Genomic DNA, 472,441 nt, shown 5'->3' with positions numbered 1-472,441 from the left:
TAGCGCCTTCTGGTTTATCAAGCATCCCTACAGAATATATTAACCAAAACTATCAGCGTCAGTGTATTTTTTTGATGCACTACCCCCTTCTGATTTCACTGTATTATATGCAAACGGTTTGTTTACAGGCAGCTGGACTGGATGATGCCACAATGTCCTGCATGTTTAACCATGCCTGGATGCTGTTGTTTTGGTCATGCATTAATTTGAGACTCGCAGGTCCAGCCACAGTCTCTCACACAGTTACAGTATCCTCTGGTGGCTGCACAGGCCGAGCCTACCAGTCCACTACCTGTCTGCATACATAAGCCTGTTTCACACCCCATGTGTTCTTCCACCAAGGCACATCTGCCGGGCAGGATTTCCATTAGCGAGGTGGCTATAGAGGCTGATTGGTTACTCTGCCCGTGCACGTCTGAGTGTATTCTCTTACAGGCAGGCAGCGATGCCACTTGGATGTCTCGCTCCTTGTTGTCTTGAGATGCTGACCGTTGACAGGGGCGACGAGCACTGGGTGACGTGGGAGTGGAATTTTCAATCTGTGCCCGTGCGCGATGTGTTGCACATTAGAGAATTTTACAGATGAGCAGAGGCCATCTCATCTATCCACCACCCCCCCATCCCTGAACCCAATCATCAGCACAAAGGAAATGAAAGAGACAATCACACACACACACACACACACACACTCCATCAACTGCACACTTGCATCCGTTACACACTTCCCTCATACTCAAGAGAAGCAATTTCTCTAACACATGCTATCTAGCGCTGAGACGTGCACACACTTGGGCTCACGCACACACTTACACAACCACAATGGCAGGCTCTCTCGCACACAAACACACTCCTCTTTGTTTTCAGACAAAGGCTTGCTTTTGCAGCTTTGTCGTGATTTCACAAAAGACTTCTTTAGGAGAAAGAGAGGTCTTAACCGGGATCTGGCTGGTGATTGGGTAAAAGCATTAACATTGTTCTCTCTCTCTCTCTTTCCCCACCTCTCTGCCTCTCTCATCTCTTATCCACCTCGTGTCTTTCTTTCCCTTCCTTCACCTCCAGTAGAGGTGCAGTGCTCGCGGGCAGGCAGTTATTTTCTTCTCTGTTCCAGTGCAGCTTTGTAGAGATGTGTGGAGGTAGTGCCAGCGTCCTGTGTGGGCTGATGATCAGAGTGCTGGAGCTTCAGAGGGGACTGGGACTCAGTGAGGATCAGGTAGAGAGAAAGCAGCGGAGGTGACGTCTGTCAGAAAGGGTTTGATCGCTGGCGAAAATACAGATTGATTCACAGAGGTTGTTTTTTTTTTCTTGTTGGTGTAATAGTTGTGGGTTAGATTTGACAAAACCTACTGACAATCAGCTGTTTGTCATTTAAATGGCTGGAAAGTCAGACAGGTGCCTGGACAAAAGCAACACTGCAATTTTTCTGCGATAAATAGCAGGATGGATTGGATTTGAGACTGTCTATTCTCCTTCCCTGTTTCCTCCTGCCATTAGAGGCAATTGAAAAGCAGACCTGTTGATGCACTGGGATGACCTCAGATGGTGACAGAATCACAGGTAATAACTTCCTGTGTTCACGGACAGAAATGAGTCACCATTAGGATGGCTGTGCGTGGGTGTGTGTCCATGCATGTTCGTATCTGTGCGTATTTGCGTGCATGAGGGAGAGTGTGAAAGAGATAAGAGATGGATTACAGTACAGCAACTTTCTGAGATTTCTTGTCTCATTGATCCGTTAAGCAGTTTTGTGCGATTTCTATGAATTCAGTCTTTTTCCTCGAACATTTACTGACAATAAACTTAAAAATACATATGAGCTGAATAAGGCTGGACCAAAAGCTTTTCTTCTCTGCTTTTTTCATTTTTCTCTGTTCATTATTGCTTTTCGAATAAAGAAAGAAGTACAGGCACAACCCCATGGCTATCATATTGTTAGAATGGTTCCAAATAAGGTTATAGTATGTAATCATTTCTTTTCAGCCGCATGTTCTGCCATCTTATTTATTGCATTGTTCCTCTTGCTTTTCAGTACAATAATATTGCTTTATTTCTGTTAAAGAAACAAACCAGCGAGGACCAAATGTAGTTTTTTATATTTGGAAATTTTAAAGATCGAGTTAGTTTTACCTTGTTTATATGTCATCAATATGTCATCTTTTTATATGCTAGAAGATATCATCAGTGAAATAAGCTGTCAGTTTTCACAATGAACCTGCCAATATAAAAGTCTCAAAAACATGGACTTTGACTTCAAAGTTTTCAAACCTAAGGAACCAGTCCTGTCAGTTTGCAGGGTGGAGCGTTCCGCATCTTTTTTTTTTTTTCAGAATCCAGTTTGAACACGTGTGACTGAATTACTTCAATACATCTTGCTATTGTGTAGTAGTTTTACATTGTTTGAGCAGAGTCATAGGTGAGCTGGTGTGCTTGAGCTGTAGTGGTGAGAGGTGGAAAGAGAAAGAGAGGCTGGGACTTCAAAGATCTGCACATTGTAGAGGTACACTGAAGCCATTTCTAAGAAGGAGGGAACTAGTCTCCTTCCAAATATGTAACTTTGATACAGAAAGATTCGTTTTTAGGGGTTCAATCAATGACCTGTGAGGGAAATTACTGTTTTTATAGGAAAGAATACAAGAATAAATCACTTAGTTGCACAGAAATTAAGAAAATTGCATTCTCAAAGCTACTGGAACCTGATTTGTATTGAAGACTCATATTACAGTCTGTCTCTACTGGCAGTTTTTTTCACATCTTCACTGATAAAAACACTTAGCAATAGACCTCGTTCACAGCAGACGTTTTACTTGTATGGCACAGGTGAGGCAAATTTAGTTGACAATGGCTCAGTGCCATTAAGTCTCCCACTGTGCTATTACATTGAGCCAGACTGCACAATATAAGGACACTGTCTGGAAGTAGCTCACCTAAATGAAATGCGGCCATTTGTAATGTCATCAATTAAAGCTGTGCTTTTCTAGCTATGAAGGGCCAAAACATCTGCTGTGAAAAGGGTCTACAGACAAAAACACTTTAAGACCACATTCTGAGAGCATTAGACAAGGTTTCCTTATTGCCTGCTTGCAATCCAGGGGCTAAGTACGTTCATCACACAGGTTATATTCCCTGACAAATCGCTTAGATGCTTTAATACAGGTGGAATGGCAGAAGACAATCCTCAAAGGACACCCCAAAGTAGCTTATTAAAGTTTTAAAGATAAAGAAGAACGCCTCTAAAGGAAAGAGTGCATCGAGACAAAAGTCTAAAATCTCATACCCTCAATATTGGTCATTGTCATGTTTTAAGGATTACACACCCCTTTAAGAAGATTAGACCATCTTTGCTCTTATGAATCACGTTTTAAACTCCTCCAGATGAACTCAGAAATGTGCAGCGAGATGATAAAAATGTGCAGCTAGATGATGGTTTTAGTTAAGGAAAAGTTTGAAGATGAAGGATTTATAATGAACAGTAACAGAATGCTTCAATAACATACGTTTTTAAGAGATGTTTTTTTTTCTGTAAGCTATGCCACAGTTCCACATTTCCTTTATCTAAATGGTGGGAGGCACTGGTTTGTAGTAATGCCCTCCTTCAGCGTGGAAAGCTGTCACCAGGGATGAAGGAGCCGGTCCTTTGACAGGGGTCACAGCCTGGGATCAAGGCCTCGGCTCTCTGACTGGGTTGGAACATGGAGCTCGTTAAGCGTGCTGGTTGGATAACAGAGCTGACATGAAACAGGCTCTTCCATTTGATGAAATGCACAATACATATACGGCCCCAAACAGTTTGCAAGGTCAGTTCTGAAAATGTGTACACCAGAGAACAGCGAACAACGGATAAACACATCTGCTTGTTAGGGGCATCTACACTTCTGTTGTCAGAATACGTGACAGTGATGGAGTATGGCTCAATCTCTCCAACGCCGTGGAGCCTCAGTCCCCTGATGAGTCAGTTAATATGCGACCAAGCGTTGCTCGAGCTCTCAGAACTTTATTAGAAATTCTACTCAAGATCTCAAGATTTCCAAAGATATTACACCTGTCACGCTGAATTATTGGTGAATGTGCATAACCAGAAGCACAGCACAGCCGGAATTTACAGCCTTAAAATAAAAGAATATTGAATTTAGACACTTTACTCAAAGCAAAAGTGTGAGTTTTAGAGGCAGCAGGGTAAAAACATACTTAACTTTATTCAACACTGTGAAAACTTGTTCTCTATTTTGAGTAAGTATTGTGGAAATAAGGGATTCAAAAGGGAAGATTTAAAGCATGACACATGTATGGTACAGTCACACAGGTGTTTCCCAGCAGATGCAGTGGAGGCCACACCTGATCACATATCTGGTTTGACTCACCACTAGGAGTTTACGCTCTATTAGAGCAATATGTCAAAGGGCCATGTGAAAACAATGTGGCACCGTGGAAGAGAATTGTTTGTATCGACGTACCTGCAGAGAATTATCACCTGAATCTGCAGCTCTCCTCGGCTTTATGGAGCTTTACAGCAGCTTTCAGTTCATTGTCTGGCTGTCCAGCCCTACTGCTTTGCTTCTCTCTCACCGCTCTTGTAGCATTTTTGGCCCCAGCAGGCAGCTGTTTTCATCAAAGAAGCGCTAAGAACCCACTGTACACTGCCTGCTCTGGGTTAAAAGGCAGACAGACGCAGCTAGAGGCTGGCTGGTGATCATATTGACCACATTTCCTCACTAATTGGTAGAATACAAAGTCATGGAGTGAATGTCGGACAAACATTCACATGGTGTCCTAAATCAGAAATGGAAAAACAGTTCACCATATCTGTTTAAAAAGCACTGAAATATTAGTTGTGGGCACAACTTGTTCAACTGCTGTCCCTCAATAGCGAGTTGCTGGAGGTTTGAATTTCCTGTAACACTGCAAAATCATGGCAATCTTGAGTCGACAGTCTAGAATTAAGATCTGTATCACAATTTACATACATATATGTTTCCATAATGCGACATCAAAGCTCTTATACATTGTGCAGGGTTGGCTCAGCACACAAATACTAAAATCTTATTAAATTATTCTAAAACCTCTAATCTTCAAACAGGCCTGATTTGCCAATGCAGACTTACCAACAAATACTGGAGTATGCTCATTTATTACTTTTACAGCCAAATCGCCGTTCTAAGCAGGGAAAAACTACTTGGCAATGTTTGGAAAACCTTTAAGGTCATCTAATAACACATACCACAGGTCTGATGATATTTCCATAATTATTCAAGAGTCCTTTCTTCTTATCTGGTTGAGAAAATATTAAATCTGTCACACAATAAAAGATATTTTTAACTACTTTCCCAAAATGTGACTTTTTTTTTCTAAATCAAGATAGTAGCCAGAAATTTCATATCAAAAAAGATGTCAATCAAAAATTTTACACAGATGATGTTTGTTCCAGTGTTTTATATCTCCTAACAAAACAATCTTCCACATTTGTGCTTGTGCTTTACAGTTTCAAGTGTAAGGTTTGGAAGCAGGAGGAAATACAATTACAACTTGGGAAACATTTTTTCCCTTTTTTTGACAGAAGAGGTAATATTTCTTTGAGGATTCTGGACATTTTCAGGAGAGCAATGAGTACTGTTAAATGATATCCGCTGCTATTTCTTCCCAAAAACGACTGCATCTGTGATTCAAATTCACTGGTAATACATGAGAGACACAAAGTGGGACCAACTCTCTTTTTGTGTGCTGAGCCTGATAAGCGGTTTGACTTTTATTATAACACCCAGCAGTCGTGTTTCATAACATACTTTTCAAACTTTTTGAAAGCAGATGTAACATGAACAATGACTGGATTTCTATTAGCGCTTCCTTTTCCAGGGCCTGTGTGTTGTTCATGCTGGATGCCTGGCATGGTTCGCCCACATGCCTACGTGGAGTGCAGCCATCACTGATGTTATTACGTGCACTTGTGCGTTCAATGCCATAATGAGTGCAAATGTCAGCAATTACTACTGTGGAAAAAGGGGCTCTGTCAGGTGCTGTGATGAACCTGCTAGATTACTCGGGCTATTATTGTTTGGTCAGTTTTGCTCTATACTCAGTCTGTATAAAAGTGCACATATAGAAGCAGATGCATTTTCTCATCCTTGATTTTTTCTGTAGAAATCATCCTCAACCAAAAACATTTATATAAGCAATACTTTTTGATTGGATTCAATGAGCCAAATGTGAAATATATAAGGAAAAACATTAAACTTTGCATGCACTGTTGCAGTACAATTAAAGGATGAGGCGGACAATTCACAAGCGATATTAACTGGATCACATTGCTTGTGATAAAACGGAATCTTGATACAAATTTCTAGCAGTTTGTGCAACTAAGGTTCTCTATACCAATACATATCAAAACTATTTTTGTCATTAATTGTGTAGAGTATTTCCTTACCAGGCAATATACATTTGTTGCCATGTACAAATTTTCATTTTAAATCCTTCAACCTACAAAGCACTTTAGCTTAAGCTTGACAAGTTCTTTCTGAATGCAATGATTATTATTATATACTCTAGGATACTGTACACACAAATGCCAACATGGCCTCATTAATAATTCAGTCATTGGATAATTTATTCATTAACGACCTTATCGTGGTTGTCTGGAAGAAGACAGTGGATTAGTCGGTCTCAGGGGAACAGACATCTGTTTCCTTCTGCCTTTCTCTCTCTCCCTGCTCGGTTTTCATAATGTGAACATGGTGCAGATAAAGAGCAACAACATTAAACAACATGCAGAAAGTCCATCACTGCTCGCTGGGTTCTTCAGATAGTGTGAATAATGGCCCCTTTAATGACTGGAGATGAGAGATTCATTCAAATCCTGTTATTTGCGACTTGAGAGTTACATAAGTGAGGATGGGCAAAGATTAGCCATCAGTTCTACAATAAGCCTCACTAGTTTGCAATATCTCCAGTGATTTAATCAATTTTAAGGCTTTATTATGTATCAAGTTGATACTTCATACTCAGTATAATGCATTGGCTTTAGGCCTTCCAGTTTTTCTGTGGACAGACATCACACAGAAAAAGGAATATTAAATTGAATGATTAAATATACACTTTTTGCTCATTTTAGAATATGTTAGAGAAGCAAAATATATAAGTTAATATTTAATTCTAAGTAAATAATTTAACAGAGTGGAGTTTCTTTTTTAGCAGTTCAGACTGATGGACTGCGGAATCAGTTTACTTACTTATAAAGATACATAAATGATTAACAAAAAAGAATCACAAAATTAGGCTGGCTAACATGTACAATGACATGTAGTGGAACATTTGGACTGAACTGATATATTGTAATTTTAACAGGGTAGCATCTTCTTATTGGTGTCACTGCGCTAAAACTAGTTTTGTGGGGTTTCTGAAGACCAAATTCAATCCAAGCTTAAACGACCTCCCTCAAAACTCCTTCTCTGAGCCACAACTCACTCAAATCTGAGTGTATGGACACAATGTAGTGAAATTTATACATTTATTGTGACTTCCATTTCCTGAGAACATCACCTCTGATATTATCTCTGGGTTCCATTGCAGATAAACATCAATAAATCTGCTTGTGAATGTTTAGAAAACCTTCCTCATCAGAAAGTGCCTAAAAATCATCATGTTTTTAAGTTTTGTTCAGTTTAAAAGCAATGTAGTGACAATTACCTGTGCAGTAATGAGCACATCGCAAAGGGGAACAAGTTATAGCTAATTTTTGGGGGATATTTGGCAAAATAATGTGCAACATAGTAGTTTCTGATCACATCCTTAAAAAAATTGAAATATGGGAAATGTAATTAGAAAGTTAGAGCAAAATTGTCTCATAAATGAAGTTACAAAACCCAGTAATACTTACTTTGTCATGTTCATGCACTACAGTACAATGCGGCTCATCAATATAGCTCTTATATTCCCTCTAATATACTCAGTCTGTGGTGGAACCTGTGGACAAAGACAGCAAAAGTTCATATAAAACTGGCCTTCAGACATGAGACTTCTTGGAGAAAGGTACTAGCTGAACATGCAATCCATGTTTTCTCCAGAAGAGGTCACCCTCAAATCCTTTTGCAGGGTCATCCTGTGAAATCTTTTAAATCCTCTTCATTTTATCTGCACATACTGAGGGCCACCTTGCCATATCAAATTACTTTCTTTTGCAAAGACCATCTTTATTATCAATATTTGCTTAAACTTCTGTGACTCCGAGAATAAAAATGATCTCTCCAGTGGATTCTTGTGAAAACCAATGTTTGCTTCACCTTGTCAGGAAGATTCATTATTTTTTCTATCTAATTTGCAACATGATTCTCCTCATTTGTCAGATCCCATGAGCTATTGGAGCTGAAGTACACCCACAGTGCAGAGGATCATTGACATTCAGGAGCTGTCACTGCCTGCCCTACTTTCTAGATAAAAACCACTGACATGTTAAATGAGCTAAAAGTTAAATGTTTCTGCGTTGTCACAGGACTAACGGACAGAGAGCAGCGTCTGTATTCAAACACCTTCACTGTCCTCTGCGAGAGTCCCCATCTAACACAGCTAAGTAGGTAAATGTGATTGACTATTGATCCGAGCATTGGAGGTTTAGCTTCCATCCATTACTTGAAAGGACACGAGGAGAGAAGAGGGAAACAGTCCTCAGGGTGGAACCCCCTGATGCTCTGATGACTCTTCATTCACTCAGTTATCTAAAAATATTTTCCATGGCACACTTTGCAGATTCATTCTTCCTCCAGAGGGACAACAGCACCACCCAATGGACACCAGAACATATGACAAAGATGATCTGATACAAGTACTTGCTGTATCTTGTGCTATTATGCAATGTAGTATTAAAACTTTTCAGTAAAACATTTTCAAAAACTGCTTCGGTTGAAGTTTTAGATTTTTTATTCTCTTCTTTAGAAACAATGGTTCTGTTTTCTGTCACTTTGTCAGAAATAACCAAACACAAATCACCCTGATCTCAGCTACTCAGCTAGATTTGGAGCCTCTCCACACACAGTCAAGGGCTCATGTCAAAGTCACTCACTCTTTGTCTTTTTGTCTCTCTCATACACACATATTTACACACACACACACACACACACACACACACACTGTTCCCCAACAAAAAGGCATCCACGCAGGGTTACGGTGGCACTGTAGAGATATCATATCATAGCAACACCATAGCAACGCTGCAGCTGAAATAAAGAGAGCCAAGGCAGTGCCATGGCAAAGCAAGCCTTAGTCTGCTATTGCTATAGTAAGGATGGTGGTTGGAAAGTTTCACATTTCAGCATATCAATATGATAGGAAGACCCTGAAAAACTATGATGTCTGATCTGCTGGCACAGAAAGCGTTGCAGATATTTACAATAGAGGCTGTACATATGTTTAAACTGCAGATACACGGGCACAACCATGCACGCACGCATACACGCAAAAATTTCAAACATGCTTCCCAGAAGCAGTGAAATGGTCACATGTCTTAGACATTGTATAACATGACAGCAAAAAAAATTAAAGCAACAATGATACCATATACAGAGATATAATGACAATAATAGCTTTAAAATGGCATTTCACTTAGATAAGATTAACACTGAAAATAGTGACAGAGAACTAAATCAACAGTGATTTCCAACAAAATGTATCCAAAGCACATTAATGGACCCGACGAGAGTTTCCCCTTTATGTGACTCAGATCCCTCATGTACTCAGTTTTCCTGAAACTAGTGCACTTTTCACAACACAGTGCAGACACATATCCACATTGTACTGGTAGATTTTAGGGCACAGAAGTTTTTGCATTTTTACAGTATCTCTAGAATCCAGTACAATCACTGCATATTATAAATGTGAATACGTAAGTTAACAGCTTTGTAGAAGGAGTATAAAGATAGATGCAGATCATAGATGTCCAGTTTGCGTTAGTTTTGTTTTTCAAAACATTACTTGATAAAATCAGATTAGGGGTAAACGTTTCCTGCTTTTTCAAGTAAAGTCAATAGTAAATCAGAAAAGAATAAATGTTGTGAATAGTGTCAATTATATTTGTCATGCATGCTCCCCTGATAAAAGATGAAGTTTAGACAGATTTCTTAGAGTAGGAGTAAATCTTATGCATTTTTTGATCGTATATATTACAAAATCAGTTATAGATATGTATAAGTTTCAGGAATTTACTCTATTACAATACCTGTTATGTCAGATTAAACATAAAATCCTAACCGATATAGCAACCATCTTACCTGCTGGTGCTGCTTTATTGAACCTTTCTGTTCTAGATGCTGTATTAGACAATGAGGATTTGAATGACTGAATCAGAGCAATAAATAATATTAATTCTTCCCCTAATGCACAAAGTTGCAAGATAATTATATGAAACATCAATGGCTATTCAATGAAACTCAAACTGCTTGTTTCACATTTAACATGGGTTGTGTGGTTTTAACCAAGATGGCTTGGAAAAGTATAATTTATGATATAAATAAGTAGTGATATGTTACTGAAAGACACCTGACGAAAAAACGGCAAAAAAAAATATTGTGTGTGTCCTTCTGTGTGTGTGTGTGTGCATTCAATACAGTATGATACAGTAAAGCTCCCTGTCGTTCAGCACCTTGAAAAGACACTAGAGTCCATGGTTCCCTCCTGGGTCGCTGGTTCTCAGACTGCGACCCAAGATAAAGCCGACTGCTGGGGCTCAGCTCTTGGCCTCGGGGCTCGTCTGATCTAAAGGAAGAAAAGAGGAGCGGATCCTTTGGGCTTCACTGACGCACAGGTGACCAAACGCTCTGTTGTACCATTCCGGAGATCTTCCCCTGCAATGAGAACAGCAGAGACGCACATTGATTCCTGCAAAGCTGATTGAAACCTTCGCCATGAAAGGCACTTGAAAGCCGCCCGTACCTGAGGTCCACTCTGGAGATGTGCGTGAGCCTGGTCCTGCCCGTCCCACTGGGCTCCAGGAGGTACTGCGACTCCAGCACCACCCCCCTCACGGCTCCCATGCGTGGGCTGTCGTCATGCTCCACGGACACACAGACGAGTGCACAGGAGCCTTTGCACAGGTCTGTACGCCACGATCTGAGGGGGCAGAGGCACAGATAAAGAGAGGGAGGCAGTTACGTCAGGCATTTCACGTGGGAGTGTTAGATATTGTTTGGCATCTCTTTTATTATTACAATCTATCTTAACTTTCAAACACAGAGACCAATTTGTGCGCTTTCATCTGATCACGTCTGGATTACTGCAGTATCTTTATACCTGCAGGAAGCAAGAATCTATTGAGCGACTACAGCTACTCAGCAGCCAGACCCTGAGGCACGATTGCATTATTGCTGTTTCAGGCTCCTCACACTAGCTCTCAAATATGTTTTCGATTCAATTTTACTGTTTATTTTTGTTTACTTTTATTCCCTTTTAACCCACAAACACCAAAGCTGTTTCTGGGTGTTTTTTGCTTTCTTTTCTCTGTCATATTTTTGCTCACTGTTGGCTCATTTTTCTCATCAATAAAAAGTTACGCACCTTTATGGACACGGCACAACCATGTCTAGCAGTAGAGAGAATGCAGTCTGTGCAGTAAGACTCAATCAGAATGCCATAAATCTTTCATTATTTCTTTTACAGAAAGTGGGCAAAAAAATGGATTCAACATGTACAACATTTTTTCACAGGCGTTGCCATCCCTGATAGAAACAGTGGCTCTTCACAAATTATAGACATTTTACTACTCACATTTTAATGTTTCCATACTTGTCTTTTATCTGCTACAGTTCAGCCCAGACAAACTTAAAACTACCAGCAGTCATGTCACAACCACAGGAACACAGTCATTTTATTTTATTTTTGCATAATCTGCTCGGAGAAAATGGTTTCTTTGGTTTAATTTTTAATTAAGACACAAAGAATAATAAAGGAAATTTGATGGAATATCACAACTTTAGGCTTAGATTTCATTCGTTTTAGTTAAAATCACACATGGTTAGTTCAAAGACTATTGGAAAACTGAAAAATCAGGTGATTCGTTGTTATTACAGTTCAGGATTTTTACAGATGATGTAATTTTGGTGAGATTTTTAAAGATAACCTCTTTTAAAGTTGGGTTTTTTTGGTTCAGAGTTGTGAAGCGTACTGCCACACATTTTGAGATTCTTGAGTTGGGGCCCTTTGTGTGTTCCAGGGGCTCAGTTAAAAGCTAAAGTGAACAGTCAAACAATCAGGGGCCTGAGGCTGTGGGACGATCTGCCCGAGGAAATCCAGTTGGATGAGTCAGTGACCTCTTTGAAGTATTTTTATTGGAGTGCCTTTCCTGATTCTACTTGAGTTTAAATTCCTTTGAACTCTCCTTTTCAACACTGTACTGGTTTTTATACACTGAATTGTGTTTTTTTAATGATTGGAATGCTTTAAGTATCTTGGAAAGTGCTCTACAAATGAAGATCATGATTATTTCTTACATTACTAGAGTTTCAGCAAGCAACTTGTTTCATTATCAATCAATCTATCGATTATTTACTCATTTAATCACATTAAAAAACGTCCAGCAGGTTAACAAGTAACACAAGATGACGCTAGTGAATATCTTGTTCTGTCAAGACCAAGAAATTCTGACACCAGCACATTCTCACATATGAGAACTTCCAACCATCACATCTAATGTTTTCCTGGAAAAAATAAATGATTTTCTTTTAATCAACTAATATTTGCAGCTGTACTTTTAAAACAGTACCTTACTTTGGAAAGTTTCCTTATTTTAGGAACTATTCGAGCAGATGTTTGACAGTTACTGTGTGAAAATACATATTGTGATTAAAGCTGTTTATGTATACATCAGCTAATACTAATAATGCAAGGTGAGTGCATAGATTGCCCTAAATGCTATGATGCGTTTAATTTACTAGTCCTCCAGATAAGAAATTTAAAAAAATACCTAAATATGGAAATTAAGTGAAGTAATCCTGACCTTAGTACCACATAGTCACAGCTGGGTTGAGGCGCCATGTTGCAGCAGGAGTACTGATACACGTCTGTCTGTTTGTCCAGCGTCTCCAGAATCTTCTCCTGCTGTAGTTCACTTTGCCACAGCGGTCGCTCTTTCAGCAGCCGCTGCAGAACCTCAGTGGGAGTTGCAGACACCTCGATGCAAACTCGCCACCGCCTTAAAGGGTTACCATCTCCCACCTTACACACAAACACAACAGGCTCTTTAAATACTATATAGATTGGATCAGTTTGTGTGTCTCTGTGGATTAACATGCATGAATAAAAAGCAATATCACCCTTTAGTTTAATTCATTTTAGCTCACACAACTTCTGGAGTTAAACTTTTAGTCTGTGTTTTGACTTAATTGGATAATAAGTCTAGCATGGCGTCATATATCTATAAAGATCCTATCATCCCCTGTGTTCTCCTCATTATTTCCTGTCCCTGTTACAGAAATGCAGTGACCGCACACCTTTTTAAAAGCCAGTTCTGTATGGTCAGTAGACGAGCGAGACACCCAGCCTTTGCTCTTATCTTTGGCCTCTTTCAGCAAGGCCTGGATCAGCCTTTCTAGGTGCGCATGATAGGATCCCTCCTCGTCCTCCTCTTCCTCGTCCTCATCCACTTCTTCCTCATGAGCCTTGCAAAGCTCGTCCAGCGGGGGCACCATCAGCTCTGCCTCCATGTAGGAGTTACGGGACTGGGTCACCATTTCCTCAGGGATCTGGGGAACAGGCAGAGAATGTGCATCGAATCACGTCAGCTCAGGACTGAAAGCAGAAAATAGACTGTGCTGCTCTCATATCTGCTCCTGCTGGTACAAATGCTTCAGTGAGTAATTTTTGGTATAAAAGTTAAACAATATTTTTGTAATCAATGTCTCCTATTCCTTCTCGCTTTCTGTTCATTTCCATGTTTTGGAAGAATTCCGCTACCCTCTGTGGGTTCAGAAGAGTCAGTCATCCTTGTATGAAAACTCTTCAAACCACATTAAACTCAAACATGCATAGAAATCAAGTCTGTTTTTCTTAAACCCTGACAGCAGCAGTACATATTGCACATGCTGACAACCTCAACGTAATGATGATATAGAGACTCAGAAATGAGCTCATTGAGCACAATTATAGCGTGGCCTTGAATAATAATAACTCAGCAGGGGGAAACATCAGTCAGCTTCATGTTTGTCTCCTAATGTCATACATAAAGATGAAGTCGTGCATTATTTCTTTGTGGGCAGAAATGAACGCTGCTGCATTTGATCCCGACCTGAAAGAGACGCTGGCACTCAGTGATCATGTGTGCCAGGCCCTGGGTGGCAGCCAGGTTCTCATTTAAGTCCTTCTGATCGGGACGGCCTGTGGTGTACTTCCTCTGGATTGACCTTTAGTAAAAGAAATCATACAGAATATGCAGAGCGCGTTGTAAATTATGTGATCAGTTACAGAAAGGGACAGAAAAATACACCTGTAGTCATAAGCAACTGAACATAAATAAGATCATTATGCAAGGCAGATTTCCCAGACTGATAAAATCTGGTAGTGGATAAAACTCAGTTGTGAGTTGGAAGAATTTAGTGATTTGCTTCACCCAATTTGAAGTTTGCACTTAGAACTATTAAAGACTGATTTTCTGTTTTCAAATATTCTAACTGCTATGTGCCAACAGAATCGACATATAAAAAATTAAAACAACAACAGTTAAATGACATTGCAGTTATAGTAAACTGAGTTAGTTTGTTCTGTTAGTAAACCAGATAGAGGCTGCAACACTAACTGATTTTACTTACAGTCAAAGCACTAACAGTACTATTTCTAGTCACAACTGTAATAATAACCACGATTAAAACAATTGAATATGGATAAAACAGTGAAGCCATTTAGCAGAGGAAGGAAAATTCTATTCTGCATTTGTGAAGCCCACATAGAGATGTTTTCATTTACGCTGTAATGAATATATAAAAATAGTTCAAATAGAAAAAGAAGACCAACATGGATAATGAGGCACCACACTAAATCTAAAAAATAAATATATACTGCAATTTATTTCACAAAACAAAACACATCTTCCCCAAATACATTTGTTGCATTGTTAGTGGGGGGCAGCCGCATTGTTTATTATAGTAACAGTTTCACTGATGAGTTTTCTAATCAAACGACAGCATGTTTATAGGTTTGTATATCCACCTCGGTGACAGCGTCTCGTTCTTCAGTATGCTGAGGTGGAACAGCGACGGCCCCAGACAAACTGCCAGGTTCATCGGCGTCATCTGGTTCTCCTCCACCAAGGAAGTAACATCACGCAGGAAGTACAGCAACGTCTGCAGGACCTCCCTGTTTTCATCCGGCATCAACAAAATGGCTGCTCTGACGGCCTGTAACCTCTGCTCCTTTGGGACGTCTGCAGAGAGATGAAATTTAGATGAGGAGGGCAGACAACCTCAACAATAAGTATCTAGGTAAACTCAACAATTTAGAAAAAAGTTCAAATTAGCCGATTGCACTCAAAAGGCTTTTGAACTGTTCAACTGGTGACAAATTTTTGACCACTTAGTTAATCTACACCCTGGTCAGGTGTGGCTTTAAAGTATCATGATCAGATAGCATGACTAACACATAGATATTCTTTTGACCAGTCATTTTTAAAGACCACCTTAAGATGCAGCTTTAATCAACTGACACAATGCCACAGGTAACAAGACGATAGCAGGCTGTTGGTATGCTGGATGCTGACATGCCAGTTAGGGCCGTAGTAATGCACTTGAATGTCCACAACTCCACCATTTGTCATCTAAGAAATCATTTTGGGCAGCATGGTACAACAGACAATCTGCCACATGACTGCAGACTACATGTCAGCATCCAAGCCTAGGATTGTGACATCTGGCTCATCTGTCTGCAGAATCGTTTGTGATCAATAACAGAGACGGCTGTTGAAATTGCCGGTTTGCACAACCAGAGAATATCTACTGAAACTGTGAGGAATTGCCTGAAGGAAGCTGGTTTGAGATCTGTTTTTTGTAACTGGCTCCTGTGGGCAGCCACTCACGTTCATTAAACACTAGCAAGATAGAGGACAGTCGTTTTCATTGATGGATCTTGTTTTAAGGTGCACATAACAGATGCCAGATGTATTTGGCATCGTACAAGGTAAAGCTACACCAGCGTTGAACGGAGAGCAGCCATGAAGGCAGATAAGTGATGAAACAAGGACAAGGAATACATCTGCATTACATTGATGGCAATCTCAGCGCCCAACGATATAGAGATGAAATCCACCCATTTACTATCTCATTTATCTTGTTCATTTGCTGCCATCACTTCAGGTTTCAACAACTCAATGGGCATCTTTCTGTCTATATCTTCTGTAGTGGCTAAAAATGCTCCAGTCCTGAAAAATAACCTGCACAGTGTTTTGGCTTGTAACCTATTGAATTTCTTTGGGGTTGTCTGACTGTCCAACAATGCAATCCTTTCCCATAATGTCTGCCAATGTTGTCAAGCTCCTCAGGAAGAGAGGGACAACATTCGACAAGCCAACATCGACAACATCATTAACTCTGTGTGGAACTACATGATAAAATGATGGACAAGCTAAATAGTGCCTTGTTATTTTTGATCCATTATAATGATTTCACAATGATTTTTGGTCCCATTATCATGTCTAATATAGTACAACAATACATATTCCACTATGTTGAAAAGAATGAGTAGAATTAAAATATTATATGCTGCATCTATACTTTTTGTGTGGAATACATCAAAACTATTTCAGTCATACCTGAATGGATTCGTCATTGACACAGTTCACGATTCTGGACAAAAAGTAAAATGAAAAGGTATCAAACAAATTTTGTCAGTGAGATATTATAAGAATGCATCCCATCTCCATTTTTTTGGTTACCACATTGATGGGTCCTGCTCATATGACTGGTTGCCTGAGGAGGCAGTGATGATGCTAGAGCTTTTCTGAAAAGTTTAGAGATTTTCAACGAGAAGTGCTTGGAGCAGCTGCGTGCTTTTTCCTCACTGTGTACAACTGAAAAAAGACGCTGTGTTTGCTGTGCAATTTGTGTTTATATACTAACAGAATTTTCAGTTTACGAGTTCAACATCAATTTAGTTGGAAAAAGTAGTACCTGGAAAAATACATGATCATGTGAAACTCTGAATACAATGACAACAAGCAGTTGCATCGGTATTTCAGTATATGACTAAAACCATCTAGAGTCACATCCTCTGTGACCGACGTCAGCTGTGACTCTGAGGTGACTTACACTGGTAAATGTGTAGGAAGGTTTCCCCCAGCTTGCTTGTCAGCAGAGGCTCAGGCAAGTCTCTGAAGAACTGTTTGACCATGTCGGCCACGTCGTACGCTGACTGGTCCTCGTAGCTCACACAGTCTGGTGACAACTCACACTGCTGCCTCAGGGCCTGAATACGAGACTTCACGCCGGACTTGCGGAACAATCCCACCTGAGAGGAGGAAGGGTGGAAAAGAAATGGGGCAGATTTTAGCTGCTGCATGTTTGGAATGCAAACAGCCAACATTTAATGCTATGAGAAAGATTCAGTCTTGTAAAAGCTGTTTTCTAACCTGGTCCAGACAGTGCGTTCTGAGGTGGCTGAGAGCCTGTTGTAAACACAGGGGGAGGGGGAAACCACAGCGCTGGACATGGACGATGAGGGGAACACCAAAAACACTCTTCTCTTTGTAGTCAGGCACCTTCATGCGCTTCATAAACTTGGGCACAGACCTGCGAGCGATAGATGGAGAACAATTAGGGAAGTGTGTGAGAGAATAAGCGGTCTGTGCTTTCATTATCTTGGATGCTGGTCAACAGAGTTTGCCTGTTGGGGATAATAAAAAATGAACAGGACTGGCCATTAACAGCACAAAGATGGGGTTGTTTTTGCACAGAGACTGATGTGGCTGAGAATTTACTTATGGTCCAACACTGGGGCATGCACAAAGCTATTGATGTTGGGGCTTTAATAACATCCCTGAAGGTGTTGAGAATGCATGTGGCGCTACTGTAGAGTTGAAAGGAGCAGTGAAAATAACAAACAGAGGCCACTTTGACAACTGTCACACATACAGAACATAGTTTATCTAGAGAATATGGTGAAACAATGAATGCACCAAGGTCAGAGAGAAGTTTACAAAGCGGTTTCAAACACTTTCTACATCTGACATTACATGCAGTCGAATACCATAAATTTTATTGAATGTAGAAAAGAGAAACATATGGACTGAGTGTGTTTAAACCCACCATGTCCAGCCATGTTTATTAGACATCGAGTATTTCTCCATGATGGCGGTGAGGCGGAGCAAAGAAAACTTCTGCAGTAGACTGAGCTGGCCTGCTGATTGGCTGCTGATCTGCAGAGAAGACGCTGGCTGGTTGAGATGATCAGAGGTTCTGAAACTGGGCCATCGCAGACTGGGACAGGAAGAAAATACCAGTAAACAATGAGAGACAGTGACTCAGTGGGTGTAAACACAATTCTGGTTTATTCTGGGACTCATTATTATAGCTTTGGACAACGTGTTCTTAGGAATAGCATCATTGCTGAGACCTGGGAATTTCTCACAAGACATTCAATATCAGTCATATTGGTTTTAACCCTCTGCGTAGTTTCTTGCTCTTTTTTGCTCCTGTCATATTTTTAGTCACTGTCATATTTTTACTCACTATTTTTACTCATTTTCATTGAAATAAGAAGTTCTGCACCTCAATGGAAACAGCACAACCATGGCTACAAGAAGAGAGGACTCAAAAATGTCTTCTGCACAGTTTGAGAAAGATATGTTATAAATCATAAAAATAATAATAAAACTAAATTTTTTGGACTATTTTATATTTTAAAAAAATAAAGCCTGGTATTGGCATGTATAGTATTTTTTGGAAGTGTCCACAATGCTACTAATGCTGAAAAAACTGAAGACACTACATATTATAGGCATCCTAATGCTTAAAAAAATGTTTATTTTGTTTCCATTCTTGTTCTGTGTCTGCATAAAGACAGTCTGCAGTTCAGCCCAGTCAACCACAAAGTCCAGGATTTTTTTTGTCATGAGACTGTCTGAGCTGAGCCTCCGTTGCACTGAAGAGCACTGACTTCTAATTTTTTCACCTAAACTGGTTAAAGCAAAAGATTATTTTTTAGCAATTTTTCAAAAGGGACTTGTTGAATATGGTGAACGCTATGAAAGATCACAATTTGCAGCTTTCAAGTTTCCCAGTGGAACCACGTCAGATGAGTAGTTCAAGGACAAAGCAAGTTGAAAATCTAAAGATTCTTATGGTCTTAACAGTTTTCTGGCTCTGATAAATGGTATAATCTTGGCAATTTTTAAAAGACAACATGCATTTCAAACCCACCGGTTAGACAAACTTGTTTTGCAGAGAAAATCAAGGCAGAAAGTAGAATTATTACCCAAATTGTTCCATGTTAGAATACATGGCTATGATATTTCAAATTTGTCTTAAAACAATAGGCAGGTGCCAATACGAAAATATGGTAAGAATTTAATTGGCTCGCTGTACTTTTTCACCCTTTTACTGGCCCTGAAGAGATTTGTTCCCAAATCAAATTTCACTGTAGATAAATCTGGGGGATATCTTCCAAAGTTTTAGTATTTTCGTACAAAATTACATGTTTGTGTCCTCCTATCCCTCCAGTGGAGCTCGACAAGAAAAGACTGTTGTGGGGGAAACTGCACTAGAAAGACTTTAACTTTAGAAGGTATCCACTTGACTTGTCGGACACGGAGTACAGACACTTGGTGCCTCATTTTAACTGCAGATAAACTGACCCACATACCGTATCACCAGTCTTTCTATGCATAAATTGGTTATAACTACTATTTTGTTTGTCCTGACTCTTGGTTTTACCTCCAAATAAAGTGCTTTAGATGATCAGGTTACGCTATTGGCTTGCTCTCAACCTGCGTGTCTGTTTTTTGCATTGTTGGGCTTCGTGGTGTCGGCAGGTTCCAAGATCTCAGCTATTACTGAGTGAGTGAAATGTTATTATAAGCAATAAAAATTAAGGCCAAAACTATAAAAACAGGGCCCAAGTTGTAATAAACCATAATTATCCTTTAAATGCCTGAACAGCTACTCACCGTGGTCTCGTCAGGGAGGCCCCAACTCCAGAGTCCCGCCTCTCCCGACTGGTCCCTGTCGAATCGGTGTCATTTAGGGAGACCCCATCTCTCTCGCCTTCACTGGGGGTGGTCCTGCCCTCCCCTTCGTCCTCCCCCTCCGCGGTGTCTCCCTCAGGCAGCACACTGCGACTCCAGTGGTCCACTATTTGCTGCAAGCCGCTGACGTGCTGGATGATGTCGTCCAGGTGAGGAAAAAGGTTGTCCTCTTTCTCCAAGTCCAGCAGGTCTCCTGTGCTGGCATACAGGTGGGAGCCTGGCACGTTGTCGTAAACGCTCACCCTGCTGCCTCGTGGAGCTCCAGGACAGGGTTTGGACAAGGGTTTGCCAGACCAGGGCTCACCCAGGCCATTGCCAGGTGGAGAAGTCTGAGCATGTGTCTGTGAAGTATTGTTTCTGTCACCTGGGGAAGGCGCCAAGCTTTCTATGGATAGGGCTTTTGGGAAGGTTCCTGGTTTATGGTCTTTGGGGATATGAATAAGGAGGTTTTCATATGAGTGAAATTGGTTTCTGCCAAACTGACTCTGACCCTCAGTCCTCTTACCCTGAGAAGGCAGCTCCATATCCTCCAGATACATGCTGCTTCTCTTGCTGGCAGTGCGGGGTTTTGTACATACAGGCTCCTTCACGCTGGGCACCGCAGTCTCTTTGCTGGGGCTCACACTCATCATGGATAGGTCTTCACAATCCTTGCTGAGGGAGACAGGGGAAGTGTCACCATCACTTTGGTGGTTGTGTTTGGAGCTGTGCTCTAATTGGTTGATGGGGGTACACTGGAGCATCTGCAGCGCCTGAGGCTCCTCCCCCTGCAGCACCGGCCCACTGATGACCAACGGCGGCCTCCGATTCGAGCTTTTCCGCCTCGTCGACGGACCCCAAGTACGCATGAGTTCCATCCGCCGCAAGAACTCCTTGGCTTTACTCCGCCCTCCTTGCCCGTGGCGGCTGCTCTTGATCGGCAGGGAGTTGTAGTGCGGAAGATCCCTCGGTGGTTGGTAGGAAGCCGAGAGGGAAGCCATAGATATGGAGTCAGGCATAGCGGAGGCGGAGTCCTCACTGTGGAGGGATGAGATCTCTGTGATCTCTTGCTCGCTCAGGTCCGTCAGCACACTCTCACTGCTCACTGTGCTGTGCAGACCCTCCCCCTGACCTGTCGGGCTGCTTTCAGTGGTGCTGTCCAACAGGAAGTCTTGTAGGCGAGACCAGCGCCTGCTGTTCCACTCGAACGTCCACCTTTTGCTGATGGCCAATGGGTCATCTTCATCAGAGTCATCGCTCTATGGGAGGACGAAGGAAATATCAGATCCATCTCATGAGCAAAAATTGCACAACAAACTCTAAATTAGATTCCCTTTAGACTGCAATAATACATAAAGTTCTGAACTGTAGACAACTATCAAGATGTATTACAAGACAAATGAATCAAGTCATTCTACAACTGCTATGATTTCTTTTAGCAGATGCTTTTATCCAATGCGACATACATTGTCATGTGGAATGAAAGACATTTTTGGCAATCTATCCTCAATCATCAGAACTAAATTTAGTTAGAATCTAATTTTATGATGTTGACTGACAGCACCAGAGTTTCCCTGTAACCTGACCAGATCCTTGTCCCGTAGCTGCTTATAAGCAAAATTCAAACTGCAAAATCCTCTTGCATATTCATGCTACTTGCCAAACTAGGTTGTATTTTTGTAAATTACCAAAGCAAAATCATATTTAAAAAATAAAAAAGCACCAACTTACTTTCTTCTTGGGGTGGCTGACATCCAGTTTCATGGAGGCACACTTGTTCAGAGTATTTAGACGTCTGCAACACACACATTCACACAGTCACATGCTAAAGCCAAAGCTGGCAGACTGGACATGTTTTGTCGGCTGTTGTGCATTTGCTTCCTTCTGCGCTGTAATCTCTCGTTTTTATCTCACTTCTCTCTTTCCTCCTGATCAGTCACTCTCAGATGTGCGTCTTACTTTTCTCCTTTCATCTTCTTCACCGACTCCGGCCTTCTCACTGCATCTATCCCTCCCCCCGACACTGACTTTCTCCTCCCTCTCTTCTTCTTTCCTTAGTCCTCCCTCTATTTCTGCGGCATCACTCCACTGGATCCTCACCCAGTGCATCTCCCAACGAAACACCACCGGCTCCTCCCCTCCACTTTCTTCCCTCCTCCTTTCATCTGCCACCCGTCCTAAAAGCCTCCTCACCCGCAAACTGTCTCCACCTTCTGCATTCTACAGCCTCAGCTGTGAAGAGTTGTTTGTTGGTGCCTTTAAAGATGGGATCATCAAAAATATACCGTGGGACTCGTGACCACTGTTATGTGAGAGATATTAACCTCTAAAAAACACAGTGGAAAATCCTCCTCCTTTGTTAACTTTCTGTTTTCTAAGCACACAAACTGGCACACAAAGGGCGGCTTGTTGCTACATCACCCACAAAAATACCAACAGCTTTATACACTGTGTATCATTTCACGCATGAGTATGTAATTTAAAGTTTAAGCTACGCATTATGAGTGTGTTTTATGGCTCTTGAGACGGTTCTCAGGGGGTCTGATGGGTATTCTCGCACAATATAGCTGTCAGGAATCACTAACGCTATAATTAACCCTCCCTCCCGTACCGTTGGAGAGACGGGGTGAACGGCAGAGAGGGGAAAAGATAAGAAAGGGGGGAGAAATGTGCTGGTGTAAGCAAGGACAACTTCAATGAGAGGGAAATAGGAGATGTAAAAAAAAAAAAAAGAAAGATCACAGAGGTATGCAGAGAGACTTAAAACACACACTCAAAGCCATCTGCTGGAATATACTGGCATCCCCTCACTCCTTCAGCCCTTTACCCTCACCCATTCATCCCCCTCCTCTTATTTTTCGCCCCCTGAGGGTCTTTCCTCTTTGAATGGGAGATCAGAGCGTGGCGGAGAGGAGGTGACCAGATCAAAGGCTGGGTGTCTGGGCGGGAGACATGGACGGGGAGTTCATTAAGGGTCGGGGTCAGACATCTAATGAGCGGCGGTTAGCACCAGGCCGCACAGAGACAGGACGGGAGGGGACTAGGAAAGGAATCTGCTGATTTTATTGGCGTTAAATGCGCCAGAGAACAAGTGTAAATGCGTCCTCACCGACACAGAGGCTCCACCAGATCCCGGTCCAAAAAGTCGTGGTCCCTTTTCACCGAGGAAATATCAATCGGAAACTGGGAATCTGTGAGGAAGCGGAAGAGAAAACGAACGAGAGGTTGAGTTTTGTTAGTTAATGATTGACAGGAGATGACTGCTTTTCTCCGGTGAACTGTTAATGAAGTCTGTGAAGTATGGCATAGCTGCCGCCGTCGCTGTTAACACTTGCCATTTGCATTGAAGTTTCCAAACCCCGAAATAACTCTGAATCCCACACAATGCTAAAATGACTCATGCTTTTTATTTTGGTGATTCTATGTGTGTGGTGGCAGACTGCAGGCATCATGTGCACCCGGAGGAGCAGCCACAGCCCGGCATCCACAACCCGACATTACTGGAGCTCCACAGTGTTTTTTTTTTCCTCAGAGAAGCAGCGTGTGCTTGTGTTTGTATAGATGTTAGATGTGTGTTGCTAAAGTAGGACTGCCAGATTTTTAAGAGCTACTTCTTAGATTACGGGACCCATTTCCTGTTTGTGCCTCAACTGCATGAGACCCGATGATCATCGCATGAACAAACGCCTGTAGGTTTTCAAAAAGGAGTGGGAGGGGAAGGAGGGCAAAAAAGAAAGAGTGGATGGTGAAAGGTGAAAGAAACAGAGAAAAAGTAAAAGATGACAGGCTTTTCTTTAAGGATGAAAAGGGGTGGGAGTGGAGGGGTAAAGGGAGAAAGGTGGAAGGAAGAAGAGAGAAAGAGAAGCTATGAGAGTCCCAGCAGTGATAACAAGGCCTTTCCCATGACCCCTCCCTCTGGACAGGAACTGAAGCCTGGAAATAGATTGCAGTGGCCCAGAAGACGGGAAAACAGAGATGGAGGGATGGCAGAAAGAGGCGGAGAGAGAGCAAGAGACAGAGATGATGGAAAATAAGACACACACAGAGAAAACTAACTAAACAAAGAGAATAAACAAAAGGAGAGATTTGAAGGAGGAGGTCTTGGTGGTGTGTGTGTGTGTGTGTGTGTGTGTGTGTTACCTTCATAAAGCTGGGCGTACTGTGGAAACCCTGCTGCTCTAAGCCAATCACAAGCCTCCTTAGCCTCAATCTCTGTAATAAAAAAAAGCAATAGAGACACGTTAAATACACACATTAATGTAGATATACAGATTACTGGCATCTAACAATCTTCCCTGTATGTCCACATTTAGCTAGATTATTATGAAAGCAATTCAGAGTCGTAAAAAAACATCTGGATCCCAAAACAATTTTATGATTTTGCATAATTTCTGTGGAGGAAAGTCCCTAAAATGATTGAATTTCCCTCTGAGACTTGCGCTGGAACAATGTCCCCCTCCTGATGGTCTCAATTATTAAAACCTAAAAATATATTATAAACACCAATAAATCAAGACAGAGCATCAGAGCCTCATGTGCATTTGTGGTTGTAGACTATCCGAGCGTTTTTAGTGTACAGAGAAGGAACATCTCAGAGCATTTAGTTTTCCTTTGGGAATTCAGTGGAATGATGAGACTGGAAAAAGCTGGAAATTAGCCAGAGAGGGAAGCTGCATTATCTCGAGAAGACAAAGGAAACACGGTTTAACATCACATGCTGCACTCGCATATGATGTCCACTCAGATGTACCAGCCGGCAGTCAGATTTCCGCTGTTAATGCATAAATGTAACAGGCTCTTACATATGGCACCACACCCCATTAGGTGCTGCCTCCAGCACCATGAGATTTTACAGGCATTTGTTTTACTACTTTTTTCCGCTAGCATATGTATTGCACACGCTGCTAAAGTGGCAGCTCTGAAATGTGCATGTGTGAGTGTGTGTGTGTGTGTATGCTTTCTTTATGAGCAGACAATTATTAAACCGCTCTGCAGCAGCTCTTTGTGCTGACAAAGACATCAGAGAGAACAGCACGATGAAAGACATAATATATATACTGAAACAATGAAACATACATATGCATGAACACATATGTTAAAAATATGTCCAAGCTCAGAGCTACTATTTTCATAAAGGACAAAATATGGATGAAAGAATTGGTACAAGTGCTGGTTAAAATGAACAAAAACCTCCACACAAAGTCATTAAACATTAAATTATATTAAGCAATGCCACTGTCATCCAAAAATCATCGGCAGCAATGTATCATTCTACAGTCGCTGCTCTTCTCTCACCCCTCCATCAAGGCCCTGCTCATTCATGCTCACTTGTCTCATTCAATCATTTAAAGGTGCCGGCGCTGAACAGGTCGGGCACCACAGAAACACAGAGGACAGAGTTCAGCGAGGCAATAAAAAGCCTCCACCAGTCTCCACCATCAGAGATGAGAACGGTCCGAGGAAATGATCCTTTCACCGCAATCCGGCAATTACATCCCTTTCCCAACATTCTCAGCATACCTCCTCTCTCTAAATCACATATGAAGCAACAAGGGGGTAGATCCTGAAAAAAAAAGAACTGTTTTCTCTGAAAATAGACCGGAGAGACAGAAGAATTCCAGCGAGAAGCCGGAGAGAGCCTGCAGGCCGAGAAATGGGAAAACTTACTCGAAGCCCTCATGGTGCGGGTGATGACATGCTTCTATTTCTTTCTCCTCTGCTCAGTCTGAAGTTTCCTCTCCATCCCGTGGCACGTCCATTCACTGCTATTCAGCTTTCCATCAAGAGGCAGAGATTCTGTACTTTCTCCCTCGCTCTTTCCAGCCCTTGTGTTTACAACTCTGCCTCCCTCTTCCAGCCAGCCCCATGCAGGTTTTCTCTTCCCTCTAATTTTCTCCTCAACCTCCTCTCTCGCACTTTCATCTTTGTCAGGATCCACATCCAATATCGCTCTATTTCTACAGCTCTCTTAGTGTTCTGCTGAATTGGACGCCTTCCTTCTTGTCACACTTGTTCAGTTTCTTACTAATTCCCTCTCTGTGTTCATTTCTTCCTACACCTACATGTCATCTTCTCATAATCTCATTACCTCTGTTAAAAATCCTCTCTTTCTCACCTTTGTGCTCTTTCTGAATCCTTCCCACTCCTATCCTCCATATTTTATCCCCCTCACAATCTTTCTTTTAACAAAAACACTCCCTCACGCATTTTCTCTCACCCATCCGCCCTCTTTGCTTCTTTCACTGCAGCCTCCTCGCCCTTTCTCCTACAAGAATCTTGCCATCGCCATCAACTCCGCATCTTCCTACCAGACCTGATGGTGCCCCCCACCCGTCACGTCCACGGAGGAAACGGCTAATTTCAGCTGGCGTTTGCATCAGTCAGACCCCCGAGGTCGCAGACGGACAACTGGTGGACGCTAACTTCACATGTCAGCTGAACCTACTGGCTTGACCAACAAGGAAGGCGACTCTGACCTTGGCCTCTTTCTATTGGTTTGCGGCGCTACAGTGCAGACCAGAACAATGTGTGGGAGAAAGCAGTGTGCACATACATGCACACACAGCAGTGTGGACGTTTACAGCCGTCCAGATGTTGCCCCCAGTGAGTCAGAGAGAATGCAAAAAGGATGAGACAGCCAGACAGCTGGGGTGGGGAGGGCAGCAGAGATGGACAGACCCTGTGGGAAAACCGCAGGGAGGAAGACACACCACGCCATTATTTACTGAAGAGTGAGATTTTAACAAATATCCACTCTTTTTATGGAAGCAAGGTTTAGCAAGGTTTAAAAAATGCAGATGAAGAGCAGGACACGGACAAGGAAAAAAAAGCAGCAAACCGTTAATTTTCCAGTGTCTCACAGACCTCATTAAAAACTTAAGAACACATCAGTGAGCCACGTCATTGTAGAGCTGCCATGTTCCATCATTATAATCAACGTCAGCACTGTCACTGTCACATTAACCTTATGGCACCAAATCCTGGAAATAGCCAACAAATGCAGTTTGCTCCTGTATGACAGATGTTTGCTAAACACTAGAGCACCAGAATGTCTGTTTTAGAAAACAAATACTGTTTTGAAGCTTTATGTCTCACAGGAAAAAAAATATTTGGGGAGTTTTGATGAAAAGACTTAAGAAACAGCAAACGCTCCATTGGTTTTTGTCTTTTCATAGGAATTAATGACAACAAAAAAAGCACAGAATGCAGTCAGTCATATTCTTTAATGCTTGTTGAAAGCAAAAGGTTGATTTCACTAAATTGTGGTGTAACTGAATACAAAGATGATGAGTCAAAGTGTACATTTAACTCAGGGTTTGTTCAGGAAGGATTCAACAGAGCCCCCAGAAGTTTTTTGATTTTATTTTTTATTTTTGCAGAATACTTAACCCTTTAAAGCCTGAGCAGTTTTTAGGCATTTTTTGCTGCCGTCATATTTTTTCTCACGGTGAGCTTATTTTTCACTGCAATATAAAGTCCTGCACCTCCACTGAAACAGCATAATATGATTATTTACTTAACAAAAACTAAAAAAAAAAAACCCACTGAAATAAATACGTACAAATGTTTTACAAGTGCAGGTGTTACCAATACTGCAAAAATGCTGCTGACTTCATATGCTACAGACATATTACTACTTGCATTTTCATTTTTCCATCTTTGTCTGCTATATGCTTTGTGTAAACATCTGCAGTTTAACCAAAAACCCTTGAATTTTTGTCATGTGCTTGTTAATTGCAGCCGTGACATGAAAAATGTACTGGCTAGGAGTGCTGATTTTTTTTTTTTTTTTTTTTTTTTGCAGAACATGTTCAGCCTAAACTGTTAATTTACTGCAATTGAAGTGATTTTGATAAAACATTGCAAAATATTGCACTTTAAATCACTGTGCCTTGAAATGTGTAAATATTGTACACTGAATTTTAATTACATTTAGTATTTCTATAGATTTTTAGTGTAGATATATATTTAACCATATTTTGTCTGTGTCTGTTTATTTTAATCAGATTTATTTAATTTTCCAGGCCACATTACACATTTAGGCCAATGAAAATTGGAAATCTGATAAATCTTACTGTTTTTACAGTTTCTAGCTGTGACAAATAGTGCGCTTTTGGCTATTTTTTTATTATTTTTTTATTTTTATTTAAGATATCATGCCTTTAAACGAAAACACAGAACCTTTGATGATTTCAGAGCTAAAGTTTGAGTCTTTCTTCCAGGATTAAGAAAGAACTCCGGCATACTTACTTCAGTCTGGTTAACTTTTCCTCTACCTAGACTGTTGCTAGGAAACTGTTAACACACTGAGCTCACCTCCAACTAAAACTACATAGCACCCAACGCAACAATTGCACATTAACCACCTTAAGTGTTGCATTCAAAAGTAATCAACAGCTATGAAGCTAATGTCGTTGCAAGATATAGTGGAAAAAAGCACAAAATGCTCTGCTTCATTACAGTGTTTGTGCACGTGTAATTGCCAGTATGTCTTTGTGTTGGTGCATAAAAAAGACAAGTGGTAAAGCTTTTGTCTGTGTGGGGACAAAGCACCGCTGTTGATGTGTGCAGAATTTAATTAAAAGATTAATTAGTACACAAACATGTTATTAGCGGGCCATGAAACACTCCAATACACACAGTCAGACAGAGTTAATCCAAGCTGCCCACTGTGCTTCAGTCTATTCCATGTCCCTGCATTCCTGCTGTGGAGAATATATGACAACAGGCAGCAAACCGCTAGAAGTACAGCTGAGAAGGCGGACAGATGGGAATGTGTACGAGTGTGTTTGACTGCGTTGGTGTGTAGGACAAAGGAGCTGTAAGGTAATTCCTTACATAACAACAGTGCCAGCCTTGTTACATAACACATACAATGCAAGCACCCCAGTGTCCGCTCGGCCTTTTTGTAAATGGAATTTTTTGTCTTTTCTTTCCTCTATCTTTAATTTCCTGCCTTTTCATCCAAAGCCAGTAACTCTGACTCTCTGACGGCCTTTTTACTGTATTATGTCTGCCTCGCACTGGGTCCCAAGGAGCCTGAAGTGGCTTGTATGATATCATTTCCTGCCTTGAATTTCCCATGCCTCCGGAGCAGCATGTGAGCTAAGAACAGCAGCAGGAAGATGCCGGGATGAACATGTCAGTGGGATGATTGTTACACTGAGGTGCACTAATGGACAACAAGCAGTAACGGAAAGCGAAAATAAAGAGAAATTAGCTAATTTTACAAAGCTAAAATTACATGTTGTTTATTAATTTTAGTCTTTTTGGGCAAAAAGCATGATAAAGAATCGAGAAAATTAGCAAAAACTACACTACACACAAACACACACACACACACAGGATGCCTGGAAAGCAGCCATATTCCCACATACGCTAAAGCACTTAGTCCTTCATGTTTAAAGGTCAAAAAAAAAAGTAGCAAAGAAGACAGAGGAGGAGTGATGGGAGAGGAAGGAAGGGAGGGAGGGACGGTAAAGCGGAATCTGTCTGTCCTGTCTCGTGTGGTTCATCTGTGATGATGTCGAGCCCTCAGGAATGTACTGTAAAACACAATCAATACTGGCATGAAATCAGTGCAGGTTCAGGCAAAGAGTCTCCTGTGCTTCATCGACTGAGGACTGCAGAGTTTAGAGACGCCTGGATACATGATAGTGCAGCTTGGACGGACTGCTGTAAGTTAGCAGTTGATTATAATTAGCAAAAGCAAAGGAGTTTATGGGAAGTATTAACAGACCTGATTAATAGAGTGGGACTGGATGAGACAAGTCAATAGCTGTGTTGGGTTGTGCCACAGCTTCGCCAGCAGAGGGTGTTAAAGCAACGCGTTTAAATCAAGCAGAAGCATTAAATGGCTTCAGGCTATGGTTACATGAAAGGGATGCAAGGTGTGTTTATATGCGTGTCACATTGTGTTCCTTTTGCCTTTCAGCGACTGAGCAGTGATTATCACCTGGCTCAGTTTAGAGCTCAGCTTGGCCGGGATGTCGGTGCAGCTTTGTGGCTTGGCAGCGTAACACTGGTGAGCATCACAGTAAGTGATAGTCAACTTTTACTCTGACAGACATTTTAACTGAGGGTTTCTCTAACAACAGCTTTCATTAAAAGAAAACACAGACAGGTGAAGATTTAAAGGATAAATTGGAATAATTAAATGGCTGTTTCCATATGTGTTTATAGTAGAGTGTTTTTGTCATTCTTGTCACAACCCGTTTATTTTGTCTTATGTCTTCTCTCTCCTGAAGTTTGTTCTTTGTCCTCGCTGTCTCTTTGCAGGTATTTGGGTCGACTCTGGAGCTGCAGCCTCTGATCCCACCAACCTGTTCAGTGTTTATGATCTCTTGTCCGTCTCTGTTGTCCTTTTCTCTCTCCTCTTTACCCTCAGTCCAACTGGTCGAGGCAGATGGCCACCTTGCCTGAGCTGCTGGAGGTCTCCTGCTCTTAAATAGGTGTTATTCCTCTTCACTGTTGCCTGTATGTTTGCTTACAGAAAATCTTTAGATTTGCTGCGTTTTTTTATGTAGAATTTTGCACAGTCTTAACCTACATATATACCTAATTTGTTAGATAATTTGGTAGAGTAGGTAATATTGTGGGGTTTCAACCTTAAATGAGTCTAGTAAATGTGTACAATAGTCCTCACTTTAATATTTAAAGTTGTGACATAAATGCAAAGTCTTATTTCTCTATTAGAAAACACTTAATCTCAACATCTGTTAAAATCCGCAACATACAGTCAAGCCTGAAATTATTCATACCCCTAGCAAATTTTAACTTAATGTCACATTTTAATGTAAATAAAAGCTGAGAAATTATTTCTACCACAATGATGCCTCTTATACATCATATTTATTATCTTTTGAGAAACACAAGTCATTTCCAATCAAAGAAAAACTTGCTGGTTGAAGAAAAGTAACTTTAAGTCAAAGTGTGCTAGGGGTATGGATAATTTCAGGCTTGAATGAATGTAATGGTGGCTTGACTTGATGACAAACAAACAGGGACACAAGGAACACAGATTCACTAACTGGCTTGATGAATATAAAAATGATAATAATTGTAATATTTATGACAATAGATCAATGATAATAATTGTAAAAGCATCCTTACAGACCAGTCTTGCCACACAGGAGCCATCTAGGGCAGTTATTTTGGGCTAAGAAGACCAGAACCCTGTTTAAATGAATGAGGAGGAAGCAAAAATTGCAATTTCAGTGCTCACTGGGACATCAAAAAGCTGCATGTGTAGAATTTAAAGTCAAAACTGATAAAACTACTTAAAAGTCTGACAAAATGTGGTTTAAAAAGCATCATTCCCCACAGGTTAAACTTCTGGTTTGGCTATTTGAGGGGTGGGACATGCGTCACACAACAACCATTTTTTGTGGAATTCCTCCCCTAGACTTCTATTCAGGATTCTTTATATGGCGATTCATCCCCTTATAATGCCTCTAATGAAAAAAAAAGTGAGTCTATATGCTTCACAGTTGCCATAATACAACCCAGTTAAAGCCTATGGAAAAGGAGCCAGCCAAAAACAACATAAAGAGATCAGTGAAAGTAAAAAATCTCAGTTGCTGGTAGTAAAATCAAAAATGTGATAATATCTTAAGTGACTGCTTTAACTTGTATATACAGATATGCACTTGGAGATATTAATCAAAAACTACTGCTTTCAAAAAGTATCAGATTTGAACATAAGTTTGGTTGGGTCAGTGGGTTTCTTTTTTAAGGCTGGCTCATAGTCTAGCAGCTGCTGAGAGGTGGAATGTGACAGGGGAGTGTGTGTTTGGGAGGGTGCGAAGAGAAAAGTGAGTATTAATGCAAACAGCAGTGACTTTAAGAAGTCATACCATCATCCAGCACAGGTATAAACTTGCTTCACCATCTACATTCCTGCCATATCTGTCACTCTCTTGATGCTTCATATAATATTTGACTCAGAGACAGATTTATCATCAAAGGGGGGCTCATCCATTCATTCCTCACGTGTCATGGTTACTGGGAAGCAAAAAAAAAAACAACAAAACAACAATGCACCCCGATAAACCTCAAAACAGAGAGAAGAGTAACTCATCTACCACAGTGAACACAATTTACAGCTCCAAGCCTGAGTTGTGACAGTTTTGCTTTTGTTGGATGTTCTATTTACACCCTGGGAAACATGAGTCATGTGACAGGAAGCTGAGGAAGTAACCAGTTGGGTGAGCAGTACACAGACAAAAACAATAACACTACAGCCCTTCAGGGTTTGTTATGACTTCTTTTAGATTTATGAAACGCATCTTTGAGGTAGAAGTGGCTCCATATGTTTGGCTGACTGAATCCAGAAATGTGTCCGTGTGCTGGTAATATTCTTAAAGAAGAAACGATGGAGCACAATATCGAGGGGATCCTGCCAAAAGTCGTGTTGGTAAACGATTGCTATGGTGTTAATATGTCAACAAATGTTTGAATTCCTAAACAGGGAAGATAAACTAACATGAAAAGGCTGTAATCACAATCTTCCTTCCTGTGCTTTCAAGTTCACACCCTTATCAAAGCTCACATTGGTTGAATCTGCACAGAGTGCTCTTCTTTATAGACAGAACAGATGAGAAATCACTTCTACAGGAGAAAAGAAAGCTAAAAGAGAATTCATAATAGGCAGGCTTCAAAAATCAAATGAGAAGTTTTAGAACACACTTAAACCTTGTGGAAAAAATTGCATCGGTGAATGAAAACATGCAGAATTGCTGTCAATTCGACCTGTAACACTTGCTTCTTATTTGTCTTGCACCACTTTTTTAATCTGCATGTTACTGTTCTGCACTAAAACATCAAGCTAAATTCCTCATGTGAAAACCTGCTTGGCAATACAACCTTTCAGATTCTGATTACAATCCTGATTTTTTCTTTTTTTTCCCCTCAACAATCAACACCAGGTCAAATCCAAATCACAGAAATTGCAAAAACCAGTCACGTTAAATCAAATTCCACCCTAAAATTCCAGCAATGACTGATGGACTCATAACTTTGCCTCAAACCTCTCTGTATCTACCTTGTGCCAGCCTCCGGAGAAGCTGCTGGCGGGCAATGATGCGTGAGAGTCGCAGGGCAGAGCGTCGCTGAGGGGTGACTCCCAGCCTCAGGTAGTAGTCCTGGCCGTCAGGTGTCATGGCCTCCAGGCAGGTTCTCTCATTGGTGCCGTCACCGTCACTCTCACAGCCGTTACTGTCGCCCTTGGCACTCTGATCCACACTGTCCGTAATGTCGTCGACATCCATACTTCTGCTGTCTGTCTGATCAGCACTGTCTGTGCTGTCCTCAGGGCAGATACTGTCAGCACTCTCCCTTGTATTGTCCACACCGTCAGCAGTGGTTAAATTCACTGGGTGTGTAGATTTTCCTACACTAACATCCTCATCTTTAGCAGTTTCTGTCGCACCGTCCAAAGGATCCACATTGTTCTTTACTGTCTCTCTCGAAACTGCTCTGTCTGCACCTTCACAGTGTGCTGAGGTAGCCACACCGTCCACACTCACTGCAGCATCCACATCATCCATAACGGTCATACCGCTGTCTGCAGCCGCCATAACATACTATCTAATCCCCCACCGACCTCTACGTCCTCCTTACTCCTGCCCTGATGAGTTATTGTGCGAGCACTCCTTCCTTGCGAATTCCTGCCTCTAACATGTCCTCACTGGAAGTCAAACCAGCTCCCCACCCTGCCGCCTCCTCCTCCCTCCAACTCCAACCGCAACCAAGCAAACACACAGGCCGCTTCATCACACCACCTGACTCGGATGACAGACGTTGTTCTCCCCACACACAAGTGCGTGCTGAATTCTCAGCTGAGATTGAGATGGGAGGAAAAACAAACTCACTGTTGCTTCCTCACAGTCTTTCCTTTTGGTCACGTGACCAGCAGCCAATGACCAGAGCGCTCAGGGAATGCTGCCCAGCTTCCTGAAGTTCTGCCAAAGACACAGTTTGGTACATGCCCCAGGCAAATGTGAATAAGTGTGGGTGAGGAGGGCAGATCTGTTATGGTAGATGTGATCAGAATGGGGATAGGCCTGGAAAAAAATAACCCAATGGCCACATCCCAATGTGAAATGGGAAGGAGCAGAACAATGGAGCGTATGTGGGTGTGTGAGACTGCACTGAGGAATGTATGTAGGAGAAAAAGTATTGTTTCCAATGCTGAGTGGGACTGTAATGCCATTGAGAAATGTTCTTCAAATCCACACCATTAAATTCACATCACATGACATTTAACATAACTAATCCAGCACAAAAGAATCACCTACATCCCTCTAGATAACAATACAACCAATAAAACCTGTCATGTAGCAGCTGTAGTAAGCAATGCTGATGTGTGAAACGTGCGAGTGAACATTGCCATACAGTCACCAAGTTAGTGATTAATGTATGGAATGCAGAGAGCGGAGGAAGGAGGAGGGAAGTCGTACTTTGACCCAGTTTTGCAGAATAGTGATTTAATAGGACTCCAGGACACGGGCGGTCATTTGTATTCATTTTTGGGGGCTAATAGGCAGGGGGTAAGAGTTGGACGGGGCGCACGTGAAAAGTAGGTCATAGCAAAGTCAGTCTGAGGTCAGCAGTCACACACACCTGATCTCATAGCAGGGGAGCATTACGGAGTAGCTTTTTATATGCTGCCTGTCCAAAAAGTGAGCGAACGCAGTGAAATCCCATAAAAGTGCATCAACTCTACATCCTAAATCATGCTCAGTCAAATATTCAGAGAAGCTGTGAAAGATAAAATCTGACTGGATTTGATTACACTGCCCTCTGGAGGAAATATGAGAGAACATTATTAGAATTTCATTTTCACTGCAGTTGTGGAGGTGTGAATTGTCTTTAATTACTTTACATGTCACTCAACGTGAACTTAAAAGAAAAAGAAAACGGACCCAAAACACTGTGCAGGACACAGAGTAAATGTCAAGCTGACCCAGGGCACAGCGGGCTGGTACAGTAATGTAATAGTGAGCTAAATAGACGTGTGTAACTTGAGCGGTTCAGGGCAGGGCTGTAGTAAGCAGCTGGTAATATAATAGCTATCATTCTCTCTCAGCTAGATGCAGGACAGAAACTGAACAGGCTGAAGAAGACACTGGAAAATAAGCTAAACTAATGTGACCGTAAAGATAAATCGAATACACAGATGGTTGGGACACAACAACAAACAGCTGGATAATATAAAGAAAAAGCAAAAGAACAATTTTTTTTAAGCAAATACAATTTTGGCATGATTTCATCTTTCATATCAGTAAACCTTTTGCTTCTCAAACAGAATATAAAACCCCTGAACACTATCCAGCGTCTTTGAGTTTTTGGAAAAGCGCTTTATAAATAAAATTTATTATTATTATCAAACATAACATGTAACAAATGTGTCCTCATCTGTTCTGCTTTTCTTATTGATCATTTGATAGATCAGCTCTAAATTCTTCATATTTTTGCCATTTATTTTGCAAGCTCTTTTGCATGTCATCATCCTAATCACACTTAAACTTGCATAACTCTTAGAGAATGTGTTTAGGTCCTAATATAACTGAATACATTCTAGCATTTAATGCCTTGAAGCGAATGATTGCACTGAATATCTGTGCTCTACAATGAATAAAGTTTGATGATGTCATAGCTAAGACACAGAAGTAAATATGAAGATATATAAACAGGTTAGATCAGGCAAAAGCTGCATGTCTGATTTTTGAACCCTTCAATTTTATTCATACAGTGCCAATTCAAAACATATATCATCTCAGGCGCTTCACATAATAAGGAGAAGACCTTACAAAATCCATACAGAGAAGCCCCACAACACAAAAGTCTTCTTTGGATTCCATTTGAGCAAGCGATTGGTGACAGTGGGAAGAACAAAAAAAATCCCCGTTACCAGGAAGGACAAAAAAAAAAAAAAAAAACTCTGGCAGAACCAGACTCAGGGAGGGCAGCTACTTGCCTCAACATGGTCGGGGTGAGGGTGAGGATGGAGAGTTATGAGATTTTAAGTGATTTAAAAGACGATACTAATGTAAACAGAGTTTCACAGTTGGGGCATTTCCAAACTTCAGGACTCTGACCATCAAAGCTCAGCCACCTTTAATCTTTCACCTAAAGCCGAGGGACTCCATGTCTGAGCATCTGAGGCTCCACAGGACCTCAGAGGAGATAAGAATCTGGATTTTGACCAGGAGCAGATGAAACTAAAAAGAATCAATGTGATTTTTAAATCAGTCCCTAAAGCTGGCAGTTAGATGAATGTGTATATGTAAAGAAAATCATGCTATTGCATCTTGCAGATTCTGGAGCTATAGAGGAAGAAGTGGTGATTGACTGAGTCCTGCAGAGGATGTTGATAATCTTCAAAGGCATTCGGGGTCGCTAACAAGAAATTCACTTTGAACAGCAGGACGCCCTGAGACACCCAACACGGATATAATTCAACAACTGGGTTTTACTAACTGAGTATTTTGACTACAGCAGCGAAAGACCATTCCAGAAATACAAGGAGGCAAACTGACTATATGAACAATAATGCCCAGTTGGAAACAGATGAATTAAGATAAAGCTTTACATTTTTGAAAATCCCTCAATCTGCATCCATGCTGTCTAACACACACACACACACACACACACACACACACACACACACACACACACACACACACATACAAAAACAATCATATCGAGGCAACTAAGACCCACAAATCCCACACACAAAGGGAGACCCGACCCCCACCACTAACCCAAAAATCTGTGGAATTACAACTAAATCCAGGTGTTATCATGTACTCTCAGTTTACACACTCAGACGCACACAGTAACACAAACACACAGATGATTTTATTGAAGGGAACCATAAACACAATTAAATTCACTTTCACATTCAGTCGGTTCAGCGCCTGATCTGTCCATTTGTTCATTAATGCATCTAGTTATGATTGCAGCTTAAAAATGTGGCTTATTTTTGCTTGCATCTAGATTATATTTGGACTGAATCTGGCAAACTATGTCGGCTTTGGACATAAATGCTCTGCTTTAATGTGTGCTTGCAATTTATGTGTTTAGGCTTCACTGAATTTGTGTTTATGGTCAAAATAAAATCCACTTTATCAGAAAGCTATGCTCTTTTACTGTTTTGCTGCTGTTTAAAACAGCCACAGACTAACTAAACAGTTTCATATGATTAAAAATTGAACTCTCCAGCCGTGACTTATTCATACAATGGAAAAAGCACTGCCGAATACCAGCATAACTGTAAGGCCAGATGTGCACATTTTAAGGATTCCCCATCTCCAAATCTGATCCAGACAGATGTGAACTGTGTGCCTTTGGGCTGATGGGTTAAGCAGCAGGGTGAGGGAGGGGAGGAGGGGGAGGGGCAGTGGGTTTTGGGGAGCTTTTGGGCTCTGGCTAGAAAGACAGGATGGAGGGGTGAGAAGTAAGGCGAAAAGAGGATTACGAGGGCAGCAGGTGTCCTCTGATGCTCCATTTGACCGATATTCTTCTCTTATTAATTGTGCATGAAGAAAGCAGCGATCATCACAGTAATTATCCTCCGTGCAGAGCTGGAAATGATGTTTAACAGAAGCTTCAGTAGGTTTTTTTTTCTGCAGCGATCTATCACTGGTCCGCACTTGAATACGCCTGACAGGCAGACTGGGCTTTGGTCTGTGGCGGTTTGTGTCGTTTTGAATGTGGGAATGTCATCGTTTAATTTGCTTAAGAGGAGCACATCTCGGTAATTGCATTAAACCGAGGAGACAGCTGCAGCTCTCCCTCCCTTTCTCTCTCCTCGCCTTCTCTCACTTTTCTCCTCTTCCTCTGGCGCACAGTTTGGGAGAGGGAGACGTCTGCGCATCCAGGCCACTGTAAATACGGAGCAAACCGGCTGACCCTCCGAAACTTGGCGCATTAGCGCGTCTGTAAGAACATCTGACTCCCTGCGAGATGTGCGTAAAATCCAGCATTTTGAATCCCTAAGTGATAATAATAAAATGTCAACGTGAGCCGCTCTCTGGATTAGAACAACAAATACTGAATGACTGGCATCTGAAACCCCTGCTGGACTCCTCTCCACAGCACATGCCTGCGCTGTTTTGAGCACTAAATTTGACAATGACCTTCCCAAAATAATCTGGGAGCGCTTTGCGCATGACGCTACAGACATATGAGGCTAAATGCAGCGCATACTGAAGCGAAACTTTTGTCTTTTAAATCCCTCTCATGTGATTAAATGGTCTGGACAATAGTACAAAATGAAATATTGGTGGAAATGATGACCTCCAACAGTGACTCAGAGGCAAACATTCACCCAGAAACCAGATTTCCAAACTAACGCAGCCTTGATGTTTAATATTTAAAAACTATGTGGTGCCTTAAGGCGGCAGCTCATTACTGTCCCTCCTCATCTATCTGTGAGGAGACACTTCATATTAAAATACTTCCATGTTTGTCTCTGACCTGCCAGTCGTCTCTCCCGGACATTTCTCCACAGCAGATCCCAAGCCTTGGACGTGGAGTCCCGCAGCTGCTCACTGATCGACCGCCGCAGCTGTAGCTTGGCAGACTTTCGCTGGCTTGTCATTGCGGTGCAGCCGAACAACGCATATTCCCCGAGTTAAAAGCAGCGCTCGGCCAGATTATATTCTTCTCCAGTCTCTCTTTCTGTTAAATCCACCGTGAGCAGCCCTCCGGCCGGCCGGCTGGGACGCTGCGCCCCCGGCTCCTGCGTCTCGCTGCCGCAATAGTCGTCACCGCTTCACCTGGTACAGAGCTCCTCTTGCGCTGCGTCACCTTCCTGCACCAGCGGAGGCGGATGAGGTCCGTTTACTGGCAGGATTTAGGAACCGCGAAAGAAATTCAACCGATCCAGCATTTCTGCCCTCTGCCCGACTCATCCGCAGCCGTTTGTGGGGCGAAGGTGCAGAAATGTTTCAACATAACTTCTGCATGTGAGGCTCGACTTCTGACAAGGCGAGCCAGATGTGAGAGGCGGTTTCCCCCTCCCCGAGTGGAACACACTCTCTCTCTCTCACACACACACACACACACACACACACACACACACACACACACACACACACCAAACCTACATGTCCTCCACGACACAAACCCACCCACTCACCCAAACAAGGATCTCTTTCAATCCCCCTGATACATACTAATAACACTCAGTCATTCCAGGCATACATGCACACAACTTGCAGCTGAGTTGTGTTGCCACGAAAAGCTTTCCTTAGTATCTCTGGCCATTCAGTCACAAATCTGACCTCAGAGGGCGGCTGTCCAAACTGTCAGCAGACATGCTGGGCTTCATTAGTGACTGACTTAATCATTTTCTTAGTTTTTCCAATAGATTGTTTCAAGAAATTACCACAAATAGCCAAGATAAGTTGCCCAAACTGTGTTTCAAAGCAGCTGTAATTGCCTTATTAGCTGCAGAAAACCAAAAAAAAAAAAACAATTTGCAAGGTAAGAAACAAGCTGCAGAAAATGTTTACATGTAAGAAGCTGAATGCATGAAGTTTATATTGTAGCACAATTGGCATCCAAGGCAAGTGATTAGTTTTTTTCCTGTTTTTCCTAAATGAGTATGTGACTATTTCCTGACTAATGGAGATAAAGAGCAGACAGTGAGCCAGACAACACTAAAGTGAAAGTGCTCAACAATCTGAGCTCTTTGTGAGTTACATTCAGCCGTCTGACAGGTTAAGGGTTTTGGGAATTTCATCCTGAGCTCTGGGTTATTCCTGTGTTATTCCAGGAATGCCAGGCGGAGCGATGAGACCAGCCGGGATGCTCCCTCAGCTGCCGTCTGCCTGACACACTCGGATGTCCTGTTCAAGGTGTTGAGTTGCAGGTCAGCGTGGATCCATGAGCGGAGACCCGATTCGACGTTTCGGCTTGTTGAAACACGCTCGACATCCCGAGGAGTCAGCAGAATCCTGAGGTTATGTGGACACCAAACACCGCTTGACCGGTAGGGTTAGCTGTCAGAGAAGGAGCTCTGAATGATCACTCAAAAATACGACTTCTGTCGTTGGACTGGTTCCCCATCAAACACACGGCACATGCTGGAGGAATAAGGTGAAGTTCATGTTCCAAGTTTCCCTGCTCTGCCTGCAATGGTCTACAAACTGTTGACAGTTCAGCTGCTGAGTGACCCGGTGATTTATATTCCTGCAACACACATCGGAGAGCAGGGCAAGACGTGTGGCTGGCACTGTCATCAGCGGTGATGAGAGGGAAAGTGTTTCAGAGGCAAAGGGGCGACGAACAACGAGCAAATGAACGGAGGAGAAAGGAACTGAGGAGCTCAGGGGAGATGAACGGCAGAGTCGACCGACGAGACCACCAACATATAGAATATCCGGTGTGGGATATGCGGGGGAAGATAAACATCACACTAAAAATCACACTCTTCAGTGGATGAAGCAACCGGTGGAATTTCCCAGTTCAATTTTTATTGCTTCTAATAAAACAGGAATCATGAGCATTATATTTGCAAACAGAGGATGAAAGAAATCTCAAAGTCACACGATCTTTCATCATCTTTCATATTTAATCCTATTCAAAGAGTGAAAATGAAAGAGGAGAGTGGGAACAATGCAGAAGTATTTTTGGTGTTTGATGGAGTCACATTGCAAACAAGCTGATAAAGAGAGGAGGAAATGTTACAAATAAATGTATTCTCCCTATTTACAAAGCAAAGCAGCTTTTCTGCTTTCGACTTTTGATTTAGATTTTTTCTCATCTACCTAATGGTTAATTTGACGCTTGCATGCAGACAGTACACCTGTGCCAAAGCTGGAAAGAGACCAAAATATGTGCAGATCTGGCATTAATCTGAGAGCAGTGCTGCCAGGGATCCGTTAAAAGAAGACGTAGGTAGTGGATGCGGGTGTTCAGACTTGTATTTTGAGTGGGAGAGGACTGAAAAAGCTGGCAGGAGAAGAGATGATGCTGGCACTGAACCTGTGTGTGTCACCTAAAGAATCAAGGAGTGATATGAAGATTAGAGAATTCAAGGGGAATGAGGATGTGCAGGACGGAAGTCTTTATGCACCTCCAAACAAGTACAAGATGAACCATCACATGTCTTGAAGGAAGTCATGAAAGATAAACAAAGTCCCTATTTCTGGCTGCAGACATCAGAGGTCAAGCAAAATACCAGAAGCATGCATCATTAGGTTTACATAAACAGTCCTGTTTCTACATAAAATCTAGTTTACACTGTAAAACGTCAGACAGGAATGTAGTCAAATCAACTTATTTTAATGTTAACTTTGCCAACTGCACTGAAAATGTCTAGTCTTTCAACCTTAGAATTTAAAAACATGAGTTCTTATAACTTGAGCCATTTTGACCTGAAACGGTATGTTGATTAAATGAACAGTTCAGTTCACACAACTCACTAAATTAGGTTTTAAAGAAACAAAACCAACATTTGAGCAGACTTTCTCAGATGCATCGTTAGAAAGTTAAAACTCTTCACAGGTCCTTGTTTTTTGGAGTTTGAGGAAACCGACATGACAGAAACTTGTTGTGAGTCTTTACCATGTTGGATATTAAGTTATGGTTGTTTCTTCTCACCATGACAAAAGTTAGTACTGAATTCAGTCCCTACACCTGTAAAGTCTCATTTTACTGACTGGGAGCAAAACCTCACAGGTTGTGTTTGTATTGACTCTGTAAGTTCTCAGTGTAAATTAGGAACAAAATTTTTAAAGCTAGAAAAGATAAAAGGAAAGCAAGTCTGCTTTTAACCATTGCCTATGTAAGCAGTTGAATCAACAAATGTCTTACTTTTGTTTGTCACTTGTTTATGTCATTTCCAGCCAGAAGAAACCTAATGGTCAAATAAAAATGAACTGTAAATCAAAATTTGTCATGGATGTGTATAATTTGGGGCTTAACTGTGGGCTTTTACAATACCAGACAGAGTGATGGCATAATGATCAACTTCCTCCACACTGAAAGAGAGATAAACATACTAAATTATGCACAAACATGAATAGCCACATGAAAGTGTAATTTAAATATGTAAATAAGGTTAAATCCACACTAATGCAAACTGCGTACACACTCATGTCCACAAACCCTGGTGGCCTGTGCTGTCAGGAACCGGCTGCAGGATTTAGGGATTTTAGCACATTAACACAGTCAACTAAAGGCTGGCTTATAATCAGAGCACAGTGACATAACTCTAAGGAACACGGATTAAGGACTGCAGGCTTTTTCTGTGATTTCTTAAGACCTTTTGAACATTTAAGACCGACATATATATGTATATAGTGCCATGGTAAATTTATTGGAATATGCCAAAGAGTGACTGAAAAAACACATGAAAATATTATCTGGGGACACTTAAATATTCATTAAACGCTGTTTTTGCACAAAGCTACTGCAATGTGAATCTAAAATGTTCCATTAAGGAGACCCAGAATTAGTTCTGTTTTGTTCTTTGTTGCTATTTTGATAAGAAAACTGCCTATATTTGAAAAACAGGACTGATTTTTACATGTGTATTTCAGTGTGTGAAACAGCTGCATAATGCGTTCTGAGGCTCTGGAGACAGTTTTGTGAAACCCGACAAAATGACCCTGATAATGTTGTGAGTGACGTAAATTCCATTTTCACAAGAGACGAGCATCAGTCGACCAATTAGAACAAGGAAATTGCTGTAATTGTCACTGCAACGTTTGCTAGCACCGATTCATTCGCACTGTACTGGAACTGTTCATAGGAAGTTGGAAACAGCCTGAAATTGTTAGCATTATTAAAACTTTAAACATTCTCTAGGATTCTTAATTTTGACCTGCTCTATCTTTTAGAAGAGAAATCCAAAGCAAGAAATGTGGGATGCAAAAATTCTAGTTGTACCTGGAGTGTATCGGCTGCTGCAGTGAATAAAATCTGTTCTTAAATAAACTAGAAAAGCTTTTGGGTTGAGAAACAGTGTGAAAAGACGGGAGAAATTAAATACTTGTGTGGGAAAACTACCAAACGTCCCAGTGACACAGTTAGTCTTATATTTCTCCCCTGTGACGATGAAGCCTATGAAACGTGGATGGCGAGCTGGTCCTTGAGGTCAGCCTTCACCCGAGGCAGAGAGAGAGAGAAACAGCGCCACAGGAAGACTGTCTCACAGCAGCGGCCAATCAAAACACCAAACCAACACATTCCACGGCACAAACAGCCAATCAAAGCAGCACAATGGACATGCTCTGGACAGACCTGGGATCTGATTTTCTGTACAAATACACAGCAGAGCATGGGCATCTCCACCGGTGGGGGCAATCAGATCTTGCAGCTCCAGTGGAGAAATGGACAGAAGCTGGTTTAGAGAAAAAAAAAGCAGGAGGAGAAGGTGAAGAAAAATGGAAGGAGTTTCTCATCCTTCTTCCTGTCAGGTCATCCGAGGTGAGGAAGTTGTGTCATGCAAACTGCAAAGTGAGTCAATGATTGCACAAACTGCATGCCAGGGTTGCAAAGATGTTCCAATCCCTAGATTTCCATTAGTCTCCAGTGGTTTCAATTTTACAAATACTCCTGCTCATCTTCTGAGGCCTGAACATCATTACAACCCTGGAGTATTTCTAAATTAATCCTAAGAGCTGCATCAAAAGGAGGCTTGAAGGATGAGAGGTCTTAAAGAATCCAAAAGCACCCCCAAAAAATGTACAGTGACTGAAAATCTACAGACAAATCTCTAATAAAAAAGGAAACTGATGGCATTGAGTTCCACATTTTGGCAGAATTTTAGCTACATTTGACTTTCCTGAACATTTTAATCTTCCAAAAAAACCTCCCAGAATCCAATGTTCTTGAGATTCTCCTTTTCTGTCTGTAAAAAGTCAATAGCTGCATGAGCTCGCAGAGTCTGGGTCAGCGAGTTCAGTCTAATCAATGATTCAACAGATCACATGATCAAAGGCTGTGACAAAAGCACCGTGTCCAACCCACTTCCCTCTCGAAGCTTCCTTAAATTTACATGTCTTCTCCGCTAACATGCACCCTATATCCATTCCTCCTCCAGCTCATTTTTTTCTCTTCTGCTCCATCTCTGCCACTTTCTCTCTGCCTTCTATTTTCAGCAACACTCAGTCATTCAGGCCAAGCAGCTCAGCTCACTTGATTCCACTGTTCGAGACTGAGACACACATAGACATAACCCCCATATTTATACAGCATGTCACCTCAACAGCTGCTTGCTTGTAATCATCAGGTCCACTGCAATCAAAACTCAACAAATAACGAATTGAGACAGAGACTCGCATTCGTGTGGCATGAAAATTTCTGCAGCATTTTTTTACATCGTGTAAAACAAACTGTCGGTGGCGTGTCACCTGCAGAGAGAAGCACCGGTCCGCTTCAAGTGGAAAAACCTCCAGATTAAGTGAAAGCATTAAACAGATGGCACAGTGTGACCTTGACCTAAATTCCTAGTTCAAGTTATGTGTTTTAGTTATCCACGAGACACACACTCACACACATGCACGTCCATCCAATAATCGTACTTTGGATCACATAGTGATTCCATATGCAGCTCACATCCCCAAAAAGCATTATGAAGAGTGAGGATTCGGCTCGCAGCATCTGTTTATGTGTTCTTTACCTGCAAGAGCCAAGCATGGAGCGAAAACTGTGGCAGCAGCTATTTGCAAGTCGTTTCTATGAAATTCCAAGTATTTACAGAGAAGTAAATAAAAGCTAAAGGAAGTAAAGGCAGCAACAACCTCAACTTGCGTTAAATATGGAAATTCATATAAAAATTGCTGATGTGTTTGGGATTCAGAGCTTATCTTGCTAACTTGACCTCTGACTTTGATGCCATTGTGATTGGCAGGTTGAAGGGAAGGCGGTGAAGACTCAGCAAGAGCGGAAAAAAAAGAGAAGTCAGACGATGGTGGCACTGAGATCTGAGCAGAGACAACCCAATTTAAGACAAATATCTGAAATCTTTTCTGCTAAAAGCTTGAAGACGTTTGATTTTCCAGTGGAAGAAGGAGAAAGCCTGAGTGGAAACGATTCACATTTTCCTGCCTGACATTTGAGTTATGAGCAGCAGGCTTGACTAAAATACAGAGAAGTGTGTGGGAGCGAGAAATAATGCGCTATTATGTTTTTGTTATTTTAGGATCCATATGCTTACCATGTGTCATCACAAGAGGATCTAAACTAAAATAGCAATGTGGAGCGCCAACATTATACCCCATCTGTCCATGTTGGCTTGAGTCAACAGTATCAGCGTGTCTCTGTCAATATTTCTGCACCAGCCGCTGAGGAATGCTACTCTGGTCAGTTCCTTAAAAAAAAAAAAAAATGGGCCAACGGGGGGAGAAAAGTGGGTCAGGAGCTAATTCAGAGTGTCTATCCACACACTCTCCAGTAACAACAACAACAACAACTTCCATTGTCCGGCCTTGAAGATAAGCCTGCTGACATCGTCCACCTCCTGTTCAGGAGACTGGATCACCTACAGCAGGAGATGGCTATCACCCCAGGCCAGCGGCACAAAGCAAAGGTCTCGGCCGACGGGCCAAAGAGGAGAGACGATACAGATGGGAAATAGAGGAAACCGGGGCGGCCCTATGGGAAGCAGAGCCAGGCTGAGGTATAAAGCACGTCGCTGAATGCGGAGGGGTGGACGATGTATTTGGAGCTTTGAAAGCCGAGTGCACAGGACTACGGGGTGCAGACTGTGGTATGGAAGTAGCAGGACCTGGGGCAGGACCGGGAGGGGAAACAATAGCTAATGGACACGAAGGAAACTCCACAGGTCATGGGAGTGCAGATCACATGCTGATAGGAGTGCCTTGTTGCTGAGTGTCTCATTATGAAGGCACTTGGAGCTGTGTGCATATAGGGAGGTTTTGAGCCGTTAAAATAAGCATTTTTCCTGGAAAATCCTCAAGGACCCACTTCCTTCCTCAAGCTGGTATAGGGTTGCGGGACCACACACAAACATGCAAGTGTGTACAGGCGATACACAAATATGTATGCTGCCAGACATGCATACTAAAACATGTACAAACACACAAGCAGCAGTCTGGTCTTGGCTTAAAAGCTGCCAAATGTAATGGCATTTCTGTTACAAATAAACCATCACCATCACGCTCTCGTGCTGAACATGGCAGTCATTATCTCAAGCATGATGTGTGTCTAATTATAGTGAAACTCTGAAACTGAAGAGAAGCTACTGTAACAGATCAGAACTACACCCACAGCATCTTCTGACTTTGCTTCTTCCATTTGGGGGTATTTTGAAACAAACTCATGATGAATCAGTGCTTGGCATTGGTCACCGTCATTCACTGGAAAAATATTTAACAGTTTTTAGTTGAAATTTTGTTGAATAATTTTCTTTTTTTTTTTTTTTTTTTTTTTTTACAAATTTTCCCTGTTTTGTATTTTTACAATTAGCAATTCCACTATTCCACTATAAAATTTCACTATTACCAAAAATCGAGAAAAAAGTAAAATTCTAGATTTTTTTTTTACAGTCTATTTCACAGTTCTCTCAAGTGTCCCTTATCCACAGAGCCCAGGGTTTATTTCTTGGCTTACAGTTTTGCTGCAGTCATTGACTAAATTTAGGGATGTTTTTCAGGTGGAAGTTTCAGAAACTATCCTGGAGCTAAAGAGGTTAAACATTACCGACTCTTCACTATTGCTTCACAGTATAAAGATGTGAAAAGAGACCAAAGCATTCACCAATGAAGCCAGGGGCTCACCGAGAACAAAGAGACTTCAGAAAATGTATGTTTTAATGTGATAAGTTAATAATAAATCAAACTGAATATTGTTTTATATATCTGATACTGATGCTCAGCTTTTTATGTGCAAATTCAAAACAAGAATAGAGACAAAGAGGAAAATAAGATTTCGATGCATGTGAATTGCTCCTTATTTCTGCTATTCAAGCATTTAGTAAGAAGTTTTAAGACAAGGAAGAAAGTAAAGGCTGGATAATAGGTTCTGGATAGTATGACAATATAGATATACAATAAATGCGTGAGATTATTTTTGTATTATTGCATTTGCAAGTCATGTTACATGCATGTTCTTTAAAGATTAAGAAAAAAGGCTTTGGGAAAAGGATCCATACAGAAGTTCAGGGGATAAAAGTCATGCTAATGGACCAATAGCAAACAGTTACAGTAGAACAAATAAACGAAGACGGACGAGAAGAAATCATCTCTGCGAGGGTCAATTTACAGTTTGGACAATCAGAAGAGACAGCAGAGGGCAGAAAGACAGAGGAAAAATGAAAAGGGAGAGGTGAAGGAAGAAACGGGAGGAGAGACTGGGACTGCAGCCAAATCCACTTCCAGACTTGTTAAAGGAACTGCTGCACACTGCTGCAATATTTACACGACACACACACACTGACACACGTTCACTTACTAAGCAGCGAGTTAATAAGGGACCTCCTAGCACTACGAACCTTTAAAGTGTGCACTCGGTTGGATCTGCACATCACAGCTACCAGCACACACATTTGCCCATAATAACACCACAGCAAGCCACCGTCATTAAGTTATAAAGGTTTATTGCAAATTAATGGCTGAGCCAGCTTCTTTTCTGTGTGAGGTATCTTAGGCGTAACGCAGTGGAGTTTTTTTTCACACTTTCAGCATTGTTAGACTGAAACCTGATTTACACAAGTCAAAAGAGAAAGTTTGCGTCTTTAGTAACAACTAAAATATGAAAAAAGAAGAGTTTTGGGTTAAATATCAGCATTAGACCGAATCTAGGAAAATGTGTGTCAAGAGGTTGCTGGAGCCGCAGATGATGCTGAATTCTTCCAGTCTGATTTATTAAAAACATATTACAGACATGCAAGAGTCACACTAAAAGGATTCCCGGGCCATAGGTTGAGATTACTCACAGCCCCTCTGAGCACTTTCCAATAATGTGAAAATACTGATGGATTATATGTGTTTTTTATAATCCTAGACTGCAGTGAAAATGTCGAGAATGTGTGTCAGAGTGTGTTTTTTCAGACCAAGGTCATCTGTAGCTTATCAGGCGCTCTAAAATAGCAACACTCTTCTGAAATATCTTTGCAAGAGATGTAGTAGTGTGCAGTTTCTAAAAAAAAAAATGCAAAGGTGGAATGAAGCTATTGTCCCAATGTTGGACTGGACTCAAACGCCCAACGATGAAAAGTTTTAAGTCAAACATATAATACTTGTATGAGGTAAGTATGTATGAGAATGTGGCTGCTGCTATGAGCCATTCAGTATCGTATAGACGCAAAGTTTGAGATGTTTTCTCTGCATAAAGTCAAACATGTTCCCACTGAGACGCTGCCAAAGTAGTACCTTGTCTCTGATTTTGTTTGAGTCATTCATGGACAGGATCTTAAGACACACCCAGGGTGACCAAGGTGTCTGGTTTGGGAACCTCAGAGTTGCGTGTCTGCTTTTGCAAATTACTTGGTTTTGTTTTTTGCAGAAATGAAAGTCAGTGCCTCCGAGTCTGAAGCCAAGGTTCTCTGCTGGAAACCAGTAGGTTGCTCTTTCTTGGTTGGGGGTGAATTGCTGCCAACTGTGAAGGAGTTTAAGTATCACTGAGTCTTGTTCATGGGTAACAGGAAAGCAGAGCGTGAGAAAGACTGAGGGAGCAAAGCTGGAGAGCGAAGCTCTTGATTTACCAGTTGGTCTTCATTACAACCCTCACCTTTATGGTCATGAGCTCTGGGTAGGGACCGAGAAAATGAGATCTGGGAGGAGACCCCATGGTAGACCCAAAACTGACGAGAGGGATAACATATCTCATCTGACCTGGGAACACCTTGGGATCCTCCAGGAAGAACTAGAAAATGTTGCTGTGAAGAGGGAAGTCTGGAATGACCTGCTTAGAGGATGGATGGATGGATGGATGGATGGATGGATGGATGGATGGATGGATGGATGGATGGATGGATGGATGGATGGATGGATGGATGGATGGATGGATGGATGGATGGATGGATGGATGGATGGATGGATGGATGGAAATCAAGAATTGCTTTGCTGTATTTCTCATCTTTGAGGTTCGAGAAGGTAATCAAATCATTCCGATTCAAAAAGCTGGACTTCAAGTGAAGCCATGAATGACTAGCATTAAAATCTGTGTTGAATTTGTATAAAGTTAAATCTAAAGATACCAGATTTACTGTACAACTCCCATCTAGTCCAAAGCATGGGACTTAAGTCTACAGTGCTGATTATCACTTTTCATTTGAATGCACTGGTCATCTTCTCAAGCTGCTTCAAGCTCTGTGGTCGATAGTTAGGAGCACTGGTATCCTTAACTGCAGCACTGTGAGGCCATTTGGTTGTTTTCTGCATAACTGGCAGAGCACTTGTTTGCTATACCAGCCCTGTCTCCAAAAAACACTTTTCCATTTAACTAAATGACATTTTCAACAAAATTTTGTATCATTTTTGTGCATTTTTTGTCAGACGTGTTACAAAAGGTTTCATATCAACTGATCTATGCCTTTAATATTCTAGCTTTACAGCCACTCCTTTTCAGCCAACCATATATCAGATGGGGCGGGACTCATCACCCTGGTAACCCAGAAAGCGGAGAAGAAGCTTCAAACATAATTGTGTTTTAACCCAAAGTGTGATATTTTCCTAAACCTAACCACATAGTTTTGGGTGGCTAAATTTAACCAAACCTCTAACAAGTAGTAAAACAACCATTTTTACTTGTTGTAAGAGTAAACAACAAGTAAAAACAATACTTAAATGTAAGAGGTTCCACATGGGATGGAAACCCCCAGTCTCCTGGTTGAAAGTGCTGTTGCTGACTTAGGCCGGCATCCTCATGCAAACTTTGTGGCCTCTTCAGATTGGAAGCCTTTTGTACTATGACACAGTCTTACTTGTATTGGAGAAAATGCATTTGTTTTAAAATGTAAACAAGAATGCATTTTTATTGCATTTGCACAAAAACAGTACAAAATTATGAACTTTTCAAAAATGTAACAATAATGTTTGAGGCTTCCTAGTACTGACACAAGTCCAAATATTTTCACATCGCCTTTACAATTTGCAAGTCACATGACAAACGGCCACATCAAGTAGGCAAATGAATTTTTCATAATCCTTAATCCAAGTTGAGAAGTGGGTTAAGATGGTGAAAAATCTGTTTTGTGCAATGTGCAGAAGTAAGACACTGCAGGCACCATGGAGGTGACCTCAAAGATTAAGGGATCATTTAAATGCAAGTTTGAGATCAAACAAAGCCCGTAAACATCTATAGAGAAATACTGCACTGCTAGTGCATATTAATTTTCCAGAAAAATTTACTGACAATAAATCTTTGCAGAGATTAAAACATTTTGTCCTCTGTGGCTTGAGGGCCGATTCAGTTCAAACCACACACCATCATGCCATGAATTCCCTCTTAAATGTAGCCACAGATATTCAATAAAGCTGTCCCAGTCAATGAACACATCAAAGATACACGCCGAGGGCAATTACAATAATCTGCAGGCAGATAAGGAGGCACCCAGCAGAGAACACAGTATGAACAGCACCAGTTCTGGATAAAACTCCTGGGAGGAATTCCCTGTTTATCTGGCAGTGAGCAGAGTGAATGTCAGTTATGTGAGCAGAGATATGACCGTATCATATCGTGCAGCTGCGCAGCTAAGACACAGACCACACAGGCTGACAAACACTGATTGATTAGAAGGGATTTTTGGTCAAAGAGCCAAAACGTTTCCTGATATCAGAGGAGAAAATAAACACTCTTGAGTGAGAAAACAAACCTGAAGCATGAACGGCCAAACAATGAATCTAATCTACACTCCTCTCTCAGCGCTGCCATGTTTGTATGAAATGTTTCTCGCAAATACACAAACACACGCTCGTCGCATGCCACTGATGGCATCCCCTCTGACCTCCCGGCAGCCTCTGGGGCCTCATTACCCACAGTACACCTCTCCTCCGAGGACTATCATTGACAGTAATGTGACCCCGGCTGGTGGTACTGCCACATCGGAGACTCCCCGACCGTTACGACACACACGTATATACACACGTACAGACAAAACACACAAAAGTAAACAATCTCACAGCGCAGCCAATGTGACCCTGTCGCCAAGACATCTCCCCGGGTTGCACTTAACTACAGTCGCCATGACGCCTGTGCATGTCAATCAAAAGAGACACACTCTGAGGATAAGAGATATGGATAGGGCCAGAGTTAGACTCATTAATCATCTCCTTAGATGCTTGTATCACAGTTTCAGAGAGCGTGACTCCCAGAGGGGAAAAAGAGAAATAATAAAAATTCATCTTAGAATGAAAAGAATAAATTATAGCAACAGACTTTAAATTACAAAACCTGTTTTTGCTCTGGTGAAGGCGAAGGTCAGCTTCTGTGAGCTATAAGTAACCATAACTTCAAAGCGGATGCGGATTGTGTTTTCTGCACCTAAATATGCACAAGCTAGACTGTGTGTGTGTGTGTGTGTGTGTGTGTGTGTGTGTGTGTGTGTGTGTCTGTGTGTGTGTGTTCGTGTTGTACTATACAGTATATCATTATTTCTGAGTGTCTGAGGTTTGACATAGTGGCTACGAATCATGTGGGAGACATTCCCAGAAGTCCAGTTTTATCCCAAAGTGGGAATGCAAACCATCCAACAGACAGGACAGTGAATGCACACAGCCCCCCCTTACATATACACAAACATTCACTGACAAACACACACATTCTCACTTTAAAGGTTATCATACCTGCTGATCCACTGGTCACCTTTGCAGCCGCCTGGCATGGCAAAAGAGAGAAGGAGAAAGAAACATAAGATAAGCATCAGAAAAAAAGCAGTAACATATACAAACACTTACTCTGAAGCAGCGGAGAATGTAAACTCAGTATGTCTGATACACAGTAGCAGGGAATATGACCCTAATTCTAAATCTGGTTCAACCAAGAGAAACAGAAACTGTTTAGGCCTTTTCACTGTATGAACACCCACCAAGCACCAAAGGCTAATTTGTTCAAATAAATGACAGATTTACTGGAATTAAAAAGGAAAAAAAAAATCACAAGTGAAGCAAATCAATAGCTGACATCCATTTGATGAATGAGACTGAAGTCCTTTCAAGGAAAAGCTACTTAAATCATGATAGATGATGCAATAAAAATCACAGGAAATTGCAAAAGGACAGTGAAGGCGTGTGTGGGGGTTGAAAGTCTATGAGCTGATTTGAAAAGGTAAAATTAAAATAAAAAAGGGGGCATGACAGAAAAGGTAATCAAAATAGATGACAATAACTGATGTAAGGGAAGAATTAATTAGACTTTAACATAAAGAAAAATAACAGTAAAATCCATCATCAAGTCATACACACTGTACATAATTTTAAGATTATGAAATTTAAAATGTATTCCTTTAAAGAGAGAGTTAACTGCATTTCAAATGATTAATTAGTTTCAAGTCTTCTGATAGGTGATGAAAATGTAAAACAAGCGGAGTCAAATGAACTGAATTTGAGACAATAAGTTCAACAAACTTAAGACATTAAGTTGAATCAACTACTTACATAGACAATGGTTATTTTAAGTTCAAAGCATTTCTTCTTCATTTAACACTAACTTACAGTTTGAGTTACAGGTAGTCAGGTTAAGGTGTAAAATGGTCAGGAAAAAGATATTTAAGTTGATTTGACTAGCTTCCAGTATGATGTTTTACAGTTCAGTACCATCCACTGTTCCAGACAAATGTTAAGGTTAGGGCACCTAATGACCCAGATTACTTCCTAACCAGTGTATGAAACACAGTGTGTCATGAATGCTGCCACTGTCACAGGAAAACCCCACATCCATACAAAGAAGCTGGAATTCACCTACAGTTCTGCTCAATTTCCATTAGGGTTCCTGAGGTCATTCTGTACGATGTACATTACGAAAACGACAAAGCATCATCTCATCTGACAGGTAAAGTTTTAAAATGATAGAGGGAAATAAAATGCTTCGTTTCACATAAAAGAGGTGATTTGTTTTCTGTTTCACAACTGAAAATGACAGTCATTTTAAAAGATCACAATTCAGGTTCGCCAGTTTTTCCAAGTCTGTCTTAAAACAAAAAAACACTAGCCCACTGTTATTATGCTCCTATGCAACTAAACTGCATTCTCACTTTGAAAAAAAAAAGTGTCTCTGAAAGGTACGACTGTGACATTGTAGCAAAGGAAAGTCCACCACAGGAGGTAGCAGCATAAGTCGGCAACAAGACCTTTTCCAAAGAGGCCAAGGTTTGCAACTCATGTGAGAACACTATTGTCAGACTAAAATTGCATTTGAACTCCTTTAGTTTTCACTTGCTGTTTGGTTCAGACACCAAAACTACATTTCTGGGTTACCAGGGTGATGAGTCCCACTCCATCTAGTCTATAATTGTTTGGCTGCAGGCTGACAAACATGATTTAGAAAACTAAATGTACAAATAAGAATCAGAAGAGGAACATGAGGGAGAATTCACTCAGGTAAACACAAGGTAAGTGAACAGACAAACTGGCAAGAAATATGGAAGGACAAGACCATTTATACACAAACTAGTTGGTGAAACAAGACAGAGGTGTCACACGAGACAGGTGAAAGTAGTGAGGACAATACAAAGAGGAGGGAAACAAACAAAGGGAGGAAGCAAAACAACTAGATATAGTAAAGTAATAAAATAAACAGAAAAGACATGTTGATTTCAAATATCAGGGGACCATCAGGTAAGGACTCAAGTGCAGATACTTAGAGATAGCAGGCAGGTTGTGGAAACAAAAAGACAAATTTTAATAAACTTGCTGAAGTGCTGGGGAGTAAATAAAGGGCTGCCGGGGAATGTAGGTGTACACAAACTGAGTCAAAAGAGAATATCAAAAGAAACTAACTGTGAGAAAACAGAATGCAAAAAAAAAGTACAAAATGCACAAACAAGGGATTGAAAACAAGAGGTTGACAAACAGGATTCAGAAAACTAAATGTACAAACGAGAATCAGATGAGGAACATGACGGAGAATTCAGGTAGATGAACACAAGATAAATGAACAAACTGGCAAGAAAGATGGAAAGATGAGACCATTTATACAGAAAAAACTAATTAGAGAAACAAGACACAAGTGACGCATGAGACACAAAAGTCTGAGAGTAGTGAAGGCAATCAAAAGAGGAAGGAAACAAAGGGAGGAGGTAAAACAACTAGAGACACACAAGGACAGGGATTTGAAAAAAAACTGAATACAATTACTATAATTGTGATACATCACAAGCAAATGTAAATTGGTGAAAAATACCTTTCTTTAAAAATGTAATTGAGAATGCAGTTTAGTTGCACAGAAATTACATTTTTTGGGGAGACAGGGCTGCCATATGTAGCTTCCTTACATACATCTCATCTTCATATGTATTTTGGTCTAATATTTCATTTACAAAATTCAAAATTTGCTCTGAACACTGCTGGTTTGAATAGATGAAAACTGAAAAGGTCGGCGCTTGTTTCCACAAATAGCTTTGATGTAAAAACTGCTCTTAGTCTGAAGTCAAAAAGAACATTGTATCTGTGTGTGTGTGTGTGTGTGTGTGTGTGTGTGTGTGTGTGTGTGTGTGTGTGTGTGTGTGTGTGTGTGTGTGTGTGTGTGTGTGTGTGTGTGTCAGTTTGGACAGCTGTATTTTATCAGTCACGGTTAGGGGAAAATAAACCCGCTCCTCAGCATCAGTCTGATCCCACGGCTCCTGCTGCTCCCTCTACCTACCTGCATGTACAAACACACACGGACACACTCCCTCACAAATATACACAACTCCTAATTCTGACACCAAAGGACTGTACCGCTGTATTCTGTAGTCGTGCCATCTCTCATGGAAACCTCCATCTGCAGTGCAGTGCAGCTACTACACCTACACAGAGCACTTAGATAAAAACCAGGACAGTATTTTTTTCCTGCTGTTTTGAAAAAACACAAACAGATATGTACATATAGCTGCTGTTTACCCACATTAAAACTGTAATATGTCAGTGTGTACCCATTAAAGCAAATGCTGCTGACATTATGCAATTTTCTAACTAAATTTAACAGCGATGCTGAAACCTTTTTTTGACCTGCGTATCACATATGTATAAAAATACAGAAGAACTTTGATCCACTTTCTAGCTTTTCCTAAAGCTTTCAATCACACTACATACAAAATTCATGCTTAACTCTTAACATCTTGCACAAAAGCTCCAGGAAAAGCTTTAGGTTGGGTTTATTTTTTCTATTATTTCCAGTATAAAGATCAGACTTTAATGACTAACAGCTCTGTTGATTACACTTGTCAAAAATATCCATTGTTTTAAATATCAGTTTTAAAAAATGAATACAAAAAAATAGAAAACGCTGTGAACTTGTGGATGCTGCAATTATTCATTTCCTCCTATCTTGCTCCTGAACTCCCTTCATCTGTCTGACAGTGGTATCAGTTGAGCGGTGGTGTAATTGTGGTAGTTTGCGTTGTTGCCGCAGTGCTGACGGAGAGAAAAGGGTGACCTTGCATACTGCTAGATAGAGCAGAGCTGTCTCATCCTTTTACTTTCACTTTATTTACACAACAGGGCAGGAAATGCAGACTGGACAGATGCCCAGACAGAGGGAGGAGGACGACAGAAGAAAAGGAGAAGGGAGTAAATTGTGCATAGGAAAGAAAAAGTGAAAACACAAAATGTGGAAAACACTAACTTTCCTGTAAAGAGCTTTGAGCAGGAATTCCCAGTATAAGATATAACTGGCAGAGAGGTCAGCAGCTCTAACTATGATAAATAAAGCGTCTTTCATGCAGTTTGTGTCAGCCCACTCTTCATGGAAAACCACAATTACACACCACAGCCCCAAGGTTTCACTCAATAAATGCTACAAATTGAGTTTGGTGAACATCAAAACATTTCCTCAAACGATTTAAAGATGACTTTATATCAATCAGACATTCTTCTGAAGCTCCTGTCTCCAGTGTGAGCTGCAAAGTGTTTGATGTTGTGTAGCGTGTTTTGGGAGAGCGAGCAAACTGCAGGAACGATGGAAGGTTTGGTCTGTAATCTGATCGAAATGAGAAAAATCACAGATATGATAGCAGCTTGTGAGTGGTAACCTGGTGTAGTAATCAGTAGGAAAACTGAGCCTCAGAGCGTTTCTCATGGGGGAAGCTGCAGCAGACTATAGCCTAGTGGCATTTGTGATTAAACACAGAAACCATGGCACAGTTTCTCCTGTATCTTTCCAAACAGCTTGTCCATAATGTGAATGTAACCAGGAAGCAACACTTCCACATACTGCGCTCATTTCTGACAATAAAATTCACCACCAAGTCAGTCCAGACGCACGGCTAAACCAGTTGCTGCCATTAAACAATCTGAACTCCAAGCAGTTTCTGGGTGCTTTTATGCTCCTGTCACATTTTTCCTCACTGCGGGGTCATTTTTACTGCAACACAAAATCCTGCACCTCAATGGAAATACCACAACCATGACTAGAAGTAGAGTGAACTTAAAAATTGTTTCTTAGTATGACACAGTGATGATGCCATAAATCCTTAAACAGATTAAAAAAAATGAAGTTGAATTTCTTTAGCTACTTCTTTTACAGAAATTGTGCAAAATACAAATATGTACGTGCATTTTTACAGGTGCACCAAAATGTGAAATATATATATTTTACGGATTACATTTGACATTTTTGCTTTCACACTCGTTTCCTCTTTGCACTCTGTAAACACAGCTTGCAGTTCAACCCAGTTTGACTAAAAAGTCCCTGAATTTTTGTTGTAGTCATAGTTCAGTCTGTCATGGCTTCCTGGTTGCACCAAGAAGTGCAGAATTTTTTGCATTTTACAGAATCTGGTCAATAAAAATACATATTTTTGGTGAAGAATAAAGTGATATTGATGAAAATTCATGATTTTAAGCTTTGGTTTGGTTAATTTTCCCATCAGAAAGTTCAAAATCTGTTCATTCTTGTTGTTTTTCCAGTTTCTGGCTGATAGATGATCTAAATAATAAATTACATGACTTTCAAACACGCCAGCCGGTTGTGGGGTTTAGAGTGTTGCAAATCTTTGGCACAGACAACAGCAGACTAATCCCAAATTTTAAGGGAAAATCCGTAACTCGCTCCCATCTTTCTCTCAAACAACCACATGCAGAAACACAGCGTGGCTCACCCTGGCCCGTCGAGCCTGGAGATGTGCAGGAGACGAGAGGGACGAGCGAGTCAGTGGTCTGCTGCGGGTCAGAGGTCGTGAGCGGCGCCTGGTCAGCGGCTCGGGTTTGTCTGGAAATCTGGCTCCTTGATCCTGACTTCGTCCGCTCATCCTGCCCACAGCTGGAGGTCCCTGGGAGGACAAAGGAGGAGGAGATGTCAGATGGAGCACAGGAGAGGTGCCTCAGCCCAACACAAAGACTACAAAGATGAAAGCTCAACCTCATTCCCGAAAGCAGCAGCTGAAGAGAGCAATCTCACCACAAACTCTACTAACTATAGCTTTCTAAGAGCTTTAGATCAAATCACATGATCCTAAGCAGACATATTTGCCCAGTGGTTATAATACAGGCCTTGAATGTTTTCTGAGGACTTCTCATCAGCGCTCGCTTTGAAGCTGAGACCGAAGATTAATTTTTTAACTTAGATACAATGTCATTACACCACGTCCATCCGCTACCATTTAAACTAGCATGGGCAAGAAGTCTGAGAAGAGCTCAGACAAAAACTTAAATCTGCCATCAAGATGTCTAATGGACAGCTTCACTTGTTGCAGTTATGTCTCAAAATGTATGCTTTTAGTAGCTAAAATTCAGCATATCCTGCAGCATCCCTCTTTTTTTTTTTTACTGTTGCTGTGTCTCCTTTGGTCTCATACCCCTGTGTTCGTGCCAACTGTCTCCTCAGCAGTTCTCTGCATCTCTGCTTTCTGTGGCGCAGTATATAGAGGAGGTGATGTTGGTGGGAAGTGCTTTATGATATCAGACACTCCTGTTGATGTGTCTGCCCTTCTCTCTTTCTGAAAAATCCCCCTCTTATCCACACTGTCTCCGTCCCCTCAGTATCTCTGCTTGGTGACAACACTGGAAATACCATCCCAGCTTGACCTGATGACGCATCTACTGTACCCACTTCAGTGGGAAGACCCGCCGCTGTGCTTCCCGCTCTCCCCTCCTGACAAACACTGAGAAGATAACACAGAGGTTTGTGAGGACGGGAATGTGTGGAACTGAAAGTGAACGAGGAATGGCACAAATTTCTATAAACAGCATGCTTTTTTCCCCCACTGAGAATCCAAAGCATAAATGCGTGCATAGAGAGACACATTCTCTGTTCAGCACATCGCACAATGCTGGTCTGTGCAAAAATCCCCTTTCTGACCCTGCAGAGCATTTTCATCATGGAGACAGCATGATGCTGTTGTTAATTTTCGAACTGTGCGGTCACAGTTACATAATCATGGACACCGTGTCCCCAAAGCGAAGTATAGTTCAAACTGAAAGAAGCTGAACGATCTTATTCATCATATAAATATCTAATTATGTCACTCTTACTAAATGTGGTTTGTTTGACTTGAAATTATTAATATCTATCAGTAATTGCGCGGGAAAATTCCAATAATGGAAAATCCAACATTGGACAAAACTAAGATCCATGCAACAATAGTAGTATTTTTTGCATGACTAATGGCAACACCAGTATGATAACATCCTCAAAACAACAATTCTAACATGCTGAAATTAAGAGTAACATTAATAACTAGCACAAACACAAAGAGCTGAGGACGATGGGGATCAGGTTTTTGGAAAAAACATGAAAATATGGAATTCTGATAAGTTCGGGGATCACCACATTCAATACAATTCATCCTAAAAGGGACACAGACTTGTATACCAGATTCCATGGCAACCCATTCTATTGTTGATATTTTTCCACTTAACCATAAATATGAATCTCTTGGCAGGATTAGATTAAATTCAGGGGATCATATATTCAGTATTCATCATCTGGGAACCATGGATGCCAGTACAAAATGTCAATCAATAATCAGTCAAATAGTTCAGTCTGAATCAATGCATGGCTGATGGGCCCTCACTAGAGTCATGACAAAGAAATGATATGAATAATTTCAAAAAATGGAACAACTAATGGGCTCCTGGAAACGCAATAATGATGGCAATCAGACATTGATTACCGGAGAGCAGCTGGAGAAAGGATGAAAAGATACTCAGACAATGTTATGGAATAATGACAGACAGGCAGCAGTTTTTTGTATTTTACGTGAATGACGTGCAATGACAAAAAGGTCACTGCTAGAAAGGCAGTATAGACAGAGACTGGGTTGCCTGGAGGAAAAATTTGAGGGGATTTAAGAGGGATTCTGATATTTCAGTGCTGAATTCAAATTTTCATTCATTCACACAAATCTTAACTCTTTATTGCGCCAACTTTGGACACCTTTACGGGAAGAAAAAAACATTACAGTTTTAGGCTGAGGTATTTATTACCCAATAAATATTTGACTTTATGGGTATAAATGGTTTCTCTGTTCCTCTGCTATTAGACAAGCAGACCATTTGCATTGATTTTAATTATTATTGATCACTATAATGTGTTGAGTAGTTTACATTGATATGTTCTCATCCTCGCTGAAAACAAAATTGTGATTTTACTTGACAGAGAATGTGATGCACTGAGCTAAAAACATCACCATAAATGTGTTTTACTGCTGCTTCGCTGCTTTGCCAGACAGTTTGAATGGGATTAATTTGATTAAATACTGCCATTTTATAAGAATTCCTAAGGTTCTGCGTTGCTGGTTAAAGAGCTGTTTGAGGTTACCAGATTTACACTTGGTAAGCATAATGAGGCAGCTGGAATGCCCTGAGAGAGGAGAGCTGTGGAGTAGAGCACAGGAGACATCCACTGACTGAGTTCAGCCTCCAAAAATTATGTTAAATACACCTTTAAAAATAACAGTATGCAGTGATGAGCTCAGCTGTTATTATCTGTGGTTTCTGAGGGAACAAAGATTTTTCCACATGGATGCCACGCGAGTCAGACGCAGCTTGATTTATGAAAGGCTTTAATGGCGGAAAAATCAACAGGCTTGGAGACCATCCAAACTATTAAGCATTCTTAAGAGACGGCAAGCTCGGAAACCCATTCACCTGAGTAGGCTGTCTGTCTAACGTGTGGTACGCTGAATGCTGACTCAATAATAAATTGTAGGAGTCTGTGCCACCATGAATGATGTATTCAGTATGTCCGGTGTGTAAAATATTGCCAAAGTGATGTGGTTCGTGTGATGGTGTTTTCACTAGACAGCATGAAATTCCGATCCAAATAATTCTTGTATTTTAGACCTGAATTCAAAGATTTCAGTTTAAAATACTTTTTGAAAAGTCTTGTGCAGCAACAGCTTTCCGACTAATCGAGTTATTTGGAGATACTGTAGCGCGTTTATCAGGAAAAGGAACTGAGTGCAGACAGGTTGTAAAAACAGGAAAAAGTTACTTTAATATAGTAACCTACCGGAAAGGTAACCAATGAAACAAGCAACAGGTGGCTGGTGATCCAGGGATAGTAAGTCCATAAGAAAAACAAAACATATTCAAGGCAAATTCAATCCAATGAGATGGAAAGTTGGTCGGGAAAAGCAGACGGCAAACATGTAGGAGAACCGGGGAACAACGCAAGATTCAAAAACTAGAATCCAATGAGAACAATAAGAACCAGACAGGTAATAGGGAGGTGAACAAAACAGGACAAACGACACAGAAAGAACTGACTGGGGAGACGAGACACAGGTGAAACTAATGAGGGCAATCAAAAAAGGAGGGAAATGCACAAAGACTGGAAGTAAAACATAAGGTTGAAAAAGGACATCAAAAGAAAACAGGAAATAAAATTTAAAATTAACCAAAACCACAGACAATAATATATAAGTATAGACTATTTATGAAATCACCTTATGAATATCATCAACCCACAGACTATTTTGGCTCAATATGAGCTGATTAGGATACGCAAGCTCATAAAATAATACTTGCACATATACAGTGTCACGAGAGGACAATCAGTAAACTTTTACACCATCCCTTACACATGCCATTATATTATCTGATGCAGTGTGGAAGAAACATTGACATACTTTGGTCATTCAGACAACAGTTGTAGCATCCTGCAACAATCTGTGAAATGTTCTTTCTCACATCACCTTCATGTTCATTGTTTCTTCATTTGTTGTGTCTTTTGTTTATTTATTTTCATCACAAATTCTTTGCAATTCAGGTCAAGGCTGTTAAAAGCGCCACATAAATAAATCACACGTCACATTACTGAACTATGCTGGACTTACCGTGTTGCTCTGCTGCTCCGGATCAGCATTTGCTGCACACAAGTGGGAGGAATTAGCGCTTTGGCCTTCTTGGTTCTCCTCATTGAGCTGATCCAACTTTTTCATCAGCAGGGTCATGGAGTCACACGCAGCAGCCTGAACATACGGATCAAAACATACAAATGCAGGTAAATATGGCTCACGGGCAAACTTAACCTTGCACTGAGGCCTTTCATGTACGCTGGTCCCAGTAAAGTCTGCTGAAGCTCACCACACACACTCCTCTTCCTCATCCGACCACTCCACCCTTCATTGCCTCTGGGCTCTTTGCAGATGAACATTGTGCTTTTTCAGCCTGACCAGGGGCACACAATGTACTATACACTGTGGAGGAGGTGACACCTTCTCAATGAGATTATTGTGGAGCAAAGATGACAGAAGCCTTTGATGGAAGAGAAATGCTAAAACTAAAGATAAAGATGGCTGCCGGTGAAGTATAAGCTGCCTTTACGTAACAGTAATAAAGCAAGTTCACCGCCAATTATGTAAATGTGTTGTATCTGTCCATGCCAACAGTTATGCATATATCTAAACCCGCGCTTTCCCTCTCCACCCATTGGTCACAGATTCTGACTGAGACACTTGTTCAATGGCCTTCCAAGAAATGAACAAACTGCTTTGTTTCTGGGATCTGCTGCCAACCCCGGAGTCCCAGAGGCTGATAGCAGCACATAGGACCCCTTTGAGGAGCTTGAAGTCCAAAAACAGCCCCCTCACTCACACACATGCATGCATACATACACACAAGCATGCCCTCACCCACCCACCCACACACACACACACAAGCACACCCTTCTGTCCACTCCCATTCCCAAACCCATCATGTTGACCAGTTTAAAACATATCTGCAGTAACAGCTTTGGCAGTAAAGCCATTTCCTGTGTGTTACAGCCCCCACGTCTCCAGATTCCTACACACAGGAACACAGAGGGCTGTCTATGTGCACCAGGGTGCTATTTTTACCCTCACTATGGGGGACATAGCCAAGGCCAGGGGAGAACGCAGCCAGAGGAGGCTTTTCAGTGGCATGAGCGGCTGCAAACGTGAACGCAAACGTGAGCACAAATGCACACGTACCGACACACGTTTGCACTCACCCACATTCACAGCGGAGTGCTCTCACAGTTCATGAAATGTTAATATGTTTCTGTCCAAACTCACAGCGAAAAGAGCTTTTAATGCATGACGGTATCTAATGCTAAAAGACCATTTCATTACTCGTCTGAACTGTACTTGGAGAGACCGAGACACCTTTTAGTGTGATATATCTCTATAGTATATACAGCTAAAGTGTGTTCTTGGTCTGTTAATGCGTTCTGCTGCTTTGAAGTGCAACTAAAAATGTTGGTGATGACTTGTTCTTTAGAGGAGAGGAAAGGTGTAAAATTCTGTGTAAAATTACCTCTTTTTTGCCACTTGTCTTTGCTTGGATGTAACTGAGATGGATAAGAAATGTCTGGGAGACAGCAGGGGAGTGACAGTAAAGGGATAAAGTGTTTGGCAGGCTGGGAATTGAACCAGAGACTCAGTGCTTGTTGGTATTTGCTCCACTGCCTCTGACCACTCAGCTATAAGATCAGATCACATGGAAAAATTTTAGCAGAATCTCACCAATACATTGCTAAGCTTCTTCCTTCAGCTCTTGGTTAAATAATTTACATTGTGTTTAATTTGAGGTTTTGCACGTGTGTTTGTCATTCTGTCTCATGCGCCAAATGATTGTCAAAACCATTTAAGTCTCCTCTAAGATACATTAGAGATCGATTCAAAAGGGAGTCAAGGCTCAGTAAGGACTTGGACTGACAAAAACCTAATTATCACTCTTGACCAGGCTTGAAATGCATTTTAAAAAGCTCCAATTCAATTGTGGCACGTTATCTGCCTCCAAAGTCCCAAACGCAACAATAAATGGATTTAACTTACATTAGATGGAGTAAATCTCCAGTGGTGCTGTCTAGTCTCAAGTAGTGGACCTCATTTGAAATTTGCCAGAGTAGGCACCAACAACAGAATGGAAAACTAATTCTGATTATCCTCCAAATCCAGAAAAACAAGCACATATTGCCATCAGGCTAAATATACTACTGCAAAATTTCATGAGGAAAAGCCGCAGCAAAATTGTAGAACAAGAAATTTCATTTAGCACGCTTTTATCCAAAGCAACACATCAGAGAGTGGATAAAACACAAGCAAGGATCTAGTCAGGAGAAAACAACCTGTGTAAGTGCCATAAAACAAGTTCAAGTGTGATATCTATTAAAATATTCTCACAGTAATGCTTGAGAGGGAAGCTCTGAGTGGGAAAACACAGGCACCTTTCACACCACAGTCCATTCAAAAAACACGCAATTTAAGGGAGACGCAGACACAAAAACTGATCATTAAAGTGGAATCTCAGTAAGCCGTACGAGTCAACACTACAGCAGCTCCCTTCCATTTAATATGTATCGAGGTTTATTTTTCTGCTCAGTGGAGGTTGGAGTAAGTTTAGCGTTGTAAAGTTGGCATTTAATCTGAAGAAGCAACACACCAAACTGCTTAGAAGATAGATTCTTTTTTAAATTGTCTTTGTTACAGTTAAAATATCACAAAGAATTATACATAGTGACGATCATTTGAGAATCACTAATTTATTCAGGCAGATCTGACAACAAGAGAAGCAACTCTGAGCTGGTTCTTAGACTAAAATTTGTTGTTAAGACTGAAAGTTGAAATTACTTCTTTATAATATCGTCTTTTTTAACCACTGCAGTGATGCTAGCTGTGGCTGTCTATCTGAAATGAATGGTAATAAGGAATATATTTACTTAGTTGCTATGTGATAACGGATCCCAGAAATGGAAACTCTAGCAAGAAAACAAACTCCAGCTGATTTAACTTGGTAAGAAAAGCTGTTCTTGATTGACTTGACAGTAACAGGCCAAAGACCACTGACCAGCTGTAATAAGAGTCAACACACCTAAACCTCTGGGGCTTGAGACAGTCAAACTTGTAAGTCTCATCTCATTCTAAGTACATTTTTTCGGAAAAACTTTCCTTTATGAAAAAACTCCTCAAATTATTTCATTTTGGCAAACTTCTTACCCACATTGGGAAGTGTGACAAAACCGCCTGAGCCAAGATATTCCAGGAATGTGGAACCACAACGGGGCCTCTTCGACTAAACAGGTATTCAAATGAGCACCGGCCAAAGCCTGTCAATAACTGACTTTAAAAGCTACTTGGTCAAACTCGGAGAACAACGTCACAAAAGGAGCGTGGGCAGAAGTAATCCTTTCATTTTGGGCCAAGAGGGGAGAAACAGCTCGCAGTGTGCCAGAGGACTGTTGTGGGAATGTGCCAGCGGACTGAGGGCTGCTCTGACAGGTGTGAGAACACAGTCAGGGGCACGATCACACCGAAAGGATGCCTGCTGGTGTGGTGCATGCTGGGAGATAAGAGCTGCCAGGCCTGGGCCAGGGGGAAATATGAGAGGAATTTATTATAGGAGATATACCTGCTAAAGTAGTAGCTCTTTTTACTTTTACTTTTTACTTTCTACCAAAGAACTTTTGGTAACATAATATTTGTGGCAGGAAATCAGTGGGCGTGGAGAAACTAGACTGGTGCTCTTGCAATATATGACAGTTATTGTTGGGATTATGTGTAGACAGCAAAGTTAAACCTAAAAAAATACTTTTATGTCAGTTTTTTAAAAAATATAATAAAGCTTAAGTAGTGATCTAGTGTATTAAAACTGGAGGTTTTATCTACATACAGGACTGGATCTACACACCACTCACTGTGCATTACATAATATTGAGCATGAAATCAATCAATATTGTTAGGAGTTGCAATAGAATTATTTATAAATTCACAATAATTCACCTTTTTACACATCTTTGGAAGACACTAATAAATCCTCCACAGCAAGCCTGTGTTGAGCATCTTAAATAATGTGTCACTGCTGCCCTCTAGTGGTGAACAAAAGGATCACTATTACAAATTGGTCTTTTTGACGAGACATTTTGACATGTCATAGTAGGAAAAGCACATATAATAAAATCCACGCAGCTGGTTCAGTTTCTTGAAGTGAATCCTGGTTTACTGTCACACTGCTGTGGCTCAGTCAGACACTCGAAGAGAACAGAGTCATTTATAATTTTGTTGGTAAAAACTGTGCTTTTCCTTCAATGACAAGACAAATGCCTAATGTGAAAAGGTTCCAGTTATCTGTGGCACAATGCAACGCTTACACTGCTTCTTCTGGCTATTCTACAAAGCAAATGACACGTCTTTGCCTTTGTTATCGCTCTACCCCTGTCTTGTTTTTCTTACCTGCTTTGCATTGTTCTGCCATGTATCCTCTTCCTCCTGGCTACCTGTGAAGTCAGGTTTGCCCGTGTTGCTGGACTTTTGCCATGCCGATGCTGTGCTGCTAGGCTGGGCATCCTGTCTCCTCCTCAAGCCCTTCCTGTTCCTGCTCAAGTTTCTACGATGACGGCTGACCAGGAATTCCTTATATTGTAACGTCTCAGGAACATCATCATCATCATCATCATCATCATCATCATCATCCTTGCCCTCTTTAGAGGTGGACGAGGAGGATCCTGTGCCATCAGAGCTCTCATTGACAATGATCACCTGGTTGTCGTAATCACAGAATACAATGGCACTCGGCTTGTGTTTTACTATTCTCAGCACATCCAGTGAACAGTCATCTGATGCAGACGCAGGCAGATGTTTGTCACAATAGTTGTCCAGGACTTGTGAGGTGGAAAAGCTCTCAGCAGGACAGGAGGCATCTGTGGGGCTCCCTTCTTGCTGTTGAGGTATTACAGCATCACAGTATTTTACAGTCTGTGCCTCCATCTGAGAATTACTGTGAACAGCAGCTCCACAATCCAGGTCTGACACCTCCGTGTCCTGACCTGTTCCAGGAGCCAAGTCTGAACTTTTACTGCATTCACAGTGACCATTCTGCTTCAAGTCACCCTCCTTAGTTGGATCACACGTGGAACAGCTGTCCACCTTCAGGTCCTTCCATTTTTTAGCATGACTGGCCGCAGGATCCAGAGCACAGTGCAGGAGAGGCACAAGTTCAGACATGCTTCTTAGCGGGCTGCCGGAGCCTTGAGTCAGGAGGGGAACTTGAACTTGTAGGTCATCCAAAGAGACATCCACAGGCTGGTGGTAAACATGTCTGTCTGGCTGTTCCTGGAGAGGCAGCGCGGCTAATGGACCTTCATGCATTGCTACCAAACCAGTCCTCATCGGTATGTTCTTTAGTGGTGATGTTGGCTCGTTCAAGCAGAGCTCGATGAATTGATTCAGGTGAAGCTGCCAAAATGAAGCTATGTGTGAATAATAGTTACAGTATGGAGCACATCTGAATGTTCCAAGTCCTGTTGATACCTGAGGGGAAGAGAAGAAGAGAAAAAGAAACAGAGAATGAAAATTTAGGCAAACTGAATTATGATCACACATTCATGTATAACTCAGCACCATTTGTCTCTGTAGATGGTTCCAGTCTGAGTTTAAGTCTATGATAGCACTAAAGACAGATGAAAGTGCTGCTTAGACAGGCCTCCAGAAGTCCGTTTAATTATGACCAATCAATCATTTTTGTCTCTAAACATCTATCCCTTTGGGCACTGAGAGGATACTCCATCACAATCTATTGCCAGACATGGAAGCATTCAGATCCTTTGCCTAAGTAAAAGTACCAGTTGAGCAAGGTAAAAACACTCCATTAAAAGTAAAAACCTCGCATGAAAAATCCTGCACAAGCAATAGCAGCAAAATGTATTTAAAGCATTAAAGCAAAACTGCTGCTTTGGTCCGTTTGACTAATTCATTATTACATATGACATAATTAAATTATTAATACTGAAGCATCAGTGTGTCAACAGCATTAGAATCAGAAATACTTTATTGATTCCAGAGGGGAAACTGCTCGTGATTGTTGTAGCTGCTGGAAGTTTAAACTACTTTATATACAGTTTTACATATACAGGCATACCAGATAAATGTGAGGGGTTTTCATACGAACACTGAGAGGAAAAAAGATAAAACTTTAGTTATAATACATATATCTGTTCTCAGTTGTGGGATTTTTACTGCAATCATTTACTGGTGAAATATTGGGTCATTTGAACATTTGAAAATGCTATTTGGTGGATCCGTTAACAATTCATACACATCTGAAACGTGTCTCAGGCTACACACTGCTTTTTCTAATCTTTACAGCAACACACTTAGAATATACACTGTAAAATCTTCATCATAAGATTAGCTAAAGCTCTCAGATAAATACAGTGGAGTATAATGTACAATATTTTACTTAGAAATGGAAATAAGTAACGAACAAGTATCTCAACATTGTACTTAAATACAGTACTTGAGTAAATGTACTTAGTTACTTTGTGCCACTATCTACTGCAGATTTAAGCTCTGGCATCACATCAAGAACAGTTTTTAAAAAGCTGCTGTTTGTAGAGACAAATGTATTTGCAACGCAAAATCTGATGACATTATTGTAACTGTTTGGAAAAAAAAGTTTTTCAATATTTTTTATGAAATTATTTAAAAATTTGATACACTGGGCCAAAACAATTCCAGTGTGACTGACTCATGCCAGCAAAGCTTCACAACCCACCGCTCTGTAGCTGTTAAGACTTTTTTTTTTTTTTTTTTTTTTAATGCATTTTTCTCAAACACATTGTTTTTTCCTGGTAGATTGCTATTTTTGGCTGAAGCCTACACACCCTTTCCTTGCCTGGTGTGTTTTCTTTGTCTTTCACACAGTGAAGTTTTAAAATTAGGTTAAAATACTGAATACTCACAGAAAGATATAAGTGCAAAATATCCCCAAAAAACGACTTTCATACTACAGGCCTGCCAACAGACATGTGTTCCCATGTGTCAACTGAGAGTTAAAATAGTTTGACTAACTTAATAGCATGATGTCAATAACTGCCACATATGGGGACATTATTTTTCTTTAAAAGCATGCATGAACATGTGCCTGTATGATAAAGAAAAAAAAAGTTCAGATTTCGACATACCAGACATTTTTGAGCAGAAGTTCTATCATCCAAGAATGCTTCCAACACAGCAAGCTGAAGAACCAGGAGGTAAGAGACATATCCAGCGGTGTATCTCAGTGTTTAGATGCCGCATGGCACCAATAATACAGAAAGAGTGACTTTATTTCGGTAAAGATGTGAAAAGCCGAGAGGGGAGGAGAGACTGACTGAGGAATGCTTCTCCCTCCTACATTACCTCAGAATAAAGACGGGCTACAAGCAGGTGTTGGTGCTGCTTCTGTAAGTGTGTAAGTGTGTGTGTGTGTGTGTGTGTGTGTGTGTGTGTGTGTGTGTGTGTGTGTGTGTGTGTGTGTGTGTGTGTGTGTGTGTGGAGTATGACTATGATTATTTTTCATGTAAATGCACATGTGTACAAGAGAGACAGAGAGAGGAAAAAAGGACAAATTACACACTCCAGGCAAAGGATACTGAAGGTTTTGTTGTGGAAATGATCATGCAGATTAAATAGCTGCACGTACATCATGTCTGAGACAAACAGACTTTGATTAAGAGGCTTGGGGCCCTCTTCCCCCCTCCTCACTCCTCCTTTTCACTCATTGCTGAGCGATGTGGCTCAGGGCGAAAGATTTTTCACCTCAGAAGCGCATTCCTCCACAACACATGAGGTAATGCTTTACACTGATTCTTATCCTGTGCAAATCTCTCTAACTTCATACTCCTTGCTACTGGAGCCACGCAGCCAGTGAGCTTTAATCAACAGCTCAAGGGTCCTTACACTGCTGTCGATGGACTGTGGAATTCCTTGAGTTTGCCAGAAAACACTGAACTTCACATTTTGGAGAGAATGTATTGGGTCAGGAGTGAAGACGGGTAATTTGTACATTAACCCTGATGATGATGACTGTGCCTGTTGAAGCCTGTACTTTTAAGGAAACGGCGTGGTCAAGGTGGAGAGTGTAATATGTACTGAAATATGTAATGCAATATATTCGTCGGACTGCTCGAAAAGCTCACGAGTGATTTTCTGGGGTGGAATGATATTGACTTCAATTCATCAAAAATAAAGTAGCTCGGCAATGGCATGTTTGCAGCAGTGTAAGTGTTCAAAAATAACATTTGAAAAGCTCACAATAGGACATTAACAATATTGAGCTTTCGGAATAAAGAATAATCATGATAATTGATCATTTATCCTACGATCTGTTTTCTTCTGCTGCTTGGAGATTGACAGTCTGTATGGTTTGAAGTTCATCATGAGTGATTGTGGCCTTCTATATCAATAAAGTTCTATTTTTCAAATGTAAGCATTTCTGTGTTTTTGACCAAATTCATCATTTAAATGACTTTCTGTCCTAATAGGTGAATAGAAACTACCTTTTACAGTTGATGCCAAATCAGCACCAAGCTATTATAAAAATCACATTAATTCATATAAGTGAAACTGAACTAACAAATGACTTCCCATTAATAAAAGTCATCTTGTTTGGAAGAACTTGTTAAGTTGTCCACAGATGTCACACTGCTCCACGCTGCTGTGATGACTGATCTACTGTATATTAATATAGCTTGGATTTCAATGCAAGCTACGCTAACGTGCCGAGACATGCTTCACATATAACATTCCTGTGACAGAGAGGTATAGTTACCTGGTTCAGGTTGAAGGAAAGCAAAGCAAAGAATAAAGAAGAGGAAAAAAAGCAGAGAACGGAAGACAAGGTGACATTTGACAGGTATAAAGGAAGTTTTAATAAAGGAATTAGAAAAAAGAAAAAAGTAATGAGTAACAGATGGGATTGTTATAACTCTCTTTAACTGGACAAATCAATTTCCCTGAGGAAAAGCACACAAAACCTCTATGAAGAGACATTTATGCTGAATTATGTAAGCTGTGTTATCTTGACAGTGTGTAATGTAGCTACAACAAATCCTAATTTTGACAACAAACATTCTCGTGCATTTGGTCAGATAAGAGAAGAAAAATGTCCTTTCCAACTTACTCCGCAACAGAAAAGGTGGCATTAAAAATACTGCACTTCCTTGCCTGGTGAGGGAGTTTTTATTCTTGGAATGCCAGTCTAAATGGATTTTGTGCAATATTATTTTCTCTTTGCATAGCTCCAGCTACCAGCTAGCCTGTTTTCATTAATGCATAACAGCATGGTGACATTTCAAGTTCTTGCTTTTGTCACATGGGATTAACTGTTTTACATTCCTTCGTGGCATCAGACTGTGTCACTGAAAAGATGCTATCCTTTAACCCTCCTCCTCTCTTGAGCTTTTTCTCAACAACACAAATCTTATCCAGGGCTGTTGTGGGTCGTATACACACAAATGTCTACCTGGAGTCATGCAAGAGTGACAGAAGTGAAGGTCACGTCTTGTGAACTGCTGGGTTGCTATAAGACATAATTCATCACAAAAGATGCTACCTGTGACTCTAAGGATACCATGAATATCTATGGTGCTAAATTCCCTGTTTATTTGGAAATAGATTTGAAACATGAGGAGCAAAACATGAACTGTTCGATACTGAAATGCAACGGTAAGAACTTCAAGATAGAAACTGCTTCAAACATGTATTTCATAATTTTTCTACAGTGGCATAGGGTATAGAGCTGTTATCATAAAAGTTGTGTTATTCAGGTAAAGCAATAACGATTTTAAAAAAATTGAAAGATAACAATAGATAAGAGGACTTTTCTGTAAACAACTGAAAGAAGTAGATAAACCATGGCGCAGGGGCAGCATCTAAGTGTTTTACAGTCTGCAATGATAAAAAATAAACCCAGAGTCAGACAGTCTGCATAGTGTATATTTGTAAACAAAACTTTACATAAATTTGTAAAGATCATGTATATCATGGCTGTCTTGAATATCCAAAGACTACAGTGAAAGAGGAGAGGGGAAAGAAATGGAGGCCTGTAACCCCAACAGCACCAAACCCACTGTCAAGCATGGTGGTGGTGGTATCATGCTCTAGGGCTGTTCTTTTCCACAAAGTAAATGGAATAACAAAAACAGAGGCTTACCTCCACAAAATCATCAGCCAAAATGTTGGGCCTTGGATGCAATTGAGAAGGTGACAATAAGATGAAATGGCTAAAATTAAGACACAAAGTTTAAGGCTGGCCCCCCCATAATCTTGACTTAAACCCCATCAAGAACCTGCAGAATGTACTGAAAAAACAGGTCTGTCTCAGAAAAGATGTACACTAACGTGTTTTTTTTTTTTTTTTTTTTTTGACTGGCACGTGTTTCAAGGATTCCATCTTTAAAAAATTAAATGCTCAAAGAGCCACTGATAAAACTAAAGCCTGCCATAATTTACATGGTGTTTACAGGTGCTGACGGCAATTTTCGATTTGCTAATTGCACTGACAGTAAAGCTGCTAAAATGCTACAGAAGATATATACATGACATAATTCTGCCAGACTGCCGTTAAAAAGACCCCACCAGATAAAAAGCAGCTGTGTTTGATGCCACGCACAATGTTTATCACAACTTCCCAAGTTACTTACAGCCTTGAGGTTTTCATGGCGTTGAGGTGAATTTTAGATTCGCTTTCAGCAGTTTTGACTCCTTCGACTCACCGTAGCTGCGGAGGAAACGGTCACAGAGCGCGAGTGTGTGAACAGTATTTCGCGGGAGAGCAGCTAGCCGCTGTCTGTTGTCAACACGGGCTTTAACGTCTACTAACTTTATAACACGATGAGTTTATGGGTGGACAAATATCGTCCGACCTCCCTCGGGAAACTGGACTTTCATAAAGAGCAAGCGACTCAGCTGAAAAACCTGGTAAGAAGGAAAACTAACTCATGCGTGCTAACTGTTTATTCAGGTTAGCATTAGCATCAATCGAATACCAGTTAAACTGCGTCACCAAGAGAAATGGTTTGTTGTGCTGTTTGGGTCTTTTACTTGTAAATAAACTTGCATAACAACTAGAGTTAAGCTATCTTGTTTCAGTGAACAGTTTAAAGTATTAACGGTGTCTTGAGGTAACGTTAACGTGATTTATGAAATTAGTTTTGCCTTAATTAATGTATTTTACTTAATGACTTATTTAGCAGAGTGAGAGCACCTCAAAAATCTTAGGTTGTTCATCTCACTGCCTGAAAGCAGAATATCATATTAAAATTACAGTTTTTTCCAGTTTTGATTATTTATAAGCATGCAGAATAATCATAAAACAGAATATTGCAATTATTTATTTTCAAAAACTAATTTGGCGCACATTTCTACTCACTAAATGAGCAAAACAAAAAGAGAAATGAATGAAGACTCCAAGGAATACTTGGATGAATTGGTTCATGAATACTGTTGTGAGGTCATAGCTTTAGTTCTAAATTGGTTATGTTAATTTCAATAAATAATAGTACTGTGGGGTCTTAGCCTTAAGATTTACTAGTCTGGAAAGTTGTAGTTATGTTTTTTGTTGGGTCCTTAATAATTAAATCACTTTACTAAATTCAAACCAGGAGTAACACTGGACTGGGCACAAGAGGTCACTGAATGGTGCTGTTCTGTAGCTCAGTCCCTTACAGAGAGAGTTTATCTTGGTTTTACCTCAATTTTGTTACCCATCTGTAGCTAAGAGTATGTATATTACTAGTAAATTTGGGGAACATGATATGTCTTTTCTAAGAAAACCTTTTCCAAATAACTAAAACCTCTTTGTGAATGTTTGTTTCAGGTCCAATGTGGCGACTTCCCACACTTGCTGGTGTACGGTCCGTCTGGTGCCGGGAAGAAGACCCGCATCATGTGTCTGCTGAGGGAGTTGTATGGAGCAGGAGTGGAGAAGCTTCGCATAGAGCACCAGACCATCGTGGTGAGAAGAAAAATAATGAAAATACACAGTCACTTTACTCTCCCACTGCATAGTTGTCTTTCAAAGCATCGTTCACATGCAGCACGTGAGTTTACAATTAGATTGTCTGAAGATTTAAGTGCATCACTGATTTGTTTTTTGACTCCAGGCTCCCTCAAAGAAGAAAATTGAGATCAACACAATAGCCAGCAACTATCACTTGGAAGTCAACCCAAGGTAGCTTACATCCATTTTCTGCTATGTTGTATTTCTAATCTGTATTATTTTGCTTTTTTTCTCCATTTCATTTGACAACTGTAGTTCCTGTTACTTGGCAGAAGGTCTTTTTGGTTGAGATATTACATTATGTGTTATAAGACTTAAGTATCTCTTGTCTGTGTTGTCCAGTGATGCAGGAAACCAGGACCGTGTGGTGATTCAAGAGCTGATTAAAACTGTGGCTCAGTCCCAGCAAATCCAGTCAAGCACCCAGAGAGAGTTCAAAGGTAGAAGAGACAAATATCCCTTTGTGCCTGTTTAGCCTTTAACTACTACTCCATATGTTAAGAGGACTTACTAACAGATGGACGTATATCTCTTGCAAACATATGGCTATTAAATCTTTTGGTAAAGGTAAATATACCATTAGAGGATCATCGTTGCTCTATGAAGTAGTTTCCCCTGATATCACTGGTCCTGTAGAGCCATATCAGTGTGTCACTCTTTGAGTAACTGGCACTCTTTTGTTCACAGTGGTGTTGCTAACAGAGGTGGACAGACTCACAAAGGATGCCCAGCATGCTTTGCGTCGTACAATGGAAAAGTACATGGCTACCTGCCGTCTCATCCTCTGCTCTACCTCCACCTCCAAAGTCATTGGACCGATTCGGAGCCGTTGTCTGGCTGTCAGAGTTCCACTGCCGAGCACAGAAGAGGTAAGAGGGCGATGGTGTGGTTTAGGCTGCAGTTACTAATCTGCATTTTATGGAACACATGCATCAGGCCCATTACAAGATTTTCACAGTTTCCCTCTTTGCCTGTGTTTTCCAGGTCTGTAGTGTTCTCACATCCGTCTGTAAAAAGGAGGGTCTGCTTCTCCCTCCTGAGCTGGCCAAACAGATCAGTGAGAAATCTGGTCGCAACCTCCGCAAAGCCCTTTTGATGTGCGAGGCCTGCAGAGTGCAGCAGTAAGTTATGACAAAACTTACTATGATTTTTCCACTGAATTATCTGTAGATTAGTATTTATTTATTCAGCCTTTGTTCATCTTTTCTAGGTATCCGTTCTCAGTGGACCAAGACGTCCCAGAGACGGACTGGGTAGTCTACCTCAGAGAAACAGCTAATGCCATCGTCAGCCAGCAGACACCTCAGAGGTAGGAAAGATAAAGAGGGAGAAGAAGAGGTTTAATTGGTTCTGTTAGAGAAATTAGTGGAGGTATTTAATTCTGAAACCCAATCTAACTCTGTTTTAGGTTGTTGGAGGTTCGGGCCAGACTGTACGAGCTGCTGACTCACTGTGTTCCTCCTGACGTTATCATGAAGGTACAACAATTCATCCACCAATCAAAACGTTAAATAGTTTGTGGTAATTTTTAAGGCGGTGAGTATTCATTTTCCTTGTCCAATCATCTAACAGGGTTTGGTGAAAGAACTGCTGAGTAACTGTGATGGCCAGTTGAAGACGGAGGTTGCCCACATGGCAGCCTACTATGAACACAGACTACAGCTGGGCAACAAAGCTATCTACCATCTAGAGGCTTTCATCGCGAAGTTCATGGCCATCTACAAGAAGTTCATGGAGGACGGTCTGGATGCCATGATGTTTTGACTTTGAATGGACTAAAATACCTGTTTCTCTTGACAGGAAATCAAAAGCACTCATTTATTTCATGGTAGCTCTCTTGTTTTTTTTTTTTGTCCCAACATGACTTTTAGTGGACTTGAGACAGATTTACATGTGTATTCTTTCAGATGTTGTTGTGACATCGACACAACTCATCTCAAAATGAGTCTCACAGTGATTGTCGCCTAAAACCTCAGCACTGTACACATGTATGTAAACTTTGAACCGTTGCTCTAGTAGTGTAAAATATAAGAAAGGTGATGTAAAATACCGAACAGAGCCATTTTGATAGAGGCAACTAGTGACTTGTATTAAAAATAATCTGCAACATTTGGAGATGTTCTCCAAAAATTCTACATAAGAACATTAAAATAAATTGCTTTGTTTTTCAACATGCTGTGATCCTGCTTTATGGATATAAGTTAAGAATGAACAGACTCAATATAGGATTATTACCATAGCACTCACTATTTGGTCTGTAGCAAACCTTTTTTGCATCAGCACCTAAAATCCTGAAAATTAGCTACATGAGGATGGCTATTCTATATCACAGTGCTGCCTACAAAACTTCCATTGATAAAAGGGATAGAAAGGTGGCTGGAGACATGAGGAGGTTATATTGTGGATGTAATGCAGCAAACTAACACATTTTGCAAGCATCTAATTTTGAGTTCAGTTAGGCACTAAGGACAGATGACCAAGTATTCTCTGCAGACACAAAACTACAAAAAATGGTGAGAAGATTATTATAAAGAAAAAACATTTATATTGTCCATCTTTCGTTATGTGTCTAGAATAATTCCCAACATGTCTAAGGAATTGATAGTTCAGTCTTAAGCCTCATTATGGCAAATGTTTATGTGACGTAAAGGTGGAATTAATTTGGTGAAACTGGGTGTCAGGCCTCTCGATCCAGTCCCGTTCAGCAAACTGTAAATGTCTGTGCAGCTTCATTTGTGATTGAAGTTCAGCTACTATATAATCCCTCATGCTACAACTTATTTTATGTTTACCATTTGCGTAAGTGCCTCAGTGGAAGAAATGGCAACTGGTAGTTGTTACTCCAAAGCAGTATCCTTACAATATTCTAAAACACATGATTTGTAGCACATTTACACCAACTTTTTGTGACATTTAGCTACAACTAAAATGTGAGGCTGATCGGACCACTTCCTTATTCAGACCATATTTAACATAAATTATTAGTTAAAACTTCACAGGAACTCTGCACGGCTTCTTTTAAGAGTCACTCATAAAAAGACACAAAGGAAATCGGACCATCAGTAACACTCCTTGTGTCTCCTGGATGAATAATAAATAATGAGGCCCAGGGTGATGAGCACCCCTGAACCTACCAGAGTCAAGAAGCCCACCACAGGCCTCTTGGTGAGAACGTGGCAGCCCAGGCAGGGCTGAGGCAAACTGGGACACTGCTGGGGTTCGGCTCCCTGAACGGGGAAGCCATTGTGCTGGATGATGTTGCGATAGTTGGAGAGTGAGGCCTTGACGATGACTTCTTCGTGGACTTGGCCGTACAAGCCAAACCCAGGGTCCCTTTGGTCGCTCAGCGCGTAGGCAAAGTAGCCCTTCAGGTTCACCCCGTCCAGAGTGTACGCTGTGGACGGAGGAGGAAAAACACAGCAGGTGAGATGTTTGATACTGCATGTGAAGGTGAGGTGGTTGGCTGGCTGTGACACCTTTAAACCCCACATTTATCATCTACAAGCAGAATAAAATGTCTCAGAAGAGATAAAGACACATTTTGTATTCATTAATTAGAAGTGAAATTGTTTACAGCTAAATGTTTGTTTGCAATTTAATCATTAAGATATATATTAAGACCCTCGTTTGCTTACAGTTACAACAAAGTGTGAAATAGGCTGTTTATTAACCCTTTGAACCCCAAAACCCACTGGGCGAGATTGAAAGGTGTGTTATCTTTAAGAAAAATTGCCAAAATCACACCAAAGCCAGAAACTATAAAAACAGAATCTGCAAATTTTTAACATTCTGACCGTCCTCAAACAAATCATCTGTGACGTACAGTTCAGTCAATTCATTTCAATGTTATTTATATAGTGCTAATTCACAACATACACTACCTTACTTTTGAAAGAAAAGCATTTTTTTTCAATGAAGATAATATTAAATTAATCTTGTTAATGTGGTGAATCCATTTCCTGCATCCTTAGGATACAACCAGCAGTACTGAACCTCAGTCCGTCTTCCATGGAACTGCTTAACTGCTCCTTTTCAATGCAGGATCTTGTCTGTGGATTGTTGCCACTTAGTGGTCAAAGTGTACACTACAACATACAAAAACATGATGCTATGTGCACATAATAATGCACAAAAACTGCAAGGTTTCAAAGTGCCATGGTCCTCACTGAGTGTCACTCAATAAAGTTCATAAAGGCAGGTCACTGAGAAGCAGGTAACTGTGACTCAACAGTTTGGTGCAGTGTGTGTCTCTGTTGATGTTTGTGTTTGCAAATATGTGTGCTCTAAGTCAGCTGACTATCCAGGGTCAGTGCCCTGAATGTCTGTCTAATAATTAAGCTTCAGCGAGGCCAGAAAGAGGGAAAATTTCACTTTTACAGGACCGAGCACTTAGTTCACAAATGTAGCAATAACAATACTAATACTCAAGCGCACTGCATTAATTCTGTCAGATCTCAGCGGCAGAATATATGTGATTGTAATCTCACCTTTCAGTGCTTCATTAATGTAGTTGTACAGGTAGTAAACTCTCAGGCTGTCTTTGAAGCGGGCTGGATCCTCCTGCACCCCGTTAGCCATCACATACACCGGCACATCAGAGTAGTGTTCCTTCACCTTAGCAAAAACAGCAAGAACAACGTCACTTATTTAACTCTAGCAAAGTTTGTTACACTGAAACAAGAACTGACTTGAAAGTTTTCATCTATTGGGTGAAAAAAAATACATGTACACAAGGTGCAATTAGATCAATATTTAAGTTTTTAGCTCTTCAAAAGACAAGATAACTCCCTCCAGTCTTACCCAGTTGAGGGCTTTCCTCAGGCCCCAGGGCACGACAGGCATCGAGGACATGATCCAAGTGGTGTCGATCATATGTTGGACCTCGAGCACTGCTGTGTAGGTGTATCTGCAGTCATGTAGAGAATACAGAAAAAAACAACAAAAACATCTTATTATTATCAGTTGTAATCTCCTGCCTTGTAAATACTTTAACAGGTTAACAAATTTGTCTTGTCTCCTATCTCTAAAACAAACTACTTCACCACCCAGACAATTATTAATAGTTATGTAGCTCCATAAGTCCAGGGTAGCATTTAAAATGCCAAACATGTAACCTCGGTGTCCCTGGTTAGATTCAGAGCAGGGACTTTTTGTTGCATGTCCCTCTTTTCACTTTTTTCTTGTCTGTATGACTTGACCCTATCAAAAATTTATGTGCAAAAAATTATTTTTTTCTTACGAGTCTTCCTTGGCATGAGTCACCAGTTTGGTGCTGAAGTGGCTAATGGCAAAGAAGTCATATGTCCCCTTAACTAACCGTCTGTCCTCCTCATTGAAAACTGGCAGGCTGTGGAAACACACACAGGAAATATGGCACATTAAACAGGAGACAGTAAAACAGCAGTATTGAAAAATTACACATTAGTTGTTTTGGCTTTGCCCCATTAATTGTGAATAGTCTGATATAATTGTAAAGCTTTAAAACTGGATTTCCGACCACTGTGGGACCTATTAGTTTCCATTTACTTCAATGCTGTGATCACAATTAAGACTTACAGCATCTATTATCATGACCATAAAGTAGATTTTTGTCAGTTATTGTTCATGTCGCGTGAGAATGCAGGACAATGAAAGAAATGTTTTCAACGAAAGTTTCAAACAGATCTGTAGCAGTGCTTTGATGGAGATACTAACACACGCAGGCACATACTCTGACAAACAATGTTAACATGCTGATGATAAGCAGGTGTAATGTTCGTTATATTCATTTTTCCTCATTCCCACACCAGTCTGTACTGAGATCCCACCATATTACAATTTTATATACCTTATAGCAATTTGTCAGTTGAGGCTACCTGATCTATAAATGTTTTTATTTATTGTGATAGTGAACTGCAATGGTTCTTCTACATCCGACAAAGTGTGAAAGAAGTATTTGTACTCAAGTGAGTTGAGCTGACGCAGCCAGCTCCTCATCCCCAGAGGATAATCCCCACTGCCGAAGACGGGCTCCGCGAACCAGCCAACGAAGAAGTCTAAAACCCTTTTAGCCGGCTCCACGTCTTCTCGGCTGAAAGAAAACGCTGGCTCCACCCAGTCCATGTGCAGAGCCAGAGACACCTGAGATGACACGGAGTGTTTTAGTACAGCTGACAGCTTTTGCATTTACCATATTTAAACACGTCAAGCCTACTGGCGCACAAGGAAGCGTTTTATTTTCATTACTTCTGCTGCATTAGACAGAGTCAACATACATGGATAAAAACTCAATCTTATATACAAATTTCCTCAAAGGATATATGTGATTTCTATATGGCAACAGATAGCTGCTTAAATTTGAACTAATTTATAGGAAGTGATGCAAGAATTGAACAACAAAGATTCTTTAATGTAACAAGTTAAATGACAAAATAGCATTTTGCAGACTACCTCTTCAAGTGTAACATTTAGGCAGACATATATACAACCATAAACATCTACATTTAAAGAAAAAAAAGACAGTATTACTGACCTGTCCTCCCTGTAAATGTCTAAACTCGCGGTCATATGCGTGCCAGGCCAGAGCGTGAGCTCTCAGCATCTGATGGCCCTCCTGGTAGCTCACCATCTCATCATTGGGCTCATTCAGGGTGATCCAGATCTTCACATGGGCCCCCAGCTCTCTGTAGCAAAGTCTGGCATAGTCTGCAAAGGCCTCAGGAGTCTCCCTGAGAAAAAAACATCAAATATGGAAATTTTATTGATTTGTTAAGATGAGTGCTGGTGTGTAATACAGAAAGGTGGCAAATTAACTATCTGAAATGCCCACATATGCTACCTACCCTAGAAAAAACTGGAGGGTATTACATACTATCGGTATTTCCAAGCTTGTATCTTTTCTGCTCTGTGTAAACACAGCATGCAGTTCAGTCCAGTTCTCCAAAGAGTCTCAAAATTTTTGTCATGTGACTATAGGTCATAGCTGAGCCACTAGGGGCTCCTTGGGGGTGTTTTTTTTTTTTTTTTTTTTTTACAGAATCTGGAACACAAGGTGCTTGTGCTTTGATAAGACTGATAGGTTTAGCAGCCTAACATAAATTCCAAAAATTTAAATCACAACATTTTAGATTCAAACCACAACATTCTACAATTCAATAATTTATAACATTCTACAATTTAAACCATAACATTCTAAGATTCAAGTCTTCAAATTTTAAGATCCAACTCATAACATTCTAACAATCAAATCATAACAGTCTTAAATTCAAATGACAAAATTCTAATTTGAATTTGACACATACGGTACTTGTGCTTTACTAAGAAGGAAACATATCATGCATTATAAAAATATATTTTTAAACCTAAAATATAAGAAAGTCACTGATTTTGCCTCCTCTCAACCAGTAAAAATTTAAATATATGTATTTTGGTCGAGTAAACGTAATATCTTTGTTAAGTTTGCTAGAAAATATAAGCGATTTGAATGAATTCAGGGCTGCACAGCGGATTGGTGGGTAACACTGTCGCCTCACAGCTAGAAGATCCACGGCTCGCATACCGGCCTGGGCCTGGGATCTTTCTGTTTGGAGTTTGCTTGTTCTTCCTGGGCATGCGTGGCTTTTATCCGGGTTCTTCAGCTTCCTTCCACATTTTAAAAACATGCTGAGGTTGACTGGTGATCCTAAATTGGTGTGAATGTGAGTTCTTGTTTGTCTCTCTGTGTAGCCCTGTGATAGACTGGTGACCTGTCCAGAGTGTCCCCTTCCATCACCCTCAGTCAGCTGGGATAGACTCCAGCCCCCCCAGCCCGACCCATGAGAATTAAGCGGTGTATAGATAGTGGATGGATGGATGGATGAATTCATTCATTAGAGCATTTGGTAGTGAAAAACAATCATGAGTTGCAGCCCTAGTATGATGACAGTGTATGGTTAATACAATAAACAGATTTGAAGCCACTGTTAACCTCACTCACAGTCATCCACCCACATGAAAGGGAATAAATGACAGTGGATATTCTGGATTTTTGATTTTTGATTGCACCATTTACACTCATCCGCTACTGTCGTATGGCTCAGCAGATTTCCAGTTTAAAAACAATACTAAATGTTACCAATCAGGTTAAAAATACCAACCCATCAGAATGTTCCATTATCAAACACATTTTAAATATTGTGAGTTTGGGCTTAGCATTATCTGTTTATTACAGGAAAGTAAAGACTCAGCAGCATGTGCTAAGGGACGGCTTCACTTCGATGAGAACAAGAACAGACTGTTTGTGGGAACATCGTTTCATGTTTACTTTTACATCAGACCAATCTGTCAACTATCGTAAATAGCAATAAACCATGCCTGATACAGATGGATGCTTATTAGTTGTGCGTTTGGAACAGATTTTCCCAGTTCTGATGGTCATCAAACTTGCTCAGCATTTATGTCATTGAAATTCATATTAGAAAACAGCCCTTGAGGAGCAGAAGTGAGAAAATGTAATGGAATCGGAGAGGGTTGGCATCAACCCATCATCATCTCCTCCTTCAGGCATCAACAATCCTGAAAACCTGATTTCTATTAAAATGCTGCATCCGACCTGTTCAGCCATTTGTTGGCGGTGTCCAGCGGGGCCGGCAGGCTGCTGCGCTGCCGTGTGTGATGCCACAGAGTGACCACAGGAGTGACGCTGGCCTGCAGCAGCTGGCGGGTAAAGCAGCGGTAGTAACCCAGCAGAGCGGCGTTGGGACGAGCCACGTCGCCGCTCGGCACCAGAGCCGACCAGTTGAGGGAGAAGTGGAAGTGGTTTACCCCCATCTGTCTGATTTCATCCACCTAAGGAGAGGGAGGAGGGTAAGTTTGTCATGTCAGTGTGTATACCCTGATGATACGAAACTCATATACACACAAAGAGAGCTCACCCTTGTGTAAAATCATATAAATGTCAAATGATGATAAATGCATCACCCCCTAATAATTGCATTATTCCTAAGTTGACAAGTATGGTATTTCATCTTATGCACAATCAATATTAAATACTCCAGAAAGACTATATGGACAATACAAGCCCCGAAGTAGAATCTCATGGCAACAGAAGTGAACCCACCTGTGACATGCAACTTAGAAACCCTGTTATTTGTGATTTCCAATCAGATAAATGCATGAATATGATTATAAAGTGACATGAGCATCAGAACTCTCGCAGATTTGGACCTATGGGCTGTGTCTATCTGCATATCAGCATGCAGAAAAATCTAGTTGTGTGACTTCACAAAGATAGGAAAAAAATACAGGGAGATTGGTGGCCAACTAAAAATCAATCAAAAGACAGTTGCAGCAGTAATCAGGAGGTATAAAAGGAGCCATCGTCCCACTAATCAGAGCTGCAGTGGTCATCCTGTGAAAATGACACCACAACTAGTGAACTACTTTCACAATCTACCTCTGAAAAACAGATGGGCAGCTGCTTCACAGATGGCACAGAAGTTATTGCTGGAAACCAGACAGCTCAGACAGCTTCAAGCACATTTGTATCAACTTCATTCTTAATGGATGGCTTCCACAAAAATACATTTGCATGCTCTTTGGCACAAAAGTAAAATGAAACTTTGCTACAACGCATGAAAAGCAACCTGATAAATATTAATAACACATTCTTTGGTCAGATGAAATATATTTGTTGACCTCAGATGGAGACCAACATGTTTGTTCAGGACCAAAGCAGTGGAGCATGGAGGTGGAAGTATGATCAGGTGGATACTGACTTTTGTTGCACCAGGCTCCTACTGTGGGGCCTGTATTTTAAATCTAGTAAATCTACGCTGCTAGTTTTTAATTTAACATAAGATCAAATACCCTACTGGTTAACTGAGAAGAAATGCAGTTATTGGAAGGTCAAGTAATTGTGAATCATTTGACATTCAATTAATATTTCACCAGGGTGAAGCTTACTTCTGTTGTGCAGTGTACAAATCTACAAGAAATGCACCTTTTTAGTACCAAATTGTATCTTTTGGATGAAAAAAAAAACCTTACTAAGGCAACACCCTGTACCAGAACATTACAATCAACTTTCCTGTAGATTATTTAACTCTAACTATTTGTACATTGAATGGTTTAAATATGTAGCAAGTTCTTGCACATTAAAAAGTGCTACCAACAGGTGCATCTGATAAATAAATGTGACAAAATCTTGCTGATCACACTGATCATGATGTTTAGGTTTCCAAATCTTTGCTCCCTTGCAAATTTTTACCTCAAATTTAAAAAAACCAAACATTTATACCATGTTCTAATTATTACGTTAATACTAAGAAAATTGCTGTGCTGCAGTATCGAGTTATTGTTTTGTATTTTGGAGTTGATGATCTGTCACTGACTCACATATGAGGTCAGATTAAGAGGGATAAACTTGTTCCTAACTATCTGAAATTACAGCATGTTTGAATGTCTAGTGTTCACTCTGTGCTTGATATGTTATCTGGGGAAAAAACAGACTTGTCAGTTCGACAGATTTGTTGTTGTTGTCCTCTGCTTTTGAGTGTGAAGCTTTCGAAAACATAACTGTAGAGATGGTGAGACAGACCTGTTGTCGGACGGTGGCGTAATCAGCACAGTGTGTGTTTCGGTGTAATGGAGGTGAACTGAAGCCCTCCAGCCTCATCAGCTCCCCGTTGTTGACGTTCCAGCGGTAAACACTGGGGTCTGCAAACTGGCTGGGTGTGGACTCCACCTGTTACATGATGAGAAACAAAAAAAAAAAGAAAAGCACACCAGTGTAAACAGGCACATGCACACCCTCAAACACTACATTTACTTAATACACGCAACTGCAAATAAAGGCCAAATGGGGCAAATCGATCCTCACGGTTGGCTCTGTGCTGCTTATCTAAGCAGGCCGACTGTGTGAGTTTATGTGGTTTATGATTAAGAGAGGATTCATCGCTGTGCCTGCTCATGAGCTGGACTTTCACCATGAAAAGTGCGTGTTCCAAATAATGTGATGAACATGCAACAAAAATAATAGGATATAAAAACGTCTATCAGAGCTATGAGTGAGACGTAGGTGTGGCAATGGGTTTTCTTCATTGAGCAGCACAATAAGTTGGTGTTCATAAGTGGAATTATTGTGAAATACAGAGTGTCTTCTTTTGTCTTTTGCAGAGTCAACAAGGCATCATGCTTCACCAAATATTAACAACATTTACAGTATCCTGAATCTGTGAACCAAAGTTGATATAGTGAAGTTAAGAATTTTCTCAAGTTCGTACTTCTGAGGAAGCATTCTAGTCAGGTTTCAATGATTACCAGACAGCTGACGTGACATTCTGAAAACTGAAACATGACATGGTAAAATTCAAATCCTTACATTCTGAGATTCAAAACATAACATTCTACCATGGAAAGATTGATGAAAATTGCATGTTTAAAGTAATGTGATGAACACGCGACAAAGAGGAGAGGAAAAGCTAAATAAAATGGTAATAATAGGACTTAAAAAATGTCTCATGGTGGGCTTTCATCATTGAGGAGCACACAAAGTTGGTGTTCAAAAGTAGAATTAATGCATAATACAAGGTCTTCTTTCCAAATATTAGCAACATCTAAAATATACTGAATCTGTGAACCAAAGTTAATACGGTCGAGCTAATATTTTCTCAAGTTCTTACTTTTGAGGAGCATTCCAGTCGTGTTTCATTCATTACCAGACATCTGACTTTCTATATCTTTCAACAACTACACATATAGTGCACACTCCTTCCTTCCGTTTTTAGCATGCAGTATGCTGTACACAAATAAACACAAACCTGTATCGAGTTGGCTGACACCCCCCATGCAAAATCACAGGGGAAGACTCCCTGTGCTGGTCTGTTCTCTGGAAGTTCTGGGAAACCATTTCTCTGGATGACATTTCTGGACAAATGATGACAGAAGAGCAGACTCCATTCAGGACAAGTTGTGCTAAGAGTGACAGTGTAGTTCTGTAGTTTAGATTCATCCAAAAAAAGGGGGGTAAAAAAGTCCTTTGACCGATTTAAAATGAAACCAAATCTGTGGTGATTTATCCACTTGGCTTTTGTTTTCTTAATAAATTCTTTCATTTCAAAGATGATAGAAAAAATGTCAAAAATGGGTTGCACAACCAGTTGCTCAGCTTATCTGTATTTAAATTATTTAAAATATGATATCTGTGTTGACATACTTGCAAATTACACCATATACCAGTGAAAAACTGACCAAATGTTCAAATTTTGGTGACTCAAGGGTGGCAGTCAGCATCTTAAAATTACTGATCTCCCTTCTGAAGAAATGCAAGTGTTTTCCAAAATAGATGTTGAAGACATTTTTGCACATCCATTAATTACACATATTTGTTCAAAATATATCTTACTTCATGAATATCTGTAAAAAAAAAAAAAATCAACCGAATGTATGGTATGATAGGGAAACTCCACAAGAGAAATCCAGATCTGTTGCAGAATAGCATGTTGGTATCAATTACTATTAATCCTAAAGGTTAAAGTAAACACACATCTGCATAAATTTCAATGGAATTGCAAAATCGCTGCCGATTACCTTTTACTATACACCTGTAATATCAATCACAATGGCAATTTTAGCTTTAGAGCCCATTTCACAACAGGTACATTTTACATTCAAAAACAAAATACAGAAATAGAGGCATAAATATGACAAAACTACGTAACAAAGACATCATAAATACAATAAACAATACAAGACACAAGTGCTACACACACATACAAACACACACCTGTAAAATGTGGCAGATGTCTTCGGCTCCCTCTTCATGTCAGGAGTGTTGAAGTCCACGTAGTAAAGTCCCCGTCGGATGCCATATTCTCTGTGCCACTCAAAGCCGTCTATCAGAGACCAGGCTGTGTATCCGATCACGTTCACTCCATCTATGACGATTGCTGAGTCACAAACACGAAAAGACAGATGTGAGGATGCCAGATTGGACGTCTTGTCCTCACCACATCATGTGAAATAGGACACATTTTAGCTGAGTTCATGTAAAACTTAGCTTTTCTGGGCAGTTATTGTGAATGAATGAAATCGATCTCACATTTCAGTGCCTCTGCGATGAACGTCTTGAGGTAGTACATGTGTTTTGGGTCTTCTGTCTTGGTGTTGCCGAGGACATACCTGCAGGGACGACAAGGTGTTCAACACAGCAAGCATCAGGGCAATAAATAGGACAAGGTTTCATCACAGAGGCACAAACAAAATCAGCATCTAAACCTACCAACCGCTCTGCACCACAAAGATGGGCGGCCTGTCATACTCTGCGTTGACCCAGTAGAGCAGCATCCTCAGGTCCAGGTCCTCCTGCTGCCCGAACTTCAGGCTGTCGTTGATGAGCTGGAAGCTGAGGGCCGCTCCGTGAGAGAGGGCGAAGAAGTCAGCGGTTCCCCTCACCTGCTCCCTCTCCTCCTGGGTGAAGGACGGCAGCCGGGAGCCCAGCCTGGCCTTCATGCAGGGGGGGTAATCTCCGTCTGTGAACAGCGGCCGGGCGAACCAGCCCAGGACGTGGTCCAGGGAGCACTGGCACTCTCGCAGGCTCTCCAGCCGGGTGCGACTGGGCTTGATCCAGTGAGAGGCCAGAGCCATGGACAGTTTCCCATGCTGTCGGGGACGGTAGTGGCGGTCGTAGAGATGCCACGCTGCTGCATGAGCCTGAAGGAGAGAAAAGGATAAAGAGGACTGAGGAAAATCCATCAGTCAGAGGATATTACATGCAGGTAAGCGCTGCTCAAAGTGCTATTAGACGAGCAAAGCATCTGAAAGAAACACAGGGAGACGTCTATGCACCAAAATACAAACACAGATATCATAATTAGTAGAGGATTTAGAAAGTTAAAAAAAAAATCTCTAAAAGTAAAACAGCATAAACAAGGACAAAGTATTAAGTACATATAAGCAGTGGTGCAAAGGGTATTTACTCTCTTAAATACTTCACTGACATACCCAATATCCAGGGAGAAATATTTAAATTTTTACTCAATGACTTGAGAGCTACTAAATCAAATTATCAGCCAAAACATCAATTGTAATATGTTTCACAGATTAAAATGACACAACAGCTTACAAAGTTGCCATTGCTCCAACAGCTGCAACACAACTTTAACTATAATGGGATCAGTTTTAATGATCCAAAAGATTTTCACACACTAAAGGAAACATCTTCACATTTCTTGCACAAATATAAGACAATATAACAATGCAACATAAAAAAGAACAACAAAGCAAAAAAAAAAAAAAAAAAAATCAAATGAGTTGATAGATATAAAACATCATACAGTTAAATTTCACTTTTAGGTGCAGAAACTGATCTTATTTAAATCACTTAAGCACTTACATGAAGTTTGCACCTCTGTGATGACAAAGAGAAAAAAAAAACTGTTATGTTGTCAAACTTTGTCTCCCACCTTGAGCAGATTGTGTCCAACCCGGAACGGCAGGTCAGGGTCGTTCTTTATCCCGGGAGCGACCACTCCGGTGCCATATCCGTGGCGCGCCACCACAAACGGGTTATCGATGGTGATCCAGTACTTAACATCGTCCCCGAAAGTGTGGAAACAGAAATCCGCGTAGTCCTTGAAGATCCCCACCAGCTCCGGGTTGCTCCAGCCGCCGAGGCTCTGCTGCAGGTGGTCGGGCAGGTCCCAGTGGTACAGCGTCACCACCGGCTGCACCCGGATCTCCTTCAGCCGCTTGATGAGCGTCCGGTAGTAGTTGGTGCCGATTTTGTTGTAACTGCCGCGTGTGCCGTTGGGAAATATCCTGGACCAGGACAGGGAGAACCGGTAGTGACTCACCCCGAGTTGCCCGATGGCTCGGATGTCGGCGTGGATGTTGTGGTAGCTGTCGCTGCCCACATCTCCGGTGGCCATCCGGTTCCCGCCGCGCGTAAAAGTGTCCCAAATGGAGAGGCCTTTGCCGTCCTTCTCAAACGCGCCCTCCACCTGGTACGCAGCTGTGCCCACCGCCCATATGAAGTCCTCGGGGAAGGTATCGTAGAGGAAAGCCTTGTCTCCTGGATAGGGCAGCTTACTGAAGCGACTCCACGTTTTCAAACCAGCGTTGGGTTTTGCGGCCGCAGAGGTGAAGGCGAGAAAAGTCAAAAGGGCGATCAGGTCTCTCATGATGCCTGTCCTGGAGGTCTAGTTTTTTTTTTTTTTTTGGTAATGGTCTTTACTTGACCATGCTTGGAGGCTTTCAGGGACTAAACCGAGGACTGTGGAGTGGAGCCAGCCAGCTGTGAACCCACCACAGGCCGCCTCTTCAAATCTATTAATTATTAGCCAAAGCACCTGACGCACGAAGGTCTCCAGGCGCGACATGATGTTAAGAGCCCCAAATGATCAATCGTTTGCATAGCAAGGACACATTATCCCTTTAAATAACTAAATGGATAAACACGAGGGCCTCATATTGAATTCATCAGAGTCCAGGTGAGGCCCCAGTTTTGCATTTTATTTAAAACAAGGCCTTTTTCTTTGAGTGACCCAGGTGCAAAATCCTCGATATGATCTCAGTAACAGCACCATTATCATACAGATAATCTCATAACTCTGTTTAAATGTCAAGAGCACCAAAACTCATCTGCATTTCTCCCCGGATCAGTCAGAGAATGATGTTGGGGAGAGAGAAGGGGGATTGAAGGGGTGAGAGAGAAGATAAGCAAACAGCAGAGTCAGTGCACCCTGCTGCACCACATTCACATTACTTCCTTATCTTCCTGCTTTCAGCTCAGTTGCTTGGAAACTCAGACCTCCTCCTGTTGGCCATCTTTGCCATCTGCATGAATACCTGAGGAGGTGTGAGGCTGTTGGTTTGTGTGTGTCTGTGCTGCAAGAAGTTGTCAACTTGCAGTTTTAGTGACGACACCTCAGATTAAAATGCCTGTTTTCTAGATAAAAACGTACGTTTACCTGTAATAGTTTACACATACATTTTAAAATAAAAAAGGCTTTAATGTCATTGTAAGTCTTTAATAAATCAACACGTGAAGACAGAAACCAATACTACTGTCAATGTGTAGAGCTAAAATGATTAGTTAAGGAAGGACAGAAACTAATCAATTGATTATTAAGGTAACTTCTGAAGCAAAAATGTCTCTTAAAAGTTTTTTTTTTTTTTTTTTAAATAATTGGGGTCTGGATGGTTGTTCAGACAAAGATATACCCATTGTTATTCACATTAAAAAAAAAAAATCTTCCATCTGTTAATACAAATGATTCACCAAAAAACAAGTAGAAGTAAAACTGAAAAGCTTGAAACTGAAAAGCTGGAAATTGTGATCAGTTTTATGTCAAGCTATGAAAGAACTAATTTGCTATTCACAGAGAGAAATCAGGAATATTTATAAAAATATAATCATATAATCAACTAACGGTCTATTATAGAATAAATGAAAATACAGATGACTTTTGTGTGTCTAACCCTTTGTGTCACTCAACTGCATTAACACAACCATTTAAATAAATCTGAAAGTATATCACAACCATAGCATGAAAGCAAAATGGTAAGATATATATATATATATATACATACATACATACATACATACATACATACATACATACATACATACATACATACATACATACATACATACATACATACATACATACATACATACATACATACATACATACATACATACATACATACATACATATATATAAATTTAAAAAAATTATGTTTAATTTAGGTGATTTTCCATCCAAATAACAGCAGATATCTGTAAAATAAAGAAATTGTTGCTGATTTAAATACTGCAAAAATGTTATGGTCAAAGTGTTTTTCGAAAGAACAAAATACTATTTGTAAAATTACATATTTATGTTGATGTGAACATTAAATACAGTTTTTACCTGTTTTACAAAGGTTAATATGTACATTAATGCTTAGATTTTTTTATGATTTTACTTGTTATTAACTCTAATTTAACAAAACAAGAAAATATGTAAATATAATTGAGCATTTTTCAGTCTTCAATATATATAATTTTCCTCAACAACAAACATCTGTAAAATAATGACAGCCTTTGCAAATGTTTTTTTTATGGTTAATGTTAAGAATGATTTACTATTTGTATTAATACAGATTTTCCTTTCAAATAATGACAAATATCTGTAAAATGAAATCAATGAATTATTTGAATACAGTAAAAAAAATACTCTAATTTTACAGTTACAAACTATAAAAGATTCTTATCATTTGTAAAAATACACATTTTGATGCTGACCTTATAGTTTTGCTCTCTTTTTGTTATGGATGACATGTAAATGGATACTCTTGATTCCTGTGATTTTAATAGATATCTCTAATTTCTCAAAAGAGGAAAAATCTGTAAAACATCAGTAAATTAAAACAAATAATTACAGTAAAAAAATGTTAACACAAGTTCATTTTTCACAGTGTACTGCCATCATTCATTAAATTTTCAGGTGTTTTATTTGATGCAGGGAGACGGACTCAGCTGGCAGCCGATCACAGACCAGAGCTGAGGCCAGAACAAGGTGTGTGGGTGTTTTTTCCAATGAGCCGAGCTGCAATGGAAAGTTCAAAACTCAAGTGTATGTGCATAAGCAGTGTAGAGCAGAGCTACTCTCATATACAACACAGGAAGAGCATCCTTGAGCGATGCTTAGCAGCCTGAGAGCGCAAACACAGCACGCACTGTGTGTTCTAACTCTCTGCTGTACTTACTGCAAATAATGGAATCAGCACTCATTCAAACAGGGTTGATAAAACTGTATGTTCTTCTCGATGGAAACGTTTGTACAGCAACAGTGAACAATTACAGCTTTCATTTGGATACAAATTAAAATTCAAAGACTATTCAGATGTTTTTTTACTCTACTGGACTGTCCAGTTTCAGCCACGTCATATATGTAGTGTTACGTAATCCAATACCTTACATAAGCAAGTCATTCTGGTTTTTCTCGCTTTTGAAAACAGATGCGTTAAATTAATTGTGCAATTCAGCATCTAATATATAATGAAATGTTTCTGGACACACTCATCAAGCTAATCACAGTCAAAATTTAAAAGGATCCTGTTGATTTTCTAACACAAAAACATACAGATGTCCCAAATTCCTTCTACACAATAATTCTAAGTGGGTTTGAATATGTAACACGTCACAATATAAGGCAAAGTCATTAGCGACACACAAAAAATGAAAAGTTTACTGAGGTGAGAGCACATCCTGTAAAGAATTAGATTTCCATAAAGGTGGATATGTGTCACAAGACATGTTGTCAATGAACAAATCCAGTTTAGCAAAACAAAGACTATAGCTGCTAAGTTTGACTTCCCAAAGCAAAATGTAAGCGCTTGCATGATAAGTTCTTTTGTGCAGTCACAGCAAGAAATGCACAGATGTTTCTATAAACATACATGAATATATGTATTTATTTAAGGCTAAGTGTAAAGAATCTAGGTTGATCTATTAGCAGGAATGGATCACAATGTGAACAAGAAAAGCCCTCAGTACTCCGCCAAGGCTGCTCAGTTGTATCATTTCTGACGGCTGAAATCTTGACAAAAGTCATGGCAGAAATCACAGCACTGTAGAATGTGGCCATTTAATATAGATGTAACCACAAACAAAATGATTTTGCGCTGAGCACAGACGTGCGTTATGCATGTGTACGTTATGTACGGATAATCGAATCACGTGACCTAAATATGTCGCGGGCGACAGGAATTGATAGGACTCAGAATCACCCCCACAAGTTAATCAGTTGCTGCTTGTATGATTTCTGATAGATAAGTCCTGATAAGTCCGCAGTGGTTGATTTGTAGTAGGATCACAATCATGTGACGTAGTGTTCACTTGTTGTCATAGTTACAGTGACGCCATGTTGCTATCTCGCAATGATACAGAAATCTTTAACAAATCCAGACTATACGCTGCATCACTGCCAAAATCTAATCAGTTGGTCCCTGTGTCATTTCTGACCTTCCCTGAAAATTTCATCCAAATCCATTTGTCCGTTTTTGAATGATGTTGCTAACAGACAGACAGACAGACGGGCAAACCAACGCCACCTCCCTGGTGGAGTAACAATCATGTTTTTCTTGATATATAAACACCTGAACATAGGAATGGTTGTGTTTGCATTACCTTAAAACTGACTATGTCCAGTAGGGGTTCTTCTTCCTGTATGCAGATTAGATGTGTGGTTCCCTCACACCATTGGCTCCCACTCTGGTGTGGTCTACTGCTGTTGAATCAAAGATCCTGATTGGAGCCACACCCATACCAGTCCACCAATCCAGTGGAAGCAACTGGGAACTAAGGATACAAAAAACCTGCAGTGTGACACATATGTATTCCTTGATTTCAAGAAAGCAGTTCAGTAATGGATTAGATATGTCTGTACAAACCTTATCAGGCCATTTTCCACTGCAGCATCAACTACAAACCTTTGTGTGTTGTTCCCAAAAAAACAGCTCCTATGATTACCTAGTACCCAGGAGCCCCTTTCTGCTTATAGATTTTCTTTGGTCAAATGCCAAAGCTCTTTTGCTAACAAATAACTGTATTTTTATGGAATCACAGGAGTGCCATAATAAAACACAAATCTGTTTTAAAAAAAGGAAATAAATGTGTAAATATAAAGTGAAATAAAAGAAAATCTGTTTAAAAAAATAAGGAAATAAATGTGCAAACATAAAGAGGAATATTTTTTAAAAATCTGTTAAAAAAGGAAATAAATGTGTAAATATAAAAAGGAATAAAAGAATAAATTAAAAAATGACAAAATGGAAAAACAAAAGGAAAAAGAACGGGAAAATCAAGACAAAATGTACCTTTATATTTCCATATTTTTAAATTTTCCTTATTTTCTAACAGATTTATTTTTATTTATTCATTCCTCTTTATATTTACACATTTCCTTTTTTTCTTTTCCTAGATTTATTTTTTATTATGTCACCTCTGCGATTCCATATATTTACCCAGGACACCTTGTTTGATGTTGGTTACCTTTCACTATCGAGCTGGTTCCTAAAAGCCGCTTCAGTGTTTGCTCCCACTGATCTAGAGGTCAGTTGATGAGTGGAAGGCTGCATCGTAGCCACAGTTGACAGGTGTAGACGGCTCTGTTTCTGAGAGGCAGTGACACATATTTACAGAATAATCTGGTTACATTTTGGACTGCAGGACCACATCAGTGTGATTATTCCTGAGATTTGCTGAGCGCAGTGGGCAGACAAAGCACAGGATTTCTGGAGATTTTAGAACTTCTTCATGTGCTAGGGCAACATCAATGAAAGGCAACAAAAACTCAAAAGCAATGCCACCAAAATTGGAGTCTTTTTCAAACACTCTGAACTAATCTGAACTATTTTTTCTCATCGCATTATTTGGGTCCATGCTCTCCCTAATTTGCATTTCACCTCAAGGCATCAAACCTGATTACGTTGACAAGCCAAACAAGCCGCTCAATTCAAAACGTTAAAAGCGAAATAAAGAGAAATGGTGCATGTCAGGTTTTATAGAGAATTATATTGATACAACGGAGACTGACTGGGTGGATGTGAAGCCAAGTTAATCAGCAGTGACAAACACTACAACCACAGCTGCTCATGACTTCCTTCTACCAGCAAGTACAAACCTAAAAATGAGACGCACACTACAATCATTTCCAGAAGCAACTCTACATTTGGACAGGTTTCGGACATTTTTTTTTCGATACATGGTAAAAAAAAAAAAAAAAAAAGGTATTAATATACAGAGTTGTAAACAAAACCGGTTTCGTTTAAAGTAAAATGAGACAATTAACGTCTCGAAACAAATTTAATGGTTAATCTCTTTCAGTTTTTAAAAGTAGGACACAGAGGGAGGTTTGATAAGCAATATTGCTTTAAGGGAGCACTTTAATAGTATCAGTGGGTAAAGGCTTTACAGCATCCCCCCAGTCAGCATCAAACACAACAACAGAACATGAAACAGACATAAGAGACTATTTACAAGTGTGATCTTTTTTTGTTTGTTGGTTTTTCTGGTAAAATTATTTCTACTTAATGTGGCGAACATCATCACAATGCAACACAAAGCAACAACCCACAGCTGATGATGCGGATGCTCTGATGTAGTGTGCATGTGGTATATGCAAGTGTGTAAATTTGTGTAACAGTAGGAGCGTCGGCATATGAAAAGTTTAAAAAGTTCAATGTCCATATTTTCTTTCCTGCGTCATTCCTCCATGACTTTAGAGGAGACGTATGCTCTTCTTTGTTTTTTTAGCTCATCTTCTTCGCCCCGCTGCCTTCTTGCGACCCTAGGAGGGAGAAAAGAAATGAAAAAGAAAAACAATACGGCTTAAATTCATCTGACCTTTTAGCTGCAGTCAACATGTAATGTATGCAGACTGTGCAGGCAGATGTGCAGTGACACCACGTAGAGCTGTACGAGTTGGAGGAAAAAAAACAGACGGTGCGGTTTGTTTTGGGATTGTTGTCTTCAATTTTTTAAGACCCCCCCGAGTGCTGCAAAACTGAAGATTTTCACAGTTTGTCTAACACAGACAAGTTCTATCTATCTATCTATGAAAAACAATGTTACTAAACAACCGCTAGCTAATGTGGAGACAATAAATGCTAACAGAATGATCTAAACCTGAACCTGAAGTTGAAGCCCTGTCTGGTACAGTTCTTCTTTCATGTACAGTAGCTCCTTGACTTACGTTGGAGTTCTGTTCCTACAGTGTAAGTCGATTATCGCCATAAGTCGGAACTCCGCCGAAAATGTAAACAAAGCCCTTATGTGCATCACATTACGATCAGTTCTTCGGAAAAGTCATGAATACCAAAGACTGTCATGCATGTATGAATCATTTTAAAAGAAGATAACAGAATATTGTAACAGACTGATGTTGTTGATGCTGAGGTTTCAACGTTTATTGCTCAGTACGAGATTTACCTAATGTCAGTGAAAGTGCCATGTTTAGTTAACTCACCTCTGATTGGCTGAGAGTCAGCAGTAGTGTGTGTGTTGCTCTGTGCAGTGTCAGTGTGTGTGTGTCAAGAGAGAGAGAAAGCTGGGAACGGCGGCTAATTCTAGAGCCAAGATATCGTTTTTTTTGTAGTTATTTTAGCATTGGCTACGACCCACAGTAGCCTGTGTGAAGGTTAAATAAACAACCAGAGAACGAGACAAAAGTCTCGCTCATTCATCACAGAGGGTCACTACAATATGTTGCACTGCTTTTACATTTTGACCAATGTTTGCCAGTGTTTTGCCCTGTTCAGAGTGTTTTATTATATCCAATTTCACTTCAATGGGGATGACTTCCCTTGTCTTTGAAGCACTGCCATCAGAAGAGTCTGACTTACACTTGGAAGCCATAATGAAGGGCAAAAAGTTAGCGAATGTAGCACAATCCAAGGTGAGGTACAACCGGAGAATGTAAACAAAGCTGTTTTATAGCGCCACGTGACGACATATTTGTCCGCTCTGCTCGTCAACTAGTTCCATGTAGCCAGTTCCGACATAACGCCGTAGGTTGAGGTTGTCATAAACCGGGGACCCCCTGTATTGTGGGAATTTAATAAAAAACTAAAATAGAGACACTTTAACACCAACTTCTTTGTAAAAGTGCAGCTCAAACCTTGTGAAAAAATATGAATACAAAACTGGACTACTTTTAAATTTGCAAGGCGGATCTCTGTGGCCCAGACGCACCACTTCACACTCCTCTCGTGCCTGGTTTAACCAGTTTCATTGATTATAGTGTATAGAGTGACGCTGCAGCAGCCCCTCTGTGAACCGAATGCATCTCTAATGTAACCAGCAGGTGAGATCCAGAAATGTTAAATGTAACACCTGACTCAGTACCTTCGGTGTTGGCTCGTCTTCCTGCTCCTCCTCTTCTTCTTCATCTTCTTCCTCAGAGTCATCTTTAGCAGCAGCTGCCTTCGATCGGCCACCACGCCTGGACACCAGAGAGGCATTGAATTAACATGATGCACAAGTAAAAGGGAGTCACTGCAGAAACATGAAACTTTACAGAACAACCCCACAGAGAGGCAACAAAGCTACAGCTTGATTTAACACAGATTTTTTTTTTTTTGTTTGAAGTGTCTCAAAATCTCACCCACCAGGTGCTAAATGTTGGCGAGAGGCATCTTTGGCAGTTGGAACATTAAGACACCACACTGACTGATAATAAATAACAACAGTTTACAACACTAACTTCTAATCTAGGTGTTGGTGCATTTAACAATGTGTGGATACGGTGACAGATTGCAGCTCGATTTCACAGCAAACTTGTAATAATTTGCAAAACAGAGTTTCTGCAGGATTTGCTAAATTTATTATACGACAGTTCAATAACCAAGCCACAGAAATAATTAGGATGGAAAACCAGCAGGGTCAATATAGCCCATAATTATTATATCACATTTATTCATTTCAATAATTCCAATTAAACCTGGACTAGAACAAGTGGAATAAAATGGATGAATGACTTAGCCAATTAAAAATGATGAATTCATTCAAGCTCATTTCACGTTTTTGCTAAAAACTGATGTTTATGATGAGATGACAGGAACGAGGAGTAGTGAAAGTGACTTCTGAATGAAATGCGTTTATGCAGAAGCCCGCAAAACATCAGAAAGCGAGTGCTCCTCTTACGTTGGTTTCTTGGCAGCTGGCTGAGCTGATTTGGGTGGGCGTCCTCTCCTCTTCTGTGGTGTGGACTCTGCTGACTCTGAGCTGTTGAACAAAATGCAAACAACAGAGTTTGAGTCAAAAACGACTCTGTGCCAGCAGAAAATGTTATCGGTGAAGCTGATCCAACTTCTCCGGAGGCCTTTACTTCACACCTTTTCTGTTTCTTACCCTTGTGATCTCCGCGGTGCCCTGGCTTGCCTTCCTCCTTTCGGCTTCACCTCCATATTTTCAGCGCTCCTGTCGTCCTCGTCGTCGTCCTCCTCTGCTTCCTCGTCCCCCCTCTCCTCTTCTTCCTCCTCCTCGTCTTCATCATCCTCTGGCGGAGGAGCTGCCTTCTTTCGTCCCCTCCTGCCCTTGGAAGGTGTGTCCTGACCGGCGGCAGCAGACTTTGGAGGCCGGCCCCTGCGTCCTTTTTTCGGAGGGCTGTTCTGCTCGTCCTCCGGTCGGTTGTCCTCGTCCCACTGGTCTTCCGACTCGGCTGCTGTGGTCGTGTTAGCAGCTGCCTTCTTGCGTCCTCGCTTTGGCTTGCTCTCCTGGTCGTCACTGGAGGTCACGCCCCGTTTGCGACCACGAGGCTTTTCGATATCCTGTCAAAGAGCAACACAATTAGCTTGAGAGTTGCTGCAGAGAGAAAAGAGAAAGGAGAGTCTGACCTGCAACCAAGGCAGGAGTAACAGCACAGACATGTTAGATGCACGGCTTGTGTAAATGATTCAAAAAATTGAAGTCAGAACCCTTCCATGAACTACAAATGTTATTCCATCCAGGAAAGTTTTTTTTTTTTTTGCTTTCTGTGAAAATAAACTTTAAGAAACTCAGTCAATGAACATGAGACAACTGGCAAAATACATTTAAGTGCCAGACCATTCCTGCCAAAAACTGAAGTATATGCTGAATTCATACGTTTTGACAGAAAGTACCCTCTGACTTGCTGAAAAAGAAAGAATTACTTAACTGATACAGGACAAAACAAAGACAACCTTATGTAAGCAGTCAGTTTGGAGGCTGTTATTGATGACTGTTTACACATTGCATACTGAGTTATCCCGACTTGACTTAAATCCAGCTTGTGTTTGCACAATACAATCAAAACACAGAGACATAAGGATTTATGACTGTCAGCACTCAGCTTGATCACAGCAACGCGCCCTTTTCGGCCTGTCGCCACTTACTGTGCACTTCCAGATAATGTTGTTGTTTATTTGTGCAGTCATACTAGAGACCAAACTAAGAAAAAGTTATTTTTGTTTTTTTATGATACTTAGTCACATTCCAGATCTCCCACTAAGATCACACTGTATACAAAAAATATTTAATTTTTGTCTGTGCATTCTATTGGTATCTATTGGCTTCAAGGTTGTGCAAATAATAAGGGACAATCCCCATGATCTTTCTGATTGGGAGTGCATTATTTCTTAATAAGATTACAGCTGGGAGACTCTGGCTACTACCAATAATTTGGAACAAATAACTCAATAATGCAGTATTTTCCGGATGATTACTGGATTTCATTAGCAATGTAGACATAATGACCAAATGGCTGCTCAATTTCATACTGATAAAACCCATGAATAACAATAAAATGACAAAATTGAAGCCCCATTGTTGTTATTATAATCCGTCTCGCATCGCAGGAGTAGATCAGCATAAGTGGTTTTAGTACCTTGTCAACACTGTCTGCTCTCTTTAGGCTGATGTCCTCATTTTCACTATGATCCATTTCTGTGCTGTCATGCCTGAAAAATATCAATTATTAATTGTTAGTGTTGTAACAACACAAAAACTTCTGCAGTTCTGTGCAGTTTATAAACATCTCCAATGAGTGTGTTGTGAGGCTGTTTGTTGTCATCATTTTGAAATATGTGAATAATTAGACACAGTTTATTGTCAGTCTGCTCAGTGATCAGAGCACCTAAATGTCTGGAGTTGGAGGAACTTAGTGAGCAGCAGGCTCCAGGATTGTTGATATTAGAGTGTGGAATTTAGTTTTCAAGTGTTTAATATGTTATACCTGGTCTTGCTGCGTTGTGGGGAGCCTGGGTTGGACGATGAATCATCGTTACTGTTGGTCTCCATACGAGAAGCTTTACTCTGGAGTTGTTTTCCCGCCGACGACAGCGGCTTGTTTACTGCACCCAAAACGTTAGCCGACTTGGGCTTAAGGAAGGAGGAAAGAGAGTTGGTAAGAGTTGAGTTGGATACATGTTCCATCAAACAAAACACACAAAAAAAGATACACAAGCAAACATCACTTACCTTTCCGGGTGTGAAGAATGCCTTCATCTCTGGTGGGAGATAATTTTTTGTGTTGCTGAAATTCTGAAACAAACACCAGAGTTATGTCAGATAGCTTGTTTGTGTAGAGAGAACAACAACTATCGGAAAAAGAAAAAAGAAACACGAGCTGAGGATAATGCAGAGAAGGTTTTCCCTGCCAAACAATCTCATTAGTCAAACTGTGAGGCAGCTATTTTGATCTTTCCTGTTGAAACAAGCTGATGTTTTTTTTTTTTTTTAAAAGGCTTCCTCCTGCTACCACAACCTGGAATATACAAGTCATCTGTGTTTATCTTTTAATTAACATTTTTTTAATATGCACTTGTCAAAGGAAATTAACTGTTTTGCAGATCAAATTTGGGGCTCAGCTCCTGCCATGAATACAAAATAAAAAACACTAAATCAACTGCTGCACGGGAGAGAAAATATTTCAGAATTAGGGAAATGCTGTGCAGACACTGACCTTGTCTGGTTTGGTGAAGAAGCGTGAGGGTAGCACGGGGTCTTTCGGGGACTCCAGGCTGTAGGTGGTGCTCTTTGACATGATAATGTTCATGGCCACGTCACACACTGTGTACAGTTTCTGTACAGACGACAAAAAAGTCTGGTGAGCCAGATGGTGCTCAAGATCACAGTCAGAGCAGCGAATGATTGTGTACTATCAACATATTGCATGCTCAGTGTAATTGGACGTGCATGTGTACCTCGTTAGTTTTGGGATCGCTCGCAGCCTGGGCATCTTTTGTCTGTTTCATATTTTCCACCATTTTTCTAATGAAGGCGTGGCTATTATTCTCATTCTTGGCCATTATGATCTCAAGGACAAACCACAGAGCCCTAGCAAGGAAGGGAAGTCCGATATCAGCACACAAGACTGAATTCAAGCCATGATTCTCTAAGAATTTCCTTTTAAGTTCTTGAATGCAGGCGTTACAATTCACTGGATACTGCAGATAAAATTTATGAGTAATGGCATGAATAAAACTGTACTAGCTCAAGTATTCTCTAAAAGGAAAACATTGATATTATTTAGTGCTGGAAGCTTTTATTGTCAACAAAGCTACATTCCTCTTAAAATGACGAAACACCAGGTTGTAATATTCTACAGTGACCTAAGAGATGATTAAATTTTGTGTGATTTTTACTTTTTTTTTTTACAGCATTCTTTAATCATTAACACTATCAGCAGCCAGCAGCTTTCCCATACCCTACTTACTCTTTAATTTCCTTCAGCTGCTCGATGTCCTGTACTTTGACGTAGTCTGGGTCATGTGCCAGAAGGTGGATGGTGTAGGGCACCACATACTCCGGCAGCAGAGAAAACAGCTTGTCTGTTGTACACACAGGGGAAAATATTACACCAATACTACCTCACGACAACAGTGCTAACACAAGCTGTACTACAAGCAAAGGATTTCGTCTTTAAAGTTCAATCTCTCACTTCCAGTATTACATCTCAAATATTCAGGTTATAAAAACATACTGTAGAAACCTATCAAATAATGTAGAGCTTGTTTCGTGTGAAAATAGTTTTCTGGCTGCTTCTGAGATAAATGATAACCTAAACAAAACAAAAAACAATTGCTAGTTTTATTTTAAATGGTCAGATTTAGCTTGGTTTCTTTACCGCTGATGGCAGCATGCTGTTTGAGGTACTCTCTGCGAATGTTGACGTTTTTCACCAAGCACTGACGAGCGTGAGCTCTCCTCTCTTTAACAGGGTCCTTGGCACACAAAGCGAACACTGCCATGTATTCCAGCGGTAGACGGAGGCGGCACAGGCCCCGGTGAAGCTTCTGGGAAAAACACTGTCGCACTTGGTAGCACTCATCCTGGAGAGCAAAGAGGAAGAAGCATAGAAACCGTGACAATGATTAGGAGCACTGAGGTAGCAGATGAAATAGTAGAATAGTATAGAGAAAAGAAGAAGCAAAAAACAATGCAGATGTTGAAGAGAACTAGGTGCTTGACAGAAAATGAGTATGCTGAGTACAGTTGTACATCATTTCAAAGCAATATAAAACCCAAATGATAAATCCAGAAAATAAAATGCAGTCTGAAAAGGAGCATGAACTTTGTGTAAAAAAAAAAAAAAAAAAAAAAAAAGGACCAGTGACGGTTCTTACATTGATGACAAGAGCACACAGCTGATATTGTTCCAGTGTGATGATTTCGTGATAGCAGGGCTCCTGTGCCAGCTTCAGCAGGGCACACGCCGCCGCCAACCGCAGCCTCGACATGTCTGGTTTACTGGGAGATGAAAAGAAGTCAGAGGAGAGATGAGTAAACAAGGTTTTCTTTGTTTATCTACAAATTGTGTTGACGATTAAAACCCAACATCCCCCTAAGGTCCACAATACCTATTAAAATTTGCTTCACTGATTATAATCTGAAGACAAAGCTCTCTTTAAGCTGCTCAAAATGCTGACACACATAGGACCTTACCCCATCCTGCCCTGCTCAGTTAGATCTCCATCGCTGTGGAGGATTGCAGTCAGCATCCTCAGGGTGGAGTTGCCGGATTTGCTCTGGTTGTTCTTCACTCCTAATAACCATCTCACCATCAGCTTTATGCCCTGGATCTGAGTGGAGGAGGAAAGAACGGTGAACGGTCAAAAGTCATTTTAAGGGCAGTGAAAGTGCATCACTGGCATACAATATTCAAAATAACTTATCTCCTCATTTAATTATTATGATAAACATATAAAGCAAGACATATGTAATATTCGAGACTGTTCTCCCTGATAGTGTTTAGATGTTTCAGATTAAAAATTAAAAAAACAACAGTCACCTGAGCTTTTAAAGAGATACAAAAGGATTTACTACTGACCTTGGCCAGAGTCTCTGGAGACACTTCATCATCAGGAACCCAAAGTTTAGTTGTCTTCTTGCCTGGGATCTATAGACAAATAATTCTGTAAGTCTACATAATATGATATGAACAGACAGACAAAAAATACTTCTCCTGATACTTTTCTAGGCAGCATAACTAAACATGAGTCTGGTATGTGTGATGTGTACATATTTATGAAGTGTGTACCCTGTCGTTCATGAGCAGATCCTTCACAATGAAGTTAGCGACTAGAGATTTGAGAGGTGCAGCGAACTGTTCTGGGGCCAGCTGAGCCAGGTGACCCAGGGTGGTCAAGGGAGTGATGAGCTGCTCCAGGTTAGCAGGGTCGAGGCCTTTGTGCAGGGGCTGGAGAAACACGTAATATATCATCAGCTATTTTAACAAAAGTCAGACATGCAGATGTACAGGTGCAAAAATATCAGATCTGGGAGCAACTGTGATACTTAGCATCCCTGTTTTAGGGCCATATTTAACTTTACACACTTGTTTTATTGCTTCACTTTCAGAGGTACTTGATGAAGATGAAGTAAATACTCAGTTCACATCAAGGAGTTACATGTTCTTAATATATTTTAGGCACAGTTATTAATCTAAGCTGATTTTCTGCCTAAAACTAGAAAAAGCCAACAAAACGGTAACGCCATTGCAAAGTATGCCAAACGAGAAGACCTCTGTGATTTGTACATTGACTCACATTCATGAAACTAGACATGGGTTGACTGACCTCAAAGATCTGCGCAAAGTGTGTGTCTCTGTTGCTGAACATGGCGTTGATGCAGTGGATGGCATACTTGGCCTGGCGAGGAGGGCCTCTCTTGGCTTTGGCCTGCAGTACTGGCAGTAAAACACTTGGGGGAGCAGACGGGAAACACCGTTTAAAAAAAAAATCAGTAAAAGGTATTGTCTTAAATCACAAAGATTGTACTGTATCCTGGTAAGTGTTTCAAGATGTGAAGAAGCATTGCAATTTCTATGCATGATTGAATATGTAAGTAAGACCACATATAATGAGCTGTTGGATAAAAAATTAATAAAAGCATCTATCAGACAATAAAACGTACGATTTGATGTGAGGAAAACTCTCTTCCATCTTGCTTCCTGTGTTCTTGAAAATCTGCAGCGCAGCCTCTGCCACCTTCTCGTCATCCATTTTCAAACAGCCCAGCAGAGACTCAAATGTCTCTGCAGAGTGGAATGACACTGGGTGTGTGAACGACAGCACCTGTGTGCGACGAAAAGCGGGTCAGACAACTGGATAGCATTGACTGAAAATTTTCCACTATCAAAATGTTGACAAAAAGTGTTGCATATGTTTTAAGTAAACTGGAAAGACACGGGAAGCCTTTATGTCATCAGTAATAATGTGTTGTGTAATGAATGCTGCTGTCAGCCCCACATCAAAGGCATAACTGTGGGAGGTTCATTATCTGTCACTGAATGTTCATTTTTTTCCCTGTTTGTCATTCAACAATTTCATTCAGCGAGAACAAACCAAAACAATATGTTTAATTCTCTGATTACTCAAGTTGCTGGCAGCAATTTAGACAAACACTCTAGAAGCTGAACTGAGAGCAGAGCCTATTTTGAATTTCTCCTACAGGTATTATATTGTTAAATAATACACCAGTGAGATAATGAATGACTTAAAAGTTAGTATTCATTATCACAATTTGCAGACAGGTGCAGATGTTCAGATGCGAGCCCAGCTGACATCTGGGTTTCTTACAGGTTTTTACCTTTAGCAGTTCCAGTCCTGCTCTGATGGCTTCTTCAGTGGGAACGCCCTCCTCCTCATCGTCAGCCGTTCCATCTATAGATTTGTTTACTTGCTTTATCAAAGCACTGATAGATGATGGCAGAGAGGAAACACTGCGTGTTAGACTCAAACATCACTGGTATTGATGGTCTTTGCATTAACAGAGTTTCTGTTTTAACACAGTACCTGATGGACTCTGTGTCGATGTGAACAGGGGCGATTCTCTCCAGCAGAAACTTTACCATTTCCAGGAAGGGATTGCTGGGTTGTTTGGGGCTGCCAAGCTTTTTAGTGATGTCTCGCTAAAAATAAAAAAAGAATAATGGCACTGTAAAGTAGATACACGTCTCCACAATATTCTGTCTGCCTTTTAGTGTGTAGAACCTCAACAACTACTGAAAGTGATACTTGACCTGTTGCCTAAAATTCTAGTTATTATAGGAGCTTAAACTGATGTGTTTTGATACTTTTTCCTACAGTGACGGCAGGTCCCTGGAATGCTTATGAGTTCAAGATGCCATCATGCTTCATAAACAATGAAACCATAAAACATTTTACAACCACTGTGGAAGTCTACTAAGTCTGGATATTTGTTAATACAAAAGACACATTATAGGTGGACTATCAGCTATGTAGGTAAGCGATTATTAGAGAGATGCAAACTTTGATTTTAACAGTACTTTGTAAAAATATGCATCACAGCAGTGTTTTGAGGTACAAAGTTAAACTGACACTGAAAGATTTTACAGAATTTGAGTTGAGAGGTTTTCTGTTCAATACAAAAGAACAATAAGTAAAGTTAAATCTATGAACAAATTAACAAACTTACGTAACTATCAGCTCATAAAAAACAGAACCATTGGAGGGATGACAGCATTTCAGTTCGAGGGCACCACGCTGAGATCTTGGACAGAAACATCGATACTCACCACACAGACTTCAGCCTGCTTGCAAGAGCAGGTGGGGCTGACCAAAGTTTCCAACTGATCTCGGATTCGCTCGTCGTCATCCAGGACCTGAGCCAGCTTCTTCACAAAGTCCTGAGCCTTGCCCGGGTCTGGCAGGTTCCCTACAGACACACAATAAAGCTAATGTCAGCACAGAATAGCTCTGAAGTAACGAGGTAAGACTACCTGTTACAGCAGTCTTGTTAGAATTTTTGTTGATTTTTCTACTTCTTAAGCTGTGTTAATTAGAAAGGTCTATGCTGTGGTATAAAACTATTTTCAGACATGCACTCATTTCCATTTATCTGACAGCAAATAAAAGTGTCGGCTTCATGTCTGTATGAGAACACTGGTGACTTTTCTGTAAAAATTGCCATCTTACTAGGTTAGAACAAGGAATATGTCCGTGTTAATTCTAACACGGCACAAGTCTGAACTGCATGCTGTCATATTAATGCAGTTTGCAGACAAAATTCAAATCTCTCATTCACTTTGTGCTACAATTTCTCATCTATTCAGCTACATACTGAAATGTTCATAAAAATAAAATTTAGCTGTGATTAAAACACAGACTAATAGCTTCCGTTTATTCCTTCCAGCTGTATGTAGGAGTCTTTCCTCTGAGTTTATAAAATATCTGCAGCATGAAACAGTAGCAGGCTCCTTTTGAGCATCTCCAGGGCAATAGAGATGCATTTAGGCACATGGAACAATGGAACAAAAGTGCTGGCAACATCAGTATTGACTTATAAATTATATCAGACATGGAGACAGACTCAGGCTGGGTTGGGTTCTAACATCAAATCGCAGTATGCACTTAACTTCATATCTAGTAGGTGAGTTAATAATAAATTGTATTTATAATGCACTTTTCACTTCAGTAATGTGCTCAGTTGTCACACACAAAGTCACAGTTATTAAGCTCCATTTAAATCACTTGCTAAACTGTGGCCATCCTGAGATTGAGTCTTAAGCAGCACCTTATCTGTTGGAATATTTTGATTTTACTGTTGACGAAGTAGTATTTGGATCATCATCACACATATACAGAATTTTTATTTCGTAGGAAACAATAAACAAACCAGACTATTAGTTACTTGGACAGGCTGACAAGCTTGCTCTTAGTTTACATTTGGTCTTTTGTTTATTAGCGCAGTATTATGTATACCTCACTTGATGAACTGTTCAATGCCACATGTATGACAAATACTGCATGTGCACATAGCTCTCACCATCACTGTGGTGTTTAAATCTGAATGAAGCTGAGTAAAATTAATAAAAAAGAAACCTTTTTCTGAATGACAGAACGCCATCAGTTTAAGAGACTGATGAAGCCAACAATGTTAAGTTGTCTGAAAATAGCAATTCAAACCACTACAATAAGTTTTCTAAATGAAATATATCTTCTATTTTAGGAGAACCACTTACTTGTGATCACCATGACTTTGGCGAATACGGCCTTGTTGGACGCTTCAGACTAAAATAAACAAAAGATAAGCAAAAATAGTTTAGAAATATGTGAGAACGATATATTTATCCATCAACCTGCCTGCAAAGTTTTGCAATGTGCATCAGTCAGAATTACCTTGGGTTTTTTAACCAGGTCCAGCAGGTCTTTGACGTGGTGTCGCAAGAGATTCTGGCACTTCCACATCTCATTCAAAGCTCTGCAAGTGAAACAAACAATGCAAAGCAAAGGTCGTTTAGGCTTTTTGTCTGGACATTTTCTCCAACGAGTTGTGTTATTTTAAGACTGAAGTCCAAAAATATACTCCCCAGACCATTATATTCTTTTCTAAACATTCAACAGCTTTAGTAAAACAGACTTACTTGACAGCATTTGTGTCCAGCGTGGCATACAGGTAATAAAGACACTTCATTCTCTCAGTGGTTTCCAGGTTGTGAGGAACCATGTACTGGGCAAAGACTCGCTCCACCAGCAACCTGTGCAGACGGAGGAAACATTTAATTGAAATCAAAATCTTATCATTCCTTTTCTGTCGTTAAGAGTCTGAGCTGAGCAGTCATTAACCATCACCACAGTCAAAATGTTGTTGAAAAAACACAATTAGCACAACAAATAAAGCTCCCTGTTGATTGTCCCCTTGTGTAATTAAACAGATTCATGACTTTTTTATTAGTCGAGGAATAAACTCCAGTATCAATATGTCGTAATAAAAACTGTATTTAGAGATGCTTTGTGACCTGTAATTTCACAGTTTTTACTGAGCAAAAACAAATAATTCAATGCTGCCCTGCTCAAACGTCAAACAATAACACATATTCACACTCAAACGTTTCCTTCTGGCAACTGAGCACCTTCACTGCAGCAGAGTGATTTAAAGGATAACTACCCACACAGACACTCTTATGCGGTTCGATCCGAGATTGTAATGTTTCATGGAGGTGTTTTGACTTTTTTTTGTTGTCGTCATGGCTTTTTTTAAGCTCCCAGTTTGCATTGTAATTGCTAATCTTCTACTTTAACTAGTGACATTTTGCAGAATCGCTTTGAACAAGCCCCAGAGAGGTATTGCAGGCTGTCCATGTTGAGCCTGTGTAGGTGGAGAAACAATAACACATCAAATTTGCTAGTTCTGACTGAACTAAGTGATGCTGCAGTGTGCTGTCTGGCTGTTAAATGAAATACCAAACCCAGTCCTACATACAACTTACTTATGAAAACAGCTGTGATGCCTCGAGACTACTGTCGGGTGTATTATTTTATAGTTTCCCCTGTATGGCTTTTAAACTGCTGCGGTAATTAGAGTATAGAGAAACACCTTTGCTCTTTGGATTCTGAAAAGCTGACTTAAAAAACTATTTTTTCTGTTTGTGTTTGAGACAGGTGAAATGTTTGGCACACTGCCAAATTCTGCTGTGAAATACCTCAATGTGAAGTCATTACCGCATTTGACTGCTTATCCACTGAAGTTCATTCATCAAATGACATAAATTGCTAAAAATCTCCGCTTACATTGCTAAAAGCAGCTTTTTGCTCCACACTTGCACAAAAGTGGTGACTGAGCAAACGAAAAGCAATTCATTTAAAGGAACTCACCAGTCTAATCAGCATCTTTAAGGAAACGGATTTAAATGATCAACCCTTAAAACACTTACTCACAGGTATTTGAAAGAGTCATAGAAAACCATAAGGATCTTTTGATTTTCCTATGCTTTTATAGAACACACAGGAAAACACACAAACCTGTCATCAATGCTGTTCTGGTAGTAGATATGAAGCAGCTTGTCTTTGATCCAGGAAATCTGTTTAGAGGCCTCTCTCCCTCCCTCTCCCTGCAGCGAGTACTTCCTGTAGATCGATGCCAGGCCCATCATTGCCTCCTTACGTACACGCCACTGATTAAAGATGGGAAAAGACATAAAGGAGATCATGACAACTGGTTACAAAACATTTTATGAAATGCTACAGTGGCTGTAGCTCCTCAGAGAGAAAATGTCATACAACTATGGCAGGGCAACATTAAATCTATAAACACTTAACATGATAGGAAAATTGGCAAGTGGTCCCGCAGAGGAAACACAGAGAGTAGCAGGAAACTTTAACATCAAAAGATAAAAGATATAGGCGGAGAAACTTTGGTCACTTAATGCTCTGAACCCCAAAACCTGCCAGCAATTTTGAATGAAATGATATTTAAACTGAAAACCCCCCACCATTTAGCATAGCAAGAAACTGTAATAACAAGAAGAATCGTTGGATTTTCCACTTTTTGGCAGTCCTTGAAGTAATTATTTATGACTTTTGTTTGGAAACACAACCAAATTTAAACTAAGCTATTGTGAAATTTGACCCACTCACTCTCCTACAAACGTTATTAAAAATTCCTGTTAAAAAACAAAACAACAACAACCATCTGCTCTTGTCAGTGCAACCAAGAAAAGAACAGCAACGTAACTCTGACTAAACAAGAGCCTGAGTTTTAACAGAGCACCTAGGAGACAAATAAAAAAGCAAACAGTAAAACATGATATCATGGTATATAGAGACAATTTTTTCCAGATATTCATTGGAGCACTTGAAAAAAATGTTGCACATATTGAGCCAATTTCCCCCCAATTCTTTGTAAAATGAGTATTTAAAGAAATGTAACTTTATGTTGTTGTTTTGTTCTGATTCATGGGATAATTTTGCTACACCACACAAAATAGATTTTTCAATTCACTCCACTCTAAGACAGGGTTATACTGTTTCACTGAGGTGCAGGACTTCATTCTGCAGTGAAAAATGAGCCCAGTCAGTAAAAACGTAGCCAGAGCAAAAAAACAGCCAGAAACTGTTGGGGAGTTCAGAGGGTAAAAGCCCTATTTAGTTGCTAATTGGATGACAAAGTCCCAAATTTTGCAAGGCTAACACTGTCTGAAGTCTTACATGAAACAGGCAATGAACAAAGCTGGGAAACACTAAAAATTACAACTATCACTATATAATAAAAGAAAGTGTGTACACTCCATCAGCGATTAGACCCAAAGAAACAAACCTTAGCATAACTATATGCTTTCCCCATGTTGACAGACACACATGCAAGTGTTTTTGAAACTGTTAGGGAATCTTAAACCTCAGCAAAACAGTGACTTAACTAAAATCAAAATGAGCACTGATTTGAAACCAACTGAAATATGTTTTTTTTTTCCCATAATGCCATGTACTACATACAACATAGATCAAATTTTCCCACTTACTCTCTTGTCCAAGGTCCTCTCCTTTACAAAATTCAACAATGCATCATTGACTAGAGACAAGTCTTTCTTGGCAGCAGTTACTATAGAGACAATGACATCATGGCGGATGGCCTCCTCTGGGTCATGTGATCTGACCCTCAAGTACTCTGGGAAAGAAAACAGGAACAAATAAGCGGGAGGAGAGAGGACTGGCGGGCAAATACAGTTTTCAAAGGAAGAATCAAAAACTTTATTAGCAGTAGTTTAAATAGTGGCAAAAAAAATTAGAACTTTAATAAAAATAGGTTTCATACAATACATTTATAACCTCACAAAGGCATATTTTGTTAGCAGTCAGTGCATTTCAACCGATTTACCTGTGAGGTCTTTGGCCAGGTCTGGGTGGTTCATGAGACAATGACTGGCGAACTTGACACACTCCAGTCTTATAGGCACATGGATATCGTTAAACCTTTTGGGTGAAAAGAAAAAATTAATGTCAGTACTGTAATAGATGACAAATGGATACACAACATAATGTAGGCAAACACACGTGTAATTCAGCAGGTGCTTGCTACAGACACGCACTGGGTGTATGCCTGTAGCAATATGTGCAATATTTTATACAATGCTCTTATTATGTTTTAAAACTTTACTTTTTATTGAATATGAGTGTGAAAGAGTGTGTGTGTGTGTGTGTGTGTGTGTGTGTATAATGTTTATTCTCATACTGTTGGTACAATGACAAAACCGTTGTAATTAAAATAAATTCAATAATAAAGCAAATAATAAAGCATTCCAATTTCTGAAAATAAAAGAGAACAGAACTGAAAGTGAAAAGGATTGAATTAAACTTTTGTTGAGGAAAGATGATGTTGTGCACAAATGAACCAACATTTAATAAGCACAATTAAGTTGGAAGAAAGTAAGATCTGTACTCAATTTAACCTCAAGTGGGGTAAAAACAAAAACAGTATTTTAACATTTTTTCCATGCATTGAGGATCTGTGGATGCCAGGGCCACAACACTGAAACCCACCTCCCAAGGTAACACTGCCAGAGTGGTTTGTTCTGCGCAGCCAACTCAGAGTCCTTGGCTCCAAACATCTTCGCCAGCAGCTTCACCACCTGCAGCCTCTCATCATTATCATTACTCTGCAGGGACAGAGGGAAGGAAAGAGAGACAGAGAGAGAAATGATGCACCGAATTTGGCTGTGTCGATTGGACAGACGCGCCAAGTCATTTACATTAACTGCATTGGAAACATTACCATTTTCATAACACACAATGGCAGTGGCTTCATTGGTATCAATCTTGGTTTAGAATGAGCCAGGGAAAAGAAGAAACGGCAGAGACAAAGGAAAATGAGGCAGGAAGAAAGAAAGAACCGAGGACGAAAGAAGAAAAAGCAGCAGGGAGAGAAAAGAAAGAAGGAGAGATAAAGATGAAAAGAGTGAGGGTGAGAGAAAGAATGAGTGAGCATGAGAGAGACAGGGAGTGAGCGTGTAGTCTGTGTGGTGGAGAGATTTTATCGCAGCTATTATTTTGAGGAGACAGCAGTGATCTACACTCCCTCTGAACAGTTAATGAGCGTTATCCATCAGCACGATGCCTTTATGAGACACTGCAGAGGCTACATTATGCTGACTGGCTGACTGCTTTATCTTTCTAATATGAATCAACAAACCTGCAGAGAAGGTGAATATGTGCAATTCTGTGGGTAATGGGTCTGAGAATTCAAGCTTTCATTCTGGAGTGAAGACAAGCTAATAATACCAATGTTTACATAAGCACTGCTGCGGCATCTACAACTCCTACCAACACATATTATACAAAAATATCTCATTAAAAAACAACTGCCATACTGGCAAATATCCTAATAAATTACAGTAATGTGTTTTGAACATTAAAACATTACAATTATATGACCCTAAATGCTCCATTTAGGCACACTTAGCATAAAAACAGCTTTAAGTATTACATCTGAAGCAACACTCAGAAGTTTGCTGCCTAAATGTTTAAGTAAAACAGTGACTGTGTCTGTACCTTGAGTTTAAACTCCAGCTGCGGCAACACTGAGAGCAGCAGGTGGCTGTCTATGTTGTAAAGCTCCAAGATGAGGTCAAAAACGTGCTCAGACAGATCGCTGACTGAGGTCTTTCCAAGCATCAGCACCTGGTTGAAGAACTGTTAAAGATGAAAGAGAGAGATAAAGAAAGGTTCTGGATAAAACCTGAGATCATCTGCCACCTCAAACTTATTTTTGTGACGTGTGGCTGCTTTCTCAGATGCACAAACAGATGAAAAAGCCTTTTAGAAGGCAGGAGAAAGTAATGAATGGCAACAACGACCTCAAAGATATTTACTGATCTCAATGAAAATTTCTCTAATTTCTTGCTCTTCCTCAAAGGTTACTGGTGAAGTGAAGTCAAAGGTCGGTCATTTCTTTTCTTTTGGATGGAAATGTTGTTTTTGAAGAGAATGCTTTGAAAGAGAAGTGATTATTTATTTGGACCCTGAAATTGTGCTGAACTTTGTCTGACCTGCAATGAATTCAATTAGCCAGAGGTGGACTCTATGTTGCAGAAGCATCTCAGGGGCCACTGAACAACCGCAACTTTTATAACAAAGCATCTAAATAGTTAAGTTGGAAATAACAAAACTGAAAATAACCATTTGCATAAAAAATAAATAATGAATTTAATTTATATGACGATGAGTCTGAAACATTACAAAATGTGGAAACATGAAAGGGTTTCTCTTTCTGTTTGCATTGTAGAAATGATGACGTGTGAACACAGACTACAAACAGTGTCAGACTCAATCTTACATTGGTGATGTAAGGTTCAATCGCCTGGGCAGTCCTCTTCAGCAGAGCTTTGGCCAGGTCGTACGCTTGTTTGTTCAAATTCTACACAGACAGAAAACAAATGGTGAATTAAACCGCAAATAAATAAAATATTCAGACTCCATATCATGCATAAAATAAGGATTTAGTCCATCATTTTTTGTTTTTCACTCTGATGGATCTCACTAGGACACTTGCAGCAGGCACAGATGTCCACAAATGCAGACGCTGCTTTACCACTTCTCACCTGCAGGTGTCTCACTGAATTACACAGTATAGAAAATTATATTGGTCTCCTTCTATTGACTAAATCAACTCATGTCAGGCTTTAGGTCCATTACTGAGCATTTAGTACTTGGACCATCTTTCATGGTGATAAATGTATTCAAAGGATTTGATAATTTGTCGCTCATTCACTGAGTTGAACACACAGACAGAGCGCTACTTTTTGTGTGATTGTGCCAGTTAAGTGCACATTCATCTGCACGTTGTGTACATACCTTGTGTGCTGGCACCAGGTTGACCAGTACAGTGTCCAACAGCTCCTGCGAAACAGTGTCTCCCTCACAGATGATGGAGCTCATCAGGTCCACCATATGCATGTGCACTTTCTGGTTGTGGCCGTTGCTACAGAAATGAGGCACAAAAGGGTCAATGATCAAGGAGTTTTGTAGAAGTTTAATAATATTCAACACCGGTATTGAGGCAGCCTGTTACGCTGACTGGCTTTAGTTTGAAATGTCAAATATTTCACCCGTTTGGCACAAGAATCTGACACTTTTAATGCACCATGACTGAGATTTACTTGATGGCAGCACGCATTTTGTAAGCATTTATGTTTTTCCACTTGCTGAATCTCTCATTCTGGAAAGAAACTGGCCTCATACAAAGAGTTCATGGGAGTGTGAAGATGCACCGTTCACACGGAGTGGGTGTACTTGCTCATAATGATACGCATTACAGCGGGAGGCAAAGCTTATTACCTAGATTTGTATCTCAGCGACTGATGTCAACGCTACCAGGCATTACTGCTCTCATTACCTCCCATTCACTGGCAATGTCACTTACACAAATACACAAACACACGCACACCAACGGCCTGCATCACCTACACTTTCTGGCTCACTACAAATATTTCAAATGGAAAGCAGAGTTCTTTACATTCTTGCTATGTATTTAGAAAAGCATTGTGTTGGCACAACCTTGACACACACAACCACAATTTCCCCCCCCCCAAATGGCATAGAGCCAGATTCTGTACTGCAGAATTCAGCCCTCAAGGTTGTGTTCAGCAGAGTGAAATTGAGAGTAGGGGGGTGAAGAGGGAAAAAAAAGAGAGGAGAGGAGAGAGGGCAATCAAAGTGAAACAACCAGACTGCTACTGTGCCGTTTCATGCTGTAGCAGCAAAGACAGATTGAGGTGTTAGTCACAGCAGCTCAGCTCTGTCATTAAGGACTGCCGCAGCCCAAAAACCAAAGGGAGGATGTGTAGAAAATAAAATCTAGGCACACATACATCCATAATACACTGCGATGAACATGGAGGTGGGTTCTGAGAAAAGGACTTACTTGATGACCTGGAAGAGTGTTCTGTAAAGCTGGGTGAATATCTCATTGCTGTCTTCAAGCTCGAAGCAAATATTGTAGGACTTCACCCATGCTATGTTCTGAACAAGAGGAGAGGAGGCAGAAGGTTAGTGGCAATGAAATTTACAATGCAGATGTAAATAACGAAGGTGATTGATGGATGCGGTAATAGGAGTGAAGGACAATAACATAGTAACGTTGACAACAGATATTTCTGGCCACTTCGGGGCTGTAGAAATGCCGATGTATCACCACCTTTACAGATGATATGGTGAAGTTGTTGCCTATTTAAACACACAGCTTTGCTTTTAGCTAGGCTTTTGGTTTCTACCAAACCCCTGATGGAATTATCTGGTTCTTTAGCTGTTAAATACTGCACTATGTTTACCAGCAAATGTCAAACTGCATTTGGGTGCTGAGCATTTAGCGTACAGTGGGCTTTTATGAATTTTCCACTGGTGACAGCTGCCTGCTGCAACCAAAAACAACACTATGAGATGAGTGACAATGAACCAAAACAGTGAAGTTGCAAGCAGGACAGCTAAACAATGAGCAGAGAACTATAAAGCCCTGATGATTCTCTGTAGGTTCATCACTATCCATAAAAACGCTCCCTGTACATGTTATCATTTGATACATTGCCATTTTAGAAAATAGTGATTATAGCTGTTTTAAACAAAATAAAAGGTGAATGAGCTGTTTGCATTCATTACAATGTCAGTTCTTTGACATTTGTCAAACTGGTTCTGTTCAAAGTTAAATTTTTTAAAAAATCATATTATATACCCTATACTGTAGCGAGTAATTAAGACTTGGCGGTTGTTGTGTATAGTGAAAAGCAATTCAAATCATTCCCGCTGCAAGATTCACTTCATCTCACAGTTGCTTCAGACTGTCCATTTATGCCATGTTTATAAAACAGGCTTTTTAATCACAACCTTTCTAATCATCAACTTGCAAACAAAAGACGCTGACTTTCAATTAGAGCCAATTTGTTCTTTGATTTCATCAGGAAATAGCTTCTTGGTGAAAACTCCTAATAAATAAATTAAAAGCACTGAAAGGAAATCGAACACACAAGGAGGAAGACTGAAAAGCAAGCTAAAACATTCATGAAGAACACCAAGATACTAGGATATAAGCTTCCTAAAAATATTGTGGGATTTATGCTAATCATTTTCTGAAGACAAAACATTTTTATCATTCATTTTGGCTTGGGGTTAAAGTTTTATCTCCTTCTGGGTTCAGACTCACAAGGAGATTAAAAAAAGAGAACACACAGATTGCTGCAGATAAAACCTCGCTTCCTTTAGGTTCAGTTGCACAGCAAGAGAGTGCATGTCAGTCTCTCATGGCTGCTTCCTTTTCTACATGTGTCTTCCACATTAGTTATTTAATACAGTACAGTCACACACATCCATTGGTAATTGTATTCAGAGACCAGAGGTCAAATGCTATGAAGATTAAAAATTCAGTAACATGAAACATCCAGCAATGCCAATATACACTGAATGAACCATTAGGTCAAGAGGCCATAAACAAGTATAAGTCCTGCATAGGTTAAGTTGTTCACACTGACCTTGTAAGAATCCCTGTTGCCATTTATAAACTGTTAAATAAAATATCATTCAACCAGCAAAAAAGCACAAAAAACCCCACTGCGTTCCTTTCCCGACCTATATATAGATGATTACCTCTGATATTTTTTTCTACAACAAAACCAGATGCCATCATTTGGAGGTGAATTATAGAAAGATCTAACACTTTTGTGGTGGCTTAAGAAGTATTCACTTTCAGTTACCACGGAAACCTATCAATAACATTTTAAATTTAGCTCTATCTTGTGCTTAAAGAGTCCCTACAGGCATGTTTTAAGATACATAAAACTACTCTGCATGGATTATTAATGTGTATTTGATACTTTTCAAGAATAAAATTAAATTTTCCATATAATTTGCCTTATAAATAATCAATATACTCCTTCTCCATTATTTCCAATCTATGAACACTCAAATATAGCAATATCTATTAATAAAGTTTACTTCTGGAAACAAGATGTTTCCTACTCACTGAAAATTATATTCTTAGTTTATTTGCACTGAAGACTTCAGGTGTCCATAGAAGATTTGTCGAAGCTGCATATTGGACCACGTCTGGCTGAACTAGTTGTGACGTTACTGCATTACAGTTGCTAATTTCACGCGAGCATAGAGAACGTTTTTCAGAAGATGAGTTTCATTCAGCACAAACTTCCAAGTGTAGTGAAACACATTTTAATAAGAAAAGACGTGCAGCTAGTGTTGCAAGCAATCAGTCAAAAGGTCTCCCAAAAAGTTTCTCTTTACTGCTACATTATAAACCCAATGTCCTCATCACAAGAAGCCCTATTTTTTGAGCCTTCTTTATGAAACACTCCTCCGGTTAAGGACGTGAACTCTGTATATATATGAACAGAGTCACTGATCGAGGTTGGATTCCAATAGCTGGTTCCTGGTTGGCAAAATACCCATTTGTTAAGTTCCAACAATAATAAATCTCTCTTTGTATATGCAATGTAGGAAACATCTGGTACAAGTCTTTCACTTACAACTTCACTGACTGTAGCTCACACCAGCTATCACCGATTACCACCAACTTTGTAAAAAGCTACAATGAAAATTCTGCACAAGGGTTGACGGTTAAGTATTTAAAGCCAGATTCAGTTAGACACAACTGGGGGTTCTAAAGGATTCAGACTCAATTAACAGATTCAAGTACTGGATTTAAATTCAATACACTGTAACCAAACTCAAACCCTTCCACTGATCCATACAGTCACATACCTCCAGCAGGTAGAAGTATCTGTTGAATTGCGCACTTTTCGTGTCCTCTAGTCCTTTAAGCTGTCTTGTGATGAACATGAAAATGTCCTAGAGACAAGAAAGGCACAATGGATACTTCATGTACACATCTGTGGTTATTAGCAAAACACAACTGAATTTACAATACAAACAGAAATGTTTTCAGCCAAAAATATTAAAAGGGTTCAACGAAGGATATATCTCTGTAAAACACCAAAAAATTGACTATAAAGATTAAAACACCAAAATGATGCATATAAGACTTGTTGCTGAATTGTTTGAGCTTGTGTTGAGAAGCTTTATTAAGGTGGGAGCCACATCATGTCTCTAGCCAAGTGCTGCACAAATTTCAAGCACGCTTGGCAATGATGACAAATTTGTCAGTTAGCATAACGAGAATACTCCAGAGAAGATGCAGCAGGGTTATGTAATTAAAAAAGCAATTCTGATAGAGCAGAGCGATGTCACTTTGCAGTATTTGGTTTCATGTGACCGAACACAATCTCTGTGCCTATACCTTGAGTTTATCTGGGGAGGTGTAGGGTGCTTCTGGAGCATAAATCCTGAATATATCTGCCAGACAGCAGGCAACCAGCAGACGCACGTCCTTGTCTGGGTGTTTGAGAAAGAAGTCTGAGGCCAGGTGGAGGGCCAGGTTCAGGTACAGCTCCTTCTCCTCCTCAGAGTCCTGGTCCATGTCCATGAAGGTCTTCACGACCATCTGGAAAAGGAGCATGGTATATTGAATGGGAGGATCGGGTCAGACAGTGGTCAATCCAAAGCAATGTTGTAGCCATCAATTTGTTCAGGTGCACTATGCAAAGCTAAAAAGCAGCCTAAAATGACAAATCCTTCAACAATGTCACAGTAATAATTCATAATTAAAGAGCAATATGCAACTGACCAACAAATAAATTAATATCTTAACATAAATGTCAATATTTCTTTCTAGTTATAATTACCAATATCTAACAAGATCGTGTCTGTATGTTTGCAGCAGTGTGACAATGTGATATTGAGAATCCTGACAATCCATCCCAAATCTATGCAACCAGAGTAAACAAAGGGGACATTGCTGCTGCAGAATGGGAGTACAACACTGACCTTGAGCCTGCGGACCATTTCCTCTTTGGAGATTTTGTCAGAGATCTCCTTGACCCCCGGGGGGTAGGTCACCTTCCCGTCTGCGGCTCGAGCTTTAGAGTGAGCCATCCTCTTTAGCTCTTCACTGCCTGTAAAGAGACAGAGAGAATAAGATTTAGAACAAACGAGAGGAGAGCAACAAGGTAGGTGTGACAGAGAACACAGAAAAGGACTGAAAACCTAAAAATGTTGAAAACATGCCGAATCTCAACCACCAAAAAAGCAAGATAAAGAACAATGTTAACCATCTGGAGCCTGAGGAAAATCTATTTAATACTTGAAAGCTTCCAAAGAACTCTGAAATAGAGCAACCTCTGAAATATTCAGCGACGTATTCACAGCACAGTAATAGCTTTCTACAAGCTGTGTCCAGGATGAAATTGTTGAATTCAGAGAGCATGACTGACTTTTCATTGCCAGCTGCTGTTACCATTGTGTTGCACATTTCATTACCACAGCCACCAGCATTGCAAAGATTATACCCAATTCATATTTTAGGGTATTCATATGACACAAAATGTGTTTTGACTTTCAAATGCATGTACTGTTCATGACCACGACCGGTCAAGCTGCAATTTACGCAGCTCTTAGGCAACAGTTACTAAACTGACCTGGCTCACCTTGCCATTGCTTTTCGTCCATTAACAATATTAATAGCACACAAATGTGTCAACCCTGGAATATGACTTCATTTCTCCTCCTACAGCTTACCTACATCCCATTTGTCAGAAAAACCAACGCCTGACTCACAGTTTATGAATATACAAGAGCCTGCATGATGAGAAAGCCATGTAATATTTCAAAATATTCATTTTATACCTAATCGTAGGAGGTCATCAAATGTCTGAAGCATTTAACAGAATAATGCATTCATTTGAGGTGTATCCGCAGGAGTTCTCAGTGTAACAGTGGGGAACTTGCTGAAGAGAGTCTGGTGTTTTACAGCCACATATTTGAAGATTACGTGTAAGAAATGCATAGCTGAAGACAATGTACCCGAGTTATAGCCTCAAAAATAATGGTATTAACCCAAACAGTCTCATATTTTGGTCTCTTTCCAAGCCAATTTCAGACTAATCTCATCAGTTTACAGAACGCCGATGACTCAGAACTGATCATGTAACCAGCTATCATCAACCTTTCACTTGACTGAGAACAATCTTTTCATGCAAGTTGTTGTCATTCTAGAATATTTATGAGGCAAAAACTACCTTGAAATAAACAGCTCAACATATCACCCAACCCTAATTAGCTGAAGCAAATAATAATTAGTTGGCTAAAATGTACATTTTGTCTGTTCACTGGTTAATGTTCCCTCAGCAAAGCGATGCCTCTTCTCAGCCAAAGACTGCGAGTGAAAAGAAACACCCTGTAATGCCACTTGACAGCTGTTTTGTTCCTAATTCAAACAGACCATCAGAAAGAGAAGTCTTCTCCTGAGATATAAAAATCTAAATGTCTGCATTATGACATCGGGATCAAGTTGGGGTTAAGCAATAGACATTTTACTAGTAGAAGCCAGGAGTCATTCAAACTTGAATATTTTTGGAAAGTCTGTTGGTCCAAACAGCAACTAAAGCAAGCCGAGACATTGCCCTTCGCTCTGGGGAATTGTGATGTACAATCCTGCATTGTTATAAGTCAAGTAGTCATTATCCATGTCATAAAAAGCCACCAGAACCCGCACAAAATCAGCACTGAAACCAGACGGCCGATGACTAAAAGTTACTGAACCAGTGGGACTGATTATGTTGTACATCAAGGGTTTTGTAAGTCATAAAAAGAAACCACATTGTGTTAACATGAAAAAAACCACAATGTGATATAGACAAGAAATTGGTTAACTTAGGCCTTAAGCACTGCCTGCCTCAAATGTTTTGGGCATTTACGTGGGACTGCCCCCCAGTGTACAGCCATCAGCAGCCATTATTGCATTTTGCCAAATGGGATTGGCTGGAACTATTTTTTCCCCATGCCTCTCATTGGGAAATACAGACTTCACAATAATAAGTAGACCTAAACTGAAGATCATGCATACTGCTATACACCCCATACACAGAACTCCTCAGTAACTGGGGCTACACTGACCATTCAGTGGGGCTGTTATGTGAAAGACATGAATTTCCATTCATTAAACCAGCATTCTCAGGGTGGTCCAGAAGGTGTGCACAAGCCATTATCTGGTTGGCCCCAAGTTTTATTTGTACCAATACTGGTACCAATTGTGGTTGACCAAGAGGCCAATGACCAATATTTCTAATATGCAGTACCATATGGAGTAAAAAATGAAAATCATGGTGTCGACATGTAGAACAATAAAAGCACTCAGAGAGTGCCGTACTCAGCCAAGGCTGCTCAGTTGTATGACTTCCGATGGATGAAATCTTTAAACAATTCATGGTCCACAGTGGTGGACTGGTAGTAGGATTGCAATCATGTGATCATCAGCAGGCAGCTGACATAGTGTTCACTTGTAGTCATAGTTACAGTGACGCCATGCCACTATCTCGCGACGATATGGAAATCCTTAACAAATCCATGGATCCAGACTATAAGCCGCATCACTGCCAAAATCTAATCACTTGGTCTTTATGTCATTTTTGACCTTCCCTGAAAATTTCATCTAATTCCGTCTGTTTTTGAGTAATGTTACGAACGGACAGACAGACAAAATAACGCAGATTGTCACATAACTTTGCCACGTTCCATGGTGGAGTAAAAAAACAAACTCAAACACTGAAGCAGTTTGTGTTTTACAAATTTAATCAAAAGAGAACTTTTCAGAATTTAGCTTTCATTGTTGATACAAAGGACATGTAACAAATCATATAGTGCTGTCAGTGAGACATTGCTCGAGACCACAGAGTGGGACTAAAGACAGAGGCAGCTATATCAGAGATTAAGTGGCGCATTTTAAAATACATTTATATTTTCAGGGATCTCACCGAATCAGTAATACTGAAAACCTTAATTATGGTGAATAAAAGATCTAATAATCGGTGAGACCAATAATCTCTTGATCTCCAGTAGGGCATTAGTGGTGGCAACAACCATTAGTAAGGCTGATGGCTGTAGAGGTGCAATGGATCACAAATCTCATGATTTGGATTGTATTGCAACATTTGAAGCATGGAGTGGATCTTTTTACTGATTAAAAAAAAGAGTAGGAGGGAGACAAATACTGCCCTGACTGCCACTGTCAACTGCTATCAACATGCTCCATGCATATTTATAGTGGCATTTGTTTATCTGTATCCAAGATTACACAAAAACTATCCCATGGAATTTCATGAAACCTGGTCGAGGGATGCAGCATCACCAATTTAGTTCTGATGCCAATCAGGATGACTTTCTTTAAAACTGCAAGATAGGGCATTGCTGTTGGCAGGGGACTGTGCTCTCTGGATGTCATTCCAGTTACTTTAACAACTGACAGTGACAGTAAAACTGTGCATGACCTATAGTACGGTTAAACTTTTCAGCTAACCTGCATTCACATTCCTGCTGAACCATGGGGATTGTAGGGGAACTGCAACTCTTACACATGAACAGCTACATCCACTGTTTTGTGACAGCCAATCAGAACAATTTTCTCAAAAGTGCACAGTTACAATGGTTGCATTTAAATAAAGACAACTAATAAAAGACAGTCAGGTTGAGAGATGCAGATTGGAACATCTGCTCATAATCAGAATGAATGACTGCAGACTGCCCTCCGTGACAATGACACACCTAGTTGTCGCCAATCCTGGCTGGCAGAAAGGCTGACTGATGAGGTCACACTCAGGGCTTCCCCGTGCAAGATATGAAACCAATGTGATTGAATCTGCACAATTAGTTTGACTTTTCAAGGCTGATTAAGGTGTATCAGACCAAAAGAACTGAATGTGTGCTAAGATGTAGGCATTTCTTCTCAGATAATTGTGTTATGCTGCATATTACTGTAGGTATATTACTACTGAAGGTTAAAAACAAAACAGACAAAAAGGCTCATGGCCCTTGGTGTTCTTTCTAGACTATACTAAATTTACACTGTTTAAGTTGTCATTCCTCTCACACCACTAGTTTAAATTTTGATTTAGAGCCATTAGCTCAAATAGAATGGGAAAAAATTAGGAATATGTTAAAAGTCTTACATGCTGTCCTGTCAAGAAACCCACAAACATAAATCTCACTTTAGTGCTGTAATAATTTGACTGAATGGATTAGTAGATTCAAAAATTAATTGGCAACTACAGTGATAAGCAAATCACCAATAAGAGATCATTTTCAATCAAAAAATGTCAAACCCTCACTGATTTAAGATAGGGAATTTCCCAATGGCTAATTTCCTGTTGATGACTTATTTCAAATTAAGACAAGCTGACTATTTTAAAAAAGAAACACTTTGAAAAGAGCCAAAATAGATCAAAATTTAATTGATAAGGTTAAACATTGTAAAGACATTCTTATACTTTAAAGACAGAACCGTCAAACATATAACAGACTAGTTGAGATTGAAAAAAATATTGGGTATTTGCAAGTCTACATTGCTTTAATTCATTTTTAGTTTGGATTACTTTACTTTAAGAATATCACCTCCGTATTTAAAAAAAAAAGAAATCTACATCTTGTTTATAAAAGCAGTTGTCTTCCTCTTCAATCACCAGCAAATATATAATATTGACTCGTGTTATAACTGTAGTATAACATAAAGAGATATCAATTAGTGCATGTTCTGAACAGCCAGAAAGCATTAGTGAAATACAAGACTTGTCCTGGTATGGTCAAAATACGACAAGTGGTGTCCGACACATTCTGAACAAAAGATTATAAGATGGATGAAAGTTCAGACAAATAACCCGACAGACACTGGACAAAGTCTGATCTGTAGTAATTTCCAGACTAGGCAGCAATAAACTTTGTCACCTTTTCACCTAGTTTACCATGTTAACTGCTTTCACTTGTTAAGCAACTAAATGTGGACTGAACCAGCATCTTTGTGCACTGGACATAAAAGTATGTTTTCAGCCTTTGCCGTGCTCCAATATCTCATTTGAGGTTAGGCTACATTTCAAAACATCAACAATAACAAAACACAACGCAAATATACCGTTATTAAAAGCATAAAATAAATGGACTGTTAATGCTCTTCTGTAACTACTGCCCTGTTTGTGACTTCAATTTATGTTGCTTTTATCACATAAGAAAAACTGATGACTGTGAAGCAGTCTGGGTCAGTGGGTCTGCCGTCTGACAAAAGCGCTTGATTTAGAGGCCAGACCGCAATACAGAGCTATGAATCACAAGCTAACAATGTTCTGTAGCTGTATTCGAGCTTTTACAAAACACACACATGCAGAGCCAGAAACACACACACTGGACACTGGCAGTCTGCCAAATTGCTTGATTCTGACCTTCTTCTCCACCCCACAGCTGCTGCCAAATCTGAGTCCATCCCTCTCTCGTTCCACTACACTGACACACAGAGAGCTCTGGCAGCCAATCAGAGTCTGTGTGGGTAGCATCCACCAGGGAACATTTCAGAAGAAGCAGCAGTAAATAATCACAAAGAGGCTAGCTTTAGCCTACACTCAACCTCTTCAACAGGGGCTACTTTCAACTCATTACCGGTTTATCACAGTTAAACACATTTATCCCCCCATTGATGGTGTTCTGGCTGACCGTGTGATGGCTGCTTCTGCTTTCCGCAGTTTAGTCCTTTAACACAGCTGCCAGTAGAAATCTGAAGGCTCAGAGACATTATTTTAACCTAATCTGAACCTTGACGGAGCCATCTTTGGTTTTAACCCTGTGGGTGATCGCTGGGAAGAGGGTTAATGTCAGCAAACAGAGGGAAGAGTGGACACCAGCTGGCTGCAAAGGGTGAACTCGATGACCTCCACATGGGCACTCACACAAACACAAAATGAGGGAAACTGGCTGAACAGGGAAGCACTGTCCAAAGAGTTTAGTTTTCCCCCCGATTAGACAACATTTTCTGATCACAGCCACATCTAAGTCAGTGAAGACTGTCCCGAAACAACAATGAAGCAGCGAAGGAAGGTTTAAATCAGTGCAAAGGTTATGAGAACGAGACAAAGTTGAGGGCAAACCTCCAAAGAAGCTATGTTGTAAGGGGAGCCATATCGTCTACAAACAGGCAGCACTGCTGAATCATACGTCTGAGTGTACTAGGCAGTGCAGACAATATTGCACCTCTTTGTCCATTCAACACAAGCAAACCATCACAGAAAACCAGCCCAAAGACTGCCTATGTGGCCCTGCAGAGCAAAACTTGAACCAAATATAATAGTGCACAGTTTTCAATCACTTACCGCTGAAGCAACACAGTAGACAAATGACCAAAATCAAACTTTAACTCCCCAAAAATTATTACAACAAATCAAAACTGGGACATGATAAAAGTGCAATACCCAAATTGCAGGACCTGCATTTTTATTTATTTTTAGGTAAAAATTTGTCACAGCATACCATTACAGATAAAGCATTTGGTGCTCCAGAGCTGACCCATTCTACAAACGTTATCTTCTAGACATAAGAAAACATGCTTCTTTGGTACATGATGCAGTAAAAATCACACTGGTTTTCTTATACTTGTTTCAGTGAAAGAGAAGTGTAAAATCTCTCATTTCAACTAAACTTGTGACTCATTCAACAACCGTTACATTGGTCAAAAATAAGTGTAATTTGATTTCTTTCATTTCATATTTCATTCTACCCTACTGCAAAGTGGCTCCTGATGAAACACGAGCCCTTGTGGTCTTGCAGAAAACCTATCACAAATGCACATGCACGCACACGCACACACACACACACACACACACACACACACACACACACACACACACACACATATATATGAGTAAGAAAATACGTGCACAAGCTGATTCTCAGTTTAATTTGCAGTTTAATTTGCAAATGCCATCAAAAAAATATTACACTGAATTCCATTCTGGCCATTTGAGAGGGTTGTCTTGAACATTCTGATTGTTATATGGTTAAAAAAAATCCCAATGAAACAGTGTGTCTAAAACCCAAAATCCGTCTTACATGGTCATATAATCCGATATTTCAGAGCTTTTTTTTTTTTTTTTTTTAACATCCTCTGATCCGCTGACCAATCCGCAATGTTGATGGTGACACCATTCAAAAATCACTGGCTGAAAGCTGTCACAACAAATGCACTGCAGCACCCTGAAGGTGACTGTCCTGCCACTGGAGAATACAACGCAGCGTCCTGGTTAATAAACAACTATTTGTGGTTTCTAAAGCTGCTAATTAACGGTACATTAATGTCATATTATTAACAGTATGCAGACCAGGTGTGCAAACTTTTAATTTTGAAAAAGTAAATATGCCCAGTGATATAAACTATGCAGCCGGGCGACACCTAAACACATCATTTCCACTAAAAGAGGATGCCCCTGCGATTAAATAACAACACGCCTTATTTTAATAGTCATAACAGTGAGTCGCAATAAATTTGAACAGCAGCCGGAATACTACAAGCGTTGCGTTAATGATTATTTCTACAATACGGTGTAAGTGAGTAACAGTTATGAAACAGACACTTTGTGAATAGCGGTTATGGTATAGCAGCATGTCAAGGCCAGGGACTGTGCCACAGCCAGACTGCTTTGTTGCTGTAATGTTGACCGTGGCTAATGTAGCTAGCTGCCGTTAGCTTGCTGCCTTAGCGTGCCCGAGCTAACGTTAGCAGCAGCAATCTCAGTGACAGAGGGCGGACAGAGAGTAACGCTGCACCGAACAAAACAGCCCGGCTAACTACCGTTATATCGTTATCCCCACAACAATAACACAACCGAGTCGAATGGCCGTTTCCTCCTTGCTGCCGGGACACTGAGGAAAGAAAGCGGACGGGCTAGTATTTTACTAGCTAACAATTTTGCGCCGCAGGACCAGGTCAACCAGCGCCGTGAATCGGACAAGGCTGCCGAGAACACAGGCGAGCGAGGCGGGCTGCGCTCCGCCTTTTTAGCGCTGGAAACCGGAGCTCTCCGCGGCGACATCCCGCAATTTACGCCTTGTTTCGCAGCGGCGGCAGAAAATATTACTGCTTTTCAATCGGAATACTTAGTTTATTCGTGCATTTTCTTACCTGTTACGGTGAATTGTGATAAATCGTGTCCTCCTCTGCAGCTCTCTTCCCCCTCCTTGCTCCAAAATGGCGCCAATATGCATAGCTCCGGAGCCCATGGGTGCAAACCATCGATGAGTGCGCAGCGCCACCTATAGAGCGAGTCTATGTAGGGCCGCTGGGCCCTTCAAGTGCTGCTCGTACCGTCGTAAAATATATTGTCAATGATTACAAGTTCACCTTTTATGTGACTAAATATCTTAACATATGTAGTAAAAGTTATTTACTTAACTTGCTATGCTAAATAGTAACATATTTAGCATAGTTATTTACTTAACTATGCTAGCTATAGGGTATTAGGCATCCTTCCGCGTGTATAATGTTCTAAAATTAATATTATTCGCATTAAAAAGGAGCATTTTTGAAAAAAAACTGTCCGATAAAATGTTTTTGTATTGTTATTTTAAGCCCAATGCAGTTTCTTGAGCAAATATCCTCAGTAACTATTTTAATAATTTATGTGACAACGTGCATAAGCTAAACTATAGACAACTAAACAGACACTGAAATTGTGTGTTTTACAGACTGCTACACAAGTACATTTCGGCTCACCATTTAGTTCCCTTTTCATGGTTATCTTTAATGCCTTGTACATTTCGGTACTGTCGCGCTAAAATTGGAAAGGACAGTTTTCCAACGGGACCTGAACGCACCCACAACCCGTGATTCAAATGAGTTCTTTTTTTTTTTTTGTGCCAAAATGATCCCATAAATAAGACAGGGCCACAATAATCATAATGTTCTCATCAGGCTGACATTCATGTTTCTTCCGTGTAAACTATATTTACAACCCATTTAACTGCTGTTAAATGGCGCTATTCATGTTTTTAAAGGCCTATCAAAGGGTACTATATAAAGTCAGTGTCACTATTCATGCAAATACAATTTAGCCCACCCTACAGTCATTTACTTTCCCTTCTCCTTTGTCTGCTAACACATTAAATCATATCTTTATCCCACTTTTTCAATGCTAGAACATCTGCTCCACTTTAATACCAGAAGTCTATTTTTTCTGCTTTTATGGATTTTACTGAAAAAACGCCATATTAATCTACTACAAAGATCATCTTGCCAAGCTGGTTCAGAGAACGTCAAAGGAAGTAAAAGTAATAGATGCCTCATAAATAATCTGCTTGCTTTGTCTTTCTATGTCTGATAGCTCTCTGGTTTACATGAGCTATAGGGGGAGCTCCAATATAATATTTCACTTTTGCACCCTTCCAGTCTGAAGCACCTCCTGCAGAAAATTTAAGACAGACATTCCTAGAAAGCAGAATAGAATAGAATAGATATAATTTATTGATCTGGAAGGGGAGATTCTTTTGTTACAGTAGGACGCAGTAACAGGGAATTGACCGTCATAATACAAATAAGAAAAAAAATATGAAGACCCAAAATGCACAACAAAGTGCGAAATACACTACGATTAAAAATGTACCAAAGTGAAAAATGCACCAGAAAGTGTCAAATGCTGACAATAAAGATATACATTGAATAAGGAAATTAAACTCCTGTATTAAAAATAAATAAATAAAATGATAAATCTGTGTTTCTTTTAAGCAGCCGATTACAATATGAATTTAACACAATTTTAGGTCCGAAGAATTGAACAAACAGACTCACATTTTGCAATAAATGTCTTGTAAATAATTTTGAACTAAATTCAGTAAAGTGAAATTGCAATAATAAATTAGAAATGCAGAATTTTAATAGTTAAGACCTTGGGTTATTTAACACTAATTATTTAAGATCCACAAAAGGTAGATCTATGCATCTGTGACTGTTTATTACAACAACACCGAATTAAAACCATGGATTGTAACATTTCCTACCTGGATAATTCAAAATATTTCTGTCAGTTCAGTGAGAGCCTGCGCACCCCTGCTCTCAATCAATCAATCAATCAGTGTTGCAAATACCCAACAGCATAAATCCCAGCAGGGAGAAGTTGAGCTGGTTTCATGGCTCCAGGATGGAGGGGTTCCTGTCCACGTTTCCACCCTTCGGTGTGTACGGCAACCCGGGGTGCGCTCCACCGGCTCCGGGCAGCAGCTGGGCCAAGAGAGACTTCATGACCCCGCAGGGCCTCAGCTATTTGGAAATCTGCAAGGCCCTCCTGTCCCAAGTGAGCCCCGGTTTGAAGAGAGCCAACACCAAGGAGTGCGGCGTGCAGGTGAACGCAAAGGTGGATAAAATCGTGCAGTGCTCTCTGGGTCCCAAAACGCTGTTCTGCGACGAACGTCCAGCTTCCTTCTCCAAGCCTCCCCACAGCCCGGAGCTGTGCACACCGGACGGCAGGGCGCAGCTCAACACGCCGCCGGTGAGCAACCTGCGCTTCCTCAGACCCGTGTCCATCTACTCGCCGGTGTTCGACCGCAGGATCTCCATGATGAAACTCGGCGATGACTGTGGAAGCGAAGGAGAAGCCGAAGAAGTCACGAAGCAGTCCGAGTCTGATGCTGAGACGGAGGGAAGCGGCGACGAGGAGGAGGAGGAGGTGAAGGACTTCAAGGCAGCTCTTCACCGATCTACAAGGGGATCCAACTTTCAGGTCGGTTACTGTGTCAAGAAACCCCAAAGATAAGTCGCCTTCTGTGCATTCAAACACTTCCACATTTGATGTATAATCAGAATTTGCAATTAAGAAGCTGATTTAACAAGCTTGATGTGCAAAAATAAACTGCCAGGTCCACATAAAATCCCTTTAGACTTAACTCCCTATTCATTATGTGTAGCTCGACTTAATTTTATTAAGACAATCTGACAATGTAGAAACACTACACTAATCTAACAAGCTTTAAAATGAACATTTTCATGTATAAAGGGACATTCTTCAGGACATGCAGAATTTCAGCATCAGGTGATACAGAGACCAACTTTAAGGCCTAGATAATGGTGATGTATTTTTATCACTACAAGGAAATGAAATTTTTTTTCTGTTGTTGTATGTAAGCTGCTGAATATTTGAATTTCCCTCAGGATTAATAAAGTATCTATTTATCTATTTTGCTATGTATAAAACCTTTAATAGACCTAATGTAATATTAAAAAGATGCGTAATTGCAGCTTAATTAGGTCAAAACATAACAGCAGATCAAAAATATGCCTAAAGTAGAAAATAATAGTGCAGTATGACTTCCTTGGATTCATTTAAATTAATTATATAAGGCAGCATCAAAGCGGTTAAAATGCAGTTTGCCAACTTTGCCAAGCTGAATTTGGAAGTTTGAAGTCTGCTTTTATTAACGCATAACAGTTTTCATCCAGTTCAACATAGTAATTTGCTGCTTCTCATAACACAATTGTGCACAAATTACTTCTGAAATGTGTTTCAGTTTCTCGAGCAGAGGTACGGCTTTTTCCACTGTAAAAAGTGTAACATCCGGTGGGAGAGTGCTTATGTATGGTGCATCTCTGGAACCAGTAAGGTAAGTGGTTTACCACATATAGTCACATCTGCACTCCTAGTACTAAATTGGTGATTTTTGTCCTGTCAGGTGTACTACAAGCAGCTCTGCCGGAAGTGTCAGGTGGGGTTTAACCCCTACAGGGTGGAGTCCATCCTCTGCAAGGTACATTTACAGGAATATCCCAGTTTAATGTGATCTTTCAGGTTTGGTATGAGTTGAATGTGTTGTGTGATGATTGAAACCTGTTAGAAGTGCATGATTTTGTCAGTGTAATTAAACTATAAGGCGCCTTCAGTCTCGGCCGTGGTCACAAACGTCCTCTGACTTCATTCCTCCATTTACTGCCTCGTCTCCTTTCCTGTATCTCAGGGCTGCTCTCAGACTTGCTGTAGCTGTGAGAAGAAGCAGAGGCACATCAACATGAAGAGGCCTCACCGTCAGGACCTGTGCTGTCGCTGCAAAGGAATGAAGCTGTCCTGCGATGCCACCTACAGCTTCAAATACATCATCTGAGCTTCCCTGACGCATCCATCGCCACATATATATCTGCTTGCATTCGCCACGAAGGTTTGAGATCACGTCACTAATGTCAACAAACATCTAGTACACATCACCAACGGAAGCTGTCTCCAGTAACAGACGAAGAGTCATTATTCTCCTGCAAGAAGTTGAATCTCTGCCTTAGTTTGTTTATTTGAGATGGCTTCTGAAAATGCTGTCTCCTTCCCCTTCCATTCAACCTGGTGCTTGACAAAACATGAAAACTATTTTTGTAAAGAAAGAAATAAAGTTTATGAAATGTACACTGCACCTGAAACAAGTTCAGATTCTTGAACATCATAGCGAATTTGTACTGTCTGATTTAAAATCTTGAATTTCGAAACTTGGCAAAAACCTGTTTGGTTTGACTCCTGCTGCTCGAATGCAGCTAGTTTGTCATAAAACTTGTCAATAGCATTTAAACCAATGCCGAAATTAAAAAAAATTAATTTTACTCAGTAAGCATAAAGGTCGGTGCTGAGACTTAAAACTTATCACTAGAGGGTTAAACAAATGGTCTTAGAGTTCAAATATATTCAAATTAAAACTAATGCGAGGGAACTGTCTAATGAAATGCACAAGAAATAATTTTGATATGTCTTTACTTTGACACCAACTTGTACAGAGCTTCAACTGAAAACAACTTCACAAAGGCTGTAAAACTATTTACAAGGTGAAAAAAACAACTACTGTCTTCATCTAAAAAGCTTTAAAAATGTGCAACTTCTCATTTGGCATGCAATCACACGTTCTCCCACACACAGGAAAAAAAACACACCCGCGTGAGCTTGAAGCTCCCTTTTGTACCTCATACAAACATATCTTTCAGATAAAATATGATTTTTGTTAATAAATATTTCAAACACTCCGTACAGTACACAGAGGATGCATGCATGGCAGTTTGATTTGAGAAAACGAACATCAATATAAAACCTAAGTCAAATGAGTGATTTATAGCTGATCAGATATAAATAGGAAAAGACATTTGTACAGCAAAGGGCAAGTGACCGCTAGAGGGGAACCAAGGGAGAGTCACAAAAAGGGCTGACAAGAAGCGTTCAACTTCAGTAGTAGCACAGGTTTTGTTTTAAACATCAACAATGAGTGCTGAATGTCAGCATATCCTTACATGTAAGGTTACTACAAACCACACACAAACATATGCTACTATGATTGTGTGACCAGAACTATTAACAGTTCAAAAGACAAAATATTGAGTGTATACATGCACCATCCTCTTGGCATGTGAACACAAAGTCAACATGTAACGGTGTAGGACAGTGAAAAATATAGTGTGTACACTCACTAATGATGCTACAACTAGCCACAGAGGAGTGTATGCCACGCACAGATAATGGCATTATTAGTCTACCAATGCGTACAATAGTAGTCAGAGGACAAGCTGGTTCACTGATGCAGAATATAAACGGGGCAGGAGCAGCACAAGGAATTACGCTTGAATATTCTGCGTCTGCTCTGTCCGTCAGTCTTTCAGTCAGTCTTAGGTCAGACTTTTGGGGTGCTTATTGGACACTTGTGTACAGTAGAAAGCATTCAACTGGGTCATGCATTGCACAGTTTCCTCCAGTGGAGATCTCAGAACAGTAGACACAGTAAGAGAGACTCCAGCATTTGGCTTTTCCTTCGTAGTGAAAGTGACAGCCTTTTTTTCTCTCACAGTAACAAAACAGTAACATAATTGCTTTTTTGTAACATTTAAAAAAAATATCAAAACTCCATTTAGTGCAATAGAGAAAACTCTTCCAGTGATGCTACGTAGTCATAGGTAGTTTCCTCACTGTCTCTTGTGATACTACCAACAAACTACATCCTTCCTTAAGGAGGCTGCAGCAGTCAATCAGGTTCAATCGTGTAGTGAGTTCCTCTGGGAAGCAGGTTAGAAATCCAAGCTAAAAGCCTTCACAGGTCCAGAACAGATAAGATGCTGGACAATGACCATCAAGCAGGACTTACATGAGGAGCACATTATTTTTACAACATGTAGCTTTGAAGCAAAGCTAGCGCTTGGATAGAATCACATCAGGTCATCTTCATCAGCAGGCAGCGATCTGTCGTATCCAGTGGGTTTAAAGATACATCACATGAATGCATGGGACATGGTGTAAAATCTTCACCTATCGCAGGCGTGTCATGGTCTCCTTTTCAGATACAAATATCTGATGGGTGATCAGGAAAATAAGTTTCAGGTATTGGATTCAGAGGTTTAAGCTCTTCAGGTCCTCTAGTCTGGTTAATGTCCTAGGTCTGGACGTCTGACGGTTCAGCATTCAGGAGCCCCCCTACTTTCAATAGGGGCAGGGCGGCGTGCCCCACCTTCCCCAGGTAGCGAGATAAGGGTGTGGCAGCCCCGCCAAGGGAGCAACAACAACCCCATGCTGCAGCCTCTCCTGGGCCGGTGGGACAGGGAGGAGGGGGTGGGAGAGGGGGAAGAGATGACAATGGAGCCGGGCCCTGGGTTAAGACTGTGTCGTGGCCCGGGTGCGAAATTGAGGATGAGCTTGAGTGTTTGTACGGAGAGCGGGGGAAATGAGGAAGGTGTGAACCCCGAGAAGAAATGGATGACACATTTGTGCAGGCGTGTGTGAGCAAAGTGGGCTCTGAGGCTACAGTTGGAAGTGCGTGAGACGTAAGAGATATCGGGTGTTTGTTGCTGTGCAAATGTGATAGCGGGGAACTGTGTGATGAATGTCCTCTGAAAGGATAATAAAGACTAGTGTTCTCATTGAAATAACTCCTCCTTGCTTCTTTTGTGCGTGGCAGTGTAAAATCCGGTTGGCCTGGTGTTTTCGAGGAGCTACGCGATGAGAACAAGTCTGGCGGTTTGGGGAAATCATGCGAAGAGGTATCAGAGTTTACAGTGGATGAGGATGAAGAGAGCAGAGAACGATTTATGTCCAAATATGGTTCTAGCGGTGGGCGGGTATCTGTCTGGAGCTGTGCAGCCGCGGCAGCAGACACACAGGAGGAGGCAGAGGCCAGGTATGTGGGTGCTGGACCCCTTCTGTAAAGGCAGGCTGAGAGGCCAGTGGGAGATGCGGAAGCGTTAATGGTTGCAGTGATGGAGGAAGTGAAGGTGGGGAAGGAGGGGGAGGGGGGCTCCTGAGGTCCTGTCAGAGACTGGTCCCGGAGGCGCTGGAATCGGGGAGGTAAGTTGTGACGACCCGGTACCCCTGGGCGCGGCGGATCATGTCGCGGATCTCCCCGTTGAGCTCCAGCAGCTTGGAGCAGATCAGGCTGAGGTCCTGCCGGGAACCAACCAGCGCGATGGTGCCTGTCTGGCCCAGCGTCTGGTGGCGGAAGTAGACGTTGAGCAGCGTCTGGACTTCACTCTCTGAGCTGCCACCGAACACTCCATGGGGCCACTGCCTCCTGAAAAGGAGATTTAAAAAAAAAAAAAAAAGACCACATAGGTTATATGGATACAGAAAAAGCCATGCAGTGGAAGTGTGTGTGCATATGAAGAAAATAGTGCGTGTTGTGTGTGCACACGTGACAGTACATATCGGTAGTAATTTGCTGCCTTTTGAAAGAAAGCCAAGATTTTTCACGCTAGTTTTTCATGAAGTTCAACCTTTTATTTCCAGTAGGAGCAGTCCGTGCTGCATCTACATACAGCAACTGATTTAAACCACCATGAAAAAGACAGAATTTATCCAATAGTTACTCTGCCAAGGAGGCGGTTGGCGTTGGTTTGTTTGTCTGTTCACAACATTACTCAAAAGTGGACAAACTGATTTGGATGAAATGACACAAGGAACAACTGATTGGATTTTGGCAGTAAAGCGGCTTATAGTCTAGATTCACGGATTTGTTAAAGATTTTTGTATCATTGAGATAGCGGCACGGCGTTACTGTAACTATGACAAGTGAACACTATGTCAGCTGCCTGCCGACAATCACATGATTGCGATTCTACTACAAATCAACCGTTGCAGACTTATCGGGACTTATCCGTCCGAAATTATAAAAGGAACAATTGATTAAATTCAGGGGGTCTTTCCAAGTTTCATCAATTCCCTCTGCCTGCGACATAATTAGGTCACGCTATTCGGTATTCATACATAACGTACACATCCATAACACACACTGGTGCTCAGCGCAAGGTCATTTTGTTTGTGGGTACATCTACATTAAATATTACATGGCCACATTCTATAGTGCCATGATTTCTGCCCCAACTTTTTTCAAGATTTCAGCCGTCGGAAATGATACAACAACTGAGTAGCCTTGGTGGAGTACTGCACTCTCTCAGTGCTTTTCTTGTTTATTATACGACTCGATACATTAGGTGGATTCCCCTGAAGAAGCACTAGTGTTGACAACACATCAAGACTGTACTGGTTTCAGAATGGATTTCACATAAGTCTCAGTAATGCTTCAGACTTTTTTGCATTTCGATAAATTTTATCTATATTTAGAGATATTAAATATCCACACACACTGACTGACTGAATGCTGATGACATCTGGAGCAGATTTGTAAACAGTTACTCACCTGCACTCCTGGATGTAGCGCACAGCTTTGGTGAACTCATGGTTCTTAAGGCACTCTAGTATGGCCTGCACAGCTGCCTCCGAGGTGGGGAAGCTGGGCACAACCATGGCTGCCACCTGAGTGGCATGAGCGTGAGTGTGGGCCAAGTGTTTGTGCTCCAAATCGCTGGCTACAGCCGCTTCTGCTGCCTGCAGGCTGGTCTTCAGATCAGTGAGCTCTCGAGACATGTTCAGCAGCTGAGAGGTTGGAGGGAAACACAGAGTGGCTGAGTATGTGAGCTTAAGGTCATCACAGAGGGAACACTTCTAAAATTACACTCAATACTTTAGGATAATGTTCGAAGCTAGCAGTGTAGGGTCAGGTCAGCAGCATTTTAAATTATTTAGTAAAAATAGGCTCGTTTTAAAACCTAAGACCACAAGTTCACTTTAAAGTTAACTTGGGATGGAAGATTGAATAAATTAAAACCTCTAAAAGTGACTTTGCCATTCATAGACATATCTGTATAGTCCTAGAAAAACTTCCGTTTCCATTAGAAAGACATTTCACCAACTCTATTATAGATATGTATATATCACAAATATTTCAGAATATTTTATAATTATATTTATTTATTTTTCTTGCAAATTGATGGTGGTTCAGTCAGCACATGTGTATCAAGGTTTCCAAGACTTCAAAAGTAGCAAGTAGCAGCACAGCCGGATGGTACAAGGAGACAACTTTTATTTCAAGTTACTATCAAGAAAAGAAACAATTTTTCAGATGATTTATGTTTTATGTGGAATGCGCATCTGTTCATACCTCCAAACATGCAGTTTTGGTATTATTATCCCTTATTAATCCCACGAGGGGAAATTCTGATTTTCGCATATCCCCCCAACTGGGGGGTCAGAGCGCAGGGTCAGCCGCGGTACGGCGCCCCAGGAGCAGGATGGGTTAAGGCTCTTCCTCAAGGGCCCAACAGTGGCCGCATTGAACCACTGACCTTCGGATCAGTAGTCCAGAAACTTAACCATTGTGCCACCACTGCCCATTAAATCGGTTTGATTTGTGACTTGAATCTTCTAATGTAGGCACAAAAGAACCAATAAGTTTGCTCTGCTAGACTAAGTCTCTATGAAGTTCAATTTGTCTCACCTCAGGCACAGAGCTGATGGCATGAACTTGACCAATGAGCGAGCAGTAAGACTGGAATAGCAGCAGAAGCTGGAAGTGCAGCTTGTAGAGCCTCTGACAAAGCTCCAGTTGCTAGAAAAATGTTTAAAAAAAGAAAGCAAGATCAGATTAATGAGTGGCAGAGAACACACACAATAACACAATCACATATAAGTTCACACTTCTGACACACACACATGCAAACACAAAAAAGACAACCAGTTGACTGTCTTATGCGAAGTAATTTAAGCAGTTTATTCAAGAGAAACTATGGCAGTGAAGAGAAGAAACTTGTAAGTGAACTTACTGCAAGAGATTCCATTTGCTAGACAGCGAGAGAGCACGTTAGGGCATCAAGAGTGAAGTGAGAGGAAGACAAAGCATCAATCAAACACATGCACAGCATCATTGCTATTCAGTCAGGCTAGCAAGAATTAGTGTAAAAAAACAGCTATTTTAAATTTGACTCTGTGGCTAGGCAGAAAGTTTAGGTGGGCAGATAGCAACATGCAAAGACAGCAAACATTTCAGTGTGACAAAATCACACAGGAGCAACGAGGCAAAGAGAAACAGAAATTTGAAGCACAGATAAAGTTACCTGAATATCGAGTCTGCTTGCCTGTAAATTCTACACTTTCGTATGTTATGTAGATAATTTGTAAATAAGCTGTGCGTACCTTCTCTTCTGAGTCTCCAGGTTGGCAGGTTACCACACTGTCACCGGGGCACCTGGGAAATGTGTCCTTACAGTTCCTCAGCCACTGAAGAAAAAAATGCAACATAACAAAAGTTGTGGAGGAGGGAGGAAGATGGTGAATACTATGTTAGTCACAAATATGCAGAGAAAAACCCAACAGATTAATCAACAATGTGCAGAGATTGATTTACCGATACGGCAGCCTCCTCTTTGGTGTTGTACGTATCCAGGTACTCCTGCAGCTCCAGCGCACTGAACTTCATCTTCTCAAGCAGACCATAGGACATGATCTGGAAAGACCAACAAAGGGAAAAAAGGTGGTAAAAGATTATTTAAATCCATTACACTTACGTGAATAATTCAACAAAAATCCCATTGGGAGACTACCATGAGTTCATCTAACCAGCATACTGTAACTGGGACTAAATCTGCCAGCAATACTCACGGTGTCAGCATCAATGTAGATCGTAGGACAGTCTGAGCATGTGGTCAGCATCTGCGAGGACCTGAGAAACTTTGATCCAATTCCCCTTAATCCCTCACCAAGGTATGTGGCAACATCAGTAGTCAAAGTGCAGAATTTACCCTGGATGTTCTGGGAAAGAAATAAAATTTGAGAAATTATTGCATTGCATTGTGATGTAAATCTACTATGTGCACTGCATGTAAGAAAAAAAGCATCATGGCCACAAACAGAGGTACAAAAATCGAGAAACTCCCTCTGATGAATTCTGAATAATTGAAATGAATCCTTCCTGTGGTTTACCTTAAATAGAGATGAGAAGACTTGAAAAGTGTAGACGGCACAAGACCCATCCGAGTCGGTCACAAGCTGGTTGATGTGACAGCGCCACGCCTCCTCAGCATCGTCACACACTATGGGTTGGAAGGCTGCCAAGATGGCGGAGAAAAATGGAGATGGGGGAGGAGGAAACCCAAGGTCTTCCAAATCATCTACATCATCACGTAAGCTGTCACAATGGAAACGAAAATAAAATGGGTGTGGAAAAAAAAGTTTGGATATCTAGCACTGTAATGCTTAATGTTATGAACCATTTAGAATTGGTTTAACAAGTATTTGGAAAAAAAGGGTAAAATAGTACTAATTTGTTATGAGAAGAAAAATCAGGGCAATATAAGCATAGATATCTGAAAAACAAAGGTCACAATGTATCTAACTAGCAGTGATGCAACATCATTTACAGCATATGCCGAGGCTGAGAAATACAGTTAATTATTTCCTCATATAAAACAGTGTGTCTGTGTAGTGATTACACAAGGTCTAAGGTCTATTTTCATTTGACAGGATCAATATTGTTAACTGATGTTTGCATATATGAGTGTTTTCCAGCAAGAAAACTAGATGTCCCTGTAAAGTATTCATAGTACACAGCTTATAATAAAAGAGCTAATTTGTTCCACTGCTGTACATATTATGGCTGTAGCCGATTAAAATAAGCTCATTGTCAACAAATCTGCTAGTTGATACTAAAATTCAGTGTAAAAATATGGCATAGTTTGCAGTTCGTTTACTCCTGTCTGTCACATTCACCTGGGCAGACAGTTTGGGTCTAGAAAGTCCAGCGGAGGTTGGCAGTAGTCTGGGTTGAGGCCGCGGTTCAGATTCGGTGGGTGATCCTGTGGTTGTCCTGGCAACTCCAGAGTGAAGCTCTCACCACAGTCTGAGCCGTGAGGGAGCTCGTTGGCGCTCAGTGAGAGTTCGTCATCCTGGGCCTGAGTGTCCTCATCCTCACCACACACCCTCCCCTGAGCAAACAAAGGCATTATGATTTCCTGAAGATAACAAACATATCTACATAACTACATAACTACATCTGCACATCAGCGTATATTATTCCTCACATGTAGGCCACTGTGATCATCGTGGAGCACTCCCTGACCCGGGGTGGTGGCATTGAAGGACTGGGGGTCGGCAGATGTGTCGTAAGAAGTCGATAGAGAATCCGTGTGATTGGTTTCCTCTGATGGAGAAGGGTTAGTCTGAAACAGAAAGGCAAACCAGGAACATCTATTCTGTCAGACTGAGTCACCGCAATAACAAACTATAAAGATTTTCAAGCTTCAGTGTGGATGTTAGTGTTGTATCGATCCAACAATTCAGGCTACGCACAAGCTGAGAATGTGAAAGGCTCTGGCTAGTTGAAGACTCCTCTTCTTCGGAGGACTCGTCTGAATCGTGGGGGTCCTCGTGACCCAAACTGGGGGTGCTGCCTGAGTGCTGGCTCTCTTCCAGCAGGTCGCCCAGCTCTGTGCTGTCCAGAGATCGCCGACGCACACCCCAATTAAAGTTATCGACAGTCTCGCCCTAGATAAAACACACACATACGCATTGGAAGACAAGGGCAGAGGCACTGGTAGCGGTGCATTTCATTGCAGTGAGAAGAAGATTTTCATGTTCAATTTTCAAAACAATAAATTTTTGCTATAGTTACAAGCACAAGATGCAAAATGAACTGTTATTCATGGCATGACAATTTGCTGGAAAGGCTGTTTGCACTCACTATGATAATTTTTACCCCTTTACAATACCATTCATCCCTGTTATGAAAAATAGCAACATTGTCAGAAATGTAGTTCTGCAACCAAGCTGTAAGAGCAATATGAAGCACAATTATTATGTTGTTTTCAGTGGGAAAAAAAGGAGCCAGCAACACCACAGCGCTGATAAAAGCTCATGTTAAGTGCTCAGTGTGAGAAACCTTACCTGGAGCTCCTAGGCAGCGAGGGGGAGAGAGAGAGACACAGAGTTAGACAGAGAGAGAGACGAGGAGGGACAGACAAATACATTTCATTCATGGTAAAGAAAGATACGCAGATAAGATGAAACATACAATAAAGGTATAAGGGAAGAAAACGGAGAGACACTCGACAGTGTACACTGTAACTCAAATGACCGTGGGGGAAATACGGTGTTACACGAATCTCACCTCTCCGTCCTCCAGCTCCACGTCCAGGAAGTCAAAGTCTCGGAAAACCCTGAACTGTTGCTCACTGGCAGTGTCATCTAATGTGTCCTCTCTGGTACCACCCTCTTCAGAAGACACGCCACTCTCCCGCACCTCCATCATGTCCAAGTCGCCACAGGATGAGAAGATTACCTGATGAGAAGGAACAATACACCATATTTATAGTTATCACAGACTGCAAGTGAACTAGTGAACACACTGCTTTCCGTAATAATTTCAAAAGATTAAAGTTTACAAGGAGCACAGAGAACGCAGTTTGCGGAAGTGTCTTCTGCGTTGTGCAGATTCTTGATGACTGTAAACAGACAGTGTAGGTACAGTATTGTTAACAACATGAGTGCTCAGCTTACCGATGGGTTCTTGGTGAGTCCAACTTCTTGTCCACACAGAGATAAGACATTCACCAGCTTCTCTCTGGTTCTTTTCTGTATATACGAGAGAGATGGTAAGAGCCTAAAACCTTTGCACAGCATTGCATATACACAGTTTACAATAGTTTTTGCTAGTACTATTTAATTAATAGACAAATATCAAGCCAAAACAAAGAAGGGTAGCTTTAGCTCAATATGTCACTGGATATAGTAGAGGCCTCTCTGATATTGGTAGCTGTCATCTAATTAAAAGCTTACTTGTGTTACTAGCATGAAGATAATAATAATACATTTTATGGATAAGCGCCTTTCTTGACCCCCAAGGACACTTTACAAAGAAAAACAAATACAACAAAACAGATAAAAAACTACACAAACAGGAAAAGGGCATTTACAGAGAGTAGGTAGTCTTGAAGGTGAGTTTTGATTTGTCTGGATTTGAAAAGAGGCAGAGAGTCAATATTATGGATGTCTAGTGGGAGTGAGTTCCAGAGTTTAGGAGCAGAGCGGCTGAAAGGAGTGGGTGGAGGAGGCGATGAGAGGGAGATCAGATAGATAGGGAGGGGCGAGGTTATGGATGGCCTTGAATGTATACAGGATTTTGAAATCAATTCCAGATTTGACAGGGAGTTGCTGTAGGACAGTGGTGATGTGATGAAGTGAGGGGGTTTTGGAGATGATGCGAGTGGCTGAGTTCTGGACCAGTTGAAGCTTATAGAGAGATTTGTGAGGGAGACCGAAGAGGAGAGAGTTGCAGTAGTCAATGCAGTAAGTGACGAGGCAGTGAACAAGGATAAAGGTAGTATGGGGGGTGAGGGAGGGGCAGAGACAATTGATGTTGCGGAGATGGAAATATACAGACTGGGTGATGTAACTGATATTGGAAGGAAACCGTGCTAAAGATTTATAGCTGCATAAAGAAATGCACATAAACTGCAATACCTGAGAGGATTGTGGTCGTCTCCAGCTGACAGGAACCAGGATGGTGTTAGAATTGGATCCGGAGGAGGTGGAGGAAGTACTGCGGGTTACAGCCATGACTCTGGCCTTCCCCTCTCTACCCCCTGAACCCTGGAGCTCATCAAACCGGCGTCCAATCACTGGCGTCTGTGAAGAAAACAGGAAGGGAGACCCACATGTGAATTTTTAGTGGGTCAGCATTTATAACATCATCTTTATTTCTGGAATTGTTTTTAAAAGCGGTGTGCTGTAAGTGTAAATGACTGGTGGGCATTTTAAAGAGTTTTATTCCTCACCTCTGAGATGTCAAATGTGAAGTCCAGTGTTTTCCCAGGCAGAGCCTTGGCTGAACCGTCCCACACTCTGCTGACTTCAAGGTTGGAAAGATCACCCTGTGAGTGGCCGTAAACCGGATGAACTAGGCTGGCAGAGCGTGATACAACCAGCTTCAAGATGTTTAAAGCATCCTTCCAGTGTATTGTCTACAGAATCACATGTCACACAGTGTTAAAAATGAAAGAAGAAGAGAGACAGCAGTGCATATACCACAGAGAACACAGAGAATACTAAACATCATGTGCTGCGAGACACTTACCTGGACAAACTTCTCAATGGTCTTAATGACATCAGCATTGAACTGTTTGACTTGTACAGCAGTCAGATCCATGTGGCTGAGCAGACAGTAGATGATCTGGAGGAGAGACTGCTGCATACTGGGGAGACCCTTATCCAGCAGCTGGAAGATGGAGAGAGACATTCATTAAGCGACAAAGCATGCAACCACAAAATCAATCTTTTTCGGGGTACTGTCAATGAGCGTACAACCAATTTAAAACCAGACTGTAAATGATGACATTGCCCTTAACAACTGTCAGATTACTGAAAAGTGCAATCTGTAAGCAAAATATCAAAATTAACCAATTCTGCACCAAAATGGGCAAAGGAATCACTGAAATTGGACAATAAATGAATTGCCCTTCCCTTTAAAAATTCAACTTTCACAGATATAATCCAATAATTTGCTATCCTGAAGTGCAATAACCATACTGAGAAAACGATAACCATGTAAACCCAGAAATAATGCATGCAATATATATTTATCAGCACTTACCTCGGCCATATAGGTGACCATGTTGAGTGTGATGTCAGAGAAGGCTTCATGGAGGTATCTGCAAACCACACTGACCCAGGAGAAAGGGTCCCGAGTGTAGGAGCGTGTCTTGTAGAGAGTCATCACATGAGCTAAATGGGACAGCTTTGTGTTTTTCTCCACCAAACACACCTGGGAGAAGAAAAGATTGAGAATCAGAAAGAGGCAGGCGCAGCATAAGAGACATGGTCAAGCTTTGGCTTTGCTTGATGTTCGTCGCCGTTTTCAGATATGGATTTGTTGTAAGCCGCTTTGGTTTTTTACTTTCCCCGAAACATGGAAAGGTGTTTGTCTCTCATGTCTTCACCTAACCAACCTAACAGAAACTCAAGTAGAGAAAAAGGAAAATCAAGTAAACTCCACTAAGCTAAAATGAAGAACACATAGTATCCTAGTACCTGTGCAATCCTCTCAGCGCTCTCCTTACAGAACTGCGTTGGGTGGCCAAAGTGCTGCACCAGGTGAGGCAGCAGACACAAGACATTCAGAGGAAATCCTGCACAGGGAGAACATACTGAACTTCAGCTCCACATAATATGAATGAAAAGTGCTGACAAAAGTCTAAAGGTTACTAAAATTATGCAGGCTTTAAAATTACAGTCATCTCCAGCACCTACCTATAGACTGTGAACTGTCAACGACAGGCACTCGGGAGACTGGTGTGAGTTGGCAGAAGAGCTGTAAGGTGAGGTCAGACGTGGCTTGGGAGGTAAAACCCTTCAACAAAAGCTGCTGAATGCCAGAGAATCCGCTCCATCTCAGCTGAGCCTGCAGCTTCTCCAGGCGCTCACGGTTCTCTGCTCTGTCTAATGGCACCTGGTAAAAAAGAGATTTTTCAGTTTAACTAAGCTCAAAGTTGCATTCTTAGTGTCGCTTCCCAAAATTCCTCATGAGTACAGATATAGATTTGCATTTTCTTTGAAAAGGGGGGCAGACAAAACAAGATCAGCAGCCAGTTGAGTTGCAAATGCTGTGGAGTGCCAATAGCTCCTCTAGTCATGCCTTTGTATTTATATGTCAGGAAGCTTACTTTGATTTTAAAATAGCAACAGTATGAAGCTCTTGGGATAGCTGGGTTGATCAATGTTTAGGTCAGGCCGGTAATAAGGAAAACACAGGCTTTACATAATATTTACATTCTTCTGCTTCTAGTTTTATCTTTGTCATTACTTTTGTTTCTGCAGTTTTGTTACATAACTTTCCCGTGAAGATCAGTAAGTTTCAGTACATCTACTATAGACTATACCTTCGACAGCAGCTTGTGAACGAGGCGAAGTGACATTTGATATTCAAACTCAAAGTCCGACTCCATGAGTGACACCGCCACCCAGAAAACTGTGGCCAGTATTGATGAAGGATGAGAAACATGTGCAGGATCCGACAGAACACTGGGATCAATACGATTGGTCGACGACGTGCAGGATCCAGGGGTTCGTCCCATTCGGGCGAGACCATGACTGTTGCAGGCCTGCAGATTGAAGATGCAAGCTAAATTAATGAGATGCACTACACTTGCCAAATCTCCCCGAGTATTAGCACGTGAGACTGAACAAGAGTCTTCATTTCTTGCCTGTATGCGATCCAGAGTTGCACTGCGAGGAGGATCACTCGACTGGTTGCCACACTCGCCAAACTTCTTGGGGACAGAATAGGAGCGCTGGTGGCGTTGTGATGAAAGACCACCAAATCCTGGGCCGGGGAAGTTCAGCTGACCTGTGCTCTTTCTGTTCATCAGTTTGTCACTAGTCACAAAATCTGGTGAGGACGTTCTATGGATCGAACACAGTAAAAGCAAATACAGATTAAATACGGCGTCCTTGTATCAAACCACTCAGGAAAGAACTCTCATTTGCATAAAGGCTCCCTAAATCCTCATATTCATGTCAATCGTAAGCTTAGTCATACATAAAAAAATATGGTTAGAGAGACAGAAAGATTGGAAAGAATTTTGACACCTTTTTAGAAGTAAGCATGCAGATACTTTTCTTTACTACTGTTCTTGCTATGTTACTCCTATACATGGTGTCCCTAAAGTACAGACACAGGAAATCTCATTGGCTATAATTTTTTTTGCCTCCACACATTATGGCAATATGGCTTGAACTGATACTTCTCAGTGGACGTGAAGGATGGACATATTGAAAGACAGCAGATGAATTTAATCTTTCGACAAAGTGAGATTTCATAAATGTCCAGACTTTAGGGACACGCTGTAGATAGAAAATTCATTAAAGCACTGACTCCAACCTGGTAAGAGCTGCCATCAGGTCACTGTTTTTCAGACACTCTGCTAGATTCACCACCACTGACTCCAGCGTTAACAGCACCTCCATCACATAGCCCTGGAACACAGATGTGTTGATAAATTATACAGGCACAAGCATCCACATCACTGTGCGTTGTCTTGCTAGTTAAAAAGGGTGTAAAGTGCTGGTTTATGTCTTTATTATAGTGTATGTATCAAGCCCCGTTGATCTTTTATTCTATCTCACCTGCACTTCGTCTCCATGTTCTCCCACCACCTCAACAAGGCGTGAGACGAGGTCAGAGACAGCGTGGTTGTTGATTGGTTGTTTGAGGGCTCTGAAGATCTGGAAAGAACGCCCGGCATAGTGACGCGAGGAGCTGCACAGAGCCGTCTGTAAGGCCACATCGCTCAGCTGTTGCTCCAGATGGAAGTCTGTATATACAGATATACATACAAATGCATATTTCATTGCTCCGTCTTTGGAGATACGTGTTACAGCTTTTTATAAACGGCATACAGTGACTCATAGGGCAGTAAGCGAGCTGACAGTTTATTGTGTCGTGAAAGACAGTTTGCATTAACATGAGTAGCTTCTCACCTGACTTGGACTCCTTGAAGACAGAGACGACATGGCGCAGGAAGTTGGAGAGCTGCTCGGTGCTCTTGGAGTTGGGGTTCTTAGGTGTGATGTCCTCATGCACCCACAGTGGCCCAAATGCTCTGAGCAACAACAACACAGTACTCCAGGCACTGTATACCCACCACCAGTAGCACCACATACACGTTACACAAGCACTTAAACCTGTGCACAGCACACACAGAAATTTTCATACACACACACACACACACACATACACACACACACACACACACACACACACACACACACACACACACACACACACACACACACACACACACACACACACACACACACACACACACACACCTACACACACACGCACTTCACAAGCACACCTTCGCAAATATTTGCATGCAAAAATGCACCCGTGGCACCTCTATGACAAAGCAGCTGGAGTTGTGTTTACCTGGTCGAGAGGAACTCAATGAGTTTGTTTGTCTTCTCATCTGTCTCGTTGGGTGTATCTTCAAGATCCTCCAGGTCATCAGGTGTCACAAGGGGCAAGTTTCCAACACTGCCTGCAGTGCTGCCACCACCCAGGCTAGCAGAGGATGAGTTGGAGGTGGAGCTGAGTCCGGAGTCCACCACAGGAGATGCCTGCCACTCTCGCAGAAAGTCAGGTGCATCTAAGGGAACACGATGAGTATACAAGGGTGTTCTATTAATACGATGCTCCTTATCATACTGTTATATATTGACATTTTTCAGCATCTGGTTTGTTGGTTTTCCCTTGGTCCAACAGTCATTTAAGGTCATCATACTCTGGTAAATGCTGCGTGTTTCCTACTTACGTGACTGCTGGTACTCTGTGTGATAGCTGGACTTAATGGTGAGGGTCTTGTTGTCACTGATCTCTCTCGTCAGCATCAGAACTGATGCTATCACCTGTTAACACAAAAAGGTGGATTCTTCAGTGACTTGTGAAATTTGGCAAAAGCCCTGTCAAAGCCCTGAATAACCTTGTAGTGCTATCTTGTTCAATGCGATGTTATAGTTAAACTGGCATAATAACAAGAAGTGTGAGGATGCCACTCTAACCTGGAAGTTGTTGTTGCAGGACAAAGCAATGAGGAGGTGGAGAAGGAGACGTTTGCTGTGTTCGTAGACCTCTGGTCTGTAGTGGTCCAGACCTGGCAAATTAAACAGACGTCCAATAAGACAACAAGATTAAGATTCTGTACACAAAGCAGAGCACATACCATGACATAAGAAAAACGATGCCTAATTAAATTCTTGGTGTTCTTTTCTGGTAGTGATGCAAACTCCTATCTGTTTTCAAGCTATTTTATTTTTGTATAGGCAAGGATAGTGACAGAGACAGGAAATACAAGGAAGACAAGACATGTGGGATTCAAACCAGGGACTTATTGCTTCAGGTTGTTATTCTCGATCACGTTCCAAATCTGTTACACAATAGTTATTGAACTGAACCTTGAATTTAAAATATTACAAATCAAATCACAATTAGACAATATCCCTTCAGCCCTTGTAACTATCTCCTGCATTTCATGTTCTGTTTGTACATTACTAAAAATATAACACTTCTGCCAGTAAAATGAAAATAAAAAATCACCAAACATTACAGCATGGATTCTTGGATAACTTCACGTGCACATTATGTAAGATCGGATGGTAATAATTAGCCTGAACATAAAGGTTAGTATGCTGAGTATGCAGAGTCCATACAAATGCATTTCCACATAGCTGACAGGGCAGGTATGTGTGCACATGTTTGGGAATGTTTTCAAGAGAACTGTTTCTGCTGAAATGCATGTCTGTGAAGGATGTAGATAAAACATACTGTCACGCTAAGAGTTTACCGGACGTCACATAAAATACCTACACACCTCAAGGTTATTGTTGTTTGTATATGTTGGCATGTAATGATGATTTTTTGATCTTATCATTTAAGTTCCAGGTCAACCTCATTCTCTCATCACTGAGAGATAAGAGTGAAACAGGGGAGTTTGTGTCGTTGGCCATCCAGCTAATCCAGTTTTTGCAGAAAGCAATAATACTCTCTCCAAAATAAAGCTGGTTTGTTATTTTATGCATGGCATTTAGGGCGTGTTCTCACTTCACTGCCAGATAAAGGCTCTGCCTAAAGTTGAGGTATGTGGATGTGTGTTTGTGTGTATGCTTACCTAAGAAGAGGGCATGCAGTAGCAGAGGCAGATGTAAAGCCCAGTCTTCTCTGACGCTGTGATCCACGACCATTTCAGTCATAAAAATAACTGCAATGTTACACCTGAGGACCAACACACACACAAATCTCATGAAAGTACTGTAAAATCAACAATACTTGCTCTTTGCATGGGCTGTAGGGTCTTGTGCTGACTAGCAAAACCTCCTCCAAGGCTTGGGTTGAAGCCAACGTAAAATCAACTGGCCCACATGTAGCGTCCTGAAGGAACGACTTTCGTTTGCTAGTCCTGTTCTCTGATATTATTTTTTACAAAAGAAAAACAAGGAGAGAATTCCTTTCTTGAATGGAATCAATAAAGAAGAAAAGTTCAAGAGGATGTTTCACCTCTTTAACTGATAAAGAAAAATTTGTATCTGCATGTAAAGGAATGTGGCTGAGACAACTGAGACACATAAAAAGGTGATTTTGAAGAAGTAGTTTTAGTCAGATGGACTCGTCACTAACTACACGTCATCATTCAAGTCTCGTTATGTAAAGTGGTCGTGTGTATGTGTTGTTGCTGCAGTTGTGAGGCTTTTCTTTGTACTGAATGAAAATGAGAGTGTCAAAACTCCAGATACACAGATTGCATTTTCCTGGATGTAAAGTTCAATACAACAGTCTGTTTTTTCATCACATGTGGTGCTTTATAGACCGTACATGCGTCATGAATCTAATGTAAAGCTTGGCGACAGACATGTCATCTTTCCTTTCACTTTGAGTAATGATTTCTAAGGTGTTGAGAGACATAGAGGACAAAGTGGTAAATTCTTTCTAATATTCATTCTCTACATAGCAGAGGCAGAGCAAGCTGGCCTGGTTTCATTCTGTGCTGGAGTTTTTCGGACCATCTGTGAGGAGGTAAGACAAGTCTGTGTGAAGACTACCGTTGTTTCCAATCCCAATAACACGACTCTGCTGATAGTAACATCACCGTTCCAACTTTCAGTCTGTGTGAAATTTTTGTGGGTGTTTCAGAGCAGAATGTTTGTCTAGTGTGTTTGGGAGTACCTATGCAGTGGCCCTCTAGGTGTGATGGTTTCTGGAAGGTAATCAACTAGAGGTGCCCAGCAGCCTCCGTTTACAGGCATCGGTAACGGCTGAGGATGGTTGGTCTCCAGAACACTCAGTACCCATCCGGCATATGGCGGCAGTGGGTCATCTACGAAAAACACAGAACAAGATTTGGTCCGTAAATTTGAAATATGCATCCAATATTCACAACATGTAGAGTTACAGAAAGCTTCACGTAAGGTATTTCAGCTTGTTGTTGTTTACAGCTGCCTGCTGAAAATGATAACTGATAAAACACACAAACAGTACACACACAATTTCTTTTATTGTCTTGAGTTGCAAACTGGAAACGCTTTTATACTTGAGGCCTACAGCAGCAGACTCATGCATGTAAGCATCCCAAAACAGGCGTTTCCCAAAGAGGTTATCAGTAGCAGACTTGGCTCAGGTCTAAATCAAATGTTTGATATACACAACAAAATGTTTCAATGCAGGGAATGACACACATTTCAGAGTAGCCTAACGATGGCACAAAGCCTTACGGTCTGTTTGAAGGAGATTAGTGACAATTAGCATTAAAGTCTTAAGTTTAAGTGGTGGACATGTTGGACTGACAGGAAAAATCTGTGTCCCGGAGGTTGTTCCAAATAAGTCAGCTGTGAAAAGCCCGGGGCTGTATTTAAGTGAGAGTACACACTGTACGATCTAAGCAAGTCTGTACTCTCACTCTCAGGAGGAACAAGACAACTTACTCTTTTCATCTTCATAGGAGCCTCCGGAGCTGTTGCTGTAGCGAGACTCCAGTCTGTTGTGCGCCCTGGCCCGTCTGTGAAAAATGCATGACATTTCAAGTGAAATTCAGACTTTCCACATTTTTCACAGTGTACAGTCTTACTCCATCACTAAAATGTTTGAAAGTCTTACGGTAATATTGCTGCGTAACTGATGTGATGCTGACATGGCTTAGTGTATCTTAGCCTCTTGAGAGACACGTGCAGCTGTTTTATTGCCAAAGCCTGGTCAATGCAAGATTAATAAAAATGTATTAATACTGACCGCTCTTCACTCTCTCTGACCAGCTTGCTCTCATCAGTGTCTGGCAGGTTGTCCTGACCAGCCACCACAGTGTTACTGCTGGAGGTGGTGCCTACACATCAGACATTTCAGACACAGTTTTCAGTTTTAATACAGTATAGCCAACCATCTGTCACATAAAAACCTCTGGCTAAAATTCAGTGTCATCTCACATCACTGATTACGACAGGAACATATCCTCTCACCTGTCTGGGAGGTGGAGGCTTTGTTGCTCGCAGCAAAGCGATAGAAGGGAGGGTTGTCACAGTGCAGAACCACAGGGTTGACTGGGTCGGTCTGCTGCAGCTCAAACAGGAGCTCCTCCATAGTTTGGATGGTGTTGTTGCGACACAAGTAGATTACCACCTTCTTGATCTAAAAGATGCACACCATTATCATAAATCCAATACAATGATATATTTGTGGTAATTGTGACAATTTATTTCAACATTTGTTTTTACCAATAAATCACTTTGACTTGACTTCAAGTGTGTCAGCATGTTCAGATTCCACTTACATAAGGCAGCAGTGTGGTGTCACTGCTGACTCCACACAGGCTGATAAGGAACTGCAGGGTGATCCTCAAGTTGTTGCTCCACCTCTCGTTGGACACCAAAGCATTCCAGGCATTCTCAATCTCTGGTCCAGGAACCTCGTCTCCATACTGATAATGTGCAGGAAAAAATCAGTTATGTATTTATATAGCGCTTTTACTATACCTGAAACGATACCCAAAGCACTTTACATTATACATCACATTCACCCATTTACACAATGATGGCGAAAGCTGCCATACAATGCGCTAACCACAACCCATCAGGAGCAGTTAGGGGTTCAGTGTTTCACTCAGGGACACGTCGACATGCGCTCTCCAGGCCAGGACCGAACAGCAACCCTCCGATTACAAGACGGCCACTCTACCCACTGAGCCATGCTGCCCCCTGTGTATGTTTTCTCTTTTTCCCTACATTATTTCAAGTTTAAAAAGATCCCCTATATAAGGCAGGACATGGCTTTGTGAAAGAAAAAAAGAAATTTCACAAATAAGAACACATGGCTTCCTACCTTAGCAGTCATGAACATGAGGTTGTTGAGCACCAGTGAAGTTGCCTGCAAGGAGCCCCAGCCGTTACCTCTCAGACTGGGGGACAGACCAAGGCCCTGTGCCTGACCATGAGGCTCCTCCTCTGGGGTGCAGGGGCTTGATGCAGGGGGCAGGAGACCCGTGTCAACTAGCTCAATGTTACTCAGCCAAGGTAGCAGGTAGGACAGCATGATCTGTCTGCCATTAGGATGGGTGGTTGGGAAACGTTGGCTCACCTCTGCAAGGGCAAAAAATTTAATAAAAAAGTGTCCAGAGAAGGTTGTGCATTCTTTTAAGGTGTTCAATAACAAGAGACAGACAGTGGGAATACATTTCTCAACTGTCTCAGAGAGAATAATGGCCTCTTAGGAGTCAAACAGACTGAGCTGTTTCAGAGAACACCCTGCCTGTTTCAGCATTTATGAGAGACACTGGATACACAAGTATTCAGCACAACTGACTTTAATGTCACAAAAACAGCTTTCTTAGCACCTTTACTTCCTTAATTTGATATCCAGTTTTTTTGTTGAAACCTTATAGTCCAGGGAGACATAATCAGATGGGAGTGACAGTTTATATTTACACCTGGGTCAGCAATTAGGATGTACTATTTTCCACAAAATAAACATAAATGAGGTTCTAATGAAGCAGTCCAGTCTTTTTTATTGCTCCATTTTTGCACTTATTTTACTTGTAGATCACAGGACAGACTGGCCTTAAACATGCACACATTTAACATGAAGAATTTACCTGAGAAAAGAGGCAGAGTGAGCTCTGGGTACATGCTGGCAAGCTGGATGGAGAGCTGAGACAGGTTGACGCTGTAAAGGGGAGGCAGGGGGCCGTGTGTTCCATATAAAATATTACCAGGTTTTTGCTCCACCATTCGCTTGGAGTATGCACACAGCTTCGACTCCAGCACCTGCAGACACATTATTTAACTTTGGAGTCAAAATACTTTGGCTTTTGGCTTTAAGCTTCTTTTTTCCACCTCGTTGTCTGCAACTGATAAATATTTAATACTAGAACAGTGTCTTTGTATTCTGTTTGCTGTATGAGTGTTTATACCTGCATCAGCTGCATTGAGATCTCGTATATTTCCCTGCTAGTGTCTGAGGCCTTGAACAGCACCAGATTGAGCAGGGTCACCAGGTCGCATGGGTAGTTCCTGGCAAGATAAGGAAGAAATTGTAATTGGTCGGTGATTATGATGAAAACTAACCCAGTGAACCTAAACAGACAGGTGGGCAACATCTTAGTAAAGTGTATGTGCGTTACATGATTTAACTGGTTAAACTGTAGCCAACTGATTAACTCTCATAAGAATAATCCTTTTTTATTTTTATTTTGTTTACCAATTTCTATGCTTTGCAAGTACAAAAACTTTTCATATTCAGCAAAAAAAGTTACAGATATGGTATTATAATAATATCTAAATAACACATTTTGACATTTAAGCGATTACCATAGGGAATTGTATTAATCTTCTTAGTAAGGAGGTTAAGAGATACAGAATGCTTTTCGGAAAGTCTGTTGGTCTTTGGTGTCTTGACAGAAAAAGATATCAGCAGGAAAGATTATAATTCATGCATGATTCCCTACCTGTTACCACAGACTGTGGCGATAGCTTTGAAGCAGCCAGATGCCAGTTGGTATGATCCAGTGAAGCAGCGATCTACAGCCCAGTTGAAGAGATTGATTTGGTCTGGGTTCAGTTCTAAAAGCAGGATGACCACCTCACATCCTAGACGGTGCACCTAAAGGCAACAATGATATCATGTAGAGACTCTTTTCAATAATAACCCTCCTGAAGGAAACTAAAGTGCTGAAACCTAGTGATCAAAATACACTTTCAGAAAAAAATAGAAAGCAACTATTAAAAGCTACAGTGGATCCCAGAGCTGTCCTACCCGCAGGTCGTGACAGGCCAAGATGTTGTCAAGCCATTTGTAGAGATAACCATCAGTAGAGAGGCCCACATTGTCAAAAACTGGACCACAACACAGAACTGCTGACATGGCCTAGAAGGAAAAAGCTTATTTGAGTTCATGCTAAGGTTTCTGTAACTCATAATGAAAAATGAAATGAAAACTGAGGGTATAACTCCAGCTGTGTGGCAGGAATTGGATAAATGGGTACTGCGTACCTTGAGAGCACAGTACTGGTAGCGAGTGATCTGGTGGTTGCGGTCGCTGTAACGATCGAGGGGAGTAAACATAACACTGAATGGTCCAGCCCATTGGCTAAAGAGAATGAAGAGATGGTGCCTCAGAGACTGTTGAGGGAAGAGGAAGCGCCTATGGTGGACTGTGCAGATGTGAGAATGAGAGAAAGAGAGAGGCAGATGGTGAAAAAACGAACAGACTTCGATATGACCAAAAAATTTAAATTCACATTTGTAATGTATGTACATTTTTACTGTCTGTCAGGCATTTTAGTTTGTGTATGGAAAACACTGCTGAAGCTATGGCTATTACATCTACTACTACTACTGCTGCTGATGGACCAGTAAATTATGATATACTGCAATAAAAAATAAAACTATTTACCAGGAACACATTGGATGAGATTGGCCACCATCCCACTGAAATGGGCTCTGATGTCTTTAAGCACATCCAGTTCCTTCTCATTCTCAGCCTCCAAAAGCATCCGGGTTAGGTCCACATACTCAAGGAACAAGGCACCCAGTGCTAGGGAATCACGCTCTAGAGCTCCATTGGTGCTATAAAGAGCAGGAAAGAGAAAGAAATCCACTTTGGTAATTCAAAATAGGCAAGAAGTTACAGAGCACAGCAGATGAGGGAAAGATGTAAATTTACATTAAGAGGGAAAAGCAGGAATTAGTAATGAATTTGCATAATAAAATGAACCCAAGGGCATAGAGAAATAACCAAAACAACAGCAGCCAGAGGGCTCCCAGCGGATGGCATGTTGTGATACCTGTCACTGATAACTCCTGCATTGGCCAACAGCTCAAAGATCCTCAGCAGCTGCAGCCTCAGAAGATCCCGTCTCTCTCTACGCTTCTTGTTCTGAAAGCACAGAAAAGTTGTCAGTTTACTCTCAAAGTACACCAGATCCCTGAGCCTACAAACAATGTCAGCTCTGAAGGTGAAATATAAACTATATATGTTTATACTGTATGTATGTTGTTGTGGTGATACTGGGCTAATTTGCTTTTTAAGAGAAAAAGAGACTTAAAGGTTTTAAATTGCATTTTGAACATCAGTATAGCAGCTGTGAAATCACACTCTGTTTGTGCTGTAATCTGAGATTCTCTGTTCTACATTTTGGTAGTCACTCTGGCTGTTCATGCGTGTTGGTACATCTTAATTTTTCTCTCTGAAAATGTTGGCCCTTCTATATTTAAACAGGCTGAGAGCATTTTTATTATACATGACTGAGAGTGACCTCCCACACCGCACTGTAAAAGCAAGATGGTAGTGTAGTTGCAGTACAGTCCAGTCCAGAGCATTCAGCCGGTGCCCAGAAAAAAAAGAACTAAATATTCTATTTGTTATTTACATAATATATATGCACTTAATTAATTTCAGCTTGAGCGTCTCTGCTGCTGTTTTGTGGCTCTTCCCTGCTTCTCCTTCGCTTCGCTACATATGGTCCTGACTGTGTGTCTCCTATGCTGTGTGTCTCAGACTCACAGTAAAACAGACACAAATGTATTTTACACTGCTAGGGTAGATGAATGGTAAGTGTGAATGGTCTTTTATTTATTTGTTTTTTCTGATTGGATTTTGCCAACACAATCTTCCTGGTTGTAACTGAAACCTAAAGGGAAGGCGAAGACACAGTCATTGTGCCTGTTTGTTTGGTCTGAGATGCTGGTGCACTAGCAACACCTTTTAACTTTACATTAGCGCACAAATAATCTATGGTCTATTTTCATAAATAATAAATTACCGAACTATGGAAAACATCTCTAATAGCTATGACACTAAACATAACATGAAAACACAGTTCTACCTTCTCATAAACTGCTGCATATAAAAATCTAACTCTGGATTAAGCGAGTATTTCATTAAAAAAATGATTTCACAACATCCCATTAGGGATCGATAAAGTTAAAGAAATTGCCTCAGTGTGAGTCTGTGTACTTGTTTTACCTCAGGCCTACGTTCCAGTGCTTCCTTCATCAGTGGATGGAGTTCTTCGACTAGTTCCCTGCAAACACACAGGATCAGAGGGGGAAAAAATCAATAGATTACCTCATTGCTGAGCTGCTGAGGAGACTGATCAAATGGTTTTATTTAAGGGAACAGAATGGTTTGTGACAGACATCCAGCTTGTGCCGCCCAAATGTTGCATGCCCTAAACCCACTAATCCTTGGACACAGTAATGACAGACAAATTTTTCTTGGCAGACCTTAATCTCTTTAATAACAATGACAGCCTTTTCAGAAAACATTCTAGGTTTAAAAATAGATAACCTGCCTTAAAATGAAATACCTTCCTCTCACAATGAGAACCACTGTCCTCTGAAAAAATGTGATACTTCACCGTACGTCTAAGAATTCCTCTCCTGCATCAGTGACGCATTTTTTTACTTCTCTGAATGTCAGAGAAACATGCAGCTCATTTAAGTTATGACAACAATGCACAGGCAGATGGGAACATGTAATAGATGAAAGGATCATAAAAAACGCTAAAGAGGCATGTCTTTCTTATGTAAGAGAAAAGAGCAAATCTAGTACATCATCCCCTTGTACTGTAATCTATCTAATGTCATTCCCTCTGTTCAGGCTTTTTGTGTTTATTCTCTTCCAAAGCAAAAGCTCACACCAGACAACAACAGATAGCACATAGCATCAGCAAATAACTAATTCTGACACAATCAAACAAGCTTTGCATTAAATTATACATTTCTTTTTACAATTAACTATCTGACATCTTTGTCGATAAGAACACTATTTAGTACCAGACCCAAGCCTGACATGTGAGATTCAGGTTGTGGGTTTTATCGTAGGCGTGTATCCGTTCATGTTTCTGATTCCAATACCTGAAGACCAGAGCATTTGTGCATCCAAATCCCAGCACCAGAGACTCTGTGATCTCCAGACTCTCTGCTCTCATCAGTGGGACAAGCTGTTTTAGAAGCCAGGCCACAGAGGGAGTTCCTATCACCTGAAAAAAAACACACACATTGATCAGGACATGAAAATTTTACGCTAATTTACAAACATCATTTTTCACTGGCTCCTGGATTTCACCAGTTTACAGTTTAAAATTTCAAATTTCAAATGGATTTTTCCACTACCACTACTAGTAGTGAGATTCTTTGTGACCACACCGATTATTTGAATACAATATTTTGGGGTGACGTGATCCATTAAAAAGCCAAATAATTAGTCAATTAATTTTTAAGCCATTTTTTCAAGTAAAAGTATACCCCACTTTACAAGTTCCAGCCATTCCAAATGAAAATACCAGCTTCTTTTGTCTTCTATAGCATTAAAAACTGATTATCTCTGGATTTTGAGGTGTGGGCTGAACTAAAAAAAATGCATCATCCTCTTTTCTTGGAAATTCACTCTAATTACTATTTTGTGCAAAAATAATGAATCACTTAAAAATAATAAACACAACAATATTAAAACTAACTGTCTTTTCCCTGACTACTTGTGCGATTTAAAGGCTTTTTAATATCTGGCACTCAATGATTATTTCTTATATATCTAGATTTTCCAAGTCTATGAAGAACCCTGGCATCTTTTTTAACACACAAACACACACCTTGTTGTCATAGGTGACGCTGCCGTCAGGTGTGGTGGCAGTGATCTCAGGTGTAGAAGCTCTTAGGTGTCCAGGAGACATGATGCTCGGCTTAGCCACACCTAGACAGAGGATCAGGTAGTTACGCCACAGTGAGATGTAGCTGTCGCTGGAGCCTGCTGTGCTGGTTTTCTTAGCATTCACTGGACTGCTGCAGAAAGACAGGTGCAAAAGCAGACAAGGAATTAGTTTTGGGTGTTATTTAAAATTCAGATAAATGTCTAGAAAGAACAATATAACAACATGTTGACATACTTGGGGTCAACAAGTGGCAGTAGCAGCTGTAGCCGTGTGAAAGCGTAGGGCCAGGCGTATCCCAGAGCGATGGGACAGTGTTTGGGTAGGTGCTCCTGTCGCAAGAAGATGTGCAGACAGAGCACCCACGGGTCCTTCAGACACTGGGCAAAGATCCAAACGTGGCTGGGGCTCTTCACGTCGTACGAACTGCTCACCAGTCGAGCCGTCCACTCCACCAGCCACTGGAGGTCAACGTGGTGGCTGAGGGGCAACGTGGACTGAGGGAGGGGAGGAATTCGAGAATGGCACACAGCAGCTGATTAAGTAATCTGGAAGACCGTGATATAAATAACTGATGTCATATGCCGACGTAACTGATCACTTACTGAGTCAGAAACAGCCACATGAACAAAGCTGTCCATTACAGCTGGGCTCAGCTGGTCCATGACCTCTATCATAGGTTTGTCATCGTCCTGTAGGGTGAGACATTTATAGCATCGGCTATTTTTATAACAGCGTCACACAATGTGAAGGAATCCACAGGCTGCATATGATGCATCTCTAATCCCAGCTACAGACAGATGGTTCTCCTTCTATCCTTTCCATTTTTTTTTCACCATCTTTAAAGACAATTTACCACCAGCTCCAAAATATATTTATCCTTGAAATATATAAGTATCTATTTAACTAGTTATTTACAATCTGTACTGTTTAGAAAAGCTGCTGAGATTCTCTCAAAACCACTGTTGGGTGAATTAGGATGTGAGTTTTCTATACTGTACCTCAGCATGTCCCAGAGCTGTGAAGAGGCAACGTATTTCTCTTAACACCCCGACTGCTAGTTTCCTTGTGCTGATTTGGCACGAGCAGAGGAGCAGCAGAGCCAGGCCCTCAACCGCATGTAGCACTGAGCAATGAGGGCTTCGCTCAGGCAGTCTGGGGCTGGCCTGATGGACAGGGAAGACAAAGAGGAGGGACGATTCGCAAGGAATTCACATTGTTTAACAAGCAATTAAACCTGTAGTTACAAAACAACTGACATAATGAAACAATGAGAGATCTCTTAGGTAGGTCTCTTAATGTATGAACAAATAACAAGGTATAACTGTGTTCTAAAGATATACTTTTAAATAAATAGAACATCATGACTGGTGTTCAGAGGGGAAAATAGTTGGCTGAAGTGAGACTGTCACTAAATAAACTTTGCTGTACAAACCTCAACTCCACCTCGCATCTTCCCCTGGAGCTGCAGAGCTAATCTCCACTGTGTGAGCAGCTGGAGAAGGAGCTTCACAGATGCATCCTGCAGACCCTGATGAGTGTCTTGGACCTGGAATAGTTTGGCAAGGGACATTCAGAGTGTGGCTGCCAATATCAATATGTTTGCATATGCTGTTAATTCACAAAGACAATGTTTTTGAATCACTTCAGTTTTTCCTGTTCCTCCTGTAGCACAGGACTAGGCAGTTTTACATTCTCACTGCAGTAGTTCACAATTTCATCTCTCAATTCTAGCAATATATAACTCAAAATATATGATATATTCTGGTGCTATATCTGACTTTATATGCATATATTATGATTATTACAGCAACAGTATAGTGGTATGCAGAATAAACCAAGATTAAACATGTTGCTTTTAACTGCAGACTTCTGTCCAGTTCTGCTATACCTCACGTAAAAGGAAATGTGTGTAACCAAACAGGACATCTTCTCTCCAGTCCGAGAAATCAAGCAACAGGCTCTGAAGGGAGTTTTGGGAAATAAGACGAAGTTCATCGTCCATGTGCACTGTCAGTCTGAGGAACAGGTAAAAAATATGAACAAATTAGACAAAGAAACAAAACTATTTATCATTGTGTACAATCAGACCACAGAAAGTAAAACGTTTTAATATGGGTTCCACATCAAGTGGCTTCAAAATACATAAAAATTGCCACTGATGAAACTCACCGTGAGAGCAAGTCAATAAGCTCCGGTTTGGACATGCCATCGGGAAGGATACGAGGAATGGCAGCCACACATGTCCTGAACAGGTCGATTTTGGGCTTCCTTTCACCACTAACAGAGACAGAGTGGCATGTTAGATGTGCCTACTCTTATTGTGAACCTAATTTGTAATATTCAGAACTCAAAATACAAATAGTTCTTGCTTGCAAAAGTTAACTATGTACGATATCAGTAGTATCTCAGTATTTCCTGTCATAAATTGTCAGGCTTTGTTGGGGAAAAGCTCAGTTTTTAAACAGCATAATTTCAGTTTAATTATAGTGTGAAAGGAAAGGGTGGCTGTGTTTTTTAATGAAATAATTCTAAAGTCAAACAGAGTGATTCTCATTAGTAAAAAGGAAAAAAAATCAGTTGAGTTTCTGCACTTTGTAGGTACATACGTGATCATGTCCTCTGGTTCTTTGTTGAGCATTTGGACGCTGGTGAGCATCATACAACGACCCACCTCCTTGTCCAAATGCCTGAGAATGTTGTCCAAAGCCTTACGCACCTGGGAGTAGTACAAGGACATGCCTGTGGAGAGCAGATAGAAGCAATACATGTAGTTGGAGATGACGCTCAAATTACATCAGCCTGATTGCCTTCAGACAGACACGTACCTATTAGCTTGGCTTCCTCTTCAGTGAGCGTCTTGCTGAGATAAGTTTTTTTCTTCTTCAGAGAGTTTCCAGAGGGCAGAGTGGCTCCTGTGTTGGGCATAGGAGGCTCTCCGTCCTTCTGTTGCAGAGCATCTGCTATCACCAGGAACGCCCGGAGACCTATGTTCATTCGCTGGAAGACAGACAGAGCACAGCATCCATTACTACATGCCAGACAGGCTGGTTATAAAGAGCAAAAATGTGTTTTTGCTTTGGTCTTCAGGTATTGGAATTAGAAACATGAACAAATACACATCTGCAATGAAACCCACAACTTGCATCTTACGTGTCACGCTTGGTTCAGGTATTAAATAGTATTCTTATCGAAAAAGATGTCAAATAATTAATCACAAAAGGAAGACTCTAAAGACAACATTCATATGCTGTAGGACACAACTGCTTTGTTTCCCACTAAGCAACTGATCCTACAGTCTCTAACTGAAAACTACAGCATTTATATCACTATTGTTATGGTGTAGAATAAGTATATATGTGTATAAATATCCCCTAATTATATAAAACATACTGTAATGCATGACAAAACTCCTGACAGAGTGTGTAGTGCAACACACGTGTCAAAATCGAGCGCATATTTTCACTACAGCTGAGAACGTGAATATTCATTCCGCTGCTGCAATTAATGTCAAGTCTCCGACAGAGATCACACTGTTCTGAACCTTCCTCACAGACTACAAATAAAAACTGGAATGCTCATTGCTGTAACATGGCCAGGAGAGATACACTGTTGGTCTGTGTGAGACTGAGTGCACATGACTGAATGCCTGTGTCTGCTCGCTTTACCTCCGGGTTGAGACTGAAGGCTTTGGCAGGCTTCCCGACGCTCAACAGGTCAAATATGATCTCCTTCATGGCGAAATCCAGTCTCTCCTGAACAGAGGGCAAACATCCCAGTGTTAAAGGGTTTCAGAGTCACTGTGGTATGAGGCAGTAGGTGCATTTGCTGTCAGCAGTGGAACATTTTTAGTAGAAAACATGTAATGGCAAAAACAAGAGGTGTAAGGTGTTATTTATTTTGTTTATTTAAATATATGAAACACTGGGGTTCTACGCAGTTGCTAAATGATAACAGCAACCACAAAGGATAAAAGAGCCACTAGCTCATACACCTAGAGTGGCTTTCAAACCCTCAGCCTCTAATACTGCCATTAGATGAAATATAATCAATCTTGATAATGGATTCTCGTGAAATGTCAAAAATATCTCCCATGGCCTACATTCTTTGTCATCCTGTATTTTCATTACTGTTTAGTTTTTGACCTGCTTCTGCAACTGTGTCAACTAAGAATTTTGGATTAACGGTGCTTGTTTTTAATCAGTGAGTCACAAAACACAACAAACCTCACTACATTACTCGTGTCCTTTGACCAAAAACAGATTCCGAGCCGTCATCTACCACTTCATGTGAGTTTGTTGTACACACCTGTGCAATAAACTGGATAATCTTGACAAAAATATTGAGGGGCATGTCTCTTGGAACAACGCTACGACTCCCTTTGGGGAACAGAGTGGAAGTGATGGACGTCAGACGGCTGAAGGACAAAGAAGATACAACAGAAAAATCATTGAAATTTTTGCTCTTTATTGACATGAATCATTCCAACTTTGGGAATAAGTGTTACTAACAGTTATGAGAAAAGAGGGTAAAAAAAAAAAACTTAATGTCACAAATTTTACCGCATGAAAAATGAAGAATTAAAGTAGCTTACAGTGTTTTTTCTAGCAGTTGTTGCTCTAGTCTCATTTGTTCATGGTAGTTACACACACTGACATGCTAATGTTTAAAATTTCACTCAAATTACATCTTACTTCCTTAATGAGAAATGAAACTGCATGCATTTTTTACCTCTGTGTTCCAGTGTTGCTCTCACACTTTATTCGGATCATGTAAACCCACAGCAGGCGGTAGAGAGATTCAAGAGCCACACGTGCCATCTTTGGGTCTTTATTCTGCAGTCACACACATTAAAATGTTTCCTCTTAGCCAAAAATGACCAACAAGCTTCTAAGAGAAATCCTGACAGGTATTTCCCCCGTAGAGTAACTTACAGGCAATCTGCTGCGTGCACAACATACATTGTAATCTCAAGATTTATGGTGTGATCTCAGATTTGAACAGCGGTCTTTATGGCCCACCATCAATCACTAAACCTGCAGTGCTCCCTTCAAGGCAATATACACAAATAGGTGATTTTATACTTAAAGAGGTATTGAGTAGTGCTATTGCAGAGTTCTGCTGTGTGAGTTAAGTGTTTTGTGAATGTGCTTTGTCAAATTTGTTCCCCGTGGGCAGAAATTCATGGCACACGCGCTGTAGTTTTTGTGTGTGTTTATAATATAAATATTACGAATAACCACTACACAACAATGTATTCTTGAATATCCTTTGTATAGACAAAAAAAGCCAACCTTGAGGTTCGACAGGCAGTTGTTGAGGAATATGTGCCAGCGGCTGAGGAAGAACTGCTTCTGACTGACACACAGCAGGCAGGTCACCAGAGGATACAGAGCCTGTTAGAGAGTAGTCAAAAATGAGACAATTATATAACACGTATTAGGCTCAAATCTTAAAAGTTCATCAGTAATTCAGTGTAAATATTTAGAATATATGCCCTTTCTTCATTCGTGTTCCACATTAACTAATCCTTGTACAACCCCACGGTCCTTTATTATAATCTAAATCAATCTGAGAATGACTTATTTCAACCTTAAATTGAATTTTTGAGCTCATGCGTTGCTATTTAACAAGAGGCAATTACATTATTTCAGATCCTCCTAGTGTGCTTATCAAAGAGTGCGGTATACAAAATTCTTAACATACAGTCCATGTACAGGAATGTGAACTTGCTGTCGAGTCTGTTCAGTCCTCAAAAGCAATGCAAGTCTGCATGCTGGTCATTCTTAAACAAGAATGTTTAGCTAATGATCAGTGTCAGTCCAGGTCCCCCCTTGTCATGAATGTTTTTGGAAAATTCTAGGTTTGAATCTCACATCATATACCTGTCAGTCCTTATCAAAGCCGGTATTTGTTATCTGTCTCTCACCCATTTCAGTGTCTGTTCACATCGAGGCAGTTAGAATGCAAAAGAATAGCAATTAAGAAAATGCACCACATTAGTGCCATTCCTGTCATTTCTGTCCATTCAGCTCTTTCTGACATCACAAATCATTGTTTGTTTGAGTGCATGTCTGTGTGCTGTTCACTTGGAAAAAAGTAGAGGTGTGTTACGCCTCAACTGCATAGGTGGCTTGAGGTATTTGGAGAATTTGTCAAAGGTAGCATGCATACCGGCACTGTGGCATGTCTGCAGCCCCGAGGACACGAGTCTGTGTCACAGCGGCAGGAAACCGTGCACATATCACAAATAGCACATCAACAACAACCAGCAATAATGCAACGCAGCAGACAGATGACATGATTCGTTATCAGATGTGTCAGTCAAATGGTTGTGGAGTGCATCCTAAAGATGGGGCAACATTTAAGAGAAAACTAAAGGGAAATGTTGCTGTTCAGGACTATAAAAAAATCTGTCTTACCAAATCATCTTCAACCTTTTCCGGAGAATTGTCTAGAAATTAGTGCTTGTATATTGAGCAGCTTTCAGCACAAATCTAACATAGTTTGGAAAACACTGAGGTTGATCAGATGCTCTTTTACCGCATGCTTGTTCATGCAAGACCACTATGTTAATAAGAGAGATGTGCTTCATGTGATGTGCTGATTTCTCTTCCTGTTTCCATGCTGTGGGCAAATATTGCCCATCTGGCAGTGCTTCAAAAACTAGCCCATGCACTGCATCCTGCACCCCCGTCTTTCTCTCACGAAGAGATAAAAGCCCATATGTCGGATGGATACAGTAAGAGCTTTCACCAATGGCTGGTAATGGAGAGGAAATGAAGAGAGATGACCAGCAATGAAACAGAATATGGGGAGAAACTTACCAGAGAGTGTTTCTTCCTAGAGGACAGGTCCAGGGTGGTATCATACAAACTTTCTACAAAATTCCGTAGACATGGTACGTTCACCTCATTCTTCACAGTCTGGGGGAGTATTAATAATACAGAAGTTACACTGCACTGTCTGACACATTGTCAGAACCCAATGTCCTTTTACTTGATGCACACAACAAGTTTTATATGCATTAACTTAACATTCATATAGTTTTCCAGATATAAACATGACATATTGTGCACTCGTGAGACAGCCAGACTTTTTTATTTAAAAGGCAAACAATAACTTCAGTGTGACTCAGGCTTAATGTGTATGTGTGTTGCTCTGAGGAGGAAGATGAAATGCACTTACAGCAGCTACAGGTACAAGTATTTCCACAAAGAGTCCAGCTAATGAATGCTTAATGTCTTTATCCTTCACTTCCAAGAAATACTGTGCACACTCCTGCAGATGGAAAGAGAGAGTCAGAGACAGTGACAGAAACAACATATGATAATTCGGTGCATGCAAGGCCGCCTGTTCATACCCTTGTTTTGTTACAGAGGAAGGAAATTAGAAGATTTCTCACACCACAAATGGACAATAAACAAGGCACTTAACCCCCGATTTCGTCAGTGTAACTTCAGTGGACACTAAGCAGCTTTCCAGCACGAATGCATGCAGAGAAAGATGTCTGTGCTGTAAATACTTAGTGAGATTCCTAAACAAGAGACTCTTTAACATTTAATTGGCATGTAAAAAAATAGGTAAAGCAGTAAATGATTTCAGCTCAGTCTACCTGCATGAACTGGAAGGAAGCTTCAAAGTCTTCCACTGGGTACATTTTGATGCGGAAAAACTTTAGTCCCATAATGAGGCTGATGGTGGACTGGATGACATACGGGCTCTGCTCCTTCTGTCTGAGCTCCTTGAGCTCAGAGATGAACTTCTTCCTCACTGCTGGGAACCTGCCGAGGAAATGGTGACCAGATGTGAACAGTTGCTCTATTCTCTTGAGATTTAGTGAATGTTTTCTGATCCAGGTCTTAGCTAAATGGTGCTGCAGTGAATTACTACAAAAAGCGACATTGTTTTTGCCATCCGTGTTAATTTGTTAATGTTGCTTTTCTACGTGCCATTTTATTTGTATGTGTACATGGGTGTGTGTTCTTGCATATGTGTTTGTCTATGTACCTACCATCCAGATAGATTTTACCAACAGCGCTCTGCAGGCCTATATTTAGAATGGCATCTGGAAGGGTGATGTGGTGGGAATATGCACGTGTGTGCTTTTTGCACATACTCTTGCATGTTTCACAAGCGTTACCACAGCAGTTAAGTGAGTGGAAGAGTTATCAGCCTTGTGTTTAGTGCTGAGTGTTTAAATAAGACACACATAAACACTAGGATCCATAAACCAAGCTGGAAAAACATGCAGATAATGCCGAGAGTAAAGTATACGCTCAGACAGTTTGTGAGTGTGTGCACTAAACTTTTTCATAGCACCGTCTGTAAATAATGCTCCACAAATAAATACCACTGAAAGGAGTATTAGAACTCAGCTAAGGAGCTTAATCAAGTGGAAGACCCATCATCCACACAGAAGAGAGTCTACATTTGCTAAACTAGATCTCAATGTATTGACTTTGATCCATTTCTGCATTGATGACTGTGTTAAATGATGTGTGTGTGCTGTGTGAAAGCAGTTACTGAGCTGCCTTGTGAACCTCCACCTCACAGTAATAACCTCTTGGAAAATGGGAACAGTGTTCATCTCTCATCACACAAAACATTACACAGTTGGAGGACTATCATCTAGAGTGTCATTATCCTCATGTGCACACACACACATATATGTATGAGACTAGCAGAATACAGAGAAGGACAGTCATTATGACATTACTTTTGTCACTTGCGCTCAAGTCAAAGAGAGAGTATTTGTACCTGCCGTTTGTACGGAAAATGAGGTCAAAAGGAGGGACAGGTGGTCACTATAACTACACATTAAATTTTCCACCCTGACAAAGTCTTCCACAGCTTGACCTGGATTACATGTCAAACTGCATGTAAAATGTAAAAAGAAGATGCATTTTACATATTCAAATGATGGCAATACAAACTGATACTGTGGGCATCACCACAGACAAAACTGAAACACATGTGACTAATAAGAGCATCTTTTTATTGTGATTCCTAGGCGAGTTTATCAACACTTATTCACAGTCGACATTAAAGATAACAGCATCACTGGGAAATTGGAGATTTGATTCTCTTCAGCTGTTATTGCTTGAAAACAACAACCACTATCCCAAATGCAGAACTACTTCAATGGACTACATCTTCAACAACTTTGAGTATTTAAATGAACCTGGGTATTATATATGTAAGTTGGAGAATACCTCAATATAATCAACCTCGAATAACCTACACTACAGTATTTAAAAGGAAACTCAATGACAACAGACACTATTAACTCACTGGAGACATACAGACTTATATTGTGTATGCACACAGAAACACACGTACTGTATAAAAATTTATTTGCAACAATAATGGGTATTCACAGTACCTTGACTGAGCTACAACTCCCACTACTTCAGCATAGAGGTCAGCCACTATGTGCATGTTGCCTGTGTTGGGCCCCAGATACCTAAAAAGTAAATACAAATGTCAGTATCAATGTCAACCCTGTATAGTGCTGTAAAGAACTATGGTACTAGCATACACATTTTTTAGTTATGTGAAGTTCAAAAGCTAAAATATGCATCATTCAAAGCATTCTTAGAAATGATTTGCTTACCCCTCCTTGTATTTGAAGTGCTTGAAGGCCAGATTTATAACTTCTTGGATGAGTCCATCCAAAAGAGGATGGAGCGGAATCTGGATTGACAGAAAAAAAAAGGTCATTTTATTCAGAATTTAGTCTGTCACTTGAAGTGCTGTTTTTGCTATTCTACCAACAGTCTGGGGAGCTTGGTGCATATTTAATTTTCATGGACCCATGACTAGATCAGGAATATGCAAATTATTCTTGGGTTTAATTTAATTAGATCTACACACCTGATGTCAAACAAGAGTTAAACAAAGAACAGCATGTTTGTTTCAACGTTTCATAGTATTATGCATGTTATCTGTATAGCGTGCTGTGTAAAAATTGAAACAAAGGCAAACTGTACTCTATCGGGGTGCGTTTGTATCTAGTGAGAGAGTTTTGTGTTTGAGGAGACATACAACATAAAATGAGCCTCACCTGTTTCAAAACTTCTATAAGCACTAGTGAAAAGATGAAATCTATTGCCAGATCCCTCCGCTCCAGTAAATAATCCTTTTGTTGCTCATCACTGACACAAACAGAGAAACAGACAAACATTATTTGACATATGGAGGCTCAAATGCACGCCCCTGTACTTGGCCCACGGTTGTAACGTATGAGACTGTTTTTAATAAATTTCCATTAATAAGTTAATTGTAGGCACCATCTGGTTCACTACGTAATCGTGTGTACTCAGTGTGCAGCTTGTTTGAGTTTTGGAAACAAGCCCTGCAAAAGACAACATCTTCGGGTTTTTTACTAGTTGTAGCACTTGTGCCTTATTTTCTCAACAGCAATATGGCTTTATATTACAGAACTGTGAGGCAAGTTTGTAGACTTGCAGGTAAAAGTAATAAGTCTGAAAGTTGTATTTTGTTTTCCAGATCAGTTCCAAGGTCTTTGTTGCATTGTTGAGTAGGACAGATGAAAAATGGGGCACCTCACTTCTACACGTCTCTTTTCAGTGAAACTATGCCTCTTTTACTTGGTGTTTTAACTTCAGCTCCTTTCTTATAAATTGAAATTGTTTAAGACTATGTATAATGAGTGAATAAAGACTGATTAACTGAGTCAGAGCCAACCAAATGAAGTATTTTATAAGGATGCAATGAAGAAGTCCCGTCCATTGTGGTTTGTGCTGTGTTGCGCTGTGTTGTGCTCACAGTTTTTTTCAAAAAGGACAGTGAAACGCGTCACCCACACATTTTTTTTTGTATGTGTGGGTGACACAAATCTATTCCAACTTCTCAGGCGGGTGCAAAAAATAGTCATGAACTGAGTGTGTTCTCTCACTTTTTTGACTTGGTGTTGGCCCTGGGTCGATACTCATGGGACTCGTCTTCGAGGCCGTTCTGCCTCTTGTACCAGTCAAACAGAGTCTTCAGGATGGATGGGAGGCAGTATTCTGCTAGAGAACTCATACTGCTGATCAGCTGCACAGAAGTAAGAAACCGGAGCAGAGGTTAGTTCCATTCACACAATGTTAATGTTACGACTAGATGTGGATGACAGAGGGAAAAATGAGCAGAATATCTTGATGATGATGTGTCCATGTGAGGTACACACACCTGGTCGAACTGTGGGTCTTCCCCTCTCTGCAGAGATTTGTTAAGAGGCTTCTCCTGTGGGAAAGGAACAGACGGAAGGACAAATATTCACGTCAGAAGAGACAGATACACTCTTTACAGTCACAAGAAAGTCAAAGTTCGAATTCCTCACAACTGTGAGGCAGCTAAAGGTGTCACATCACTGCCTGAATTTGCTGAAATTCCTCATACCTCCCCAACCTCTGTCGAGTAAAGCCAGTAAGTACTGAATATACTTGAACCTATGGTGGAGGTACACTAAAGGATTCTTGGACTGGGTGCTCAGGTACTAATCAGCTGAAAATGCCAAACAAAATCACTGACTTAAAAGGCCAAATCTTTTAACCCTATTATGGCTTGTGCTCAAACGTTTGAATTTCTGTAAAGAGACAAACAAGCCCTAGTTAAACTTCTAACCCCAAAGAAGGAGTGTACAACACTGAACACGGTAATGTAAGGGGCATAATGGTTAGGTTACAGTACATCAGACATATTAGGTTACACCTGCAGGCTGAAAAAGTGCAAACATGTGAATCTATATCGCAAAGCATTCATCTGTCTATATCAGATTTTGTGTGTGTGCAATTTTGAAAACCACTGGGTGCTTGCTGAGAGTAAAAGGTGCATGTTCCTAACAAGTGGAGCACCTGTCTTCCTTTCCTGCTTTACCAGTGCATCAAAGCTTAGAAAAAGTTTTTGAAACTATCCAGTATTGATGTAAATCATCAGAAAAGGCCTTGATTGCTAGCGAATAACAAAAAAGAGGTTACAGTGTTTCTCGCTGTAAGACTAAAATGATAGCTCTATCTCAGTATTAACAGTCACTATTCAGGTTTGCAACAGGACAGCACAGTCTTTCATAGAGGTGGTTCAAATGTTGCACGTTGGCTGCTTCCGTCTTTTTGCCTAGTCCATTCAGTTTGATTATAATATATACATAAGGGTGCATTGCAGAGATCAGTTCCTCTTCACAAAATAGATTAGTCATCATATGCTGTTGTAAAAGGTCATTTTGAATAACATTATCGGATAACATATCACAAATGTATACCTAAATTATGCATAACCTGAGTGAAACAGGAAAAAAAGTAAAGACAAAACAACATGAAACAATCAATACAAAGTCACTCACCAGTGGTTCAGCCATGATGATACGGATCTTGCGTTCAGAGAGCAAGGTGAAGTTCGCAAACAAGCTTTTTAGGACGAACTCGCCCGGCTTGCTCTCGGGGTCCACATTGACGGGCGCCATGACGACAGGACCCTTCCTTTCTCCCAGGGTTCCACTGACTGGTGGGAGGGGCGGCTTCAGTCCCACTGGAGAGGCTGAAGACAGTTAAGAAAGGTCAATTAGTCTGAAACTGTGGCTCTCAAAGTCTGGCAATGCAGCTTCTCTCTTAGACAAAACTGAGACCACTCCGCCTCCCTACAATCCACATGTTTCTACCACTTTCTTACTTCTGATTAGGGTGTAATAAATGCCTTCCATATCATTTCAGGGGTTGGAGAAGGTCAAGAACAAGTGCAATATGTTACAATGAGAGTTTTTATTTATATATATATATATATATATATATATATATATATATATATATATATATATATATATATATATATATATATATATATATATATATATATATATCTTCGCAATGTTCCAGTTGTTGTCAATTTTCACTGGGTTACTTGATACGGAAAACATATTCTAGTTTCGGATTCATGAGGAATGACGAAGTAAGTTTATGGATGATTAATCGTGACAGGCATAATAGATCACTTTCTCTGGAGCCAAATATAACTAAAAACATGGACATTACATCTGTGTGCTCAGATTTTGGATGAGTTATGGCACGGTGAAAGACCACAACTTTTGACAATCATCCTCCCTGCTCTGAGACAAAACAGCTGTGATGGAGATCCTCATGCTCCTGTGGTGCTTGCCTAAGTAAACCTTATACTATGATAAGCAAGCAGAATTTCTCAATGTCAGAGACATATCATTTTATTATTTCCTCAGAGTTAAACCTCCCCAGCCCTGACTAAATTATGTTGTCGAAGTTTGACAGGGAACACTGTCCAGGCACACAGATGGACACACAGACATGCACTTGCACATTTTCATTTCTCCCTACTGATTGCAACATTGGAGCGACTGGGCACCATTATTGCCCATGGTAATGATAAGCAGACATAAAAAGATAAAGAGTGGAGTCTAGAAAGGGGATGAGTGAGAGACAGACAACAAATGGTGGGGGCATTTCCTGTCATGCATCTTGAAGAATATTGACATGCCCTTAAAAATAGAACAAACTCATCACTGTAAAGAGACAGCACTTTTCCACAACATTAGGGATGATGCAGTGTAGGAGCTTAAGCAAGACTTTGTGAAAAAAGTGAACACGTTGCACTGCATTGTACCAACTACTGTCATTGAAAACGAATCATAAGTCAACCAGTCTAGTTTACAAAAACCCAAACAAACGTCTATACACACAGAGTAGAGTATTAGCCAACAAAGGAGGCTTGTTTGACTGGAGTGAATTTGCAGAGAAGAACAAGGTGTGAAAATGTCTTTTTTTTCCCCCAAACAAAGCAAAGCAACACTTTATCTCAGCATTTACCAGACAAGTCTAGTGTGTGAGATAACAACACTGTCAGGTTTAACTCACCGCGGGGGTGAGACATAAATACTAAATCCTAGTTTCCTACACGGGATGGCCCCTTGGCCTCGTACACAGCAACCTATTTGCGTGAAACCTGAGCACTCACACGATGTAAACATGTGCGCATATGAATCCACACCACTGTGCACTTACCAAGGCCCTTGATGAAGCTGATGACACTAGCCCTGCTCCATTTAGTTGGCACTTCCATGGTGCAGACAGCCAGACGCAGAGACTCAGATATAGTGTGTAAAATGAGAAGTCGCAATGGGACGGAGGAGGAATTACACCTTACGGGGTGTAAAACACAGCTTCCATGATTTACAAATAAAAGTAATTCTTTGCAAGAGATTAGAGGCGCTTTATTATCCAACTATTCCACCATGTCAGAGACTGCAGACGTCACAGTAATGTCTGGCGTCGGCACTAGGCCGGTCTAACCAAAGCTAAACGTGTAAAGCTCCATCCTTTAGAAAATGACAGACAGGCAAAGTCAAAGTTGTGAGCCTGAGGCGAGAAAGAAAACTGTCATGGTAGCAGTATTACAGCTGTATTCCTCATTCAGTCCAAATGAAACAGGAAGATATGCTGTATCCACAGACTGTAGAAGTCATAGCCAGAGTGAAAGTGCCCAAGTGAAGACGACTTGATTCCTTGAGTTTAGAGAGTTGCAATCACAGAGCAAGAGATGGTGTGAAGGTGTCTTCTCAAACTAACAGAAGAGACAATAAGCGCCAGCTTATTGTGTCGTGAGTGAACTCTACCAACAGGGATCGAGAAATATTCCACTGTCCTGCTCCAGCAGAAGCTTGGGTAGACCAGAGGCTGCAGCGGGCCCCATGCTTGACAGCTATATGAGCCTACAGACCAACTATCAGTTGCTACTTTAGCTTCTGCTCCGCCTCCGACCTGCCATCACGTCTCCACACAACAGTTCCCGTGACCTTGGAGTCCATGGAGGCCATTGGAAAGAAGTATTGAAATGAAATGCTTCTTTGAAAGCAGCTCTGTGGTTGTTCTTAAGTTGTCAGTAGCAGTTAAGTAAAGTTTGCTCCTTGTGGAGATCTGACCAGAAGAGTTGGGTTGGAATTTCAACACTGCTCTGAGAGAGAGCCGAGGGGAGGAGGGAGGCGCTATATATAGACCACTGGCGGTCACTCTCTTACATACCCACCACTCCCACTGACCCCGACTACACACACAAATACACACACAGATGCAAACACACTATGCAGAAACACATACACGTGCACAATTGTGTTCATCAGGGAAATTAGATAATCTAGTTAAACTACAAAGCAAATAACAAAAACTTCATTAGGAAAAACAAAGTTGACTCCGAGCAGAGACAATTTATTACAGCCTGTTAGTGAGTTGAATTTATGGTGTTTGTGTGTACAAGCATGTGTTTGAAGCTTGTGCATGGAGCGAAGAAATTAGAGTGGGATGAAGAACGTTGTCCAATAAAGCTGTTAATATAACGCACCAGAGCACTTCCTGGGACCATCTGCATGACTCAGCATCTTAAGACGTGATTCAGCAGATTTTATCATGTCTAGTCAATACAGGACTACCTCAGTTCCATCACTTGTTGTATCCTAAACCCTTTATTTAACATAGTGCACAAGCAAGAAAGAAAGAAAGAAAGAAAACTGTAGGACTAAACAGATTGATAAGAAAGAAGCAGTTAGTTAAAAATGGCATCATTGGAGTGTTTGATTTTTGTTTCTCAAATGTATAAACCAGAGGCTTGTCTCTGACATAAGGAGATTTTAGACATTTCAGATAGTCTAAGGCACTGATTTTGATCTGTGTGAAATTGTAAATTGATTTTTTTCAGACATTTTACAGACAAAACAAAAAATAATTTCAGAAAATAATTGACAGATTAGTAATTTTAAAAGAAAGATACTAGTTGCAGGCAAAGTAAACTTTACATTTAGCTTCAAATTTACTTTTTTTCCATCACATAAGCAGACAAGCACACTGAAGATGAATCATGACATTGTGCTTCCTAACACAGAGTGATAGCACACATCAAACTTAATTTCAAGGTTTTAACTCGGGCATCCCAGACGGTTTTCTTGAGTCGTAAAAAGATAAATCAGTCGTGTCCGTGCTTGTACAGTTCGTTGGCAGAACATAAGTGACTTGGATTGTGATGAGTCACTTCTATAAGCACAGACAATAACCACAAATACACAATGACTAACCTCGACAAGACCTAGCAGAATCAAACCTGTTTGTTGTCAGAGGAGGCTGCTAACAAATTGTCACTGTGAGTGAAAAATGTATTCTGGGATTTTCATGGCGTTGCTGTTGCTTTTGTTTAACTAACTATCTCTGAGTCATCCAGATGTGAGCGCTTTAAGTGCATCAAAGTAAAATCTGTCCACATGAATCACAGCTGAATTCACATACACAACTGAAAGTTTTACTTAGCAAAAAATGAAGAAAATAAAGTGTTCCTGAAAGATTATAATTCAAAATATAGCCCTCCTGTACACAGGTGCCATAAACATTACAGATATAAGTCTTGTTTTTAACCATCAATGCCATGTTATAATCCTTAATATGATTGTTTCAAAGGGGTGGCATGGACTGTTTCTTGGCTTTCAAATCATCTGATGGCTACCATGACCATGACCTTGGAGCAGACAAACCTACGCATCTGAATTTGGTCCTTCAGCTGAAACAAGCTCAAATTTAAATGAGAGATTTATCTCTCATCTTGATGCCAGTGATTTCTTTCTTTAATTAAACTATAACTTGCCCAGGGGGAAACCATCAACACCTCCCATGAACTTCCTCAGTAACCCGTACAGCAACATAACCCCTGCTGACAGTAACCTTCAAAGTAATATATGAGTTCCACACTGCTGTCTTTCTAACCTCATGCACATGCCAAAACGTTTTTATGAAATCTAATAACTACTCACATAAAGTGCCCACACGTTCAGTATATGCATACATGCACAAAATGAAAGCTAGCACCAGCAGTGGTCAGTCAATATATGAAAATCACTGCAGCACAACAACAGAGGGTCCTGGCTGATCTTTGCATCCTCTGGATAAGCAAGAAAACAACTAATGTGACAGTAAAAGTAAACTGCAGGCAGTATGATGATGAGTCCCAGTGGGGCAAAAAGACAGTGGTGCTTTCTGCTTTCTGTAATGTCATGGATCCACTGCTGAACAGATAAGTACAATATGTCCATTTGGAAACAGTCAGTGAAGATGCTCCTGGAGACTCAAAGCAGACTGTCTGAGAGTGACATGCAGTTAGCTTCTGTTTGGTAAACACAAACCGAGGAACTGATTACGGGATTCGAGTCTTTCAGACAGTAAACAGCACATAAAGTAGAGCCGACAGAACGATAACACATGTAAACAGACTGCTTCTTATTAAATGACAAATTTTGGTTGAGCTCAAGCATCTACTTTTTGCTAGGCACAAAGATGATAAAGTCAAAGATCTTCTTCTTCATTCGCTGAGTAATGTGCTGTATGATTAATATAGAAAACTGCTGAGGAGCCAGTTTTACCCTCAACCCCTGCAGCCGTTATCTCTTGCTCAACTTGTCTACCATTATTCCATTACGTAATATTGCCAAATATTGACAGTGTGGACCTTGCTATATTCTGCCTGTTTTTCAGTTTTCTGCACTCCTAACACGCACACAAAAATAAGCCGAGTCCGTGCACTACAGGATCTACTGAGGAATAATCAGTCTTGTTACGAGTGCAGGCTGTATCGCACATTTGTTTGGCGTACCAGCAACAACAACTGTGGTGTGTTAGCTGTACTCACTGCCTCCTAAGGACTTGAGTAGAGACTTGATGCTGATGTCAAAGAAGCCTGAATCCTGCTGGCTGGTCGCCATGGCTGCAGAGGCTATGTCGCCACGGTGACAGACAGCAGAGTGGGGACAGGACGGCAGGATGAGGCGTTGCGGACGGAGCGAGTGGGAGAAAGAGGAGAGCGCTGCGAGAGGGAAAGGCTGGGAACGAGGGAGAGAAGGATGCGGGTGGGCAGCGAGCGATGCGGATGTTGCGGCTGTCTGCTGCTGAGTGTGTGTTTGTTTGTGTGCATGCACAAGAGAGTGTGTGTGTCAGAGAGAAAGGGAAAGAGAGCGGCAGTCAGCCTTGCCTGAGCTCCGTGTTGCTTTCTTGCTGGCTAACACCCCCCATCCCCTCTCTGTTTTGCTCTCTCAGGACAGTGATACACAGATGTTGGTAGACGCAAGCAGCCAATCCTCTTAGAGGAAAGACACAGAGAGAGAGAGAGTGAGAGAGAGTGAGAGGGAGGGCGAGACAAAGGGAGAGAGAGAAAGGGAGGAGGGAGAGAGAGACAAACATACAGTAGATGGAAGTGCACAGGGGTGGCGCAGAAAATAGAGGGAGGGGAGATCAGAGGGAGAAAGCTACTGAGTGGCAGACAATACATAGTGAGCAGAAGATGGGCTACTGAGGAAATTAAGATGATACAGAATAACAACAGTGATGTGATGTTTCTTCATCACTGCTGTCCAGCTCTGATTCGCATTGTGCTGAGTGAGCAGGCTGTAAGCCCACCCCTCCGATGAGAACCAAGGGAAGCCATGACAGACAAGCTGCACTGACAAATCCAGCAATAACTGGTCAGCAGCATCACTGCCTCACATATAACAATGCTACATAACAATTATACATGGATTCTGAATGCGTGTGCTCTGTATGTATGTAATTTTTGGTTATACAAAACTATGGATTACTTGAGATTGCTGCAGAAATATAAAAAGCATTAAAGCTTTCAAAATTTTCCAAATTTGGTGTGCATCTTTTAGAGCACATCGTGTATCGTTTCTTCTTAGTACAAAATGATTGAGTTTATTTATTCTAGATTAACTGGAAAAGCATTTTACAATGCAGATTAATGTACAATCAACTGCCAGTACAGTACATTGTGTAAAGCTAATGCAGTCTAATGCAGCACTTCCGCTATACACAGTAACTTAATAAAGGTTACAATGTTTAGTCTGTGTTGTTTTAGAAGTGCTGATTCAATCGTATTGTTATGGCTGCAGTTTGTTGTGTGGGTGAAATGTACTGTATTATACAGAGAGGTGTTTCTGGTATTATGTTATTTACTTTACCCTCATACCTCGATATAAATAGGAAGGAAAAAATAGCAGAAGTGCCAGTTGGTAAAAACATAAAAAAAAAATCCAAAGGTAACAGTTTTCATAATTCTTAAGTGGAAAAAGGAACAAGACATTCAGTAAAAAGGCTTTACAGACATGCCTTCATCAGATAAACATGGATGGGAATAGCTGTGGGAAATTCACAGTCTGCTTCCTCAACTATTGGGCTGAAGAAGCAGTAAGATCATCAAATCATCAAACCGTGAGCAGCTGCCCAGCAATCAAATATTCACTTCATTTCAGTAAAATTACAGTAGAGCATTTTAAAAAACAGAATACAACAAATTAAGGCGCAAAATTATAGTATGTCAATATCAATATCAATGTTTGGAAGTTTAAAATCTCATATTTTGGGTCCCAGAGATTCGTTTTCCTCTGAATTGTGATTAAGGTACATCCTGAGCAGGATGTTCTACAGCTGAAAAATCAACTTGTTAGTGGTGTCTGAGGGAAAAAATCATTCCCTTAAATCCAGGTTGGCATTTCAGTATTTAAATTTCCTGTTAATTATTGGCTGATGTATGCACTAATACTGATATAGTAAGCCACTATTGCAAAATTTTCAGTAATTTTTTTCACAGAGTTAATATTTTGGCAACTGAATCATCTAAATTAACTACTTGGCGAGTACTTTAATGTCTTCGAATCACTTCTGGTGCCAGGATGAACAACACTGACTGCAGACACAGTTTCCAAACAATCGATATTTCATGATGCCAAGTGCCAAAGGAAGCCCAGTTATCTAAAGTGTGCATATTTCTTTGCATCTTGCAAGCAAGGCATCTCTGCTGTTCTGAGTTATGTAATGAATAGATGGAGACACACGGTTTGAAATGTAGCCCAGGAAATCAAATCAAAACAAAACAGTCAGCTACTGTTTCTTATCCTAGCTTGAGAGATTTTAGTAGGACATCCCTCTCCTAACCTTTTCACTGGTTTAGCATCCCATCTGGTGTTTAATTTATTCTTCTTTCCTTAAGTAGCGATGTAGGCCAACACAAGCATTAGCAGCACTTCATTTGCAGCTGATATTAACCTCCCACATCATGGCTGGAGTTTAATTCTTAACAGATCATTTTAAAGAGCTTAAGTACAGTTTTCAGACAAAATGGGAGAAACTATATTCTGTTGCTCCACCTTAAGCATTCAACTGTTCCCTTGGCTGCCATCACAAATGTCCTTCTAAGTAGAAAAGGTATGGCAATCACGCAAAGGTTGGGTGAATAGGAGTGGAAGTGCAAGTGGATAATTAGGGTCATCATGCAATTCCCTGGATGAATTGTGAAAGTGCCACAGGACATGTCAACGGTTGAGGGAGAGAGAACAGAAAATGAGAGTGAGGGGAAGAGCAGAAAGTGCTTAAGATACGGTATCATGCAATGCTGCAGCTCATTGGAGAGGTACCGAGCACAGGATGGCCTGGTTCACATTAACAGACAATTACAGTCTAATCTCAAGGGAGGAGAAATTTAACAGAGAGCCACTGCAAGCCTATTCCTGTCTGCAACTTCTGCTTACTCTATTAGAGTCCTGGGCCAAATAGCATCAGCAAATCACGAGTTCCACCTTTGTGTTAACCTGCACACCAAATCAGGACAATTCAGGCAATCAAGCTAAGCTAGCAATCACGGAATATGATTTTCAGAATGTTTTCCTGCAACTGTCCAAATGTTCTGCACAAGATTTTGAAGTACAACTTCCACTTACTTGACAGTGCACCAAGTAGCACTATCTCTGCCACTCACTCTTCAGGAGTTTATGAAAATGTCAAGGATTACTGCTTGTTGACCCTATTTGTCAGACTCCTGATTAGGTGAAAAGATTACATGTGTGCAATAGGCAGAGTAAGGTCAGCATCTCTTGAAAGCAAGAAATTCTCCAAACTATGATGCAGTTAGTTTTGTTGTCAAATGATCTGCTTTGCTAGATGTAAATGAGATGCTCTCCCTATGACCACAGATCAGCTGTTCCCCAAAGCAGAGAAATTGCATTTAGAAAGTGTTTTGTTGGAGTGCAGCTCATGTTCAAGGTATTAAAATCTATTCAAATCCCTGACCTACAGTGATGAATAGGGAATCATTTGTCGGAGAGTGGTAGCGACAAATATTTATTCAGCTCACAAGTAAAAATTACAGACATTAAGACACACACACCCTTATGGAGCTCCAGGGATTCCTCACATTCTGAGCAGGGGCCTGGGCATGCCAGCTGTTGGAATGTGACTCCTCCACACACACAGGAAAACACGCATGCACACATGCACACATACGTACGTATATTCAAACATGCACACAGCCTCATGAACAAGACTTAAATTGCATTGCATTGCATTTAACCTCAAATTAAAATGAAAGTTTAATCTTTGTTTGAAGGAATTTCATTGCTAAATAAACAAAAGTTAATCAAAACAGAGTTCCAAGTAACATTTTCTTTATTGATTAGTCAGAATTATTACTGCTTTAATGTGTTAATTGCTTAATGTTATTGATATTTAATTTAGCATTATCTATTAGAAAGAAAGAAGAAGCAGCAAATTCTCACGTTTGAAAAACTGGAACCATATGTAGCATTTATTCTTCATTTTCTCTTAATAATTGTCAATTATTTTATTGTTGATCAACTAATACATTACCTGAACAATATATTCAGCTTTAAATAAGGCTACAAAATAAGTGTTTGGGAATTGAAACCTGCAGTGTGGAACTTATGTCTCCCTCTTCTGGCACCGAGACTAATTACACAAATCCTGCGACGTATATTTGATGCATACCTTGTGGTCGATCGCTTTCTTTTGAAGACTGAACATCGCATTTCCTTTTATCTGGAGCATCAGAAATTTTTCTTGGGCACTTCATAGGTTTTTCCCCCATATGCTCAGCGATACACTGAGAGTGCCTATCAAAAGTATTCATGTCCCTTGGAAATTTTCTCCTTTTATTGCTTTCCAACATTGACTTACAGTCAATTTGTGTTTTTTTTGTAAGAAGAATTTACAAATGTTCTTTTGTCTTCATGGTGTAGCTATAGCCAGGATTAGTGATTTACCAGTAACTGGACCTTCCAGATACAGATGTCTTTACACTACAATCAACTGAGATGCATTCACTGCACTCAGATACATTTTACATTTTGATTCTTAATTTTATTTAGCAGAAATCTGCTTTCTCTTTGACATGAAAGAATCTTGTTTTGTAAATTATTGTCAAAAAAGCCAAATTAGCAATAAAAGGAGAAATCTTCCAAGGAAGGTGGGAATGCTTCTTACAGGCCTTGTATTTGCTATAGACTATTCAGTCTCTATTGCTACAGTTGCTCCTCTCTCCAGCTCAGACAAACCAATCACTGCTCATTAGAAAGATTTAAAACGACGTTATACTGCAAAATACAGAGTGATCAACCCGCTATTGTCAGGCTTAATCAGCATTGTGTGAACTTGTTTGGCAAAAGCTTCAATATAACAGACATTAAAAGTCCTGCACACCAGCTTCACAAAAAACTCGCATCAGTCATTCTTATGGGTTTGTCCTTTGCACAGAAGCAGCAGTTTTATACAAGTATACCATAAATCAATTAACAGTGAACTAACAGCAGCACCCACCATGGTTCACACTCTCCCAGGAATTAATCTCAGGAATCTGTTTCCCCTGACAAAGATTCACCAGACAGAAAAGTGAAAAAGACTACTTGTAAATGACAAATAGTAGAAGTGAGTGCTATGTCTTACCAGGGGCACACATCTGAAGTAGGGACATGTATACATAAAAAGTTGTGTAGATTTTCCGAATGCAATCACAATGAGATTAACAAACTGTCAGCAGTCAGAGACAGTTTTAAAGCATCTCTTTGATTCATAAATAATCTAAATAAAGGTATTAAGCACAATAGTGAAAGTGTTGCTAGTCTTAATTTTGTAAAGTCCAATGAGATGCCATTTAAACCCTTAAATAGTCAGATTACAACCACACTGGACAAAGAAAGGCAGCAAATCATGATGTACGAGAAGCTCATTCGAGGAGTGTTTACATTAAAAATGACTTTAGCAATCATTCAATGATCAAATTATTTGTCGATCATAAGTCTGTCGATCCCCTAATACACTAATTTAATAATCATTTTAGCTTGTAATACATCTGTTAAACAAGACATCACTAAATGCATGCCACTTATCAGTTCATCTGACGTGCTAGTGGATTTATCTGGTCCATCACAACACAGCAGATGAGCACACATTCACATATAAAACAGTGTGTAAATAAACAGCTACAGACAAGCACAGTGCCACTGTTTGAGGTTCAGGCTTCACACAGTAGTGTCTACTTGACACAGCTGGGATAATCAAATAGGTAGCTCTTGTGAAGAATATCTATGTGTTTGTGTGTGTGTGTCAGTAGTTTTAATGCCAGGCATGCCTGTCTAACAAACATCAAAGCCTCACCCGTGTGTATTATCACAGCAGAAAAGTCCCATAATGCTCAATTTCATGACATCTCTACTGACAACAATTTGACCTTTATAAAGTCTGATCTCATTTATTGAGAAGCCACTGGTAATTTTTTTTCTGAAAGACATGTTTGTGCAGGTGGTACGTTGTTACGCAGGCACTACCTCACTCCAGATTTCCCCTCTCTCTGTTCACTGTACGCCCACTTGTCTCTCTCTTCTTTTGAAGTTCAGCTAAATCCTGTAGAAAAATGTATAGTCAGATACAACAGGACTCCCACACCTTTCTGCTCTACTTGCCCTAATATGCTATTATCCTCAAATCACATTCTCCAGAGTTTTTCTTGCACATCTCTCCGACATGATCCTTTTAATGTCACAGGCTTACTGTGAAGATCCACTTAGCCTTGAACTCTTTCGAGTTTTTCTTCCTACTTCTTCTTTTCTATTATTGGGTCTAATAACTGTAAATCTGTAAGGTACCAGTTAATAAAAGTGAAGATGTACCGAGAGCGTGAGGCCTCCTCTTGATTTCGACCAGGCTATGGCTTTCCAAGAATTAGCAGAAACACTGGATCTCTTTGTCCCTTTAGAGATCAACTGATACTATTGTAAATTTTAACAGAGACAAGGACAGAGGGCAAGTCACAGGGATGAACAGACCATCCTGCAACTAAAAGGTTACAAGCTCAGGCATAGATAAGCTGTAATTTTCAATGGCAATATGTGTGCCAGATTGAGAACTTTAGTATTGGATGAAATTGTACATACACACAACTATAAATTCATTTTTGATACTACTGAATTTAAACACATTTCCACTTCTATTAAACTTTGACCGACTACTTAAGGTCTTGGCATTTTCCCACAGCTGGAAGTGTTTGGACATGAAATTCCCAGAAGTTAAGGTAATCTGAGACAGAATAAGTGGTTTGGGTAAAAACACAATATACACGTACATCTGAGGCAACAACCACATAGGCATGTCCATCCCCCATTTTGTAGAATAAGGATTAAAGGAGTAATCTTGTGCTGTTTTGTCAAGACACAGAAGGTATCACTTTTCACAGGGTCTACAAAAGCCACAACAAAGACACTTGTCAAGTTCTTAAGTCACAGCAAAGACATGCAGAGACAGAGGAGGTCTAAACAGGTAGTAAGAGATCTGAAACTTTTCTCAAATCCCAGACTGGATAAAAACCCAACACACCCACATTCCAGCTGAGGATCATTATTTCATTATTTCAGCTGGATATGCAACCGGAGTTTCTACCTCTTCAAGCCTCAGAAATATTCACATCATGACAAATAAGAGTTCACATTCAAACAAACCAGCTGCATGACTCCTCTGCCCGTTTCTTTGCTCTAATGCAGGGTCTCAAAAAATAACAACCGAGCTCATCTTAACTTACCTCCAATGATCCGTGTCCTCTTTCTGGACCGAGACTGGAACTTTGTAAACCTCCCAGTGAAGTCACTGGGGTCAATCATGTCCAATGACATAGAGGCAATACGCTCCAGAACTATCCCATCCTGGCCTTGGCTTTGTTTCTCCAAGTCCTGGTCCTGACCTTGGCTCAGAGAGTGGCCATTGCAGTGGTCTGTATCAGCACTTTCAGCCCCAAGGCTGGCAGTGCTTGTCACATCTTCTAGAGACATGTCTCTACTATGAGAGCTCACAGGAGCTCAATCCACTGCTGGCAGCGTAGTGTCAAAATGTGGCCCTCCTCAGAGCTCAGAAGAAGATCCTACATGGTTTGATAGTAGACTCAGCAGGAAAAAAAGACACAGGATTGAAAAAAAAAACCTTGTTATACCAAAGCAACAATTTTAGAAAAAAGGGTTTAAAGAGGGTGTTCAGGCCGTTCCAAAATCCCTGTTTTCATTTTCTTCATCTCCTTTTTGTCCACATTTTGGTATCCACTTTCCTGTCACGGTTTCTTTCTTCTCTTTATGTCGAGTTCATTCAATCCAGAGTAGGTGATCTCATTGCTTTGTTGTTACAGATACACAGCTCTCCTGAGAGTTCAGGCTCTCCTCTCCTGAGTCTTTTCTCACTCTCTTGTTTAAGATGAAAAATAAGTATCTCTGTCTTCTGTTGCTTGAGAAGCAGTTTTACTTTCCGTAAAAGTTCAACTGTCTTCTCTTTACATGCCTTGCTTTAGCTCTCACCTGCTCACCGGTTCTTTCTCTTGTTGCCTTTCTCAGTCTTCTGAGTCTCTGAGGCACAGCTGTGTTTCTTCGCTCTCAGGTGGTGAACAAGGGAGGGATCCAATTCCAAGAACGCAGCTTGATTGGGTGGTTTGGGAAATTTGGGTGGTTCTCCAGTCTTCCTCTCACCACCTTCTTTTTTTACTTTTTTCTCTCTCACTCTTTTTCCTTTTACTACAAAACAAGTAAATTACGCTGTTCTTGCATCCTCTGTCACACACCTGTTTCCTTCCACTTGTTTCATCCTTTCTGTCTCGCAGAGTAGAAAAGCATGACAGAATGGCACGCTTGTGCTTCACTCAGACAGCCAATACATGGCATGTGGGTGTGATTAAGAGTCCCTGCACTCACTGGTCGAGGCTGTTTAGCCAGTTACAGTAACCTCAATGTGTTAATGGTGTAGGATTACGCAGGGCAGACACACCCATTTACAAAGGGGGAAAGAAAACCAAACACAAACAGGAAGAATTTTACACACCAGGACAGAAAAAAAAGTATTTTTGTGAAAGTCTGCTCTCTGTCCTGATAAGTAGAAGTATTTCAAAGATAAATGTGAGGTGGTATTGTGAAACAGGTTGAAATCTAACCCCACAGCTAGATAAATAAACATCTGAATACCCCTCTGTTTTCCTGAGGACCTGTATGGTTTAAAAAACAAAAACAAACAAAAAAAAAAGGCAAATGCTTGTGGAGGAATGTTGCAGTGTCATGTAAATAGTTAGGTCAGTTTTGATGACAAAAACTTCCTGGAAGCAATCTTGAAAGTCACCAAGAATTAGCCTAGTTAGGACTGAAAATGCAAATTACGCTCAGTTCTTGTCTATAGAAAAATAATCTTATAGGAGGTAAAATGTACTATTTTCGTGTGGCCTTAATTACATGTGATCCTGTAATGCTGTCATCAGAGAATCTTTACTTCCAATAACTAAAAACCTCTCTCAAACCTTTAAAATCAATCTTGCTTAACAAAAACGTTTCCAAAATGCAGAAGCCCTTTGACACACATAACAGCCAATGAAGTGATACAAAATTTTCTTAAAACATTTGCCAATCAATTGAATCTTTTGTTTATCGCTTACTGTGTTCTCTCAAAACGACTTCTGTGCATCCTGTGTTTTGCTCTCTCTTTAGTGTAGTTAGTATCTCCCAGGGGACACCCACCCTTAAGTGACTTCTTGCTGTTTATGCCACTATTGTCATGGCATCAGCTCCATTGAGTGCCTCACCAGAGAGCTGCTGTGTGCTGATGTGAAAACAACAAAACTTTCACATCCTCAGCGATGCCATGTGTGTTGAATCAACATGAAAGTGTGTCTGTGTCATTGTAGCTGCGCATCTGTCAGAGCAACTGACATTTTTCCAACAAAAAAAATATACATTAAAGAGGAACTCCATCCATTTCTCATATTAAAGTCTGTTTCCAGATCTTGAGTGCTATTCCACATCTGAAAAATGTTGCATTTTGAGGTTCCAGAGGTTGCAGTGCAAAGTCTGATACATTTTATAAGCTTTAAGCGATGTCGTATTAAAAATGAAAAAAAAATGTATTTGGGGCATGTCGAGTTAGAAACAAATGAGGTTACCCCATATCTGTAGCACGCTACTCATCTATGCTTGAGGCTAGCAACTGAAGCTACACTGGCCCCTACAAGCTACCAACACACCCACATCTCAGAAGAAATTCCCTGTAGCCAAGTTGTATTGTGAGTAATACAGACGCCATGTTTTGAAGGTTTTGACAAGAAAGAATTGATTGCAATCCATTTTTGTACAAGTGCTATGCTGAAACCATGAAGTAGCTGAGCAGACTTGGAAAAAAAACAGTGAAAGGTATCTTTACTCTATTCCAGTGTAGGTTCACTTGGATCAAAGCCAAATCTTTCATGCCAATTAAACAAAATGTACACAACATTACATACAACACGTCCAACTGCTTGGCAGATTTTCGTTAAATGTGTTTCCCCATCCACCATCTGGCAAGGAAATAGTTAAAGGTGGCAAACAAGCACAGGAAGGCACAGTGCCAAAGTCAGTTAGAGAGGCGTGTCATCCCCAAGGGGAGTACAACAGCCAAGTATTAAGACAGACTCATTCACTCTTACGCACCAACACAAACACACCACCATACACACAACACAGGAGATTGTTTTTGTCCCTTAATTGTTGAACTCTAGCCAACTGAACAGAGAAAACACACAGGTTAACCAATCATCTTCAGGAATGTGCAGGCAATGGAAAGAGGATGGCACTGGGAAAGGCCAAAATAAGGAAAAATAAATATACAAAGCTATTCAGATGCATTTTTTGTTACATTTTGTCTGCATTTTTGATATGCAGTCTGCAGACATCATTATATTTTGGCTCTGGTTGCACACTGGTTGATGGCTGACAATGGACTCCACTGTGGTTCTCTGACAAGCTACACAGGTTTGTCACTCTCTTGTTTGCATGACCTGATTAGTCAGTTGTGTTTATGCTCAGCAGGTTGAACAGCGGCAAACTCACTCTTCAAATACACAGAATAATCCTGCCTATTCTTCCCTTTGAGCTTTTCTTTTCGCTCTCTAATATAAATCAATCTCATGACCGTTGAACTGTTTTTAGAGGAGTTGAAAGTTATATAAGCTGGCTGTGGATAACATTTGTGTTGAGATAACTCGTGACAATATTCAAATACACACACACATTGTATGTAAACAGAGGAAGCCTAATAAGTTAACTTGAATAAATCCCTAATCTTATTCAAATACAAAATTATTCTTGGAGGTTCATTCTCATTCCTCAAATATCGCTGATCCGGATAATTCATTTTTTTATTATATTAACGGTTTTCAAAGCAGATTTTGCACATAAATCAGCCCGTACATAATTTATGAGCTAAGCACCACCTTCTACCCACTGTACAGACATGCTTTGGTTGACTGGGACAATCAAATGCACCCAAACTGACATACGCAGACAAACTACAGGGTCGTGGCCTGTTTAAGGCCTGAAATGCTGCGACAGTGTCTTCACTTTGGTTCCTCCCCTGCCCCAGCACCCCTTCAGTCAGTCATGTCTTTCTTTTTGTCCCAATATATTTCACTCTTCTAACTTTTTCTCTAATCTTCTCAGTCACAAGAGTGTCATGCCGGGTGGTCTCCTTTGTTTTTATCTTTCTTTAATGTCCGAGTAAACAGAATTGTGCAACTGCTAGTGGAGTTATGAGAAAAGTGACAAAGTGGTGCCATCCTGTCTCACATACAATCTGAAATATAAAACTATTTCCTCTCCCACACAGAAATATTCTTGGTCAGAGGAAGCCACAAGGAATGTGCCACGATCATGATCTTTTTGATACTTTTCTATTTTCATTAACAGTGTCTTTTGCTTTTTCATTTCCTCATTGCATCTTTTCTCCTTCATGGTCTGTTGACTTTATAGATTTTGTTGCTATGCAGCGTTTGTTTGTAGAATTAATACAGAATTAATTTGAGAGTGACAGTAGTTACCAAACCTATGTTTAAGCTTTGGGCGCTAAAAGCTGCCACTTACACCTTGTTTTGGCTCTGTGCCTTGTTCTTTGATCTCACTTCACACCATGTACCATTTCTTCTCTGATGATTATGCTTCCACTTATCATTTAAATTGCACCCTCTAAGACCTCTTCTCCTGTCACTCAAATATATAGTCATGCTAACAGTTGCCCTGACCGCACTGGATGCTCAGCAACCCGGTCTAACAGGAGAACGACAGGGATAAACAAGTTTACTTTTGGCTTATGCACAGAAGCAAGACTCCAGTTCAGGGGTTCACTGGGATGAGGGATAAAGTTAATGATAGCAGCGCCTCGCCACAACAATCAGTCTCCTTGTAACAAACAATACAGCTCTGCATCACAAGCATATCTGTTCCTAACTGTAGCCTGCGAACATATGATCAAGTACATATTCTGAGTATATTTGGCAGCGACAACATCAATAAAAAATAAGAATACTATTTTTATTTAGGTCGTCATTGCTGTTGTTGTTTTGTTAAAAGCAAGTAACAATGTCCAAAAAGCCTTTTATTAAGCATCTTTTATATCACATATTTGTTACTTATAACATTAAAAGGGATCGAGTGAAGTACTGATTTTTGGAAGCAGTAAAAGTAGTACCAAGTTCTTTTATTTAAGTAAAAGTTACATGCAAAAGTAATGCAATTACTAATTTAAAATTAATAGTAAGAGTGCCCATTATGCAGAAACTACAGTTGTATGATGAATGATTGGGAGTAAAAATTACAGTATTTACCTTTGAAATGCAAAAGAGTAGAAGTACAAAGTCATGGCAAATGTCAAAATTCAAGTAAAGCACCTACAAAATTGTACTAAAGTAAAGTATTTGAGTACTTTCTGACACTAGTTCTGGGTTGTGATACATGTATTGCTACATTCCTAAGACTGGTTTTAACAGGCACAGTAACTGATATATATGTTTATTTTTACTGCATGTTTGTACTGGCATTGCACTGCTGGTGGTCGCTCAGAATGAAAGAAAAACCTCCCCTCGTCTTTCATTTGTCTTTGCAGTGATTTTTTTTTCTGGTTTTGAAGCTAACGGTACTCCGATTTTTTACTGAAAAAGTTGCAGTGCCGTAGTTCAGAAACTCAAAAGGTCTGCATTCCCTCTAAAGCTCTGTCAACATCATTAGCAAGTGCAGCACGAGTTTGTTTATCAGACCCAACTGGAGGTTAACAAGAAAGAGAAAAAAGCAGCTCAGGCCTGAGAAGCAATAACCAGCTATTATGAACGCATCATGTGCACCTGAAGAGACGTGAAAATACTCTAGGTTTTTCGCATGTAGTGTCTCACGAAATCGATCAATTTATTATAATTACAACAGAAAGATTGCCACAATTTGCTGTCACAGTGCATATGCAGCTGACAGCACGCGGTTGAACAGTTGATGGCCTTTTACATTTGTATTTCTCCTGCCATCATCAAGCCCACACACTGGCTCTACAATGGTGCCCCCTTGAGCTCATTACAGAAATAATAGCTTTGCAAATGCAGCTGATGACATTTCTGACTCTGGAATTTAGTTTTGTCTGTTTGTGTTTAGACACTATAGCTTCTTTGTTTAAAAAAATGCTGTTTTTATTTAACTTGTTTCAAATTTTGTGGGTAAAAACACTCAAAACCTGTGGATTACATTGATTTCTGTAAGCAAGGAGATGGAATACACATCATATTCCCTGATTCATGCAGAAATATTAGCCATGGAAGTGCACATGCAACATGCAGTACAACATGCCCACTGGCCGTTCCATACACATATAGAGTTGTGTTATGTAACATTATCTCTGGAGTCTCTAATGTGCAGACGAATGCATCACCAAACACCCTCAGAGGATAATCAAATCTAACAGGAGTAAAACAGCACTCCCTGACCAGTTATCAGAAGCCTTAAAGCAAACACACAAAACACATAAATCAATTCTCTAATAAAACTCTACATGTCAACAAACAGGCTTAGCAGATCATATCAAGGAAAAGACATCTCTGCAGATCTCTGCGAAGATCACACCTATTAAATACGCAACAGCACCTGAGGCATAGTCAGACAGGGAGCGTGAAGGTAAGGAATGTGAGTGTGTGTGAGTGGGCACTGATGTCTCCACTGTATATGTGTGGACTTGTGTGGATCTAGGAGAAACACCAGGTTATGTAAGCAAGTGGGAGTGAGGTGCCGAACGGTATCTATGGAAACAATAACAGCGAGGAGAGACAGATAGTTCACCAGCCGACTAGGGTTCACCAGAGAGCGTAGGAGGTCTAACACAGTGTCTGATGCCTTCACATGTGCAGTTGAAGTACAGCGACATCTTTGTGAGCAAGACACAAGAAATCAGAAGAAGAATCATGGATAGCCACTAAAAGCTACGTAGATAAATTTCAGCCCATAAATTGCAAGATGCAATGTAATATGTGAAACAATCAACTGAATTAAAGAAAGGAGACATTTCACTATTTGTCAGTCCTGATCTATATGCTGTTAAGAGAAGAGAGAAGAGACTTAGACACGGCTGGGATTAAAGAGTCTGCTGACAAATGTCAAACTTCAAGGATCAGAAAGGACAAGAGTGGCTTGAACAGGCATTAAAGAGGCCTCTGCAAAACTGGAACAACTATTTATAAAAGAGTGGCAAAGATTTTGAGATATTTTCACATAAAAGATGATATGGAATAAGAAAATCTAGCTGTTTAAAAAATTTTGATGTTGTTCTGTAAAGTTTGAGGCTACATCATCATGCAAGTGCTTGTTACAAAGGTGACGTTCATTATATAGAACCGCATACAAATGAAAAGCAACTCTGAACCAATCTTTCAAGATACATATATGTACATAAGATAAGCTATGGCAGCTCAATGGTCCACTCAGTGCGTTACAATACACCTCCATGCATTTAATAACATACATGTGATTAGAAAAGCGTATTACATCTAAGCCTGTAGAAAATCCCAAGTTCTCTATTTTAGCTGAATTCTGTTTTAACTTAAATCAGCCAGTGGCAACTAATTCTGCATGTACTTTATGATAATACTTACTTGTACCATTCCGGTACCCTAATTTGAACATGAAGTAAAATTAGGCTAGGGAAGAGGAGAGATCTTCCACAATCCCCAGAGAGGATTTGTAAATCGGGGACAAAAATAAAGGAGTCGGAAGAACGTCAAAGAGGCACAGTGCTGTGACACACATGACAAGCTGTCTGTGTGTGTGTTACTTGTAGCGTTAAGTCCAGACACAGAACAATGGCGTTAACTGGGTCGCCGTTGCTGACTGGCTGCTCCAAACAGCTGGAGAGATGAAGAGGGAGTATGATTGAGTCATGAGGAAGGAGGGGAGGGAGGGTGAGGAAGAGGAAGAGGAGGAGGAATGGGCCTGAAATACAAGTGTTAACAGACCAGGCTGGGGGAGGAATACTGGGCAAAGGGGAGAGGAATTAACTCACTGAAGTATGTGGCAATTCTTGGCAACAAAACGTCAACACAATTTTTTGAAAAACACATATAAATCAATATGCATGATTCCATTTTGCCACATGACAAGAATGGAGGGAGCCCACGCCAGTGCTGCTGTCTGGCTGTATATGAGTGCATGTAAATAATGCATGCTCGAAAACTGGCTTTCTCTCACAAAACATCCAGGCTGACCCTTGAACATCTCAGCTGCAGAATAATAAAGTGCACAGCTACTCAGGCGGGATGATGCACGCCACTGGACCATGACCAATTTAAATTTAATAATTTGCAGGCTCTGTTCTAATCCACAACCCATGACTGTGTAATTGAGGGAAAAAAAACAGCACAAATACAGCCAGACGTACACGTGTTAAGTTACACTACGGGATGTAATCTATTTTGCTTATGCACCCCAAAATGTCTTCATTAGCAACTAGCCATAGTAACCTGCATGCTGTTTCATTAATGTAAGCCGCCTAGCTAGTGGCTAACATGCGATGTAGCATATTATCTCCCACCGCCATCATGAAGTGTCTATTTACAATCAGCGTCGCTGTTAACATAATAAAGACTGTTGCTCGGCTAACGTGCCTCACAAAGCAACGAGGCTTTGTCCGCTGTATGAGTGCTGCCAAGGAAACGAGGAAGCGTGTTTAGGTTAGTCACACTGTATTTTCTATACCGGGTGCCCACCAGTGTAACCAGCTAAACCAATGGCTAACTCGATGGCTAAAGAGCTAGTACAAGCCCCTGGTAGTTAGAGCTATCGATGTTATCAAGACGTTGCTCGGTTGCCTTTGTAGTCAACGCTGAGCCATTAAACACCACCAGACACAACGATACCGCGGCATTAAACTCAACTGTACCTTTTTCTGCGTCGACCTTGGCGACTAAATGATCATTTCCTGGCACCAATTCTTTGTTTATGTGATTTGGTGGCTTGTTTTCATCAATCCGCCTCGTCTCTCTCCTCCAGGAGTCGTGCCGCCCCGGCTGACAGCACTACTGCTCGGGATGACAGGGCCCCGCCCCTAGCAACCAATCAGAGGGCGCAGAGCTGGAAACTGAGGCAGACCACGTTTCCTATTGGCCAGCGGCTGCGTCAATCAATGTGTCGCTAGGGGCGCACCTTGCTCCAAGGGCAGGACACCTGCCAAGGAGGGATGCTGAGCGCCGCAGGTGCGTCCAAACCAAGAAATGCTAGAGCTGAAGGAAGAACTTTAAAGACACGATGTAGTATGAAAACTGGCACGTTAGCACAGACAGCTGCACAAATCAATGACGAAGTAAAATATATCACTTCTCCTGTAAATGTTTTTAAATGTATCACCTAATAGCCTATTTAATATGTAAGTACACGTCCAAATCAACACTCACTCTTTGATGAGCTCTTTCAAAACTAATATTACTTATTCCTTTGTTGTTGTTTTACTCACTTGCTTTACAACAAATGTGAGTGTTTTCTTCAAGAATGATCTCTTACTTATTTAGCCTCTATTTTTATTTTTCATATGTCTGAACCCACTTAGTTGAACTTGCTACTGATATAGCAGACTATTACTCACCAGAAAAGACTTAAGCCATGTCTATTTAACATGTACTGTAATCAGTGGATTTGCTTATGTCCATACAGCTGCATTTAATTTTCTTGAAATGGGACACCTGGCAAATTCGGACAGTTCAGCTTTGCAATGAGTATCTTTTCAAGAAATACATTAAATAAGCCGAAAACCAATACTTATGCATTGCTGAAAAGGAGTTTGATGAAGAAAATAAAGTTCACATGATCTGATAAAAACACCATTTGCAAAGGCAAAAAGATAAAAACAATAAACAAAAAAAACTAGAACAGACTAGAAAGTGACATGGAAAGTGTCATGGAAATTCTTTTCCTGTGAATAAGTAGATTAAACATAACATGGCTGAAAGATAGAAAGAGAACGGAACAAATGTCACGAATTATTTAGACAGCCTAATAAATGTACGCCTTGAATTGTGCTTTTATTACAAACTGTGCCATTAAAGATGATTAAAAATATGACAGACTGACTTTGAATTTGCATTTTAATTGGCAGATGACACAAAAAATAAAAGGCAACCTGGACTTTGGCATTTAACATATGTATTATTTTCACACACATTGAAGTAAAACTGTGTGCAAATGCTGATTCATTCTCATTTCTTTTATGTCGGCATTATGATTCCATCAACGCTGTTTGATTGCTACACCTTTGACAGTCCAAGACTCGTTTCATGCTTCTTTTGTTTTTTGAATGACACCATCTATCCTTCACATCTTCATGTCACATCTGTGAGCCTCATCCTTCAGTTTCTCCATAAAAAACAGACTGTGACCGTGAGATAAAACAGATATTCAGCCGCTAGTCTTCCAGCTCCATAAGCTCAATGAGCACTTTTCTTGCATGACTGAGGACATTAAGTCTTGTGTGATCATCCTCAGGGTGCAGGGATGTGTACGGCACATACTTACATCCTTTCAGCCACCTCTTTGTTGTTTGTATTTTCATTGTATTGTACCCACACCTGGAAAAAATCAAATGTGAGGCCACATGAGCATGTAAACATGGAAGCAACTGTAGCTCAAGTAGCACAGAGTTAACCTTAAAGTCTGTGGTTTCATCTGCGGTTCCTCACTTGTTGGAGTGACTCCCAGGTGCTCCTCGCATGTATGTGCAAGGGGAAAAAGTATCACATGTTACGAATGTCAGAGCATGATAGCGCATCCCAGTGACTGCTGATTATTTCCTGGAAGTTTGTCTCATTAAAACATGGGATGTCATGTAGATCCATGACTGTAGTTTGTAAAAAATGCTCTCAGGCGTAGCGAGGATCTGCGCTGATCAATGACACCTGCTGGAGGTAGGCTGGTGGCTGGTAGCAGGCGGCCCGTGTCGCCTCCGTGAACACCGTGGAGGAGGTGAGGCTTTTGCTGTCTTTCTTCAAGGTGTGCCTTCTCTGCCAGCGACAGAGTAAAACTTCCACCTGCTCTCTGAAGAAGCTGGTGGTTAAGGTGTACAGGATGGGGTTCAAGGCACTGTTGATGGGAAGGATGAAGATGACAACCCAGCTGGAGATTGTGCCTAACGGAGCAAACCAGAGGGAAGGAATTAGAATTTTAATGCAGTATGTGTCTGTAGGTGCTTTTTATGATGGTACTCCACAAACATAGGCTTCAAACAGTAGAAAAGTGACATGTAGGATGTCAACAGAAAGGCACATTCAGCATCATTCAATTTAAATATATTCTTCTGGGTTTTCTATTTTAAACCAAAGCAGCTGATGTCTGGACTTAGTGATTAATGATGAAACACAGTAACTGTGAAATGTCTACAAAGGTGCTCTTTCAGTTCTTACCTGGTATCTCCACCTCCAACAGTGAGAGGACTTTGACTAAAAATATGGGAATCCAGCAGAGGGCGTCAGAGAACACTATGAAGAAGAACCTGCTGGCCACAGCTACATCTCTGGGCAGTCTGCTCCTCAGGTCTGTGGCATTGATGCCAGTTTTGTAGATAGAGTAAAACATGCTGGAGTGGGAGAAGACGATCACCAGGAATGCCACCAGGTTTAGGCCTAAAGAGATGCACATTCAAACACATGAATCTTTGCATATTTTGTGACATAATTAAATGTACAGTATGTAATAAATGTAAAAAAAATGTGCACAATTGGGCCTCAAACGATTGTCTCAATGAAGCCAGAAGGTCAAGTTCTGAAAAGGAGACAAGGGCCCAGCTAGACAGTATTTTAGTTTTGTGGGTCACAAGCCAAAAGTATTAGAAAGCACAGGCTTAATCTTTAACAATAATGTATTTATGCAGATGTTGCTAATGTAAAATTTTAATCTTAAAAGTAAGAAATAATTAGCTCTTTGAAAAATGTAGTTGGGAAAAAATCAGCCTACCTTCACCTACATACATTTACATAAAAATCATGCAAAACTGAATGCTCCATCAGTTTATCGAAACAGAATTTCCCATCCTGCAAACAGTGTAATTTATATGTAAATCTTTACTGTAATGTACGCTTTCAGGAAAAAAATACAACTATTTTTTCAATTTACCCAGAAAAATCCCTGTGGAATATCCTTTGACAGTAGGTTTTTCTTGTCTGTCAGAGTGCAGCGGAAAGCAGACCCCATTATGTCCGTAGTAGTTCCCGAAGATGTTCTCATTCATTAGGGGGACGGCGGCAATAATGAACCCCAGCAGCCAGATGGATGCCAGTACCACCTTGCACCGAGGCAACAAACATGCTGTTAGAACTTCTGACATGATAAAAAATGATTTCCATCCTCGCTGACAGTCAGTTAACTAGAGCAAACACCAAACACTTTGCTCAGACTAGTTTCCTCCTGCTCACTGAGGATGAGGTATTTTAGACTCCATCTAGACTCTGAGGAAAACAAGCAGCAACTAGCAGCACTTTCTGACAGAGCACAGATAATTTCTTTTAATGAGATGTGTTCAGGAGCATTTAGAGTAAATGGATTTGCATTTAGAGTTCCCTGACAATACTTTGCTCAAGTAATCCAGGCGGTAATGAGGATGAGGTATTACATCTGAGTTAGATAAACAATAACAAACATATAATGCATCACTGGGAGGTTGTGTTGGTGGAGAGAGCCACGGCAGCAAAAGTAAATGAAACAGATGTTTTGCCTGAAGTGATGCTCAATTTGGTCATTAAGTTTTTCAGGAACATTGGAAGAAGTTCAGCTAATCCAGTGTTTTGATACTATAAGAGTGTGTGATTATTTTATACATAGAATTATCAAAGTGGTAGGTAAACTCTGGATTCACTCCAAATGAACTGATTCTGTTAGGATCCGCTACTGATCAGTAGAATAACTCACCCCTGTCTGAAGTTTGCTTGGCCGCAGATTGCTAAAGGGGAAAACAATGACCAGGAACTTCTCTAGAGGGTAGGTCAGGAGGAGAACAGACACCTGGGGGAAAACACACATCATAAATACAGAGGCCCATCTTAACTCAGAAAATACTTACATTGAAAGTACTCCTGAACAGTTTCCAAAGTATATTATCTATTTTTTTTCCCTGTCAGATTAAAATAAATAAGATTCCCAACAACATATCCATCACTAAAACAGTTGCTAGGGTCAGTTTCACATCCAGCGGAGGCAGAAAAACAGAGATTTTTTGAGCTCCGACTCAACAACAGGTCGTTAAACTGAAACCATGAATGAAATGAGGCTAAAAGTTACCGTAGAGTGACACACTTAATTTACTGTGACCCGTTCTTGTAACACACAGTCATATTTTATTTATCAAAATCAGTGCAGGTAATTTCCCTGAAATTCTGGGGGATTGCAGTGATGACAACAGTTATTCTGTGCAAATTTGGATTCACTGCTTGTCAACAAAATACTCACAGTGTTTTCACAGTTCATCTCGTGGCTGTGCGTCTTGCAGCCAGTCTCTGTAGACGGCCACGGGGTTTATGTTCCAGTGCTTGTGGAAGGAGATGGCCTGGTGCATCGAGATCAGAGTCTCGGGGTAGTCATTTGGTCGGGCCTAAAATGTCAAGAACAAGTGGTTTGTCTCTGTGTGGGCAGCTTCATTGTGTGTCTGCATAATGATTTAGGAGATTACTGGAGTCACGGTGTCTATTGCTGTGGGCTCACGTTTCAATATTCTGTTGTGATTGGGTCTTCAAACCAAACAGGGAAGACAAGCATGACCATCACATACAGCATCATCTGATACTGGATAAAGGCCAGTGTTGTATATTTGATTCCCATCAACACTTGGAGCACTTTAGGTTTTATTGAGTCTTTTATCGTACTTTTATTGAGCCATGTGAACAGGGTGAGAGATGGTTTGCTTCTACCAAAAAGTTCCTTCTGAATCCTCATGTCCGTGTCTATTGCTCTGGGCTCACAATTCAATATTCTGTTGTGATTGTGTACAGTGCATACAGTGGTCCCTCATCTATCATGGGGATTAGGTTCCAGAAACCCCCCGCAACAGGCAAAAATCCACGAAGTAGTGACCCTATATTTATTTTTTATTTATTTATATATATATATATATATATATATATATATATATATATATATATATATATATATTTTTTTTTTTTTTTTTTTTTTTTTATATGACTATAATGCCTTGTATTTCCCATTTTTATATAAACAGCTGACTTTCTGTGCACTAACTGTAGGTTATGCACTTACTTGGAATTTGTTCAACAGGAAAAGTATAAACTGTAAAAATAAAACTAGATTTTTCTATAATGAGCTTCATGTTGTACTGTCCTTTCGCTTCTTCGTAGAATTTTATCCCATTTTGTGGTGAGCAACATGTCGTCTAACCTTGTTCTTTTTGAGCACATATCAACATTTAGGATTTGAGAGACAAATGCAGTTAAGGGAGTTCATCGCTAACATGTTAAGAATATGAACCTGTTTGTTTGTGTGTCGTTGTGTACCTGGTGAAACAGTGGACTGTGTGTGATGGGAACCCTGAGGGCAGTGAAGCATCTGCCGAGCACCATGTCATCAGGAGCATCGTCACTGTAGCAGCTACAACCAGAGGAAAGCAGCCTGGACACAGCCGTCCTACTGAGCACCATCCTAAACACACACATACAGAGTGTTTAGTATGTGAGAAGAAAATGAAACAGCAGAACATCCCAAAGCAACACACAGAGAATCCAGAGAGCCTTTCCCACAGCTGTAAATTTGGCAAGAAACCATTTCAGAAAACAGCTAACCCAAAACTCACACCTAAATGTCTGCAGATGTTTTCTACAAAATGACCACTCGCAGCTCTCTTGGAGACAAGAAGACGTCTCCTACCTCCACCAGAACCTAATCAGGGTCATAAAGTGCCAACAACATCTCTGAAGAAAAGGAGATTGCATTGTTCACCTCCTGACCTTTCTCTCCTTCTAACACACAGGACTTTCTGTACAATAACTGACTGAACAGCTTAAAACTGAACATTAAGGAAATCCCACATCACCGGAGCGATGATCCCAAATCTGTCTTTTGTTTATTACATCTTTGTTGTTTATCTGTAGTGTAAGTTAATAAATATAGTATAATTAACATCTGTTTTACCGTCTATTTCTTTGTTTGGGAACTGGAGGTGAATGAAATCAAAATTCACAACTTTTGATAATGAGACTAATCAATACAAGTAGATTTGATTAATTATTAATCTTCAATCTGAAGTATTAACCCCTTGACGCCTGAATTTATTTACAATTATATGAAAAAATGAATTATTTCTGTTGTTGTTTTCCAGCTGATGCTAAATTAAGTTGGCATTGTTAATTTGTTTGTAGCACATAAAATAGATATAGAATAATAATAATAACATATATATAATAACTAGGTCCCACTGCAACCGGTCCTACGAGAAACCAGTGCTTGCAAGAAGGTTCCAAGGTATGTATTGAATATGCACAAACTGGCATTGGGGGAATGGATACGCTATCTTGGTTGCAGTCTGAATGAAAGCGGTATGATGCGAATTCATGACAATCAGCGTTAAGGGGTTAATTAATTTCCAAATTCATATTCAGTGGTGAACCTGATAAACGAGTGCAATTTTAATTATAAAGTATAGTTTCTACATATATGGTGCTGCCACATGAAGCTGTTACGCCACATCTTATTATCACTGGCTGCTACATAATTTACTACATTTTTGCTACACCACCCATGTACCATCAGATCCAAGATACAACTCTCTATTGTTTTCAAAATATCCAAATGTGTTAGCTTTTTAAAGTCTATTCAATATCTCAAGTTTTCTGACAATGTCAAAAATGTTACCTATAATAAATTCATTGTGATGCTTCTGACATTTAAATGTTTTGATTTGATGATATAGTGGTAGATTTTGCACTTTAGTATATTTTAGTCAATGCAGTAAAGCTTCAGGTCAAGCAGGTACAGACTGTACTACACAGCACTGTGTTAGCAGCACTGTCACTCAGTGAAAATCTGGACCTATAGATGTGCTTGTGTTTACACTGTTGTGCATCATTTTGTGGTTGTTAGAGTTTTAATAAAATCTTGCAGAACAATTGTGTGTTGAGACCAAGCAGCAACTAGCACAGCTTCAGGCTTAAACCAAAGCAGAAGCATCTCAAAAGTCTTTGGTCCCAGTTGACCCATTATAAAAAAAAGAAAAATCAACTTCTCTTTAGAAATATTAAACCAATATTTATTTTTTTTAATAGAAACTCATTATGGTTTTAATTGCAAACACTCAAGCCTTCTCATTAGTGTGCTAGTGGTCATTTTGGATAGTACTGCTCTGTCAATAATGTCTGAAAGCTTAAAGAAAACTTCCATGTCTGTCATGCTGCTTACTTGCTGCTCCCCCCAGGATTCTGAACTCATCCTCTGTGACACTTTCGAAGCTTCTTCTTCCTGCACATGTTTGCAGGAAAGCTGAACACAAATGCTCCACTGAAATGTTTGTTGTGTCTCTTGCTAAAAGTACAACTAACGTCTGTGGAGTTGGTTCATGGGCTGTTTGGGATGGACAAACATAAACGGCTCAGTCAGAGCTGCACTAGTGGAGGAAGGTGAAAGAGTTCTGCTTCTGTCTAAGCTCACATCAACATCAACAAACCAGCCATGTTCCCTTCATCCTGCAGCCTCACCCTGCTCCTCCTGTGGAGTAGCTATATCCTTTCTGAACCAAGCCATAGCCGTATCTCTCCCCGAGGATCACTGCTTCTGTCGGATCATAGCAGCGCAGGAGTCGTCGCAGTCGAGGTAAACTACGATCAGCAGACAGACAGAAAGTGAGCTCCATGCATTCATACAGCATAAACACAAAAACAAGGTCATGGCACATCCATACAGAGGATTTTTAGATGAAGTTTTAAACACCTAATGTCTACTCTCATATATTTCGCCTGATTAAACTCTTCTCTAGGCTGAGTGTGTGTGTACAGACTGAAATCTCTCTAATCATACTTCACAAACCTGAACAAAATTATAGTTATCCAGCAAGTGAAAACAACCTGTGTACAGAACCTTTTAATAACAACGTCATAAAAACAGATGTGACGCATCAAGATTTGACTTTCAAAAGTTCCCGAGGCACTGCGAGGAGGAGAGAAAATTACATTAAACTCATTAAAAATCTTTATATAGTTGGACATATTAGTGAGAAAAGATGTCGGTTTTGATCTTACAATGTACTTGCCAGAGCAGGAACAGCAAGACAGATTGTTTATACGTTTTTCATGGAAACTACACTGGAAACAGCAGTAATAAAAAGCAAAAAAACATAATTAAGATGGCTTGAGAGTCAAAAAAGTAGCATTAGTAATGTTAAATTGTCAGTGAAATACCCCAAAGCTAGATCACAGTCTACACGCTACTGAAAATCTTTATAAAATTATCAATTTTTCTTATAAATCTTTTTTGTTTCAGTGTCTAATACCACATAGATAGTTCTGATGGATGTTTACGATTTAATAATTTAGTTTGCCAAACAATCTCAAACGTGCTGCATTTTTGGGATAGACAAACAAATTTAAATTGACAGAAACATGCTGATCAAAAGTCTATATTCTTATCCTATTGGACGGTATTGTCTGAACATCACATGTAGAATGACAGTCGCTTGGAACAGGAGAGGAAAAATCCAGCAGAGCTTAAAAAAACTGTTGCAATAGGAAACAAAACTATTTGGTTTTAATTTCATATATGATAGATGCAGGTTGGAATGAGGAAATAGGTAATAAAGCCTTCATTTGCAATACATTCATAAAGTTAAAATTACTTTTAGGGCTACATTGTATTAAATAATACGCTTTATTTTTATTATATTCGTGTTTTGATGTCAGTTCTATGATTATTTCACTATGTTTTGCAACATTACTATGCGTGTGCTATGCAAAAAGTATTTTCCTATTTACCTGATAAGAGTATCATCGTCAACAATGAGCAGCCAATCAGCTTTCGGCAGAGTTTGACTCAGGAAACGCCTCAAGATGGCAAATGTCTTCCCACAATGTCCTTCAGGTAAACAACATAGAGATAAAAACTGTAAAAAAGATGAAGAAGAGGGTCCTACTCATGGAGGTTTACAATGCATAAACTACTAGAGACATGCAGAAACCATAAACCTTCATAAAATCCTTCATTATTTTATTTCTAAACACATGTGAGGCTCATGTATATATCCATAAGGGTGGCAAATGTCAGAGAAATACAATGGCTGTTATGACATTTCACTGACAAGGAAAAAATGTTAACCTCAGGGGTTCGAGGAAATGTTGGGAGACGTTAAAAGTCCCTGTAATAATGATCTATTGCTTACATGTCTAGACAAAAGCAGTGGACTGACTGAGCAACACTGCCATCTCTACAGTCATGTCAATAAGCTGATAAAGACTTTTTTCAGTGACTTTCTCTTCAGGCTCCTTCTGATTTTCAACATATCTTGCAGTACAAGTAAGCCTTGCTGCTGAAAAGCTCACCTCTCTCAGTGTTGGGAACTCCCAGGCTGATAGTCGGTATGGAGGCATCAGGGACGTCGCTGTAATACTCTAAAAGCCCAGCGTCTTTCTCCCAGGTTGCCTTCACCACTGGCACTGCGATGACAAACGGCAAAAAGGGAAAAGGACACCAAGTTAAGGAGAGAAATTTGATCCACTAACAACATTGTCTCTGGAGCCCACGTACGCAGCTTGATGGCGGCCAAAGCCTGTAATTAAAACTCTCCAAGTTGCTAATTGAAAGGGCTGGGTAATCAAATAATGCAGGATGTCTAATGCTTCTAAATAATGGGGGAAAGAATTAGACTCTATCTGTGCATTTTTCACTCCCGTCACTGTGGGTTCATTTTTCACTGCAATATAAAGTCCTACACAACCATTGCTAGAAGTAGAGAGATATGTCTTCTGTGCAGGTGCCCACACTTGTTACCAATGCTGGAAAAGCAAATGGTGACATACATACTAAAGATATTTCACTACTTACATTTTTAATTTGCCTCCTATCTGCCCTGTGTAAATAAAGCCTGCAGTTCAGCTGAAAAGTCCCTGAATTTTTGTCGCATGGTTGTTGGTCACAGCTGGGTCATCAATGACTGAAGAGCTGCTGGTTTGTTTTAGACTCTGCTTAAAGCAAATATATTTTTACTGACAAATGTACAGAGAGGACATGGAGAATAGGGTGGTTTTATTGAAATATGAAGATTTGGTTACATTTCGTAATGGAACTTTACATCGTACACGGATGTTGAAAGACTGTCAAAACATGGAGACTCTCACTATTCAATCTGTTTTCACACCAACTACCTGGTGCAGTTTGGGTGATTTTTTTAAAGACAACATGCCTTCCAAACTTGCCAGTGGGTTTTGGGGTTCAGAGGGTTAAATTTGAGTTACTTTCTATTATTTAACAGCTGTAGTATTTCAGCTAACAGTCCAGAACCAGTGTTGTGACCACTGACCCTTCACCTCTTTGTGTACTTTCTGTAATGTCCTTTTATTGTGACCTATTGTCCTATGTTTTATTGTATGTTTCACTGTTATGTTTTCTTTATGTACTTTTTGCAATGTGCTTTGATTGTGACCTATTGTCCTATGTATCACTGTCTTTTTTCATTTTTTTTTTTTACCTGCCTAGGGACTGCAGATGTAAATTAGCATTGTTGCTAAAATCTGGCATATTTACGTCCATTGCTGTCTAAACAGATGTTCATTAATGTGCACTGTCCCTATCAAATAAAGAAAAAAAATAATAACAAAGTATAAAGCATTGTTAACTAATAAAACTGAGCTTATTAGCCCTTTTGGACACTGGAACAATTAGCTGTATATACGCTGACCACCTACTACATTAAAAACACTAACAGAGTGAATAACACTGGTTATACTGTTTCAATGAAAGGTCCCTCTGGAAAATTTTGGACTTCATGTGGGCGTTACTTTGACAGGACCCAAAGGATCTGCTGCCAAAACCTCAGTAGTCTTGTAGACAATACGGGAAACCTCCACAGTCCATGTGTTCAGGTCCAGTGGGTCAGAACTGTTTTGACAGCACAAGCTTCTTGAGGCTAATTGAGGTATAAACAAAAGCAAGCCCCTACTTACAAATTGATGCATCTGTATCAACATTTTAATACCAAAATGTGGTAAAAAAAATAGGGCAGTTTTTCTGCAGAGTAAGTAAAATTTTTAAGTGCATTTCTCTGAAAAAACTTCTGAACATTTACTACAGTAAGAACACAAATACAAGACATTTAATCATAATAAATGTGTTGACACTTTAACTTAAATGAGCAACCCGAACAGCTTCTTTCATCACTACTGAATATTAATCTTTCGAATGAATGATTTGTCCTTCAAGATCTGTGAAAACACACACACACACACCTCGCTCCGAGTGGAATTTTCGGCAAGTTTTCACGGCAACGAAAACATCTTTCTTCAACACTGGGTCCCCCTAGAGAAGAGCAGAAGGGAAATGATTTCTGCCTTGATTAAAAACAAACAACAAGCTAAAATTCAGGTATATCGGCAAGTTCATCCAGTTATTGTCAAAGGTTGCAGTTCATCAGGCTAATACTGCTGAAAAAAATAAGCTGTTTGGTTTCATCTATATTCACTCTCCTGACACTGCTGAAAAATAAATTACACGATCAGGGATATGCATAATTTTAAAATCTTCAAAGATAGCAGAATTGAATGCAGTAAACAAACAGGGGTTTCCAGCTGATATTGTATTTGGTTACATCATGAATGAGATCATGTTCTTTCCCATCTTGTTATAAAAAAAGAATATGTACTTTGCATGTACTCCAGGTAAAATGTCTACTTAACTTTGTTAATACAAACCTTGCTTCTCAAGAATCCATATTTTCTACCGATGACTCAGATGCCCCTTGTGTGCTATTGTCATGTTTAACCTTGTGTCATGTATTCTAAAAGGTGCTAAAGTGCAGATTTTTATTTGCTCTGATCCAACTCAGTGAACAAAAACTGCTGTAATCTTTCATCCCACTCAGTAATTGTCTACTAGGTTTCCAGTTAGCCTTCAGGCCGATTCCTGCAGCCCACTGGACTTTTTCCTCTTTGTTTTTCTGTTCATTTAGGGTTCAAGTGTCTGGCATTTAACTAAGCTGCAGAGCTGAGTTGTAAATGTGACTAAAGGTGAGGAAACCATAAACAAACTCATATGTGCATTTATTTTACTGTTCCCATATTTGATTATTCAAACTAAATAAAAGAAATATGGCATTGATTTTGGTGTGTTATCAGCCATCAGAGATGTACATCATGTCCTGATTACTGACATCACAACATAGTCTTGACAGCTGACTGAATATTCAGCTTATGATGTTGAAAAAAATCTCTAAGCGGCAGGTACTATTGAAGCCATAATTGTGGCAAACACATGCTCGGATGCAGAAATGCATGCTCATCTATAGTCATACAAAGACAGAATAACTTAAACACGATGTTTACCCCAGTAAAATGGCCCCAAGTTAAGAAATCAAGAGTTGTACATACACAGTTGGGGAGGTAGGTCGTAAACGTTGTAGCACAGTCGTCTCTCTGTTCTGTGCAAAACTCTGGAACTGCCGTCAGCTTTGGACCGTTTCCTTCCTCCCAAATATACAATGCAATCTAATTAAAATAAATAAAAATACATTGATTCACATGAGGACAAATGTACGCCTTGTGGATAAACTGAAATACCATTGATAGTCACTATTATGATTTAAAAGCCATTAAATTGTCTAACTTCAGCCTCAGATATTTATAGCAGGTCATCCCAGGACTCCAAACTGTAAACATCTTTTAATTCCTACCAGCTCTGGACCTATTTCTACTTTGATGTTGCACAGTTTAACTCACATACAGTCACATGGTGAATGACTCATCATCTGTTGCTTGTTGATAATCTAAGAATTATTTCAATAGTTTTATCAGTTTATTTTAAAGAAAAGGAAATAATGGTAGGAATTAATGTCACACCACAAAAATAAAGCAACACAACTTTGCTTGGACCTTGAATTCCCACTAATATAAGGATAACTCTAAAACTGCTGCACAAAAAAGGGAGCCTTTCCCATAACATTTCTTCAACTTTTTCAAAGAAACTGAAAAAAAAGTTTTTTCCTCAAATGTAGGAATGGGTGAAGGCTTCTGTTGCCAGGCAGTGTAACAGCACAGACCCATTCAGAAGTCAAGCTTTCGCATTGATAACATAATAACATATCTATCAAAAGCTACAGGCATAGGAAGCAGCAGGGAATCAGCAGAGCTTTTTCGCCAAAGGCAGGTCAGTCGTCGGGGAAATACTGTCTGTCACTGTTACGTCTGAGCATTTCAGCTCAGCAGGCAGCCTGAAAGACGACACTGATGTTTCACAGCAGTTATACAATGTAGAGCTGAATCAGAACCAGGTCCTGGCAGTAATTATTCTGTTACAGTGATGGACACAGGAAGACAGATGACACAGACTCACAAAACTTGTACCTCATGTTTCAAGTCGATGGTAAAATCCGACTTGAGATTCTCGTGCTGGAGCCGCTCTGCAAGTCTGAATCACAAGAAGGTTTTAAAAAGAGAAATAACAGAAAGGGGAACTTTCCTATACTGTGAATGTACATTAGTTTGTCAAAGGTATATAAGTCCTATTAAAATGTTTATTTTCTGGTAGAATGGTGGTGTGATTATACATAGATGGATGGATGGATGGATGGATGGATGGATGGATGGATGGATGGATGGATGGATGGATGGATGGATGGATGGATGGATGGATGGATGGATGGATAGATAGATAGATAGATAGATAGATAGATAGATAGATAGATAGATAGATAGATAGATAGATAGATAGATAGATAGATAGATAGATAACTTTGTTCCAAGTAAAAACAGAAAATTATCTTTTGTCACGGCTGTAAGACAAAGTTTAAAAACCACATTCAAGCATACATTCTTTGCATTTTATGGCAAATTAGGTTTCTAACGTGTATGTTCTTCTTTTTATTTACTTAAATTAGGTTATTTTCTTCAGTAACTCTGAAACAACCATAAGAAGGCTTATAGGCTGCTGTGTACAAGATTTATTTATTTTTTTATTTTTTTAAAAAGGCACTGAAACATATTGGTGATTTTGATTTTCACACATCTGCACACACGGACACCTCTGCAGCAGTGGAGCGCTGAGAGCCCAGCCTGCTGCCGGGTCAGGATAACCAAACGAAATGGGATCCTCAGAGAAGGCATAGTGGTGGATGATGGAGGCCTCGTTGTCATGGAGACGCCGACCCAAAAACCATTCCTGTGAATTGCAAAAAGGGAATGAAAGCGCGTCAAATTTAACTTATACACGACGAGTCAAAAGTTTGGACACACCTTCTCATTCAGTGGTTTTTGTTTCATTATTTTATACATTGTAGATTAATACTGACGACATCAAAACTATAAAGGAATACATATGGAATTACGTTGTTAGCAAAAAAGTGTTTATCTTCAGTATTAATCTACAATGTAGAAAATAATGCAAATAAATAAATAGCATTGAATAAGTAAGTGTGTCCAAACCTTTGACTAGTAGTGTACATCTGTGCTGTAAATTGCCATGAGGATATTAATACAGAACAAAGGGCAAACGATGTACAGGAAGTGTTTTACTAGAAATATGTTTGTGTGTCAGTGTGTGTCTGAATCTCACCTCTTGGACTTGATATCTGCTGAGGACCTGCAGCACAGCAGCCAGTGTGACTGTGGTTTCCTCCTCTATGAAGAAAAACCAAGATGCTTGTCGGCCATAAGAGGCAGACAGACTGGAAAGATTCAGAAGAAGCCATCAGCTTTTTGTGTTTCAATTTCGCAGAGAAATGATTGAGGCTTAATTAAATGAGTGTGATTTAACTGATTTGTTTATCATCTCCATATGTCGGCTCAGAACTCACAGTGGAAGCGCAGGGAGGATACTCCAGACCCCTTCGTACTCTGACAACTCATGGAGGAGAATGATAACAGGAACTCCCTGTATGAAACATAATTGAAATTTCATATTATGTCCATGAATTAATTCTCCATGACTCTGTGGTCACATTAAAGAAACCAACACAAAACATTTAAGTTAATTCATTAGGGGCACAAACTCTGTGTCTTTGTTTCTTGTTTCGTGTACCAATGTGTGTAATCTGGAAATTCTCTTCATTTCTACTTTTATTGAGTGTTGATAGTGATATATAACACTCCCCATTAAGTCACTGCATTGATGTCACTTACTGAATATTAAAAACAACTTTACTGTTCTTCTAGGTCTAAAAGCCATTATTATTTCTACCACTAGGAGGCACTGTACTGTAGAAGTATGAGCTTCTCTCTGAAGGATGTAAAAAGTGCAAGTGCCGAAGTAGCATCAGCAAAAGTAAAAGCCGCTAAAAGTAACAGCACATCTTCTGCAGAAAGGTTTTATGTAAAAACTTCGGTAGCCAAGATAAGGTGAAGGGTCACATGATGAACTTGAGTTGTCATGAGACGATTAATGGGGTATAAAAAAAAAATCTGCTACAAAAAAAGCGATTTTAAAAAAACTCAACATATTTTAGATTTTAGCCTTCCTATCAAATACTGGATAATTTTACATTTTGAGGTGTTAAATTAAACAATCAGAGAAGTTTTTGAAGGCAGCAACTCAGACGTTTGACATGAAAAAGCGACAAGGAGTATAATTTAATCACTTAACCTTTACCACTGCAATGTACTCATAAACTTAAGTTTAAATTTTTCACAACAGTTAGCTGTAAAATCAATTAAAGTGCAACATTTTAGTTTGAAATGTTGAGGAGCACAAGTATTTAGCAGCATAAAATGGAAATCTTTGAGTACAATTACCTTAAAAATGTACTTAAGTGGAGTATTAAGTGAGCAGAACTGTCATCTGGGCGTGTAAATTGCATAAAATAACCACTGAGAATAAATCATACATGCTGCACTGACAAATGGTCTGCTGAGTACAAGCTGCTGGATATTCTCAACATGTTGAGTAACAACATTACCACATCCTGCTGTAAGTTTTGACAATGAAAACCTCAACAAGGCGACATATTAAAAGGAAACTCAGAAGTTACTGGTTTTGACTCGCACAGAAGAGCTCACAAATCTCTCGCATGCAGCTTTTCAAAGCACTGATATAATCAAAAGTAAAAACATTTCGACAGATAGTCAGCAGGAGTTAATATCTGCTTCTTTCCTGTCAGGGTGTGTATATCAAGTCTCTCAATAAATTATGTTCATTTTCATTTCCAGAACCCAGTGACCAAAAACAAAGTAGGATGCCTTTGATTTATGTCTATTCCAGGCAAAGCTCCAGCAAGGGCTTTGAAAAAACAACACTCATGGGAGTGGATTAGGCCATTACTGCACTTTTACAAGCAGGTATGACTGAATAAAGTGAAGCAAATTGCCATTTCTCTGTGGAGAGCTGCTGCAACAAAACATAGCATCAAATGTCTCACTGGTATAATGCAGCAGTTTATTAGGTCACAGGCAAACAGACTGCACCCTCCCAGTTTTACACTTAGGTTTTTTGAATAAACACATAACATTTCACCTGTTAATTAGTAAATTTTAGAGGTGTTGGTGACTCATAACTTAATGCCGGCTGGAGTTTCAAATTAAAAGGACACATATGAGCGTGGCACCTCAAAAGTCTTATTTTAAAAACTGCCAAAACATTGCTGTAAAGGTCACTCAGACACTTTTTGATGCAGGAGTGAGTTGCTTGATGAATGTGTGACAGGACTTTATTACTTGTGAGGTGAGGTGGTTTTAAGAAATTAATTACACACCCAGAACTCTGGAGGAGAGTGTGACCTTAAACAGGGTTTGGTAAAGGCTCAACTAGTAGGAAAAAAAAGAGAATATTGCACCACGTTGCTGATATATCATTGCATTCTTGTAGTTTAAAACTCTGAACCCCAGTCGTTTTGGGGTGTTTTTGTGCTCCTGTCTCATTTTTACTCACTGTGGGCTCATTTTTCACTGAGTCCAACATCTCTATGGAAACAGTACAACCATGGTTAGAAGTACAGAGAACTCAAAATGAATTAATAATCGCTACATTTCCATATATCATAAGAAAGGGAAAAAAAGGTTGAATTTATTTGATTATTTTACAAAAATTGAAAAAAAAAACTATAATCAATATGTAGAATATTTTTTCCCGAGTGCCTACAGATGTTATACAATATGTTTTTAGTGTACATTAGGTGTAGAAAGTTTGTATCTTTCTACACCTAATGTGCAGCCTTTATTTTATTAATAAAGTGTGACTGATTTCCTCTATAATGTATTTCTATACTTGTCTCCTATCTACTCTGTGTAAACAGACTACAGTTAAAATGAAAAGTCTCTGAATTTTTGGCACATGACTATTGGTCACAGCTGAGTCGGTTATTGCTTGTCAGTTAGGCTGAGGACTGTAGAATTTTTTGTTTTTCGCATAATCAGGTTAGTACAAATTATGCCTTTCTGGTAATTTTTTTTTTTTAATGAGACATGTAGAATATAGTCATTTTGATTATGCTGAAAATATTATGATTTTAAGCTTAGATTCAATTAATTTTCCAGACACACAGGTACACAGATGAGCTATTCATGGACCATGGGAAAGTTGATAATCTGATGATTCTGTGTCCTTTTTAAAAAAAAATTTCTTAAAGTAACTAACTAGTGCTGGTTTGTCTAATTTTTAGGATAGTAGGTTTTATGGTTCAAAGGTCCGGGGCATGAAAAATACAAAGTTGTTGGAAGTTTACATGCAAACCCACATGCTTTCCTTCAGAGCCTCTTAAGATTCTCAAGGTGTAATGATGTTTTCTGACCTTGTGTTACAAGTGTACTGTTGGGGGAAAAAACACTGCAGCATCCAAATGACAACAATGTGAAGATGATAAACCTGAGAAGATGCAGTACTGGCACTGACATCTTGGACTAAAAGATGTGCATATGAATCTTTGTCAACAAAGCATTAAATTAAAACTGGGATGCTGCTGTTCCTATTTTAATGCCATCAAATTACTGCGGGACAAAACCCATTTAAACAAATTAGAAAACAAGCATATGTCAGCTTGTCAGAGTTGAGAGTGTTTGCCACCTTTAATCCTTTGCTGTTAGTCAAACTAAACATCAGGTTATATGTCAGTCAAAAAAAAAAAACACATGACGCACAACCTGCCCTCATTTGCTCCAATCAAGCCGTGACCAGAAACAAATCTCGGCAAAGCTTTCACTTGCTGCACTCTATCCTGCTAAGATAACACAGTCACTTCACAGTCTGTCAGCACAAGCCCACATGCAGAGAAGATGGTAAGAACGTGAATGCAAATGTGCTACTTACGAAAATCAAATAACTTCTAAGAGCACTTTCAAGGACTGATTTTCTGATTTGACACAACCTTTTAAACATCTTTATTCCCATATATATATATATATATATATATATATATATATATATATATATATATATTTTTTTTTTTTTTTTTTTTTATATTTTTTTTTTAAATCAAGGAATATTTTTAAAAATCAACTAACAAAAAAAACAAAAACTGTGTCTTGATTTCCTAATGCCAGTTCCCTGCCTCTACTGCAGTCTGTCATATTCTGTCATTTCATTTCATTGAGATCTTTAACAAAATTTGTTTCGCCGTGCAGACAAACTGAGAGCTTGGTTCGCTTCAGCTCAGGTAAAAAGGCTCCATGACAAGGAGGACACCTATTGATGCCTGTGTAATACCACATCAATGCATAATCTATGTAAAAAGTCACCGACAAACACTTAAAATGAAGTTGCTTACAGCATCATTACTTTGCATTAAGCTTCCTGATTCTGTGCCTCATATTAACAAATTATATACATGTTGTATGTTTTAATAATAATAAATAAATGCTGTGAAAAAAGATAAAACCATTAATCTGATCAGAAATTAAATAAAAGAAGAAAAACATTCATCTTTCTGGTTAAAAAAAATAAGAGAAACCTTGGATTCAATGATGGTTTAACCTCCTTGGGCAGCAATAACCTCAAGTACTGTTTCAGGAGTCATGGATTAGACCTGAGGCAGAGCCAAATGATGATACTACCTACGCAGTGCTCTTATAATGCCACACCTACAGATAAGTTCTTTTAACTATTCCCATATTCCTTTAGATTAATTATGGACAAGAAAAATACAAAGATTTGTATTAGTTAAAATAAGTTGTGTTTGGCCATAATTGTAACTCAGATGAAGACAAATGTACACATAATGATGATAATTCTAAATAATTCACTTACTTTTTTCCTGCTACTGAAAATGAACCCATATATGGTGAAATTATATAAAAGACTGTTAGAATTTGACTTCTCATTGTCAGGAAACCTACCTACTGGAGCATGCGGGGCAACATAAGGCACAAAAAGATTTAAATCCATACAACATTGTGTGCAATGTCTGCTAGATGTTACCTGCCCAAGGGTAGCTGCCTGCTGCAGAATCTCCACCTTCCTCTGACCTCCACGACGGGCATGATAGGAGTTCCTCTGACTCTGAATCACTATAACCAGCTCGTCCAGCCCTGACAAAAACGTACACAGACAAGGTGGGGGGATGACAAATTAGGAAAAGCAAAGAGCCATGATTATGCAAAGAGGAAACTGTCAAGCCAGTCTCTATTTCTTTCAAATTTTGTGCTAAGGTAAGCTAACTGACCTCTCGTCTGCTTCTGAGTAAGAGAGCCAATAAGCATACCTCTCCAGCTGTCAAACTACTCCTTAACCCTCAGACCTCCAAAACCTGCCAGTGGGTTTGAGAGGTGCTTTATATTTTAGCCCTCGGTCCTTAACCTAATCACATGTGACATGGAGTTGTGTTAGAAAAATGGTCTCAATCTAGGCTTAAAATCATCACGTTTAATCGACATCCTTTATCCTTTATGTCTCATTGAAAAAATTGCTGAATAGAAATAGTTTGCAGAAATCAGATTATAAAAAAAAAACAAGCCATTAGAGACTCATCTGCAACCAACAGTTACATGGTGCAAATTCAGGAATTATTCAGCTGAACAGGACTTAACTGCAGACTGTGTTTTCATAGAACAGACAGGAGACAAGTACGGAAATAAAAGTAAAAAGGGCAAAAATCTACAGTATGCTGTCACCATTTTTTTCCTCTATTGGTTAAAAAAAACCTTGTGAAAACATGTTAATTTTAGTTGTTTTCCATTTTTGTGCATTTTGTTTCTTATATGTTCTGATTTATGCCAGTATATCTTTATTATACTGCACAGAAGCTATTTTTGAGTTTTCTATACTTCTAGTCACAGTTGTCCTGTTTCCACAGAGGTACAGGTTGTAATATTTCAGTGAAAATGAGTCCACAGTGAGTAAAAATGTGACAGGAGCAAAAAACACCCAAAAACTGCTTGATGAGTTAAACTCCTACTCACATCAGGTTTATTTAATGGAACGAACTGCATTAAACTTCTCATTCACACTCTACAGCATTACACTAATGGAGATTTGTTGCAAATGCAAAAGGTCGGTTCGCTGCCCTAAATGGCCGATAGCTGTGGACAATTTATCAGATCACCTGCAGTGAAGTGCTTCACTCACCAACAGAGCTGTGGGCAGTTTGCTCCTGGTGCTGTGCTGCCTGCGGGGAGTCGGAGAAATTCTCGATAAGTCTGACAAACGCTGTTAAGCCACACGATGAAACACAATCTCAGCAAGAATCTGAGCGGCAGCACTTACATGAGACGGATCTGTGTGTTTGTCTGCAGCAGAGAAGGCTTGATGTGTCGAGAAAAGAAGAAGCAGCGTTATTATAATATCAAGAAAATGTAGTAATTATTTGTGCCGACATGACCGGCTGAATAATATTTGAGTCACTTAGTCATTCAAACAAAATTAATTAGGTAGTTTCTGCATGTGATTAAATGTTTGAAGAAGTTAGCAAGTGAAATGCTCGGGTTTATTTTACACTTCACTGTTTTCTGACAAACTTTCTGATACACATACACCAATAATTGTCCACAAATAAACAGGCATTTCTACATCTAAGATATATAGCTTAATAAATACAATATCTGCCTCATGACTCCCAGCAAACAGTAAGTGTCCCAGTAAGTCATAACTGGGTCAATGTCAGCACTAATGATATTTGCATTTTGTAAAACATTTTGTTATGAGTTCAGGGCTGAAATATGTTACATTTTTTTCAGTAATTTAAAATACCTCTTCTTACGACTTTGCTGGCTTTTTGGCTGACATTGCCTTTGCTTCCTATTAGAGTTGTTGCTGCTGCTACTTCAGGATAATTTATCACGCCTTGATCTTGACCCAGAGTTTGGTGACCTCGTGTATTTCCAAGCACAGCTGCACCTATTTTAGAGACTTAAGCTTTATTTACTCGGGAAAAGTCGGAGAAATCAATGTCTCTGTTGCAAGAGCAAATTAAACACAGGATCACAAAAACGAAAATAATTTTCCCAAAATAACCATTACACACACTGACACACAATCACACTGATTAAAATATTGATGGATATTATTAGAAACATTTTAAGGACAGTCTCTACTGTGATCTGCTATCATGGTTACTAACTCTGAACCAAATAAAAGGATGTTAAATATCACTGAAGCTTAAACAGCAAGGCGTTATAAATGAAGACAGAGGGGTGCTAATGCTATCTAGATGCCAATGATGACCCTCCAATAATAAGTAGGACAATCTAATGTCTGATCAAAATGCTCAATATTTATATACTGTATATTTTTAAACAGACTGTATGAAATAGATCTGCATTTACTGCTTGAATATATGCCCTTGCAAAACGCACAAATTTGGTCATTGTCAAGTTTAAAATGAGGTTTAAAATAAACAGGAGGATGTAATAAAAGCAGCTTCTAATCAGGAAGACACCTGTATGCCTCAAGCCTAATAGCATGCAAGATGTTATCATCAGCATTAAAATTGGCATCACAGCAGATGGAAAACAGTATCATTAATGTACAAAATACAGAGTAAATACTGTGAAACCATAAGCAGCAGTTGGAGGACAACTATAAACTGGAGTTGCAAAAAATGAATCGATTAGTAGTCAACTATTAAATTATTTACCAACTATTTTCATATTCAAATAATCAGTTTGAGTAGTTTTTTAAAGAACAAAAAGTCATTTTTTTAATCGCAGTGTCTTAAATTTAAATATTTCCAGATTGAGAGAGTAAACTGAATATCTTTGGGCTGTGGATAAAACACACTTTTGAGGTTGCGATCTTAGGACTTGACAAACACTGATTTATGTTTTTCATCATTTTCTGACATTTTATAGATCAAAAACAAATAAACTGAGGGAACAAAATTGCCAGAATAGTCGATGAAAATACTGATTTGGCTGCAGTCCTACTGTCAGCAGCAATTTGAACTCGAGCAGACAGATACGATTTAAAGCAGCTCAAATCAAAAGCATGAAAATCCACAGAAGAAATTTATTTGAACAGATGTGATAAACACTTTGGACGGATCTACATAGTGTAACACAGTTAAATCTAAGCAAAGCTCTAATCAGTCACTATAACTGCAAATACCTATTTACATATACAAGGTTATTTTGTAAAGACTATACATTCTTTTTAAAGCAAATCTAAAAACCGCATAAGACAAGAAAGCATGTTCATGATCCGAAAGGAAAGGAAAAAATGACATAACGTGAGAATAAATGCAGTGCCTACTAGAAAAGCAATAAGTACAACACATTAAGGAAAATTTAAATATGTAATCTACAATAAGACATGAGTAGAAAAGCAAGAAGTAATACTGGCAATGATTCTGAAGTAGTAAAGTAAAATTACACATGATAATCAATATTGCACAAGGAAGCAAGTAGTGCACATTAAATTAAAATATCACTCATGAAAATGATAATCTAATAACCAAACGAAGCCTAACTTTCATTTGCAAAACTGAAGAGATATTATAGCAGATGAAATATGGACCAAAACTACAATCAAACAATCACTACAAATTAGGTTCACTTTGCAAGCTTCTTTGTAATTGCATATGTGCAGATTTTTCCAGGATTCATTTATTCAGATTGAAAAAATAAAATACGCATATATGTTGACTGAAAAGTAGCTTTGACATCAGTTTAGCCTGAGGTGCATCACTGTTTTTTAGGTCCCTTTCATACACAAAACTCCTCAACATCAGCTGCTCTGGCCTGCATTGGCTTGTGGTGCGTCAGGTTAAAACACAGTATTAAATCTACAGCTCCTGTTTGGACTTTCAAAACAAAAGCATGAAATATTTCTGCCACATTCGGCAGAAGATAAATGCGAATACGAGCCAGACAGATAAATCAAGTGGACACTAATGCGCTAATTCAATCCCACTGATATATCACCGATACTGTAATGTCAAGTTCTGTACAGGTTTTTCTATTTGTATATTACACCAACTACTACTCTGAAGGCTACATCGAACACAGTGTGACGGAGTGTGTTTAGCTTTATGTAGCCGGTTTAGCTAACACTGTAGGAGTCTCGGCGGGGCGTTCACCCCACTTACCAAACCAAAGAAGAAGAAGCGTAGCGACCAGTTTGTATCCATTAAGTACATTATAATGTGACATGACTCCCGGGGCTGCTGGCTTATTCACCGTGTTTTCATGGCGAACCGGAGGAATCGGTTTGCCGGTTTGCTACATTCCTCAACTGGCTGCTCGGCTGCACTGAGCGTTAGTGCGGAGCTGCAGCGACCTCTAGCGGACAGCAGGAGACACGGCTCACCACATACTGCTGCACAAAAAATTTATATTTATTTTATTATGTTTTATTTTTTCCTCCAAAGCTTGGGGTTTAGCCTTCATATTTATTATACTCTGGTTGTATTTTATTTTTTTTAAGCCTTAAAATTCATACCATAAATAACAGGTCTTGACCTCAATATGTAGTTAATATTTACTTATAATTTTAAACTTTATAGGTTGATTTGTCACTCCTGTCTTAATTTTCTGGTGCACACTGTTGCTCTAAATGTCCTAGATCAGGGGTGTCAAACTTATTTTAGTTGAGGTGCCACATTCAGCCCAGTTTGTTCTCAAATGACCTGTAAAATCAGAGCACCTATAAATAACAACAACGCCAAATTTTTCCTTTTAGTGCAAAAAAAGTGCATTCTGAAAATGTTCACATTTCAGGAACCTGAAATTTCTGAAGGAAAACAAGTTCAATTTCAGCAATATTATGCCTCAGTTTATCATTTACACATTAAAACTTCTAGATCACAGTGTTTCCACAAAGGAACGAAACATTTAGTCACGGGTATCTGGAACTGAATGATATAGTATTTTACTTTACGATCAAAATGACAAAAGTCAAACAAAAAAACGACTAAAAACACACAAAATATTACACAAATCAGATGCAAAATGACAAAAATGAGACAAACAACACAAAGCAAAACAAAAATGAGACAGAAAATTTGACAAAAAAGTTCCAAAGTGACAAAAAATGGACAAATGACAAAAACAAGACAAAATACAAACAAATATTTTTTTTAATATATATATATATATATATATATATATATATATATATATATATATATATCTGACAATGAAAGTAATTATTAGTCGTTTGTTTGATATTGGAAGCTATTTGGAGCATTTCTCACTGTGACTTTTTTTCTTTACTGTACTAAAATGCTTAGTAGATACGCTAATGTCTACTTTATCCATTTTGTAGCCACAATAGTTAAACAAATCCAGTGCAAAATGTCTGAAAATGTTATATGACTTGACCAATTTTTTTTCTTTTAATTTGACAATCCATATAATTTATTCAGGCGTTGTTTTTTTTTTGGGGGGGGGGGGGGGGGGGGTACCGCAGGTATCAAAAATCTTAGAGATCCTACTAAATGACTCATAAACAACTGGGCCCTGTAGCTTAGTAGGAGAATATCATAATACAGATTCTCATTCCTGCACTCTGTCCTCATTCTTTGTTTACTCTGCATATCATTTAGCGTAATTATCCGTAGGTGATAAACTCATAAAAATAACGTGAGCTCTGTGACCTTTGCAAATACAAAATAAAGACACCATGTTTTTTTTAATGTCCCCAGTATGTAGGTCAAGGATTCTTTATAGCCTCACATTAAGGAGAGGTGCTCACATTCAGCTCTCAGCAAAACAGGCTGAAAGTATATCTCCTGTTGTTGTCAAGCTGACTGGTGGAGACATTTAGAACAAATGAGTCAACAGTTCTGTGACCACAGAGGCTAAACATGGACGTCCCGACCACAAAAATTAAACAAGCTGCCTCTTTTGTGAAACCGCCGTCGTGAGTGTTCACATTTTTGTGCAGATCAAGTATAGAAAGGCGTACAAAATGCTGGAGGAAGCTTTAAAGAATCAGGAAAAGAGTAAAAACTGTTTGTGCACAGGGATAGGCTGCTGTAGGCCGATCCACTCTGACACAAAATGTCACTTTATCAAACACCGATTCTAACAGGTGATTTATGAATGTGTTTTGAACAAGTTTCACTCAGACTTTTCCATGTATTTGCAGAGGGAAGCAAAGTTTGAGCACGCATCAATAATTAATAAAACCACTGCCACGTGAACAGAAAATCCTACAGAACTGGTCCTTAAATAGAAACACAAATGCCAGACAATGATGGTGTGCTTTCAACATGAAGGCGCTCAGGTGACTCATAAGTCATTGTTTCACATGAGAGGCTGTAAAGTTCCTTCTGCGTTCAAGAGTCCACCTGTTTTTTCTGTAACAAGAAAAACAACACGTTCCTGCGCGTGATCATAAAAAGATAAGTTTCAGCATCAACATCAATTTAGTTTTGCAATTGCCTTAGAAATAGCTGTTACACCCTGTAGTCTGTGTGCTCACTGAAATGAGAAGCTAATACACGTCTTCAAAATAAAAGCACAAAAATACAAGCCCCCTTTTAGTCACGAGTTTAGACAGTTCAAGTGGTGTGTAATGCACAATAATGCACAAAAAAATAACAAAGGAGTACTGTGTAGTAAAAGCATTAAGTGAAGTTTTAAAACTGTGGCTCAGAGTGTGTAAAGCTCATCTGTATGAAGTGAGGAAAAGACTTATTTTTAGATCCTGATTCATATTTCCATGCCAGGATAATTATATGGAAACAAAGAAGTTATTGCTGTTGTTTCACTTTTGTAAATCTCATTTTGGAGACCCTCATCTGGATCCTCCTGCTGTTTGACACTGAGGATATTTATTAAACTCAGAGGAAAGACTTCATCTCCTGTTAATTATCATTAATGATTCTCATTTATGTGACCCTTTGCAGAATTTGTCATTGTTTCAGCAAAGATTTAATTTCAGCAATATTTCAGTTGCAATGTGAATGAAAAAGATGTTTTCGCACCAGTATTGGTGCCAAAATGTGGAATTAACTTCACCTCAATCGCTTCACCCGATTCCAAGTACTGATGCTTGTGCACGCCTGTCTGTTAATGTGATGGCATTTAGTTTAGACTTGTGGCATGTTGAAGTTAATTTGGAAATGTTACTAGATCTGAACGCGTAAGCTTGCCGACACAATTTCTAAAGAAAAGTGGCCACAGTGCTTGTTCAGACATGAACACATTCAGATACTGTCAGATTAACAAAAGTAGTGCATGTCTGAAAGGGGCTTAACAGGGAAACAGACATAGCTGAATATTAATGAAGGTAATAATAATGATAACTTTATTTTTTTTGCACCTTTTGAAGTGCTTTGCAGACGAGGAGGATACCCAGTAAGACCAGACAGAAAAAAAAGACCAGAGAGGCAAAAAGTGGAGAAATACCTGGTAAAAGATACAAAATGCAAGTGACAGAATTTCATTTGAAATGAAGCAATATCATAAATGCATATAAATAAAATAACAAAAGTGCCAAAAATGCCATATTAAATTAAAGAAAAATAATAGAATGAAAGAAAATGAGACTGAAACCATTCAAACAAGGCTGAAAAATCGTGATGACGATAATAAGTAAAATATATAAATACGTAAATTAAAAAAGCATTTATACTCTATGTTAACCAGATAGGCAACATAATCTTTTATTTTTTGGATGCAGTTTCATCTTAATTTTGTTCTTCCTGTCTTCACTTTTTTTTTGTATTTTTGCATCTTTGAATCACTATGAAACTTCAAATAATGGCTGTTTTCTTTATTTTTTTTTATTTATTTTTTTTTTTTTTAGTTTTTCCTCTACTAAGCCAAACAATTGATTTTAAAAATGCAAAGCAAAAAAATACTTTTTTTTTTTTGCAGAGCTTTACGTCTTCACAACAGCAGCATTGGGAAAAACATACTCAAACCCTGCAGCTGACAGTTTTCCTAATGAAGGCTTTTATTTTGGCGGAACGACACCAGCAGTCAGGTGAGCGAAACGCATCAGGCTTGACAGCCGCAGGAGGCTGTTATTAAAGCTCCAACTCTGAGGCAGACTTCATAAATAGCAGCAGCAGCAACAGGAGGTACAGGAAGAAAGAACTAGTGACACAATGACGATGAGCAAACTGTCCCACAACAAGATGAAAGTGACAGAAGTGGAGGAGTTTCTGAGGAAACCACCAGCTGGTTTTTCTGTGGAGACTCTCAGCTCGGGTTACAGAGTCCACTACACCCAGGAGAAGAATCTGGTCCTCATCGATGACTTCCAGTCCTGCATGGGGAACATAGTTTTCCAGAACTCGTTGGGAAGGTGAGTAAAGCTTACACACTTTTTATATGTATATATTTTTTTTTACTTGTTATACACACTCTGCATATGTTTCTATGCATTTAAAAGGCTCACAGGAACCTCTTTGATGTGTTCTTCACTGCAGAAAAGTCAAAATGCACGATCTCTGGGAGTACACCAGCTTCAGAAAGAATCTACTGTCCAAGACCATCTATCTGCTGGTGTCTGCCTGCGAGAGAAACTTATCAGTGAACAACAAAAATGCAGCCGGCGAAGTCAGAGGTAACTCTCTACACAGACGTCAAGATCAGTTTGGGTGTAATTATGGCAAAATAATTACACGGTGAAAAACAATAAACGGTCCTCCGAGCACCACTGGCATTTTTAGCTTGCACAAAAGTGTGTTTTTTGGAACCAGTGAGTAGCTCACTTAACAGCTCTTGGCTGCATGCAGTCTGGTGGTGGAGGTGACTCATGCTGGCCTCCAGACTGGGGATGTTTGCAGCTGGGTGGGGTGGACACATTACAATGGTTGCACAGTACTTGCACTACAGCATGTCTGCATTTTCTGCAAATTCTCCCTTCTTCTGTATTCTCTCCTGTTTTCCCTCATGATTTATCTTGTCTATCAACTGTGCTTCAGTGCTGAAGCAGTACGTGGTGTCCTTCGATGGCAGTCATCCCCTCATCAAGTGGCACATGGAGAAAGGCCTGGACTGGACTATCTCCTCTGTGGCTGGGGAAAGCTACAGGGTGGATGTAAGCATGATTTCATGGTGTTTCTGTTACTTACATGCATTACAGCCACACTGTGATTATTGGTGGATTGGCTCTTGTGTGTTACAAGTTGCTGTCTTCTTATTTCAGATTGACTTGACTGAGGAGCTGGAGAGCTGGGCAGTAAAAAACTTCACAACTGACAACCCGAATATAGTCAAACCTATGTGGAAAGACGCCGGCTTCACTTTAAAATACTATTCCGATGCCCTCTTTGACTTCCCACACTGGCTTGGCTTCAGCAAGAGAACATTTAAGGTTAGCATCTTGCATTTTTGTAATATTTTCTGTATTTGTTTTAATTTGATTTGACAGTAGGCACTTGTCTAACGTGGACTCTGTTTACCATTTCCAGCTGAAACTGACATGAGCCAGGTGTGGACAAAGAGCGAAGAAAAGTCAAGTTTATCTGCTCATTGTTTGGCAGAGACTGCGCCTACTTCTTCAAGAAAACAGAGAAAAAGGAGCCTCTTGATCAACAGATTTATGGTTGTAACATCAGCCAACCAAGTGAAGAACTCTGACCTCTGAGGGCTGCAGGAGTTACGCTGTTTTAGCCGCAGGGTTCACATTATTCTCATGTTCAATGGGTGGAGACCACTGAGAATGCTGAAAAATTGTGAATGCCATCAAGATTGTAATGTGTATAAACAGATTTTTAAGCGTGTAAATATTCATTTACGTCACAATTTCCAACTGTTTTGCTGTATAAATGGTTAAAAGGGTCAAATCTGTGCTGGTCTGAAGCACAATGTTTGCATACTTTTGTACTTTTAAGAATCAGCATGTACATATAAGTTTTTTTTTATTTTATTTTTATTTTCAAATACAATAAAAGCTTTTAAAAAACATGAAAAGAGTACAGCGTTTCAATGCAACAGCAAAAGTTACGTGACAAACACTGAATTATGGGATGAGGAGAAGAGCAGAGGCCGCCTTGGTGATGGTTTCTACGTAGTCCTTATAGTCGCTGCCATAGTAACGCACCAGCAGGTAGTTAAAGATGCCCACGATGCACATCAGGAAGAGGAAGCTGATGATGCGCTTTCCAAACAGGTATCCAGGGGTGCTGCACAGAAATGAAAAGTCAGGAAAGGCCTCTAAATGCATAAAAAAACATACTGATTTACCTTTGAGAGGTTTGCCCCAAATATCCAACAAAGTACTGCTGTCTGACAAGGAGATAGATGATCCCAGCGAAGGCAGCAGGAGCTTCAAACAGAGGACAAAAACAGAAAAAAATGTCCAAAATACTGTTTTTCTTATCATCATTGCTATCCCCAGAGGTGGGTGAAGCATCCATATGTGGAGTAATAGGTCCATCCAAACAACCATGATATTATTTTACAGTACTTGGATGCAGTTTAGTAGCAGATAACAACTGTATTGTTGAGTAAATCAGCCCTATGATGTTTGTGTGTGGGTAATGAGCAGCATTTAACTACTATTTTTATCTTTTGAAACAGCTAAAAAACAATATTTCTAATCATATTTATAAACTGTACTTGATCTTTGGAAATCATTCTCAGAGAACAATGACCCCCACTTTGGGAACCACTCCCTTAAATCCCTCTATGACCCAAATAAGTCCATGCACCCACTGTTTGGGGTGGGAAATTCCCACTTATGGCATTTCAAGGAAGTGGCACAGCCTCTCAATGTATTGCATTGTTGTGTGTTTTATTTGCCATGTTAATGCACCGAGAAGGACAGTTATCAGTGAATCTCGGAGGCAGTGGTGAATGTGTTTTCTTTGCACGCAGAAAAGTCATTTCTCACAGCTGGTAACAAACAGTAGATGAAACAAGAGTTGGAATCGATGAAAGTGTGCCACTGATAAGCTGTTGTCTATTAAAGGTCAATGTCCCTGAAGAAAGTGTTCCAACACTTGCAACAAAATAGTGTGAGTAATGGATTATGTGTTGATCTAAAGAGGCCTAAAGTGGCAGATGAAGTGCACTTCTGTGAATCTGAACGTGTTTGATGTCAATAAATTCTGCTTCGAGTAGCCTGACTGGTAACACATGCTGACATTTGTATCTGGGTGAAACAGCAACAGGTTAAAACCCATAATTTTAGATTGAAACAACACAACTCTCGTCCACGCGCTTTACCAATAAAGTCAAAATGTTTCTAATTTCACTTTTCTGATCATGCAGCGCCTCAAAAACAGGTAAAGCAGTTATATGCATGAAAAACCTACGGAGAGAGAACAGAAATGCCTCTTGAATGTCGGTCTGTCTTATCTCAGTTGGATTTGTAGGTGTGTGCTAGTGAATGTTCAAAAGTGTCTCGTTTAGACCGATTAATGATTACCTTGACTGAGGCACAGGCCGGCACACCACATCACTGCCAGGAAAGTGGGATAAGCGTCCATGCAGTTCCGACTGGAAGAGGCGTAAACAAGAGGTGTAATTAGCACATTTCAGGGAAGTCACCTGCAACGAGAAGCCAGGTGGGGCAATCGCAGGTCGGTTACAGACGGCCCGGTGACTGATCAGGAAGTGTTTTGAAACTGCAGAGCAGAAGTTGCCATGAAAAGAAAAGAAAGAATAAAACTACGGGTATAAGTGAGTGTTTGAGGAGCAAAGTTGAAGTGGAAAGCCAGGAAAAACTGAGGCGCTCTCTGTGTCAGCACGTACCGGCTGTTGCAATAAACTGCAGTAATCAGGACAGTATGTTGCACAAAGCCACGTCCCTCCAACCTTTCCCAGTTGTCAGGACAGTTAATCAAGAGAACACCATTCTTTATGAGGAAACATTCCTCAAAATTATTTAGATTTATTCTGGACACTTTTTACCTCTTCAAGCCTCTAAAACCTGTTTTAAAAAATGGAACAATCTGGAAAAGAGAAATCCCTGGATGGGTAAATTACTCATTATTTCTGCACACATTGCGTCCAAAACCTTTTTCTTTTTTTGGCATTTTTGCCTTTATTCCATAGTGCAAAGTAGAGAAGCAGACTAGAGACATGGAGAGAGTGAATGCAGGGCAGTAAAGCACAACCAGGAAGAGGGCGTAGTAACCCAGAGGGTAGATGCTCTAACTGAGCAGCCTTCAGGTCATTCTGCTCCACAACCTTTGATGAAGTAGAGTTACAACAATTAGACAATACCTGAGAACTATTCACATAAAAAATTATTAGTTTCAGTCAGTTTTCTCAAGCAAAAATCACCAAGCAGTTGCATTTCCAGCCTCTTTAACAAGGTTTTTTTCTGCTTTTCTTTGCCACATTTGAAACAAAGTATTGGGCTGAGGGTTGTTGATGAGACAATTTTTTAAAAAAAATCTACCATTTTCAAATTTCAGCGACTGATAAATGACAGATTAAGAACACACGATGTAAAGAACCATCAGATGCAGGTTTAGTTAGGAGGAGAATTTGCTTCATTTTTTGGGTCACATTTTCTTCCTTTAACTCCCCAAACTGATGTTTCTGTACATTTAATTCCAACTGTTTCTATCACATTTTAGTGATTACTGGTTGTGATTGTTTTGAAATTTCCACATTTCCTACCAGTCAGGATGTGGTTCAGATATTTCCTTTTAAAAACAAGAAGTGCGTAGTTGCCCCGGTGGACTAAAGACTGAACCGTTATGTCAGTTGGAAATATTAGATTTGAATTTCTGACTTTAGTCTAGTTGTTCAAGTATGTGCAGAAGAGTTATCACAGCTGCAGCTCATCAGTTTTTATAAGAGATTATTCACTTGAGTCAGTACTTGAATTTGATATGTGGTGGCCTTCTTGCTACTAATATTTTATGCTAGAAATGGACACGTGTACGGATCTTGTGTCTATTTTATCATTTACATATACAATTAATATGCATTTTGTGAATGTTTTCTGCCTTCACTGATGAATTTTGATTTCATAGATGATGTCAGCCTATTTCTATTTTTGATGAGATGTCTTTTGGGTGTTTTAAATCTCACCAGCACAACACTTTATATTTCTTTTATGCATTGTGCTTTTTGGTTTTGTTTTATTTTGTTTGCAAATAATTAAACTAAACTTAAATAAAGTCTCTCCTGTTTAACGGATTTGTTGTTTCCAAAAGTCTATTCAGGTTGCCTGATCAATGGACCAAAATAAACCCAACTACATTTAATTAACAACAGAAAAATACAGAGAAAAAAGCAAATACTCACATCTGAGTAGCCAAAACAATTTTTGGGTGGGAATCATACAGCAGAATAGTTCTAACTCATTAATCTGTGGAAATATCTATTTTTAGTACAAATTATATGTAAAAGTGTAGATAAGAATCAGTCAGGTAGTTCAGTAGTTTCACCCTTAACCTTGGTAAACTGATTAAAACAGGACAAGACACCAGTTTGAAATGTTCACAGGCAACATACTGCAAATATATGAGCAGTTTTTTTTCCAAGCAGGAAGACTGAATGTTTTCCTAACCGTTAAAGCTGCTTTGTTAGTGAGCATTCAAATGAGCTCTTTTACAAGCTTTTTCCTCCTATCTGGGAGTGTTCAGGCAAATAAGGAGTGCCTCTCAGCGGAGTAAATATTTGGTGATTTACATAAAACCAAATGGAAAGCACAAAGTCCTCCACTGGTGAAGATGTTTCATCAGGTTACCAGAAAAGTGAGTGTTGAAGAAAGGGCACTTACTTGGCACAAGACACTCGCTCAAAAGCAGAGGTGTGGCTGTGATGACTCTTGCACTCCCTCTCAACCTTCTGAGCAAAGAACACTAAAAACACAAAGACAGAAATTCACTGACGCCGTTATTTTTGCAACCTATTCAAATATCAGTAAAGAGTTTTTAAAAGATCACCATTCTGCAGGACGCTGACGAGGGTGACGATGACCAGGAGGTAGATGTTTTCCACCACTCTGGGGTCCATGATGACTGTGAGCTTGCAGGAGCAGGTGGATGCTGAGGCTGAGGGAGACCAAGCTTCTCTTTCACGTCCAGAAGTGCGTAGTTTGAGTCCGTGGCAGATCACAAACCTGATGTCTCTCTCCCTCTATGACATCATGTACTTCCCGTCCTACCTCCATCCCACACACACGCTCGTTTGTGGCTTCGTTTTTTTTAAGTAAATGATGCTGTGGCCTAATACAGAGAGGTGCAAACACATTGCTGCTACTTCCTCTGTGTGTGTTTTGCAAATACAACTGACATCACTGTTGGCTTTCATAAGCCTTCTGCTATCTCTGAAGGAATCTCTTGCAAGTTAACAAGGCCAATGCATTGGAAATATGTTAATTTCATTTATAGGACTGAACAAGCCCTAAACAAGTAGGATATTTCCTCCTATGACAAGTCAAAGTACCTCTTGCAGTGGTGGAAGAGGTGACTTTTTATGCATGTAAAATCAGTAACATCTTCATTTTAGCATGTAATGACTGCAGCTGTCAAATAAATGTAGAAGAACAGAAAAATCTGGCATAAAATGCAATACTCAAGTAAAGCACAAGCAGCACAAAAGTGTACTTACCCCTTTCATGCATGAATTATTTTAAAAAATCAAGAGTATTTTTTCCCTTACACATTATTGTTTATACTAAACAAGGCATAAAACATGTCCAGTTATTTTTTTTCCACTATTCATTGTTTTGAGTGAAATGGAAATTAAAATGCACTTTAAGGAAAAAAAAAAAAAACTACAGCAGATTTTTTTTTTTTTTTTTTTTTTTTTTTTTTGCTGTGTTTTAAGGAATAAACCCTTTTCTACGAACAGGGGTGGTAGTATATGAACAAACACTTCTGTTATGACCAGACTAGAGAACTTTGGTGCATGTAAGTGCTACTGAAGAAAAGATTTCTGGGTCAAGATCATTATTTATTGTGCAACATTCCATACATCAGACATCCCTAATTTATTTTTACCAATACGTTACATTTGCTTCTTGTGCAGTGAGCACAATAATTTACAATTTAGTTTTTACATGATCCGAGATTGAAAAAAAGTAATATAAATCAACAACTGCTTTTACTCTAAACTGACACAACGGGCCCTAATGACTACAATAAACCACCGATGAATGTCATCTGCAACAGTGGATATTTATATTTTCACAAAAAAGGACAAAATCTATGAATTCAACTTTGAAGACAATATTTTGGTGTTTCCTGCAGAATAAACAGTTTTAAAAACCTATTTCAGAGGTGACAGGAACATTTCCATATCCATTTTGGATTAAAAATGCAAAATTTCAGGGTAAGAAATATTGACAGTGATCATACATGAATACAGAGAGGGCTTTGGAGAATAGCCGCTGTGTGTTGGGAGGAATTATTTCAAATGATGTGGTTTTAGCTGCAGTTTGAATAACAGTCCACTGCAGTAGGTGTCATGCATGAAAGGGTTAAGTACAGTCTTTGTGTAAATCTACTTAGTTACTCTCCACCACTGGTATGCTGTGAAAAATAAGTGTAGGGTAAAACCACAGTACAAACCAGCGTCTGAAAAGCTGTCAGGCTTATAGTGATGTGGTTTACCTACAGTCAAACAGCACCTGCATGTGCTTTTGAATGGTAATGCAACTTCCTCTCTGCCATTTTACCTTTATTTTCTCATATTAAATGAATTAATATAACCACTACCTGCTTTACAAACTGTTTGCAATTAGTTATTAACATTATGTATTTGGAAAATATCAGAGGTCAATTGATGAATGAAATGGTCAGACAGAAAAAGGCCAAATTAAGTAAATACTTAAAAAAAATGTTTCTAAAATGCGGTAATTAACGAAAAATATTAAGCTACAGCACAGAAATGAAAGCATTTCTAACCGAATTTTAGTTGCAAAATATCTCATTAATTTATTCCAGCACTGTAGCCCTGTAATTACATTGGCATGCAGTTGAGGAGATGTAGTTTACCGACTCAAAGACGCAGTGCTGTTGTTTGAGAGCTTTTCAGCTACTAGCCACAATGCTAATATTATCATTAAAGAGGACGAAAGCACTCCAAAAGTAGCAACCATTAACATACAGGCTACACGATAGAACAAAAACGATTTGTGCGTCAATCGGCAGACGTATCCCATATGGTCTAGCGGTTAGGATTCCTGGTTTTCACCCAGGCGGCCCGGGTTCGACTCCCGGTATGGGAACGACTCTTTTCTCGACTCCTGCATTACGTTATTCAGTCGTCACTGTTATTGTTTATAAACGTGTAACTACTACGTGTCATTAACGAAGCAACCCCTGGTCACCCCAGGCCACCCTAACTAAGAAGGCAATGTGACTTCTCTTCTTTGTGTGCTCAACATCATTTTAACAATGAGATGATTTAGACTAAATATGGATAGTCCAAATAAATTACAATATTATCTCAAACCTAGCTGTGAAAAATAAACAATCACTATCAAAAAATTAAAGCCCCATCCAAAGATATTACTTCAAAAATAAATGTGGGATAGCATGTTTGCCTGCCAACAAGCTTTTTTTTCTTCCCAGGTAGACCGGTGCATTCAATTTACTATAATTTAACAATGGCCAAAATTGTGATTTGCAAATAACATAGCAGAATACAAGTAGAATCTGTGACTTTAATAGTGAAAACATCTCATTCCCCTTCAAGAAAGCTGGGAAGCTGCAGTTGGTATTATGGTGGCAACATGTTGTTATCCATTTAATGACAACAAACTGGAGTCATCTAAAGCATTTATTGACATTAAAAAAGGTTTCAAGTAGTTTGTCAAGATAACAAAGCAAACAAACAGCTTGTACTGTCAACATAGTTGCTTCGCACCACCCAGTTATATACGGTACATATATACTACAAAGTGCCAAAATTGCAAAAACTTTATCGGTGCTTGTAAATTAATAGTAATATAAACACACCAACACGTCTGACTACTTCAAATTTGTAAACAACAAACAGATGAGGTGTCGATTGTAAAACAGTTTTACATATTGATCAAGCAAGGTTATCTGTGCTTGCAGCCTGCAGACAACATCCAAGCTACAGTTTAAATGAAAAGTTCAAGTGCACTCAGCGCCTCAGTCTCCATGTCCGTTGGTCTCTGAGTCACAGCCTGCAAGAGAAACTCATCCAGGAAGTTTTCGGTGTTGACCCCGTTGGTGCCGTTGTTTTTCTGCGACATTGCACCAGCCCCGACCACACAGTCGGCTCCGTCTTGCCCGTTGGCGAGCATCTCTAAGAAGCCGGTGCTGTCTGGTGAAAGGTTGCTAGCCGTTGTTGCTGGAGAGAGCAGGTCTGACAGGAAGTCGTCGCAGGTGGATCCGTCGTAGGTGCTGGAGGTGACGGTGCTGGGAGAGTGCAGGTCGGCTCCCCCCTGTTCACCCAGCAGCTTGTTCAGCTTGGCGAGCTTCTTCTTCTTTGCTTTCAGTTTCTTCATCAGCTTATATCTGAGGGCTTCAGTGCTGCTGAGACCCGTGGGAACCTTTGTGGACTGGCTGCCATGTTTCTTTAAAGCAGAGATGTCAGGGAGCCCGTTTGTCTGAGACACAGCTAGTGACGTACCGGACATGATTTTGGTATTTGTTGGGCAGCTGGAAGCGATGGGTTCCAGCAGTTTAGGTGTGGGAAGAGCTGGGGATGGTAGCGGACTCTGGATGTTTGAGCTCTTTGTATTGAATGCCCCGTACATTTCTGCAGCTTTCATTGGGAGACCCTCATCGCTGTTCTCCATCTTGAGCTGTGCTTTAAAGGAGAGTCTAGCTGCGATCTGCTGCTTTTTCAGTGGGTTGGGCGTAGAGTGAATAGGAGGGCTGGGATTTCCCTGTGCGACCGAGGCAGGCGTGTGGCCGGGGACAAGTTTAGCGGTGGACTTGTGAAGCTGGTTCACAGGGTGTTTGCTGAGCAGGAAGGACCAGCGAGCATTGGAACCTGCCATTGTGGTGCTTTTCTGACCGGTGGACACAGGTGAGATATCAGTGGAAGAAACAGGGGATGCTTGCTGGGGAGTTTCATCAGGTGGCGTATTATCCTGAGGAGCAGGACTCACACATTTATCATCTTCTACTTTGACGGGTTGTGGAGATGCTGGTAACGAAGCAACTTGTGCTGCTTTTGACGAAGGTGCCTTGTTACCCTTTTGTCTGCCAACAGCTTTTCCTCTGCCAACTCCTCTCCCTTGTCCTCGTCTTGCACCAGGCACAAATGTCGGATCAGTAGCCAAGTCGTCGACTGACTCGGGGTCAGATGAGGCGGTCGATTGCTCAACATCAGACACGGGACTCATTTCACTAGCTACTGCAGTGGAGGAGCTGTCTGGTATTGGGTCGAGCATTTCATTCCTACTGGAAACACTTAAATCCTCAGTTTGCTGGATGCCATTTACAGGCTGCGTTTCTGAATCATCTTTTAGCTCCACCAGTGTAAGCGTAAAGATGTCGCTGTGGGAAAGGCCCTCAAAGGTGTCAAGCAACGTTGTGGCACCTATAGTTGTATCATTGCTGGCTGTAACTGTTGTGTCCACGATGCTGCTGCTGCCTTCAGATAATGTGAGTGCAGAGACAATGTCTGTGTCGTCGTGAGGCAAAAGAAGAGAATGATCTGGAGCGCAAGCAGACAGTTCATCTGCGGTTAAGTCTTTGCCGTTTAAAGTGGGGATCCTTTCATTTTCAGATGGGGGAGATTCAACAAATGTGCCGGAGGGAGAAGAGGCACAAGGCCTTTTATGATCCTCTGCTTCCCAGAAGACAACATGCATCTCATGGGCAGGGACCTGGAGCTTTTGATGGATCTTACAGTCTGGGTGTTTTAAGTCGTCATATTCCAGCCATGACCCTGCAGGAAAAAGGCACAAAATTCACAGTTAGAACAAAAAACAGCACATGCAGCATGAATGTTTGTGCTAATGTTAGTTATGATTATATTTTGATGACTAACTACGAAGCCATGATTGATTAGTATCCAATCACCTGATGATTTCATCTGCCAAATGCAAAATAATGCTACTAATAAAAGACAAAAAGACAATGCATCAGCAATACTGATCATATGTTTTACAGGAGCACCTCTACCAACTTCAGTACATAGAAAAGAACATATATTTCAGACTAGGAACATAATCAATAAATTGTGGGAGGAAAAATTTTATCTGACATGAATAAATTCTTTATTAAATGGCAGAGAAACAAGCCCTAAATGGTTTGTTTTCCATAGTTTAACACTACATGAACTGTCCAGCAGAATGTGCTGTTGAGGAATTCAGCATCAACCTTCCTGCCAGTCAACTATGGAAAACATTAAGCAGATTGTAAAGATGGCCCACAGTCAAAGTTAATGTAACAAATATGTAAAATTGGTCTTAAGATACGTACCATCCGCATTCCAAATCCATGTGACAAAGTGCTTAAGTTGACAGTTGTACTGTATGACAGTGGTGACTGAGTAATGTTTCTCCTTGAAGCTGAAGTTGTAGATACTGACATCATTGTCAGGAAGCCCCTCCACAAAGTGCAGCACAAACACTGGAGGCACGCTACACAAAAACAGAAAGCAAAAGTTAGGTTAATTAATGAAGCAACAGTCTTGTCTGAGACTTTCTTTTAAAGAATATAATTAAAAGTTTTCTATAAAGCTAGTGCATTGATTTTTACAGAGGGACGGATAATCTGAGTGCGCCAAACTTTATTGTCGTCCCCACTTCTGCTAATGTACAGAGACTGTATTTTTACATACACCAATCAGGTAGAACATTGAAACCATCTTTCCAATATTGCATGATCCCTCTAATGCTGCCAGAACAGCTTTGACCCATCAAGGCATGAACTCTACCAGACCTCTGTAGGTGTCCTGTGGTATCAGGCAGCAGGACGTTAGCAGCAGATCCCTTAAGTCCTCTAAGCTGCAAGGTGCAACCTCCATGAACTGGACATATTTTTCCACCACATCCCACAGGTGTGTGGATATGTGTCAAAATAACATCCAGATGAATGCCAGGACCCAAGGTTAATAGCAGAACATTGCCCAGAGCATCATATTGCCTTGGGTGCACTCCTTCCTCCCAGTGAATACTGCTGCCTGATTATAGAAAACCATAGAAAACGTGACTTATCAGACCATGCCACTTTCTAGTGTTAAACCATGGTCCAGTTCTGAAGCTAACATGCCCAGTGTAGGTGTTTTCAACAGTAGACAGCGCTTGGCATAGGCAGTTTGACCAGAGAGCAGCTTCCCAGCCCCAAACGCATAAGTTGTGATGCAGTGTAGGACACTTTTCTATCCCAGCCACAATAAAGGTTTTCTGTAAATTTCTCTAAGTTCAAAACACATGGGCTAGTATATGTTCGCCAATGAGCCTTGGGCGCCCAACTGCCAACCCCAGGGCTGAGGTTGCCCGTTGCTCGTTCTTGGATCACTTTTAATTTGAACAAAACGCTGCATACCAGGATCGCCCTACAAGTCGGGCTGTTTTGGAGATGCTCTGACCAGCCATCCGCTCATCACAGCTTGATTCTGGTCAAAATCACTCAGATCCTCATGCTGCCCATTTTTCCCCTTTCCAACATTTCAAGAACTGACTATTCACTTGCTGCTAAACATATTTCACCCATTTAATGTTACTCACTCTACCTGTTAGCGGTTTTACTGTTGTGGCTGACTTGTGTATATATAAAGCTATATAATATTATGTCTGTTTAGTCCTCACCTCTCCAGCACCATAGTCCTCATCTGATTCTTCTTGCAGCAGAAATTGCACGGGCCCAAGTGAACTGCATGAAGAGGGCGCCAATCAGGCACGATATTTGTGAAGGTGGGGAGAGTTTTCGTGACCCTGAAAAAGCAAAGCATGGAACACATTCAGGGAAAATACTTACATTTTCCAAAGGAACAGGAAATTAAATAATGCAGAGAGCATGCAGAGGGAAATCTATTAGTTGTAGTACCTGGCCTATAATGTCCAGCAGTCAAACATCTACTCCTCTAATTGTTTTGTTTGCTATAACGATCATGTTCTTGATAGGAAAAATATGCTTTTTAGGTCTTCAAAGACAAACTATGTTCCTCTGGAACCATCTTTGTCAGCCATCCTCTGAATTTGTGCTGCAACATTTAGTTCAACCTTCCAGTCAATTCACAGAAAATAAATCCGTATTAATAAACAGGTAATTGTTTATTAGCATAACATTCATTTTGTTGACCACATTCGATATTGTACAGATGTGTTGCTTCTCTGTTTTATACCATTGTAAACTCAGTACCGTGTTGTAAGTTTTGGACTGTTGGTCAAACAAAACAGCCGGTTACCCATTTATTGCTGTTATCTGGCATTTTATGGAGTCAACAAACAATAGATTCTTCAATTTATTTAATTTGACAAATTAATTGATAAAAATATGGAGTTACAGTGTTGCATTAGATTCTACCAATGTATCCAAGTTCACAGCAATACTACATAAAGTGTCCAGCTATTTTTAAATAATCCATTAATTTCTATCTTTATCTGTCCTCTCCGGACAAATCTGAGGCAGAGCAGTGCCTCATCTGATGTATTTGTTCCCAGCATGATTAGTTTTAACACAGTTAAGTTCTTGCTGCTTTTAGTCTCTCCACTGTTAAGCTTCTGGATGAATAAGGGAAAGGTTTTAAAACAAATGACTAATTTCTACCGACAAAATGCATTATGGAATCTAGTAAAAGCTAAATATTTTCACATTTACATTACCGACCTTTCTTTCGTAGCAGTTTTGCATTCACTGCATTTAAACTCCCACTGAAAAGTTGACTGGAAAAGACGCTCCACCCAAGAATCCATCGTGAGCAGAAGTGGCATGGCAAACACCGGAGTTTCCCTTTGACCTGAGAAGTACAGACATGCAGAAGTCAGAGCATCATTCAAAGCATCAAGTGTCGGCAGCAGCTGCATTTCCAGGTATTTTTGAAGAGTGAAAGCATTTCTATTCTGCTCGTTTCTGAACTGTCTGCATTACAGAACTGCATGCCTAAACATGTTTTTCAAGCTGTATGGTGATGTGACTCTGATATAAAACCAGTTCTGTAAAAACTGACATTATGTAGGTTGAAAATGGCCATACATGCATTTTCCTTTTTAAATCATTCGGAAACCTTGCAAGGCCAATCCAGACATCAGACATTCAATGGTTTTAAACTTCTGTATTATCAAATTTATGTTTAAAGAATGTTTAAACCACAGGAACTCTTCACACACCTATTTCAAGAGGCAGGTGCGCAGAAGAGGGAAAAGCATATCCAAAAATCTTCTGTACTCGACCTTCATCTGGCAAATAATTTGTCACAAGGACAGAAGCCATCATAAGGGAGTGGCTCTGACTCTGCCACTAATGAACACAATCCACATATCATATCCCACCTCCCTTAGTGGCCGCCCTTGAGTGGAAGTCTGTGAGAGAACTCCAGTTTTCAAGTATATCTCGATCAATATTTGTCATTCACAGGAGTGTACACTATTTTGCTTTTTAATTTGGATGTGCGTTTTTAACGGCTGTAGAAGCACAACCGGACTGCATTCTTTCCCTTTACACACATTTTCTACCCCCCTAACTAATGTCATTGCTCAGCAACTGCCCCCAGCCGCTCTTGCATTGCCCTCAGCAAACAGAGCAATTGCTTTTAATGTTTCTGCTTCTGGAGCCAACGAATGGATACGAATCAGAACAACCACGGTCCTCAACCACACTAATGTACACTTCAGGGAGTTTCTAGAGGGGCAAAGGTGCAAAGACCACCTAAAAAGAGTCCTCAGATGTGGCAAATTCTGTGTCACTCTCCCCTTTTTGCTGGTGTGGGGACGTTACTGAACAACTTCTGTCCCTCCCCTCTCCGCCCCTTTGCCTCCTTTCATGCATTTATATAACGTAGTGATCTGGCGGCAGTAAGAAAATCCCAATCCGAAGTCTGCATGTCCTTACCTGCCACTTTCTGATATTATAAGGTGATAATGGCTGTTATGCAGGATCAAGACTGACTCTTGTCATGGATACTAAATGCGGATTCATGACTCAGTACATTTTTGCGGTATCCAGCTGATATGCTAAGAAGATAAACAATGGTGCACCTAAGAGCAGAAAAAAATAACAGTTAAGGTAATTAAGTTCTTTAGTTGTTTGAAGATCTTACGCTCTCATGCTGTGCATAAGCTGCGTGGTTACATTTTACAGAAGAAACAAAACAAGGCAGACTACTCCTTTATATACTTCTTTTTGTCAATGTAATCTGTTGGCAAAAGCGTAGTACTAGTCTATGCAAAAATTAATATTCAAGAACAGAAGGCTAGAGGGGCCCTGGGAGCATTGTGTTGTCGAGTTTGAAAAGCATTTGCTCAGACATCTCTCCCTTGCTCAGACTAGCTTGGCACAGTTTGCATATTGTTCCTGATCCAACACTGGTTTCCTATCAGTGATGGTAGATTCAGAAATACAGTAAAGAAATACAGAAAAATTTCACTTTTCTATCGGTGTCTTTATATCTATATATTAGAATTAACCTATATCATAAAAGTAACCTCATTAGACAAGTGTTAAATTATTATATTAACCTTTATGTTGTTTAAACCACATATTACAGTGTGGAGAGAACAATGTGAAATTATAGCTCCACTACTTCACACACTCTCCTTAAAAAGCTGAGAGAAAGAAGAGCAACAAAACAGCAACCAAGTAGAGCTCAACAACTCAATCTCCTGCCTTTTGTGTCACAGAAAATGAAAGATTTATTTTGAATGAGACAAGCGTCCACTCTGAACAAAACTTCCTTGTGACAAATATCCAATCAGAATTTATTTCTGGGCGACTTAGAAATAATTTCTCTGCTGAGACTCCACTTGTGTGGCATTTGGCTGCCTGAAGACTCAACATAATTTGACACTTTAAGGCAAAAAGCTGAGGACTTTGTGACGCAGAAATGAATGTAGCTGATATCGGATGAGAGGCAAGATAGCATGGACAGGTTGTCTGTCAATCACAGTGCTGAAGCAGAGCGCGACTGCTCCATGACTTATGCCTCTTTTCCATCACGATACTGCTGGTGCAGAGCCAGTTCTGCCTTGGTGGCTTTTGAGAACTTGGATTTCAACAGGTGTAAGAACCCAGCCCTATGGAGTATGGGGAAGGGTGATTTCTATGGGCTGGAAACTACAAAATGATTATAAAATTAGTTTTCATGGAGCATGTAAATAATGAATTTCACAATTACTGCACAAAATTGGTGTTAAGCAATTCAGCTTTTTTGATGTTGCACAACATTGTATGTTGATTTGTGTATTGTATTTGATAATTACAGTCCTTTACTGGCATCTCTCGGGGGTATTAGTTTTGTGGTAGAATACGATATTTCACTCATGTTTTACCAAAATTGTGGCTACTTTCTTGTGGTAGTCTCCCCCATAGCAACTGATGTGAGTGGACCAGCAATTTTGGAAACCATTTTTGGCACCAGTTTTTTTCAGTGGCAACACATGGTAGTAGTTCTAGATTAGTCCTTGTTCAAAAGGGGGTATAAATGCAAACTTTCAGTTGCAGGTGAATTTAAAACTATATCCAAATAAGAGCGATTGGTCATACAATTAGTCAATAAACATAAATGAGCAGCTTAATAGTTTTGCCACTTCGTAACCAATATATCGACCATTTTTCTCCCAACAGGAACATGATTATTCTGACACACAAATCATCTGTTTATGTGTCAACTCATGCTTTTATTTACTGGCAGAAATCCTTTATGCTTTAGTTAACCATTCTAAATTATTATCCTACATATTTTTATTTGTCTGTTGAGACTACTGTGAGCATTTTTAAAAAAGTAACAATAACCCAAAACTTGTAAGTTATCGGAACTGGTATTTGATACTGTGCAAATACTCTAAATAATTACGATGTTAAACATAGTAAGTCCACTGAAATACAAAGAAAACCTTCAATTAAGTTCACTTATTAAGTTATACTGATCAGCGCAGCTAGTCGAGCTTGAGTTCCATGTATTTTCTTGGCTGCGTGAATATTAAAACTTTGGCTAAAATATTACATTCAGGATCAGCACTGATCTTGGTTCTAATGTGACTTCATCAGATGTGTTTAAATTCAAACCAGGTGCTGTAGCGCACAGAAACATTACAGTGTTGCAAACAGAAAAGTATCACTGGCACAGCTGTACCATCATCTGAACGAATGTTATCATTGAAATACTTCACTCCTACAGATGCTCTGATTCACACCTGCAACTGGACAATAATAACATATTTATATTTTTAGAAAAATTACCTGGTCTCATTTTGGCTACTGTGCCGTTTTAACTTTCAATGTGGGGAACTTACTTTTTGGAATGCAAATCGTGTCTCAAAGACTTAAGACGTAACTAGATGTAGCTCTCTTAAGACTTGAAAACATGGAGGGTCATGGCAGAGTAATGAATATAAAACTGAGCTTACCTAGTTTGCAGTGCAGTTTGGGCTGCAGTAGTTTGAAGATCGACATCCTGAGACTCTGTAGGTCTGCACTGGCCTTTTGCAGCACACGACTTGGCACCATGACTACGCCATCTAGTCAGAAAGTAAAGTAATTAAAACAAATACAACTAAAACAATTCACCTCAATGAACCCTTCTCATGATGTTTCAGTTCTATGCACCCAGGTTTGGATGTATCCGCCTCTCAAACATCTGCCACCATTGCAATACAGAGACCAGAGTGATGTACTACAAAGCAAGGTTAATGGGTTAGCAAAGTATGTTGTGCTTAAAGTCAGTTTTAATGTCAACGACCAAGGTAGCTCTCTTATAACCTACTACATTACCATGGCAACCAATGGTAACCGATGCTGTACAGCTAATCTGCTCCAGCAGAGGTTCTGTTCAGAGCTTGTGATTTAAACTGGCCATAAGAAGCATTTCCCTTTCACCAATTATTTATTTGACCATTTTCTCTATGATCCCTACAGATTTGAAGCTGTGCAGTAACGGTAGTGCAAACTGTACACGCTGCAATGGGAACCTACATGCAATCAGCTGGTGATGCAGAAAATACATAAATATGTTTTTATACTTGGTCCCAACTTGCTGCCAAGTTCATTCAACTTTGATGGTAATGTCGCCAATAGAACACAGATTAGAAAATTAATTAGTGTAGTAAAATAAGAAAGTAAGCAAATTCAAATAATATCATTTATTTCACTTTCACTTGGCAAAAAACTAATGTGATTTCCGTGAATCCCTCGTTATTCGTTAGACTTAAATGTACTTCTTGAGAATTATTTTCAGTTTCATAAAGTTTGAAGTTTAAAAGCTCTAATGTTCAGCTGCATTGAGAACGCATCAAGAGCTAAAATATATTTTGAACTCACACGATTAATGATTTTTGCACCAGCATTCCTCTCTTGCCACATTTGCAATAACAACGTTTTTTAGTGAAATAAATTTCTATTTTCTTCACAGCTCTCCATTATAAACAACTTGTTCCTCTTGACTGAAGTAGGGTGCATGCCATCAGAGCATTTTGTGCAGTAGAACAGTCAAGTGATGCGTTAAACACCCTCATTATGGGAGTACACACAGAGCTTGATGAAGAAAATCTGGCTTAACAAAGAAAGTTAATTATCCCTGTAGTGAAATCCATTATTTCTAATTGGAGTTTTAGGTTTTGTTGAGCCGGTTAACACAAAAAAGCCTGGCTATGTCAAATTTGCTTTGTAGCACACCCCTCACACATGCTGCCATTATGTTTTTCATTGTTTTTAACAGCACAAACAACAATCCATTAACCTCTCATAAGCATTGAGGTCACAGAAAACATCTCTGGGATAAACAGCTTTAAAACTGTGAGCAAACACAATCTGCATGGCCAGATACCACTAGAGGCAAACACGGTGGGAAATATGAGTATATAGACAAACATAGTTGACTCTGCCTGTTGACATTAGTTGTTTTAGATTTGTGTGTTGTCAGAAACATGAAAAGCAGAAGCAAAGACGATCTAACTTGCTACAAACTGTAAATATTACAAAATAAAAACACTGAAGATACTTTTAAAAAGCTGACATTTAACTACATTCATTTCTTTTTAGCTTACCTTTGCCAGTCTGTTGGTGGACTTGGACGGTAGCACAAATGTCTTCATATTCTCTCATCAGACACCACACAGATGATCGCTGAGGCTCACTTTTAGGTTTAAATTTTCTTAAGCTCCTACAGGTCACCAAAGCAGCAAGCAGAGAGTCCAGCCAACACAGGTTGTCACTGTTTCTCCAGAAAAGTTGGTTTGGAACCGATACAAGCTCCTCCGACTCCATCATTGAAGTAAAGGACAAATCCTCACTTTCCGACTTAATGCCTCCTGTGTATTTACATCCAGCAATGTCCGCAGTAGGAGATTTCTCCTCTGTCCACGTTGTCTCCTCACTGTCCTGAGTTGATGAAACGCAGAGATCAGTACAACAAATGTCTCCATTTGTGAGATAGGATTGATTGGAACTCAGTCTGTTGCATCTGTTCAGCACCTCAGGAGGACTCCTCCCCTGCCGTAAGTCATTCTCTGATTTACCCAGAGCACCACAGTGAGGAGAAAGCACAGGGTCACTCCCATCAGCAGTCAACAAAACGTCCGATGTGTGTCCAACTGAGGCTGAGCACGTAGGAGGAGCAAGACCATCTGCACCACCGTCTGGATTCTTCTCTAGAGCAAAATCCTTATCTTGTAGCGATTCAGATCCTGTTGTCTCTGCAAGTGAGCACTCCCTGTGGTATCCATTTACCTTTTCACCATCTGTCTTAGGTGCTGCATGTTGACCATTCGTGACGGTGTTTACAGTACTGCGCTCTGCCAGGTTAATAGGTGCGTCAGTAATGCTCTGTGGCCCAAGATCCTGCAGTTCACTTGATCGTAGACGTTTGACTGACGGTTTGATCGACTCTTCTGTTTCCAGTGCTGAGGCATTTTTTCTTTTGCTCCCAGCAGTGGGCTCCACAGGATCCAAGCTAGCCAAAACATCCTCCAAGGATCGGGAGACCAGGGGGAAGAGGCACTATGTGGCAATGGATACAGAAAGGTTAACACATCGGACAGCAAGAGACATGAAACATGACTCTGTGTGTGGCAGCAGCACTGGGACTAACCTGTGGATTTGTGCAGAGGGTGATGGACTCCTGGAGGTTGATGCAGTAGGAGCGCAAAGCAAAGGTCAAGCCCTTTGAAGTACACCAAGGACAATGCTCCAGAGGAGCAGCTCTTTCCTGCACCTAAAAAACATGACAATAAAGCATGGTTTTAGCCAAATCAATAAACCTCTACTATAGAGATGAGTTGAACTATTTTACATTTTAAGAAATCAGGCAGTTCAAATTTCTTCAAACCATACATCATAATTTTTCCTTGTATACATTCACAATCACATTAAATACTTGTCTGCACACATACACCAAAAAATAGAAAGGTTTTAATTGATTTACCTTGCTGAAGTGAGGTATATAAGTAAGAGTAAGAACTGTTGAAGGTAATTCTCGTATAAGAATCCCATTTTAAAGCTTGTTTGCTTCTTTTAACTGCAGCCTCAGATCAGTGAGCAGCAGTTTTAATGAGGTAAGATCAGTTGATATCAAATACATTAAGCTTAGAACCAGAGAAAAACATTATTTATAGCACACAGTTTCTCATAGAACAATATGCATTTAACAATCTTCAACTCTTCACATTTCAAGCTTTTTAAAAAAAACTTTCGCCTTTTACAACTTAAGATTTCCGTTTGTGTTGCTTTTCTTTTGTGTAATTTGGATTGGCACTGCCCAGTCACAGTAGTTTTCAAATATAATTCAGCTTTGCGCAAGTGACAATGAGAGGAATGCATGAGCTCTACTGACTTTTCCCAAATACCCCGTCAGTGGTGAGGCCAAAGCCCCCAAACCAGTGTCTTCACCAGTCATTGGCAAACAGCTGCTGCTCTTTGGGTCCATGACGGTCCGGTGCCATTCAGAAAATATTACCATGTCACTGCAACCTGGCTCACCTCCAAAGGAGCTGAGGAATAAAAATACAGCACCAAAATGGATATGTTACACAGCTCTGAAAATTCACAGAAACACATTTTGTTTTCAAGGGTAAACCATGAAATAAAATATTTTGCATTTGTCTTCTAAAGTGGCAGCATTTTAATAATAATCTTTAATTTGCGGCAAGAAATGTTGAAAAATCTTTTCATACCTTATAGGTTTTTTTAAACAAGTGCCTTCATTTGTCAGGTACTGAATTTACTGCAACAGCAAAAGTGCCTTCTGGTTAGGTTAAAAAAGGCTTCTCATTTCAATTTCTGCAAAACTCCCTCTATCATGACTAGGGCTATAACTAAGGAATATATACATTGTCGCTCAATCTGTCAATTATTTTCTCAATAAATCAGTTAGATGCTCGGTCTATAAATTCTTGGAAAAGGGTGAAAAATGTCAATAATGTCTTGTTTGGTTCACAACTCAAACATATTCAATTTACTGATATAGAGAAGCAAAGAAAATATACAGATTTAGGATGCAGGAATCAGACAAAGCTGACTTTTGTTTATTAATAAATTAAATCAATTTGGCGATATAATTGGCAACAGTTTCCAATTGATGCAATAGTTGACATCCAGTCAACTAATTTATAAATCATTACACTACAGCTTATGAATATACAGCTTTGTAAATACATTTTTGACCACTGTGACAAGTTTTCTGCCTCTCCCTTTGCAATTCTCATATACTCTTTTTTTATCCATCATCTGATCATCTCATTCTTTTAGGTGTTGCTGACTGATAATTTAGTTTGGATTATCTATTGACAGTTTATGCACAAAATAATGTCGACTCAAAAATGTGTTCAGCCATTTAGTGTGAATTTTGCCATTTTTACATTTATAATACAATATATTTTTAAACATTTATGTATGGATTGAATTATTGTAAGACTTTGCTCATGGCTTTTAGAATCTATGTGTTCAGGCACTGATAAAATTCAAACTAATCAAACTAATCAAACATTATCAATCTCAAAGGCCTAATAACAAGTCTAATAATGATTCCCAAAGCTGTATATGATACAAGATTTACTTAACACTGCGTTCAAAGATTAGAGTTTATTGACATATTTAATCTTGGCAAGCTAAGACAGCAAACGATATAGCATAATATTGTGTATTATTTCGAAATGCAAATTTTTGTTAGCAACAGTTATACAGAAGGAAATAAATCAAGACTGCTGGCAAATAAGTCCCTTGAGATCACACTACCTTAAAAAAAAACATTTCTTTACAGACTCACACGTGGGAGCTTCAGCACACCTACACTTTGCCATTTTAGCCCATGCTCTTAATTGTGACAACAGCACACAAAATGTTTTGTGATGCATAATAAAAACGACTTGTATTAGGATTAGCTTTCATTTATTGTAAACTAAGGGAAAATCCAAAACCTGTAAATACTGAGTGAACTGACACCCCCAAATTTAAACACGCTAGAGAATTAATCGTCTCATCTTTTACTCAATTCAGGAGGTAACGTGATGAAGAAAATGCCTATTTCACGTTCGCGAGCCAATTCATTAATGTATGGCTTTGAAAATTGCCGAGTGTTTGGGAGCTTTTGCGAAACAATTGAGATAAAGTCCGAGACAGCATGCACTGACAGAACCATCAGCCTGTTCACCTGGTGCTAGCATGCTATACGATTAGCCTGAGCCCGGGCAATAATTTAAGTCTTTTCTGATTCTTACTTTCAGTTTTCGTAAATAATTTTACACTTACTGACACCAAAGTTAAATTAAATTCGTCACTACGTCGCTGAGGAGGGAAATCCATCCACGCAGAGTTGTATTTATGAATCCCCGTCCGCCTGTAGAGCGACTCCATGTGCATCCTTTTGTGAGTTCGTGTCAGAAACGTTCTCTTTCCGGCCGCCGCCGGTTGTGCAGCAGCCTATGTGTTCCCCGTATCTGACAGATGGTTCCGCCGGCCCCCGCTCGGTAATTCCAGTGAACTGCAACTGCCTGAGCTCAACTTATTGTTCATGTTGGTGCTGCAGATTAGTACGGCACAGCCCATCAAACCAGCGCTAACCGGTGCGAGGACAGGAACACTGACGCGTTTAAAAAAAAGCCGTCGCATGTAGTTACAGAAGCATTTTTTAAAAATATCACTCAACAGTTACAGTTCTGAGTCCCTTTTTTACATTCTATGCCATTGTTTTTGTTAGGTAAATAAAAACCTTATATATTATAATTCTGAAAGTGAAATGAACATGTTAAATTTCAATATAAGTAACATTCCAATAATTATTATTAGTACAGTAGTAGTAGTGATAATAATAGTAGTAGTGGTGGTGGTTGTACTTTCATCAGATTATCATTTACCTCATATTAGTAAAGGCATTGTACAAGTCAAAATGCCCTGCTGTGACTATTTTTCAATTAACGTGAAATAGAACACCTTTTATATTTGTCAAGATGCAAAAAAATAACATAAAATAATCGATAACCAAAAGAACAATAATTAAAAAAATACCCTTCCTAGAGATTAAAACAATACAGTGATTGATTTCACAACTGAGATTGCCTCTAGCTATAAATTCTCCCCATATCCACTCTGAACTTGACTTATCTGGTTCTGTAGCTGAGGCTGACTGTTTATTACATATTTGTTTTGGTAGGCCTGTTGTCTGGGGGCTTTTTGAGTAGTAGAGGGGGTGGATGACTGGGTGGGGGTGGTATTGGGTTTGCATATGTCCCTCACTTTGGTTCTAATACTTCAGCCATCACAGCGCTCACACCCCATGCTCTTCTACACTCCAACCCACTCACATTCACAGACGTGCACGCACACACATCTCCCCCCACCCAGGCCCGCCTCTTGCATGTGCCCTCCTCCCTTAAGCCCCTCCTGTATCTGCTGCTCTCCTGTCCTCTATTTTCCTCTTGATGACAAAATGAATTTGCATATTTTTCCCAGGGAGCGCTCATTAGAATGCATAAACTGGCCGCCTCCTAGCCTCATGAGCAGGCTATAGCTTTCTGCCATGGCATCTCCTGATGCAAAAATGAGACACAGACAGGCAGCATCACAGGCAGACATGTGGCCTGAGTCTGGGTTGTGATTGGCATTTGGAAACAGTTCACCCTTCCCATTCTTAATTCAAGGATAAGAATAAACTCTGTGTCAGCCATTTTTCTTTGTTTCTCTATAAGCTGCGAAGAAGAAGGGTGTTTAATAGATTTCCACATGAAAGGCATACAGAAAACATTGATACTTTTTAAGCACACATGATTATTAGATTATCTACAGTGGTCATATGACTATGTTTGGCAAATACTAATAGACGGTGCACATTTTTCTTATTGTCATGACCCCACCCCCACTATCCACATTTAAACACACAGACATGCCTTTAAAGTCAAATCACATCATGTTCCCTAAAGTTTGTGCAAAATAAGCAAGTCGTCTTAGGAAAGGCCTCTTTCACAATCTGTATTCATAGAACTGACATTTTTAGCAGGTTACATTCTGCAATAGATGCTAATTACTCCTCTGTTTATTGCTGGAAATTCTGCCTAATGGTGGCGCTAGAGATGAGGTTACAAGGTCACAAAAATGTGCATTTTAGGTCCACAAAATAAGAATTTTGGCAGCAGATGTTTGTGCTTAATTCTACCCAAAAAAGATAATAAACATTTTAGAACCACTGGGTACACTCAATTATACTCACTTAAACAGTAGCCTGCAGGTTCTGTGCCAGTGTGAGTTACAAGTCAGGATATACCATAAAGACACAGTTTTTATGATGGACACACTCAAATAAATTCCAATCCTTGCCTGATGGTGGCGCTAGAGCAAGATCACAGGGTCATCAGACTCATCAGATTGTATTTTAATAGCACAAACGTGCTCAGTGAATTCCATGCCTTTGTAACCTTACTTTTCAAGATCTGTTGACAAACAAACAAATATAAGTACAGTTACATGACCTCTTGACACCTCTTGACTGAGCTAATGAACCAAATTATTCAACTGCATAACATCAGCAAAGCGAAATGTGGTTTTAGTGCTGTGCAATTTCTAACAGCTTAATTTTAATGTGAAAAAGGGTGAAAAAAAACTTGTGTGGTGAGCTTTATTCTATTTTCTGCATGGTAATCTGTATGAAATTATAATGTAGGGAGATACTGATAGGAAAGTATTAGCTAAGCTGGACATTAAAAAACATGCATATATAAAAAGTGGATTAAAAGTCTCATATCCAAGATCTGTTAATATAATGTGACTGGATACTGTGAGGTGCATTAAAATGAATGGACTCCTGACTGTCAACATTTTCCTATTTATGTACATTGTAATATAAGGCTTTAACAGTTTCATTACACAGGAGAATATGCCTGAGATTGGGAGTAAAGAGCCAATGACTTCTGTATGCGGCTATCATACAGATCTGTTATAGCTTGGGCCTGCAATTAAAGTAGCAAGGTTTGAATAGAAACAATAGTCCCACAAGCAAAACATTGCTATACCTCATTGCAAAAATTTATTTCCTATACGCTGAAACTACTGTCAGATTTGCTCCAACTAACTATAGGCTGCTTTATTCACAAGGTTTGTTTGAAACTGAACAGTCGCTGTTTGATCTCCTTAAGCCTGTCTTAATTAGGGATGAGTACACTATCATCTTTCAATCTGTTACTGTATATGAATCCTTTAAGTATCAGGCAAAAAAAAAACCTATTGTGCAGTGCTAAAAATGAACAGTCTGGAGGTCATTCACCCATTGATTGTAGTCATCATGATTTGCGATATGCTGCTAAATTGTTATCTTAATTTGAATGCAGTGTCATAAGTAAACATAGCCAATAGCATTCAATGAGTGCCTACTGTAAGTAATTATTATGTATACTTGTCAAAGAGAATAAGAAAACTGTGTCTGGTGCAGTCAGTGGGGTTACTTTCTATCAATAATGGGCTAAAAATGGAAATTAGCATCACACTGTTACACCACACAGTAATCAAAGGGGACACCATTAAACTGAATTGCTATTGTGTTTTCCCTTCATCTAGGTGCCAAATCCTGCAAAAAATTCATATCCAGTGCGCATCCATCACGCACGGGATGAGCAATCGCTTCTTGCGTCTCTTGCATGCGAGCACGCGATGTTCTCTATGTGCATTTTCAAAGGCATAATTTTGCAAATAAGCTCACGTGCATTGAGGGGAATGTACAATGGAGGCGGTGGATGAGGAGACGGAGAGTACGTCCGACACGACCGCACGACGTCTCACGGCTGCCCGGTTCGCTGACTGCAAGCGCTCCACGTTGTCTCATTCATTTAACTTGCCTACTGTACACTGTGCTCAACGTAGTGAATTCAATACTATGGCAAACACACTACACTACTACCAGCTCCAGCATGCTCGGACAGAAATATTTTTGTATCCACGCGCCTCGCAAAACTTCAGTGACGTTTCACAAAAGCCAGCCAATGGGACCTCGTCTTCTATTAGGACAATGAAAAGCCTCCGGCCAATCACAGGAGCGCCAGACCGGGCGCTGGCCAATGGCGTGCGAGCCCCGCCGAGAGTAATGTTAGAGAGCTGAAGACTGAAGACACCGCGTATCGCCTGTGCTGCCTCATACACAGCCATTGCAGAGCATTGAGGTCCAGCGATAGTCACTAGGTAAGTATCGCACACACGAACATTTTAAGTGTCCGTTACGGCGAGAACGACGATAACATTCACAAATATCCTAGATACGCGTTCGCCATTGTCCAATGTTGAATCTTTTTCTGCTTGCGAAATATTTTGTCGCCGTTGAGCGTTAAAAACAACAAAAAATCGCCGGCGCTAAGCAGGTAACGTTACATTACTCTGCCTGGGAGTGTGGACCAGACGCTCTGTAAAAAGGAAGAAATGAATATTAGCCTTGACGAAATTCGACGAAAAACGTCGATTTTGCTAAATACGAATAATTTTGAATATTGCTGTCGTGTCGTTTTTACAAAATGGAGTCGAACCAAACGCTAGTTATCGCGCAAAAATTCAGGAATGTCTAGCGGACAACACCGTTAGCGACAATGGTAGAAGACTCACCGTTAGCTAGCCATTGGCATTGCAGTGCATTGCGAAGCTGAATGCCTGTCATGTGAAGGCTGGGGAGCGTGCGGGTCCGGATACTTCCATTAAAATTAGTAAAAACACAAGAAAAAGAACCACCGTGTGAAAATATGCCCGTCCATATGTTTGTTTGCCACAGTTGAGCCGACAAGACGGCGAAAAAATTACCTCACGATCTGCGCTTTACTGTAATGGCTGACTGTATTCGCATAGGAAACAAGGCAGCGAGGCAAATGGGAAGCCAGTGACAGAGGCGCAGTTCACTTCAACTTTTTCTAACCGTGTTTTCTCGCGAAACAAACTCATAACTATGCGATGTAACGACGGCAAAAGAAAGTTCAATCCTTCGCCATTCGAACGACGCCACCGGGGTATTTTTCCGACGCTCGGAAGACGTTTAAATCGGGTCTTGAAATGAAGTGGTCGCCGCGGTCGCTCTGCCCTCTATTGCATGCAGTGCAATGGCTGTGCGTTGACACAAAGAGAAGGAGCCATATTCTCCATGTTAGTGGATGAAGACGAGCGGCCATTAGGAGCTCATAGAAACCAAGGCAGTAGCACAGCCCGCTCATAGACACAGTACAGACCCAATGTATTACTATACAAGGCGGCTAGTGCAATAGGAATCAATCGGGGAAATATTTTGTCAAGATCGCCGGCTTTCTAGACATATTTGTCGTGTTGCAAAGCGAACTGGGAGGCGGGAGGAGACATTTGAGGGGGACTTTCTTTCATGAAGAAGGCATTCTCACAAAATGGAAGAAGAAATATTGCCGTCGTTGTTGACCTCCTTTTCCTCAACGAGAGCCTATGCGCCATTACTACTTCGCTCGACGCAGCTTACTTGGGAGTTACAGTAGCATTTAATAGGAAAAATGTACAGCAGAAAATAGCACTTTTAAACACATTTACGGATCTCGCTGATTTTTTTCACAGAATAAGGGAAAATGAAGACTTATATCAGACGAGTGTTAAATCACGTCGAGTCGCAGTTTTGAGTGTTATATTTTCAATAAATACGTCTTTTTGTGTAATTTGTGTCTTTTTTCTGTCAAAGTTGTTTATTGGGTGAAAACATGGACACGAATAAAACTGATTGTTTCCAGACGCCCTGTTCTTGTTGCAGATGAGGTTTGAGGACATGAATATATATGTATTTATATTTGCAAAACCATTTTTTTGTTTTTCAAGCTGTCCACTGTTATAGTCCCACAGGAGGTCGAGGTTTATGTTATGCAGCTGAACTTAGGAAACTTTTGCAGTTTCGTATCGCAGTGAAACGGACCTGAACGTTGTGTGGCTGCAAAGAAAACACATATTTGTGGATGTTGGTGGGATTTTTCTCCACTCGAATCCGTCGCGTTGTGTTTATTCGCTTTTAAGTAATGGGAGCTGACCGCGGACCAGTGAGTTTTATGTAAAGGCCACGGTACAGATTGCATCAATAAATAAAGTAATTTTCATCGGATCAGCTCCGTCCGTGCTGGGCGGTTTTTATCTTAGTGGATTGTTAACTGGTCCTAACTTAGTACAGTTTGACAGCAGCGAGGGCGGGTGACTTAAATAGTGCTACTATGGGTCAATAGAGAGAAATAAAACACATCCTCATTGTCTGGCAGAGGAGTATGATAGGGAGGCGTGTAAGAACACAAGACACTAATATATATACTACTCCCTTATATGGTTTAAGACGATTTAATTTTAGATTTACATATTTAGAACTCCACTTTTGGTATTTGATATTTCATGACATCATTCTATAATTCAAAATATGCTTAAATATCCACAGTTAATCTACATTCAAAACCTTTATTTTTTAGATACTGCCATCAGGATGGGGAAAGATTCAACCAAGCCGAAGGGGAAGATGTCCTCCTATGCATATTTTGTCCAGACCTGCCGGGAGGAGCACAAGAAGAAACACCCTGATGCTAGTGTTAACTTTGCCGAGTTCTCCAAGAAGTGCTCTGAGCGATGGAAGGTAGTACAAAATGATGGTTGTACAAACCTCATTGTGTACGCGCAAATAGATAATTGCAAGTTTTACTGGTGTACATCAGGACAGTTCAGCTACACAATGTTTGAATTTTTTCAACAGCTTTTGATAACAATTAGACAGGTGCACTGTTCTGCAATAAGTAGGATTATGATGATGATGATGCTAAAAGAGAAATAATACTTAAGTAGGGAGAGTATTGCTGCAGATGGTACCATTTAACAAGTTACCTTTCTGTTTTTTAAGACAATGTCTGCCAAGGAGAAGGGCAAATTTGAGGACCTGGCCAGGCAGGACAAGGCACGCTATGAGCGGGAGATGATGCACTACGTTCCAGCAAGGGGAGGCAAGAAGAAGAAGTACAAGGACCCTAATGCCCCCAAGAGACCTCCGTAAGTACTGCAAGTCAACGGTGTGATTTGTAGTCCCTTAAAGAGAAGAAGTCTCTCTGAACAAAACTAATCTGAACCATGTGCAGCTGAGTCATGTTGTGTTGTGTAAATGACACGCTCAATCTTTTTCTCACTTTTTTTTTCTCCCCCAGATCTGCCTTCTTCATCTTCTGCTCAGAGTTCCGCCCCAAGGTGAAAGGTGAGAGCCCTGGACTGTCAATCGGAGATGTTGCCAAGAGGCTTGGAGAGATGTGGAACAGCACCGCTGCAGAGGACAAGCAGCCCTATGAGAAGAAGGCATCTAAACTGAAGGAGAAGTACGAGAAGGTAAAGAGAAGATCTGTTGTATCAGTCGGTAACAAATTACTTAGAAATGGCCGTTTTGTGTCTCGGCATCAGCTCAACATGTTTTCATTCCCTTGTTTTGCAGGACGTTGCAGCCTATCGTGCTAAGGGCAAAACAGGTGGCGGAGCACCTGCAAAAGCCCCTGCTAAGGCAGAGAAAAAGGATGATGACGACGACGATGATGACGAAGATGACGAGGAAGAGGAGGATGATGATGATGAGGATGATGATGAGTAGATGATGAGTGACATATATAGTGGTCATTTTCTTGTTTAAAAAGCATTTAACCCCCTTGTACACACTTCACTTACTGAAAGAAAATACATTAGTATCCAAGGGGTAAAAAAAAAAAAACAACAAAAAAGGCTGTGTATATCAGTTGTTTTTATGCTGTACAGTTTTTTTCTCCTTTTTGTATAGTTAACACTACACAAGTATCGTGTCTGTATCTTTCTGCCAGTCTTATTTTTCCAGTGGTAGTTCCTAGACCACTATCCTGCCTGGTACAGTGTAAAGGGGTGGGCTTACAGTATTTACCTTAGCTAGAGGTGCACAGCACATAAAAAATTTCTGAGTTAGATCCGAGTGTTTCTTCCTTTTTTTTTCCTTTACCTGTGTGTTTTTATTTTAAATGACATGTTATCAAATTGACCTATCACAGTTTTACTGATCTTTATGTACCACTGTAATAGCAAAAATAAGAAAAAAAAACGCCTTGTTTATTGTTGAAATTTAAATTGCTTCTGATGTCAATAAACAATTTTTTTTTAAATAAATTGTTTTTGTGTTGTATTTCAGGGAAAAATCTTTAAAAGTGTAGCTCATTTTCCTGCAGGATTTATTCACATTAGAATAAATGGGTCCAAATTGTTGCTTTTTTGCAAGACAGATGGATTTGTTAAGAATGCACAATTCCTCTGGGTAAAAACTGTAAAATGTGGTTGATCTGGAAAAGCAGTAGAAAGATAAGCAGGATAAACAGCAGCTCTATGAAAAGAAACCTGTTTGCTGCATGTCAGTTCCGCTAAAATCAGTGTGACCGTCAATTAAAATGTAGATAATTAAATATTCAACAGTCTAGAGCTGCTTGGCGAAACACAGCTATAAGGCTGCTCAGTGAATGTTTTAAACCTAAGACTCACTCTTTTTTTATGTTTCAGAGGTGAGACTTGTGTATTTATGTGCATTGCTTCTCTGCTGGGTAAAGAGAAACTGAGTTGACATGATGATGCCCGGAGACAATTAAACAGAGCGGGAAAGCATCTAACGACTGTGGCCTTGATAATCTGTTCCTCAGAAGAATGACTCATCACCACAACTGTTTGTGCATCCTGGGCGTTTTAGCCCACTGTGGTTGTATGCAAACAAGCTGTGCAGTGTGAGGCTCTCTGCCATGGTGGAGGTACGCTGAAAGTTGTAGCATTATTGGCTGCTCTGCATGCCAACATGCATCACTGACTCTTCCTGTTTTATTTAGATACAGCTGCTTCATCTCTCACGTACTCTCTAGGTCCCATCCAGGGTAAAAAAAAAAAAAAAAAAAAAAGACCATTTATATAAGAAGGATTATGTGCTTTGAAAACCCAGTGACATAAGAATATGGCTGATGTGTATAAACCACTGCTGGCCAGACCTAAAAGCCACACATACACTGTACGTACATCCTGGTCTCAGCAGCACAGTTTCCCCCCATGGGAGAGGGCTCATTGAGACAGGAGGAGGAGGGGGTTACCAACTGCCAGCCTGAGCATACACAAGCATTCACAGAGCAGCACAGACACGACTCTGACCTGTGGTGTAAATTACAAGGATGTGTCTCCTACTGTGCTGCATATCTGCTCAGCCTGAGCTCCAAGATCAGCCTTGGTGTGGTGAACGAGCCTTGGTATCACCAGGCTGGAGGACAGGCAGACACAGGGCAGCAGCTGACCTCTGCACCGCTCTGATAAAGCCCAGACAGTCCCTGAAGGTGACACAGCCTCCTGCTGTCCCTGATCAGTCCTCACACCATTTCACTCCAGCGGCTGAGAGCAGCAGCATTGAAATTCCCTCAATCTTTTAATCAGATGTGTTGTCTGTTTGTGTGGAACTAGAAAAGCTACATTCAGAGCTATCTTGAGGCGAGCATATACAATTACCAAATACTTGACAGCTGCAAGCTGCTGTCACTGCTGGTTATTATTTCCCCACTGTTTCTGTGCGCACTGAGAGCCTCCAGTTGCAGCAGTTAAAAATGGTGAATGTTTCCACTCCAGTGAACTGTCCTGTTCATGTTGCAGTGGATCGTGGAGCTGAGCGGCAGGAAGAAGGAGGGAAACTATGCAGAAACAGTTGCGGTGCCTCGTGGCTGCGCTCAGCTGTTGATCAGTTTGCTGTGTGGGCCTGTGCAGGCCAGAAGTACGCATACAGTATAGCAGGCTTAGCTACACAGCGCCACTGTCGGCTCTAAAGCCTGTTAATCCACCACCTGGTGTCCACTGGGTAACATCAGCGGTCTCCGGGCGACACCTAGTGGCCACAAGCCGCACCTGCAGCCAAACTGCTGGTAAAATCCACCATAAGATAACATTAAAGAAAACTTTATTTAACCCTTCTGTTGTCCCCATAAATATTGTTCCTTTCTCTGAAAAAAAATCCAAAAATTTAGCAAAACAAATGCCCCAAATTTATAAAAAATTTGCAAAATCTTCAGGAAGAAAATTCCAAAAATTCCTTAAAAGTTTCCCTTAAGTTTTATTTTTACAAAAATCCCCCAATTTGGCAAGAAATAAAAATAAAATAAATAAATAAATTTTTAAAAAATGAATAAAAATCTTGAAAAAAAATCCTAAAAATATCTAAAGTGATTCCATATTTATCAGTAAAACTTCTGATATTTTCTTTAAGAACATTCAGAAAAAAATCAACCAAAATCCAGCGAAATCGCTGGATTTAGGTTGATTTTTTTTCTGAATGTTCTTAAAGAAACATTTTTTTAACCTTTCTTTTTTCCACCAAAAAATGTTCAAAAATTCTCCAAAAAATGCTCAAGATGTGGAAGTTTTCACTGTGAAAATATATATATATTTTCCCACATTTTCAAACTTTAAAATGGGTCAATTTGACCCACAGGACGACATGAGGGTTAACTTAAAGGAAATTGTTCTCCCAGATGTGGATTAAAGAAATTAAATCACATAACATGAGAATAAATGCAAAAAACATAATAACAGGCCATGTGTATTATCATTAGTTTGGACTTTTATAAAACTGTGTCAAATCTAAATGACTTCTGCATGTGCAGTAATCTCTGCAATATCAGTATTTTCAACCTACAAAAGAATCTGTGCAAAACAGGTTTTATCTGTGCAACATCAGTATTTCTACTTGTGGAAGAATCTGTGCATATTCATTGTTTTTCATTATATAGATATGTGCAATATTATTATTTTCCACATTTAAAGGTATCTGCAATATTTCAGTTTGCCCCTCTACTTGGCAGACATTGTCTTAAAACAGAAAAATAACTTGCTAATGGTACCATGTGTAGAAATACTCTCATTATGTCTCTTTTAGCCACATAAGGAAGAATCTGTACAACATATATTTGTGTTTATTTTTTAGTTTATTTTTATTTTCTAGTTATGTTCTCTATATGTCCCCAGTAAATCTTATCTTATCTTATCTTATCTTATCTTATCTTATCTTATCTTATCTTATCTTATCTTATCTTATCTTATCTTATCTTATCTTATCTTATCTTATCTTATCTTATCTTATCTTATCTTATCTTATCTTATCTTATCTTATCTTATCTTATCTTATCTTATCTTATCTTATCTTATCTTATCTTATCTTATCTTATCTTATCTATTGTCAATAATTCTGAGGTCATACAGAGGATTACACATTATAATGAAATAGTGCTTGTGAAATATGAAACTATAGGTGTTTTGAAGCCTTATTTTACTCAATAAAATATATTATGTTAAATAATAAAAGCGCTGCTATCATACATTTGTGAAATATTCAACACTTTATTCTTCTGCAACACTGAAGATAAGTCAACCAGATCAAGGTTAATGTGGATTTTTTTTGTCATGACTCCTTAGAATAGGAAAATTTGCAGTTCATAAAATGTAGTTTTATTTGTTCTGAAATATTAAAGGTAGCCCTTTTTCCTTGTGTCTGTACTTATGAGCGTGTTTGTTTTGTTTATGTCACCAGATTAAGGCACGTTTAGTCTTATGATAAGCCAGCATGTTTGCATCCACACTGCCAAGTTATACAGTGAAAAAGCAGAGCTGTTAGACCAATTTAAATGAACTGCTTCAACTGGTAACACACAGTTGAATTAAACTGATCCAGATTAAGCTAACAAGTTATATTAATCCCACTGGTTTAAGTCAAATGTACCTAAATTATTTGATTCCTCTCAAATCATCAGTTTGCATTGCAGTATTCTCATGTTAGGGAAAGTCTGGCAGTTTGACAGCGATTTTGTCATTAGACTTGCAGTTTGTTCCTCTTCTTTAAAATTGAAGAAAACAGATGATGCAAGTCTAGAGTCACAACAGCTTGAAAATCTGGCAACTTTTTCCCACGTTTAAATAAAGTACCACTACTTTGACTACGTTTACGCAGTTTGATGACACCATATTTGCATCAGTACGACAACACAATTGGTTGGATGTTTCCTGGTTTGACTGTGATAAAAGACAGGATTGGCTTTTTGGATCATTTTGTTTGGTGTTACTGAATTCTCCCATAGATTTCTATTCACGTTTCTGATGCAGCCTTGCAGTAGCTGTATGGACAACGGAGGCTGAACTCATGACATTATCATGTCCTACCGCTCAAAGGATCCTTCTGCTTCCATGAGTGTTTTAACTGTCTCAAGAGTTCTTCACCTTCATCCCAAGAGCCTCAGCAGAAGGCAGCTGGGTTTCTCTTTATGGTGCTTGAAGACATTTCTCCTTTTATCTAAGAGGCTTCTTCAGCTCCACCTGGATGAGAGATGGAAGTTCATTCATTTTCTGCAGAAACTCTTACTGTGACATGGATGACTGAGGATCTGTACTAATGATTCTTCACCTTCTTCATCAGGAGATTTCTTCCTCTGTTGTAAAAACAAGAGTATCTGTCAGATTGTGCATCTAGATTCTATTTGAACATTTTGGAAGAGACTTATCAAGCAGGAGCGTGGGAGTCCTCTTCGAAGGAGATCTGAAGCATCTAACCCGGAGTTTCTTTCTTTCTTGTGAATATGTATGCACCACTTTATGCTTTTTTGGCTTCGTTTTATGTGAAAATGTCTTTTTTTTTCAATTCAGGCAATGGAATATAATGCATTAAGGCCCTCAGGTACTCTTTATTGCTTTCAAGTATTCATTCTCCTCTAGATCAAATTTTCTAATATATCATCCCTGCTGAGTCACCATCTTCACAGACAGGAGTTAGTTTTCTGTCCTTTTTCAGTGTCTTTGGTTTGGGAAAATGTCACGTTTTCAAATGTACAGGAGGCGTCTTTTTCACATCAATGATAAATGAATATGAGCAGAAGATGACCAGCAGCATCTGATGTACTTTTACAATGAATATTAGAACCATAGCACACGTCATTCTCTTTTCTTTATGATCACGTTTTACTATCATCATGAAGTAGTGCCGCTTCTAAATCAAGGTTAAAACATGATTATCTAAATTTAAATTGATGCCAAAAACTGAAAAATGTGTTTCTTGTACATAGCATTTCTACAACACTGTTTTATGAATAAAAGAAACATAATCATGATTATTAGGAAGCACTGGTAGCCTTTTCCTGCCACACATATACTGCATTATAGTTTTATTTATCTATATATTAACAGTTAATAGTTGTGTAGGCTGCTTGTGACTCCTTCTGCCTTAACAAGATGTTTTTATTCTATAAAATCTTCACAACATTGGACTCATTCACACAGCCATGACTCATCTGCCTCATTGTTTGAGAAGTTTAATGGATAAACCATTGAAAAGATGAATATAGTTAAAGTGTGTTTATGTTTTCTACTTGTATACACACTTGTTTGTGTAAAAGGCTCCTTGACATTTTCATGAACTTTCATATTCTACCAGCTCTCGTGTATTTACTGTAATGCAGTAGCGCTCAGTTTAAATACACCATTTAATACGGAGGTCACTCTATAGAAATCAAATACAAAACCACTTATTTTATTGCTTGTCTTCAGTACTTTTTGGTTCTTCTATCTGCTTTAGTCTGTCATTTACACTGACTTCTGTTATTGCATGAGGTCAGCATAAATTTAAATCAAGCAATTTGCTTGTACAAATGAACACAGAAAAGAAAAAGATTAAATATGATGCTTTTTTACATATTTTTCCAGCATTTTTCAAATATATCATAATCATGCTTCTACTGAGTTGATTTATTCTCATGCTCTTTTTCCCCCACTGTGAACATTTGAGCTGGTTCGATCTGCTCATCATCTCGCCTTTTTGATTTTCTCCTCTTTTCTGAATAACAAATGCATCCAAGAGGAAAAGAAAATTCTAACTAAGACCTACTGAGCTCAATGTAACGCCAATATGAGAGCTGAACGATTTTCTCATTCCTCTCAATTTCAGCTCCTAAAAAATAACTTTCCTTTCCTCTAAGCCAATCTCAATTTAAGATCTTAAGAAGTGCTTTTTGTGTGTCACTGCACTGATCTTTATTTGCCTGAAATAATCTGCTCTTGAGCTGACAGAAAGATTCAAAAGAAAATCGGACTGGCTTAAAACTGAGTTTGCACGCCGTTAGAAACGTATCTCAGTGAGCAAATTCAAGTCTAAACTCTGTGTATTATAATAATTATGTGTTATCAAATCCGTCTCACCTCTAAGATCCACATGCATGCATGCCAGTTTCTTATTAATCTGTCATGAATGCATTTCAAATACCTTCTCAACAAGAGTAGTTGCCCTGCAAAGCCTACAGGTGGCGCTACAGGGAAGGTCATGGGGTCACAGGAATTGGTAAGCTGTCATTCCAGCATGAATATTGTCATAAAATTCCATGCAGATATAACAGATACGACCTTGCAGCTGATAGATCTTTCACAATAAAACCCCCACAAAATGAAAAAATTTAAAAATTAAACCATTATCATTTTTGCTCACTCTTAGCATTTTCCAGTTATATACACAAACATCAATTGGATTGTAATCGCCAGAGTTTTTAAAACTATGCTCAATGGTTTGTTTAATAACTGGTCCATATACACTCATACTTGTTAGTTTGTTTCAGGCATTTTAAAGGAGACAAATTTCAGGTAAATTTCAGCTGTATTGCAGAGAATTTTAATTTTTATCTGTTGATTTTTTTTGCCGTTGCTGTCTTATTTTAACATCTGTGCATACAAGTCTTGCTCAAATCCACAAAAGAAAAGCTGAAAACTGTTTCAAATTGTTCTGCTGATCCCAAAGTTTCCAAAGATGCCAAAGATGCAATGTGACTAAATCAGTTCAAAATGATGCACAACATGTGATGACAATACACACAGCAATTTGAATCCAAAAAAACACAGTGGAGTCATTCCTAACAGAGACAATTGGGCTCAAGTGCAAAAATACAAATCAGTGATCAAAGGAGAAAAAGATGGATCTCCATAAAAGCTTGTGTTTGTCTCTCTCTAAACATAATATAGATTTAACAACAAGCTGAATAAAGCTGATTCTGTCAGTTTGTGAGAGATAAGATGAAAATGAAAGTTAAATGAAAGTTAAGGAGTTAAAAACCAACTACGGATGCAATAATATGTCAGGTGTTGGTGATAATAAAGCAAGTGTCTCTGTTTTAAAGATGTTACTCATGTTAGGACTTTGACACCAGACAAAGGTTCAGAACTGAAATGTTCAACCCAGTCTTTTTTGAGATCATCGGGTGTACATTAAGGAGTCCTGAAGTCTGAGCAGAGACTGGGTATAATGATCAGTCAGCCCCTGCTGTAGATCCAGACTTGGTAATCATTGTTTCTCTTTATGCAAATCTGCTTTTAACAGGCACTTTGAGCCAAGAACCTGCAGACATCATGAGCAACACATCACAACCATGCATCTATCAAGTCTGTGTTCACTGAAGTGTGCACATCAAGACTCCACAGAACACTGGCAGGATGGTTTGATTGACTGATTTTTTTTTGTTCTGCTTCTGGGTAAGAAAAGATATATGCCATAGGACTGAGAGAGAGAAAAAAATAGTGTTTTCTCTTTTACAGTAGGTCTGTCTTATAACAATCTGTGCCTGATATTATAATATATATGCATGCATGCAAGGAACAATGTGATAAAAGAAACACATTTTACATTTTAGAGTATATTTTCAGTTTGTGAAGTGTGTTAAAAAATGTACATTTCATACTGACAAAAGGCCTACATGCTGTCAAACAGCTAGAGGAACCTTTCAGATGATTTATTTTACATTAGAAAGGGGGCAACATGTGAAATATGCAGAGCTGCCATTAAAGCATTAAAGCCTCTAACAGGTGAAGTGAGTGACAGTGATCATCTGTCATCATTACAGTGCCATGTCCTGATGAGCGACACCGTGTCCTGGCATTCACGTGGATGTTACTTTGACAGGTACCATCTATCTTTACATTGCTGCAGACCAAGCACACCTCTCATGGCTCTCAGAGAGCAGAGGCCTCCCTCCTCCAGCTGGACTATGCTCCCACCTCACCAAAAAAACTGCTCAGGAACAGCTTTAGAAATATTGACATGGTGTGACAAGGCCTGTCAACTCTCCAGATCCCATCCCATAAAGCATTCATAGAACAAGTCTGATCCACAGAGGCCTCACACTGCAGCCCACAGCACCCAAAGGATCTGCTGCTCATGTCTTCATGCCAGCAGACACCACTGAAAACTATCGTGTTCATGGCTGATTGTTTTAATGGGGCAACGAGGACCTACATGATGACGCCGTGCTTTTAATGTGTGCTTTAGTACTTGCATTTTCTCATGTACTACGCCAAAATACAGATTCAGTTTGATATTTAGTGATGTTACATCCCAGCTCTGCTCGGGCAAAGTGAAGATCGTAAAAAAAACAGATGTTCTTGGTTTGGTAAAGTCATTTATTCCTTAGTGAGATAATTCACTAAAAAAAGAGGTGATAACAAGGGCTGCACGGCGGCTTGGTGATTAGCATCTTCGCCTTTCAGCTAGAAGATCCCTGGATCTTTCTGCAAGGAGTTTGCATGTTCTCCCTAATCACAAAACATACAAGAGGCACATAGGTGTATGTTAAATCACAGCCACCAGTACTGGTAGTTTTGCTCAAGCTTTATACACTGGTGTTCGAATTGCTGCAGTCTGATTAGAGGGAAGAACTGGGTGGTGATCCAATCAGCCAGGAAGGCAGGTGGGGAGAGGACCAGAACTCCAGGTCAATTATCATGATGACAGACAGGTGGGGTCTGGAGCTGCTCTTCAGCCAGGCATCATCAACATCTACACAAACCTTCTCCCCACACTAAAAGATAGCACATCACCACCGCAAGTCAAATGCTGTAAGTTTAAACAAAAACACCACTCTAAACATTAAGAGTTGCATCATGCAGGATGTGATGATGGATGCACTACACAAGTTTATACTAGCACCTTAGCATGCAACACACAGAGAGATGGAGCTGCTGCAGTTTATATGTGTGTGTATGTGAGGTTTGATTCCTTCAGGCCTGAAATATGAAGGTCAATACACTCTGGAGAATGATAGTTTTTACTGGAAAGAATCATGCATGAGGACATTCTGCTTTTTCACTACCCCAGTTCTCAAGCATTGTCAGTGATGAGTTTGATTATTGATGAGAATGTGAGTGTTACTTGTTTATTTTTCTATTATCTGCTGCTATGAACTTTGGAGTTGGCTGGTTAATTAGACTATGGTAGAACAGGAAATTGTCCAGGTTGGTGGTTCAATCCTCAGTTCTTTCACATGCAAAGTCTCCTTGAAACACATTGAACCTGAAGTTGCTTCCAGTGGCAGGTGATCACCTTGCATGGTAGCCCTGCTGTCACTGGTGTGTGAATGGGTGAAGGACATCACCATTTACTGTGAGCTTGATGCTTTGTTTTTCTCTTGGCTGTTTTCGTCCAGCAGTTCTGTCTGTGTTGCCTGGAAATTAGTATAGTAATCATAAAGGGAGAATGAAGGCAGGCTTGCATGATCATGTCAGGCACAGAAGAAGTAGGGAAGAATAGGACAGGGATTTCCGTTGACATTTTCATGCATGTATGCTTATATGTCCCCATATTTTCAGGTGTATGTCAGAAGGAACCAGGTAATACTTTTCTTACGTATTCACAGTTTGGGGTAATTTACCCGGGCAAGTGGTAGGATTTCTGCAGGTGAGACTGAAGACTGAATAGAGAGTAAATGAGGATTTGGCAGCTTTTTGTGAACCTGCAGCTATAGTTGATGTTTTTATTTTATTTTAAACTCAAGTTTGTTCAGCTGAATGCTTTACATCGGATTAGTTTTCTTTTTTGAGTCATTAGGAATTGGTTAATAACTTTTTGCACATCCACTCCTGCTTCTTTAACATCTATTTCTTTATTTTCTGCTGCTCAACAACTGATTTGTCCTCATAAGGCATCACGGCACAACACATAACACAAGACATGTCACAGGAACCGTATCTTGTTATGAACTTGTACCTCCACTGGGTGATGCTATTGCAAAGGATGATGCACTTTACTTAAAACATTTATGGTCCTCCTGTTACTCTCTATTCACTGAAGCATCAGGGTCATGGTAGACGTGCAGATGTTTCAAGTCTGAGTCTTTGTTAGTATTCTTAGTGTAAGTTACAGTGCTACGAGTATCACATATACACCCCCAAATCATTTAAATTTAATGACAGAAAACCAAAACTGTCATTAAGCCCTCCCAAATTATCACTGTCTACCATCGTTTATATACAATGACTTGAAATACACTGTAAAAAATAATTTGTTGACTCAACTTGACTCTTGTTGTGTCGACTAAGTTAACTTAATGTAAAGTGTCAAGTTTATTGCACTTAAACTAATTAGATATAACTAACTGTCAAGTGAATTAGATTAGAGATGATTATCTAAGAGAATTGAAAAGATGTTGATTGAGCTTATTTGATCAAGTATTACCAATTTTGATCAAGTTGGCTCAACGCAAAACATTTTTTTTAACTTATATTGTCAAGTTTACTGAAGTTGTCAGAGATTTTCAACAGTTAACCAGACAAGCAAATTAATATCTACAAAGCTACTATCAATATGAGAATGAGGTCAGTTCCATTTAAGCATTAACACATGAAAGACTTATTTCAAGTAGGAATTTTATTACAGTAAGCAATGCAACAAACACTTCATTCCAAATATTTGGTGCTTTGACAGTAGTTTTATTTTCCTAAACTTATCATTCTTGATGTCGTGAAACACATATTTTAGTGTTTCCATAAAAAAATGAAAAGATCAGCCATTCATTTGCAGTATAAAATGTTTCATTGTGTTTATTTTAGTCATTCAGAAGAGCAGGGTTGACACTGCCTGTGTGTGTTTCCACAGGAATAAAAAGCATAAAGTGAATGAGTGAAGATATTTCTAAGTGGGAGACGAGTCTGCTAGCACTGACTCAGCTCTCACTGTGAATTAAACGACTTGTTTATGGGCACACACGCTTGTCCGTGTTTGTGAAAGACAGTGGTAGAACGTGTGTTTGCATGTTGTTGAGGTTTCAAAAAGTATTGCAAACGGCTGAGTAGGCGGTGACACAAATGCTGCGTTTTTGTGAAAGTGCATGTGTCATCCTGTGCTCCTGGTGGAATCGCATGAATCATCTCACTTGTCTCGAGCCTTTCAATAAAAAAGTGTTTTGGCAGTAAATATACATGTGCAATATGATTGTGTTTTTTTGTATACAAACTGTATGTTTACTCGCCAGTGAACAGAAGAAAGAAGTGTGTGGTGTACTGAAGAAAGCAGAATCTTAACCGAAGATGAAATGAAACCAGACAGAATATGGAAAAAAAACTGAAGTGAAATACAGACAAGTGACAAATTAAAAGCAAGACCCAAATAAATACCAGTCTTCCCAAAGATATTCCTTCCCTCCCTTGGTGTTTTGATGATGTTTGAGGTTTTAAATCAGGTAAGATCTGATGATTGCAGGATGCGATTTGGATCCACTTACAGAGAGGTGACAATTAAAGGAAAAAACAGCAAAAAGTGTCTCAATGAGATGTTTCAGCTTCAGTTCACCTTCATGTTGATTCTCCAAGTCTGTGGAACTCCACTGGAGGGATGAATCACCATTCTTCCCAAGACATATTCCTTCATTTGGTGTTTTGGTGATGGTGGTAAAGAACGCTGTCTAAAATTTTAGTTCCCATAGGTATTCAAATGGCTCAGTGGACTGTGGAGGCCATTGCATATGATTCACATCGTTTTCATCAGACCATTCAGTGACCTCTCGTGCTCAGTGGATGGGGTCATTGTCATCCTGAAAGAGATCCCTCAGGTGATCTATCAAAACAACTCTGTATTTATTTGTGGCAAAGCATTTTTCCTTTAATTTGTCACCTGTATCATTTTCATTGTTGATCTTCTAATCAAAACAAGTGAATAACAGTATTGATCTTCACTGGTTCTTTGCCTTAAGTGGACTGCTACGTTCTGTGATGTGTTTGAGTAGGTAAGGTAGGTTGTGTTTTTTCTCTTCTCTTTTCTCTGTTCCCAGGTTACGCCCGGTGGGAGTGGCTAGATGCACCTGTGGCTCCTTACAATCAGCAAGGATGGTTAAATGATGAGCCAACTTGAGCATTGTGGCCAGTGGGCCGAATCAGCTGCCAGAGTGTGGTGTTGTTGTCTTGCGTTCTGCTTAAGGACTAGTCTCTGCTGGCTAAAGAGCTGGGTAGAGTGACCAGCTTTGCACTTATGAGGTGTGCTTTTGTGTCGGAATCGTCTTTTTAGATAAATAAATGTTCTTTTGTTGATGTTACCCAATCAGTTTTCGTGCCTCTGTATCTGTTTCTTCTTTATATTCGTTACTCCCCTCATCCCCTAGTTCTCGGGGACATAACATGGACAGTGGACATGAAAAGACTTCTGTGGGTCTCAGACAATGAATCCTCAAGACTTTAGTAATGCTTTAATTTTTCCTCAAGCACCACCAGTTTAACATGTTTGGTTTCATATTAAATGTCTTTACTTTTGACTTAGTTATCATCAGATTTTGTCCTGTCATGATGACTGAGTCCTAATGACTTTGTTGATTCTCTTCTGTTTCAGCGAAGGCCTCTCTCTGGTCAAAACTTCCCTTTGTCTAACACTGTATATAGTCATTAAAAGTTACAATAGTTAACAAAATACAGAACATTCTGAGAGGGATAGATCTCAAGTCGGTATTTCATTTACTATGGATGTAGTACTTTGGGTTCTCGTTCAGTAAGTATCTTAAATGCATCATCCTCCTTGTTTAATATTGACAGCTGTTTGATGGATTTACTATACTGTACTGAAAGGCTTAATAGGTAGACTAATGTCAACTTTATCCGCTTAGGAAAAAATAAATTAAGTACAAAATCTAAATAAATTTACTACATACATGGTGTATTGTTGTGTAACAGTTTTAAAGTTTTGCTTCATTTTGTTCCTGAAATCCACCTTTCTGCTCAAGTCAGGATAATCCTGATGGGGTTTTTTTGGATCACAGGTATCTCAATCTACCAAAAAAGATTTAATGAACACATACTGGAGGTTTCATCCAGATCAAAACCAAGGCTGGATTACATCATTTAATCCAGTTTCTGAATTAATTTTTGACTCGGTTTGATATCCGAACTGTGATCAGATTACTTCTGACCCTCTGAGCCCAGATTTTGTGTGTTCCCTTTTCTTTACTGTCTCTGTAAACTACAAATGAATCAAATCTGCCTGTTTTTCAGTGTCATGCTTTTGAGTTCTTGTCTGAAACGTAACAACAGAATTTCAGTTATGTTCCAAAAATAACACAGACAACAAAGCTCCGCTGTGATAGTTTATTGCTTGTGATGATGATAAACCCTGTGAACAGACAGAATGGGGGTGCAGTGGTTAGCGTGAACAAACAGCAAAAGGAAAATCTAGAAGAGCAATGAAAAGAAATCAGAAATATGTTCTTAACAGTGCTCTTCAGCTTTCGATCTGAAATCAATACCCTTCTTACCTTCCTCACTCCTCCATCAGTTCATGTTCTGTTGAGTGGATAAGTGTGTGCTGCTGCTTCACTGTTCAGACAGATTAAGTCTGAGATGAATCTGAAATGTCAAAGGAGTCGCTGAGTATTGCCTTAATGTAATTCTGAGAGAAGAAAATGAAATTAAAAGAAAGCAGAAAAAGAGTTGCAGAGGAGGGATTATGTGTTTGTTTTACTGGTTCTGGTAATCAGGCCTTGACATTAGCGCATTGTAGGTTTGATTTACTCTGATCAGACCATCAGCACAGAGATAATATAAAGATATGTCCCCGTTGGGAGTTGCAAATGAGGCATTTCTGCAGTTAAGCACTTCATACAGACTAATTAGACAACTGACACGTCTCTATGGTTTTCTATATTTAAAAGGCAGAACAACAAGCCATCACAGGAAGCAGTGCTGATGTTTTAATCTTCAGGTGACCTCATCACTTCCATCGAAATCTGCTAGGAGTGTTTGCACATAAACAGCAAAGCCCATTTTAATGTGTCACTCTTCAATAAAAAAATATTTATCTTAGACATTTCCATTTACTATGCAGTATACAGGATCATATAGTAGTAACAAGATACTACAAGATGTTTGTATTTGTGAACAAACAGCGTTACCAATGAAAAATTGCTTATATTGTGCTGCATTAATTGGGTCAATATATAACTGAGGGACTTTTGAAGTCCATGGGCTATATTTTGCATACATTTTTATTAAAAGTAAGAAAATTAATGTTTTTTATGTTCATTATGATCATGTCTTTACAAATTCCATATTTTTTTTTAATCATGGAAACAATCACTTATTAATAAAAAATGACTGGATATCATTAAAATGTCAACTAAATAACCATCCGAATTTAATAACAACCACCTTCTAATTAGCTAAAAAACAATAAAATGAGCTTATTCAAAAATTGTTTTGATTGTGTTCTTTTTACTAAGCTGAGATAATCATGGCAGGTATTTTTTGTGGCAATATATCAGATTTTATAGGGAAAATAACAAATTGTGTCTGTTTCTGAGAAATCACTTTGAACTAAGTTCCCCATTACAAAAACACCTCTCAAGGAAGTGTGTTAATTCCAGATCACATGACCTGCTGCACATGATGTCATTTCTTCCTGAAGAAAAGCCTGGCCAGACTCCAAGGCTTTCTGAGTTATTTAATATAAAGTAGTGTGGATTTATGGCATGTCAACAGGTTTACTACAATATCTTTATAAATAACTTACTCAATTGTATATATATAATATTTTAGAAGTATCTTTCTGTAAAAAATGTCATGTGGTGTTTCTTTATAAGCAGCCATGTTGATTTTAGGCCTGAAAACAGCAAAAATGTCAACTATGATACCTGTCAGTTACGCTATAAAAAGTCCAGCAATTATATACTGACCCAATGAAAATCTTTGAAATGAACACATTCAAACTTTTTGAAATTTAACTCTACAATTCTATCTAACTTTTAAGCCTCTTTTAGTTCATGTTTTTTTTTGTGGCCCACACTTTCAGTTTTGATCATTCAGGTTTGACTCTGAAACTCAAGCAGTACAAAAAAAAAACTTGTTTTGTCATTAATCGTGGGCTTTTCCTGCTCTAACATGTCAAAATGCATCCTGTAGAAAAAAGCCTGTTGCTCATGTTTGCCTGAAGAAATTTGGTGACTGCACATCCATTGTGAAGTTTTTCTGTCCCCTGGTGGGTAAAAATCAGAGAACGCAGCTTTAAGGGAATGTCGTGTCTACACTGGATTCATAGTGTGAGCAGCATGTTAGCAAAGCAGCAGCAGAAGCTTTCTTCCTGCCTCTTGTTTGTCTGTGCAGATTGCATTCAGATAAAATATTGAAAGTAGGTCGCCTGTGTTTTGGCAGAAAGAATCTCCACAGTTCTGTATAGTCTGTAAAACAGAGGGAAAAGGCCCCAAAGCTTCAATATACACTTGAGGTTGTGTTTACAAGACAATATTTTGAGTGAATGCATTTGTTCAGTCAGATGTACTCGAGATGTACAACTGAAGACTGCATATAAAACACTTTTAGACCTGTCAGGGGAAAAAATGCAGCACTTTCATTTATTCAATGACACCTCTGTACAAACGTAAGAGGGGAACAGACACAGAAGGCATAAAAACCACAGAAGTTGAACTTAGAAGAACTTTTGCCACAATCACTGGGAAACATACTGCATTTGTCACTCAAAAATGTGCAAGCACACATCCCTGGCAGTTTATTTTGTACGATGAGCAGGATGTTTAGACTGCAAAGCTTGCAATATTCAAAATGAAAGCTAAAGTTATGGCCACAATAACATTGCAGAGCTGTAAATTCCTGTCTCGTGGTATTATAAACCGCTATGCAATGTTTTGGTGTCTTATAACCCTTTAAATTTGTGGATCTATGACTCAAAGCAGCCAATCTGGACTGTATTCTATAGGTTTACGAGTGACTGAATCAGCCTATTCCCATCATGGACTGTATATGAACCCTCAGTGATGCCACCCATAGTTTCCTGAAGAGCAGATCTGAAGCTTGGTGTGGTGGCTGTGGCATTAACTTCTGGCTAATCCAAAAATCGGCGAAGAGGTAGAGCATGGGTGGAGCTGAGGTGGGCTATGGATTGTTTTGTGACGGCACCCAGCTGCCACTCCCAACAGTCATGCCTTGAATAAAACAGAGCTTTAAGTCTCAACTGAATTTAAACAGGTGAGTTGAAGAACAATTTATCATCCCTACAGTTGTATCGAACGTCGAAATAAGCTACAGAGATCAAAACCAATTTTTGTACATGGCTGTAAACATGTTTATATCTGCAGCAAAGTTGGTCATTTCAACATGGGGAGTCTATGAGGACTGACTCACTTTCAGCGGCAACCTCTAGTGGCCACATGAAGAACTGCAGTTTTTGGCACTTCTACAATTTTCAGTTCATTGCATGCTGGATTTTTCTCATTTAAAAAAAGATAACAGCAAGTGTAAAGCTAGAAGAAAACAACTATTATCTTTCCAGACCTTAGTTGGTGGCCTGAATGTCTGTTAACCTAACATTAGTCTGCAAAACAAGCTGTCTTCTCTGGTTAAAACAAACCTAGTGAGCGGGGAGGAAGGCTGAGGATTTGGGTGCTCTCATAAAATCAGAGTGGACTTTGGGATTGTTATTCTGAGTAAATACATGCCAGTGGGTCACATTATCAGACTCTTTTAAATGAATGTCTTTTGTGTCAGATTAGGACACAGATTTGGCACATTCATTAACAGAAAGGTTGTCAGCTAAAATCGTTATTGTGATTAAAATTTGATTGGATATTAGTAAAAAGCCAATATCATAACAGTACACTTAGATTGCAGACACACCTGGAATGTATTTTCACTATAAGGGGGGAATAATGAAATGCTATTTCTAGTACAATGCATATTAAGTCAAAGTGGTGCTGGCTGAGCTCCCTCCTTTGTTTACAATCTGTCGACTGAAGAGAGGCGTTGACGTGAACGCACAATGTCCGGGTTGTTCCTTCGACTGATTTACTTCCTGATCTTTATTTTTATCATGAGGAAGCAATCATTTAATTTGAGATCTTACTCACCAGCAGTAATTTCATTGAGTCAATTTAAAATATAATAAGAAAAACCTAAATCGCTCACCTAATTTTAGGCCGTTGGTGTCTAATCAACTTTGTGTGCGTGCGTGTGTGTGTGTGTGTGTGTGTGTGTGTGTGTGTGTGTGTGTGTGTGTGTGTGTGTGTGTGTGTGTGTGTGTGTGTGTGTGTGTGTGTGTGTGTGTGTGTGTGTGTGTGTGTGTGTGCGTGTGTCAGTGCTCACGCACACATCCTCCCTCGATTTTATGCCATTGAATTGCAGCTGATGGAAACCAAAGCAGGAAGTAAGGCGCCGACAGCAGAGAGAACACACTCAGCCACTCCCCATAGAGAACTAACTGCTTTACTGAAGGGAATTTAACACAGATTGTGATAAATATAATTACGCTGTTGCTTCATTGTGTCAACGCTGTATAAAGACAGACAGCAGACTGAGCTGGGAGGCAACTGTTTAAAAGACAAATGCATAAATTGTGACTCTAAATCACAGAATCACAGGTTCATGTTTGTTGTGTGTGTGTATGTGTATCCTGTCCACATTGTCTTTCAGTTTGTTTTTAATGGAGCCAGAAGTTGAAGTTGAAATGAACTTATCCCTGCGTAACTCCTGCAATTATGTTCCTGTCACTGTTGGTGAGTCAGCCTTGGATTTGTTTAACCGTCTTTCTGTCTTTGTCCGTGTTTTTCCCTTAAGCTCTGCAAACACTCGAATAATCTGTCATGCTCCGTCTGTGAAAAAAACATCACAGCGGCCGCCCAGGAGCAACATCCTGGAAGCAAAGAATGAAGTGACCACGTGAAAAACAACGGCTACTTGATGGCACGGCGTGTAGGATAACATGTAATCCTGTTATCTGTTTGGTGGGGCTACATGTGTTCATAGGACGACGACGGAACGAGCAGATGACATGATCCTGTATTTTTGTGACATAATCTGCTTTTCTGTTGTATCACATTGTTATGTGAATGAAGAATCCCCATGGAGGAGAGACTGTCTCGCATCTGCTTTTGTTTTGGGCTCAGTAGAGAGGATCACAGCTCATCTAATCTCTGCTATTCTCAGCCACAATAATTTCCTCACAACCATTCAAGCACTCCTGACACCTGCACCTTAAACTCTGCCTTATACCTGCCTAGTCACCATGAGAGGGAGCGGCAAGAAAGAGGAAGAGATGAAGAAGGAAGTGGAGGCTGGCACTGCCTGTGGTTTGCTCTGAAACAACAGCTGTGTGGCCGACTGCCAGGTGAAGCATTTTCCTGTGACAGTGGGTGTAACTACTGGTGTGAAGAGGCCGAAACTAAATCACAACAACACAAACTGTAAATTATGACAAGTGCAGCAGCAGGCAGGTAATAACAGTTACAGGCTCGATGGTGTCACAGTGACAAATGGATTTTATTCTTTTACTGTGTTCATGTGACAGCTTTAGTGGTGTCACAAGTCTCCTTTCAAAAATCATTCTGTTGGTCTCTGAAGGAAGAAAGAAAGAAAGAAAGAAAGAGGATGGATAGATGTACAAAAAGAAGGATAGACGTAAAAGAAGAAGGAAGGAAAGGCAGAAGATGTCACGGAAGGAAGGAAGGAAGGAAGAGGAAGGCTGGACGGATGGATGGAAAGAAGGACAGAAGGAAAGAAGGACAGAAGATATGACTGAAGGAATAAAGGAAGGACAGAAGACATGATGGAATGATGGAAGGAAGGAAGGAAGGAAGGAAGGAAGGAAGGAAGAATCTGTTGACTGAACAGAAAAACCAGAATCAGCTCTGTGTAACAGTCACTGTGAGGAACAACCAGGATGTGAGATGTATAAATATACAACCACACCATTATGACCACCTTCCTAATATTGTGTTGGTCTCCTTTATGCTGCTGAAACTTCTCTGACCCAGTGAGGCATGGACACAGGACCTCTGGGGATGTCCTGTGGCACCGGGATGGTGGCAGTTAAGCTTATCCTGGCACATCCCACAGATGTTCAATAAGATTTGGATCTGGGGAGTGAGGAACACCTTAGCTCTGTCGTGTTCACCGGGTCACTCCTGAGCAGTTTTTGTAGTGTGTCGGGGTGTATTGTCCTGCTGAGGGTGGCAACTGGCATCAAGGACTGCTGTTGCCATGGAAGTTGGGGGTTAGGGGGCTGCTCGACCTGCAATGTTTAGGTGGATGGTACATGTCAAACATCCACATGAATGTCAGGACTCAAGGTTTCCCAGCAGAACATTCAGTTACACCAAGATGATCGACGTTATTCTCTTCACCTGTCAGTGGTCATACTGTTGTGACTGACTGGTGTAAGTGTGAAGGTCTTTTGCAATCTGTATCTTTTTATGGGAGGATTGTTCAAGCAGTACTTGTGATATTGAATCATTTGAACATTTAACACTGAAATGAAACCGGCTGAGAATCAAATCCCTATGTGGTGGATCTGCTAACACCGTATAGACTTCTGAAATGTGAACCCGATATGCAGCTTTATGTAAGACATCAAAAAGTTAGAAGACCACCGATACCATCTGTAATGATGTGGTATATCTTAAAAGCTTGCTCTATGATAAATGGTGTAAAATCTTCAAGTACTATGTCTCAGGTTTATATTTAAGTACAGTAAATGTACTCAGTTACCTTCCATCCCTGTTAAATTTGGATGATTAACTATATTTTCCCCACAATATGAGTAAGACAAGCACGAACACACATCCAGTAGATTGAGATGGTGAAACCTGCTCAGCGTAATTCCATCGGGCAGCACCTGACATGTCTATACATATACAGGGTCACAGCCTGACTGCTGCTATTGTGTTGGATGTTTCACACAACCGCTGCTAAAGGCCCATGTGTGAGTGCATCAGCTGAACAGGCAGAGAGAGAGAGAGAGAGAAAAAGCACACAAACACAGAGACACATTAAATACTAAATAACTCCCACTCACAGGTAAACAGAAAGAGAACAGATAAGAATCTACACTCCCTGTGGCAGCCACACAAGCACCGAGCGTTTACTTTACTCCCCTTCTGTGGCAGCCAGATGGCAAAAACGCGATGACAAATGTTTTCGCAGTCGAAGGGAGGAGGTTTTGAAACTGTGTCTTCTTGTGTGTCACCCAGCTGTACTGATTGCGGTAACTTCAAATCCCAGACACACACAACTTGTATCTTAGATTCCATGAAAAGGTCTGTCACAGGGACAAATCCCGGTGTAGATTTACCTGTGAGCGTGTTAGACAGGTGGGCAGATTAGAGCAGAGCCCACCTCCCCCTGATCCCCACAACAACGGGTAGTTGTAGATAAGCTCAGGCTTTGGGTGTCTCCTGGTGAATCAGAGTCAAATCCAAGTCAGGTTTAGATTTTCGCTTTTGAGAGCGACCTGATCCTAATAAAGGCAGCTCAGCGAGGATTGGAGACTTTGTACCTGAGCTGTCAGTCACAGAAAATAATGAGCTCATGAGAGCTGCTCATGACAATAACAGCAGAGAGAGTGTTTTAAATGCTGCCAATAGTGAAGTCTGATGGTTTATTAATGCGTTTATAAATTATCTGGGCTCTGTGGAAGAGAAAAGAAGAGAGAAGAAAAACAAACACATATGTAGCACTGACAATCAACAGTGCTTTAGCAGAAAAAATACACACGAGGAAACGAGTTTACAGTGTACGCTATAAGGAAAACAACCTGTAAAAAAGTGGTAAAAATCTGGCGGCAAAGATGCCAGAAAAAATATGTTAAAAAATGGTGGATACTGCAATATTCAGAAACTGTAAACACTGTTAGAATAATGGCACATATCTGTGTATAATAAAGACATTTTTATTAGATTGAACGCAGTGAAAGAGTTTCATGTTATGGCCGCACACTGTAAAAGAAGAAATTATTTTTAGGAAAAATACAGATTTTTGATGTGAGCAATATGTACAGATTTTGCTGGGGTTTTTTAAAGATATGATGTAATTTTACACATTGGCGAAAGTCTGTGAAATAACTTTTACTTTTTAAATTATTTAATTTTCCAATGCTTAATGTTTTTCAGTCAAATTCTGTAAAATAACATTTTCTATTTATATTCAGTTACACGTTTGAACAGAACTAATTACTATTTGCAATAATACAGATCTTTAATGTGGCCTGTTTTTCCTGTTTTTATGGTAAACATGTAAAATAATAATTTATTTCTGTTATTTATTTATTTTTTTTATATAATTTTTTTAATATACAGTGTAGTTTTTTTAGTTATTTGTTGGTGAATTTACACTTCTGGAATAGGACAACCAGCGTTCCTGTCATTGATCTCCCTCAGTCAGTAACTGATTAGCATGAAGGAGACAACATGAAACACCAGAGTGTGGTTTTGGTGGGGAAATAATCGCTCACACCTCCCCGGGGAGAGCCAGACTGGATTGTCCTCTCAGTCTGAGGACGTGAAGCGTCACACTGGGTGTTGTGTTGCGTCAATGTGCTTGCAGCAAAAACCTTTGCACCGCAGTCCGATCTCAAAGTCTACTCCAGGATCTAAGAATAGCTGATGACACACAGTGCATGTCAATAATCTGTGGGAAACATGGGGAGGCAGCAGGACGTCCGACTGCTGCTATGCTGAGAGTCGGTGTTTATATCTGGAGCTGTGGTAACCGCTGCTGCCCTTCAAAGACAAAATACAGCAACTGTTTCGTAGTGACACTGGAACAGAAAGAGATGCCTATTTAACTGTAGTCATGGCCTTTGACCTTTAACCCTCCTGTTGTCCTCATTTACGGGCACCAAAAAACATTGTTTCCTTGTCTGAAAAAAAAACAAAAATTGAGCCCAAAAATTCTCCAAATTTCTGAAGATTTGCAAAACCTTCAGGAAGAAAATTCCAATAATTCCTTAAAAGTTGACCTTAAAAGTTTTATTTTTTAAAAAAAATCCCCCAAATTTGGCAAGATAATTCCTGTAAATATTTTCAAAAAATTAGTGAAAATCTTCCAAAAAAATCCTAAAAATATCTAGTGATTACATATATATCAGCAAAATTTCTAATAATCTCTTAAGAACATTCACATAAAAATCAACCAAAATCCAGCGAAATTCGCTGGATTTTGGTTGATTTTTTTTGCGAATGTTCTTAAGAAACATTTTTAATATTTCTTTTTTCCACCAAAAAATGTTCAAAGATTTCCCAAAAATTTTGAAAATGTGGACATCAGAAGTTTAACTGTGAAAATATATTTTTTCCCCACATTTTCAAACTTTAAAACGGGTAAATTTTGATCCACAGGACAACATGAGGGTTAAAGTAAACAAGAAATAGCTGCAACTGTTCCCTTTTCATGACCAGGTGTTGGGTTCTATAAATGTGCTTCATATGTATAAAAAATCTGTGTGTGGCCCGATGGAGGCTGCAGACTCAGAGGCTCACAGAGGCGTATTGTCTTTACACTAAATGTAACATTTATATTTGATCAGCAGACCTTAAAGAGAGGAACTAAGGGACTGTAAAGGTGACCTGGGGGTTCATATTACACAGACCTGCACTGTCAAACAAGTGCAGACAAGTGCTGAGGAGGGAAACGCTGGCTGCACAGGCAGACTCTATTTAATCTTAGATGGAAAATATGAGAAATCCAGCTGGTGAGATCATGATACGGATGCATTCATTTTTAAATGTGACGTCAGGAAAGAAGAATGAAAAATCATTTGCACAGATTCGCTGAGGAATCCTTGAACTCTAAAGGCTTATAAAGCTAAAAATTTTAACCGTCTACTGTAGTACACAGTTCTTTTACTGTTAGAGCCTTACATTAAGCATGAATTTGTTACACTCAAAAGCCTTCAAACTGGAAAGACACTGTATTTTTAAGCCTTTCAGTTATATAACCTGCTGAAAGTTGTACAGTCTCTATATAAAGTATCTACTCTCTTTTTATTGCTTTTTGACACTGAATCATGTCCAATCACAAGAATTTGCAAAAGACAGGTTTTTACAAAGTAATGTCAATTAATTCAAAATATAAAACAAGAAAAATACTACTCCACCAAGGCTGCTGAGTCGTATGATTTCCGATGAATGAAATCTTCAAACAATTCGTGGCCCACAGCAGTCGATTTGCAGTAGGATCGCAATCATGTGATCGTCAACAGGCAGCTGATGTAGTGTTCACTTGCTGTCTCCAAAATCTCATCACTTGATCCTTGTGTCATTTCCGACCTTCCCTGAAAATTTCATCCAAATCCGTTTGTCTGTTTCCGAGTAATGTTGCGAACGGACAGACAAACCAACGCTGATCATCACATAACTCTGCTGCATTCCTTGGTGAAGTAATAAGTGACTGTGAAGCATGGTGGTGGCAGCATCATGCTATGGAGATGCTCCTCAGCAACAGACCCTGGAAGGTTTGTAGAGGTAGAGGATGAAATAAATGCAGCAAAGTGTAGGAAAAACCCTTGAAAAAAAACAGTGAGGTCTGCAAAAGAACTTGGGAGAAGATTTGATTTCAAGCAACAATGACCCGAAGCATACATCCAAAGCTATAAAGAATTGGTTTAAAGACAACAAAGTGAATGTTCTGGAGAGGCCAAGTCAGAGACCAGACCCCAATCCAATTGAGAATTTGTGCCTGGTCTTGAAAAGAGCTGTTCAATCACAATCCCTGTGCAAACTGACAGAGCTTGAGGAGTTTTCTAAAGAGGAATGGGGTTAAATTGGAGTGTCCAGAGTTGCAAGGCTGATTGAGATCTATTTACAAGGGGTCAATGCTGTAATTGCAGCCATAGTGGCATCTACTAAAAACCAACTTGAAGGGTTGAATACTTACATCACTTATTTTATGTTTTATATTTTTGATTAATTAACTTTATTTATAGTAGAAATCTGTTCGCACTATGACATAAAAGAATCTTTTTCTGCATTTTTTAGACAAAAAGCCAAATTAAATGGAGAATGATTCAATGTTGAACAAGAATAAAAGGGGATTTTAAAAAAAAGAGAGCTTGTACTTGTAATATTTTAAGACAGAATATTCTTTATAAAAAATAATTACAGTGACTGAAGAGATGAGAATGTAATCTATCAGTCCACGAGTTTTGTGTTTATCATTTAATCTATTATCAGTTAAAATTAAACACAGTGCTAAATGGTGGTAGGATTGTAAAGTACATTGAATATTATCACTTGTTTCTCTAGTGTCACTTAAAATTGACAATTGTGGACAACATCTATCATTTGAGTTCTAAAGAATGGACCTGCACGCCTTTTCTTTAGAGCCCAAACAACTAACCGATGCGTCAATTAACTTAAAATCACTCCCAGCATTCATGCAGCTTCTCAAATGTGACGATTTCCTTTTAATTTCTGTTTTCACTAATCAGGTTTGTCGGACTAGCAGGGAATTTGAAGGCTTCGAGTCGAGAATCTGGAAGTCGAGGCCTGCAGTTTTTCCTCGCATTTAGTCATTTTCTATACGACGCAATAGTCAGTCAATTAGAAAATAATCAGGAGGTGAATTAATAATGACGATAATCCTCAGCGGCTGCCCTACTTCGCTCACCAGGTCAAACACTGACCTTAATTTTGAAAAGCACAGCAAGCGAAATCACTTTCACACCTCACTGTGCTTGTGCAGGCATGCTTATGGTTGCATGTGTGTGTGTGTGTGTGTGTGTGTGTGTGTGTGTCAGACTCGCTACCTCGCCCCCTCCCCTCCACTCTCTCTGCCTTTATGGTGAGGAGATTAGGTTGTTAATCCAGGAGATCTCAGAGAAAAAGCCTCTCCTGACGCCACAATGGATTTCACTCAGCCCACCAGAGAGAGGACAGACCTGCTGCTGATACGCATCTCGACCTCTGACGGAAACGCAGGGCCACACACACACACACACACACACACACACACACACGCACAGGGGGCACTGCACTTCACCAAGGACAGGATATTATATTACATATGTATTAGATGCAGGCTATAAATAACCCCTCAACCATATTGACACTAATATTAAACTGTCACTTTTTCCACGTCTTCATCATAATACTTGTATTGTAATATATTTTCAATTATATACATATATAAAATACACAACAATAAAGCCACTATTTTTGCCCTCTAAATTCCCCTGTGCTGCTTAACAAAGACTGTGTCATTGCATCTCCGTCACACATTCTTCACTCCTCACGACGGCACATACAGTCCCAGACGCTGATTTGCTAATTTATTGATTAAGTCATTACAAGAGGATGAGCATCCGTGTCATTTTGTCTCGTCCTTTAAGTCCCTGCCCACTAATGGACTACATGTCACTCTGCAAATATATCTGTACAGCTTTGAGTGCCACGGTGAACCTGAGAAGACTGAGACTATAAAGTCGACTATAGCTGATTCTAACCTTTGACCTTCCCAGAAGTGACAGGTAGAAAAATGCTTCCTCTTTGCCAGTTAATGTGGTGTCATGTTCTTTTTTATGTACTACTAGACAAGAGGCTTAGAAAAGGCTTCATAAAATGACATTCTCTGCAACTTCACTCTCATGTTTCGGTGAGTTGTAACATTAAAACATTAATTCATAGATTTGAGATGTTGAATTTCTGTTTTATCCACACTTCCTCCTCTGTATCTCTTTCCACATGAAGTAAAACCTCTTCTCTGCCTGCTTCTTGTCCAGAAGCTGCCTCCAGTTGTTCCTCCACCAACCTGTACTCTCTTTCAATCATGCTATCATTACTTTCAACACTCAGTTCCTTGTTCTACCCTCAAACCTGGGCACTGACGCCATGTTAACAAGTGGAGCTGCGTCAAGCTGCACAGACAAATACATTAAACCCGGATGTGAAGTACTTCTGATTTCAAAATAAATCCTAAACTGAACCTCAAATATGGAAAATATCATTATATGCATTTTATTGGTAGTGAATTGCAAATTCTGTTTAAATGATTATTATTTAGAAGTTCGTAATAACTCACAATATCATAAAAAAGCACAAGATATATTTTTCAACATCATACTTCTTACAATGTGTCTTTGTTTAACAACGATAATGGTGTCCTTAATGTGCAAGAACCTTCCCTGAAACATTTAATATTTACATTTAAAACTGATTAGTTATCAAGTATATCAATTATATTAATAATGTATATGAAACGGTTTGAATTATTTTCACCTCAACTGAATTGATTAATGATAACTGCAAATTGATATTAATACATCAATATTCATCTAAGCTCATGTTCCCTCCACAACTGAAGTATTCTGAAGTACATAAAGCATGTAAGGTCAAGAATGTGGAAATCTGTTTGCAAAGGTACAAGAAAAAAAAATACCTTAAACAGGCATATGGCCAGACAAATTATTATTTATCAAAAAAATATATTTTGATGGAAACATTATCTACACTTTTGTACCATTTGATTTTAACAGTCAAGATGTAAATAAATCCTTTCTGTCTTTTCTTGTAAGATTTAAATACAGTACAGATATTATAATTTACAGTCAAAATGTTGTCAAAGAATTAATTACAATTTGTATTGCCATCTAAGCACATATTTTTCATTTACTTTTATTTTTTTCACAGTTAACATAAAAACTAAGTTTTCTCCTGGATTTATTTATTTTTTGTTATTACCTGCAGTTTTACAAAATAAAATCCATAAAATAACAGTACTACAAGTAATAAAAAAAAATCACATTTTGAAATGTTCACTTTTTACACTGGAGGGTATGATATAATAATAAAACAATTTACAATTTTGTTGCACTTTAATAGTATCATTATTTCCAAGACTGATGCGCAGTCATTTCAGAAAGTATCCCGACTCTTTCAGCTTTAGGTAAATTAAATTTTTTTCTCAATCAGTCTTCACTCAGTAATCCATTAGGACAAAATTCAAACCTAAAACTTTTTTCAAATATCTTAGAAAATTAAAAGCTTAAATTTCACTTTTAGAAAAGCATTAAGACAATTATAAATTAAAGTTATTATGGGATCAGAACTGATCTAATATTATGTAAATAAAAATGAGAAGGTGAGAAACTTGCCAGTTTTTACGATATCCACTTTTCCCTCCTTGGGACAGAATTTCATTTGTGCTTAAAATATTCAGAGGCTTTGAGCTTTTGCAGAAAGTGTTGCAATTTTTTCTTTTGAATCAGTAAAATTTGTGTTTTTTTCCCACATCAATCTGCACTCAGTAACCCATAATTACAAAATATACATATGGTTTTAATCAAATTTGCACACTCACTTTATTATACATATTTTGTATCATCATGTAGCAATTATCATATTTGCACTACTGTGTTTATATATTCCTTTCTAGCTAGTAAATATCTGTATATATTGTGTTAAATTAATCTTTTTACTACTATTTTTCCCCTGTTCTTCTTTCTATAGTTTCTTTATTTTAATCATTCTCTTTTCATATTCCCTGGGCGATACCAAGAACCGAAGCTAAATTCCTTTTATGTTGCGTACAATTAAAGCTCATTCTGATTCTGATTCTGATTCTGATTCTGCTTATAAAGAGTCGAACGATGGCTGCTCAAATGGAGTCACGGTGCTTTTATTGTGACAGCCCTGAGCGGAAGTTGCGTCTGCTTCCGTGTTCGCAGCTTGTCTCGGACGGACTCGGGATGACAGCTGAACGTTTCCTAAAGGTGCAGAAGCTCCGTCCGTAGCACCAACAACAAGCACACACGTTTCTACGGAGAGCAGCGACGCATTTCTCCGTATTTTCTTTCGCCACCGACCGGTGTTTGAGCTCACCGGAAGACGGTAAAAAAAAAAAAAAAAAATTAAAACCTTCGCGGATAAATTTCTGTCCTTTCACAGCAAAGAGAGAGAAAAGATCCGGATGTGCCAGCAGTGTTTTTTTTCGCATGGCGTAGGCACCTTTTCTAAAGCAGGATATTGTTGATGTTCGGAGGGTCGAAGGAGGCCCTCGGGTCGACATTTAACTTGTAAAATTAGCGACTTGTGAGGGGACTAATCAGCGAGATGGTTGTGCAATAAGAGAGGAGAGGTTCCGTCCTGGCTGAGGAGAGTCACCGGGAATAAATTGTTTCTGCTCCAAAAGAGGACAAGGACGCGTTTTTTTTTCACGGCTCCAGGGAGCTTCTTCTTTTTTATTATTATTTTATTATTTTTTTATTACAAGGACGAGGAAAAACGGGGATATCTGAGAGCGAGTGTGTGTGAAAAGGCTTCACCATGACGAGCAGCACCCCAGCGGACATGGTGAGACACATTACTGCCACTTCTTCCACACTTCATTTCCATCCACTCATTCCCTCCAGCAAGCATCTCCTCAAGGTTTCTGCATCTGCTGTCACAACATGGATCTGAATGACAACTCTACATCCTTGTCATGCTTCAAAGTGTGTTTTCAAGGTCTATCTCCTCAGTCATAACTCATTCAGACCATTTTAAAATACATATTGCACAGCATTCACTTCCTTTACTGTGAAACTCCATTAGCAGGCTCTTGAAACTTTGTTCTGTAATCCATCAAGTTTTTTTTTCTTACCAGTGTGTTGTAAGAATGATTCAAAAAGTTTTCCCAATGCAGATTTGACAAAGGTCAACGCAGATTTTTGTGTCCATCGGAGCTTTTTGAAGCACCTCATAGATTAGCTGATCGAGATAGATGTCAACCACGTTGTGTCGGTCTTGTTTTTGTACAACACATCTTACAACACCCTTTTAATTTGACTTTTAAATGATCTAAATTCTTCCTTTTTAATGGTGTCCCTAGGGTATAGGAACTTTACCTGGAACTCTTAAATAAAACACAATATCGATCAGCTGATTGAGACCATTACCTGACAGTTACAGTTATTTATCAAGAAAAATGGTCAAAGATGAGCCGTTAGTTGTCCAAGTGTGAGGATTTCTTGCTTTTCTCTGCTTTAAATGACTTTAAATTGAATATATTTGGGTTGCTTGCAGCGTTCTCCGATATTGTAGAAGCTGAAAGAAAACATACGGAGACCATCTGATTTGGTATGAAAATAGTAATTGCAACCGTGATGCTCAGTGTGTTGAGTTAATTGATTGATTGATATATTGTTTGGAAACGAATGGAGGAGAATGGCATCCTGGAAACGTAGAAATGTAGATGGATTAAACTCAAAACTTGCACTGAGTGTATATTTATTTATCTTCATGTAGTACTGAAAGGAATGGAAGAGAATGACATCCTGTAAACTTAGACAAAGAGATAGATTTGACTAAAAACAAGTGTCAAGAGTCTAGGGATTGATTGACTTTATTATTAATAATTATTTAATGGAAGACAATGGCATCCTGGACACTTCGACAAATAAGACAGATTTCACTCCGAGCAAATGTGAAGAGTTGATTGATTGATTGGGTTTTGTGTTAATTAATGGAAGACAATGGCAGCCTGGAAAAAGTAGACAAAATGGATCAATTAAACTCAAAAGTGTCAGGAGCCTCTTAACCCTTTATGAGGCAAGAGATCATATTGGGTAATTTCCACACACAGTAAATATCTGCCTCTCAGTGAGGTCGAGAAGCACGTGATTTCACCCAGCCAGTCTTTGAAGATCACTCTATAGAACATGACGCTGTGGCATTTGACCAATCAACAGAGGCCTGGAATGTATCAAACTTTCTCTTTTCTTCAAAGTTGGAAAAAGACGGACTTGCGGCTTGGTCCTCTTCCATATTTTTGGTTGAAACGTCAAAACTATCCATGGTTAGTTGACGAAACTCACACACTTTACTGGTGAGTAGTTGTGCTAAGTGATGATGTATACACTTCTTGGAATGTTTTTTTTTTTTTTTTTTTACCACTAATGGGCAAGGAACCATATATGGTAACTTCATCGACCTTGAATTTCAACATGAAAGTTAAAAATTTAGAAAAATGTCACAAAAGTAAAAAATCGTATATCCTCCAACAACACTCGGGTTGAAATTTTGAATTTGATAGTATTTAAATGAGTGCCCTTCAAAGGGTTAAATGATTTTTATATTACGCAAAATTGCATGGAAGATGATGACATCCTGGAAATAAGAATAAAAAAGATAAAAGTCTATTTATTGATTTTTCACATTGTACCAAAATGCATGGAAGTCAATGACATCCTGATTAAATAGACAGACAGATTTCACTCCAAGCAAATGTGAAGAGTCTATTGATTGATTGGTTTTAATGGCATCCTGGAAAAGCAGAGAAAATAGATAAGTCTATTTATTGATTTTTCATTTTGTACTGAAATGAATGGGCGACATTGACATCCTGATTAAGGTGTTGAGAGTCAAAAGTTACTTTTTTTAGCCTTTTGTTGGCTTTATTGGACAGGTTAGTAGAGAGGTAGACAGGAAAGTAGGGAGAAGACTGAGGGGGAAGACCTGTAGTAAAGGGCCGTGAGCTGGAATCAAACCTAGACCACTGCGCCGGAGACTATAGCCCCAGTTCATGGGTTGCCCGCTGAACCAGTTGAGCAATCTGGGCACCCAAGGTGTCGAGAGTCTATTCATTGATTTTCGTATTGATTATTAATCCATGGAAGACAATGGCAACCTGGAGAATTACACAAAAATGCATAAACATTTCAAAGACACTGGAACATGGTTTGCCACATGATTAACTTTGATTTTGGGTAATAAATGAGCTAAAACACAGCTTAAACTACTTGATTTGATTTATTTATGTTCCCCGTTCATGCTGGAACGCCAGCATTCCTCTCAGATGTGTCAGCCATGTTTTTGTTAAATCAACGCTCTTCGCCGATATCAACTGTGTACTTCATTTCTGACTATTTGCGTCATGGAAAGAGCTTTTAAGAGAGGAATTCTGCAGGCTTGGTGCTGGTTTTCATTGTGCCATAATTGAATCATGTACCTGCTGATGTAGTTGAACTTTAAACGGAGGATAAACTGTGACCTCTTCTCATCTCCGGTCATCATCAGGTGACTTTACAATCCTTTCAATCACTGTCTTCATGTGACATGTTAGCTTGTTTTACACTTGCTCGCTGGCTGTGGTGCGTGTTATGAGCCATGATCATAAAGATTTATGTCTGCGTCTCGCGGGTAAGCAATTCCACAAATTAAAAGCCGTGTAAAATGCTTTTAGTCGGGTTTAGACGTAATATTTCCCCTCTGTCTGGCAGTTGTACGTCTGTCGTATTTGCTGCTACGCATGGCGCTACTAAGAATACGTCCAGGTCTATGTATAGAAAGGATAAACCACGTAATGTGTCCTCCAACGTAGAGATCAGCTATCCCAGCTGTGCCCGCGGCCCTGCCTGTCCAAGTCGAGCTGATCCGCTGAACAGCAGGTCCATTATGTTGCCAGGATGTTGGGATAATGCGGTGAGGAAGTTAAATGTGAGCCGGCCCTCTATGTATATGTGGTCCAGTCGGAGCTGACACATCGCAAGGAGTTCCCCCGGATTATGAGCTTAATCATGAGCCGAATCTTTCATTTTTTGACCTGTTACGACAGGAAGTTAAATCCACGTGAATCCCGAAGAACGTTCATAGAAGGTCTTGTGTTGCGTCACTGTGTGAGGATGGCTTTGTAGTGGATTAATCAGAGTCAGTTTCATTTTGTGACGACTTTAATATTCTTCCTATTTTCTTGTGTATTAGAAAAGTGGCATAATATTGTCGTCCAGCCAGGGAACTCTGGTTTCAAGCCTCCTGTGGAAATGTCTTAAAGCAGAACACTGAACTCAGCCAGCCAGTTTATTTTTTTATTTTTATTTTTTTTAGCACAGCCTGGTTTGTGCTCTGAGGATTTCCCTGTGGGGGAAGTATCACATTATTATTTTATCATCAGTGTCGGGCATAAAATTCATTTCTTCAGTGGCAAAGTAATAATTATCATTTCTCTGGCTGTTTTTTTTTAAACTGCTGACTTTCAACATTGCTCTTTAAGGGGTTTTATTCATGCATGTGCTGTGTGCTATTAACATGCCTGCAGCAGAAACACAAAGGTCAAATTCTGCTCGTAAGTAAGATGTTTCAGGTTTTCTAATCTTCAGAACAATTGCTTCCTGTTGTGGCGTAGCTCAGTCTATACATCAGACTAGCTCCCTGCGGTCTCTAAGGAACTGTGGGGAAATATCAGCTATCAGCGTTTAGCTGTTCCTGTGTGGCTGAAATCAGCAGCAGATGCACATCTCCCTTCGTTTTCCCCCACAAACTGCCTTCTCTGAGCCTGTGGAAGAAGCAAGTGTACACACACATACTTATAAAGGCTGTATAGAGTGGGAGTGAGAGTGGGAGGAGAGGAGATGGCTGGTGCCAAACACTGTGGGTGAATGAATCTGAGAGAGAGAATAGGAGAAGGAATAGTCATGCCTCTTGAGAATGGAGGGTGGGATTTTTTCTTTTCCATCTTCGAATGAAGTGAAAGGAGGAGGGGGACACATAGAAAGACTGTGAAAGATGGGAAGGGGGCAAATTACCTCGCTCCGGGTAGAAGTGCTGACAGGGTCGAAATGGTCCCCATGGCAACAACGGGACGCTTCAATTTGAGGTTTGGATGAGTATGAGCAAAAAGATTGATTGAAATGAAAATAATCAGAGTTTTGTTGGCAGAATTAAGAATGCAGATCAAAACTATGACAATGAAATCCAAGCAAGGTTTGTTTAAGAATCTTGTGAACATGACAAGCGTTAAATGAAGAGTTCTACAAAGTACTAACCTGTAATTAACATGACTGTGCGGCTTCTTCTCCTGGTCAGAAAAGGTTACTGTCACACGAACACATCCTGATATGAGATGATTTGAGGTAATAACACACAAACCCACTCATACTCGCTCAGCGGGTTGCATTCAGACGCCCGGTCATTTCTGCCGCTGTGAGAACATGTTAATTTGTGTTGGAGGTGGCAATCACAGGCCTGACTCAAACAGACCGAGAGGTACAGTAGAATGCTTTAACCCTTCAGACATCACATGAAACTGTTAATTTGTAATAATGAGCAGGTTTCTGTTGATCTGAATATTAACGTTGGGGTAAAGTCAGCGGGAGGAAGTTGTTCGTCGAGACAGCATGCGATGAAATGACATGTAAAAAGCAAGGCAACTGTTTTTAATGACAAATACGTAGCATCATGAAGTCTTTGCCTGAGAAGACACCAAAAAATTCTGCACATTTCATCACTTTTACTCACTTTACTACCACCATTTGAGTTCTCACACCTGCATCATTCAGTCCTGACCGTGAGGGTTAGGCTGAGGCCTTATGGTGACAATAAGTTTGAATTGAACTGAATTACTTTTGCTGGGACATGCTGCTGTCGACTGTTTAAGGAAATAATTGAGTTAGTGTTAGTGGTTGAAAGTGAGTTCTTTAATTCATTTGTTACAATAAATGTGATCTGGCTATCTGACTATTTTTTTATTACAGATCAATCTCACAGTTATGCTCTCGATTAATGGATTCATTATTTGGTCAGCAAAAGTGCAGAAAGTTCTAAATAACACAGCTTTTACAAAGTCCTAGAGCCCTTTAAATGTCTTGCCAACAAAAATCCATCACATTAAAATATTTAGTCTACATTGTGAAAGACAGAAAAAAATTTTTCAGCATATTTGTTTAGAAAATGACTACCAATTTTAACAATTAAAATAATTGCCTTGTTAATGTTCTGTTATTCGACTCCACTGACAAACGGATTCAGCTCTAGTTATATTTTGTAATTTTCAGTTTGTTTTAATTGTGCCACTGTGACTATTTATCAGCTGAACATCTTGTTAATTATAGGATTTTTGTTTGCTGTGACTGTATGTGGCTAAAAGCTACTCTGTGTGTGGGTTTGAATGCAATTCGTAGTTCATTCACACGTCGACCCTTTGGCTACACGCACACAAAGAGGTCAAAGGTTGGGGGTCACAGGTCGGCAGCGTGTTGGTCACGGATGAACGAACAATGGTTGGGGAATTCTTGCTGCTGAAAATAGCTCTCCCTGTCCCGACTCTGACTTGAGCTCAGGTCAGCATGTATGATGGAGTAGCTGGAGACAGAAAGAGGTCTGCAGGCTCTGATTGACACATTCAGAGGGGGAGCGAGTGCACCACCGAGTCTTGACAATGCCAGCTGGATGAAGCATGTCGGTGGTTATGCGCGTCTTGCCGATGCCATGTGTTGCCGGTCTGAGTCACAGATCAGGATTGCATCATCCCGCCCCGGTGCATCAGTTGATGTATCGACTCTGACATTGTCACATGCAGGCCTCGAGAGCCGTGGAGCGCTCTGAAGGCGGCTCTGAAGGCGGCTCTGAAGGTGCAGGAGCTGTGTTCGATTAAATTAAAGCGTGCCAGGAAGTTGGTGGCTCAGAGTTGAAACGCTGACAGGTTGTGCAGTACAGCAGCTGAAATATCTGCTTTGCGTTTGACTTGATTGATGTGGAAATCATTGGAAACGAATTGGAAACAACTGTGAGAGTTTGTTGATTATCTGTGCTTTGTCTCTGCAAGACGGATTGTTATCGTATTCACAGTTGCTGGTGTTAGCAAAGCTTTTGTCAATGTATACATCCAGGGGTCCTATGTGACTGTGCAGAGTTAGTTCAGCTGTATTGATGCACGTCTACAACACCAACAGGAAATCCTGTTTAGAACCTCTCATCCATTGATTGCTTATGCAACTGTGTTTTGCTTAGTGTTTGTCCATGTGCATGTGTCTGTGCATGTGCATTCTATGTATCGCACTCTATGAAAAATGAGGGTTACATGCCTGTCAACATTCCTACTTCCCCCTTTTTCCCCAATTTTCCTGTCAGTTCCAGCTGATGAGTTAGTCATAAATTATTAAATGCACTGTTCCTGTTATAAAAATGTTCCAAATATAAAATTTTCAGGAGCCAATAAAACAAAAACCTCTCAGAAAGTTGTGAATTTTTGATTTTCTAAGCCTGTGCTGTGCAAAAACATGCAGTGTATAATCACAGAGACCAGCGGTGCTACTGTAATGCTGTGTTTGTATACAGACTAACCTGCTTTCATTTGCTGTTTTGTGAATGTGTCACAAAGCTAACAACGCAACACGACACAAAAGAGACTCAAAGCCTTCATTTTACAGCTGCGGTGTTGCGGCAGAACAGAACTGGTTGGTTTTCAGTTCCTCAAAGCAAAAGCAACAAACATCAACACAGTGAGTCAGTTGCGGGCTCTCACATGAACTTCCTCACATTAACTCCACAGATACACAACTTATTGGATGTATGTACATGTCTCACCCAGACTGTTGCCTTGATTTGGATGGTTGTGGTGGATAATCAAGTTAACATTTGAGTTTTTTTTTCAAAGTAATGCTCATGATAATTCAGCCTAGATACAGATTTCATAAAGCAAACTTTAATAACCGCCGAGATGAAATCTTCACTGTGGAGCTTGCTATTAGATTTCTTCGGGCTTGAAAGCGAGACCCCATCTCTTTTGTTGTCGGTTTGCATCTCTGATCAGCCTGGCTAGAAGACTGAATAGTTCTGTGAGTAACCCAGAGGATTTCTAAGGGAAAAAGTCAGTGTGTGCATGGAGGGATAAGGACTTATTCTGCTAGAAAATCCCCCTCTTTTCAGTGGTCCATGTTGGCAGGTATGGCTTTGCAGAGGCTGGGGAATGTTAGGGGGTCCTAGTTCAAGAGGAAACTTCTGGTCTTACTTCTGATTCTGGTCCTGATCTCTCTTGTTTTGTAGGAGAATTTACCTGTATCTAGTGTGAGTTTCTGCTTCCTGAGCTCTTGCAAAACAGCAGTGGTGTGTGTGCGGTACATTCCAGATAGAAGTAAAGTGAGGACAGTCTTCAGCTTTTATGCCAAATGTTGGTGTCCGGGCATGACATAAATGAGTGGGTGTGAGTGTGAGTAATATGCGAGCGCTTGCTAACAAGATAAAGTAATCCCAACTAGGTCCTGTTTGCCTGCAGCTACTTTCCAAGCGCCTGTGTGTGTGTGTGTATTTTGTCCACAAATTTATGCATGTGCAGATTTGCATGAAACCAGCTGAAGCACAACCTGTTCTTCCTGTTAAGTGTGACGTGTTTGCTGTTGGTGTTGCCAGTGGAGTAACACCCACGCCGGTTCACTTTTGCTCCAGATCCCGGCACAAGCTGAGCGGCATCTAAAGGCCATTGTTGTGCACATAATGATGCGCTTCTGCTCTTGGCACCACAGCACCATTCGGTCCCTTATATCGCTCCGTTAAATATTGACTGGCCGGCCAAAACACTGTAGGTCTTCAACTTTCTATTTATCTTTTCAAATGTTATTGATTTAACTGTTCATTTATTTTTCATCCCAACATGATGCTGTTGAAGGCCTGTTCCACAATGGCACATATGAAATTCTGGCAGAGAGATATGAACCAAATGCAAATTTCCACCAATTAAAGTGTAGTTGTAGTTTCTAAACTCCTCTGCAGGTCAGTTGAACCCCGCATCAAACCCAGGACCGATGCCAAGACATGACCCTTGTGTTTCCTGAGGCAGATGTGCTCCTGACTCCAAGTTACACATTATTGCAAAATGATAGAAAAATAAGAAAAGGAGAAAATGAGTTGCTAACAGAAGAATTGAGAAACTGAAAGGAGGAAGCGAAAATTGAGAAAGGGTCACAGAGTAACACGTAAAATGGAAGATGAGCAGCTTCACAAGAGCTCGTTATGCAGCACTTTACTTAGAAAGTTTTGTTTTTCCAAAAACGAAACCAAACTTTAGTACGTTTACACAACTTCTCAATCAGCTGAGGCGCTGTGCGAAGTGGTATGATAGCCTCCTCAAATATTCTATTCTCAGTTTTTGACAGGCAGCATGTGAAGTCATGTGCATCATTCATGCAAACTGGAAATTACTTTGACGCTTTTGTATTTGTTTTAGATGATTCATTTCCCTTTGAAATTTTGAAAATCATGTGCTCAGTGCAGATTAACTGCAGTTTTTTACATCAGGCATTAATTACATTGACAAACTTGCACACATTCTCTTGTTTTATTGCTGTTGGCATTCGAGCGACGGGGAACTGTACACTAAGCTGAGCATATGATTTAAATAAATGCTAAACAAATCAAGAATTTACCCTGCACTTCCTTGTAAGTCTAAATGTTGAATAGAAAGAGCATGTATGTGTGCAGGAGGAATAGAGGATGGGGGGTGGTGTTTGACTAGCTCAATAAAAGGAGCCTTTCAGCTGCACTGGAAACAATTTCCAGCTGAGGGGACATTTATATTAAAGCTTTGCTTTGCCAGCACAGACTGTATGTGTGTGAGCGAGTCTGTGCGTCAGAGCAGCAGCGAGCTAACATGAATCAACTGTGCCTCTTCCTGATACATTTTGGGACAAGCTGCCATTTCTAAATCAGTGCTTAAATCTGTCCTGATATTCGAACGTGCTGTACCAGACAGACAATACTGAGGGAATTAGAGGGTCAGTGTTGAGACTCTTCGGGTCCCAGACAGGCCAGACGTGAGCCAAAGAGCAGTCATCCAAAGGTCAAGTTTCATTGGCTGGGACTTTCAACGGGATCCACCACTCTCCGGTCTTCACATGCTTGTAACCCAGACTTTTACTCTGCTGTGGTTGCCGATCAGAGAATTCCCTTTTTTTGCTTTCAGAATGGAAGTAGTCTCAGACGCTGTTGTGCACAAACCCATCTCATGCCATGTTTTGACTGTCTAAATAGTATCATAGCTAATGGTGATTATTTCTGTAATCAGTTAAACTTTATGTCTTGGGTCAATATATAATTGCGAGACTTTTTTTTACCATAATTGACAGGTATCATAGTTGACATCTTTGCTGTTTTCAGGCCTCAAATCAACATGGCCGCCTATAACCAAACACCACATGGCATTTTTAGAGAGTGATTCTTCTAAAATATTATATATACAATTGAGTAAAATTGGATTTGAAAGTTATTTAGAAAGATAATGTAGAAACACTGTCCACACTTGACTCACACACTACTTTATATTAAATAACTCAGAAAGCCTTGGAGTCTTGCCAGTCTTTTCTTCAGGAGGAAATGACATCATGTGGAGCAGGTCATGTGATCTGGAATTAACACACTTCCTTGAGAGATGTTTTTGTAATGGATAACTTAGTTGAAAGTGATTTCTCGGGCACTGATACAATTAGTTATTTTCCATATAAAATTCTGTATATTGCCAAAAAATAAATATCTGTCATGATTATCTCAGCTTAATAAAAAGAACACAATCAAAACAACTTTTGAATAAGCTCATTTTATTATTGTTTAGCTAATTAGAAGGTGGTTGTTATTAAATTGGGACAGTTATTTAGTTGACATTTTAGTGATATTCAGTTGTTTTTTTTTAATAAGTGATTGTTTCCATAATAAATAATTATGGAACTTGTAAAGTCGTGATCATAGTAAACATAAAAAACAATAAAAATGTATGCAAGATATATCCCATGGATTTAAAAAGTCCCTCAATCATATATTGATCCTCTTATTTTTTTGTGGTTAATTCATTGTCAAATCTTTCAGAAACTTACAAAACCTCCTGACGATTTCTAAATCCCGAGGCAACATTATGAAACATTTTTGCGATAAAACCCAGCAAAGTATTACAACTGAGGAGCTGATGTCAGTAAATGTTTGGTCGATAACCTGAGCCAACATTGTGAACTGTCACACCAGTAGTCCTGCTTATTTTTCATTTCGCACCTTATTGCCATTTTTACCACTTTAAATCCTTCACTGCAAGTTCTTTGTACTTTTGGTGTCGTTGCACCAAACCCACCAACACAAACTCCTGTGTATTTAGTGTACACTGGATGGCGATGCCAGTTATGAAACAGCATAGAGCTGATTTCAAACAAGTTGTACCAGTGTAATAGAGAGCTGTGATGGCAACAGTTACAGAACATTGGCAGGGTGTGCTTTTGGCTTGTTTAGGTTGTCATCATGTCAGATGAAATAACAACATAATCTGCTGCTTTTGTATCTTCTCAGATTTTCGGACATTCAGACGGTGGTGCTGGTAAGTGGGCAGCGAGGGAGAGAGAGAGGCTGGGGTCACAGAAGAGTTAAAGATAGAGCTCAAAGAGGAGGGATTTGTATGTGTGTGAGTGAACAGGGAGCATGGAGAGAGGGTATATTTGGCCTTCATGCTGTCTTGCACAAATTTGTCATTGCATGTTGGATGCTATGGAGCACTCTGACTATGAATATCTCTAATGATCCCGGCAGGGGTTGTGTACGTGCGTTTGCGTGTGTCTGTTTCATGTGTGTATGTGTGTTCTTATCTGAAAGCTAGCTGTAATGAAGCAGCGGACCTTGGACTAGAATGACTCCAGCTATTTTGTTTCTCAGTTTCCTTGTAAAGAGGAACAATGGTTTATCTGAAGGGAAGCAGCAGAACTTTGATTCACACAGAGGACATCAGATATCAACCTGTAGTTTACTTTAATTACACATTTCTCTGAAGTGGTTTCTCCGTGCCAGACGTCATTTGGCTTAAATATACGGTTACAGCAGCGTTCACTGGCACTTAAATCAGTATTCTAGGATAGCGGGTTTGAAAGCTCGAATGCTTGCGGGTGAGTAAAGCTGGCACATTTTAGCTAAGTTTAGCTGACTTTCATTTAGCTTGGCATGGACCTCTCAGTCAGCTGATCTTAGCACAGCAACGGTTCATAGTACAGCGCAGTTTAAAGCTTACCAGCGCCATTAAGGCTCAGAGATACAATAATCCTGTTTAATTTTTAATCTAAAGGTCACAGTGTTGAATAAATCATCTGTGAAGCCGCCGTGCTCCACTCTCAAATGGCTCAGCTACCTCTGAAAGCTTCTAGTTGTGAATTTGTCACCTCAGGTGGAGCTGCGCGAAGCGAATCCGTTTATTATACTTCGCGTATGTTAACATTTTCATTATGGTCATGTAACAAGCAGCACAACTTCCTTCCTAAACGTTAGCCTTCAGCTGATTATGTCGTCTGTGTCCATATTTTACGCCGCCTTGTAATGGAACAATGTTTGATCTTGATTGTCGCCCCCCTCCCCTCGTTCCTTCCTGTTGTTGTTTGTGTAACCGGTTGTCTCCCCAATGAGGAAGCCTTTTTCCTGTTGTTCACAACACAAGCATTACCAGTGGCTCAAAGCTCTAACCAGACTACAATGAAAAGGAAGAAAACTGCTAAAAACTAAAAGCAAGGCCTATTGGGGCATGCCTCACAAGCTGCAGAAACAGAGTCATGTGCTAGTATTATATTTGTTTTGATTATGGGATTAATTAATTGTATTATGTGTTTATATACATATTTTTGCCTAATTTCTATGGAATAATGACAATACTTAATGCTATTGAGTTGCAGATCAGATCATTTTGACATTTTTTTAAAAATCAAGATTAAAACATAAATGTCCTCACACACAACCGTGTCTTGTTGCTTCAACTGTGCATTGAGATTTAAGATAATTTCTCACATAGGTAGAGGTATGTTTGTCTGTGCCAGGCGTGGATCTGAATCACTGTTTGAAATTGCCAGATAGGGCGGAGAACTTGCTAATTAATCTGCGGTTCACATGCGTGCCAAGGTGTGGGTGGAGATCTCGTCAGATCACTGATCAACTACTAACTGTAATTGAGGATTTGCTGTTGAATGAGCTGCAGTTTAATGCAAAACGTGAGCAACATAATGGTTACAGTTGCAGTGAAATCCTATACAGAAACATCACAAACAGCCTCACAAATGACAGGAATGAATATAAATGTTCCAGCAAACAGAAGATGAACATTGCAGGCTTCACACAGATAACATTCATTGCTGCGCTGCTTCACTTACTGCAGGACTGTTTCATGAGATTACATTAAATTATACAGGATTGTATGGTAATGTGTCAGTTCTTATGCAATCTCCAATGTGCTCGGTCTTTGCATTAAAATTTTGCAATCTTGCAAACCTGCCTGGCTTTATCAGGCTTGCTGCTAGTTGTGTTCTGATTAATGGGAAAGCTTCACATGTCGGTTTTAATTGCAAACTGAAAGGGAAAATTAGCTGTAAGGGCATCACGTTGAAATTAGTTATATTTATATTGCACGTTTGCTTCAAGATTTAATAAATTGCTTTGATTGCATTCACTTTCACTCGTGAATAGGCCCAGAAAATATGTGAATGTGTGTGTGAGATACCCCTGGTTTCTGTCCAGTACCATCTGGTAAATTCCAGCACAGAGGGCATTTTAGCTTGCCAGCTATCTCTATCTGTGTGCCTCTCTCTCTCTCTTTCTCTCTCACACACACACACACACACACACACACACACACACACACACACACACACACACACACACACACACACACACACACACACACACACACACACACACACACACAGACACTCTCAGACATACACAATTCACATACACACACTCGGCGTCACGTGAGCTGTGACTGCAGGGCAGTGCTCTTTTCCGAAGGAGAAAAGAAAATGCAGCGTTGTGGATATAACTGCTGTCTCGCAGCCATTCCTGCTCTCTGCTCTGACGTCTTCCCTCGCTCTCCCTCGCACGTGTTACATCAGTTTGTCCTTTCAATTACTGCTAAGCCTTTACTTTATCAATGTGCGCTCCTAATTTCAAGATAAAGCCTGATCTGTGGGCAGCCAAACCTTGCCCGAAAGATACTTGCAAAGAGAGGAGGGACATAAAGTCTCTGTCGATGGCTTTCTCCGTTTTATGTCATTCTCTCATGGTGCAGAAGCTGAAACAAGATTTGCATTTTTGCTTTATAAATAACTGGCTGCAAATGTGAAAATACATGAACTCAATCTCCCTGCCTTCCAAACGTTAATTGCAGATGCACACATGTGGCCCAGACACTGTGCTCGGAAAGGACAAGCTAATCCTGACTGCAGGGCATCGCTGCACAGCGCTGGGGAGACCACCTAGGAAAGAGGAGGGCGGTGGGTGTGGACGGACGTAGGAGGGAGGACAGGGGGCAGACGGGGAGGCAGAGGTCACCGCGGAATATGTAGGGAGGAAGCACGGGGGAGACCAACATGGGGATGCTTTACATGTTTTCACATAGCAGGGGGCAGGAAGTCACGGGGGAGGAAGTCACATCGATGAGACACTCTGTGATAGAAGTGAAGGACAGTGAGAGGGGGAGTGGTGAGCAGACAGGACTGCTGCAGAGCAAATGGTGGGATGAAGGAGGGAGAGACAGGAGGTCCTGACTTCAGTGGGATCATCAGCCCTCTGTGTGGTCCATTCTCACCGGCAGCACGATGACATGTGGCCTTTGGGTTTCTGTGTATCTGCTGGTTGCTGGTTTTCCCAGAGACTGAACAGGAAGAATATGGACAGTCAGGCAGGATTCTGCAAATAAATGTGCCAGACTGCACCAGTCAAAACAAAATCCAGTGCTAATTCAAATTAAGAAAGCTTAATAGAGATTTAAAACCTTTACTTCCGTCGCAGCTTGTTGTTCAGTTAATACTATATTTTTTCTTACACATTATAGAAGGAAGATGTTTCTTGCAGTGTGATATCCAATGGCTTCCACATCAGTTTTGTTAAATATGTACCTTTATATCTTTGTATGCATGTTCAGAATGATTTCTTAAGTGTTTCTCACACACATTGCAGTAATACCGTTTTATTTATCCTTTTTCCTGAACAGGTAGATTGGTTTTCGATGCCTTACGAGTCCGTGTAAAGAAAAAAAAAGACATACTTGTGAATATGAGATTGATGTTTTCAGAGGCAAGTGGGGCTTCTGAAGGTGTTCAACAACCTCACAAGCAGCTCTGATGAAGTGTACTTGTCCACTATATAGCCCCTTTCTGTCTGGAGAAAAGATGCTGTAGCTGTTTGTTTTCTTTGCTCTTACGCAGGTTGTATGTGGAGAAGCTGGGTGATGTTATTAGCCGATGAACTGGAGCGTGTTGGTTTAATTCTCCATGTGTTTAAACATCGGCCAATATCTTCATCAGCTCCACATTTGCTTTCTTTAGCTAACTTTTTGACTTCTAGTTCAACTCAATTTCACTGCTTGTTTCACATCACACCTTTTTTTTTTTGTGCTTGGCCAATGGTGACGACCTCAGATGTGTCTTTATTTGAATGTTTAGCATCTTATTCTGCCGTTTCATTCTTTGCTTCGTCTCTCGCATTGAATTTAACTGCTGGAGAGGGACGGACAGATGAGACGCTGACAGAGGGATGAGAGGAGAATCGATTGAAGCATACAAGAGCAATTTCACGTCTCGGCCCACAGCTTCAAAACCAGAAGCCTCAGCAGACTCCCCCATCCTCCCTCCCTCCCTCTCCTCCCTCCCAGCAGGCATTTTCAGTGAGCACGCAAATATTTGCGTGTCCATGAATGTGCAGATTTGTGTAGATGCAAAACACCAAATAGCCAGCAGATGAGCTAAGTGGATTTCGTCATCACGTTCACCTTCATGCTTCCTCTTCTCACCGCCCGCCTCTGACCTTTGCTGTTCCCTCCGAGTCTCTCTCCGTTCCCTCTCGTCCTCTCTCATTTCCTACCTCACTCCCTCAGGCTCGCCTCCAGAAGTGTCAGCGTTTCCTCTGTCCTCCTATAGCGCCGGCCCTCGTCATCGTTATCGTGGCGTCTGCACAGCATCAGCACTTTGGTGGTGTTGCGGGATACAGGACGCTGCACGCCTGTTGTCTCTTTGCTCTCCTCTGGATGTTAAATTTGTCTTTCAGTTGGTCAGTTTGTTCGTTGTGCTTTTTTGTCACCTTGTCTATGCCTGTTTTCTATTCACTTGGCTCTCTGAAAGTATTTATTGGACTTTTGTTTTCCCAGTTGAGATGAGGACAGTGGAGCCTCCCTCAGCTGATGCGTGAGGTTGTGGCTGTCTTCCTAAATCCTAAACTGTTACAGCTGGGAAGTGTCGCTGAAAACAGTTCAAATATTTAACCGAGACCGTCATCTCTTTCATGAATAGCATGCTCCCTCCTTGTGTTTGCTTTGTACAGATGTGGAAACAGCAAAGACAAAAACAAAGATGCTGCAGTTTTTTCACACTGTTTTCAGAAAACAGATCGATTTGAGATGTATGCCACGCTTGTTGACTTCTTGGATGAAGTTTTGTTATTACTCTGAGAAGCTAATTGTACACAGTGAAGTTGATTTTACTCTGGGGAAAGCATAGCAGTTGCTTTGTTTCATAAAAATAACAGACTGAATGTGGCACACCGCCTCCCACCTGCATACAGTTTTCAGCCCACCCTGATACTTCTGTGCAACAGTAGGTGCGACGTGTTAAACTTCACAGCTAATACACCACATGTTGTGGCTGCAAAATAAAGAAGCAGACAGGTGTCTCTGGTGGAGGAGGGCTCTACTTTTGACCACTGCTCAGAGGAGGTGTTTCTCACTAAAGTTTCAATGCACCAGTCTGTCGCTGACGTTGTCTTGCAACTTGGCTATGAGGGCAGACTGTGCGGTTCTATTTGTCTCAGCAAGGTCTATAGATTTGGAACCACTGGTTTGCAGATAAGTTAAAGATTCCAAAGATAGAGAGACAGAAGTGAAAAACAGGAAGACACACAATCATAAGACGAAAACACTGCATAGATGTATGAGTCACATAGAAACTCTTCAGTAAAATCCAGATGCCTCAATAACGGAAATTTCACTAAAGGTTACTGTCAGGGGTTCAATCATGCACTGTTTTCCTCAGATGCAGACATGAAAGAATTAAAATAGGTGCACATGAATCATGTGCTGTTCTTGTGTTCATCAGTTCACATCACAGTGAGGAACTTGTGGTGACCTCAAATGTCAAAACACTGAAAGTAATCAGATGTTCATTGTTGTAAACATTTGAAAGTCACACCTGCATAGTTTGTGCTGTAACAGGATGAGCAGCATGTTAATAATGATTCTGGACAGTGAGGTTAAGTGATGTTGATCTACTGACATGGTTTGAGATGCTACATCTGCATCTGTAGGGGCATTTTTAGTAATGATTTCTTTCTTTCCAAGAATAAGATAACAAGATTGCCATCACTGTAAACAGTGGAAACAACTAACCTGGCTCTGTCAGGAACCAAAAAAAAAAAAAAAAAAAAACCACTTCCAGTGCTCTTTAATTAACAAGTTATAGCCAATCTGTATTCTAGGGTAAGCCAACCACCTGCTCAATAGCTTTGTATTGGTATAACTCATCCCACCCCATCATCTCCAAATGACATCACCATCAATCTGCTCTCTGCTGACAACTCAACAACTATTTGTCAACTATAAGTTCTACAGTCTGTGGAGCGGACCAGAACTTTTAAATGTTTACGTAACAAGTTGATATGTGGGTTTTGTTGCATTAAAATAACAGAAGAGCTAGGAACACCTGGAAGAATGTTGCACAGTTTGATTACAGGTTTTTCATCTTTTATATTAATTAATTTATTTATGTGACCAGGGACCATGCATTAGCATTAAGCTAATTTTCAACTCCCATCCCGGGTTGGGCTTTTCAGTAAAAGTAGTCAGAGGACCAACAACACCAATAAAAACAGCACAGACAACATTATAAACCTATATACCCCCCCTACACCCACCCACACACACACACACACAAACACACACACACACACACACACACACACACACACACACACACACACACACACACAAACACACACAATGACACAATCCACAGTCAGTTGGACCTTATAGATGTCATAGGTGGGTACATTCTTGTTTTTTTTTTTCAGCCAATACTTAGCTTTTGCTGTAAAAGTTTTTAAATCTGCTAACCCATTAATTCCCGACGTGACAGCCTTTGATTGAAAAGGCTGTCTGTCCAAATGTAGTTCTGTGGTAAGCTATTTTGCAATTGCTGTTGATTCAGCTTCTGGAGACCCTGCTGCCGTCCTGTCTTTGGATGAATCCACAGAGTGGCTGTGGCGCTGATTTACTGAGGCATTTAAAGATAAATTTGATGAAGGAAAGATCTATGAAGTTTTCAAAACTCAATAAATTGTATATTTGTAAAATAAGACAGTGATGCCAAAAAGTCATATTGCGCTAATTAACCATAGCACACAGTAAAAATGGTCTTTTTGTAAATTTTGATCTAATTATTGCAATATAACTTATATACAAGATGAAAAACCTGTAATGAAACTGTGCAACATTTTTCCAGGTGCTCCTAGGTGTTGTTGGCTTTAGATACTATACACATTTTATTGCCTAAATATTTAATTTGTTTCCATGCTTGTCTCCTATCTGCTGTGTGTAAGCACAGCCGGCAGTTCAGCTGAGAAAGCCCCTCAATGTTTATCACATCGTTTATGACTGTTGGTCACAGAGGAGTCACTAATGGTTTCGTGGTTTAGCAGAAAAGCACAGAATTTTTTGATATTTTGTGAATGTGGTTAATCTAAACAGTGTTTTTTGTAAAAACATTTTATACCAGACATATAGAATAACATAATTTGGGTGAAATATCATCTGGGTTTTCCTTACAAAACCAAAAGATAAAGTCAAGGAATAGCACAAAGTTGAATAGCCAATGATTCTTCCTGCTTTTACAGTTTCTGGCTTTGACAAAAAGTGTCATTTTGGAGGTTAAAAAAACAAAGCCTTTCAAGGGTGAGCCGCCACAGCAGTGCGTCACTGTGTCCGTCAGCTCCTGCAGCATCTTCACCGCATCTTTTTGCTCTGTAATGTCACACATTAAGGATGGATAAAGATCTCTTTGATCTCTCTGCTTCCACACACTGTGTCCTATCAGTGTGTGGCTTGCCGGTGGGTGATGCACTGTAGTTCTCTTCAATTATGGCACAGTTCACATTTGGCATGTTAATTCGTTTGGCCCTGGGGTGTTGAACAGCCATTTTAAAGTGTGAAGCCTCTCCCTTTTACAGAGAGTTTGGGGTTTGGGAGGAGAGAGTGTGGAGGCGGGGGGGCGGCCATGCGAGGTAAAGCCTGCGTCAACTCCTTGTGACAGCTCTGATCACACCGAGGAAGCGATAGGAGGAATGTGTGATCAAAGGCACCTACCTGGCGTCTATGAAGAGAGAGGAATGCAGCCCTGGGTGTGTGAGTTATCCGAGGCGAGTTTTCAGAGGAGAGATGACAGCATGAAAGGCAGCACGAGCTGTTTCTGGAGAGAGGAGAAGCGGCTGATGGATTAAAGGGTTATCTGTATGTAAACGGGTTGCTGGGAATGATGAGGGGAGAGGACGGAGAGCAGAGAGCTGTCAGGTACAGCAGCAGCTGAAGAGCAGGAAACAGCTGATCGTGCTCGTGACAGGAAGGAGAGGGAGGCGGAAAGAAAAAGAGCAGCAGAGTGGATTCTAGCTGTGATGAGGATGTCATCATATCAAAGGATAGGCCTGTTTGAATGACAGTACAAAGGTACAAGGGCTTGGAGGGAGATATGAGGTACGATGGGGCAGTTGAATAATGAGACATATGAATGATAGTAGTGGGAGCAGGTAAAAGGAAGGAGAAATTGGAATTTTTTCATTCATTTTCTCTTGCACTCAAAACCTGGAGTTCTAACTTGAGCTGCTCATAGCCTGAAAACAACTGCAGGGTCAGAGTTTCTGAAAAAAAGAGATTAAATACAAAACCTATCAGTGTCAAATAGTGAGTTTCTTAATGGTTGTAGCATAAATTTATTCTTTGCAGAGGGGCTCTAAGTGGAGGGTCTCTTCACTCTGTGCAATTAAACTACCACAGAATGTTTGAGGCTGCTGCGAAGCAAAGAAACCTTAATTTAACAACGCTATTAGAAGTGTAATGTAGCCATTAGCCGCCTGTGGCACAGGAAGCTAGCAGGCTGCAGCAGAAAGTGCATCGGGTAAAGGCCTGTGGTGTCTGCTCTTAGAATCTCTCTCTTACAGTAGATAGACTCTCTTTAATGATTAATGGCCCTAATAGAGCCCAGCAGGAAGAGGACCTGTGTTTTATGGTCGCTGAGCAGGCTGCTCGCTTTGTTCAGAAACAACGAGACACAGGAAAGAAAAGTCTGCTGGGACTTGATCTCAGGCCAGCAGCCAACTCACCATGTGTGAGGTAGCAAACACAACCACCTAAACACTACCTCACACCAGCATTATCACATTCCTTCATGGCCAATGTTAAGATTTTAGATGGTGTAGAGCATTATGAATGTGCCACTGAATAGTTCTGGCTTGAGAGACTTTTACTTAACCTTTCTTTTTTTGTTATTTGCTGGTTTAATCCTTCAAATGCTGCACTTTGTACATCAGAAAAGTTAAAATCAATTACAGAAATTAATAGAGACTTTAACCCTCAGAGAAAATACCACCCTGTGATTACAGTGAAGAACATTCTGTGATGTTATTAAGCCTTTTGTGCCACAGTTACCTGAATTTGAATCTACCCAACAAATGAAAAAAAGCAGGAAGAGGTGTTAGGTGTTTGCTGTAGAGATAAGGACTTATTCTACTGCAGTGACGATTCAGACGTGACTGCTGAGTTTCAGTGATCACAACAGAATTTGCATTTTCCTGTACAGACAAAAATAATGTGCAGAGGTTGTTGCCTGTGTTAGCTATGTGATAAAACTCCATCACTCTTAAAATTAAAGCTACAATTTTGCATCCCTGCCTTGAACAGAACGAATAAACACAACTATGGCATTTATGAAATCCTAAAAGATACACACAGTCTGTCAAAGTGTACAGATTTATACAACACGTGTTTCAATAAAAGACCAAATGTAACGTGTAGTATTATATGGAGGTTGAAACACTAGTACAACTCAGGCTTTTTTTGTTCTGTTCATGATGTTTGTAAATACAAAAAGGAAGTCTGCGCTGCTGTTCCAGTTTTGTTGTCGGGAAACTTGTCTGTCTTTTAACAAACACTGATAAGAAGCCACACATGGTTCGAGAAAAAAAAAAGAAAGGAAACTTGCACCAGTGAACTTTTCTGTGTAAAGCTGCTTGTACAAGTGCAAGAGTGCAATATGTGATGTCAAGCTGTCCAACTATATCATCTTTCTGACTCAACCGACAGTTGAACTGTTGAACTCTTTAAAAAAAAAAGTGAACTTGATGCAGAAAATAATTAATTCTACTTCATTTAAAAGACAGAACAAAAGCCTACAAAACTAAGCGCATATATGTTTACCTGACAAATGAAAATGCTTTTGTGTTTGTGGAGACTCTGCTATGAAAACTGGTGGTAAATTACTGTGATTAAGCAGGTTAGAAAAGGTTTAGCAAAACGGAAGTCTGAGAAAAACACGCCAGGTCTGCGTGTGGAATGAAACATAAAATTCTGAAAATGTAACTCCATTAAACTGATAATGACAAATTAGAGGACAAGACCTTTGTGGTTTTATGATATAATGCCGCTTTATTGTTTTTGTTTACTGATTACACCGACAGGACTTCCACATACAGAAAAACAGGAAAACAGGACAAAATAGCACAGATGACTAACTAGCTCCCTGGTTACCACAAGTGTTGGCATGGCAACCAGCAGAGCATGACTGTAGGCATAATCAGAAGTGTTGGAATAAATCTTGACCAGTCACATCGCTTGGCTGCAGCTTTGAATCTTCTTTTTTTGCTTGCGTTAAAGAAAAGAAAAGGACAAATTATCTCAAGAGAAAAAGTTTGGAGAGCAGGAGCTTTGTTTCCTCTCAGCCAGACACCTGTTGGAAAGATTCTGTCACTTAGTTTGACTTCACAGTTATAATAATAATAAGTCACACTTCATGTGTTCGTTAAATCGTCTTTCTTCAACGTTTGTCTGCATATCTTCTCCTCTCTATATTCCATGCTCACAACAAATGTTTTGCATGTGGTGTGTGCTGTAAATTACAAGCTGTTATTGAAGTAGGTCAAAACAAACCTTGACACATTAGTCATTATAGATACAGGCCCTATAAAGATTACATAGTTAATAATACACAAACCTCAGCTAGGTCAAGGTCCTTCTGTTGTGTCTTTGCTGCAGTGAACACGTCTGTTGCACGCTATAGGATGGCAGATGTCTGTATTTGATTCGCCCAGCTTCTGCTTTGAGTCCTAAATGAATGTTCTGTGCTTCTATTATATGCCCCCCACTGTAATTGTGAATAAAAGCTACTGTGCTTGATAAAAATGCAGTTAATCCATGTTTCCTGTTGCTCGTCCTCTTTTCTGTGCAATGTCTGTGTGCTATTCATTAGTGTAAGAGTTAAAAACAGGAACAAATACAGCCAGATAGTCTTGTTTTTCTAGTTTTGTAAACCTGTGGATAGTTTTATCAGAATACCTCGTTGCTACCTATTGTAATCAATTAATCAATCCATCAGACTTTTCACACAAATCAACACAACATAATGCATTCCTTTCAATGTATCCACCTATTGTTTGTTTAAATTAAATCAGATGACATGCATAAAAAGCATATAATGTTATATGACAGCATAAAATGTCACAATCTTTACAAAATAAAGGCATGCGTAAGATTTAGTGCTTTCCAGACACTCGAGTCAAATTGTCTGTTGATTATTTAACTTCTGCAAAGTGTCATGAATTCAGTAATTCTAAAATAAGATAAATATGTTTTGGCGTGCTTCCGAAGTCTTGTTAAGGATGCTTTGTAGCGTCAGTCAAACCTTCACTGCTTGTGTTTTAAAGATGTTGTCCTCTGTGTTTAGCATGAGCTGTTTCTGCTGCTTCTCAGGATTATAAAAGCCAGCTGGTATGTTAAGCTCCAGTTAGTGATGTTTTAGGTCTCAAAATAAATATTAAAGAGATTACATTTAAGGGAGGAAAATAAGAGTAGCAAAAATAAGCTTGATAAAGTAAGCCTAAAAACTGATTAGAGTGCTGCGCTTCCCCCCTCCATCGCTGCTAGAAACATACTCGCAGAGACTCTGAGATTACAAATCCTTGCCTTCGGCTTTGTTTCTTGTATCACACTATTATCAGTCAGCCGCTGTTGCGTAACTACACTGTCTGTGTGTGTGTGTGTGTGTGTGTGTGTGTGTGTGTGTGTGTGTGTGTGTGTGTGTGTGTGTGTGTGTGTGTGTGTGTGTGTGTGTGTGTGTGCGCACAAAGGAGGAACTCGCACGAACAAAAACCCTCTATTTATATTGTATTAAATATGTCAAACTGAAAATGAGGCTGTTTGACGAATCAAAAGAGTTTATTTTCCTGTGAGCTCGCTCGCAGTTTTTTCACATCTGAGGAAGTTAAGCTGCAGCCTCTGATACATACATTCAGCCCGCCCTTCGATCAAATATAAAAATCCTCTTTCCAGTGTGTTTTTAATTAAAGAAACAATGGCTCCTTCATACAATTAGTATGCTAATGGGGCTAACAATTGCACTAACTCTTTATGGGCCTGCAGAATCACTAAGAGATGGAAAAGCCGTTCTATTTATTCAATTTGAACTAATTAAAAAACAGGATGAACGTCTTTCAGGTCGCCCTTTTTCTTCGGTTCTTTTCAGTTTGTTCACAGTTTGCCTAACAAGCCACAACGCAGCTTATTATGCCTCCTATTTTGTAGCAGTTAATATTTATTTAAATGTGTTGACAGCCAGAAAGGAGTGCCAGACAGGAAAGTGCCTACCCATAATTATCAATAAAATCAACAATGTACAGTGTAATTCGCGTGGGGATTGGTATTTAAAGCGCCGTGCGGCTACATTCTTCAGTTTACGGTCTCTCGATTTAATGGGCAAGTCGAAGCAGGCCGGCTGCTGGATCCTGCTGCTTTGCTTTAAACAGACCACAGTCGGGCTAGTCACCCACCTCCTCTCTCAAATTCATTCATACATTCAGGAGTCCACACTGACAGCAGCAGCTAGCCTTATTGCGTAGACTACGTTATAAAGCTGCTCTAATATATTCCCGCAGGAAGGCTTCCCACTCTATAATTTGTTGACTGCTGCAGAGGGTCTAAAGAGCAGCAATAGTCTTTAATGCACTTGTAAACGCAAGCACACAGACGCACACACTATATCCTTGAGAAAGAGTTGAGCAGTGCTCAGGGAGGAATAATTATAGATGGCATTGAATTTCCTGCTCTCCTCTGTGTGCAAACAGTGTTTAGCCAGGAGGGTTTGCTTGCCTCACATGTTTACAGCTTGGCACTAGTTGGCAGCAGGGTCGCATTATTGTAGCGTGTCTGGTCTGCAGTGGAGGCTTGACAAGCGGAGAGCTGTGTCACCAGTCTCGTCCCCAACTAACCAGTTTCTTTATTCTGCATTCCTTCAGTCGTAGACATGAATAGGAGCCAGCGTTCTTACAAATTCTTTCCCATCCTCACATCGGAGACTTTGCTCCTTCTTCCTCCAGCTCTCCACAATCCCTGCAAACTAGTGAAACATTCACACGGCTGATTTCTGACATGAGTTCAGAGTGAGGCTGGTAGTAGCTACAACGTGTTGTTTGCATGCATGAGTAAGTGGCAGTTCGCCTGCAGATATGTGTGCGCGTTGTGTTTATGCATGACTGCGTGAAGTGCTTCCACTCCCCATACCTGGAGCTGCTGAATTTGTTTGAGAGAATAGGCTGCAATTGAATGTACTTCCCTGAGCTGGCTGTGGAACCTCATTACCAGCTCCTGTACTGAAGAGAGTCCAGAGAGGAGGCAGAGTGATCCTCTGAGAGAGGAAAAAAGATCGAGAGCGTGCTTGCACCTTGATTCAATTAAAATCAGAGCAGAGGATTAAGTGAGGTAGAGATGCAGATCTGTGGTGAAGGAAAAGCCGGCATGAAGTGTCCTAGTGAGGTCATCACCATGAGCTGCTGGAATACATACAGTATTACTTGCCCCTGAAATCTCATTGGGGTTTGCTCTACATTTTTTTAAAGGATATTTTCTGTTTTGATGTTGCTGCTGTAGAGCACTGGCTCACACGTTTGTTCCTGGAGGGTTTTATGTGAGTGGAGAACCGGTGACTGTACAGGCCATAGCATGTGATTTGCATAATGTCCTCAGAGCGTCATAAAAGTATTCAAAAAGACAGGTGGTTCTGCTTTTCATTTGATGTGTCATCTGTCTGTTGGAAGCAGCCTAACAGAGAGAGAGAGAGTGACTTGCAAGAAAAGAAGAGAAGCACATGTCGAGATCGAAGCTTGAGCAGAATGATATGAGGAGAAAGGCTGAGTTTGCCTTGCTCAGCTGAAGCCATCTCAGTGCCTCTTGTTATTCTGGCCTTGTACGTTTCTGCACTGTACACTGTACAGAGACTGACAGAGTGGGGGGAGTGAGTGACAGAGCGAAACACACAGAGCGAGTGAGGGGATGCAGAGATTGCTGCAGGGAGAGGAAGACAATATGATGTGACACAGTGGAAAATGGGCAGAGGGGGGAGTGAAGCTATCTTGTAGGTGTTATCGGGTTAAGCCACCCACTACTGGCTGTCGCCATGGTGACACCATGGTAACGACCAGGTGTTCGACTAGGAAAGAGCAAGACCTTCGTTATGCAAAGGGGACTTAATTTGTGTGTTATTTTTCTTTTCTGTTTGTATCGTTCAAGTCTTAAGGTTGTATGTGAATAAAAAACTGAGCACAGGAAATAATTTACAATTTCCTGCCAGCCAGTGCTTTGTGATTGTTATCTTAACTGCATAGTTGAAACTGTCCTTCACGAATCACACCAGGAGGCAGCAGGGAATTGTTGCTGGTGTTACAGTTTTTAAAAACTGTAGCACAATCAGTGCACACATGTCGACCGGATGTGGTTGTTTGCATATAGTGTAGTGCATTTTTGTGGCACTGATTGTTCTACAAACAGACATAGACATATATATATATATATATATATATATATATATATATATATATATATATATATATACATACACTCAAAGCTATCAAATTCTTCGGAGCAGATTTACAGATGTTTATCCTCTGTGTGTATGGTGGGGGTCAGTGTAGAGGTCAAACACGAGCATCTTCTTATTACCGCTGTACGTGTTATTTTGTGTTTATATGTATATGTCTCTGTGTGGCTCTTCTATGCTTAAACCTATAAGCTGATTTGGTAACGTGCTTACAGAGATCTCTCTTTCAATCCGTTGGTGTTAGCTCTGTTACATCACTGCAGCCGACTGTGTGTGACTATATGCACACACACACATATATGAGCGTGTGTTCGGTGGGGCAGTGGGTGTAGAGGACTAACAGACGCTCGGCACATGGAAACACACTAGGAACAATGACACACGTGCTTGTGCCATGCGTGCACCGCAGGCCAGCCACACAAATACAGTGAGCAAACGCAAAGCACACACCATGGACTTGTGCTCTGGCTCTTAAAGGCACACCGAGCCACTGCTCAGCACATATCATGCCAGATAAGAGGCAACCTTCTGATCTGCATCCTAAAGCTAGGCAATTTAATTGCTATGCAAATGAATGGCTCCAAATGGGAGCTACCACGGAGTTTTCATTTCACTCCTGTGCTTTCTAACTGCATTCGGGTGATTTAAGGTGAGAGATACACAGACGTGTGGTGCTTAGCAATGCACATCTGTGCCTGAATTCACCATATCCAGGAAAAAGTCACACCAATCAAATGTAAAAAATGAGTTTGCCTCTTTGAGAAGCAAAAATCAGCACTCAGTTATTTTCTCTGTCATTCAGTATGTGCTTTTTTCTCCCAGTATATAATCTTGATAATCTGTGCCCAGCTTATTTATCTAGTGAGGATGTTCCTCTGATTCCCTACCTGCTCCACAATCTGAATCAGACATCTGACCTCTCCGTAAAGGGGATAAAAGAAAAAGGACTCCAGTGCTAACAAGACTCATGCTATTATTAATTTTTTACTATATTTGCGATCCCCATTGACTACTGGAATAAGCTGCCTTTAACAGCTTTTAGTATTCCACATTTTCACCAGCTCAATGCTTTTTGAGGGCAGTGTCAGCCAAGTTTCACTGTGCTGGATTTACAGACTCCCATTGATAAATGCTACCAGTATGAATCTAGTTTATGCCTTCACACTGGACGGTTTTAGTACTATACTCTGTAAAGTTAAGCTCAGAAATGCAATAGAAAATGAAACACAGCAATGAAAATGGAATTCAGAGAGAGTGTATGTTTAATCAGTTACACAGGCGAAAGAACAAAAAAAAAGTTTCTTCTGAAATGAGGAAGCTGCCAGTAAGTGACAGACATGGAAACCAAAGAGAAAGAAATACAGTCAGAGTGATGAGAAAACCGAGGAGGAAGTTGGAGAGACAGATGGGAGTTGATCCAGTAGAAGGATGCTCCTCAGGGTCCTCATATCCTTCTCCTGTTTCCTATTAGATTACTTAGCTTGAACCTGTGTGCTTCCTGATCCAGCTGTTTAATGTGAAATACGGGACTGCCGTTGGTTGTAATGTTCATTTTAAAAAAATGTTTTCATGATTGTTTCTCACATGGAGTACTCATGTTCTTTTGTTTTTATGTGTGTTGCAGATAAACCTGCGGCTTATTTTAGTCAGCGGGAAGACGAAAGAATTCCTCTTCTCTCCCAACGACTCTGCAGCAGACATCGCAAAACATGTTTATGACAACTGGCCGATGGGTGAGTAGCTCTGCGTGGATATCCCTGTTACATCCCTCTCTGATAAATATTGTCAACTTGGAGTAATGCAGCCACTCCAGCTCCACTCAGCTTTACTGAGCTTCATAGGAAGGATCAACTCATTAATTTACTCGCCCAACATTGCATTTGGGTGCAGCAGGCAGTTTTTTTTTCAGTGAAAAAGCCCAGAACTCACTGTATACTACTGGCAAGCTGGTGAACATAGTGGAGCATTTTGGAGCTGCTCCAGCTGCTCTTTTACTTCCATGTAGTGACCAAACAAGATTAATGCAGCACAGTTTGAGAGTTCAAGTTAACAGCAAGGTTGGTTTTAGCGTGACCAGAATCTCTGAAGATGTGTAGTCAGCTTGTGGGGGATGGTAATTGAGTTACGAAAGAAGCTTCTCTATATCTGTATGCATTAATATTCATAGAAACATTAAAAATTACGTGATGACAAATTTCACATTTTCCGAATTCTTTTACATGAAAGAAACCGACGTCTAACAGACTTTATATCTTACTACAAAGTTGTGTGTGGCACATTTTCATCTTTATGTATGAAGTGTTGAGTTGTATTTGCATTTTGTAATAACATTATTGCATCAGCACAGCTGCAGCACGGCTGCATCTGCATGAGCCGTAACTGCTAACAATTTAGAGGCTAATGCACTTGGAAACCAGATGATTGGACTTATTGGCTGTTTTCTATAACATAATCATAGACAGAGATCAGTGAGGAGCTGCATTGTGTATGCAGAGAGCTGAGATCACTTTCAAACCAACTGCCAATTACTTGCATGTAGGTCTATATAGCAGTGTGGGAATGTGCAGATCTTTGGTGTAGGGTAATTAGAGTCAACTCCTTTCAGCCCGATTATCATTGCATACAGGAATGTAGGATCACAGTCCAGCCACCTCCTCTCTGTAATACACCCACTCCCTAGCTGCTGCTCCACCAGGGTTAGGATTCATTTGATACCGCCGACCTTACACCACCTTCGAAACACAACCGACTGTGGCCTTTTCCCACGGTGCTAGCAGCGCAGTCCAGTTTAAGGGAAGCCAACAATGCATGAGGAACTACAAATTATCCTGATGAAGTCAGATTCTCCTCGACAACAGGAGTTTTCCGTTCAGTCCTGTCAGTTTTGGAAGCGCCCCGGGTTCCTCCCAGACAACACATCTGAACCCTGTGAGACCCAGAGCAGGCACTCAGTCAGCAACAACACCCTCCGCTTAGCTGGAGACAAACATCTGGTGGCCAGACTGTGCTGCCGTGCGACTCCCCCCGCTGTTTTCTCTCTCATTTAATGCCTTCACTTTTGTCTTCAGCTCTTCCCAAGCCACACCTCGTGCTCTTCTTTTGCCTCAACTCTTTCTCACGTTCTGTAGTGCATCCCACAAAGCCCAGATATTATACATTCTGCGTATAATGATCACAAATAAAGGCCCTAAATGGCCCAAAATATCTTCAGTGCGGTTGTCTGTTATTCTTTTTTTACACTGTATATAGTATCTTGCATTGACGCAGAACACAGTTTATGATTCAAAGCTTTTCATCATATCGACTTAGTCTGAGCTCCTTAGTACTTAAATTCCTTGTGTCTTTTTCTAAATGTCTAGTTTAAAGTCTGGGAACCTTCAACAGTAGTCCATTACTGACTTTATTTTGAGTTTTAAAGTAAGTTGAGCTTCAGTTGGCAATAAAAATGTATTGAAATGTTATGATTGAACTTGCATGCTCTCCGTTTATAGATTGTTCACTGACGTTTGATTGAAAATAGGTAAAATAATGTGGCAAGTCAGTGAAAAACGACACAAAAAGACAAACAAAAGAAACTATTAAGCTATAATGTAATATTTCTCCTTATTATTTTCTATTTTTTATTTTAACTCTTTTTCCATCTGCCTCTGCCCTTTTTTTTTCTTTCAGACTGGGAGGAAGAGCAGGTCAGCAGTCCTAACATCCTGAGGCTGATCTACCAGGGACGTTTTCTACACGGCAACGTAACACTAGGAGGTGAGAAAACACAGAAGGTGCACCACCCAAAGAAAACGCCTGCGTGCTCACAGACATGCACGCAAAATCACAGCAGTGTGCTGCTGGAAAGTTCTTTGCTGTTCTCATCTTTTTCCTGAGCCGCAGAACAGAGGTACCTCAGTGCTCTGGACAAGCCGGCTTTGACGGCGAGAGGGAGGGGAGAGGAAATACAGAAAAAGAGGGGAAAGAGACTGGTCAGGAAAGGGGAAAGACTAGAGCAGACCTCAGGCAGGACAAAGAAGAGTCAGAGAGGGAGGAGGGCACGAGAGTGAATGCAATAAGTGAACAGAAAAAAAGGGATGCCTTCTTTTGTGGCCGTCCACTTTGCTTCTCCCTGGCTTTTAGGCTTTTTTATCTATCTAACCCAATTTTGATTTGACTGGTGTTTTTGTGGTTAATGGGGTTATGGCCGTCCCTAACCCTTTTACACTCATCCCATTACTGCCGTCCATCTGATAATTCCCTTATCGTTGGTTTAACGTGTTTGCACGCTAACACTGAATCCTCTTACAGTCGAGCCAAAACTCCCAGCGGTTTTGAAATGCAAACACGGACACATGTTAAAGCACACAGTAACAAAGCGCCGCAGCTTAGATATTAACCACAATTCCATGCGCAGTTGTTCAGGTGTAAAAGGTGGCAGCTTTTATCTTGGGGTTTTGTCATCAAATATCACAGTAGGACTGCTGTTATTTGGTGTATTACAAAGCATATTTTATAACAGAATGCCTTTTAATGATCTTCCATTCATTTCCATATAGATATCAGCTGCCCCATATCTTTCGCTGAACATAATGCTCAGCTGTTTTTTTGCCACGGTTTCCTTGCATGGTAATATGCTTGAAATTAATCTCACAGTGGTTGATTGATTAGGATATTTATACACAGTATTCCGCAATATGGTAAATACGTGAAAAACCACGATGTTTAAAACAGCTACTTCCAGTTTTATGCGTCGCTCTTCACTGGTAAAATTGAAAATGTCAATAGTTTATTTTGCAAGTTATTGATTTTCTGCAACACATATAACAAAGGATCATGTCATCACAACACGTTTGTGCTACAAGTTGATAAAAGATATTGATTTTTCACCTATTTAGTCCTATTGAAATTGAATTCATTCCCATTTTTTCATTTCTTTCGAGAGTTTGCAGAGTGATTTTTATTCATGAATGCAGCAGTTCAAGGACGATAAACAAGCCAAGAACACCAAAATCAATAACTGACGTTGTTCAAATATGTTTTTTACATAAAGGTTTACATTGTTGGCCATTTCCTTTGCTGCAAGAGGTTATAACTGTGCAACAAAATACCTCACAGTCATACGTTTTGACAGTTTACTTCTTTAAATTGTGTAGCTCAACACTGTCCACTTTATCAGAATCTGTACTCTGTTTCAAAAACGATGGTGATGGTGAATGGCAGATTAACTGTATCTCTCTGAATAACCTTTACATCCTCTCTGTTTCTGTGTCTAACTCTCTCTCTCACCTCTTTCTCCCCCACTAGCTCTCAAACTGCCCTTGGGGAAGACCACAGTGATGCATTTAGTTGCCAGAGAGACTTTGCCTGAGCCAAATTCCCAAGGTAACCAGCGCTCTGTCTCCGTTCTTTCCTTTGAGAAGGCCTTTCACACGCTGAACAACTTTAAATGTTCTGCTCCCAGCCATTATTTATTTCTACACATGGCTTCTGTTTTAGGAACAGCCAGTAGTGCAAATAATTGGCTCCTTTAAGTGTATCCCCAAGATGCAACACATTGTGCAGTATATACAGCTAATATAAATCATACTAGATGACAGGCTTGCTTGTTATGACTGTGTGCCAGGGGCTGATTTCAGCTGTGGATTAGACCTGACAAATTCAGTTTAAATGGAAATCCATGTTCACTCGGTGGTCACTTTAATTTGCTATGCATTCTGGATAAAATGAGGCCAAGTCAGCAAAGGTAAAATAAAGAATTGCCTCAGTTTACTTCAGAAAGACCTTTTGGAGGAACAATTTCAAGGCAAGGTTAAAGAGCCCATCTTATGCTTCTGGGGGTTTTATAGCTTTTTGTGCATTCAAAATGTCTGCAGACTTATAAAACTCAAAGCTGACACCAAAGAGATTAGAAAACACTGCCCCTTAGCTGCCTGAAACACCTCATTTGAAATCCAGGCTCTACTTCTAATATTTACTTACGTCATCATGTATATGACTATACTGAAGGTAGGTCTGAAGGAACAATACATAACCAACGTTTCCTGCTATCGTCGGGACAGTTGAACAATCCGAGTTTTCTGGTACAGGGTGGTCTTAAAGAGACAGGAGCTGACACAAAGTGTCCCATATAGAGGGTAAGAAGAGGTGCTGCAGGAGTCTACAGTGTGGGAAAAATAACATGTTTTTAAACATTAAGGCTTGTAAAAATACTCCAGTAGACCCCAAAAATACAGTTATAAAATTATAAATGTGCATAATGCTTTAAGTTTCAAGTGAAGAAAATGTCTCTTTTTTCCCAGCTGAAATGAATGCACAACAGATGGTTTTAAGAGACACTATATTTGAGATTGCCTCGAGGAGTGGTGGCAAACTTTCTAGTTTTTAGTCTATTTTTATGAAACCGTGTAAGTTAGTGTAAAAGCCAAACAAAGTGGGCGCAGACTGAAAGCGGCTCTGTGTTCTAAAAAAAAAAAAAAAAAAAAAAAAAAAAAGAGCTATGGGGGCATGTTGCTTCAGGTACCAGTGATACTTGAAATACAATCCACAACATCCTGTTTGAGTAACAGGACTGTCTTCTGTTGCAACAGTCATGAAGTAAATAGGAGCGATGCACGACATGGACGTTACAAACTAATCTCCCAGCAATGTGCTCTTGCAAATATCGGATTGGCCAACATGACAACGTGCCGCTTCACATTGCATTTGAGAACGCTGCGTTTTTATCGTGTGGTGTTAAAGTCTGTCTGAATACAGCATTTAAAAGTACGGTGTTTTGAAATGACATGTGACATGCTTGTGTGGGATCATTGTTCATTGTGTGTCTCTGTGTGTCCAGGTCAGAGGAACAGAGAGAAGACCGGGGAGAGTAACTGCTGTGTCATTCTGTAAATACACACCTCCGCCACCAGCCCTCCATCCTCATCTGTTCTCACCCTCAATGTCCTGGACCTAATGAGCTTGTCCCCTGTCCCGGAGCCTGTCCACAATGCAGACATGCATACAAACACACACACACTTTTGCTTTTCTTCCCTCCACCCCCCTCTCCTGTCACACACAATCACACAGACATAGAAAGACAGCAGGCTCAAGCTGATCCAGGACACAGAGTTGGGGAGCAGTAAAATTGATTAACGATAGAGTTGATTCCTTTGTTGTACTTGATTTGTTGTCATAACTGTAAATTAGAGCAAGGAACTGGATTTGCATGTGCGTTTTTTTTTCTTTCTGTCTTTCTTAATGCACACCTTTTTAAGCCTTCTGCAATACACATGCACGCACACACACACACACACACACACAGTAAACATCCTCACGTCATCTAGCCATCCTCAGCTGGCCTGTTAAAAGTCAGTCTCGAACTGGCTCCTCGTTCTTGCTGGTCGTCATTGTAATGCAGTGCCCAAGCTTGTGTGTGTTGCCTTGTTTTCTCATACAGACCGCTGAGAATTTTAACCACTAACAACTCACCAACACACCGACACACACGCATCCTATGACACCCCGTCTACACATCCGACCGTGTGCGTTGTGTTGATATCCCTCAGTGCAGCAGATGAAGCGCAGACGTGCCTGATCAGACAGCTCAAACCGGGACACACTCACACACACACACACACACACACACACACACACACACACACACACACACACCTGTGTGTCCTTTTTACTGCCCAACTCTGCATGTGGCCTTAAAGGTCGCAGGAGAGAAATTGTTCCTTTTTTGTCTGCGGAGCTCTGTAGAGACCAAACACATCCCTCTCTCTCAGTCCATCATATTTTAGCCAAACAAAGCCTAACAAGCAAACAAATAGACAAACAACCAGTGTTGGTGGTCTTGTTCTGGATATTTGTTTGTCCATGACTTTTGTGACTGTGTTTTGACAGTCCATGCATATTACAGACCGACTAGTGTTGTGATTAATAAACCATCATGCCACTTTTCCTCCCTTGATGCACCATCCCTGTCTCATCGTGCCCCTTTTCTAACAGTGTTGTAAAGGATCTCTGTGGCAGTTGCTGTGTAAGCAGGGATATTAACTCAGAATGAAATGTTCCTTTTCTGTCTTAATTTGCTTCTTACGCGCTCCTTAATTCTCATTCTGCATTAATAAGTCCATTTTGCACAACTGAAGCATGTGCTCCTTCATCAGATTAATAAAAAAATGTATAAAAAGTTTTATTGTTTTATTTTATATTTTTCCAATGGAAGTAATGTTCCAAACTAAGGTAACATGTGTAGAATATATTTAATATGAATCGTATATAGAACATGATGACTTTAGATCTTGGTGATATACATTATATTGGTGTTTAGTCTATGATTGTGTATACGGTTAGCTTCTAGCCAGTTCACAGTCACTCGCTGACAATGTCTTGTGCTTAACAGCAGCAAATCCTCCCTAATCATTGATGGACTGATGGATTTTTATTTTCTTTCTTCTGTGCTCTTTTATTATTATTTTTTTTTCCATTTGTTTATAATTTAATGTAATCCTTTTTCTTTGTGGTTTTTTGCTTTAAAGAATCGCTTTGTAACAGCACTAGGTCTTAAAAGATATTGTTTATATTGATCAGGGTTCAAATCTGTACAGAGATAAACGTTTTCAAACCAATTGTATATAGCACTAATGCTCCCTCTCCCCCCTCCAAACTTCAAAATGGAATACATCTGTAAACTAAATAAAGGTTATTGAAGTGCGCTACCTCTTGTCGTGACTTATTGACTTATTACACTTAACTCTTGTGAGTCTTGAATGTCATTTTATTTTGATGGGCTACTGGTGTTGAGCAATCATTTTTAACAGTGTATCATCTCACAGTTAGCAGGAATTCAAAGCAAACGCAAAGCCAGTACATCAGGTATTTTTTAAAATTGACTTGAGTGTTCAGTTTAACAAACTCACCAAGTATTTCTTTTGAAATTATTCTTGATAGTCTGGAAAATTACCAGCAAATTAGGTTAGGAATGAATGTTTTTCAAAGTTACAGTTAGGAATCTTCACCTTGAAAGGCAGTAAAATGAGCTAATTTTTCATGGGCAATTTTTTTCCTAAATAATTTACTAGTAATTAGGTAATTAGGATCAAAGCTGTGTTAGACATGCTCAGGAAACACTTTTCTTTTAAAATTATTGACTAAAGTAGTAACACTAATGTAAATTAGTAGTGTTAATGCGACAATCTCTAATAATCTAATAATGTAATAACGTGCCATTGAAAGGAGTCCGTTTTTTCCAGAACAAGTCATATTTTAATTACATTTAGCGAATAATACTAATGTAATTTTAGCCAGTAGAGTGGATTTTATTTTGTTGTTAAAATTCCACTAGTAAAAGATCTGAATACTTTTTCCAGCATTGTGCAAAACTGTAAAGTGTGTTAAGAACAAAACAGCATAAAAGAATGTAGTTAAATCAACATCCATTTTCTAGTTTACCTAATGTAAATATGTGTTTTTCTCATTTATAGTCAATTGAACTTAAAATGTCTAAGATTTATTTTCAGTACCTTTAGAACTTAAAAGGAAGACTTCTTATAACATGACGTGACTAAAAATGAAGAGCTGAATGAAAGAACAGCTGAGAGTTCACTCATCTCCTTAAATTTATAAGACTTTCTAGGAGGCACTGTTATAAAGGCTTTTTTTTGTAGTTTGAGAAAATGTGGAAACTTGCTGTGTGTTTAATACATGTTTAATTAAGTTATGGTTGTTTCTTTTCATAATATTCAAATTTTTGTAACCATGACAAAGGTCGGCACTGAATTCAGTCACTATGGATGTATACTTATAACTTACCTCACTGTAATCAGTAGCAGAGTCACAAGTTGTCTTTTTACTGAGTCCAGTTAAAAAAGGGCTTTAACAGCTGAGGCTGCAAATTCTCAACGTTAAATAAAGAAATAAAACTCCTTCAAAATAAGAAAAATGTAAAAGGAAAGCAACTGATACTGTTGTATAGCTGCTTCAATTTAGTATCTTCAATTCATTGAACGTATTTTCTTCAGTTAATTTATCCCAGCCAGTTTTATACTTCCATGACATATCAGATGACTTTGAACGAATCAACCAAATTGCAGTTTTTAAGGCAGCAGGAAAACTGATATTTCTAAGCTAAATCAGCTTGATTCATGTACAGTTTGAAGTGTACTTACACAATATGTGACTCTGAAATGAGATGCAGTGAAGTATAATTTAGCACCAACTAAGAACAGGCTACAGAACAGCTATCTAAGTAGCTCCAGAGGAAATATACTTAATTACATTCCAACACAGAGTGCAGGAATGTGTTTCTTGTGAGTTGACAGTCAACAGATTCTCACTTGATAAAGCCAGCCGATTGGTGCTTGTCGTGTCCTTTAAAGTCATAGTTGAATGTGTAACTTATTCAGTTAAGACAAATCTTGTTGACTGTCAACTTAGATGAAAGACAATCAGCAGTGGACTTTCAAAGACTCACCACAGCTTGTGCTTTAAAAAGGACTCACTTTCCACTCACCCAGCATTCAAGTTGATAAAATCTTAACGCAAGAATAAAAAAGAAAAAAAATCAAGTTGCACCATTTATTTTTCTGTGACAGCCATGTGACGCTGTTAAGTCACTTGTCCAGTTTGCACAACAGTGAGTGGGCCAAAGTGCAGCAGGAAGAACGGTGCGGAACACAGAGTACAGTTCTGCCTGCCATCCTGTGTGCAAACAAATTATGTTCCATTGCAGTAGGGGCAGTTTAAAGCTATAGAAATCAAAGATAGGCATCTTAAAATATCATTAATTTGGCAACATGGCAGTGCGGTGTGAGGGGAGTTCTGGATCTGGAAAGCTATTTTATTCCAGGATGGTTACTGCACTTCTGTTGCCGTCAGTGTGTAGTTTTTTCCTCTCCTCCTCCCTGTTTTCATCCCTCCCTCCCTCCCTCCTCTCCTCCCTCCCTCCTCTCCTCCCTGCTGTGTCCACTACACTGTAACGTGGGCCAGATATTCGACATGAATACAACTATTCTTCCATCATTGAAAGAGTCTGGATGGAGGCAGAGAGGACTGTGGTTACAGTAGCACCAGTCAAAAGTACCATTCTGTTTATATGCCATTAAACCAGCCAGTATCGCTGCTGCTTGGCCTCAGAATTAAGCAGTCCCTTTGCACTAATTACTGCTTCTAAGGTAGCATGAGTCTGCATGAGTAAACATTTTGCAGTGTCATTTAAATATATGTGACATTTACAACAGTGACATTCAAGTATGCAGCTCAGCCGTAAACAGTAATAAAACTGCTATGATTTCATGTGTCTGATGTTCTCTCCAGACTACAACAACCAGGTTTAAAATCAACGGGATTGGCAGAGTGACACCCTTTCATAAAGCTGCTCTTACATGTTCATTTCTCATGTTTGGATGGATTACATGGGCAAAATGTAATTATGGGGTAAGCTACCAAACATTACCCAAACAGCATAGCAAGACATGGTATTCTTTGCCCAGTGTGTGACGTCTTTGTGGCTTGTGGTAAAGATTGAGGATGGTGCCATCTTCTGGCAAAATAGCTAAATGGCAAGTTGAGAACGCACACAGGTGAAAGTGCTGTGGGTATAATGTTCCGCTGCTTCATCATTGTTCTGTCGGAGTGAAAGCAAAAACTTATATACTGCCAAAGCCCTCTGTTTGGGCCACTGAGCATGGCTCTATACCCCACCAGCTCCGGGGCGCCACGTCATGGCCGACCCTGCATTCTGACCCCAACCTCCTAATAAAGCTGGGTTATGTGAAGAATGTACAACTGTACAAAAAAGCCCCTTTTGTACAGTTCATTATATTTATTATACCATTTTATTGTAAGCTGACAAAACATCACAGTTAAGGCCTTTAAGTTCTTCCATACAAACTGCAGACTGTATCACCATAATAATTTTAGAAAAAACTTTTATTGAGGAGAGTATGTAAATATTCTGTTCTATATGCTACACTTTTTTTCCTTATTCCTCCCTAACTAGTAGGTTATCTTTACCCTTTGCTGTATATTTCTACATCTATTTTCTACTGTTTGCTTTTGACAGGCTGTGTGTGATATACCTCCAACTTTGCAAGAAGACGAAAATGTCACATCCAGGGAATGAAAACAAAACAAGAGCTTTCAGTGTTATTCCAGAGCTTAGAGGTAAAATTAATCTACTGTTTTCTTTTTTTTTCACCTGAGAGGAAAACAGATGGTCAGATATCGGTCCAGGGCCGTGGTCAGCAAAATCAAGGAGTTCAAGGAGCCAAAATAGTGGATCATGTGCTCCTGGAAGAGGCACCCATGAAAGCCAATGCTCCCGTCATTCCACCAGTAGTGAGCAATTAGTTTGGGTATTGCCACTGTGGTAAAGCCTACAGGAAAAACAGTGGACGTGAAAAGCACAACAGGAAAAGACAAGGCAAATTAGACCGTATAGTTCAGTTTTTCTGTAAATTCTTCCACTATCTTAGGATAAAAAACAGGGCCACATACATGCAATTTCAACATAACATTAATTTTCAAGTCATATTTTAATGCTGCATTAAGACTTCCTACAGTTCAGTCTGAAATCCTATAAACACCAGCTAATGAACACAAAAACAGATGATTTCTCAGTTGATTTTTACATCAATACTTGCTTCATTTCTTGCCTACGTGTTTCAACTTATTACAGCAGAAATTTGGACTACGGTTCAATTACAGATTTTGTGGTTAATTCTCTAATACCTACGGGTCATCCACAAGATCAAGAGGGCTGCTGTTGCTCAGGCACTGATCCAGATTCTCTCCACTGCTGCCTCTGCTACTCTTAACATCAAAAACACCATATCTGTACAATCACTGAGACCACCAGTGTTTGTTTAATGGTGTCCAGTATCCAGGCGATAAAAGACACCGTGTTTACCAGTGTCTGCCAGAGCCAGGCTGACCATGATGATGTACATGGGCTTCTGGAGCAAACACCACCACCAGCAGCAGGTTGCCCACCACTGTGGCCACATAGAGGAAGAGGAAGAACCATGTCACAAGGTCAAAATACTCCGGCTAGAGACTCAGGAAGTCCACGATAAACTCTGACACATGCGTGTAGTTCTCATCCACCTGAAACATATTAAAGACAGAGTGAGGAAGATTATCTACCAGCAAAGTAGCACCTCTTTTGTTTATCTCAGGACATATCTCAGTGTGCGGCCTTGACAGTGTGACAACGGCATGCAGCAACCTCTCAGATTTATAAAGAATTTATCATGGACAGCAGGGGAAAAAAATAAGATAAGATAAAGTTCTTTATTTCTCCCCACTCCAGGGGAAATTTACATTGTTACAGCAGCTTATGTAACAGTAGACGTAGTGATAAGAATAAAATAATAATAGAACAATAGTAATAATATTTACAATATATACAAGGGTGAGAGATGAGGATAAAGTGGCTTAACAGAAAAAGTAAAAATAAAAATAAAGTTTAAAAGTGCAAAGATGTGCAGTGCAAGAATGTCAGTGCAAATTTTATGGTTTGGGGTGGTAATGATATAGTCCAGTTTATGTTAACATCAGCCAGTGATGCTGATGTTGTAAAGTCTTATAGCAGATGGAATGAAGGACCTGCGATAGCGCTCTTTCTTGCAGGGTGGATGTCTCAGTCTGCTGCTGAAGGAGCTGCTTAAAGACCCCACAGTGTCATGCAGTGGGTGAGAGGGATTGTCCATGATGGATGTGAGCTTTGCCAACATCCTCCTCTCACCCACCTCCTCTATGGAGTCCAGGGAACAGCAATCAGCAACCAGGTTGTCTAAGTAATTTTTCAATAACAGTTGAACCTAGAATTATGTTATTGTTACACAGATTCTGGCTAATTAACAAATGGGCTGGCATGCAGTCAGTGTACCATGTTCTGATGTACTGTTTTCATTCCTATGGCCCTATAACATAATGTTCCTTTAAATAAATAATGTAGGAAAAATGCAGGATAGGCTTTGTTGAAATAAAACACTGAAACAACCCACATTTTTATGTTTCTTAAAATTAGAATAATATTGTAAAGTCTTAACCTTAATCATTAAATTAGTCAGGCAAATCTCTATGATAAAATCTTTTTCTATTTACAATAGTCAGATAAATCTGTAAGGTTAATCTGATTTGGAAAGCCCTTTGGGTCAAGTTTTATTGTTTGAAATGTGCTAGGTAAACAAAATAATAATAATTTGCAAATGGAAACATTTCTGCAAACCTGGACTGAACCTATGGTCCTAACTCATTCAAATATTAATATGCAGTGCAGAACAGACGTACTGAGTGCAGCACAAAATACACAGGATAAGTATGCATACACACACTGTGGAAAAAATGTACTAACCACACTGAAGACACTCTGGTTGGAGGTCAAACAATCTGCAAATCATTTAGATTGCTAAACTGCATCCTACTCTATTTAAAGTTATATACCTAGAGGGAGTATAAAAATATCTACTCATTCATTCAACCTGTATTTAAACTCAGAGTGCATTGATGTATGAAGGCCTCATTTACAATGTAGCTGAGTACGACACTTGGATGCCAATACTGTATTATATTTAAAAGCAAAATTAGTGAAATAATAAATAACGTTAATTAGAGCATTTAATATAGAAAAACAAATGGCTCGACGAAAACAAGAGCAGCTAGAGGTAACATACAATGAAATTAAAAAAAAAACAACTCAATTGATATAAGGAGAAAAATGAGTAAAGCTGTAGATGGTTTTGCCCCCAATTAAAAAAACAAGATGATATATGTAATCTAATCGCAGCCATTTGTGCATCTGGAGTTTACTCAAGCCTGGAACTCATGGAGAGTTCTACATTTTCCTGAAATATTTTTCTTTCTTACACGGGTTTTTAGTGGCAACCGATATGTCATTTACCATGAGTGGAAAGAGAATATAATTTTTAATTTTCACTATAACAACGGTGTCATGGAATAATAGCTGAGCTGCGGAAGAGAGTAAAAGGACTGCAAACATTTTCGACCGTTGGACAGAAGAACGTATAAATACACTGTCAAGCCACAAAGGTGAGTTTTGTTTTGCTTAATTTGAAGTATCTTCAAACAAAATGTAACTTCTCTGGCTGAAAGTACTTTAACGTTTCTGGCTCATTTTGTTTATAAGCTAACGTTCACTTCCCTTACGTAAGTGCGTAGCACGTAAACTAGCTGTTATGCTAACTTTAGCAACAAAGTCAAAGCTAACTGACAGCTCTGTAAATAAACACATTAATCACAAACTGCCTGTTTGGTGCAACAGTTAACCATTAACAGAATGTTAAAGGTAATTTCTTGAGACTGAAGTTAATATCTGACTCGTGTTTAGAAGATTATTATTATTTTTTGTTACAATCTCTGGTAAGTTTAGTATGACGTCACCGTTTGAAATCCGACGCTACACTCTTCTCGGATTTATTCAACCAGAACAAATGTTGATTTTACAGATTTCCTCCCTAGCCAGAAAACATTAGGTCAGATCTAGATACATCACCTGAAACCTGGAATTGGTGAGATGATAAAACGCAAACGTAGGTGTGTTTTGTTTTTGTAAAAAAAGGGTCATTTCACTGCTTTTTCCTTCACACAGACCACTTTAGACAAGGTCTAGATCAGTTATTATTTTGCCTCCACTGATTTAATATATTATTATTTCAGTTTGACTGGAAGTCACATGTCAGTTCAACAATTATGCTTCAAGCAAATGCCAAACTTTCACTTGTTCCAGCTTTTCAGTTAAATATTGAATAGCTGTCTTTGTTTGGACCTGACATTTATTAATATAATGTGTTGGATGTGAGAAAGTCATAATTGTAACAAATATTGGATAAAAATGGTTAACATTCCACTTAAGTGTGCTGAACTAGGACACGTTAAAGCTTCAGACAGAAAGAATGAAAGAAACCCTTTAAGTTAAGGCTGAGCAATGAATTGATTTGTAAAAAATTGCAATTTGAAGCCACACAGTTACCAAATCGCAGTCAGAGTTTGATGGACTGACGAGACCGAGATTAACCTTTTCCAAAGTGATGGAAAGGATAAAGTTTGGAGAAAGAAAGGATCTGCTCATGATACTAAACACACAAGTTGACGCAGCTATTGCAAGCAAAGGATTTGCTTAATCTATTTTAAGTGTATTTATTCCAATACTTTTGCTCACCTGAAAATTTGGTGTTCCGTTACAGATAATGCTATCTTCTAAGCTGTGTATCAAATCCAGATGTAAATACCTGGAAATAAAAGCTGAAATGTTGACCATTTTTTTGATGTCAAACCCAAATGGTTTCAGTCTACAGCAAAAACAATGGAACTGGCCTCACTGTTTCAATGCTTTTGGAGGGGAGTATACATTATGCATTGCATATGATGTGACGTCATTGATTTTACAAATATATGCCATCCTCCTTATGTTGCAATCACAATGTTGATGAGCTCCATTTCACATCTATTACAAAGTGAATATTGATGTGAAGCTTGACTTTAAAAAGTGATAGTGAATAAATCAGTCACAATATCACAGTTACATCCATCCATCCATCCATCCATCCATCCATCCATCCATCCATTATCTATACATGACCTAATGTTCATTCGGGTGTGTATAATATATATATGTGTGTTGTGGTAGACCTTCTTGTTCATTATAGCATCGATTTTAACTAATTTGCCCACGCCGTTTCCACAAATAGGGCCTCATATCATAATGGATTCTCCACCGTGTTTCACTGTGGGTACAATGCAGCTAAAATCAAAATGTTCTCCAGCTTTTCTGCGGACATAAACAGGACGATGCTGACCAAAGAGTTCAAATTTGGACTCATCTGTCCAGAGTACCTTCTTCCTGTCATCTACAGTCCACTGTTTTTGCTCTCTGGCAAATTTTAGGTGTTTGCAGGCCTGAATAATGACTTCAGAGCAGCTATTCTTCTCTTTAAACCTTGTTCCTCTTCTGCTTATGGTCATTCTGGAGACTTTCTCAAATTCTGAGCTAGAGGCATTCATCTCTGCCTGAAGATCAGCAGTAGTCTTCCTTCTATCTCTGGTACTTAAAATCTTGAGGTGCCTGATGTCGGCCTCCTCCTTGGCGTATTTTGTAAATAGCAGTCTCTACAATTTAATCTGAGGTATACTTGACCATGCTGTGAGAACACTCTATGTATTGCCCTATTTGTCTGAAAGACCATCCAGAAAATGGCCAGAAAGTGCTTGAGATTCAGAGAGTTAAACGATGTATTTAATTATCATCGGAGTGATATTGTGATCGGCCCATTGATTTTCACAGTTTGAGCACAGAAATTGTATGGTGTCAGGTACGAAAGGCAGTTTAGAAATATGGTGTCATTTTAAGAAAAGAAATGTACTAAATAAGCGCATATACTATACCAGAAGGATTTGAAAGGGTAGCAAAGTGCCCTTTCTGGGAAAAATAATATAACTAAACACATCTAAAAGTGAGAGTCACAGCAGAGCTTCATAGGGATTTTAAAAAGGCAGTAATTTTTTGTTACTGATTTAGTTTTTACGAGGATTGATGTAAATATTCTTGGTTTTCTGCAGCCTCTTTGTGTATATAGAATGTTTAGAGTAAGGAATAAATATTCTGATGAACATGGCACATGCCTGCCAGTTACTAATAAATGCCAACTTTCTTTTTACATTAAAAGTTTATTGTATGTTAATTGGTATATTTTGCTGCAAATTGTTGTGTTTACTATATTATGACAAGTTTAAAAAAAGTAAATCTCATATTTCCACGTCATTACAGATCACAATAAAATACAATGTCATAGTCAGAAGTGTTGATATAACTGTCTTACATCAGACTTGCAAAAACAAAAGTACTTTAACAATAATAAGCTACATCATCTGCGTGATAAATATTTGTGTTTGTATCTGTCTTTATGGGAAGGAGGGAATGATGAAGCCTCTGAGGATCAATTAGTCAGTTTGATCATAGCAGGTTTAAGCAGGACTGTTGTCCTCCGGGAAACAGCCCAGGAGGACGAGGAAAACAGATCAGATCTCTCCTGAGGGCAGATGACAAGGCGCTGTGGCTCTGTAGTGGGATTCTCTGGGGTCACTTTGCTGTGGAGCTCACAGACCTGCTTGTAAACGAGAAAACTTAGATGAAGTTAGCTCTAAAGTGATGATAAATTTTGGCTGACTTGTGACAGAATTCATGCAACTTAGGTCTAAAGATTGGGCTTGTATTTGTTGTACTATTGCCACTACTGCGACTAGTACTGCTACCACTGCTGCAGTTGTCCACTGCCGCTGTGACAACTAATGACATGACCTTTACATCTGCTACTAGTATTATTATGATAACTGTGGCAGCAAATAATAATAACACTACTTCAGTGAGCTGAAAGTGGTTACTCCAAATACTACTGCAAATGCAGCTAACAGTAACACTACTATAACTTCATTAACTAAATGGATTACTATTTCTAATGCATGTACTGCATCTTCAGCTTGTCATACCCATGTGCTAGTACTGTGACTACAACAGCAAGTAATGCTAATGTATGCTACCAGTCAAAAGTTTGGACACACCTTCTGGTCATTTACATTGTAGATTCTCACTGAAAGAATATAGAATTATGTAGTAAACAAAAAAGTTTGAAATAAGTCAAAACATGTTTTATATTTTACATTCTTCAAAACAGCCACCCTTTGTTTTGATTACTGCTTTGCACACTCTTGGCCTTCTCTCCATGAGCTTCATGAAGTAGTCACTTTAAATGGTTTTCCAACAGTCTTGAAGGAGTTCCCGGAGATGCTCAGCACTTGTTGGCCCTTTTGCCTTCACTCTGCTGTCCATCTCATCCCAAACCATCTCGATTGGGTTTAGGTCAGGTGACTGTGGAAGACAGGCTTATTTACGAGCTGACAATCGGACTTTTTTCCACACAATTCCATATGTGTTCATTCATAGTTTTGATGCGTTCAGTCACAATCTACAATGTACATAGTGATGAAAATAAGGAAAAAACATTAAATGAGAAGGTGTCCAAACTTTTGACTGGTAGTGTATATAGTACACTAAGTGCAGACATAAATAGGTAATTAGTTTATTAATTGAAAAAATGATAATTGCTACCTATCTCAGCAACTTATTGTTTTAAATATGTTCCAGCTCAAGGTGTATGGATTTGTAACTTTGTCTTATCTTAAAGAATTCTGTCACCTATTTTTGGACATCTTTTACCTGATAGTAAATTATATTGCAGTCATTTATTTATTTGTTGAACAGAGTCTCTAAAATGTGAATTAAGGTAAAATTCGACTGTGTATGTTAGAAACATATGTTGTTGTAGTGCTCTTGAAAATCATTAAAATGCCATAGTATTGATTCCCACGAGCAGCTGCAGAATGTGGAATTATGTGACAAACTGGTCCCTGCAGGTCTGAGGTGGGGGACAACCTGCCATTTTGCCCTGTTTGTTGTTTAGATTCAGCTCTGTGGGACAATCTGAACACCTGTAATATACCTGGGGAGCTAATTTCATTTATTTGGCAACAATACCTTAATAATAAAACCCTATGGACAGTACTCAGTGTAAGGCCCTGGAGCTTTAATAGTCTCCTGAGTACATTCTGCTGTTGTTTCAGGCACAGCACACTGTGCCACATGGTAATGAAGTATGAATGTATGTATCCCAGAATTCTTCTTCGCCAAACTAACACAGACTGCAGTTTTTCTCTATTTAAAAAAAAAAAAAAAAAAAATTTAATCCAATTTCCATTTGAAACTGTTAAAGAATAGTTTTGGTGTCTTTAAATCTGGCGTATTTCCCTTTAATGTGGTTATTGTGGCTCCATAGGTCATGCTAACTTTGCACTCTCCACCTCTGTTGCCTAGTGCAAACTCCCTCCAGTTTCCCAAAAAACGTAATTTCTACATGTATCATTTTATATGTTTGTTTTTGAGTCTGACCAAAAATAACAAAGAAATTAGCCACCTGGGAAGGCAATTTTGGGAATTTTCCTGAATGCAGTAAGGATCGCTATGCTGCCGACCTAAAGCAGTGTGAATAGGTGAGCTGGATTACAGTATACTAGTAAAAAAATAGTAAAAAAAAATAAAGCTAGCAATAGCAAGATACCAATGCAACATATAATGCAATAATGAACTTAATATCTGTTTTCAGTACCTATTTCTAACATGTTTAGTATTTCAGTATCATGTGAAAAGTAAACGTCTATCTGCTCGTGCTTTGACAGGCGCCGTGAGTTAATTAGATCTCTAAGGAGAGAGCTGTTTATGTTGGTTATCTGGAAGTTAAGTCGTGAAACAAAGTCAAAGTAGTGATGCAATGCAAGTCTCTAACAAAGTAAGGCCACAAAGTATGGCAAAAATATTTTTGTGTATTTTGTTGACTTTATCACACTCTTGTCATTTAGCACCCACACACACCTCTTCATGCATGTGCACTACATTTGAAGGAATAGTCTTCATATTTGTAGATTGATGTGATTTTTCCTGCTAGATGGCAAACTACAGTCAGCAAGTAGGTAGTATAGGTTAGCATAAAGAGCAGAAACAGGGGTATGCAGTTATCATTGTTCTGACTAAAGGTTTAAAAAATGCCTAAAGACACCTCTTCAGCTGGCTAATTAACACGTTATATTGGGCATGTTTATTCACATATAGACCAAAATGTTGTAAAGGGAGGTATTTATTGGCAAGAAAACTGATTTCCTAGAGTCCTGTCATCACAGTTAGATTGACAAGAAACCAGCAGAGACTCACGGAAGTCAGTGGTCAGTTCTTTATTCTATTACAGTGCTAATACATGTAGTGTCAGCGCTTGGACTTTAGAAAAGTGCAGTCTTCCTTAGCAATTCTCATTTAACCTTAAGCCTTAAATACCCTCAACACAGCACCCTTACCAATAGACAGTGGATGCTTTAGCTTATGCAACTGTGTAATTGTTACACCTTACGATTCAAATAATTTTGAACATTTTTTACACTTCTTTTAGAGAAGTGTTGCTGACCTTGTATGGTTCAAATTAGTTTTCACTAAGAAGGAGCTCAGCCAACATGGCATTCTAAATGTTCTTATTCAACCATAAGGCTATTAGGCGAAGTCAAATCAATTATATTAATGTACCCCATCATTCAAAATCACAAATACATTTGTTTCAAATTATCCAGGTCATGAAAAGTTTTTAACTTTGAGAGGCAATGTAACTCTTGCTGTCTCTCCAGTTGACCTAACATAACACCTTTTCTCCCTTGACTGTCCCCTGCAGTTAGGGACAAAGTGTTTGCCTAATTGTTCAGGATGTGTCATCATCCTGCAAAAACAGTGGCAACAAACAACTCATTAACAACCTCATTAGGTAGAGTTTTTCCAGCTTTCAACTAGGGAGTAAAGACTAGTTGAGTTGTGAGCTAAAGTTCTTTCATTTAGACTTTCATGTGTTTTTTGTATTAGATGAATGCAATCCATACATACAGCTGTATGTATCAAACTCATATTGATAGTATCATGAAGATTTTGAGATGTCTGAAGTTGTTCTATGGGTCAGGACACCTGATATTTCATACTTTTTCACATACCATGATGACCATGATTAAGCTGGACAGCACACTGCCAGCTTGTGTGCTAGAAGCTAGAGACTCACCAAGTCATCAGGAACATTAGCAAAGAAAGCAGATGCTATGCTGAGGCCGTATGCTTCTTGACATCTTGTGGTTCTCAGTTGGACCTTGAGATTCTGTCAGTGAAATCAGTTAAATGAGTGACATAGTTCTGTTATTAGGCTGGATCTTTTGAGTCAATTCTATGCCGCCTTTGTGTCACTAGCACTCCAAACGTGCCAGATTAAACCATGACAGAGGACAGGTAGCAACAAATAAAGTTACTTTAATCATTAAATATAGTTATTTCATTCAGTCCATTTCATCTACGATAGCAGCGGTGCTTTATGGTCTCAGATTTTGTTCAGAGTTTACTTGTTTTTTGGGACCCAAAACTAAGTTCTGTTAAATAATTAACTCTGCATGCTTTTGGATTTTGGTAATTACACTGATATTTTATAGAACTTACTGTTGGGTCAGTAGCAACACATAACTAAACTTTGGACAAAAAAATTAACTCTGAACAAAATCTGAGACAGTGCAGCAACATATTTACTGAACTCTGCCTGAATTGGCACAGCATTATATCACGCACGCACGTACGCATACGCACGCACGCACGCACGCACGCACGCACGCACGCACGCACGCACGCACACGCACACACACACACACACACACACATATATATAAATACACTACCTGTCGAAAATTTGGACACACCTTGTAATTTAATGTTTTTTCTTTATTTTCATGACTGTTTACATTGTAGATTCTCACTGAAGGCACCAAAACTATGAATGAACACATATGCAATTACGTAGCAAGCAAAAAAAAGTTTGAAATAAGTCAAAACATGTTTTACATTTTAGATTTTTCAAAAAAGCCACCCTTTGCTTTGATTACTGCTTTGCACACTCTTGTCATTCTCTCCATGAGCTTCATGGGGTCGTCACCTGAAATGGTTTTCCAACAGTCTTGAAGGAGTTCCCAGAGATGCTGAGCACCTGTTGGCCCTTTTGCCTTCACTCTGTGGTCCATCTTATCTCAAACCATGTCTATTGGGTTTAGGTCAGGTGACTGAATGCCAGGTCATCTGATGTGATCTAATGTAAGCAAATGGAATATCTACACAACAGTTCAAGCTTGAGAAAGACAGAGAGAAGAGAAAGATGAGCTCACCACATAAAAGAACCCAGCGCTGATATGCAGTACTGCTGTCTGAATCAACAGCGCTTGGACATATTAGTTTGACAGAAGTTTTACGATGGACTTTTTCAACTCTGCTCTCGGTAGAAATATCACTTTTGTGCATCCTGCATATTTCAGAATTACTGGATTTACTGGCATCCAAAACATCAAGTATTACTACGTGTTTCTCTTTTTTGTTTATATTGTTTCCGTGCTAGGAAACACAGCTGTAATGGCTTTAATATTGTTAGATCATACTCTGAAAACTCCAAAATATATTGCAGTTTTCAGCCTAGCATTTGTGGACATGTTAGGAAACTCTGCACTGGTGCCGAAGGTTCTTGACATCTTTTTGTTCAACCATCCCTACATCCCCTACAACAACTGCTTGACATTTCTTTTTTTCTGCTACGCTTGCTTTTCAATGCAGGCTCTTAATCTGGTTGCTCTCTCCTATGACAGACTGATCGCTGTTATCCACCCTCTGCACTATCATGTGAAGGTGACCCACAGGTTCATGCTGTCTTTGATTACCTTTTTCTGGGTTTTTGTCATTACTGTTTGCCTAATTGCAGTTGGCCTCCTTACAAGACTTTCTTTCTGTAAATCTGTGGTTGTTAACAGCTTTTTCTGTGACCATGGACAGATATTCCGTCTCGCTTGCAATGATAACACTCCTAACTTCGTCATTAGTCCTATGTTAATCTTTCTCATTCTCTGGCTTCCGCTGGTATTTATCTTGTTTAGTTATTCATTTATTGCCTTTGCATTGTCTAAAGTAGCCACATTTCAGGAAAGAATGAGGGCCTTTAAAACCTGCACAGGTCATCTTTCATTAGTGACAATTTTTTTCATCCCATTGTTAATCACATTTACTATGGGTTCAAAGATAAATCCAAATGCCAGGATTATAAACCTGTCTCTTACCATGGTTTTTCCTCCCATGTTGAACCCAATTATATATGTTCTGCAGACACAGGAAATTAAAGAATCATTGAAAAAAATAATAAAAATCAGGAAGCAATCCAAAATTATGGTTAAATAAGTAACAATGAAATGGTATACAATGGTCTGTGTATATTCTGTTTTGTGAACAGTGTATTTACATATGTGTGTGTGTGGCACAGTAAAGTTAGTGTTTACATTTTCATAATTAATTTTAAAATCAGGCATTTTTAAAAAGACATTTCTGAAATGTCGCAGTTAACTTAAATGGCAGTCTACTCTATTTCACACGACTGACATTACATTTATAATTAAACTGTACTCATGTGCCTGTGTGATAAATGCTGAGAAAAACTGCAAACATGAATTTGTTGTCAAGCTGTATGGTGTCTGTGCATAGGTTGTCTTGATGGAGTCCACTGTATGAAAGAAGATTTACATGTGTTCATTTTCACATTTGTAGAATCAGTGCTTTATTAAGGGAGATTTATTTTGACTAAATGTCGCAGATTCCTCAGAGGTGCAGTTTACAAAGAATTAGATTGGCCTGTTTTGATTTGTGTATCTTTTTTTTTTTTTGACATTTTCCATATCATCCCAGGTTTACATCAAACGTACTTGGTCGTAATAAAGAACAAGTTTGTTAATGACTGGGGACATACTGACTTTTCTTGAAGAATTTTAGTGTGATGAAGCAACAATGCTGATTCTATGGGGCTGATTTTTTCATGTGTTTTGACATGTTTACCTGAAGTGAGGCTGTTAACATAAAATCCAATGAAGACTTGATGTTTCTATAGACTGGCTTGTGCACAATGACTTCACAACTAGGCTTGTCTCTGGTAATGTGTTTCCAGCTTTTATTCTTTGGCTCTGTGTTGCAAGCATCTTGTAAAGTTATCTATACAGTATATTGCTGTGATTTTGCTTAAGCAGCCACAGTTTACGATTAAATAAAGGCTTTTAAAACTTGTACATGTTATGGTTTACTAGGAAACCCACATCCAGATTTGCTGCTGATTTGGGTGCAGGTCACACAGACACACAGAGGGAGAGAGGGAAAGGAGGAGATGTGATTGCCAACAGAAGGCAGAGACAGGGATCCTGACTGTACCCCCCCCACCCTCTAAGGGACAACTTCCTGACAGTAAAGCTCGTCTTTCCTTATTCGAAATGCATTTCACTCCAATATTTACATTTACTATTTCGTGTTGGCTAACTTATTTTTATGTGATGGAATCATTAAAACACATGCATCTTTGTCACAAAAACAAACAAAAAACAATCATGCATTTTGGTTCATTCGTAGATTTATGATAGGTCTTTTGGAAATACAACAAAATCTGCTTGGTCAAAATATATTTAGTTAAGCGTTTCTTGGAAATTTCCCCTCAACTAGGTGCTTTTAGTAGCTGTCCACAAACCTCTGACAAGCTCCAGGTTGTATTTTTGACCACTCCTCTTGAAAATTTGTTGACTTTCTTTCATAGATTTGTTTCTTCAGCACAGTTCACAAGTTCTTGACACTGTTTAAGTCAGCGCTTTGGGGAGATTAGTCTAAAGCCTTAATTCCAGCCTGATTTCAATTTGTCTTTACCACTTTTGATGTGTATTCAGTCATTGTTTTGTTGGATGATTTGAGGTTGTCCTGAAGAATGTTGAGGTCGTCCTTCTTCAATATTCATTTAGTGTGTGTCAAGCACTAGTTCCATTAGCAGCATAACAGCCTCAGATCATAATACTACCACCACCAAACTTCAGCTGAGTCTTAAGGTGCCATTTCTGGGGGAACCACTGGTGGAATTAACAATGTTGTTGGTTGGCGTGCACCGTGTATAGTTGCACTGTCTGTCAATCATATTAATTCCTCTCTTTCATGCTCCATTCACCAACCAAATGAGAGTTTGAGGACCTCAGTTCATTATTTTTGCATATAATCTTTTATTATTTTTTTGTGCTCTATCTGTATCTGGTTTTTCCAGCTGCTACAACCAGTCTCTGGTAAGGCTGTATGGAAGAACTGTCTGCACACATAGATAACATCAAAAATCGGTAAATGTTCCCACCCCTAGTTGGCAGTTTAATACTGAACAGACAGTCCACAGTGGGTTTTGAGAAGAGTTTTGCTGACCACAGCACCATTCCCACATGTCAAAATTACAGTATAAGAGCTGTGAGAATGAACCACAGCATCGAAGTTGCACGCCAGCCTATACTGAGCTGAAACTTATTTTAAACCATCAACATTCACTGGTCTAAACAACACACAAAAAGCAAAAATTTTGCTGCTGTTTTTTCAACGATATTGAACCAGCCTAAGAAGTGATTGAAATAATCAGCTTCACACAGCTTCACAGTTCAAGTGAAGGAAAACATTTTAGGATTGGATACCACACTAACAATGGCAGCAGTAGCAATAGTTCCTTACTTTGTAATACATGGCAAAACCATAGTGTCTTACCTTTTCTGTAATTTATAGTGGCACATACCTGTGGAATCACTACACCCAACAATTATTTTTTCTTAAAAAAGTAGGATGGATGTTTAGGGGTTCAAATTTAGTTAAGATGCAGTGAACAAAAAACTGAGAGGTCTCTTTCTGGGACTTTACAATAATTGCTGTTCTAATCGCAGTTGGCTTTCTTACAAGACTTTCCTTCTGTGAGTCTGTAGTTATTAGGCGCTTTCTCAGTTACTTTTTTCTTTTTCCACAATTTTTTATCTTGTCAAGTTCCCGATGGATCGGCTATATTTTAATTAACTTGTCCACAGTTTAGCAAGGACTCAACTCAAGGCCTTTAGAAAATACACAGCTTCAATTTTATAAGTGGTAGTGTATTTCATCCACTGTTAATTAAATGACCCTAGATGTCTCTCTGTCTTTCCCTTCTACATTAAACAGAATTATGTGTTCTGCAAACACAACAAATCAATCTGTAAACAGGCTTTTTGAAATAATTGGGAAATCCAAAATAATAATAAAACGTTTCCTATATTGTGATCACAATGTGGAAAAAAAACATAAATCAAGTTGCTCAGTAGGTTATAATTTGGCATTGAAATCAAATAATTACAATACAAATACAAAACTAAAAAAAACAAAAAAACAACCACTTAAGATTAAAATCTCTTACAGAACATGAGCCCACTGAATAAAAGTGTTTAGGTATATGTGATAAAAGCTGCATTTCAGAAGTGATTTAAAAACAAAATGTTTTCAAAGTGTTTAAAGATTTATAAACCTACTTCCGAACACGTACTTCTTATTCTGCCCTTTTCCCAAGAGTGTGTCCCACACTTGCATGGAGGGACAGCCAGTTGCTATAAGTAACAAAAATCAGAGCAGTGCTGCTTACATTCTTCACTACACAGCACCTAACGAGGGTACAGGACGTGAGTAAAATTAATGATTAACAAGTAGTCTTCAAATGGAATGGTTCAACTCTGCTCTTGGGAGGAACATCACCTTTGTGCGTCCTCCTTATTTTAAGATAGGTGGTTTTGGAGAAGTACCTAATATTGGTTATTACTTTGCCTTTCTCTTTTGTATTTACATTCTTTCATTTGTGGGAAACACAGTAGTAATGACCATAATATTGTTGGATTATAGATTAAGAAGTCCTAAATATATTGTGGTTTTCAACCTAGCCTTTGTGGATTTGTTAAGTAGCTCTACTATGGTGCCGAAGACTCTTGACATCTTTCTGTTTAACCATCGAACTATTTCTTACAGTGACTGCTTGGCATTCATGTTTTTCTGCTTCATTTTCATTTCGATGCAGTCTTTTAATCTGGTTGTTCTCTCCTATGACAGGCTGATAGCTATCCTCTATCCACTGCACTATCATGTAAAGGTGACACACAAGCGTATTCTATATTTGATTGCTTTTTTCTGGATCTTCTCAGTTACTACTACTTTCTGTGCAGTTACACTTCTCACGAGGATTTCTTTCTGTAAGTCTGTGGTGATTAAGAGCTATTTCTGTGACCATGGTCCTATGGTCCGGCTTGCCTGCAATGATATTACTCCTAGTATGGTAATGTCAGGTTCTTTACCAATTCTAAAACTTGGGTGTCCACTAGTTTTTATTGTGGCAACTTACTGCTGTATTGGTTATGCTTTATCAAAAATTTCTACATTCCAGGAAAGAATGAAGGCTTTTAAAACTTGCACAGGTCACCTTTCATTAGTGGCAATCTATTTTTTTCCTATTTTAGTGGTTCAAATTACCTTCTGATATTAGAGTCATCAACCTGTCTTTGACTATTGTCATCCCTCCTATGTTGAACCCAATCATATATGTTTTGCAGACAAAAGAAATCAAAGATTGCTTGAAGAGTCGAATATTGGGATCTCAAAATTAATATTCGGATACCACCGTCGGGACCGAATATTCGGATATTCGGGTCCAGCCCTAGTTGTTTGGTATAATTGTGTCTTTTTTTGTAGATTTAAATGCTGTTTGTACCAGTATTCATTCAATATTCTGATGACAATAATTAACACAGTCAGTTGCATCAGCTCAGTGATGACATAAAGTGTGACACTGAAGTTGAAGCAAATTAGTTTCCACTTCATTATCATGTGACACAGCTATGTTTTTTTCTTCTATCTCACAGTGAAATAGGTAAAGTATGAAGAACAGTTTCTCAGAGCACAACTCACTTCAGTGCACTCCACACTCGATAGTGTCTGGGGGGATTTTGATTACAGCAACTTCTATTAAGTAACTATATTGTCTTTAATTATATACTCTGCTGTTTGCTCTTTCTCTATGCAGGGAAACAGATAATCGTAATGGGCATGGAAGAGAAATCTAACAGAATATTTAATAGCACATTTGTTCGACCTGCAAAATTTTACCTCAGTGGGTTTTCCAACATCCCTCATGTTAAGTATTACTATGTGTTCTTGTGTTTTGTCTACATCATGACTGTTCTTGGGAATGTTTTTCTCCTCTCAGTGATTTACCAGGTGAAGACTCTTCATACTCCAAAATACTTGATTGTGTTCAATCTGGCTTTGACAGATTTGTGTGGGAGCACAGCTCTCATCCCAAAACTCTTACACACATTTATTTTTTGACAGGAGATATATTGTCTATGAGGCTTGCTTAAGCTATATGTTCTTTGTGTTTTTCTTGTCAGCTGTGCAGTCATGGACTCTTGTCACTATGGCTTATGACAGATTTATAGCAATTTGCTTCCCTTTAAGGTACCACAGCCTTGTGACTAAACCAATTATTGTTGCAATGCTGCTTTTTGAATGGATTTTTTTGTTGAGTATGGGAGCAATAATGATTGGTCTTATTGATCGTCTCTCTTTCTGTAGATCTTTGGTGGTACGCAGCTTTTTCTGTGACCATGGTCCACTTTTTCGTCTGGCCTGTAATGACTTAACTTTAAATTTCATAGTAGCATATCTTGTTTTCATTACAGTTCTCTGTATTCCTCTTATATTGATAATATTCACATATGTTTGCATTTCCATAGCACTGAGCAGGATTGTGTCAGGAGAGCAACGACTCACAGCACTGAAAACTTGTACTTCTCACCTGATTCTTGTTGGCATTTTCTTCCTCCCTTTTCTGGGGACCAACGCTGCTTCAGTGGCCTCCCGCATCCATCCTAATGCCAGGATCATAAACTCCACTTTGACACACACAATACCAGCTTTGCTGAACCCCATCATATATGCTTTGAAGACAGAAGAAATGCTGAATGCTATCAAGAAGCCGTACAAAAGATATAGACTCAGCAACAGAGTGACAAAATGCTGAACTCTTTTAACTTTGAGAATGACACTTTAAAGAATGTTGCTGTAGAATAATTATTTATAGTAAGTGCCTAATACTGACTGCTTACTTATAAACATTCAGATTTTACTCATAGAAATGATTATCATGTGGTATTTTGTCATTCATTGTACTTTGCTCCATAACATGATCACATAGAATGGTTGCATTATATTATATCAGCCATACAGTGTAAAGGTCACACATGCAAAATTAAATCATGTATCCTACTTAATATCTTAGATTCTTTATTTTGCTTGGATTTTTTTTTTTTTTTATATTTTGCGAACAAAAATGTTTTCATTGTGTGTGCTTATTCTGATCTCTCATGTAGAGATGCTGAGTTTGATTACGTATACATATTCCCCCGTTTGGAGCTTTATGTTGATTTTGACCAGATTGACAATGATCAGTTGACTAGTTGATGAAAAAAAGGAGAGTACCGTAGCTTTTTTTTCATAATCAATAAATTAAGTGAAAGTGCAGACTGTTGTATGATCCCAGCTCCTTATTTTCATCCCTTTTTTTTCATATGTGACATTCAATATATCATTTGGCTTTGGACTGTTTGTTTTGGGTTTTTTTGGTATTTGGGTACATCAGCATGGGTTGTTGCATTATCAGTAACAAAAACAATTGTTAGTTGTAGTCCTCATTTTGATCCTATTTGGTGTATATGGCTGTTCATATTACCTTTACACAGTATCCAGGTTTCTAATTATCTGTGTGCAGGCATGTCTTGACTCCCCTATATCTCCTTACCCTACAAGTTGCAACCATTTTCCAAGGGATGGTTTAAAAATGTGTTGAAATTAAAATCATCAATGAGACACATGTATTGAAGTTCAGATAAATGGACACCCTGAAAACAAAATGCCTCTGGCTACGGCTTTCAACAGCGCAGATGCTTGAAAACATGTTTCTGCCAGTGAAAAAGAATCATATGCATTCAGTGTGCGAGAAATATAGTGCATGTCCCCACTGTTGTTCAACTAATAATAATAATAATAATAATAATAATAATAATAATAATAATAATAATAATAATAATAATAATAATAATAAGGTTAATAATAACCTTTATGTCCATAGTACATTTCAAAACTCTTTGTTTCATTGTTATGGGAAGCTTTTTTGGGGGTCTGCCAGCCTTGGAGCCTCTGCTGGTCCCTGACGAAGCATTTCCCCACACCACATCAGCTCAACTCAGTCATCACCAAACATAACGTTCATTTCCATCTAATAAACAGTCATGCTTCAATTTGATGGTGTAGTCCTTACTAGTGAACGAAAACTTTTAATTTATTGATTTTCTATTTTAAAAAAGTTCTACAATTATCACCTTACTATGGGAAGTGCTTTCAGCTGACATATAAGAATCGGTGCAATATAAAAAAAATTGAACTGAAAAAAGTAGTTTTAAAGTAAAAAGAAAACCCCAAAACCCTAAACATTTTTTTATATTCAGTGGTTTTAATAATAAACCTGGACAGTATATGCAGAGAAACATAAATGCTTTACTGACTTAAGTTATCCAATAATGTGAAGTGCATTGTCTGAAACCAACATTTTTTTAGTCACATTACATCATCTGCAAGTTTTCATCAACTCTTGTAAGGTCTAAACTTTACTTCTCACACTATTGGTGAATACAAAACACAAGTGTGAAGCATGAATAACACTGTTATCATCAAAACATGATGTTTGCAAGATAGATGTCTAGACATAGTATCAGTAAACACTGCGCAACCTCCAGCCATGGCAACATTCCTACAACAAATGCTACTGAACCTTAGTGAAGCTTGCACTTTTTTGGGAGGGGTGTTGATTCAACTGAAAAAAATGTCTATCCCTCTTAAGAATTAACCTTTACCGTGTGGTGTGTATGTTGTGAGACTTTAATTTTCACAGGATCAGTTCTCTTTTTTGTCTTATCTTTACCTTTTTGTTCAACTTACAATTATTGCGTGTAGACTGTGTTAATGTTGCACTGAGCAAGAAGTGGGGTACACCTCAGACAGGTAGCCTGCCACAGAGCTGATATGCAGAGACCGACAACTGTTTATTATCAGTCACATACTTTTAGAGTCACCAGTTAACCTGACGGACACTACACTGAAAAGTTTTAGAACACCCCAATTTTTCCAGTTTTTTATTGGAAATGTTGCATGTCAGTGTCTCATTGTACTCTGAAACTAAAGCCTAGAACAAATAAACAGATTAATTAAAAAAAAAAAACTATTTTGAAACCAAAATGTATTCTTAACTTTTGACTCATCAAAGTAGCAGTCTTTAGCAGATACTGTATAGCAGCTGAACACACTCGTGGCATTCTTTCCACAATGGAAATCTAATATTCTTCAGAAAGTTTCAAGTTTCAAACTTTCAAGACTTGATCAGCTTCCATTGCTGCTGAACAGCTTAAATTTGTTAACCCATGTCTTGTTTCCTGAAAAAGGCCTTTTCTGAAATGTGCATTATTTTTCAGTTTTGGGTAACCTTACGGTTTTTTTTTTTTAACCTCTGGCAGTTCACCACTTAACTTTGTACCATTTCAAGCTATTCATTGGACTTGAATGACTTGAATTTCAATAATAAACTGGAAAAAATGGGGCACTGTGAAACTTTTGACCAGTAGTGTACATGTCTTTGGACTATGGGAGGAAGCCACAGGACATGCAAAACCCCCACAGATAAAGTTACCACTGCACCGTCACCATCGTCCCTTTACCCATTCATATTACAGTGATTTCCTTTAAAATCTATTCAGAGAGTGGGGAGGACATGACTGATATGTGCAATAGTCGTATTTTAAGAGTTCAAAAGTCGGTGAACTGATACAGTTTAATGATGTTTATAGAACTGACTAGACGCACCATCTAGTGGTTAGTAGTTGTACCTGCAGCAGCTGCAACAGGCAGGATCGCTTGCTGAGACACAGTATCCACTTTGTTTTTGTCAGCATTAGAAGTTGTGTGATTACAGATTCGTCACTTTTTATCTTTGAGAGATTTTCATCTGTACTTCTTGTATCAAATCTGAGTTATTGTGTTGTTTCTTGGAGAAAATATCTGGACAGATGACTAAAGCATAGAAGCAGAGTGTCTCACACTGGCTTTATGTGGCTCTGTCAGAAAATGTCTGTCTAAAAAGAATTTAATCCATTGAAATTACTGTGAATTGCTGTCGCAATTTCAAAAATTTCAGGCACAGTAGTAGTCAATAATTGTTAATGTTGCACTGTACATATATATCCAATAGAGGGCAGACAGTCATCATATTACAATTCTGGATGCCTTAAACATCAGTGGAATGTACTGGCATTACTGTGCTGACAAAAATACAGAGGAACAACCTGTGTGATTATTATAATATTAATATTAAAAACACAAAGAAGTAAATTATTTCAATAGTCACCCTATCCTGTGACTTATGTTAATCTACTTTTGTTGTTGGTAGACGTATCTTGCTTAACATAAAAGAAAGGAGTCAGTAACAACGGATAAGTTTTAGTTTTCAAATCACAGCTTTTTATTAGTCACGTAAAATACATTTTTTTATTTTACTTAAACAAGAAAACTAAATATTTTGGATGGAACATATTAATCATATTAATGTATTGCAAATTATAATTCATCATGTTATTGTACACCTCGAGAACATTCAATTATTAAAATTCAATACAGAAAATGAACTGTTGTCATTACATGTCATCCCAAGTTATGTCCCATTTTTTCACACATGTGCACCAAATAACTGGAAATATGTGACATGCCAGTGAACACAAGGAAACACAGAGGCTGCTGTAAAAGAGCACTGTTTTTAGGTTCAAACCATTCTCAGTGGGAAATGAGAACATTACAAAGCTCTGCTGTTATGGGCATTGGATGTCTACAGAATGATCGCTCTTAGTATGGTCATTACAAAGGCAGGAAAAAAAAAAAAACAGTCAGACTTTACACAATAAAACATCCAAACAAAAGGGCCAGTTTATCAGATTTGGGGGCAGTGTTACACAAGTCAAGATATTTACAAAATTCAGTAGTTTGAAGCACTTTGTCAGCCTTAGATTATCACACTTTAATGCAAACAGTTAAAGGGCTATAGCTAGAGGGCACATAACTGCAGTCATATTAAAAGCACAGATTGGGGTTTGCAATACTTACCCAAAACAAAGTTATTACTAGTTTCTTGAAACAAACGGGATAAACATTATTAAAATCTTCCACAAACTACACACACTTCATGTCCTACATTTTTCATCTCAGAATTAATGCCATTGCTCTCATAGGGAACACTGTTGTTTGGCATTTTTTTCTAGTAGGCTCAAATACAGTAGACTATTTTTGCTGTCTCTCTTTTTTAAGGTGTACACAATAGGATTGAAGCAGAGATGCAAGAGTCCAACAATAGGTGGTGCACATGCTGATCCATTTCAATGACTCACACATAAAACCCAAACATGGAAATAATGTAAAATATAGCAACAAGGACAATTTGCTCCACACAGAAATAAACATTCAGATATAACTGCACAAAGACAAAGCTAAAAAAAAACCCAAAACAGACAGGCCGGTCCACGGTGTTCACCATGGTGATCACATAATCCATTGAGTCCAAGGCTGAGCTGAAATTGTGCCTCCAGATTGTGTTTTACATAACAGTAATGTTGTTAACTTTCTTGGAATTGATGCTCTAATGCTTGTACGAAACTGATGACCTATTTTGGATTACCATTTCTGTGTCCGGACATTATTCCACACATTTTAGGCTCTTGGTTCATTTTATTGCTCTGTTTTGCTAATTCTACAAGGATTACTTTAGAGTTTTGTGGCATTTTTGTTGCTCACCAACTTGATTTTTCCTGATCAGTGCCAGCACTCTGATTTTGATGTCTTTGGTTTTTAAAGAATAGACAATAGGATTGATGCAGGGTGGGATGCAAGAGGCCAATGACAGGCTGAGCACACGCTGCTCTGGGTCAATGACTCTGAGATAAAACCCTACTGTGAAAATAACAAGAAGAGGAATGTAAAATACGGCCACAAGAATAACATGCTCGACACAAGTGGCTAAAGCTTTCACCCGACTGTCCAGTGATTTCATCCTGAACACAGTCACTAGAATGCTGATATAAGAGAGAAGAATGAAAATAAAGGGTACTACAAGGAGAAAGATGGTCAACATAGAGGCCGCCCACCACTGCATTGTGTTGTCATTACAGGCGAGTCTAAACACAGGAGCATAGTCACAGAAGTAGCTGAACACTCTGACAGAGTTGCAAAAGACAGTTCAGTCATTATACCTACTGAAAATGTAGTGACTACCACAGCAAAAAACCATGACATGCTGACAATACAACACATTCTCCGCAATGTGTTGATTGAGTTATGACGCAGAGGGAAACATATTGCGATAAGCCGGTCATAAGCAAGAATAGCAAGTGCATATGACTCCAAACTAGCTAAGGTATAGTAGAAAAACATTTGTACCAAACATAGGTTGAAAGGAATAAAGTTATCCTTAATAAGGAATATTTTTATCATGCTGGGAATAGTACATGTGTTTAGTATGACGTCAATCACTGCAAGGTTGAGAACAGCCAGAAATTTTGGAGTGTGTAAGCAATGATTAAAGGCAATGACGCACATCACCAAACTGTTGAACAGCACTGTAACCACATAAACAAATGCTAGAAAGATGAAGTAGAAACTAATGGAAGGAAAGGTCTGAAATCCAAGGATATAGAAACCTGGAGGATGAATGATCACAGAGCCATTTAAAACAGTCCTGAGAAAAGACATAGTTGATCTCAGCAGTCTCTGTTGGAGGACGGCCTCTGCATAATAGCTCTCCAGTCTGACAAAGAGGGAAATTATATCACACACAGCCTGCATATGCATCATATTCATGCCATTATAATCATTAGATTCAAACAGAACAATGTTTAAAATACATGCTTAGTAAGCATACATAATTGAAGCACACCTGATTACCTTTAATAGCAGTAAGTCTTGTGATGCTCGCTCCAACAGTAGACTGCAGACAGCAACACGTGTGACAGACAGCAGAAAATATATATGTGTATCTCATTGATCTCCAGAGATAATGCTTCCTTTTGAAACTTAAAAGTAAAAGCCTTTTAATTTGGTCCATGGAGAGCAGGGCTGTACCCACTTTGATCATCTCATCAGTCCTCCTGAAGGCAGAGAAATATGGGATCTTTTCAGAATTAAAAAAAAAAAAAAGCAAAATAGGTCATGATAGAGCTATCATGTTGCTGGATGAGTCAGTAGGCAAAGACCCTCATAGACTCAGTCCAGATCAACTTTGGCAAAGCCAGCAGTATGAAAAAAGTTTGAATTGCACCTGTATTAAAGAACTGCATTATATAATTGAATCAGCAGCCATGTCTGTAGTCCTTACCTCTTAAATGGTCTGAGGTGTGTAAGTTCCTTAATATGGAAAATTGGCCAATAAATGTGCAAGCATAAGTCTTGAGTTTATATGAATCACTTAAACATTACAGAAAGAGTCCAGTGACCCTTTGTGACTGAAAAGAGAAATCAGGAACATCCCCAGTTTAATCAGATTAATTTGGCAATGAGGGGTTATTGTTAATTATTATTGTGTATATTGGCTTTCTTAATTAGATGTATATATGTTTATTTTCTAACAGTCTTGATACTATGTGAAATGATTTGTGAACTCTGTCTGCTCAGATCCTTAAGCAAGTAAACAATGCATTACGGTGATTGGTCTGTTGGATAATGGTCCCCAAAGATGCATTTATCACTGAACAGGCCACAGTGATCCTAGTCAAAATGGTTCTTATGGGCCCAATTTGTGATGAAATCATCAGAGAATTGGGAGTAATGACTGTGAATCTGACAAACCATTAACTGTTTGCACTTTGGACCAATTAAGGATAAAAACAAAAAAAGAATGAGGTGGAAAACAGGTGGAAGTGTGCAATACTCAACTTAGTTTGTTAGTTGTGTTGATTACACAGCTGCACAAATGAGTCAACTTGTAAATGCTCGAGAGGATGAGCTGTTTGTAGTCTCCAGCTTATATCATTCATATTGCTCTGATTTCCTGCAGTGTAGCTCAGAGATTTTAGCGTGGTTTCATAAAATAAAAATAAGAGATTTTGCATTTTAGTTATGGAATACATTACTATGCTATATGTGTATCTTCTGCTCAGACAATGTTGTATGCACCCTAAATCCTGATATCAACAGATACTCCTGAGATATGTGATCTGCTTTTGTTTGTAGTAAAAGACCTGAATGTTAATATATTTTCACAGACAGGTAAAGTTTTATTTATTTGCAGAAAGGTGGTTTCATTCTGTGTGATGCACCTGTATAATGAAGGATTAATTTTTAATTATTTTTTAAAGAATACAGTAGTGACCAAAATAGGTACTGAAAGCATTTCACTGTTGAAAAATGTACTTTTCAGTGCCCTTTTTTCTTTTTTTTCCCCACATTAGTCAAATGTATTCAGCATTTCTATGCTTCAGTTTCTTTCTTCTCATTAACCAACATACATACTGGTAGGAAAAGTCTTTAATAAGTTTATATTAGCCGATAAATCACAAGTATCAGCTCTATAGCACACACTTTAAAGTCCAAATCAGGATTTTATGTTGCTATTCGTCCTTTATTTTCATTACAAATAATTATATTAGGTACAATCTTTCCACTTTAAATGAGTAGGTCAGGTCCCGAACAGATCCAGCTGTGTGTTGGCGGTTTTCTGAGCTCAGCTGGGCGAAGACTCGGTGGAGGCTGATCGCTGCTTTATCAGCTGTTCTTTACGAGCTTTTTGGAAACTCATCATGCAGTCTTTGAAAGTCTGCACCTGGTTCTGACACACTCGCCAGTCCTGGTGTTCAGCCATGCACTCCTGCACAGCATAGTGGAGCTCTGCACAGCCAGTGCGGGATATCATCTGTTCAACAGGGTCATCCTCATCGTCTTTGCGACTGCGATCGTGGGGTGAAGGGGAGGCCATCCTACATCAGTATGCAATGCTAAGGACAACAGAGACTGTTATTAATAAACAAGTGGTAATATGGTTTTAGGAGCAAGCACATACTGTTCAGGCTTTGATTTTATTATTTAATTTACATTTTATTCCAACTTTACACTACATTTTAGCAACAGCAACATAGTGTACAACTGTTATATATATATATATATATATATACTAAACAACAATATAGCAAATAACTATTCATTAAGTTCTATAGATTTAATTTTAACACAAGGAAATATATAACAAAGTATTTGCTTTTCCAACACGCAGTATCTCTATCACAGAATGGCACTATACTGGAAAGTATAATGGGCAGACTGAAAGTGGGATAGTCGACCACAAATTACACAGTGCCACACATTTAACACACATAGGGTTGTCAATGCAGGCTTGGGAAATGTGATCCCACTCTACCTGAAGTGCTTGGCCAAGTTTTCTGGGGACAGGATCACAATGTCAGAACCAGAGCTGTCTGACAACAAATGGTGGAGCCGTGGACATTCAAGTGCCTGACTATAGGCATAACTGACATCCAGCATGCTTGTTGTAGCAATATGCCATTCGAATAAAGCTGCACTTAAGCTGGCTTGTCAAAGGTGTGTCTGTGTGATGGACACCTTATCTGATCATTTTCCTTTAAGACACTCCTGACCAGGGTGCGGATGATCTGAATGGTCGAGAATTTACCACCAGTTCAGCAGCTCAAAACCAAAACTCCTCCTGCTCAACTGGCTAAATGCAGCCCTCTTATAACCACTGTTTCTCCAAGTTAGAAAAGAAAGAAGATAATCTAGAGACTGCATTCATTATTTTGTCCAGTGTAGTTACTTCCTACTTTGCAGAATACAGTTTAAATACAAACGGTGAAAGGAGATAAAATGAGATACATCTCCAACATGCATTTATTGTCTGAATTTTAATCTACTTAATACTCTTCCGTGTAGGTTATCGCGGTGATTTGGCTGCACCATTTAACAATAAACTGTGGTTACCAAACGAACATGCGCCCCTCAATGTTACCTAAAGTTACGTTAGCTAACATGAGCGAGAAAGCGGCGAACTAACGCGGATTTTTATTCGACTCTACCTTGTTCTTACTTGTTTATTGTCTCTGGGCGAATTTCTCCGTCGAGGCACTTAAATGAAGTTCTCAAACCTACATAACTTTAGATTTTCTGTAACCAGCAACACACATAACACAGCAGGTGTCAAATGGAGGACACATTTGAGCGAAGGACGAACGTGTTGCCGTAAACTGTTTCCGTCGCCGTTAGTTCCGCTGCGTACTGACAACAACAAGGCAACTCCTGATAGTACAGCCACTAATACAATAAACTATAGGCTACCTTTCAGTTAATATATTAACAACATTAATAACACGTTAAGGAATTATTTCATAGTTATTTTTTTAAATGAATCAAATTATTAACATTTAGAAACTAAAAAATAACCAGGAGTATTTTATTGTACTTCTATCTCTGTAGTGCATTACATTTGTTGATAAGGAAAGTTGTGTATTTTCCTTATAATAGGTGTTTTTAAAGCCAACTACAGTTTAAAATAAGACATAGCTATTCATTCTTTGTGCACCATATCAGTTTCATACTCTGGATTAGAACTGTATTAAACTGCACCATCCCTGTCCAAGGAAATACATTTGAATTTTAAAACAAGAGGACAAATAGACAACAAACCAAACATAACAACAACATAATATAAAATGTACTATTTCAGATAGCACAAAGACAAATTGCGCTATATGATGTGACAAAGGACCATGCTTAGAAATCTTGTTTGACTGAGTTCCCTAACAGATAAAACTGAACTATTAAAATGAGAATTTGAACAAACAAACCTTAGTCCATGCATGCAAGACACCTTCCAAAAGGTTAAAAGGTTAACTTAGTTGCGATACATTTGTATCTTCATTTGTTTTAAGTTTGCAATATTTTGACCTTTTAATTAAAAACATTAAATGTACTTAAATTTTATTGATTAGATACACCTGAGACCAGGATTTTTAAGTCAAATATAAACAGGCTATGACCATTTCCTCAGTGCAGGCTCAATGCATGTGACTGTTTTTAACATTACTTAGGAGAGCTATCTGAATCAAAGATAAGTCATTATCAACTGCTCTGAAACTGTCTTAACTGAGTAGTTTTCATCAGTGAAGCATCTTGCCTAATATTCTATTACATTCAAGCAGCATAAAATTGGAAAATGACATTTGGAAATGTAATTGCAAGTGTCACATTTTCCATTCTTGACATTTTAGGAGGTGCACAAATCATATATTGTCACATGTCAACCTGCAGACACAACTGAATGAACTGCCTTTATGTGTAAATAATTCACATACAATTACTCTGTTCTCTTGCTTTAACCTGACATATGACAGAGATATTTAATGAACCAGCTGGTTGTTTACCAGCGAGTCCAAATACAGACTCATAGTCACAAAGAAAGGTGCAAAAATACAGTTGAAATAATATACAGGCCATGGTGAGCAAAAACAACATTATTCCAATGAGCCCAGTTTATGCTGCCATCTCCAGAGAATTTCAGTTAATGAGGTTTAACAAACACACCTTTTACTGTACAAACCTCAGACTAATTAATCTCAGTTGCACCTATGAGGAATGTAAACAATTAAAAAGTGAGGGAAATGCTTGTGGGTGTACATTCTAAGTTTGTGTAGAGCTGTCATTACGTTCAAACTACACAGTGTGTCTACCTTTTGTAAAGACTAATGAATCAGATAAAGGCATGTTTGCTTTTTTTCTGTTCCACAGTGAGGGATAAGTAAAACAGGCCTCTTTTTGTTTGTACACAGACATATGCACATAGAGGTATGTTTCCATCACGTCATAGGAGAGGAACTTTCATCCTTCTGCTCACTGATTTTATTCTGAACACAGTCATCAGGATTCTGACGTAAGTCAGAAGGATGAAAGTAAAAGGGGCCAGCAGGTTCATCATACTAAAAAAGCTGAAGCTACAGACCATTGTAATATTTACAAGCAAGTCTAAACACAGAGGCGTAGTCACAGAAATAGTGGAATGCTGACAGAATTACAAAAAAACTGTTCTGTGATGATTACTGTGCTATGGACCGTTCTACTCATAATAAAAAACCCAGGTCACACTGATAACATATGAAACAATTCTCAGTGTGCTGAATGAATATTGACGCAGAGAGAAACATTTTGTGATCAACCTCCTTGGCAAGTATATTATTTGTATATGACTCCATACTCAGAAGCGTAGTAGGAAAACATTTGTACCAAACATTGGTTGAATGGAACAAAGTTGTCCTTAAAGTGGAATGCTTTAACCATGCTGGGGATAATTCTTGTGTTTAAGGTTACATCAGTTATTAAAAGGGTGACAACAGTCAGGAATTGTGGAGTGTGTATGCAGCAATCACAGGCTTTTATGTTCAGCAGTAAAATATTGAACACTAGTGTAACCACATAGACAAACGGTAGAAAGATATGCATGTATGATATGATGTAGACACCGATGTTAGGAAATGTCTCAAATCCCATGATATAGAAGCCTGTAGGATGAATGATCACATAACTGATCTACATACATCCTCTTGGTGCTACTTTTTCCATTGACTTACTTGAAAAAAAATACACGCACACTTGTGCTATTAACTACATCTGATCAATTATTATCAGTTATACTTTTGCCTCAGCAATTCTTTCAGTGATTGTTTTACATATTGCAAATCGATATGAAACTGACATCAATAGCAGCCACCGACTGTCTGCACATCTTCCTGTGTACAAAGTCTATCCTCTTCATTCTCCAGAGACAACAATCCAGTCTTCTAATTTAGAATAACATTAAGGAATAATACAGTAACGTGCAGTTGTCTATTGCTGGAAATTCAGGTCTTTCCTTTCTGAGTGATGTATAGTTTCCAATTTATCTTAGACAGAAAACAAGGCTTTAATTATTGTTTTGTAATTTTCCTCCACCTCCTAACTCGTCACATACATGCATATTCAGTGGCTTTAACAGATGAAACAGCACCACTCCACTCTTGGCTTCTCTCTCTGTTGGTTTGATGTTAAGATTTTACTGATCTCTTATAAAGGTCGTCTGGGTCTGGCAAAAGGCTACACAGCAGAAATGTTGACCCCATATGAACCAGCTTACAGCCTTAGATCCTCAGGTGGGGCCCGTCTGGCTGTTCAAAAGTCGAGGCTTAAATCTAAAGGTGACCGAGCTTTTTCCATCAGAGCCTCTCGGCTTTGGAACGACCTGCCTGAGGAGATAAGACTCGCAGAAACTTCTTTTAAACCACTTCTTAAACCCATTTTCATAGACTTGTTTGTATGGGATGTAAAGACTTTCATTGCTTTTAAATTTTTATTGCTCGTTCTTTATATTGATACATTTCATTTTAGAATTTTTTGGTGTCTTTTGTCTTCTTGTTTTAACATATTTCCTCTAATTTTTTCTTTGCTTTGTTTATTTTACTTTTGCCTTCTGGGTATCCAGTTTGTAAAGCACTTTGTAAGGTGCTATGTAAATACATTATTATTGTTATTAACTCATAGTATCATCAATCAATCATCGTCAGATGTCACCATTTGAAAACTTTTCATCAGAAAACATAAGTATATTAGAATTCTACTGAGATAAGATTAGTTTATGTATTTAGACACTTCTAGCTGATTTAAGAGTGATGACAACTTCCTGTTTTGTGTTTGGAATTTTGGAGATGTGATAACCCTTCTATACAAGTACAACTCAAATGTGCACCAGACACACTGGAATAGTGTTGTGTACTTCACTTCTTTCTGTTGTACAAAGGGAATTCACAAAGAGTAAAGCGTCCATCAGAGTTTTTTATTGCAATAAACCATATGTATGCGTACAGGACTTGTGCCCTCTTAAGATAAGAGTAAAAGGTACAAAATCACACTCCATTTTGTCTCTCATAAACCTTCCCGCAGAAAAAGAAAGGGTGCAAGGTCAGTGTTTCAGGGTTTTGCTGAACTATTGATAGAGCTTTGTTCGCTTACAAGGCAGACTGTGGCTTCACAGATTTTTTTGTGTGGGTCTATCTTCCTTTTTTCCTGCTTGAAGCTTGGGTCTCCATCAAATCCACCAAAGAAACGAGATAAGGCTTTCAAGGTCAAGCTGAGTTTTGAGCATGAGCTAGGAATGGAATGGAGACAAAACTTCACATTAAACCGCACACAATATCTAGAATACACAATATGTGTAGTTAATGTGAATATAAATAGTAGAATGTGGAATTTCTCCCAATTTTTAGTTGCTGAATTTGAGAAAAAGGTGTTTTGGATTAAAATTGCAGACTTTACCGTTAATACAAAATTATGACCACATGAGCATAGTTTACAGTTGTGGGTTTGTTGCTGACATTTTTTTGAGGACAAAGGGTCGAGCATGAGATGTCCTCTCTCTCCTAGAAAGAGATTAGACTGAGTGAGACAGCAGAATCAGGTATAGTCACCCTTTACTTAATTCATCCAGACATTAGGAGAATGTGCGCCATTTTTGACTTGACTCGTAAAACTTTTCATAAGTCACCTGTCACCAACTTGTCTTAAACACACACACACTGATAGACTCATAAAACTTTAGAATGAGTATCAGAATCCTTATGACCAGTCAGAACTTGAAGATCTAAAGCAGAGGTGCAGCTGGTCTAGACTTTATTGACTCTTCCTGACCCTGCACAGGACAACAAACTAGTCCTTTAAAAAGAAGTCAGGGTTTAATCATGCTTTGTAAAATGTAAAAAAAAAAAATCTTCAGTTGACTCTGGATGTTTGAAGTTAGTTAATAAAATATGGGGACTTACCCAGTGCATCATATTCATATCAGAGGGTACATTTATTAACAGACGAAACGACTGATATTTCCTCATCTGAGTGTGATGGCTACTGACCCTCCTCAAAACAAACAAACCTTTTGCTGTCTGACTAATTAAACTTACCTGTGTTTATAATCGTGCTTACTCAGATTTGGAGGGTTCTGAATCTGAGCTTTTTTTCCAAGAGTACCTTTTCTGAAATAACAATTTATTTTCTTTTGTTCTTTGTTGACTATGAAGTCATTAATTTTTGAAACCCAACAGACTGCACAACTAGGCATCAGCAGATGGTCAAAGGTGTGATTTTACTGTCACAACAGCAGGCTCGCATGCTAATTGACCTTAGTCTTCCATGTTCAGCCATGACTAATAAAAACACAATACTAATCGAGCGGGACTACATACTGATTAGAAATGGGAAACAATGAGTGATCAATGATAGTATGCACTGTTAAATAAGTCTATTTTCTCTCCCACACACATCATTTTATGAGTCTCATGAAAAACCTAGTTTAAACTTGCTGTGTATGGAGGGACTTAACAACACAATGTGATGACATTGACAGCAAATAGGGTTCCCAGAGGGGGCTTTTTGTCACCAAGCAGGACTCTGTGACCCCAGACAAAATGATCCTCTCCTGCCTCTTTGACTCCTGGGAGCCTTGCTAATGAGTCCTATTTGTGATGTCATTACCAAAGGCTGCCGGTTAATGACCTTGCCTGCAACAAACAAAGCTTTTACTGTTGAAGCTTAAGCCTAATTAATCTCATCTGCATCCATTAGGAGGTTTTGCACTCTTGCAATTAAAACTGGAGTGTAATGGGAAGGGATGTTCAGTGATATTAATGAGTCACTAGTGTTCTTGAAAAGCTCAAGTAAACCCCCTAATTGTCTGATATCCACCTCCTCTCTGAAGAGCTGTAGCAGATAGGCCTGCAATCTCAGCTGCTACACCCACAGACGCCCTTTCTGAAGTCACCTTTTTGCAATTAACGGGCAAAGTCTGACAAACAATAGGTGCCAAACTTTAGATTGTGTTCACAGTTACTTGCTGTGTTAGCAATGAACACAAATGATATGCTGTGCAACAGAATTAAACATTATTCTTTAGAAAATGGGCTGAGAACTCACAAGACATCTAGAAGTTACTTGTTTGTTGTGGAAGACAATTAAAACTTTCTCTAAACAACCTGAATATACACTGCCCGATCCAAACGAAAGTTGCACACTAATATTTTGTTGGACTGCCTTTAGCTTTGAGTATGGCACTCATTCAATGTGGCATCATTTTGATAAGCTTCTGCAATGTCACAGCATTTATTTCTGTCCAGAGATGCATTCATTTTTCACAAAGATCTTATAATTTGACCCTCTGAGACAGATTCATATTCTTTCCATGACCACAGGATATGTCTTCCAACATGGTTGTTTAAGAACTGAGAAGCTCGTCACTGCATCAGCTAGGATTAAATAAGCTGTTGCCTGCTGAAACATATTCATCACTGCAGTAATTATCCAATGGAAGACTCTTACCTATTTGCTCTGTTAAATCCAGGTGGCGACTTTTTTTTTGGACAGGCAGTGTACATTAAAGGCTGGTAGTGATGACATTGTGTTTAACCACAATCAATCAGTAAATGTGCCATCTGCTCCCCACATGTCTGTGAGCTCTCAGAAATGTCCCCAAAACAGCAATATCGTACAAAAATATTAAGTAATAATAATTCCATAGGTTTCAATAGGTTCCTCGCACCAACACATGGGGCTCTGACCCTTAAATATAAGCAATCCGAACTGATGTCATACCAACTATTCTGTGTGACTTTAAGGATCAGTGCCATAGAACCAGAAAAAATCCAGGTGGGATTTTACTTTCACATTTTCTGGAAGCTTTATGCAAATCATTGTAAGAGTATAACAATCAAAATAGGGACAGACTATTGTGACTATTGTTGGAGGACTGAGGAGGGTTTAAAAATAGGAACAATTAAAAAATTAGTTGATAAGACCCAGCCAGGAGTGCAGCATGATCCATGACGGCAGATAAGAGCTGTGCTCACTGTAACTGTGCACTGCAGGATCCAAAATGTCAGTTGCCAGGTCAGAAAAACACAACATACAGTAAAGCTATAGGCTAGAAAAAAAGCTGTTTACTCTGTTAAATGGACTTTTGGCCTAAGCGAGGTAGTGTGACACTAAGATTTTCATTTAATTGTAGTTCCAAAGAGGACAGTCATCACATGTTAACCCACTCTAGAGCCCTACTGACTGAAGGTACTATGCTAAACAAAAGTTTTAAAAAAATCACAGTTAGTGCAGTATGAGAAGACTGAATATACATTGCTTGTAAATATTTAGAGCAAACTGAGACATTACACCTTATGAGGTTTCAGAGAATTCTTGGCTTCTGGATAGTTTGTAACTTTGTTAGCTTTTCCTAAAACTGTAATAGATTTTTAAAATATATGCATTCCCATGTTCCCTTCTAATTCTAATGAGCCAGTGAAGAGATTAATTAGTCTAAAGGTTCAAGAGTGAAACACTGTTTGTTTACAGGCAAGGTTTTTAAGAATCCTTCCCCAGTGAAACCATCCCAACTGGGCCTCATTAGAGAGACTCTTAGGGTAAAGAGGAATTCTGTCTGTGCTTTGTGTCATCGTGTCCTCATTAATGATAAAATTTATCTAAATTCCAGACACAAGAGAGACTGCCAGTCAAAGCTAAATGCATCCAAGACATTGGTACTAAATTATTATTTAATTACTGCCTGTTTATTGCCTGTTTAATGTTCCTTTTTATGTTCAGGTCAGTCCATGTTTGACTAGTACACGGACCTTGGCTAATTTGTAAGGCAACAAACTGAAGACAAATCCTTGATGATTTGCAGCTAGAGCAAACTCATGAGGCTGAACTGGGCTTTGATTTATGTGGGTTAGTGGGTAAAAATAGATGACTTTATAGCAGGTTCCTTGAATTGTTATTGGGAGAGAGAAGAGGTCGTAAAGCTGACATGGATGTTTCAGGACCACAGATAGTGACATGAAAACACTGATTAGAGGATTTTCAAAAAAAGATATGTACTCGTCAAAATATAATTAATATCAAGAGTTGAAGTGCTACAAGAGAACTTTTTAGCAGTTCCTGCTGCTAACTAGTAGATTTATGACAGACAAAACTGCCTGGTCTACATTTCTTTAACCCTGACATTGATTGATGATTCCTTTCACTCCAAGGTAATGGATATAAAATGAGCACTTTTGACTTCACTGTAGAGACCCTGAATGAGACTGAAGAGCAAAACTCAAAATATGATTAACTTTCTCTGGGGTGATGACAGTCAGCACTGGTGTCACGCATCTGTAGCTTCAACACACGCCTGACCTACATTTCTAACTCTTCTCAAAGCACTTGCAGTACTATCTTTATGTGTTTGTTGTCTTGGAAAAAAATGGCTTTGACCTTGACCTGCAGTGCTTAGGTGGGTGGTACTTCAAACATCCACATGAATGTCAGAACTCAAGGTTTCCCAGCTGATTGGTGTAAGCAGAACTTTGGTGCATTCCACCAAAAAATCCCTTTTTAAATATAGATTGACTGCTGTATAAATATCAATTGTAACCAAGGCTTTAACTTTCCAGTTATCACCAAAATCTTTACCTTTATCATACAATAATTAAATGTATGTAATGAAACTTCAGATGATGGAACTCTCTCATATTCCCTGATGCTGCCTTTATCATCAGACTTGTTCCTGCCTCTTTAACTCCTGGTGCTTTTCTAATGAGACTCATTTGTGTCATCTCCAGAGCATGCTGCTTAATGACCTTGTTTGTAACAAGCAACGTCTTTTATTGTTAAGACCTGAGCCTAATTAATCTAATTTTCCTCTATCATCGAGCAGTGAACTCACAATTACATTTCCCAGTGAAAGTCTTCTCTGAAATAATGAGTAATGTTTCTGCACTTGCCGAGCAAAGCAAATAACAAACAGCAAATGTGAAATGATTAAGACAGGGTAAGTAACAGGGCAGATGTCATTTTCTAGAAGGTAGTTTCCTATATAGCCCTGATCAGTACTCACATGTCTCTCAATCATCTTAAACAGTGAAAATGTAACCCTTGAATATTTTATTTTCCTTAATGCCATAAACCATCAGAGACTGTGAGTTGTTTATCCCTTGGGAATATTTTTAAGTAGAGCTTAATTAAAGTAACGTTATGTGTGTTATAAGTAGAGCGACTGACTGATCCCTTTGAATATAAGAACAAGTTATACTTCAGCAATGGTGGGTTCGGGATTTTTGAGATCAGAATCAATTAGTATATGGTAGAAAGTGCAGATTTCATTAAGCATTCAGTAATGGACTATGTGCTGTTGACTCAGAAACCTGAGCAATAGATAAAACTACTGGGTTCATTATTAAATAACAGTTGATGATTATTTTTCTAGGCTACACAGTTGCTACAGAGGTGCAGATTTTTGGTAAACAGTAGATGATCAGGTAATGACTGAGATCAGATTTCCAAACAAGAATGTGTGAAACTTCACCTGATGGCTTGAATGTTTTGGGGCTAAATTTGCTAAAATGCCCATAGCAGCTGAGAACTAAAAAATAATCACAATAAGCAGTCTTGCTGTAGTGATCATTTTTGAATCGGGAGAAAATATTTGTCACTGCACACTGTTGAACCATGAGACTGTCAGGCAGATGTAGATTCATTTTAGTTGTATTACTTTGTGACTACATTGCAGAAAACATCATTTGCCCAACTGCATACACACTGTGCTATACAGTAAGTGGTGTAATGACACTTTTTTATGATACAAGCAACACATGATAGCAGATTTTCTGCAAACATTTTAATCTGAAAAATATGCAGCAAAGATCCTTTAGCAGGACTCAGCAGCAAAACCACAATATTAAAACCAGGGCCGTTACTGTTTATTTATGTAAATATATTTTTATATATTCTATTTAAATGATAATCTTTAAATTGACACAAAGAGTCTGGCTTTCATTCAGACCTTCTGGTGTGTTTGAAGATTGTGATATAGACCTGGAAATAATGATAATATTACTTTACTGTAAATATAAAAGAGGTAGCCAATGAGTTTATTAACATGCTTTACTATCTTTAATATTTCTTCCTGTTTTATTTTTGTTGTTGTAATTGTTATTTTCTGCAAGATATAGTTCAAGCTCAGATGAGTGAAACTGACTTTAACTCACACTGAAATTCTGAGTATTAACAATCAGTTGCATTGTAGCCCAATGGCCACATGAGGGCAGTAATTTACAGTTCAAAGAGTTAAAAAAAAGTTTGCACTCATATGCAGGCAGAATGATATAATCAGGTTGCACTGTAGTGGAAAAAAAGCAACCTGCAGCCCAGAGTGCATAATGCTGGATCTGCATGCATCAGTTTTACTACACAGGATGTACAAGATCCAGGAGTGGTCAGTGTTCTGTCATTATTAACATTTACACTGTATATCATACAAAGTTTGTCTGTTCTTGATTAGATTTACTGCCATGTTATGTGTGTGTGTGTTGTTGACCAAACTGCATGATTTATTGTCTTTAGATGAATTTTGAAATACAAATGTAATATCAGGGTAAAAACAGGTGAAAGCATTGTGCCGTAATAGCACATACTGTGGTTGCAGGTTGAAGCTCAGGTTGTAATAACTGACTTGAGGTTGTGCCGAGACGAAAAGAGCTCTCTGGAACTTCAAAAAATGACGGACAGGTTGTCAGAGCAGATGCTGTTTTGGTCTCTGCAGTAACAGACCGATGTTATAACCGGTCAGAGGATCAGCAGCTTCTCTTGAGTGAAGGACAGCATGAAATATTCATACTGCTGAGACTGCATTTTTTACACAGTCGTTTGAATGACTGTGTAAAAAATGCAGGCGCGCACACACACACACACACACACACACACACACACACACACACACACACACACACACTGCAAACTGCCTCAATGACAGCTAATTAGCAGATGTACAGAAGATGGTTGTGTGATTAATGGGAATGCAATTTAATGAGCGCTAAAGATTTCCCAGTAATTACGATGAAGAATTATTTTAAGGCATCAAAATGTTTTATCAGTTTTTAGAAACAGGTTCAGTGATCAAAAACATGTACAAAAATATTGTTGTGACTTGCTGTAATCAAGCATATGGATAATGTTCGTAGAGCATAGATCTTTATTACACATAATGGGTATTTTTACGCCAGATTGGTCAAGAATTTTACTTAATGAATTCATAATTCATAAATAAATTATAGTTTTGGGGTCTACATGTATACAGGCATTTTATATGTATTTATAAATATTCTATGCATATATTTCTAAAGTAAATTTGTAGAACATATATTACTGACGGAACCTAATTTTAAAATTTAAATTAATTGGGTATAGCATTAATATTTAATTTAGTCAGATAAATTTGTATTTTCTATATAATAAAGAAGGGTCTTAATCTTAATATATATAGCAGTCAGGTGAAATTAAAAAAACATTACAGAGAGTTAAATTAAATTTTTTAATTAGATTAATTTATATATCATATAACATTGTAGGGTTTAATCTTAATGTTTTATTCAGGTACATTTGTATTTAATAAATAATACTGAAGGTTTTTAACCTTCATAAATTTACCCGATAAATTTTGTGTCTTAACCTTGACATTTAAACTTGTTAAGTATATTTGTACATTCATTCTACTTCCTTCTTGGAAACACTTTGCTTCAGCGTCTGTTGTTTTAAATGTGCTCTATAAATAACGGTGACTTGACTGTTTTAATTTCATGTTGTCTTTGAGAAGACAGTCCAGTGAGTAAAAGCTTGTGGAGAAGAAATCAGTACCATAAACAATCATTTGTAAAAGCAGTTGTGGACAAAGTTATTATGAAATGACAGCAACACTAGGTCATCAGCAAGTGTGTGTAATTTATAGACACACTCACTATCAACCTCATAGGAGTTTGGGACGCTAACTCTCATGTATGATTTCCAGTTCATCAGTGTCACATTTTCAGTCATTCCTGGGATGTGAAGGTTGTTTGTGATTCCTGTTAACCGAATTATCCAATCTAAAATGAGCACCTGTGCCCTTACCGGAAAGAACGTGTTTGAAATTAATGTGTGAAATCGGAGGAATTAATAGCCGTCCTACAGTGAGAGATTAAGGTCAAAACTCTTTCTCATCACCTCGTTCTGTACAGAGCTGACTATTTCTTCTTAAATATTGACAAGCAGGTCCAGTGTCTTAATTAGTGTATAGATCTGAGTCACCTGTGCAGCTTGTTAAGAAGGAATCCGTTCTCCTGGTCAAAGGCCAATCGACCAGCCAACTATGCTTATCCATAGTGCTGGATAAATCAAAACCCAGGCCAGGAGTGCAGTCATCCTCTTTACAAACCTGAGTGGTCCTGATGTAAGCCCACATCACCTTTGAGTCCAGACAAAAGGTCATGACACCATACTTTGGAACACTTTTTCCCAGGGTTTGTAAATACGAAAATTCATTTACTAACTGGAGTAGTGCAAGTGCTCAGCTGCATTCGTTGTCATTTATTGGAGGCAATGCGTATTAATTTAGCCTTGGACAACACTTTAATAATAGTCTCTTACTGATTTTAGTTTTTCTGTGTGTCAACTTTAGATGAAATAAGTCAGCAAAATAATATGACATGCCAGATGCACAAAATTCCCTGAGAGTGCATTTAACATCAAACAGTGACCCGAAACAAAAGATTCACTCCAGCTTGTTTGACTCATGGTAGTCTTTCTAATGAGCTCCATTTGTGATGACATTACCAATAGATGCTGGTTAATGACCCTGCATGTAACAAACAAACCCTTTATTGTTGAAGTCTTGGTTTAATTAATGTCACAAGAACGCATTAGGAGTCTCAAGCTTACAATTAAAACTGGTAGGAAATGTTTGGTGGTGCCTGCTAATGATGAGCCATTAAGGTTGGTCTGGAAAGATGCTATTTAATTCAAAGTAAACATTGTATTTGTCAAAAGGCCAACACACTTGACACATATTCAGAGCTGCTGGATTTCCCCCTCTGCTCCTCTTCCTCGGAGAATCCCCGTCACCGTCTGGCCACGAACGATGTCTCAGTCCTCTGAAATCTAAAGTCACATCTAAAGTGTACGTCTGAGATTTTAGCCTTTCAAAAGCTAAGAGAGAGAGCAAACAATGATGGACACCTGAGGAGCATCTTTACCCTGAATACACTGTGATCTTTCATTATTTCCTCTGTACTGTGGAATACAAATTGTACACAGTAGAAACAGGGTTCTACACACATCTTCCAGCAAAATGCAGCTGGAAGATGCTTCTGAGCTCGAGGAGGGGACATTTACAAAAAGAGGGCCTCATCAGCATTAAAGACTGGGACTGAGACTCTGATAAAGATATGGTGGCATTAAAATGTCAGCCTGTTTGCACAATAAAAGACTGTGACAAATATACTGGCAACAATACGACAACAATACAAGTTTTTATCCTGATGCAGAAACAGATGCACGTTAAATAAATGTTTTCCTAAATTAACAAAATATCACAGATAACTGACTGTAAAATGATATTTATTGGATTTAATGTGCAGTAGTTATGATATAAGTTATTTATTTATATATCTATTGTATTTTAATCATTTTTTCTTACACAGTCCACTATTTCTACAGTTTTTCTCAATTCATAAGACACTGTTCCTGAAAAACAGCACACATTTCCCAACACACTGCAAACAATTTTTTTTTATTTGAACACAATTCACAAAGCACTGCATACTTGTGTCAAAAGCGCATTTTATTGTCAAAATCTGAACTTTGTTTTCAAAATTAAGACACAAAGCAAAAGTAGGACACTGCACTGCTAAATACAAAACACCCCTCTCTCACTGTTTTCACATGAAGTGTAAAAAAATGATACAGTCCTCAAAAATGACAACTTAAACACAAATGTATCCTATAAATAAATCAGACGGCGCTATTGCAGTACCTGACTGTACATTACAAAATAAAAATAATGTTAGCCTAAAAATACAGCACTGTATTGTACACAGTACAATATGCAGATATTTACACCACATCTGCATCAATTCTTTCAGCCTGAACGGAATTTACTGTCTTATCAATTGAGAAAAACTGTATTACAACTTTTGCAGTGTTTTGCACTAAATGACAAAATTAGCTCCACCACATCTGACAATTTCTATGTGAAAATCACCGATCTGCCAATATTATTCCTCATTTAAAAATGTGTTTCAATCATCCTCATTATTTAGGTGATTAGTGGAGGGTACATTTAACTTTCAGTCTCCCTGTGTCCTCACTATAAGCTACACTATGTTTTTTAATACCCAGTGTAGAGGACAAGTATAAGACAATGTCAAACTTTTCAGTCTTTCTAATACAGTGCCCCTCACTGGCTCCTTTTCATTCAAAGTAGCAGCTGCTCTCTCCTTCTCTTTCTGTTAACGACTCAGGACTGGAATAAATTTGTGATTGCTATTTCAATGTGCCAAGCATTCCTGCTTTTAAGTGAAGATGAGTGTTGTTTTTTTTGAAATGCAAAGGTTTCTGCTCTCTGATTTAGTGTAGGATGTTGAAAGCAGAAATATATGTCGGAGAGAGGTAAAAACATCACATTTTCTTCCAGTTCCATGCAGATTAAAACCTTTGTAGACATAATGTAAAGGATAAGTATTTTTTAAATGTTTCTTATGCCATTGAGCTGACATTAAATGTAGATTTCTTCTGTTAGAAACCCCCTTTTCGCTGGTTAAGTTTAACTCAAGCTTTTTCAAATCTGACTTTCAACCTCCTCTTGCCCACAGCAACTCTGCTCCTTCTCCTCTTCTACAACCCCTTCTCTTATCTTCAGACAGCAGCAGAGAGACGCCCAAAAATCAATAACCAGTAATCAGCAGACTACAAAATAGCACACTCATTTCCATTTCACATCATGAGCTTCTAAACATTCAGCAACCCAGGACACCAGTTTCACCTGGAGAGGCTGCGAACATTTAAATTATTTTTGTTATGTGTCATTGCAGCTTCAGCCTGCAACACCTAGTGATGCGTGAGCAACAAGAGCCGAACTATTTAGTCAGCGCTTGATGGACTGTGAGACATCATGGAGAAAGTGCTGCTATTGAGGAAAGATGGAGGTCATTTAAAAAGTGGACTGAGGCACAGATGCTGAGATATGATTGAATTTGCTAACAGCAGCAGCTGCTCGACAATAAAGGTAATATTTCCTGTTCGTTTAGAAATCTCCCCCAGTTTGCAGTTGGGCTTTGGCCTCCCAGACATTCATATATAGAGCAAGACGATGAGTCATCGCTTTGCATAAGGCAAGGACATTTGGTGCCAGGACTAAAGAACTCTAATGAATCTTTTCTCGACTCCACTTTTTCTTTATCTTTCTACTTCTGTTCTTCCCTTCTGCTGGGCTCAGCTTAAACCCTGTCCCTGCGTCCTTACAAAGTCACTCAACTGGATAAAGTCATTTACCTGGATGAAGAGGAACGAGAGAGAGAGAGGGGGGAGAGGGAAGGTGGGAGTGTAGGGGCCAGAGAGGACGTCTTTGACAAATACTGTATTTGTAAGGAGAATGTAGAAAAATGAAAGAACAAAGAAATGGAGCAATGACAAGTAAAGAACACTGAGAGTGCAGAGATGAAGTCGGGAATACTTTGAAAAGACAAAGAAAGTCTTTTAGACCAACAGCAGAACATTGTGTTGTTTCTAAAACACTGCAGAGACTACTGAGATAAAAAAAATAAATAAATAAAGGAGATGCAGTCAAAGTCAGACTAAAGCAGATTTGTTGAATAACAAAATGAACATCAGTGAAAATCAGTGAGTTGCGAACAATAGTGTCCAGTTCATTGAACGTACTGTGCACATTACTCAGGAGATGGTGTATTCATTGAATAAAAGACTGATAATGAAGGAGTATCTGCTCCACTAAAGTGTTTTTGTGTTTGATGTGTGTTTCTTTAGATTCTTCAAAGACTTACAGTTCGAGAAGTACTCAATAGAAGCAAGAAGCCCAGTGCTTGAGCTGAAAGCAGTCATTAAGAAGCACATGCAGTAAGTTAAGATCCTCTATTCAGTCTCACTTTCTTTCTGTACGACGTCATCGACATTATCCTCTGCCTGTCTTGGGGTTTCTCTTCATTTTTATGCAAAGTTAATCAATCTCCCTCAATTATTTATAAGATGTGATGTCTTTTGCTTCAGTATTTGGTGCGTATGTGATTCCGACCCATTTCTCAGATTAACCCAAAACACTGAAATGCTTTTTGACACATGATACATGTTTTATATATTCTCGATCCTAGTTTGTACATTTTGCATCTTTTATTCATTTATATATGTAGAGTACAAAAAGGGGGCTGGAGCACACTGTTTAATTCACAGCCTTTTATTGTGGAAGCAGACGAATGTGTCAACACTGCTGTGTCTTTATCAGAGTCAAAGCGGACAAAAGGCATGAGGCAGACAAATACATCCAACCTAAACCAGGTGTACAGTTGTCATTGGATCACTGGTAGAACAATGATTTTAAATGTACTGGATGATAAAAGATAAATAAAAAAAGGAAAGAAAACAAAATGAAACATAAAAAAAATTCCTTGAATTAAGCAGTGTGCTCCAGATCTAGAAATTTGCTAGAATTTTGGTTTGCACTTTTACATATGTATTTGTATTGACGAGCCTTTGTCTGAAATGAAAAACACTTTTTAACGTGCTATAATAATACAAGTGGCTTGACTTGACTTGACTTGTCGGTGACATTGCAGCATGTGTTACATTATGAACTTTTACAGATAATTACACATCAACACTGGCCTGCTGAAGTTAGGCCCAAGCCTTCATTTTCAGGCAGAGTAATGATGTGGCTCTTGGGATGGTGGCGTTGGTCCACCTTTTTAGTCCAGACTGAAATATCGGACAGCTATTTGATAAACCGCCATAAAACATTCATCATCCTACGACTTGAATATCATGAAATAACAGCTACTGGATGGCACTCACAGACTCAGTTGTAATAACTTTGTTGATCCAGTCAAATTTTTCTCCTCCACCATCATCAGTTGAACATGTCCACTACTTGCCTGCACATATAATGACTTTTCCATCAACCTGACGTTCACTTTAGGGCTACATGACAAACCATCGTGCTCAGACACCAAACTAAGATGGTGAATATGAGAAACATCATACCAGCATCTCAGCATGTTACTGCATTTGGCTGAAAGCAGCGCTGTGTTTAGGTACAGCTTGACAAATCCTGCTACCTGGGACATACATATACAGCACACAAATGCTTTTATCCTCGGATACTGCTGTCCTGATGATTAGGTTTATCTCCTCAGCCTTCATATACAGCATGACAGTGTATGGTACACTGGCATGCCAACAAGTAGCAGCGTGTCACATTTGATGTCAGTTGTTATGTAAAGGTGCCTCCTCCACTGCTGACATAATGAAATACTAATGTGGTCTATCTATCTGTCTGTCTGTCTGTCTGTCTGTCTGTCTGTCTGTCTGTCTGTCTGTCTGTCTGTCTGTCTGTCTGTCTATCTATCTATCTATCTATCTATCTATCTATCTATCTATCTATCTATCTATCTAGCTATCTATCTATCTATCTATCTATCTATCTATCTATCTATCTATCTATCTATCTATCTATCTATCTATCTATCTAGCTATCTAGCTATCTATCTATCTATCTCATGCTCATTTGTGGATAAAAACAGAAATTGCTTTTTACAGCTAGTCTAGAGGGGGCCTTGTGTTTCAAAGTGATCTTCTTATTTATTTGATCTGTTTCCATGACTGGAACGTCCTGGTGCTAATCATATCCCACTTCATGCATCACAGCTGAAAATCAAGTCTGCAGATGATTGATTTCCCTCCTCGCTGTCTCAGTCCTTGAAAATAAATCATGTTTGTCCTGATTTACAAGAAAGGGAAAAATCAGCAGGTAAAATCACACTAATTTGCTGCTTGTTTCCATATACGACACATTCATTTGCTCAAATGTTTACTCTCTTGCCCTCAATTTGGACTAAAAGGCACTTCCTTATGAAACAAAAATTGCAAGAAGTGGTTTAACTCTGCGCCTTCAACTTTACAAACAGGACTTTAAGTAGCACCCTCTATTGTATACATGCATACACTCCTACTCATTTGTTCCTCAGCTTTTCTTGTTTGACCTTAGCTCCAAAATCCCTGCCATCGTAATGCAGACCTTTCGGTAAGAGGGCTGATGATAGCCACAGAGAGATACCAAACTTCACAGGTCAATCCTCATTCTCCGTGGTTTATTAGTCACAGTGCTGATGAGATTAACGCTGCAGCGCCTTTCTGTCATATCTCTCCACACAGACCTCTGACAACCTTTCGCTCTTTGGTGCTTTAAAAAGAATCAGATGAAATAGTCTAGACCTTTTTTGGTGAACCGAGGATGATGTGAAATGTTACTGGAGTTCACAGAACGAGTGACATTTTCGCAAAATTTCACAAGGACCAGTCGCACTCAGTCGCACCTGCTTCTAGCAAATTTACAAGCACAACAGGGGGAACGTTTCCTCTGTTTCATGGCCGGCACAGTGCTGCATGAGGTCAACATTCCCTGACAGTGACAATAAAAAGCACCGACATAAAGAACACTGCTAACTCCACATTTTTATTTGACCTTTTATTAACGTTTTGGTTGGTTTTCTATGCCTACGAAAATCACATGCATGGTTAGAATCTGTCTCTTCCTCTTCCATCGCTTTACTGATGAACTGACCTGGTGTCACATGATACGTGGTATTTTCAAATATCAAAGACTTTTTTTTGAAGACAAGATTGGTAACTTAGCCTGTGTGGTTTATTCTGAAATACAACAGTCTACTTCAGCACCGCCTGCTTCCACAAACATGGTACTCTGACAAACATACCAGCGTTCTTGCCTCATTCTGTCCTGTCTCCTTCTTTGCCACTTTTACCCTGATTTTTATTTTATTTTTTGCAATATGCACTCCTTCAGATTAAAAGCAGAGCCATCTTGTTCTGCCTACAGTTTTTCCTGAATGCAGACATTTCAACAGCTTTCATTTCAGCTTTTCAAATCAGAAATTCTATATATCTTTACTGTGTAATTGTTACTTGGTTAATATTGTAATAATACTAAGTGAGTTGGACAAGCTGCTGTAAGTTAACATGATGCATGAAAAGCATTCCTGTCTTGACTTATATACAATATGTACAATGCTGCTTAGAAGTGTATTCAGTTGTGCAAGATGAACACTTAATAGTCTCTTATAGTCATGTAGCTGTTTGGCTCTTTGCACATCTCACAGTGGGACTTGCAGTTCATAGGCCAGTTACTGAAAAAGATGAAACTGGTCATAACAGCCATTGATATTGATTTTGACAGTACAGTGCCACTGCCAAGTAGTTTTCCATCCTCCTTGTAGTGTCCGCTTACTGCAGCCTACAGATGTTCCCAAAGTTTAAACAGCCACGTTGGCCAGCCTCGGGTCTGAGTCCTGCTCGTAGCGGTAATGGTAGACCTCCATCTGGTCTCGGCACGCCTCTCTGATGTTGTTGAGCCACCGTTTGATGCCTCCCCGGTTGAGATAGAGCACCATCAGAAACACTACCCCGATCAGGGCCAACACTATACCCAGGAACACGTATGAAACTGCCTCCAGGTTCTCGTTCATACAATCCACGTCTTCTCCCCGCAGCTTTTCCACAGGGATCCACCTCTTCGCCTCCGGCTCACTACACAGTAGATGCCCTGCATCCGGGCACTGGGATGAGTTCTTCAGCCAGTAGTAAAACGACTCCAGTTCACAGTCGCACCAGAACGGATTTAAAGACAAGTAGACGCGTATGTGCCTTTGCTGGTACAAATTGGTCACGTTTTCCCTCCCGATGCGCTCTATGGAGTTATTTATCAGAACTAACACATGGAGGTTATACATGTCTAACCTCACCAGCGGTATAGACTTTAGCTGGTTTCCCGCCAACTCCAGTCTATGGAGATTGCGCAAAGTTTGTGCGCTGAGCGCATTGGAGAGCTGCGCCGTGGCCACAGGCAACACCGAGTAGTTTAGGAACAGAGAGCGCAGCTCTGGTAATCCGTGGAAAGCCCTGGCTGAGATAGACTCCAACTGATTGTGGCTCAGATCCAGCAGGTGCAACCGGGGAAGTCCCAGGAAGGCGTAAGGTTCAATAACCTGTATCCCGTTGTAGGACAGCGAGAGTTTCGACATTTCCAACTCCGTGCTGTTGGTCATGAACGCACCGCGCTGTAAAGTTGAGATGTTTCTCCCCTGAACTATCAAGGTGGACGTCCACTCCGGTATGTCGCTCGGGACCTCCGTGTCTTCTCCATCACGACAGGTCACCGTCCCCGAGTCTCTGGCACAGACGCAGGATGACGGACACGCATCGTCCGTCCTGACGGGTGAACACAACAAACACACCACCGCTGCGTAACACAAACACCACTGATTCCAAAGAGAAAAAAGACACTTTGAATCGTCAGCACTGTAAAATATCCACATCTTCTCCCTCATGTTTTTCCTCTCTCAAAGCAGAAATGTGCTGGATGTTGCAAAGAATGTGGTCGAGTACAATCCTTTCACAGACATTTAAAGTCGAATCAGTCCGTCATCGCTTACTTTGAAGAATCAGAATAAAACGCTCTGTCCATCGTCACCTCGGTGGCTCTGAATGGAGAAAAGTAGAGTTTTCTCTGGGATATTTACGCATCGGAACGGTGGTCAACAGCCGTGTAGCTGTGTGGAAAGCTGCTGATCCGCGCTCCCTTGGTGGTATTTTTGACGCCTGTCACAGAAAGGGGAGGCAGAGAGAGAGAGAGAGAGAGAGAGAGAGAGAGAGAGAGAGAGATGCATGGGACACTACAAGTACCTCAAAGTCACCCTAATTCATATTTCATTGTTTAATATGCAAAAAGAGACGTGCATAAGATTGTAATATGGATCTATGAAAGCTATTCCAAGTGAATGATTTTAATCTCTTGTGTTGCCTGAAGACACTCTGTTGAATATCTGCTACTGGAAATCCCTCAGTGCCATGAACTAAACAGCAGTGCCTTTTTCCAATTTTGAAAAGTGTTCACTGTTGCGTTATTGTAATTGCAATAGCTAATCCTCCCAGTCTGAACAACAAACGAGTATTATTTATCCATACTAATTTATGTCTTCCAATGCTGATTGTAAATTAGTTGCTGTAATTATGTGCAGGCAGTGGAGCCTGTTTAATGGGGCCTTGGTCAGTTCTTTCCAACTGATCAATTTTCCAAAGAAAGAAAACACACTTTTGGAGCGCTGATCACACTCCCCACGTCCACAGTATGGAGCTGGCAAACAAATCAATAAGCTTGAATAAATAAATTGCTCCCAAATCAGATTTTGCATCGGTGCGAGGCCGACGTGGGACTGATTTGTCATTTTGTCTCATTACTTTCTTTGAAACAAGGAGATGAAACAACGGAGTTTTACATTTAAGTCTGGAACTAGTGAGGGAGAAGTGAATTATACTCTAATTAGGCAATAACATGGCTGGAGGCTTTGGTATGAGGGTGCCTTGTAGTTGGCATAGTTTACTGAAGTTCAATGCATCTTCCATCTTAAGCGGAAATGGTGACTATGTAATTCTGTGCTGGATAAAATGGTTCATGATGGATTTATTAATAAACTAGAAGCACTGAGTACATAATAGCTTTAGTGTGTTCATGGTCAGCCAAAAAGAAAGCAAGATAGAAGGGAAAAAAGTCTGCTAATTGTAAGACAGAGAGGTTAAGCACCATGGACAGCTCCACAGAGCAGCGCAGCATTTCACTGTGACGTAACTTGTATTGTTCTGTGAAATGAAGAGATGAATGGATCAGCAGGAGAAGGGAAGCATGACAGGCCGAAGATTTAGTTTATTTTGTTTGACAAGAAAAACAAAATGAGCTGTGGAGGGAAAAAGATGAAGATGAAGACAGAGGCAGCCCAGGGGTCGATCTCATGGACAGCTCCAGAGGGAGGCGCATTGCAGCTCGTTCTCAGTGCAGCCAGACAGAAGGGTCCAATCTCAAATTCCACACTCACAGACTTTGAGACAAATTTGTTCCAAGTGCATGAGGGCTTTGGACTGTACCGCTGTCAAATCATCAAGCGCATTAGGTCTCTGATGATGGCTTTTCAACACTATCATACATCCTGTCCGCACATCTGAATAGCTGCAGACTTTCCTGAATGACTCACCCATAGTTCATAACAAAACTGGTGGCAAGTAAACGTGTTTGTCCTGCTCTCTCAAAAAAAAGTACACAAACATAGCAGGAAGTTAATGTGTAAGTGACAGCACCTTACTGCTCTTTATTGTGGTTATTTCCTCCAGTTGTGTTTATTTTCAGCCAAACATCTGCAGAGAATTTACAGTTGTTCATGGCTTTCTTGACTTTTGGTAGTAGAACAGCTAATTAAACTGCTAATGAAACACTCTTCTTCTTTTTTTTTGGAAGACATGTTGTTTCCAAGCAATGTGTGCTGCCACAGTACTGTGTCCCAGTCGTCCTTTTTATACCTCAAAGACTCTCACACTCAAGAACTACAGCTGCGATGTCAGTTAAGGCTGTGAGGATTTAGTGATTAGACCTTCGGATGGAGATTGGGATTGGGCCAAGGAAAGTGTAGACAGGAAAAGACTAAAGAAATAGAGTGTAAGAGTGTTTTTAAGACAAAAACAGAGAGGCTCAGGACTGCAGCTGGTACACAAGAGTGAAGCACATGAGAAAGAAAGAAGGACTACTTAATAGAATCCAAACTGTCTTGTGTGGAAATGTGTGGATCTGTTTTTTTTTTTTTTTTTTTTTTATGGACATTGGATACAAAAATAACCTTCAGGATGACCTTACTCAATTCAGCCCAAGTTAAAATCAACCAATCCGAGTGCTCTTCTTTTTCCAGTCTTCTCTGCATGTGTGTGTTTTCTGAGAGAGAGAGAGAGCACAAATCCAGCCAGAAAGCATCAGATCATAGTGTTCTATCGTTATAACGCAAAGGGTGTATCTGCAATCCGAGTTACATTTAAGCACAGTTTTTTTTTATTATTTTGCTTTGTATGCAGCATATTCAACACTGGCTGCAGTTATTTGTTTCCATGAAGCAGCAGCAGCAGCGGTGGTGAAGTTGGGAGCTGACGTTAGACAGTAAATTCATCCTGAGCTTTTGGATGGGAGGTGTCTGTGCAACTTGCAAAAAAACTATCTTTATGTGGATCTGGGTTTGTGCATTTTACCCAGATTGTCACAAAGCAGCAAGCACACTCTTGTCTAAAATAACAACGTATGCTGCAACATGGAAAGTTAACCAAGAAAATCACCCTTGGTCTAAAAGTGTGAAATTATCTAGGCAGGAGGCACTGCACTTTTTGATGCGAGTGCATTAGTAAGACTTAATTCTTGTTTCGAACTTACAGACAGCATCATCACAAGTGACTCACTGACACAAAGAATAGGAAGGAATATATGCGAGCTATTGATATTTTTATCACACTCTCAGCAAGCAACTAAGGATATTTGTTAGAATTACAAACTGTTCATTCAAAGGACAGTAGGAACCATAAAACACATTCAGGGCTGCTGCTTCTATTTATCACAGGGGCCACTGCACCAGGGAGTCTGGAGCTGATTGCAGTTTGCTGTCATGCTCAAGAGCACTCCATCAGGAACGAATGGACATAAATGGTTATAGCGGGGATGTAAATATAGACACTGGTAGAGGGTGCAAGCGAGAAACTGAGACAGAGAGACAGCAACACAGAAAGAGATAGCGTATGATGGAAAATGGTCTTACTGCTGGTGCTCCTGATAAGCACGAAGGGCCGTATTACCGTCAGGTTGTTTTGCCTATTAGGGCATACGGGATAATAGTTCTCCCACCAAACAAACAAGGACATCTGCTTGGTCCTCCTCTTCTTCTCTCAGGACCCACTTTGCCTGCTCCACGGGTGTCCGCTCTATCTGCCGGTGCAGAGAGCTGATTTAATGGTGGCTGCTATTCACAGGCTGCTGCCGGGATATTGTTATGGTGCCCTCCTCATGGCCTTCAATTTGACACTGAACCTCGTAATTGATTTACTCAAGGCTGCCCATCCCTATCTCCCGACTACAGTGAGAGTGTGTTAAGGTGTGTAAACTGGAGGGTGAGTGACCAGTTACCAGTGACCTTGGCGGTTGAGTTTTCCTCCAGTCCTCAGGTGTGTCATTATTTCTGTCAGGTCTGGTGCATATGCTAAATAAGCAGCAGCATACTGTTTTTATGTGTATGTATTGTGCAATGCTGTATTCATGCGTTGATTATATTTGATTGCATGCATGCATTATTGCATACTCTGTGTGACTGTGAATTATACATCCACTGCAAACTGTTCCTGCATCCACTCTCACATTTTGGTTTTCTCCTTCATCCCAGCCACGTCATTCGTCATTCATTAACCTTGTTTTAACGGCCAACACGATCTTTCCTTCATCCTCTCTCCAGCTGGCACATGACTGATACATGCTGGACTTACTCATAATTACAGAGAATCCAATATAACTCAGGTAAAGGATACAAGTGAAGACTGTGGAAACAGTATAGCAGGTCCAAGGGTATCAGTGGGTGTTGATTGCTTAGATTCCCATCATGACTCAACATGGTGTCTCAGTACATTTGAGATACTTCATCATGTCTTTAGCAGCTATACCACACAGAGAACACTGTTTGGAGATGCACCATTAGTACTGTTGTATTAATACAGTGCTAGTGCAATGCACAGTAGTTCATACACTGTATTAAATGCTGTACTGTAACCTAAAATTACGTAAAATTTTTCAGTCAACACATCTAAATATGTGTATTTTATGTTGTGACATTGTCAGTGACATGGTTAGACTATTTGGCTAGTGTCTTAGGCTATAGTTTAATGTGTTTCTTTTACGTAGTCTGTACACAAACAATGAATGTAACTACAGTGGTGTCACCTGTTTGGCTTGGGGACTACTATTTTGGAATATGGACGTTGCCATCATGGTCTTTTGAAACCAGACATAACAAGCAAGGGATAGGTCTGACTGAGAAGTTGTGGAGCTAATACTGTCAGTTGTAACATACCCTGATTCATCTTTAGTTTTATTCTAAATTGAATCATAATTTAAAGAAATGAACATCATGATCACTTGAAGGAGACACGAAACTGGTGACTGGTAACATAAACTTATTAGGAAAATGGTTATTAAGGTAACGACTCAAAGGAGAAGTACAGCTATTGTCTCATTAACATCCATGCAGTAAAACTTATTATTTTTGTTGTCAGTGGTATCACCCCCTGCTGGCTGTTTTAGGTTTAAGACACTTGGTTTCACTTTTCAATATGCTCCCTTTTGCCATTATCTTAAACTACTCTCTCCTTCCAACAGCTTGCAGTTTTGCATCTCTAATAGATTTTTACCTCATTCTTACCTTCTAACAATTTTCATTTAAGTTTGATATGAAAAGGACTTCAAGCTGAGGACTAACTTTAATAAATTTCTTTCATCTCTGTGGTGATCCATTGGCATAATTCTGTTCGCTATTAAAGTGACTCAAGAAGCTTTGTATACTGTCGCGCAGAATCATTACTGGCTAGAGGCACACACACACACACACACACACACACACACACACACACACACACACACACACACACACACACACACTCACACTGACACACTGCTGCTGATGGGTTGCCAGGGGGGATGGGTGCATCGTGGTACAGCAGGGCGCTCGTGAGTAACAGTAATTTCATCTAAAATCTTCCTTAATCTTTCCTCCTTGCACTGCACTCTGGAGGTTTGATAGTGTGAATCGCTTAAAAAAAACTCAACCGGGGTTAGAAGTTAAAGGACTCCATAGCAACTGTGAATACACACACGCACACACACACACACACACACACACACACACACACACACACACACACACACACAGAGAGAGATGGGTCTAATACCATCTATCTGGCCCCACATAAAGCTCGTCAGCAAGAAGTGTGGCTGTGCTGTTCCCAAAGGCAAATGGGGAGCAGGGTTAATCTATCTTCCCTCCAGTAAAGATAGTAACACATCATCTTTCTGCCTCGCTCTCCTGCGTTTCCCAAAAGCAGCCCGCACCTCTACTTCTCTGCTCCATCTGTCTCTCAATCTGTCCATCTGTCTATCTGCAGACCTGCTCCTTAAACAGTACTCCGCCACTGGATGAATAAGAGATGAGGAAAATGGGGGAAGAGGGGAGGGGACGGAGGTGAGGAGGGGGAAGTGAAGAAGTGCAGCGGAGCCCTGTGAGGATGGGGGTGTAAATGGATCTTGAGGAGTTGGTGTCACCTGTCCCGGGACCATTAATTAGTCATTTAGACTTGTAATGGAGTGAGCCGTAGCCAGACAGATACAACCGGCCACACAAAGTCAAATCACTCAGTCAGAAGAGGTAGCTGTGGCTGCTGATCACTCGGTAGGCCCAAAGTGGAAAGCGGTAGTGATCGCTGAGTTTGTATCATATTATGAGACGATAAACACAAACAGGCACACAACTGCACCTAAGAGAGGAATATGCTGTCTCACACGAAAGATAATTTGTGGGAAAATGTATGTAATAAGCCTAGTGGAACATTCAGTATTATCTTTCTTGTTAAAGCATTAGTAGTCAGAAAACAAGATCTGATGCTAACATGACAGGATTATAAATAGATAAAAATTCAAGTTAACCTTCGTCACTTCTCTTTGTATATAGTTTTCTATATCATATTATTATGTAATACAAAACAACGGATTTAAATAATATAATAATACATATAATATTCCATTAACTGTCTCACTTGCCCATCAAATATGCTGTATATAATAAAAAATGTATATCCAGGGTTTCAGATGAAGGATGCTTTCAAATCTTACAGTGATGCATAAATTCCTCACTTTTCACATCGCAGTCTTGTCTTGCCGTACTTTAATGCACTTTCATGTGATGTATCACGTTCACTCATGGGTAATCCATAGTCTACAAACTCTTAAGATTTGGAGTCTGAACGCAATATGATCTGGAAATTAATAGTTCAGCGAGTGGCCAAGATCAGATTCTTCCAAGTTCAAGACTCTGATTATGTAACGATCAAGTAACAATCAATTGTTGCGGATACTTGACCTCCCAAGAGATATTAAGATTAAATTACAAAGTGCATAAGCGATACCCAAGAGTCCTTCAAAGTTAAATGACATTGCATAGGTCAAAACCGTCTTTGTAGTCCTTCCAATACCAATTTAAGTGCTGCTTTGCTTATTCATGTTGTGTAGTCGCAAATGTCTTCACATCTGTGGGCTTGAACATAAACACATATGCTCAACTTTTCTTTCAACTGTTAACCTACTCAGCATCCTATTGACTTCTAATTGACATTATTACACAATAATAACACCTCCTGCTGCCATTCAGATTAATTTACATCACCTTCTTGTCCGTAATGAACATTGAATTTCTCATGATTACATACACAAACAAATGATATGGATACTTGGCTTGCAATGTCTCTATTTAGATTGAATTACAAAACGGTTGATATCTGATGTTCAGGTGACCGCTGTTTGTCCTTCTGGCTGTCACTGAGACCTCCATGGCAGTTAAGACACTCCCGCTGAAGGGTGAAGTGTATCAGTAACACCTTGGAAAGTGAATCAACTGCCTGAGTCAGGGCAAGACGCTGGCCTGGCGCCAGTCCTGTTAGAAGGGGTTAATCAGTCAGAGTGCTGGCAGATTCTCTTTCAGAACTAGACTGAACTATACTGCATGTTTTCTTTCTTTCTTTCTTTCTTTCTTTGTCCTATTATATATTTGGTCACTTTCTGTTTAGATAGAGCAGTGCCACGCTGATATTGAACTTGCGACCACGTGGTAATCAGGTGTCTGTAAAATGTCTGTGTACTCTGATAAAGTACTGTGATAAGAGTTCTGCAGGTATTTGATGTTCAGTTTAAGTCCAGGGTCAGGATTAACATTGGGTCAGGGCCAGAGTTTAGTTTTGAGTTTGTTTAAAGTTAAGAGTTCAAGTTTCCAGAGTTTGTAGAGGCCATCAGATAATCAAGTGTCAGTGTGTTAAAACCTAATCTTTACATAACGTATCACCACCTGGGTTTCCAAATCTAGCTAAATGGCCTATAAAAAGGACAAACAGATTAATAGAACAGCGCTGTTTTCAGAGGAGAGCTGTATATATGCATTTTCATTCTGACTGACAGCATCACTCCCTCAAAATCCCTCCATGAGCAGACTCCTGTCATCAGGCTGCCCTGACGTGGGCAAAGTAAAGAGCCCATATTTATGCTTGGCAGTGCTGGGCAATCAGACTCGTGGCACCCTCCATTCATCAGCAACTACACTGTTCATCATTGCTACCCACAGTCAGGGTGAACTTTCCAGAGAGAACTGCTGGACGGACGGGCAGCGATCAGAGCGAAACGCTCTCGCCTCTCATTTATTCAATAATTGATGTTTGGGTAGCTGCTGAGACGTGTGATGTGAGATTGTGAGGACTTTGTGGTGAAAGAAGTTAGTGGCCATCAAATAGTAGCGGAAATGAGCTACGGTACACTTGCTCAACTTTTGCCATTTTGAGGTTTTCTTACTTTCTGCTTAATACATCTACTACACTACAGAGGAAGCATTGCACTTAAAGCTGCAACGGTAAAATGCTGCTCACACATTGATCCATCAGCATGAATGTACTCTTAATGCCACATATAACCATATATCAATCACAAGAGACATCTTCTCTCTTTGATACTTTGGGCACATTTTGCTTGTAATAAATACGTACGTTTTCTTGTGCAGGATTTTAAATTAAGGATTTCAATGGGAACACTGTTGTGTTAAATAAAAGATCTGAGTACTTCTTCCACCACTGCTACCAGATAATTAAATAATATTCCTGTAGAAATTGTTGCTGCATTAGAATTTTGTTGGGAAAAAAAGCACCCTCAACTTTCGGCAACCATAACTATGTGTATTTTTTTATGGGAATAATTCCATTAAAGAGCCCAGTTACCCCTACTATCCCTCCTGAAGTTGAGTGCCCTTGAATGTGACGCCTTCTCTGTTGCTGATCCTCTTCTTGTGAGCGGAGAAAGTGAAAAGGAAATTTCCCTATGAAGAGGAATAAAGGATCGCATTACATTACAGGGAGGGGAAACTGATGAATGAGAAGCATGAGCAGTCATTGGGGTAAATGGCCTCATCATCCATCCACGTTCCTCCACGGTGCTGAAAATACTCCTGCCATTACAGCAGAGAGCAGAGCGGGACATTTGCAGAGAAAAGGAGAGAAGATGGACAAGGAGGAGGAGGAGATTATCTTACATTTATTAGTGGAGCAAATTAAACAGGAGAGGTCATTATTTTTATCTGGAGAGTAGTGAAAGAAGGACCTATTCTTAGCTTTCACCCCTTACAACAAGATAGATCTACAGCTTTCTGTGAAAAAGTTTTCGAAGGCTGAGCCGGACTCTGCCAGGCTACTGTTTCATCAGATACACACGAAATGGAAGTAAACATACCCGTCTTCTGATATTATTATTGGTTTGTCAGATAAACACACTTTTATGGCAGTTATGAGAAAAGAAAAAGAAGAGTTGATGGCCCTTTATTTTCCAGTTAACATATTTAGTACCTCAGGCAGCAGAAGGGTATGCTGACACCACAGAATATAAACTAAGTAAATAAATAAATTTCCCCAAGGGCGACTTTCCCTTCAATATGTTTTATTTGCTTTTTTGAAGTTCGAAGTATGTCACCTGGGTTATTACTCCCTGGAGTTGGATGAATAATGTCAGCAATATTCAGCTTTCATATCTGGAAAAATCATAACAAGAGAGCAGACAGTCGTGAGGGGATGGGAGAAAGCATTCCTCGGCAGACTTTGTCAACAACAGCTCCTCTCATTAAGGTAATGTGATGACAGTGAAATCAAAATTCTGCTAAATAAAAACTCCACTCACGTTAATGCGCGCTTATAAAACGGTTGAGGGTTTAAATGACAAAAACCAGCTGGAAGCTGAAAATGAAGAAACGAGGCTCTCTGCTCTGAGCGATGATCCTATCATGCTCACAATAACAGCGCTAATGTGCTGATGCTAAGCAGGACCAAAGTGTTTGACTGACAGACCGACATCGGCGTCCCCAGAGTCACACCACCTGCAGATTGAAGTGCCAGTCAAACTCTAACCTTGCATATTTCCATCTGCTTACTCATAGTTGCGTTTTGGAGTTCCAGCAAGGTGAACTCGCTTTTTAGGAGAGTGATTGCCGGTGGCTCTGCCGGCCCAGCTCGCCCTCACCTTGTCCAGTGGTGTAAACACCTCTGGAGCCAAATTTAGCCCCTCTCTCAACAGCCCTCAAGTACACTGATTGTGATTCACATTCAACCCACAGACTCTCTCTCTCTGTTTCTAGCTGTGGTGCTGAAATTGCAGCCAGCAAAACCTAATGAATGTTTCTATTTTTGCTCTGACAGAAATTGAGATCTGTTTTAAATGCATCCTTGTCATTGCACTTAACATTCAGTCTTGATTCAGACTATGATTTACTGTCAGCCATTTTCATAACAGTTGGTAATAACCTTGCCTGCGTGAGAGAGCGATGGGGATTTTATTTTTACATGAGCCTGGCCGCATTACCATTGCCTGCATCATGGATCACATTTCCTCCGCTGTGGAGAGTAGGGGCTGAAAGATGGAGCATTGTGGAGATTAGCTGAAGGAATGGATCCACTCAAAGGCAGATGGAGACACTGGAGAGTTTGAGGGGGTTGGAGCTCCCAGAGTGAGGGGTGAGGGGGCTCATGTAACTATCAGGATGGGAGGAAGGAGGCAAAGGTGAACATGAGACCCTTCAGAGAGATCAGTATGCGAGAACTGCAGGTTGACGAATGAGTGGTGAAAGGGAGGCTGAGGGGCTTGTTGCTGTGTGTGTGTCAGAATGCAAAGATATTAGAAAACCAACAGCAATAACAGCAACTCAGAAGTATTGAAGCAGAAAAACAGCTGCCAAAGAGCTGAAATGTTAGCTGTTAACTACTTTGCTTACTTTTTGATTTGGGTTTCTAACTTTTGGAATATACTTCTCAGTTTAACTAACCCTCACCCTAACCTTTAGACAGTGATTTTAAGTGATGGGCATTTGATCAGATAAACTGAGACTCACGCCTGCAAAATAAAAACAACAAACATACAGTGAAAATGTGAGAGCAGCTGTATAAAATTCACTAAAGTTCTGCAGGAGCTTTCTGTAATCTGAGGAGTCCAATATTGCCAGCATGTTAACAATGGCTAACTACCATCAAACATTAAGCAGATGTTAAACAAAAGTATTGGACAAATTAGATCATTAACCTGTTTTGACCATTTTTTAACATTCCTCCCAGCTTTGAAGGGCTGTAGAACATTTCTGGAATACACCTTTAAATCACGATTTCTGTGCTAATCCAACTTGGCAGAAGTTGTATTGGTTTCAGGTTGGGTTGGTTTGTGATTATATAAGCCAAGTGGTATTATAAGGGGGACACTGCAGTAAATTCATACAAAATAGGTTAAAAAAAAAAAAAAAGATATTTTCCACTGTATAGATACAAAAGGGTGACAATTAAAGGAAAAACCTGAATCCTTGATCCCTGCAAATCCATACAAAGTTGTTCTGAGTCACCTCAGGACCTTTATCCTATGATGAAACATTTCTGACCTGATTGGAGTGCTCTCTTTCAGAATAATAATGCGCTAATCCATAGGGATGAATACACTTGTGTATAAAAATGACGTCGATCATATGCTATGGCCTTCACAGTCACCAGATCTCAATCACACTAAACACCTATGGGAGCTTTTGAAATAAAATGTTGGACAGCTTTTTATACCACCATGATTAAAACACCAAATGAGGGAATATCTGTAGGACATAAAGTATTATGGAATCAGTTACATTTTTTGTTGTGTTCATTGTATTCTTCAAGTAATATACCTTTAGTGGTACCAGGCATTGAAATGAACAAGAAATTGAAGAAAACAAGGGTGGTCTAATAATTTTTTCCATGACTGTATATGTGCTGTGAAAAAGATCTAACGTGGTTGAACCAGGATGTGATGTGTTGCTGATTTTACCATTAGTAACTGTTTACAATGTGTTCCAGGGGATGACTTCACAGTCAGCGTGTTGGTCTTTTCTTTCACTTTACCATTCCAGCCACACCTTCTGACTGGAGGTCTCAGTTCATTGTTATGGTATCTGTGTGTATAATTCATGCTGGGGAGGTTGTAATGTTGATAACAGGCGACTTACAGCAGACAAGTTGAGTCAGGCCAACTAAGCCGGTAGTAACTCTGTCGGTCTGTGTTACTGATATTGACGCAGGCCTTGTTACAGAATACACACGCCACAGCTTTTTGTTTGCGGTCTGGCCATTTTTGATTGCATTATGTATAACAAAGACATCTGATAAGCCCAAGATCACAGCCAGTGGAAATGGCCTCAAATGGCACTGGACAGTCAAATGGGGAATTCGTGATCTGATACTGCAGCAGCCAGGAGACGTCTGCAGACTGATTCGTGCTGGCTGTGTTTGCCTTTCTCATGCTGCTTCTCTCTCCCTATCTTTCAATATTTGGTTTACTCATGTGAATCCTTTTGAACATGAGCTCACATTTCTCCCTCAGCTCCTGACTGATATAGAAGCACACAAGGCTTAGCCGTGAGATACAGGAAGACGAAGCAAACAAACAAAAAGAAATTGCTCCGAAGACATAAAACAAGCAGAGATGTACAGAATTTTTTCCCGAGACAGAGGGAATGTAAACACAGGTACAGCTATGAGAACCTGGGGTATTTGATGACATACATTTGCATAAGAAGACGAGAAATCTAGCGTTTTTTCACCAGTGTAATATAAAGGAATATTAATGGATTTTAACATTCAAATGTAGTTATATTATTTCTAGGATTATTATGAAAGCTCTGTTTTCATTAGCTCTATGTTGGGGATGTCAAGCCACATTAGTGTATTTCTCTGATTGCGGTCTGTATCAGTTTCTCTCTGTGTAAGCTACTTCCAGCTCTACATTTGTGCATTTTCAGCTACAATCAGTAATGCTCCCGTGTTAACAAAATATTATGTGACATTTCAGGTTAACACTGTGTGAGTATACAGTTGCTCATAATATGAATATGTATAGAAAGACCAGTTTTAAGAGTTTGCTTAGGGACATTTGATGTGGTAATGAAAAACAAATTGTCAGTGGAGTGGCTACAGACTGTATTTCAGTGTTATTCAACTCAAGAGTTCAGTGATTTATGCTATGAGAAAGTTTGATGTTACAATATCAAGTTACTCTTACTGGACAGTGTTGCATCCTGAAGTGTGTCTTGTATTGTTTGTATAGATTTGTTGGGCAAAAACAATGGACATATGGTTTTGTTCATTTAGATCACACAGTCTGGACTTCTGTTGTATGACAAAATATCATTAGTAATGCAAAATAAAACAAAATAATCTGTGGTTATTGAAAAATGAATTGAAAGTTGCAGGTTTCTGTTTGCAGCACAGATTTTCTGCTGTTTGGTATATTTGCATTTGATTTTATATGGATTAATAAGTGTGTAGCGGCGAACTTTTCAGTGGATTTAGTTAGTCACAGTGATTAGTCACTGTATGAGTTCCTAAACATTTGATGGTTAAGATTCCCAAATATAAGAATCTGCTGCTTTATTGGTTTTGCACTGTAATAAATGACTATTAAGGTTAGATAAAACAAGACACTATTCATGTCAGTTTGGCTGCCATTATATTGCAATTGACATTTTTCTTTGTAGGATATTGTGATAATTTTTTGATGTTTCATAGAACAAATGACCCATGAGCAGATCAATACATGACAAAAATGTCTATTTGCTGCTCTAACTTCGGTGTCCTAAGTTACAATATAGACAGAGCAAAGTCCCACTTGAATATTCCCTGTGATAGTGTCTATTCTTTTGAGTCACAGCTGACCTTAGTTTTGTCCCAGCAAATCATGAAGGGCTTTACTTCCTTCCCTCCTGTGACAACCTTCTCGTCACAATAATCAGCAGATATCCGCCCCATGGAGCTTTTTCACTTCTCTGTTAAACTGCTCATCAGCTGCTTTCTCCAGCTGCCTCTGAGTTTTCTGTCTTGACCTTGACTAGTACGCACACATCTGTCAGGTTGGCTGCCCTCCAGATACTGGTGATATTTAACTGGCAGGCGCCTCAGGACATCCAGCTGTGATCAAGAGTTTATTTTCTTTGCTCTACATGAGCTTTCCCTCCTTACTAAAAATGAATGAACCTTTACAGGAGCACATACGGTCATCTGACCCCTTCGTTTTTCACTGTTCATGCAGCACACTCGTGTTTGCACCTCATTCATCCTCACCACTTACAGACACGGTTATTAATTGATTACATGTTGAGAGAGGAAAAAACCCAAATGCAGTTAAAGAGCTGACTTATGAGGACTTGAAGGTCTTGGAGGATAGTGTAGGTTCAAGAGTCAAAGCTACATCTGGCTTTCCAGCCATTCAAGCATGAAATTGAATTAGTCAGTGAATAACTGCTGCCATCTAAAGGTCAGAAGGCTACCTATACGTAGGAGCTGAGGGTATTAGCAGATTTTATAGATGGATTAATTGCTACAGTACACAAATTTTCTTGTTGGGCTCCCAAAAAAAAGGCAGAAAAATCCACAACCATTAAAAACCAACATTTGCTTCTGCTTCGCTTACAGAAGCATGTGACCTGGAAGTACCTTGTGTTAAGTCGCCTCACACTGCATGACCACCACTGAAGCATGAAATTGAAATAATTGATGGATGCATTCTGACGCCAAGAGGTCAGAGAGCCACCTATATCCTGAATCTGTACCTGTGGACACTTGGTAGTTGTGTAGATGCACATGTTGCTTCTTAAACAATAACAGGACCACAATTAGAAAATTTCACATACTTTAATCATCTTTACTGAGTACAAAACCGTAATTTAAATTGTCCACTGTGGTGTTTATTTAAAACTACCCCCGTAGACAGTCCTCCATGGCCTTCAGCTCCTGCAATTCATGGCAGTGAGGGCCACAGTGAAGGCAGAGGAGTCGTCTGACCTTGGGGATGACAGAGAGGGCCGAGGCTCTGGCACCGCTGGGTGAAGGACAGGGGGAAAAACACAGAGCTGTTATTTCTACTAATAATGCCAGTCAAAACTATAAAACCGCAAAAGTTATGAGACTCTCTCTGACCCCTCTACAGGTTAAATGTGTACAGGTGATGGATAGATAGAGGAACTAAAGTTTAATGTCCCAAGTTTAAGCAAACACAACAGCGATGCGGCTTCACATTTAACATCAGATGTTGAAAAAAACAGCATGACCTGAAAATTTCCCTCACTGTTTGTAGAACTTGCTCACCCGTTGAAGTGCAGCTGAGCTAATTTCAAGAGTTGTCGACCCAGTTCTATGCTGTCTTCTCCATACTGGGAGCCAATAGCTACAGCGCTACGCTCCAGATGGGACGCTGCATTTTTCCAGTCACCTGCAGAGACAGCAGAAAAGAAACAAAGCAGTAAGAAGACTGCAAAAAAAACCAAAAAAAACTCCAGTCTTGACGATGCAGAGCTAAGGGTCATAATGATTTATTTGACTCCACGGGGTGTCTGAGAATTCTGTCATTGCTTTCCTGGCTTTGGCTGCATATCTAGCTGATTATCACAACAAGAAGCTGCCAATCATCACTTTGCTTATTCGCCAGCTCTCTATTAAATTCTGCTGCTCTGCCTGCTTTTGGTTATTTCTTACTTAAAAATATGCCTTCAGCTGCCACATTCTTGCTTGGAAAAATAATTTTTACATTTGAACATCTTAAAATGCAGCATACTACTGAAAAAACTAGACTGGCACACAATTAAAGTCGGTTAATCCTAAAAAAACAACAATTAGTGCAGTGTTTTTACAACCAGACCATTAGCCTTCCTGAAAGTTAGCGTGTTCAAGCAGTCAGGAGAGATCTCTATTAATGCTATTTACTGTTTTATTTATTCATGTTTTAAGAAACGTTTCATGTTAATGTTATATAAGATGCAGTACTTCTCAAGATGTCGCTCAAACCGAGATTTAAAATTCAAAATTCATATATACAGACATCCCTGCTGTTTAGTAGAGATGAATGTTTATCTCTGGCATTGTTAGTGGGGATCAATAGAAGGTTAACCTGGTTTTCATGAACATATACGTGGATATCTTGCTAATAAACAAAGAGAATAGAGTACAAACATCTCCCCCTAATTCTCTTAGCAAAAGTAAATGTACTTAAGGAATGAACAGGTTATTATTCTCACCAGTTGTGGCATATGCTCTGGCTGTAGCATCAGCCAGCTCCCCCTGTAGTGGGTGTTTCTCTGCAAGGATCCCTTCAGATTCACACTGAGTCCTTTTCAGCAATTTCAGAGCCTCACCTGAGTGTATGAATACAAATGACTTTACTGTCATTGCACTAGTACAACAAAATTGTAGAGGTGCAAAGACAGTAAAAAAAAAACAATAAAATATTAAGTATAAGAATAGTGCAAAGAATGCATAGTGTAAAATCTTTATTTACAAGAATAAAATAAGAGTAGAAACTACTATCAAAAGGCAGGTAGACAAAAGTGTTTAGGTGCTGCGCCTCAAATTTATATAGATACCTGTTATTATTGCACATGATTGTGTTAATATTGCAGTTTGTCCATCAAAATATTGCACATCACATTTTCATACTGGCTAGTGTGATCAAAGCTGGCCAGAGTTATGTGCCATGACAGCTTTGGGATAAAAACTGTCAGTCTTAGTGAGGGTAGAGCAGTAAAATAGCAAGAAGATGACAGTGATACTTAACAATACAGTGGTCCCTCGTCTATCACGGGGGTTACATTCCAGAACCCCCCGCGATAGAAGAAAATCCGCAAACTAGTGACCATATTTATTTTACTATTTATTTATATTTTAAAGCTTTATAAACACTCGCCACACTGCAGAGCAACACTATGCGCCGTGATCAGACGTCTCTGTGAAATGGACAAGGCCAGCTGCTGAATACTGCCCACACGGGAGACACAGGAGACTGATGCTACGGTCGCTGAGCCAATCAGAGCTCAGCGCTGAACGCTACGCATTTTATTTCAATTATATATTCTTTTAATATGTTTTAAATATTATTTTTCATACATTTTTTATATTGTTTTCAATTTTTTAGCCTAGAAAATATTTATTTTACCACAAAAATCATTACAATAATATAGCCATCACAGAGCTGGTCGGTATGACTGAACTGTTGTGCTGCAATGCACCATGGGAGTTTGGACTGTTGAGGGTTTAAATGTTATTATTGTGGTTTATGTTAGTGTTACAGTGTTATTAGTGTTTGTGTTTTTATGGTTTCATCAGCCTAGTAAGTTTGGTTAAGTGTTATGTTTAATGACTTCCTGCCACATTTCCTCTAATGCTGTTCTCTGTGTGTGTCAAAATAAAAGCATCTGCCAGTTGCAGAGTGCCGAAAGGACAGATATCCTTTCTCCAGTGTTAATTTTCAACATCGCTTACCACAACAATAAATATATAAAAATACCTATATACCACAAAATCCTGTGATATAGTAAAAAATCCGCTATACCAAATGCAATTTAAACATGTGCAATACAGTGAGACTGCAAAAAGTGAACCACGATATGGCAAGGGACCACTGTATTTGCATATTATCTCAACATTATAATGTAGTTTTTTTGTTACAAGCACCTGGTCTTTCTCTCTCCATGAGTTCCACAGCTTTCTCCAGGTCGACCCTGATCTCCTGCAGCCTGTGGCTTACTTCAGAGGAAGGCAAACCATGGCCACAGGACGACCGCGAACATAGAAACACGTTTTCTCTCTTGTCACCGCTTCTCTGAAAATCGCATAAAATGTCTCAAATCTCAAAGGATGATTTCACGAACACATAGCACAATTAATCGCGACTGCTTGTTAAAATGTATCTTTAAAACACCGTACTTTGAGAGGACCTTTGCACTTGCAGCACAGGAGTCCAGACTCCTGTGGACCGCCTCCAGCACCCGGCCACTGTTGTCCTCCATCCTCCACCTGCTGTACGCTGCAGGCTTCACACTGACACAGGAAATAGTACTGGTCGTGCAGGAGTCGCTGGCGTTCTTGGGTCCCCATCCTGCTGCTATGAGGGCCTGAGGGGGAAAGATGTGAATGGTTGGTTACAGCAGCATAAGTTATGTGTAAGTCAAGATGAGGCGGTTACAGAAGCACGCTGCAAATGACCTAATTTCAGTGGAGAGTAAAGTCCTTCTGAATTACCCCTTCATATCAGTGTTGCAATTATATTTTAGGGATTTGTTCTTTGAAAAAAATATCTCCACAATTTTTACAATTTTTAGACACACTAAAAATATAAACTGTTAATTTCACTCTGAGATTTCAAATCCTTCATGTAAGTTAGAACTTTGCACCTGGGTCAATATATAATTGTGGGACTTTTTGTAACATTGTTGACAGGTGTCATAGTTGACATTTTTACTGTTTTTAGGCCTAAAATCAACATGACCACCTATAACCAAACACCACATGGCATTTTTAGAGAAAGATTCTTCTAAATATTATATATACAACCAAATTTGTAGTTTTATGTAATTGAAATAGAAAGTTATTTATAGAGATATTGTAGTAAACCTGTTGACATGCAATAAATCCACACTTGACTCACACACTACTTTATATTAAATAACTCAGAAAGCCTTGGAGTCTTGCCAGTCTATTCTTCAGGAGGAAATGACATCATGTGGAGCAGGTCATGTGATCTGGAATTAACACACTTCCTTGAGAGGTGTTTTTGCAATAGGGAACTTAGTTGAAAGTGATTTCTCGGACACAGATACAATTTGTTATTTTCTATAAAATTTGAGATATTGCCAAACAATAAATATCTGTCACGTTTATCTCAACTTAATAAAAAGAACACAATCAAAACAATTTTTGAATAAGCTCATTTTATTCTTGTTTAGCTAATTAGAAGGTGGTTGTTATTAAATTCGGACAGTTATTTAGTTGACATTTTAGTGATATCCAGTCATTTTTTTATTAATAGGTGATTGTTTCCATAATAAATAATTATGGAATTTGTAAAGACATGATTATAATGAAAATAAAAAACATATATATATTTTTTTACTAAATTTAATAAAAACATATGCAAGATATATCCCATGGACTTCAAAAGTCCCTCAATTATATATTGACCCACCTACTATTCTCAGACCAAAATGATTCTGATCCTGGCAGATGTTCATAATACAAACTTATTCAGATCTCACCATAGCAGTGTAGGATCTCTTGTCCAGGAGTGATAACTTTGGCCGCTCTGACTGTCACAGTGACTCCACGGGCCTCGTGTTTGTACTCAGCTACATTTTCACTGGCGTCTGCAGGCACATCTGAACCACAGGGATCAGCACTCGTTCCGGTGCTGAACATCAGGCTGGTGTTGGGACAGCAGGAATGATTGAGGAGACTAAGAGTTGGAAATATCGCCGTGGCAATGCGAATTTCCCGGTTGGACTGCACCGGTGAGTTCGCTGCTCCTGTGAGATGCAAAAGAAAACAGACTCTAAAGCTCATTGTGTGACTGGAACAAATTCATAGCTGAAGGTGCAGTTATTAAAGCTAGCACCTCTTCTATAGTGGACTTTCCTGCAGTGTAAGCATAGAAATTGCTGTAGAGCTGAATCAGTTAGAGGAAATGATCAACAATACATAGAAAAATGGTTAAAAATCATTTTTAAGCGAAAAAAACTCCTGAATTCACAGGTTCTGACTTCTTAAGTTTGTGGATTTCTTAAACTTCTATGATAATAAACTGAACGCTTTAGACATTTTCACTCCCAGACAGACACAACAAACTGTTTAAATGTGTCAGCTTGGGCCCTGAGAGATTCAGATCTTTTTTTTTTTTTTTTTTTAAAGATGTTTTTTAGTATTCTTGCTTTCTTTTACCAGAGAGTCACAGCTGAAAAAGAAAAGTATGAGCTCTAGCTATTAATCTACCAGGTTACTCCCAGCACCATTATCTGACATAATAATTAATTACTTAATGCACAAAATTATTAGCACACTAATAAACATCGAAAACAGACTAATAATTAGTTACAGACTTCAAAAGCAGAGGGATTAAATTCCTTTTTTCAACTTCATTCTCACTCATTTTACAAACACTTGGTTGCATAACTGGTTATGTTACAGAGTGAGGGGGAAAAAATACAACTCTGCAAAGTCATAACATTCAACTGTCTCTGAAAATATTTTACTGAGGTTTTGTTATGTTGTCACACTTGCTAAAAAAATATTTGCATGCCTGTGGAATCATCTGTAGTTGTGTCATCCATCTTTTCCCGCCCGATTCTCTGAAACGCTTCATTGATGTGACACTCGAGATCAAAAGAGGGAACATTCTGCTTTGATGTTTCTGACTCTGAGACACAGTTACAGCTGTAAATTGTGACAAAACTAAATGTGAAACATGGTGCTAACACTTGCGAGACCTGTGAGAGAGTCACCTGTGTCTTGCAGCGTGATGATGGCCTGGGCGTTACACCTCAGCTGCAGGATGTGCCTCAGAAATGCACTTCCCAGCAGCCACAGCTCTGAGTTCCAATCTGCATCACCTCCCTCCTCGTCTGGTTCGTGCTGTGATTGGCTTCTTGCCGCTGAGGGTTTACTATGACTCCAAGACGCAGGTAGAGGTCCTGTTCTGCTCAGCTTCAGGTAGAGTGTTGCTGCAGTAACAGCGTACAGGAAACACAGGCTGTGCTGATTCATGTGGTGCAGTAAGTGAAACACACTCAGGTAAGAATCCCCGCAGTATAAAATAGAACTGTCAGGTTGATCTGATTGTTTGGAATCACTGGAGTCATGATGAACACAGCCCAGCACTGACTTCTTCTGCTCGCTTCTGATTGGCTCTCTTGCCATTTGGACGTTCTTCAATCCTGCTTTTAGCGTTACCCTCAGAGCGAGCTGTGACATCACACCCATCGCCATCAGATCTGCTCCCAGTGGACACTCCCAGCGGTGATGATCCTCCCAGGCTTCCTGCTGACAGCCGGTCGAACAGTATCGGCTGTAGCTGCAACCCTCGCATGGCACAGGACTCAGTGTTTCAGCCAAACACCGGTGGCAGCGCCTGCACTCAGTTCCAAACAACACTTCTCTCCCCGTTCCCTGCCTTCCTCCCTTCCCTTTCACCTCCTCCATCCCCGGTATGAGGACGCAGCTGTACGGCCTGTCAGTGAGGATCTCCTGCCCGGCTACTATTCTCTCCACCGCCACCAGGTGTCGACCTTTTTCCACGCTGGAGCCAACAACAGCTTGAGGACAGATCCCAAAAGTGAGAGGCCCAACAGATGGTGCTTTCACTCTGCCTGGACCTTCATGATTCTTGGAGGTAAGACTGTGATCATCCTCTTTTGCTTTTACAAAGAGGCGTTTGAGGCACAGTGTGCGACGGTCCTGCAGTTTGTGTAAAAGATGCGAGGGATAGCCGTTCTTCAGGGCTCTGTCAATGTCATCAAGGCATTCCTGAGGGAAACAGAAACAGACACAGACACGTGAGCCACTGTGAAATCCAAGATGGTGAGCAAAAACATAAATATGACTGACTTACAAACTAACAAAGTCTGTGTTTTAGCTAATATAAACCAGGATACACTGACTTGAGAAGGCTGAGAAAGCAATATTAAAGCCTTTTTTGTTGTACACTAAAGAATACAGATAAGCTGGGATAACTTGTGGCTGGTGCAAGAAACTTAATGTCGATCCAGTGCAAAAGCTTAGGTAGGAGTTTCCCATGCTATATAAGCTGTTACAAGGTTTTTCATGGGAAGTAGGCTTCACTACCATCTTTATCTTCTGATAAGTACATTAAAGGGAAATTTGTTACAACAAAAGATTAGGTTTTCTTGGCCAAAATAAGTATAAACTTCTTACTTTTGTTTTTTATTCTGGCAGATGGGTAACAATGTCAGCAGGTTTGTTACAAGGTTCAGTAAGTAAGTAAAAGTACAATTAAAGCAATGTTAAAATGCTCCATTACAAGTTAAAGTTTTGCATGAAAAATCCTACATAAGGAAAATTACAGATAGATAGATAGATAGATAGATAGTTACTTTATTAATCCTGAGGGAAATTCAATATTTACACATTTTAAGGCACATGAGTATAATCAGCAAAATGTAGCTAAAGTATTCAAGTAAAAGTATTGGTTTGACAACATTAGATTATTAATAGTGAAGCATGTGTGTGTCAGCAGCATGTTACTGTTGTAGCTGCTGCAGGTGGAGCTACTTTGAACTACTTTATACACACTTGTATGTACAGGAACAGCAGATAAATCGAAGGGGTGGAGAGAATTCACGGGAGAGCAAAGTTCTGATCCGCAAATCTGCTTTTAGTCTTTGACTTTTTCCCTCATCTTTGATTTTTGGTGAGCTATCGGGTCATTTGAACATTTACTAAATTGAAACCATGTAAGAAGTTTAGAAGGAAAAATCACTGCTTGGTAGAGCTGTTAACTACTCAAAGATGTCTGAAATGTGACCCGGACTACACACTGATTTTTATAATATGTCAGAAGCCAAAAAGTTTAGAAACCACAGCTTTAATCTTTAACAACATGGTACTTTACAGGTTTGTTGTATTATTCATTGTGTAAAATCTTTATGTTAAAAGCAGCTAAAGCTGTCAGACATATGACGTGGAGGATAAAGTGCAATGTTTCCCTTTGAAATGTAATGGAGTTGAATTATAAAGCAGCATGAAATAGAAATCCTCAAGTCAAGTACCTGGAAATTTTACTTAAGCACAAGAATTAGTGAATGTACATAATTACTTTCCACCACTGAGCCAGTGCTTCAAAGTCTGAAGTGAGGAGTGAACATTATGACATTTGCAGTTACATAAACTTCCAAAGGCCACTTAATAACCGACTATCCTGCACATTTCAGATGTCCTGTGTAGAGTCAACTCATAAATGGCTGCGTCTCACTCACTTTATTAGGGGAGATGAAATTAGCGAAACAAGGTTGAGTCAATCAGCTAATCATGAGGACAACAGACTTCAATTAAACAAGCCATTATAGAAGATGAGTCAGTGGTTCCGAAACTACCTGAATATTGACAGTAATCTCTCACTGATAATTCACTGGTTCTTGGAAAGGCTCCTTACCAGAGTGTCATAGTGGGGAATGTACTTGGGGAATTAATGCTGATGATAAAAGTGAAATCCTCAAACATTATTAGAAAATCAATTATGTCTTCTTGCAGATCATCATCTATTTGTATGTGAACACACTGGCTACATAAATTCTGCAGAAATGTCCCCTGCAGGATTCTTGCAGTCAAGTGTTATTCAAATTAATCACGTAATGACACAATCTGTTCAACACCTTCAGGCCCATTTTCAGTCAGCAACTAGGCAGAGGTGGTTAAAATGGGCTTTAATGATGAACACATCTTTTAATTGCTGGAGATGGCACCATCTCACCTGATAGTCCTGCAGATGGTAGAGCGCTGCAGAGCGGTTGGCGTAGCACAGCGACAGCTGCTCCGAACTTTGGGGAGCGAAGCATATGCCCTGTCATGACAGGAGACAGGGAAGCTGGGTGTTGATGCATGATAATTAGGACTGGGATGCATGCCACGTTTAAGGAAGGCTGCTGTACATGCATTTTTACACTACTGTCTGATGAGTAATTACTCATTAGTACTTAGTAACCTTTGTACTGCATTAGAACTATTACTACACTGAACAAAAATATAAACATAGCTTGCAATAGTGTTATTTTCTGGTTTTGAGATAAAGTTTAAAATGTCACTTCTGTTGGTATGGTTAGAAACAGGTTCAGTTTAGTCACTTGTGCACAAAAGAGACCATATGTACATTCCACTATCCATACTGCCATACCATATAGTATACCAGAAAAAGTATGATTATGTCCTAATATGTTCATAGTGTGTTAAATGCAGTTTGACAAAAATACCAGGATGTCTTACTACATCAGTTTGGATTTTGCAGTATGCAAATCAGCATGCTTTCAGGCCCTTCACTCCTATTACTATTAAAGGCCACCTTAAAATTCAAATGCCACAGGTGAGAAGAGGAGGATGAGAACAGGTTTCTGGCGGCTGGATGCTGGCATGTCAGTTAGGGCCACAGCCAGACACTTACGTGTCTACAGCTCCATTTGTCGTCTGAAACAAACTCACACAGCCCTGGATGGATGTATTCAAAACCATGATCCTGACTCTCAAGATATCTGGCAACTTTGACCATTATCACTTCCAATATAGTGGTTGTTTCATGACGTCCATTCTGTTGTAAAGAGGCAAAATGCTTCTGTGATGTCGCTAGCCTTTAATACAATACTACAAGCTGCTGTTTATATATTTCTTCAGTATACATTAGTATCAAAGTGTCTGTATTTCCTGGCTAATATCAAACAATCCAATACTATTTTCATTGTCTTCACCTGTGAGTAGTGCAAAGCAGCTTCGGTGTAGTTTCTAGCCTTGAAGCTGGAGTTACCCCTCTCCCTGAATTTGGCTGCTTCCTCTGAGTCCTTCTGTACTGAGTATTCTGCAGAGATTGACTGCACAAAGTCCACATCATCCTGGCTGGAAAACACACAGAAACCATTGAAGAACATGCAGAAACACAAGAAACCCTATGCGATTAGAAACTATCCAGAATCCCATTTAAAGATATGAACTTATGGACAACATAAAGCAAACTAATTATGGAGTTTATTCACGGTGGACAAGACCAAACTGGTGCAAAAATCTGCTACAGGACAGTATCCCCTAATTGTTAGTTAACAGAGTCAGATTTACATATATTTTATTGCTTTAACACTTCCAGTTATTTAGTGGTGTCAGACTGAGTAGATGGGCCTACGACACTTAGCTAGCTACTCACGTCGTCAGTCTTAAAGCACATTTAAAAACATCATCTATTTCTCGCAAGGATGTACACTGTTCCTGCAGCTCCGGGTCGAGTCCGGTCCATTTCCGTGTAACGTGATCCTGCCACCGAACACACGGAAGATCCATCATGAACTACAACCAGACCGCATGGCTCTCCTGATACATCCGCAGCAGCACCGGAGGACACTTCTGGGTTTGTTTTGAAACCGTTTCACGCCTGCTCACAGCCAGTCCCATACAGTCTGCAGTCAGCGCTCCTCTGCCAAGTCAGCGCGGATCAGAACAGCGCTTCTGGCGATAACTTTCAGAATAAAAGGCACACCTTCGTGCCGCCCAAGAAAATCTAAATTTAAAGCCCTTTATTGTCTTAACACACCCATTTAGTGTTTCTTTATATGAATTAAATCCAATTTAATTTTCTCTAAAATCCACAATTTATACTCATTTTTATTATTATTTCTCACATTGCTGCCAATGCTTGGTTCATGTATGATTGGCATTGTCTTTTTAACCTAATTAGTTTTCATATTGACATATTTGAAATGTGTTTATATTTGTAATTATAGCTACATGTAAGTCTAGAGTAAGTTCCTATTTTATTAGTTTGTATTTCAAATATTTGTACAGTAAATGATAAAGAAGAGCACCTGTTAAAATGGAATTCATGTGTTATGCTCTAATTTTTGCTTAAATGTTGCAACTGGTAGAGACTGAGGAAATTGTCACTATGATTTTAGATATTTAATATTTATTCTATGAACGTACTGTATTTTTTCGTTGAAGATGTATGAAACTTTAAAATAAATGCAGTGAAATAAAAAGAACTGCATTTTTCTTAGTGGAATAGTTGTCCAAAGTAGTTTAAAAATCAAGTAAAGTGCATGAAATTACTACCTAAATATAATACGCCAGTGAATTTCTAATCGTGAATAGCCCGATCATATTTGCACCTTTATTTTGAAGGCATACACGCAGCATGTTGACGCAACTTTCCACAGTCATTTCGAAAGTCTCGTTTACGTCGCTGCTCTCGCGATAAATTCCATACCTTTGCCGTGAAACACGCATAAGAAAAGCCGAAGTCTGCTGGGTTTGAGAACAACTTCTCACAGGAAATATGAGTGTAACACTCACACAGGGGGCGGTTGAAGTAAGCACAACTATTAATACGACGGACTTGTACTTTTTTTCTTTGGACTCAGTGTTTTATGGATGATATTTAGCAATATAGCGCTACCTTACTGAGAGCTGTTAGCACTGTGAGCTAACGCGATTTAAACAGCTGCACAAACAATAACAAATCAAATTGTTTAAACTTTGCAATTGTTGGAAAAAGGACTGTAATATTAAATTTATGTGGAGGTGAAATAAATATAGGCATGGTTCATTACTGACACAGAACTTGGCATTGTGAGGTTAGAGTTTCTTGGTCACTGCTTCCTAAATATTTGAGAAAGACAGTAGTAGAGTTTGTCCGCTTGTGTTTACCCACTAAAGTTTACCTGCGTGGGCGGTACAGAATCAGTGCCACTTCATTTCCATCCAGCTGACTGTAATTTTGCATTAGCTGCTTGATAATGTGATGGGACAGGATGAGGTCAGGCAGCAGGTACTAACAAGTCAATGTGTGTTACTGTCCAGGCCCTGTTCAAAGGTGTACAGGTGAACAACCCTGTGCTGCAGCTGCTGGTAAGTCAATCTATGTGTACTTTGATATTAAGATACTGACATTACGTTACAATAACCTTTATTATAATTGCAAGCTGTGACAAACCTATTGTAAGAAAAAAAAAAGGATCACACAGTATTTATCATCATACTACCAAACTCTGCTCCATTTGTGTTATTTTGAATGTTAAAATAGATTTTGCATCACTCTGGAGTGTTTTTGATCACAGCACATTTACAATAGCATGTGATATTGAAGTAATGTTGGTCTTATGACATTTTGGGACCTTGTGGTTTAAACCTACACCTTGTGCTAGGTCTGCACAATATTGTAAACAGCTGACATTGCAATATGTAGTTTTTCTGTGTTTGTATGAAAAATCCAGAAATTTTCACCAGATGGCTTGAATAGCTATTTTTGGTGGCGTTGTGCTGCTGATTTAAATAGCCAAAATATTTCCATGCAACCAGTTCATTTCTTTATGCAATCTTATCTTCCATTTTGGTGTGTTTTCTCCTGTTTTTTTTGTACATTTTGCTGTGCACGTGTGGAGCCTGCATGTCAACAAATTCTGTGTCTTGGTAACAACATTTTCAGAAATGTGCAGCCAAGAACCCTCAAAAATTATGTTCTATCAGACAGATTTCTACTGTAGATTAATCAGTGAAAATAAGAACCATGCAAGTTTCCTTTTGTGTCAGGCAGCAAAACAAGTTGTAGCAGCATGTGTTGATGCTGAACCGATATGTTGAGTAGCTCTATCCTGTACTAAAACTATGAGTTACTCTGTGTCTCCATGCATTTTTTGTTTTTATCGGTGCTATCACTATACATTTAGTAAACAGCAAAATGACAAAAAAGAAAATGTAAAATCGGCGTCCGAATTTAAATAATTGAAATGTGCTTACGTAGTTATATTTAATATAATTTATCATAGTTTACTGCTTTTCTGTGCACACAAAGTGGTTGAATAAATTATATTAATGTATCTTTATGGACTTATTAGCTGTACAGTATCAAGCATAATGAGATTATTTTTTTGTTTTGCTCATGAAATCCTTCCTTCCCTCTGTGTTTGTCAGAGCATCCGTCAGATCAGTACAACCTCAGGCCCACCCAGGTTCCGGCTTCTGATGAGTGATGGTCAGCACTCTTTGTCATGTGAGTATCTTGCAGAAACTGGATGCAGTTTGTATCAGTCCTGATATTGTACTAACAAGCAAAACCAAAAGAGCGCTATAATGAATTCATGTAATTTCATAGCTCATATTGTGAAACAGTAGTGCAAGAGAATTTACAGTTCAGAAGAAAATCAAGTACCAGTAACAGGTAATATATGGTATCTTGTAGGTATGTATTGTCAAATCAAGTCAGGTCAGGTCAGGGGACATTGATCTAAAGCGCAGTACAAAAAAAGAACAGTTGTTTAAAAAAAAATCAAACAGTAGAACAACACAAGTTAAAGCAAATGTCAAAACTCTTGACTGGTTTCAAAGCCAAAGAATAAAACTGGGTTTTCAAACAGGTTTGGAAAATGTCAGCTGTTAGTGAGATCCTGATGTGAAGCCATAAGTTGCAGCTACTGCAAAGGCCACATACCTTCTACGCTTTAATCTGGACCATGAGACAAGCAGGGGCTCTGATCAGTAGACCTCAGGGATCCTGTGGAAGCGTGCAAATTTAGAAAATCATAGCAGTAGGGAGTTGTTAACCCATTTGAATACTTTAAAACAAAGAATGTTATATTAAAATGAATTTTAAATAAATAAAATTTTTAAATCTAATCATGCAGAGAATCCAGTATTGGCAAAATGTGGGTCATGAAAAGACAAGAGTAGCTGAGACATGACTAAAAACTGAAGTGGTGTTCAAGCCTGGATGAAATAAAGGTGTGAATGACCCTTGACCTTCCTAAAAACTCTGAGCTGAGTGAAAGTAGTGTTTAAAACTACACGTATTTGTCAAATATAATAATAAAAAAAATGTTGCCACAGGTCACTCCCATGTTTTTTTGCAAAGCATTTCTTGAAGGCACCCAAAGTATGGAGTTTCCTCTAAAGGTGACGTGGAGGTCAGGGCCTCCAAAGATTATAATCTCTGTTTTCTGTTCATTTTGATTAGGAAAATTTACTGCCATTCAGGCAATACTGTAAGGCCTTCCGGGGTAATTGTTTGATGTTAAAGTTACAAATGGACTTGAGTTTTCTATGTAACAATGAAATGTACTTGCTATATTTTTTAAAGATAGAACGTAAAGGGAGCATATGCAAAAAGAACTGGATATAGAATTGGTTCCTGGGGAATCCAACAGGCGAGGAGTTGTGATGAAGATGAAAACAGCCTAACAGAAGCTCTTGTCATGCATGTATTGTGTTTGTAGCCTTGCTTCTGGCCACACAGTTGAACTATCTGACAGAGCAGAACCTCCTGGTACCAAACTGTGTGTGTTTGCTGAAGAAGACCATCATCAACACATTGGCAGATGGAAGGTGCGTCTTCCTCCTTTGTTTCTTTCCTTCCCCGCCCCTATTTTTCTCTGTTTGCTGCATATAATCCCACTTGGCCTTTTTTTCGCTTTTTGTATCTCAGACATGTGGTGATTGTGATGGACTTGGAGATATTACAGTCGGCTGAGGAAACTGGAGGAAAGATTGGAAATCCCACTCTATATAGCGCAGATGGTATAGTTGTTTTAAATGTGCATGGATGAATATAGAAAAGATAATCAGCAGCTTCTGTTGGTCCCTTATGGTGTTTGTTTGACTTGCAGGTAAGAATTCATCTCCAAAGAAGGTGTCTTCAAGTACATCTGTTTCAGCTTCCCCTCCATCTGCAGCAGTACCTGGAACCTCCTATAGCAGCAGCAACAGTAAGTGTCATTTCAAGGGTTTATATATGATTACAGGCTTCTGTACACATACAAGCCATTTCACATAAGTGCTGGACAGTGTACCACCCCAATGCTTAAATATATTTTGCTGGTTATACTATCTTTTACCAAATCTCTTACCAAATCCACAATTATCTCTGAAATATTATTCTTATAGTTGTTAACAAAACACACACACACAAAGTAGAGGCCACTGTTAATAGCAGCAGTAACTAAAGGCAAAATTTGCTTTAAATCTTGTTGTTTAGCATTTATAAGCACTCTGTAATGTAAGGTTTATAATATACAATAATGTTGTTTAAATAGCTGCTAGGAAATAGTTTAGTGTGTTTATTAAGCCTCTACACTCTCAGAAGTTTCCAGTCACATTTTTCCTCACTGTGGGCTCATTTTTCACTGCAGTATAAAGTCTTACTCCTCTGTGGCTAGAAGAGGTGAGAACTCAAAAATGTATTTTTTTTTTTAATAGTATGACACTTCTAATGCCGTAAAACAGACAAAGGGAAATTAGAATTTTGAGGATTATTATTTTAGAAAAATTTTAAAAACCATGAAATCAACTTGTACACAATTTTTCCAAGTGTTGCCACTGGACAAAAGATGGTGGCTCCACATGCTATTGATATTTAAGTATTAAAATTTGTAATTGTTTAGATACTTGTCTTTTATCTGTTATGTGAAAATAGTACAGCCTTAAGTTCAGCTCACTTCAGGTGAAAATATCTGAATTTTTATCACTTGACGGTTGGTCACAACCTCATGTTATGTTTTGTTTTTTTGTACAAAACCTGGTTACTGCAAACGGTTTATTTTTGGCAAATTTAAAATCAGGCTTAAAATGAAATGATTTTGATTAAATATCACAATTTTAAGTTGAAATTTGAATAAGTTTCCAGACATGACACCATTTCACAGATGATTAGCTCATGCACTGTTGGAAAGTAGGAAATTTCTTTCTGTTTTTACAGTTTCCAGTTTTCTGATAAATGGTCTTAATGCCTTTCAAACCTGTTTGTGTGATTTGACATTTATGGGGTTATTGAGAAGTATTTGTTAAGAATTAAAAATTCTCCTATTAGGATATTTTATGTAATTTCAACCATGTTTTATTATATTGTCTTTTATTGTCTGTTTATACACTCAAGGAAACTTTGTGTGCATACATCATGTTGACAGTGAAACCTTTGCTTTAACATATACAAATGATCAGCATGAGGCTGATACACAATTTATACACAAACACAAACAGAGGTCTTGCATCTGAGCAAAAAAAATATGTGTTCTGTGTCAGTACCCATGCAGTATTGATAATAATACCGAAAATATATGTGAATGTTTTCCTAAGCCACTTCTGGCAAGACAGAGGTTTCTAAATAAATCATTCGTAAACACAACAAATCAGTTCACCCAGAGGCCCTCGAGCTCTGCGTTCATGGATATTACATGTCATATAGATCAATAGAACTTATTTTTTCAGCAGATCACAGGAATGAAATACCTCACAAATATCAGCAAGTCTTTATTTAACAGTTAGACGTCATCAAATGCAGTTTCGTTAATTAGAAGTTACAGGATTTGTTTATGTATAAATGCAGTCATAAATAGGGAACAGCTGCTCTGTTCACTTCTGTTGGTAAAAATTGGAGTTTTAGAGTCACAAGAAATGTTGGCAGTTGGTTCGATTGCTCTGAGTTTTGGCCCAGTTATTTCAGAGAAAATTAGAATATTTTTACACATCCTAATCTTGACAACAGAGGGAGCCATGTACCCTTTGAGTGAAGAGTGCTGATGAATGATTTGCAGTCCTCTGGCTGGTTTCTCTCCTCAGTACTGTTTTTCTGCAGCCATAATTTGGGATCAAGTTCGTTGTTCATTTTCACGTCCCATCTCATTTACCTTACCACACTTCAATCAGTGCTATAGACCAAAAAGTATGTCCTGGTTTTCATTCCTTTGATATTCATAGTGCCTCGGTGTTCAAAGGCTGTAGTGTGAGCATGGGTTAAGATTTCGATGGAGCACGATCTTAAGGCACACAGTGGTTTTCTACCAGTTGAAGGTAGCCACGGGAAATGTTAAATGAATGGAAGACTGCAGTTTCTTCTGCTCAAGTGCCTTTTTTTTCTTATCACATTGAGCACTTTAATCATATTTATGGCTCAGCTATCAGAGCAGGAAACTATCTTGTTGCCCGCTAGCACACTGCAGGAGTCCATAAGTCACCCCTTCCACTGTTTTACCACCATCCAGATTTTTCTAACAGAATAGTCGCTCCAAATGCTGGTTAGTTTTCTACCACAGCGACTGGTGCCATGTATCATGCCTAAAGTAGCCTGTGCTTTATTGGATCTTCTTTTATTAGCTTAGCCTTTGTTTCACTCTGTTGTTTTACTGCTCTCAGCATTGACATTGATTTTGTTATGTGGCAGAAACATACCCAATGGTCCTCCTCAGTGGAGGATGTAGGCATGTGGGTGGATAATGAGTGCTTGGTATATTGTGTGTTTGTGCATGTGTAGGTGTGTGTCTGTATGTGCGTGTTGTGACTGAGGGAGCTCGTGTGGGCCGATGGCTCCTCCAGTTCATGGCTTTGTGAATATTGTGTTGTGGACTGAATCCCCTTGTAGCTATGCACAGACGGAGGGAGAGAGAGAGGAAAGTCAACTAATTTGACTCAGCAAAGACGAGGCTCTGCATTATGTAGTTCATCAGACTCTTTGCTCGTTACATCCTTTGATCCATGCTACCTCAGAGATCCCACCAGATACAGAAAACCTGCTGCTCTGTTTAATTGTTCTGTGGATGAAATGGTCTTGCGTTCGTCTGTAGTGCCAAAAACAAGTCTTATGCATGAAATCTCAAAAGTGTTTTCTCTGACTGAATGTGGTTAAGGGTTTGATTTGATTCCAATATTTTTGTAAATTGCATTTTCGGGAAGTCAATAAATTTGTGTGCTTTAACAAGATTGCTAAATGCCACAAAGCGAGTGTTTCTAGTGAGCTGTGTGCTTTGGAATGACTGGGGAGGCTGCTCTTTTATTCAAGGGTCTGGGTTTAAGCCTCTGTGAAGACTTCACAGTCCTCAAGCGACACATTGAGTCCCGCTGTACTTGCATTCGTTTCTTTTACTCTATATGTTCCTGTACATTAACCCCTCCTCACAGGGGACCCAGAGCAGGTTACGATGCAAGGCGCAAAGAGGCAGCATCTTCACTCACTCTTGCAGCATTATCATGAGATGTGACTCACAGTATCTCAGCTGTCCAGTAAAGTTTAGAAATAGTTTGTTAAAAGAGAGTTTTAAGAAGTCACTTGATGCTTGATGACTGCTGCTCCAATACCAATTATAGATCTTCTAGATCAGAACATAATAGAAATAATACCAGTAAATGAATAGATTTGAACAGACGGGAGGGAGCAACAAAATTAAACTCAATTAGTTTAGAAAAGCTTGCAGATACATGTTTCTGTCCTGTCAGGTTAAGGCTTGATGTTATAGTTCAAATCAAAGTGCGGATCTGCAAATGTTTTGGACAAAACATTTTTCCATGAACAAGCCAAGATACACTACTAGGACCTGTTGTTCTTGCTCTTTTTCTTCTTTGCATTGATTTAAGTGTATTTAAGACTGGGACCTTTTTGTTTTTGGTGAACCTTGAAGGTCCAATATTGTGCACCTTTTTACTTTAAACTAATGTAGAGTCTGGCGAATGTTCTCAAAATGTGATATAGAATTTTTAAATTCAGAATACTGTATATAGGGTTCATTTTACCGTGACTGTGTCATTACTGCTTTTAGCCCTGTTCTTAAACTGGCTGTTTCAGTGTCTGAAGCTTTAAGTGCAGCTGAGCTGCTGCTGTCCATGCCCTCTTCAGGAAGAACACTTTCTCTGTATTTTTGATTGACAGTGGAAAATAGTTGACTGCACGGCAGCTCACATAAATGTGAGATCAGAACTTTGTGACACTTCCACTGTTTTACATGTAAATATCACTGCACAGTCATTGTTTTTAACTCATGAATCGTGACTTTGTCAGACAGTGTTGAGGTTATAAAATCTGTATTTTAGCGATGCAGAGCTCCACATTGGAAATGGCTCTGAAGTGACTGTTTTCTAACATGTAGTGTTAATGGGCTTCATTTTAGTCAGTACCTCACACTTGTTCCATTATCTGACAAGAGGAAAAACAATTTGTCAATGGCAAGAGCGTTATTGAGAATTGTACTGTATTAAAATGCAGTATATGTGAGCACAGAGAGCAGGAGAGAAGCAAACAGATGTAAACACTGACAGAGTTTAGGCTGCACTAAAGCACAATAGGCGACAAGAAAATACAGTAATCCACCCAATCCTTGCTTGTTGATTTCAAATTGGTCTTAATATTCTTCTATCTCTGAATCCCCCTCAGCTCTACAGAGTTCTTACCTGTGGGTCTAAGTTAGTCTTATTACAGAACGTGCAAACACTAAGGGTTTTCCTGTTGTGGTGACACTACCTTCTAAGATAAAAGTGATCCACTGGATGTTTAGCTCCTCAGAAGAATCATGAAGACTCTTGTATTTACTCAGCAGAACATTTAGTGTACTTTGTTTGTAACCTTTTAGAGTTAGCAGCAGCAGCTCTAGAAAGTAAATAAAAAACAAACAAAAAAACAACAAACAAACCTGGTGGACTTTGTGGCAGCTGCTAGTGGACTATTGGTTATACACTTGGTGTGAAACAGCTCGTAACAGTAAAATAGTTATTGGCTCACAAAGCTGGGAGGCTATCTGGTTGTGGGGGGTTGAGGAATGACAGAAGTAATTGTCCTTATATATTAACAGCTTCTGCTGTACATAACCAAGTTTAGAGCAACTACAAAACATAAAAATGCATTTTTCACCATATGAGATGGCAGAGGAAGTGTATTGTAATTGGTTGAATGGAAAGCGTTTCCTATCAGCTGTAGGCATTCTGCTCTGTAGAGACCTTGACCTCTGACATCCATGGAGTGGGAGGATGCTGCTAGAAAGATTTTCCATTTTGAAGAAATTATTTCCAATGTTTAGACCATTAAATATTGTTGAAGCATGCTTTCTGCACTCTGTCAGTAACTGTAAGTGTCATCATACTCTCAATTAAACAAACGTCAGTATTTGAACTATATTATTGTTCTGAAATGTTTTTAAAAAATCCTTGGCTTCCAGCATGAGGTGTAAAGTCAGAGGTCATGACACATTAGTCACAGATGCTTCTGTATTCTCATTTAAATATTCATCGGCGCCTATCACTTGAAATAGACTACCTTCAAACTGCTTCGAAGATGATATTTAAATTCCAAAAAGAGATCTGCACTCGTTGAAGTGCGGTTAAAAAAATATTCATTATTCATCACTAACCATTCTCTGCAGGTTTCCTTTGTCCTCACAACTCCTTCCCTCTTCTCCTTCCTTTCATAAACACACACACACACACACACACACACACGCGCACACACACACACAGACATACTCTCTTTCCTATTCACTTTCTCTATTTATTACTTCTATCTTGTCTATATATTTCTGTCTTTCCCTGTCCCTGCAGTGTCCTCACCACAGACCCCTTGTCAACGACGGGCTGCTGAATATGTTACTGGCATGCATATTAGAAGCCTGCACTGATGTTAATCACAAAAAATGAGGATCCTTGATAATGTTCCATGCCCCTGTCTTTGCTCTGTTCTCCAGTTCACCCCCCATCACCACCACCTATCACCTCCCCATCTTCTCTTTTCACTAGCAGATCCCTCTCTCTAACACTTCATCCAGATAGCGTGTGTATGAATATTGATGTTAATTACCCCTCGCCTGAAAATAGCTGTTCAGTCTGTGATTTCCCTGAAGAATTTGCTCATGACACACACACACGCACACACACACACATGAAGGAGGGTATCATAGAGGTGAGTATTTGTTGTGCTGTAGAACAGGAGCTTAAATCAGGGGAGTGGTCTCTGTAGATTGTACACCTGATATTTCTTCCACCTAAATGCAGTGTCTCAATATGGTTGCTCATTGGTGCCAAAATACGGCATTGCAGAAAACTATTTTGACAACTGCTAATTATTTAGCCTGAATCATTCTGATGGGGCTGATGCCACTTAAACGTAGGAGGTGAGATAGCACCTTAAGAGTCTGTGGGCTGGTCCAAACTGTTCAAGTCTTCTGGCATATTCATTCGTGAAAAAAGAACAGAAAAGCTGAGCAGGTGTTTTCGAAAAACAAAGGAAACTTATTCTTAACTTTTTTAGTTGGTGTGTTGATTTATTTGTATGTGAGATATTTAAATTAGGTCTGAGTTAAGTGCACACTTAACAAAGATAGAAATGATAGCAGTACTATCATCCAATTTCACAAAGAATGGAATGTTTTGCTGTTGAATTGCTTCCAGTTGGTGTTATTCCACATTCAGTTTCATCTGGTATTTTCTGATAAATTCAACATTTTTTGGGTTAAAGTACATGTATTGTGTTTTCTGTTTAATGTTACACAGTATGAAAACAATGTAATAATTAATTATGGTCCCTCAATCATTCATGTCTATAGGCTATGTTCGATCTGTTTAAATTAATCACTTTGTCTCTCTTGGACTCTAAAATATATAACGGTCGTGCCGCATGAATGTAATTAAGACTACTATGTTTGGTGTCTTGGCCACAAGACTGATATTCTGATAACTAATCCTAATTATTCTTTTTCCTATGGCTGAAAGGCACAAGTACAGTAATTATGAAATTAAAAATTGATTGGCAGCCATACTCGATGAAGGAAAACGGTTTTATTAATTGGCAACTGATGTTAACAGGGAATTGAGTAACTCTACGGAGAGATCTGTTGGGAGAGTTTAACTTTCTCAGGCATTTTATCATTTTGGCAGCAGCTCATATGATCAGCTAAGAGTACAACCACTAATGTTTTTGAGCTGAACTATTTTGCTTGCATTTCGTTGGTAGGTGCCCTTTCAGTTATGTGATACAGTCAGTGAAAAAAATAAATATCATAATGCTACTTTTGCCACATACTAAACATAACTGAGCCAGACAAGTGAAATTAGTATTTGGTATCAGTTATCACAAAAAAAGTGTAGTGAACCTGTACACACACCAGGACAGATCTTTTATTGACACTCAGTATAATCACTATTGATTGACCTTTTTATATCATTTTTTTTTTTAGCAAATTTGTTTGTTCTTTGCAGTTTCCCAAAGCATAGAAACATCTTCACATTGCTTGTTTTGCTCAACCAACAGTCCAAAGCTCCAACATAATCAATTGACAGTAAAATCAGTAAATCCTCACATTTAAGAAGTTCCCCCCTGGAAATGTTTGGCATTTTTGCTTGACAAATGTCATTAATGGTAAATTAATTGCTAAAATCGTGTTTGATGTCCGTCAACCAGTCAATCCTTGCAGCACAATTAAATTGCAATTCCAGTAATTTGGAGAGCTTCTTTACGGATCTCACTTTATCTTTCAGCAGCCTTTTCTGCTTCGGGAGGTCGAGGAAGAGGATTTACTGGAAAAGCACCCATGAACGCTTCGCCCATGAACGCTTCGCCCATGAAGACTTCGCCCATGAAGACTTCGCCCATGAAAGCTTCACCCATGAAAGCTTCACCAATGAAAACTTCACCATTGAAAGCCACCAGCACTTCTCCAGGTTCGACAGCAAAAGCAATGCCCATTGCTAACCTCAACCCTTACCAAAGCAAGTAAGTATAAGTATATGGGTCTGTATGTGCCTGCTTTGATTCATATATGTGGTACCTGTAGCTTAAATTAATTGAAATAGTGAATAGTTATAAATCTTACACGTATTTCTTCTTTCTGTTTAATTACCAAACAAACTCAGCACTGTGTATGACTTCACTTAGATTTTTTTCCCACTACTGCTCATTCATCAGCTAAACTATTTTCTCCCATGCTGTGACTCGAGTTCCCTGTTTGCTGCCAATTCTAGGTAGCACTTTCGGGCATGTTTGAATAAGTGTGTATATGTGTTGGTGCATGCATGTGAGAGCAGTCTTTTTTTTTCCCCATATGAATGTGTACGCCTGTGTCGAGTTGAGTGTGTGCATGTTAGTCAGCCCATTTGCATGGAAATGAAATGAAATGACCGATCTTGCCTCAGAAACGGACACTTTTACAGCAGGTGCTGCTGGGTCTTTATGGTCTGCTGCTGAGGTTTTGATTCTGTTATTTGGCCCGGTGGGGATTTGGCCAACCTCGTTTTTTTCTCCCCCTTCCTTCCCTCTTTCAATTTCTCTTCCAGGGTTCCATTTTACTGCTGTTTTCCCCCCTTGTGTTTCTTATCGTTTCATTAGGCTTAAGTCTCTGACCTTAAAGTTGGCTACAAAAAGACAAGAGCACAGTGTAGCAAGATGTAGTTGTCCAGATTGGTGTAAAGGTACCTTGTCAACTCTCCATGTTTTGGCTCTGATAACGCAGCCCTGTTTGAAATTGCAAGCTGTAAAGATAACTGTGCCTCTAGGTGTTGTAATAAACTGATGACTGTTCTAACTTTGAAGTTGGGGAGTACCTACACTGAGTAAAACAGATGACCTCAGCAGCTGTGGTTCTTCTATGAACGTTTGGGTGAAATGAAAAGCTGAGCTGTGTGCCTGCGCACCTGTGTGTCACAAAGTGTTACATGCAGTAGATTGTGTGGGGATGCCTTGTATGTTCACAAGGTCTTTTATGGCCGATTGCATGGTTTTCCCATCCCATTCTGCTGGTGTTAAGTAAAAGCATCTAGAGCAGAGTATAACTGGTTTTTGACTGTCGTAAACCTCGGTGTTGCGGTCTTATCCATACGGAGCAGGAAATGGGGTTCACTCTGGGCCAACAGCTGCTCTCATGATAGGGGATTTAATTGCAGGCAAAGTTATGGTATGAATATCCTCCACTGCACAATTATCAATGCAGTCAAAAAGCTCACTGCTGCATAAAGTGCCGAGCTTGGCTGGCTGTTGTTAAAAACAGAACAAGAAGCACATTTTAAATGCATCCAGAAGTTGGCAGATGTACAACACCTAGTTCACTCTTTGAAAAAGAAAGTTGCTGGATGCTTTTTTTTTTTTTCTTTCACGGAACTTTAAAAAGACTGAAAAGACATTCATCCAATTTCCTTGGGAATTGTTCTTTTGTGCAGTTGTGTTTCCCACTAGTGAGTGATGTGAGCTGAGTTGGATGCTCATTAACAAAAAAGGAAGCTTTTTAAAGTGTCTCTGCAGCATTGTTTACTGTTTGTGCTGACCTTTAGACTGCAGCTCTTTTTGTAAACTTTCATGCGTTGGTCAAAGAAATTTTTTGTGTTAATATTTTTGTACATAAATGGTATACACTGAATGGCCTGCACACGTTGGCATAAAGGAAATCTGTTGATGGAAATAAATGAAAACATAATGAAAGACATTATTGTATTTAGCTCTTTACAGGTCAGTTTTAATTAAGGTGTATTAGGTATTCAAATGTTTTTGTCCAAAATTACGTAAATCATGTTGTGTAATTAAGTTTATTTTATTGACATGTACTTTGAAAGCACTGTTGCAGATATCTGTGTAAATCCGTAGGTGGACTATCAGAGCCAGAGTCACCAACAAGTCCAACATCCGCACGTGGAGTAACTCTAGAGGAGAGGGCAAGCTCTTCTCCTTTGAGATAGTGGATGAAAGTGTGAGTAGTCAAGAAAGTGCTCAACCTCTATCTGTTGCATGTCAACATATGTCACACCTGAGCGTTTTTCGCTTTATCCGTGCCATGAAATGTTGTTAAATGGAAATGTGCTGGTCAACAGGGAGAAATCAAGATCACTGCCTTCAACAACGAAGTGGACAAGTTTTTCTCTCTAGTGGAGCAAGGCAAGGTGAGCAGATCCCACTCATCCATGTATATCCTCACTTAAAGTGATAAGAGCTTCTTGGAAATTTTAGACAAAAATGCTAACTTTTGCATGTGCTGCACTTTGCCCAGGGCTAAAGAAATGTTTATGCTCACATTCTTTGAAAAACAGCTTCCACGTGTTGTTGCCAAATAGTGAAACTGACAGAAGACCCATTTTGACAAAAGTAAGACGGTATCAAAAAGGCTAGTAAGCTTGTAAGCTTGAGCTTGAGGTATTCATTTTTCTACATAGCTCCTCAAACAAATGTATCACTGGTAAAGTAGTGTCTTATAAAATCCCTGTGCAAAATTCTGTGGTGTCTGCAGGATTTCTGGTCAATGAATGAGCCAGAGGCAGGTTTTTCAAGGATTTTGAGAAAGAATTATTTAGTCATTTTTTGCTGAAATATACCGTATATGTTAGAGACTATTGAACATTTGAGATGAAATATAAAGCTGGGTGTTTGTAGCTGACTGGTTTAAGAAACTATTTAAAATGGGACATTTTGATATTGTTTTGCTGTTGTTCAAGTGTCTGGTTATCACTGTATCAGTCTGTATCAAATGACTGGATAAGCACCCATGACCGCTGCATCGTGGACTATAGACCCCGTTTATGGGTTGCCCGTTCAACCAGTTGAGTTACCGGGGCACCCCCAGAAATTAGAATTTTTGAGTGAGCTCTTCCTGCAAACATTCAAAGGATAGTTTTGGATTTTATCTGTCTTTATACCGTACTTATATGTCCATTTATACAATACGTTCATAGTCTTATTGGTAACTCCAGTCATTCCTCTTTCAAGTGAGCCTACACTGTAAGAAATAGGGGGAAACATTGCATTCTTTACTCTAGACAAAGCTAAATGAGGCTTCAGAAGTCTGAGTCTGTCTAATTAAGACAGTATCTTTGTTTGATTATCACATGTAGCTTCATTGTCACTGCTGTCTCTATTATTATGCTATAATCATTTCATCCTTAATAGACTGACTTTGGAGTATATCTACCCGAGTTGGATAACCTCGACTCATATTAATTTAAAAAGGACAAAACATATGGGCTGCCTTGTGTGTGTCAGACCACCTGTGTGAGAGTAGCGAAGGCAGTAATAAAACAGACAAACAAAACAAGTCTAGTTCCTCCTCACAGCACAAATATGTCTGAATTTGACAAATTATCAAAATAATCAGCGCAGGAATATCGACATGTCTTGTTTAGAGTTCTAGATTCTTCTTTGAGTAAGTGTCAGTTTTGTTTTAGATGGCTGCTTTTTAAGTGCAAGGTTGGATTACAGGATGCAACAATCTCTTCTTTAATCTGCTGCTTGTGCACAGTCTTCTGTCTTGTACATCATTACTTGAAAAAAGCTTATTAGAAATTGTGTTCATGGCCAAGGGTTTACATGACATTTAAAAAGTCACTTACTTGAGAGATTCAATGGAAACTCAGTTACAAAAGGGCCTGTAGCCACACTAAGTGTTGTTGCAATACAAGCGATCCGTTCACTTCAAGTTTAGAGAGCGAGAACAATTACAATGACCACTAACCCTCTAAGTGTGGAAAAACACTAGAATACTAAAATTGAAGTCAAGCGCTAGTACTTGCCAAACCTTAAAGAATCTGGGAAGTAGCTTTTAGTAATAGGATCATTTTTCAACCAAAGGGCTGTGGTTCAAGACCTTGTGTCAGCAAGCATCTGCTTTATTGTCTTTTAGTAAGAAATATAATCCCTACCAGCTCCATCTCCTGTTATATAACTGACTCAGACACTGACCCCTGAACCTGCTGCAGGACTGCAATTTAAACAGTGTTTTGCACAAGAATTGAAATATATACAGTAGTATTCTTACAAAAAATATTATAATCATTAAGAAGTATTTCACGTTTTTTAAATTAGTTATTAACCCTCTGAAGCTCAAGCAGTTTCTAGATGATTTTGCCTCTGTCATATTTTTATTCACTGTGGGCTCAATTTTCACTGCAATAGAAAGTCTTGGAAGAAAAGGTGGCTTTATATACTGTAGATATCTTACTACTTAAATTTTTGTTTTTCTTCTATCTGCTCCGTGTGCAGCCTGCAGTTCAGCCAAAAGTTCCTGAATTTTTATAGTGTGACTGACAGCCACAGCTGAGTCACTAACTAATGACTTCTCACATGTTCCAAGGGCTGCATCGTTTTTTGGCTTTTACAGAATCTGGTTACAGCAGTTGGTTTGTATTCGGCAAGTTTTTAAATGTAAATAAAATAATTTAGATAAATTATCCAGAGTTTTTGCTTAAATTTGGTTGTTTATTCCAACGCAACCGAAAGTCACACATGATTAGTCCCAGGACTGTCACAAAGTTCAAAGTCAGTTTCTCGCTCTGATGAAATGTAAATATGTAACATGTGATGTAATTTTGTTGATTTTTTTCCTTCCAAATAGCATTTCTTTAGAACCTGCCAGCGGGTTTTGGAGTTCAGAGACTTAATGCTAGTCAGGACACTTCCACATTAAGATCTCAGTGTCGCATTCAAGTGGTTAAATTTAGAAAACCAACATTAATAGATAAGTGATAAAAGTAAAATGTCAGGTGGGGCATTAAGATGCATAATGGCAGACAACATTTTTTCCTATAAAGAGAGCATAAGCAGAAGTTGGCACCAGTCTCAGGGACCAGCTGAAAAGCAAAAGAAAAACCACTTCTGATTAGAAAAAGTTCTTATTGGGGTGTGTTTGTGATATAATGGGTGATGCTTAAGCTGGACAATCAGAACCTGCCCCTTGCATGCTCCTGATTACCTGAGTCATTACAGACAGGTGGAACACATGTTAAAGCTCCTGCTCAACTTAGTCTGGCTCACAGAGCTTAATAACTCAATTAACCCTGGCCATCATTTTGCTAGCCACACTGGATCAGGTATCAGCCACTGGCACTGACTCCCAACACAGTCCCACATCCAATTTGTGCCCTCTGCCCTCCAAAGATAAATAAAGGAATGAATCCGTCTTCCCTTCGTGATCTGAGCATTGACAAAACAGTGAGTGGGTGTGACTGGCTCTGAGCAGCCAGAATGCTTATCACATTAGTTTCATGCTCCTATCTCTGTGTGGGGTAAATCAGAGAAGGAGGAAGGAAGGGAAGGAACGAGAGGCACAGAGACAAACTCGGAGGCAGAGGGAGAGAGAGAGGGGGGATATTGGAGACTTGGGAGAGTAAATGAAGAAGTGTGCCTCGCAGATTGAGTTTAAATTATGCTGTTTAACAGACTCGCTCTCAGCTGCTTCTTATTTTCTGGTGAATTAGAGAAGTGATGGTGCTGATATGACACCACATCTGAGTTGGACCTGAAGGTTTTTCCATTCTTATTAAGAGGTTTTGGTTGAACGGAAGCTGTATTGTCATAATAATTTGCTTAGCAGGATCAATAAAGTGGTCACCAATTTGATCAGTCATAGCTGCATTGAATTCTCAGGAAATGGCAAGTTTGATTAGGTGTAATTTTTTAATACCAGCACGCTGAACTTGCCTGTTCCCTGTAGGTGTACTACATCTCCAAGGCGACACTTAAGGTGGCTAACAAACAGTACACGACGCTGAAGCACGAGTACGAGATGACCCTCCACGCTAATTCATCCATTATACCATGTGATGACAGTCAGGGTGTCCCCACACTCAACTGTGACTTTGTGCCCATCGCGGAGCTGGAAAACAGAGACAAAGATGCTATCATTGGTAAGAGACGACGTTCATCAATGGCTCTGTTTGTTCATTCCTACAATTACTAATAACTAATAAGAGAACAACTAAACAGTGTGTGAACATGTAAAAAAAGCAGGAAGAAATGTAGGAAAAGGTAAAGGCAGGAGATGACACTGCTCACTTAATGCTTTTTATGGCCTCTCAAACTAAAAACCATGATTGAAAAGCTCAGGTTTTAAAGTCAAAGCTCAGAAACATTGATAATGAGCTCAGCCAGATAGGTATTTTGCCGACCAATCGGCAATCTGTGGCGAGTGTTCTTATAATGACATGACTCACTGCCTCTCCAAACTTTGTGAAGTGCTGAAACAAAGTGTTGGATAGAAAATGAAATGTGATTCAGCCACTGTGTGGTACTTTCCTTTGTGTATGGTTGTTTTAAAATTCAGAAGCAGAAGAAAAGATGCCTGATGCCGTCTGTGTGACAAAGAGAACTATTGTTATTTTTTACAGTACAACTTACTTTGAGCACATTTGCCTCATACATGAACATTTCTGTGTTTTTATCTGAAACATCAAACATTGTTAAAGGTGCTATGGCAGTCTCAAATGGTTGGTAATATTTACATTTGACTTTCAACACTACACAAGTTGAACTCCAAGCAGCTGCATTCCTCAGCCTTGTTTTAAACTCTGAAAACACTGAGATGTCAAATCCTTGTTTACAATTTATCCGATTTAAGGAAAGAAAAAAAAAGATAAAAGATGTTGGCACACAAATAAGACACTTGGATAAGAAAGACAATAAAATATTTAAAATAAAAACAAACATTAAGAAAAAATACATCTTTTAGATTTTTAATACAAAATAATCAACTAAAACATGTGCATTATCTACATTAACAGAAAGGCATACTCAAAATTATACTTTACTTATATAGAAGAATCTAAGAAGTGATGCTGTAAAGGCTGCAACCTAATTCCAGTTGAAGCGTTACACATCACTTTATGTACTGTCCAATTGTATGTGTTTGACGAATACTGTATGGGTCCTGTGGCTCTTTTCATCTCTGCTGTGGGTCTGTCTGACTAAAGAAATAAAGAACATTAAATTAAAAGCAATCTAGATCTGAATGAGAGAATGCTGCCACGTCAACTGATAAAGCAGCAATGTTGTGTATCTCATGTCTGAAAAGGGCTTTAGTTGGAAAGAAAAACTTCTAAGTACAAGAAAACTGGTGAATGTCACAAACTCTCCTCAACACTCACACATGGCACTTGAGAACAAGCGTGCAACTAATTGCTTGTTGAATGAAGCCCAGTGAGTAACCAGAACTGTCAAGGACATGTTAGTTGCTTTCAGTATTTCCACATATGAATTATCTCATCTGTCACTGCTGAACTCAGTCAATTGGGTCAATAGGTGTAGAAGTTGGAAAAATAAAAGATCTTAATTAATTGATAGACACATACCAGTCAGTTGAGAACCAAATGTCTTTGAGGAACACATTATGACAATGTCAGACTGAAGGTTAATTCAGGCATACAATGAAAAGGAGAGATAAAAACGAGGATAATTCTTTTTCCACTGTTTTCACGAAGGTTGGCTGCGATTTTTGACCTCAGTGCCTGACAGGCATGTCTTATCTCTGTGACAGGTAAATTGGGGTGGCCCATGTGCAGATTGAGGTTGAAATTGGTGATTTAAGAGTGTGCTCTTCACAGTGCTCAGTATTATTGGTTAGATGATGCTCAGGTATGACAGTGGTTTCATGTAGTTGTGGTAATGACAGCGTATTGTTTAGAGCTGTTACTGCTCTGTATTTAAATTGAGAAGTGAAAACGGCTCATTTCATCTTAAAGTTTATTCTTGTCCTAACAGTGACAAGAATCAACTGTTTTTGTTGCTTGTGAATTATCCATGTAAAAGTACCACCTTATAAAACAAGGTGACCATTTGTAAGTACCATAGCAGCAGAGGAACTTCACAACATATCTTGTCTGCTTGTCTGGATGAAGCGTATTCTGACCTTTAGGGACTGAAAGGTTGTTAAAGCATTCTGACATTCTGAGCTGTAATATTTAAGGTCGGGCATCGGGAACTGTTTCCAACTTAGAACCGGTAATAGAAGTCCAAATGTTAGAAGAATCATTAAGAAAGTTTATCTTTGATTCAGCTCCAAAACAAATGTCCCTCACGATAGTTTATAAACAGTGTACTGCAAACAATAACTGTGTATCTCCTTTGTTTGTCTGTCTGTCTGTCTGTGCCAGCAGTCAATAAATAACTGTATTAAGTCACATAGTTACTGTTTGTTTGCCTTAATAGTGTTGGAGGATGTACTCAAGTCCTTTACCTAAGTAAAGTACGAATACCAAACTGTAAATGTGCTGCATTGAAAATGTTGCTTAATGAACAACTATGTTTATATAATCACTAAAATATGCCGTAGTGTTCAGTACTCAGAGAAACGTCTGATATAATACAGTTTATTATATCATTAGATTATTACTTTGGAGGAAAATTACTGCTGTAGTAAACTTAATCTAGCATAGCCTGACCATTCTGCAGCAAAGATTGGTCTGGTTGCACCTTTTCTTTGTTCTCTTGCGGGAAAATGCTTTGGTTTGTTTGTATTTCTTTAAACCATTCACAATTGTATGGAATGGCTTTAAGCCCAGGATGCAGCAATGGTGCCCCCTCAAACTAGTGACGAGGGAATTGTTTTGGTGGAATATTTGTGCGCAGGGAGATGAAAACTGTCAACTGGCTAATGCACTAAAAAAATAACTTGTAGGACTGCATGATCCAAATCCTTAGCAAATATGAAATTTTTAATGTGGATGGTTCTATGCCTGGAGGTGGTTGTTGTTGTCAAACTAGTGCAGCCCTTCCTGCTTGCCCCTCAAAAAATAAGAATAGATAAGCAGAATCATAGTCAGAATTGTTAAAATACAAGACCTAACCCAAGTAATATTGCATTACCTTAGATTTCAAGCAAAGCAAGCCAGCACAGCCAGCACCTTAGTATAGAGTTTAGAGATGCACCGTTCCACTGGAGGTGTGTGTTTGTGTGTTCGTCACAGAGGGCCAGTGTTGCATGTTCTCTGTGTCATCTGTTGACACTTCATCCTCTCTCCTGCTCTCCACTCCCTCACACTCTACTCCTTTGTTAAATAGGGGATTATAACATGGTAATGAGAACTGTCAGCCTGTTCCTGTGGTGATAATGGAGTTCAGAGGTGGATGACATCGTCTCAATCATAATGGAATTAAGGAAGGCTGAGAGAGCACTGGCAGAGAGCGGGTGGGGGATGAAGGGGAGGATGAAGGGAGAGTTTAGAAAAAGGTTAGCGGACGAAGCAAACAGTAGGGTGAGGTTGAGAGAATGACTGATTTGCAAAATGTCTGTTATAAATCTGTCCAGCCATTTTGTTTAATGCGTGGTCACTCACTAGTCCTGACTCCAGGAGATGACTGACAGAATACTGACCGGCAGAAGAGTGTACGACTTGGATATTGCAATCCTTAAAACATGGATGTAAACAATGTACAATTTCAACAAAATCCAGTTTTGCAAATGTTTTATGAGTAGGAAAATACATTTGTCAAGTCACAAGGACACAACATTTTAGCGAGTATCACTAAATGTAGATATAACTTTTTTTACTGTAAAACTCCACAGAGCTCTGTTTAGTTATTAATCAACTGATAATAACAAATCCCTACTTCTTACAGTTTCTTGAATTTAGCTGCTTTTCTCTTGTTTCATATGAATAAGATATGGGTTGTAACACTGTTTTATCAGAGAACAAGTTGCACTTTAAGTTGTTAATGTAGACGATATCCATGTGCCATTATGTATTAAATGTACAAGTTCCACTTTTTTTCATTTAAATTGTGCATGTCATAGCACTGAGATGCATTAGTCAGTATTTGTTCCCTTTGTTTTCAATAAGCTTGTGACATTGCAATATATGCTCTTTATGAATTAATTTGACCTGCACTGATTCAGACTGCACCTTCTTGGAGCTCAGCACTGACTGCTGTTAAGTGCAGCAATCTTCAATGTAGCATTCAGGCCTTGAGCATTAAAGGAAATTGAATGAAGAATGAGTGTGTTTGTTGTGATTCGAAATGTGGGCCTGGGTGATAGCCAGCCTGTTATGACATTTATGTTAGTCTGCTGTGACTTGGCAATATCACAGGAGTGTCAGCTCTGTGATGTGTTGGATCTTTACTGCTTCTGATGTGATAACACTTCACATTACCATTGGAGTATATCCAAGTGGTATTTTTACAATTTTCACTATGTAGAGGCATTTCAGAAGAATTTCTTTACATAATATTTTTTTCTTACCATATTTTAGGAATATTTGTCTACCTGTATTCATTAGCTATGTATGGATGGAGATGTAAAATGGTTTTCTCTACTTGCAGATTTGATTGGAGTGTGTAAGAGTGCAGAGGATGTATCCCGTATCACCACTAAGTCCAGCAGAGAAGTCTCCAAGAGGGCCCTCAGCCTAATAGACACAACCGGCAAAGTGGTGACAGTCACACTGTGGGGAGAGGAGGTGAGAACTATTGTCTTTTTCATTCCCCTTCTGTAGTCATGGGTAGATTTGTGGTTTAACATAAAACCATGTTGAGCAAACTCTAATAAGTAGTGTATTTATAAAGGTCCCTGTGTGTGTATGTGCGTGTGCATCCCCCTCAGTGCACGTGTGCATGCATGCATAGCAGGACACTGTGGGTGCTCTTGCACACAGAGCACTTTGATTGGGTTTTCTGGCCTGTAAAATTTGGATCGGTCAAATGATTCCTGTGACCTTCAGGACTGTTTTGAACCAGAGTCTCTGATTTGAGACAGAAGGCTAAATAACTCTCGAATGTGCATGAAATGGCACTATTCTTCTCTAAGCTCATTTGATCTGCAAGAGCTAATCCCTCCTCTTTGCCAAAATCCGAAAATGACTTTCAAATTAACTTGTAGGTTGTCCAATTATAAAAGCAGGCTTTACCACATATTACTTTCTGGTGTCTCCAAGTTGCAGACATGTACAAAACATATGACACGAGAACACAAGTGCTTTTTGCCGTCTCATGTTCCCTCTCCTCGATTACTGTTTTTGACAATGTTTTTTCGTTCTTCAGGCGGAAAAGTTTGACAGCTCTGGGCAGCCTGTGGTTGCCATCAAAGGAGCTCGCTTGTCTGATTTTGGGGGCAGATCTCTCTCTGCTTTGTTCAGCTCAACAGTCATGGTCAACCCAGACATACCAGAGGCCTTTAGACTGAGGGCGTGGTGAGTCAGACTGGTGTGCAACAGTACAACAACAATCACACACAGAATCTTGCCAATATTTCATCACAAGCAGAGACACAGACAAATGACTCTGCTGTTAGAAAGACTGTCCTTGCTGTATTGTTTATTTACATGAAATAAGCTATAATGAATGCTAAACACAGGGCATGCTCACCCATACACACACTGATGAGCAAAAGTGTAAATGATCGCGTCAGGAGACTGGTGGCACGTGTCCCCTCAGTTCCACTGGGACTGGATGAAGGGAATAACAGAGAAGCATAACATGGATATTTCTGGATTCCAGCTCAGAACAGCTCCTGTACGTGCTCAGAAATACGGGGACACGGTGAGCCGCATCAAACTGGATTCCCATTAGCAGTTCCTGTGGAGGGATTTTGAATTATGACTCATTCACTCATTAAGGCCGTTCCCAAGTCTGGCCACCGCTGAAATATAAATGCGCTTTTCTTTTTTTTTTCCCCTGTGTGTGTGTACATAACAACACTTCAGCATGCATATGACTGCTTGTGTGTTACACTTGAAAGCTATTCTTAGTCAGACACAACTTCAAAGTGTGAATACAGAATGTAAAGAGGTGTGTGTTTGTTGGTACCTGTGGTCATTGTTCTTGTCACTTTGTCAGTTATTGTCAAGTGTATAAATTTTCCTATTTGATCCGTGATCACTAGCTTTGGCTGTGTTCGTAAGTGTGTTGTATTGGTTATAGCAGTTACTTGTGTGTGTCGGAGAAAGAAGAGGAGCAGACTCCTTTGCTACAGCTTTAATCTTAGTCTTATTAGGTCTCCAGTCAATAGACATCACATCCTGACATTCTAATGGTTAAATAACTAAAAAAAAAAAAGCTGCACTCTCCTTCCTTTCATCACTCCTTCCATTCTTTTCTAATCCCCGGCTTTCCCCCGATCTCTGTCGCTGTTTGGTCCCCTCTCTGGTTTACATGCTGACAGCGGTGAACGAATGACAATGAAGTTGTTCAAGGAGCAGACAGAATGTTTTCCACTTCTTTTTAACATTTATGTCTGCGCTTAACAAAGACAAAGAGAGTGTGTCTGACTCCGGTTCCTGTGGCGATATGGTGCTATGTGGGATTGTTTTGACCAGGCTCGCTTGCATAATTCAAGGAAACTGATGAATTTGTAAGATGCCTTGATTAGATCGCTCTGCTCAGCTAGAATACAGAGGAGAGTTGCACTGATGCATTAAGATTTTAGAGGGAATATAAAAGGTACATAAATGAGAAGATGGAGTGGAGAGACTGTAATGCAGATGGACAAGTTTTCTTTATCTTTTTTTTTCCTCAGTGAAGAAACTCTCTATATGGACAGAAATGTATGCAAATATAAAAGGCTGATAGATCTATGAATGTATATGCCCATGACAGACGGCCATGTCAGATGAAATATACTGCAGAACACAGACGCAGTGGCTGTAAATCTGTTAAGGGGTTAAGGGAGTAATTCAGTTACATCTGAAGCTGGTTTCTTTAGATAATAACTAAAGCAGTGCAGTGTAGTATTTCCACAGGAAGAATCAAAGTCTGTTAATGTAACATGCGTGCTTGCTTTCATACCATCTCAGACTCAGAGATGTTTGTAAATGTTGATCATGAATCTTGTGTAGGTAAATCATTTGGGTATGTAGGGATCATGTGTTACATTCTCCTTACACATTCTGCTTTTAATTTGACTTGACAAACCTTACTTTGTTTCCTTACACTCTAAACAATTTAAATTGCATTTCACATACATGTTTTTTTCGTGTACTTGTTTGAGCATGTATTTACTTGTGTAAATATACATGTGTGCTGTGTGTCTTAATGTCCAACTATAGGTATGACCAGGAAGGCTATGCATTCGACAGCCAATCACTGACAGAGACGAGGTCATCAGTTAGTGGATCAAGGATGAACTGGAAAATGCTGAGTGATGTTAAGAGTGAAAGCATGGGACACGGAGAGAAGGTGCAGTGCACACATACATCCATAAATGCAAACACATGCACTCCGGTTCAAAAGTTTGGGGTCACTCAGAAATGTCCTTATTTTTTTAAATAAAAGCTTTTTTTTTTTCGGTGAAGATACCATTTCATTTATCAGAAATCCAGTCTAGACGTTGTTAATGTGGTAAATGACTATTCTAGCTGGAAACGACTGATTTTTAATTGAATATCTACATAGAGGTACAGAGGAACATTTCTAGCAACCATCACTCCTGTGTTCTAATTGTACATTGTGTTAGCTAATGGTGTTGAAAGGCTAATTGATGATTAATTGATGAATTGTGCAGTTATTTTAGCACATGAATAAAAGTGTGAGTTTTCATGGAAAACATGAAGTTGCCTGGGTGACCCCAAACTTTTGAACGATAGTGTACATATATTCACATAGCATGGCATGAAGCTAAGAAAGAGCTCACTATTAAATGCACTGAGAGAAGAGAGAAAATTAGCTCTAAATCTAAAGAACAGGCAAAAACTATTCCATGGCTAGACTTTATTATATTAAAACAAGGAAAATTTTTTTTTTTGTAATTTTTATCACATGCCCCTTTAGCAATTTCCACTATTGGCTTTGGTTGTCGATTGATTTAGGCGCATGATTCAGTGCAGTCTGCAGTAAACAGCTGAATGTATGAATCATTACGTGAACCACAAGCAACTGTGATAGTGATTATATTACTGAAATATATTTATACCACTGTGTAATTTAAATTTTTACGTTTGAGTTGTAAATCGGTCTGTTTACTTGCATTTGAGTCACACACAGGGGATGTATAGTCATTCTGGTGGAAATTAGACTGTGAGGTGTGTTACAACAACAACAAAAAAAAAAATCTTATTTGTGTTTTAGTTTTAGCTAGATCTCTGAGCCGGTTCTTTATGAAAACTTTGGTTGGAAGCAGACTGATATGCGAGTCAGAAAATCCTTCTCTTGCTCGGGCAGCTGGCTACTGTTTGAAGAGGAATGAAAGAAACCCTCTGCAGATGATGTAATATCAGCATAACTACAGTAGAACTGAGGTTGATAGGATAAAATATTTTCAGTGTTGTAAGACAAGCACAGTAAACATCAGATTTTGGTCTCAGTCCCAGAGAATCAAGGAGTTAGAGTTTCACTGCTTAGCACCAAAGTTTGCAGTCACACAGGGGCAAATCCATCATGCTGACAGACTTTGACATGAAGAGCACAAGTCTTGCATTTTCTCAACTTCTTTCACTTGCTTGCTCTCGCCACTCTATTGCTGGTTTGCACTTTTTAAGCTTCTCATACAGTATAAAATATGGCTGAATTCAAATTACTTTCTACTCAAGTTTTTCTGGCCCCGATCCAGTCCAGATCACTGAATATTTAGTAACTGCCAACACCATTTTCCTACACAATACATGCTTTAGGTAATGTAGATTACCCATAGTACCTGGTTGCGCCACCCGGTTGAGCCTTTTATTGCCTTGTAGCAACCCAATGAGTTGGGCAGTTCTGTGTTGGCAAGCAGAGAGTGTTGTTGGGTTTCAACTGATAAAGGGGCACCATGACAAAGTGTTCTGTGATGTTTAATAAACTGACCAGCACACGTGTTACTGTAAGCCACTATCATCTTGGATAGCCTCTTGTGTCACAGTAGCATGTGAAACAGCTGCCTCTGCAGACAGTATCATTTATTTGTGGTTTGAAACAGCAACATTAGCAGAGGACAAATGTCCATTCTGCTGAATTTGCAAGAAAAACTAATCACTGAGCAATTGATAATGCTGTATTTAGTAAGTAAGTTATTCAAATTTCAAGCAAATTTTTGCTGTGTAACAGCAATCATGAGCAAAGGATCGGGCTTGGATTTGTGTGGATACTACAGGGTGGGCCATAAGTTTCCATACATAGGAAAAATAAACATTTTATGTTGGACAGTGTTTTTTTTCAATATAATCTGCTCTATATACGATTACCATTGTTTCGAAAACACATAATACATGTTTTCCACTCTTGATGAACTTGCATTAGCACAGTAGAAGTTATGCTTGTAATAGCATTGGTGATACGTTCCTTGAGATGATTTATGTCTCGTGTCTTCATCTGATACACCATGGCCTTCAAGTGCCCCCAAAGATAGCGTCAAACGCATCTTCTAGGGTATCTGAAACATAAAAAATATACATTATGCGTTTTCCTATGTATGGAAACTTATGGCCCACCCTGTATTGAGTTAAAGAATGTTGTGATCAGCATGGATCCCAGAAGCAGGGAATCAGGACATCCCTTGTCCCAAAATTAGAAATTAATTATTATATTGGCAGCACTAATCTTAATGCTCTACTGAAAAGTCCATTGGCTCGATAGCTGTTGTTTTGAATTTGCTATGTAAATAACGGTGACTTAACTGCTCATCTCTTTGTCTCTCCATCCCTACTCTGTGCAGTAAAGCTGGAATTTGCTCTTCAGGCCATAAGAAGCATAGACATGGTGTATCTAGTCCTCCCTGGTGTGATCCAAAGCAAAGGTGACCCAAAATGTTTGGCAGCAGTTTGGTTACAGTTGCTGCCAGAACAATGCTCCAACTGCCTGACAAAGTCCATGCTGTGTTTTCTGTTGGCATTTGTTCCTTGAGACTTTTCAGTTCTGAAGGATACCCACTGGGCAGTGGGACGTGCTCTTTGACACATAGGTGGAGCAGTGGTTAGCAGACACCAGGGTGTATCCGCTCACTGGCAGGCCTGTCCATCAGGCCTCTAGGCAAACTGCTGCTCCACATGCAGTTCAGCCCAGGGTCATATAATACCCAATTATCATGTGTTGCCACAGGGAGGCACTGCAGGAGTCTTGGTGGTCAAGAGGCTATGCTCTAGCAGGGGGAGGCTTACGCATTCGCCTCCCTTCTTCTCTCTTCAAGGTTAAAGAGCTAGCTAGCAGCAGGCACACAAAGCAGAAGTTCTAGCTGATGCTTAGGCAGCTACTCTCTGCATCACACCAACCCAGTGTTTTCCAACACCAGCACACTGTATCTGCACTTCTGTCTGAATATGATGTCAATACGGCCATTTGAGCTGAACTGAACTGACAGCAGGCATGCTAAAAACAACCCCTGCTACAAAACATCACAGGGTCATAGCGTGTTTGTCACAGAGATTTACGGCCTCTTATTAAAAACTATCAAAAGAAGATTTTATGTAAACATGGATTTAGTGATTTTTTTGGACCTGACTGCTCTTCAGTCTCATTTGAATGTAAGCATTTAGACAAACATAAATCCACAGTCAGTCTTCCATTCATTGTAAACAGAGCAGCTCTAGGCTGTGCCTTGCTATGACTTCATGGATTAGAGTCATGCTTCTCTTGTTTTTGCTGTGGGAGGCAGATAGTGATGCTCACATATTAGCAGTACTGCCGGACGCCACTAGAGGAGCATGCGAGAACTCTCAAATTGAATCATGTGCCATTTTAAGAGGTGTCATTGCACAGAATTATCATGCTTTTGGCCAAAAGTAGAGTGCATCTAAGTGGAATGTGCCACTCCTAAACTTTCCATCTAATTAATTAAGTTTATCTGAGACTAGTCTCCCTCATTCCTTGCATTTAATTGGAAGCCACTTACGGGTAGCTTCAAGATCAATGTCGTTTCTAATAAAAATTTCTAATTATGTGTTGGAGGTGGAGGAAGCCTATAGGGCATAACATTACCGGAAGGGAAGTAGCACGAATGGAAAACGCGGGAGAGTGAGAGACGAGTAGAAAAGCCAGGCAGAGCCACTTACACTTCATGTCACTTACAAGCCTGCGCTGAAGGATGGGAGGGTGCAAGACTACAGAAAAAAAAAGAGAAAGAAGGAGGAAAGAGAGTGGTGACTAAAGGGAAGGAGTGACAAGGAGTGTTGAGAAATGGGGACGGACAGGAAACGTTAACTGGCAGATGTGTGGAAATAAGTGGAAGAAGCGAGAAATTCTCATGTTATTCAGTTTTTTTCTTCTTCTTTCGTCATTCTCTTTGTTTTGTCCCCTGTTCTCTCTTCTTCTCTCTCTATTCCGTGTACCCCCAACTGTTTCTGTCATTGAAAATCTTTAAGGAGGTTGTCTATCACATACTCTAAGGCTGCTTTGGTTATAGTAATGAAATCCAAATCATTAGTTTATAGTTCCAAGGAACCTGGTTTGACATTTTACCTGTTTGGCTCCATGTATGTGCGTGACTCTGCCTCTGTTTGTGTTTCTGTGTGGTTGTAAGTGTGCAAGCCATTTCTAATTAATGTAGCAATGTGTGTGTTGGGGTTTTGGGACAAGCATTAAAGTTGGCATGTGCGGCCATGTCAATTATGTGAAGTAGATTTACACTTGGTTGCCCTTCCACATACAAATTTTAATTGCATTTAGGTGCCAGAAGGTGACACAGGGATTTGGTGTGATAAGAATGAAAACTATTTTCAGAATGTCAAGTCTGTTTTTTGTGTGTGTGTGTGTGTCTTTAGGTAAGTCTAAGTGCGTATTTTTGCATTTGTGTGTCTGTTGTTGTGTGCAGTGTTAGTCATGCTGCTCTTCTAGGTTCTCATCAGTGTGCTTAAGGTTAAGACTTTGCCCCAAGGCTTCTGTGTATACACTGGAATACAGAGGGAGAGAAAAAGCACAGATGGAGAAGGGGAGAGATGATGACAAATGCTTTGGGATTTATTTAGAGTCATCTAGTTTTGATGGGATCACTATTGTCTGGATCCCGCTGACCTCTGTCCGCACATTGTCGGTAGCATTTGCCAATATGACGAGCCCTCAGCAAGCCCCCTTAAAAAAAGAATCCTGTTCTTTTCTTCCTGTCACATCCACCCTCCTACCACCTTCCCCACCTCTCCAGCCTTCCAGCGCTCCAATCTGCCCAAGTCTGCAAAATGTGACGAGGCAGGCACGCAGGCGGAAACATGGGAGTGCAGTGTTGAGGGGGAGAGGGCTGTTGCTTACGGGAGAAAATCTCCTAATTAAAAAAACCTTCTTACTAAGTGTTTCAGAAGGGTACTTGCTGTGTGGCATGGGTACTGGGTAGATGGATGGGTGGACAGATTATGAGGCTCTGAGTCAGTGTTCGCTAGCGGGAAAAAAGTGTCAGAGAGCTCTAAGTCTGACTGACAGTATCTGTAGAGGTCGTGGGGGACACAGGACAACATCAGGCTTCTCACAAGGGATGCAGTGAACACAATGGCCTTTTCACATTCAATTCTCTTACTAAACATTTTACAGAGTGTGTGGGCTGTATAACGAAGGAACAGCATTGCTCAGTCAGTGTGTGTGTGAATTTGGCCGGCATCCTAGAAAGAGTCTTTGATAGACTCATTTAGGCCAACATTAGTAATGAGTCTGGCCCAGCTCTAGCTTGTAGTTGTTGTTTAGAATGCATTTTAAAGCATTTCATTTTAAATTCTGGCTGTAATTCCAACATCTTGTTTAAGGCCTGTTCTCCTGGTAGAAGAAATACCCTCTGGTGAATCTAGGAAAAAGGATTTTTCTGTGGTTCCTTCCATGTGCATGTATATCACATTCATCACTTTGTGTTTAAGCATGTGTTTGCTTGCGTGCAAGCGCGTACACGTGTGCGCCTCTTCCCAATGAGACACAGTTCATCTGCTGTGTGCATTCTTTATATTTATATTTATGTAAATCGAATGCCGTGCTTCTCCGCAGGATGAGAGAATAGCCTTTTCCCCTCAGAATTAGCATTTCTTTCCTTTTTAGCTGTTGATTTTACCAGTGTGAGTTCTGCCGCCTAAGGTGCTAATATCTGTTTAAATTACAGCAACATCGCTGCATTTTAATTTGATTCTGTTTGACTGTGTACACTTTAATTTAAATTCATAACAGAAAGAAGTTTAGCTCATTGTGTCTGTATTGCATATGCACAAGTTTGGGTCTTTGCATATAACCTTGCATAGTAGTCATGTGTATATGTCAGCCTGCTTGTGTGTGCATGTACATTAGCACAAATTCTGTATTAGAGAGGGAGAGATTCATCTCATGTTGCATCTATTATGCAAAGAATTCTCAAACTCCCTCTGCTCTCTTTTCAAACTGTTCCAAGATTGTTTGGAAGTCAAATAGAGATGTGTAAACAGCATGCATCTACCAGCTGGACTGGCTCGTTGGCAACAGTTTTACAGATCATGCCAAGTTTTATCAGAGTTTGTTTTAATTTTACTTAATATTTCTTTTTTCACCCTAAGCGTCTTATTCTTATAACTGCTTACACTAGAAACAGCACTTTTGCTCATCTTCATCTCCCAATATTTTCTCATTTGTTCTTTAGTTTCATGACATTTCAGTTATCATTTAACAATGGCAATAATGCTAATGGAAGAAAATGCCAAAAGAATACTCGTGCTATTTGAATCAGAACAAATATCCACACGAGATTATTCACTCAAAATGTTTTATCTGACATTGCCGTGTTTGTCTGTTCAAGAGGACTCATATCACAGCATTACCATGAGCCATTCCTGCACACATTCTGTCGTGATGATAGCATTATCCAGCTGACAATACCCCATCATCAGTTAAGTCATAAATGAATGAGCGTTGAATGTAGACATCCAATTCAGTTTTGGCGGGTACGAGATCTACCTCTGTGGTCATTTTTTTTTTTTGTGCCTTAACAGAAAAGAGTGATTGCAATGTGAACTAGTGATTACTCACTGTGTTCTTACGGCCTGTGCCACCTGCCGTCTTTTTCATCTATGAAGTTCTTGCCTCCTACATAACAAACGCTTTGATGAGATATCTTGTTCTGGTCCATTCATTGTACACCTTTAAGATTGCTGCATGTGAAAAGTTTTGAACAGATTTTGCAAAGCTCAGACTTCCTCTCCTGGCACACACAAACATGCATTTTTAAAGTCCGTAAAACCGCACCTGTTTATATCCTGTTAATTTGATGGCATATACAGATGGAAGGAGTTGATCCAATTTTTCTGCAGGGACAGGGTTTCTTTTTTCGATCATCCGGGCTCAAAATTAGACAAAGATGGTACATATTGAATCTCTGTTTATTTTTAATTGGAAAATGCATCTTAAACTGTGCCAGGTTCGAAATGGGCGTGCTCAATGGAAAGTAGCAGATTGTTGTAATGTAAACTGTAAAGAGGCTCTGTCTTCAAAAGTATTCTGATGGAACTTTTTAAGCTTATGAGTCCACAGCTATCTGTTGTGAGTGTGTGAGTGGAGTAGTCACACTTGCATCTGGCAGCGGTACAGCTGTGTGCAAACACTTGGGCACCCTTGGGCAAATTACTTATTTGTTGATTTTTGAAGTGAAAAGAAGTAAATGGAGCCCCTGCAGCAAACAGACAATATAATATGAGCCATTCTTAAAATGGTAATGTTATTGCACTCTGTCTTCTTATTTTACGAATTTAAAAATCTGAAACAATTAAGCACTAATTGTGGCATCATTGTACTGTTGTAGAAGCAGCTTTCTTTCTATGTTCGGTCTCTGGATGCATGACATTTGCATTCAGAATTTGATTATATTTAGTGGAATCTATTCTTCCCTCTATCTGTACTGTCTTTCCATGGCCACTGGCTACCATTTAACCCCAAAGCAGAATATTTCCACACCTGCACAGTTGGCAAGGTGTTGTTTTCACCAAATGCTGCTCCTTCAGATGTTCAAATTATTTTGTGATGAGACCACAGGTAGAGTTACTTCCTGATGACTAGTTCACGTTGACCCCGTTAGTGCATCAACACTGTAGAGAGGAACAGTGGGCCACCATGCCTGTGTTGACCTTTCTGCAGGTGCTTTGCAGTAATATGAGAATACGATTTGTCCTTTGTAGGTATCATTTAGCTTAATGTTCAGATCTTCAGCTGTCCAGAGGAGCATGGATTTGTTGAGCATTACTGCAACATTTCAATAACCTGTGGAAACGTCATCAGCTGACAATTTATAATGATAATCGTGCATCAGTTGTAAGATTTGGAGAAAGTGCACAATCCTTTGTGCATGGCACAATTACAGGTTTTTTTTGTTATTGTTGCTTTTCTTAATTTAAGTTCTTTAAATAAAGTTGCAGTTCATTAATATTAATGAAAGATCCATTTTAACTGTGGTTTACTGCAGGGCTATTATTTACCTCTTTTCTGCTTAGAAAAGAAAAAAAAAACTACGCATTTTGTAATTTGCCCAGTGGTGTCCGAGCTTTTTTTTAATACAGCTGTGTTTACAGTATGCACGTTATTTTCACATGCAGCCTAAAATAAGTAGCTGCTTTATGTTAGTAACGCAATGTAAGCTTGAATTCTTCATGTAGACATCTTGGTAGCTCTTTCTTTTTTCAAGCCGAAGACTCCAAAAAAGGGATCAGATGGGATGTTCTGAAATTTTAATGAAACAAGGCAACTTTAAGGCAGTCATAAGGACAGCTACAGCTATTTTCATGTTTTAACATCTGCTAGCACTACAAGCAACCACTAATACATTCAAAGCAGAAAGCTGCCAGTTAAACAGGAAAGCAAGATGATCCATAACACTGGTGCTCTGACTGTCCCTCTGCCATGAGTTTCTTCCTCCTGTGGCGCTTATCCTTTATTCTGTCAATTTAACAGATTTTTAGTAACTTAGGTTATGCGTTTGAAGGCCACCGTTAATTAATTGGTGACTCAGTGCTTCATTGTCTCTGCTCTCAGCTCCAGCAGAAGTCGTCTCATTGTTACAGCTGATTTTAATGTGCTGCTGTTGTTTGACATTAAATGTGATGCATCGAAACATGTCTGGTTAGGATTTGAGTCAGGTGGCGTGACATTTGAGCAAACTGCCAATTTCATGTTCTCTATTCAGGAGGGTACAAAATTAAATATACAAATGCACTACAAGCCTTTTCCATGATTAAATTTTAGTTTGTTTGCTATTTGTTTCAAAGATTTTTCAAGTATGTAACTTCATTTGCAGGTTAAATGACTTCACAACACAGTATTATGTAAGGGGGGCAGCACCTGAAAATTAACTGCAGCTGCCGAGACATTCGAATTGCAGCAGTTTGATTTTGTAGTTTTATTGATTAAGGTTTGTCCTCATAATTAGATTTCCTCTCTCTATTTTCAGGCAGACTATTTCAGCTGCATAGCAACAGTGGTGTACATACGTAAGGAGAATTGTCTGTACCAGGCCTGTCCATCTGCAGACTGCAACAAGAAAGTCATTGACCAACAGAATGGACTGTACCGCTGCGAGAAGTGTAACCGAGACTTCCCCAACTTCAAATACAGACTCTTACTTTCTGTAAGTGCAGAGTGCATTCACTACTCATCAGCGATGTTTGTCACATATGCAGTGATGAGGAATGTTAAAACCTCCGTGATAACGCATGCATACACTCAGACATATAAATAATCTGTTTGCCCCCTCATTATCTTTGTCCGTCTGACTCTCAGGCCAACTTAGCAGACTTCGGGGATAACCAGTGGGTGACATGCTTCCAGGAGACGGCTGAGGTCCTGTTGGGCCACAGTGCAGAAACACTGGGACAGCTTAGAGACACAGTGAGACACACACACACACACACACACACACACATGCATACGCTACCACACACAGCTCTTCTTTAAGTCATTTGTTCACATTTGACAGGAAAATTGTGCTTGCAGTTTTTCCAGGACTAACTGTAACAGACTACTTCCTGTAAACCGCTCGCCCCTGAATTTGTGTTTACCTTGTTTTACGTGCATCTGTGTGAATGTGTGTTTGTGTTCCAAAGGATGAAGATGCATTAGATGAAGTCTTCCAGAAAGCCACCTTCAGAACTCACATCTTTAAAAACAGAGCCAAGCTGGAGACGTACAACGTAAGTCGCTCTAAATGGGAGCACAATACAATTTGGTAGAATGCAATAGAATATATTTTCCCTGGAGTAAAAGAGCAGTAATATAATGACACACAATGGTGGTCATCATTGTCCTGCAAGCATTTTCTCAGTGATCATGCAGGAATATTCAACCCTTATTGGCCAGTGCATGTCTGTCAGAAACAGCTGTTCTTATCGCTGTTCTGAAAAAATACACCAGCAGGCATTTTATTTTTCCTATGCACCAATCATGGTTCAGGAAAAATAGGCTTTCAAAACAACCAGGCTTTCACACAGGGAGCATTGTTGCAAAAACAGAAAATGCTCTCATTTAGGATCAATTTCACAATCAACCAAAAGATAAGAACCAGCTACAATACATCAATGTGAGCTGTGTGTGTTTGTGTGTGAGCAGTTTTTTTTTCATATGACTGTGACTGTATTTCAGTTATGAAATTTTAGTATTTGATGCATCACTCACTTCCTTGTGCATATTTTCCAGTAACACATTAAGAATAATAATTACAAACATGATGTAAAAAACTAGCAATTTTAAAATCAAATCTTTAGTAGATAAAGTATTTACTGATCAGCAGCAACCAATAATATAAAGGTGCTCGGGGAGGTTGCTTGATGGACAAAAATTAAAACTACAGTGAATTCTACAGGGATAAAGTGAACTTTCACTGCTTTGTGTTCACCATCCCCTGGTGTTAATGCATAATACATTACGATGTGTTGTTTTAATTTAGGAGCTGCATTCCATCTATGAATTTGCAAAGCCTGAGTCATCTTGACTTATTGTCTTCCACCAAACTGAGGTCCCAAGCATGTAAAGCCACAAAATAAGATATGTGAATGCAGTGTAATCACAATACAGTCAGTCACACAACATGCATCCAAACCCATTTCAATTAGTATCAGAGTGACAGGGGAGTTGTATATAGCCAGTGCACATTGGATAACAGAAAACAAATACAGCTGTGCATTCATTTCTCTTAATTAGGCTCTAATTAGCATTTAGCTATTGTCTGTCTAAGCCTAATTAGCTTAATTATTCAGAGGCTAATTTGCTGCTGGGGGCACATACCGAGAGTCTGAGTGGAATGATTGAGATGTAGGATGAGCTCTGAACAGTCTGTGTCCTGACCTCAAGAAAACCTACAAGGAACACTATGCAGAGTTCATAAGTCATAATCTGGAAAATGTTAAACAATTTCTATGAGGTACTGCACAAAGTCTAGGAAAAATACTGCTTTTTAGTCTTTCGACACAGGAATGAACATTTCCTGCGGCTGTGCTTTAAATTAACATACAGTGATGGTTATTGCAGTGAAGAGGGATCTTCACACATGAAGTGGAATGAGTCGGCCTGACTGTTTACAGTAAATGTCAGCATACCACTGCTACTTACCATCTATGAGGAAAAAAGGTCTGAAGCACCACTGGCACATGCTGTAGGCTGCAATTTTGATTACACTGCACAATACAGAAGTGTTGGACAGAACAAGCAACACTCTGATGATGTTGCTTTTATTACAGCCTTAACAGCGGTGGAGCTCAAAATGCATTCCTCAGAGCTGCATTACAGGAAAAGTCATGGTCATTCCAAACAAATACCCGATCACCTTGGGAGCATGAATGTGTGTAAATCATTCTCTGAGGACCATGATTATCCACAGCAAATTTCATGGCAATCTAGGCTCAAATTTGAGACACAAACGAGAGTCATCTCAGTCCAGAAGTCCTGCCTGGCAAAAAATGGAAATGAGAAATAGAAAACATTATACAGTGTCATAGCCGCAGTTTTAAATGATCTATTGCGCAGCTTCACCACATTCATAACGCCCTGAGCATTAATGCAGGCTAGAAGTATGACCCGCTTTATACTGAATATACCAAATCAGTTTTACGTGAATATATTTCATAACAGGGCACAATAAACTCTTGTCATTAAAGCCTGTCGTTGGCAGTACATGCCAGGGTTTGAAGAAGAAGACATAGACATAAATGTGTTCATTCAATTTAGCGTTCCTGTTGTTTAATTAATTTAACATAAATTACTTCCAGTTAACACTCCGTACGGGAAATAGGCTCACCTGCTAATCACACTTCAAAGCTACTCCTGTGCCTACGTAAAGGGAAACACAGCTGCAAAACAGGTGCAAATGAAATTTTTACACTTTGATGTCAAAACCACCAACACACCAAAACCAAATCATAACTGGGTTTTCTGAGTTTTTCAAACAAAACATTATTTACCATTTTTCAGGAATTGTAGGAAGTGGCAAGAATTGTTCTAAAGCCAAATGTGAACAATGTCGAACTAATCATTTCAGTATTCCACAAAGTCAAGATGATGAGCTCAAAGCAAATATATGTTCGACACAATGTTTGTCATTGTATTCAGAATTTACTTTCAGTGACTGTTAGTCAGAATTTACTGTGTTATTCAAAGCGTGTGATTCAAAAAGACAAACACAGAAGAGAGAGCCTGTGATTCCCTTTTCCACTTTGTCTTCTACCTCAGCCTCAGTTCTCTCCCACAGACTTGGGAGTGTGACACAAGACAGAAAGATCAGACATCTAACACAGTATTTTTAGAAAAATAAAACAATGTAATGACATGTCAGAGCTTAACAAGATTAATGAAGTTACAAAATTTTGCTTTGCCATTTCTCTTAACAAGGACATACAGAAAGAACAACTGTGCTTAGCATCACATTTTAAAGTTGCAGTAAGAACTTTTCTCCCATACAAACTCAAGTTTGTCTTATTTTAGGGCAAAGCAGAGATGACAAACTATCAGTTTTTAGATTTAACAAGCACAACCCACTCAATTCCCCGAAAGTTTTTCTGTCTTCAGCTATAAATATTAAACCACACAAGCCTGTAGCTGTGTGTTACACAATTGGTGTTTCAGTGGTCAGTCATGCTTCCTATTTGTAAGTACTGAACTGAGATAAAAAATTTATTTTCTACTTTTTTACTGATAATGTGACTCATGAGATATGACTTCATAGATTACCAGAAGGGAAATTCATGTTACAGCAATACAAGAACCACTTTAGAAGAGTCGGAAACAGATTATTACCCATTTAAAGTCTACAAATAAAGCAAAATAAGAAACATTATACTGTATGTTTATTGCCCAAATAGGAGTGCAAGTATTTTTGTGCAGAAGAAATTCCTAGTAGTGCTACTCTACTCTCCTTATTGAGTATAAGAGACAGACTAAAGTTGGTATGTTTATTGTTAATGTAGAATGCAATATAAATAACGATTACTATTTGTTTAATATCAAATACAAAATGTATCAAATATATAGCAGTGTTATGCATAGGTTTTAAAAGGAGTATATTTCTCTATATGTCTGTCCAGAATTGTTGCTCCACCAAGGAACGCAGCAGAGTTATGTGCAATCAGCGCTGGTTTGTCTGTCTGTCTGTTAGCAACATTACAAAGTTGCTCAAAAACAGACAACAGATTTTGATGAAATTTTCAGGGAAGAACAGAAATGACACAAGGACTAACTGATTAGATTTTGGCAATGATGCAGCTTATAGTCTGGATCCACGGATTTGTTCAAGATTTTTGTATCATTGCGAGATAGCGGCACGGCGTCACTGTACCTATGACAACAAGTGAACTCTGCGTCAGCTGCCTGCTGATGATCACATGATTGTGATCCTACTACAAATCAACCTCTGTGGACCACGAATTGTTTTAAGATTTCATCCATAGGAAATCATACGACGACGGAGCAGCCTTGGCGGAGTACTACGCTCTGTGAGTGCTTTTCTTGTAAATATGAGATGGAAAATATAAATGTTATTCATATGATGTGTGATGTAGACTAATGAGTCGAAACATTATGTTTTAAGTTTTAAGTTTAAGTTTGGTGTGGCAGAGATCATCATCAGGAAAAGCATTACCTTGAATGTTTGTACCTTGTCTGCCGTAGTGTTTGATTAGGAATGTGTCAGACTAAAATCCATGTGAATGTCTGGGTGCGAGGTTTTCGAACAGACCATTACCCAGAGCATCACAGTCTTCAACATCACTGCACACCTGTCACCTTCTCACAGTGCCTCCTAGTGTCATCATTTTCCCAGGGAAACTGCACATATGTACCTAACCGTCCATGTAATGGAAAGAAAACTGGACCCATCAGACCAGACGACCTCCTTCCGTTTCTCTAAGGTCTCTCTCGTAGGTGCTTTTGGTGGTGCAGAGGGTTACAATTGGCAGTTTGACTGGCTTGTGGCTACAGCAGAATGTGATGCAGTGTGTGGTGATGCATTCCACTTTTAAAAATGCTGTGTGCAAATGTACTCAGGATCCCTTTAGTTATTTCAGACCAGAGGAGGTATTCTTTGTGTCCTTGGTGCATCAGTGAGCCTTTGGTGCTCAACTCTTTGCCTTTGGTTTGTACTCTGTCAGTCCTCGAAACACCAGGTACTCATCTCTCCTGATCAGTAGTACTCCACAGGCCTTTTCATTGCAGCTGCTCTCACCTAGTCATCTGGCCCTTAACGATTTGGCCCTTGTAGAATTTGCTCAGGTTTTTCCTGTTGTCTTTATCTGCCACATCCAACACATTAAGTATGAGAACCGACTCTTCAGTATGTTTTGGACCACGATGTATGTGCACGATGTAATGAGCTAATCAACACTGTTGACTTCATCTGTTAGTGGTCATAATGTTTGGCTCATTGGTGTTAGGATGAATGTCACCCATTGGTTTATGGTCTACTGTTTGACATTTTGCCTGTTTTCATCTTGGGTTTTTAAAAGTGGGTGTGATGAGCAAGGGATGAATGCGACAGAATACACGGGACACTACTCACACCTGTACCTATGTGACTACTTTATCGTCTATTTTACTCTTAACTGAAACATAATTTACAAAATGAACTTCTTGCTGTATTGAAAGAGAATTGAAAGTACCGGTTAAGACCTTGCACTCTTTAGGAAATAGTTTACCAGATGCATAAATTAACAGATATTAAGGAGTATTTTCTTATAATATTATATATTTTGCAACTCAAGGAGTTGTCTGCAGTTGGTAATTAGAAAGAATGCAGGTTTAAGTGGGTTCTGTATTGGCTTCGTTTCCCAGACATTTATGTACAGTCTACAATCATCAGCATTTAGGTAGGATACAATGAATGTCGATTGTCATAGAGAGGGCAGAGATGCAGTATTTGTTCAAATATGCAGATGACAGTGCACATTTTGAGAGTGTTGCACTTAACATGCACATTAAACATGATACATAGTTGTGTAAATAATGAAAAAGGAGAATTTAGGGGAGAACTTCAAGCTCCCTGTTTACCTTTCACTCTTCTGCACACCAGACTTATCCCTACGTAGAGTAGACTTGATTGTCATATTGTCAGTTTCAGAAAATTACAAAAACCATCCAAGGCAGGTCATCCAGTTCATATATTAGAATGATGTGAAGGAGGGAAGGTTAGATTCAGTTCAACCGTTAGTGAAACACCTCTGTTCGGACACGTATTGTTGTAGTGTGTGAGAACTTTGGAGGCTGGAAAGTTTTAGAATTTGATGCAAACAGATCTTTCTTTTAAGTAATGTTCTTCCACACAAGAAGTGGTTTTATGTGTATTTTGGCAACAGCATGAATATTTTATTTTGAAAGATTCCTTTAGATAGTTGCTGTGGCATAATGAGCCACACTGACGTGATCTCTAAATGCACAAAGTACATTTAGCACAGCAATAACTGGCATAAAGATGAAACTGTCACATTTTCACTTTGATAGTTTAAGATGTCAGTATATATGACAGCTGCTGAAATGTTCCTTTATTATCTGGTTTATACCTGAAACAGATAAGCAACTGTACAGGGTGTATTTAAGAGTCAAAACCCACTGAAATTCAATACAAGTTCATCTTAATTGTCTGTCATGTTTTATAGGGTGGAGCTCCACAAAGGCAGGAGCACATGAGGTGGATCAGAAACTCTCCTACATGTGGCAATAAATAGCATTCAGATGATGGATTGGATTTACTGAACACGGATGAGTGTGCACATTTGCACATTCAAATTAGCATTTGTGTAAAAGTTGTCACCATAACTCTGACTTTATTATGGTACCTGTCTAAACATATCAATAACGATTGCACAGCACAAACTTAAAACCTCAAGAAAATAATGCAATAATAAATTACAGAACACAGAACTCAAAATTTGGTGTATTTTTATCATTATAGAGAGGAAAATATTTTGACATGTCAGTGCAAGGCAGTGGAGGCCACAGAATGGGAATGAATCATTTTACCAAACTGCATTCAGTAATTTTTCAGCAGAACTGTAGGAACTCTTCATTAAGATCTGCTCTTTACACATTCACATCTCTCCATTTTCACGTGTAACACAGCTGCTTGTAAAAGGATAAATCCTTGCAGAGATGAGCACAAGCAGTACTTTGCACATTTTAATCAACCACTTTCATGCTTTCTGCAGGAATTTGGTTCATCATTTATAGCTTTTGTTGCTGATCTGCATACATATGAAAGTCAGATTTTTTTGTATCCTGCAAGTTAACAATAATCAAGTGTGAACGCTGTGTTTAACATGTAAAAATGTTTGTGACATTGGTTAGTTTAGCTAAAAGGATGAAGCCAAATTAAGCAGTTATCATTGTCTTTAATTACCTCATCAAACTCGGATGGTAAAAAATGTTTGCTTGTCCCAAAATGAATCACGCCTTTTTGACTTATATTTGAGAGAATGGAGGTTATGTAAGCATGATCTCTATCACGTTTGCTCTCTAAATCCTTTGAACAAGTTGTCATGTGTTGACGAGATGCTTTGCTAACTCGTGTTGTCTCCCTCGGTCTGTATAGGTAAAACATATTCTATTTGTATAGAAAGGGGCCTTGTGGTGTCTGTAGGGAACATTATGTTTTGTTTTTTGTTTTTTTCAAATCAATTAAGATGTAAACTGCAACATTAAACTGTAAGGATGTCTGGAGGACAGCACCACAGATTATATTTCACGAACAAATGCAGTACATTCTCAAACCAGGGTCCAAAAATATTTTCAAGATGTTATTGAGTCCTTCGAGGACAGAACATCTTTTATGAAAGGTTCCTTTATTGTGACATATATAACAAAAGTAGAACATTTTGCTTGCAATGTTTTGAGGATGTATTGAGATGTTGCTAAGGTAACACATTATAGAACATTCTTTTATAAAACACTGCCACGATGTTGACAAAGGAAGGATGTTTCAATGCAACATTCAGAAAACCTTTTAGGAATATTAGTGTGTGATGATGGAATGACATATTTGGAGAACATTATCATACCTTTAAAGAAAACATTATGGGAACTAAAAAATAAGTAAATGAGTAGCTTTCCACTGAAACTTTCTCAGAACGATTTTTCAACCAAAAAAAAAATCTAGCTTTGTGCATTTACTTTGTTGAGAATCTGTGCACCATCGTGTTACAGCCAGGTGGCTCACAGGAACTGCAGCTTCTGTTAAAACACTGTCATTCTTTAAGGTACCGATACAAATAAAATGGGAAATTGTATCGTTTTAAAGGCAGCTTATTGCGATGCTTTTCTCGTATTGGTATACAGTGTATCACTACATCTTGCCAGTGGCTAGATGCAATAATTAAGTTCAAATCTTGGTCAGTCTTTGAATCCATTCCAGACTGCTTGGTTATTTGTCTTACAGTAAATCCGGGATGCTGCATTAATAACGTATAAACAGATGTGTGTGCACCTGTTGTCTGCAGGAGGCCTCGATCGTGTGCGTGTGAATATATCTGCGCTCATGTGCTTGAGTACATCTGTCTGTGTGAAGTGAATGAATTGATTTTGTCTCGTGGAATGCATTAGTGTCAGAGAGGCCCTGCTTTTCATGCCTTATGTTAAGAGACAGGCTATTGGGAGCCAAGAACACACATAGCATGGTCACGTTACATCATCAACAAACCACACTCTTAGCAATCTTTGTCAGCATCACATTTAGGTCCTCAGTGTGTGAAAGCGGTTTGAGAAGCTTTGTATACGGCTGAATTTCACTCCTCGTGTAGATGACGCAGAAACATTTCAAAGAGCTGCCATTCAAAGCCTGATGAATGTGACTGTTTACATAATTAGTATGATATATGCAGAGTAGATTTCTTTGTGTGCATCTAACACATTAACAAAGACACTGAGCAAATGTCTACAGCAGTCTTTCAGTATTGAGGCTGGGATGTTAAAAACCATAAATGTAAAATTTATGGAGGCCCTTGAGAAATAGTCGAGGAATCAACAGTCTTTAAGAAACATTATCTGGGAGTTAAGATGTGTTTGTACAAATTGTTGCGGCAATCTATCTTGAAGATTTTTTTTATGGATGTGTGACAACTAAAAATGTTTAAAGACCGCTGAAAACAGCAGGATCCATCTTTTGGGCACCATTAATGTCAAATCTGTACAACATATTGTGGCAATATCACCCAGTAGTTGTTGAGATATTTCAAAATAGTAGATTGATGTTTTCAGACATCTTTAGAGCCCAGCCAGTAGTTTAGCTAAAATCTAAAGGTACCTTTGTGAATTTATCTCTTTCACATCCAGGTCATGTCTTTACAATATTATTTACAGGTTCATTATTCTCATTTCTCTGCAGGGACTGTCAGTTTGATGTCATTTTATTGGTCATGTACAGTACAGCGTCTCATTAATTCTCTTTGAGGTTGTGGCCTCAGTGATCGGTGCGTATTTGTTCATTGTTTGTTGCATCTCTCTCAACGTTTGTGTCTACTTGTTTTTTCAGTGTGTTCGTGTGATGTTGTGTTGTTTATTTCTTCAGGGAAGAACCCCCCACTTCACCCAGCCATCTGAAATTGAGTTGGAGAACGGTGGTGAATGTTAGGCCACTGAGTAATTGTTTTCTGCAGATGTGATTGGAATATTAGTCAACACACATTAAATTAGCAAACAGCCTTTCTCACAGTGCCACGTCATTTGGAAGACCATTATTTTTAAACAAGTTGTCACCTTTTGTCAAGTGGAAGCTCCATCTTGACGCCCCCCCGTATCGTTTAATTTGCCTGCAATCCTCAGGTAGATGCAAATTGAAAATACTAATAGAGGTGTGGAATCACATATGATAATGGACTCATGTTAAATCCTTGATGATGGTTATGCTGGCTGAATTGCTAATTGATTAATGAATGGTCTCTGGATTAATCCTTCTGAGAGTGACTGTAATTATAGTGGAAATTAGTTTCTGACTTTATGTCTTCATGAGAAACGTCTTCATTATTTGATGGTGTATAAGATGAAAGATGCGTCGTGGATGGTGGCTGTTGTTACAGATTGTTGAAACTGAATGTCGCAGAATAGTGCAGCAGTTCTTATATCTGCATGTATATTATATCCATTTCCATGTCACATTGTCTTTGTCTTTTCAGTCTGAAAATTCAAACAAAAATATGTAATTTGAGTAATATAAGTTGAATTAGAATTAAGTTTTTATCACTATTTATCTTGTTCATTAAAGAGAAAAGCACTGACGGATCTGAACGTCCTGCTTTTGTTCACTTTTTGAGACTGAAAATGTCACCTTTCATGGTCTGTTCCCCACACAAATCGGATTTAATCATAGAAGTGTTTTCAGTTCCCGGGCTGGAGACCAAATCTGAACCCAAATTGGGTCAATTCCAAATTATGTTAAATCTATTCTTTTGGTTGTAGATGATCTAAGCTTTACTAAAAGCTCTGATCATGATAAGGGGCAATCAGTGTTCTCTTTTTATTTGGAGCTTGTTTTTGTCAGAGTCTGACTGTCCTCCAGCAGGTTTTTCACTGTTTTGATAATAAATTGTCATTATCTTTATCTACAGTGGTATCTGGAGTGGGTACTGTGATGACAAGCAGCTTTGTTGTTCATTTATAGTATGCTTTAAACATTTCACATCATTTAAAAAAAGCAACACTTCCATTAATTACATTTATGTTAAATTCTCAACCAAAATAAAACAGAATAAGTAAGCAACATGGACCAAAACCAGCATATTAAATATCCTGTTAATTATGCAGTTTTGCTGGACACCATGGCTCACCCTCGCCAGATGAGCTGATGTTAAACTGTACAGTGAGATGTACTTCACTTACAGCTTTTAAACCAGCTGTTTTGGGGAGATAGTTGCTGGTGTATGTGAAAAACAAAACACAGCAAGGACTTGCCTGGGTTTCGCTTTTACCTATGAAGGTGTGTTGACGTTGAAAAGATTTTGGGATCACTGAGCTACAGAAAATCACATCAGCTGGCACCAAAGGCCAGCTGTTAGTGGACGGATTGTTCAGTGCTCCCATCAGTTTTCCCCATTAGAGGACATATTTTACACTGGTTTGGTGACAATGCTCCCGTGTGACTGTTGGTTTTGGTAGATTAATCCATTTGGAGCCCAACCGATTCATCATTTAACTGATATTAGCGATAAATCTCTATCACCGTATTTTTTGTCCAGTACACGCCAATGCGAAAACTGGTGTTATCATATTGTTTGTCCAGCAGAGCGGCTCCGACTCCATTGTTCACAACGCTCAGTGCTGTTTGCAGCACATGCAGCAAACCGTGGAGCGGAGTCACGCTGTGCTTTTGTAATACATTCCTGGACAGGTATTAAACAAAGATCCCATCCTCAACTCATTTCAATAAAGCTCTAATATACTCTTCGATGTATCAATATGACAATTTTTCACTCTGATCAAAACATCCAGCATCAGTTAAGCTCAGTTTGTATAGTATTCCTGATGTATGCTGATTGTAGAGCTTAGATATGTCTCTTTATCACATGTTGCTGCACTTAACTCATTGTTTTTCTTCCCTCTTCAGGACGAGAGTCGAGTGAAGGTAACTGTGTTGGAAGTCCTACCAGTCAACCACAGGGAATACAGCAGGAGGTTGCTCAGTAACATCCACAAATTGGCGAGCTGAACTGGGTCCCAGTCATCCAAATGGCTGCCTGGTAATTAAACATGACTTCAGTTGGTCTGTGACTGGTCTGTGACTGGTGTTCGACTTTTGCCGCCTGCGAGATAACAGCGTATCTGACTGAAGCAGCAGAGGGGCGACCAGTGATTCATCTGACTTAATGGCAGCCAAACAAAAGACTGATATTTAGTTGTTCACGTCCTTCACCAGGCCCGCTGTGAAATTACGGAAACATTATGGAAATGACTTTTACCTTTTAATTTAATGCCATTTTGACATTTTAGAGTGGTTTGACTGTTCGTTAACAGAACTGTGTTTTAGACCTGCTTGCATTTTCAAGTCTCACGTGTTGCATACATGCTAAAATCACACTGTTTCTGTTTCTTTATAGAAGTGACTCACGTCTTTGGTTTTAATGTGTGTTGGTGATGCTCAGTGTTAGTTGCGTAAGATGTAGATGAGTCATATTCATTTCATTTTTGGTTTGTTTTTAAAAGGAAGGTGTGGCAAATGTCTTCTGCTTGTTCAAAGAATATTTTTAAAATAACGTGTTCAATCTTGCATTCTGGGCTTCTAAAAAAAATGTCTAGCAAGAAAAGTGATTAAAAGGACATTAAGATAAAAGCAGTGTCTGTCTGGATCATTATTTGTGTCTATAAAGGCCATAAACCAACATCAAATTTGGTTTCCTTAAAAAAAAAAAAAAAAAAATCATAGAAGATGTTAAAAATGCTTTTGCATGTGATTCTTAGCAACCTTACACAACAGTGTTGAGCATGTTAGATGCCAAGTTTTGTCACCGTTTACTTTTCTTCAGTGACTCAGCTCCAACACAACTCCTCAGAGCACGTGGTTTATTAATCCATACACACCGATTTTTACATGTTTTCTTCTTTACCTTGTGTCCCCTGGAGGGCCGTGTTTGTGTGTTCAGACAAAGCGATACTTTTTATGGAGTTGTAGCAAACACTGTTGTCACTACTGCTCGGAGCTCTGAAGCTCATTGTCTCATGAAGGACATTTTTAGCAAAATCTGAATGAACTTACAAGAATTAATTATCTTTCATTTGCTCATCCAGCCAGCCATTTCCTGCTTCTTATCCTGCTTATCACTGCCTTTCTATTGTATCTTCATATTTTGACTGATATGTTATGAAAGCAAGCACTAAATTGCATTTGGTGTGGTTTGAAAAGGTTTTATTTCTTGAATCCGGCAGAAACCCTGTTTAAAAACTCACACATTTCACTGATAGATGAAGGATTTCACAGCTCCTAGATGCACAGCTGGTTTATAAGTCATTGAAATTAAACGTGTCCATCCACGCTGCAAACTACTTGTTCGCTGTGAGTATCTATTGAGACACTCCTGAAAAGCACTCCTGAAAGCAGGCGCAGTGCTTCAGTGGCGTGTCTTCACTAAGGTGTGGCTCAAGGGCATGACACTGATTTATGTTGGCAGCAAGCTGCCAGCTCTGCCGACTCTGAGCGCCATCAGTACCATCTCCTGCCTGCCACGCTGTGTGTGGAGGTTTGGGAAGCTAAACACGCACGCACTGATCTTTTTATTCCAGTGTCACCGTTCGCTCAACTTATTCCATTATCTCTATCTTTTTTCATTTGCTCGGAGTGTTCTGAGGCTGTAGTCCCTAATCATCACTATTTAAAGACAACAAAATCTGACTTAACACATCAAATGCCGTGGCTTAACGTTTACTAATATCAACCACATTTTACAGCCAAGGTGTGAAAGGAATTAAGTGAATGATTAAAGGTTGCTTTAGATCCATGTGTCACTTCTTGATGAGCTAACGTAAATAGTCCCACACAGTTCAAATCGCTAAAGAGACGGCTTTTTCTTTTTTCCTTTTTCCTTTTTGAGTCGGCTTCACTCCAAAATCTTGGCAGGTTTAAACTCGAATCAGGATTTTTTTTTTTTTAATTTGCTGGCATAAGTTGGTTCAGCGAGTGTAACTCTCTGTTCTGCTCAGCAAATCTAAAAAGGGCTTCATGAGATCAGAAAGTCATTTCCAACTTAAAGCCTTGCTGGTGATTGAGACTTAAGATGGAGACGCGTCAGTCTGCAGCACTCGCCAGCCCCAAGGCATTGTGGGACAGAGGAGGACACAGCAAAGAGATTAGGAGAAATTCTTTTTCTTCTTCTTCCTTTTTTATTATTATCCTTCGAGAACTTTATCTGAATGTGACGTGCGAAGAAGCAGTAGTGAAGTGAATTGCTGGTAAGGTTGGCATATCTTCTTTCTGGGAATGTGGGAGCTTCAGTCTGGTGAATATGCAGTTTGTCTCTATCTGCAGAATGTGTGTGAGGCTACAAGGACAGTAAATGGAAATGAGCTGCAGTTATCGCTGAGGTCGTAGCCCTGATCACAGTCTATCTGTGCACAGTCCTATCTTAAAACACTGTGGCTCAGTCAGGTCCTCCTGCATGTGTGTGGCGACGGGTTCAAGGCGAGAGAATGGTGTTTCTGAGAACCAGTGAATGCAACATCTGTGTAGCTTCTGACACATGTTGGCCTCAGGTTTAACACTGGAATGATGCCACTCACTGAGGTATTGTGTCCATGCAGCATTTGCTTCCAAAAGACGCCTAGACTGGATTTTTTTAGTCGTTAATGTAGTTACAAATGTCGCTGGGATTTTTAATTTGAAGTCTCACTTTTCGTCTGGCTCTCTATGGCACCATTTATCCTTGTCGCTTCAAGTGTGAATCTGATGCACTTGAAGCTGTTAGGTTCATGCCAAAGATGAAGAAAAAATAATCCCCTACTTGTGTTGCTTAGATGTTCAGTTTAATTTGATTTTTGCACTGCCAGATCACAACATGCGCTATCTCAAGGCACTTTGGTTGGGTCAGGAAAGTGTTATAGAGAGAAACCCGACAATTACTCCTTTGAGCAGGCACTTAGTGACAACAGTGAGAAAAAAAACAACAACTCCCTTTTAACAGGAAGAAACCTCAAACTGAACCCGACTCGGGGTGGATGTTTGTCTGCCTCAAAGGCTTGAGGTAAAAGCAGAGCGTTGAGGGAGAGGGGAGACAGCAGGAACAGCTGGGAATAGTTAAGTGTATGTGCTTGCTGATTTAGTGATGATAACAATAAAAATACTTATAGGTATAATAACAATGATAATAATAGTAATAATAAACAGTGAGCAAGTTCACCAGCAGCCCAGGAGTCAGAGATTCCTGCAGAGGGAGAGACAGCAAACTGAATAAATCATATTTATAAAAAACAAGCTCAGTGTGCAGTCTGTTCGATAGGATGCATGTTTAACCGCTCAAGGTGCCCTTTGCTGCCACTTTAATAAGACAGACAGAATGACGGCAGTAACTTCAGCTGCTGTGGTCACAGGATCCGACACCGTAGAGGCTACTTCCACAGACTGCTCACTGACTTCGTTCCACTCAGGAGGAGTTAAGGTTAAGCGTGCTGGATGCATTTACACCTTTTCAACATCTGGCTCGATCCACCCAGGGCAGCGGTTTGAGAGGCATTTCCAGCTGTGCTGTTCGTTAGCTATCTGACCTCGTCGCTAATGGTAGGTTTTTAGTGCTTTTTCACTGCAAACAGCTGCTTGTGGCTGGAAGGTGAGGGAAGCTGCAGACTGGAGTGATAATCACTTTGTCGTTTGATTTCAGGTGTGAATATTAGCTGCTTAAGAACAGTAAAGCTCACACGAGCTGAAGAAACAAAATACTTAGTCTAAGTCAACAATGAAGACAGTGAAAGGCTCTTTCTAGTCATAGACTAAACCCTAAAAGCGGAATGTCAGCATATCAGAGTTACATATTTATATATATTTTTCTCTTAAAATAATTCCTTTGTGCTTTAAAATGACTGAGATGTAACTGTGGACCACTGCTTTCACTAAAATGTGCAGTTACATGAAATCCACGTCTGTATCTTCACCCATGCGATCCAACTTGCTGCAGCTGGAGCACACCAGCTCACCTGTTTAAACACTGTAAAACTACACTGCACAATCGCACGTTCGAGTAATTGAAGTAAACTGCCTTCACCCTTCCAACCTCCTCAGTGGAGTCTTTGTACGCTACAAAACTCCTGGGTGTCTGTCGGTGGCATCGACTGTAATGTGCATCTTGGACATCGGCAGCTTTAACAAAAAAGTAATATTTACTGCCCAGACTAGATTATCTTTGTGCAACTGGATGCATCACCCCCTGATGGCCATTAGAAAGAATGCAGATTTAATAAACTTCTGCTTTGATTTCACTTTTCAGGCCTGGAGGCTACTACGACCTTTTCTACCCACTCTATCCTCTAGACTAAAAATGTAAAACTTTGAATTGAGCAGTCTGTAGTGAGAACCTAGAGGCCGTGGTGGGAAAGTACGACAGTACAAAAGTAAGAGCTTGAATTAAGCGTAGGGGATTGTTTCTTTGAACCAAGAGAAAAGGGTGCAAGCTTCAAATATCACACACTCGGTTCTTTTGGAGCGCTCATGGTCTCTCTTTAAATGTTTTTTTTTCTTTTTATATATATATATATCTGAAAAGACTCAAACAAATATGTGAACATAAAAGTGCTGCAGGGGGTCAGATTTGAGTTTGTTTGGAGAAAAACTGAAATCAGCCAGCACACAGCATCCCGTCAACTATCTACATGTTGTGCTTTGATGTGCATAACTTAAAAACTCGTGTTTAATCCACAACATGCTTCCACTGGCAGGAAGAAGAAATCTTCCCCAAAGCTCAGCGAGGGCTGAGCTCGTTGGTTTGCCAACTTAGTCTCTGCTGATGTTACAGAGCATTTTAATAGACAGTTTGACTGCTTGTTTCTGTTCAAGGATTGCACCACAGTGTTATCAAGGACACTTCGCATTCACCAGGGTATTTATAGGCTCTGTTTTCTGTGTGTGTGTGTGTGTGTGTGTGTGTGTGTGTGTGTGTGTGTGTGTGTGTGTGTGTCTGCATGAATGTATGTATGATCTCAGTTATAACAGTCAAAAAGAGCTCCAGAGGCAGTAGGGCAGGTACTCTGCAGTATTCTTCTCGTCTTTAATGTTACTTGTTCATAGCAGGGAGCTATAGGTGCGGATTTCTCACTAACTCTCTTAACTTTCCTCTGTAGTAGGAGGCCATTCTTCCTTTTGTTCAGCCTTCCCTCCTTGCCTCCCTCCACTCTTTACATAAATTACCCAATCTCCCTTCAGCTCCCTACTTGTTCTATTATTCTCTGCATCTGTCTTTCCCTCTGCCTTCCTGTCCACCTACAGTGTCTGTTGTTTCTTCATGCTGTTTCCACAGAATCATCATCATTTCTCTCTGAGCTCCTCATCGATTTCTTTTGCCACTCTGCACTGCCTCTCATCTTCTCCTGTCTTTGTTTCTCTCCAACCCACCACCACCACCACCGGTTAAGTAAACCTCCCCTATTGCCCTTTCTCCCTCTCTCTCCATCATAAACAGATTTGGCTTGAGGGCATTTATGTTTTTTGCTTTTTTTCTGCTCCTCTTGGAGAGCCAGAGGCCATGCTGACACCAAGGCCAGTGTGCACCGTGCACGCTATGTTTGCATGATAACTTTTCAGAGATGGAAAGGTTTTAAATTGCCAGTGCGAGCCAGTTAACAGCGCTGTGAATGGCGGCACGTGACGGATCGTAAGTTGGCATCAAATGTCATAAAATTTTAAGTGCCTATTAGTGGTCAATTCCAGTAGGTACGGCAAATTGAAATGACGTTGGTGTGTTTTTAAGACATGTATGCCTAAAAAGTTGAGGATTAAATTTGAGAAAGCTCCAAGAAGGCAAAAAAGTGGCATCAGATGGAGTTGTAGCACTGCATTAAAAGTCACAGCGGCACAGACTTCACTAGAAATGAAGCATTACACTGACACTGTTACATACAACAAGCTTCATTTTGCATACATTTATTTTGTGTTTGTAAATGCAGAACTGGCTAAATATTTATAACATGTACGAATCTATCAGGTTTCATTTGATATTGATTTAGGTTTATTTTTCTTCAAAGCAAATCTGTGCACATTTTGCAAGCAGTTATATTTGTAGAGAAATTAGACGCTGCAGTTTGCACTGTCCATTTGTCTCAGTGTGGGAATTTACAGTCAGATATTCATATAATACTACAGATCATCAGTCTGCCATGATCAGTGAGCTGCAGGAGTTGTTTTGTAATAAATAGTTGTAATTATACTTGTTGTGGTTCACATTTGGTCAGTCAAACTTTACCTCTACAGCATTTTTTGCTTAGCCATGCTAACTTTACATCCTTCAGCCCCACTGTAAAGATCTGTAATCGGGAAATGAGAAGTCTTATACAGCAGTCCAAGCTGGAACGACTGGCACAAACTCCCTGCAGCTTTCCAAACACCTTCATTCTTACATGAATCACTTGAAAGTTTTCCGAGTCAGAGACACAGAAATTAGCCAGTTGGAACATTCATTTTGCCAACCGCATCAGGAATCTCCATTGGGAAGACGGAGATGCTGTCTGACCTAATCAGTGGAATATTCATCCACACACGCCAATTTGTTTACACGTGAGGCTGAATTTCTAGAAACCCAACAGCTAAATGCAAAGGCACTTCGCCCCGTGGACCATAATGAAGACGGTCGCAAGTCATTTCAGTTTGATGGTTGCTCGTATTTCATTCGAACCGGAGCGCACAGATGAGGAGCTAAATCAAATGGAAGATGAGACATGAAGGATGGAGGCAGAAAGTCAGCAACGCCGTTCTGTGTGACTCCTGGTGTCCCCGAAGGAGAGTTCAAAGTTGGCGTGACCCAAAAGACACAATATTCTCATTAAACCTCTGAACCCAAAGCAGTTTCTGGGTGTTTTCTTTGCCCCCGTCACATTTTCACTCACTGTGGGCTCATTTAAAACTGCAACATACTGTAACACACAAATAATGTTAACATAATTTGTTGTTACTGGCAATGAAATGTTCTTACATGACCGTGTTTGATGAGGCCTGACTGAGTCTGAACCCCACAGTCTTCATGTTTTTGTTTGTTTGTTTGTTTGTTTGTTTTTTCTGCTACATTTTCTCTGCAATATAAAGTTCGGCACCTCAATGGAACCAGCGCAACCCTTTCTAGAAGCAGGGAGAGCTCAACTGTATTCTGTGCAGCACAACAAAGTTCTAATGCCATGAATCATGAAGAAAACAAAAAGTTGAATTCCTTTGATTATTTATTTCATGAGCATTGAAGAAAACTCTTGAATCATCCTGCACATTTTTTGCCTACAGGTGTTACAAATGCGGGGCTGCACAGTGGCGTAGTGGTTAGCACTTTCGCCTTGCAGCGAGAAGGTCCCTGGTTCGCGTCACGGCTTTCCCGGGATCTTTCTGCATGGAGTTTGCATGTTCTCCCTGTGCATGCGTGGGTTCTCTCCGGGTACTCCGGCTTCCTCCCACAGTCCAAAAATATGCTGAGGTTAATTGATCATTCTAAATTGCCCGTAGATGTGAATGTGAGAGTGCTTGTTTGTCTATATATGTAGCCCTGCGACAGACTGGTGACCTGTCTAGGGAGTCAGCTGGGATAGGCTCCAGCCCCCCCCCCCCCCCCCCCCCCCCCCCCCGCGACCCGAGTGAGGATTAAGCGGTGTATAGATAATGGATGGATGGATGTTACAAATGCAGGGAAAAAGTTGTGACTCCACATGCTATAGACTGTATTCCTGTACATTTTGCTTCTGTCCTCCCTGCTCTGTGTAAACACAGCTGACTGTTCAGCCAACAAGTCGCTGGATTTTCGTCCCATGACTGTTGAAGATGAGTTACTGATGGATTCTTGGTTGTGCCAAGGAGCACAGAAATGTTTGTTTTTCACAGAATTTGTTTGGTGCAACCAGTGTATTTTTGATTTTATTAACAAACTGTTGTAAATTAGGAAATCCAATGATTCTTTACGTTTTATGTAGCATTTTCACAACATTTTGCAGCACGGACTGTTTGCACTTGCTTTACCATTTGCAGGCAGGGAGGTGAGCGCTGTCATTAAAATAGCTAAGTCTCTAAAAAGAATCAAACAAAAAACCTCCAAGTGCTCAAATCCTTCTCAAAATGTGGAAACTTTGCTGCTAAAAGGTTGCTAGCTTGAAAGTTGTAGTTGCTTTCGGAAGTGAAGGGTTTTCTTTAAACAGTAACACATTAACAGCAAAATGACGGAAGAAAGCCAGGCAAAATGCAGGCTTACACCCACAGTCTACATCCTGTAAGTCAGACAATTTTGTTAAAGATGTCTTTTGAACCCGCCAACAGATTTTGTGGTTCAGAGGGTTGAATGCCAATTTGAAATAATCCAGAATTGTCTTTCTAAAATTAGATAAATTACCCCTTTCCCTTAATAAAAAGTCCAGATTTATTTTTTAAATGTGCAAATGTGACTAACTTAAAAATATTAACCACCAAATACAAGAATTGTGATCGTAGTAAAAAAGTGAGTGCTGCCACAATATTATAGAAAATCTGCAGAAAATGTTAACTGGGTGGATAGATGGGTCAACAAAAAATTGGACTCTAATGTGCTGTTTGTGTCGTGTCTCCAGCTGACAATAAACATGATAAATAAGAGCAATTTTATCCTGAATGTTTCTTCAAAACTTAAACACAATGCTACAACGGCTAGACAAACTTGCTCATTTCTATTTTATTGTATTGGTTTATACAACTGAAGTGTGACACAGTGAACACGACTTCCTTTTTGGTTGATAATATCCAAAAATTTCAGCACCCCTCAGATATAGGAAGAGAACTTGTTGCACTTGTGGTGTCGATGAAGCGCTATAGCAGCATCAAGAAAGCCAGAGAATCAAATTTAAATGCATCAGAATAAGAAAAATGTGTGAATTGCAGGCATTAATCAAAATACTGTGCTATATATTGGTCTATTGTGGCTGCTATCGCGGACAAATTGGTGTCTCTGGGCTCTGTTCTGTAGAATCAGTGGTGCAGAGTGCTGCACTCACACTGTGGCAGCTGACTTTTGGATATTTCATTGCTGGAGGCATGTGGCACAATTGAAGTGTGGCTGGAAACAGGCTGCGATTATGAGAAATATATTATCTGGATGTGGTAGGGGCTCGCGTCAGTCATCATCAATCAAACTTTCTTTTTTCTCCTTCATTTCTAAAGGCTTGGTCTCCGCTTTGTGGAGCTCAGTCTGTGATACAGAGAACAGTTGGGAGTAGATTCACTGCAAAAGCTTCTCTCAAGAGGAAAGTGATGTGCTTGTGTGGGAGGTGCAGAACTGCTGCGAGTGAATATGCGATGCCTTAAATTAAATTAGCTTACAGTAGATAAATTATAAATGTGCTGTTCCAGTAACTGTTGTAAGTCAGATGATATTTGGGCAAATGGAACAAGTGGGAAAATATCAGTTTTCCTCTTTCAGGAAAACATCAGGAAGATCATAGTCCTCAGTTTGTGTTTAGTTTCTCTCTGTTAAAGATGGTTTGACGGATTCTCCACCTCTCTTAGGAATTGTATTGGCTCAAATTAATTAGCCTGATCTCCAAAATTACCGGATTTCAACCCAGCTGGGAATTTCTGGGAAATTTTGGCCTTACAGTAAACATCAGAGACTTTTATAGTGCTAAATTTCATTAATGCATGTCCTTGTACCATTATTTTGTATGATGTTTTCTCCCAAAAATGTTAATTTAATTCATCATTTCTCTGCATACAGTACTTGGTAAAACCTAAAATTGGCGCTAAAAAACACACAACAAAACAAAGCTGCATGCAATGCCCCAATATACCTTCAGCGTGTGACATGTGGGTGGCATAAGCACTAATACATGTAGTACATGGCAATCCAAATTGAGCTGCCTCTCATGATTGCTGCTGCCACGGCTATTCATCCACCTCTCCCTGCTTTAGCCACAGTCAAGTTCAAAGTAATTCTACTAAATACCAGTGGGTGGGAAAACCAGCTGTGTGCCGCACAAGAAAATGTCACATTAATGGCACAAAGTACGGAATATATTTTCCTATGATGGATGTTTCCTTCTGTAATTGTTTAACAGGTGTATGACGGATGTCCAATCCACAAAGAATAAAAATTAAGAATGCTAAACATAAACATTATTGAAACTGATTTTTTTCTTTAAAGATTGATGTTCATATCATTGATCTTGACAGAAAATGATCTGTAGGTTTCATATGATGAACTCTATAACATAATATCTCCAATGTTGACAACAGTATATATAATCTCGTTAACCCCTTGACGCTTATTGTCGCTAATTCGCATCATAGCACTTTTATTCAGACTGCAGCAGAGATAGCGTATCCATTCCCCCAATGCCGGTTTGTGCATATTCAATACGTACCTCGGAACCTTTTGCAAGCACTGGTTTCTTGTAGGACCGGTCAGAGTGGGACCTAATTATTATATATCTGTTATTATTATATATCTGTTCTATGTGTAATAGACAAATTAACAATCTCCACTTATTTTAGCATCAGCTGGAAAGCAAAAACACACAAAAAAATAAGTTCAGGCAGCAAGGGGTTAAGGCAGGATTGACTGGAGGTGCTGTTCATCCTTACCGGGTTCTCCACCTCTCCACTTCCCTCATCACCTCCTGTGACCTGCTGCCTGCTTCACCAGCTGTACGTCATTTCACCACCAGTTTCTCTCTCTTTATATAGATATAGCTGACATATTACCTGCTGGTTTTTGTCATTGTCCAGACTTCCTTCCCGTTTCTTGGCCGCCTACATACCCACCACTGTCTCCCAACCTACCTGTATCTTGCCTGTGTATTTCTGTTGTCAGCTTTGCCACACATTTTGCTCCAGTATCTCCAACCATTTTTCAGCATTTAAATCCTGCTAGGAAAAGAAACCAAATCCCAAATTTTATTAAAGCCCCGCCGTCCTCAAAGTGTTGGGAGTGTAACAACAGTGCAGGGTGCTGATATGAAGAAATGTTTATTAACATAAAAATTATTTGTATTTAGATCAATTCTTCATGCTGTTTCTGTCTAATGGCTTGATGTAGCTGAGTCAGTTCATGCAATCTCTGTTCACCTGTCTTGTCTTCAGGATGAGTCAGTAGATAAGTGTCTTAAGCCTCTATCTTCATAACCTCCAATCTGATCGCAGCGATATCACTGTTAACTCCCTCTTGTTTGCTTTGCTTATCTGTAGGATTAGATACGCCCATTGGGATAGCTCTACTTATTCTACTTCCCATTAGCAGGTAGAGAGAGAGAGAGAAATGAGGGAACTTTCTATACAAATGATCTCACCAATGAACTGGACTGAGGTTTGACCCCCTGAATCCCAAAACCTGCCAACAGGTTTGAAAAGCACATTATCTTTCTAAAAATTGCCATAATTACACCACAGATCTGAGCTACAAATTGTAAAAATAGAAAGAATTGTCAGATTTTCAACTTAAAATTACTTCATGCCGTGTTTTATGTGCTATTACATCAGGAGCTAAGCCTAAAATTGTGATATTTTCTCAAATTCACTTTATTCTGCATGGCTCGTGTATATATATATGTATATATATATATATATATATATATATATATATATATATATATATATATATATATATACATATATACATATATACATATATACATATATATATATATATATATATATATATATATACACACACGCTCGGATGGCTGTATATACTGTATACAGTTGTGGAAAACAGTTTTTGGGGGGTGGGGTATTCATCATAATTATGCAGATGACACACAAATATACATATTGCTTTGACCAGATGATTATAGACTTGTTGAATCACTGTGTCACTCTACTGAGCAAATCAATGACTGGATGCAGCATTTATTTTCCAAACTTAATAGAGATAAGACTGACATAATTGTCTTCGGGCTGAATAAAGGAAGACAAAGTGTCACCTTGAATCCCTCTCTCTTATAACAAAGAGCCAAGTAAGAAATCTTGATATCCTGGAGTCATTTAAATTTTCATGGCCACATTAAATCTTCAACTTCATCAGCTTTCTACCATTTAAAAACATCGCTGAAGTCAAAGCAAAACCTTGAAAGGTTCACTCATGCTTTTATTTTCAGTTCTCTTCACAGTGTGATTGCAAAAACTAATACTATAACATGACTTCAGTTGTAAAACCCTTACACTGACTCCGTGTCTATTCATAATCTTACTACATCTGGCTGACAGTGTGTCCCAACACTAGAACAAAACGTGGTGAAGCAGTGTCTCCTTTAAATGCAGCACAGACCTGGAATAACCTCACAGGTGATGCTATACAAGTTCTGATTCTGACCACACTGGTCTGATCTGAAAAGGTTTTTTTCACTGCAGCCTCTACCCTGAAATCCCTGCAAAATAATTTTAAGCTTAACTCAGTTTTGAATAGTTCTTTAATTGATGCACCTCACATCTGCAATTTAGCTATTTAGATGTAAATCATGTAGTTTATATAGGTTGTTTAAATCCGTGCCCTATATTGCATTTTTATTATGTTGAAAAGCATTTTATGCAGTTATAGCGTATGAAATGCACTATACAAATAAAGCTGCATTGAATATATTGCAGTGAAAAATAAGTAAGGTACAGTAAGTAAAGTTCAGAGAGTTGCACATTTCCCCTTGTGGGACGAACAAAGGATATTGTATTCTATTCTATTGAGGCCAGAGGTTTACATTTGTTCAGGCCTCACCTGATATTAATACACATTAAGCCACGATCAGACACGGATGTTGAATTTTGTCTGTCAAATGGCCAATAACAGCAGATTAGTTTATATTGCTAGTGTGGCCCTATAATGAGTTAATGCAGATTTAACCACAACTTGACATCTGTTCATTTTAAGACAGAGACAAAGAAACAATTGAAATAGAAATGTGCAAAAACAGCAAGTGAAAGCAACATTCTCAAAGAATAAAAGAAACAGTTGTGTAACAAGAGGCAAAAAAACAGTTCTGACAGGCAAAGACAGGGATTACATTAATGCTATATTGCCAAAATCCATCTGACCCTTCATTAACTTTATCCTGTAGAGGGTCATGCTGGGCTTCAGACTAAACCAGCTGACACTGGCAGAGTTCACCCTGGATAGGTCGCCAGTTCCTGACCGGGCAGCGACCAACAACCACACATGCTCACACTTCCTGCCAATTAGTTAAGCAATTATTCTACCATGTATATCTTCAGCTAGCATCGGGAGAACATGCAAACTCCGACAGGAACCCTCAGCTTCTTCCATTAAGAAGACAGTGCAAAATGCTAATCATTCATATTTATTTTCAGAAATCATGAAGACTATCAAAACAACACTAAGAGTGGCCTAAAGCCATTTTTCATGAAGTGGGAATTCAAACAGCGGGAGACTCACACGTGCGTTTCTTCACATGCATATACATGATGTGTAGACACACAATCAGCCTGTAGTACATTTGTTGTCTCATAAAGGGAACCTCAGAAGGGGAGGGCCAAACATAACAGGGAACAATGGAGGCTGTATATACAGCATATGGATAATTTTCATTATGCTAGCATGTGGTTTGTAATGATTTGTTCAGGAATTGCATTATCTTGCTGTGGAATCAGAGTCAGCAGATGTGGTGATGTTTCTGTCTGCTGCCTCTTTTGCTCGTTTCACGTTTCCAGCTGAGAGCTAAGTGGAGACGCAGCTAATTACCCGGTTTACAACACAAACGTAATTACACCCCTATGAGAAGTTAGGCGTAGAGTGTGCAGTGCACACTGAGCTCGAGGTAGCAGGACTGGAAGGTACGGAAGCTCTTATCCTCTTTCAGTTTTTGTGTGTGTGAGGACTCATCACATCTGTGAAGCGTTGTTGGGAGGATCTTCTTAAAGCTTACTGGACAGTTTAATATTTAATTAAGCATTCAAACACCCTTTAAAACAGGATTAACGGGGGAAAAAATAAAAGAAGTGTTTGAAAAGGCCAACACAACAGAACATGTCCGCCTGGATAGTGAGCTTTCAGTTCTCTGTTTCTGACTTCGAATAACACAATACAGCTTGAAGCTCATAAATCTCCCTCCCAGAGGGATGTGGCTAATCGCAGATGCACCACATGTCTGAAGCTCAGTTATTTAGCCAGATTATCAGTGCAGGAGGTAGCCAGCAACAATGCTGCAGACCAGACTCAGACCTCAGGAGGTGGCGATTGCTGAAAATTTTTGCAACCTTGTATTAAATTTGATTTTAAAGAAAAAGGGGGAAGTTTATATTAAATGGGGGGTTGGAGAGTAAAGGCTGTCAGAGTGGAGTTAATGTGTAAAAATGATCGTTTGTTCCTCGTGCTGTTATATCAACCTGCCTGCAGACATTCTTTCTTGTGAATTTTACCCGCATTCACAGAGCATGTGAATTTACTCACACACAAGAAGGCATCCAATAATCAATCACAATCTTTAAAATGCTGTGATTATTTCAGCTCTGTTCGTTTTTTCTTATCATCATAGCCTCGAGTCTTCTTTTTTCGCCAGCTGAAGTGTTTGTGAATATCATACAAACAGGAAAGAGTGAAAGCTAAAAAAAACAAGACACTGGAATAACAGTCATATCTCACATCGAAACCGTGTCACCATTGCATAAATGGTGTAAAATATGATGGTGCCACTGCAGCAGCAGCTTTTGGATCCTGTTATAAAGGAGGGGAGAGCAAAACCCGATTGTCCCTGTAGGAAATTTAGACTCCATGTTGCTGTGTTCTTACAAAAACATATGAAAACAGGTTACACTTACTTAAAAGCCAACAGAGAAAGTAAAAGACAGATGGGCTGTGTCATGTCACAGTATCACCTCCTTCTCTCTGCTCTACCTTCTTTTCTTTGTCCCCTAAATACTGACTTTTGCCCGTCCATCCTGCTGACTGTCCCAGTAATGTCAGAAAATGAAAAAAGCAGCTTTGTTGGAGGACAAGCTGAGTCTCCTTCCAGAAAGTAATTTTACCAAGTGGCAGCCGCATATGGCTGCGTGTAAGGCTGCTTTAAAGGTTAAGGCTAAGGCACCTTGTGGATATTCGTCACCGCTAACGGCGCTGTGCACCAGCGTTTGGGGAGCAGCTCCATCACGCTCTCAGTGTCTCACGCTCGCTTGCATGAGGACACACGTGCACGCTGAAATGTGTCCTCATGTCGTGGTGGCATGATGCTCAGCTCAGCAGATTGCACAGAGTTGTGATGCATATTAAAAGTCACTGCCTTGTGACTGTAAAAGAGAAGAACGACAACCTCAATGTGCCCAAATGCCAAATTAAAAACACACACGGCATTTCTTCAAATGTGAAATGGACTCAAAATGGGTGCAAAGTGAAATTTCATAAAAATGTCGATGACCTCCACAGAGCACCTTTTCCATTTTATTTCAGAAATCACAGGGGTCAGCTTTGCTTCTGTGTGTCTTAGTGGCACTTTTTAAAGCTTATCATCTGTGATCACACAGAAGGACTTCAAAGCTTATGCTATGCTGTATGTGATGCCTGATTCTCAGGCTATCACAGTCAGTCATCTTGCTTTCTGTTTAGCAAACTTTGCTGGGCAAAATGAGATTCTCTGTCTGATTAGAAGACAGAGAGCAGCAACACCAGACTATAATCCAAACTATAAACCTCAAACTGTCTGTTTGGAAAACCACGAGTGACAGACTTTTCTGTTTTTGCATGGCAGACTTCACACGAACTTCGTTCAATTCTACAGCTGACGACAGCTTTAAAGGTCCCACATTTTGCCCTTTTTCAGCAGATTATTACAAGTCTCACATGTCCCCAGAATGTGTCTTTCAATTTTTCAGCTTAAAATACTGCAAACAAGGTTCATTTTAGCATGACTGTATAACTCCTGGTTTTAGTCCTAATGGGCGGTTTCAGTGTCTGTAGCTCTGGAAACAGCTGAGCTGCTGCTGGCCACGCCCCCTTCAGGAAGAAGACTCTCTGTGTTTGTGATTGGCAGTGTGGAGCAAAACAATTCACTGCTGACACATGAAGGAGACCAAGACTTTCTACCGCTTTTAGCTTTCTCTTTAAGTGATCATTCTTCATGAAAATGTCACCAAATTCACACCACAGCTGTGGTTTGTAACTCAGTTTGTCAGGCAACATTGCGATTATAAAATCAGTAGTTTAGTGGTGCAGAGCAGCAGCTTGGAAATGACTCTGATGTGACTGCTGAGTAAGATATAATCTTAAAGGCTGCATTTCAGCCTCTATTTCATACTTGTTTTGTGTCTAACAACAGAAACTGAAAAATATGTTAATAAGTAAAGCTTGAGGAATGACTAAAATAAAAATCTTCATATCTTAACTTTTACTTTACACCCTTAAATTTAAAATAAGAAGAAAATACAATCAAAATTCATTTTCACCATGTGGACCCTTCCAGCAACAATAGTTCAACAAAAATAACCAGTTGTTAATGATTGTAGATTACAAACTTTCTTATAATAAATTGCAGAGATGTGGGTTTATAACATTTAACTAGTATTTTGTAGGCTTGGTCTTAGAGCAGATGACACCTGTTTGACATGTATTAAATGCATGTTTCATGATGTCATGTTGATTAATTGTCATAATTTTTTAATGTGTTGAAACATGATTCAACCCTGTAAATGACAAATGGAAATTCATTTGTCCTTTTGTCACCTCCTCTCCTTTCAAACTTCTTGGCAGGAGTCGGATGATTGCGCAAAGTCTGGAATCTTATTTTCACTTCCTGCCAAAAGTTTCATATTGACATTAACTTCTTGACTTACACTTTGCCTCCATTAGACTGCGATCATTCATCTGCTCTTTTGCTTTTCTCACAGTCCTCGGTGTACTTTTATCTTATGTTATACAAAAATATGATTTTTTAAATGTTTTTATCTTTCATGCTGTACTGCAAATATTGATGAAGAATACAACTGGGGGAAAACAAGTGTATTTATTCATAAATTCCAGTGTCTTATGTTGGAGATTTTGATCTCTTCAGTTTGGATTTCGTGTAATTATATGCAATGACGCTTGAACCCTCTGTGTAACCCACGAGGAAGACACACGGTGGAATTTGGAGAGATATTCTGCGTAATCCAGCATTGCAGTTGTGAGGCATGCCTCAAGGATTACTGACAGAAAGACATCTTTTGCTATGAACTTAATCAGTTTAAATGCACATGTTGTCTTCTGTTTTATCACACTGTGGCTGAACAGTCATAAAATTAGGGCTGTGATCTCACCTCCAGAAATATAAACGTGATAATGAAAAACACTGTTATTGTGAGTTTTACATGCAGAATTATCAGTGGAGCGTCACTATTGTTCATGTTAGCACATCAGTCACTACATGGATATTGATGACCTATTACTCTGAATAGACGTTCTGTAGGGACATTTGCTGCTAATCCACTCAACATACAATGAAGGTTTGCATGCTCAGCGTTTTCACTCTCCATTCTCCTTCTGTGTAAGACATCAGTTGTAAGTTGTGATATTTAATGCACCTTTTAATCTGTGTTGATGTTCTGTGAATGTTGTGTATCTCAGGCTGTACCAGGGAGGTGTTGAGTTCAGGTATGGTCCATGTCAAGCTTCTCATACTTGCTGCAGAGCCAAACCACCAAAATGAAAGTCACATTATGTCACCAATAACACAAGTGAGTGTGACTGAAATACATTTTAATGATTTCTAGAATATTTTCAAATCTTCTAAAGTTTGATTTTGGTAGTAAGCATTCACATTCATTCAAGGTCTCAAATGTTTTTTAAAAAAATGGCAAAAAAAAATTTAACACAGTGTTTTCTCCCTAAAGTTAGGTGCCAAAACTAATGCTAATAACAGAGTAGAGTTTTAGATTTGCCTTAAAAGGGCATTTATCCTCTAACAGTCCCAGCCCTCTTAATCTTCCGCAAGTGAGCATCTTTTTCCCCCCTTTTTAAATTTAGCCTTCTTTGTAATAACATAACAGAGATTCTCTCTGGTCGTTTTGTCTTCAGTCTAATTAGAATCACTCTCTCCTCAGTTCCTTGCCTTCCCATTTATCCTGCACCTTCTGCTAATGAGCTCGGCTTAATCAGGCATTCCATTTCACTTAGAAACTAATGAAATGTTGAGATCATTCACGAAGAGTTTTCATTTTTAAAAAATGATTTCTGCCTCTGCCTTTTTTTAAAGAAAAAAAAACACAGCCGCTCTCTCTGTGCCCGTTCAAGAGTCACAGTAGATTACTTCAACACAAAGAACTCTCTTCTCCCAGCGTGTTCCTGGACATAATTGGAGGGAAGGTTATCATGCTGTGGACGGCAAGCTGAAAGACGAATAATAACATATTTCATTACAGATAGTCTTGTAGTGGGGGTGTTCAGGGGAATACTGACTTATTGTGTTGTCTTTAAGACTGACGGAGGACATTGTTCATAGATGATATTATTCATTCCTTCGTTCCCTTCGATCATGCCAAGAGAGTCAGAGAGCCGGAGTGGAAGAAATACTGTAAGCACTGTGTGCTGCATTCATTAGTGGGCCCACAAGCTAAGAACTGATTGGTGCAGCTGCCCTCAGTTGGGATTCTGTAAGGTATTATGAGTTAGAGGGCGACATGTTGTGAGTAGGGTGCTTCTATCAGAGCCACGTGTAATCCTAAGTGTGAGTTTGTGGGAGGCAAGAAACGAGAAACCTACAGCAGCTGTTTATACACTGCAGCAGTCAGAGGACGACGGACGTTTCTGCTGTGAGACTCTGAACTGTTCCATCACTAGTAGGTTTTACTGATCAGCTAACCCCCAATTTCTTAGCTGCCTTCACAGGATTAGAAAGATCTTTTTTTCTAAAATGAAGCAATTCATGATCTTAATAGCAGCCAGTAGATGAATGTGAATCCTCTGTGGAGTGGGTAACTGCAGAGCATTTGGAGATTTTTTGGAGAGTCAAGAGCTGATACTCCACTTAACATCAAGTGATTATGAAGAGTTCACTGAGTTCCAGGTGAAACACGGAGCAGTGGAAAAAAATTCCCTGTCTGGATTACAATTGATCTTCAGGTTGAGTATGCTGTTTAGAATAAGAGTCAGGTCTGAGATAATAAAAAACAGAGTCAGATTCAGGGTTTCTATTGTCTAAATAGAAGCAGTAAATACAGAAGGTATATTTACTGTGTAACATTACTAGTCTTGAGTAATATAATTTAGATGTACAGATAATTCACAAGGAAAAGTCCTCTTTCCAGCTGTTGTGAGTTGTTCGAGATGACATTATAACGCATTTTATTGTATTTTTCTTTGGTGTTACAGTTAAATGGTCAGTTACTGCATAACTGATTACAGTGTTCTACAGTGCGGTACTACACATTACTGTAACTAGAATTTTTAACATCATATTCTATGCATATAGTGCTGCCGCTGTAAACTACATTAACTGTCTCTTTAGTTACCTGTAAATTACTGCATTATTACTCAGTAGTCATTACTACATTATTACATGATTACACGAGTACACAGTTGTCATTACTACATCATTGCATCAGTACACAGTAGTTATCATTGCATTATTACATGATTACAAGAGTACACAGCAGTCATTACTACATTATTACATAAGTACACAGTAGTTTCTACACCTTGATCTCATAGAAAAATAAACACCTGCCAGTGTACTCAAAACTGACTTTGTGGTAGTTTCTGCTACAGTAGAACTGTCCGGGACCATATTTGCCTTGTTGACACACTCACAAGGTGAAAACAATACCAGCCAGGCTGCCGCGGTGGGTAATTAAAAGTTTGAAGGCCTGATTTAAAAGAGCTGAGAGTTGGACCGGACATCAGGTTTTCTGTGAGTTTGTTCCAAACAGGCGGTGCAGAGACACTGACTGCTGCTTCTCCATGTTTAGGTTGTGTCTGGGGACTGAAGGCAAACCTGATGCCCTGAGTGGTGCGGACAGCTGAGACACACATTTATACATGTTTTTAACTCACTAAAACATTAAAATGATAAGAGGCTGATGTATTTTGTGTTAAGCAAGCAGTTTCCCTTCATGAGACCATTTAAGGTAAACCCGGCTTAGGGACCTCATTCAGTCACCTGCTTTATAGCCAAAAGTATAATACTGAGAATACTATTTATGTATATTTTAAGGCTGTGGTGGTAGCGGCTGTTTGTGAACCAGCAGGCAGAAGTGGGACGCACAGACAATGTAGGTTCGCATTTATGAGGGAGCAGGACTATCTGTCTGGAACAATCCACCAGAGACAATATACGTGAATGTGTGTGTTTCTGTGTGTGTGTGCACGACCTAAACAGCAGCACCTCAGAGGCATGTTTTATGTGTGTGTGTGTGTGTGTGTGTGTGTGTGTGTGTGTGTGTGTGTGTGTGTGTGTGTGTGTGTGTGTGTGTGTGTGTGTGTGTGTGTGTGTGTGTGTGTGTGTGTGTGTGTGTGTCTGTGCTGCCCAGAAGAGAAAACATGAGCAAAAGTTCCCCAGCCTGTGGAGTAAGTTAGTTGTCATGAGTAAATAGCTGCCTGTGTGGTACTGGGCCAGTGGGCAGGCAGAAATAATGAGGACTGAAGATGGAGCCAGATGGAGCTTCACTTCACACAGCACGATTCCGCTCCACTTTCTAATGGACAGCATTTTGTTATGGGCAAGAAAAAGTGAAGGCTTTGGGTCAGTTTTCTGTCAGTTGTCCCTTATGCCAGAAAATGGAGGAATCTTTATTAGTGTTGAAAACACTGATCTGGGAAATACTAAAGGCCTGTGTGAGAGGATGTTAGAAAACATGCGCATGGTTTAGTGGCCACCATATGGGGACAGTCTGGAGTCTCATCAGATCAACATTATTTTTAATTTCAGCAGATGAAATGATTTTGTAGTTGGTGATTACATCAAATAACACAGTAAAATCATAAAAGCACAAGCAAAAACACTAAATTGGCTGTAGATTAAAATAAGTGTTGGAAAATGACTAATTTATTACAGATCTTAACTCATAAGACAAGAAAATTGTCATTTTTGAGAATTACTGTAATCCTACTGAAGCTGATCCTGACTTGACTGTGTTTTTTGACAGAACTTGGTACTAAATGAACATCTTCACGTGTCCGTTTGTTTTAGTGTGTGCAGCACTGACGTGTGAGTGTTTGCAGAACAAATGGTTTAGTGAAGTGTGCAAGCGTGGCCAGCTGTGTTTGTCTGCAGTAAAACCCCCAATCTGGTATCACCAGAGCACACTGTCTGAGTCACCCGAGTGTGTTTGCATGTGCGAGCGTGCGTGCGTTCGTTTGTGCGACTTAAGCTTGAACTCGTGGCGATTTGTCGGAAATTGTATGAAAAGCAAATGCACTGTGTGTCTCTGAGCTCTCTTTTAAAAAATCTGAACAACAGCCACGCAGCAGTCACATAGCATGAAGTGGTTGGGGAGAAGTTGGATGTGGTTATTGGATGCTGTAATATGTTGCCTGCAGTGAGGCCAAATATTACATCAGACTGAAGTGCTTAAACAACAAAGACTGTCAGTGAGAACAACTATTTTCACTCTGAAGTGAACAATTCGAAGCGTGGAAAGGGGAAGGATTATGTTAAAAGCCAGTATTTAGTCAAGCATAATGGTTTGAAATTCAGGGTGGCAATAATAAAAAATTTAAAAAGAAGTTTGTTTTTTTTTTTTTAGGAAATGCACTGGAAGTTAAAATTATTCTATGATACAAAACAGCAATGACAAGTATCCCAGTGATGAAAAATATCATACAAATACAATAAAAACAAACTCTTCTCACCTGAGTCAAGATTCTTGAAATACAGCCCAGTGGAATACTCAACATCTGTTCAAACCTCTCTGCAAAGGTAATAAATCAAAGGAGTTTTCCTCCTGCTGTTGGCCTGCTTTGCACTCAGGATTAGATGATTGATTAAAGGACACATTATAACAGACATTTGTCATAAGACATAAAAAAAGAAGAAACAAATCCCATATGTGTGCCCACATTCGAGTCTAACTAAGCTGAAAACTCCATTATCTGCTTTTTCCACCCTTCCGAGCAGCAGCGCAAACACAAGCCTGGCCTATTATCACCTTCTAAGTTGATGAGGTGAACTTATTGCAGCTGAAAATAACACTGATGAGAGCTGTGAGATTGAACTAAAACAGCAGGTTGTAGACTGCAAAGCCAAGACAATGAGTTTTTTTTTTTTTTGTTGTTTTTTTTTTAAAATGCTGAAATGAGGGAAGCTGCAGAGTTAAGTGATAATTCTCTGTGGGAGCATCACTACAAGCAACCTGTCTCATTTAGATGTGGTCTTTAAAGCCACTGCTAATATAAAAACACTGAGTGGAGCAGATTTAAAAAGCGACGGCATCATTACTTACTTAGTTTCATAAGTGATCCTTTTGTAGAGGAGGATCAAAACTGCTAGAAAAAAACACATCAGTAACATTCAGTAGCTAAACTTTAAGTTACACTTTAGATATTTGGTTTTGCCATCATACATTGTGTAGAATGGAGCAAATAAAAGCCACAGCTACAGATTAGAAATGAAATATTAACCAAATAGAAAGTGCTGCTATCAAAATCTTTCATGTTAATACATTATGTCGCTCTATATGTTGACCAACCTCCACAGAAATTCTGCATTTTGTTCGGCTGCAGATTCATTTACAATACACGCCAACTTGAGAGTATTTTATCGAGGCCACAGCAAGCAGCAACTTCATCACAAGCAGAAGTCTTGCAGCGTAACGGGGAGGAGGGGAGGTGATTTACTTGACAAGGATGGGAGGAAGCGAAGGATCTCAGAAAGCTGCTGTGGAAGAAGTGATGGAAAGGAATCCACACAGGAGGATGACGAGGGAGTGACAGGGTGACATGGATGGGTGTGGCGCCCTCCTTCGTTTCTATTGGTCGGAGTGAAGGCAGTTGTCGAGGAGGCACAGCGGGGAGGCAGAAAAACAGTGGGCGAAGAAGAAGAAATGAGGAGGAAAAGAATCGAGGGAGGAAGACAGAGAGAGAAGAGAGAGCTCGGAGCAGAGCTGAAAGACGAGGAGAGGCCGTGAAGATGAGGTAAGAGTGAGGGTGGGAGGCAAGAGAGGAGAGGAACAGCAGGAGGTATAAACACTTCGAATGTGAATCACAGGCATCTGGCAGGAATGGAGAGGGAGGTGGAGATTGAGATGTGAGACATAAGGAGAGGTGACAGAGTTAGAGTGGGTGAGAGAGACAAAAGTAGACAGAATGATGGAGAAAATGAGAAGCAAAGAGGGTTTGATTGAGGGGATAAAATGAAGCTGCAGGGATGATGAGCAGAGAACGAGAGTCAAATAGAGGAGAGTAATACATGTAAATCAACATGTCTATCTCCATGTTCTTCTTCATGGCTTGCTTATTTATTTGGTTAGAGCTTCTAAGGGTGATGGGCTTCCCCTGCTAGGATGTGTTAGAGTGTGTGTGGCTGTGTGTGAGCAGTAGGGAGGGAGGAAGAGAGTGAAAACTGACAAATCTTGTCAACTCGCTGTCCTCCCACATAATCTGCTGACAGCTTCTCTGTCCAGTCCTCTGTCGGGGAGTTTTTTTTTTGTTTGTTTTTTTTAGCAGAGGCTATAAGCAATTCACAGCTTCCTGGTGTTTATCAAGAAGCAGCAAGTTATGGACAGATTTCCTCCATTCGGTCTTTTGCATACAATAAACAAAGTAGAGGGGTGTTGTGACAGCCGTGCATGAGTCACATTCAAACTCATACAAGCACTGATGCCTGTTTTATGAGCAACAGCAACACAGGGGAGCTTAAACTACAAGGTGTTTCGCTGCAGGTTCTGCAGCTAACATGCCTGTTTGAACGCAAGTTGAATTCACGTTCAGTTACATTATGAGAACTTTGAATGCACATGAATGTACCATCAATGAATGTAGTTCTTTAAAGCGGTGTTTTGTCACACACACAAAATAAATGTGACCCAATTTGTGTCACTGTAGCGGCAGCACACTACTGGGTTAGGTATTTTACATAGGAGTGAAGGAAACAACATTACAACCCAAACTAAAGAATGGAATGCTTTATCATTTTTAATCTAGGACTCCCAAATTGACAAATTAGTTAATCTTAATTTAACCCCCTGACGCCTATTGTCGTTAATTTGCATCATACCACTTTCATTCAGACTGCACCTGAGATGGCGTATCCATTCCCCCAGTGCCGGTTTGTGCATATTCAATACGTACCTCGGAACCTTTTGCAAGCACTGGTTTCTCGTAGGACCGGTCTGAGTGGGACCTAATTATTATGTATCTGTTATTATTATTATATATCTGTTCTATGTGTAATAGACAAGTTAGCAATCTCCACTTATTTTAATATCAGCTGGAAAGCAAAAACACAACTTTTTAAAAAAAAATTGTAAATAAATTCAGGCGTCAAGGGGTTAGCATGCTCATTGTTTTGTACAATTAACAATACATTTACAACAGTTTTAAAGACCTCCTGTTATGATCCAACCTCTAGGGTCAGCTGGATGTAACAAAATAACCAGATATTATTTGGCTTAGGTGAAGGAATTTATTGCTCAGTAGCAAATTTTAAATAATAGTGGTCAAACCAAGCAAAACAAGGCTGGTGGGTGTTGCCAAATCGAAGAACAAAATAAAACCAAATGAAGGTTAACAGAGTATTTAACCTAGCCAACAAACAAAACAACTATACTCCCTCACCAAAATCAAAACACCATAGCAACACCTGCCACAAGTAACAGAAACTAATACAAAGTGCACAAAACTAACCAAAAAAAGGCACCTCTAAACACAAACATTTAACACACAGTACACAAAGTAATAGCTTCTTCACAAAGTTGGTGGACTGCTAACTGGAGCCACAGTCTCCACTGAGTCTGGGGGCTCCACGCCAAATTAGCAGCCGCCAACAGAAGCTCGAAAAGTCTGTAGTCACTCCTCAGTGACTATAGAACCAACAGATCATACACGAATACAAACAATACACACAGAGGCACCAGGGCAAACTGGTCACAAACACTAGCCGCCACGACTGAGAGTCTTGGTTGCAGATATAGTCATGCGCAGTGATTGCTGGGATGTTGCGGGAGGAGGAGTTGTGGTGGCGGACAAATCCAAGGTGTGGAGGACCAGGGCTGGGAGGAGGTTTGGAGCTCCAAGCTAATTGCGCCTCATGAGTGCCAGGTGGGAATCTGGAGCTCAGTCTTCGACCAGGTGTAATCAGTCCACTCCGCACGCCATCCAGACACAAATTCCATTTTCCACACACAGGCCCTAACACCTCCTCTGGTAAATATCGAGATTTTTACCTTGTTAGCATGTCCATATGGTGTTTTTTTTTAATATACAAGAAGTGAGCAGACAGTTTGCTGCCATGGACCTTCAAAACATGGATCCAGACTGCTGAGGTTTCAAATGTAACAAACCTAGGGAACCAGTTTTTCTGAAATCTTGTTGATCACCCCAGATCTGACAGGTCAAGTTCATTCACTGAAACTCCAATGTCCACATTTCAGTGAATGCAACTACAGTGTCCTGGTGCAAGTGAAAGCCCCATTAGGTGACAGCTATGCTTAGCAGCAACCAGTCACTGTGTCGGACTCCATAAATGTCACAGAGAGTGCAAAAGACAGTTTCTACACCTTTAGTTTACAGAAGCAAACATACAGATTGTAAAGTATTAAAAGGAGCTGAAGTTTAGTTCCTTGCTCCCAGTTGTTTGTAGAAGTCTTTCCTCTGAGTTCATTAAATACTAGCATCATCATGAGTGTCTCTATGGTGAGAGAGATGTGAACATTTACACAGAGAGATATAGATAAATTATCCTCAACATGGTGACAAGATCAACCAGGATCTAACAGTAAATGACAGATCACAGTTTAATATTATTTTACTGTGAAAGTCTGATCCATTTCCTGAAGTCAAATGATTGTTTTTGTCATTTCCTGTATTTTTTTTGTAGGAAAATGTTGTTGTTCCACATCAGGATATTTGCAGCAGCTCTATAATCATTGCCAATGTATGACAAGAGGTAGCCAAGTAACACTGAAAACACATTTTATTGTAACTGGCTGTCGTTAGATGAATTAACATCACCAGTGAACAGAATTTTCGGTGTTGAAATCAATGATAAACTGTGGGCAGCTTGCTTATAGGTGAACTTTCTCCCCTCAGATATTGTGCAGCATGTCTTCTCCTGGACTTTTTTGAACAGCGATCACCATTAGAACAAAAATGTTACTTTTACCTGTATTAGTCTGTTCACATCAGATAAATAGTAAGATTAACTCTAAAATAAGAAAAATAAGTTTATCAGGATGTAATTTCTTAATTCTCCTTTTAATGTAATTTTCAGCTACAGTGTATAAGCTTCTACAACAGCATAATGGAATTCCTGCCTGCCTGTATTGCTATGTTGACGCAGTCACACGATGTCAGCTCTGTTCAACAAATCTGCCAGATTAACTGACAAGATGGATCCTTTGTTTTTTTAAAAATGGATTTATATGAACATCTCCAGATGTGATGTCTCTTCCAACATGGGGTTTGTCTGTCAGTCTTCCAAAACGTGACAAATCACCCTCCCAAAAACTAATCATATGGTCGTATGACAAAATAATCTCAACCCATGATCCACTCACTAGCTGGAAAAATAATGAAAAGACAAAATAATCTTAAGTGGACTGTGAGTTGAGATTAGTTTGTCACACATTCTGGTATCAAGGTCAAGACTGAACTCCCACGCTGAGGATTCATGCATCTGTTTATCTCTTACAACTCTTTATGTCCCATGTTTGGTTTATGCTTCTATGAAGGAAAAGGTCAAGAGGTTCCATCTTTTACCTCCTGGGCTGCTGGAAGGCTTATTTTCCTCTGCAGGAAGCAGCCGTCTCTGCCACGCTTCACAGGGTTTAGAGGAGACGCAATGAATTCTTGAAATTACACAAAATTAAATACTCACTCAACTGACAACACAACATCGTTTGGGGGTCTATATCTGGATCTAGACATATCTTGCTTTGACAAGAACCTTTTCTATAAAGACTAGTATGAGTGTTCGGATTATTGTTGTTATTCTGTAATCTGAGTCACTCTTTTGGTCCTTTTTGAGCAAAAAATACCTCAATGTAGTTTTGTACAACTGTGGTATGAGCAACCTGTTTTACATTTGAATTTTGTGCTGTATTTCATCAAAACTATAAAAACTAAAAAAACAAACAAAAAAACAAAACCCTGTTGTTTGACTGTTTTCTGTCCCTAGCCACTGCTAGAGTTAAGTTTGTTTTGATTTTGGTATTACTATAACTCCAATTTAAAAGAAACGCTGATGGTCAAAAGAAAAAAAGTACATACAAAACAATGAGAAAAATTGCAATTTTGTAACGTTTTATGCAAATTTTCCTCAAATTAAGCCTGATTTTGAAGAAACGTTGGGATTGCCACTAAAATGTCAACCTGCAGTGTGGAACTACTGTCTGTCTTGTGGCAGTGAGAGAAATTAGACAAATAATGGCACTTATGGTGTATGGGTCACCACGGGTTGTTGTCTTTTTCAATTATAATCTCCCCTTTTTAAAAAAAAAAACATCTGGAGTATTGGAAACTTTTCCTCCATTTTTTCACTATACTCTTAGTTTCTGTAGACTATTTCATCTCCGTCGCTATAGTTGCTTCCCTCTTCAGCTCAAACCAGTGGTTGCTGGTTCACATAAAACAGCCAGGACAGTAATGTCAGTTCAGAAACCTGGTATGCTGCGAAATACAGATAGATCTACCTGCTGCTAAGCATGGTGTGGACTCATTAGGTGAGGGCTTGAATGTCACGAACATTCATTTATAAGTAAAAGTCACACCATCGAGCTGTAAAATGAACTTCAGCTGTTTTGTAATTGGTCACCCACCTGCAGATCAGTGAGGTTTAAGGAGATAAATATGTTGTTCCTTTGACCTAGAAGAGTGCTCAGGTCCTGAAATCGACCGCGGTGATCACTCTTCAAGAAGTGACTTTGTCTAACTCTCTGTCAAGGCTTGAATTCTAATTAAGCCGGATGATCACCTGAGAACAGTTTCTTTTATGTTCTATTGTTTGCCATTGCTTGTGTTATATGGATATTGTTCTGTTTTGTGCTGTTCAGTAAAACTTTATCTGCTCCAATAAATGGAAAAAAAAGATGAGAAGCATAATTAATTGGCTTCGTCAACACAGGAAGTGCTATGTTTCACCTGCAAAGCGATGTACACAACTGCATGTGTGATTAGTTACATCCAACAATCACTAAACTTGTTTCTGTTGCTCTCCAAGCGAACGACCCACCAAAGAAAATTTTCATCTGTAATGATGATAAATACCGTGGCAACCGTCCTAGCGAAGGATTTGTCAATAAATACCATGGCAACACGTTGTCACTACTCCTGCCTCGAGGATTTACATAAATGCTACATCAGTCCCACTCTCTGAGGACACACTGCGTAGTCTTGTGACTTGGAATTGACAATAACTGAACAAACACAGCATCCTTTGTTGTAACCAGCCGCCCGCTGCACACACACACACTCGGAGTTTAGGGTGTTTGGGACACACAAGGCTTAAGCAGACTCATAAAAACACATTAAACCATGATGGATCAGGGAATCGGCGGCAGAAGTCAGATAAACGGGGCGAGGTTATGAAGAGGAGAGGGAGATAAGGACAAGAATGACAAGAAGCTCCTTTGTTTCTCCTTTATTTTCTGCTCCTGCCTTGTTTTCGCCCTCCTCCTGACTGTTTTGCCAACCATTATGTGAACACTAAAAATGTGCACTCACTCACAAACACACAAAAAAGCTCAAGGCACAAACCACCTACACTTAAGTCATTGTTCTCTTTCTCTCGCTTCCTCTCTCTATGCGGTTTTAATTTTCCAAATACTTAGGCTTTAATTAATAAGGGAAACAGAGAAGCCTTTAATTGAAAGCATTCCTGACAATATCAGCCACTACTCCTGAGAACTGCTCCATTTTCTCACTCTCCCAACAACATAAGGCCCAACCAAAACCTCACACTTCTCAGCATCCTTCATATCACAGCTGCTGGATAACGCTGGAAATCTTGGGTTCAATTCTTCAGATTTCATAATATTGTGAAAATAATACACGATTGTCAAATGAATTCTTTAAAAATGAATACCCAGTCAGATGTCTGTGCAGGAATGCATGTACTAAACGTGTCACTCTTGCTAGAAAGGGCTGTAGGTATGAAGTTAGGTTTCCTAATTATCTCAGACTGCTTTGACTCTGATAGATTATTATATAAAACCATATGTAGTCAGTCACAGAATACGAACTACAGAATGTGTGATAAAAATTCCTGAAGCTGCTGCCACAACGGCACAGATGCTGCAGAGAAATAATGATGCATGAAAAAATAATTATGGCACACCAGAATTCACTCTTGACCACATGTAATTTGTAAGTAGTTGATTAGGGAGAAAAGCCATGTAGCAGTAACGTCACGGCCAGTTTCTGAGGCAGCTGATCAAAAAAATGGAGCGTTGCAGAGTTGAAACCTGCACTCTGGGCTAAGAGGATTACAGCCTAACATCATCCGGCGTCCACGGCCAGACGAAAGTCATTCTTGACTTTAAGAAGGACAGTCTCAGTATTGTGTCGCTCTGAGGCCTGATTGGGCTTATTGCACATTGGCCTACTGCACTTGGAGATACCCACCACTCTTCACTGTTAACAGCTGAGCCAGAACTCCCACGCTGGCTGGAAACGTAAACCTATATTGTCGTTGTATTTATTCCACTCTCATGCAGTCCACTTTCTCTTTATTATGAACTTCTGTTACCATGTGTCCATGTATCAGGCATGCAATTACAGTAGTGAAACTTATACTCAGAACTAAGAGGATTAAAACTGAACAGTGTCTGCTGACTACAATTCATCATCGTTCCTAACTTTTGGAGGAGTCGACTCAGTGCAGTATCTCCTGTCAGCCATATGGTGAACTCTCCTCCTGCAACCCAGTCATCCTCTCCAGTGTGCTGGAGCTACTGTACTGGGACAGTAACTGTAAACTTCCTAAACAGCACTGTGATAAATTACTTTCTAAAAACTAAATGTCCGGTGGTCTACGTATGATTATACATGATTGTGCTGTGCATTATGGAAAAATAAAGAGACTCACATGGAAATATTACATGAGTCGCAGCAATGCAGTGCAACTTCATGTAATCTTCTGAATTTGAAGTACTTGTAATTTGCTTCAGTATTTTGTATTTGTTCCTCAGTTTTTGCATTAAAAGCAATGAGTCCTTTACCTGATGTGTTTTCCTGTCATTTATAACCATTTGATAAACAATAATGCCCACTGTGCTTGAGTTTTTAAAAAAAAGCCCTAATTAGAAAAACTGGTTAAAAACAAACGAGAAGCTGAGTTTATTCTACACTGTTGCATTTCTTTTCAGACTTTGAGAAACGTCTAAAGGTCATTAAACAGAACCTTTGTATTGTTCCAGTAAAAAAAGGTTAAAATGTGCGCAGTTTTTGAGCTGTTCGACTTGGTGACAAAATATTGACCTCTGAGTTAATTCACACCCTGATGAGACTTTAAAGGACAATGATCAGACTGTGTGATCAGCACACAGACATTCTTTTAACCGATGACTATGAAAGGCCGCCTTAAAGTGCAGCTTTATTCAAATGACACGACACCACAGATGACGAGATAAAGATGAGAACATGCTGTTGGCTAAATGCTGGCATGTCAGTTCGGACCGTAGCCAGGCTCATGAATGTAAGCATGTTCACCATTTGTTATTTCAGAAGCTCTTGATGAATGTGTCTGACAACAGGAATCTGTCCCCTGAAATGTCTGCCAACTTCACCAAACCCTTCAGGAACAGTGGGACAACATTCGACAAGCCAGCTTTGACAAATTTATGAACTCTACGTGTGACTTATGATTTCTTGTCTATGACTCCACTCTTGATCTGCTCATTGTCATTTCCAGTATTTTGCATAATTGGCTGTTGAGTGACATCCATTTAGTTGACAAACAAATACTTATTCTCTAAGGTTTGAAAAAAATGAATTTAATATTGTACATGCTGTGTTGACATTTTTGTTCACTATAGTTACTTTAAAACTGCGATTTTTCTTGGAAAAACTATGATTATTTTTATAAAATATGATGATTACATGATTCTCCTAGAATAAGCTTCTTAGTAGTATATGCAACAGTTAAAAATGGCACTTTCTTGCAGGCTACAGTATTAAAACAATATGATCGCAATCGCAATAATGAGTACTTTTACTTTTGATACTTTAAGTACATTTTGTTTCTCATGTGCCTGTACTATAACTTGAGTAACACTTTAACAAACTTCGTAATAAAATTTAACGTTATGGTATTGCTACTGTCATTAAAAGCTATTTTTAGAGGTACAATGTATCAAATGTCAATGTAACATGTGACATAAACATAGACTGTATATAAAAATGGACGTAGCTACTGTGATGTCACCTGTTGGTTTCTGCACTGGGAAAATGAAGCCAGGATTTTGCTACTTCTGGGTTGCCAGCTTGGATTTTTGGAGCCAAAGCCGGAAAAAAAGATTCTCAGAGGGCGGAATCGGAGAACAGCGATTGATCAGACTGACTGAGAACCGAGGACTCTCTACCCGCTCACATTTACCGGCTTCTGCTGTTGACCGACACTGCTGCTATCAATGTTAGCTTCCAAAACTATTCTCTGGTCAACACACACAGAAATACACTCCATCAACATCTAGAGTGCATTACACACATTATATCTGACACTAAAATTGCATCTGAAGTGCATTAAAACCAGCACCAGTAATAAAATAAACATTTACTTACCGAGTCCTTTCAGTGTCTGCTGGTAGAATCAGCCGAAGGTAGAAAACTGGTTAAAATAAGCCAACAGGCAGAAAAACTGTCTGTGGAAAATTTCCTGCTGCTCCACCGATAAATAAACCAACAGTTATTTTATCAGAATTAAATCCAAACAGAAAAACAGAGTTTATGGTGAATGAGCGTCTAGGCTGCCTGACCTGTCAATCATTCCAGACCAGACTGTCAATCAAATAGCCACGCCCTCTGATTTCACAAAACTTTAACACTTTATATAAAATTCAATATTGATTTATTTTAGGATCGGCCACCTGATCTCTTGTTTTGACCATGAAAAATAACGGGAAAAAAAATCCGAGTCGTAGAAAAGCAGTCTATTGAGTTTTAGTTTTTCCTGTGTAGAATTGGGGTCTATGGAGCTTTTTGCAGCCAGCCCCTGTCAGACTGAGTGGTACTGCAAATTTTTGACACTTCCAGGTAGGCTTCATTTTTGGAGCCAGGCGCTACATCCATCTTTATTACGCAGTCTGTGGACATAACAGACGCTGATCATCTGAATCTGCTCCTCTGAGTTTAATAGTGAGATTGAGGTCATTGTTTAGCTGCAGCTTTACTGTTTTCATTCACTCTCACTGCTCTCATATTCATTCTTATTTTCTGCCACAGCAGGCCGCAGTTTGCAGTGATTTAGCTCTAAAAACCTGCTCGGCAACAAACAACAGAAAGACACAGTTGTAAGGCCACCAAATGAACACAAGGCATTTAAGAGACAGTGGACTCACATCCACCAGGTGGCCAGAAACCAACTCCAAGTGACGGATGATGTTGCTACTCGAACCTACCTATCAAAAAACATAAAATACACAATAATGTCAATGTTGATCCTTATTTTCAATGCATCAAAGTTGCAAAACAAAAATACACAAAGATTTTTTTTGAAGTTTTTGTAAGATTTTGACACTATCATTGAGTAGTAATAAAACATAGGCTATCTTTCAATGAAAACATCAATTAGGGGCATTTAGAAGCAACGTACGTGTCAAGTTAATGATAATAATGATGATGATGAATGGTGGGTAATGTTTTTTATCCCTGACAAATAAATGTCAGAAACTAAATTCAGCTAAACTGGTCGGCTCACTGCTCTGCTCTGTTTGGACTAATATTAGCTTCACATGGTGACAGCCAGGGCTTCTTCACAGCTTTCAACCCGGGAGGGACCAAGTCACAGCTTTTAATGAACCACAGTTAAAAAGAAAAAAATGTGTTGAAGAGTTAAATGGAGAACTCAGACGACACCTCTGTCTCCACCGGGTGTCAGATGTCGGCCATTTGCACTGCAACTGTCAGAAAATAAGGTGACGCCTCCTGGTTCTGTTTGTATTTCTAAATGGAAAAGCCACAGTCACTCTGGAAAACACAGGCAGAGTTCATGCTTCATTTTCTTACATATCTCTTGGAATCATTAATCAAGCAATTGTCAACTCCCCTATGGTGTAGCGGTTAGGATTCCTGATTTACTCCCAGGTGGCCTGGGTTTCGATTTGGGAACAGCTTCTTAGTTTAATGGTGGTTTGTGTTACTGATCAGAAGCCTGACCCCTCCCCTGCCTTCCTGCTATATGCAGACAAAAAAGGATTATTGTTTATCATATTAAGATTATCCACAGCTGCTAAACTTTGGTTTCGTCTGAAAACTTGTTTATATGATGTGTTAGGTATAATTACAACCAAACAGTGCTGAGAAAAATTAGTTGATTTTAAATGTCAGTGTAATCTGAATGTATCCAGTTAATAGTGTTTACATGCAGCTACATTTGTGATTTTAATTTCTTGTTGACAAACACCTTTCTAAATGAGATGATTAAGTAATGCTTGTTAAAATGCCATGTCTTCTGGATGTGTGTAAAAACACATTGGAGGAATTTGTCAGATTATATTTGTGTGTATTTTATTGTAAATTATGTATTTGTGTCATAAATGTAATGTGATAACTTGAAAAAAGTGCACAGTAATTTGCATAACTTTTAGTATGACTGAATTGTGCACAAATCATTTAAAGAATTTTATAAATGTGCAGAACAGAAATAAATGCATTATATATTCAACCTTTGGTGCTGTGGTCGAAAGAAGTTCAATTTTCAAAAAGAAAGTATACCTGTAAATTTCTTTAGATAGATTTTACCATACTGTAAGATCCAGTAGAATAGTATGTATATTTACCACAGAGTAGTGTTTAAATTGTCTTACATGATTTGAAGAATTTCAAAGGATTCTGTTTGTGAAGGTAGAAATCCAATAAGACATTTTGACTAGAGAATAAATGCTCTGAGTCATTTTTAGGGAAAAAAATAGGCAGAATTCTCTGAGTCCAGCTTCTTAAATATGAATATTTTATAGTTTCTTTCCTCCTTAACTACAATAAATGGAATATCTTTGAACAACAGAAGACATTTGATCATGTTATCTTGAGCTTTGGACCAAAGTGGTTGACAGTTTTTAACTGTTTTTCCCCCCACTTTTTATTTATTGTTTTTTGCAATAAACAACAACAACAACAAAAAAACAGACAGACAAGTGAGGTCTGGGGAAAAATAGCCTACAGTACACCAAGGCAAGAGGGTACAGGTACAAAGCGCATTTTTTTTTCAATGAATTTTCACATAAAGAACAAAAGACAGGGTTGGTAAGAGTCCAAATGTTTATGGCAGTCCCATTTTTCCCAGTATTTATCCCCCTTCTCTTTCTGGAGTCTAAGTGAGAAAGTCATCTTTTCCACTGAGCGAATGGAATTGATTATATTAATAAGAAGGGCAGTGGTGGGGGGTGTCCTCTGAAACCAGCACTTCGTTATTGCTTTCTCGCTTGCAGCCAGGTGTTTTTAACTGTTTTTGACCAAACAACTAATCGATCAATCAACAAAATAATCAACAGATGAATCGACAATGAAAATAGCTGGTGGTTGCAGCTCTGTTGTTTACAGGATGAGCTATTGGGAGGACAGCTGCTGTGAGTTGCAGAATGTGACCACATGAGACACGCTGCAACACATATCAAACACACCCTTGGAGAAAGGCGGCCTGTTCAACCAGCTCTGTCATGGCTGCTTTGAAGGCCTCCTCTGGTGTCTCTGCCCTGTGTGGACTCATTCATGGAAGCTACTGGAACCAACAATCCAATCGTGCTGTTTCTACAGGATTTTGTGAAATAAATCCTGTGTGGATCCACTGGCTGCTGCAGTTGTAACTCGCTTTGTTGGACACTGATCATATCAACTGCCATCATGAAGCTGAGGAGGATCTGAGCTGAAACGTGTGCTCTGGTGAGATCCTATGGATGCCTGATTTACTTCATCTTGGTAAGTGCTCTGCTTGGACTAAAATGCTTGTGTGTGGGTTTGATTTGAGCTTTTCAGGGGGAATCCTCAGTTTCTCCCCAAATTCCTGCATTGTGGTGATTTGTGCACCATTTTGTACATTTTCTGCAAAAGTTTGTGGTGGAAATGTCTTCATTTATGTAAGAGAAAAAAGCGAACTCAGGCACCAGGTGTCAATCCAAACTACAACAGAATTTAATGCAGTTAGGGCTCTCAAACATGTTGTATTGTTTTCAAATACTGAGCTGTAGATTTCGCCTCTGTTTGGGGAAGTTGACTTTTGCAGTGTGTGTATGTAAACCTCTAGAATTAAGTAGCTCATATGTGTTTCAGAAAGATTTCCCCTCATGTCCAAAACTACCAAACTTATTGGTGTTTTTTAATTACTCTTTAGAAATTATGTGCATCTCAGTTATGTTACTCCAGCTGAATGAAAGCAAGAAAATGCTACGTTTTGTCAATAATAGATTAAAGCATCAATCAAATCTGTTGGAGACCTGCCCTAACTGCGGGTGGCATTGTGTGGCCATGAGGAACAATGTAGTAGTAGATTAAAAGTCCTCTGCTTCGTTCATGTTTTTATTGGGATAAACAAGTGCTCTAAAATTGAAGGGGACGTTTCCCCTGCGTCCCTCTAAAATCTGCACTTATGTGAGTGGACGTCTGAGATCTTTTTCATTCTGCGTTTGTGAGGTTTGTAATATGGCTGCTGGCCGTGTTGCTCCCATCCCAGAACTGTGATGCATACAGCAGCGATAGTTTATTACAGATATAACTGAAGTCATTCATCACCCACTAATCGCAGCGTTGGCAGGTTGATCCCTGGCTCCACATGTCAAAGTGTTCTTGAGCAGGACGCTGAATCCTAATGACTCCTGATGTTGGGGTGAGTGCTGTGTTAGTTTACCTCCATGGGTGACTTTGGGTGTCAAGGGCTAGTTGTAAAGGGCTTTGGATAACAACATTGTATATAAATGCAGTCAGCTTATCAGTTTACTGCCCCTCATTAATGAGAATGTATGAGAAGAATGAAGTTTGAGCAAATTCAGAAACATGTAATGTTGGTACTTAGTTTGTCCATAAGAGATTCCTGATGACTTTAATCCAAAGTCAGAACATTTCTTGATCCGAACTCTCCCCTTATCAGTCATTTGCTTTTTTTTTTTTTTTTTTTTTAATCTCTTTAGTCAGGTGCAACGTGCCACCAGTTTAAGTTATGTGTTTTTATTTGTCTGTGCTGTTATTCTGTTCATTTATTTATTCCAGAATTGCAGCGTCAAAAACTAATTTCCTCACTGGACACATAAATTATTATGTTGACCTTTCATTTTTATCTGAAATAAATTCTCAATGATTGATATCTAAGTCTGCCTCAGTAACATTGGCTGGACTTTGGTGTTGATCTGTTCCGGCTGATATCTGTGTGCATCACTGGCAGTGATATTTGTTGTTACTTCAGTTTCTTCTTGTGTTTATTTTCCTTTTTGTCTGGCTTTAAGCCAATATGTTTTCATGATGTTGATTTATAAGTGGTGAAAGCTATTGATAATGTTATGGGCCAACCTTGTTTTGCACATTTCTCTGTTTTGCTGCTTCGTGAAACACCCAAGATAATTCCTGTTGCACAGTCATATTAACATTTTCTCTGCATACTTCATATTCAGCCATACATTAAATACATATTTTATTTGCGACATGTAGGGTTGATCTGACGTCTTCCTTTATTCTTCTTTATATCATAATTACATCTTTCCTGCTGCTGCTTTGTGATGTCTCTGTGGCTGTCAGCTTTAAACCTGTTTCCATGTACTGATGGTCATCTTTTTCTTATCAATTATCTGATCCAAGTCATGAATTTATATTCTCATAGTGTATGAATTATTACCTTGATGTATAGCGGATGTGTCTTAGTCTGCTGCTGCATATCAGGTGACTTGCTGGCTCTGATTTATCCATTTCAACTCTCTAAATAGTCCATTTCCTGGAGTTCAGTGTGGAAAATAAACACACAACGTCCACATAATGTAATCTCTGCTGTTCAGAGCTGTAAGCTGGTGGAGAACGATGAGAACAGAGTGTACAAGTATAAACTCTTTACATACTCTGTACTCACATGAATGTTTCATGTGGGTTTTATGCGTAATACCCATGTGTGTTCCTGTCTGTCTGGTACGGTGTTCTGCATATGTCTGCTCTAATTGATCATTTCCCACCAGTGTCACACACATCCGGGGATGCCGTTTTATGTTATTTAGCACAGCTTCATGGTTCAATAACAGTGTTTCTGAAAGTCTGCGTGATCAACAAGCCTTAAAACGCAAAAGTCGTACGTCCATTAATCGATCTGTGGATGTGTGGCATTTCTAACAGAACAACTCCAACATTTACCTCGCCTCATAGCCTCCCTTAAAGCTGCGCCATTAGACTAAGTGAATATTTATCATGATTCTGGCCTTCTGCAATTAAATGAATATGGACAATATTGACGTTTAAACTGCTTGCCTCTGTCAAAGAAAACTTTGCATTTTAAATGATGTGCTTCCTAAGCTAACAGCAAACCGCCAGGGAGAAATCCAAATGTTCTGGCTTCACTTATAGGGAGCCGTCATGCCTGCAGCTGCAGCATGTGCAAAACTTTCTTGGATGTTGCAGCTGCAGAAGATTAATATGACCTACAACAGAGTGCAGGCGGGTGAAATGAAAATCAAATACGAATGAAAGTGAAAAGTTAGTCCCTCGAAACCGATCATCATCCGCTGATTGGAAATATCTTGGATTTAGGGCAAGCGATGTTATGCAGGGATAAATCATAACGTCAGGAGTGCTTCAGTTTTGTGTGTGTGCCATACATCAACATTAATTTGTTCAACTACTGAAAAAAAAACACTAAAAACCACATACAAAGAATGCATGAGGAATGCAAGAAGAATAACTTGCTGACATCCTTCATAATGGTGACGCTATACAGTGTGTCATTGTATCTCAAAACAGAAAGTTTGATTTCTGTTTTGTGAATAATTAAAATGAAAATGTAAATAATATATTCGAATGCGGTCAACAAAAATGTTATAATGTTGGAGACGTTCATTCTTTATTATGTTTATGCTGTTGGTTGCACATGCAGTGTGTGGGATTACAGAAATGGTAGTGAGGCTAGGAGGCGCTGTTGAGGTAGCAGGGGTTGGTGTAGGCTGGAGAACACACATGACACTTACATTATTTTGTCATGCTGTATTCCCAAAAGAAAATAGTACAACATGGAGGCAAAAATAATGTTCAGTTTAAAATAGAAAAAAAACAATTAAAAGCATTTTGTCAAGAAAATCAATAAGTAATCATGAAAAATAATGAGCCCTACCATATATTTTTTATAAATGACTATTTTTTTTTACAAATTTGAAATCAGTCACTCACATAGCTGATAAGATTAGTCATATTTACAAGTTCATAAATTGATACATTTCATCCATCCATCCATTATCTAAACACCGCTTAATCTTCATTAGGGTCTTCGACTTGGGGTGAAGGCAGGGGACACCTGGACAGGACAGTCTGTTGCAGGGCTACATAGACAGACAAACATTCACACCTACGGGCAATTTAGAATAATCAGTTAACCTCAGCATATTTTTGGACTGTGGGAGGAAGCTGGAGTACCTGGAGAAAACCCACGCATGCACAGGGAGAACATGCAAACTCCATGCAGAAAGATCCCGGGAGGTCTGGGACGCAAACCGGGATCTTCTAGCTGCAAGGTGAAAATGCTAACCACCACACCATTGTGAAGCCCTGATACATTTCAGTAACACAATTTATAAAAAAACAGTAGTAAAGATAGCAACATTCCTCTATTCTGAACTTGACCCACAAAAAGTACTCACAGATTTATTGCACCTGCCGAGTGCATCAGTTTGACAGGGATGTGAGCTCAGACACTTGGACACTGTGACAAGATGTGAAATCAAGGCAAGTTTCAGGAGGCAAACTTTAGCATCTTCAAATAAAAAGAGAATGGCAAAAATTGCAAATAATCAATAATATAGGAGGACATATGCTTTAGAAACTGAGTTGGGACACAGTTGAGCTGACAGGTAGAGGAGTAGAAGTGACAGTGTCTGTCAAGGAAAGGTTTCAAACTACCCAGTATAGCAGATCACTCAGAAATAATAGATAGGATCCCATTAGCGGAGGAGCTCTTGTTGAAGTTCCTCACTTTTTTTTTTTTTCTTTTTGGAAAAAAGTTGGAAAAATATGGGGAAAGTATGTGTCATACAGGAAATGCTTCCAGTGGAAAGAGATAAGAGTGTCATCACGCTGAATAGGACTCTGCAACTGGTGGGTTCCTGCCATGACGATGCTTTTCTCTTCACACCTTGATCCTGAAGTGGGTCGTCGGCTCATGTCTCCAGACACATAACAACCCCTTTACCCTGCTGCTTGACTGCTGTCCCATTTCAGATCTTGTGTGTGTCTAATGTGGGACAGGGTTGGAGTTTGGAAGGCACCTTTGTGGTGAGGCAGCATAAAGTTCAACCAAGTTTATCAACCAGGCAACCAGAGGGCTGCACTAGAAAGTAAGTTTGACATGACCAGGCTGTATTTGTGTTATCCAGCTCAACAAAACCTAAAACTATAACCAGAGATGATGGTTATCACGATGGTGATTATCAGCTTTATTTGTTACTTCAGGTTTTCTTCACCTGGCTTTTTGGCCTCACATTAAAGGAGGCGTTTGACACGTCACAAAACTCTTCTTCAGCACAAACTAGACCAATCGCATGCTGCATATTTTAATTATTCATTTTCCCACTCACTGCGCTCTTAGTGCAGCTGCTTATTGCTATTGTGACAGCTGCACATTACAGCTCTTAAATTTTAAATTTCATACATTTAAACTTTATACTCAAGAAGAGCATTTATGTCTGACTTCCTGCCTGCCTCTCTACTAACCTATCAAATAAAGCCAGCAAAAGGCCAAAAAAATGACTAGAAAAAAAAGTATTGATGAGTCATCGTCTCTACAAGTGCATAGCCTAGGTAGACAAATGTTAGCATGCTAACACGCTACGCTTGGATAGTAAATGTACTAAACACTATGTTTAGTATCAGCTTGTTATTGTAATAGTGTCACTTGAGCATATTAGGATACTAATGTTGGTATTTATTTTAACGCACTCTGCTGGAGTACATTCTCACAGAGCTGCTCATATGGCTCTACTCTTGTTAAAACCCATTTTGACCAACTCCTGCTTTGTTTTGCTCACCAGCTTATTTATTATTTATACCCACAAATACTCTAAGCTCCCACTTCTATTCAATCATGGTTTGTCAGTGCTGTTCCTCTTTCAGATGGGAACTAGCACGGTGACAATAATGCCCGACTACTGTCACTTCCCTTCAGATGTGTTCAAATTAATTTTGACATCTGTTTTGAGATTGTTTGGTTGAAGAAACAGCACATGAAAAATTTAGGTAGAAACACAAATATGGCATGTGAGACAACACAGGCCGTCGTGTTACAGCGGAGACACGGGCTTCACTTAGTCAGAACATTAATCCAGGGTGATGAAACATTTATTGAAGCTGCAGCAAGAGTCTAAAACTGATGAAAACACACTGACATATGTTTTGCATACATAACAGATAATGAAGACATCAGCTTGAGTTGCCTTTTCTCAGATCCTGCTGTTAAAAGGTTAAAAATGTCTTCAACTGCGACAGATTGTTCCCCGTTTTGACA

General features: G+C 39.6%; 20 protein-coding genes, 1 long non-coding RNA gene, 1 other non-coding gene and 1 pseudogene across 40 annotated transcripts; 11 read left to right on the top strand and 12 right to left on the bottom strand.

Annotated features, from left to right (window-relative positions):
• Positions 1-8,880: 8,880 nt before the first annotated feature.
• stard13a (StAR-related lipid transfer (START) domain containing 13a) lies at positions 8,881-68,804 on the bottom strand. 3 transcript variants are annotated; one of them, XM_035943040.2, is made up of 18 exons: positions 68,651-68,804; positions 65,922-66,998; positions 61,566-61,700; positions 57,387-57,557; positions 51,937-51,967; positions 24,311-24,382; positions 23,280-23,361; positions 21,902-21,965; positions 20,114-21,429; positions 18,255-18,425; positions 17,579-17,738; positions 17,259-17,457; positions 15,169-15,382; positions 14,252-14,366; positions 13,458-13,709; positions 12,965-13,182; positions 10,906-11,082; positions 8,881-10,817 (listed from the first exon to the last, which is right to left on the bottom strand). In XM_035943040.2, exons 2-18 carry the CDS (start codon positions 66,855-66,857, stop codon positions 10,700-10,702), a joined length of 4,431 nt encoding a protein of 1,476 aa, XP_035798933.2. In that variant the 5' UTR covers positions 66,858-66,998; positions 68,651-68,804; the 3' UTR covers positions 8,881-10,699. The 3 variants fall into 3 exon arrangements, with proteins under 3 accessions (XP_035798933.2, XP_023154268.1, XP_023154267.2); XM_023298500.3 differs by lacking the exons at positions 61,566-61,700; positions 65,922-66,998; positions 68,651-68,804 and adding an exon at positions 60,740-60,887; XM_023298499.3 differs by lacking the exons at positions 51,937-51,967; positions 57,387-57,557; positions 61,566-61,700; positions 65,922-66,998; positions 68,651-68,804 and adding an exon at positions 33,213-33,920.
• A 3,442-nt stretch (positions 68,805-72,246) lies between these two features.
• rfc3 (replication factor C (activator 1) 3) lies at positions 72,247-75,680 on the top strand. Its single transcript, XM_023298516.3, has 9 exons — positions 72,247-72,428; positions 73,327-73,464; positions 73,613-73,680; positions 73,852-73,949; positions 74,197-74,378; positions 74,494-74,630; positions 74,720-74,818; positions 74,918-74,987; positions 75,082-75,680. The coding sequence occupies exons 1-9, from the start codon at positions 72,342-72,344 to the stop codon at positions 75,271-75,273; spliced, it is 1,071 nt and encodes a 356-aa protein (XP_023154284.1). The 5' UTR covers positions 72,247-72,341; the 3' UTR covers positions 75,274-75,680.
• Positions 75,681-75,898: 218 nt separating this feature from the next.
• kl (klotho) lies at positions 75,899-88,787 on the bottom strand. The gene is made up of 13 exons (XM_023298515.3): positions 87,930-88,787; positions 86,747-87,177; positions 86,567-86,646; positions 86,252-86,414; positions 85,287-85,392; positions 84,065-84,211; positions 82,079-82,314; positions 80,021-80,216; positions 79,451-79,629; positions 78,749-78,856; positions 78,310-78,415; positions 77,997-78,123; positions 75,899-76,903 (listed from the first exon to the last, which is right to left on the bottom strand). The coding sequence occupies exons 1-13, from the start codon at positions 88,644-88,646 to the stop codon at positions 76,569-76,571; spliced, it is 2,931 nt and encodes a 976-aa protein (XP_023154283.2). The 5' UTR covers positions 88,647-88,787; the 3' UTR covers positions 75,899-76,568.
• Positions 88,788-94,007: 5,220 nt separating this feature from the next.
• pds5b (PDS5 cohesin associated factor B) lies at positions 94,008-126,355 on the bottom strand. The gene is made up of 35 exons (XM_023298498.3): positions 126,254-126,355; positions 118,093-118,220; positions 117,506-117,709; positions 116,971-117,057; positions 114,131-114,228; positions 113,062-113,188; positions 112,544-112,624; positions 111,760-111,900; positions 110,752-110,867; positions 110,090-110,184; positions 109,734-109,879; positions 108,238-108,389; positions 106,860-106,973; positions 106,615-106,696; positions 106,458-106,506; positions 105,012-105,151; positions 104,269-104,384; positions 104,063-104,168; positions 103,388-103,548; positions 103,051-103,174; positions 102,513-102,671; positions 102,303-102,371; positions 101,918-102,054; positions 101,599-101,722; positions 101,100-101,304; positions 100,689-100,803; positions 100,177-100,309; positions 99,936-100,055; positions 99,452-99,514; positions 99,207-99,352; positions 98,859-98,931; positions 97,364-97,782; positions 97,157-97,237; positions 96,359-96,455; positions 94,008-94,802 (listed from the first exon to the last, which is right to left on the bottom strand). The coding sequence occupies exons 2-35, from the start codon at positions 118,198-118,200 to the stop codon at positions 94,770-94,772; spliced, it is 4,221 nt and encodes a 1,406-aa protein (XP_023154266.1). The 5' UTR covers positions 118,201-118,220; positions 126,254-126,355; the 3' UTR covers positions 94,008-94,769.
• Positions 126,356-128,213: 1,858 nt separating this feature from the next.
• On the top strand, positions 128,214-130,512 carry zar1l (zygote arrest 1-like). Its single transcript, XM_023298522.3, has 4 exons — positions 128,214-128,843; positions 129,628-129,720; positions 129,790-129,864; positions 130,072-130,512. Exons 1-4 carry the CDS (start codon positions 128,265-128,267, stop codon positions 130,213-130,215), a joined length of 891 nt encoding a protein of 296 aa, XP_023154290.1. The 5' UTR covers positions 128,214-128,264; the 3' UTR covers positions 130,216-130,512.
• Positions 130,513-130,827: 315 nt separating this feature from the next.
• fryb (furry homolog b (Drosophila)) lies at positions 130,828-189,849 on the bottom strand. Of its 11 annotated transcripts, none has more exons than XM_035943046.2 (67): positions 189,697-189,849; positions 168,477-168,670; positions 167,327-167,380; positions 167,052-167,191; positions 166,197-166,287; positions 165,747-165,826; positions 165,516-165,596; positions 163,746-163,914; positions 163,319-163,411; positions 162,958-163,056; positions 161,425-161,526; positions 160,862-160,965; positions 160,439-160,547; positions 159,799-159,885; positions 158,959-159,130; positions 158,740-158,872; positions 158,303-158,410; positions 158,022-158,148; positions 157,566-157,679; positions 157,132-157,296; positions 156,736-156,822; positions 156,368-156,627; positions 156,074-156,263; positions 155,340-155,464; positions 154,447-154,504; positions 153,266-153,357; positions 152,875-153,047; positions 152,472-152,632; positions 152,236-152,346; positions 151,928-152,082; positions 151,394-151,493; positions 151,076-151,247; positions 150,307-150,563; positions 149,759-149,905; positions 149,448-149,616; positions 149,224-149,314; positions 148,920-148,993; positions 148,165-148,315; positions 147,113-147,216; positions 146,007-146,098; positions 145,760-145,853; positions 145,375-145,594; positions 144,924-145,075; positions 144,570-144,757; positions 144,325-144,419; positions 143,648-143,846; positions 143,324-143,545; positions 142,695-142,893; positions 142,476-142,573; positions 142,039-142,209; positions 141,523-141,663; positions 141,224-141,409; positions 140,910-141,074; positions 139,947-140,021; positions 139,558-139,728; positions 139,335-139,343; positions 138,741-138,935; positions 138,473-138,610; positions 138,162-138,376; positions 137,376-137,580; positions 137,055-137,204; positions 136,801-136,899; positions 136,590-136,673; positions 136,220-136,237; positions 135,895-136,005; positions 134,758-134,993; positions 130,828-133,632 (listed from the first exon to the last, which is right to left on the bottom strand). In XM_035943046.2, the coding sequence occupies exons 2-67, from the start codon at positions 168,594-168,596 to the stop codon at positions 133,374-133,376; spliced, it is 9,012 nt and encodes a 3,003-aa protein (XP_035798939.2). In that variant the 5' UTR covers positions 168,597-168,670; positions 189,697-189,849; the 3' UTR covers positions 130,828-133,373. The 11 variants fall into 11 exon arrangements, with proteins under 11 accessions (XP_035798939.2, XP_023154262.2, XP_023154264.2 ...); XM_023298494.3 differs by lacking the exon at positions 189,697-189,849 and adding an exon at positions 181,043-182,061; XM_023298496.3 differs by lacking the exon at positions 189,697-189,849 and adding an exon at positions 181,043-182,060 and having other exon boundaries at positions 144,924-145,045.
• A 2,441-nt stretch (positions 189,850-192,290) lies between these two features.
• b3glctb (beta 3-glucosyltransferase b) lies at positions 192,291-213,618 on the bottom strand. 3 transcript variants are annotated; one of them, XM_035943051.2, is made up of 18 exons: positions 213,436-213,618; positions 211,101-211,247; positions 210,618-210,655; positions 210,480-210,519; positions 209,334-209,443; positions 204,787-204,863; positions 204,546-204,657; positions 204,016-204,152; positions 203,339-203,402; positions 202,367-202,483; positions 201,230-201,299; positions 199,328-199,441; positions 198,764-198,863; positions 197,495-197,614; positions 195,302-195,446; positions 194,244-194,385; positions 193,707-193,799; positions 192,291-192,424 (listed from the first exon to the last, which is right to left on the bottom strand). In XM_035943051.2, exons 1-16 carry the CDS (start codon positions 213,497-213,499, stop codon positions 194,251-194,253), a joined length of 1,590 nt encoding a protein of 529 aa, XP_035798944.2. In that variant the 5' UTR covers positions 213,500-213,618; the 3' UTR covers positions 192,291-192,424; positions 193,707-193,799; positions 194,244-194,250. The 3 variants fall into 3 exon arrangements, with proteins under 3 accessions (XP_035798944.2, XP_035798945.2, XP_054872982.1); XM_055017007.1 differs by lacking the exon at positions 192,291-192,424 and adding an exon at positions 193,036-193,083; XM_035943052.2 differs by lacking the exon at positions 211,101-211,247.
• A 3,719-nt stretch (positions 213,619-217,337) lies between these two features.
• Positions 217,338-219,220, top strand: LOC111588263 (mesenteric estrogen-dependent adipogenesis protein). Its single transcript, XM_023298532.3, has 5 exons — positions 217,338-217,607; positions 217,732-217,868; positions 218,230-218,345; positions 218,454-218,621; positions 218,719-219,220. Exons 1-5 carry the CDS (start codon positions 217,408-217,410, stop codon positions 218,731-218,733), a joined length of 636 nt encoding a protein of 211 aa, XP_023154300.1. The 5' UTR covers positions 217,338-217,407; the 3' UTR covers positions 218,734-219,220.
• Positions 219,158-223,344, bottom strand: alox5ap (arachidonate 5-lipoxygenase-activating protein). The gene is made up of 5 exons (XM_023298534.3): positions 223,159-223,344; positions 222,993-223,074; positions 220,680-220,750; positions 219,494-219,575; positions 219,158-219,432 (listed from the first exon to the last, which is right to left on the bottom strand). The coding sequence occupies exons 1-5, from the start codon at positions 223,226-223,228 to the stop codon at positions 219,270-219,272; spliced, it is 468 nt and encodes a 155-aa protein (XP_023154302.1). The 5' UTR covers positions 223,229-223,344; the 3' UTR covers positions 219,158-219,269.
• Positions 223,345-225,374: 2,030 nt separating this feature from the next.
• trnae-uuc (transfer RNA glutamic acid (anticodon UUC)) lies at positions 225,375-225,446 on the top strand. Its single transcript has one exon. It is a non-coding gene; the product is annotated as a tRNA-Glu (tRNA).
• Positions 225,447-225,987: 541 nt separating this feature from the next.
• Positions 225,988-240,204, bottom strand: uspl1 (ubiquitin specific peptidase like 1). The gene is made up of 9 exons (XM_023298526.3): positions 240,046-240,204; positions 238,133-238,289; positions 237,392-237,514; positions 236,349-237,300; positions 234,714-234,824; positions 230,980-231,109; positions 229,959-230,084; positions 228,628-228,788; positions 225,988-228,091 (listed from the first exon to the last, which is right to left on the bottom strand). The coding sequence occupies exons 2-9, from the start codon at positions 238,256-238,258 to the stop codon at positions 226,308-226,310; spliced, it is 3,513 nt and encodes a 1,170-aa protein (XP_023154294.1). The 5' UTR covers positions 238,259-238,289; positions 240,046-240,204; the 3' UTR covers positions 225,988-226,307.
• A 3,627-nt stretch (positions 240,205-243,831) lies between these two features.
• Positions 243,832-247,901, top strand: hmgb1a (high mobility group box 1a). The gene is made up of 5 exons (XM_023298533.3): positions 243,832-243,957; positions 246,216-246,376; positions 246,638-246,783; positions 246,936-247,110; positions 247,214-247,901. The coding sequence occupies exons 2-5, from the start codon at positions 246,230-246,232 to the stop codon at positions 247,364-247,366; spliced, it is 621 nt and encodes a 206-aa protein (XP_023154301.1). The 5' UTR covers positions 243,832-243,957; positions 246,216-246,229; the 3' UTR covers positions 247,367-247,901.
• An 8,626-nt stretch (positions 247,902-256,527) lies between these two features.
• LOC111588268 (uncharacterized) lies at positions 256,528-260,168 on the top strand. Its single transcript, XR_002748168.3, has 3 exons — positions 256,528-256,662; positions 259,524-259,649; positions 259,869-260,168. It is a non-coding gene; the product is annotated as an uncharacterized LOC111588268 (long non-coding RNA).
• A 15,371-nt stretch (positions 260,169-275,539) lies between these two features.
• ubl3a (ubiquitin-like 3a) lies at positions 275,540-310,348 on the top strand. The gene is made up of 5 exons (XM_023298535.3): positions 275,540-276,146; positions 303,288-303,396; positions 305,333-305,419; positions 306,950-307,027; positions 308,481-310,348. Exons 1-5 carry the CDS (start codon positions 276,120-276,122, stop codon positions 308,531-308,533), a joined length of 354 nt encoding a protein of 117 aa, XP_023154303.1. The 5' UTR covers positions 275,540-276,119; the 3' UTR covers positions 308,534-310,348.
• Positions 310,349-324,422: 14,074 nt separating this feature from the next.
• On the top strand, positions 324,423-326,328 carry LOC111588261 (olfactory receptor 1-like). Its single transcript, XM_023298530.3, has one exon. It carries the CDS (start codon positions 324,511-324,513, stop codon positions 325,477-325,479), a length of 969 nt encoding a protein of 322 aa, XP_023154298.2. The 5' UTR covers positions 324,423-324,510; the 3' UTR covers positions 325,480-326,328.
• A 2,421-nt stretch (positions 326,329-328,749) lies between these two features.
• LOC111588262 (olfactory receptor 1F1-like) lies at positions 328,750-329,742 on the top strand. The gene has a single exon (XM_023298531.3). It carries the CDS (start codon positions 328,808-328,810, stop codon positions 329,615-329,617), a length of 810 nt encoding a protein of 269 aa, XP_023154299.2. The 5' UTR covers positions 328,750-328,807; the 3' UTR covers positions 329,618-329,742.
• A 431-nt stretch (positions 329,743-330,173) lies between these two features.
• On the top strand, positions 330,174-332,004 carry LOC111588247 (olfactory receptor 5K4-like). The gene is given in 2 exon segments (XM_035943053.2): positions 330,174-330,459; positions 330,461-332,004. Coding segments are annotated over 2 exon segments (981 nt in total). The 5' UTR covers positions 330,174-330,177; the 3' UTR covers positions 331,160-332,004.
• Positions 332,005-334,658: 2,654 nt separating this feature from the next.
• Positions 334,659-338,356, bottom strand: or41a3 (odorant receptor, family 41, subfamily A, member 3). Its single transcript, XM_023298508.3, is given in 3 exon segments — positions 334,659-336,462; positions 336,465-337,033; positions 337,171-338,356. Coding segments are annotated over 2 exon segments (987 nt in total). The 5' UTR covers positions 336,979-337,033; positions 337,171-338,356; the 3' UTR covers positions 334,659-335,989.
• A 374-nt stretch (positions 338,357-338,730) lies between these two features.
• LOC111588267 (cytochrome c oxidase assembly factor 4 homolog, mitochondrial) lies at positions 338,731-340,474 on the bottom strand. 2 transcript variants are annotated; one of them, XM_023298538.3, is made up of 2 exons: positions 340,319-340,474; positions 338,731-339,215 (listed from the first exon to the last, which is right to left on the bottom strand). In XM_023298538.3, exon 2 carries the CDS (start codon positions 339,194-339,196, stop codon positions 338,945-338,947), a length of 252 nt encoding a protein of 83 aa, XP_023154306.1. In that variant the 5' UTR covers positions 339,197-339,215; positions 340,319-340,474; the 3' UTR covers positions 338,731-338,944. The 2 variants fall into 2 exon arrangements, with proteins under 2 accessions (XP_023154306.1, XP_023154307.1); XM_023298539.3 differs by having other exon boundaries at positions 340,308-340,466.
• Positions 340,475-342,088: 1,614 nt separating this feature from the next.
• Positions 342,089-343,036, bottom strand: LOC111588242 (olfactory receptor 2A14-like; annotated as a pseudogene).
• A 13,493-nt stretch (positions 343,037-356,529) lies between these two features.
• Positions 356,530-360,993, bottom strand: waif2 (Wnt-activated inhibitory factor 2). The gene has a single exon (XM_023298529.3). It carries the CDS (start codon positions 360,705-360,707, stop codon positions 359,634-359,636), a length of 1,074 nt encoding a protein of 357 aa, XP_023154297.1. The 5' UTR covers positions 360,708-360,993; the 3' UTR covers positions 356,530-359,633.
• Positions 360,994-375,191: 14,198 nt separating this feature from the next.
• On the bottom strand, positions 375,192-385,506 carry smyd4 (SET and MYND domain containing 4). Of its 3 annotated transcripts, none has more exons than XM_023298523.3 (10): positions 385,256-385,506; positions 384,810-384,954; positions 383,825-383,914; positions 380,841-381,861; positions 379,602-379,868; positions 378,274-378,461; positions 378,022-378,169; positions 376,590-376,706; positions 375,664-375,787; positions 375,192-375,397 (listed from the first exon to the last, which is right to left on the bottom strand). In XM_023298523.3, the coding sequence occupies exons 1-10, from the start codon at positions 385,390-385,392 to the stop codon at positions 375,274-375,276; spliced, it is 2,361 nt and encodes a 786-aa protein (XP_023154291.2). In that variant the 5' UTR covers positions 385,393-385,506; the 3' UTR covers positions 375,192-375,273. The 3 variants fall into 3 exon arrangements, with proteins under 3 accessions (XP_023154291.2, XP_035798931.2, XP_054872938.1); XM_035943038.2 differs by having other exon boundaries at positions 378,022-378,127; XM_055016963.1 differs by having other exon boundaries at positions 384,810-384,950; positions 385,256-385,425.
• Positions 385,507-386,276: 770 nt separating this feature from the next.
• Positions 386,277-432,137, top strand: LOC111588250 (replication protein A 70 kDa DNA-binding subunit-like). Of its 2 annotated transcripts, none has more exons than XM_023298514.3 (17): positions 386,277-386,413; positions 386,905-386,952; positions 388,015-388,093; positions 389,313-389,421; positions 389,522-389,613; positions 389,703-389,801; positions 397,324-397,555; positions 399,416-399,518; positions 399,640-399,708; positions 403,248-403,440; positions 407,849-407,985; positions 408,566-408,714; positions 410,569-410,698; positions 419,799-419,975; positions 420,128-420,235; positions 420,451-420,537; positions 431,415-432,137. In XM_023298514.3, exons 1-17 carry the CDS (start codon positions 386,381-386,383, stop codon positions 431,514-431,516), a joined length of 1,947 nt encoding a protein of 648 aa, XP_023154282.2. In that variant the 5' UTR covers positions 386,277-386,380; the 3' UTR covers positions 431,517-432,137. The 2 variants fall into 2 exon arrangements, with proteins under 2 accessions (XP_023154282.2, XP_023154281.2); XM_023298513.3 differs by having other exon boundaries at positions 397,321-397,555.
• The last annotated feature ends 40,304 nt before the right edge of the window (positions 432,138-472,441 follow it).

Source organism: Amphiprion ocellaris, chromosome 14 (assembly GCF_022539595.1).
Source record: "Amphiprion ocellaris isolate individual 3 ecotype Okinawa chromosome 14, ASM2253959v1, whole genome shotgun sequence".
Classification (NCBI taxonomy): Eukaryota; Metazoa; Chordata; class Actinopteri; family Pomacentridae; genus Amphiprion; species Amphiprion ocellaris.
The sequence above is the reverse complement of the archived record's forward strand: the minus strand, read 5'-3'. Positions and strand labels throughout refer to the sequence as shown.

What these genes read in the sequence shown, in the direction of transcription:
- LOC111588263 (XM_023298532.3), top strand. Translation starts at nt 217,408, where the DNA reads ATGACGATGAGCAAACTGTCCCACAACAAGATGAAAGTGACAGAAGTG. An exon ending in TGCAGCCGGCGAAGTCAGAG is followed by an intron (nt 217,869 to 218,229) that starts GTAACTCTCTAC and finishes ACTGTGCTTCAG; the next exon opens with TGCTGAAGCAGTACGTGGTG. An exon ending in GGGAAAGCTACAGGGTGGAT is followed by an intron (nt 218,346 to 218,453) that starts GTAAGCATGATT and finishes TTCTTATTTCAG; the next exon opens with ATTGACTTGACTGAGGAGCT.
- alox5ap (XM_023298534.3), bottom strand. Translation starts at nt 223,228, where the DNA reads ATGGACCCCAGAGTGGTGGAAAACATCTACCTCCTGGTCATCGTCACC. An exon ending in CGTCAGCGTCCTGCAGAATG is followed by an intron (nt 223,075 to 223,158) that starts GTGATCTTTTAA and finishes TTGTGTTTTTAG; the next exon opens with TGTTCTTTGCTCAGAAGGTT. An exon ending in GAGCGAGTGTCTTGTGCCAA is followed by an intron (nt 220,751 to 222,992) that starts GTAAGTGCCCTT and finishes CGCCTCTTCCAG; the next exon opens with TCGGAACTGCATGGACGCTT.
- zar1l (XM_023298522.3), top strand. Translation starts at nt 128,265, where the DNA reads ATGGAGGGGTTCCTGTCCACGTTTCCACCCTTCGGTGTGTACGGCAAC. An exon ending in CAAGGGGATCCAACTTTCAG is followed by an intron (nt 128,844 to 129,627) that starts GTCGGTTACTGT and finishes AATGTGTTTCAG; the next exon opens with TTTCTCGAGCAGAGGTACGG. An exon ending in TGGAGTCCATCCTCTGCAAG is followed by an intron (nt 129,865 to 130,071) that starts GTACATTTACAG and finishes CCTGTATCTCAG; the next exon opens with GGCTGCTCTCAGACTTGCTG.
- uspl1 (XM_023298526.3), bottom strand. Translation starts at nt 238,258, where the DNA reads ATGGTAATATTTTCTGAATGGCACCGGACCGTCATGGACCCAAAGAGC. An exon ending in TGACGGGGTATTTGGGAAAA is followed by an intron (nt 237,515 to 238,132) that starts GTCAGTAGAGCT and finishes CATGTTTTTTAG; the next exon opens with GTGCAGGAAAGAGCTGCTCC. An exon ending in CAAACTGCACTGCAAACTAG is followed by an intron (nt 231,110 to 234,713) that starts GTAAGCTCAGTT and finishes TGTACTTCTCAG; the next exon opens with GTCAAAGGGAAACTCCGGTG.
- LOC111588262 (XM_023298531.3), top strand. Translation starts at nt 328,808, where the DNA reads ATGGAATGGTTCAACTCTGCTCTTGGGAGGAACATCACCTTTGTGCGT.
- LOC111588250 (XM_023298513.3), top strand. Translation starts at nt 386,381, where the DNA reads ATGAGTGTAACACTCACACAGGGGGCGGTTGAA. An exon ending in CTCAACCCTTACCAAAGCAA is followed by an intron (nt 397,556 to 399,415) that starts GTAAGTATAAGT and finishes GTAAATCCGTAG; the next exon opens with GTGGACTATCAGAGCCAGAG. An exon ending in CTCTAGTGGAGCAAGGCAAG is followed by an intron (nt 399,709 to 403,247) that starts GTGAGCAGATCC and finishes TGTTCCCTGTAG; the next exon opens with GTGTACTACATCTCCAAGGC.
- b3glctb (XM_035943051.2), bottom strand. Translation starts at nt 213,499, where the DNA reads ATGTCACATTATAATGTACTTAATGGATACAAACTGGTCGCTACGCTT. An exon ending in AGCGCTCCACTGCTGCAGAG is followed by an intron (nt 203,403 to 204,015) that starts GTGTCCGTGTGT and finishes CTTGTGATTCAG; the next exon opens with ACTTGCAGAGCGGCTCCAGC. An exon ending in CCATCGACTTGAAACATGAG is followed by an intron (nt 202,484 to 203,338) that starts GTACAAGTTTTG and finishes TATTTTAATTAG; the next exon opens with ATTGCATTGTATATTTGGGA.
- fryb (XM_023298494.3), bottom strand. Translation starts at nt 181,289, where the DNA reads ATGTCTCTAGAAGATGTGACAAGCACTGCCAGCCTTGGGGCTGAAAGT. An exon ending in CCTTCAGTCTCAACCCGGAG is followed by an intron (nt 159,131 to 159,798) that starts GTAAAGCGAGCA and finishes TCTGTCTTCCAG; the next exon opens with CGAATGAACATAGGTCTCCG. An exon ending in GCCACAGTCTGTGGTAACAG is followed by an intron (nt 151,494 to 151,927) that starts GTAGGGAATCAT and finishes TTATCTTGCCAG; the next exon opens with GAACTACCCATGCGACCTGG.
- stard13a (XM_035943040.2), bottom strand. Translation starts at nt 66,857, where the DNA reads ATGAGGACTGGTTTGGTAGCAATGCATGAAGGTCCATTAGCCGCGCTG. An exon ending in GGTGACCAGTGGATCAGCAG is followed by an intron (nt 24,383 to 51,936) that starts GTATGATAACCT and finishes TTTTTATTACAG; the next exon opens with AGATTGAGGCTAAGGAGGCT. An exon ending in AACGAGACGCTGTCACCGAG is followed by an intron (nt 14,367 to 15,168) that starts GTGGATATACAA and finishes CTTTTACTAAAG; the next exon opens with GTCAATCCAGAGGAAGTACA.
- smyd4 (XM_023298523.3), bottom strand. Translation starts at nt 385,392, where the DNA reads ATGATGGATCTTCCGTGTGTTCGGTGGCAGGATCACGTTACACGGAAA. An exon ending in CATCACGCTGCAAGACACAG is followed by an intron (nt 379,869 to 380,840) that starts GTGACTCTCTCA and finishes TGCATCTCACAG; the next exon opens with GAGCAGCGAACTCACCGGTG. An exon ending in CATGGAGAGAGAAAGACCAG is followed by an intron (nt 376,707 to 378,021) that starts GTGCTTGTAACA and finishes TCATACACTCAG; the next exon opens with GTGAGGCTCTGAAATTGCTG.
- waif2 (XM_023298529.3), bottom strand. Translation starts at nt 360,707, where the DNA reads ATGAGGGAGAAGATGTGGATATTTTACAGTGCTGACGATTCAAAGTGT.
- LOC111588261 (XM_023298530.3), top strand. Translation starts at nt 324,511, where the DNA reads ATGGACTTTTTCAACTCTGCTCTCGGTAGAAATATCACTTTTGTGCAT.
- LOC111588267 (XM_023298538.3), bottom strand. Translation starts at nt 339,196, where the DNA reads ATGGCCTCCCCTTCACCCCACGATCGCAGTCGCAAAGACGATGAGGAT.
- rfc3 (XM_023298516.3), top strand. Translation starts at nt 72,342, where the DNA reads ATGAGTTTATGGGTGGACAAATATCGTCCGACCTCCCTCGGGAAACTG. An exon ending in AGCCAGCAGACACCTCAGAG is followed by an intron (nt 74,819 to 74,917) that starts GTAGGAAAGATA and finishes ACTCTGTTTTAG; the next exon opens with GTTGTTGGAGGTTCGGGCCA. An exon ending in CTCCTGACGTTATCATGAAG is followed by an intron (nt 74,988 to 75,081) that starts GTACAACAATTC and finishes ATCATCTAACAG; the next exon opens with GGTTTGGTGAAAGAACTGCT.
- pds5b (XM_023298498.3), bottom strand. Translation starts at nt 118,200, where the DNA reads ATGGCTCACTCTAAAGCTCGAGCCGCAGACGGGAAGGTGACCTACCCC. An exon ending in ACCTGGTGCCAGCACACAAG is followed by an intron (nt 112,625 to 113,061) that starts GTATGTACACAA and finishes CTGTCTGTGTAG; the next exon opens with AATTTGAACAAACAAGCGTA. An exon ending in AGAGGACCTTGGACAAGAGA is followed by an intron (nt 108,390 to 109,733) that starts GTAAGTGGGAAA and finishes ATCTTTAATCAG; the next exon opens with TGGCGTGTACGTAAGGAGGC.
- ubl3a (XM_023298535.3), top strand. Translation starts at nt 276,120, where the DNA reads ATGACGAGCAGCACCCCAGCGGACATG. An exon ending in GCAGCACCCCAGCGGACATG is followed by an intron (nt 276,147 to 303,287) that starts GTGAGACACATT and finishes TGTGTGTTGCAG; the next exon opens with ATAAACCTGCGGCTTATTTT. An exon ending in TTATGACAACTGGCCGATGG is followed by an intron (nt 303,397 to 305,332) that starts GTGAGTAGCTCT and finishes TTTTTCTTTCAG; the next exon opens with ACTGGGAGGAAGAGCAGGTC.
- hmgb1a (XM_023298533.3), top strand. Translation starts at nt 246,230, where the DNA reads ATGGGGAAAGATTCAACCAAGCCGAAGGGGAAGATGTCCTCCTATGCA. An exon ending in AGTGCTCTGAGCGATGGAAG is followed by an intron (nt 246,377 to 246,637) that starts GTAGTACAAAAT and finishes CTGTTTTTTAAG; the next exon opens with ACAATGTCTGCCAAGGAGAA. An exon ending in TGAAGGAGAAGTACGAGAAG is followed by an intron (nt 247,111 to 247,213) that starts GTAAAGAGAAGA and finishes CTTGTTTTGCAG; the next exon opens with GACGTTGCAGCCTATCGTGC.
- kl (XM_023298515.3), bottom strand. Translation starts at nt 88,646, where the DNA reads ATGAGAGACCTGATCGCCCTTTTGACTTTTCTCGCCTTCACCTCTGCG. An exon ending in CATCGCAGAGGCACTGAAAT is followed by an intron (nt 86,415 to 86,566) that starts GTGAGATCGATT and finishes TTTGTGACTCAG; the next exon opens with CAATCGTCATAGATGGAGTG. An exon ending in GCCAACAAATGGCTGAACAG is followed by an intron (nt 80,217 to 82,078) that starts GTCGGATGCAGC and finishes TTTTTTTCTCAG; the next exon opens with GGAGACTCCTGAGGCCTTTG.